Source organism: Eubalaena glacialis, chromosome 13, assembly GCF_028564815.1.
Source record: "Eubalaena glacialis isolate mEubGla1 chromosome 13, mEubGla1.1.hap2.+ XY, whole genome shotgun sequence".
NCBI classification, from domain to species: Eukaryota; Metazoa; Chordata; class Mammalia; order Artiodactyla; family Balaenidae; genus Eubalaena; species Eubalaena glacialis.
Genome location: NC_083728.1, coordinates 91926309 through 92503024, shown reverse-complemented (window position 1 = coordinate 92503024; position 576716 = coordinate 91926309). Strand labels below are relative to the sequence as shown.

The 576716-nt window shown below is 40.9% G+C and overlaps 2 protein-coding genes across 2 annotated transcripts; both read left to right on the top strand.

The window, feature by feature from the left end:
- The first annotated feature begins 239365 nt into the window (after positions 1–239365).
- Positions 239366–550083, top strand: LOC133104264 (protein sidekick-1-like). Its single transcript, XM_061209894.1, has 9 exons — positions 239366–239432; positions 240199–240358; positions 254407–254513; positions 256666–256813; positions 431407–431540; positions 535790–535901; positions 536574–536764; positions 545521–545604; positions 549031–550083. Exons 1-9 carry the CDS (start codon positions 239366–239368, stop codon positions 549522–549524), a joined length of 1497 nt encoding a protein of 498 aa, XP_061065877.1. The 3' UTR covers positions 549525–550083.
- On the top strand, positions 526619–528171 carry LOC133103446 (cytosol aminopeptidase-like). Its single transcript, XM_061208840.1, is given in 2 exon segments — positions 526619–528029; positions 528032–528171. Coding segments are annotated over 2 exon segments (1551 nt in total).
- Positions 550084–576716: the final 26633 nt, after the last annotated feature.

Below are 576716 nucleotides of genomic sequence, written 5' to 3'. Positions count from 1 at the left end.
CTAGGTCGATTGGCATCCCGTTTGGTACTTTTCTGCAGGACTAGCAAGGCAAGACTGCCTTTTCTTTCTGGATTGCTGCTTGTGTGTGGGCTGCCAAGAGGCTGCCTTCTTGGCTCTGTGGGAGAGCTCCTCTGAGGAATGCAGCACTTGGAGGGAGCAGAGCCCAGGGACTCAAGCCCTGATGACACTCTAGGAACCTGGGTCCCTTACCGGTAAAAGCCTTCCACTCCAGGGCTACTTACTTGCATTGTGGGTACATTCTCTTTTTTGTTTAAGCTGTGTGATTTTTTTCCACTTAGAATTGAGAACTATGAACAGTACTACCTTAAGGAAGATGGCAAATTAGGAATGATACTGTCAGGCCGTTGTTGTTGTTGTTGTTGTTTTCTTGAAGTGTTGATTTACAGGGTTGTGTTAGTTTTAGGTGCACAGCAAAGTGATTCAGTTATACATATATCTATTTTTTCATATTCTTTTCCCTTATAGATTATTACAAAATATTGAGTATAGTTCCCTGTGCTATGTAGTAGGTCCTTGTTGGTTATCTACTTTATATTTAGTAGTGTGTATATGTTAATCCCAAACTCCTAATTTATCCCACTCCCCCCTTCCCCTTTGGTAACCAGAAGTTTGTTTTCTATATCTGTGGGTCTATTTCTGTTTTGTATATAAGTTCATTTGTATCTTTTTTTTGGATTCCACATATAAGCGCTATCATATGACATTTGTCTTTCTCTGTAGGGCTTACTTCACTTAGTATGATAATCTCTAGATCCATCCGTGTTGCTGCAGATGGCATTATTTCATTGTTTTTTTTTTTACAGGCCATTGTTATTAAAAGAATCATAGTCTAGGCTTTTAGGTTTTAATTTTTAAGTTTATCATTATATTTTTCTTGCTCGTAATGAGTGACTTTACATCTGACTAGGAATGCATTTAAATAAAACATTTTGGATACCTTCTCAACACAAGATTACTATGTGGTCCCTTAGTGCTGACATTCTACTCCAGAGGATTTGGGGGCTCCCTGTTTGGAATACTGTGAGAACCATAGAGAAGAGGCACCAGTTCCACAGCAGTTCCTGCTGTCACTCTTCAGTTTAGGAACCTCACTTTCAGGAGTTTAGCAATTTCAAGACAGTATCTTTAGGCTTCATGGAACTCTTTGGGGGATGCTACTGTTCAGGGCATTCTGGAGGTTACTGTAAAAAGGAATAATACTCAGTAATTAAGCCCTGGAGATAGGAATTTTTACTGCAGCCCTGATTCTTTGGGTCTTAGGGCAAATCGAGGAAGCCTCTTTGGCTGAATGAATCTTGAGGCTCCCGCTTTGCCTCTGGAGTTATTGCCCTCATTTAGAGCAATAGATACTTTCATAAAGAAATTTTATAAGCAAGATATTACCACACTTTCTCCGTTTTACTTCTGGCTCTGCCATTCTGCTGTCATCTTTGCAGGCCACATAACATCAGGGGCTGGAGGAGAGGTGTTCCTTCCTCTTTCATGGCCTTCTTAGAATGAAGCACCCTTTAACATTCCCACCACTTCTGTTAGTTTGTTTCTTCAGTGTTAGAATGTAAACTTCAAGAGGACAGGGGACCAGTTAGTTTTGTTCACGACAACATTCTTCACTAGACCCAGTGGAGTGCCCGGCACAGCAGGTGCTCATTATACAATCTGTTGACTGAATGAATGAAGCTCCTCAGTTACCTAAATTTCAGTGGCTGGTGGGGCTGATTCTCATCAGACCAGTGCAGAAAACAACAGGTATTTTAAAGCAGTTAGACCTTAGAGGAACACTGTCATGCAAATGTGTAGCTCCGGGTAACCTACTCAGATGCCAGGTCCATAATGTTAGTGAATGAAGTGGGGGTGTATTCTGGGGGCGAAACAGATTTTACTCTCCATTCTTTATCAATATTAGGTCTCCTTAGGGTTACTGACATTCTTCAGTGGGAATAACTGCTGAAGATTCCTGTTGAAACGTAAGCTTTTCTTTGCTGTGTGTTTTAGAACCTGTTAAGAGTATGTGACAAGTTAGTGTTGGGTTGATTGTCCCACGTTTTGTAACCCTGGCCAGTGCTCCCTCCGCAGCCCCAGGCACCTAGGCTGCTCGTTCCTGGAGCAATGGGAGGAGAAGCTGTCAGGTTAGCAACACGAGAAGCCCCGGAGGAAGGGAAGTCTGTCCTCTGCTGTCGAGTTGTGAGCCCACTGGGAGGAGGGGCGAGTTTTACGGGGAGTTTCCACACTGGAAATGGTTCTGCCTATGTGTTACTCCATGTACTTACACGGAGTAGCAATTCAGCACATTCGAATAGTAAGGCCTGCAGTTGCCATTTATAGCGTATGTACTGAAGAAACAAAATGATGGGTTGGCAATCATATCTGCCATCTTCTTGCTTTGGTTGAATTTTAAAGTGACAAACATTAAGAAATTTAATAGGATCAAAAGATAATCTTAAACATATACCAAAGTCTTAGAAAAAATATGTGGTCAGGTATCTCTGATACCGTCGTTATTTCCATAATTACTTAATTAAAAAAACCTTTATTGAAACTAGTGCTAATTTTCTGGATGTTTGTGGTAAGAGTATTTGTATTTCTCTTGTTGTACCTCTGTGTTACTTATTCTTTGAGTCCATTTTATGTCCCACCTACTAGTAGGTTCTCTTCTCATTTTTTCTACTTCAATGTCCAGGTCTGGTCTTTTCTCCATTTCCATGTATCTCTTCCTTCCTCAGGTTACTTCTCTCACATCTTCATTCTCATCTTTTCTGTTTATCTTTTGCTTTTGATTCACTCCATTTAAATATACAGTTTGACTATCTCTCATTTATTTATTTTTTAAATTATTCATGAGTGTCAGTAGGAGGTTTCAAATAGGCCAAGAGCTAGCTATGCTTCCTGACCACCTACCCTGTGGTTGCTTCCTTCTTAGAATTATCTGTTGGCTAGAATTCTCCTTTGGTCATGCAAAGTATTTAGGCCTTTACTTAATATTTATTAGAGGAAAGATATGTAGCTGGGCAGGTTTCTAATCTCAATCAATTAAAAATAACTAGTGAATTTTTCAGGGTGATTATTTAAAGTGCTATACTGATAATAGATACTGAAACTAAGCCATATGCACAACCTGGCATTTTAAAAAATCTGTTTTAAGTATTCTAGATCTATACCTTGGAGCAGATTAATTTTTCAATGACAGGCCTCATTTTCTCTACATTGAGTTATGACTTGGTACCACGCTTTATTGCAAAACTCTCAGACCTAAAGGATTTAAAGTTTATTATTGTAATTTTAGAGCAGGATAGAAAGGAAAGAAAAATAATTTTCCTGAGTGAAAGGACCTAGTTCTCACAGTAGCATTTTGATCTGAGGACTGTACTGTGATAAATAACTCTCACTGTAGAACCTGGATGAAATTAACCTTGAGAGAACTTATATACCCCTGAGGCATTAAGTGGCTGATTATGACTTTGTATAATCTGTTTTCACACAACGTAGTACATAAGTATGTGTGTGAGCTGAGTGTAAATGCAACCTTCCTTTACTTTTTTTTTTTTTTGACTCTATGGTGACTCCTTTTAGAGAGGATTTATCTAACACTGCTTGAATCTTCTCTTTTTGTCATTGTGGTAATCTTATTTGAGTAGGATTTTGATGACTGTGTTTGAACATAAATATACAGCAGTAGAAAATTTATACACCACCAAATTCAAAATCGTTCTTGGATTTATTATATCTAAAGAAATGCCATTTTTAATGTTTTCTGGTATCTTTACAAACTCCATTAGAATACTAAGATTTAAAAAATTAAGTATAATTACTTTTTTCTTTTCAGACTATTGAAGGAATACACAAGATTTAAAATTCATTAATTTTTAGAAAATAAAAAATTTGCATTTATTTTTTAAACTAACACTCTGCAGTGTAAATTATAGTGTTGAAATATGTAATTAAGAAAAACAGTACTTATTAACAATTATATGCATACACAACTGGTTTTTCTCCCTGGGAGACTTTTTTTTTTTTTTAACTTTTCATTTTGTATTGGAGTACAGTTGATTAACAATGTGTTAGTTTCAGGTGTACAGCACAGTGATTCAGTTATACATATAAATGTATCTATTCTTTTTCAAATTCTTTTCCCATTTAGGTTGTTACAGAATATTGAGCAGAGTTCCCTATGCTATGCTGTAGGTCCTTGTTGGTTATCCATTTTAAATATAGCAATTTTAAATGTAGCAATATGTACATGTCAATCCCAAACTACCTAACTATCCCTACCCCAACCTCCCACCCTTTCCCACTGGTAAGCATAAGTTTGTTCTCTAAGTCTGTGAGTATTTTTCTGTTTTGTAAGTAAGTTCATTTGTATCATTTTTTTTTTGGATTCCGCATAAAAGCAATATCATATGATATTTGTCTTTGTCTGACTTACTTCACTCAGTATGGCAGTCTCTAGGTCCATCCATGTTGCTGCAAATGACATTATTTCATTCTTTTTTATGACTGAATAATATTCCATTGTATATATATATACCACATCTTCTTTATCCATTCCTCTGTCAACAGACATTTAGTTTGCTTCCATGTCTTGGCTATTGTAAACAGTGCTGCAATGAACATTAGGGTACATGTATCCTTTCAGACCATGTTTTTCTCCAGACATATGCCCAGGAGTGGGATTGCTGGGTTATATGGTAGCTCTATTTTTAGTTTTTTAAGGAACCTCCATACTGTTCTCCATAGTGGCTGTACCAATTTACATTCCCACCAACAGTGTAGGAGGGTTCCCTTCCCTCCATACCTCTCCAGCATGGAAGACATTTTCATGTACTGTCTAAAAGGTACTTTAGGGGATTGTTTATAGTTTATACTTTTCTTTTACAGTTTTCTATGCTTGTTTTACTAGACTTCTAAGAAAAACTTGAGTAATTTTAGGAAATTTTAGGAAATAAACATTTGTGTCTCATTTATTTATTTAACTTTTTATTTTGAGATAATTATAGATTCATATGTTGTTCTAAGATACTGTATAAGGGAGATCCTCTGCCCCTTTTACCAGGTTTCCCTCAATTGTAGCGTCTTGACAACTATAGAACAATATCATATCCAGGATATTGACATTGATACAGTCAAGATACAGAACATTTTCATCACAAGGATCCCTCTTGTTACCCTTTTATAGCCACACCCATTTTCCTCCTGCTGACCTCAATACTACCCCTGGCAACCACTAATTTGTTCATTTCCATAATTTTATTTCAAGAACTATAGAAATGGAATAATACACTATGTAACTTTCGGGATTGCCTTTTTTCACTCAGCATAATTCTCTGGATATTCATCCAGATATCACCAATTCATTTCTTTTTAGAAATGAGTAGATTGTTTGCTAGAGAATGGTGGTAGTAGAAATGCCTCTTGATTTTAAGGACCTTTGAAGACTTTAAATATTTCATTTATTTTCAGTTTGGATATATTCTGTTTTCATCTTGTTCTTTTCCAAGACCTAGAGCCAGCCTTCTCTCCAAGAAGCCCTGGTTTCTTTTAGGGGGAGAATGATATTTAGAAACCAAGATCTGGGCTCTATTGTGACAGGTGGCCATTGCTTCAAAATAGCTAGAAAAAACAGTGGTCAGAGCTAGGAAATGAAAATAATTATGAGTTCACATTGATATTTCAAAGTCAAATTTAACAGCAGATGGTTTTTAACTTTTTAGCTCCTTTCACTTTATATTTCTGTCCTTTTTCTCTTACATTGAAAATAATTGTTCCTTAATAATAAGTTATTTGCTTTATCCTACAATATACATAAAACATTTTAAAATTACAGTACCAATATTATTAAGAATAAAACTACTGAATAAAGTTCAAGATTTTTTGCAGGTGTTTTTTTAAGGTTGGAGTCCTTTCAATGTATACTACCAAGGATGTGCAGAGAGAGTACTGAGTTGAAAATTTTCTTCAGACAATTCTGTGCGTAGATATTTTACCAATTTGATATAAATATTGGTTTATTTAATTCCATTTCTTTACATATTATGTGTTTTGATTTAATTCTGTATACGTATATCTATGTGTATACATATATATGCAAGTACATAGATGTATATGTATTTGTATATATGTGTGTATAGCTATATACACACGTATATATCAGTACATTAAGTTCAGAAGTCAAAATTAAATAAAAAGCTATCTTTAGAGATGGCTCACTTCCATCTCTAACCCCTTCACCCATTCCCAGTGTCTCCTCCATTTTTATTAATTTTTGTCATAAAAATAAGTACATATTTTCTTATAAAAAAGGTAGTATTGTATACTCTCTGTTCTCCATCTTTTTTTAATTTCACAATATATCCTGCAGATTACTCCATAATAGTACATAAAGATATTCCTTACTCCTTTTTATGGCAGCATAAGTACTGGATAATTTTGCATGTGTAATTTTATTAGATATTGTAGGATTCCCCTTTATGGGATTTTATTTTGTACTTTTATCAGCAGTGTTTGCCATTTTCAGTTACTTCTCAACCTTGCCAGGAGAGAAGGTTTTTGCCAGGTAGGTGAGAAGTAGTGTTTCAGTGTAGTTTTACTTTATATTTCTCTTATGAGTATAATTGAGCATTTAAAAAATATTTAAGAGCTTTCTTTTCTGTAAACTGTTGGTTCATCTGTTTTGCCTATTTGTCTATCAGATTTTTGATACTTATTGCTTCTATTTTTGAAGAAAAAGAAAGATTCTCTCTTTGGGAGATGAGTTGTGACTATTGTATTCTGGTTTTCCATTTGTTTTAGGATGATTTTTTTTGGATGTATAAGTTTTTTTTAAGGCTTATTATTTATTTATTTAATTTATTTCGGCTGCGTTGGGTCTTAGTTGCAGCACGTGGGATCTTTGAGGCATGTGGGATCTTTTGTTGCAGTGCGTGGCGTTGCGGTGCATGGGCTTTTCTCTAGTTGTGGCATGCGGGATTTCTCTTCTCTAGTTGTGGCACGTAGGCTCCAGGGCATGTGGGCTCTGTAGTTGTGGCGCGTGGGTTCCAGAGCACGTGGGCTGTGTAGTTTGTGGCATGCAGCCTCTCTAGTTGAGGCCCGCAAGCTCAGTAGTTGTGGCATGTGGGCTTAGTTGCCCCACGGCACGTGGGATCTTAGTTCCCTGACCAGGGATCGAACTCATGTCCCCTGCATTGCAAGGCGGATTCTTTACCACTGGACCACCAGGGAAGTCCCATGTGTAAGTTTTGAAAAATATCTTTTTTAAAGTTGTAGTTTCATGTGCTCTAGATCTTTATGCGTATGTTCTACATAGATGGGATAGAGAAGTTAGAAATTTCATGTCTGCATTCTCTAGCTGCTCACCTTTTGGGGGTATATTTCAAACCACCTTGTCAATAACAATGCATTATTCCAGCTCCTTTGTTGATTAATCTTCTCACCACATACCAGAAAACCACAGAAAGCCTCTACTGGCTTTTTTCTATCATAAACTTGTCATTTGTGAAACATTTGCCTAGTGATGTTAATTCTTTTTGTGGAACGACATTCATGCCCTTTTCCCCCTTTATATTTGTTATACATTTCCATAGTCTTGTTCCTTGCATCTCTTGCCTAAAACAGGGGTTTATAATACCTTTCTGCAAAGGGCCAGAAGTAAGTGTTTTAGGCTTTGCAGACTATATAGTCTTGGTCACAATTACTCAAATTTGTTTTTGTTATGTAAAGGAAACCTTAGACAATATGTAAATGAATGTCATGGCTGTGTTCTAGCAAATTTTTATTTGCAAAAACAGGTGATGGTGGAGGGAGAGGGAGAAGAGTGGGCAGATTTGGCCCATGGATTACATTCTGCTGACCCCTGCTTTAGGCCATTATAATTAAACTCCCCTTCAACGTGTTTAACTGCTCACTTCCTTGCCATCATTTTGAGTATGTGAAAAGCTATTAAAAAAACTTAACTATAAAATCAGATAGTAGAGTCATCAACCTCCAGGGAATTTGGTATAGTGTTTGGATGATGATGGTGATAAGATTTTATTTATTTTTGATACACTATTATTACAGGGCGAATATGCAGAAAAATTTTTAAAGAAAATCAGAATAACTAGAACATGCTTTAATTCCTATTTATTGGACGCTAATGTTGCTGACAATACTCCCTTTGAGGATGAAGTTTGTAGAAAGACAAACAGTGATACCATCACACTGTCAGATCTCTCCGTAGAAGTGATAATTCTAAGAGGAAATGATCTGCATCGGGAAGGAGTCCTGTCACATTATTGCCAGTGTTATTGTCCTCAACTAAAAGTAAACTTAATAATAATGGCGTCTATGAGTAAAAAAAAAATCTGAAACAGATAAAGTACATAAAAGTTAGTTAACTATTGAGTCAGTTGTGTAAGTCCTGATCATTTCTAGGTATTACAAAGAAGAAAGTGTTCCCAAGCCTCTCCTTTCCTGAAAGAGTGTCTTGTGTACCTGCTCTTGACAAAGATATTTGTCCTCTTGTTAGGCTAGTGTTTAAATGAACATTTAAAATCACCTATTTCCCAACTCACTTTTGTGGGAAACATTTATTCAGTTCCAAGTCTTATCAGAGGGATTGCAAATCCGGTGTCTCTTACTACCATGTTTCCATCCAGTTTTCATGGTGTTGCAGAAGGGCGGTCAGTAATAGGGTATTAGGGGATTGAGTGAAATTGATAATTTGAGAATTAAAAGCAGTATGTAAGGGTTTGGATCATGGGATGGTAGAGTTGAAGGGATAAAGCGGTAAGGACAGTAGGAGAGAAGACCCACTGGAAACTCTCTAGGACTTTGACAGTCTGTTATTTGAACCCAAAGCATGTGGCATTTGGACCTTGCCATCCCAATCTTCCCTTCCATTCATTTCCACTCCTAGAAGTGAAAAGGAGCCTGGTATGACCTGGCATCTCCTCTATATCATAACACCCCGATTCAAACTTCATGTTTTTATGAGAACCAAATGAGACAGTTAATGCAAAGCACTTAGAACAGTACTTGACACGTAGTAAGAGCTGAATAAAACTTAGCTATTACACGTAAAATTTGAATAAATAATAAATAATATAAATATTGCCCCTTGTTTTCTCTATTTTATATATAAAAGTCAGGAAGTCTGTAATTCTATGAAACCGTGTTGTCCCACATTTTTATACGTCATTGCACTACCTCCTGCCTCCTTTAATAATGTAAATAGTTTGATTGAAGCACACTGATGCTCATTTATTTATGTATTGTCTACATCTGCTTTCACTCTACAGTGGCAGAGTTGAATAGATGAGACAGAGGTTATGTGGTTTGCAAAACAAAAATTATTTACTCTCTGTGCGTTACAGGAAAAGCTTGCCAACACCTGATACATAGGGTATTCTGATCCAAAGTAAAAGTAAATAGAAAGAACTCAATTATAGAACAGCTTTCTGAAACCAGCATTTAGTCTTCATTTCTCTTAATCTCATATTGAAACAAATGATGTTGTATAAAAGAGGATAGCACAAAGTAAGATGTTTATTCAGGTTTTCATTTATGTTGCTATCAAAGAGCTGGTCGTGAATTACTGTAAATTATTGAAACATTACCAATTGCAGTAAACTATGTGAATTAATTTAAATGCTTGAAGTTCCTTTTTTTTCATAATAGATGAAAACCTGAACCTATAAAATTTGTGGTACATTTCTTTCCACTTACTAAGAATAAATACTTACATTTATGCTGTGCAATAGTTTGCTTTCATAAGAATTAGTATTTCAAGGCAGCACTGAGCCTCATCAGCTCACAGTACCAACTCAAAACATTACTCTAAACGTGGGGAGTCAGTGGTATCACCTTCATCCACGGGAGACAGCATGTTGCTACCCATTGAGAAGGACTTTTAAAACCAACCTTTGTTTTAAAATGTGTCATTGCTATTACCTGAATCACTTAGATTCAAGCCATAATAAAGAGTACGAGTATAGGCCTAAGACAAAATTTGAATTTAGATCTGACTTTAAATTGAAATGTGTATATGACTTTAGAGAGTATGGTTTTGATAGTGTGATCATTAATTTCTCAAAAGTGAATCTGCTTCTTGAATATGTGGGTTTTCAGAGCAGTCTCCTTACTGGCAGGGGAATATCAGACAAGTGGTGTTTTTCAGACAGCAAGGCAGATGGCTCTTTTTCTTCAGTACAGGGTGTGCCAACCAAAGGAGACAGCTACACGAATGTTAACCCCTGAGGGAGTGAGAAAACAGTTGCTGTCAGTTGTTCTTTATAAGTCTGTAGCTTGACTTCAGAATGATGTGGGAAAAGAAATCTTTTAAGCAAAGTATGCATTAGATGCACAAGTGCAGCCTGTAATCTCAGTTCTCACTAAAACAGTGGAAGATGATGTAATTTAAAAAGGAAACAAACTCTTAGGTCTGATGTTTCTGAGATAATGTGGTGGCACACTACTTGGGCCTGATGGATCGCTTCCCAATTCCTGTTAAAACATCCATGCAGATGACAAACATGGGCAATGGCACTATAAAGCAAATGCCATATACTAAGATCTGGGTAGAAGCTTCCTAAATGTGGTTGGTGGGATGGATTGAGACTAGTTAGGGATTATATAGCACATGTTCTGCTTCTGTACTAGAATAGGGCATATGGCCCCACCCAACGTAGGACACAGTGTAAAGGATGATTTGCACAGCATGCCTAACTTCAGGAAGCATGTGGGTTACGCTGAGTGGCAAAAGTTTGCCATTGGTAGACTTTTTTTTTTTTTTTTTTTGGCTTAAAAAAGAGAAATTTATTTTCTCACAATTCTGGAGCCTAGAAGTTTAAGATCAAGGTGTTGGCAGGGCAGGTGGCTGTTTTCTCCCTATGCCTTCACACGATCTTCCCTCTGTATGTCTGTGTCCTCATTTCCTTTTCTTACAGGGACACCAATCTTACTGGATTAAGGCCCATCTGAATGACCTTATTTAACCTTATTCACCTCTTTTTTTTTTTTGTTTAACATCTTTATTGGAGTATAATTGCTTTACAATGGTGTGTTAGTTTCTGCTTTATAACAAAGTGAATCAGCTATACATATACATATGTCCCCATATCTCTTCCCTCTTGCGTCTCCCTCCCTACCACCCTCCTTATCCCACCCATCTAGGTGGTCACAAAGCACGGAGCTGATCTCCCTGTGCTATGCAGCTGCTTCCCACTAGCTATCTGTTTTATGTTTGGTAGTGTATATATGTCCATGCCACTCTCTCACTTTGTCCCAGCTTACCCTTCCCCCTCCCCGTGTCCTCAAGTCCATTCTCTAGTAGGTCTGTGTCTTTATTCCCGTCTTACCCCTAGGTTCTTCATGACCATTTTTTTTTTTTTTTTTTTAGATTCCATATATGTGTGTTAGCATATGGTATTTGTTTTTCTCTTTCTGACTTACTTCACTCTGTATGACAGACTCTAGGTCCATCCACCTCACTACAAATAACTCAATTTTCTTTTTTATGGCTGAGTAATATTCCACTGTATATATGTGCCACATCTTCTTTATCCATTCATCTGTTGATGGACACTTAGGTTGCTTCCATGTCCTGGCTATTGTAAATAGAGCTGCAATGAACATTTTGGTACATGACTCTTTTTGAATTATGGTTTTCTCAGGGTATATGCCCAGTAGTGGGATTGCTGGGTCGTATGGTAGTTCTATTTTTAGTTTTTTAAGGAACGTCCATACTGTTCTCCATAGTGGCTCTATCAATTTACATTCCCACCAACAGTGCAAGAGTGTTCCCTTTTCTCCACACCCTCTCCAGCATTTATTGTTTCTAGATTTTTTGAGGATGGCCATTCTGACCGGTGTGAGATGATATCTCATTGTAGTTTTGATTTGCATTTCTCTAATGATTAACGATGTTGAGCATTCTTTCATGTGTCTGTTGGCAGTCTGTATGTCTTCTTTGGAGAAATGTCTGTTTAGGTCTTCTGCCCATTTTTGGATTGGGTTGTTTGTTCTTTAATATTGAGCTGCATGAGCTGCTTGTAAATCTTGGAGATTAATCCTTTGTCAGTTGCTTCATTTGCAAATATTTTCTCCCATTCTGAGGGTTGTTTATATATATATAAAATCTTGTTTGTAAATGACTGTTTTCAGATGTAAAACAACAGCATTCATGTTCCATCCGTTAAAGAGCTGCTTAGATACATACTTCATCCATGGAGGAGACCACTCTTGGGTTTTAGCTTATTTCTCTGACTTTGAAAGGAGAGCATGGAGTTGTATAGCTTCCTGACCTTTTGGGAAGTTGGAATATATTTATGTGTCATGTCCTTTCATTGGAGGTTAGCAGTACAGGCTGTCAGACTAGTCTAGCTCAACTGGAAACCCACCAACCAAACACAAAACCAAAAACAATTCAGCTGTATTTCCTTTATAAAAGCTATGTGTCAAAGGCTTTGAGTCATAGCCTATGTGTCAAAGGCTATGACTAAAAGGCTTTAAGGACAGAACTTGGTAAATGCGAACAAAGAGAATAGAAGTTCTGTTACCCTAAGACAAAGCATTAAAATGGGACAAAAGTAATCATGAAGATGAAAAGTACAAGCCACAATAAAGTAATGACATTAATTTTTATGGGATAAATTACATCACAATAAACATTAATCACTGGGAATGCAAAGGAAAGCAAAGAGTAATGAGACACTAATGTTTCTGTTTGACAGATCGTTAGACAAGAAGTCAGGATGATAGAGGGCATGAATATTCTAAGGGTGATCTAAGATATGTGTTGAGAGCTTTACCCTGAAAATAGAGATGATTCCTTCTTTTCCCAGGGCCATAAAACCTAAACTTCCAACAAACTGAATATAATAGAAAATGCATTCCCTAACCACAATGAAATTTCAAAAATGTTGTACATGAAAATTTAAAACAAAAAGCGCTGATTTCCCCTCACCCCACTTCAAGCCATCTCGTAAATAACTCTTGATTGGGTCAAAGAGAAAAGCAAAACTAAGATTAAAAAATATCTAGAAAAAAGTATAATGGAAAGTGCATATTAACACTGAGATATGGTCAAAGCAGTACATAGAGGAAAATTAATGTCCTTAAATAGTGACATTTCTTAGCAAGAGGGAATAAAAAGCATTTCAGCACAGACATAAAAGAAAAAGAAGTTATTAAAAAATATGCGCTAGAAAACAGACAATTGATAAATTTATGTTAGTTCTTTGGGAAAAATGCTCCAGTATATAGGTAAGTCTTTAGGTAACCTAATTGAGACAGAACAAAATATGAAAAAGGGGAAAAATATATATATTATGACTGTATTCATAAATTTGAAGCCCAAATGAAATGGATGCTTTTCTAGTAAAGTATAAATTACCCAAATTGACTAAAGTAGAGGAGAAGAACCATAAGGATAACAATATTAATAGCAGTAAGTGAGGGTTGTTGGAGAGCTAGCCCCATGTGCTCCCAACACAGAAATCTATACCCAAATAGTTCCAGTGGTGAATTCTTCCAAACAAATCATACCTATGGTACATAAATTGTTCCTAAACATAAAAAGATGGGAAACTTTTTTTAAACCTCTTTACCGCCCTATTGGTTGCCTTTTCAGCATCTATTTGTCCTTGCTGCCTTTCTAAAAAGTTTTCTAATTTTTGTCAGGGATCCATTCCATCTTCAGCTCCATGGGGTGGTCTGTGATTAGTGTTAGAGCCAATTGATGGGAAAGTAATTGTCCCAGTGCCATTTGTTATAAAGATTGTTCAGTGGGAAAGAAATAGGCTTTTCAACAAGAGGGACGATTGGATATCCACATGCAAAAAGATGAGTCCAGAGCTGTGCCTTACACCATACACAAAAGTTAACTCAAAATGTATCACAGACCTAAATGTAAGAGCTCAAATGACAAAACTCTTAGAAGAATACATAGCTAAGAAAGCATTTGCCTAATCCTATGTCATGAAAAGCACGAGAGATAAAAAAAAATTGATAAATTGAACTCCATTGAAATTGAAAACTTTCGTGCTTTGAAACACACCCAGTTGCGTCTTACTACCATTTTGCAACTGAGTTTTTTTTTTCTGCTGGAAATTTTTTAAAATTTAAAAATTTTATATAATTTTTAAAGATTACTTTCCATTTACAGTTATTACAAAATATTGGCTGTATTTCCTGTGTTATACAATACATTCTTGAGCCTCTTACACCCTATGGTTTGTACCTCCCACTCCCCCACCCCTGTATTGCCCCTCCCCCTTCTAATTGGTAACCACTAGTTTGTTTTCTGTATCTGTGAGTGAATCTGTTTTGTTATATTCACTAGTTTTATTTTTTTTAGATTCCACATATAAGTGATATCATACAGTATTTGTCTTTCTCTGTCTGCCTTACTTTACTTAGCATAATGCCCTCCAAGTCCATCCATGTTTCTGCAAATGGCAAAATTTCATTCTTTTTTATGGCTGAGTAGTATTCCATTTGTGTGTGTGTGTGTGTGTGTGTGTGTGTGTGTGTATGTGTATAATCACATCTTTATCCATTCATATATTGATGCAAACTTAGGTTGCGTCCATATCTTGGCAATTGTAAATAATGCTGCTGTGAACATTGGGGTGCGTGTATCTTTTTGAATTATACACCCATATACCCAGGAGTGGAATTGCTGGGTCATATGGTAGTTCTATTTTTAGTTTTTTGAGAAATCTCCATACTGTTTTCCAAGAATCTGAGTTCTTGAGAACATCATTTGGCTCCTGAACAAAAGAACCCTAAAACTATCTCTGCCTCTGTAGTGATCATTATAGGAGATGGTCAGTTTACTTTTTGTGAAAGTTTGAGTTGGAGTTTTTGTTACTTGCAGCTGAATACATCCTAAGTGATAAACACTGAAATGAAATAAACTAACCTCCAAAGATAGCACATGATGTAGGATAGTATACGTTGTAGGCTGTATTGGCAGAATTGCAAATGTATTAAGGTGATGGATTTTATTTCAAAATACAGAATTACCTAAATTCTAACATTCTGGAAATGTCCTTTTACGTTTTGGTTACATTCCCAATTTAAAAATACTATAATAAGAAAACACACGAAAAATAAAATTGCAGGATTTTGATGATGAAAATTAAATTTTAGAAACTAGAATTCAGCAGTTAATTTAAAAAATATCAAGTGGAATTTATTGGTATTAAGAATATAATTGAAGTTATGAATAAATCAATGGAGGAAAACCATATGGTCTAAATAGATGTTGTGAAGTTATTTGATAGTTTCACATTTATTCCTTATTTTAAAAAGGAAAATCTTTAGTAATAGGAAAAGAAGGATTGAAGGGTGCTTCCCGATCTTAACTTAGTTAAAGATGTCTCAAAGTAATAGTTTAACATCATTTATTATAGTGGAGATTCTAGAAACACTTATTTAAAAAACCCAAATAAGGGTGTTATCAATTCCATTAAAAAATGTTTCCTTTTGGAAGTGTGACATAATGTTATTTGACACTGAAAAATAAGTGGTAAATGACAGGAGGAAGCAAAATTATTGTAATTTTGAAGATATGATTAGGAAAAAAAAGGTAAACTGAAACTGTTAGAAGCACTTTACTAAGGTGCTTATTTACAAATTAAGTGTGTAAATTTCAGTAACTTTCTTTTACACCAACAATAACCATTTAGAATAAATAACAGAGAAAACCCCATTCACAATCACAAACCCCAAAACTTGAAATACACTTGATAAGAATTGTATATGATTTATGTGAAGGAAACCATAAAACTTTTTAAAGGGACAAAAAGACTTGGAGAAAAAAGTCACACCTTGTTTTCACATGAGAATAGCCAACTTCGTAAAATGTCAGTTTTCCCTTGGTCTGTAAATTCAGTGTAATCCCAATTCAAATTGTAGTAGAATTTTTTTTTTTAAAACTTGATGTTATGATACCCATGGATATTGGAATGATGGAAGTCTTTAGATTCACGTCCACTTATTATCGATAGCTAGAGGCTGGATGATTGGGGGAAATTATCTGAGTCTGGTATCAAGAATCCACTATTGCCTTAAGTGATTCACTCTTTAGGAGCAAGGCCACCTATTAACTGGTCTTAAATTCTCTACTTGGGACTTATTAACTCTCTGGAAGGTGTATGACCTTTTCCCCCCTAGTTGTGCACAGGACAGATTGTCATCAGCTACTGTGGCTACCCAAAAGATTTTTTTCCACAATTGACTTTCTACCTTCATCCTACTCTCTTTGGGGAGTTTAGCTGCCTTATTCTAATGTCTTAGCCAATCATAGCCCTGGCACCAATACAGTCTAACTCTTTCTCTGAAAGTTGAGGCAGTATGCCTCAACATATTACCTGAGGCAATATATGATCTTCCTCTCACCTACTTCCTTGGCCACTATACTTCTCAGGTCACCCCACTCTCCCTACACTATAGCTTTACTGGCCTTTATTTTCAGTGCTTGGAACAAGTCAAGTTCTCTCCTCATCCCAGGCCCTTTACTTACGGTGTTCCCTCTGTCTGGACCAATTCCTGACCATTCTCCTCTCCCTGTCTCCCCACTCCCCCCACACACATCTGGTCAACTCTAATTCACCCTTCAGGTCTCTGATTAACTCTGCAGAGAGACTTCTCCTGACCTTTTAAAATTGATTAGATCCTGTTGTTATGTTCACTGTTTCAGCCCCTGAGCTTTTCTTTCATAGCACTTAACACTTAATCATGTGTTTATTTTGTTTATAGTCTGTCACGCTCATCAGAGGACAGAGACTATGTCTGCTTAGTTCACCATTGTAGGTCCAGCACCTAGATGGTACCTGCCATGTAGTAGACATTCAGTACATATTTGGTGAATGAATAAGTGTACAATAACTTAAAACATGTTTTCTGAGTAGCATAACATGTTTAATGATGCTGTATAGGCATTTTTCTTACACAGCTTCTACAACAACTCTTAACACTATCACAGAGGCCAATCTGTCTCTCATGTCTAATAAAGTAAATTGGAAGTTCATTTTCAAGAATAGATATTTGTGAGTTGTTGAAAAAAATTTTAGAAAATGAACAGTAATGAGGGCAGACTTGCCTTTACATGTAATAAAATTATGATAAGGCTGTGATTATTAAATCACTGCAATATTGGCCCAGGAATAGACAGAAAAATGAAATAAAGTCTAGAAGTAAACCCAAGTATATATGGGGTTTTAGTATAGGTCCAACATATTTCATTTTAAATTAGTGGAAAACTGAAAGGTGGTAACCAGCTTATAAGATGGCCCCCAGTGATCCTTGTCTCCTAGTATTGTCATCCTTCTTAGACCCTCTGACATTGGATAGGGCTGACCTACATAACCTAAAGAACATTATGAAAGTGACAGTGTGTGACTTCCAAGGTTAGGTCATAAAAGACATTGCAACTTCTGTCTTGTGTTCCCTTGGATCATTTGCTCTGGGGGAGGCCAACTACCATGTCATGAGAACACTCAAGCAGTGCTATGGAGAGGATCATGTGGAGAGGAGCTGAGACCTTGGTCAACAGCCACCATCAACTTGCCAGCCATATGAGTGGGCTCTCTTGGAAGTGGATCCCACCGCCCCAGTCAAGCCTTTAGATGACTGCAGATCTGGGTGACATCTTGCCCGCAACCTCATGAGGATCACCAAACCAGAACCACAGAGCTAAGCTGCTCCTGAATGCCTGATCTAAAGAAGCTGTGTGAGATAATGTTTATTGTTGTTTTAAGCCACTAAGTATTGGGGTAATTTGTTATACAGCAATAAGTAACTGGTCAGATGGATTCTTAAATAAATGGTGTTGGGATAACCAGTCAGCCAGCCAGTATTTGGGGAAAAAGATAAGCTGGATTCTTACTGTATTTTTTTTATCAAGAAAATTCCAAGTGGATCAAAGATTTCATTGTAAAAAATGGAACTATTAATGTATTTAGGAGAAAATAAAGCTGAATATTTTTATACTTCTGGGGCAGAAAAGCATTTCCTAATTATGAATATGAAGTTTCCAAACCATAAGGTAAAATTCAGAACTTTTTTTTTATGACAAAGAAACCTTATAAGCAAGGGTAAAAGGTAAACCATGAATTAGGGAAACATGTTAGCAACCTGTATTATGAAAATTTTTATCTCTTAAATATTGACAGCTCTTGCAAATCAGCAGTAAGAAGATTCTCTCTGTAGATGGGTTGGCCAATAACATGAATGAGCAATTCACAAAGTAGAAATACTAATTAATGCATGAGCAGTAGTTATCTGAGAAATATAATTAAGAACAATGAACAATCACATTTTACCTATCACATTGGTAGAGATTAAAAAGATTGAGATTGAAAAGATTCCTTTATCTGCAGGAAGGTTAGAAAATGTGGGTGGGAATATAGATTTGTCTGACTTTTTTGGAGGGCAGGCTGACGTGTCTCAAAATGGAAATACAAAACTTTTCTACTTGCATGAGTTTATCCTCAGGTACAGAAGGATGTATATATTATGAAATCCCCAAGCCTGATTCTTGGCCTAGTCAAATTTCCTTCTGCCTTTGTCTCTATCTTCCACCTCTATGAATTCTGTTTCCTGTTCAGAAATTCCTGTTGAGCCCTCCTGTATCTACTCTCTGCTTCTCAACATTATGCTCTTATTTCTCAAATGTTTCTTCTCTATATTAGTAATTTCCTTAACTTTTAACTTCCATGTTGCCAACTCCTTCTTCTTCCATGTCTATTGTAACATTCAACCCTGCTTTGAAAATTTTATTTTGGCAATTAGTTTTAACTTCCAAAAATACTTTATTGTCCTTGATAAATTCTTTTTTCTATGAGTCTATTCTATGATGGGTACAATAGTTCTTGAATGTCTCTGAGGATGCCAATTAGAAACTTTTAAAAGTTCTCTTCAGATTTCTTGATTATGGCTGTTTGTTCCAGAGTTAATTGTGTGTATTCATCTTGCTCCTTTCTCCCCATGCTATTAGACTATCTCCAAGTCCTGGTGCTTCTTGGCTAACGACTTGTACTTATGAGTGAAGGACTAGGTGAATTGGTGCTGGAGCTGCTCCAGGTCTCCTCTTCAGGTGAATAGGTCTGTTTCTCTTTGAGTGGGAGGGTTTACTGCAGCCTCCACGTGGAGTGGGGACTGTGCTGCTTGGCATCCTTCCCTGTTGGGTGCTGTGTGGGTGGGGAAGCAGGCAGCAAGCTGGGTTCCCTCCAGGTTGTCACTGTAAGAAGGGCTTCACTGTGTCATGGGGTGTGTCGGTGTTTATGTTATGAGGCGGAGCTGCTGCTCTCCCTCCCCACTTTTCCTCACCGCCAGTCCCTGTCTTTTCCAGAGGTTCAGAGTTTTCTTTCTCTGTTCTTCTCTCTTACATTGTAACATCCACACTTGGAGCTCTCCCCAGGTAAACCATCTACTTTGAGTTTCTTTTTCACTGCCACACGGAGGGCAGGGGGTTATGGGTGGGGTGCTTACGAGTCCAGCTATCCTCAAGTCTCCTTTTTAATCAACTTATTTGTCGAGCTACTCTTGCTTTTCTGTACTTGTTGACTCTGAGCTGGAAACTTCTCTTGGATACTTTGGGAATCCTCTAGTCTTCTGTTTGGGGCCACAATGAACATTGCTCTGTCTTCCGGGAGTCCCTCATATTTTTGGTCCTGCAATTTTTCTGATTTCCAGGCATCCTATAAAATATTTAATCTGATGGCACCACTTTTTGTGTCCAGGATTCTTTAATTTTAAAAACAAAAGTCTTTTCTGTCAGTGCATGAGGCCTTGGGTGGGAGGGGAAGTAGACACTTTTGCTCAGATGCCCTGGTTTTTGGTTTTTTTTATGGGTGTGTTATCTCCTTGAAGTTGTCTAAGTGTGATTATTTAAAACCTTTTTCTGCTTACTGTATTACAGTTTAGTGAGGGGTTAGGCGTGTGCACATATCCCTCTTACACATGAGGAGACACTGAAGTCACGGTTAGGATTCAGACCAGGGTGGCTGACTTCAAGGCCCATCCTTGTAACTGCTTCACTGTCTTTTCTGGGTGTTAGTTAGGTGCCTCTTTTTCATGCTATTTGATTACCTCAAACATCCGGTGTTTCTTGTATTTCTGTTCACATCTGTAGGTAAGGATCTATGATGGAGTTTATTTCTTCAGCTCAAGTGAGAATTCCCCCCTCACCACTGGCCAATGTAGGTTTAGTATAGGAGCTTGACTTCAGATGACTTTTCAGGGGCAGGTAGGGGCATGTTTTGGGGCAGGGTATTCACTTAGCTGTCCTGCTGGGTGAGGCGGCTCTGCTGCATTTTGTTTGTCCCTTTGTGCGCCTGGCTGTCTTCCCTGTTAGAAAGCTGTGCTCACGCCCGCCCACCCACCCCTTCCCTGGAGCAGACGTCAGAGTTCAGCAGTTGAAGTAGGGGGACTAACTCAGCACTCCCACCCTCTAGTTAATTATTTGGCCAATTGTCTGTGGCCAGCTCCCTCTCCTAGCCTGTGCTGTACTGATAATGGGATTATTCTGAGCTTCTGCTGGGGAAACTTGTCAACTGTCACAGGTTCCTTGTATTTCCTTGGATTTGCCACTGTGCTACCATCAATCTTAGTTTTTCCAGAAGTTCACTCATCTATTCCGCAAATGTTTATTGTGGAGGGCAGTGTGCTGAGCGTTAGAAAATAAAGGTGAACAAAGAGAGAAACAGAGCGCATCATGATGGAGTTTATCCATAGTCATGTGGGGAACATAGGCATTAAACAACTGCCTCACAGAAAAGGTCATATTCTGTGAGGAAAAGTTGCATTGTGCTTTGGGGACATATGGAAGGGCTACTTAGTGGAAGAGGGATTGTCATGGAATTCTACCTGGAGTAAGTGACAGTTGACCTGAGCAATGGGAAGAGAAAGAAGGATAGGAGATGAAGGGTGAGGACATGTGGAGGGAACAGGAGGGGAGGGGACCTTACAGATGAAGGGGAACATGGTCTGCTGGGTATTTACTATTGCTACGGGTTTGTTTTCATTATATATTTATTCTCCCATTTCATGGAGTTTGGGAGGGAGAAAAAGTTAGATCAGCTCTCTTGATTGCACCAAGAAGCCTCAAAGAATAATAACCTGGGAAAAATGTATGATATAAGCAATAAATGAAAAAGCATAAAAAACTTACATATTATATATGTTATGCCATATATATATATAAGTATGAAGGCACTATACCAGTACCAAAAATGTTATCCTTGGGAGGTGGGATGGCATGATTTGATGGCCTTTTTTATACTTCTATTTGATTTTCAAATTTTCTATGAGTGTGGATTGCTTTTATAATCAGAAAAAAATTTTCTTAAAAGAAACTAATGTTTAACTTATGGTTTGGCTTATAATGATATGTAAAAAAAAAATGCAGTTTGTGAATAGGTCAAGGGAACATCAACTGCAGTGTCATGAAGATGTTAAGAAGGGATGACTGAGAGTGATCACCTGGTGGGTGTGGTGTTTTCTAAGCCTGAGGAGAGGCAGGAAGACAGTTTATATTGCCGTGTGTGCTGGTGAGTCCAGTATGCCAGGAACTGAGGCAGGGACTTGAGAGGTTTGGCAAAAGGAAGCCATCGGTGGCCTTGGAGAAAGCAGTTTCAGTGGTGGCTGTGGGCTGTGGAGTGAAGAGGGGTTAAGTAGTGACAGTGAAAGTAAATGACACTCAAAGCGTTCTAAGTGAAATGGAGGGGCAGGGAAGGGAGAGGAGTGATTGGAGGGAGATGTGCGTTCGAGAAGTGATGTGATCCTAGAGCATGGTTAAAGGTTGAAGATATTTAGAAATATTTTCCATGGAAGAATTATATTTCTCAAGGGACATGGAAGGTGTTGAGATCCAGAGCCCAGGGGAAAGGGTAGCTTTGAAGGAAGGAAAGGTATATGGACACAGAGGGACTTTCATAGTTTGGGGACAGGGATATGCGAGAGAACCTTCTGATGGCTTCTGTCTTCTCTGGGAAATGAGAAAAGACATTATCCTCCGTGTTAGGAGAGAGATGGCAGACGTGGAGACTGAGGAGGAGGGACAAGACCATTGATAAATGTTGTAGAGAATTTGGGCGAGTGAAATGTGGGTAGGTGGGTTGCATTAAGAGCCCAGTCATAGTTAGGGAACTTGAATTCAATTGAGTTCAGCACTACCAACCTGGGTAGTGCCGTTATCTTACAGGGAAAGTATTTTTAAAAATCTAGCTGATGTTTCTGACTGATACCTACAAGCACTTGAGAGGTACAGAACCATAGATTTGTACAAAAAGCTGTTAGAACATGTTTAATAGTTTTCTTTGTCTCTAAGACAAGTAATTTTTAATAATAATAACTAACATTTATTGAGGGCTCCACTCTGTCCCACATGAAAAGGTAAGCACGTTACCTGCATGATTTATGCAAACTTCACAAGAAAAACCTAGGAAGCCGGTATATTATTGTCGCCATTTAAAAGATGACAAAACCTAGGCTCAGATAATTAAATAACATGTCCTAGATCACAAGGCTAGTTAGTAGTAACAACAGGGTTTGACCTGCGTCTCATTGACTCCAGAGTGGTGTTATTAACTACTATTGTGTGGATTGAACCACATAAAATTGCCTGTTTTGTAGGTTAAAAAATGACAGAAGATTGGCAATTTTATGGTTCAACCCAGTACTCAGTACTTACCCAAATAATTGCCAAGGTCACTGGACTGCTTTGTTCCAGGCATTGCCCTAAGTATTTTAATTGTCATAGTCTGTAACATTCTGAACTATTTATAATCTTAATTATCCTGATTTTTAAAATCATCACATTAGTGCTAATTTTTGAATAACATCCTTAGTTTTACTTTTTTTTTTTTTTTGGCCACGGCACACGGCTTGTGGGATCTCAGTTACCACACCAGGGATTGAACCTGGGCCACCGCAGTGAAAACACCAAATCCTGACCACTGGACCACCAGGGAACTCCCCAGTTTGTTTTACTTTAAATGAGTACATTTTGATAGTGATGTTACATAAATGGTATTTGGTGGTGTTGGGGATCTGCTGGGAATATTGGCAAAAATATAGAAGAAAACAAACATTACAAGTTTACTTTCTCACAACATAAAAATTGACTAAATTGGAATAGGTGTAAGCCTGCTTATTTAGTATTCATTTCTATTATTTATTATTTATATCCATAATTTATCTATTGTATATGAATGCATATAAAATCATTATAAGCCAAACCACAGGATAAATATCAGTTTAAGAGTTTTTTAATTATAAAAGCAATCCATACTCATATAAAAGTTAAAAATCAAATATAAAAATTATATATAATAAAATACATATAAATTATATATAATCAGATATCATATATATATAAAAGTCCAATAATTATATATTTGTATTCTCCACAACATCTGATTCAGTGAGTGGCAGTCACTCAAGAAATGTGGATTAGTTTTTAATTCAGTAGGTTTCCGACTTACTACGTATTTGTTGACTGATCAACCTGATTCTTTATGAAGCTTGTTTTGGATAAAGGGAAGGAATTCCTTCCTAACTTCTCACTTCATCTCCAATTTGCAAACACCCACAGGTACCAATGATACTAATTAAAAGTAAATCACCCACTCTCTCATACTAATAAAATATTAGTTCTTAAATTGTATTGTTATACTTCAGTTAAAAATTCCAATTTAAAATTGTGAGCTTAGAAATTGGATGATTACTTTTTTCAAATTAAAGTCTTAGTTAAAAGGATAAAAAGTTGACAAAATTCAACACCCATTTATGATAAAAGCCCTGCAGAAAGTAGGCATAGAGGGAACGTTCCTCAACATAATAAAGACCATATATGACAAACCCACAGCCAATATTGTCCTCAATGGTGAAAAACTGAAACCATTTCCACTAAGATCAGGAACAAGACAAGGTTGCCCACTCTCACCACTATTATTCAACGTAGTTTTGGAAGTGTTAGCCACAGCAATCAGAGAAGAAAAAGAAATAAAAGGAATCCAAATCGGAAAAGAAGAAGTAAAGCTGTCACTGTTTGCAGATGACATGATACTATACATAGAGAATCCAAAAGATGCTACCAGAAAACTACTAGAGCTAATCAATGAATTTGGTAAAGTAGCAGGATACAAAATTAATGCACAGAAATCTCTTTCATTTCTATACACTAATGACGAAAAATCTGAAAGTGAAATTAAGAAAACACTCCCGTTTACCATTGCAACAAAAAGAATAAAATATCTAGGAATAAACCTACCTAAGGAGACAAAAGACCTGTATGCAGAAAATTATAAGACACTGATGAAAGAAATTAAAGATGATACAAATAGATGGAGAGATATACCATGTTCTTGGATTGGAAGAATCAACATTATGAAAATGACTCTACTACCCAAAGCAATCTACAGATTCAATGCAATCCCTATCAAACTACCACTGGCATTTTTCACAGAACTAGAACAAAAAATTTCACAATTTGTATGGAAACACAAAAGACCCCGAATAGCCAAAGCAATCTTGAGAACGAAAAATGGAGCTGGAGGAATCAGGCTCCCTGACTGCAGACTATATTACAAAGCTACAGTAATCAAGACAGTTTGGTACTGGCACAAAAACAGAAATATAGATCAATGGAACAGGATAGAAAGCCCAGAGATAAACCCACGCACATATGGTCACCTTATCTTTGATAAAGGAGGCAAGCATATACAGTGGAGAAAAGACAGCCTCTTCAATAAGTGGTGCTGGGAAAATTGGACAGATACATGTAAAAGTATGAAATTAGAACACTCCCTGACACCATACACAAAAATAAACTCAAAATGGATTAAAGACCTAAGTGTAAGGCCAGACACTATCAAACTCTTAGAGGAAAACATAGGCAGAACACTTTATGACATAAATCACAGCAAGATTCTTTTTGACCCAGCTCCTAGAGAAATGGAAATAAAAACACAAACAAATGGGACCTAATGAAACTTAAAAGCTTTTGCACAGCAAAGGAAACCATAAACGAGACGAAAAGACAACCCTCAGAATGGGAGAACATATTTGCAAATGAAGCAACTGACAAAGGATTAATCTCCAAGATTTACAAGCAGCTCATGCAGCTCAATAACAAAAAAACGAACAACCCAATCCAAAAATGGGCAGAAGACCTAAATAGACATTTCTCCAAAGAAGATATACAGATTGCCAACAGACACATGAAAGAATGCTCAACATCATTAATCATTAGAGAAATGCAAATCAAAACTACAATGAGATATCATCTCACACCGGTCAGATTGGCCATCATCAAAAAATCTAGAAACAATAAATGCTGGAGAGGGTGTGGAGAAAAGGGAACACTTGCACTGTTGGTGGGAATGTAAATTGATACAGCCACTATGGAGAACAGTATGGAGGTTCCTTAAAAAACTACAGATAGAACTACCATACGACCCAGCAATCCCACTACTGGGCATATACCCTGAGAAAACCATAGTTCAAAAAGAGTCATGTACCAAAATGTTCATTGCAGCTCTATTTACAATAGCCAGGACCTGGAAGCAACCTAAGTGTCCATCATCGGATGAATGGATAAAGAAGATGTGGCACATATATACAATGGAATATTACTCAGCCATAAAAAGAAATGAAATGGAGGTATTTGTAATGAGGTGGATGGAGTTAGAGTCTGTCATACAGAGTGAAGTAAGTCAGAAAAAGAAAAACAAATACAGTATGCTAACACATATATATGGAATCTAAGGGGGAAAAAAAAAAAAAAAAAAAAAGGCCATGAAGAACCTAGTGGCAAGACGGGAATAAAGACACAGACCTACTAGAGAATGGACTTGAGGATATGGGGAGGGGGAAGGGTGAGATGTGACAGGGTGAGAGAGTGTCATGGACATATATACACTACCAGATGTACAATAGATAGCTAGTGGGAAGCAGCCGCATAGCACAGGGAGATCAGCTCGGTGCTTTGTGACCACCTAGAGGGGTGGGATGGGGAGGGTGGGAGGGAGGGAGATGCAAGAGGGAAGAGATATGGGAACATATGTATATGTATAACTGATTCACTTTGTTATAAAGCAGAAACTAACACACCATTGTAAAGCAATTATACTTCAATAAAGATGTTTTCAAAAAAAAAAAAAAAAGTTATGCTTGTGGCAGTGTTTGGTTTACCAAGCTAGTGGAGGATATTCGACCTCTTTTATCCGCCTCCGTACATGATCAGTTAGATTGCATGCATATCGAAGCACTTTAAGGTACTAATTGTACTCCATGTTGGGGACCTGATCTTAAACTGTATAGTGTTAGTATTTTCATATAACTTTTAGTTCAGGTACCAGAATTTTTAAAAGATGGCATGGGAATTAATTATGTGACTGAGAAAAATAATTTCCCCCAAGTTAATTGCACAAATTACTGTAGCCATAAAAGGTTAATGATTGTCAAATATCTTTGATGCATGGAACCTATTAAATGCCAGTATCATTTGAATAAGTAGCCAGACTAGTCCTTCTTGGGCAAATGGTCTTAGTCAAAAGGACAACAGTACATAGTGTTTTTTTTTGTGTTTTAGAGAAACATTTTTTAAACTCTTCAGGTAGAGAACTTAAGTCAATCTTATGAGCCACAATAGATTCTTATATTTCAAATTAAGACAGTTTACATTTCAAAAGGTAATTATGATCATTTATTATCCACACTGTACTTCATAGAACTACTGAGTTATTACTTGATGTTTATAAATAAATTTATTTTATGCAGACTCAGCATAGGCCTTAAAGAATTAGATAGAATTAATGCACAGTTATTATGGTGGATATCTGAAATGAAACTTCTTTTACAGCTATTTATAGAAGAAAACTTTAATATTATATGGTTAATATTTTAATTTTATTTTAAAATGCCAAACTTCATTATGTGTTTCTTAATGTTTCCTTTTAATGTATACTTTTTAGTGTTTTGCAGTCATTAGCCAGTTCCAAAGGAGTTGACTGGAATGTATTTTTATTTTCAATAGCAATATATCCTAAAGGACAGTCTGAAGAATACTAATTCCTTTAAGAGATGCTTTTCTGGAAATGATTCCATGCTTTAATAACTTTGGGAAAGACTGCCTACTATATCTTCTCCTTAGAAAGGTCACAAGGTACATTAACATACTGAAAGATCTGAGAAAATCTATAGAGTAAATAAATAAATTTAGCACTGTTGAATTCAGTGTTTCCTAAACTTGATGACAGAAACTTCTCTTTTGTAAAAAAAAAAAAAAAAAAAAAAAAAAATTATTGAAGTATAGTTGATTTACAATGTTGTTAGCTTCAGGTGTACAGTAAAGTGATTCAGTTATACATATATATATCTATTCTTTTTCAGATTCTTTTCCCTTATAAGTTTGTTTTCTATGTCTGCGGGTCTATTTCTGTTTTGTATATAAGTTCATTTGTATCATTTTTTTTAGATTCCACATATAAGTGATATCATGTGATATTTGTCTTACTACACTTACTATAATAATCTCCAAGTCCACCCATGTTGCTGCAAATGGCATTATTTCATTTTTTATGGCTGAGTAATATTCCATTGTATATATGTACCACATCTTTATCCATCATCTCTCGATGGATACTTAGGTTTATAAATAAAGATAGAATTTTTAATAGTATGCATGCTACACATATATTTGTATATCATATAAATATAATGTAATATTTATGGAATATAAATATATAATTAAAGGGAATTCTATCATATATTCATTCAACAAATATTATTGAATACATACTATGTGTCAGGCACCATGCTGGATGCTGGAGTAGAGAATGATAAAGAGAAGGTAACTTGCCCAAATGGAGTTTACATTCCAGTGGAGAAAGCAGACAATCAACAAGTAAACCAATGAGTAAATAAAATCAGTAGAAGGTGTGATACCTCCTGGGAGACCAATAGCAGCATGCTGTGATAGAGAATCACTGCTGTGGTAGAGATGGGTCAGCTTTTAGATCGAGCAGTGTGGGAAGGCCTCTCAGAGGAAGTGGCATTTCAGCGAAAAGCTAACAGAGGGGCAGGAAGGAGCCAGCTCTAGGAGAAATGAGGGCAGAGGGAGCAGATCGGGGGAGAAGAGCTAGGTGAGTGTGGAAGGCTGAATAATGGCTCCCAGAGGTATCCCGGTCCTAACCCCTGGAACGTGTGAATATGTGATTAAGTTGAGGATCTACAAATGGGGAGATCATCCTGGATTATCTGGGTGGGCCCCAAGTATAGTGTCCTTATAAGAGGCAGATTTGACTTCAAAAGAGAAAAAGGCCACGTGACAGAAGCAGAGGGAAGTAGAATCAGAGAGAGAAGATGGTACACCCCTAGCTCTGAAGATGAGTAAAGGGGTGGGGAGCCAAAGAATGCAGATCTAGAAGCTGGAAAAGGCAGGGAAATGGATCCTCCCCAAGAGGCTCCAGAGAGAGTGAGGCTCTGGCTGACTTTTGCCCTTTTTAAAAAAATTTATTTATTTTATTATTTTATTTTATTTTTTATTTTTTGGCTGCGTTGGGTCTTCGTTGCAGTGCACAGGCTTCTCGTTGCGGTGGCTTGTTGCGGAGCACAGGCTCTAGGCGCGAGGGCTTCAGTAGTTGTGGCACGCAGGCTCAGTAGTTGTGGCTTGCAGGCTTTAGAGCGCAGGCTCAGTAGTTGTGGCGCATGGGCTTAGTTGCTCCGTGGCATGTGGGATCTTCCTGGACCAGGGCTCGAACCCGTGTCCCCTGCGTTGGCAGGCGGATTCTTAACCACTGTGCCACCACGGAAGCCCGACTTTTGCCCTTTTATACTCATATTTTGGACTTCTGGCCTCCAGGACTGTTAAGAGACTAAATTGCTGTTGTTTTAAGCCATCAGTTTGTGATAGTTTTCCACTACTGCTATAACAAATTAATACAGATTTGGGTACCTGGAGGAGGGGTGCTGCTGTAACATATACTTAAAAATGTAAAAGTGACTTTGGAGATGGTCAGTGGCTAGAGGATTGAATTTTGATGTGCATGATTGAAGAAACCTAGGTTGCCTTGAACAGGCTGTTGGTAGAAATACGGATGTTCAAGGCTCTGCTGCTGAGTGCACAGAAGGAAGTGAGAAGCTTGTTCTTGGAAACTGGGGGAGGCAGATTCTGGTTATACAGTGGCAGAAAGCTTAGCTGAATTATGTCCTGCAGTTTTATGGAAAGCAGAACTTGTGATGAACTTGAATATCTAGCTGAGGACATTTCCAAGCAAAGTGTTGGAAGTGCTGTTTGGTTTTTTCTTGCTGCTTATGGTGAAAATACGAGAAGAAATTCTGCCTGTGGACTGCAGCTTCAGTGCATGCCCTAGAGTTCCAGCCTGCCCTTTCTGACAGCCTGCCCTAATGACCACACTTTGAATAACAAGGTTGTGGAGAACCATGTTTGTTTATTTAGAGTGTCAAACGTGTCATATGTACAAGAGTTTGAATTTGCTCATCAGTTTTCAAAATGTTTACCACTGACAGTAACTTAATTGATCTAATTGCAGTGATCTAAGCCAGTATATAAAAACTATGCCTTCTCTTATTTTGAAAAGCTTTTTGGCGTCTCTCCTGTACTAGGTTGAATAGCGCTCCTCCCCCCACCCCCCAGTTCATGTTTACCCTGGAACCTGTGAATGTGACCTTATTTGGAAATAGGGTCTTTGCAAATATAATGAGGTTGAGATGAGGTCATACAGGATTAGGTGGGCCCCAATCTAGTGACATTCCCTTATACAATGAGGGGAATTTGGACCCCAGGGACACACAGGGAGACCACATGAAGACAGAAGCAGAGATAGAAGTTATGCTGTCACAAGCCAAGGAACACCAAGGATTGTTGGCAACCAGCAGGAGCTAGGAGAGAGGCATGGAGCAGATTCTTCTTCTGAGCCCCCAAGAAGGAACTGACCCTGCCAACAGTCTTGATCTTGGACTTCTGGTGTCCAGAACTGTGAGAGAATAAATTTCTGTTGTTTTAAGGCATCCAGTTTGTGGTATTTTGTTATGGCAGCTCTAGGGAACAAATTCATCATCTAACAAGTAAAAATTAGATAAGGGACTCTAGCAAATTAATTTAAAAACCCAATAGAAAATGTTACTCTTCCACAGAGCCAGTGCCTACGATGGCTGTTTTCCAAATTTGGAATTCTGGAGGTTTAAGTTAGCTATGATAGCTCCTTGGGTACTTCTTAAACCTTTTGTACCAGGTGAGATTTAGAATGGAGTGAAAAGACCTTGAACACAAAATCAAACTTAATATCAAACTGAGAAAGGGACAAGAAAGAACTAGAAGGAAGGTTGCATAAAGTGGCACCATGTCTTTTGCAATTTGTTTCTTGTAATTTTTGCCCTGGGCTGGCCAGGGAAATAACAGGCTCTACGGAAGTCAGCTCTTAAAATGTCTTCCCTGTCATTCTTTTCCTCTGTCCTGTCAACTCCCACGTGACCTTTATTCCTTGTGCAGGACTTAGAAATGCACTTTGAATATAAGCAGTTTGCTTATAGCAATGTTGGAACTAAAAGGATGCCTCATTTTGTGGAATAGAGTTGTCCCTTGAAATTCTGCTTTAAAGTACATTCTATGAAGTGAAGCTATGTTTTCTTCTTTTTAGTTTTTCTATTGTAGAGTAAAAGATTTCTTCCCACAAGGAAATAATTGTACCCAATATGTATTAAAAAAATATTTAAAAGCAGATATGTATCCAAAAAACAAACAATAGAAATATTTTGTAAAGAATATTCTATATTCAAGATAGCATAATATATATATTACCTAAGGCTAAATTAAAAAGAAAAACATGCAAAGCCTTCACAAAGACATAAAAGGAGACATCAGTAAGTGCACTGATGTACCATATTCACCATGGAAAGTATCAATATTACAAAGATGGCAGTTGTCCCCACATTAACCCATAAGTTCAGTTCTAATCGATAACTGAGCAGTTACAACATTTTTCATAGCAGACATTTTCAAACTTCGCAGAAGAGAACAGTATAGTGAACCCCCGTGTACCTATCATCCAGCTTTGATAGTTACCAGCATTTTGGCAATATTGTTATAATTGCAGGAATTTGAGGGTAAGAGTGTGTTTTATTTTCCTGGAGAATTTTAAAGCAGGACTAGAAATCATCATGCTATTTTGCCTGTAATTACTTCAGTTTTCATCACTAAGTACTTATTTTTTAAAAAACATAACTACTATTCCATGATACCAAAAGAAATGAACAGTAACTCCTTAATATCATCTAATTTTCCATCCACATTCAGGTGTCTCAGGTTGTATCCAAAGATGGCTTTTTCCACTTGGCTTATTTGAATTAGCATGTAAACAAAAGTCCTTACAGTGTATTCGATTATGTCCTTTAAGCCCCTTTGGTTGTATAATGGCTTCCCACTTTTCATTTCCTGCAGTTTATCTGTTGTGTGTGCTTTTGTGTGTGGGGTTGTGGGGATGTGTTTGGCGGGTGTGCGTGTTCCGGTGGTATGTGCCTAATCCTTCTCTTAAAAACCTTCCACCTGAGGTTTTATAGTCCGATTATTGCCTACAACCATGATTTCCTCAGGGGTTGAAAAACAGTGCATTTCTGATGATATCATTCTTTATGCTTTTATTAGCTAGAATTCTTCCCTCATCAGCTATATAGTTACCCTGAAATAGTTATACTAGAAGGGCAGGTAAATGCTTGATTTTTTTCCTTTATCAATTTTCAGAGTAATAAGCTGATGCCTGCTTGGTTATCTGCTGCTGCGTAACAAATTACCCCAAAACTCAAGGGGCATAAAACAACACCTGTTTTATTAAACATCGTTATTTGATAGGTCAGGTATTTTGGAGGGCTTGGCTGGCAGTACTGTTATATGTGGAAGGTGGATGGGCTGATTTGGAGGGTCCAAGACTGATTCACTCACATGTCTGGCACCTTGGAGGGGATAGTTAGAGGGGTAGGCTCACCTGGGACTACTTATCAGAGAGCCTAAACATGTCCCCTTAGGCATGATGGTCCCAGGGTAGTGTTGGGCTTTTTCCATGGTAGCTCAGAGTTCCCAGAGGGAATGTTCCAAGAGTCCCATGTGTAAGCTGCAAAGCTTCTTATGTTTTAACCTTGAAGTCTCAGAGTTTTACTTCTATTGCATTCTATCAGTCAAGTAAGTCACTAAGGCCAGTCTGGATTTAAGGGGAGGAGCAGGAAAGAATTTGCAGCCATCTTAATCTACCATAATACCCTAGCAAATTCTACTGGTGACCAATGATTTTAAAAAATCTAATAAGATTATTGATTCATGAATTTTTATGTACTTGGTTTTTATTCCATGTCACTCATTAGTTTTTACCGACACTCAAATTGTCACATTTTTGGCTAGTTGGGCCCCTTTAAGTTGGATCTTGTGATCCAACTTTTGGCAAGACTCAATTAGTTTTTTAAAAAATTATCTTATGGTTTAAAAAACATATATAAAATATAAAATTTGACATCTTAACCATTTTTAAGTGTGTAATTCAGTGGCATTAATTTATATTCACAATGTTGGGCAACCATCACCACTATCTATTTCCAAAACTTTTTCATCACTCCAAACAGAAACTCTATAGCCAGTAAGCACTAACTCACCATTCCCTCCTTCTTCAACTTCTGGCAATCTCTTATCTATTTCCTGTCTCTGTAAATTTGCCTATTCTAGATATTTCATATAAGTGGAATCATACAGTATTTGTCCTTTTGTGATTGGACATAGCATAATGTTTTCAAGGTTCATCCATATTGTAGCATATGTCAAAATTTTGTTCCTTCTTTGGCTGAATAATATTCCATTGAATGGATATACCACATTTTGTGTATTCATTCATCTGTTGATGGATAATTGGGTTGTTATCGCCTTTTGACTATTGTGAATAATTCTTTGAATGAATATTGGTGTACAAATATGAGTCTGTTTTCAGTTCTTTTGAGTATACACCTAGAAGTGAAATTGCTAGTCATATTGTAATTTTTTGTTTAGTTTTATGAAGAACTGCCAAAACTGTTCTCCACAGTGGCTGCACCATGGTAGTACACTCCTACTAGCAATTTTTCCACATCCTCTCCGCTTGTTAATTTTCTTTCTTTTGTTTTAAACTATAGCTATTCTAGTAGGTGAAGTGATATCTCATTGTGGTTTTTGACTTGCAGTTCCCTAATGACTAATGATATTGAGTATCATTTCATGTGCTTATCAGCCATTTGCATATCTTCTTTGGAGAAAAATCTATTCAAGTCCTTTGCCCATTTTTAGATAAGGTTGTTTGTCATCTTGTTTAGGAGTTGTTTAGATATTGTGGATATTAAACCCTAATCAGATAGTGTATTTGCAAATATTTTCTCCCATTCTGTAGGCGGTTTTTTTGCTTTCTTGATAATATCTTTTGAAGCACAAATTTAAAAATTTTTGATCAAGTCCAGTTTTTTCTTTTGTTGTTTGTGCTTTTGGTGTCGTGTTTAAGAATCCATTGTCAAATCTAAGGTCATGAGGATTTACCCTTATGTTTTCTTCTAAGAGTTTTATGGTTTTAGCTCCTATACAGTATTTAGGTTGTTGATCCATTTGAGTTAATTTTTGTACGTTATGTGAGAGAGAGGTCTAACTTCATTCTTTTGCATGTAGACATCCATTTGTGCCAGCACCATTCGTTGGAGAGACAGTTCTTTTCCCATTGAATAGGATGTGGAAACCTTGTCAAAACTAACTTGGCTGTGGAGGTATGGATTTATTTCTGGACTCTCAATTCTATCCCATTGGTCTATATGTCTATTCTCATGCCATTACCATACTGTTTTAATTGTTGTTGTGTTGTAGTAAGTTTTAAAATTAGGAATGTGAGTCCTCCAACTTAGTTCTTCTTTTTCAAGATTGTTTTGCTATTTTGGGCCCCTTGCAATTCCTTATGAATTTGAGGATTGACTTTTCCATTTCTGTAAAAGACTCCTGGCATTTAATAGAGATTGCATTGACTCTCCAGATCACTTCAGGTAGTCTTGATATCTTAACAATATTAAGCTTTTTGATCCATGAATATGAGATGTCTTTCCTGTTATTTAAGTCTACTTTAATTTATTTCAGCAATATTTTATAGTTTTTAGTGTACAATTCTTGCACTTTCTTGATGAAACTTATTCCTAGGTATTTTATTCTTTTAGATGCTATTGTAAATGGAATTGGTTTCTTAATTTCCTTTTCAGATAGGTTATCGCAGATGTATAGGAATGTAACTGATTTTTCCATGTTGATTTTGTACTCTACAACTTTCCCAAATTAATTTATTAAGTTCCAGTAACTTTCTTATGTATTCTTTGGGATTTTCTGTATACAGGATCATGTCATCTTTGAATAGAGAGAGTTTACTTCTTCCTTTCCAATTTGGATCCCTTTTTTCTTGTCTAAGTGCCCTGGCTAGAACTTCCAGTAGAATGTTGAATAACTGTGGTGAGAGTGGGTATCCTTTTCTTATTCCTGATCTTATGTGGAAAGCTTTCAGTCTTTCACCATCGGGAGTGATGTTAGCTGTGGGTTTTTTGTAAATGCCCTTCATTATTTTGAGGAAGTTTCCTTCTATTCCTACCTTTTAAAGTGTTTTTATCATGAAAGGATATTGAATTTTGTCAAATGCCTTTTCTTGTCAATTGTGATGATCATGTGGTTTTATTCCATTGTTCTATTAATGTGGTGTTACATTGATTTTCTTGCGTTGAAGCACCCTTGCATTCCTGGATAAATCCAATTTGATCATGGTGTGTAATCTTAATATACTTTTGGGTTCGGTTTGCTAGTGTTCATTTTGAGACTGCCATTAGTTTTTGGTAGTTTTGTGGGTCGCTGGAATAACAAGTGTCTTAGTCTCACGTACATTTCGTCACCTCACTGTGGAATCAAGCATTTTGGAAAGTAGCCCTTGTTCTCTTTAGTGGAAACAATATTTAGAAACCACAGTTTGGGTTATTGCTTTTTGGTGTTTACAGTGGTTAGAGCTAGGAAATACACACAAATATACACATACCTATCTCTGAGGTCATATATACACACATACATATTTGTAGTAATATGATAAGCATATATTTATTTTAAAGTGAAAAACTTGTGCTTCTAAATCAAACGCAAGAGTACTAGCTCTTCTTTGATTTTATATTGGAAAGTCTGATACTACTCATTTGATTTATCCTATGATATAACTATGATAGTTAAAAAACGATGATACCACAGTATTTCTATTTACAAAAAGACTATAGAATGCTATTTGATATTTCTTTGCAGTTCCTTCCTCCCCACACCCGCTCCTTCTCCTCCATCCCCCCCCACCCCGCCACCCCCCACCCCACCACTGCCTTAGGCTGTATCCCTCTGGAGAAATGTGTAGTCAACATTCAGCATTTTTTTTGGCCGCATCACACTGCTTGCAATCGCGCGGCTTGCAGGATCTCAGTTCCCTGACCAGGGATTGAAACTGGGCCATGGCACTAAAAGTGCCACATCCTAGGCACTAGACCACCAGGGAACTCCCCAAATTCAGCATTTTAAAGTAACTTGAAGGAATTATTTTCTCTGTGTGGTTATGCCACCAACCTGTTGTGCAGTTTAGTTCATTTTCTATTCGGTGCCTGCCTTTTGCTTGTTTTTGTTTAATTTTGTTTTTAAATTACATAATAGGATTACATGGTTTCAGTGTCAACGTTGTAAAACAAGACATATCCAAAGAGATCAGCCCATGTTCTCTTCCTGTTTGTATTATTTTTACTCTCTCATCTAAGTTGTTGCATTTGTTGGCATAAAGTTGTTCATAGTATTTCTTCATAATTCTTTTAATTTCTGAAGGGTCAGAGGTAATCTTTCATTCCTGATTTTTGTGGTCTGTATTTTCTCTCCTTTTTCTTGCTAAGGGTTTGTATACTTAAGGGTTTGTCAATTTTGTTGATATTTTTAAAGAACTTACTTTTGGTTCTTTAAATTTCTTAGAAAATTTTTTTTTCTGTTTTATAGTTCTTTAATTTCCACTCTCATCTTTATTATTTCCTTCTTTATGATTGCCTTCAATGTGTTTTCCCTTTTTTCCCTACATTTTTTTTTTAAACATCTTTATTGGAGTATAATTGCTTTATCCCCTACATTTTTAAGGGAAGTGCTTAGATTATTGATTTGAGTCGTCTTCTTTACTAATATAGGCATTTAACACTATAAAGTTTCCCTTAAATCTTGCATTAGCTGTGTCCCATGCATTTTGACCTGATGTGTTTTTATTTCTGCTGATATCAAAATCCTTGCTAATTAGCATTGTAATTTTTTTCTTTGACCTATTGTTATTTAGAAATGTGTTGTTTAATTTCCAAATATTTGTGGAGTTTTCTAAATTTTCTTTTATTGTTTATATCTAATTTAACTCCATTATGGTTAGTGAATATACTTTGTATAATTTCAATCCTTTTAAATTTATTAATGCTTTTTTTTTAAATTGGCCTAGCATGTGGCTTATCTTGGAGAATGTTCTATGTGTACTTGAGAAGAATGTCTCTTTTTTTGTTGTTGAGTGGAGTGTGCTATAGATGTTTGTTAAAGTTAAGTTGGTTGGTAGTGTTTTTCAAGTCTTCCATTTCCTTGTTGATCTTTCTGCTTGTTTCTATCCATTGTTGAAAGTGGAGTATTGACATGTTCCACTATTATTGTTCAATTGTCTATTTCTCTCTTTAGTTTTGTCAGTTTTAGTTTCGTGTATTTTGGGGCTCTGTTATTAGGTTCATAAACACTTATAATTGTTATCTTTCCTTCTGAATTGACCCTTTTATCACAAAATTTCCCTCTTTTTTTCTAGTAACATTTTTGTCTTGAAGTCTATTTTGTCTGATATTAGTATAGCTCTACTTTGCTTACTGTTAACGTGATTCAGTGTTATCCTTTTGTTTTTGACTTAATTGTGTCTTTCAATCTAATTTGAGTCTCTTTTGATAGCATATAGTTGAGTCATTTTTAAAAAAAAATCCATACTGTTAATCTGTTTTTTGATTTTAGTGTTTAATCCATTTACATTTATTATAATTACTGATAAGGTAAGATAAATGTGTGCCATTTTATTTGTTTTCTACATGTCATCTTTTTGGTTCATCCATTGCTCTCTCATGCCTTTTGTGTTAGGTAGATTTTTTTTTTCTCCCATATATATGTTATTTTCTTAGTTGTTATCTTGGGGATTACAATTAACATCTTAATTTAAAACAATCCAGTTCATATTAATCCTCACATAATTTCAGTAGTACAGAATCTTGCTCTAATGTAGCTCTAACCCTTTCCCCCAACTTTATGCTATTTTTATTTTACAAATTACATCTTTATACATTGTAAGCCCATTAAAGTCTTTATAATTGTTGTTTTATACAGTTGCCTTTCAAATCAAATAGAAGAAAGTCACTACACCTTCTATCCCCGCAAAATATAATTATCATCTTTTATATTTACCTTTGTAGTTTCCTTTACTGGTGTTCTTTACTTGGATTTGAGTTTTCATTTAGTTTCATCAATGAAACTGCCATTCCTCCCCCCCTGCCATATGGGTGAATTTTAATAGCAAGTGAAACAATAAGTCCATGAGTATTACATATATCATGTACCCATTTTATACTTAGAAACAACTAAAAGAACATAAATGCACATAATATACATAATACACACACACACATATATCTATATCTATCTATCTATCTATCTATCTATCTATCTATCTATATATAAAAAATATTTGCATCACCCAGAAATACATGAGTAGTTCCAGATAGTGGTCTCCTAAGGTGGAGGCAGGCCTAGGAATGGGATGGGGGTACATAAGAATATGTATGTTATAAATAAGGGCCAGTTTTTTTTTTTTTTTTAAACATCTTTATTGAAGTATAATTGCTTTACCATGGTGTGTTAGTTTCTGCTTTATAACAAAGTGAATCAGTTATACATATACATATGTTCCCATATCTCTTCCCTCTTGCATCTCCCTCCCTCCCACCCTCCCCATCCCACCCCTCTAGGTGGTCACAAAGCACCGAGCTGATCTCCCTGTGCTATGCGGCTGCTTCCCACTAGCTATCTATTTTACATTTGGTAGTGTATATATGTCCATGACACTCTCTCACCCTGTCACATCTCTCCCCTCCCCCTCCCCGTATCCTCAAGTCCATTCTCTAGTAGGTCTGTGTCTTTATTCCTGTCTTGCCACTAGGTTCTTCATGCCCTTTTTTCTTTTTTTCCTTAGATTCCATATATATGTGTTAGCATACTGTGTTTGTTTTTCTCTTTCTGACTTACTTCACTCTGTATGACAGACTCTAACTCCATCCACCTCATTACAAATACCTCCATTTCATTTCTTTTTATGGCTGAGAAGGGCCAGTTTTATTTTGGAGTAATGGGTTCATGGGGTTTTATTACATTATTAGAAACATGTACACAAACAAAAAATTTTATGGTTGTGGTTACTTTCACACTAACACATGAGATGGGGAATCTATCAATATTATGTAATAGAGTTTTATGAAAGAGTTTGACCTCAGCTTTCAAAGCCATTTTTTATGACCAGAGGAATTACTTAGGGAGGATATCTCTGCCCAGTCCCACATGGGGCTGCCTCAGCTTGCCCAGACTCCATTATCAGGACAAGATGGGGTAATGATGAAAGAAGTGATGGCCATACTGCTGCTTTGAGACAAATGGTTGTCTCACACTGCCCCTCCCTAGGTCCCTGCCACCATCTGCAATCTCACAGCCCTCATCTCCATAATGTGCTCTGAGGGGTTTAATAAATATACAGGAGCTGTCAGCAAGAGTCCGATAAATATACAGGAAATTCTGCCCTCATTAAATCCATATTTAAAGCATGATGTTCTCCAGTTGCTCAAGCATTCAAGAGATTTTTTAGAATAATCAAGTGGAGACTTTGGGAGAATACCCAAAACTGCCATCAAGATGACTTGAGCATAATATCATGCAGACAGGATCAGAAGGGAAAGGAAACTAAGAAAATGAAAATTTAAACAGTTGTAGTTTTTCTATTTTAAAGAATGACTTTTTAAAATAGAAGTGTCAGCACAGAGTGTTGATAATGGGAGTACCGCCGCTGGGTAATTTATATTACTGGAAAACTTTTTTGAGAGGCAGTATAGGTAGAGTCAGATGGTACTCCCAAACCTTTTCATGTGGGATGCATAGAAAATGGCAATTTTATGGTTTGTTGGGAAAAATAGCAAGGCTGCTCATGGCCACAATAGCTTGAACCAGCCACAGTTCACTGGTTGTGAAGACCCAACTTTGATTTCTGGATTTACTTCTTATACTTTGGACAGTTACATTACTCCTCTGAGCCTTAGTTTACCTATCTGAACTATGGGAATAGTTCTGCTAATTTGTAATGATTTTGTATCTACTAGTTTTAGAATATAAAAATTACCCCTTAATTTCTCAAATACTTAAAATGTAAAATAACATTTGAATATTGACCAAAGTCAGAGCAAATGGCATTTGTACAAATGCATAGCCATTCAATTTTTATTTAACTATCTGGATTTGAAAACCAGTACATGGTATTTGCTAGGAATTGTTATTGATGCTCTCATATATTTGTGTGGCTGTCTTTACCGCTTTTGTCAGTTAGGAGGTATGAACACCTGCTGTACGTGTACCTTGTACCAGCTATTGTGGGAGATATAAAGAAACAGAAAACTGGGTCCTACCCTCACGGACCTCAGTTTGGCTCATGATCTATTGCTTTTATGTGAATCATAAATGACAAAGTTGTGTCATTTACAGAAAATAATATTCAGAAAATAAATGTAAAAAGACCTTAAAGAAGGGAAAGCTCCATGTGGCTTAGTGTCTTGCACTCAGTAGGATATGCAGGGGATATGTGTAAGGTCTAACTGAGATTCTTAGGAAAGGATTTAATGAGGACTGAAGAACTGAATGATCAGACATAAAGGATGGTGAAGTCTGCCTATTCAGAGAGTTTTTATTGTGTCTTCCCAAGAAATTTACTTGGAAGCACAATATTCATTTCTGAAGAGACAAAGACTAAGTTTTAGAGAAGAAATTTCTCCTAGATACTATTATAAAGTTTGAGTATTTCTATTATGATTTTATTACTTCCCATCTGTGGTAGATGTTTTATTGAAATTATTTGGATGTTATCAAGCTGTGACAATGATGCTTTAAAGGTCATACGTGAAACACAATTAAATTTTCCAAGTGAAATAAGAATATGCATTGTGAAAGGCAAATAATTTGAAGTAGTTTTTTTTTTTTTTATATGGGCCGTTTTATGATGACATTTTGAGGTGTTTAAATAGATCACTATGTTGTTTTCTTCTTGATTGCAATTTTCCCTTCACTATTTGTGTAGCTTAAAAATAGAAACCAATGTGTTTAAGTTTCAACATTATTGAGTCTTATAGTTAATATAAACTTTATTCTAAATTCAATACTAGATTTTATTATAACTCTGTGTGGAAACTTACTAAAATTATTTTGTTCTTATGTAAATGTGATGGCTTCTGATTGATAGAGATTTAATTATGTACACTTCGGTTTATTATAAATTAGGTAAACCAACATTTCTGTATCTCTGTCATTAGCTTACTCATTAGGAGATCCCTAAGATTCCCTCTGTCTAAAATTTTGTGATTTTATTTTATTTTACTTTTTTCCCTATAATAGTAATGAATGATTGTTTCTTTCAAATGTTTGGAAATTAATACTGGAAAATTTTTAGTTATTATTGCCTACTGTAGGTTGTTTTAATATTATGACTATTTGACAGTGTTTTCTGTTTGATTTGTGGTGCTGACTCATAAATGCCACTGGAAAAAAGGTATTTTGGTTCTAATATAAGGAGGAATTATTTAGGTAACAGCAAAATGACTTAGGTAAACAAAAATTTCTTTGTACTTATGAGCAAAATGACAGATGACACCTAACTCTCTGAGTAAAGTGTGAAAAGAGCACAGGTATATTAAAAAAGGGAGACTCAATATTATATCAGTTTTTTGATGTAAAATAGCCCAGTGGTTACTATCTGTTAAAATAGTCTGATACTGTTGTGTGTTTCCATATGGGATGCTCCCTGGTGTGCTCTTTCTGAGAGAGCAGGAGTACTGCACATCTGTGTGGGTACTGGAGGAGTATATTTCAAGTTGAATTAAGGCGATGTGTGTGTGTGTGTGTGTGTGTTTGTGTGTGTGTATCTATCTATATCTACCTGTTTATCTCAGGTAATAGAGAATTGATAGCATTACTGTTAACAGAGTCTGTTGACTTTTCTTTGTTTATCTAAACAACTGATTAGGCTGCTCTTAGGCTTGGCATTATTTTAGGGATACAGTAATATTCAGTGGAAAAGGAGTTTGAAATGATTAAAATTATTAAATACTTCTGAACTGGTTTTGAAAGCTTCTCTGGGCTGAAAGCCAGTTGATTCTTGTCAGCGTTTTTACATGACTGAGTTCAGTTACTTCAGAGCTAGAACAATTGCAGCCTTGGTAAATGGTTTAATTCAGCTTGGTGGTACAATATAAGATCCTTTTAAATGCTGCTGTAATTGGTGTTTAAATAATGTGTTTTGACTGGACAAGAATGCAAGAGCTATTTTGGAGTATTTTCAAAGGTAGAAATTTAAAATAAAGTAACTTGTTAATTTAGTGTTCCGTAATGTATATAATAAGATTGAGGTTTCAATGTTTGTCTTAAGTAAATGAAAATATTCAAATGAGCCTTTTATATAAGAGGAATTGCCTATATGTGAAAGATTCTGAGCAAAAACAGTTGGATTTAAAAAATTGAACTAGTTGATAAAAGGCTTGGGTTCTGATCATGGCCTACCTATAAGCAACCTTTATGACTTTGGGAAGTTTTAATATCCTCACTATTAAAGAGGATCTGTTCCAACTCTCTCATTTGTAAAACTTTCCTTAGTCCTGGAATTTCTTTTTGAAAGAAATAAGTGTGGTATTAGTGGCTGTATGAGTATTCTGCTATCACGGGAGCTTGAAGTTTGAGGGAGAGGGTAGAGTAATTGGGAATAAAACTTGGGCATGCCACATCCAGAGGACCCAGAGCCTTATTGCTAGACAAGGCTGTACAGATTTTACACCATAAGTGCACAATTAGAAACAAGTAGCCAGTGGGCTGACCACTGGTTTTAATGCTTATCCTGAACATTGTGTATCAAAACACCCTTACAGGTGTATACCCTCTCCATTCCCCGCGATTTCTACCTTTTCTTACTCTCATACTAGACTGTTGTACCTGCCTTTTGCCTTAGAAATTTTTTGAGTTTATCCCATGTTGGGGTAATATGTAGACATAGAAGGGTTTTGAGAGGAGAATGACATCATCAGATATGCTTATAAGAAAGCTTACTTCAGCGAAACAGTGCAGGGTTGATAGAGCAGACTCAAGGGTAGTGGCTGGGTGGCTAACCCTGTAAGAAAGTTAATGGCAGTGTTTTTGATTTTGTTTCATTACTGTTTTCCTCAGAATAGTTTTGAATGTTAAAATCTTTAAACAAAATAGAGAACAACTTAATCCAAAATTTTTTTGCTCTCATTTAAAAGCTGATGCATTGAAATACCAACTCAGTCAATTACCATCTCACTGTGCTTATCTTGGCATAGAACTTGGATGTGTGTATTACACTGGACTCTTGGCTTAAGTCTCTATTAGATATAGATATATGCATAGATATATCTATATAGATATATCTGTGGGAAAGCTTTTCAGATAGCCCAGACAATATAAATAACACTAGATTTGTACTTAAGTAGCAAACGTGTTTCTCTCTCTCTGTACTGCTTGCATCTGAGGAGAACTTGCTAGGTTATTTTTTCCTCTCCTACTGCACTGCCTTGGTGTATTATTGTCAAGTCAAGATCAGATACTCCGGAGTCAGACAGACCTTGTTCAGATCTTACCTCTCTTTCTTCTTCGGGCTAGTTCATTAACGTACCTAAGTTTTGGTTTCTTACTTGATATGGTTTCTTACTTGATAGATCGTTTTGTGGACGTCGTACTAAAAACATTCAGCTTTACCCTCCGGCCTAGGGTACTAAACAAGGATATAAGCCAATCTCCTAGTGTATGGATGTGTTTCATAAGGAGGGATATTTAAGGGAAAGTCATCAAAGACTTTTTGAATGATTGAGAAACCACACACAACATCCACATATAAACACACACACAGAAACATAAGGAGATTTATGTGTGCATGAATACAAACATTGATATAAACACAAAAAGAATTTAGAAAGTTAATGAATGGAGGAGTTTCCATTTTGTAGAATAAGAGCAAACAGTACATTTGTAATGTAATACTAACACAGAAAAGCAGAAAATACCCTCTTCTAATTTTACCTCTTTGTGGGCAAGATTGAGTAAACTGAAGAGTTGGTGAGGCACAGAGAATTGGTTGCCAACAGGATCAAGAATCCTAGAGGAAAGGGCAGAGATTATCCTTTCACCTGAAATTGCTCTCTCTCTCTCCATATGGGTAGGAAAAAACAAAAACAAAACACAATGAACAGAGACAGGGCATACTGTCTGCACTAATGACACTCAGGGTGAAAGAAGTCCTTACAAGTTGGCTTTTGTTTCTCCCTTAGTTTTTGACCTACTCAGAATTCACTGGGCTTCCTGGAACTTCATATTAAAATTTTCGTAGATCACAGAAGGAATTTTCAAACAGCATAATCTTTGCTGATAGCCATTACCAAACACTTGTTCTTTCAATGACTGATTGAAAACAAAGCTTCTTTGAGCCTTCTTGCATGGTGCCAGTCTTCACAGATTTTTGCATCCTGCTAAGTGGTATTTTTTTGTGACCAGTGCCATGGTTGATTGGCTTCAGCAACCTGCTTAAATATCTGTGATTAAAAGATGCGAATGAAAGAACAGATAAATGGAAGAAAATATAAACATAGCAACAGTATGATTACATACAGAAATAAGTTTATCCCAGTGTGTGACATTGGTCAGTCAGTCTCCTTTAATAAAGGAGATTTATTTTCAGGAAACCAGCTTTATGTGAGTGACGTATATCATAATAATTTATTTACCTATATTATAAAATTTCAAGCTGGATATAAATTGAAAATGAAGATTCTTCATTTAGCAAACATTTCTTGGGTGTTTATATGTCAGGCACTGTTCTAGCATTGGGTATACAGGGATCTGTAAGAATTGGTTCTTCCCTTCAAGGAGCTCCTACTTTTGTGGCATAATTGTAACAAATCCTACAACTAGTCCTTATTGAGTGACTACCATGGGCCAAGCATGGTACTAGGCTCTGGAGAAAGAGGCAGACATAGTCGTGCTCTCAGCCAACACTATCAATGTTCTGAGAAAGGTAGAGGCAAGGGGATGGGAAGCACAGACAGAACCTACAAAGAATCAGCTAAAGGCCAGTGTACTGTGATGACTTGGAGAATGCTGTAGTTCATGTTTTGGCTCAAATAAGTTCACTTTATGACTAAAATGTTACTTTTCCTCTACTTAATATTATTACTTATCAATCCTCAGTCTTTAATTATGAGCATTGGCTTTATTGATTTTTAAAAAATATTTACGCTCTGGTTATTATTTCTAAAGGAATTTATGAACAAATTCCATACAGCATGCCATTTGACAAATTACTGAAAAAATAATATTTAAATAATATATTTGAGTATCTCATTAATCTTGGTATTCAAGGAGGTTTTAGCCAATTACTCTGTTTCCTATATGTTGAATTGATCATTCTTTTTAATCACCTGTTTGTATAAGCTTATTAATTTGACCTGTACTTGAATTAACTGCTTACATTTAATATGTTGGACAGACAGTACTATGGATTGCTCTATTTATGAATTGTAAGTTGTTTTATTTTAATATGCATTTCTAAATTCTGCTTTTAGAACTTTATTTGCTTTTGCATACTCAACTATATTCACTAACATTTGATAATAGTAATGCATTATAGAACGGCAGTGCCATTTATTTACCAAGGCTTTACAATATTTATTTTGTAGTTTCGAGTTTTGAAATAATTAAGCAGTGCTGATGTACAGTTCCCATTGCGTTTCCAAGACCTAGCCAGTTAATTAGCTTAAGTGATTCTGTCAGCCCTAGTGGCAGTTGGAGGCACATAGTGCTGGCTTGTCAGGCTGCTAAAATGGAACCTGTAAGAATGGAATTAACCGTGGTTAGCTCCGTTCCCTCCCTACCCTTGAGAGATGAGTTGGCTTTCCTTTTCACGACATAAAAACAGAACCAGGTAATGTAAACTGACACTTTTGCTCCTGATTAACTTGGGCCTTTTCATTCAACGTGGGTTGGTAGTTTTCCAGTTCTTTGCCTGGCTGAGGTTTCACCAATCATCCCACCTTTCCCATATGATGGTCTCTTTTAAGATTTTATTATGTGTTTGTTTTGGATGCGTTCGAGGCCATTTGAATAATACTCCTGGTTGCTCCGAGAGCATGAGTGTTATAATAATGTTCAAGGCTGTAGTCTGGTCACGTATTTGCCCGGCGCGCGCCGTCTGGTCGCCTGTACAGTCGGGTGGGTGGTCTCGTTCTGCTCCTCCTCCTGCCGTTGCCTTTCGGACATCCTTTGTGGGTGGGGTTTGAGGTGTTGCTGTGTCCTGTTTTCATCAAACTTTGTATAAATTATGGAATTCCACAGCATACATTTAGTGCAGTTTGATTGGCTTCAGAATCTAGCACTTTGGCAGGACAAAGGTGAAGGAAGTAGAAATGGAGGGGAGAGGAGGAGTACAAGTAGGGAGAAGCCCAGACTGGCGCTGGACTGAGACAGGGCAGGACAGCAGAGCGTCAGGGCGACTGTGAGTTGAGCCCCGGCAGCTGCCGACGTGAGAGGCATGGACAGGAGAAGCGGGCTTTATGTGGGGCTGGGCCGGGAGGAGGGGAGTGGAATGTGGAGTTTGATTCTTGATATTCTTAGGTTTATGTTGGTGAGACACCGTGTGGAAGTCCCCTAGCAGAGTTTAAGTGAATGAAGGTATATATTTGGTGGGACGTGTGTTTGAGAGTCACAGCCTAAAGGTAATCAGAATAGCAGCCCCTGTTTATTGAATGCTTGTTAGCTACTGTGATAAGGGCTATATGAACGTGCTCCCTGAGCCTAAATTTTCTCATCTGTAAAAGGGGTACAATAGCATTCTTGTGAGGTTTAAATGAGTTAATATGTGTAAAGTGCTTAACAGTATCTAGCACATAATAACTAATATTTAAATGCTAGTTATCAAAAAAAAAAAAAGAAAAAAAAGAAATGCTAGTTATCATCATCATCACAATTTAATCCATCATTTGTTTGGAAAGGTATTTTTATATAGTTGACCCTTGAACAATGCAGAGGTTAGGGAAACTGAACCCCTGCTCAGTCAAAAATCTGCGTATAACTTTTGACACCTCCCCCAAATTAACTACTGATAGCCCACTACTGACGGGAAGGCTTACCAATAACATAAACAGTCGATTAACATATATTTTGTGTATGTATTAAATATTGTATTCTTACAATAAAGTAAGCTAGAGAAAAGAAAATGTTTTAAGAAAATCATAAGAGGAAATACATTTACAGTACATATGTATACTTACCGAAAAAGAAATCTGTGTATAAGTGTACCCATGCAGCTCAATCCCATGTTTAAGGGTCAGCTGTACATATTGTATAGAAGAGGGATCTGTGGCTCAAGCAACTTAACTACTTAACTGCTCTGCTAGAGGTCACGTAATTGGTAAGTGGTAGAAGAATTTGAACCCGGGTCAAACCGTATTCCTAACTTCGCTTGTCTCTCTCCTTCCTTTGTGAAAATAAACTCTTCAACAGAGGCTGTATGGTGTAGAGAAAAGACAGAGGACAAAATACCTAATGCACAGAAAGTTGTTTTGAGTATTAAATGGGCAATGCCCTTCCAAAACACTATAAGGAGAGCTTTTTAATAACAGTTATTGTAAGGGGGAAAATGTTACAGAAAGATGCAAATGAAGCTTGGCATTTGAGAACTGCTGGGGAAGAATGAAAGGGGAAAAGGGAGAAGATCGTGTAGGACAAAGCAAAGTCAGAGAGAACGAGAGAGTAGAGAAAGTTCATGTAGTTTCTGCATTTAGGGACAAGAGAGCTTAAAAAGTACCTGTTGATTGACATTGTCAAGTGCTGCATGGAGGTCAAGGAGAATGAGACCTGAGAAAAGGCAGTCTGAATCACTCTTTGGTGTTAACAGATTAAATTTATTTCCCTTTGAGCTATAAACAATTGACTAAAAATACAGTGATAAGAAACAGAAATATAGGATCCAATGATGTAGATGAATCAGCTAAAATTGGGAGTTAGATTTATTCTTTTGACCCCCGCCTTTCCAGTTCATAAGTTTTATCAATAAAATATTCTAGTAGCATGCATTGTCTGACATGTATCAGCTTAATTAGAGATCTAGTTGGAAAACTCAGCTATCTCATGCATCTGTGATGCTTCTCCACAAATCTGAAATGCAATAGATACACTGCCATGAAATGATGAACATTGTGCTAATGGTAACCTGGAGAAGCTCCCTTTTAATGCAGTGATTACTCTTATTCATACTAATTCTTCCCATTTTTTCTTAATTCTTTGTGTCTGCTTTCTCCACAATCAAAAAATTGTGAGATGACTTGACCATGTTTTGAGAGCAACAGGCTATGAACTCTGCAGTTTGACTTGTCTAACATCTATGAGGGATTGATGGGGCTGGAGCTTTGCTCACCATGTATAAACCCATTGCTTAGACTAGTGCCCGGAACATAGTAGGTCCTTAATCAATGTAATTTGAATAAGGAATGAATGAACTCTCCTTGGAGCTTCATAGTCACAAAATTTACAAAAAATTTATGACACAATATAATGATGTACATAATTGGTGTGCTTCAAAATTAACCAAAAATAGAAAACAGACTATGTAATTTGCCAGTAAGTGTAATTTCTTTTAATATAATAAAATCAGGCTTTCCTACAGTTGAGATTGTGCATGTGCGTGGGTGGTATGTGGGAGGGTTATGGAGCCAAGCTCAGGGCCCTGGGCAGGGCAGGGATTGTAGACCCCCAGCCTGACTGAGCTCCCTGAGATCCGTTCTTTGCAGATTTTCAGACACTGTTCCTCAAGTATTATAATTTGGCACACTGTGACCATTCACTTGACTTATGATAGCATGGCCTCCACCCTCTTTAATAAGAACTACATGTCATCTTACTGAAAGGCAAAGATTAGATAAGAATTGGTATAGTCTAGGGATGAAGTTTCCAATGAACTTCGAGTGATGAGTGCCTGTAATATTCCTGTTGCCCATAATATTGATGTAGCAAATATAACTTGAGAACCTACTATATACAAAATATTTTGGGGAATGCAGAGATGTGTAATGCACATTTTGTATCCTGGGAAAGTTTATAGCTTTGAACTTTTTTTGAGATATAATTAAAATACCATAAAATTCACCATTTTAAAGTACAAAGTTCAGTGATTTTTAACATATTCACAAGGTTATGCCAACATCACCGCTATCTAATTCCATAAGATTTGCATTACCTCAGAAAGAAATCCCATACTGATTAGCAATTACTCTCCATTTTCCCTCCACCTCCCTCACCCAGTCCCTGGGAACTACAAGTGTTCGTCCTGTCTTTATGAATTTGCCTATTCTGGATATTTCATATAAATGGAATCATACAATGTGTGGCATTTTGTGACTGGCTTTTTTCACTTAACATAATATTTTCAAGTTTCATCAATGTTGCAACATCCTTTGCTACTTTCTCTCATTTTCATTGAATAATATTCCATTGTATGGATATACCATTACACATTTTATTTATTCATTAGTTGATGGACATTTGGGTTGTTCCTACTTTTTGGACATTATAAATAATACTGCTGTGAATATTCGTGTACCTGTTTTTGTGTGAACGTATGTTTTCACTTCTCTTGGTTATGTATCTAGGAGCGGAATTGCTGGGTCATATGGTAACCTGTGTTTAACTTTTTGAGGTTATATAGAACTTTACAAAGTGCTTTGTATCCTTTATTTATCACAGTGACTGAGAAAGGAAACTGAAGATCTGAAAGATTAGGTGGGCTAGAGAAAAGCTTGCTTGTGTCACAAAAATATATTTAAAATGAGGTTCATCGATGTATTGGTTACTTTAGGGCAGAACTGAAACCTAAATATTGGTCAGAAAGGGTAAATAAAATGTGTGCTATTCACATAGTAGCAGACGGTTGCAGCTAGGTTTGTGTGTACAGCATTTATGTACATAGCAGAAAAAGAACATATACACACATACGGCTCAACAGGAATGGATTTAAAACCATAGAACATAATGCTCAGTGAAAAAATGAGTTGCAGAATGATAGATACAGTATAACATCATTTACTAAGGTAAGGAAACCATAGAGAAATACTATACGTTGTTACCCACATGCAAAAGTATAAAAATGGGTATGGAGGACATTCATCAGTCTATGTAGTGGTTGCTTTGTGTCCCTACTTCTGAGCTTTAAAATTCCTGCCATTACTCCTTCCTATATATTTAACAAATTATTTCCATTACAAGACTGTCAATTTCTTTAGAATAGGGGCCATATTTTCTTCACTTTTTTATTTCCATTGCCTAGCACAATGTGCCTAGCACATGGGCGTAAAAACAATTTTGAATGGCTAAGCAAATGAATATGAAGCCACTTAAATTATTTTGGGAAGCAGGTAGGGCAAGACAAATTACATTCGCCCTTCTCCCTTTCTGCTTATTGTCTCTTCTTTACCTTCATATTCCCCTAGCGTTATAAAATGAGGCCTGCAATTACAAGAGTAGTTCTTTGTGACATGACATGCTAATAAAGCAGATGGTGTGTGCAAATAAGCAGGATAAAAGATATCTTTGCTGCAAAAGTCATTGCTGTCTCCTTTAAAGTATGGAGTATTTTATGATATCTCAGTAGATTTTATCTTCCTTGTCAAGGTAATGATTATGTATCCTATAAATCTTGATGGCTTTGTTGTATCAAGTATCAGGTTACACAGCTTAGTCAGGTAGTTGTAGAAAGAAAGATGTCTATGATCAGACTTGGATGTAGTATTACTAATATTTTTGCCTTTCAGGAATATGTTGGTTTCACTTCTTTGTGTTTATATGGAGGAAGAGAGCTCCGCTTCCACTTAGGGTCTGTACCTCCTTCTCTTTATTGTCTTCTCCCCACGGGAAAAAGAAGGACACATTGTAAAGTTGGGAGCTTGACAACAGTATGGGTGAAGTTTGTGGTCTCCATGTCTCTGTTCTGACTCTCTTTCACCGAGTGCTTCATGGTGGTAAAGATGTTCTCTTCTCCCTGCCTGCTTCACAGTACTGAAAGCAGGACAAGGGGTCGGCCCTGTGAGGCCTAGCCTGATCTGCACATGTCCGGTCCTGTCTCAGCCTTCCCTGGGTGAGTAAACCCATTAAGGCTCTCTCTGTGAATCAGGTCAGGAGCAAGGACAATAGGGAGACTCATTTTGACCTTAGGCTCAAGCTACGTTCTCCAGCACAGTTCACCAGAAGCGGTGAGGGTACTGTAGGTAGCTGACGCTAACGCTCATGCTTTGATCCCCATCTGTCTATCTGTGGTTATGCTCAGTTGTTTAGAACCAGGAAAGGTGGTGGAAGTGAGCCACATGTTTCCTATGTATACCCCCTCCCCCTGCCCCCGTAATGATGATAGTCTTGATTTTCTCCATCCTTTACAATTGTTGAAACTTTTTTCTTTATGTCTCACAGAACCTTCAGCCAGCATCTTGGCATTATAGGAATTTACTCAGCTTTTTAGAAGCAATTTGACCTATCTGAACCCATAAAAGCAGTTAAAATCCTAAGGGATCCTGACAGAGCACATTGTTGATAGTTGCTTTTATAGGTGGTGAAACCTTTTATTTTTACTTGTGAAAGTACCAAAACAGTCTATCTTCCTTCAGACAGACACCTACTTAGCACAGGAATATTTTACTTAAAAAATGTAGCTTTTATATTTAATTAAATCTAAGATGCCACTGATTAAAAAAATGCACTGTTTTATGTCTCACTAAAAAAGATGCTGCCGATTAACGGTATGACGCCGCTGGGTATAAGATGCTCCCCCCACTCCACAGTTACTACAGTACGAAAGAAAAAAGGGGTATGGGATAAATGATTTAAAAATGAGCGACTCTTCATTTGCAGAATAGTTCCGTAGGGGCAGGTTGGTGTGAAGAAACATTGAATGGTGAACTGAATGTCTGGAGACTGAGATTCCAGTTTTGGCTACAGGAGAAAATGTGTATAATTTTACTTTTAAAAGGATAGAGCTCATAGAGTTTGGAACAAGGCTGGCCTCTCCCTACCTCCCCAGCATCTTCCCGTGACACTTAGTTAGACCTTCTTTTAGTTTTTCAGGCTCACCAACCTTCTTTCAGCCTGTGTCCTTCGCATATGCTGTTTTCTCTGCCTAAACCCTTTCTTGCTCCTTCCTCTGGTCAAGTCCTACTAACGCTTCAAGCTTGCCCTTAAATATTACCTTTTCTGACCCTCCAGGCTAGGTTTTCCCGCTTTAATATACTAAGGCAAATATACTGAGTATAGGTACTAACTGCCCCTTGTATTTCTCGTTAGTCACATTTGTCACGATTGTAATAAAATATCTATGCAGTTATTTTCTTGTTGCCTTTCTGCCTTTCATGATAGTCTTGCTCATGCTGTATCCCCCATGTGTTTTCAGTGCCTGGCACATATTCCCGTGCCTAACAGAGATACCTGGACTGAATAAAATGGCAGCGTCCAACAGTGACATATACTGCTGAGGATGGCAAGTCAAAGTCTGAAAGGTGTCCATTGGGTTTGGCAAGTAGAGGTCACTAGATATTTTAGAAGGCATAGTTTTAGTAGAATGCGGTGGGGCGGGTGGTGTGGACAGAAGCAAGATTGCAGAATATGTAAAAAAGAAAAGTGAGACTATTCACTATAAAACATTGGAACACTTGCAAATAATTTCTTTACTGATAGCACCTTTTCTTGAGTTTTTCTAATTCAGTAAACACTGTCAGAATCCTCCAAATTATAATAAGATAAAAAATAAATCCCAAGACATCTACTATGATTTCCTTTCTCAGTGGATAATGGATAGGATGGAATATTCACTTCAGTGCAGATCATCACAGGCGGGCAGTTCAGAGCATTCTGCTCCAGAGAGCAAGGAGTAGCCCAGATGTTTCTCATCCCCTCTGCTTATCACTGAGCCAAAAGCACAGTCTTTTTTTTTTTTTCAGTACCACTGGCATTAAAAAATATGTACTCTTTCATTGCTGTGCTCAATAGAACTTGAAACAGAACCTTAGAAGACCAACTCTTCACATAAGCATGAAGTAATTTGAAAATCCTTATATGATGGAAGTGGCCTTGTGAAGACATTTATTGTGAAGGTCTTGCAGACTGTACTGTGCAGGGTGCTGTGGACAGACCCATGGGCAGTGCTGTGCACAGTCCTGGTGTGTTCTACTTTGAAAAGTAATAAGAGTAACAAGTACATGCAACACTTTGGGCAAGTCACCTGTTCTAAGCACTTTACATATATTTACTCATTTAATCTTCACAACAAATCCTATGAGGAAGCTGCCCTTATTCCTTTTTTTTTCTTTTATCCGTCAGGAAACTGAAGCTCAGAGAGCTTCAGTAGCTTGCCCAGGAGGTCAGAATTGGCATTTGAACCCAGGCATTCTGGCTTCCGAATCCACGTTCTCCCCTATTGTAATGTGCCTCTGAGGGCACTAATTATGAAGTCAGGACCTAGAGTTGACTGCCCTTCCCTTTTCTGCCTCCGTCCTGCCCTCTTGCTGAGCACATGTTCCTTCTTCACTTCTAGTGTGAGTGTCTAGAGAAACAGCAATGCCATGCTCTCCCACCAGGGCAGTCGCTGTTTTGGAACGTATCAGGCTCCCTGGACACCGTCACTGACTCTGTGTGGTTCTTTTGCAGTAGGAGCTTCATTGTGGATCCAGTCGATTTTTGAATGCTGGTCACGAATCCTAGTCAACCTTCACAATGTTGATCATATGGGAAAGTATGTTCCTAGTTCTGTTCCTAGTTTTACATGTACACTTTTGGAACATAATCTGTTTTGAAGTTGATAACTACCAGTGTATGCATTAAGTACTGAAGTTCCCAGTGTTCAAGAAATGTACTACGCTATTAAAAAAGAATTAACAGCTTTCTCTAAAGAACAGAACTAAGCTCAGTGTGGTCTGGTATTAATCCCTGCCTAGAAGTTCCACAGTCAAAAGGGCAAAATGTGCAAAAGCAAAGATAAATAAATAAAATTGGAAAATATGCAAAGCTGTTAGAGATATGCCGGTGACTCAGAAGTAGATAATACAGAGAAATGCATCCAACCCCTGGGCTGTGAACGTGCCACCAAAGCATTGGATGTTTGAAGTATTTCTGTGACATTCAGACCTCTTTGTCAGTGGCAAACTGTAGAGCCTTCCAGAGGCTCTATTATTGCAAAGAAAAACAATGCCCTAGAGTGAAAACAAAACAGAATGCTATTTAATATTCAATTTGGTATTCTTTACATTTAAAAGTGTTAGTAGTAATATTATAGCTGGATTAACAGTATTGTCATATTAGTGTTAAAATTTTCCCATTATTTTTTTGGCTTGGTGAATTTGAAAGTATTGTTTAACCTAAGAGATTTTTAAAGGTTAGATGAAATAGCATTTATTTTGCACAGTTTGATGGATTGCCAGCAGCAGGGAAGGCTTTACAGCTCAGATGTTTTCAACACCCTTCTGATCCTCTTTTTGCGTTTTTCCTTTCTCATTAATTTTTCTTTCAGAGCAGTGACCATATTTTACTTTATGTAGAAGAGATGCTTAAGTAGTTAGGTGTTAATGAACTTCTGTGCATTTTATGTCTGTGTGTCTGCTTTATCATAGCTCTTAATAGCCTTGCTAATGTTTTGGGGAGGGATGGGGGAGGTTTTGCTTAATTTTGTGATACACTTTGTCTTTTACACAGAGTTTGGTATATGGCTCAACAATAAGTAGGATTATAATAAATTACTGTTTTAGAGAATCTGAATGTTATCTCATTGTATTTGTTTTAATATAAAGAGAATCTTTATGGAAGAATTTACCACATCTCAGGAACAATTATTTTTTAAGCATAATACTTGGATTGCTTTACTGCATTGTTGCTTAAGTGGTAGTCCAAAGGAGAAAGAGTAAAACCTTTTACCAATGATTTTTTTTTTTTTTTTACAACAAATTTCCTTCTCTGTACTCCCACCTTTAGTTGTTACAATGTTAAATTTACTATTTGTCACTAAATAATTGTGATGTTCACAATTACTAAAGCTCTTAAAATTGCATTTTCATATTTGCTACTTTATGATAGAAAACGTTTTGACCTAAATATTTTACGAATACTTAAAAATTTCATATTATTGATTTTAGTTTAGATGTGTAAAGTTTTAATTTTTAGTATTGAGCTACCGTATGTAAATTGATTATATTGTGAAATGAAATCAATGGAGAATTGACATCTTCTACTTTATGTGAATGTCCAAAGCTAAAGAACACCTCTAGGCAATGAGGTGTAGCTTTCCATGTCTACACCTCATTTAAATGTCACCTTGAAATTAGGGGAAGGGAGTTGTCTTTTGGTATAACATCCATTGTCAAGTTGTGAGAACCTGCTCTCAACCTTAAATAATAGAACTGCTCCAGGAGCTGCATCTTTCCTTTCTGATTTCTGGGTACTTGAGACTATTTTGGAAAGTGAGCAAAGTTTTTCTTAAGGTAAGTTGACTGAATTGATAAGTTAAGATCCCTAGGGTAGTGGAGCTTCTCCTGTAGAATCTAAGTACTACTTCCTTGCCTCCATAGAGTGTCCCTAGTTTTTTTATGACTAGCCTGAAATAAAAACTAGATAGCTTAGGTCTTAGTATACAATGTAGATCTAAACTACAGGAATAACATTTAAGCTGAAACCTGATAACTAAGTTTTTAATGAAATTTTCAATGTGCTAAATCTACAAGAGACTGATATGAAAAATAATCTGAGCATGGAAGAGAATTCTTGGAGATGTAAAGCGTGGTTGCTGATTAGAGGAATTAAATAGACTGCATGGTGCTCAAAATCAAATAGTAAATCAGAAGACATAATGCCTGATTAACAATGGTAACAGGGATATAATGAGATATATGTATATATCTATATTGAGATTTCTGAATTTCAAAACAGAAAATTCTACAAGTATCCAATCAGTATAAAACATGTTAACTTCAAGTGGAAGACAGTCAGACAGACCCAAGGATTCTATACCCAGGCAAACTACTATTATTTAAGTGGTTAAGGGATCAATATTGGCAGACATGCTGTTGTTTTAACTATGAATCCTTTCAGAAAAAATTAAGAAAATATTGAAGGCAGTGGCAAAATCAAGGGTGAAAAACGCACACACCATTGTAGAAAAGAAACAGTGGCTTGTATGCAAAGAATTGAACTTGATTTGACTCTAAATAATTGTTAATAGGTTGTGAAGCTAAGTGGATTCATTGCATGGAAAATACTGTAGAACATAGCCAGTTTTATTTTCTTAATAACACTGGAGTTCTTTTACAAAAGTCAAATTATTCCTTTCTATAGCTCTGAGTTCACATGCATTTCTAATTAATTGACTGAAAAATCTACTCTGGCAAAACCTGGGACCAAGGGGTTGAAAGATGGGGGTAAAATGGGGATATTTAGAATGTGGGAGAGGAAATGATACAAATATGATAGACTGTCAATTCCAGGGAAAAATACCAGAAACGATCTGATTTTCAAAAGTAATCATAAAAATAGATACCATTTATTAAGTGTTGCAGGGTCTTGTTTTAAGTACTTCATTTTGTTATCTCATTTTACCCTGCATATCATCAGGGTTATTAATGGACAGGCCAATCTTATATACCTGCTAAAGTGTAAAAAGCATTCATTAATATTATAGACACCTTAATTTTAAAGTCTTTTTTTTTTTTTTTTTTTTTTTTTACTATTTCCCCTTTACTTTTTTTCAATTAATTAATTCTTTTTATTGGAAAAAATACATAAAATATACCATCTTAATCATTTTTAAGTACACAGTTCAGCAGTGTTAGCTATATTTACATTGTTGTGAAACAGATCTCCAGAATTTTTTCACCTTGGCGGAACTAAAATTCTGTACCCATTAAACAACAGTTCTTTTGCTCCCTCCCCCCAGCCCCTGGTAAGCACATTTTACTTTTATTTCTATGAATTTGACTACTTTAGATACCACATATAAGTGCAATTATGGAATCATACAGTATTTGTCCTTTTGTGACTCAATTCTTTCTCTTTTTTTAAACTGTCAAGAGCTAATCATAATCAATAAGGAATTGAAGAAAACTATTGTAGATGCAGCATGTAAAGAGAAAATAAATTGGTTGGTGAGAGCTGCCATCCTTTCCATGAGAAAATTTAAGCACAGACGATGCCAATAATTTACATTTTTTATTATGGCACTATGGTTGGCTTGATTTACATCAGATGGCAGAGAAGAGTAAACTTTTTATTGAGGAACCAGGACCCGAGTTTTCTGCCTTAGGAAAAAAAGAATATGTAGTTAATCTTCGTGATCCCTATCAAAAGAACGATGAACTTTTGAACAGATTGGCTGAGCAAAGGGAGTACAGAGCAAGGCTAATTGAATCTTCAACAGGGAGAATTTCTGGAGATAAGTAGGTTTCTGTGATTTCATATGATGGGTTTTTTTTGGGCAATGAGAACATAAAAACAGTAAATTCCGGAATGAAAAGTCAATCGATAAAGACCCTGAATTGTGTTTTAATCATGGAGTCAATTGCTTTCTATACTTTTTTGCTTTTATTTTCCATACAGAGAATCCCAAATACAAAGGAAATATATTTCTAGGTGGTATTGTATTATAGAACTCAGTAACTTGAATTGAATTTACTTTTGCTTTTGATATCTGAATGGATTAGGAAAATTCATTTCGAGCAACCAGGGACCAGATGATCAGACACCATATCATCTTCTTTGCTATGAAAATTATAATTCAACCTTGTGAAATTTTTCTTATGTTATATTTTCTGTAAGTAATAGAGTAAAAATAAGTAAAACCATTACTCTGTTCTTCTCCCTACACATTCTGAACAAGAAGCAACTGGTTCTTGGCAAATACATATTAATTTAATTTTAAGGATGTTATTTTATAGTTCATTTTGATCAAAGGTGTAAAAAGATTCATTATTTTACGCTCGAACGTGTGCTAACCGAGGTAACTTGCTGTCGATATTTGGTATCTTTTCATAAATACCTGTGTTTAGATAAGTCTTCTCTCTGGAATCATGTCCCTAAACATTTAAACCTAGTTAGACCACCCTCAAGTATAAGGGATTTATGAACCATGTGGGATATTTCAGGAAATCTTTTCATACTGATGAAAACAGGAGACTAGTATTATTGTGGAAAGGAAAAAAATGGGAGATTTATGAGTATATGTTTCATTTATGCATCAAAATTTAATTTTTCTTTTTGCTGATAGTCTGACTGATAAGCAGTTTAGTTAACCTTTCTAAGAATTTCCCTTCAAAATTAATCAAACCTAAAATATTTAAGATGAACAGCAAAATATTTTTCATTGTTTGAAATGGCCATGGCTGATTAAAACTATTTCTAGCTAAATCAACTGTATATTAATTAATATAGTTATTACATCCTCTATATGGAAAAAGTATCAAAACCTTGAGGTCTTTGATTTTCCATTCTTGTCAGTTGTAAAATTGTCAGCTTTTTGCAAGTGGTAGAAGAGTTGTAGGAACTACGGAACTAAGAATTACCTTTTCTTTTTACACATAAGCTGCTGCTCAACAGCTGATCTCGGGGAGGCTGGCCTGTGTTATCTTCATGTGGCAATGATGTACACTTTTATAGAGAGCAAATTTGTGGCCTTTATCTGTGGAAGACTTTTATGAATGACTGGTGTAAATCAAGAATTGAATGACTATTTTTCTCTTTGAGCATAAATCTATGATTTGGAGATTGATTTCTGAGTAACTTTTTTGTAACCCATTTGAATTACCATTTTTGACCAATTTTCTATATTTTGGCATAAACTGAAAAACTAAAATATAACACCAGTGACAGGTCTTTTTTTTTTTTTTTTTTTTTTTTCTGTTAGGTATATGTTTTCTCATATAACTCAAGTAATCTCAGCTAATAGAGTAGAAAACAAATTTATAATATGTAGTGGGGATCCCATGCATGGGATTGACCAAACCAACCATATCCACCGTTTAGGTGGGAGAGGGAAAATGAAATATATGTTTAATTTTAAAGGTACTTATGATAAAATGTGCCATTAATTAGGGAAAATAAGTAGAAAGAAAAAGTCATGTCTGGGACATTTGCAGAGTAAATAACTTCTATTGAAAGTCCTAGAAAAATGTAAAAAAATGTTAACCCACCATCTTTTGAACACACTTTCCCAAGCGGCTTTCCTTCAGGAAGATGAGTCTTTCTAAAAACAAGCTGGGAGACGTAGGAGCTCACATGGAAGGGAAAGCTAGAAATCAGGTGGGTTAAAAAACGGTTTCATGAACACTATTGTCCTCACAAAATTTTTGATCTGTAGATGGTAACCTGTAGATGGAGGGATTACAAACTTTGTGAAATTATATTATTTTCTTCTCAGATAAATGGCCCTTTCTTTATCTTCCTCTTGTTCCATGCAGTTGTATGACTTAAACAGTTAACAACATGGAAGAAATGGTTGGTTAGGAGATAAGCAGTTGATCTTGGCTGTTTTAAAGGGAACTTTCACTACAGTAAGAAGAGAAGGGCAGTGCTAGTCACACAGTGGGTGCTTAATAAGTATTTGATGAAGGACAGAAGGAAGAGAAGCAGCCTGGTGGGAGGGATGACACCAAGAGAGGGCTCTAAGTGCAGTGACGGCACCCTGGATGAAAAGAGGGTGACCCATGGGATGAGTGGGTTGAGGATATGTTCAGATTGGCTCTGGAGTTGGACAGCCTGGCCCCAGTTCCAGCCACATCACTTATTACTTGTGTGACCCTGGGCAAGTTACCTTCTCCATACCTCATCTTCCTTTCTCTAAATAATGGTAATAAGAGAACTTACCTCCTGAATTTGTTAGGAGGATTGACTGAGTTAACATGTAGTTGTAAAGCCCCTAGGATAGTACCTGGAACATGGCATTCAACAAATGGCAGCAGGTATTACCTTGGTTAGACCTGTGCAGCCATCCTCAACTCCTGTCTCTAGTTAGTCATCACCTTTGGTCAATTCTACATTTAAATATTTCTTAAAGATGGGTTCTCCATCTAAGGGCCATAGTCTTAGAGACTCCTAATCTCTCATATTAATTCAGTTACTTTTTTTAGTGAAAATTTCCTAAAATCCATCCTGCTCAATATGACCAGTTAAATGCAGATCTTGCCCTAACAATTCCCTCAACCCTTTCAGTGGTCCCTTGTCATACTTAAGGAATTTATAATTAATCTTTAGCATGCAAGATTCTTCAGAATTTGCTTTGTTTGCCTTTCCAACCTCATCTCCCAGCAGATACTTTATGAACGTCATATGATTTAATTTTACTACAACCTCCCAAAGGTTGTGCAGGCATCGTCACTTTGCAGGGCAGTGCAGGGCTGTAACAACAGCAGTGCAAGCTGGACCCGTGCAAAGCAATCTTAATAACCAATGGGAGTGTATATATGTCCATTATACACTGCCAAATGTAAAATAGATGGCTAGTGGGAAGCAGCCGCATAGCACAGGGAGATCAGCTCGGTGCTTTGTGACCATCTAGAGGGGTGGGATACGGAGGGTGGGAGGGAGACGCAAGAGGGAGGGGATATGGGGATATATGTATACATACAGCTGATTCACTTTGTTATGCAGCAGAAACTAACACAACATTGTAAAGCAATTATACTCCAATAAAGATGTTAAAAAAAAAAATGGGAAAACTTAAGTGGTTTCAGGACCTTTAAAACGTTTTGTTAAAGCAATGAAAACTCCTACTCTCTGTTATAAATGTGTAGGGAAGTGAAAAAATAGTAAAACGAACATTGATTTAGTACACTGTAATGTAAAACATTAGAAACATTGAGAAATAAAAACTTATCAAGAGCAGTGTGAACAGTTTCTCCCTCCTTCATGTTGTTGTGTGACATATGGAGTACCTTTTCTGTGCCTTGGTGAATTGTCATACTCCTTTCTAAGTTTGGATCAGCTTCCAATATTTTATCCTTTGTGCTTGCGTGGTTGTGAAGTATCTCCTGGAGTTCCTTCAACCTGAAGTTTTTCACTGGTATTACTTCCTCTTGGGCATCTTCATCCTTTTGCTTGTTTACCTTGATAAGTTGCCTCCCCAACTCCCTGTGGCTGCACATCCAGAATCTTTCAAACAGCAGTGGTGCCAATACTTCCATGGTCAGCAGCCTCTCTGTAACCCCCATTTACATTAGATTTAAATTTCACTTCCAGCTTTACCACTGTTTGTTTCTTTGCTGCACTTTCAGCTTTGTTTTGACCAATACCCTCGTTGGGTTACCAGTTTTTGTAAGATGTCCAGCGCATTTATCGTTGGGAGACAAGGAGGCAAAACAGCAACACACTTTGCTGTCTGTGCGTGAACGAACAGATGCACAGTGACCAATCACTGACAGGCTTTGAAGGAAGCGACCTAATTGGCCATGGATCATGATACACATCTGTTACTTACTTGACGATTCGTGGACCGAAGAGCTAGTGCAGAAGTTTGTGCTTTATGTAATTATTCATGGTTAACATGGTATGGTAACTGACATTTGAACCCTGTTATTAAGGAAATGGTGTTATTTAACTAAAATGTGGTAACTGAAATGTATGCATCTTAGAACCGTGCAAAGCAAGGGCTGTCTGTATGTTATAATCATTCTGCAAGCAAAGAAACTGAGTTTTGGAAAGATTAGGTAACTGCCTAAGGTCACATAGCTAAGAAGTGTCAGAAACCCATTAACAAAACTTTTTAATGTCTCTGGATTTTAATGCTATAAGGATGCACAGCCTGTCTATTGATGTTTCTGTCGACATACTGATGGAGCTTGTATTACTAATGGATTGTCTTCAAAAACTCATCTGCACATCTAATCAGGCCTGCAGCCCTCTAGGGACTCTGTCCCTGCTTAGCTGGGCTGACCATGTAATACTGCCAGGGCTTGCCTGAAAAATGAAGTATTGTACAGTGATTGTGCAAAGCTTCTGCAAGCTAGTGACACACTTGACCTTACATGAGATTGTTTCTTGGAATGAATCAAGAGTCCTTAGTCTTAGAATGAAGGAGAGACCAGCCTAGAACAAATGAAAAATCCCTGAGAAGGAAAGGAACATCCCAGTAATTGAGTGGAGAAAAGTGGGCTAAATAGTTAGCAGTTGAGATCCCTGGTTAGGTTGGGAGATAAGCAGGGTGGGTAGGGTTGTTAAGTGACCGACCTCACCTTCAGCTTCTGGGATTCAGGGATGGCTTCAGCGTAGTCTCTGCTTCATTCATTGGCCCAGCTGGTAGTAGGAGTTCACACTGAGTAGTTAAATCTGAGTATGTCTGATTCTGAGATACAGTCCAGCTTCTAAAACTGAGGAGGTCCCGTTTGGAGCATTTAAAATTATTCAGGGTAGAGGAGGACTATGATACAGAGATGGACTAAAAGGATTAATACTAGGCCTGGAAAGATGAAGGCTGAGAAAAAATTTGATTAAAGAAAAAAAGTGACATTATTTAGTGCCTCTAAAATGCCAGGTCTTGTGCATGGCGTTTACTTATTAATTACATAATTATAAAAATCTTGTTAGCAGGCATTACAGAGGTAAGGAAGCTGAGACTCAAAAAAGTTAAGTAACTTAAGTACTAGAGCTAGTAAGTGGTAAAGCTGAGGTTTTCTTTTTAAACCCAGACCCATTTTAATATATCACATAGTTCTTAAGTAAAAGATACCAGACTAAAACATTATTAAAAGTAAGTAAGACATTTAGGGAGTATGTGTCTCATCTTTGATCTTTTTTTTTTTTAACATCTTTATTAGAGTATAATTGCTTTACAATGTTGTGTTTCTGCTGTATAACAAAGTGAGTCAGCTATATATATACATACATCCCCATGTCCCCTCCCTCTTGCGTCTCCCTCCCACCCTCCCTATCCCACCCTTCTAGGTGGTCATAAAGCACCGAGCTGATCTCCCCATGAGATGCAGCTGCTTCCCACTAGCTAGCTATTTTGCATTTGGTAGTGTATATATGTCAATGCTACTCTCTCACTTCTTCCCAGCTTACCCTTTCCCCTTGCCATGTCGTCAAGTCCCTTCTCTATGTCTGCATCTTTATTCCTGTCCTGCCCCTAGGTTCATCAGAACCAATTTTTTTTTTTAAGATTCCATATATATGTGTTTCATCTTTGATCTTGAACGAAGCCTGTTGTAGGGACCTCAGAATTCATGTTTCTGTAGAAATAATGTTTTAAATTGTGATTTGTTACGTGGGCCATACTGCAAAAAAATATTTTATATGCATATCTCTATGTTTCTGTGTCTCAGTATGTATATTTCTTTAAATATAGCTTTCTGTACTATTTAAAATACATGTAATTATTATATAAAACAGTACATTTTTGAGGCACAGCTTAGGAACCCTGGGAACTCGGATCCTCACCCGGAGGGCAGCCCTTCCTGTCAGCAGCACTGTTGAGGAACAGGAGCACTGGTGAGTTGTCAGGTGTTTACATCTGTGCAGGAACGGCAGCTGTCTTCAGCTCTGTGTTCATAAGAGAAGCAGCATTTCCACTGAATCACTTCTCAGGTATTCTGAACTTGAGAATAAACGGCACTTACTTGATACATTCTATGTTCCCTTTTTCTTATCATGGGTGTATTCTTAATAAATAGTTTTTGTGTATTGGGACTTGTCTTAATTAGTAATTAAAGTTCTTTTGATAGCAAGTAACAAAAACAGACTCTAGCCTACTAAAAAAGACACTAATTCTAAGGCTGCAGTGGGTATTTTCACATTTGGAATTGCAAGGTCCCCAAGGACCAGCGACTGGAACTCAGCCACGGAGGAGCCTCTCTCTTCGTCTGGCTCTGCTCTGTCTCTACCTTCGCCTCTCTGGCTTTAAGGTCACTTGAAGCAGCCTTTCCTTTGCGTGTTGACTTCCTTCTCTCTCCGTTCACTGGCTTGCTAAAGGCCTCTGAGCACACGGTCCTACGTGATTGCCTCCCTGCTCATGGTTTTATATCTCTTCAGTTTCAGTGATGAGTAGATTCTAACCAGTCTCTGAGACCTGATTCCAGAATCCCAAAGACAGAGTGACTTTGATTGGCCCACCCTAAGTTAGGTATCCATCACTAGATAGGTGATGTCCATGGTCTGGGGGGCCGAGTCCTGCCCTCCCCAAGTGCTGCTGTGGCTCGGGCCTCTACTGGAACACGAGCAGAGGGCGATTGGGAGGTGCCTCATATGGTGTGTTACTCATTAATTGTATTTGGCTTTTTTGCTTCTGGCTTTCTGTAGTTTACTACTTTTAAACTAAGGAAACAGTTATCACCACACATTCTGTATTTTCAAATTAAAATTCACATCCAAAGTATGCCCAGTAATAAAGGGCTCCCAAAGAACTGTGATAGAAGAAGGACCAGGAGCAGACGTATTCCGAAAACTAGAGAAGATACTTTAAAGCAAACTTGTCTATTTTACTTCATCAGAAACCTACTAGCCTGCTGATTGTTTAGATGAGTAATCTGAAGACACATACAGTGGTTTGGTCTGTGAGTAAGACTATGCCTTTTAGTCACATTCTTTACTGCCTCACTGGAATGAAAAATAACAAAGGTGAATGCCAAATCACCTTTTCAGTATTGTACTTGCAAAGGCAGTCCATGAAGTGGTCAACGGAAGAATCAAACTTTTATGGTAATCTTTTATTGTAATCTATTTTCAGTTCAGTCAGAGAAGCAGCATGGCCCAGTGGACTAAGGGGAGGCCGGGGAATTTGGAGCTCTGAGATATAATCTGTTTTGCAACTGACTAGCTTTGTGACCTTGAAAAAAAAGCACATTAACCTCTGTTTCCTCATATGTAAAATGGGATCTACCTGATAGAATAGATCAGAATATAGGTACATTCTGATTTGAGCAAACTGAATAATAAAAGATTTTATAAAAATCAGGAGTGACTTTTTTCATATCAGAAGACTGTGGTTTTTAAAAAGATTCTCCCTAGGATTCATTTAAGATCCAGCCTTTTCTCAGTCTTTTAAATTGTGATTAACTGACAAAAGTTAAGTTTATATATGTGAGTTTTAAAAAAAACACCTATTGGATAGAGTGAGAAAAAAAAATTCTGGTAGGGTTATGATAAAAACTCAGTAAATCTATGTGAAATACTTCAAAAAAAATGTTTTGCAGGCAGCAGTAAACAAAGAATATTCTCATAGCTTAGATTTCAGGGTGGATTTTTTTCAGTATGAGAATGACATTAGTGCCAGTTCTGCCATGTTTTTGCTAACTGGTTGACATGGGCATCATCGTGTTGGTCTTGGCGTTGTGATGCTGGTGCTGAGTCGACATTCACACTGGCACCATGTCATCTTGCTCTAGTCAGGAATGGCTGTAGGCAGTTTCAGTTTATCTGCTGCTACGAGAATTTTGATGTAGCAGGGCTGGAGGTTTGATTTGTACTGTGGCAGTCTTATGCCTGCTTGTGAATTTATTCTCCAGAGGGCAAAGTATCCTAAAAGGTAACATGTAAAACAAGCTCAAAGGATTAAAGTAGTAGGAAGAAATAAATAACAGATTGTTGTATATTTACGTTGAATTTACATAACAGTCTTAGTTATTTAGAAGTATATTTTGTAAAAACTTAGTTTGTAGTATCACAAAAGCTTGTATATACTTATTTAAAAGTATATTTTGCTGGGTTTCACATAGAGAAGCTCCTGAAGTTGAGAGATTCAGTGGCTAGAGACGCAGTATCCGAATCTTACTAAGAACCCAGGTTTGTTACCTTTCCAGCCCAGACTGCACCCTGAACTGTCTGTCATAGAAGGGTGCTGGTGGATTGGTGTGTGAAACAGAATGATGTTTGCATTTGAGTTGCTTTGGAAGGGGTCGCCTCCCCATAGGGTAACAAAATTTGCTTATAACTCCCGAATAAAATTGTTTCCTCCAGCTAAAAGAGACTCTCCCAAACCAGTCTGAAGATGAATACTGTGCTGCCACCTTTTCCAGAAAGAATTTCATGGCTGAGCCTCACTGTTGTATGGATTCATAGCATGTTATTGCTAATGTGTAAATATTCATTTACAGGAAATAGTGACTAGAATCTTGGAGTTCTTTTATACTGTTGTTGAGATTTCTGAGTTAAAACTAGTTTTCCATTCATTTTAGAGGAAGGTTTTCCGCCAAGTTTCATCTTGGTTGCAAAACATATCCCCAGAGATTCCAGTCGACATAACTCATGCTGACTGGTCGATTCCAAGTGTGACAGCATAGTGTTCAGCAGGTCCACGTGAAACCAGGCGGAGGCCAGAGAATATGTCTGCTTTTGCCTAAACTATCTGGTTAACTGCTTTGCTTCTCAATTTAAGCTGGCCTCAGATGAATGGTAAACCAGAGATAAATTTTGTAGCCTTTTGTGATACTACAAATGTTTTGCCATTGCACTTATTGGTTCATAGTCACACTTCAAAAGGTGCGTGCCAGTTGATGTTTGGTTTAGTCATTTTAATACTTGGGAGAAAGGGTTAGTTGGATTAGATTTCTGTTATTTCTTTTCTCTTGAGAAGGGTGAGGTAGGTTGTCAGATTATTGTATTCGATTAATAAACTCCCCTCTCCCAAGAATCCCATCACCATCTCTGTCTCTGTTTCTATCTCTGCCTTCATTTTTATTTTTTTAATTTATTTTTATTTTATTTAATTTTTTAATTTTTGGCTGCATTGGGTCTTCAGTGTTGCATGTGGCCTTTCTCTAGTTGTGGCGAGCGGGGGCTACTCTTTGTTGTGGTGCGTGGACTTCTCATTGCAGTGGCTTCTCTTGTTGCAGAGCACGGGCTCTAGGTGCGTGGGCTTCAGTAGTTGTGGCATGCGGGCTCAGTAGTTGTGGCTCACGGGCTCTAGAGTGCAGGCTCAGTAGTTGTGGTGCACGGGCTTAGTTGCTCCGCGGCATGTGGGATCTTCTTGGACCAGGGCTCGAACCCGTGTCCCCTGCATTAACAGGCATATTCTTAACCACTGCGCCAGCAGAGAAGTCCCAAATATGGAAAGACTTTGAATTGCATCCAAAAAATAAGACAGATAGATGAAAGGATAGAAGAACGTGTAGATGAATAGAGATGTGTTATGTCAGTTGTAGAATTTAGGTAGGGAAGCCCTCTGTCTTCATTTTTATCTTTGTTGCTTCTTTTTATCTCTTCTTCCCTATTTCTTCTCCCTTTTCTTTAGGTGTATATTAAACAGAAAAAAAAAACTTCCGGCACAATGACTGAGCGAATTGCAACATTAAAGATTGCTTGGCCAAGAAACTATTACTCTTTGTATGAAAGCCTTTAGGGACCAACATCAAATACAAACATGTTAGAAATCTTTTGCCATTCCAGCTCAACTGACCCAGAAAAATTTTAAGAGCAATAGTCAGTGCTTAGCAGAAAAAAAGAGATACTATTGTAAATTTGAAAAACTCTCATCTTTAACACGGCTTTTAGGTATCACAAGCTTGATAACCTTATAGATTACATGCATGCTCCAGTTGACTTCAAAAATTTATGTTTTAAACACAATTTTACATCAAAGTTTTCTGTGTACTTAGTGATTTATTAATAAGTTTAACTTTTGTTAAATAGGTTACTTTATATATAAATACTACAGCGCATTAAGGAAGAGTTAAGAATTGTTACTCCACATATCTGACAATTTAAAGCAGTGTTCCTTTTAAGCAGTCAATTGAAGGAAGTTTAATAAAGGAATAATAACAGAAAAGAAGCAAAAACCATAGATGTGGGTCAATCTTATAATTTGTTTTTGCTGGTAATTTTGGCCTATTTTGTGATGGACTGTTTTTTTCACTTTGAAGACCTAGAGTTAGAAACTATGCATGCTGTGCTACTTACCTTACCAGGAGAGAACCAGCATGATGGAGAGAAGATTAGGAAATCACGTTTTCAAAGACTCATTTAACGAAGATTAGTATGTTAATTTGATTTTTCTTTTATCAAGGATCTGTAAGAGAATTTGCACTTTGTTCCCCTTGATTTTGGTGTATGAGGTGGAATTTTTACTCAAGTCCTCTTTTTGTTAATTTTCTTGAGGGATGAGTGGCCTGGCTGTGCCACCTTGCACTTACCTTGAGGAAGTTTGCTTAGCCATGAGTGCCACCCAGTTCTCTTGGAGAGGATGGTGTGCCGTAACTAGAGCTACCGTTTATTGAAGATCACGTTTCCCCATTTTAATTCTTAAAACAACAAAAGTATTTCCATTTCATAGATGTTGAGTAGCTTATCCAAGGTCATTTTTCCAGTCAAGTGACCAAGCTGGGATTCCATCCCGAGTCAGCTGACCCAGCACAGATGGTCCTCCCCATGAGGTGTGACTTGCTACCATCACCAACGCAAACTGGCTGCTTTGGGGGGTCTGAATTGCAACTGCTTCTGGGCAGTAGTGCTGGCAGCAGAGTAGATGGGAATCAAGCACATCCTGGTGGAGCCTCCCGTTGCTTCCATGTTGACCCTCAGCAAACTCAGTTACAGGTTAGAATTGACCCATTTCATAGCACTGATTATTTTATGTTCTCTTGTTTCATAGCTGATTTTTCTGTAAAGATGATGGGCTAAAATTCTAGATCAATTTTTGAAGACTTTTCCTAATTGTTAAGTCTCCACCTAGATCCCACTAATAAGATATGAAGTTATATCCCAAAGAATAAAATACCAAATTATATACTTCTTACTCTGATCAGTTAATTGCAATCTATTTGGCTTCACGTGAATTAAAGATTTCTAACTTATAATCAGTTTATTTTTGTGATTCTTAATATTTTTACAAAAGCCTCTGTATTATTATTGACATAAATATTTTGTTTTTCTCACTATTTTATGGAAGATAATGACTGGGAGAAAACCAAAGCATTACATTAAGAATCTTTTCCAGTTTGAGTTCCAATTCCACGTACTTTGACACTTACTAAGGGGGATACTGTTCAAAGAGGGACTAAAGGGTAACTGATCTCTGTGCTATTCTACATGCTCCCCACCCTCACACTTGTCTCTTCTGTAGGTGTTTTCTGACTAGTTCTCTGTTTCTCTGTTTGTTCCCTCCCCTCCTTTAACCTCCCCTTTCTCTGTATTCATTCTCTGGGGACTTCATCCTTTCTCATGGATTTATGGTGATTACTCCCAAACTTAGATTTCTAGGCTGTCTCCCCTCTATTTACTTGTTAGCCACAAGATTGTATAGTGAAACTGACAGAGTTTTCTCTCCACTAGAAATATGAAAACTGGACTGTTGCTCTTGACTAAATGTTAGCTTTGGAAATTAGGTCTGAATTTTGTTTCAGGTCGTAAATGAGGTTAGCATCATGTGGCTTGCACACTAAGTTATTTTAAAGAGTTAGTCCCGAAGGAATTATAGATGGCGGAGTAGAAGGACGTGCTCTCACTCCCTCTTGCGAGAGCACCGGAATCACAACTAACTGCTGAACAGTCATCGACAGGAAGACACTGGACTCACCAGAAAAGGTACCCCACATCCAAAGACAAAGGAGAAGCCACAATGAGATGGTAGGAGGGGTGCAATCACAATAAAATCAAATCCCATAACTGCTGGGTGGGTGACCCACAAACTGGAGAAGACTTATACCACAGAAGTCCACCCACTGGAGTGAAGGTTCTGAGCCCCACATCAGGCTTCCCAACCTGGGGGTCCGGCAACGGGAGGAGGAATTCCTAGAGAATCAGACTTTGAAGGCTAGCGGGGTTTGATTACAGGACTTCGACAGGACTAGGGGAAACAGAGACTCCACTCTTGGAGGGCACACACAAAGTAGTGTGCGCATCGGGACCTAGGGGAAGGAGCAGTGACCCCAGGGGAGACTGAACCAGACCTACCTGCTAGTGTTGGAGGGTCTCCTGCAGAGGTGGGAGGTGGTTGTGTCTCACTGTGAGGACAAGGACACTGGCAGCAGAAATTCTGGGAAGTACTCCTTGGCTTGAGCCCTCCCAAAGTCCGCCATTAGCCCCACCAAAGAGCCTGGGTAGGCTCCAGTGTTGGGTCGCCTCAGGCCAAACAACCAACAGGGAGGGAACCCAGCCCCACCCATCAGCAGTCAAGCGGATTAAAGTTTTACTGAGCTCTGCCCACCAGAGCAACAGCCAGCTCGGCCCACCACCAGTCCCTCCCATCAGGAAGCTTCCACAAGACTCTTAGATAGCCTCATCCACCATAGGGCAGACAGCAGAAGCAAGAAGAACAACAGTCCTGCAGCCTGTGGAACAAAAAGCACATTCACAGAAAGAGAGACAAGATGAAAAGGCAGAGGGCTATGTACCAGATGAAGGAACAAGATAAAACCCAAGAAAAACAACTAAATGAAGTGAAGATAGGAAACCTTCCAGAAAAAGAATTCAGAATAATGATAGTGAAGATGATCCAGGACCTCAGAAAAAGAATGGAGGCAAAGATCTAGAAGATGCAAGAAATGTTTAACAAAGACCTAGAAGAATTAAAGAACAAACAAACAGAGATGAACAATACAATAACTGAAATGAAAACTACACTAGAAGGAATCAATAGCAGAATAACTGAGGCAGAAGAACGGATAAGTGACCTGGAAGACAGAATGGTGGAATTCACTGCTGTGGAACAGAATAAAGAAAAAAGAATGAAAAGAAATGAAGACAGCCTAAGAGACCTCTGGGACAACATTAAACGCAACAACGTTCACATTATAGGGGTCCCAGAAGGAGAAGAGAGAGAGAAAGGACGTGAGAAAATATTTGAAGAGATTATAGTCAAAAACTTCCCTAACATGGGAAAGGAAATAGCCACCCAAGTCCAGGAAGCACAGAGAGTCCCAGGCAAGAGAAACCCAAGGAGAAACACGCCGAGGCACATAGTAATCAAATTGGCAAAAATTAAAGACAAAGAAATATTATTGAAAGCAGCAAGGGAAAAACAACGAATAACATATAAGGGAACTCCCGTAAGGTTAACAGCTGATTTCTCAGGAGAAACTCTACAAGCCAGAAGGGAGGGCATGACATATTTAAAGTGATGAAAGGGTAAAATAGATAGCTAGTGGGAAGCAGCCGCATAGCACAGGGAGATCAGCTCGGTGCTTTGTGACCACCTAGAGGGGTGGGATAGGGAGGATGGGAGGGAGGGAGACACGAGAGGGAAGAGATATGGGAACATATGTATAACTGATTTACTTTGTTATAAAGCAGAAACTAACACACCATTGTAAAGCGATTATACTCCAATAAAGATGTTTTAAAAAATAAAAAATAAAGTGATGAAAGGGAAGAACCTACAACCAAGATTACTCTACCCAGCAAGGATCTCATTCAGATTCGATGGAGAAGTCAGAAGCTTTACAGACAAGCAAAAGCTAAGAGAATTCAGCACCACCAAACCAGCTCTACAGCAAATGCTAAAGGAACTTCTCTAAGTGGGAAGCACAAGAGAAGAAAAGGACCTACAAAAACAAACCCATAACAATTAAGAAAATGGTCATAGGAACATACATATCAATAATTACCTTAAATGTGAATGGATTAAATGCTCCAACCAAAATACACAGGCTTGCTGAGTGGATACAAAAACAAGACCCATATATATGCTGTCTACGAGAGACCCACTTCAGACCTAGGGACACGTACTGACTGAAAGTGAGGGGATGGAAAAATACTCCATGCAAATGGAAATCAAAAGAAAGCTGGAGTAGCAATATTCATATCAGATAAAATAGACTGTAAAATAAAGAATGTTACAAGAGACAAGGAAGGACACTACATAATGATCAAGTGGTCAATCCAAGAAGAAGATATAACAATTATAAATATATATGCACCCAACATAGGAGCACCACAATACATAAGGCAACTGCTAACAGCTGTAAAAGAGGAAATCGACAGTAACACAGTAATAGTGGGGGACTTTAACACCTCACTTACACCAATGGACAGATCATCCAGACAGAAAGTTAATAAGGAAACACAAGCTTTAAATGACACAATAGACCCGATAGATTTAATTGATATTTATAGGACATTGCATCCCCAAACAGCAGATTACATTTTCATCTCAAGTGCACATGGCACATTCTCCAGGATAGATCACATCCTGGGTCACAAATCATGCCTCAGTAAGTTTAATAAAATTGAAATCATATCAAGCATCTTTTCTGACCACAATGCCATGAGATTAGAAATCAATTACAGGGAAAAAAACATAAAAAACACAAATACATGGAGGCTAAACAATACATTACTAAATAACCAAGAGATCACTGAAGAAATCAAGGAGGAAGTCAAAAAATACCTAGAGACAAATTACAATGAAAACACGATGATCCAAAACCTATGGGATGCAGCAAAAACAGTTCTAAGAGGGAAGTTTATAGCAATACAAGCCTACCTCAAGAAACAAGAAAAATCTCAAACAATCTAACCTTACACCTAAAGGAACTAGAGAAAGAAGAACAAACAAAACCCAAAGTTAGCAGAAGGAAAGAAATCATAAAGATCAGAGCATAAATAGATGAAATAGAAACAAAGAAAACAATACCAAAGATCAATAAAACTAATAGCTGGTTCTTTGAGAAGATAAACAAAATAGATAAAGCATTAGCTAAACTCATCAAGAAAAAGAGGGAGAGGACTCAAATCAACAAAATTAGAAATGAAAAAGGAGAAGTTATAACAGACACTGCAGAAATACAAAGCATCCTAAGAGACTACTACAAGCAACTCTATGCCAATAAAATGGACAACCTGGAAGAAATGGACAAATTCTTAGAAAGGTATAACCTTCCAAGACTGAACCAGGAAGAAATAGAAAATATGAACAGACCAATCACAGTAATGAAATTGAAACTGTGATTAAAAATCTTCCAACAAACAAAAGTCCAGGACCCGATGGCTCCACAGGTGAATTCTATCAAACATTTAGAGAAGAGCTAACACCCATCCTTCTCAAAGTCTTCCAAAAAATTGCAGAGGAAGGGACACTCCCAAACTCATTCTATGAAGCCACCATCACCCTGATACCAAAACCAGACAAAGATACTACAAAAAAAGAAAATTACCAATACCACTGATGAATATAGTTGTAAAAATCCTCAACAAAATACTAGCAAACAGAATCCAACAACACATTAAAAGGATCATACACCATGATAAAGTGGGATTTATCCCAGGGATGCAAGGATTCTTCAATATATGCAAATCAATAAATGTGATACACCATATTAACAAATTGAAGAATAAAAACCATAGGATCATCTCAGTAGATGCAGAAAAAGCTTTTGACAAAATTCAACACCCATTTATGATAAAAACTCTCTAGAAAGTGGGCATAGAGGGAACCTACCTCAACATAATAAAGGCCATAGAGGACAAACCCACAGCAAACATCATTCTCAATGGTGAAAAACTGAAAGCATTTCCTCTAAGATCAGGAATAAGACAAGGATGTCCACTCTCACTACTGTTATTCAGCATAGTTTTGGAAGTCCTAGCCGCAGCAATCGGAGAAGAAAAAGAAAAGGAATACAAATTGGAAAAGAAGAAATAAAACTGTCACTGTTTGCAGATGACATGATAGTATACATAGAGAATCCTAAAGATGCCACTTGAAAACCACTAGAGCTAATCAATGAATTTGGTAAAGTTTCAGGATACAAAATTAATGCACAGAAATCTCTTGCATTCCTATACACTAATGATGAAAAATCTGAAAAAGAAATTCAGGAAACACTCCCATTTAGCATTGCAACACAAAGAATAGAATACCTAGGAATAAACCTAGCTAGGGAGACAAAAGACCTGTGTGCAGAAAACTGTAAGACACTGATGAAAGAAATTAAAGATGGTACAAACAGATGGAGAGATATACCATGTTCTTAGATTGGAAGAATCAATATTGTGAAAATGACTATACTACCCAAAGCAATCTACAGATTCAATGCAATCCCTATCAAATTACCAATGGCAGTTTTTACAGAACTAGAACAAAAAGTCTTAAAATTTGTATGGAGACACAAAAGACCCCAAATAGCCAAAGCAGTCTTGAGGGAAAACAGTGGAGCTGGAGGAATCAGACTCCCTGCCTTCAGACTTTACTACAGAGCTACAGTAATCAAGACAATATGGTACTGGCACAAAAACAGAAATATAGTTCAGTGGAACAGGAGAGAAAGCCCAGAGATAAACCCATGCACCTATGGTCAACTAACCTATGACAGAGGAGGCAAGGATATACAATGGAGAAAAGACAGTCTCTTCAATAAGTGGTGCTGGGAAAACTGGACAGCTATATGTAAAAGAATGAGATTAGAACACTCCCTAACTCCATACACAAAAATAAACTCAAAATGGATTAGAGACCTAAATGTAAGACTGGACACTATAAAGCTCTTAGAGGAAAACATAGGAAGAACACTCTTTGACATAAATCACAGCAAGATCTTTTTTGATCCACCTCCTAGAGTAATGGAAATAAAAACAAAAATAAACGAATGGGACCTAATGAAACTTAAAAGCTTTTGCAAAGCAAAGGAAACTACAAAGAAGACGAAAAGACAACTCTCAGATTGGGAGTAAATATTTGCAAATGAATCAACAGACAAAGGATTAATCTCCAAAATATATAAACAGCTCATGCAGCTCAATGTTAGAAGAACAAACAACCCAATCAAAAAATGGGCAGAAGACCTGAAGAGACATTTCTCCAAAGAAGACATACAGATAGATGGCAAAGAAGCACATGAAAAGCTGCTCAACATCACTAATTATTAGAGAAATGCAAATCAAAACTACAGAGATGTATCACCTCACACCAGTTAGAATGGGCATCATCAGAAAATCTACGAACAACAAATGCTGGAGTGGGTGTGGAGAAAAGGGAACCCTCCTGTACTGTTGGTGGGAATGTAAATTGATACAGCCACTATGGAGAACAGTATGGAGGTTCCTTAAAAAACTAAAAATAGAATTACCATATGACCCAGCAATCTCACTACTGGGCATATACCCAGAGAAAACCATAATTCAAAAAGACACATGCACCCCAATGTTCACTGCAGCACTATTTACAACAGCCAGGTCATGGAAGCAACCTAAATGCCCATTGACAGATGAATGGGTAAAGAAGATGTGGTACATATATACAATGGAATATTACTCAGCCATAAAAAGGAACAAAATTGGGTCATTTGTAGAGGCGTGGATGAATCTAGAGACTGTCATATAGAGTGAAGTAAGTCAGAAAGAGAAGAATATTGTACATTAACGCATATATGTGGAACCTAGAAAAATGGTACAGATGAACCAGTTTGCAGGGCAGAAACTGAGACACAGATGTAGAGTACAAATGTATGGACACCAAGGGGGGAAAGCGGCAGGGGGCGTGGTGGTGTGATGAATTGGGAGATTGGGATTGACATATATACACTAATATGTATAAAATGGATAACTAATAAGAACCTGCTGTATAAAAATAAAAATTCAGAAAATAAAAATAAAAATAGAATTAGTCCCATAATGGTTCCAAGTGATTACATCATTTTATTTTCTGTATTATATGGATTTTAATTGTAACACTATTGAGCACTGAGGACACTTTGCATTCACTCACATAAAGTGATTTGATGAGTTGAAGTGAGGTGACATTTGATGGATTCATTGGAAGTTTAGATCAATTTGCATGTCAGTTGTATTTTATGGCTGACTTTAGAAAACTTTTTTAGATAGGATTTCTTGGTGAGTTAAAGGATTTAGGGGGATGATTATGAAATAATTGATTAAAAAGTATGCAATATTAGTTTTCACTGAACTTAAGCTTGTATGAGTTCAATTTAAAACCTAATTCAGTACTTTTAAGGTTTTATATTTCCCTGAAGTTCTTTTGAAGTATTAATTTTGTCATGCTTGTCATTCTAATCTAATGATGATTTAATGTTTGCAAACCTGAATTAATTTGTATGCAAGGAGTTCTGTGGTTTTAATCAATGAAGATTAAAATTTGGCAACTGAGATGATAAAAAATGAAAAATTTTAAATAGAAAATGAAAATAATGATTATACCTTAGAAATTATTTTATTAATATTCTTGTCTATGACCCACATAATACCTTTCTCTTCTTTTAATTGAGTAACATTTAGAAGGTGATTGAACCGTAAAAGAAGTAATTACTTCTAAATTGCGAAGAATATTTAAATTAGAACAGAATCTTTGTGTTCACATTCTTCCCCCTTTCCCTGAAACCTATAATCTAGAGTTGCAAATAAAAACCAGGAGAATGCTAGACTACTTTAAAAAAGTCATCTACCCCCCCCCCCGCCCAAGGAACCTGCACAGACAATAGAATGTTCTCTAAGGAAAGTATATCTTTACTTCATTATTACTTATTGATAAAAAATGTAGAGCTTTAGAATGTCTATTAGATCAGTTACATGAAAAAGTCCTGGGTTAGATATCCAAGGGGCAGCAGCCCCTCTTCCACGAGAATCCAGGAAGAGAATCCCCTCTTCCCCAGCAATCCAGGAGAGCCCAGTCTGGTTTAACATTACTTTTCTTTCTCAAAGATCTCATGACACTAAAAGACAATTAATACAATCCTTAAAAATGCATACAAGACATTTTATTGTAGTCCTTCACCTTTATTGCTCAGTGCCCTTCAGGGGTGAAAGGAGATATTCCAATGCAAAAAACAGATCTAAAAACCTAACTGAATAATAAGTAATAAATGATTCTTAAAAAAAAAAAAAAACTTCTAACATTGTTATTTCTCAGAATTGAGAGGTGGCTTTTGAGGTGGAATAAAAGATGAATGTGATATTTTCAAGGCTAAAATTTGACTTTTTAAAAAGGATGATTTAGCATAAAAACACAAATGTTTAACAGTATATGAAAAGTAAAACTTAAAAAAAAAATGGAAACTTATGAAACCTGAAGTTCCCTATCAGATGTCAGCAGTTAAAATTACATATGATTAATTCAAAAAAAGACATATACCACAGTGTTCATTGCAGCACTATTTACAATAGCCAGGACATGGAAGCAACCTAAGTGTCCATCGACAGATGAATGGATAAAGAAGATGTGGCACATATATACAATGGAATATCACTCAGCCATAAAAAGAAATGAAATTGAGTTATTTGTAGTGAGGTGGATGGACCTAGAATCTGTTATACAGAGTGAAGTAAGTCAGAAAGAGAAAAACAAATATCGTATGCTAACACATATATATGGAATCTAAAAAAAAAAAAAAAAATGATACTGATGAACCTAGTGGCAGGGCAGGAATAAAGACGTAGACATAGAGAATGGACTTGAGGACCCAGGTGGGGAGGGGGAAGCTGGGGTAAAGTAAGAGTAGCATCAACATATATACACTACCGAATGTAAAATAGATAGCTAGTGGGAAGCAGCCGCATAGCACAGGGAGATCAGCTCCATGCTTTGCGATGACCTAGAGACGTGTGATAGGGAGGGTGGGAGGGAGGCTCAAGAGGGAGGGGATATGGGGATATATGTATGCATATGACTGATCCACTTTGTTGTACAACAGAAACTAACAGTATCTTGAAGCAATTATACTCCAATAAAGATCTATTTTTTAAAAAAAGTAAAAATTGGATATGATTAAGCAGAACCAAAAGTTATTCACATAGGTTTGAGAAGCTTTGGCTGAATAGAAGCTTCATCTTTTGTAGTACTGGAAGTTACTAGTGAAGAAACCACATAGTTGACACCTCTGAAAGAGGTAATGTGTTGACAGTTGAGAATACCCCCTTACAAATGTGTGAGAGACTTGACAGTTTTCTTTATCATCTCATTTGATCTTCTCAATCCTGAAATATTGTTAGGGCAGGTGGAATTATTCTACATTTTACAGATGAAGAAATAGACTTAGAATAATTATTATCCAAGGCTACATGGTCAACATTTGCAACTAACCTTCCCTCCAGATCTTTTGAAACCCTCCTTTTCCCCACAGTGCTTTTAAGGTGCTGCATTGTATAGTCTTTTGATTCCTTTGATTTATGCATCATTAACACTAAGCCAAAAATTTGCTACTGAGATCTATATGGCATTGTTATTTCATTTTCTCAATGAATAATGACTTCTGCCTAAAACATGTAACGAGGGTTATCATTTTATAGTTATCTGTCTTCCAGCTAAATTGGACGCCTTCATTAAAAGACAGAAGATAGAATGTGCCACGTATTCTGAATAATTTCTTTCTTTAGTCATAGCATATTCTAGACCCTCAGGTTTCTATATGAAAGAAGCCTCGTAAATGTGTGTGTTTCCTATTGTTGCTGAGTGTGTCCTTGCTGCCTGTGCCATCTGTACAATGTGGTCAGCTACAGAGACAGCGCCAGCCTCATGAAATGTCTGTTGGGAAGGCTGCTAGCCCATATGTTGGTTTAGTGTCGTGATCAAGCGTCTGGCTCTGGAGCAGGCTGTGTCTGGGTTCCACTCCTAGCCTGTCATTTGGTTGGTGTGGGGCCTCTCATCTTCACTGCCAACACTCATCTTTGATTCTTTATTTCCCCCCTCAAATTCTTAATCTACCTCTCCAAAGAATCTTCTCCTCTCCCCTCAGACAACCATCATATCCCCGTTCTGAAAAGTTTATTCTTCACTAATTCCCTCATTGGCAGCAGTCCTGTTTCCCCTTTGCAGTAATTGTTGAGCCTTTTGAATGTGTAGTTTTCAGTTGAGCCTCAACTGGTTACATACAATATAGTGAACCCATTTTTTCAAAAGATGAATAACGTTAAATTTCCCCTGAGTAAACATTCCATCCAAAACATATGCCACTTTCTTGTTAAAAAACGGTAAAACCAATGTTTCTGCAGCCATGATTATACGTGAGGAACATGCAAGCTCCGGATCCAGCTTTACACTAGAGACCACTATTACACTCCTTACAAACCTGTGGAGAAAGTCATGAATAATATCAGATTGTTTGGGGGTGTAGTCAATCTTTCCCAGGACTGACTCAGTGGACAGAAATCAGTTATGTGCCAAGATACGTAAGCGAAATCCAAAATTCCGCATGTCAATACTCATACTGAATCTGTACAGGAATGCTACTGTGAGTCAGTGTGGCCAGGAATGTCCTGTATTGGCTTAGTTAATACTTTCCAGTGGGGTCAAAAAAAAAAGTTTATCCTACTTTTTAATTTGTTTCTTAATGATCTGATACACTTTTGGATGAGTTATCAGAGTTTGCTTTATAGAACAGAAAAAAAAAATTTCATTCATACATTATTTTTATTATCATGACTTAAACGTGTCAGTTTTGTGAGAAGAAGACTGTCAGAATGGCCAGCACAGCTCTAACTACACACGTGAAGACCTCCTTCCCTACCAGAAGGCCCTTTTCTTGTGCCAGAAGCATCTGAGGTGGATCAGAATGGGACATGAATTAAAATAACTCCCAAACCTATAGTGTACATTTTTTTAAGTTACAGCTCTATTGAGGTGTAATTGGCATACAGCAAGCTGAAAATATTTAAAGTATACAATTTGGTAAGTTTTGATGTGTATACATCATGAAATCATCACCACAATCAAGGTGGTGAACATATATACCCCTCCCTTCAAGTTTCATTGACTGAGTTGTAATCCCTCGAGCAGGTTCTTTGCACATTCCCCCATCATCAGACAATCACTGATCTGCTTTTAGTCACTATAGTTTGCATTTTGTAGAGTTTTATTTAAAATGAAAGCATGTGGTATGTCTTCTTTTTGTCTAGCCTGATTATTTTGAGATTCATCTCTCTTGTGTGTATCAACTGTTCATTGTTCATTTTTATTGCTGTGTAAATATTACACTGTGTGGATATACCACAGTTTGTTTATTGGTTCATCTGTTGATGGATATTTGGAGTATTTCCAGGTCTGGGCTATTATAAATAAAGCTGGTATGAACATTTTTGTATAAGTGTTTATTTGGACTTAGGTTTACATTTTTCTTGGGCAAAACATAGGAATGGGTGGTGGGATCATATGATAAGTATACTTTTTAAGGACACTGTTTCCAAAGTCTAGTTTCTTCACATCCATGCCAACACTTCATATGGGCAGTCTTTTTAATTTTAACAATTATAATAAATGTGTAGAGGTATCTCGTTATGGTCTTAATTTGAATTTCCCTAATGACTAGTGATTTTGAGCATCTTTTCATGTGCTTGTTTGCCATACATATATCTTCTTTGGTGAAGTATCTGTTCAAATCCTTTGTCCAGTTGAAATTGGGTTGTTTTCTTTGTTGAATTTTGGAAGTTCTTTATTTATTTTGAAAGCAAGTATATCAGGTATGTACTTTGCAGAAATTTTTTTCCAGCCTGCACCTTTTCATGTTCTTATTGTCTTTTGAGGAGTAGAAGTTTTTAATTTTGATGTGGTCCAGTTTTCCAGTTTGTCCTTTATAGATTGTGCATTTGGTATCATATCTAAGAAACCTTTGTCTAACCCAAGATCACAGATATTTTCCCCTAAGTTTTATTTTAGGATTTTTTTAGTTTTCGGCTTATGATCCATTTTGAATTAATTTTTGTATACGGTATGAGGGATAGATCTCCTTCCTTCCTCCCTCCCTTCCTCCCTTCCTCCCTTCCTCCCTTCCTCCCTTCCTCCCTTCCTCCCTTCCTCCCTTCCTCCCTTCCTCCCTTCTTTCCATCCTTCCATGGCTATCTTCTCGTTCCAGCACCATTTGTTGAAAAGGCTCTCTTTTTCTCCACTGAATTGCCTTTGTACTTTCTGAAAACCATTTGTCCATGTGTGTATGGGTTTATTTTGGGACTCTCTGTTTTGTTCCATTGATCTATTTGTCTCTCTGAATACCAGTACTACAGTGTTTTGATTACAGTAGTTTTACAATAATTCTTGAAGTTAGGTAGCGTTAGCCTTCTGGCTTTGTTCTTCTTTTGTACTCCTTTTCCAGAGTTGTTTTGGCTATTCCATATGAATTTTAGAACCAGCTTGTCATTTTCTACCTAAAGTTCTGCTAGGATTTTGATTGAGATTACACTGAATTTATAAATCAGTTTGGGGAGGATTGACATCTTAACAAATATTGAGTCTTTCAAACGATGAACAGGGTCTCTGGATCTCTGAAATTTAAAACAGGTATCTGAGTTTAAAATGTAAAACACTCAGGATCACTGATCAGGAGACAAAGCAAAGGGATACCTCGGGTGCCTCATAGTTAGATTAAACAGGACATTGGGAACTGGTCTTTTTTCACCTTAGTTTTGTTCAGATATAATTGACATATAGCACTGTATAAGTTTAAGGTGCATAGTATAATGACTTGACTTACATCATGAAATGATTACCACAATAAATTTAGTGAACATCTATCATTGCATATAGATACAAAATTTAAATAATAGAAAAATGTATTTTTTTCCTTTTGATGAGAACTCTTAGGATTTACTTTTAACAACTTTCATATGTAACATATAGTAGTGTTACTTATATTTATCATGTTGTACATTATATCCCTGGTACTTATTTATCTTATAACTGGAAGTTCATACCTTTTGACCACCTTCATCCAATTCCTCCTCCCCACCAGCTTCTGGTAACCACAGATCTAATCTCTTTTTCTATGAATTTGTTTGTTTGTTTTTTGAAGTATAATTGACCTACCTCACTATGTTAGTTCCTGGTACATAACACAGTGATTTGACATTTCTGTACATTTCAAAATGATCACCATGATTAGTCTAGTTACCACCTGTCACTATTCAGAGATATTACATAATTGACTGTGTTCCCCACACTGTGCATTTCATACCCATGACTCATTTATTTTATAACTGGAAGTTTGTACTTTTTAATCTCCCTCTCCTCTGGCAACCACCTGTTTGTTCTCTGTATCTGTGACTCTTTCTGTTTTGTTATGTTTGTTCATTTGTTTTATTTTTTTAGATTTCACATGTAAAGTGAAATCATATAGTATTAGTCTTTCTCCGATTTATTTCACTTAGCATAATGACCTCTAGGTCCATCCGTGTTGTCACAAATGACAAAATTTTGTTCTTTTTTTATGGCTGAGTAATATTTCATTCTTTATCCTTTCATCTATTGATGGGCACTTAGGTTGCTTCCATATCTTGGCTATTGTAAATAATGCTGCAGTGAACATGAGGGTGCAGATATCTTTTCAAATTAGTGTTTTCCTTTTCTTTGGATAAATGCCAGGAATGGAATTGCTGGATCACATGGTAGTTCTGTTTTTAATTTTTTGAGGAATCGACATACTGTTTTCCTTAGTGGCTGCACCAATTTACGTTCATTTATATTTACATTCCCATCAACAGTGCATGAGGGTTCCATTTTTCCACATCCTCACCAACACTTGTTATTTGTTGTCTTTTTGATAATAGCTGCTCTGACAGGTGTGAGGTGATATCTCATTGTGGTTTTGAATTATATGGGAATTGGTCTTTTTGCTTGATTTGCTTAACCAATTCTCCACAAAATTTTCATTTAATATGAAATGTCTAAATATTCGATGTCTTACTCAATAGAAACCTCAAGCCCTCCCCAAGCATCCTTGTCCCACAGATGCCAGTCAACCATAAATAGGTATACTCAACTAGCCTGCTGAGACCACACCAGATGGTGAGCATTTTGGGTGAGATTAAGAGGGATTTAAGCCAGAGATCCAAGAATATTCAAAGCCTCCCTTGATCAACTACCTCTCTTGGGAATTTCCTGCAGGAAAGGCAGAGGAATACATGCAACAAAGATTAAGCCATTATTAATAACAGCAACATAATTCTGGTTATGAAAGAAAGAGGTCAGATACCACAAGTATTTAGATAACTGTGCCTTTTATAGAATATAGCTTTTCATATTGGGGCTTCACATTTTTCTGAGGGAGTGTTGATTATAGTATGAGGCTAAGCTGTGACTCAGGTAGTGGGATTGTTTATCACCACCATAACTGGTACCCACAATCCTGCTTAGTCAGTTATATAAAGATAACAAATGGAATGGTGACTGGTCATTGCAAATTAACCACAAGTTCTTCAAGGACAAGTCAGAACCTATTTGTCGTTGAATATGTGCCTATGCTGTCCTCTTACATGTAGAAAACATCTTTTCGAACTAAGGTAGTGTTGTGGTTGAGGGCATGAAGTTAGCTTGCCTGGGTTCAAATTACCATTCTGCCTTTGCGCATTTGGGGAGTCAGTTTCTCTATGCCTCTTTTCTTTAAAGGATACAGAAAATTGTAATCATAGAATGGAGAGTTTAAAAGTGAATATTTGGGTTTAGTGTGCTTGGTACATTTTGTGTTTTTAGCATAATGTATTTTTTCAACTTTTTATCTTTCATTTTGTATGTTCTTGTTGCCACTGACTACCTGTGAAAATGTGAACTGCGTGTTCCGTGAACGGCTTTTGCTTTACTTTCTGTAAATTATTTGTTCTACTCACCCTGTCTCACCTCTTATATTCCCTCTTACTTTTTTGATCTTTTCTTTTCACCTCAGTCAGCCTTCTCTTTCACTTCCAAACTAATTTCTTCCAGGAGGCCTGCCCTCCCGCACCACAAATGACTTATAGATTAGAGTCTATGCTATTACTTACATAGCCACACGAACAACCTATCCATATCTAACCTGTAAAAATAAAAAGCCAAATGCTTTTTTCTACTCCAAAGCAAAGAGAAAAGTTTTAGGGTTCTATCCTTAACATGTAACTTAGAGTTCAAAATATTTTTTGTCCTATATAGTAATGCTGAGAGTATTTAATAAACATTGACAAAAAATTAACCATGTGGTAGATAGCTTTCTGCCAATTAATAATTTATTTAGCTGCAGAATGAACTGTCAGTTTAAGAGCTAACAGTACTTATTTCTGACAATTTTAAAATAGGAATAAGACAAAATACTAAACAGAGATAAGAGTAGCTTGAAAACCCTTGATGTCAAATATGTTAAATTTGAAATAGTTGAAGGCTAGAATCCAAATTCAGAAGTAATTAACTAAAATAGTTGACAGATAATCAGCCATGCTAATAAAATTTGTATACCCTGAGTATTTTCCAGCTTGTAATTAACTGTACAGATGATGTGATCTGATTTTGTCACTAACAGCTTATGAATGAAGGAGATAGTGACTAGTTACAAAATCCATAGTGCTAGATGAATACCAAGTTTAAATATTTCCCATACAGCTGGCATAAATAAGAGCCTTGATACTAGTTTGATTTGTGCTTACTTTCTTCCTCTGTGATTGTCAAGGGGAAAACTGAATTTGTTAAATTCAGCTTTGAGTGACCTTGAAGATAGTAAATCTACTTCTGTTTTTTGCTCAGCAAGCATAATGACTTTTATTTTTTAGATTCTTTGTTATAAATTTAATGTCATCAGGCTAGGGATATCACCATTGGGAGTTTAAAAGAAAGTGCAAACAGATAACGTCAAGTTCAATTAAAGCTAAGCAGAACATGATCTGCCAATATGACTTGAAGACCTGAATGTAGGATGCTATTAACATAAATAGTTTAATAACAAAAGAGCATTATTCATTATCTTCATATAATGTGGCATTTACTTTTAACACAGAAGAGAAATACTATTCGGATGGTGAGTGAAATTCTAAGCATAAACAAAAGGCTGTATTAGGTGTTTCACTTCAGGGCACGTACTCGCTAGCCATCATGAGCCCTTGCTTTGGGTGTCATTCATCTCTTCTATCAACCAGTGCTTATTGAGAGCTCACTGTATGCCAGGCACTAAACTAAGTGCTGGGGATACAGTAGTGAGCCAGAGGGTTCCGTATCTCTAAGCAGCTAATACTCTAGAGGGAGGTAGGGAAATAGTCACTCCAAAGATGCTAACTGTGGTGGGTGTTGTGAAGGGCTGGAACATTTTATTGTCATTGCTGCTGGAGGTCAAGAAAGGGTTTCTTGAGGATGGACTGCTTAACTTGCAATCTGAAGTGGACCAGGTGAAAAGGGAGGGAAGAGTGTGCAGGAGAGGGAACAGCTCACGTGGAGTCCTGTGGTGGGAGAGAACAGCCAATGCACTTAGTATCTGAGGCACTTATTTGAGGCACTTAGAGAAGACCGGTGAAGCTCGGAGCAGAGAGCAGGTCAGGTACAGATGGTTCTGGGGAGTTAGGTAAGACCGTCAGCCTGCAGGGCCCAGAAAGCCAATTTCAGGAGATGTGTCTTTATGCTATAAGAAGAGCAAAGGGAATCCATTGGAAGGGTTAAGGAAAGGAGGGAACATGATCAAACTTCAGTTTTGATAAAGATCGCTATGGCTGCAATTGGAAAGTGGATTGTAATGAGCTAAAGTAGATGTGGACCAGAGCAGTCAGGAAGCAATTACAGTTGTTTTGGCAACAAGCATGGAAGCCTGGCAAGAAGCAAAAAGGTTCAGGAGATACCGTGGTGCAGCCTTCCCATCCGTGCCCTCTGTCGCTCTCATAGGCTGCTGTAGCGCTCTCACTTCTGCAGAAATCTGTACCCTGCACTGCTATTCTCCTACGTACTTTTTCCCCTGGAAAGGACAACTTAGTCTAGTTCTGTCCTGATTTATAAGATGGAGATGGTTGATATCTCCTGGGCCCAGGCCCCAGCTCTTTGCTTTTTTCCTTGGGTGGGCTCTCTCTGTCTCTACAGTAGAGTAGTCCTCCAGTATTTATGCTTGTCTGCCAGCGAGTTTTGCCTGTTTGACATCTCCACGTGGAGGTCTCCCTGACCTCTCCAACTTCACATGTGCTTAGTGCCCCTTTGATTTTGCTTTTTCCAAACTGGTTTCTCTACCTCCTCCTCACCTTTTCTCTCTTACTCATTTTTGTATCCCTGTGTTTAGGATAATACATATTCGTTGAATGAGTGGCTGAATTCAACATATAATTTCAGTAGTAGGTAGTTCTAAGAAGAGGGAAGGCTCTTTCCTTACTCCATCCAAGAATTAGAAAACCCCATTCATTTTACAAGAAAACTGGAGTTTTTCAAAGTTCTTTAAAAAGTGCGCCACTCAGAACTGGGCACACTCTTATTGTCCCCTGCTAGTTCTCCTTAGATGATCCCACTGCCATGCTCCTCTCCCTAGCTGGGTATATTTCTATTCTACAGTCAGTTGTTAGATTGCTATCCTTGACTGATATTCCATTTTTTGATAGGCCAATATCCAGCTTGATTGGGGGGAGGTGCCTTATGTAAAGCAATGATCCCCATTTGCACAGATGACTCATTGAGGGGAGGCTGGAACTTGTTACCGCTGAATGGTGATGAAAGTCTTTTGTCTTCTCTGAGACCACCCCAGAGGGATGGGAGGAATGGTACCATAGTACAGGGCAAGGGTGACAATCTAGGCAGCCCACATGGCTTCTGCTTACAGGAATGTGGTTTGTGGGGGGTTTTTTCCCTGAGGTATTTTGCTGGAGTAGAGTGGTTATTGTCTAAAGGTTTTCTGTATTGTTAGGTTGTGTCCTTCCTTGTGCTTTGGTTATTAGAGATAAGATTTTCTTGGAGACTTTTTTGTCTACTCCCATCGGTTTTTCTAGGTTACCATCTTCAGCGTCTGATCTGGGATGAGGAGAAAAGAAAACCAAAAGAATATACTGCTGTGTCATTCTTTGGGTCCTGGGGTCCCTAGCCAATCTTACTTGTTCTTTCCACCTTTCTGAGGCTTTTATGATTGTTTCCTATATTAGGTTCAGAGTTTTTAGCTGCACTTAGCAGGAGGAATAGGGAAGAGTATGTGTACTCCATCTTGGTTTGGAGCTGGAAGTCAGGAAGCTTTCCTTAATGATTATATTTCTTTTAAATAAAGTTTGCACATTAAATCAGAATATACTCTTAGGGTAAAGGAATGTTCAGCCAGTTTAACTTATACATGTTTTATGCATATTTGTGTGTATTTTGTTTTGTTTTTGGAATTTTTAATAGCCTTGGTATAAATCTGAAATTTTGCTAATAATCACAGTATCATTTACTATAATTCATGGTGCAGCTGCTATGTGCTTGACATGCTGTGTGCTATCTCTAATCTTCTCTAGACCTCCATGCATTAGGTTGTATTATCTTTGTTTTGTGCATGAAGAGCTGAGGCTCATGGAAGTAGATTAACTTAGCCGAGGTCACAAAATGAAGAAATGGTTGCATTAGGTACAGACCAAAGTTTGTCCAATTCTAAAATATTTGCCCATTGCCTTTATCATACAGTTGCAGAAAATTGGATTAAAATCTTAGAGTTGGCAAAATTTCCACTAGCCTTCCTCCCCCTCGAAATTAACATTACTTTCTCAGTGCTTTGTTTGACTTACAATTAAAGTAGGATTTAAAAAGGAGTGTAAAAGAGAGTATGAGTGAGAACAACCAACTTTCAGAAACTTTATCAAGTTAAATATTTTGGATCCGTTCAACTCTATCAAGTCTCTGCTTTTAATTTTCTCTAGTAGATTCCTGACATTGTATTGTAAAATAGCATTTGTAGAACAAGTTAACAATGACTTTAAGCAATACCTGTTTTCAAACAAGATTAAACTGTATTTGAATTCAATCCTTGAGGAATAAATAATATTAAATCAGTGGCACTGTGTAGGATTAGGTTAATATCCCAGGGTATTGTTTTAGCCACAAGTACAATATTTTTGGATGTTAAACTCTACCGTCAAGTGCATTTGCTTATGAGATTGTTGCTTTACCATGAATTTATTCTCTTCAAATTCTTTTTCAGACTTTCAGAAAGTCTTTATGTGGCTCATCTTTTTAGAGACCATGTAATCAATAGAACAGCTTTCAAGAAAAAAGTTGAGAAAAAGATGAATTTCTTGAAGGGACAGTTAATGAAGTGATGTGAAATATGAATAAATCTGGTGTGCTGGGTTTTAGGTCCCTTTTTTGTGCAAGTGACAGGTTACAGAGCTCTGAACTTGAAATCTTATTTAAATCTTAGAGGATGGAGATAGACTCAATCTCATTTTAAAAGTGTTCTCAGCAGGTTTGTAATTCACTATTAGTTATATCTGTTTTAATATATTAAATATTATACATTAAACTACATTAGAGGAAACAATTTTTATATTTAATATTTTCTTTAATTACAAGAGTAAAATAATTGTAACATTTGAAGCGATTAACATATAATGAAGGAAAAGTTACTTTTCCCCAGCAGCCTCCTCTTCATCCTCTCTCCCTCTCCCCAACTAATGTTAACATTGGAGGGTTTATCTTTCCATATCTTTCTCCATGTTCAAGTACACACACACACATACTTACTTTCATATACCCATATACATTTCAAATGTACTAGACTTCATTAATAGTAATATGTGATCCATAAATGGGATCATTCTCTATACTTGAGTCTTTAAATTGCCTTTTTCCTCTCCTTCTTCCAGGACAATAGCTATACATCAAAGTTATTTAAAATTAACTCAGTATATAGTGTCTGTAGTATGGATGGTCAGTTTATGCAGTCATTCCCTATTGTTGGACATTTCAGTAGTTTCCTGTGAGATTTTCATTTTTGCTTTAAGTGACATTTTCTGACTGTTGGTCATGTTGAACACATCTTCATTTCTTATTGGCCACTTTAGTTTGGTCTTCTGTGAATTTCCTCTTTATGTTATTTGCCTATTTTTACACTGAGTTGTCTTTTTCTTTTCAGTTTGTGGGAGTGCTTTCTGTATCAGGTATTAACTCTTTGATCATTTATTTTGGAAGTATTTTTTACCAGTCTATAAATTTTTGAAGTGGTTTGTTATTATTTTGCTATAGAATAAATACAAAAAATATGTTATCACAGTTATCTATCTATATTGTGGAGAGTTTCCTATCTTCCCTAGTTCTACAGATATGCTCCTAAATTCTCCTAGTCTGAACGTTACTGTCTTATTTTTTTGGTATGGAAATCTTTAAGTCATCTGGAATTTACTTTTTTTAAAAAAATTAATTTATTTTTGGCTGTGTTGGGGTCTTTGTTGCTGCGTGCAGGCTTTCTCTAGTTGTGGCGAGCTGGGGCTACTCTTGTTGCGGTGCATGGGCTTCTCATTGCAGTGGCTTCTCTTGTTGTAGAGCACAGGCTCTAGGCACACAAGCTTCAGTAGTTGTGGCACGCAGGCTTCAGTAGTTGTGGCTCACGGGCTCTAGAGCGCAGGCTCGGTAGCTGTGGCGCACGGGCTTAGTTGCTCCGCGGCATATGGGGTCTTCCCGGGCCAGGGCTCGAACCCATGTGCCCTGCATTGGCAGACGGATTCTTAACCACTGTGCCACCAGGGAAGTCCTGGAATTTACTTTTATGTATGGTGAGATACAAGGGCCAAGCTTTGCCTTTTTCTTGATAGCTAGCCATTTATTATGCTAATGGCTTTTAGTAAATAAACCATCCTTTCCCCCTCTAAATTTAAATGCCATCAGTATTCTTTTAAAATACTTAAATGATTACATTTCTTCTCCAGCTTAACCCATTTTCAGAAAGGTAATGACTTTTTAAAAGCAGGATTTAGTAAATTGGAAAGGTTATTTCTCTGTGCTCAAATGTCAAATGCTACCTGATAACTCTTTATTGCTGACTAAAATTGCAAGCACAAGAAGGATTACTGCTGTGAACAAATCCACCAATCAGGATGTAACTTAACAATTTTAAGACCCTGGGTAACAAAGGGAAAATTTGAGATATTCATTCAGTGCTTCTACAAAAGCAGTAACATATAAGCACTGTAAAGAAAATAATTTATTAATTATAAGAATGAAATCTCTTTTTTTCTTTTCACACATACACAGAGAAGTTAGGTTCACAGAAGCCTTTCTCTTCCTTCATGGCGTAAGCTACGTAGGGCTTTCCAAGAAGGACGGTTGCGGTTTGGGCTCGGGGCACCTCAAAGCTGCTCCCCCAGAGGGTTCTGAAGGCAAACCCTCTACCCCCAGTTCTATTTGGGCTCATCTTTTAAGTGTGCGCTGCACAGAGAGGTCAAATCCGGGCATCTGTTACTTTTATTCATTGTGGAAATAAGTCCTTGGGCTTGGTGCCACAACATCATGCTTTCTAAAATCTTCCTGCTGAGGAATGCTGATTGGATTTATCCACCATCATACAAGGAATGAAAGAGAGGCGAAGGTGACTTCAGTATCTCTAATCAGGAGGCAGCAGCAAGAATCATATCAATTACAGATTTGAGAAGATTTGGTCATATATTACATTATTGTGATGATAGATCATCTTTAATTAGAAATAGGCTATTGAAGTCTGTTCAGAACACTTTACTGAACAGCTTAACTATCTGACAGTAAGGACCTAAGTAAATAGAATACACTATATTCCTAGGATGGAACAGTATGTAAGTATTAAATATTATATTTTTGATGAATATTTATAGTCGATAAATATTCTCACAATATTATGTTTCATGATAGATTAGTATCTACAGTAGATATCCAGCATTTAAACTCAGAAGATACCAAGTAGCAAAGAGACTTGTGTGACTAATTTGTTCGTTTTCATTTACTAAATAAAACTGACTGAAATGGAATAGTCAGAAAGGTAAGAAAACAGGAAGAGAGCAGTTTTGTGGAAGCCAAAGGAGGAGAAAGTTTTCTAAGGGAAGCAGTAGTTAGTGTGGTCAGTTGGCACAGGAGTTCACGTCAACTCAGTCCTTAAAGGTGTCTGTTGGATTTGGCAACAAAGAGGTTATCAGTGGTGTAGGCCAGACCACGTTCCTGAAGTGGCACTGAAAGATGGTAGCTTAAAGGGACTGAATAGAGGATGGGAGATGAAGTGGAGACAAATATACTAGTATTTTATTTCAGTAGCTTGGCTATAAGAAAAGTAGACAATACAATAGCTAGAAGGAGGTGATGTAGGGCTGAGGGAGAGGTGTGTGTGTGTGTGTGAGAAAGATGAACAAGACTTGAGCAATGTCCTAAGTTTTGGGAATAGAGAGTGAAAATAAAGGAGATGACGGAGGTAACTGACACAAGGTCCCTAAAGACCTGAGGGAGCATGGAGCTCTATTAAAAACTAGGGGCCCCTTTCCCACTGTGTCTGGAGAGACGGATGAAAAGATGAGCACGTAAGGTGCAGGTAAGTTTGAGTCAGAGGCGAAGTAGGCAGGAGGAAGAATGAGGACAGCTGCATTTTCTGTTGTGAATTAAGAGATGCCATCTGAGGACAGAGAGCGGAGAGATGGAGGGCTTGGGGACTCTGGGGCAGCGAGGGGAGCTGCCTGGCAAACGCGCCTCAGCACAAGATCAGTCTCCTTGCTCCTGTTGATGTATTGACGTGGAATCGGAATTAAGTAGATTTAATTTAATTTCCGTTATCTTTCACTGCATAAGATGTTTGATACTGAGAATTTATGTTTAATGTAGGACTGAGTAATTTACTGAAATTTAAGCTAAAGTAAATCTTTGATGAACAAAACACATAAAATTAAATAGTTCCATCAGAGTTCAGGAACTCTGCTCTACCTGATTACTTTCCGTTTTCCAATATTAAAAGTTTTTCTCTCTAACTATGAACCAATTGTATATGGCCAGTCAGACCAGTGCAGTAGGGAAGAGACTTGGGGCAGTATATGAAGGCATTGCTTTGGGCAGTTGCCAAGAAAATGGGCCCCTAGTAGGGATGTTAACACAGTGTATAGGTGTCTCTGCTTATGAGCTGTGAATAATATTGATTTTTTCGTATATAGTAAAAATAATTTGTTCAAAACTCGTTAACCTTAGTAAACTGGTGTCTTAGAACCAGGAACAGAGGACTAAACTTTTTATTGAGTTAAATTGTGTAAATTTGTCAAGGGTCATTGAAACAGACTCACATGATTAAAATTAATTAAGTTACAGACATTTTTATATCTTATCTGTTTAACATATTTGGGGCCTTTGTCATGTCAGCTTTCTTTAGAACAGGTAGAATGTCATCTAAGCTCTTCAGAATAAGTAGTTACTTTCCTAAGGATTCTAGAATGATGTTGCCATCTCAAATTCTTAGATGCTGGCTGTACATTGCCTTTGCTAGGCATCTGGTTTCTTTCTGCCACTCTCTAGAAGCAGGTGATTGATACTAGAAACTGGCAGGTTGGGACTTATGTACCTACGTATCAATAACATGGATTTATTAATTCATTTTGAATCATAGGGAAATTCTTACAGTAAACATCCCTGGAATAAAGTTAACCTTGTGATTGTTGTATCAAAAGTAAAAAGCAAGAAAGTTATTTGGAAAAGGCATAAATAACAAAATAAAACATTTACTACTAAAATGTCACATTAAGAAAACTCTTAATTTTGTGTATATTTGCTTCAATACTTAGAGCTCATAATGCTGTCTTGCAAATATTAAAATAATGAAAATATTTGCCAACCTGCTGTGTTATATTAGAGAAACACTTCCTACAGTATTGTCCTATTTATGGTGACATTTAGAATTCAAAGGAATACATGTAGTTAGGTGAATTATCCTTCTTGTGGGAATTTCCCTTTCTTCATCCATCACCCTGTTAGAACTTCCCATTGTTTACTTTTTCCAAAAGTCTTGTAAGCTTTTTGATGAATCAGATTTCTGTTGCTATTCCTGCTGAGATATCCCTTTCTTCTCTCCCTGTTTTTGTTTTCTGGCTCTTTCTGTTTTTGTTTTTTCCCAGCACAGAACACGTTCCATTGTGAAGCCCTTATTGATGTCAGTTGCCCCATTCCACCTCATTCAACCATGAGAAAACTACACGCGACTGTTATTTCTAATGCTACCACTCCCTTTGTTGCAGCATTGCTTCCTCAGCTCCATTCTGATCCCATGATAGAACTGACCCTGCATCACTGCCCCTCTGTCCACATCCTACTACTGGTGTCTGGAACTGTGGCAGAGCTTAGACCCAGTGTACTCTGCCCACTTCTTCCAAACTTGCTGAAGCCCCGGTACCAGTGCCTGAGTAGGGTGAGTGCCTTGGCGCTGTGGGAGTCCCCTTTCCTAGTACTTAGGACAGTGGCTCTGAAACTTGACTATGCATGAGATTTGCTGGCATGTAAAGAATGCAGACCCCTGTTCCCCACAGCCAGAGATCCTGATTCAGTAGCTGTGATAGGCTGAAAAATGTCCCCCCCCCCAAGATATCCCACATCAAATCCCCAGAATCTGTGAATTTTACCTTATTTGGAAAAAGGGTTTTTGCAAATGTGAATAAATTCAGGATCTAGAGATGAGGAGATCACTCTGGATTATGTAGGTGGGCCCTAAATGCCATCACAAGGTACTAATAAGAGAGACATACAGAGAAGACAGAAGAGGAGGGTAGTGTGACCAGGCAAAGGTTAGAATGATGCTACCATGTGTAAAGGGCTGAGAGCCACCAGAAGCTGGAAAGGGCAAGGAGCAAAATTTCCCTTAGAGCCTCCAGAAGGAGGGCAGCCCAGCCAACACTGTGATTTCAGACTTCTGGCCTCCAGAAATCTAAAAGGGTGCATTTCTGTTGTCTTAAGTACCCAGTTTGCGGTATTTGTTATGGTAGCCACAGGAACTGATATGATAGCTTTGGGTAGAGCCCAGGAATATGCATTTTTAAGCAAACACCTGGGTAATTTCAGTGCAGATGTTCATCTCACTACACTTGACACATGTTGGCTTGGGAAGGGCTATCAGCTTGTGTTCTTTGACCTTCAGCCAGTGTAAGATGATGCCTTGCATCTCAGGTGGACATTGGGACTGTGGTGTTTCTTAATAGAGCTGAGAGACAGTGGTATACTCTACAGTTCTAGAACTGTAGTTCAGGTACATTTGGATTAACTTATTTTGGATTAGTCTAGATCTATAAAGTAATTTCATTCATTATTCAGTTTTGCTACAAAGCATGGCTGTGAGGAGAGGAAGAAAGGGTAAATTTAAGAATTTTAGGTTATGTGGCTTTTTTATGTTGAGAACTTTGTCATTTTCATTAAAATGCTAACTTTTTCATTATACTTTACTTCCTATTTGTAGTAATTAATAACTGCCTTCTTATTTCTTATATAAACCTGGAGCCAAGGTTGGTTGGTTGTCAATTTATTTATACATGTTTTTCTGCAAAACTTTGTGGCAGTGTGCAATAAGAATGTGTAAATACAATATGCATAAGAGAAAACCAAGTCCCAAGATAAAATTGATATAGCCAGATCATAAAAATCAACTCACTTTCTGGAGTTTCATCTTTATCATGCTTTTTAATGTTACATTTTATTGTTTTTTCTTTTAATTTTCCCTTTAAAAATGAACTTTTATTGGTATTAATAAATGTGTTTGGATTTTTTTCAAGTTACCCCAGATTTACTTGTCATTTGTGTTGTGTGTGTGTGCGTGCACGCACATTCTGTGCAGTTTTATCACAGATGTAGGTTTGTGTTTCTGTAGTCAAGATACAGAGTAGTTCTATTACTACAAGGGTCCCTTGTTGTGCTTTCATAACCATCCCCTCCCCAATCCCTAATCCACGGCAATGATGAATTTGTTTTCTATTTCTATAAGTTGTCATTTCAAAAATGTTAGAGTATGTAACCTTCTAGGATTTTCTTTTTCAGTCAGCATAATTTTCTTGGAAGTCATCTAAGTTGTTGTGTTTATCAATAGTTCATTCCTATTTATTGCTGAGGAGTATCCCATGATATTGATCTGCTATGGTATGTTTAACCATTTGCCTGTTGGAGGACATCGGGGTTATTTCTAGTTTTTGGCTATTGCCAATAAAGCTACTGTGAACATTTATGTGCAGGTTTTTGTGTGAACGTAATTTTTCATTTCTCTGGGGCAATGCCCAAATGTGCAGTTGCTGTGTTGTGTAGTAATTGCATATTTAGTTTTATAAGACACTATCAAAATATTTTCCAGAGTGGCTGTGCCATTTTAGTATTCCACCAGCAATGTATGAATGGCACAGTTTCTCTGCATTCTTACCAGTACTTGGTATAATCATTTTTTAAATTTAGACATTCTGATAAGTGTGTAGTAATATCTTATTGTGATTTCACAGTGCTCTAATGGTTATTGATGTTGAACATCTTTTGATGTCTGTTCATGTTGTTTGCCCATTTTATGATTGGGTTGGCTTTTTTTTCTTTTTATTGTTGAGGGTTTTTTTTGTTTTTTTGGCCCCACCGTTCAGCTTGCAGGATCTTAGTTCCCTGACCAGGGATTGAACCTGCGCCCTCGGCAGTGAAAGGGCAGAGCCCTAACCACTGTGCTGCCAGGGAATTCCCTACTGTTGAGTTGTGATAGTTCTTTATATATTCAGACACTTGTTCTTTATTGGATATGTGGGTTTGCAAATATTTTCTCCCAGTCTGTAGTTTTTTTCATCCTCTTAACAGGGTCTTTACAGAGCAAAAGTTTTAAATTTTGATGAAGTCCAATTTACCGGTTTTTCCTGTATGGATTTATGTGTTTTTAGAGTCAAGTCTAAGAATTATTTTCTTACCATTAGTTCTGGAAGATTTTTCCCCTATTTTTTCTAAAACTTACAGAGTTTTAAGCTTTATACTTACATCTGTGATCCATTTTGAGTTAATTTTAGCATAAGATGTGACACTTTAGGTTGAGGTTCTTCTTTTTTTTTTTTTTTTAAACCCATGGTTGCCCAGTTGTTCCAGCTCTATGTATTGAAAAGACTGTTCGTTCTTTCATTGAGTTGTTTTTGCATCTTTGTCAAAAGTAAGTTGGGCATAGTTATGTGTATATATTTCTGGGTTCTCTATTTTGTTCCATTGATCTGTGTATCCTGCTGCCAATATCACACAGTTTTGATTAATGTAGTATTATAGTAGGGCTTAATATTGGGTAATGTGATTCCTTTCATTTTGTTCTTCTCTGTCAAGATTGTTTTAGTTATTCGCCTTTTCATGTAACTTTTTGGATAATCTTGTCTATGTCTGCAATGTCTGTTTGTACTGGGATTGTGATAGAAGTCATGTTAGACCAATAGATCAGTTTGGGGGAGTGATTGACATTCTTCAAGAAAACGTTTATTAGTCATGAATTCTTTCAGTTTTCCTTTGTCTCAGAATGTTTTTATTTTTTCTTCATTTCTCAAGGATAATTTTGTTGATATAGAAGTTATGGTTGACAGTTCTTTTCTTTCAGCACTTGAAAAATGTGTCACTTCTTTTTGGCCTTCATGGTTTCTGCTGAGAAATCTGTCATTTGAGTTGTTATCCCTCTGTAAGTAAGGTGTTGTTTCTCTCTCACTGATTTCAGTAATTTTTAAGTTTTCATTAATTTGTCTTGATACGGATTTTTTGGCATTTATCCTTTTTGAGATTCATTCAGCTTCTTGAATCTGTAGGTTTTACGTTTTTTTGGCTAAATTTGGAAAATAGTCATTATTTCTTCATATACTCTTTCTGCCCCACTAGCTTTCACCTCTCCTTCTGGGATTCCAATGATACAAATTTTGTATCTTTTGTTATTTCACTACAGGTCCTGAGTCTCTGTCATATTTTTCCCCTGGTGTATTTTTTTCTCTCTTGTTCTGATTGGTAAATTGTACTGTTTTATTTTCAAGTTCACCAGTTCTATCCGTTGATCTACACTGTCTTATTAAGCACTTGCAGCAAGTTTCTTTTTTCATTTCTATTATTGTATTTTTTAATTCTGTAAATTTTGTTCGGTTTCTTTTTTATAACTTCTATTTTATTTTTTGCTGAGATTATCTTTTCTTTTTTTTAAAAAATTTGTTCCAAGAGAATTTGTAATTGCTTATTGACGCATCTTTATGATGGCTACTTAAAAGCTCTTGTTAGGTAATTCTAACAAGTGCATCTTAGTGCTGGCATCAGTCAATAGTCTTTTCTCATTCAAGTTGTGATGTTCCTGGCGTTTGGTGTGATGTATGATTTTTAATTGTGTCTTAGACATTTTGCCTATCATGGTGGGAGACTCTTGGTCTTGCTTAAACCTTTTATTTTAGCCAACAGTCACCTTGTTTAGGTTCAGCGTTCAGATTCTAGTCTACTTTTTTTTAGAGGTTCCAGTGACACCTCACTTTTTAGAGCCTTGGTCTTGCTGTTTCGATCTGTTTTGTTCTTCTGGTGGCTGCAGGACTTGCACTGATTCCTGCTGGTGCCTACTGAGGGTACAGAAGGTGTTTCCCCAGTCTGGGCTGCATGGTTGCTTTGGGGAAGTTGAGTCTCAGACCTGGTAGGGAAGAGGAGCATTGCTTCTGGCTGCTTATTCTCAGTGAGGTTCTTAGTTGAACCCCCTTTCTGGTGTTGCTGTGCTTGCCTGGTGTCATTGCTGAGATTCTTACTGACCAAGGGAAGGAATGAGCCCACCTTAGCCGCCTCCTTTGCTAGTTTAGAGATTGGGAAACACCAGGCCTGGTTTGTTTTTATCTGTTAGGTGGGTGTTCATAACATGTGCTGCCATTTTGCTGTTCCTCCAATCCTGGCATCCCTAACCAATTCATTTCTTCTTTTCATCTTTCACAGTTCTTGTGGGGTGAGGATTTAACTCTTTTAGCTGATTCTTGTGCCTTTCCGCAGCCTATTGCCACACATATTATACGCATTGTCCTCTCCCCTCCTTTCATCCTCCCAATTTCACAACTTTTGGTTGAATCTGAACATGGTGCTTACATTGTTATGGCTATAATTATTGTCCATAGCTGGCCCACACAGTATACTATGGAGGATATTTCTTTTCTTCACAGGTTTTCTATATACCTGTTACTGGTTTATCCTTGAACTCTATGAAATTCAGCTTAATACAGTCAAACACATCAGGTGGCTTATCAGTTCCTTTTTCATCTTAGAGATGTTCCCTGAAGAGCCAGACTTCAACCTGAGCTGGTTGTTTTCTGGGCCTTCTGTGCAGCTCCCATCTTAGAACTTCACATCACCACCACTCCACCCGCTTCCTTCACTGGTCTCCTTTGTTGTCTCTAGTTCACGGGATTCCACGTCTCCTTTGTTATTTTGCTTCTTGCTTGTTGAAACATACCCTCTAGGAGTTCCCTGAGAATGCACGTGTGAGATGTTCATTTTTAGACCCTTTTGATCTTTGAAAATACCTGTTTTACTCTTACACTTGTCTAGGTATGAACTTCTTAATTGAGAATTATTTTCCTTCAGAATTTTCAAAGTGTTGCCATAGCCTTCCAGCCTCCAGTGATTCTCTTGGGAGATCAAATGGTGTTCTGATTCTTGTATTTGACATATAAGAAGATTAATACTTTAAGATGTCTCTTTATCTTTGATGTTTTGAAAATTTTCATTGATATACCTCAATGTGGTGTTGTGGCATTGGGCTGGGTCTTGGTGGGCTACTTTAATCTGGAAACTGTTTTTCTTCCCTGGGAAAATGTCTAATATTATTTCTTTGGTAATATCTTTCCTCTTGTGTCTCTCTTCTTACTTTATAGAACTCTGCCCGAATATAAGCTCTAAAACTAGAGAGAGTTTTATCTCTTTTTTTCATTGTTTTATCCCAAGTGCCTAGAACACTGTCTTTACAGTATAAGTACTCTGTACAATAAATATTTGTTGAATGAAGGAATAAATGAACTTCTTCTATATTTCAGTTAAATCTGGATTTATCTTCTAGCTGTTTTTTCCCTTCTTTTGTACAAGTCTTTTCCTTTTTGTTCTGTATACAGGGAGGTTTTCTTAATCGATCTTCCCACTTACCTGTTCTTTTGTCTGCTAACATAGTATTATTTTCAAGAGCCCTCCCTCCTATTTTCTTCATTTTTTTTTTGTTGTAAATCACCTTTATGGTCAGAATACTGATGGGAAATAGAATAATCTACAAGTATACAGTCTATCTGAAATTTGTTTTTATATATGGTATGAGATAGAGTACAAGATTTATTTTTTTCCACATGTATGTCTGTTTGGCGCATCATCATGATCATCTTGTCTCCAGTGCACTGCAGTGTCACGTTTGTCCTAAATCAAACGACTGTATATGTGTAGGACTCTTTCTTTTTGCTCACGCGAATAGGGATTCTGTTTCATTGTTCTCTTTTGTCTGTCGTTGCACTGTTACCACACTATTTTAATTACTGTAGTTTAATAAATAGGATTTACACTTGAAAATGAAAGTCTCTAAATTTGTTCTTTAATTCTTTTTTGATCATTATTGACCTTTCTGTATTTTCATGTAAGTTTGTAGAATCAGTGTGTCAAATCACACACACAGAGACATACACACACACAAATACTCTGCAAAGATTTTGAATGGGATTATATTGTCTACAGATCAACTTGGGGACAACTGACATCTCTACAGTACTGTATCTTTTAATACATGACTTTTGTATATTATTCTTGCTATTGTAATTTTCGCATTTAACGGTGACTTAGAAACCTGAACTTTGACATATTCCAGGTATGTGGGCCCCATAGTTCCTCTTTTATCCCACTCCAGGCATGTGAAAACTCAGGGCCATTTTCCCCATCTTTGGAGCTTTTGGACTCAGAGGGCCATGCAGATGTAAAATGTTCCTCTCTTTTTCTGGTAGCTTTAATCTAAAAACAAACAAATGCCTTTTAGTATGTTTTAACTATGACTTTTTTTTTTTTTTTTTTTACCAATTGTAAAAATCATTTAAAAATATTTTATGTACTTATTTCTGTGTACTGTTACATTTTTCTCTGAGTGAAATTCATAAGTGCACATTTCATGTATATAAAGCAATTTTTGGGATAGAGAAACTGTTTTCCTATGTTAAAGCAAGATAGAAAAGTTAAAACTTGAAATGTCTTTTCCTTCTGTCAATTACTTTTTTTAAGAAAAGTTATGTTTTTTAAGACAACATTTAAAATATGATAATAAGTATTTGCTTAATACCTGCTTCATAGTACATTTTTAACATTCATTGTATGTGTACATATGCGTATATTTATACACACATATAAAGTATTCTGGCTGAAATATATTTCAATTTTATGACATATTTCTCAGTTCAAGTTTTTAATAGCAGATTTTTACAAGATAAGTCTTGACTTTATATTGTACATTAAATTAGTCCTTATCTGGAGAAAATATACATTTATATGATTTTCCTTTAGTATTTGACACTGAACTATAGTATCGGTTGAGTATTTTAAAAATAATATACTTTGTGTCGCCAAGGCTAACATTATTACTAACTGAAGGTACACTTAAAGGAAGACTTTGGAAAGGAAGGGCACAAACTCCTACAGAAATTGAGTCAGAAAATTTGAGTGTGGTGGAGACAACTCTGTAAGTGAGGCTACAAGTAGGGAGCTCCCCAAAGCAAATTGGAATTGGGCCTCCAGTTCAAAGTGATTAGTGGAATTCTAAGCATGAACTCTGTAGTGGACTTTTTGATTTGTGATATGGTTCGGCTTCTGAGATGAAGCAGAGGCCCTCATGTCCAGTTTGTCACTAGTGACAGTGGATGGCATTCTCTAGAGATTATCATAATTTTTCCCAACATTTTTATAACACATGCAAATTCAACTATGAATAAAACTATTTAAACCAAAAAAGAAAATTAGGAGAAATAGGTACATAAAACATAATGAGTAACCTCAGCATAATTTGAGATCTCAGCAATTGAAGCCTAAGTTTGAGAGGAGATATTTCTAGTAGAGATACTCTGGTGTCCCTGACCATTGTTTTTCCTGTCATAGGTATTACTATGAACAGTTTCCTGTCTTCTCTGAATGGCTTTTCATCGCTCTAATTGCTGAAGTTTGTATACTGTTAGGTTGTTGGTGGAATCAAGCCCCCCCATACACTGAGAACATACTCTTCCTGTTTAACCATTTAATGGAGGATGGGAAAGACCCACAAAGGGAGGTGGACCCATTTTTTCTTATCATTCACTTATCTGACCATTCAGGCACAGGACTTGGAAGGTCTGGAAGGAGTGCCTGGTGAGCCAGCTTAGAGCACTGTGTTGGTGGTTACTGAAGCGTTTTACATCCTACGACGGAGCATTTCAGGGAGTCAACACTGAGTTAGCCATAGGTCTAAATACCCAACCAACCATAGGGACATGCTGAGGAGAATTTTGTATTAACCACACCTGAGACATGTTCACATGGACCAAGTCCTTCCTGAATAAAAGTTGTTGCAGTAATTTTCCATCACTCTTTTTTTCTTGGACTGATAGTAAAGCATAGACATGGAACCCTTTGAATGAATTCCACTTTCAGGAGGTGTGGTGACTTTTCTCTCCTCAAATGGACAACTGTGCTAGAAGGTGAGGTTTTGCTACCGGCTACGCCTTGACTTCTGCCTCATAGAACGGGACTGTTGGACACATTGGCAGTCATGATTTGACACATGACAACTCATGGGAAACTAACTTTTGTTTAGTTCTTGGGATACGGAGAGAGCCTGAGGGTCCTCAGGCGGATTCTTCGCCTTATATGCCAGTTCTGAGAGCTGTGTTCTGCAGGGTATGAAACAGACAATGAGATGTTCCATCATAGATGCTCTTCCCAAAAGAGGGAATAATGGGAAGCACGACAGTATCACATTACACTTTCTCTCTGATAGTGGATAAATTCTGGGTGCTCACCCGCAAGAACAAAGTGAATGTTTTTCTTTCACAGACAGGATTCTTATCTAGCTGGTGTCCTAACCTCAAGAATTCAGTTGGGTTGTGTCTTGTCAGTTGGATTCTTTAGCCTGGGCCATGAGCTCAGCCTTGCCCTGTTTCTGGCAGGTTTACCCATCTTCATCCACTCTTATCTCAGAATGAGTATATCTGTTTTTTGAGCCATGTTCCATATCCACAGTTCATATGAAATTGCTTGTCATTCTTGCTTATTACATAAAATAATAACTGGCTCCTTTTCTATTGTAGCATCTGTAGTAATGGCAGAACTATCCGAATGATTATGATAATCTGTCAAGAGGATTACACAAAGTATTCCCCCACCCCCGTTCTCCGTAGCAGAGTTGAATTGAACAACATAAAGGGAATTTTCATAGCTTAGGATTTTGACTAATGATTTACTGTGTCTTTAAATTGATGTGAAATGACTGGAGGCATTGAGTTTTTTAAGTTGGAAATACGAATCATCCATGGTAAACATTACGTACCATTAGTGTCTTTAGTTCCTTTGATAAATATGCTGGTAAAAATCTGTCTCTTTCTCTCTCTCTCTCTCCATATATGTGTGTGTGTGTGTGTGTGTGTGTGTGTGTGTGTGTGTATAGTCAACTATGTGAAAACAACAATAGATGTAGTTAGTAAGGAAAGGCACAAAATATCTCTTTCTGTCTCTTTCTCTCTCTTTCTCTCTCTCTCTGTAAAATCTCTCTTTCTCTCTCTCTCCATATATATGTCTGTGTGTGTGTGTGTGTGTGTGTGTGTGTGTGTGTGTGTGTATATAGTCAACTATGTGAAAACAACAATACATGTAGTTAGTAAGGAAAGGCACAAAATGTTGATAAATGTGTTTATACCTGGGTGGTAGAATTTAGGCTACTTTTTACTTCTTTATACTTTGATCTATGCTTCATGGAGACCATGTGTTATTTTTAGTGAAATCAGTAAAAAAATTTTTTCTATAAGCACATGTTACTGTCACGGTAGAAAAAAATACTTATAAAAATTGCCAATAATTGAAAACGGTAAAATTTGTATATTGAGCAACATTTGAATTGAAGCTAAATACCACTTACATTCCGTTAAAATGGAGAATATTTTTACTCATGAATTTAAGAGCCATATTCACAGGCATTTAAGAATTGTTGCCCACTGTACTTTTGGCATAGATAAAAACTATACCTGGTAAAACAACAGTCTTATTGGTGTTTGGAGAGATGGGCTAGATGTTCCTTTCCTTGAGTGAGTTTATTTGCTTTTAGGTAATTCTTTATTATAGTAAGTTTTTAAAAAATTGTTATCTTTACTAAAATACAATGGAAATCATAGTGCATGTTTTGTAGCTATCAAAGAACAAAGAACAAAGTTTGCTGAAACCTTTAAGAATTTGTCTTATAACCAGTTTCCTTATTAGTGATTTTTTTCTACTTTTTTTAGATTTGTAAATAGAGGTAGGATTAAAGATACATCTAATTTTACAGTAAAATTAATCGGACAGTGTTTAATTAAAACTTATTCTCCAAATGAAAATTTAGTTACTTTTCCTTAGTATTAGATTTTGTTTATTAGCTTATGCACTGAAACAGTGCTTGGAAAAATCTGAAAATGCATCACAGGTTTATTAGAGATCTTGCTTTTGCATAATTTTTAGGCTTCCTGGCTTTCTAATTGTTATACATAGATGACATTATCATTACTGTTACTGTATTTGTTGAGGATTTTAAGCAGTTCTTTGCCTCAGACATTTATAATGATGTATATCCAAGAAATGAATAATTATCTTAATATTTCAGAATGGAAAAAATAAAGCATAGAGAATCGTTGTTCAAGTTGTGAAAAAGTTCAGATAAATGTTCAACATTTCTTTATTCTTAACCTCATGTGATATTCATGTTGTCCAAGAGAAGAATGTTTTCCTTTAGTACTAGTGAAATATGATTTTCTCATGCCCAATGATGTGTTTTCTGGAAGGATATAAACAGAAAGTAGTTTATGGAATTTTGGGGGCTGTTTACACAATTTGGGCTTTTCTCTAATTACATGAAGTTATGAAATACTAACAATATGTTGTCAGGTTTAAAGACTGATTTTTCTGATTATGTGATTATGTATAGGCTGATTTTAAATTTGGAATTTTGTGTCAATTAAGTGATTCCATCAGAAATTCTTTAGAAATTAAGACTTTCAGTAAATAGCATCAGGTTATGTATACTTCTTTAGTATTTTTAAATATTTATGAAGAGCTCGTCTACTTAATTGTGACTAGTTTCCCAGGTAGGGCTTATTTCTAGGTTGGTTTTCCAAGGAAAGTTTTGTGTGTGTGTGTGAATGCCATGCTTTTCCTTATCCATTGATATTTCTGAAGAGCTTGTATTCTCTATTTAATGCCTAATTGTTTAAGGATTCTCTGAGCAGTTTGCTTAAAGTCTGTTTTTCCCCCATAGCCATTGAGAGCAAAACACATCTGCCTGAGTGAGGCCCCTTTGATCTTCAGAGAGCTTTATCTAAAGGGAGATTAAAAAGAAGTCTGTCAGGCATATTCCCAAGGAAATTGAAAGTGCTTTCTAAGATTTCAGATCAGGTGAAGCTTCATCTCTGAATTAAGACATAGGAAAATAACTGTGCTGATCAATGGTTTAATCATTGGTTAGAGATTTCAGAGATTTGCTTGACTTGGTATGAGAGAATATTTTAAATTTCACCTCAGGCACAAAATTCATGCAATAATATTGACGGCCAGAAGCAACTTCTTTTCATTAATTTTACCATATTTAACACTACTCATGTCCATGGGGAAGAGACTAGCAAGGTTGCGTTTGTTTTCAGCCTTGTCGGGGCCTGGTGTCTTTGGAAGAATTTGCAACTGGGCTTTTCTGAATCTCGTTGATAATTTTCAAAAATGTGTATGCCAGCCCCCCTCCCTCCTTTTAAACAAATATATGTAGAGTGCTTATTTTGTGCCAGACTCTGGGTTTGTACTATTTACCAGGATCTATAGGATCTAATAGGCAATGGGCTTCAGAGAGAGTCAAAGTACTGTCCTCAAAACACTGTGTACGACTATTTAAAGATCTCTTGACGGGCCTCAGTTTTAGTAAAGAAATATAAAGTCTGTAATCAAACTAAATTTAATTTCTGACTTACTATTAATTTAGCCTTTTAAAAAGTTAGAGCTAGGGACAGCTAATGAGCTGTTAATTTATAATATAAAACATGTCCGTAAAAAGAAGTCTGCTTTGAGGCTCTCATTCAGTCAGTAAGAAAACCTTGGGGAGGAATCTATAACTGTGTATAATGGAAACTTTTTATTGAGTTTAGGATTGTGGAAGGAGAGGAAACAATATGAAAGTCTAACGAGTGGTTACAGTCTGATTTCTGAAATGAATGGTTGAAAGGACATGGAAAATAAGGGACTGACAGGAGAAACAAGCTTTCCAAATTTCTTTTCAGAAATTCCAGGCTTTTTATGAACTTTTGAGAAAATGGCTTAGCCTTATGTTCTTCCATTTTGAGCTGCTTGGAAGAAAGTGTCATATAAATGCAAATTTCTACTATAATAATTTGTTCACCTTGTATTATGTGCCTAAAGAGTTGGGAGAGTCCAGAAGCTGTTTAATATACAAAACATTGCCTATAAATATTCCTTTATCACATAAATAGTTTGCTGTATTTGATAAGCAACTACCTCTGCTTCCTTCTCCTCATTTACACCCCAGGTTAGTCTCTGAGTTGACCAAAAAGAACCTGTCAGCCTCTGGCAGCTATTATATCTGTTTGAGGACTATTGGTATATAGGACTTTAGTTGCTATTAGTTGATAACATTTTGATGTCCTTCATTTCATTAATTAGTTTAGGAAAACAATATGGATTTCATATTCAAGTGCATGCTAATTACTTGAGTCATGAGAAGACTGAGAGAGGTCCAAGTGTCCTATTAATTCCTTTGAGTCCAAAAATTTCTCATAATTGGTTTGGCAAGAAGAGTAAGTGAGATTAGTTGCTAATGAGGAGACAAGTATGTAATTTTAGCATGATATAAAGCTGTGATTGTCAGTAAGTGGTATTAGGAATCTAGATTATTTTTATTAGACCTTGTTTCTCTACAAAATCATTATCGTCTCCTGATATTGTAAATTGGGTTATTTCACACTGTTATTTTTAATATGTGTTAATCCTCAAACTATAGGTACTTAAAACCTTGCTAATTAAGGAGTCATTAATAAAGTTAACAATATGAGCAGTCAATTTAGATTCTCCAACTAATTCAGATGAAATTCAATTTTACATATTTACACTTTGTTTTCAGTTTGCCTGAAATGTTTGAAGTAAGTCAAGAATAAGAAATGTTGTCAACTTACTTACATAGACCAATTTAATTTGTGTTCAAGTGAAGGACTGGTAACATTGCTAAGAATCAGATAAAATACTACTTTTACTAAGTAGTGCTAAGAACAAAATGAGTGTTGTGTGGTTTTACTTTTTATAGTCCCTTTGGCTTTCTGTTTTTAATATAGAACTTCCTGATTATATTATACTAGTTTAAAACACTCTGGGACTTTAAACTTCAATTATAACATGAAATGTCTCTGAAACAAACATTGAAGTGTTTTGCATTTGATTTGTGAAAAAGGCTTTTTTTCCTCTTAAAAAATATCAAGCTCTTCAAATTATTCATAACCACAATCACTTTTACTTGAAGCATGTGTTGTAGTCTTGAGCATTTTTTCAGTTTTTCACTTTTGTAATCTTTATATCCTTCTTTTGTATTTCGGCTTATGTAAAAGCAGTGTTACAGCAAACATGAGTGCTTTCTTATCCTTTATCCGTGTCTCCTTCTCTACTGTGTTTTGAGTTAGTAAATTCATACTTCCTTCCACTACTTTTTGTTGGCAAAAAGGATTGTAAAAATATTTGCATCTCTTGTTTTTTAGATATACACAGAATTCCATTTTTAGCTATTATGTTTTCACAATTTTGAGACACCTTTTGCTGAGGGAGGAAGGATTGTAAAGAACAGTTGAGTTTCTACATGTTACACATTTTGCATAAATTTTACTGAGTGTCTGGCATATGCCCAGTATGTTACTAGGTACTGTGAAGGACATGAGAAGAATTAATAATCTTTCTTGCCTGAAGAGCTTTTTTTTATGTAGTTAGAGGGACAAGGCTAATAAGTTAGAAAACAATACAAGCTAAAGATAAATAAATCTTAAATATATAAGTATGTTTTGAAAGAACAAATAAATAAGATTATTTTTATGTCTTAGCTGGATAATTGTAATTGATAATGACTAGTTCTTTATTTAGTTAAAAATGGTTACTTCCCCATCACAGGGCCTTGAAATGAACAGGATACTACCATTTGAATTTTAAAGAAAATGAATCACTACCTTATTGAAGTGAAGTTTGTGGAGAGCCAGAAAGCTTTGAAAACTTAGAACTTTAGCTTAAATTACTCAATTTACATTTGAAGAAATTAAGACCAGTGACTTGCCTAAGTTACACAGCTACCTAATAGTAGTGTCAGCATTAGAACATGGGGTAACATATGAGTTTGAGTTGTTGGCCATACTTAAGGAAGAAACTCTCATAAGCATTACTGATGTAATAAATGAAAGGTCGTTATATTTGACCCTTTCCCTCCCTCCTCCTTTTCTTCTCCTTCTTCCTCTTGCTACTGTTCTTTCTCCATCATTGTCAACATCAGTGTCATTATGCCTTCTATTTGAATGGCTCCTTATGGTTTAAAAAATATTTTTATATATACCAGTTTACCTGAGCATAACAGAAACCTGTGAGGTATGTCAAGATTGACTGATCTAAGGTGAGAAAACACACCTGCAAATCAGTGAAATAATTTGCTGAAGCAAGTGAAACAAGACCTCAAACTCAAATGTCCTTCTGCAAGCCTTTCCCACTGCTTCTCAGAAAGCTGGTTCCATCCCAAATCCTTTCCCAAACCAGGGAATCATTTAGAACATGTGGAAAATGAGGAGTGAAATTGTGATTAAATGCTTATTGTAATTACTTGGCTTGTGCCTTTAAAAAATGCTTTATAAATTTACTTCTTTAATAATCCTTGTAGATTTGTGTTATATGTACTATTAGTAGTTAGATAGTATAAACAAAAATCTAGGCTGGTTTGAAGAATAGCTTTGTGGAGTTTTTAAACCCGAGGGACCATGTATCTCTAGATGGGATTCTTGCATGAAGTGGGATGTTTGCAGTCCTAAATGACTAGAAAAGCCTTTTGAATTCAACCGTGTGCTTCCATGTGCTTATTGATTACTACATTTTCCCTCTAGGTTCAGCTGCTAATATATCTTCAATTATTGCTTTTTTTTTTCATTTTATCTTTCTAGTTACCTTCATTCTACTTCTAGCTTCTTCTTCCTAAACCCTAGCTTCCAAAATAAGGTGCTAACTTATAATGTTTAAGAGTGTGATAGAAACTAGGTGATCATTTTAGACCATTGTATTGTCTTCATTTATTTTTCTTAGGCTATTTTTCCAAATTCGTATATGTTCTTAGCTAGCACAGCAGTGAAGGGTATTGGAAGGATCTGGTCTTTCAAGTCAGACTGGTTTGGGTTGAAAGATTCTCTCCGCCACTTGCTAGCCATGTCATGTAGTCACAGGGTCCCTTGAATGTTGGGGTAGGGAGGCAGGAGGAGAGGTCAGAGTGGTGTGGCGTGGGAAACACTCCATCAGCTTTGCTGGCTTTGAAGATGGAAGCAGACATGAGTCAAAGGAGGCAGGCAACCTCTAGAAGCTTAAAAAGGCAAGGAAATATCTTCTTCCTACAGCCTTCAGGAAGGATGCAGCTCTGCTGATTGCAGCCCAGTGAGACTTGCATCAGGCTTCTGGTTAGTATTTCCCCGGTGTATCTTTTTTCTTTATCTTTCTACATTTCACTGTGTTTGTGTTTTGTGTCTCTTGTAAGCATTATGTATGTGGATTTTGAATTTTTTACCTAGTTAGACAATATTTGTTTTTAGTTGGAGAACTCAACAATTATACTTACTATGATTACTATACATTTGGAACCATTTTTACCACTGTATTCCTATCATTTTATTTTGTCCCCATTTTGATATAAAAACCTTCTCCTTTTCATATTTTCCTCCACTACTTAAGATTTAATAAATTATATTTATGAAACATGTATTAAACATGTATTAAACATATTATTACATGTATAAACATATAAAGGTTTAACATGCATATTTAAACTCTAAAAACTTTGCCCTAACAATCCAAGGACCTCTAAATGACCTCTTAATTCTGGTCATTTCTCTTCCACATTCTTATTTTCCAGTATATTTAGTTCTGTCTCTTCTTTCTTAATCCCAAATGCAGTATCCTTATTGTTATTTTATATGGTAATATGTGTTTGGGATTAACCACATGTTTACTCTTTCCTGTGGCCAGCTTTTCATCTTGCATTCTCAGACCATCCTTCTGGGTTTGCTTTCTTTTTCAAGTATATATCATTCAGAAGTTCCTTTTCACATTGTTTGGTTTTGTTTGCCTGAAAAAATATTTTTATTTTTGCATTGCATTTGAAAGACAGTTTTATTTGCTATAGAATTCTAGGTTAACAGTTATTTTCTTTCTGCATCATAGAATATTCTGTTGTCTTCTGTCTTCCCAATATTGCTGTTGAGAATTCTGTGTAAATTGACGTGCTGTTGCTGAGATGGTCTGTCTTTGATGGTTTGTAGTTTCATGGTAATGTGCCAAAGTATGAATTCTTTGTAATTATCCCAATTGAATTGGGATTCATTGTGCTTCCTGAATCTGAGGATTTATGTCTATCATCAACTCTGGAAGATTTTTAGTCATTATTTCTTCCCTCTTATCATTTTCTTTGGGAATTCCTATTACATGTGTTTTAATACTTCTCTATCTGTGTCTCTTCACCTTTTTTTTCTTTTCCTATTTGCCTTATGCCGCATTCTAGTTAACTTTTCTATCTCCTACTTCAAAAGTTCTCTTTTCAGCTATATCTAATTGTCTGTTTAGTTAATTCTATTTATTTTTAGAAGGTGTATTTTTTACTTTGTAAAATACACTTGTTCATACTTTCATTGTCTCTTGGTGCTTTCCTGTGACTTTAATTGCCTATTATTGTTCAAAACGTATTGAGTACCTTTGTTTTCTATATCTCAATGTTATGTGTATCTTAAGTTTTTTAATGAGTCTCATCACATTTGCTCTTTCTATTGACCCTCACTATGATGCTTTCTTTTCTTATATGTTATCATTTTTATTATGAGCTCATGTGTATGGAGATTTTAATTGTAAAAATTCTGTGAGGGTTGTGTCACGGGGAGACTTTCTCTAGAGGCAATTATGTTTTCTCTTTCTTTGGAACAGCTACCAAGATGGGACTACTTCAGATTAATTTCTCTATTTGGAGTGCTTTGGACTGTACAGATAGGGTAAAATTAAATTTCAATCATTCATTAAGGTCAATTTGTGATTAGAATTCAGACTTTTTTTCCCTCCTTTATCCAGAATTAAGACCAAAAAACGACAAGCTTTTTTTATCTTTTCACAGTAAATGTAGGGACCTTTAATGACTCTGTCTTTATTTTAGTTTCCCACCCTGTATAGACCTGAGGTCTTGTCCTTGTTTTTTGTGCAGTCATTGAAAACAGAAGCTCTAGTTTCTGGGACCACCAATTTAAGCTGCTTGGGGTCTGTGCTCCATCTTTATGTTTCATATTTATTTGTTCTATCCTTTGAAAAGGAGTTCCCTCTCTTCTTTGCAAGCTAAGCTATGCACATAAAAGGAGTTCAAATATTCATCTTTCTTTGTGTATTTCATTGCAACAAAAAGCTTTTGAGGGGTCTAGATTAGTTTATTTTCTATTTTTTATAATATACACAGTTTTAGAATGTGAGCATTTATGAACAGTGTTCGCTACTTTTTGAATGTGTTATTTAAAAAAATATATAAACAATATAGTATGTTCTTAAATGCTGTTTTACTAATCATATTTTTTAGATTTATCCATGTAAATACATACAGATATAGTATATACCTTTTAACTGCTACATGAAATTCTGTCTTATGAATAAGCAGTGATGTGTTAGTTATCCATTCCATATCAATAAGCATTTGGGTTGTTTTCACTTTTTTGCTGTTATAAACAAAAATATTCTCATGCATTTATTTCTTTGTGCATATTTGGGAGAGTTTCTCTAAGGTATGTAATTAAAAGTGGAAATGAAATCAGTTAAGTTGGTAAGGTGAGCCATTCCATATTTCAACTGGTTTGGTCTCTTCATCAAGTCTGTCATGAAAAAAAATGTTGGTGACTACTTGAGATTAAAATGAGATTAGCTCACATGTAAGAGTGAGCTAATGACTGAATGCATTCTGTTGCCTTTAACTGGATCCTGATTTGAACTAACCAGCTGTAAAAGTAATTTTTTTTAGGCCTCTGTAGAAATTTGAATATGGACAGAGGGTAAGATGAAATTAAGGGATTATTGTTAATTTTGTTAGCTGTGACAATAGTGTGATTATGTAGGAAAATATTTTTTAAAATGCATGCTGGAGTATGCATGAGGCTATGTCATGATTTCTAGTATTTACTCAAAAATAATTCAACAAGATATTGATAAGACAAATATACCAAAATGTTCATATTAAACCTGGATGGTGGGTAGATAGATATTCATTAGACTGTTTTTTAAAATACTTTATATTTGAAACTTTCACAATAGGTAAACAAATGAACAAACAAAAACAAATTATTCTTCGTTCTGTATTAGGGGTTGACAAACATAGCCATACTCATTTATGTGTGGTCTGTGGCGGCTTTTGTGCCACATGGGTTGAGTTGAGTTCAGCACACCTCAGAGATATTGCAGGTTCAGTTCCAGACCACTGCAATAAAGCGAATATTGCATTAAAGCGAGTCACATGAAATTTTTTGGGTTCCCAGTGCTTGAAATAGTTGTTTACACTATCGTCTATTAAGTGTGCAGTGATATTATGTCTAAAAAGTGTACATACCTTGATTAAAAATACTTTATTTTTAAAAAATGCTAATCATCTGAGCCTTCAGAGAGTCGTTATCTTTTTGCTGGTTGAAGGTCTTGCCTCAGTGTTGTTGGCTACTGATTAAATAAGGGTGGTGGTTGCTAAAGTTTGGGGCGGCCGTGGCAATTTCTTAAAATAAGACCATAATGAAATTAGCTGCATCGATTGACTCTTCCTTTCACAAACGATTTCTCTGTAGTGTACAATGCTGTTTGATAGCATTTTATCCACAGTAGAACTTTTTTCAAAATTTGAGTCAATCCTCAAATCCTGCCACTCCTTTGTCAGCTAAATTTATGTACTATTCTAAATCCTTTGCTGTCATTTCAACAATCTTCACAGCGTCTTCACTAGGAGTAGATTCCATCTCAGCAAACCACTTTCTTTGCTCATCCATAAGAAGCAACTTCTAATCCTTCAAGTTTTATCATGAGATCGCAGCAATTCAGTCACATCTTCAGATTCCACTTCTAAATCTAATTCTCTTGCTGTTTCTGCCAGATCTGCAGTTACTTCCTCCAATGAAGTCTTGAACCTCTCAAAGTTATTCATGAGGATCGGAATCGACTTCTTCTGAACTCCTGTTAATATTGATTATTTTGACCTCTTCCCATGAATCACAGATGTTCTTAGTGATATCTAGAATGGTGAATCCTTACCGGAAGGTTTTTGATTGACTTTGCCCAGATCCATGAAAGAATCACTATCTATGGCAGCTATAGCCTTATGAAATATATTTCTTAAATAGTAAAATTAGTTGAAATTACTCCTTGATCTGTGGGCTGCAGAATACATGTTGTGTTAGCAGGCATGAAACTACATTAATCTCATTGTCCATCTTCATCAGAGCTCTTGGGTGATCAGGAGCATTGTCAGTGAGCTGTAATGTTTTGAAAGGAATCCTTTTTTTCCAAGCAGTAGATCTCAACGATGGACTTAAAATATTTAGTAAACCATGTTGTAAACAGATACGCTGTCATCTAGGCTTTGTTGTTGCATTAACAGAGCACAGACAGAATAGATTTAGCATAATTCTGAAAAACCCTAGGATTTTTGGAATGGTAAATGAGCACTGGCTTCCACTTAAAGTCACCAGCTGCTAACAAGAGGGTCTGCCTGTCCTTTGAAGCTTTGAAGCCAGATATTGACTTCTCCTTTCTTGCCAAGAAAGTCCTGGATGGCATCTTCTTCAAATGTAAGGCTGTTTCATCTACATTGAAAATCTGTTGTTTAGTGCGGCCACCTTCATGAATTATCTTTTCTGGACCTTCTGGATTACCTGCTGCAGCTTCTACATCAGCACTTGCTGCTTCACCTTGCACTTTAATGTTATGGAGATGACTTCTTTCCTTAAACCTCATGAACGAACTTCTGTTAGCTTCAGTCTTTTCTTCTGCATCTTCCTCATCTCTCTCAGCCTTTATAGAATTGAACAGAGTTGAGGACTCATTCACTGGAGTAGCACTTTTAATTTTCTTCAAGAACTTTTAGTTTGAGCTCACAACTTGGCTAACTGAGGCCTAGCTTTTGGCTTATCTCAGTGTTTGACATGCCTTCCTCACTAAGCTTAATCACTTCTAGCTTTTAATTTAAAATGAGAGAGGTGCCACTCTTCCTTTCACTTGAACTCTTAGAGGCCATTGTAGTGTTATTAATTGGCCTAATTTCAATATTGTTGTGTCTCAGAATAGGGAGGCTCGAAGAGAGGGAGCGGGACGGGGACATGGCTGGTCACTGGAGCAGCCGGAACACAACGGGCATTTATAGATGCAGTTTACTGTCTTATATGGGCATGGTTTGGGGCACCCCAAAAGAATTACAGTGGTAACATCAAAGATCACTAATCACAGATCACCTTAACAAATATAATAATGATGAAAATGTTTGAAATATTGTGAGAATTACCAAAATGTGACACAGAGACACAAAGTGAGCAAATGCTGTTGGAAAATGGTGTAGATAGACTTGCTTGACTCAGGGTTGCCACGGAGATTCAATGGTAAAAAATACAGTATCTGTGAAGCGCAATAAAGTGAAGAGCAATAAAATGAGGAATGCCAGTAGTTTCGACTGAGGCTGTTTGTCCTGTACATCCTAAAATATTTACTATCTGACCTTTTACAGAAAAAATTTGCAGACCTCTGCTCTATATATTTACCCTAATTTATTTTTCTTTATAACCCTTAACTCTCTGCCCTTCCCTCTCCCCTTAACATATAATTGTTTATTACTTGGCTCTGGTCACTATAATATAAGCTTCAAAACAGACTTTATGTTTTCACCAAAATAATACCAGGTATATTTAGGAGCTCAATAAATATTTTGTTGAATAATGAATGAGTTAGCAACATCTGAGAGTTCAGTTTTCCCACATCCTTGTTAGCACCTAATATTATGAGATTTATAAATTTTGCCAATCAAGTGGGTGCGGTGGTATCGTGTTGTTGTTTTTATTTTCATATCTCTTGCACCTGGTGAGATGATGCATCTTTTTCTGTGTTCTCTGTTTATTGACGATGTACACTTTATCTTGTGTGAATTGCTTGCTAATCCTTTACCTGTTTTTCTGTTTGCTGCCTTCAGTAATGCTTTGAATCCTGGGTTGAAGCTGCTTGCCTCCAGAGAGGATTTGTATTTGCTTTTGCCAGTTGCCTGGGGGCACAGCTACCTGAAGGATACATTTAAAAATTGTTAGCTTAAGGTTGTTTTGCCCTTCCTGGTAGTGTAGTGGGAATTTGGACCTCAGACCTGCATGAGGCCCCCTGGTGGTTAGAAATTCTCGGGGAAGAGCTTTCCCTTCTAAACCAGTAAGTCAGACCTGTCTTTGCCTTTTTCTTCTATACAGGGGTTTATTCCTCATTCACCTTTACACTGTGGGTGAAGGACTTTGTGATTCCAACTTTATTCAGAAGTCTCTTTTGAGCTCCCACCTTGTAGAGACCATAGGCTTTATTGCTTACCTCTGATGCCCCATGAGCCTCAAATCAGAGGCTCCCGGCCACCAGAGTTCAGAGAGATGGTGAAATCTCACTGCCGTCCTAGAGTACAGCTTTCACTTTTTTCCCCTGACAATTTCTTACCCTCTTGCCTGATCAGAGATACATTTTGCAATACCTTTTAAAAAATATTTCATCTAACATTTTAAATTGCTGTCAGTAGGTACATAGTTTAGAGCATCTGATCTGTCATAATACTGTAAAATAAAACCTGTCTCTTTTTTACATTTTATTGCTGTAGTTTTACAATATGTCTGGTAGAATATGTTCTTTCACTTTACTGTTGTGTGGCTCATCATTTTTATGGGTGTTTTGACATCCTTTTTATGCCTTAATTATTAATCTTTTCTTATTAGTTCTGACTGCCAAATCTGTTGCTTTTTTTGTCACACAAAAATTTTAATTTTGATGTCATTAAATTCATTAAGTTTTTCTCTTATGTGTTTTGAGTTTTTTGTCTTTTTAAAGAAGGAATTCTTACCCAGGGTTATAAAATATTTATTTTCCTGTACCTTCTATTAATATTTATATAGTTTATTTTGAATATATTGATCTTCAGTTTGTCTATAATTTTTTTGTGTGACTGATATGAGGTAGGCTTTAACCATTATTCCCCCCAAAGATTAGCTGATTTGATTAACTGATCCTTTCTCAGTGTATCAGTCAGGGTCCTGGCAGAAAACAGATTGGTCAAGTAAACAGGGATAGTTTCTGAAGAGTTTAATAAAAAGACTTTCACAAACGTGTGGCAGTTGAGGGAAACCGAAAGGAATTCTGCCATACTCTGGAGCAAGTAACAACTGCTTTTTCCACCTTAGGCCTTTAGGGATAATGTCAATGGAAGTGGAAAATAGATGTTGAGAGGGCTGAGTGGAGAGGCCACCTGATAGGAGCTGTGACATTTTGCCGAGGGATGTAGTGAGCTTTGTGGCAACCCTATGGAAAGGGAGCTGATGTGTATGTGTGTGTGGCGGGGGCGGGCAGTTGGGGCTCAGGGGCCAGAATAAATATCTTGACCTAATTATTTACCCTTATTCCCCATTGGGTGAAACCAACTGGAAGTCATAGGAGCCCACTAATGTAGTCCAAACAGGCCAGCGTCTTGTGCACAGAGCAGGGTGCAGAAGGGCGCATCTAGAGAGGTATGTGGAAGATGTTAAGCGTGTCCGATGATTGGAAATTTTACCTTTTAAAATTCTCAACCTCCATAAACTATATGGCACTGTACCAGGATAATATGGTGGTTACTGTAGTCGGATATGCTGGATTTGAATCCCAGTCTGCCAAGCATTAGTTGTGGGACCTTAGACAACTTACTTAACCTCTCTGAGTCTTAGTTTCCTCAGCTATAAAGTGGGAATAATAAAAGTATACCTACCTACAAGGATTGTTGTAAGAATTAAATGAACTAATCTATGCAATAAATTTAGAACCATGTCTGGCACTTAATAAGTGCCAAGTAAATGTTAGCTATGATGATGATGATGACGATGGCAACAATGATGACATTCATGATTTCAAAGGCTTTTTAATTCTCTTAATTGCTTTCTCTCTTCCTGTATTACTGTCACACTCTTTAATTAAATCAGTGCTATTTTGTTTTGTTTATTATTTCATATAGCTCAAACTCTTTCATTGTTCTTTCTAAAAATTTTCTTCCATATTTTTAAATTTAATGTAAGTTTTAGGATTAACTTGTCAAGTTCCTGGAAAATCATGTTTGAATTTTGATAGAGATAGGGATTACATTTATCAATGAATTTGTTAAAAAGTGACATTTTTATAATATTGAGTCTCACCATTTCTTGAACAGAGTGTGTCTTTTCATTTATTCAGCCTTCGTTTATGTCCTTTAGTAAAGTTTTACCGTTGTCTTCATAAAGATCTTGCACATTTCTTTTAGTTTTATACCTACTTTAGTGTTTATGTTGCTTTTTTCTATTAGATTCTTAAACTGGCTGTTTTGGAGGTGGAAGAAAGCTATTGATTTCTGTGTTGACCTTGTATGTGGTACACTTGCCAAAATTTCTTATTTTTCTATTGCGTCTGATCTTCTAGGTGAATAATCATACTGTTTATGCATTATGATAATCTTATCTTTCCCTTTCCAATATTTATAGTTCTAAATTTTTGTTTCTTATTGCAATACCCCAATCAGGTATTGAGATGTGGAATATTAGCAGGTAGAACCCAGCTCCTTGTTTTACTTTTCCTTTAATGGATGCTTCTAATATTTTACCATTACATATAAAATTTTCTCTAAATTTCTGGTATATACCCTTTATCCGAATTTGCTAAGCATTTTTGTTAGGAATTAGAGTTGGATATCATCAAATGATATTGCAGCGTCTATTTGATAATTATATGATTTTTTTCCCCTTTAATACATTACTACAGTAAATTCATTGGGGCTCTTTATTTCTTTTCCTTTTTTTTTTATATTATTGAAACATATACCTTGGAGAAACGCCACATGGTCACAACACTTGCCTAACTTTTATACTTTAAGATAATAATACTTTATTTTAAAAATGTTACATCTATGTTCATAAATGTTATTTCCATCTAAGTTTCTGTTCTCATATTTATTGTGTTTATGAATTCAATTATGTTGGCCTCTTAAAATATGTTAGGTAGTTCTTTAAAAAATCTTTTTCTTTGTCCTAAGACATTTTATATAACATGGGAACTATCTGTTCCTTGAAGATTTGGAAAACTCTTCCAAAAACCATCTGAGCTTAGTGCTTTCAAGGAACTCTTGGTTTAGTTTTCCAATTCAGCTCTTTCCCATATTCATCTGTTTATATCTTTCATCTTTATTTTGCTTGTTTCTCTTTGCTTTCTAATATCCCTAATTGAATGATTACCTTGTTTTCTACTTCCCCTCCCCCTAGTTTTATGCTGTATCTTTTTTTCTGATATAAATCTGGTTATATTTCTTTTTTCCCCCATCTTTTCTTTCTCTTTTTGGTATGCAGTATTCTTGAATTATTTTCCAAAGTTTTTATAATTGCATCTTTAGCTTCTCATTTGTTTGAGAAATGATTTAGTATTTGAGGAGAATTTAAAAATTTTCTTTTCCTTATTTAGCTATTTTTGTTTTATATTTTTGTCATGAATTTCAGTTTTTATTACATCATCTTCAGAGAATGTGATCTCTGTAATTTATGTGCTTTTGAACTGAGGCTTAGTTTGTGGCATAATATGTAATCAAGTTTTATAAGGGTTCTATGATCACAAAATGATTTTTGAAGTCTATCACAATGATCATCAGTTAGGGTGCTTTCAGCTACAGGTAATGGAAAACCAGCTGAAAATGGAAAACCAGCTGAAAATGGCTTAAGCAGAAAGGAAATTTATTATCTACATCGGGGTCCCTAACCCCTGGGCCACGGAACTAGTCCGTGTCCTGATAGGAACTGGCTGCACAGCAGGAGGTGAATGGTGGGCGAGTGAGAGAAGCTCCATCTGTATTTACAGCCGCTCCCCATCACTCACATTACCGCCTGAGCTCTGCCTCCTGTCAGAGCAGTGGCGGCATTAGATTCTTATAGTAGCACGAACCCTACTGTGAACTGCACATGCGAGGGATCTAGGTTCGCGCTCCTTATGAGAATCTAATGCCTGATGATCTGAGGTGGAGCTGAGGTGGTGATGGTGATGCTAGCGCTGGGGAGCGGCCGCAAATACAGATTATCATTAGCAGAGAGGTTTGACTGCCCAGAGACTATATAAATCAATTGCTTGCAAACTCATATCAAAACCCTATCAGTGAGTGGCAAGTGACAATTAAGCTGCATCTGCAGGCTTTATAGTGGCAAATGAGTTGATGTACTTCAATTGTATAGCTGCATCTGGTGCAGGCTTTAAGTCAGAATCCGAAACTTATTTTAGTCCACGAGTGGCCCACCCATTATTTTATTTACCACTTCCATCCATGCCTCTTTCCCACACTGCACACTTGTCTCAATCACAGTTTTGGTAAGCCCACAAGCTAACCCTAGACAAAATGAGTAAAAAACAAATGTTGCTGGAGAGCTTCTTTGAAAAAGGGAGAAAGACCCAATGATGAGACAGCAGAAGACTCTAAGACTGCCAACAAAAAGAAAGCTGCATTTAAAAGAAGACACCAAGAGTCCTACTTAATTACGGGTTCATTGCAACAGGTGATTCACATTCTCCAAGTCCGCTTTGTGTAACATGTGGCGACCGGCTATCCAACGAAGCCAGGAAACCTTCAAAACAGCTTCGCCACATGGAGACCAAGCACTCTGCATCAAAAGACAAGCCCTTGGAGTTCTTCAAAAGAAGGAAACGTGAACATGAAGAACAGAAGCAATTACTGAGGGCCACCACTTCATCACATGTGTCTGCACTGAGAGCATCGTTCTTAGTGGCTAACTGCATTGCTAAAGCTAAGAAGCCCTTTACTATTGGTGAAGAGTTGATCCTGCCTGCTGCTAAACACATTTGTCATGAACTTTTAGGAGAGGCTGCAGTTCAAAAGGTGGCATGTGTTCCTCTTTCGGCTGGCACCATAACTAGATGATTTGATGAAATAGCAGAGGATATTGAGGCACAATTGTTAGGATTAATGAGTCACCATGGTACGCAATCCAGGTTGGTGAGTCTGCAGATGTTGACAACAAAGCAACAATGCTTGTTTTTGTGTGATATATTTTTCAGGAGGGTGTGCATGAGGATATGTTATGTGCACTTTTGTTGCCAACCAACACCACAGTGGCAGAACTATTCAAGCCTTTGAATGATACATATCAGAAAAAATGAATTGGTCGTTTGCGTTGGTGTATGTATGATGCAGCGGCTGCCATGTCTGGATGGCTTTCTGGTTTCACTGCTCGGGTCAAAGAGGTGGCTTCTGAAAGTGAATCTACGCACTGTGTCATCCATAGAGAAATGCTGGCTAGCTGAAAAATGTCACCTGAAGTTAACATTTTGCAGAATGTGATTAAAATTATCAACTGCATTAAAGTACATGCCCTTAACTCACGTCTGTTCGCGCAGCTCCGTGAGGAGATGGACGCGGAGCACACATGTCTTCTCTTATACACAGAAGTGAGATGGCTTTCTAAAGGTAGATCACTGGCCAGAGTTTTTGAGTTACGACAGCCGCTCCAGAGATTTCTTTTAGAAAAACAGTCACAGCACATTTCAGTGACACAGAATGGGTCGCAAAACTTGCTTACTTGTGTGACATATTCAACCTGCTCAATGAACTCAATCTGTCACTTCAGGGGAGAACGACAACTGTGTTCAAGTTGGCAGATAAAGTGGCTGCATTCAAAGCCAAACTGGAATTATGGGGGCGACGAGTGACCATTGGGATTTTTGACGTGTTTCAAACATTAGCAGAGATTTTGAAAGAGACTGGGCTAGGGCCTTCTTTCTCCCAGCTGGCGCATGATCACCTGTCTCAGCTTTCAGAAAAGTTTGAGCGTTACTTCCCAACCACAAAAGACCCCCGAACTGGGAAGGAACAGATCCGTGACCCATTTGTGAATAAGCCAGGTGAATCGACTTTGTCCGTGCTAGAAGAGGATCAACTGCTTGAGATCGCAAATGAATGTGGCCTTAAAAGTATGTTTGAGACAACTTCAGATCTCCATACGTTCTGGATTAAAGTCAAGGCAGAATATCCTGAGATTGCCACAAAAGCACTGAAAAGCCTGCTTCCGTTTTCAACATCCTATCTTTGTGAAGCAGGGTCTTCTGCAGTGACAGCAACCAAAGCGAGATCACGGAGTAGATGGACATAAGCAACACACTTCGGGTGTCACTGTCCCCATCCCCCCGAGATGGGACCATCCAGTGCAGGAAAACAAGCTCAGGGCTCCCACTCATTCTGCATTGTGGTGAGTGTGTAAGTATTTCATTATATATCACCATGTAATAATAATAGAAATAAAGTGCACAATAAATGTAATGCACTTGAATCATCCCCAAACCATCCCCCCCTGCGCCCAGTCTGTGGAAAAACTGTCTTCCACGAAACCGGTCCCTGGTGCTGAGAAGATTGGGGACCGCTGATCTATATAATAAGAAGCCCTGAAGTAGGGTAATTCTAGGGCTTGTTAACTGCGGGCTTCAGTAGCATCATCAAGAACCTGAGTTCTTTCCATTCTCCCATTCTCCCCGTCTCAGCTTAGGTTTATCCTCTTAGGCTGGTTCTCCCCATGGTTTCAGGATGGCTCTCACAGATAACGACCAGATAAAGAATAAATGCCCTCATTTCAGTGCCTGCGGTGTGTGGGTGGGTGGGGGGAAGGCCTTCCCAGAAACTTCCTGTAGCTCCAGCAAGCTCTTTGAACGACCGGAATTGTGTTACAGGCCCATTCCTAAAGCAGTCATCGGGAACAAGACCACCATGGGTAGTAAGTGCAGTAATAATTTGCTGCTTGAGGGTAAGTCCGGATTGGAGGCACGAAAGGACAGCTGCCTTTCCCAAAGAACCTGAGCCAGAGTGAACAAAATCAGGGTTCCACAAGTAAGTTTAAAGGCAGGTGTGGCAGGGAGTGCAGGGATGGTGGTTGGGTGGGAAACCAGTATTATGGTCTACACAGTGCAATACTTTATCAGCCATAAGATTGCACAAACAATCCATACACTTCATTTGGAATATTTTTTTCGGGTGTAACTTAAGCATCTTTTTGGCTATAAATAATTGAGTTTATCCTGGAAAGTTTGGTGTGATTTTTTTCTTTAATAAGTAATTGCTGCCCCCGAAGAATGATTACTATAAAATTCTCTTTCTATTACTATGAGTATGTCAGATATATATATATTTTGCTATTTTGTTTATAATTCAGAATCTTAAGATTTTGAGCAGACATTGTGTCTTCTTTATTGTTCATTCAGCAGTGAGCACTGGATTTCCAGAAACTCATTATTAGTAATAATAAAAGGTACATATCTGGAGATGGATTGAAATGTAACTCAAGATGTGATTAGCTACCTAGTTTGTTATTATTAAAATGTTATTTTTTTCCTGCATATTTGTAATCCAGGGAAAGCTTCTAATATGAAAAATAAAGTAGATTTATTTTAAGGCAACATAAAAAATAATTGGTTTAACAACATTGTGTGAATACAGATGAGATAGTCCTATTAAAATTTGGTCACAAAGTGTATATGGTAATGCAGCAAGATTCATGCCAAATAATTACTAGTTCAAGTTTGTTGTAAAATGCTGAATTGATGTGAAGTTGTAGTGTCACTAAATGAGTCCTGTCATAAAGAAGTGTTGCCAATTACACATAAAGTAGTCAAAGGCTAATATATTTGACTAACTAAATGTCAGGATGAGCTTTTTTACCCCCCTTGTGCTTACTGTTCATTTGTTTATTTTCAGTTTTGTTGAGAGGATACAAAAAATGATATATTGTCACTTGCCTTCAAGCTGGAATTATTTCTCTTGATGTTTAGATGTAGGTACCAATTAAGTAAAAAGAAATCCGTCTTTAGGAAAAATTATTACAACTAGTATAGGTATCTTGTAACTGTTTAATCTTGTAACTGCTAGGTTCTTTACTTTGCATCCAGGTAATTTAATATGAATGATGGATTATTAAATTCTTTTTATAGGAAATAAGCATACTTTAAGTTAATAGTCCTTATCACTGATACTGATTAGGAAAAGAGAAATGAATTCCGAGGATTTATATTTCGTAATAGCTCTTTCAGGATTGTTTTGTTACTCTTGGGGAAGGTGTATGAAATTTGGCCTAGGAATCATATCTGGCATAGAATAAATTTATGTATTAATTCAACAGTATTTATTGAGTATCTGTGATTGCCAGTCATTCATGTGTTCTGTACATCATTTTATAGGTTGCTATTCCTTGTCTTCTTGTATTTCTTTAGAGATCTTATTTTGTGTTAAGAATTTACCATGTAGAAAGCTAGGACTTCCCGTCACCTCCATTTAACTCTCTGTCAGGAATACAGTTCAGTGTGAACACATGCATGAAGCCCTACCTGCTCAGACACTCAACTATGTGGAACGGCTGGTGAGGGGAGAACACTGCCTGAGCCCACATCCCTGACTCGGGGGTTCTGTGAGCACTCCTTCTTCAAACAGCTTCAGGATATTGCAGGAACCCTTGTTCCCTGCAATTTGGGGGTAGTCTCCCAGATTTTTGCAAGGCACAGAGCTTCCTTTAGGCTTTGATGAAGTGCATTCTCCCTAACTTCTTGGGGCATTCTTGGAACTTCAGGAGAAGACTAGGTGAGTAGTGGACTCCCCCTGTCCCTCGCTCCCACAGGCAAATTTTCTTCTCTTTGGCATTTACTCCTGTGTAGCATTCATCCTGGGGCCACAAATTGCAAATGTGAGAATAGCCACCATCACCAGGTTGATCAGCTTCTCCACACCTTGTGCTCGATGCACTCTCGCTCTCAGCCTCACATTACCCCCCTTTATAGATTGCAGGACAGAAAGGACGAGGATCTTGTTTGGATTGCCTCATAGAATTCAAGCATATGCTCATGGAACTTCATTTTACAGGCATATGTAGCCTTAAGTGAGCGGGACGTCTCCCTGGTTGCTAAGGGGCCCACGTTGGCTTCTGTTCATGTTGACACCGTACAATGAGACTGCGTCATGGTGGGTCAGTGTATCTTCACATCATAATACCACAGTATGGAGTGCTGTATGTAGATCCCTGTCAGAGCCTCTGGGGTGGAACCCAGGCCATCAGGATTTTGAAAGTGTCCAGATGATTTCAGTATGCAGCCAAATATGAGAACCACTGGTTTAGAGCTTTGAATAATGCAGTTGTTGCAGTTTTAGGGTAGATGTTACTGAAAAATGTTGAATTGTCTATAAAATGAATTAAAGATTAAAGCATTTCTTTTTTCCCCGATTCATAAACCATTGCGATAGCAGTCTTCTGCAGAATTACCTAATTTTGCCTGATGAGATTTACTTAGAAAAAGAAATAAACATATAGCTGTATCTCTCCTGAAGTCTTTTTGCAGCAACTAATTAAGGCAATAATTAGTAATAATTAGGCATTCTTAGCTGAGGTAGAACTTTAGATATTGTCTCATTGTTCTACTGAAAGTTACCTGAGTGTTATGGCTTTTAAAATGGATCAGAGCAATAAATCCAACATTGTTTGCAAGCCAACTACTATGTGCCAACAATTATGTAATCAAGGTATAAAGTAGCCATTTAAAGAGTTCTTACTCTTGAACAGAATTTAAATTTAAGAATGAGAAATAGTAATTAGCATAGGTAAAAGTATTTTATTGACCACCACTTAGTTGATGCAGTGAATACAGGTCCTCTTATGAAACATATAGGCATTTAAAATCCTCTATCCATATGGAACACATTACCTTTTGTTCCATTTTACATTGACTCCCTGTTGGTTTCTGGATACAACTCAAGGTGTTGATTTCATTTTCAAAGCCAAATGTGATTTGGACATTTGGCGAGATAAAACTTAAATTTTCTCTAATAGACGCTTTTTAGGAACTTAAGACATGAGGAAACTATAATAACTGCTTATTTAAATCCTGAGCATTTCCAAGAGTCTTTTCTGTTCATCTCAGACTTTCTTCCCTGCTAAAATTTATTATGTGTGACGGCAGATTTGTGAGTTAAAGGGTAATGTCTCTAATTAGAAAGCTTGTGTCTGACAGATGTCTGTGAAATCGGGTGATCTTACCAAAGGGATGGGTGGACAACAGGCGTGCATTGAGTAGTTCTTCATCAGTGCTCCTCCTCCTCCTCCTCCTCAACACGGCAAACTTCATCCTGTATCTCAACAGTTCACATTTAACAAGCGCCCTGTTGCTTTCTGGTTGACTGATGTTCTGTTTGTTACGTAACATCCTGACATCCTATTAAGACTGTAATTATAAAACAAAGTTCCAACTCATTGACAGAAAGATGCAGCTGTTTAGCCTGCTCTTGTTGATTGAACATAGAACTTAATTCGGCCTTTAGTTGCCTAATGACTAAAATTTTTATATTTTAGATGAACCAGGAAAACACTGGGAATTTAATGGGATTCAAATAATAAGTAGTTTGTGCATGTACTGTGTTCCAAGAGAAGATTTAAATATGTGTCTGTCTACCTGCCTACTTAATATCTATTTATCCATCCTTGACATTACTTGAGAGCTAAAACTGAGTTTTTAGTCTTCAAGTCTAGAGCTCTGTTCATTCAGTTATTGTAATAATCGTATTTTAGTGATGCTTATGGATTTTGTTCTCAAAAAAGAAAAATATTTCTTGGGTAGTGTGCTGTTCTCACTACAGAATATTGTTTCCTTTATTTCTAATTTATACATATTTACAAGGAAGTGCCACACAGATAAAATAGTCATAATTAATCAAGAAATTTGATTTTCTTGGGATAATTCTTTTATTTAACTAAAGACAAGGAGGGATTATAGGAAGAATTTTATGAATTTCATCTTCATGAATCAGGGCTTTTGTATTGTTAGGGCTTTTCAGTTTGTTTCTCTCTTGCAAGGTTAAGAGAATTATTCTTGTGTTAGCTCACAAATCCTGCATTTGATCATCCTTTCTCACTTATGACATAGCCTCTGACTTATGGAACATTATTTCCTATAGTAGATCAGTCTGAATCTGTCTGTACACGGAATGACCAGATTGAATTGGCACCCAAGTTCCATTACAAATCCTTCATCCAGCCTTCTAGTTTGAATTGGAAGTATCCATTCAAGCTTCGGTATTATCCTTAGGTGAGTTTTGAAAAGTTAGATTTTTTACTAAACTTTAATCCCATTTACTTAGAATTCAGATATATTTCAAGGACCTAGGAGAAAGCAAATAAGCACCTCCTTCTCACTTCAACATTCAAAATAGCTATTATAAAATCTTTTTTCCTTATTGCATAAGGAAGACTTTTATGCTTTTTTATCTTGAATCAGTCTACTTACCTTATATACGATTTTAACGAGCTTTGCTATATGCTATTCTATTATAGTCCAGATTAAAGATAGGAATTTGGAGGGAGGTGATAAGTAGTGCAAAATGGAGCAATGAGAAATGATGGGGGAATCGTATCTGGAAGAGAGGGAAGGAGTTATAATAGTCCAGGGATACTTAGGGTGGTGCTAAATAACTCCGAGCCAATAATAACTTATAAGGATATCATAACATTATGTTATAGTAAGAATATTAGTGTTAGAAATTATAAATTTATGAAAAAGGGTTAAGTTTTATGTACTTTATTAAAGAAGACAATATATTGGGAAGGCCACCAAAGTCATTAAAATTGTAACCTAATGTTTAAAACGATAAGAGCAAATGTTTGTACAGTTCACCTATTTGGATTACCTCATTCACTGATTATGCTGCGTAATTCAGAGATTACTCCATATACTTTATTTGGGAAACATTTATCATATGCAGGAAGTCATGTGGGGATTTCTCCTCTCACCAGGTGCCCACTCCTTGGTCCTGTGGTTTCATGTGTGTCTCTCTCTCTCTCCATCTGCAACCCAACCTCTTGCTTGAGTTCCAGACTATTGTTTCTTATAGGTTAAGGTTTAGCGATGTTTCTCTCTTGTGAGAACCTGAAACCTTAATGTCACTCGAACACATTTGTGTAAAAAGAGATAGAGAATAATAGTAGTATGTATGGGGAGAATACCAAGGGCCAGTGGGACAGAAAAACTCAGTATCACCTTGGGTGGAAAACTTGGGGACTGATCCAGGAGTGTCTTATGGAAATAGTTTTTTCCTGTTGAACCATATAAATTTTATCCTTCCTTGTTAAGTGTAGGAATTAGCCCATAAATTCTGGATGGTGAGGCAGGCTTACTAGCTTTGGTACTGTGCACTGCCTAGTAGAAGTTGGACTGATGGCTGTGAGTGTCAGCTTTTACCTATTCATAAACGATGTTTTAAAATACAGAACTTGCTCTGCTGTCTCTATTTATGAACTCTTTGGGTGGGAAAAAGGACTTCCCCAGATTTAAAATGTGTAATAAAGGCACTTAAAACAAAGAACACAAACTTCTCTCTGACTCCCTGAAGTGCTACTACTCAGGGGTGTTTCGTGATTTGGTTAATGGGGACACCACCATCGGTCTCTCAAGTTTGAAGCTTTAGGGTCTCTCAATGCTTTTCTTACTATCCACAGCCTGTTGATCACAACATTATGTTTTCCTCAGAACTATCATCTCAGTGAGACCCCTTTCTCCCTTTCTGTTGCCTTAGTTCAGGCCAACAGCTGGAACATGTAACAGTTGTAAATGTTTTCCGTTTGTTTCGGCTTTCCACAGTGTTGACATAACTATTCCCTTTAAAATGACAGTGATGATGTCATGCTTCCCACAGAGACCCACACTCACTACTCTGTCGTCTGGTTCCTGCATCCCTCTTTTCGCTCTGGCTCTCTCCACTGCCTTCTCCCGCCGTGCACCACCTTGGTCTCCGCAGTGGGCTGTGTCCTACCACAGACCTGTGCCTTGGCACCTTCTGTTCTCAGTGCCTGGAGGCTCTTTTACGTACTGAAGCCCAGGAAGTAACAGACCACTGTCTCTTGAGTTAACATCTTCTTCTAGTGTAGATGTAGTAAGCTATACTTCTCAAAATTTCAATTCATACACTCCAGGAAATTTTTCTACACAATTAGAGCATATTTATCATACTTTCTCAGTGGACTGTTGCTGTGAAGATCAAATAGGATCTCAACTGTAAAATAAAGTTATTGATAAACTTTTTCCAAGGAATAGAGACAGTGTAACATAGTGGTTAAGAGCTTGGACTCTGGAGTCACACGGCTTGGTTTTCAATTCCTGCTGTAGCACAGAGTAAGTAGCTGCATGACTTCAACCTCTGTTAGACCTGCTTCCTCGTCACTAAAGTGGGGGTGATATGGTACGTATCTCACAGGGCTGCTGCAGGAACAAACAAGTTAGCATTTCTGGAGCTTCAAGGATAATGTCTGGTATGCTGTCATGTGCTGCATATTTTAGCTGCTGTTGTTACTGTTTTCATGGTTGTAGCTGTGTTTGTAATCCCCACAGATTATTTATGGGAATTCCGAATAAAGCTGTTCTATCTTTTTTCAAACCGACACTTATACATACATACTTTTTAAAAGTTTCTATAACTTGTCAGAGTATCAAGTCCTATTTTTATCATTACATTTTCAGCATTATAGAAGGAAGCTGTCTTACCTACTTTATCTTGTTTTGCTTCCTAATTATAATATATAGGGAAAATAATACTGTTTTACATTAATGAATGAGTTAATTGGGTATAGGTTGCATGGTGAAGGTGAAAATTTAAAATAGTGAGGATTCAGGTCAAGTATAATACATTGGTTTATGCTCAATAAATTTCAAAACAGTGAATTTTCACATGTTGAATTTCTCTGTTTTACGAAGAATATCTGTGCTTCAAATATTTTGCTTTTCGATTCCGTTTCATTTGTTACATTCTGAGAGCATAAAGAGTGGCCCGTTGGTTAATTCATTTCGTGTAGTGAAGGTATACAGATCCAAGCTAAATGTGGCTGATTTCTTCTACAGGCTGGAAGATAAAAATCCTTTTACCTCTCACAGTTAGCTTAGTAGTGCCTGACCAGACGCCTCTTCAGAGGTCACCTGATCTAACTGTGGGTGTGAAGCAGCCAAGCAATCTGAGTCCCCGTATTCGTATTTCTGTCCCTTTATGTTCTCAGCATGGAATAATTAAATTATTGGTGTTGGTCATGCCATTTTTCCAGTGAAAAATGTCCACAACAAATATGTGAGAGTTGAAATCATTCTAGATAAGAACGTTTATTAACAGACAAGACAGCGCTTATTCTTAAGGCTTTATTTTAATCTATGACTTAAAAGAGAGATCCTGAATAATGCTCCTGTAAGCACGTTACCTCTACATGAGCGCAGTGGTTACTCTTTTATTTTTTAGATTGTTTTGCCCCGAAGATAGGCATCCCCAGGGCGGAAATTGTGAAATAGAAGCGAACACAAGGGGACTGGGGCTATAGATCTGTGTGAAAAAATATAGTATTTGTGGGAAATGTCAAGCTACCTACTCTTCTTTACATTTTATGTTTTGATAGATGATGTTTAACACTCTATTTGTAACTCTGCTACAGACATCATTGCACCTTTATTATGAAAGTGCTGTAGCTTTCCAGTCATTGCCATTCCAGAGTGAGTTTCTGAAGCAGCAGGAGTGAGATGATTTTGCAAATTGCAATATAATAATACTATATATGATCTTGTCTCAACCTGTAACACACATATCCTTACAGAAATAACGTTTAATTATGGTAATACCCTTCCTGATATCAGACACAGTGTGGCGCCTGTTAAGATTATATTGTTTGTAGTAAGATGGAGTAAAAAGTGGCTTAAAGATGAAGGAATAAAATCACATACCTTGATAAACCCCTTAGATGCTATTTAGGCTGTGGAGAGCTTTTGATTTTGTTTCCTTTCTTTACTCCCAAAATAAAAATGCAAACAATAATTTGACAGACAAACACTGTCAAACGCTGTAACCTCATCTAATCCCCTCACTGCACATCTTAATCCCTGATGGACTTTTCTCAGATATATGGGCTGTGAGGTTTTTGAGTTTCTGAATGTGACACTTTTTCCAAAGTCTCCCAGTGACAGATGCAGTGACCTTATCATGCAGACAGCTCTATCCAGTTTGACAGTCCAGCCATCTGGTTTATATCGATCATAATTGATTTAAAGGAACCAGCTCTCTGAAAGTTGGTCATTTGAAACCCTGAGGCTAAACTGGCCTACATTTAATTTGAAGTTTTAAGTCATTATTCTTGAAACTTGTTTTGAACTGATTTGTAAAATTAAGCCTTGTTTCTTGTCTGTGTGAGGTTTGGGGGTGAAAATACTTGCGGCTGGCCTTGAAAAACGTCAGCTTTTGTGAATAATAGTTTATACTCTGCAGACTGTATATGAATGTGCACTTATAGTTTGAATTTATGTCTCTTTTTAGATTTTGCAAGAGCTGAAAACGTACGTGGAGTTTGGTGTTAGGATCGGCTTCCTTATTTACCAGCTTTGTAGATTTGAGCTCATTACTTAACCTCCCTGAGTCTCTTCGGTCTAGAGCGTGGGGTGATGCTAGGACCCATTTCACTGCATCGTTGGGAGAATTAAGTGAAGTAATATGCCGTGTGTTTAAAGTACTGCATAGCACAGTGTGAGGAAAACATTTACTTTCCTGCTGATCACCATTGCTGATTACCCCTTCCTTTCTTGAACTTCTCCTCTGTTGCTTCTGAAACCTTCCTCTTACCTTGTTTTCCTCCAGTATCACTGACACAGTGGCTCAGTCTTGTACCTGCCTCTTCATCTATCTGCCTGCTCAGTACTGGAATTTCTCCTGTACGCGTTATCTTTTGTTTACTTTACACGCTCTTGATAACCTGAGCCACAGCCAAGACCTCAGCTGTCACTTGTTTGCGTGCTGACAGCTTCCACGTGGTTATCTCCAACCCAGACCTCTCTTTTGGGCTCCTCTGAAGGGCACTTCTTATCCTGCTTCCAGGGCATATCAGGGGACCCAGTGGCCATAAGGGCAGGTAGAGATCAATTTGGGAATGAATACCATTGATCTGGAGCCAACTCTTATTGGTTAATTAAGAATATGTGGAAATCCAAAGTTTAATTAAAATGCAGGTGATTTGTACTTTGTTTTTAAAAATCTGATGTTGCGTGTCACACCATAAAATAATAAAATTTAGTCAAGTGTTCCATTTCTACAGTTCCTGGTTACGATGATGCCTCTGCAATTATTTTGGAAAACCTGGTTTTCTGAATTCCTGAAATTGTACCCAATGCAGCACTAAATTGGTTCTTTAAGATGGACATCTTTTCAAATTTATCTTAGGCCTTGATTTAATTCAACAGTCATATATACAACATTAACTTGGATAAATGCCTTGTCAAGCTACCTACTCTTTTTTACATTTTGTTTTTTATTTTTTTTGATAGATATTTATCACTCTTTTTGTAACTCTCTGCTACAGACATCATTGCACCTTTATATGAAAGTGCTATAGCTTTCCAGTCATCGTAGCTTTTCAGTCATTTTAATAAAGCACTAACTTGCTTCGTTAAAATGGGGTTTATTAACCAATTATTCTTTAATGTCTTAGCCTTTTTTTCTATTTTTACTTTCTTTTTTTTTTTAATTGTGAGACGTATACTATATGAGGAAGCATGTGTAAAATGTGTATTATAGTTTAAAGAGTAATAGTAAAATGAACACCTAAGTAATCAACTTCCAGTTTAAGCAAATAACATTATCAATGTCTTAGAAGCCCCCTGTGGACTCATTCCCTGTTGTTTCCCTTCCCCTCACACCCAGAAGTAAACCCAAGCTGTTTCCTTGCTCTTCTTTACAGGTTAACCACTATATTGTTATTTTGCATAAAACAATTTATTGTTGTTTTGAAAAACTGAGTAACTTTTGTACATCCAGCTGTGTAAGGGAAAGGCAATGTTGCCGCTGTGGTCTCCATAATTAGAGAAACTGAACTGAGTCTCTGGGTCATAGCTGCGCTTCATTTTTCCTGGGAGTTTACAGAGCCCCTTCTGGGGAAGTTAATGCTCAAGGTCATGAACAAGTTCTGGGAAACATAAGGTTTACCATAATCAGAAAAATTGGCAGGGCTGATGTGCGAGTCATGTGTCAGATGCCTGGCAGAAATATGGTAAGAGAGGATGCGTGCTTCTCTATTTTCTGGTTCTAAGTTCACTATGGCCACCACGGCTCTCCAGAGTAGATGAAAGTAGCCATCATAGGGTGAAAAGAAAGTCCTCAGTGGATAAAGGCTTCAAGGTGGGATTGGGAGTTGGTGGGAAATTGAGTGGGAACTTCATTAACATGTGGTTAGGATGAGCCAAAGTACAGATAAGAGTCTGGGTCTGGCTCACCTGGGCATTTTGTATTCAGGTTGAAAAGGTAGTTAGAAAAAGGGGTGGGGTGGGGGTGGGGAGGGAGTGGGGTTTGTGGTGATAACCCTCAGCATGTCTATCGCATTAGTCACATTGCTGAAATTGGATTAGTTCTCTGTGTATTTGTCTTACGGTTCTGATCCAGTGATCATTCTTCACTGTGTTTTGATGTTTCCATTTGCTTCTTCTCTGTGCTAGATCTTGTGCTTCCTGAATCCCACATTTCCCTCTTCTTTAGATTACTTTCTTTTGGTGGAACATATCCTCCAGTATTTTTTGAGATAAAGCTGCATGGGAGATGACTTTTTTGAGATCTTATATATCTAAAAACGTCGTGGGCTTCCCTGGTGGCGCAGTGGTTGAGAATCTGCCTGCCAATGCAGGGGACACGGGTTCGAGCCCTGGTCTGGGAAGATCCCACGTGCCATGGAGCAACTGGGCCCGTGAGCCACAACTACTGAGCCTGCGTGTCTGGAGCCTGTGCTCCGCAACAAGAGAAGCCGCGACAGTGAGAGGCCCGCGCACCGCGATGAAGAGTGGCCCCCGCTTGCCGCAACTAGAGAAAGCCCTCGCACAGAAACGAAGACCCAACACAGCCATAAATAAACAAATAAACAAACAAATAAATATAATAAATAAATAAATAAAATTAAAAAAAAAAAGTCGCTATTCTACCCTCATTCTTAGATCGAAGGATAGAGAATTCTCAGTTGGAAATAATTTTTGTCAGTAGCATGAAAGTGTTGCTCCGTTGTCTTCCCGCTTCCAGTGTTACTGTTGAGAAGTTAAAAGCCATTTGGTTTCCTAATTCTTTTGATGTGATCCTGTGGTTTTCCGTAGGCTATTTGTAAGAACTTCTCTTTTCCCCCAATGAATTGAGATTTCACAATGATATACCTAGGTGGAATCAGTTCTGAGTTTTCTTCAAAAATTTCATTAATGATTTTCTCTCCATTTTTTTTCTTTCCTGTTCTTTCTTTCTGGGATTCCTGTTATTTGGATGCTGCACCTCCTGGACTGGCCCTCTATTTCTTTTCTTTAATTTTGCATTTCTTTGACTTTTTGCTCTACTTTCTGGGAGATTTCTTTAACTTCATTCTCCAACTCTTCCTTTTTTCCTGCTATCATGCTGTTAATTTTTAAGAGTTCTTTTTTTATTCTTTTCCTTTTTATAGCATCCTGTTCTTATTGGTTAGATGCAATATTTTTTTCATATCTCTGAGAATTTTAATAATAGATTTTTAAAGACGTTTTCTTCTTTCTCCATAGCCTTTACTTTCCAAAAGTTGCTTTTCTTTTTTTAATGATTGTTTTGATTTCTAACTTCTCTGTTGAAGTCTTTCCTTAGATGACTGTTAATCCTATATATGTGTTTATAATGCCAAATAGCAGGCTGAAAAAGTTGATTGAAAGTGCTAAGCATGTGGGTGGGACATCTTAACTTGAAGTTTCATTGCAGGGTGATCTACTTGAGCTCTTTTTGGGTCACCTTTGACATTAGTATCTTTAGAGAATTCCTGTTGGACTGATTAGATTCCCTAGAGAAGATTACTTCAATCACTTGCTTGGAGTTTAGCTGTTGTCACTTTTTCTTCCTTTCCCTTTCTCTAATTTGCTGTTTGCAATTTTCTATAAGCTAGGGAGTCAGGGGGAAGAACCTGATTGTTTGAAATTATAACAATTAAATCCTGAGTGACAGCTAAGGGACTGGCCTGTGCATAAAATGCTTTAAATGTGTGGATTTTTTGGCATCTATTTTGGTGACCTAGCAACATGTTTTTGTTTATTTTGTGTTCTTGGATGTATTCTGGAAACATGATGTATTCATGTAACAGAATTCTAAGTAGATGAAGTATTAATGCAAATTGTTCTGGAGTAATTTGTTTTTTCTTAACCATTTCAGTTGATCCAGTATGTGTACTTTTCTAGCTGATTCTAAAATGATTTATTTATTAATGTGTTCTCTAATCTTCCTAGTTACTGAAGTAAATACTACTGGTCCATAATTATCATAATCTTCCTTTTATTTTTGTTGAAGTAGAACAGTCATTTGACCTTTTGCAATTATAAACTATCTACAAGTTCTCAAAAGTAATGGGAGACTGTGTTTGAGAAGTACTTCTTACTTTTGATGTTCTCCAAGGTTCATATTATGATTTCGTTTTGATTTACAGACATTTGGAAATTTCAAGTATTCTGTAACCATTTTAACTTATCCTTATTCTTGCTTGTTGTTTTGCTCTCCCAGGCCAGAGATGTTTTTTCTTTATAACTTTATATGTTTTTATATAGTTGGATTTCTAGTGATAGAAAAACCTTTAGTAAAAATTCCATTTATGCATAAGCTCATTGTCATTTGGTTACTATGAATTAACCAATTAATGTTAAAATTATGGTTTAGTCACTGCCATTAAAACAAAACTATGAAATGAAAATTCAGGTGTACACAAGGATCATTAATTGGAAATTGCTGCTTCAGAATTTTAACATTCATTGTTTTAATAAATTTTTTTAACAAAATGTTTCATAAGATGATTTATTTTAATAGTATCTTTAATACATTTAAATCCTGATTATATACACAAAACTTGGACTCACATGCGTTTTCAGGACAGCATATGTTGCATGAGCATACACCTATATTTTTTGACAAATGAAGGGGCTTTTTAATAGAAATCAGCTCCAGCTTCTGATTTTCTGAGAGGCCTTGAACACATTGTTTATTTGTTCTGTAACACACTTTTCTAGGCTATAAAGCTGAGATGAAGATGTTAATCCTGATTCTACCAAACCATTGCAGTATTGTAGGGATTCATGAACTAATGTTTGTGAAATATTTTGTTCTTCTTAGAATTGGAATTACCTAAATAGATGATGCTATCATTAATATTATGTATTATGTATTATGTTCAGTACAGTGGACTAGATAATTGTATCATCCAATGTTTTGGATTTCTTTTCATTAAAATTACATGGAGATAGTGGCATGCTTGCCGCAATCTTGTCCTCTGCAAATGGCAAGTGAATATTAACATAAAATATTTAAATTATACATAATTACAAGGTTCTGAAGAATTTATCAGCTCTAGGGAAAAACAGGGAGTAAGAAAATGTTAATTAAGATTCAGGAATTGCAGCAATTGTATTTGGAAAAATTGGATTATTTGGCCTATGGTATTCATAATATTTCAGTACATTCATTTTCAGCCAGTGATGATTGAATCTTGTCAAACACAGTATACAGCAGTGAATAATCCACAAATGAAGTTAAGAAAACAATTACATTTATGATAGCAATAAAGAGTGAAGTACTTAAGAATAAATATAAAGAAGTGCAAGACTAGTACACTGAAAATTATAAAGCATTGTTAAAAAGCAATTAAAGAACATCTAAATAAATGGAAAGGCCTGACATGTTTATAGATCAGAAGACTTAATATTATTAAAGTGACATTATTTCCCAAATTGATCTACAGATTAAACACATTCATATCAAAATTCCATCTGAATCTTTCTGTCAGTGTTGCAGAATTCACAGGCTGATCCTAAAATCACATAGAAATACAAGGGATCCAGAATAACCAAATAATATTGAAAAAAAAAGTTGGAGGATTTGCACTTCCCAGTTTCAAACACTGCAAAGCTACAGTGATCAAGGCAGTGTGGGATTGGCATAAAGAAAGACATGTAGATCAATGGAATAGAATTGAAAGTCCAGAAATAAGCCTTTACATTTATAGTCAATTGATTTTTTAAAAAATAAATTTATTTATTTGTTTATTTATTTATTTTTGGCTGTGTTGGGTCTTCGTTGCTGTGTGCGGGCTTTCTCTAGTTGCGGCGAGCAGGGGCTACTCTTCATTGCGGTGTGCAGGCTTCTCATTGCAGTGGCGTCTCTTGTTGCAGAGCATGGGCTCTAGGTGCACAGGCTTCAGTAGCTGTGGCTCAAAGGCTCTAGAGCACAGGCTCGGTAGTTGCGGCGCATGGGCTTAGTTGCTCTGCGGCATGTGGGATCTTCCCGGACCAGGGCTCGAACCCCTGTCTCCTGAATTGGCAGGCGGTTTCTTAACCACTGCGCCACCAGGGAAGCCCTAGTCAATTGATTTTTAACCAAAGTTCTAAGACAATTAAATGGAGGAAAAAATAGTCTTTTCAGGAAATTGTGCTGAGACAGCTGTATACACATGTGTAAAGAATGTTCAGATCCCTACCTCACACCCGTACAAAAAATAATTCAATATTTTTCTTATAGCTATAAAACTCTTAGAAGAAAACATAGGAGTAAATCTTGAGACCTTGGGTTAGGCAGTAGTTTCTGAAAGCACAGGAAACAAAAGAAAAACAATCTCTTATGCATTGCTTGTGGGAATGTCACTTTGGAAAACAGTTTGACAGTTCTTCAAAATGTCAAAGATACAATTACCGTATAACCCAGCAATTGTACTCCTAGATGTGTACCCAAGAAAAATGAAAGTATGCATCCATTCAAAAATCTGTGCACAGATGTTCCTAGCAGCGTTATTCATAATGGCTTGAAAGTGGAATCAATCCTAATGTCCATCCACTGATGAACTGGTAAATAAAATGTGGTCTATCCATACCGTTGAATATTACTCAGCAATAAAAAGGAATGAAATACTGGTACCTTCTATAACATGGAAGAACCTTGAAAACTTTATACTAAGTGTAGAAAATAGACACAAAGACCACATATTGTTTGATTCTGTCTATATAAAAGGTCCAGAACAGGCAAATCTTTATAGAGAGAAAGATGCTAGTTGCCTAGGGGTGGGAGTGAGGTGGGGAATGGGAGTTAATTGTTAATAGAATTGAAGTTTCTTTTGAGGTGACGAAATATCCTAAAATTGCATTGTGATAGTGATACAACTCAGAGAATTTACTAAAATCCATTAAATTGTACTCTTTAAACAGCTAAAATTTATGGTATATGACATATCTCAATAGTACTTTCTTAAAACCCAGCTATTTCGTAGTTGTCAGTAAAATGATGTAAAACAGACGTTTTTGGACTGTGCTTCATGGGCCAGTTTTGTTTCACAGAGATGTATTTGGGGTTGCCATGGGTGATAGGGAAGATAAGTGACAGGGACCTCAGGTGCCCCTAGGCCTTCTTCCAACTTCTAACAAAGTCCCTCTTCTTTTATTCATTATATAGGTTGTAGTTCCACGTATGATTTTGTTTGGAAAATGTATTGTACTGCTTTAAAAAATAAATTAATGGGGAGTAGATATTTAGGGCATGAACCACCATTTATAAGAATTTGATTTATTTCAACTAGTATTAATTGAGCACCTCTTATATGCCTCACGTAATAATATAAGTAAATAAACAAGTAAAATATATAACATTTCAAGGGGTGATACACCTCTAGATGTTTAATTTGGCTCTTTTTCTATATGGTAAGACCTTTGACCGTTAGAATAATTTTCTTTAAAAAGCACAGGTTATACGTAGTTGAAAAAAATAAAGTAGAAATTTTCCTTTTTGCTTACCTTCCTTTGGTTTCAGAATTTTAAAGTATTACCTGTTCTCTTTTGCCTTATTAACTAATGCTCTTTAATTTTACTGGTTAATCTAGGGTTTACAGTACACATATTTAATTTATTGTCTATCTTTAAATATTATATCCCTTCATGTAAAAGATAATAAACCAAAGCAGTATACTTTTATTTCCCCCTTCCTGCCCTTTATGCTATTACCATCACGTATTTTTTTACATATGTATAAGCTCTGCAATTATTTTTTATTTTTGCTTTTAACTCTGTCTGTTTAAAGAAATTAAAAGCATAAGAAAAATTCAATTTAAATTTATCCATATTTACCATTTACAGTGCTTTTTATTCCTTTTTGTAGTTCCAGGCTTTTATTTTATAACATTTTTCTTTTACCTGAAGAACTTCTTTTAGCTTTTCTTGCAGTTCAGGTCTTTTGAAATCAAATTATCTCAACATTTTTTTGGTTCTATTTTTGAATGACATTTTCATTGGATTTAGAATCCCAAGGTCATGGTTTTATTTATTTATTTTTCTGAAAGAGAAGGATTTTCTTCCATTGTCTCTGACTTGTGTTGTCTCTTATGAAAAGTCAGTGATATCTCTTATCTATTTTCTCTTTTTTTCTTCTGGCTGCTTTGTAAGAGTTTGTCACTAGTTTTCAGAAATATAATTATTAATGCCTTGGTGTGTTTTCTTGGTTTTTATTCTGTTCGGGGTTTATAGGCATTTTGGATATGTGGATTTATGCTTTTAATTTCCCAAATTTAAATACTTCCCCTTCTTCCAGGACTCCAATGACAGAGCATATTGCTTGATTACTGTGACTATGTCTTTCATTCAGGCTCTTTTTCTCCACGTGCTTCAGTCTGTACAGTTTTTAATGCCCTGTCTTCAAATCTACTGTTCTTTTCTTCTCCTAGGTTTATGTGCTTTTAAGCACATTCAGTCACTTTTTCATTTCAGGTGTTGTATTTTTCAACTCTTTTTCCCTATATTTTCATATAAATTAATTATGTTTGTTTTCCTTTAAATCCTCATTTGAAATCCTTGTCTATTAATTTCATCATCTTTGTCATTGCTGCATCTGTTTATACTGTTTGATTTTTCTTCTGATTAATTACATTTTCCTTTAAAAGCATTTATTTATTTCTGGTGGCAAGCTAAATTACACGTGTGTCAACTTGACCTCTTCAAGTCTGGCTTTTGAGTTTTGATTGGTGGGTGAACAGTGGTCTGTACTGTAGCAGTGTTTTAGCCCTAATTCTAATTCATGGTCTTCAGAGGTCTCTACTTAATGCCTCTGGTGTTTAAGGAGGTTCCAGTGGGACCCCGATGTCGTCCGACCCTGCGTGCACTCCAGTGGTGTCCAGCTTACGCCTCCCCAGTTTTTGTTTTTTGCCTTGTCTCTTCTAACCTCGCCCTACACATGCACAGTTTAGTATTCAGACACGGAGTCAAGGGGATCGTAGGCAGATTTCTGGACTTCTTTCTCTGTAAATCTCCTCCTTTTTAGTGTTCTGCTCCACAGACTCCTCTCATTTCTGCCTCCTCAGCTGACAAGACTGGCTTCTTGGGCTCCCATCCGCCATAACATAGTCCAATAAATGTCTCCAGGCAGAAACCTAAGGTGACTATAGGGCTCACTTCATTTGTTTCCTTTTTCTGGGGCATCATAGTCTGTGACAGAAAACAGTCATTTCTCGTCTTTTGTTTTCTAGTTTTTTTTTTACTCCAGGAAGACTGGTCCAATGCTAGTTGTTTTGAAATGTTTAGCAGTCCCTTTATTATTATTATTTAACTTGCTAATATCTTGTCACCTTGATTAATGCAGAGACTTTCTCCTGTCTTTCTTGTATCATTGAGTCTGGAACAAAGCCTAATACACAGTAAGTGCTTAATAAATATTTGCTGAATGTTTTATTGAATAGATGATCTCTCCCTTTCTCCCGTATGTTCTATTTCTCCTACAGGGCTGATGTCCTCCAATTAGCATTTAGATATGCTTTAATCTCCCCTTGTCTTAAACAGCCATATCTGGACCTGCTGTCACTTAATTCTCAACCTATTTCATTCTTGCAGTCACCTAGTAGTTCTCCTGCAGTAGCATTTCGCAGGGTTACTCATGGCTCCCCTATTGCTTAAACGAGCAGACTGTCTCAGTACTAATCTCACTTAATTTCTGGTGGCATTTGACACTTCTTGAAATTCTTTCTTCCCTTTTTTTTGATATCATAAGTTCCTACTTTTCTTCTTCCCTTTAAGGCTATCCCTATCTTGTCTGATTTACTTTTATCAGGCATAAAATGCTGGTGATTATTGGCGTATTGTCCATGGTCTTTGTCTTTCCTAATTCTGCACACTCCTCCTTAGCAATGTCACATAATTCCGTAACTTGAATTATCATCCATAAGCTGGTGTTCTCCAAATATTTTTTTTCTGGCCATACTTTTTTCTGAGCTTAACTGGCTGTTGCCTTCCCTGTCCATCAGACTTTCAAACTTAGTGTACCCCAAATTGCACTAATCATTGCTCTTGCAATGACATTATCATTCTTGAGATTGCAACTTAGATATCTAATTCCAAGAATCCTTTCTTAATTCTCCGAAGTATTCTGTACTTTTTCTATCTTAACACATAGAGCTTTTGTATGGGAATTGCCTTGTATTGCATTGGCCTTTCCCCAAACTTGTTTGTTTCCCAAATTATGTTGTAAGTAAGAACTGATTCTATAAGTAGGTACTTAGTGAGTATATATTCGGTGAACAAAGGAAGAAATAAGATTTATAGGAAGTGATTATTTCTTTTATTGAATGTGGCATGTAGTTTATTCTTTTGCTCTTAAAGAGTAAACACATCTAAAATGTTTTAGTAAATCGAATGTTCTAGTAATAGCTGTAACAGTGATGGCAGTCATAGCAGGCCAGGAGCAGTGATGAACTCAAAATTTTATGGTAGCCTCAGGAATGAGGTCTGTTTGCATGTGTGTACATTGTGTTTGTGTGCATGCTTGTGAGATAATGTGCACACGTACATACACAATCCATCCTAAAGGAGCAGTCAGTATATTACGTAAGATTAAGTCGTATTGAGTAATGGAATTGTGCCCAATGACTTGACCCCCAAGGTATCAGCACTGGCACATATGCTTGGGGATGGATTCTCAGGCTTTCCTAATTGTGCTATATTTCTAATATTAGTGATGGGAGCTTCTCAGGCTGACCCTGGAGCCAGAGCTACTTGGGTTTGAATCCCAGCTCTGCCAAGATGTGACCTAAGGCATTTCTTCACCTTTTCGTGTTCAGTTTCCTCACATGTAAAAATGGGAATGATGATTTGTAAAGCACTTAAGGGTGCCTGGCACATAATCATTGCTGTTTAAGGGTTTATTAAATAAATGCTTAAACCCACAATATTAGGGGTTATTCTGTCATCTCTGTTTTACAGATCCAAAACTATGGGCCAGTCAGCCGAGTGTTCCAAGGGTTCCTCAAGGAGCAGAGCTGATCTGTCTCCAAGTCCTTTTCCCCACATCATGCCTGCTTCTTCACTCACCACGTGACCCTCCATTTAACAGTGTGGGCAGGCTCCCACAGCAGCCGTCACACAGGGCATGTGTCCTCTACCGTTGGCCCTGGGTAGGATTTCCGTGAGAAAAGGAACAGGACGGGTAGAGAGTGCCCCCAGGACAACTGGGGAGTGAGCACGTGGGGTCTAAAGCTTAGAGGGTAGGAGGGTTAGATCAGCGCAGGCTGCGCGTGAGGATCAGGACCTCCAGCACTTGTCAGCTTAGAGGGTAGGAGGGTTAGGTCAGCGCAGGCTGCGCGTGAGGATCAGGACCTCCAGCACTTGTCACAGCTCCCCACGTGGCCCCGAGGTGCAGGCATGGTTGAGAAGAGCCACTGATGTAGGCTGGGGGGAGGGGGGGGCTCAGTTACAGCTTGTGCCTCCCGGGTTTTCAGGAGACAGCCTTATCAGAAGTAGATCTCACAGTGTTTTTGCAGTGTTTGGACCTGGGGATTTTTTTTTTTTTTTTTTTTAACTGCAGCTTGAATTCAACTTTGCAGACCACTGTGTGCTGCTAGTCACGAGGTGAGAGAAGAGCAGTGTGTGAGGTGGAGAGGAAGCCAGTGTGTCAAGGAGTGTAAAATTTCACAAGGAAGCAGGGCCTGAATGCTCAAAGTGTAATCGATTTGCACAGAAGACTGTTGCACCATAGGTGTCACTGGTCATGTCTTGGCTGCTTGAAGTTTTCACTTCACCTGTGTTTGCTGACCATGCAGTGCTTGGTTTTTTATGTCCTGTGACAGTATTGAAACTGGGTACTGATATTCTGATGTTTTGCATAAAATAAAAGAATTAACATGGTAGATGGAGGATTAAGTGAAAAACTGAATGATTTCCATGCTTATTTGTATGAGTAGTTGAGATTTGGGGTAAATATAATTTTGTGACTATTTTTTTCCCCACTTAGCATCACAATAAAAGCTTCTTTTCCTGTGTTGTTGAAAATGCATCATGTCATTGTAAGAACTGTGTGACGGTAATGAGATTTAATATTCACCTCTTCTTAGAAATCTTGGTTATCTTCACCTTTTAAAAATTATAAATAGCATTGCCATTAAAATAATTGTGCGTAAAAACCTTTCCTATATTTTGGATTATTTTCTTAGAGTACATTCCCAGAAATTAAGTAACTGGTTTGGAGAATAGGAACATTTCTGAGGGTCTACATACATGTGATGAGGTTGCTTTTCAATAGTTATGCTAATAAAAATGATAGCAGTTAACATTGAGCCCTTTTATTCCTAGTTTTTCTGATGTTTTATCTCATTAGATCCTCTTAAACACCCTGTGGGGGGGGGTACCTGTGATAACCCTGTTTTATCCCTGGGGAAACTGGAGCCCAGAAAGATGGCAGAAGCAGAGCCAGGATTCACACCCAGGCGGTCTTTCTCCTCCAGAGCCCTTGCTTTTGCATCCTCTTAGCTGTACTGCTTTGCACGGCAAGAAAACACTGCACTGGTTTTCAACCCTAGATTGCTAATATTATACAGTTTCTGTTTTTAAAATCTCACTAATTTTATAGCTGAGACATGGCTTCTTGTTTTGGTGTACTTTGAAAAATTAATGGAAAATTATTCAAATATGTATTATCCATTTGTATTTCTTGTTTTCTTCCTTGTCTTTTCATGTCCTTAAATTGTGATTAACTTGCTATGAAATTAACCTATCTATATTGTGTCATATTTGTTACAGATATTTTGTGTAGGTTTGTGATTTGCTTTTGGATTTTAAGTTGACTTTGCAAATTTTCAGTTTTAAAAAATATGGTCTGAGTAGATAAACTTGTTTCTTTTATGGTTTCTTCTATTTCTTTGAAACGTAGAAACATCATCCAGAAAGCTGGTAAATATTTACATCTACATTTTCCCTTAATTCTGGGATTTTGTTTGGAATTGTGTTAATCTTATAAATTAATTTGGGACTGACATTTAAAAAATAGTCTTCCTATACATAGCAAATCTCTTTATTTAAATCTTTGTCATGTTTAATGTCTCTTATTGAAGACTTAAGACTCATGTGACTGAAACATGAAATTACGGTGTACATATAAAGAAAACAGTATTTTAGAAATAAGGAAAAAGCAGAAGGACAAGATAGGTTTCAGAGCAAATGTTTACAGACTTACTGTCTGGAGTTTTTTACCAAGTGATTTTTTTTTTTCTGCAAGAGATTTACAATTGACATTTCTGCATTTTATAAGTTGAATATGTTGTATAATCTTCTGTTGTTTCTTGGGCATGTTTTTACGTGTTAATGTGTATTTTCTGCTAATGCAACAAGGAAACAAATACGTGGTTAAAACTCACAAATATATTTGTAGAAAATTTACATATCAGGTAGATTACCTTTGGTTGCTTTCAATAGACAATCCATGTGACTTAAACAAGAGAGAGGTTAATTTTCTCTTACACTGTGAGAGGTAGGTAGTCCAGGGCTGGTGTGGTGGGTCCACAGTCATTAGGACTCAGGCTCCATGTGACTCACCACTCTGCCACGAATAGCATATCGTTGTCATAGATGGATGCTCTCATCCAGCTCTCATGCATTTCTGCTTGCAGGAAGGAAGACAGCCAAGGAAAACAGAGCAAATGGTATAGGCTCAGCTTTCTGTTAAGGAGGTGTCTGGAAGTTGCTGTACAGTACTTGCACTCTTTCTCACTGGCTAAATGTTAGGCCTGTGGAACAAGATACGGTGTTTTGTGCCCAGCTGAAAATCAGGAGCTTGTTATTACTAAAGAGGAATGGAAGAATGGATATTGGGCTAGATAAGTAGCCGTCACTGTTCCACCTTATTTACATTTCTCTTCTTACATACATACCAAGAAGCATTTATTTCATGTGTAATAAGAGCAAAGGAAACATTTCTAATCCTAATAAGAAAAATAATCCCTTAGGCCATTTTCACCAGTGAATGTAAAGATTCAGGATGAGACATTGTCAGTCTTGGAAGGTACCTTTAACACTGTTGTTCCCTTGACATCTCTGTATATCTGGGGGTTCAGGGGGCAGGTGAGAGAAGGGGCACACTGGACTGGCCAGGAGGAGACTGGAACTAGAGGTGTAGCAACTCTCGTTCTGCTGTGTTATTGAATGATCTTGGGAAGTTGAGCACATCTTGGACTAAGAGCTGACTCTTAACTCTTGGGACCATCCTGAGAAATAGTCCCATAGGAGGAAAGACTTCTGTATTTTAGGAAAAGAAGAAAATATACTATTTTTTTGTTGTGTCTAAATTTAATTCAGAAGGCGAGGTACCCCTAATCAGCAAAATTCTGCAAGGCAAAAATTGCATCCTTATGAATTGCTTAGCACAGGTCCATGTGCATAAGGCCCAAATTACCAGTTACTTTAAATTACGAATGCATTATTAAGAAATCCCAAAGGTACAGTCTCAAAGCTATAAATCACAGTATTTTGATCAATTTTTAAAGATTGAAACAAAACTAATGAAAAATAGTCTTCACTAAGTATAAGAGACTTAGCTGAAATTTTTCATTTTTGACCTTTGGAAATATTCATGTAGTGTAATTAGAAGGGCTTTCTGCACGTGTAATTATTTCATTACTCATTGTTATTTTATACCTGTAATTCATTAGATGAGAACTAAAGTATTAAGTCTTCAGTGATAAAAGTTGGAAAAATGTAAGAAAATTTTAGAACTCTCCTTTGTTCTTACCCTTTTCTTAAAAAAATATTTATTTATTTATTATTTATTCTTGGCTGCGTCAGGTCTTAGTTGCGGCACACAGGATCTTTCGTTGCAGCACACAGGCTTCTCTCTAGTTGTGGTGTGTGGGCCCCAGAGCGTGCGGGCTCAGTAGTTGTGGCGCGAGGGTCTAGTTGCCCTGCGTCACGTGGGATCTTAGTTCCCTGACCAGGGATCGAACCCGTGTCCCCTGCCCTGGAAGATGGATTCCCAACCACTGGACCACCAGGGAAGTCCCTGTTCTTACCCTTTAACTCAAAAGGTATATTCTTGGTTTTTGGTCCACTTTCAAAATAGATATGTGTGTGTATAATGCTTAAGATATATATACAAACTCTCTATGTATATATACACCTATATGATATATTTATGCACCTATATACTAAAGTTATATAGCTTATACATATTATATATGTACATATTATGTATACTGTAAATTATTTATATATATAATGTTTATACATACATGAACCTATAAATAATCTCTCTCTCACACACACACACACACACACACACACACACACAATCTTCCTGTGTCAAACCATCCTACTGGATGATTCTATATTCTTTTAACCAAAAACTGACTTTTATATGTTGGAGTTATTTGCCACAGGCTAATAACTGAAAGCACAATAAGAAATTTTAAAGTATTTTACTTAAAAAAGCTATTTTATATTTTAAGAAATAATTGAAGACATATTTGTCAAACCTTTAATGAAAACATTCTCCTGATTTCCGAATGAAGTATTTTTAGAGCTTCCCTGACCTCTTAAGGAATTCATTTTTTAGTGTACCAGTAACAATACTTTTTCAAAGTGTTCTAAGAATATATTAATTAGGGTGTAATGGCCTTTCAAGTGAATTATTGTGGGTTTGTATAAACGATAATTTGGGAAAGTCCATGGAAGACTTTTGTGAAAAACTCTGGTTATCTTCTGACAGCTAACAATTTGAAATATATCCAGTATTATATATTTTTACTTTAAAAGAAATGGATACAAAAATCATTCAAAGAAAAGTGCTTACTTTCTGAAGAATTCATTAATTTTAACAGACTTCATTACCCATAATTTGGGGACATGAAGGAAGTACTCAAATTAAAGAGCTGTGAAATGCTGTGTTGGGTCAGATCAGCCTGCTAGTAGCTCTCTGATGTTGAGAACTAGACACTGTTTTTTGGTATGTTTGCCAAAAACAAACATATGGATTATGTCATCTCAGAGGATTAGGGTTATAAGCAAACAGCCCTGATATTTCTCTGTGACCTATATTGTATACATCATTCATAAATGTATGAAAACTCTTATTGAGCCTACTTACATTTTTAGTCTGAACCATTTCTGGAAGAAACTTATTCCTAAGCAATTGCTTCTGAAAGAATATCAGCAGTTGCTCTGGTGGTCAGGAAATTACAACTTTTAGGTTTATGAGAGTGCCCCGTAATTCAAGCATCTTTACATAAAAACTTCCATTATGCCCAATTTACTCTTCCATTTTGTAGAGCGCTAACGTTTTTAGTCTATCTTTATGTGGGTCTCTTCTGCCCTCTTTATTATTTTAGCTTACTTTTGTTTTCTTTCCTACGTCTCCTCTTGAATTGTACCAATGCAAATTCAGTACAGTGTCAGAGACAGAAATGCATCATGGTTCCACAGAAGAGGAAGTCAAGTGATGTTCTGTGCCTCAGATACTCTTCCTGATGATACTTGTCAGTTGTACATGCTTTCTGCAGGAACTTACTGAGCCCTTTTCATTATAGGAAATGCCCAGGACAACTTAGGGAGCCACGAATATGTCACCCTCCATGATTCCTAGCTCAGAGCCTATCATCTCTGGAGTAGGTTGTTATTATCTGGACTGTGTTACCTGCAAGTTGTCCATGTTGATACCCACCACTCTTCTGATAAAGCTGTCAGCTTTTTTATGTTGCATGATCTATTAGCCTGGAACTTTACTACCACCCAGTTCTTTCTCTTCCTAGCTCATCTAGAGAATTTCTTGTGCATTTCTTCTCCTAGGTCATCATTAAATAAGACCACTTTTCTAGCACCTGACACTACAGTTGAGATTGCTCTTTCCAGAAAACAAATTTCTTGTTATTGTGCTACCTTTACCCAGTGACTAAATATTTTTTCTTAATCTAATGGGTAATTCATTTTGTATTTTGTTAGTCTGTTTTAGTGCCCTCACTCTTTTTGGTCCAGAAGCCTACCAGGGTATTTAAAGAGCCAAATTAAAGTTACAGTTTTAGGCCTTTGCTTTGTCAAAGCATAATTAATCTTTCAAAGTGTTTTAGTGAGGTATTTATGCTTATACTTAGAGTATTGTTTTTGCCTAGAAGATGAGCTGAGTTTACCCAGTGTTGATATGAGGCAAGAGAATATATTTCTTTAGGTGAATAATTTATTTCATACTATCCTTTCTGGGAAAAAATTAATAATACATATTAAGAATTCTTAAAGTGTGAGCCTGTCTACCCAATAATTATACTTCTTGGAATTTATTGTAGGAAATAATAACAATAAGAGCTAACATCTCTCTACCACTTGCTGTGTTTTAGATGCTGTTTTAAAGCATTTTACATATATTAACTTATCTAACTCACCATAACCCTAGGAGGTAGGAACTGTTGTCATATCCATTTTTTAGATTAAAAAATTGAGGTACAGAAAGTTAAGTAACTTGTCCAGTGTCACTTAGCTAGTGAATGGTGAAGCCACTGTTTATTTTGCCTCTGTTACTCTCAGAGGTGTGCATTAAAGTATGTGTAGAAGATGAAAAATTTTGAATCCACTTGTATTTCCACAAATAGAGGTTATTATTGAATAAAAGAATCATACAATAGAATTCTATGAGGAGATTAAAAATTCAAGTTGTGGAAAATGCCTTCCATAATGCTAAGCCTTAAAGTATGATACTATTTTTTTTTTTTTTTTTTTTTTTTGCTGACAAAGCAAGAGACTTTATTGGGAAGGGGCACCCGGTCGGAGAGCAGGACGGTAAGAGAACCCAGGAGGACGGCTCTGTCACATGGCTCGCAGTCTCAGGTTTTATGGTGATGGTATCAGTTTCCGGTTATCTCTGGCCAATCTTTCTGACTCAGGGTCCTTCCTGGTGGCACGCGCATCACTCAGTCAAGATAGATTCCAGCGAGAAGGATTCTGGGAGGCTGGTAGGACATATGGACTGGCATCTCCTCTCACCTTTCCCGAATTCTTCTGGTTGGTGGTAGCTTGTTAGTTCCGCATTCCTTACCGGGACCTCATGCCAGTGGTTACCATGGTGCCTGGCCAGGGCTTGGCGGTTTCAGTCAGTGGTTCCCCTAACAATCTGAGATTTAATTTTGAAATTCTCTAATTGTTCCTTAGGATTTTTTTTTTTTTTTTTTTAAACATCTTTATTGAAGTATAATTGCTTTACAATGGTGTGCTAGCTTCTGCTTTACAACAAAGTGAATCAGTTACACATATACATATGTTGCCATATCTCTTCCCTCTTGCATCTCCCTCCCTCCCACCCTCCCTATCCCACCCCTCTAGGTGGTCACAAAGCACCGAGCTGATCTCCCTGTGCTATGCGGCTGCTTCCCACTAGTTATCTATTTTACATTTGGTAGTGTATATATGTCCATGACACTCTCTCACCCTGTCACATCTCACCCCTCCCCCTCCCCATATCCTCAAGTCCATTCTCTAGTAGGTCTGTGTCTTTGTTCCCATCTTGCCACTAGGTTCTTCATGACCTCTTTTTTTTTTTTTTTCCCTTAGATTCCATATATATGTGTTAGCATACTGTATTTGTTTTTCTCTTTCTGACTTACTTCACTCTGTATGACAGACTCTAACTCCATCCACCTCATTACAAACACCTCCATTTCATTTCTTTTTATGGCTGAGTAATATTCCATTGTATATATGTGCCACATCTTCTTTATCCATTCATCCGATGATGGACACCTAGGTTGCTTCCATGTCCTGGCTATTGTAAACAGAGCTGCAATGAATATTTTGGTACATGACTCTTTCTGAATTATGGTTTTCTCAGGGTATATGCCCAGTAGTGGGATTGCTGGGTCATATGGTAGTTCTATTTTTAGTTTTTTAAGGAACCTCCATACTGTTCTCCATAGTGGCTGTATCAATTTACATTCCCACCAACAGTGCAAGAGTGTTCCCTTTTCTCCACACCCTCTCCAGCATTTATTGTTTCTAGATTTTTTGATGATGGCCATTCTGACCGGTGTGAGATGATACCTCATTGTAGTTTTGATTTGCATTTCTCTAATGATTAATGATGTTGAGCATTCTTTCATGTGTCTGTTGGCAATCTGTATCTCTTCTTTGGAGAAATGTCTATTTAGGTCTTCTGCCCATTTTTGGATTGGGTTGTTTGTTTTTTTGTTATTGAGCTGCATGAGCTGCTTGTAAATCTTGGAGATTAATCCTTTGTCAGTTGCTTCATTTGCAAATATTTTCTCCCATTCTGAGGGTTGTCTTTTGGTCTTGTTTATGGTTTCCTTTGCTGTGCAAAAGCTTTTAAGTTTCATTAGGTCCCATTTGTTTATTTGTGTTTTTATTTCCATTTCTCTAGGACCTGGGTCAAAAAGGATCTTGCTGTGACTTATGTCATACAGTGTTCTGCCTATGTTTTCCTCTAAGAGTTTGATAGTGTCTGGCCTTACACTTAGGTCTTTAATCCATTTTGAGTTTATTTTTGTGTATGGTGTTAGGGAGTGTTCTAATTTCATACTTTTACATGTACCTGTCCAATTTTCCCAGCACCACTTATTGAAGAGGCTGTCTTTTCTCCACTGTATATGCTTGCCTCCTTTATCAAAGATAAGGTGACCATATGTGCGTGGGCTTATCTCTGGGCTTTCTATCCTGTTCCATTGATCTATATTTCTGTTTTTGTGCCAGTACCAAACTGTCTTGATTACTGTAGCTTTGTAATATAGTCTGAAGTCAGGGAGCCTGATTCCTCCAGCTCCATTTTTCGTTCTCAAGATTGCTTTGGCTATTCGGGGTCTTTTGTGTTTCCATACAAATTGTGAAATTTTTTGTTCTAGTTCTGTGAAAAATGCCAGTGGTAGTTTGATAGGGATTGCATTGAATCTGTAGATTGCTTTGGGTAGCAGAGTCATTTTCACAATGTTGATTCTTCCAATCCAAGAACATGGTATATCTCTCCATCTATTTGTATCATCTTTAATTTCTTTCATCAGTGTCCTATAATTTTCTGCATACAGGTCTTTTGTCTCCTTAGGTAGGTTTATTCCTAGGTATTTTATTCTTTTTGTTGCAATGGTAAACGGGAGTGTTTTCTTAATTTCACTTTCAGATTTTTCATCATTAGTATACAGGAATGCAAGAGATTTCTGTGCATTAATTTTGTATCCTGCTACTTTACCAAATTCATTGATTAGCTCTAGTAGTTTTCTGGTAGCATCTTTTGGATTCTCTATGTATAGTATCATGTCATCTGCAAACAGTGACAGCTTTACTTCTTCTTTTCCGATTTGGATTCCTTTTATTTCTTTTTCGTCTCTGATTGCTGTGGCTAACACTTCCAAAACTATGTTGAATAATAGTGGTGAGAGTGGGCAACCTTGTCTTGTTCCTGATCTTAGTGGAAATGGTTTCAGTTTTTCACCATTGAGGACAATGTTGGCTGTGGGTTTGTCATATACGGCCTTTATTATCTTGAGGAAAGTTCCCTCTATGCCTACTTTCTGCAGGACTTTTATCATAAATGGGTGTTGGATTTTGTCGAAAGCTTTCTCTGCATCTATTGAGATGATCATATGGTTTTTCTCCTTCAATTTGTTAATATGATGTATCACGTTGATTGATTTGCGTATATTGAAGAATCCTTGCATTCCTGGAATAAACCCCGCTTGATCATGGTGTATGATCCTTTTAATGTGCTGTTGGATTCTGTTTGCTAGTATTTTGTTGAGGATTTTTGCATCTATGTTCATCAGTGATATTGGCCTGTAGTTTTCTTTCTTTGTGACATCTTTGCCTGGTTTTGGTATCAGGGTGATGGTGGCCTCGTAGAATGAGTTGGGGAGTGTTCCTCCCTCTGCAATATTTTGGAAGAGTTTGAGAAGGATAGGTGTTAGCTCTTCTCTAAATGTTTGATAGAATTCGCCTGTGAAGCCATCTGGTCCTGGGCTTTTGTGTGTTGGAAGATTTTTAATCACAGTTTCAATTTCAGTGCTTGTGATTGGTCTGTTCATATTTTCAATTTCTTCCTGGTTCAGTCTCGGCAGGTTGTGCATTTCTAAGAATCTGTCCATTTCTTCCAGGTTGTCCATTTTATTAGCATAGAGTTGCTTGTAGTAATCTCTTATGATCGTTTGTATTTCTGCAGTGTCAGTGGTTACTTCTCCTTTTTCATTTCTAATTCTATTAATTTGAGTCTTCTCCTTTTTTCTCTTGATGAGTCTGGCTAATGGTTTATCAATTTTGTTTATCTTCTCAAAGAACCAGCTTTTAGTTTCATTGAGTTTTGCTATTGTTTCCTTCATTTCTTTTTCATTTATTTCTGATCTGATCTTTATGATTTCTTTCCTTCTGCTAGCTTTGGGGTTTTTTTGTTCTTCTTTCTCTAATTGCTTTAGGTGCAAGGTTAGGTTGTTTATTCGAGATGTTTCCTGTTTCTTGATGTAGGCTTGTATTGCTATAAACTTCCCTCTTAGAACTGCTTTTGCTGCATCCCATAGGTTTTGGATCGTCGTGTCTCCATTGTCATTTGTTTCTAGGTATTTTTTGATTTCCCCTTTGATTTCTTCAGTGATCACTTCGTTATTAAGTAGTGTATTGTGTAGCCTCCATGTGTTTGTATTTTTTACAGATCTTTTCCTGTAATTGATATCTAGTCTCATAGCGTTGTGGTCGGAAAAGATACTTGATACGATTTCAATTTTTTTAAATTTACCAAGGCTTGATTTGTGACCCAAGATATGATCTATCCTGGAGAATGTTCCATGAGCACTTGAGAAAAATGTGTATTCTGTTGTTTTTGGGTGGAATGTCCTATAAATATCAATTAAGTCCATCTTGTTTAATGTATCATTTAAAGCTTGTGTCTCCTTATTTATTTTCATTTTGGATGATCTGTCCATTGGTGAAAGTGGGGTGTTGAAGTCCCCTACTGTGATTGTGTTACTGTCGATTTCCCCTTTTATGGCTGTTAGTATTTGCCTTATGTATTGAGGTGCTCCTATGTTGGGTGCATAAATATTTACAATTGTTATACCTTCCTCTTGGATCGATCCCTTGATCATTATATAGTGTCCGTCTTTGTCTCTTGTAATTGTCTTTATTTTAAAGTCTATTTTGTCTGATATGAGAATTGCTACTCCAGCTTTCTTTTGATTTCCATTTGCATGGAATATCTTTTTCCATCCCCTCACTTTCAGTCTGTATGTGTCTCTAGGTCTGAAGTGGGTCTCTTGTAGACAGCATATATATGGGTCTTGTTTTTGTATCCATTCAGCCAGTCTGTGTCTTTTGGTGAGAGCATTTAATCCATTTACATTTAAGGTAATTATCGATATGTATGTTCCTATTCCCATTTTCTTAAATGTTTTGGGTTTGTTATTGTAGGTGTTTTCCTTCTCTTGTGTTTCTTGCCTAGAGAAGTTCCTTTAGCATTTGTTGTAAAGCTGGTTTGGTGGTGCTGAACTCTCTCAGCTTTTGCTTGTCTGTAAAGGTTTTAATTTCTCCATCAAATCTGAATGAGATCCTTGCTGGGTAGAGTAATCTTGGTTGTAGGTTTTTCTCCTTCATCACTTTAAGTATATCCTGCCACTCCCTTCTGGCTTGCAGCGTTTCTGCTGAAAGATCAGCTGTTAACCTTATGGGGATGCCCTTGTGTGTTATCTGTTGTTTTTCCCTTGCTGCTTTAAATATGTTTTCTTTATATTTAATTTTTGATCGTTTGATTAATATGTGTCTTGGTGTGTTTCTCCTTGGATTTATCCTGTATGGGACTCTCTGTGCTTCCAGGACTTGATTAACTATTTCCTTTCCCATATTAGGGAAGTTTTCAACTATAATCTCTTCAAATATTTTCTCAGTCCCTTTCTTTTTCTCTTCTTCTTCTGGGACCCCTATAATTCGAATGTTGGTGCGTTTAATGTTGTCCCAGAGGTCTCTGAGACTGTCCTCAGTTCTTTTCATTCTTTTTTCTTTATTCTGGTCTGCAGTAGTTATTTCCACCATTTTATCTTCCAGGTCACTTATCCGTTCTTCTGCCTCAGTTATTCTGCTATTGATCCCATCTAGAGTATTTTTAATTTCATTTATTGTGCTTGTCATCGTTTCTTGGTTCCTCTTTAGTTCTTCTACGTCCTTGTTAAATGTTTCTTGCATTTTGTCTATTCTATTTCCAAGACTTTGGATCATCCTTACTATCATTATTCTGAATTCTTTTTCAGGTAGACTACCTATTTCCTCTTCATTTGTTAGGTCTGGTGTGTTTTGACCCTGCTCCTTCATCTGCTGTGTGTTTTTCTGTCTTCTCATTTTGCTTATCTTACTGTGTTTGGGGTCTCCTTTTCACAGGCTGCAGGTTCGTAGTTCCCGTTGTTTTTGGTATCTGTCCCCAGTGGCTAAGGTTGGTTCAGTGGGTTGTGTAGGTTTCCTGGTGGAGGGAACTAGTGCCTGTGTTCTGGTGGATGAGGCTGGATGTTGTCTTTCTGGTGGGTTCGTCCACGTCTGGTGGTGTGTTTTGGGGTGTCTGTGGCCTTATTATGATTTTAGGCAGCCTCTCTGTTAATGGATGGGGCTGTGTTCCTCTCTTGCTAGTTGTTTGGCATAGGGTGTCCAGCACTGTAGCTTGCTGGTCGTTGAGTGAAGCTGGGTCTTGATGTTGAGATGGAGATCTGTGAGAGATTTTCGCCGTTTGGAATTACGTGGAGCTGGGAGGTCTCTTGTGGACCAGTGTCCTGAAGTTGGCTCTCCCACCTCAGAGGCACAGCCCTGATGCCTGGCTGGAGCACCAAGAGCCTTTCATCCACACGGCTCAGAATAAAAGGGAGAAAAAATGGAAAGAAAGAAAAAAAGAGGATAAAATAAAATAAAATAAAGCAATTATAATAAAAAATAAGAAAAAAAATTATTAAGAGTAAATTTATTAAGAAAAAAAATTTTTTTTAATTTTTAAAAATAGATTTATTAATTTTTTATACTAAAAATAAGAAAAAAATTATTTAGAAAAAATTTATTAAGAAAAAAAAATTTTTAATTTTTTAAAATAAAAAATATGAAAAAACTTATTAAAAATTTTTTTAAAAATAGAAAATAAGGAAAAAATTATTAAGAAAACATTTATTAGGGAAAAAAAAAATTTTTAAGCCAAAAAAAAAAAAAAAAAAAAAACGGACGGACCTAACCCTAGGACTAACGGTGAGAGCAAAGCTATACAGACAAAATCTCACCCAGAAGCATACACATCTACACTCACAAAAAAAAGGAAAAGGGGAAAAGTTAATATATCCTGCTCCCAAAGTCCATCTCCTAAATTTGGGATGATTCGTTGTCTATTCAGGTATTCAACAGATGCAGGCACATCAAGTTGTTTGTGGAGCTTTAATCCGCTGCTTCTGAGGCTGCTGGGAGAGATTTCCCTTTCTCTTCTTTGTTCGTACAGCTCCCGGGGTTCAGCTTTGGATTTGGACCCGCCTCTGCATGTAGGTCCCCTGAGGGCGTCTGTTCCCCGCCCAGACAGAACGGGGTTAAAGGAGCAGCTGATTCGGGGGCTCTGGCTCAGTCAGGCCGGGGGGAGGGAGCGGTACGGAGGAGGCGGGGCGAGCCTGCGGCGGCAGAAGCCGGCGTTACGTTGCAGCAGCCTGAGGCGCGCAGTGCGCTCTCCCGGGGAAGTTGTCCCCGGATTACGGGAGCCTGGCCGTGGCGGGCTGCACAGGCTCCCGGGAGGGGCGGTGTGGAGAATGACCTGTGCTCGCCCACAGGCTGTTTGGTGGCGGCAGCAGCAGCCTTAGCGTCTCATGCCCGTCTCTGGGGTCCGCGCTGATAGCCGCGGCTCGCGCCCGTCTCTGGAGTTCGTTTAAGTGGCGCTCTGAATCCCCTCTCCTTGCACGCCGCGAAACAAAGAGGCAAGAAAAAGTCTCCTGCCTCTTCGGCAGCTGCAGACTTTTTCTCGTGCACCCTCCCGGCTAGTTGTGGTGCGCTAGACCCTTCAGGCTGTGTTCACGCAGCCAACCCCAGTCCTCTCCCTGGGATCCGACCGAAGCCCGCGCCTCAGCTCCCAGCCCCCGCCCGCCCCGGCGGGTGAGCAGACAAGCCTCTCGGGCTGGTGAGTGCTGCTCGGCGCCGAGCCTCTGTGCGGGAATCTCTCCGTTTTTCCCTCTGCGTCCCTGTTGCTGTGGGATCCGCGCTGATAGCCGCGGCTCGCGCCCGACTCTGGAGCTCGTTTAGGCGGCGCTCTGAATCCCCTCTCCTTGCGCGCCGCGAAACAAAGAGGCAAGAAAAATTCTCTTGCCTCTTTGGCAGCTGCAGTCTTTTTCCCGGACTCCCTCCCGGCTAGCACCGAAGCCCGAGCCCCAGCTCCCAGGCCCCGCCCGCCCCGGCGGCTGAGCAGACAAGCCTCTCGGGCTGGTGAGTGCTGGTCGGCACCGCTCCTCTGTGCGGGAATCTCCGCTTTGCCCTCCGCACCAATGTGGTTGCGCTCTCCTCCGTGGCTCCGAAGCCTCCCCCCTCTGCTACCCGCAGTCTCTGCCCACGAAGGGGCTTCCTAGTGTGTGGAAACCTTTCCTCCTTCACAGCTCCCTCCCACTGGTGCAGGTCCCGTCCCTATTCTTTTGTCTCTGTTATTTCTTTTTTCTTTTGCCCTACCCAAGTACGTGGGGATTTTCTTGCCTTTTGGGAGGTCTGACGTCTTCTGCCAGCGTTCAGTGGGTGTTCTGTAGGAGCAGTTCCACGTGTAGATGTATTTCTCATGTATCTGTGGGGAGGAAGGTGATCTCCGCGTCTTACTCTTCCGCCATCTTGCCCCTCCCTATTTTTATAAAAAGGGTATTAATACACATAAATTTGAATAAAGGTATTGTATAAATAAACTGGGAAATCATCTAACAGAATATTAATAATATTGACTACCTCTAGATATCGGGATTATTGATGATTTTATTTTTGCATGTAGTTTTTCTGTTTCCCAAGTTTTTTCCATTGAGCACGTTATTCTGCATTTGGAGAAAAAAAAAGGTTACTTAAAATTAAAAAGGTTTTTATTAGATTAAAAGTTACTACCTTTGATTATATTTTTGCCATTGTGCCAGTTAACTTGATACTTAGCATTTTTATTTAGTTATCAGACTCTTCTCTAGAACCCTCCTGTGGGGGTTACATTCACACTCTACCTGCATTTGACACAGTGACCTTGTAAGTTACACGCTGTCAGGATTTGACCACCAGGTTCTTAGTTTCACTGTCTGTTCCTCTAGGGCTTCTAGATAAATGTTTTGTGGTTCCATTGATTTATCCATATCTATATCCAGTTTGTGTGTTAAGAACATCAGGTGCAGTTATCTGTTTGCTCCATTGAGCCTTTGGATGGTTATCTCGTTAGTATAGCATTTATAATAACAAAGCTTTGTGAACCATCTCTCTGCAGGCTATTTAACTTTGCTGTGTTTCGTGTTCCAGACTGTACTCCTAATCCTGTCAGAGAAAAGGGTTTTGCCTTTTCTTTGAAACATTTTGCCTGAATGTTTAGAAGTTTTGTATAAACTTCTGACTTTATTTCAAAAGCAATTGGAGCAAATGGCCTTATCATATACTATAGTTCTAATATATTTGACCCAATTATTTTAAAACCCAGTTTGACTATGGGGATCTCTCCAAGTTTTCCTTAATAAAAACTGAAATACTGTCTGCTCTTTACTATTAGCTCTGTTCAAGTGGGCATGTTTATCTTTAACCAACTTACCAGCATTTAGCTTCTGTTTGGATAGCTTGTCTGAATTTGCATTTTGGCCTGTGTTTGACCTTGCGCTGCCATATTTGTGAGCAGAATAGTTTCTTATTGCTACCATAATAAATTACCACACGTTTAACAACTTGAAACAATGCTCATTTATCATTTCACGGGGCTGTGTAGGTCAGAAGTCTGAGTACATCGGTTCGACTTACTCTTCTGCTGAGAGTCTCACAAGGTCAAAATCAAGGTGTCAGCAGCGCTATGTTTCTTTCTGGATGCTCTGAGGATGAATCTGCTTCCAAGCTCATTCAGGTGTTCCCTGAAATCAATTCCTTGCAGTTGTGGGACCGAAGACCCCGTTTCCTTGCTGGCTCTCAGCCAGGGGCTGATCTCTGCTCCGAGAGAGGCCACCCACATTTCTTCTCTTGTTTTCCATGTGTCTCTCTCCAGGGACAGCAGCTTGAATCTCCTTCCAGGGAATGTTCTACTGCCCTTCTGCTACACCTCTCTGCTTTAGGAGCTCATGTGATTAGATTGGGCCCATCCAGATTATAATCCAGGATAATCTTCCCATTAGATCTGCAGACTCCCTTTTGCCTTGTATAGTAACATAAAGGTTCTAGGGATTTAGGGCGTGAACGTGTTTTGCGGGCTGATCTGTTTTCCACAGTGAGCCTGTTTGTTTTCATGGCTGTAAACACATTCCTTCTTTTTTTTTTTTTAATTAATTAATTAATTAATTTATTTATTTTATTTATGGCTGTGTTGGGTCTTAGTTCCTGTGCGAGGCTTTCTCCAGTTGCGGCAAGTGGGGGCCACTCTTCATCGCGGTGCGCGGGCCTCTCACTATCGCGGCCTCTCTTGTTGCGGAGCACAGGCTCCAGACGCGCAGGCTCAGTAGTTGTGGCTCACGGGCCTAGTTGCTCCACGGCATGTGGGATCTTCCCAGACCAGGGCTCGAACCCGTGTCCCCTGCATTGGCAGGCAGATTCTCAACCACTGCGCCACCAGGGAAGCCCCACATTCCTTCTATGTGTTAACCATTGTTATCCACAGTAGTGAGCACCCAGAAGATAAGAGAGTCCTAACACATGAGTTGGTAAAAACTAGTTGAGGATTTGTGATAAACACTTATACTGGTATTTTAGGATTTTAAAGGGAAGTAAATTCAGTGAAGATGGAAATAAAGAGGGCTTTATAGAGGAGGAAGCCACTGAGTGAGCCTTTAAGACTGTTTGAATGTTCACGCTCTAAGGATTGTGGAGTTGTAGAAGACGGGAAGAACTTTATCAACTTGAACAAATGTGATGTCGGATTGGACATGGTATATTTATGCGACAGCAAAGAGGCTCCATTGACTATGTTAGAAATAGTAGTAAATAATATGTACAAATTGTATAAAGTTTGGAGAGTCATGCAATGGAATTTAGGTATGATTTCTTAAAATGGGAAGCCACTTTGTTTTGAGTGAGAGAGTAGTATAAGGAAATGAGTTTCCGAAAGATTATTCTGGCAGCAATATGCAGGATGGACTTGACGGTGGAGGAGGTGGAGTTCGGACAAGTGGGGCACAGGATCTGGACCATCGTCATCAAGCACCTTGCTTACTGAGCACAGTCTTGAATACTGACATCGTAAGACTTGTTATGATTTTAAAGCTTTAAGAGGCAACTTCATTAACTCCTTCACTGATGATGCTATCTTTTGGTTTTATTGTATACAGTAAATCTCCCTATCTCTTTGGCGGCTTTGATGTCAGTAAGAGTGATAAACTTTTCTCCTGTGTCAGACTTTTAGTGCTTCACATACTTTTCTGATAATAGTCTTCAGAACGTATTTGGGATAGGAAGAATTGCTTTTTCTATTTGAATATGAAGAGGTGAAATACAGAAATCTGAGGTTACTTTATCAAGATCATTCAGCATGTCAGTGTCATAAGTAGAAGTAAAATTCTGGGCTTTAATTCTGATCCAGTGCCCTATCCTGGCAGCTGTTCTTGGAGATGAGAGAATCTTCAGATACGCAGTTTGAACTAAACTGAATAATTTTCCTGCTAAATAAATATATGTATTTAGTTACTGGTTTTTAAGCAGATATCTTAGATGAGGCATATGATAAATACTTAAGAGCTGGTTGGATGCAGAGACTTGATCATCTTGCTGCTTCAGGGCTTATTATGGGGCCTGGCTCATAGAAGGAGCCCTGAGATGCTTATTAAATTAATGATTGATAATTGGGATCACCTCGGCTCACCTTTGAAAAGCTTCTTATTTCTTTTCTTCCACATTTCCAGAGGCCTGAAGGCTAGTTGACACCCTGGCCAGATCCAAACCCTGAGCGCTCGATGCATGGGGTCCAGCTTTGAGGCTTACAGCACCCTTTGAAAAACACAATCTTGTTTAAAATAATTTCCATGTTGATCCTTTTGGTGGAAAGGGAATTCACAAGTATTCACATCAGAGAGTATGACTAGCCTTTTCTAAGGAGATCTCATTAGTTTGTTAAATTCAAACTAACATTTTAGACATGACTTCAGTAAAGGTTACAGGCACTCTTTGGCTCCAAAATTTCATTTCAGAGTAAGAGGTCCCTAAGGGCTAGTTTGACTTATTTAATTATACTGTATAGGACTTGGGTAATAGTTTTATAAAAACCCTCTTCAAGGCAAATTTGTAATTTAATACAAAGTGGTAAATTGGTATACCTTTAACATTTGTGTCATGAGACAGGTGATGTAGGTCAGGATTAAATAAAGGGGAAAAATTTAGGTATCACATTTGAATTAGAAATGACAATATTTGTATATTTTTGAGAAAACTTGGAGTGAAATCTCCTGAAAAACACTAAATGCAATTGACCTGAATGCTGTAATTGTTAAAGAGCCACCAAAATTTGCAAAAGCATTTGTAAATCATAAATGAAACACCTTATTTTCTTCTCTGTTAACAAACGGTTACTACTGTGCTTGGCACTGGGTCCTAGAGATGTAGCCTGTGCTGTCCCAGGGCTTCTAGTCTGGTGGGGAATGAGACACAGACGCAGGCATACGTTTCCAGGGGGGTTCACTGTGGGTGCAAAGCGAGCATGCAGTAAGTACTCAGTACATAGTAGGGTGTCACTAAGTATTGGATTAGTGAATGAAAGTGACCCTTCTTCTAAACGTGTCTGCCTGGTGAATGGCTACTAAGCTTTTGAGGTTTAGCTAAGACCCATAAGTGTCCTGTAGAGGGTCTTTTTTGACCCTTTACCACCTTTGTGCAGTGTGTGCTTCTGTCACAGAATTTATGATACCCCAACAGGTATAGCCACCAGAATGAGTGCAGCATGGGGAGCCCTGAGGGGCCCAGTCTCCCAGTGCAGGAGGAAAACTTGTTAACTGTCAGAAAATCAGAATCATCAAATATTAAATAAGCTGTGACAGTTGTTAACAACCAGTCAGACTTCTGATTTGCAGCAATGTGAAAACTTTTTCTTTCCATCAAGCTAGAAAAAACAAACGAAAATTAGAATCCTTTAGCTCACACAGAAGTCAGCTGTGCTCCAGGGATAACACATCTGCCTCCCCACCCTTCTCCCTCACCCCGCCACGTGCTGTGCTTTAGCAAGTGCTCAGTAAATGTTCAGGAATATTGTGGGGGGAAAGCATTCCAGTTCGAAGGAAACTTTTTATTGTGCTTATTGTTTTTATCATAAATGATTGGATTTCTTAGTTTTCATTTCCTTTTTTTGTATTCTGTTGCAGAAGTCTACTTTCATTTCACTAGCTTTGTCTGATGGTAGGCATGTGAATTTCTGGAACAAAGCTATTTACATGCACCACTCAGAGTCATACCATTGTGTTGTGTCCTCTTGTTTAGGAAACATGTACTTCTTTCTCCTTTTTTCCAGTTGATGGCCTCCAGATTTTGTCACCTATAGTTCACTTACCTGTATAAAATGAATTCATTCATTTATTCAATAGATGTTTATCGGACAACTATTGTGAGCCAGGAACTACTGTAGGTACTGGGGATAAAGCTATTCTAGAATTCAGAAGTAGTGCCTGCCTTTACAGATGTTACAGTCCAATAGAGAAAACAGATAATTAAACCAGTCATTATAGTGTAATGAGATGGGAACTGTCTTAGGGGACATATGGAGTACTGAGGGGTCTGGGAAAAGAGATTATAATGTTATAATAGAAACTCTTTGATACCGGAAATCTCTCTGAAAAATGGTTAGTAGAATCTATATGCCAAAGACAGGATTGTTGATCTCTAAGAAAAATCTTTAGAAAGTAGTCACCAGGAAGTAGTAAACCTATCAATATCAGTTAAAAGAAAAACTTAAAATTTCCAAATCGCGATATGTTATGGGTATATGCTGTCAGGAGAAAATTGAATAATTTGACGTAAGGAAAAAAAAAGATGGAATGCAAGTATTAATATTTTTGTATATATTTAAAGGAAGAAATATTATCTGGTAGGTAGTCAGGCATGTGTTATAAAGGCCCTCCTTACAGTGGTGCTTGTCAAACTATCTGTGGTGAAGGAGCAGTGTTTTCTTTTTTAAAAAGTTCTAATCCATTGCAGACTAATGAATGGCCTTTCTGCACATGAGTAGGATGTAGCTCACACCACATGGAACCCAAACGATGTGTACCTTGATCACATTCATCGACAACTCACAGCCAAGTCAAGTTGCCTCAGAGTTGAAGCGCTTGCTCTTTCTGTCCTGACAGTGTGCAGACTGGCAGTGCTGGGTCACGTTTAAGTCTCTTTGTTGTAGTGTTATCATCACCAAGCAGTCTTGTCGTTGTGTGTTTGGTTTTCTACTTACCTTAGTGGCAAAATATTGCTGTGATTGTGGGTACAGACCCCGCTGTTGGCTAACGACTTGGTGTCTATACAAACCTGTCTCCTTTGGGTCTGGATTCTCACCCCTGGCCTGTGAGTCCATCACTGGGATTAGAATCCTGTAGTTCGTGGCCTGAGTCAGCACATCAGCTTTGTGAACAACATTGATTCATTCATTCATTCAGTAAATATTGCCTGAGAAGATGACATTTGAGCAAAGGCCTGCAGGAAGGAAGGGAGTGAACTAACTGAATATGTGAGGGAGAGGCTTTCCAGAAGGAAGGAACAGCAAAAGTATTTGCTACGAGATACGAGAGATGAGGTCGGGGGCACCGGATCGTGCATGATCCTACAGGGCTTTCTGGAGTATTTTAAAGACTTTGGCTTTTATTTGCAGTGAGTTGGCAAACCTTTGGAGAACTTTGAGTAAAGGTAGAAATGACAAGATTCTACTTACATTTTAACGAAGTTACTCTGGTTGCTGTGTTGAGAACAGTTGAAGGGGGCAAGAATGGCAGCAGGGGGACCAATTGGGAGGTGATTTAAATGATCAAACAAAGATAATGAGATAACTGGACTAAGTGGTAGCAGGCGAGACGGTGGGGAGTGTAGGATTTTTGTATATATTTTAAAGGTTGTGCCAGCAAGGTTTGCTGACAGATTGGATATGGAGAGTGTGTGAGTGTGTGTGTGTGTCTACGCCCACATGTGCATGCATATATGTGCCCATAAAAGAAAGGAAAAACAGAAAACAGCCAAGGATGACCTCAAAGTCTTTGACCTGAGAAATTATGTTTCTGTCCACTGAGATGGGGTCACTGAGAGCAGCAGGTTGGAGGATGAATTTCAGGAGCTTAGTTTTAGGCATGTTCACTTTGAGACGTCAATTAGATGTCCACGTGGAGTTGTCGGATAGGCAGTTGGATGTACAAATCTGGAATTGTGCTCTGGAGAGGTCCAGGTTAGAAATAAAAATGGGGGATTATCAGTGTAACTAAAGGCCTGAAAGTCACGGGATTGGATGAGATCACTAAGGGAGAAAGTGTAAATAGAAAAGAGAAGAGGTTGTTTGAACTGAACACTGGGTTCTCCAACATTTAGAGCTCTAGGCAATAAGAGGAAACAAGCAGAGCAGCAGGAGGAGACCAGGGACCGTGGCGTCCTGGAAGCTGAGGGAAGAAAGGAGGCCAGCCGTGCCAGCTGCTGCTGCTGAGTCCAGCAGGAGGACACTGACACTTGAACACTGGGTTCAGCCCCTTGGATGTTATTGGAGACCTTAGAAAAACAGTTTTGATGAAGTGATACTGATGAAAACCTAACTCTCTCTCCAGAGAGTCATTGGGAAAAAAGCAATTGGAGAAAGTGAAGATGGAGTTTGTTGTAAAGGAGAGGAGAGAAAAGAGGAGGAGAGGGAAAAGAGGAGGGAAAAGTTAGTGACAGGGAGAGACAGGGCAGGATTGCTGGAATGAGGTCCTTGATCTAGTGTGCAAATGCAGGTTTGGTCTTAGATGGGAGTATGGCCAATAGTAATAGGTGACAGGGCAGACTATACAGGTACAGAGACAGGTGGGAGGGTAGATGAGGTGCTGGTGTTTTTGCAGAGCTCTTCTGATCACATATTTTCCTAGACAAGCAGGAGCAAGCTGAAAATGAGGAAGAAGGAGGTGATGGGGGAGGTTTGGGGAAAGGTGTATGAAATTGTCATGTAGGGGATTGGGAGAGGGAACGGACCAGACAGTGGGACTGCCAGACTGCAAGAAGGGCCCCGCTTGAGGTTTGCAATCTTGAGTTTAAAGGGAGCCCAGTCAATATGATTGTGTGTCTTTGTCCAAACACAGTCAGTTGCCTGGGAGTAGAAGTGGAGTTCACACATGCAAGAGAGTGGACTGCTTCTGTAGCCATGGTGGGCCTCTCTCCATGGATTCAAGCCATGAGGAGGGGGTTCTGGGTACAGCGGGTCACTTTCTGCCTCCTGCCCTTTCTTTATCTAGTGAGTTTCTATCAGGCAGTTTGTTCACTTGTACTTGGGGAAATGCCTTTTCGCTCCTAATTTTGTTTAGACCCCACGTCTCCCTTTTCTTATCTTCTGGAAGGTTGATGGCACCGTACGTTCACTGTGAGTGTGGCTGGTTAGTAAGAGAGCAGAACCAACTCAGTAGTGGCCCCCGCACCCCAACCTGGAAAATGCTTTTGTAGCTGTTGTGTGTACAATATACTTCTGATTGCAAAAGCCTCTATCCTTGTATTGAGTCAGGCGTAATTCCTGTCACCTCTGTTTCTCTTAGAGGAACGTTTCTGATGAAGGGATGGCTTGTGGACAGGTGATATCAACATGGAAGCCATATTTACAGTTGGTCTTCCAAATGGCTTTCCCCACATGCCCTGTTATTTTCTGTCTCAGTTGCTTTGTAGGTTTCTTCTGCCTGAAATTCCCTAACTCCCTATTCCCTGACCAATAAAAAACTATCACATTTAAAGTAATAACTTGTCGTATGTAATTTTGTTCACTTAAATAAAATTCAGATTTTACCAAGGACTTAAGATGGGGTTGGGATAGAGATTAATGAGATAATAATATCCCTGCTATCAAATAATTCACATTTTGGCCTTTATAGGATTTGTTATTTTTACCATCCAATTTTCCATTGTAGGATTTACCATGGATTTTTATTATGGTACCTATTTCACTGAAATTGGCAGTATTTTTCATACATTGGAGAAAATTTTTAAAGTCAGTGTTTTCCCCTATGATTTTGATATAACTTCTATTTAATAATCATTGTTTTTAGATTAAAATTTCTCAGCCACCTTTTATATTATATATTTTCCTTATATGTTGTCATGTGAGTGTATGTATTCCATATATGTGTATATATATATGGAATTTTTTTCATTGTCTGTAGATAGTTTTTAGGTTGAATTTTTCTTTTTAGTTGTTATACTTTCCTCTATCACTTTGCTTGGGAATGCTGGATGAAATGGTTACTTTCATTTCTCTTTTTCACTATCATGATTGTTTCCTGCAGTCCCATTTATTTTCGTCAAGTTCTCCTTCATGCCATCAATCTGCCTCATTTGTGTACCGGTTCAGTTTCTTTTCCTTTTTTCACTGCCATGCAGAGCTATGGATGGTCTTTATTTGCTTGATTTTCATTCTTGATGCATATACAAACCACTGGAGTATGCAGTTTTGAATCCTATATATGTCTTCCAGATTTAACTTTATATTATTATGAAGATATTTGTCATTTGGGCAGCTCTGAAAGTCTTCTTCCTTGAGCCTCTCTCTACTTACCTTTTCTAGTGTTCACATGGCAGGTTGTCAGTTGAATTGCTATAAATCTATCTTCAGTTTCAGTATTCTATAATTATGTAGATTCTCTTATGAACGGCACATCTCTGGTTTGGTGGTCTGTCCCTGATGTTGCTAGTGGTTAGTGTCACTAACCCTGTTATTTTCCCATTTATAGTGAATCCACATCTTCAGATGATTGTGTTTCTCTTTCATAAACTTTTGTTATACGTACATTTCTGTTAATGTGTCAGTTTAGCAAATATTTATTAAACGCCCACCACGTGTGAGGCACGTAAGTAATGGGGATACCATGATGCGTAGGATGCCCTTGTAAGAATTACACCCTCACATAGGAAGCGGACAATAAGTAAGTAAATACAAACCTTATGGAGCAACAGGTAGTGTTAAGTGCTTCAAAGAAAACAGAGCAGGGTGCAGGGGTGGAGCTGAAGACATTTGGTGTGGTCAGGGAAGGCCTCTTGGGAAGGGTGACATTCAAGCCGAGTCCTGACAGATATGATGGAATGAGGGCAGTTTAGAGAAGGGAGCAGCACATGGAAAGGCCCTGAGCAGAACTAGCTTGAGTGTCCTAGGGAAGTGGATGGTAGTAGCTGGGGTGAACGGTTGGAGCTGAGGTTGGAGAGGCAGCAGGGGTGATCCAGAGGCTTTAAGGGGCATAGTAGAGAGTTTGGATTTTAAGTGGAGGCTCTGTCCTCCTTAAGTAATGGAGGATTTTTTTGTAGGGAAGGGCGGTGAGCTTGCATTTGTTAAAAACAACAACAGCAAAAAAAACCTGAAACAAAAAACAGGAACACTCACCTACATCAGCACAATATAACCATGTGAATCAGGAAGTCAGTGTTAATATAACACTGTCAGTCCTGTCCACAGAACCTATGCACATTTGACCAACCATCCTACCGTCTCTTTCTGCTTCCTGCTCCAGTATCCATGTTACCTTTAGTTGCTATGTCTCCTGTCTTTTAGTCTTTATTGGTTTTTTAGTCTTTTCCCGTCTTCATAATGTTGACATTTCTAAAGAGTTCAGGTTTATCATTCTCCAGGATGTCCCTCAACCTGAGTCTGTCCGGTGTTTCCTCATATCCAGCCCCGGGCTGGAATTTTGGCAGCAATATCACCTAATTGATACTATTCTCTTTTCAGTACTGCTCATCAGGAGGCACATGATGTCACTATATCCCACCACTGCCCATGTTTGCCTTGATCACTTGGTCACCAGTTTTCCCTTTGTAATTTAAGTATTTTGTCGGGAGATAAGCCAAGACTACACCAATATTCTGTTTCTCATCAAACCTCCCCCACCAACGTTAGCATCCATTGATGACTCCCACCTCAATCAATCACCACTACAGTGGTGGCCAAATGGTGATTTTTTTTTTTTTTTTTTACTTCATTATTCCTTCCTCATTTATTAACAGGCATTCTGCTGTAAGGAAGAACTTTCCTTCTTTCCCATTTATTTGTATGTTTATTTGTATCTATTACCATCATTATTTATTTTGATGATCAAATTGCCCAAGATTTGGACAGTGAGAGCCCCTTCAGGCTGGGTCCTGTAGCTTTTGGACATGCCCCAATCATTCTGAGTACTTTCTTGCTTTCTGACACAAATACATTTTCCAGGATCATCTTATGTTTATGCTGGAATCAACTATTCCTTCAAGGAGCCGTGGTTTTCTTTTAGTGGAAGATGGAATTTAGAAAATAAAACCTAAGCACTTGGTGTACTCATTGCATTTAGGAATCTAGATTTCTAGAAATTATGGCTGGAAATAATTTTAGGATTTATCATTGCAAAGATGGCATTTAAAGTGAGATTGAGCCAGCCTGGTTTTGTGTTTTTCACAAACCATGTTCAGCTGTTTGTGTGCAGGTGAGGAGGAGGTAGAGCATTTGGTTTAATTGATATTGGGGGTTTCCAGCTGTCTGGGATACAGGGCGAGAGGACAGGGAAGTTAGGAGTGCTTATTAGGGCATGATTATAGTGACGGACAGTGGGATCTAAACTGTGTAGGGCTGAGGTAGGACATGAACAGAGGAATGACCAGTAAAGATGTTCTAGAGGTCAATGGCTTGAAGGTCTTGATGGAGGTCAGTTGTTTGGCAGTGTATGAGCAGGACTGCCTTATTGCACAGCTCCAGTTGTACTACAAGAAAGAACTCTCAGGGGCCCTGATAATGAGAAAGTGAGCCTGGGACATAGCAGGATACTTGAGGTTGAGATTTTGTCAAGGTCTCTAGAGTATAATCATGGAAGGAGGCGATCAAGTTGGGATGGAGGAAAAGTTCTTCAGATATGATGACAGCAAAGAAATGGGAGATGAGTGTGAAGGATGGATCATCTGTGTGCACGTTGAATGATGACAGAAACTGTGACAGTATGAAAAAGACAGTTCCTCAGTGCTAACATTTTCATCATTGAGAGGAAGGGGTGACCAGGAGGTAGAGTCAGAGAAGGAGATGTGATGATGGGAGCAGAGTCTGGGAGGTTGAAGATGCTGTGCTGCTGGCTTTGAAGATGAAGGAAGGGGCCCCCAGCCAGGAGCACAAGAGGCCTCTAGGAGCTGGAAAGGCAAGGAAATAGATGGACTGCAGCCCTGCCGACAATCTGATCTTAGCCCAGTGAAACCCTTTTTGAACTTCTAACATCCATAATGGTGAGATAATAAATTTGTGTTGTTTTAAGCCACTGATTTTGTGGTAATTTGTTATAACAGGAATAGGAAAATAATACAAATGATTTAAGGCTAATTCTTTAAATTGGCTGAAAGTTTGAGTGAGGAAAAAAATCTGGAACCAGCCATGGCATATTGTCTTCAGGGCAATGGCATATGGGGTGTGGAGAAAAAAACGGCTGCCACCTACAAGGGGCTTCTGGGGACAGCCTGGTTTCAGTTAAAGGAAGAGGTGATGGGGCTATTCAGAGAAGAAGTTGAGGGTGTAAAGGCATGGCAGATGGTGAATTCCAGAGGGCATAGTGGTAGGGTATGGAGGGCAGGGCAGGTAGAATTCGAATACATTTACTGCATGGAGAGGGTTACATGGGGTTAGGAACTTGCATAATGTCAGATAACTAGAGTGCTCGAAGTTCTTTTGTGGGCGGAAGTTTACAATGAAATAAGCAAACCAACCAAACTAGTAATTTAGGGCATAATGGGATCGCTCCAGAGAAATGTAGGTAATCAGTGCTTAATCTGACCCCTGTGTTGGGATTGGTCTGTCGGGCAGTGCATGGTGGTGAGCACCTCATCAAGGCCCAGGGCAGCAGCAAGCCCTCCTCCAGCAGTGCTTCATTTGCTCTGACGTGGGGTCTTCACCTTACAGACCTGGAAGGCACTTCAGCGGTTACAGACGCATGAAGGTACTTTTCCTACTCACAGCCATTCAGGTACTCTGTTACACCACCAAAATAGAAAATAAAAGTCACTAATTTTTTAGCAATTATCTTTATTTTTTCCCCTAAGTTTAAAAGAAACCTTATAGAGATTATAGTAACGTATGAAGAAGAAAAGAGTGATTCACTCACATAATCAGCATTCCATTTTGGTATACTTCTTTACTTTTTATTTGTAGTTTTACATAGTTGAAATCATGCTATATATACAACTGTATGTCCTGCTTTTTAAACATAATTTACCTCATAGCTATTTTACCTTCTTTTAAACATTATTTATAAGCAGCTGTTTAATGTCAAGACATAGTATTCCATCATATAAATGAGTCATAATTCAACATTGTATAGTTTGAGTTTTAACTTTTCACTATGTGATGAACACTTTTATGGGTAGAATTCTATACCTAAGAGTATTCCTTGGGATAGAGTTCTGAGAATGTAATAACTAGAAGAAAGAGTAAGAACTTTTAAAGACTCTTAAAAAGTATTATTAAATTATATTCCCAAACCTAGCATCAGTTTATGCTCTCACTAGTGATTTGTATGTAAGTACCAATTATATCAGCTCAAAATGGCAATGAGTTTATTTGTATGCATTTGAAAATAATAGTACAATAAACCATAGTCTTTTTTTTTTTAGATTTATTTTTTTAAATTAATTTATTTATTTTGGCTGCACCCAGTCTTAGTTGCGGCACGTGGACTCTTAGTTGCAGCATGCATGTGAGATCTAGTTCCCTGACCAGGGATCGAACCCGGGCCCCCTGCATTGGGAACGTGGAGTCCTACCCACTGGACCACCAGGGAAGTCCCTAAAAATAATAATACAATAAACCATAGTCTTAGAATGACCATTTTGACTTGCCTAAGAGCAAGGATTAGATCTTTCTGTTTAAAAACATTTTCTATAGTATCCCTTACAGATGTTCATCACCCTCCTGCTTAAACACTTCCAATGAAATTTCATGGATTTTGTTTCTTTTAAGGCTAAATGCTTATTAAAATTTTAGGCCTTTTCAAGTTACTAAGAGGAAATTTGTCTTTTACCATATTATTAACCTATATTGTAGCTTATAGAAGACATCTACTAATGACTAGTTCTTAGAATGACTGTGAACCATGAGAGAAATAAGAAAACCAAGTCAGAAAGAATAAAGAAGGGATAGATAAAACATGAGTGAATCTTTAAGTTCTACAAAGGAAAATAAATGGATAGAATGAACAATAGAGGGAAATAATATTTCTGTTGTTTATTTGTGATATTATTGACAGTGTATTACCTGTTTTCAAATAGACAGGTATATAAGGTCAATCATCTATTGCAAAATTACCTTGAATATGAAGTTAGCATATGTGCATGAATGCGAAATAAAAATGTAAACTATGGTAGCTAAATTCATACATGGAATATTAGGATTCATTTACTTCATGAGGAGTACTAGTGAGTCTGTGAAATTACATCTATGAACAAATTTGTGTGATAACATAATTTCTGAAAGAATTATTTGCTTGCCTTATTATTTCTCTATGTATAAAAACATAGACAACTATCCAGAAGGTCAAATCTAAATATTATTAAAATTTGTTTCTCAATGAAAAACCTTATTGTACAGTTGATCATCTCTGTTGGAAATATATGGCTGGTATTTGGAATTATGCCGTTAGAATGTTTTACCAAGATAGCTCTGCTTCATGTACCAGTGAATGAGTGATTCATTTAAGAGTCTAACAAGATTTGACTAATGTGAACTCGACTCTGAATAGTGGATCTGCTCCTGATTGTCAGACCGAAGTGCTTACCCTCAAACTACATGGTTTTCAGTTGATATTAAATGTGGATCTTTTGATAAGCCCACGTTTTTACATGAATAATTCAAGGGCACATTTTAGAGTGATCTTAATCCATTCCCTATTTTAGTGCTTTGTGTAAGACCTTTATTTACCCTTAATTTTGTATTGAAATGTTCATGATTATTTTGACTTCAGTTACTTAACGGTAGTGAGAAATGGGATGGAGATTTAGTCTTTATTTGAATAATGGTTATTTGGGAAGGCTAAATTGAGGATAAATTTAACGTTTGCTTTCTTAAAATTAAAAAAAAATGAATTTACCAGCTATTTGAGCATTAATCTGTCTTTTGAATTTTTTTCATAGAGACTCAAATTTTCCTGGCCATGTTCTGAGTCTAGCCAAAAGGGAATGTAGGTTAGTTAAAACATACTTAGTGTGCAAGTAATTAAATTTGTCATTATCTGAGTTTGTCTCAGTCAAATATAAGTGATTTTAATATATTTAAAATTATTTGGATCATCCATACTATTTTATCCCTGTTAGTGTAGATAATTAAATTAATTTCATTATTCTGATTCTTCCATTTGTACTGGGTATTGACATTTGTTAGAAGGGATACATGGCAGAGTTTACTCTTGAAAAAGAAATGATTTTGGCTTACTACTTACGATGCTTATCTGAACAATGCAAAGTGTTACACATTAATATTTTAAACATATAAGGAATTCACAGGAAATACTTTGCAGTTCAGGTAAAATAAGCTGTCTAGAAATTAAGTAGGCTTTTGTTTTAAACTTGATTCATTTATTTGTACTAAAGTAGCACATTCAGTAACACCCCATTTATCTGGTCATTTTCCAGAATAAGATGGAATTTTCCAGGTAACTGATCATAAATTAGTTTTCCAGGTAACTGAATCTTATACCTTCAAGGATTAAAATCTTTTAAATTTAACCATTTTTGATGGAAATCTTTATAAAATTTATTATACACTTTCTACCTTCTTCCTTTCCTATGTTTTCTTAGTCAGAGGATACTCAGTGTAATTCAGTCTTTTTTTCTAATGACTCAGGACCACTATTTAATTTAATTTATTTATTTATTATTATTTTTAAAATCTTTATTGTAGTATACTTGCTTTACAATGGTGTGTAAGTTTCTGCTTTATAACAAAGTAATTCAGCTATACATATACATATATCCCCATATCTCTTCCCTCTTGCATCTCCCTCCCTCCCACCCTTCCTATCCCACCCCTCTAGGTGGTCACAAAGCACCGAGCTGATCTCCCTGTGCTATGCGGCTGCTTCCCACTAGCTATCGGTTTTACATTTGGTAGTGTATATATGTCCATGCCACTCTCTCACTTTGTCCCAGCTTACCCTTCCCCCTCCCCCTCCCTGTGTCCTCAAGTCCATTCTCTAGTAGGTCTGCGTCTTTATTCCCATCCTGCCCCTAGGTTCTTCATGGCCTTTTTTTTTTTTTTTTTAGATTCCATATATATATGTTAGCATATGGTATTTGTTTTTCTCTTTCTGACTTACTTCACTCTGTATGACAGACTCTAGGCCCATCCACCTCACTACAAATAGTTCAATTTCGTTTCTTTTTTATGGCTGAGTAATATTCCATTGTATATATGTGCCACATCTTCTTTATCCATTCATCTGTTGATGGACACTTAGGTTGCTTCCATGTCCTGACTATTGTAAATAGTGCTGCAATGAACATTGTGGTACATGACTCTTTTTAAATTATGGTTTCCTCAGGGTATATGCCCAGTAGTGGGATTGCTGGGTCATATGGTAGTTCTATTTTTAGTTTTTTAAGGAACCTCCATACTGTTCTCCATAGTGGCTGTATCAATTTACATTCCCACCAACAGTGCAAGAGTGTTCCCTTTTCTCCACACCCTCTCCAGCATTTATTGTTTGTAGATTTTTTGAGGATGGCCATTCTCACTGGTGTGAGATGATATCTCATTGTAGTTTTGATTTGCATTTCTCTAATGATTAATGATGTTGAGCATTCTTACATGTGTTTGTTGGCAATCTGTATCTCTTCTTTGGAGAAATGTCTATTTAGGTCTTCTGCCCGTTTTTGGATTGGGTTTTTTGATATTGAGCTGCATGAGCTGCTTGTAAATTTTGGAGATTAATCCTTTGTCAGTTGCTTCATTTGCAAATATTTTCTCCCATTTTGAGGGTTGTCTTTTCATCTTGTTTATGGTTTCCTTTGCTGTGCAAAAGCTTTTAAGTTTCATTAGGTCCCATTTGTTTATTTGTGTTTTTATTTCCATTTCTCTAGGAGCTGGGTCAAAAAGGATCTTGCTGTGATTTATGTCATAGAGTGTTCTTCCTATGTTTTCCTCTAAGAGTTTGATGGCGTCTGGCCTTACATTTAGGTCTTTAATCCATTTTGAGTTTATTTTTGTGTATGGTGTTAGGGAGTGTTCTCATTTCATTCTTTTACATGTAGCTGTCCAGTTTTCGCAGGACCACTTATTGAAGAGGCTGTCTTTTCTCCATTGTATATTCTTGCCTCCTTTGTCAAAAACAAGGTGACCATATTGCGTGGGTTTATCTCTGGGCTTTCTATCCTGTTCCATTGATCTATGTTTCTGTTTTTGTGCCAGTACCAAACTGTCTTGATTACTGTAGCTTTGTAGTATAGTGTGAAGTCAGGGAGCTTGATTCCTCCAGCTCCGTTCTTCTTTCTCAAGATTGCTTTGGCTATTCGGGGTCTTTTGTGTTTCCATACAAATTGTGAAATTTTTTGTTCTAGTTCTGTGAAAAATGCCAGTGGTAGTTTGATAGGGATTGCATTGAATCTGTAGATTGCTTTGGGTAGTAGAGTCATTTTCACAATGTTGATTCTTCCAATCCAAGAACATGGTATATCTCTCCATCTATTTGTATCATCTTTAATTTCTTTCATCAGTGTCTTACAGTTTTCTGCATACAGGTCTTTTGTCTCCTTAGGTAGGTTTATTCCTAGGTATTTTATTCTTTTTGTTGCAATGGTAAATGGGAGTGTTTTCTTAATTTCACTTTCAGATTTTTCATCATTAGTGTACAGGAATGCAAGAGATTTCTGTGCATTAATTTTGTATCCTGTTACTTTACCAAATTCATTGATTAGCTCTAGTAGTTTTCTGGTAGCATCTTTAGGATTCTGTATGTATAGTATCATGTCATCTGCAAACAGTGACAGTTTTACTTCTTCTTTCCCAATTTGGATTCCTTTTATTTCTTTTTCTTCTCTGATTGCTGTGGCTAAAACTTCCAAAACTGTTGAATAATAGTGGTGAGAGTGGGCAACCTTGTCTTGTTCCTGATCTTACTGGAAATGGTTTCAGTTTTTCACCATTGGGGATGATGTTGGCTGTGGGTTTGTCATATATGGCCTTTATTATGTTGAGGTAAGTTCCCTCTATGCCTACTTTCTGGAGGGTTTTTATCATAAATCGGTGTTGAATTTTGTCGAAAGCTGTTTCTGCATCTATTGAGATGATCATATGGTTTTTATCCTTCAATTTGTTAATATGGTGTATCACATTGATTGATTTGTGTATATTGAAGGATTCTTGCATTCCTGGGATAACCCCCACTTGATCATGGTGGATGATCCTTTTAATATGCTGTTGGATTCTGTTTGCTAGTATTTTGTTGAGGATTTTTGCATCTATGTTAATCCGTGATATTGGCCTGTAGCTTTCTTTCTTTGAGGACCACTATTTTAAAGAAATGAGGTTGTTGAGTGTTACGCCTACTTTTAAGTGTTTTCTTCTTGGTTAGATTATTAATAAGCTGCCATTTCCTCTGCTCTTGTATCACATCTAATAACTTTTCTTTTTCTCTTAGTGGTTTTGTGTTTTGTTCTCCACGGCTTGTGAAACCAAAGTTGTTAGGAATTACTGTTGATGGTAAATCAGAATCCAGGAGGATCAGGGTGAGGACCTCAGCTGGTTGGGCATTCACACTTCCGCAGCGCTTCTGGACTTGGAGCTCTGTCCTGAAAGGTTGATTACTGAGAGGTCACTGACTCATGGTATGTTAGGTCCTACCTGGTACCTTCACCTTCCCTTAGAGGTGAGTAAACTGAGCCCTAAGTGAGTATCCTGGGAATCACCCCGGCTTACACACACTAAATAGTAACAGAACCCTGGGTTTAAGTCTCAGACTCTTGTCTCCAAGCTCAGTGCTTATCTACTGTAACTACGACCTTAACTCCAGGTAATTAAGAGCATTGTCATCAGTTTTGATAAATAAAAAAGTCTGTGTTCTTTCTTGAAGGGACTCATATTACTCACCCTCTTACATATGCTAGAAAGCAGAGAATCATCCTAGACTTTTCTGCACTCTCCATTCCAAGAGTTACTGAAACCTTGTTTGGTTTAAATCTCACTGGAATCTTCCCTCCTCTCCATCTCTGTTACATAGGCCCAGTCCATGCCTTGTCATCTTTTGTCTTTTTTCTCTCTTTGTTCTGCACCCTGCTTCTGGAGCCATTGTCCTCAAAAGCACCATCCATTCAGCCAGTATAAACAGTCAATAAATGGAGAAAATGTGGGAGAAGGAGGGAGATGGAGAGACTCTGAACAGACATAGGCTGAGGACGCCTGGAGGGCAGAGAATGAGTTCCAATGGGTAGAAAAATAGAAATACCCAAATACAGGTAGAAAGTAATTGAACTGTGTATATAGAGGTATCAGAGGAAATGATTCGTGTGTCCCAGCCAACCGGAACTTTGTGGTAAATGTGGGGTAAGACACCATGAAAACCCCGGATGCATAGTGGCACGTAACATTGACCTCTTGCTTATCAAATACAGTACTTAGAGATTAAAGTTACTGCTGTTCAGGCTCTGATTAGAATCCTATTTCCAGTACAGGGTAATGCTAAATAAAAAGTGTAGACAGGCCTGAAGAATGTGAGCTCTAGTAACTAAATTGAAAAGTAGAATAAGAACACCCATTGGTAAAGACTTAAGGAAACGGAATTACTGACTTGAAAAGGAAATGTTAAGGGGTGACTTATATGTGACTTAAATATATAAACTTTGTTATTCTGAGGGTGATGCCAAAATAAATTCTATATATTCCCCAGACAGTAAAGGATTATGGTATAAGCAGTGTTTTGAATTTAAATATTTTTATTTTTATCGGCCTAACACATGTACTATATAAAACCAATTAGTACTGTAAGTCTGTAATGAAAACTAATGGTATCAGGTACTCTGTTTATCCTTAAAATGTGGAAATTCATGTTCTGGGAATTTTTTTTACTTTCGGTATTATTTCTTGGATAGTTTCTCTCTTTTTGTCTTTTATTTCTTTTTAGAACTCTTGCTAGTTTCCTGTTGGACTTGCTGGGGTAATTATCCTATTTTCATCTGTTTTTTTTTCCTATTGTCCATCTCTTTGGCTCCACACCCCCCTCCACCCCGTTTCATAGTAGTTTTTTCTTAGCTATCTGAGGATATTCATTTTTTCCTTTTGCTTTCTTCATTGCTTCTGCTGCTACTTGCGTCCTTTTTTACGTTTGTTTGTCTTGGTCTCTGTCCTTCGTGTTGGAGGCTTTCCTCAGATGCCTATTGGTCATAAATTCCTTGTACATGGATGGGACCCAAATGCTTTTTTATAAGGTGATCTATCTTACCTCAGTGGAGTTCTCCAGGTGTCAGTGTACATAATTCTCTTATATAAAGTTCTCCACATTTAACTAGCAAACCCAGAAAGCTATTTGAATTAAGAATAAGAAAAACTTAAATTCTAGGGATATTAGATATTGCATTGAATTATTATGGAAGGCTTTATAACTTCTGAAAGCTTATTGTTTTGGTTTTTAAATATTAATGTTATCTGTTTGCAGTGTGTTTAGTGTGGGAGATTTTGTTGGGGGAATCAGGAGCAGGGTCCTCGTCTTTTTGTGGGTGAGGAGGGTGTTGTTTGCAGGAACATTACAATTCTACTTTCCCAAAGTCCACTGTAATTCAGTAGTAAAATTGGGTTTACACTAACAAATTACAACACACACTTCTTCTTCTGGTAGAATTGCTAGCCACTTATGTGGTTCAGAACTCCTCCTAAGTGATACTTTATTACTATGATCCTTAATTAGGATAAAATAATGTTTTTTTTTCATTCTTAAATACTTAGTTGTTGAGAAATTATTTCATGTAAAAATAATTTAAATATTTTAAACCACTGTAAAAAAAAAATAGGCAGACATCACAAAGAAAGTTCAGTGTTTTAATAGAAAGAGCAGTGATAGATATTTTCTCAAAATCATTTTACTAATAGTTGCTAAGGGTCTTGTAAAGTGAGAAAAAATGCATTTAGCCTTACAGTTTAAATTAATAAAATGCACCAGTTTATTTCAGAACTATCAAAGCTAATAAAATATAAAAGCGTGGACATTAATTTTCATTAGTATGAGTGGGTTTAAGTGTGGGTAGTTCTTTTATTATGTTAAAACAAACTATGGTAGGCTATAAAGAGTCCCTTTGCTTATCTCTTGGTTTAATTTAAAAGTAAAACATATATTATTCTAATTATTTGCATTAGTGTTGAATGTTACGTTCATAAATTCATGACTCTCATTCTTAATTTTAAGAACATTTGATTACTTTATACCCTATGGCTACAGTATGGAAAGAAATCTGGCCTGGGAACCAAGAGAACTGTTCTCCAAGTTGAGTTTGACTACTTATTTAGCTGTGTGACCTTATGCAAGTTACTTAACTTCTCTGCTTTAAAGTTTTCTCAGCTGTGAAATGAGAGCCCTTGGGTTTCCTCTATTTGTAATACTCCCTTATTATATGACAAATTATGTTATTATAGGTCTTTCTTATTAAATTAATGTATAATCGACTAATGCAAACAACATTTTTTATATACATACACACACACGTACATATATATGTATGTATGTGTATCATGGTGAAAAATTCGGACATTATCAAAGTCTGTAAAACAGTAAATGAAAGTCTGCTCCCACCCCCACTCAAAACAAAACAGATTAAAAGTCTACAGTGACAGAGCTAATAATTGCTAACAGTCTCTGTACGTTATTGAAGAAATTTTTCATGTGTTTGTCAGTGTATATACATATAAATCATAATACAGGTACTATTTAGTACCTTACTTTTTTCCCCATTATATCTTGGAAATGATCTAATGTAAACATATTCCTGTACATATTTATTTTTAGTGACTATCTGGTAGCTATAATTTATAATTTAATAAGAAATTTAATTTTTAATTCTTTACCTCTTTTCTTAAATCTTAATTTCCCCACTGCATGTTTGAATTGTAATAGCAGAATCATTTTTAAAAACCTGTATATAGAAAAATGTCTGGAGATAGGAACCAAGATGGCGGAGTAGAAGGACGTGCTCTCACTCCCTCTTGCGAGAACACCAGAATCACAAGTAGCTGCTGGACAGTCATTGACAGGAAGACACTGGAACTCACCAAAAAAGGTACCCCACATCCAAAGACAAAGGAGAAGCCACAATGAGATGGTAGGAGGGGCGCAATCACAGTAACATCAAATCCCGTAACTGCTGGGTGAGTGACTCACAGACTGGAGAACACTTATACCACAGAAGTCCACCCACTGGAGTGAAGGTTCTGAGCCCCACGCAGGCTTCCCAACCTGGGGATACGACAACGGGAGGAGGAATTCCTAGAGAATCAGACTTTGAAGGCTACTGGGATTTGATTGCAGGACTTCAACAGAACTGGGGGAAACAGAGACTCCACTCTTAGAGGGCACACACAAAAGTAGTGTGTGCATCGGGACCCAGGGGAAGGAGCAGTGACCCCATAGGAGACTAAACCAGACCTACCTGCTAGTGTTGGAGGGTCTCCTGCAGAGGCAGGGGGCAGCTGTGGCTCACCGTGGGGACAAGGACACTGGCAGCAGAAGTTCTGGGAAGTACTCCTTGGAATGAGCCCTCCCAGAGTCCGCCATTAGCCCAACCGAAGAGCCCAGGTAGGCACCAGTGTTGGGTTGCCTCAGGCCAAACAACCAACAGGGCAGGAACCCAACCCCACCTATCAGCAGTCAAGTGGATTAAAGTTTTACTGAGCTCTGCCCACCACAGCAACAGCCAGCTCTACCCACCACCAGTCCCTCCCATCAGGAAACTTGCATAAGCCTCTTAGATAGCCTCATCCACCAGAGGGCAGACAGCAGAAGCAAGAAGAACTACAATCCTGCAGCCTGTGTGCGGGGGTGAACCCCACACATTCACAGAAAGATAGACAAGATGAAAAGGCAGAGGGCTATGTAACAGATGAAGGAACAAGATAAAACCCCAGAAAAACAACTAAATGAAGTGAAGATAGGAAACCTTCCAGAAAAAGAATTCAGAATAGTGATAGTGAAGATGATCCAGGACCTCAGAAAAAGAATGGAGGCAGAGATCGAGAAGATGCCAGAAATATTTAACAAAGACCTAGAAGAATTAAAGAACAAACAAACAGAGATGAACAATACAATAATTGAAATGAAAACTACACTAGAAGGAATCAATAGCAGAATAACTGAGGCAGAAGAACGGATAAGTGACCTGGAAGACAGAATGGTGGAATTCACTGCTGTGGAACAGAATAAAGAAAAAAGAATGAAAAGAAATGAAGACAGCCTAAGAGACCTCTGGGACAACATTAAATGCAACAACATTCACATTATAGGGGCCCCAGAAAGAGAAGAGAGAGAGAAAGGACCAGAGAAAATAATTGAAGAGATCATAGTCGAAAACTTCCCTAACATGGGAAAGGAAATAGCCACCCAAGTCCAGGAAGCGCAGAGAGTCCCATACAGGATAAACCCAAAGAGAAACATGCCGAGACACACAGTAATCAAATTGGCAAAAATTAAAGACAAAGAAAAATTATTGAAAGCAGCAAGGGAAAAACGACAAATAACATACAAGGGAACTCCCATAAGGTTAACAGCTGATTTCTCAGCAGAAACGCTACAAGCCGGAAGGGAGTGGCATGATATACTTAAAGTGATGAAAGGGAAGAACCTACAACCAAGATTACTCTACCCAGCAAGGATCTCCTTCAGATTCGATGGAGAAATCAAAAGCTTTACAGACAAGCAAAAGCTAAGAGAATTCAGCACCACCAAACCAGCTCTACAACAAATGCTAAAGGAACTTCTCTAAGTGGGAAACACAAGAGAAGAAAAGAACCTACAAAAACAAACCCAAAACAATTAAGAAAATGGTAATAACATACATATCGATCATTACCTTAAACTTGAATGGATTAAATGCTCCAACCAAAAGACACAAGTTCGCTGAATGGATACAAAAACAAGACCCATATATATGCTGTCTACAAGAGACCCACTTCAGACCTAGGGACACATTCAGACTGAAAGTGAGGGGATGGAAAAAGATATTCCATGCAAATGGAAATCAAAAGAAAGCTGGAGTAGCAATACTCATATCAGATAAAATAGACTTTAAAATAAAGAATGTTACAAGAGACAAGGAAGGACACTACATAATGATCAAGGGATCAATCCAAGAAGAAGATATAACAATTATAAATAGATATGCTCCCAATATAGGAGCACCCCAATACATAAGGCAACTCCTAACAGCTATAAGAGGGGAAATCGACAGTAACCCAGTAATAGTGGGGGACTTTAACACCTCACTTACACCAATGGACAGATCATCCAAAATGAAAATAAATAAGGAAACACAAGCTTTAAATGACACAACAGAGCAGATAGATTTAATTGATATTTATAGGACATTCCATCCCAAAACAGCAGATTACACTTTCTTCTCAAGTGCGCACAGAACATTCTCCAGGATAGATCACATCCTGGGTCACAAATCAAGCCTCAGTAAATTTAAGAAAAATGAAATCATATCAAGCATCTTTTCTGACCACAACACTATGAGATTAAAAATGAATTACAGGGAAAAAATACATAAAAAACACAAACACATGGAGGCTAAACAATACGTTACTAAATAACCAAGAGATCACTGAAGAAATCAAAGAGGAAATCAAAAAATACCTAGAGACAAATGACAATGAAAACACAATGATCCAAAACCTATGGGATGCAGCAAAAGCAGTTCTAAGAGGGAAGTTTATAGCTATACAAGCCTACCTCAAGAAACAAGAAAAATCTCAAACAATCTAACCTTACACCTAAAGGAACTAGAGAAAGAAGAACAAACAAAACCCAAAGTTAGCAGAAGGAAAGAAATCATAGAGATCAGAGCAAAAATAAATGAAATAGAAACAAAAGAAAACAATAGCAAAGATGATTAAAACTAAAAGCTGGTTCTTTGAGAAGATAAACAAAATTGATAAACCATTAGCCAGACTCATCAAGTAAAAGAGGGAGAGGACTCAAATCAATAAAATTAGAAATGAAAAAGGAGAAGTTACAACAGACACCACAGAAATACAAAGCATCCTTAGAGACTACTAGAAGCAACTCTATGCCAATAAAATGGACAACCTGGAAGAAATGGACGAATTCTTAGAAAGGTGTAACCTTCCAAGACTGAACCAGGAAGAAACAGAAAATATGAACAGACCAATCACAAGTAATGAAATTGAAACTGTGATTAGAAATCTTCCAACAAACACAAGTCCAGGACCAGATGGCTTCACAGGTGAATTCTGTCAAACATTTAGAGAAGAGCTAACACCCATCCTTCTCAAACTCTTCCAAAAAATTGCAGAGGAAGGAACACTCCCAAACTCATTCTATGAGGCCACTATCACCCTGATACCAAAACCAGACAAATATACTACAAAAAAAGAAAATTACAGACCAATATCACTGATGAGCATAGATGCAAAAATCCTCAACAAAATACTAGCAAACAGAATCCAACAACACATTAAATGTATCATACACCACGATCAAGTGGGATTTATCCCAGCGATGCAAGGATTCTTCAATATACGCAAATCAATCAATGTAATCTACCATATTAACAAATTGAAGAATAAAAACGATATGATCATCTCAATAGATGCAGAAAAAGCTTTTGACAAAATTCAACACCGATTTATGATAAAAACTCTCCAGAAAGTGGGCATAGAGGGAACCTACCTCAACATAATAAAGGCCATATACGACAAACCCACAGTAAACATCGTTCTCAACGGTGAAAAACTGGAAGCATTTCCTCTAAGATCAGGAATGAGACAAGGATGTCCACTCTCGCTACTATTATTCAACATAGTTTTGGAAGTCCTAGCCATGACAATCAGAGAAGAAAAAGAAATAAAAGGAATACAAATTGGAAAAGAAGAAGTAAAACTGTCACTGTTTGCAGATGACATGATACTATACATAGAGAATCCTAAAGATGCCACCAGAAAACTACTAGAGCTAATCAATGAATTTGGTAAAGTTGCAGGATACAAAATTAATGCACAGAAATCTCTTGCATTCCTATACACTAATGATGAAATATCTGAAAGAGAAATTCAGGAAACACTCCCATTTACCATTGCAACAAAAAGAATAAAATACCTAGGAATAAACCTACCTAGGGAGACAAGAGACCTGTATGCAGAAAACTATAAGACACTGATAAAAGAAATTAAAGATGATACCAACAGATGGAGAGATATACCATGTTCTTGGATTGGAAGAATCAACATTATGAAAATGACTCTACTACCCAAAGCAATCTACAGATTCAATGCAATCCCTATCAAATTACCAGTGGCATTTTTTACGGAAGTAGAACAAAAAAATCTTAGAATTTGTATGGAGTCACAAAAGACCCCGAATAGCCAAAGCAGTCTTGAGGGAAAAAAATGGAGCTGGAGGAATCAGACTCCCTGACTTCAAACTATACTACAAAGCTACAGTAATCAAGACAATATGGTACTGGCACAAAAACAGAAACATAGATCAGTGGAACAGGAGAGAAAGCCCAGAGATAAACCCACGCACCTATGGTCAACTAATCTATGACAAAGGAGGCAAGGATATACAATGGCGAAAAGACAGTCTCTTCAATAAGTGGTGCTGGGAAAACTGGACAGCTACATGTAAAAGAATTAAATTAGAACACTCCCTCACACCATACACAAAAATAAACTCAAAATGGATTAGAGACCTAAATGTAAGACCGAACACTATAAAACTCTTAGAGGAAAACATAGGAAGAACACTCTTTGACATAAATCACAGCAAGATCTTTTTTGATCCACCTCCTAGAGTAATGGAAATAAAAACAAAAATAAACAAATGGGACCTAATGAAACTTCAAAGCTTTTGCACAGCAAAGGAAACCATAAACAAGACGAAAAGACAACCCTCAGAATGGGAGAAAATATTTGCAAACGAGTAAACGGACAAAGGATTATTCTCCAAAATATATAAACAGCTCATGCAGCTCAATATTAAAAAATCAACCCAATCCAAAAATGGGCAGAAGACCTGAATAGACATTTCTCCGAAGAAGACATACAGATGGCCAAAAAGCACATGAAAAGCTGCTCAACATCACTGATTATTAGAGAAATGCAAATCAAAGCTACAATGAGGTATCACCTCACACCAGTTAGAATGGGCATCAACAGAAAATCTACAAACAATAAATGCTGGAGAGGGTGTGGAGAAAAGCGAACCCTCTTGCCCTGTTGGTGGGAATGTAAATTGATATAGCCACTATGGAGAACAGTATGGATGTTCCTTAAAAACCTAAAAATAGAGCTACCATATGACCCAGCAATCCCACTACTGGGCATATGTGCAGAGAAAACCATATTTCAAAAAGACACATGCACCCCAATGTTCATTGCAGCACTGTTTACAATAGGCAGGTCAGGGAAGCAACCTAAATGCCCATTGACAGACGAATGGATAGAGAAGATGTGGTACATATATACAATGGAATATTACTCAGCCATAAAAAGCAACGAAAGTGGGTCATTTGTTGAGACGTGGATGGATCTAGAGACTGTCATACAGAGTGAAGTAAGTCAGAAAGAGAAAAACAAATATTGTATATTAACGCATATACTTGGAACCTAGAAAAATGGTACAGATGAACCGGTTTGCAGGGCAGAAATTGAGGCACAGATGTAGAGAACAAATGTATGGACACCAAGCGCGGAGAGTGGTGGGGGGTGGAGGTGGTGGTGTGATGAATTGGGTGATTGGGATTGACATGTATACACTGATGTACATAAAATTGATTACTAATAAAAAGAATGAAAGTAAATAAAGCATATGTTAACAGTGCCTATGTTGGGTGCTAAATTTGAAGCATTTTTTTCCTTTATGCTTTTCTGTATATTTCATATTTTTAACAATTGACATTTTATTGGGGGGAAAATGTATTTTAATAAAAAGTACCATGCTATTATGAAGTAATTATCAATCAGTAGTTGTTTAATTGAATTATAAAACCATATTCTTTATTGACTATTAAATAGCACCTCATTAGAATATTTTATAGTCATTCTTCCTATTTTTATTTTTTAATTGAAGTATAACTTACATATAATAAAATGCATAGATTTTAACTGTACATTTTGATGAGTTTTTTACCCACTGCACTTAAAATATAAAACATTCCAACAATCCTATAAAAGTCCCTTGAATCCCTTTAAAATCAACCCCTCTCCTCCATCCAGGCAATCACTGGTCTGGCATCTATCACTATGGATTAGTTTTTTTCTGTTTTGAGCATCATTTGAATGAAATCCCACTCTCTGTACTCTTTTGTGTCTGACTATTCTGTTATACATCATATCTTTATGTATCTTCATCACTATTTTAAAACACCTTTTTCTCAAATGTTCAAGTAACTGGGCTGAAGTTGCAGAGCTAGGAAGTGTTGGAACCAGGGCTTGCTCTCAGGTTTGTGTGACCCCAGAGCTCTTTTCTCTGACCCTATGCTTGTGACTTTCCTAGGCTTGTGATAGGAAATAAAGTTGGAAAGGAGGATGGTGTCAGTTGTGAAGTACCTTGAATGTTATGCTAAGGAATGTGCATTTTATTCCTTATAATGAGTTCTCCACTACAGTACCATGATGCTTTGGGATTGTGAAGTACAACAAACTACATTCATTTAATATATTTTATATATATATAAAATTCCAGTTTTCCTTCAGTAAGGATTCATCGAGTCACTACTGTTCTAAGTAGCTTGCTGACCCCAAGCCCTGGCTGTGGGGTGACCTGGTGACCTGTTGAGTCAGGGAACTTGATTTTAGATGTTGGCATTTTTGTTTCCCCCTTGAGCAGATTAGTTTCTCCAGGGAAGATTCTATTTGTCGCCTGCCTGTAGGGTGATAGCCTGGCTGCAGCATTCAGGAAGGTGAGTTGGGGCAGATATGCATAAAATCAAATCATCTCCCTGATTTCAGGAAGGTACTCGGCTGTGTCTGTCCCAGAGTCTGAGTCCACGTACCCTTGTGTTACCCTCTCCAGAGAATAAACCTCCAGTGCTTGCCCAGAATGGCAGAGGGTGGCACCTGGTTATGCATAGTGGGAAAGAGCATCGAGATACTGGTTGTTTTTAACTACCTTTCATGTAATCTTCCTTGCCTAGCTCCTTTTCACTCCTTTATGGGGTAGCTCAGGCTACCCAAAATCCTTTGGGGATTTTACATTATAAATCATCATCTCTGCTGTTAGTTTCCCTTTTGCCAATTTTGGATTCAGGCTTCTTGCATCATCTATAGCATTTCCCACTGCTATAACATTTTCCAGCTGTCCAAATTTTGTATTCTCTCCTGTGTTCCCTTTACTTCTAGAAGAAAATCCTTTTACTGTCATTTCATGAAGTTTCAGAGGAGAGTTAACTATGTACTTTCAATCGGCCATCTTTACCTTGGAAATCCCTTTTAAAAAACATCAGTCTAGGAACAGATCTTTTTTCATTAATTTTTTAATTAATGTTTCCTTCTGTTAATTCTGAGGCAGGTTCAGAAATACTGAATTTTTGTTTTTTCCAAAAATCAATGTAATTTTGACTCCAAGCACCTTCCTGTTGCCCTGTCAGCAAGTTATCTTTATTCATTCTTAAGGTACATGCCCCCTTACCTGGAAAGGAAGATGGTGTTGGACTGTGAAGTACTTTGGATGGCATGCTAAAGAATTTCTGCTTTATTCCTTTTATGTGGCAATCAACTAAGTCCCCATGGTCCCCTCATATCTGCCAGCCCAGCTACTTCTGTGCTAGGCTGAGGACACAGGATTTTAAGACACTTCTCACCCCAGAATGTGATGAACTTGGAGGAGGGCAAAAAGGCTAATTCGAGCCCTGATCGAGAGGAAATTACTTTGGTGGCTGGATAATGTTTTAAGGAACACAAGACGGGGGAAAAAAGAGAGACCCAGAGTGCATTATCCTGCTGGCATGATTTTATGGTTGTGGGAACCAAGAGACAGAAGGGATTCCTCTAGAGGTGTTTTTGCTGGATTCTTTTTCCTGTTTCTGTCCTGTCTCCCAAATTGGTATCATCTCCCTCTGCCTTTTCAACCTGGTCGCTAACTGGTGTGTCTCAGCTTGTAAGAAATGGCTCTGGGTTTGTTGTTTGTGAGTTGAATACTCCCCACCACCATTAGGGGGACAAGAAGACCCAAGGGAGATGTTTTTCAGTAGGTCCTTTCTCTTTGTTCAAGTCACCTACTTCCCAGGTTGGTAAGCATCTTTCCACAAGTTAGGGCCTGTGTGGGAGGGGGCCGCTAGGGCATCCTGTTACTTATACTTACCAAGAAGTTGGAGCTTGGCTATGAAGACCTTCTCCAGTTGGTGTTTCATCTTTAGAAATTGTTTCCAAGACTTGATATATACATGATTTAAAACATTATTTGAGTGTTTGTATGGAATGTTAATGGGAAAGTGAAAGAGGAATTTTGGGCCTTTGCCCTTGCCGCCTGCAATGCTCAGAAGAGGGCTTCTTGTGGGAGTTTTAGGCTGGACAAGCTGAGTTTTTGCTGGCTTTGGAGCATCCACGTGAGAGGTCCCCGGGGTCTAGAGACTGTGGGCTGGAGCTCAGCAGAGACTGATTTACTTGCCTGGCTCCCTACCTTGGACGGCAGGCTCATTTAGAGCAGGGCCGCATCTCATTTGTTGTTGAACTCCTGAGAACTGGCATAGTTCATGGCATGTAATAGGTGCTCAATAAATTATTGTAGGCTGATTGATTAAATGAGGCCGTTACCATCACGGTGATCATCCACACCAAGATGAGTCCTGGGAATGCGCTAGGTTCCAAAGAATTATTGCATACGTCTCCATCACAGGACTCATCAGCTCTGTGCGCACAGTGTCCAGACGAATGAATGCAGAGCGGCCACTCTAGGATGATCCGCTGCAGCTACAGCTCAGCTCAGTGTCAGTAGGTAGTAGCTGGCTGGAGAGCACACACCTTATCTGATGGGGGCAGTTGCTGCTCAGCTGTAGCCAGTAGATATGATGACAAACCTCCCAATTTTTCAGAAGGCAACATGAACTATTCTGATTTTTAAATTTAAATTTGTAGTGTTTTGAGGAACAAATAAAACACACATATAGGTCAGATTTGGTCTGTAGGCTTTCACATTGCGCTCTCCAGAAAACCAAACAAGAAGAGGGCAGGGCGCCAGGAACCCTTAAGGGGCAGGCGGAAGGAAAGGAATTCCCAGCAAGCTTGAGAAAGGGCAATTAAAGAGCTAGAGGAGAGCAGTGAACTTGAATCTTAAGAAGGGAAGACTCTCAAGAAATCTGGGCAAGGTTGATGGATATCTGCAATGATATATGCTATGGAGAAGTCAAGTAATTAGAGAACACAGTGAATCATTCATGAATGCAGGGAGAATGCATATTAATATTATGCAGCTATTTTTGGTCTGCATAAATATGGTCCAGACTGTGACTTAGGTATCAATTTGACCAAAGTAGTTTTTAAAGTGATTTCCTTAAAGCTTTAACAAAAAATGAGTCCAAGTTCATATAAATTGACATTTTGAAAACCATTATTCATGTATCCATAATACAATACTTTAATGGAGTATTTAAAATATTTCAAGCAATTTACATGAAACTGTCAAAGGAATCATTCTTTTTATATCTTCACCATGGTAGGATGGGCCTTCATCTTGTCTGTCTGGGTAAAGTTATGACAGTAGATCCTATTCCGGGAGGTTTTATTTTATTGGAGGGAAGCCCAGTTAAAATCTCAGTATTAATTTTCTGTCATGTTATCTACCAAAGAACAGATTTCCAAAGTCTCTCAAATATTTGACACAATCATTTCCATTTGTTGAACTTCATCAGTGTTCTTCAAGTGATATATGCATTTTAAATCAAAATTGAACAAGGTACATCCTTGAATATAACAAAGTGTATCCTGTCTAAGGTATTGGACTAATAGAAGATGTTTTCATTTTTATTTGTTGAAATAGAAAGTTTATAATTAATTATAAATTACTCTAATGAGTGCTTTGTGCAAGTTGGAAATGGTCTCACGGAACAAACAAAACCCGTTTACTGAGTTGCCTCCATGTACTGTCATATGCTCAAAGCCATGCAGGTTGATTTGTTATCATAATGCTAAAGAGGGTGTAGTCTAAGCCACACACTGATGATTCTCTGTACTTCCTTACCTCCATGTCTTTTTCTGATGTGTTGCCCTCTGCCTGGAATGTGCCATCCATTTCCAGTCTCCTGTCCTAATCTTTTTTGTGAATTCCTACTTATGCAGCAGGGACAGTTTAAAATGTCAGTTACTCTAGAGCTATCCTTAACACCTCCTTATCATTATTCCCATAACACTTTGTGTAAACTATTTCTGCATCTAGGCATGTATCTGACATGGGGGTACTTTTCAACAAATGATTGTTGACTTGGATTGAATCCATTTATTACGACAGGTATCACTCCAGTGCATGACTCAGGCAAATAAACCATTAACCTAATGTGTTATTAAATATTTAGCTTAACAGTGTGATGAACTAAATGATCTCACATATTATTATTATGTAATTCAAACAAAGGAACAAAAATAAGAATTTTCAAGGGAAGAAGGGCTAGGTATATGTTTAAGCCTTCATAAACTAATTAACCCAAAAATCCAGCCCTATTTTATTTTAAGATGGTTCACATTGATTTAAACATTTAATTGTTGGTTAAGAAGTCAGTGACAAAGCAAACTCTAGAATTTTCATTCAGAATGATAGAGATTTCTCTGATAATCTGCAATATATTTCTATTATGTCATAGCTTGATATTACATAGTTTAGATATGCCACAAGTAAACTCATCATTCAGAAATCTAATGATTGTGAAGGTCTCACATAAGACAACTTAGAACATTATTTTTCTCCCAATACCGGTGTTGGAAAGGTGATCCAATATATCAAAATGATCCTTTTTAACCTCTGCTTTATGTAGAGGTCATGAACATGACTCATTTTATAGAGACCTGTATAGCCAGCATGGCCCTAGCTCCCATGCTCCAGGGCAGAGCGCTGGGTCTATAAGAGAGAAGGATCAGTGTATAGGGGCTGTGCTGGGAAACATCTTGGAATACCCAGCTCATATTGTTACCCAGCCTGGCATATATATAGTAGGTTAGCATTTAATAAGTGTTTATGCAGTATTGCTTGATTAAAATGGCATTGATATGGTAGTCAATAAAAATATTTGAAATATTTAAGGTTTTAAAGTAAAAGATATTTTTTTATTTTTTATTTTATTTTATTTTTAAAAAATTTTTATTTATTTATTTATTTATGGCTGTGTTGGGGCTTCATTTCTGTGCGAGGGCTTTCTCTAGTTGTGGCAAGTGGGGGGCCACTCTTCATCGCGGTGCGCGGGCCTCTCACTATCGTGCTCTCTAGTTGCGGAGCACAGGCTCCAGACACGCAGGCTCAGTAATTGTGGCTCACGGGCCTAGTTGCTCCGCGGCATGTGGGATCTTCCCAGACCAGGGCTCGAACCCATGTCCCCTGCATTGGCAGGCAGATTCTCAACCACTGCGCCACCAGGGAAGCCCAGTAAAAGATATTTTAATTTATAAAAACACCTTGCAGTAGCTATTGGCAATGTGAAATTGTTTCTCTTTAAACCTCTCTTAGAAATGACGTGGTAGGCTTAGTTTTATTCTTTGTTTATGAGGAGTACCTTCAGAGAAGGCATAGAGCTCTGAAAGGGGCCTCTTTTAAGAGTAAATGGAGAAATGAAGAAAAAACATCAAGGACAAAGGAAAATTTCTAAGGAGAGTAAAAATGGATTTACCCTTGCTTCAGAAGCTTCCCAAAAGGGGGGAGCAAGAAGAAAGGGGGGCAGACCTTGCTGAGGGCATCCTTCATTCCCTCTGTTGCTTGTCTTGTTCCCTGACGCCAAGAGCCTCTCTGGGGGAGATCAACCTTCATGGTAAGTTTGCTGCAGTTGCTGTCATCCCCCCATGCTGGGCAAACCTAGACGTCGTTCCTATTTGTGTTAAAGTTCTCTGCCAAAGCGTGTATGTCTCCAAGCTAACTGAGCTTATGCTTCATTTTTATTTTATTTTTTTAAATTGACAGACTAATGTTTCTACCACTAGCAAGAAAAAAATTGAGATATCACCATAGAGGAATTGTCATTGAGATGGCAGTTGTGATAAGATTTGACCTTTTGAAGAAATAGATCCCATTTCCCTTGGCCTCCTGTTCTACCCTGAGTGTTTAATTTGATCATTATCTGTTGTGATTGTGAGGGTAAAGCCACAAGGCCAGACTCCTACCCTGTAGGCGCAGCCATTTTACTGATGAGATGAGCTCTCCAGTCTGAAAGGAGTCTGGGCAGAAGGGGCCCCAGGCAGGTCAGGTGGGAGGCTACTGCACTTGACTGATACGCTTTCCAGGGGCCACTTCTAATAGTGAGTAATAAAGATGACACATAGTCACATAAAGGCAGGTCTGGAAACATATAAGATGGTCATTTGCTTACTTCTCAGAAAAAGGTTTGGAATGGCATTCAGTGTGTTTCTGTGTTATGCATGTTTATAGACACGGGCAGGAATTATAAGGACTTCATTGTTATAATGTGTTTTAAATTCTATTGATGTTTATTTATATGGTTTGAATTTCATTTTTGGCTTATTCTGTATAAGAGGATGATTTTTTTCAGAACATTTAATAAATATTAGCATCTGTATTACCTCAAAATATTCAATTATTGGTTACCTGATAATAAAAACACCAATAGCAATCTGAGTTTTATAAACTTTTAGTTTTTATCATTAAGATGGGCTTGATTTTATTTTTGAAAAATGATCATTTTTTGAATGAAATAATGCCATTTGCAGCAACATGGATGGACCTAGAGGTAGTCATACTGAGTGAAGTTAAGTCAGACAGAGAAAGAGAAATATCGTATGATATCATTTATATTCGGAATCTAAAAAAAATGGATACAGATGAACTTATTTACAAAACAGAAACAGACTCACAGGCTTAGAGAATGAACTTATGGTTACGGGGGCGGGGAAGCGTGTGTGTGGGGGGAGGGATAGTTAGGGAGTTGGGGATTGACATGTACATATTGCTATATTTAAAATGGATAACCAACAAGGACCTACTGTATAGCACAGGGAACTCTGCTCAATATTCTGTAACAACCTAAATGGAAAAGAATTGGAAAAAGAATAGATACACGTATATGTATAACTGAATCACTTTGCTGTACACCTGAAACTAACACAACATTGTTAATCAACTATACTCCAGTATAAAATAAAAAGTTAAAATCGTTTTTTGCTCATAGATTGTTACTACTAGCCATCTGTGCTGCTGTTCAACTTGTTTAATTCCTTTCTCAACCATAACAATTGTATGGTTTTTATATTTGAATTATTTTCCTCATAAAATTATGTTATCCTTGGCTAAAGGCTTTTCTCTTTAGTAAATGCTTTTGACTATCTGGCCTTTATAGCATCAGTTTCATTTTTAAATGCCTACGGAGACATGCTTGACTGCTTATAAATTTTCTAGTATAGTTCTGTAAGAATTCTTCACTTTCCAAGGACCATATGTATCCATCTTGGTTCGCAACAGTTTGACTGCCAGAATAATTTAAAAGACATTTTTCCTTTGCAACTTAATTTAGAGTAGAGTGCATTTTGTCAGCAAAGGCAGTGCAGAAGATGGCGTGGATCAAACAGCACTGGACCTCGAGCAGCCTCAAAGGCAGGGTGGGGTGTCCAGGGAATGTTGCACTGGGAGTCTGGCTTTTTGAATTTCAGTTTATTTCATGCTTAGGCTACCCATCCAGTGTGGGCAGGCTGGGGAACTACTGTTCAGCACAGTCCTAGGCTGGTGGAGGAGCCACCCTCTCAAATGCCGATACCTGCCGGAGTGGGAAGGCAGTGTGGCCCGTGTATGTGTATACAGCTCACTGGGTCCTAAGCATCTGCCTGGAAGTGAGCCTCCTGACTTCTGCTTGCATTTCATTGGCTGAAGCAAAGTGCCATACCCAATTCAGGGGGCAGGGAAATGCAGACCCACCAGGGCCTGGGGGAACTGGGAATGTTTGCTGGGCAGCAGGATTAAAACCCCACTTTACAGAGGCGAACTTCCAACCAAAGCCAACTTTAGGAGAAAATTTTGATAGGCAACAGATCTTTGCTCAAGATATTTCCACATTGTACAGAATGAGGATGATGGCTGGTGAAAAAGGCATTAGACAGGAAGCAGAGACATGTCATGGGATTGATGAAGGGTTAGAAAAATAGTTGTGGTGCACCAAATAAACAGAATGCCAAAAGGGGCTAGTGTTAACAATCAATTTTAGGCCAACATGACATTGCACATTTGGGGGAAAAAAGATGAATATGGAGTTGTTTCCAGAAAGGTAGGACTGTAGGCTTCTTCATAGCTGTTTGCTTCAAGAACGCTCAGCATCCTTTACTCCTCATCCTACATGGCTTAATTCAAATATTAGTTACTTATTTGCATATGTTTTTTCCCCACTCAAATATGAATTCCTCAGGGACAAGGGGCCATTTTTGTATACTGTGTTCCTAGCAAATGGTTTACAGGCACCGCGAGATTATTGAATGAATGAATTAGAACCATCTGGCAACCCTCTCCCACGGTGCCAGGTACCTGCAGTCCCTTTTGGCTGGCTCAGCATTTCACACACCTACACCAGGGTTGCTGCTGGTGGGAGCGGCTAGGGCAGGATGGCATTTCAGAGCATTCTGGCCTCTGCTCTGTTCATCTTGGTGGGGCCAGTGCAAGTAGGAGGGGTAATAAAGTAGTATTTGGAGAGCTGAAAAGTGAAAGGGAAAAAGTAAATTTGTACCGAATACGTAATTTTTGTTTCGTTTTTGTTTCCTACTTTTGAGTGTATCAAAATGTATTAAAAGGAGGAAAACCTAAATTAATATGATCTAGTCATTTAAAGACTTTATAATTTGTGGTATTCTTGGCTTCACATTCTTTTATTATTACAAAATTACTAAACATAATTAGACATATAATTTAACTTTTAATCCTTGTGATATGGAACAGCAATTCTCCAACTTGAGTGCATCAGGGTCACCTGAAGGGCTTGCTAATACCCAGATTGCAGAGCGCCAGCTCCCAGAGTTTCTGGTCCAGTTAGTCTGGGCTGGAGCCTGAGAATCTGTAGTTCCCAGGAGGTGCTGAGACTGCTGCTCTGGGGACCACAAGCTGATAAGCAGTGATGTTGAGGAAAATGGGAGTTAAAAAAATGCATGCACTTGAGTCTCTGTGATGCTACTTAACAAATGTTTGGCTTTGTGTAAGTTACTCAGCCCCTCTATTTCGGTTTCGTTCTTGTGGAAAATGAAGGTCATAATTGACCTCACAGAGGATCAGATAAGATTGTATAACAGAACCTTTTTTTTTTTTTTAAAGTAAGGCTCTGTGAAAATACCACCTTAGAATATCCTATATATTATGAACCATAGACATTTAATTTGCAGTCAAATGTATACAGGGCACACTCTGCAAGGCAGTAGAGGGTAGGACATAGAAAGAAAAAGAGAACAGCAAAAGTGTGAGCTATCCCAAATGCTAAATATGTGAAGTGGCTGTTAAGAATTCAGAGAAGGAGAGGTTGCAGTGGGCTGTTGCGGATGACCTTTGCCCATAGTTTGCTGTGCAAAGACCATCATTTCACAGGAACACACTGGGTGTTCTTTGCTGTAGAACTGTCTTATCACAGAGGTAATGTCCCGAAACCTAGAAATCTGTAATGTTGGCACATTTTGAGTAAAGTTTATCTTTTCAAGGACTCGATCTCAGGTTACCTACTTCTTAAGAGTTTGGTGAAATTAAGAGTATAAAGTTATTTGTTTTGCCTGCATTTAAAACTCTTCTTAGTAAGATAGTTGTAAATATAAATATCAGAAAGATATATAATGTCATTTTCTTAGCCCGTTCAGGCCGCTGTAACAAAATACTGTGCCCTGTGTGGCTTACAGACAACAGACATTTATTTCTCACGGTTCTGAGGCTGACAAGTCCAAGATCAAGGCACTGGCAGATTCGGTGTCTGGTGAGGGACCCAGTTCTGGTTCATGGGTAGCCACCCTTTCGCCGCTGTGACCTCACATGATGGAGGGTACAAGGGAGTTCTCTGATGTCTCTTTTATAAGGGCACTAAACCTCCACCCTTGTGACCTGTAACGTCCTAAAGCCCCCACCTTCTGATACTGTCACACTGAGGCTTAGATTGCAATGTGTAAATTTTAGGGGGATGCACACATTTAGTCTGTAGCAGTCTACCGAAACTTTTGATTTAGCCAAATGGGGTGGGTGAGGAAAATCCCTGAAAATCTCAGTTTAAAAAATGTAGCTCATAATAGTTGATCAGCACTAGCATTTTTCTTTTATCATGTGTGACCTTGTCCATTCTTAGAGTTTTAGATATTTTTATTATGGTTTAACTCTAACTTTTAAACTTATACTTAATAGTAGGTTTAGAAATTAATATTGAATGCAGAATATTAATGTATTTACTTTAAGTGGTTTAATAGCCTGATATTTAAGTTTAAAGTGATAATTTATCATTAATAATATTGATTTGAGTAGAAAATATGGACTAATTTTATAGGTCAGAGCAATTTATCTGGTAAATGAAAATTATTTTTGACAATAAAATTGAGATTTTAAAACTTATCTTGGGCAAAGACAGTATCTGAGCAGTGGATTGAGCTCTAGACAGTGAAGCGTAACTATATATGCTGGCTACCATTATGATTAATATGTTTATGTAAAAGCTTGACTGCAATTGTAATAGATTTTACTATGTATTTTTCAACCAGTGGATACCAAAAGGCCAGTTACTACCACATGGGTTCTGTTTAGATTCTTGGCATTAAAAGGGGGATCCTCATACCAGAAAAAGATTGGGAATCCCTGACCCAGTCCATGATACTATTCTGGCCCTTCATCTTGACTTGCTGTTTGGATCACCTTGTAACATATGTTTCTTACATATTTCTTAGCCTTTTGGCTAGAACTGTATCTTCTCTAAAGGAAGCAAGGATGGAAAACCAAGAATATTAACTTAGGATGTGAGGATACTTCAATACTCTCTTAAGACTCAGATACACCTCAGCCTTAGACGATGGCTTTTTGCTTCCCTCCTTTCCCTCTGCCTGGCTGTCTCCTCTCAGAACCTTTTCTGAGCATGTCAACCCACATATTCTTGTTGAAGAACGTATTAGAAAGTGTAACCAATTTTTCCCGCTGTCCTCTTTCCTTTTATTCTTTTAAAGATAACTTTTATTTCTAAAGTACCAATGGAAGAATAGATCCAAGAATTTGCCCCCCAAATTCTTAAAACATTTCAGTGTGGGGCAACTATAAACCATGTACTATGTACTATGAATTTCTCACAATTAAATTAGTATAAATTAACATTGAAATAGATCTGTAGAATAGATTAGAGGTCCAAGTATATATAAAGATCTGATATATGATAGAGCTGTAAAAATCAGTTCAGAAAATATGGTTTATTTAATAAATGTCATTGACACAACTGACCATACTTCCAGAAGAAAATAATTTTAGACATCCTTCTCTACTATGTGTAAAAATAAATTTCAGTTACATTATTATTCTAAACATTCCAGATATAGAAGTTGTAGAGGCAGGATATGAACCCAGGTCTGTCTCATGCTTGTGTGCTACATCTTTAATATTGACAGATGTTGTCCTGTTACATTCCCTGAAGGAGAGAGACGGGAGAGAAATGTTTTCTGTTGCTCATCATTTGTTTTTATAAATAATGCTTATAAATTGTCTAAATTGATAAGTGGATCCATGATTATTTTCTTAGAACCATTTCCTAGATGTGAAGTAGTTGAGTCAAAGGATACTCAGATTTTTGAAGGCTTTTGAAATGAATTTCCAAATTGCTCTTCAGAAAGGCCATGCCAATTTAATGATTTGGCTCTTGTGTTATATTCAATATCTTACTATTTTTCTATTCCTAGACCATCATTTGTTATAGAGACGTACTTTTCCCCCATCTTCTTTTTATATTGGGAAGTTTTTAATTAACTTAGGACTTCCTGTGAAATCTGGAGTTAATATTCTTTTATCCTTTTTATCATCTATTGCAGAGTAACATATCAATAAGGTCAGGAAGAAAATATCACTTCTTTGACCCCAAATATCTTCTCTAGCATTAATCAGAGACCTCTGTTATGATTCAGTCACATAGAACAGCAGTAGTAGGGTTTACTTTGCATAGTATCAATATATAAACGGTGTGGTGGCCAGAAGCCCCTCCTCCTCACACGGTCAGTGAATTACATCCCTGGTAGAGCTTGCTGCTACACGATTTCTGTCACTCTCCATTATCTATTCAGTGGAAGTGCAGTATATTTCCGAACTGTATAAAAACATGTGCTGTATTAAGACTTACTCCTATGTTTAGTTATCTTTCATGCATACACTTCTTTTTCATGGAATCTAGAATTTACAGAGTTAATTCTGAAGGCCATGAAGTGTGATTGCTATGAGTTCTGGTCTTCCTGTGTGGATGCATTCTCTTTGTGGAAGCTGCTACAGGGTTGATACAGTATTATTTATTTTTCTTCCATACACTTTTTGTACTTTTTGTATGAAGTAATGACATCTCACCAATTATTTGATGACATAAGAATTCCTTGTGTGTTGCCATTTTACTTAAAAATTTTAAGTAATATATTGTGCTAAATATTATCCCTTGTGCCGAAGGAAAATAAAGTTCTTTTCAGAGCAGGGAGTTTTATGTCTTACAGTATTCAATGTGAAATAGGATGGAGATGTGTCATCAATCACAGTGCATACCAGGCTGAATTTAGAGCGTTTGTGTCCTGTGATGAGAGTTACCGGGTCTCCATGCAGGTAAGAGGGGGTTTTGGTTTTGGTTTTACTTTTTAGCACAGACTTAGACTGTTATAGTATAAATAAGGTGAAAATTATAGGAATTGTTTACATTGACCCTGCAGAGTACCACTGACATCTTCCTGTAAATGGCTTTACTAATGCACATAGAGGCACTGCTCTTTGCTCTTGCCCTTCTTCTTACTGCAAATCATTTAATGTGTAAGCGGAGATCTGAGTCATGACTCATTTTTCTTTGCATAGTCCAGTTCTTTCCTCAAGCCAGATTTAGCCAGAAAGGAAAAAAATCCTATTTTGGTGCATGCAACACTGAAATAAAACAATGCAGCTTCATTTACAGTCTCCTTAAATCTGCATCTAAAAACATATATTTAGATATATGAGGTATATATGTTTATTAAACATTAGCACAATTATCATAATGATATTGATATTTGTAAAGTCAAGGTGAATTTTTAGCTTTACATATATATACATATACATTCATATGTATATATCTCAATATATTTATGTATTTTGTATATCTCAACATATATATGTATATCTTAGTATATCTGCATATATATTGAGGTAACACAAATAACAAATGATCTATCAAGGGGGTTACAAATTTTAGGTATCTTGTGATGTTTAAATAAACTCACAGTATTTCAGTGCCTGGAATTTTTTTAACCTTTACATTTTAGTAATTTGCACTTTCTTCCCTTTTCTCAAGTACTCTTCAGATGAATTAATATACTCAAAATCAAAGTATTACGGCAAAGTGAAAATGATGGGTATTGCACACATTACCAGGGATTGGATCAGAGTAGTCCTGACGACCACTTAAAGCATCTCATCTCCCCTCTACCTTTAAAACCTCCCCTTAGTTATTATTGGATACTTGTCGTTATTCCTTCTCTGATTTTATTGGAATAGTATAAATTGGAATACTTCTTTGCCTGTCTATCATATATTAGTTTGGTTTTTCTCCATCCTTAACACTTGATGGATGACTCCTAAAAGTGGACTTTCAGGACATGTAGAACACAAGTCAGGAATTTTCGTGTGCTGACTATATCCACTTGACAGATGTATTCTGAAACTTTCTTGTAGTCATTAAAATATGAAGTAAAATTTGAAACGCTTTGTGTGATATATTAGTGCTGTGACAAATAATAGTTTAAGAAGGAAAATATTTCTCATGAGAACTCTCATCATATTTCCTTCTATCTTCATGTTTTGGTATTTCTAGGAAATGTTTTCCTCTATTAAAGATAAGTACTTATAATTTTTTTGCAGTACTGCACTGGAGCCTAGTTGAAATGCACATATTAGCTTATTTTAAACCTTCCTTTATCATTTGTGATTGTTAAAAGAAATAAAGGTTAAAATAAATTGTGTAAGTGTTGGGTAAACTCAACCAGCTTTTGATACTTTTTTTTAGCAGGATAGCAAGGAAGAACAACCTATTTAAGGGTCTCACCTACTTTTAAATCACGCACACTAAATTTTCTTTTTTTTATTGGTTTAAAAATCTTTTTCCCTTTTATTCTTTTGCATTTTATTAATATTTATTGTAACGGTAGTTTGCCAGGAGTAGATGTTTTTAGGGGGTACAACCCAGTCAAAAAAAACCACATCTGTGTTTATAATGCAATATTTATTAATATAGGTCATATTACTTTAATATATCAGTACCTGATGCGTATGTGAATTATTTAAAATGAGCATCTGTGTACTATTTTATGGTATTTGAAATAAAATGAATTTTTAATGCTCCTGTGTAATAAGATCTGCCAAGATTATTCCAGTAAAAGTTTTCAAATCCATATGGGGAATCAGCCTCAGTGTTGCTCCCTCACTTTGTAGCAAGCCTAAAGTTGGACTCAACCTTCAGGGACGTTTTCCTACTTTAAAATGGGCTTATTATGTATATATGTGTACACTATTATGTTAATAATTTTTGAGTCAGTTAAACTTCAAGCTCGCTTGCCTGCCTTTTCAGTCTTTTTTTTTTTTTTTTCTGGAATTAAAGCTAACCAAAAATAAAAACAGAAATATCAGTTTAGCTGATCTCACTTTGCCCCTGAATTTAGTAGTTTTATATAACAAACAACCTTAAAGGTTTTCTTAAAGAAAATTTTTCTCAAGGGAATTATTTAGACCTAGAAATGCTGCTTCATGTTATCAATCTTTAAAAAACTCTTACTGTAATCAAGAGCATTAAGTGCTGGTTTCACTGAGGTTTCAGTTTGGCAGAGCTCCTAAACATGAGATCTTGTGCTTTCGGACCCCCTGGTTACTGAAGTCAGGGTCCCAAGCACTCAGCTGATGTCTTTTGAAGGAACACTCACTGAGCAACTCCATCCTCCAGAGGCTGCTAGCTTTTTACCTACCTACGCTCCCCCTACATCGAGGCTGATGTAGTCCGAAAGGAAGGCAGAATTTGCTGCTGTGTTAGTTTGTGGTACCTATTTTTACTTTGGAAGAAATTATTTTCATTTGGGTGGATCACACTGTAGAGAGCTCCTTGCAGTGAAGTGGATTCCGAGCAAGGTTTCTGAGCTGGACTAGCCACAGAGAAGGATCTTACATTGCTCATGGCTGCGAATCATGTTAAGCCATTTATCTTAGCTGTCATGCAGTTTGCTAATTAAGTCATTCTAGGGGTTAAGGGAAGTGGAAGACTTTGAAGTAATCATTACGTTCTCAGAACAAAGCAGCAGCGGTTAGTGCTCTTGCCCAGTCATTTTATTCTGATGTCTCATAAACTCAGAAATGAAAGATAAGTTTGGATCTTGTTGTTGTATTCATCATCTTCCTCACTTTTTCTGAAGATTGTGCAGAAGATATTTAAACAAGAAATGATAAAGTATAGATTTAGGTTATAGTTATTTTAAAATTTTTATCATCAAACTAAAACCTGTTAATTGTAGAACACTTAGAAAATACAGAGAAATATAAAAGAAGGAAATTTAAAAATACCCATGATCCTACCATCTAGAGGTATAATTATTTAATGGATTTCATTCTGGCCCTTTCTATTCATATCTTTTCACAAAATTTAATTATTGCTTTATATTTTATAACAATAGCTGACATTTTCTGAACGCTTATTTCATAGAAGGCGGTGAGCTGAGAGCTTTATGTGTGTTATCTATTTAATGTTCACCACAGACTATGAGACGGTTAGTTTTTAGGAATGAATCTGAGACTTAGAGAGATTTTACTCAATGTCAAAAAATTAGAAATTTGAGATTCCCAGTCTGTACAAGATGGCATAGATCTGTTTCTCCCTCCTCCTCCCCACTAAGTACAACTATAAACCTTAGAACTAGTGCAAGAGGCCAAAAAGGAGAACTCTGAAAGGTGGTAAGAAGCAGGCCAGCTGGTTTGGGACCTCTGGAACAGAGGAACCGTATACTGGTAGGACCTGTTATTCACACATTCCCCAGCCAACACAAGAGCTGGCGAGGCCTGGCGTCTTCTGACTCCCCACACTAGCAACATAAGCAGCTCCAGTAGGCCCTTTCCTTCCCTGGATCAAACAGGAGCAAGCCTGGCATCAGCAGCAAGCGGGATCAGTAGAAGCCCCTCCAACAATTATTGGCCAGGGTATGCACTCTCCTTCCCTGACGGGGCTGAGAGGTACCTGGGCATTTAGTAGTTCCTGCTACAGGGGTCCTGCCACAACAAATGGCCCAGCCAAGTAGCTCCTTTGTCACTGTGGGTCTGAGACTACCCTCCCCTATCCAGAGACACAAGGTAGCCAGGACACAGGTAAGGGGGATTCTGCCACAGTAAGTGCTAGGCCTGGGAATCCTCTTCCAGCCTGTAGGCATTCTCCCTCTTCCTCTGAGAGACAGCAGGCAGCCATACTTGGGGAAACCCCTTCCATCCTCTCAGCACCACTGGGAACCTCACTGGCACCAGATAAATGAAGCAGACCAAAAGAACACTGCAAAGCCTCTGAAAATTAGACTGTCATTGAAGCCACAGGCCATAAAGGTAGACCATGACCTGTATGCTGAGCCTAGACAGGGTGACTGCCTAGAGAGAAGATCAGTAAGGGTATAGAAAGGCTGGACAACACAATCAGCTAATGACCCGATTGGCATTTCTAGAACATGCCACCTAACAGTGACAGAATGCAGACTTCTCAAGAGTTCACAGAACATTTGCCAGGATGGGAGACATCCCAGGTCTTAGAGCAGACCTCAGCACGTTTAAAACAATTGAACTCATGCAGAGTGTGTTCTCTGACCACAGTGGAGCAAAACAAGGACTCAGTAGCAGAAAGACAACAGGAAAACCTCCAGGCAGGTGAAAATGAGACAGCACACTTCTAAGCAATATGTGGATCGAAGACCTCTTAGAGGAAATAATAATACGTAGAATTGAATGGAAATGAAAACAAACATATCAAAATATGTAGGATGCAGCTAATGCAGTCCTGAGAGGGAAATGTATAGCACTAAATTTTACATCAAAAATGAGGAAGGGTCTCAAATCAATAACCTAAGTTCCTACCTCAAGATATTAGAAAAAGAAGAGGAAAAAAACCCCGAAAGCCGCAGAAAGAAGGAACATTAAAGAGCAGAAGTCAATGAAATTGAAAATAGGAAAATAATAGAGAAAATCAGTGAAGCAAGAAGCCAGTTCTTTGTTAAAAAAAAAAAAAAGAAAAGAAAAAAAAATTGATAAACCATTAGCAAGACTGAGAAAGAAAAAAAGAAGACACAAATCACTAATATCAGGAATGAAATGGGATAACACTACAGATCCTGAAGCCATTAAAAGATGTAAAGGACAACTTTATGCTCATACATTTGCCAACTAAGAAGAAATGGACCAATTTGTCAAAAACTACAAACTACCAAAACTCAATCAAGATGAAGTAGATAATTTGAAGAGTTTTATAACCGTTAAGGAAATTGATGCAGGGTAGTGGTTGTGGTTACAAAAGGGCAACACCAGGGATCCGTGTGGTGATGGAAATATTCAGTATATTGGCTGTACTGATGGACACACAAACCTACACATGTGCTGAAATTGTAGAATTACACACACACACACACACACACACACACACAAGAACAGGTTAAACTGGGGAAATCTGAGAAAGAGCAGTGGATTATATCCATGTCAAATCCTGGTCCCAGTATTCTATAGTTTTGGAAAATATTACTGTTGCAGAAAACTGAGTGAAAGGTACTAAAAATCTCTATAATTTCTTACAAATGTGTGTGAATGTATAATTATCTCAATATAATTTTCAATTAAAAAAAAGCTAAGAACTTGTTACTTTGAGTTGACCCCTGGCAGTGTAATTCCAGAACATGTGTCCCCAGTGACACATTTACACTGCCACGTGATTTGAGACATTGCATTACTAGTAGTTTTATGCAATCACATGGATTCATACTATGTGTAAATTTAAAAACGTGTGTGTATATGTATAGATGTATATATGTATTTGCATATATATCTTTATCTTTACTAGCAATGGTTAATACTAGGTAATGTAGTTTTGTTTTTTTTTTTTCTATCACGTAGTTTGAAAATTCCATTCAATATTGGCAGCTGTGGTCACCAAAGACTCTTTAAGTTCCAAGTGGCATAAATTTGACATGACCTGTTAGGCAGATCCAATTGAAATTGCAAATATGGTTGTCAAATTAGACAATTTTGATTTACAGAAATGGCAGTTTCATATGGTTCAAAGAAATTGCTGGAGCACAGAGGATTTCTTGGAAGGATCTTGTAGTAGGTAATAGGATCACAGGAATTGTGGAGGGGACAAGAGAGCTCTGGGGGTCTCAGACTGGAACCTGGGGCACAGTCTCTTTACCCATTTCTTATCTTTTCTTCTTAAATATTGGGTTCTACTGCAGATGAGCATTCTCCATACCGCCTGCAGTGGGATCATTGGTAGCCTCTAGGGTCTTATCCTAACAGTCCTTCAGTCAGAAGGAAAGGGAACCTCCCTCTTTGAGGATTTCTTTGAAAAGATCCCAGGGAAGATTGAGATTAGCCTGGTTTGGGTCATTCCCAACCTTCTCCAATCACTGGGGAAGGGGCAGTGATTGGCGAAGCAGCATGGGCAGCGTGGACCAGGAGATAGAGATTGTTGCTGTATGAAGGGGGTGGGAGAGGGGAGGGCACTTGAGGGGCAGCCCAGACATGACCACTGGGAACCAGGAGCTGCTGCAGTCCATGGCGGTAGTTATCAGGGCAAGATATCTAAATGATAGTTAAATCGTGACTGTAAAAATAATTTTTAAAATATGCTTAATTGTAATAGCTTTTGGGTTCAGTAGACATTTCCCCTTCTGTTAATGACAAACCAATCTATATTAGGGGTTATCAAAAATATTTTTAAAGTAGCATTTAAACAAGGAATATTGGTATGTTTTTAATATGCATTTTTATTAGGCAAATGTATATTCCACTCTAAATTCATATAATCACTTTTTCCTACTATACTTGAAGTCACATATCTAAGATTGTTTGAAAGCAGGCTTTTGACTAATGGGTATGAGAAGCAACAGCTGAATGTTTTAAATTGTCCTGTTACATACAGGATGTATGTTTTTGAAAACTTAAGAATGAAAATAGAAAGCATGCTCTCTCCAACTGAAGGTGTTTTCTTTGAAGCTTTCAGTCTGTAATTGAGATGCTGAACCTAACTATGACATATAAATAGTTATTTTTAGTAATATTACAAAAGTCAAATGTGTACTTGGAAACAAAACCCCAAACAGTACAGAATAATGACTCTTGCAAGGATGATTTACTATTACGAAGTCTGACTTTATAACTCATCAGCACAGCAAGCATCAATTTGAACAATGCTGTTGTCTCCTTTGTAAAATGGAAGTGGACAGTCTCCTCGTCCACTCTGTTATCCAGTATGGCTTACATGAAGACCCACGTGAACCCCGCTGCAGTCCATTTCCAGGAAAAATACTTTCTCTGCCAGTGAATTTTTGTGTTTCTTTTGCCAGAAAACGAAAAGATACATGCTTTAAGTTTTTCTTTAGTGCCAGGACGCTTAGGGGACCGATTTAGTGCTCAGATGTAGTAATTGGCATCCTCAGATGTAAGTCATTCATTTGTACTCCATTCTGATTCATTCCTAAGTGTCTTGGCAATAGCTTTTACTTTATCTGTCTGAAGCCCTGTTGTAAAAGAAGTGTCGATTCAATTTACCTGCATGTCTGTTTACAATTTCTAAACTATTTTCACAGTCATAAATATTTGAACCTCCAAAATAACCCTGCATAGTTTAAATAGAGATGACACTGTGTTTTCCTTTAAAAACTCACCAAAACAAAAACAAGCACAGATGAACTTAGTATCAACATAGACTATAGACTTCACAAGGGCAGGGACTCTTGCCTTCGCTGCTGTATCCCTAGTTCCCAGTATAGTGGTTGACACTCAATAAATGTTTCAAGATGATTGATGTTGAATAAACTTAAAAACTACTGAGCTCCTCAGAACTTGAAAGAACACAGAAAAACCTGTATTGGCAGAAGAGAGAAATGCACAGCCCCAGGAGACCAGAACATAGCTCAAAACAACCTGTCACAAGTACATTTCTTTGAAGTCTGGTGTTTTATCTTAAAAAGTCATACACATTTAAAATTCTACTTCATATTAGGAATGTTTGCTCTATTGCAAAAATTATTTTAAATGTTATCTATCATAAAATAGTATCATGCTTCTGGAAAATGCACTGTGTGTGTCCGAATACCCCTAACTAACACATCTCTGTTGCTTTTGAGAAATACAAATGTCCAATTGATTACATTCTGTTTGAGCACTATCTGCATGCAGATAACATTCAAATGTATGTCTTTTGTCTTTACCCCTCAGTTCATCTTAGTTAATGGCAACTGACTTTCCAGTTCATTGGACAAAAAAATTGTTGAGTCATCCATGACTTGCTTCTTTCTCTCACCATCTACATCCAGTCTATTTGGAATTACTTTTGTCTCTGCCTTGAGACTGTGTTCTGAATTAGATCACTTGTAACCACCCCTACTACTACTGTCATCTGGCACCATTATCTCTTAAATTAATTGAACAAGGAATCCATTAGACTGAAGTGACTCTAATGCTGGTGGCCTTTGTAAGCAAACCAAAACCTAAGCTTGTAAATGCCTCAAGGTTACAAAATCAAAACACTAAGGACAGCTGATCACAAACAACCAGCTTGGCTTTACTATAGCCAATCAAATGATTTCCTTTGCTTCCGCACTTTCTCTATATAAGTTTTTACCCTGGCTCCTTTGGGGTGGCATGCTTCTAACCACTTCCTGTTTGGGCTGCCTGATTCAAATTGATTTTTGCTCAAATAAACTCTTAACATTTTAAATATTGTCTCAGTTTGTCTTAGCATCTCTCACCTGGGTTTGTGCAGGAGCCTTGTAACTGGTCTTGCCATGTCTACTCCCCAGCTCCCCACCCGCCTTTCTGCCCAGTGTCCATATGGGAACCGTGTGACCCTATAAACACACAGGTCAGGTCATGGCCATACTTGACACAGCACTCTCCGGTGGCCGCCCCCTGTCTGGAGTGACCCTGCACACCCCTCTGTAACCTACCTCCTACAGCCTCCCCATCCTCCTGGCTCTCTGCCTAAGCAAGTCTGGCCTCCTTGGTGTTTCTCCAGCATGCCTGAGTTGGTGCTTCTTCAGGGCTTTGCAGTTGCTTTCCCTCTGCCGGACCAGCTCTCCCCCAGATATCCAGATGGCTGGCTCCTACTCTTCAGTTAGGTCTATACTCAAAAGTCACATTTGCAATGAGGTCATCCCATCCATCCTATCTAAAATTTCACAGCTATCACCAAGCATATCCCCCTTTCCCACTTTATTTTTTTATACTTATCATATCAGCATACTATATATATTTTACACGTTGAAGGTACTTATTATCTCTTCTTCCCTCTGCTTCCCTCCCCTGCAAAATACAGTCCTGGACTGTAAACTTGGTGAGGGTAGGATAAGATGGTACCTGCTACATATAACAGGCATGCCAGGAAATCTTCATTTAATCCTGATCTGTCTCCAGAGTTAGCAGAATGCTCCCTTTTAACTCTCTCTCACTCATTTCTTGAGTCAGATCCCTAACACTCACCGTCAAAGTCTAAAGCCTACATCATGTCTTTAGGATATTAGGCCAGCTTTGTGTCAGAAATACTTCTGAGCCAGCTGTCTAATTGTCTGTGCTTGCTGCTTTCTTCAGGCATCAGGGACAGAGCTTCTAGTGGAGAAAAGAAAGACGCCGTCTCCTTTCTGGTCACTTCTTTATTCCCACATGCATAACCCAGTGCGGTTCTATATGTTAGAAACAGTAAGCGTGGTTGTGGAAGTTGGAAGTCCCTGAGAGGATAAACGTTCTCCTGATGACTTGTTTCCTAAAGAGACTTGCTCATCAAGATGTGTATGTGTTTTCCTAAATGGTAGTTATTGGTCAGACATAATGTCCAGCACATAGTAAGTGCTCAGTAAATCATTTATAAATCAAGACAGGGCCCCTAAATGTGAATTTGATGATTTTAGTTTGTCCCTATATAGCTTACACGTGGTCTTCACATATTTACATTCTGAAGCTCCAGGAGATATTATCAGAGGCCAGGCTACAAAGAGCATGTTTCCTTCCAGAATGCACTGTTTCTAACAAGCAAACTAAATTGGTTTTTCTGAATATGGATATAAACAAGATTCATTGTAGGGCTGGCCTTGCACTGGGAACTTATTTTTATAAGGAACCTGTAAGTTATGAATATTTCACTCTCTTTTCAAAGTTTTCTTCTTAAATTCACATTTGCTTTCATTTTCTTGTTAAAATGGATTGAGAAAGATTAATTTTAACAAAAAATGCCAGTGGGGGGAAACACAGAGAAAATATGCAGTCATAATAAATATTTTAGGTCTCTGTCTTTTACCAAACCACGGCTACGTTTACATAGTTGATCTAGGACAGAATGCAATGCCATATCTCTACAATATGCTGCCTCAGAGCCAGCGTTCACCTGGGGAATATAATTTTATGTTTGGGAAACTGCATAGTGCCCTAGTGAAAAATGATTCCAAGTGTGAGGCAGATCCTATCGCTCAGGATTTCAGACCATCGTGTAAAGTTTCCAAAAATAACTTGCCATTATCAGCTTTGACCCTTTAAAATAACATTTTCTGTTTGTTCAAGTAAAATATGCTCATTGTAGAAAATACTTTGGCATAATCTTCTTTAGGTTTGACATCCAAGAAGCGGTGTATGGGTTTTTAGTGCCAGCCAAAGGGTAAACTAGCATAGACTACCGACTTCCTCTTCTCACCGTAACTTCTGAGAAAGCACAGAAGCTCAGGGAAATCCCGGCGCTGAGAACTAACTAACAACAGAACATGAGGACCCCCTCGCGGAGACCGAAGGCTGCTTGAACTTTTGCGTAGCTGGGGAGCTTGTGACTGCAGCCTGTGCGGGAGGCAGCCGGAGGTGTCACGGAGGAAAGCTTTCTTAGCTATTCTTTCTAACTGTGGTAAAATATACATAACATAACATTTACCATTTTAACTGTTTTTCAGTGTACGGTTCAGTGGCATTAAGTACGTTCACGGTTAAGTTTTGCTTTCACCTTTCCCACTGCCTTGAATTATATTTTCAGCCAAATTGTCATGCAAATATGAGGGTATAATAAGTACCTTCAGCTGTACAAGGCCTTATAAAACTTTCCATATGAAGACCCACATTGAAATATTTTGGGAGAAGCATCTAAATATGTGGGGTAACAAACACATGAGCAGCTCCAAGAGATAAGGGAAGTGAGGAGGAATCAGATGCCCTGGGAGAGTCTATTGAAACTGTAAATGACAAAAAATGATATAATTTAATAGTGAGTTGGATATGCTTTATTCAAGGAAAGACAGTCCTTGGAGTCAGGGAGTACAGTGCCTCACAAGCAGGGGAGCATCGTTCCTGAGGGATACAGGGTAAGAACGAGGTTTTATGGAGTGTTGGAAGCAGCAAAACAGAAACAGGACAGAGTTGGCTAGGAGGCTGGAGAGTTCCTGGTAAGGCTAGCAGGCCCTGTTTTCTAGGGTCAGGTGAGCTAGCCAAACTGAGTCGGAGGATTGTGCCTGGTGTACGTTAGGTTCCTTGACAGGTGTTTCCTGTAAGTGCAGGCTGATTTACGTTTTGATTTGTGACGTGGGCTGGACCAAAGTGAAGGACCAAAATAAAAAGAGAAACAGGCAAAATAACCCAGGACTAAAATTCTAGACATTATCTGCCTTATTTGGTCGAGGGGAAACCAAAGGGACTTGACAGTAGGGGTAAATAAACATAAGAATGGATCTTAAAAGCAGCCACTGTGCATACAGAACACAGAAGGTGAAGCTTTTAAACCAGCAGAAGAAAACTTGATTTTTCTAATCAGAAATAGGAAAGGGAGGTGGGGTGGGGGAAGAAGACAAAAAGAAAGTACATTAAGTGGAAAATGTGAAAAAAGTAATCAGAGTCTAATATGACATTAATCACAATATATGTTACTGGCTTATTCATTATAAAGAGAAATCCTTAGACTGAATAGAAAAACAAGATGCAAAAATGAGTTATCTACAAGAAACATACTTCAAAAAAACAGGCAGAGAAAGGTTGAAAATGAAAGGATAGAAAAGAGATATACTACACAAATATGATCCAAGAGAAAGCAGCAGTAACTTAAAGTAAATATAAGGGAGAAAGGAATGTTATACACTGATAAAAAGAGCGTTGGAACATCAAGACTACGAGAAGGTGTAATCGTCAAAAGCACAGGTATCCAACAATACAGTCTGCAAGTATACCAAGCAGAAACGGACAACTGCTGAGAGAGAGAGAAAATCAACAACTGTATTTGAAGATTTTTAACACACTGCTGTCAGAAACTTAAATCCTGAAGTTAAAAAATAAGCAGACATGGAGAAGTCCTGAACAACACAATTAATAGGCTTGAGCTATTAGAAATATGCCTAAAACTGTATGCCTAACAGAGAAATGTAATTTTTTTTGGGGGGGGGGGTCTCATGTGGAATGAGTATATATTATGCTATAAAGGAAGCTCAGTAATTTCCAAGAATGTGATACAAATTAAAAGAAGTGATACAAATTAGGTTCCCTCAATATGTGCAATGTAATAAGAAATTACTCACAAAATGATAGCCCTCCCCCCCAATTAAAAAATCCCTTATGATTACAAATTAAATAGCATATTTCTAAATAACCCTTGGGTTAAAAAGGAAATAAAAATGAAATTATGGTATATTTAGAATTGAAAGGTAGTGAAAACATTAAATGTCAGAATTGTGGGCTATAGTTCAAGCCGTGCTTAAAGGGATTTTATAGTCTTTAATACCTTTATCAGTAAACAAGAATGGTTAAAAAATAAGTGAGTCAAGCATTCAACTCAAAAGTTGGTATGTAAAAAAAAAAAAGAACAAAGTTCAGGGAAACTAGAAGGAAGGAAATAAAGTACCGAAGGCAATAAAATACAGAACAATGATAATAATAAATGATAGAGAAGGTTAAGAAAATACAAAAATGGATCTTTGAAAGATAGACCTCTAAGAGACTAAACATGAAGAAAATAAAATGCAAACAGAAGATTAGGCTATAGACCAAAGACATTTTCAGATGAAAAAAGTATTGAAACAAATATATGCTAATAAATTTGGAGGGGGGAAATTAAGTTAAATTAATAAATTTTCAGAAAAAATATAAAAGGTCAAAGTTGTCATGAGAAGAATTAGAGAACATGGTTTGACCAATGTATGATTAAACCAGGCAAGGAAATAGTAGTCAAAGGCCTTTTCTCCCAAAATCTCTAGGGGAAATTTTACAGGTGATTTCTGTTAAACTTTTAAGAAACAGTCCCTTTTTCTCAGTTGTCCCAGAAATTAGAAGGTAAAGAAAAAAATGCTCAGCTCATTTTATGAAGCTACTGTAATCATTATCAGAAAATCTAGGAATGTAATACTGCACATTTAAAAGAATGGAGGAAAAAAATATTATCTCAGTGCAGCAAAAACATGTGATAAATTTCAACACCTATTTATGATTTTAAAAACACACATGCACGTAACAAATTAGTAGTGAAAGGGAACTTCTTTAAGGTTACATACCAAAAACTATATCAAAGATTGCACTTAGTGGAGAAATATTAGATACGTTCCCTCTGATATTGGGAACAGGACAAGTATACTGCTGTAAGTCACAGTTTAGTGTAGGAAATAATGTGTCGTTCCAGGTTGTCAAGTGGAAGGAGAGGTAGTATTCTGGGTCAGATACTTAAAAAGTTGCTGGAAGGGCTCGGAGGAGCAGGTCTGGGGGAAAGAGTTCAAGACCACATCACGGCATTTACACTCAAAGGACAGAGGACAGGAAGGTGCTCTGCTACCACTGCTGCCACTGTCACTACGTTTGCTCCTGCGCGAGTGTGGGGAACGGGTGGAGGAGGGAATCTGTACATAAATCAACCCATACATATAAACGGTGGTTACATGATACTCCCCTCATGAATGTGGTACAGTTTGTGAAAGCTGCCCCTTATTGTTAGGTATTTAGATTGTCTTAGGGTTTTAAAAAAGCAGTGTAATGAACATCGTTGCAAATATTTATTTGGTCACATTTGAGGTTATCCGCTTAGAACAGTGTTCTGGCGTTTACTAACTGTAACCTCAGCCAAGATATTTCTCCCCGTTGCCTTACTTTCTTCATGGGTTATTGTGAGACCTGTAACAGGATTAGAAGAGTGTCTGACACATAATAAATGCTTGGTAAATGGTAGCTTATTACCATGATGTTGTTCCTAGACGCAGAAGCACTGGGTTAATCGGTGTTAACTTTTTTTTTTTTAAGACTCATCATTCATTTGTTCATTCAATAAATGTTTATTAAGTGCCCACAGTATGTCTTGGTACTTAGACAAAAGTGGAACTAAATTACCACAGTAACAACAAAAATGAATAAATAAAATATAGCATATATTACATGGTAATAAGTGTCACAGATGACGATAAAGCTGTGGTTAGTTTTCATGGTACTCTGATTCAAGTGGGCTCAGCACTTGGGTCATCTACTCATCACTTCATTCTTCATTTTGTCATTCCACAAGTATCGGCAAGAGATGGTAACCCCCTGAGGCGTTCCTCTTATTCATCATTGGTTCCTAGTCAAGGTGGGGGTTAAAATGCTTGGCCACCTGCCACCTGTATCACATCCTCCATGGTTCTCAAGAGGGTAAGAGATTTGCTGTTTGAACCAGTGTCGTAAATGGCAGCATATGGGCCATTTATTTACTATGTTAATCTTTGTTAGTCAGCGACTTTAGACAGCTCTGATAGACCATTCCTAATTTCTGGTTTCTTTCCATAAGGAAGTGCATTCCTTCATGGTGCTTCCATAACTCTTTGTACCTCTGTTAAAGCGATAATCACCATTCTTCTTTGTATGTAGTGTATATATTTTTTTTCCCTCACTAGATTTCAGATTCTTCTGGTCAGGGACTATGGGTGGTTCATCACTGATTCCCTAAAGTGGTTAACATTCAAGGAGTTTTTGTTGAATTGAATTTTGACCTTCCCCCTTGGTATCCTTTGGACTTCTTTCTGGTAAATATTCAGCATGTCCCCCAAGGTTATTCATTACCACATTCCAAAGGACCTCAGAAATGATTTGCACCGACAGTTTATGATAAAGAGCAGACCCTTGGCAGACAGAGCCTTTATGATTTATGACTCCACCTCTGGTGACATATAGATGTGGCCTTTGGCAGGCTTCCTGATATGAAGTGACTTTTTCCTAAATTTACCTCATCTTGGAGTATCTTTGATGCGTACTGTTGGTCACCATGTCCCTTCAAACACCATATTCCAACGGGTTTTGCTCCTACATAGGAGTATATATCCATTTTATGTTGTTAATAAAATAGAAAATATTTTCCCAAAGAAATTATAGACAGGGCTTCCCTGGTGGCACAGTGGTTAAGAATCTGCCTGCCAATGCAGGGGACACGGGTTCGAGCCCTGGTGCGGGAAGATCCCACATGCCGCGGAGCAGCTAAGCCCGTGTGCCACAACTACTGAGCCTGCACTCTAGAGCCTGCGAGCCACAACTACTGAGCCCACGTGCCACAACTACTGAAGCCAGTGTGCCTAGAGCCTGTGCTCTGCATCAAGAGAAGCCACCGCAACGAGAACCCTGCGCACCGCAACGAAGAGTAGCCCCTTCTCACCACAACTGGAGAAAGCCCGCACGCAGCAACAAAGACCCAACTCAGCCATAAATAAATAAATAAGTCAATAAATAAATATATAAAAAATTATAGACAAATTGATTTATTATCTTTTTTCACTATGCAAACAGTTTACGTTCTCTAATTTATTACTGGATATTTTAGCATGGCATATGTTTTTTCTAGTACACATTACTGTTGGCAGTTCTTTAGACCTTAATTTTCTTACTGGAAAAATTAATGTTTGTATTTTTTATACTTATTTACTCATTTAAAATTTATATCTTGTTTAGTTCTAAAATGCATTTAAAGTTGGTGAAAAGGATACAGAGAGTACAAAAACAAATGTATCAGTTAGAAGTGAAGAAAAACAAGGAAAAAGAAAAGTAGGCCCTCAAACTAGACCCAGATGTGAGGCTGATAGAAGTGCGCAGAGCCTGGGTCGTTCGCCATGACTGTGCCTGATTTTAGTGATATGCTGTGTTGCAGCCAACAGGAAAAGGGAATCCTAGCCAGTTGCCTGGTTCCCAAGGCTCATCAGATAAAGCAAGTTCTTTGTTTCAAAGAAGCACAGATACTCAGGATGCTAGGACCAGAGGCTATGTTTCTTGAGAAGTTGGAAGTGGAGGACACTGAGGCTTAATGAGCAGTGTCTCAGTGGCGTCCTTGTACAGCCTCGTGAGGGGTCCCAAGGGCATCCAGTGCAGCCTCTCTCCACGTGGGCAGTGAGGTCCCCCTGACACGGGAGCCAGGATGAGGAGCGAAGGCTCTTCACTGGATGGTCTCTCAGGCCCGGCAGTTCTCGGAGATCCTCTGCTAGAGAGGCCAGGGTGCCTGTGCACCCAGGAATCATTGGCCTCTGCTTTGCACTTATGGAAGGAAATTTTCACTCTGTCAGCATGCATTACAAAGTTGTTATTTTCGGAGGAACAATTTTACCTTAGACTTGTTAGGGTCTGTTCTGTTCTTTGTGCCGTACAGTTGACTCTTGGTTTACTGTTTTAGTGGGAACTGTGTCCCCTTGTGCGTCTTATGTGCGATATACCACCATCTTCCTTTGATGCTGCCTCCTTGGGGCTCAGTCCTTCTCTGCCTTTGGCCTTAGGACTATTATTTCCTTATCACTGTTTTCTTCACAATTCTAAATCATGGACAACAGCTCCATCATTTGAGAGAGGTGGGGACGGAAACCATTGGCTCTTCATTTTCTGTGTAGCACTAACATCCAGTTGGTTTGGGAGAAGCCTTAGGCTGCTGCTTCCCTGTTTTGTTTTGTTTTTCCCCCAGTATCACTTAATTAATGGTTCCGTTTCCCCAGACTACTCTCTGCCTCTCACTGGATGGTGAGGATTCCCATTTAATCCATCGCTCTCGTGAGGATCCCTCAAATTCTCTCTTATCTGGGGATAGTTCTTGTTTTCTAATGATGGTTTTATTTATAACAACACAGTCATTAACTTATGTCACAGTCACAGATGGCAGTGGCCTGGCCGTATCCTGCAGCATGGCGTGCCGTGGCATGTGAGAGCAGTGTGATTTACTGCGTCAGTGGGTCCCTAAAGGCATTTAAAGCTTTGCTCCACAAAGTGCTGATTTTAACACAAATTAATGTTCTTTATTTTGTTCAGTGATTTTTGTTAATACATAAATGCTTAGAATTCATTATAATCGCAGTTTGCTTGCTTTTCTTTCATGCTTCTTTATGGTGATTTATGTGTTTACCATCTGTAGTATGAATTTCTCTGTCAGAATATGTACTGAGATATTTGTACTTACAGCACACTCATTTGTTTTACATTTCCCCAGGGAGCTAATATATTTTTCTCAAATATATTTATTTAATGAAATTAGGATCTTCCCATTGAAATGTTTATTTTTAAAATTCCAGTTAAGTATTCTATGTTATGCAATTTAATTTAGAGTTGGATTATTGAAGTTGATTATTTACTTAAAAGTAATTTCTGGAGTATCTATATCTCTCTGTCTCTATATATAGATATATAAACTTATTTTAGATATTTTGTATTACTGATCTACAAAATATTGGTTTTGATGGTATTGTTCTTATTATAGGCTATCTTTGTTGTTAATGAAGTAGCTTTTTGTTTTAGAGTTTGTTATAAGGGAATTCCCAAATTCACATCTTTTAAAAAGTATTAGCTCATTAAGACCCCTTTTTAAAATCAGCTTTGAGGAGTGTATGGTGCTTACTGAATACAGCATTCTTGGTAGTAAGAGAAAAGGGCCAAATTTTTAGCTTGGACAAGCAATTCCAGCATGAGTTATGAGGAAGTGTAAATTGACCTGTTTTCTTAATGTTGAGTTAAATCTGCTGTCTGTGTTTTTTAAAGCTAATCGGTAAATCTCTACCTAGCCCTTAAAAAGTCATCATTCTCTCTTCTCATCCTGTTATTCCCTCCTCTTACCCAAGTTACTCCCTTGCTATTCTATTAGGAAAATCTTCAAAATCTACTTGTTGAACATCTAAGTACATAGGATTTACTGGCTAACTACCAATGCCTAACCATCAAAGAAAGGGCACTCGACCCATTAAACTAAACCTTTAGATCAGCAAGAAGTGACTAATTTTTTTTTATTCAATTCAACAACCATTTACTAGGTACTTACTATGTTCAAAAATACTGTGGATAATAAGAGGACTAATAAGTCAATAGTTTCTAGTTTCAAGTAACTTTCATTCTTGCTTTTTTCTATTCCTTTGCTAGAACTTGTTGACCTAAAACAATAAAACAGCCGCTTATTTTTACCAGCAAAATGGGTTCATTCAGGAACAGCAAAGAATTGCAATCGAGGACATGTGATCTCTGGGGAAGCACAGGCAATTCCAGAGACAAAGGAGAGGAACAGTCTTTTATAGAGGAGAAGGGGGAGTTGGGAGGGGCTGTTACAAACAAAAAGGCCATTGGAGGAAACTGGGAATTTTCATTGGCTGAGTTGTGACAGTCTCTCATTGGCTGGGCTGTTGCTGGGCAGGGAGAAATGCTTCCTTCCTCTTGCTGAGTGGTAAAGTAATAACCTTCTTCCTGATGGAGATGCAAATGTATGTCTCTTCCTGTTGTTTTTACAATTGATGTCGAGTAGTAGGGTGTGGCAGCTCTCCTTATGGTCTCCTGACTCCAATTTAAATGAAGTTTCTGTTTATTAAGTTGTTTAATGGTATTTCATGTATTTTTGTAAAGTTTTTTTAATGACAATCCTGGGCAAAAATGCCTCTTTGGAGAGGATGTGGAGCTTATTTGGGATTAGGATCCTCTAGACCCTCAGAGGGCAAGATTATGGGCATAGTGGGCATCAAGACCTGGGCTTGGTGTAGATGTCAGGTCTGACCGGACTGGAGTAATGTCTCCATATGCTCTGTAAGGTGCATGGACCACTGAATGAGCATAGGAGAGACAGCTGGAATGTGCCAGAAAGAGCACAGATTAAATGAGACACACATATAAGAGGGTCTAGCACATTGCCTCACAACTCAATAAATGGTGGCTCCTATTATTATTCTGTTATTATTTTTTTTATTCTGATGAATATTATTCAGTGAAGATAGACAGCCATTCATTAACGGCTGCTTCTCGAGCGCCTGTTATGTGATAGGCACGGTACCAGGTAAAGAGGATTTCATTGCGAGCTAGACAGACCAACTCATTGCCCCCATAGAACTTGTAGTTCTGTGGGGGATTCAGACGAGTGCACGGGCTAAACAGCATGTGTGATGGTGGCAAAATACACGGTGCCATTTGGAATGTGTTCTCCTGAAGAGGGGGTACAGGAAGAATTCCCATTGGAAGGGGTGTTTCAGCTGGAAGGTGGGTAGCAGTTGGTGAGAGGAGGAGGTGAGGGGAGCACTGTTCCGGCAGAGGCAGCATCCAGCGTGACCACCCAGAAGTGAGGGAGAGCACAGAGCACCCCGGAACGCGTGTGCAGCCCAGGTCGGGGGCCAGGCGGGCCCTGCGCGGGCAGTGCCTCTAGCTTGCTCCGAAGGAGCCTGCACTGTATCCCAGAGCAGTGCGGGAGCTATAGATTAAATATGGCTGGGATCTGACAAAATACTTAGAAAAACTTCTCTGGTCTCAAGGTGGAGAATGGTTTGGGCTGGTGGAAGAGCTGCTGCAGAACCAGAGGCAGTGGCAGAACTAGGGCTGGAACTGGGCCCGGGGCCGACAGTGAGCAGCTGTGACCAGGAGGGGCAGAAGCATGCACATTATCCCACAGAGGTGTGGACAGTGGGAGAGTCAGACTCAGGAGAGGCTGAGCAGAGGGCCCTTCTCGGGTGGGCCGGTCCTGGGCTTCTGTATAGTCTTCGGCAGTGGGAAATGGGGTGGATCTGTTTGCTCGAGGGCCCAGGGAAGAACTGGCATTAGGGAGCCAGTGTCACTGGACAACAGAAGATCAGCTGTCCACGGCAGAACAGAAGAGGTGCAGTCACAGGGCGTCTTTCAGTCCCACCCAGCACCTGGTGCATGAGCGCTTCCTCCAAAGCCAGCCTTTGAATAGGAAGAACAGTAATCAAATGCTCCTCTCCCCGGGGGATGGTGCGTTATCACGATCAGCTTAGGGCCAAAGCTAAACCAAAAACCAAAGGCTCTCTGGGAACGCAGCTGCCTGTGGTTGCTGCGGCCACGGGCATGGTGATCTCTGCTCTTCCGTTTCTCTAAGGCGGCCGGGCACCCGTCACGCCCCTGCAGTTCTTCCCATTTGCCACTCCTTGTAACAGTGCTCATTAAGGAGAAAAAGAGAGACAGAAGAAGAAAGAAAGGAAAGGAGAAGAAACCTGAATGTGTGACCAGGTCAAACCTAGACGCTGCGTTTTTTATCTATTTTTTTTCCTGATGGCTTCATCAATTCTACATGCATTTATTGAATATTTACTAAAGACAGGCTGTATTTTAGGTGCCATTCTTTGCGGAGTTGGTGTTCTGAAGATAGGGTGTGTTGCAGGATGCCGAATAGTTTACTTTGAAGAGTGGACAGACTTGGCTTCCCAGTGAGGGCTCAGCGGTCCTTCCAAAGCAGACTCTGTGGTCCCTGAATTGACCTGGTTTGTGAATTTCTGCCGTGAACTGTTGCCAGAACCTGGGTTTAAGGAACCGGTGGGGCCAGTGTGCTGTTGCTGAGAGTAGATGAACCTGGGAAGGTTCCCGGCCTCCTCCCCACAGCCTTGACCCTCACCAGCGCTGGCTTCAGGGTCCTACCATTTGCAAAGCGTGACCTCCATTCCCCTCCGTACCATCTCCCTGCACGCACACATTCCACGCAGCTAAAGCAGCTTATAAAGTAGTTAGTGCAACACAGTACTGCCTGGTTTCATGAAAACCAGGAGGAAGACATTTCACTGAAAGTTACGAAGCAAACCAATTACTAAACCAAATAAAGGAATAAAGAAGGAACATGTGACAAAAGGTGAAAGAAAGCTGGAAAGAAAGTCTACTGAGATGAATAAGTTAGACTTCTAGGATTGAGAAAAGAAGCAGTTATCAGGCTCACAAATTAATAACGTGAAAGGCACTTTCTCTGGATTATAGAAAACGTCTGAGTGGGAGCTGTCGTGTTGGAGCCACTTGGCATCTCAAAGTGCAGGAGGGTAATTTTCTGAGTTGCTCCTCTAGCCCCCTCCAGGTTGTTTGAATTATCACTGCTTTACATTCATGAGGAGCCCAAAGAACGCCCCCTTTGCCTCTCAGAAGACAAATCCTTAAGTTTGAATTGACATTTGTCTTAGCTCTAGCTCCATGACACAATACCATAGATTGGGAGGCTTCAACAACAAATTTCTCACAGTTTTGGAGGCTCGAAATCCAAGATCAATTTTCTGGCCAGTATGGTTCCCAGTGAGAGTTCTCTTCCTGGCTTGCAGACGGTCACCTTCTTGCTGTGTCCTCACATGGTGGGGAAGGAGAGAGAGTAGAGAAAGCACAGGCTCTCAGCTGTCTCTCACGAGGACTCCACTCTCACGACTTAATCTAATCGTAATTACCTCCCAAAGGCCTCATCTCCAAACGCCATTGCATTGGGGGTTAGGGCTTCAACATACGAATTTTGGGGGGACAGAAACATTTAGTCCATAGCAACATCTCATTTAATATGTTTATTTAAGCTAAAAGAATATATTTATACATTTTCTGGAGGAAAAAAAACACCACATAGGGTATAAATAGTGGTTTCAGCTGGCTTTTGATATTTCAAGATCAAGAAAAATCTAGAGAGAAACAATAACATTCCATTAAGCAGGAGCTTCAAAGGGACCATCTTAGTAAAGGCAATCACTCTGTTTAGAGAAAATTTGGGGGATCAGCTTATTCATAGCATTCAAACCCATCAAGCTTTCTTTGTTCGTTACGGGAATGAATTAAAAACAAACTTCCCAGTCTATCATGTATCATTGAAACCCAAAACACAATAGCATTTGTCTTGTTACAAACCAGGAGGCTGTAAATCTATTATTTATTTTTTATTAAAGGTGCAAGCTGCAGAGCTAGGCCTGTGAATAGCCAAGAGAAATAGGAGATGAAGCCTTTCATCTCTGCTCAGTTGCACCCCATGTGACCCAGGTCAGCAGTGATTCAGTGTTCCTGCTCCTCTTATGAATGTGTTTGTTTACCTGGACTATGTTCAAAGGTAAAGAAAAAAGAAAGGGAAAAATGAGGAAAATCACAAATCTGACTTTACATTTCAGAAGAGAGTTAGAATTGTAATTAGAGACAGGTACCCTACCATTTCCAACTCTCAGCAAAATTTTCTATCAAACCAGTTGTGCTTTGGATCGCTCACGGATCATTGTGAATAATGTAGAATGGTAATGCTGTGCTATTCAGACTTCTCTTTTATGTCCATCACCCCCAAGTAGGTAGGTCTCTTGGGGTCCCCACTGTTTACAGAGTAGGTGGTGTCCTGCCCCAGGTGAAGGCTTCTGAAATTACACCAGACACCTGGGTCTGACTCTGAGCTAGCTGGGGGCATCTGGAGCAGGTAGGCAGCATGTTGCCTGGTTAGAAAAAGCCTGCATCCTCCTTGTGGGACCAGTGAGCAAGCACAGAAAGCATCGAGCAGAGGATCTCCACTGGGCAGCCGGGTGGCAGTGGTGACAACGGGAGGTCCCTGGGGTCTTAATATGGTGGCCTTGGAGGGAACTGATCCAGTTAATGGATACCATGCCCTCAGCTATCCAGCAAATAACTTCTTTACTTGGATACTAGGGTTGCACTATAGTAAAGCAGTCAGTATCTTAACTTGCTAGAAAAGAGCAAGTCATAATCAATTCTACCAGTTTTCTACAGTGTAGGAGACGTTACTTACACCTGTGTGAATTATGCACGGTCATGTATGTGGCTGTGTTTTGTCTGCTTTAAGCCCATGTGAACAAACTAAAAACTGTTTCTTTATTGCCCCGGAAACTAGAGCTTCTACATTTTGTTCCTGATGCTTCCTTGATTCAGGTGGAAGGTGTGTACTTAAATTATATACATAGTATCTGCAAAGCTGAAGTCAGCTGCTATTTGTTGGGACTGTCTAAACCTGCCTCTGGGGAAGGGCACATTAATTTCCCAGGTAGCTGGTGGGCATCTGAGCAGAGGGTAGACTTGGTGTGCATCTGTCTGCACGTACCCGCTGTGGACAGACTTCCTCGTCTTCCCTTGGTGCCTTTGTAGCCACCTCCTGACTTGAGTCCTCGTGTCCAGTGCACCTCAGAGATGGGGCTGCATGTCAGTGTCCCTGGAGACTGGCCGTGCGGGAGGGTTTCACCCGCCCCTGAGCCTGTTCCACACCAAGTCCAGAGGCTCCTGGGGGTTGGTGTGCGGGGTAGGGTCCTTCATGCTCTCCTGGCTCCCACACTGCAGCCACTCCCGCCTCAAGTGTAACCTTCTGTGCACCAGGTCCTCTTGGAGGTTTCCGTCCCTCTGCGTAACCCCCATGGAAGTCTTTCATTTTCCTGCTATTTACTGATCTCTCTCTGTGTCAGACCCCGTGCTAAGAGCTTTCCATGTCTGTTAAGTTAAATTGAAGTAAACTGAGCATTTCATTCTTGCAGCAGCAAGGAAAGCATTCCCTATTTTACTACTGAGGGACCTGGCTCACGTTAAATTTCCATTTGGTTGTATCGTCCCACAATCATGTTACAAGCTTCTTGAGGGCAGAGTCGATAATTTCCTCATTTTCCGTGTTCCCAGGCGACCCCTAATATGTCCATACAACAAAGAGGCTTGCAGTGAGTGCCTTGATTAATTCAGTTTAAAGGAAATCTTAGGCCATAGAGAAATGGTCAGAGGAAGAAAGAGCGAGAGAAGTGGTCAGATGGGTCCTTTTGACTCACCTTACACCGACCCGGGAGGTGGTGCGGTGCCTTTCTTCTCCTTCCCCTCCCGTTTTCTTGATTTCATCTTGTTTTTCCCCCGTAGTTTGCATTCTTTTCCCCTAGAAGGGAGGCTGTATGAAAGTAGTCTCAAGGCTGGTCCTTCCGTTCTGGTCCTTGTTCTGATTGCGCAGTGAAGGAAGCAGAGTCCCTTCCGTCTCTCGTAGGCCTTGAGCCGTGCCCAGCCCAGCCCTCCCTCCCGTTTTCCCAGCGTCCTCTTTCTCATTTAGCTCTGTGGCCTGAGCGTGGCAAGGACTTTATTATCCAGGACCTCCGCCGTGCTGGGGAGGAAGACACACATGGCAGGTCGTGGCAGGTAATAAGGGACTTGCGCGGGTGGTGGGTGTGCATTCAGGAATCCAGGAGCCTGAGGGAGACTGTACTCCCGAGGTCCCGCTTCTGTTACACAGGCCTAAGGAGGGCGAGGGGGTGGGAGCGGGGGATCAAAAGCATTTTGATAAAGAAACTCAAATTGGAGACTGTGGACAAATGGGTGTCAACGTTCTCCAAGCCTCTGGTTGTTTCTTCCATTTAGGCCCTGGCCATAGCCATGTGGGCTGTACATCAGCATGACCTTGTTTATAGCTCTCAGTCTAATGAGGATTATCACTTATGCCCGAGGGTGTGTAAATCTGGCAGCTCTTGCTCTAAAATAACATTCTCTGTCTTTCGGGGAGTAAACTGCTTTCTTAGTAAACAAATTTTCAGTTTATTATGTTACCATTTAGAAACTTTCCTCTCCTTGCTTCAAATTTCTCTTAAAGGTGACTGATTCATAAAGGATATTTTATTTACCTTGAAATAAGATTCTGTTTAGAACAGTTTTAAAACACAAGGAGAGTCGGCAATCCCTTGCTAGAAGTATGCGAGGAGCTTAAAACACTGGAATCCACATCTGTATTTGTCTTTGAGAGGTTGTTTCTATCCAGTTCATGACACTTATTTCTGATTCATTCACTGAGTCGCTATTATGTGCAAGACCCTCCACTTGGGGGTCTCCTTAAGATACAGAAATGAATAACGTACAACCGTTCTCTGGCCCTTGAACCTCTACACTTTGAAAGGGGAAATAAAGCAAGTACTAAAATGAGAGGCGGAGAGTCCTCAGTGCCCTCTGAGAGGTATGGTGTGCAGAGGAAGGCACAGGTGGGAAGGCCACATCTACCTGCAAGATCAGAGGAAATGGCACAGAGAAGGTGGCGTCTGGGACAGCACATTTATTCAGCAGTAGATAGAAGGTGGGGCAGGCATTTCCGGTGGAGGGGCTGTTAGGGACAGAGGAAAGCATGGGGCCTGTGGAGCCCTGGGAAGTCTAGTCTGGTTAGAGTGAAGGTTAAATGCCAGCAGTCTATTAAGTAACAGGCTGGAACCCTGGTTTGGGGTCAGATACCAGCCACCCTTCACCATCCTGGGAGGAACCAAATGGTGGTCTGAAGTGGTTGATGGTGGAGAAGTTTCTAAATTTTATAGAGCACGTAAAGTAAATTGATTTGAATAATTTTTCCAAAGGATGTTTTTTGAACGTAGTTTGGAGTGTTGTGAGGAAAAAAAGGTTCTGTGCTTTAATTAAGTGTGGGAAATAAGCAGGTCTCTATTATAAGATTGCTTAGTGCCTTCAATATGCTTTGTGACTTTCTGGATGGAGGATGTATTTTGTGCCATTTCAAATGTCTTGGACCATAAACCTGAGTGGGACACAAGCCAGGAGCACCTTGTTGGTTTCCCTTGGCCCCCTCCTTCTGTCTTCTGCCAGGCACTCCCTGCCCCAGCCCCACCTGGCCCTCTGTCTGGGCTGCATTCTGATTCAGTTGCCCCTCCACTCCTGGGTAAAATGCTTCATGACAGTGTTCCTGATGGGGCGACCAAGGGGTGGGGGTGATGCAACCTGGACTTTCTGGGGGAGTTAGCTTCCCAAGAGGTGACTCTTGATCAGTAGGCGTTGGGAGGGAGCTGGGCTGGTAGAGTTCCTGTCCTTTGTCTCTTCACAGTCTGTTCCGTGGTATGCTTCTCCTGAGAACTTTTCAGAGAAGTCGTACGTACCTGGACATGTCTGCCAGGTGAGCTGACGTGTCTTTGAGTCTGTGCCATCACAGCCTCTGGGGCGACCCAATACTTTACATCTCTCCTTGCCTCAGGTCTCTGTTTCTCTACGTCCTCTGACCTAGCTTGCACTTTGCAAATAAAATGTCCGCACTTAATCCTTGCCTCAGGCTCTGCTTTCTGGAGGACCTGGGCAAAGACAGAATGCTGTTTCTGTTGCGCATTCGAGACCAGTGTTTCACAGGGCTCACTTTGGGAAACAGTGTGATGGCTGCATGGGCTGGGCTGGGGGGCACCACGCACCAAGGATGACCAGCCTCACAGTAGTCCAGACCAACAGAGCACAAGAAAGAGAGAGGAGGAGAGGATATGCCCAGCAGGTAGTTGATGAGGTAACTCAGAACTGGGACTAGAGGAGCCAGAGGAAAGGACTGGGGGGAGGTCTCTCAGAGACAACTAATGAAAAGATGGTGGTGTAGACTGCATACGGGGGTGGGGCGAGCAGAAAAAGGTGAGAGATGGGACTGTCTTGGCATGGAAAGGGAGAAGATGAGACGCTCTTGAGAGAGAGAGGATGACCGCAGAAGCAGGAGTGGGGTGTGGAGCCCCTGAGAACACTGAAGAGCACGTGTCCTGACGACGGAGGGGACCAGGGCCCTGGACTGCGGGGGTCACACAGCGGTGGAATCACGGTTCCCGGCGGGTGCAGTGGGTGCTGCCCGGGGTGGCATTACAGCTGGAAGTTGGGTAGTGGAGGGGAGGAGGGTGGTAGCTAGAAGGTACATCTGGGTTGAGGAAAGGGAAGATAGATGAAACAGGGGAAAAAGCAAACTAAAAGCAAAACAGATTATAGCCACTTTTGCCTCTAAAGATGTGGTATAATTTTCGTCATTGGAGAAGTCTATTTTTCTCTACCTTTAGAGATTGGTGGCTCAGGGATTAGAGGGAAGGCTGCCATTGCAGGGCCTCTGCCATTTCCTGAAGGAAATTGCTGAATTGTTGCTAAAGGAAACAGAGTTTGTGGCTCTTTGTTTTAGAAGAAACAAGAATGAGCTTTTGGATATGCAAATATGGGCTCCACAACTGATTGGGTGGAAGAGAGCTATATTGCTGTGCTAAAGAAAGTGGGGGGAATTGACTTTGGAGGTGGGACTGGCCTGGAAGAGAGGCCTGAGTAAAATGGAAGCAGAGTCATTAGGGAGGGAGAGGGCAGAGCCACTGCTCTGTTGCCCTAACTTTCAGTGATGTGTGCCATGCACAGAACACCTTGGGCCAGTGTCTTGGGCAGGATGGAGCAGGGAGAGGAAGAATTTAAGTCATACCGGAAAAAAAGGGCTACTTTCTACTGGGTCAGCATGGGTCAGCAGAAGAACCCAGCCGTGGGCCAGCAGCTGTGAGCAGGCACAAGTATGCCCAGCTCACGTGACCTTGAGAGCCTGTCTCTTAGAGATTAGCAGCAAAATCGAGGAGGGATTTGGACTTCCCACAGTACGTGGGGGAGGCCAGCAGAAGCGCTTTTATTACAGTGTCCAAGGACAGAGTAACCTTAGCTGTCATCTGGATGTCACGGGGGGTTTCTTGCTGTTTGTGTAGGCAGCGGGGAGGCACTCAGTGGAGGCAGCCACGCTGCCACTTCTGCAGAGAGGGGACATGTGCTGGAGAAGCTGCTGGACAGTCAGTGTGATAAGGGTTCCATAGGAGATTTGTTTTTTTAAAGCAGTGAGGGTCCAAGTAGGGTTAGCTGGCCTTGTGGCGAAGCAGTCGGCATAACTGCTAGGTGTAGTAGAGGAAGGAAGAGGAGGAGGAGAGGATGGGGGGCCCAGTGCAGAGGTTTGGGGATTGGCACGGTGGGCATGGACTGAGGTTCCATCAAGGGGGGATTCTTGGGCGTGTGTGAAATCGTGTTGAAAGGGCTGGTTATGGGTCCAGACACAATAGCTAAGTCCTAACACACGCTCTGCTCATGGACCTAGGTAAGAGGAAGTGATTGAGAATTTAGCAGTCAGACTGATGCCAAACTTAGAGAAGAAGGGAGGGAGCAGAGGAAGGAGATGACAAGGAATGGGTGTCAGAGGGGGTTTAGAGGGCTTGAGACTTTCAGCATTTGCTGCTTGTATTAGAGCTCTTCATAGAAACAGAACCAATGGGATATAACAATAGGAGAGAGAGAGAGAGACGTGAATACGGAGGCTGAGAAGTCCCACAGTGTGCCATCTGCAGGCTGGAGACCCAGGAAAGCTGGTGGTAGTTTGAAAGCCTGAGGGCCGATAGTGTAGATTCCAGTCTGAGTCTTAAGGCCTGAGAACTAGGAGTGCAGAGGACAGATGATCAATGTCCTGGCTCAGCAGTCAGGCAGAGGGAGGGTGAATCCAACCTTCCTCTTCCTTTTTGTTCTATTCAGGCCCTCCATGGATTGGATGATCTCCGCCCACAGCAAGAAAGGCCATCTTTACTCAGTCTACCGATTCAAATGCTCATCTCTTCCCAAAAGACCCTTACAGACGCACCCAGAAATAATGTTTAACCACCTATCTGGGCATCCTTTGGCCCAGTCAAGTTGACACATGAAATTAACCGTCACATTGCTCCATGACCTTCCTTGGATGGTGACCTAGCTTTCCATGTGTGCACATCAGGTCTCCACATTCCAGTTATGAGTGAGCTCCTCCAGAGCAGGGTCCCTGTCTTCTCCTCTGTGTTCTCTGTAGCTGACACAATGCTTTCCATGTACTAAATGCTCAATAAAAATGTGTTGGGTGGTTCATTGATCCAGTAAACTTATGTCTATGCCAATGTAGAATTGCTTTTAAAAAGCTGTGGGTAAATCAATTCTTTGTAAATTGAATCTTATTTCAAATGTACAAGAGATCTTCAGCATTTAAAGGAAGCTTAAGTCAATTTTTAGGAATCCAAGGGTCCTTTACTCTGTTATTCTCATTTTACAGATAAGGAAGCTGATTTGCAGAGAAATTAAGTGACTTGTCCCTATCTGATTTGCTGGCCAAATATAAAGTTCCTTCAAGCAAAGTATACCTGTTATTTCGGTAAAGAGAGACTCGGTGAAAAGTCCAACTATGGGATTTATAACATTAGATTAATAACATCATATTTCCAGCAGTATTTATCTTTAGTCTGCAGATACTTAGTAGATTTGTTTAAGGTAAAACATTATTTCAGTAATACACTAATGAATGAAATCTATATTGAACAGTTTTGTAGTTTATGGCAGGTTAATTAGAAAAAAAAAACACACAGGAAAAGCTTCTAGCCAAGAAAATTCACTTATAAAAGGACCCTGACTCAAAGCACTGGGTTTTTCTTTGGTGACTTGTGTGAGGAGGTGGACGTGCTGGGCAGGTGCATGGCCTGGGTCATGAGCGTGTGTTCCTGGGTTCCCTGTTGAGGTGATGAAAGTCCTTGCAGCCATGACTTCATGCTAAGTGTGAGAAGGATGTTGAAAAAGGTTTAGTGAAACGTTTTGGACACCTCACTGATTGAATTATTCATTTAAAATTGATCAGGTTTTATCAACATCTGTGTTGCGTTGATTTAGTTTCTTCTTGCTGTGTTCTAGAATAAAGTAATTTATTAGATGAGAGAAACTTGAGAAAAAAGCAAAGGTACTGTGGATCGCTCTTTTGGATGATCCAAGCCAAAGAAATAAAGGAATCAAAGTATGCATTTGATTTGCTCTCCTTTCTCTTCATGGTCGTTTTCCCATGGCTTCTGCTTGTCAAAAATGATTTTGAAGTTGTCACTTAACTACAAAAGAAGCTTCGTCTTCATTTGGGGTTTTAGTTTCCTGACATGGAACAGTGAATCAGATGTGAAGGACAGGAGTTACTTTGTACTGATATCCGATAACAGTTGTTGTGCAGATATCACCTCACTTAATTCTCACAACTCTGCCGGGTGGAAGTTGTTAGCCCCGTTTTGCAGATCCCGAGACTCAGGGATGAACAGACTTGCTCACCCAGTTAGCGTGGCCCTTGGACATCAGTGCCTGGACTCTTCTTGGTCATTAACACTGTCTCCACAGCCAGAATGTCTTCTTCCAGTTTTTACATATACTATTAGTGTCAGGTGCTGTGACCACTGTTTCTGGAAGACAATGTGATATTATTTGCATCAAAATCTCTTGAATAACTGCACTGTTTGGGCAATACAGAAAGTGTGGATAAATGGAATCCTTTGATTCTCCACACTCTCAGTCTTTGTGCTCATCACAGTCTCCACTTAACCAGAATTGGATGCTTCTGGAACTAGTTATACGGTGCTAGGCCAGGATGTACACAAAAGTGATAGGGAGTGGAAATTTTGTTTTCATGTTGGCGTAAATACGTTATGGGATAGAGGGTAAATAAACTATGCATGGGTTTATAAAATTGAAGACTAAGGCTGACACGTAGAGAGCTTGTAGCAGGTAGCTTCAGGCTCTGCTTGCAGAACTTTGAGGGTACTTGTTCAGTTTCTTCACCTGTTATGGGTACTCCTGAGTAAAACTTGAACTTCAGTGGATTTGAAGTAGAAACAAATCCTGTTTCTTGAATTCTGAATTCTGGTTGGTTTGAAGTAAAAAAAAGAAATTAAAGGATCGATTTAGACTTTTTTACCTCCTTCCCTGTTTCTGTTTCCTTTGCCTTTCTTTTGAATAAAGATTTATATTTTTAAATTATATAACAAATTGAATGAAATTTAATGAAAAAGTGAATTGATAATTTAAAATATTCTGTTTAGCTTCTAAAAAATGAATATTAATAAGTTTGAAATCACTAAATCACAGTGATTTCTTGCTTTGAGCAACAGAGTTCTATTAATTAAAATTGAAAGTCTAAACATATTTTGGGGAAGACCGCTAGTGTCAAATAATGGTGTGTGATATCCTTCACTTCCTTTAAACTGTTCTCAGCCTCAGCTGCACAATAAAATCACAAGGGAAGCTTGGAAAATGCTGATGCCTGGGCCCGACTCCCAGACATTCAGATTTAATTGGTCTGGGGTGTGGCCTGGGTATCGGCATTTTTTAAAACTCCCCAGGCGATTCTAATGTACCTCCAAGGTTGAGAACCATGGTTGTATTATAATCATTCTTTAATCACATTTGGTTATTTTTTTAAAGTTAGAGCTCTGTATTTTAATATTTTGACTTTAGAGTTGTACAGTTCTGAGGAAGGCAACTCAGACCAACTTACAGGCAATTCAAAGTCGTGACCTTTATCCTTAAGATTTTTATATTTTAGTTGGCAATTACCGTAAAGATTACCCTTTTCCTTTTGCGGCGTCATAATGCTGAGTGCCAGGACCTAAGTTTTTGAAACCTCCCAGTAGACCCTTTTTAAACTGTTCTGAGCCTGCCGGGTATGGCAGGACCTGGCTGTTAATTCAGTGCTTTCATCTGATTGACATGGGGAGGATCCCTGACCACCTAGGGGAAGCCTTACCATTATTAATTCCTTTCTGGACCTCCTTTATGTGTTTGCCCAGAGGCCTTGGCATTGGGCACGTTGTGAAAGTCATAAAATTAAAGAAGTATTTTGCACTGGCTGTTCGTACTGACATTCAGAAAAACAAGTCACCGTGATGGCTGGGGCTTCCTCTGTTGAAAGAACATGCACTGAATGCCTTTTTGGTGTATATTTCTTGGTAGAATTTGCAGTGGGCCTACTGTGCACCGATGGGTAAAAAAGGATGCATGTTCATGGTGAGGCCACAGCGCTGGAAGCTATTTGTAATCTCTGCACCCATCTAGGGTGTGTGTGTGTGTGTGTGTGTGTGTGTGTGTGTGTGTGTGTGTGTGTGTGTGTGTGTGCGCGCGCACACGCACATGGGCATGCTGGGATGTACGCATGTTGCTGGGTTTTTTAAAAATTTGAAACATGACGCTCAATTTTTAAATGTTTGCAAAATTTGTGCAAAGGGAGAGAAACCTTTAAATGGTTGACTCTCAAACTTTTGTAGGCATATCAGGATCAGATTTAGTATCAGATTTGGGGTCCAAAGTTTGAGAGGCAACGATTTAAATGAATTTCCCCCCAAAGCTATTTTTCTTAGATGCCCTGACACAGATTACAAACAAGTCTATTGATGGTTTCATATAGAAACAAGTGAGTGTATTTTTACCATTTGTGGAAATTATAGTTTTGAAACTGGGAAGGCCTGTGTATCACTATCTGCTCTATTTTTGGAAGTAATGGAGGAAGTATTTCAACCTGATTACTGCCTGTGGAGTGAGGAACTTAGTATTTGACTGACCACCTGCTGATACTTTATTTCCTTAGAGCTCCTCAGGTCATTATAAGAATCACCCAACAGTTTGAAATCAAAATGATGTCTCACTATAAAATGTCAGCTATCTGTTGTAAAAAGATTACATGCCATTTTAAATATAATTGCCATCCCCCCTCCCCTCCCCGTTACATGCAAACATTTGAGAATAACAGAATCCTTGCAAAATGAGGAGGAGCATTCAAGGTTCAAGCTTTGCAAATCTGAGAAACTGCCTTCTATTTTAAGGCTGTTAATAGTCCAGATAATTATAACTCCACTTACTCTCCTTTTCTTTCTCTCTACCCCCTGGTCATTCTTGCGCCATTTTCATGATGCTGTTTGTATATTGCTGCTGATGAATTCTGCCCAGTGAAGGTTATTTATTTTTTCCTAAGCTGGATTTTATCCTCTGTTTACTTATCTTGGTATTCTGTTTCCTTTCTGAACTGCTACCAGACATTCCTTTCCATGCCATTGTGTAATGCGCAGCAGGCTGGTGGAGCTTGGGGACTCCTGTGGAAGCCCTGTTTAGGTAAATGTCACTGCTTTAGACAAAGAAGAACTTGGCTAAATCGCACCTCTAGAAACAGCTTAGATTGCCACCATTTAGACGTTTTATCTGGCAGTTTGAAAGCATCTGCTTACTGTGTACTTTGCAACACTAGCTGGTTTGGCACGGGGTTTTTAACTCATTGCTTATCAATATCCTTGGGGTGAAGGTGAAAAGTAGCCAGTGGGGGTGAGCAATCTAGAGTCTGTTCCCTCCTGCCCGCCTTCCGTCCACAGGCAGTTGGGGAGTTGAGACAGGCACCTAGGGAGAGAGAACTCGTCTGTAAAACATTGCTGGAAAGCAGTGTTGCAGCTGGAACTTTGTGAGGCTGCAGTAGAGAGTCCTACCTCGGTCTTACTGTTGGGGAGGGTAGTTTAGTTGATTCAGCATCTGTGACAGCAGGTTAGGGTCTAGGTACTATTTTGAGAAGTCTTACTCATCTTAAGGCTTATTTCTTGACATTAAGAACATGCTTGTGTAGTAATGCTTTTTTCTTAGCACCTCAGGGCTTTTGAAAGGGGCATTTGCCTTCAGTTATTTCTACCTGACAGCCGTTGCCCCTGGGCCTCCCTGTTGAGTGTAGAGGACCCGGGGGCAGTGTAGACCGTCTCCACCAGGCCATGCCTCCCTTCTTTTGCCTTTCAGGTCTGGGAATGGCACGTGCTCCCAGTGGGCAATGGCCATGGGTCTGCTGCCCCTTGCCTTGAATCTTGCTTTGTTTACTCAGGGACCTTGGAGGCTCTGAAAGTACTCAGCTCATTTTTTCATAATTCTGCTTGTTTAGAACATGATTATTTTGAAGAAAACTTTGAAGACACCTTCTCATGATGGTTTTCCTTCTTATTCTCGAATTGAATCCATCAGCCTTGCCCAAGATCTTCTTGCAAAGAGGTCCCCCTGTCTACAGGGGAGATCCTTCTGGTTTTCAAGAATGTATGTCCAAACTTAAGCCAACTGTCCTTCCATCCTTCTCTTGTCATCCTCTCCTGTGTCTCCTCCAGTTTCCCTCTCCTTCCTTCTGCACACTGACCACTGCTGACACCCACAGACAGAAACTGGCTCTTTTTAGGAGACTGTACAGCAGAGTGGGTGAGAGCACAAACTTTGCATGAAGTTCCCTGGGCACAAGCCCTGCCTCTGCCACTTCCCAGCTGTATACCTTGGGCACATCCTTGACCCTTCTGTGCCTCAGTTTCCTCATCTGTAAAGCAGTGAAAATAATAGTACTTAACATGCTTAGCACAAATAGCTATTATTGTTATTTCCTAAACATGCTACTTTAACAGCTTCGTTGAGATAATTTAAGGCCATAAAATCCACCTGTTTGAAGTGTAAATTCAAAGTTTTTAATGTTTACGGAGTTGTCCAACCATCCCCATACACTAATTTTTGAACGTCCCAAATAAACCTTGTACCTGTGAGCGGACTCTTGTCATCCTCTTCCCTCTCCCTGCTCTGCTTATCTGTCCCCAGGTAACCACTAATCTACTTTGTCTGTATAGATTTGCCTTATTCTGGACATTCATATTAATGCAGTCATAGACCATATGATTCTTTGTGACTAGCCACTCTCACTTAGCTCATGTTTCTAAGGTTCATCCATTGTTGCAGCATGTATCATATACTTTTCTTTTTACTGCTGAATAATATTACATTGTTTATCCATCCACATATTGTTTGTCCATCCATCGCTCGATAGACATTTGTGTTGTTTCCACCTTTTGGCTGTTATGACTAACGCTGCTATGAATGTTCGTGCACAAGTTTTTGTGTGGACATGTGTTTTTGTTTCTCTTGGGCATGTACCTAGGAGTGGAATTACTGGGTCACATGATAATTCTATGTTTAACACTTAGAGGAGCTGATAGACTGTTTCCACTTTATATTCCCACCAGCAATGTATGAGAGTTCTAGTTTCTCTATATCCTTGCCAACACTTGTTATTATTTGTCTTTTTGATAATAGCCATTATAGTGGGTGGTTTGGGATAGGTTATCTCATTATGATTTTGATTTTCATTTTCCTAATGACTGATGATGTTGAGATTTTTATGTGCCTATTAGCTTAAATACATTGACTGTAAGAAAATTGTGCTTACTGCTTTAGAGATAATACAGATATAAGAAATACCAGTTCCTGCTTTAATAAAGTTTGCAACCATGGCGAGAGAGGATAGTTTTTAAGTCACGCGTACTTAAAGAATCATACCTGGATCTCATTAACATTAAGAAAATGTTAGCTCTAGATAAAGCAAAGTCATCATGAATGTTAAGAGTTTAATCATTTCCTAATACGTTTATGTATAGAGAGATCGTTTTGTTTGGTTTCATCTCTGCTTGCATTTGTGTCTTAATTTTAAAAATTGGTGTTTAGTAACATGGAAAATGCCTTTTTTGCTACCACAGTGAGTTCCAATTTGTTCTCAGCAACTCTTAGAAGATTGGAGTCAGATGCAGCCAGTTTTCTCCCAATTTTTTTTTTTTTCATCTTGCCTGAATGATGTAAGTTTTCAACCAGCTACGTAATAGTGGTTTTTCTGTAGTATAGGTGTGTTAATGTAATTTGGCTTGTAGGAAATTATGTATATATTCTTTTCTATATCTCACTTTACCCTATCCATTGAATGCTCCCTGCAGGGAATATTTAGCTATGGCACGGATTATCTTTTACTGCTTTTGTGTAAATCTTACCTTTACATAGCTTCATCTTGGGTAAGGGGGATATTTGTCTGTATATTTTATGGATTTTGAAACAGAAACATGTTTCTGAGCATGTTTCAGAAACACTCCCCTTGATATAAAACTTGCCAACCCTAATGTTGATATTTAATTATGCAATTGTATTTCTGTTCACCTTCAGTTTACGTTCTGAAACAGAGGGGCAGTAGGCCAACAGTGTGGTGGTGGAATTAATTAGGGACAGAGGTGTTTGACCTTGACTCTACCACTTAACTATCAATGTGATCTTGAATGAGTTACCTAATCACTTTCTGTCTCAGTTTCTCACCTGTCTAATGGGCATTAAAAAATATGACCTATCTGTTGGGGTTGTCGTGGGAATACCTGAGATATTATTTATTAAAACATGTCTTCCTCGGTATGCAGTAAATACTCAATAATTGGTAGGTAGTAGTCCTAGTAGTAGAAATAGAACTATAATCTTGTTGACTCATCCATCTGACTGGGAGATAAGATACACCTGAAGAGTTAAATGGCAATAGAATCAAAAGTTCAGTAACACATGGGCAATCTTATTAGCATAATAGTAGAGGAGAGTGTGTCTTAAAGTGTCAGTGACCATGCGGGTAGACGCCAGTCATTGATCTAAAGCAGCTGGAGGCCGTGACTGACAAAGGAGTGTCTCTGTTTCTGAGACAATGGGCACATGTATGCCTTAAGGACTTTTGGTTGAGGTAAAATTTGTAAACTGTGAAATTCACACAGATGTTAAGTGTACAATTCAATGAGTTTTGACAACTGTATAAACTCATGCAACTACCACCTCGGTCTGGAAATGGAACATTTCTGTCACTCCATCAAATTTCTTCATGTCCATTCCAGTCAATCTCTATCCCTGCAGGCAACCATTTTTCTGATTTCTTTTCACATAGATTAGGTTTGCCTGTGTTAAATTTCATATAAAGGGAATCACATAATATGGGCAAAGTTACTTTCACCCAGCATAATGTCTGCGAAATTCCTCCACGGTGTTGAGTTCATCAGTTCATTTTTATTGATGTCATCTCTGTTGTTTTCAGTTTAGGGTATTATAATTAATGCCACTGTGACTATTCATGTAAAATTATTTGTGTAGACATTTGCTTTCTTTTCTCTCAAAGAAATATCTAGGCCTGGAATTTCTGGGTCATTGAGTAGGTGTTTAATTTTATAAGAAATTGCCAAACCTTATTCTCAGGTGGCTGTACTATTTTTACACCCTTACCAGTGATGGAGGAGGATGGTTGCAGTTGCAACACATATTTGCCCACATTCAGTGTTGTCTGTCTTTTTCAATTTAGCCATTATAGTCCCTAATGTCAGATGATATTAGCACTTTCCTGTGTGCTTGTTAGCTGTTGGTATTTCTGCCTTTGTGAAGTGCATGTTCAAGTCTTTTGCTCATTTTGTTTGTTTTCTTTGTCTTATCAGTGAGTAGTAGGCATTCTTTCTATAATCTGACTTCAAATCTTTTCAAGATACATGTAACCAGAATATTTTCTCCCACTTTGTGGCTTTCATATTCATTATCAGTGCATTTGTTTTAATGAAACTTTTTGAGATAATTTCATTATTTTGTTGATTAGGAAACTCAAGCGTAGGAGGTTGAGTTACCCAAGCTCACAGAGCTGGTGAGGGTAGAGCTGGGGTTTGAGGCTAGGCAGTCTGGCTCCTGAGCCCTTGCTCTAAGCTGCTATGACGTACGAGTACTTCTCTTTGAGAAACCTTTATGGTTTGTAACTTTGCTGAAATCAATAGGCCTTATCTATTTGAATTTAGATATTCTTAAGAAGTTATTTTCCCATGTAATTTTCCTGGTCTAAAATTAAACCTTCACCATTTAGGTATCTTTTGAGTCCCAGTTTTTACGTCAGTACACACGTGACAAACTCAGCCGTCTGCATTAATCAGGGAAAGATAAATCTCATCTGAGTTTCTTTTCTTGGATCTTTTGGCCTTTTATTTAACCTGAGTTGGAGTTTCAGGGTTATTTGAAAGAATATTTGAGAGAAATATTGTACCATATTCAAGAAAAATGTTGGTTACTTCTGATAACTCTTCTCCTTATTTTGGTTGGTCATACTTTTTAACGGCAAACCATAGAAATGACGATTCAGTGCGATTGTACTTTGAAATAAAATATTGGAGAGCTGGAAGCTTATTGCAGTCTGGAGAAATAGGGGAATTGCTTTTATTCCACTGCCTCTTATTATTAATTTATATGCTGAAATAGATTAGCACAGTGCAGGATCAAACCAGTACATAAATACAACCATTTATGTTTCTACCATCAGCTTTACTGTAGATTAATCTCACTGAAAGCTTGAATGGTTTCTTAGGGGAAAATATTGGAAGGGTAGTTTTACCCCATGAGTTCCCTTAAATATGCTGTTAATTCACATTGATTTTAGAGAAAACAGAGATAATCAGTTTGACTTCCCCCTGACTAAATGCATTGGCAAGCTGTTCACAGTACCGTTACTGGAAATCTTAGGGACCCCTCTTGCTTTCCTCTTTTCACACACACAGATCCAAATACCAAGAGAACACTGCAGACCAGCTACTTTCCCACACTTTCTAGATGAACTTTTGAATAGAAAATGATGACTTTACCATGAGATCTAGGAATATGCGGTACATGGTTTGATCTTCTTTCTCCCTCTGATTACGGTGCCCCCAGAGGACAGTGGGACAGACACTTGGAAGAGGGATGAACAGTTAGTCTTTTCCTTCCTCCTACAGGGTACTCAGGTGTCCTGTCCCCTGGCTTCCCAAACTCTGTCCCTAAGCAAGCTTAGTCGTCGCTGCCCACTCCACCAGGCCATTCCTCATCCTCAGAGGCCTCTCCAGGCGTGTGAGGACGGCCTGCAGCCCTGCTCACCTTTCACAGCTGGGCCCAGGCACAAACAAACAAATGACTCATGAAAGTTTCCTCTTAGTTGGGATGGAGGAGTGCATTTATCTAAAACAATTCTCATTTGTCATAAGGGATGAGACAGTTCCTTAACAAGCCTTCAGAAACCTTCGGAAGCCACTGTGTAGCTGCAGCAGCGCGCAGAGGTACCTGAGCCCTCATGGTTCCCTACGGCCTTGGGGCCTCAGCCCCTGTGAAGCCCGAGGCTGTCAGGTTGCTCTGGGCACTGGCGCCCCTTCCGCTTCTGTCCTGGCTGATATGCGGACCCTCAGCCGGGGAGGTCTTTGGTCCTGAACCTCATCAAGGGCCCTCTCAGGCAATGGCTTCCTGCCTCTGTGCTCTCACCTCCTGTATTGCCCTCGGCTCGTTGACTAGCCTCTTGCTCCCTGGGCTGTGACTCCTCAGGGCAGGGACGAGCTGTATCCCCAGAGCAGCCAGGAGACGCTCAGCAGGTACTTGAGGGAGGATGATGAACCTTGGTGATGTGGGGCAGGAGCCACTGTGGGCCTCAGTCTTGTGTCTCCTCTTCTGTGTGAAGCTCCGCCAGCTGGGAAGGGGTGAGGGTCTGGCTGCTTGTTGGTCAGAGATGCTGCAGCGCAGAGTGGAAACCTGACGTACACCCCGGCCTCCTGTCCTGCCCCGTCGGAAGTGCTTAAGAGAGAGTGGGAACTGCAGAGCACCCGGTCCCTGGGCCTCGTGGTCATCGTAGTAGGTTATGATGCTTGAAATCAGATCTGTATGTATTTGTTCAGTTGTAGCTACCTTTAGCCCTGAAATGTCTGATTCTCATTCATTTTACAAGGCAGTAGTAGAAATATATAAAGTGGCATACAGAGAAGTTGGCTAACTTTTTTAGCCCCAGAATGTGATGGTACATCCTACTATATTTGAAAGTCTATCACTGGAAAATATTTACAAATATTTCTGATAAGCTAGAAGAATGAAGCTTGAGAATTAGGTGGGATGATAGAGCCACCGTCTCTTCCTCTTCCTCCTCTGTCTCCTCCTTTCCTTCTTCATTTTAGCTTAACCACCGAAGGGTTTACATTAGGTGGTCACAGGAAGTGCAGGTTGAAACGGCTTGTCCTAAAGCACGTGGAGGACTTTGTCCTGAGACTGTTATCTTCTAGGATCATCTTTCTGCATTGTAGTGAGACCTTTCCATATTTGCATATTTAACTATAAGAGAACATATCTAATCATATATTTAAATTTTACCTCAGAAATAGATTTACAATGCACAACAGTTGTTTAAAAAAGATTAATACTACTATTATGAAAAAAGCACAACATACTGTGAGATTAAATTCCTGGCTTCGATGGGTGTACATTATGACCTGCCGGCAGCTGAAATTTGAATGACTGTATTTACCAGAAAAGAATCTTCTACCCATATTTTTCAGAATAGCTGTTCACAAATGATGCATTATGCCCTGTGCTTTTGTTTTTCACTGGGGTTTGAAAAATTAAACTTTCCGCTAGTGGTAAATTCATAAGCTTGGGGCATGAAAATGTTTGAATTTGATATAAAAGAAGTTTTGAAGGGAAGATTAGTGGTTCAAACCAAAAGATTAGTTGCCCTGGGAGATTCAGCTGTCAAGAAAGCAGAGTTCAGTAACACAGGGCCCTGCTCCAGCCGACTGCTCCCCACGTGCTGTGACTCCTAATCCTGCCCGCTGGACCCTCACCTGACTGACGGCGCTGATGATGATTGCTTAATGAATCTTATTGTCACCAGAACATGTGGGGCTCCTCTGCTTTGGACCCCCCTTGTTTGTGGTAGGTTGATTCCTCTACTAAGTGGAAGTGATTATTATTATTTCTTTACTCGTTATCACTTTAAAATGGAGGGGAAGTTACGGAACAGATTACAATTATTGACTGTCGTGGCTGAAGTTCTCTCATTGGCAGCCTCGCCAGAATCGCTTGAAGTTTGACTTTCCTGGCACCGACTAGTTGATTCCTATCCATTCTGCCATGAAGGAGTATGTGGTAATAAATCCTCCGTATTCCACTAGGAGCAGATAATTAAAACCCATGGCAAGGCCACTCTTCCTCATGGTAGGAAAGCCTGGAACCCCAGGACGTGGTTCTGCTTCAGAGCATCTTGTCCTCTGGCTTCCCCATGGAAATGACTTTTATTGTGGCAAATGGGTCATGGTTCCTTTCTGGATGAGCAGAAGACTATCTTCATATTGGACAGGTAAAGTTAAATCCATTTACACTATATCTGAAAACCTTAAAAATCCATTTAGGGAAGTGACTTACACATCATAAAATTATGATGTTGTCTTGGGAGAACATGAAGTCCATTCCTCTCCTTTGGATGGACCTTAAATCTGTATTATCCAGACAGACGAGACTCTTTTCTTTCATAAATGATTTATGTTCTATTTAATTGTATGTGAAAATGGAAATTTCACAGTTTTTCTTAGTAGTTCATTCAGGGTTCTATGAATGTTCATTGTAAGAATACAGAAGCATACTTAATCTCTGCTCATTTTTCCTATTAGTTATTATTTGGGAAAACCACACACACATATACCTCAAAGAGCATCAGGTCGACCACTGACTTGTCCCCAGGTCAGAGTCTCATAATCCTATCTCAGAGGTAGCTCAATCGTTTCTGTCTTTATGGATCTTTTCAAACCCTTTTCTGTTCCATTTAAGATATATAAAGATCACATGCTTTTGTAGGGGTCTGTGCAGACCTGAATACTATTGCTTCTGTTTCTCTTTCTCTCCCCAGAGCTTTGGCGTTTTGCTACCTTTAAGCCCTCTTAATTTCATGATCTACTCCGTATATTTCAGTGGTAAATAGTTCTGGGCTCAGAGAGCTAACTCTGTTATTCTGCACACTGGCTAATCTATGTTAAAATACTTGTGGCAGTAATTCTAACTTAGACCCTTAGCATTCCAGAACATTGACATAGTTACCTCCCTCCTTCCTATAATGAACATCAGAGTCAGTGCCAACCGTGACTCTACACTATCGCAAGGTATTGGCTTGCCAGCCCTATGAAACTACTTTTTTTGAAAATATTTTTTCCTACTAGATCACAATACCCAGCATTATTTGTACACGGTATAGGCATGTTTAGTAAACTATGAATTCTAGGAAAAATTGAATTATTATGGTATTATTTACATTCAGAACCATCATGTATTAAATCGGTGATGCTCTGTCAACTGTAAAACCGAATTCAAATTCTTAAGCATCTATCTTGAAGCCTTTTTCTTTCAAAAAGATCTATTTTTTTAGTGACTCACTCTTGTAGGACACTGGAGCCATATGAAGGCATTTCTTTTTCTGTTGTTGAATACAGTGCAAATGGCAGGGCATTAATAAAGCCAGGAGCGCAGTCAGTCCCAAGGTGTCAAAGCCGTATCCATCACAGTTCAGCTTTATTAGACTGCTTGGGTCATGAGAGTGTGTGATTTTAGCACATAGCAAAAAGGGAACTTGGACACACAGTTGACAATCAAAACCGAAGAATTCACTTGAATTGTAACTTAGAGTAGGTGATGTGTGGCAGAAGCGTTTGGAACTTTTGGGGTAGGACAGGGGGTGACTACTTCCTGCCTTTGCGTTAGGGTTGGGGTCACAGCACCTGACACTTTACCGTTTCTATTCCTGTGCCAGACTTAGACTCTAACCTCTAAAGGGACAGAAACTATGTCTTACTCTTGCTGTATTCCCCATGCTGATTACAGAATCAAGGTGTGTTTCTTGAACAGAAAGTTGTGCATGTCAGAGATCTAAGAATCCTTCTTGAACCTCTCAGTGCTTTACCCCCGTATTCGGTCCATCATTAAGTCTTTTTTGCTCCCTAGATCTTGTTTTAGAGCCATCCTTTTCTCTCTGTCTCCACCACCACAGTCACTACTCTTACCTTGACCCAACCTACTGTCACCTTTCAGAGCATTTTCTTGGGTTACTGCAGTGACCTCCTAACTGGTCTATTCCCACTACTCTGACCCCTCTTAATTCCTTCTCCCTGTTGCAGCCAAAATGAGCGTTTAACTACATAGCCCCTTCAAAGCCTTTCTGCCGTCCTTTTATAATAATAGCTAATCATCATCATAATTATACTGACAGTACTTTTGACCAAGGCCTAGAAATAGGGTGGTCATATAATTTATCATTCACATGAGAAGAACGCTTTTGAATGGGAAGTGGGCACCATTGAAAATCACACAGGGATGATGTGGAAAGAAGACTTGTGTTTGCCTTGGCTGCGAGGCCCTGCTTCCAGTCATTCTCTCTGAACCTACAGAACTGCTTGTGTTTCAGTCTTTTGTGATTTCCAAGGTTATTCGCCATGTTTGCTACCACCACAGGGCCTTTGCACATGGTATTGTTGGAGTATTGACAACTACTGATCTTTTAGCTCTCAGCTTCTGCCCGGCATCTCACTGAGGTGGTTAAATCTCCTTATTATAGGCTCTTACTACACTCATAGATACAATTTAACATTTATTTATTTGGATAAATACTAGTAAGAGACTGGTAACATTGTATTACCAATATACCAATTATGGAATACAGTGATCAGCACAATGGCAAAATAAACTCTATATTTAAATTCTATATATTCAGTACAGAAGAAACCAGCTATATGTACAATTTAATGTAAAAACATAGTCTCAATTTTGGCACTGTTAATACGCTATTTGATGATTAATTTGAAAAATACATAATTTAAAAGTCCAGTTTAGTAATTCTACAAATTTATCAAAAATTTGAAGTTAAGATAAGGATTCTTTCATTCATTCATTCATTCATTCAGTGCTGGGTCTTAGTTGTGACACACGGGGTCTCAGTTGCGACACACGGCGTCTTAGTTGTGACACACGGGATCTTTGTTGCCGCATGTGAGATCTTCGTTGCCGCATGCAGGATCTAGTTCCCTGACTAGGGATCGAACCCGGGCCCCTGCGTTGGGAGCGTGAAGTCTTAACCACTGGACCACCAGGGAAGTCCCATTAAGATAGGGATTCTTGAGAAGAAAATTTCTCTATTGAGAAACCTGTGACATTTAGAGTCATAATATATAGGATATCTGGATTCTGGAACAGATTATCTGGGGTTTAAATCATGATTGTACTACATACTGTCTGGGTGGCCTTGAACAAGTTAGTTTCCCTATGCCTCTCTTTACCCATTTGTAAAATGGGTATAATAATGGCATCTGTTTTGTAGGGCTTTCGTGAAAATTAAATCAAGTAATACATATAAAGCACTTGGAACAGTTTCCGGCATAGTAGATACTCAGTGAACACTAGCTATTACTGTTAATTTTGTTATTATTATATTTATTCATTGAACGAATATTTATTCAGTATCTACTTTGTTCCTGGCATTGGTTTAGAAATTCAGAAGTGATTGAGATCGTGCATGGGAATCCACTGGGTATAAGTCACGGTTTGTTAGGGCGTGTTGGTGGGAGGAGCTTGGTGAACCTGAAGGATAGGAATGCATCAGCTTGCAGGGAGCTGGGGAGGGAGGAGCGCCCAGGGTGGGGGAGGAGCACAGGCAAGGCCCCCCACCCCACCAGGGAGAAAGGGCTTAGCCTGGCTTAAGAGTGAAAAGCAGAGTGTGCTGGAGTGTTTATTCCTGAGTCCAGAGGGTAAGAGGCCTGAAGGATAGACAGACCGGTTTATGCGGGTGTGCCCTGGGGATTTTATTAGAAAAATGATAGAGCTAGAACTGGAAGTGTCTCCTATGTTCATATACTTTTTAAAAATTAAGGAAGCATCATACAAAAATTGCACGAGTCAGATACAGAATGATTTTCTATGAATTTTCACAAAGTGAATGGCCCCGTGTAACCCTATTGAGAAATGGATCTTGATGTGCTCTCCACGAGCTGCCCTGTTACACACCCGCCACCATCCCCATCCCCCAGAGGTAACAACGCTCACCCTGACTGACCTCTAACACCACAGACTAGTTTCGCCTGGTTTTGAACTTTTCTGAACTTTTGCATGGAAGCATATGCTGTAACTTTTTCCTGTTTGGCTTCTCTCACTACACATACGTCTGTCTGTGAGACCCATCCGTGGTGTTGTGTGTTGTGTGTAGCAATAGTTGGTTCGTTCGCATTTCTGCAAGCTGTTCCACTGTATGAATACACATGGGTTTCCAGTGTGATAGCCCCCTGGATGTCACCGAAAGAGACAGTGTGTGTGTGAGATGAAAGCTGGGTTGTGATTCATGTCATTTACGTATATATGTTAATCTTGCTTATCCTAGTTACCTTTTTTTTTTTATAACTAAGTGAAGGTTATATTTTTCTTTTAGAGCCAAGGTATATACCCTTGATTGTTACTTTGAGAATATAATGCCTAGTTAAAACCAAGGCTTGCATCAGCAGAGATTGCCCAGTATGCGATAAGTATTAATCACAAATGGAAGTAACTTGGATGAACTTGTCAGGTGCTTTCACATGGTGCTGTCATAGAGCATTCAGCCTTTTGAAATATTGTCTAGGGTATTGCAGGTTTCTAGGGGGTCAAGGATAATTTGCTACTTAATTGGGCCAAATAGCCATCATTTCTGCTTTTTAAGATTAGGTCTGTTTAAGTAAGTGATTGATTAATTGGATGAATGACATTTTCATGTGTACTTCATTCAGTTTTTTTCCTTTCTCTCTCTTTTTTCTTTCATATTTCAGATGACATTGTGCCATATTTTAAAACAGAGCCGGGCCTTCCACAGCTTCACCTGGAAGGGAACCGCCTCGTTCTCACTTGCCTCGCTGAAGGGAGCTGGCCCTTGGAATTCAAGTGGATGCACGATGACAGTGAGCTCACCACCTACACCAGCGAATATAAGTAATTGATTGCTTGAAAATAAGATTCTGTTTCAGCTTGATGTGTTTAGAATATTTGCCTCTTGGCCATAATAGCGCAAGCGGGGGGAAATATTGGATTTAATTTGTAATGCATTAAGGATTAAAGGCATAGATTTGAACATATAATCAGAATGTGATTTTACTATTCTGATACAGGTTGTATTCACACTTAGGAAGTCTGTCGTTATATTTGTAAAAGGAAGCCCGTTAGTGAAATCACCAGACCAAAGAAGCTATAGTTACAGAGGAATGCAAGTAACAGCTTTAGCCTGATAGATTTGATTTCTTGTGGCAGCCGCCCCACCCACCAGTATTGTTCCTGTCTGAGGAGCGTAAATGCTTAAACAGGTACCTTTAGGACATAGCTTCTGGAGCTCTGATTAGTCAACAAACGCCTTCCTGGCTAACTTTCAGAGTTGGGATGGGAAAAAGTGGAACTATGGGAGAATGGGCATGAGTACAGCATCCATACTGAGCAGCAAAAATGAATATTTATTGAACACCTGCCATGTGCTAGGTATTGGGGGCTGAGTACAGAGGACTGAGATGGGGGAAACGGGAGGTCAGGTCACGTCTGAGGTGCAGCTTCACCCAGGAGGCGTCAGGATCAGCTTCCCAGCCTCATCACCTCCTTGCAGTGCTTGATGTTTTTCTGGTTTTGTATCTTTTTACCTCCTGTTCTATGGGAGGATTATGCTGGATGCTCCAGTTCTGAGTGGGATGGAGAATTAGCAACTGCCTAAACCAGTCCCAGAGGCCCCCAAATCAGCAGAAATCAGCAATACCATGCTCTTATTTAAATGAAATAAGAAAGAGAATTGGCTGTCTAGAGAGATTTTATTTTTATTTATTTATTTATTTATTTATTTAAACATAATCTTCGCTCTTGATTTATTTTTGGCTGCGTGGCATGTGGGATCTTAGTTCCCCAACCAGGGATCGAACCCGTGCCCCCTGCAGTGGAAGGGCAGAGTCTTAACCACTGGACCACCAGGGAAGTCTCTAGAGGTATTTTATATAGAGTAATGATCTTCTCAACATGGGGCATAGCTCACCATGCGCACTTTACCTCAGAAGTTATAATATGGTGGTCCATGAACCACATTCAGCCTGCCTGGAACATGGTGTGGGTATTTTAAAAATCAGTTTAAAAATATGTGTGGATATATGCACAGTAGATATTTCTTAATTGATTGCCAGCATTTAACGCTTTTAAGATTTCACATAAAAATCTGCTCTTCGGTCCCTCTTGAAGAGTCAGCAGGCATGGCTTCCTGGGTTTGCAGCCCCACACAGAAGCTGGCCCTGGCAGTGCTGCCCTGGGGTACAGGCCTGGACACCCAGTTCTCAGCACTGTCTGGTCCCTACCTTGTGCCCCACTTGCTTTGCCCAGTCCCATTATCCACCTGCCCTGTTTAGTCAGAGGAGTTTGTGTCCTCCTCTTTCATCATTAGGCCTGTACTGTCAGAGGATCTGCTGCTGTGAGAACAATTTATCCTAATAGTTAAGAGCATGTTGAAATCAAACAGACCTAGGTTTGAATCTCAGCTCACCACCAGTTAGTGTTAGCGGTATGACCTCAGGCAAGCAGCCTGTTAGCCCCACTTTCAGAATCTGCAAAATGGGGGTGATCAGACCTCATCTGTGGTGGTGTGAGCATTGAAACGCTCTAATGTATGTAGAACAGCATATTTTCTGGCCCACCAGCAATCAGTTAATAAATTCTATTAAATTCTATTTTTTCATAATATGACATGGGGATTGGTTTGTTAGAAGGGGTATTAGAAAGCAAAAAAAAAAAAGTGAGCTTAGAAATGAGAACCATCATGAGCAGTGGGCTGTGATGGCAGACGACTTGAGTTCAGATACTTCCATTCAACTTAGTATCTGCTTGACTTTGGACAAGTCATCTAACCAGTTTGATCTTACTTTTCCCATCTGTAAAATGGGTATAATAAAACCCACCTTAGAAGGTTCTCATAAAAATTAAATGATACCATGTTTCGTATGCCCCAGGAGAAAGGAAGTGAGGTTTCAAAAGAATCCATATTGTTTTTCCTCATAAAAAGAAGTAGTGATGTGGGTGATCTATAACAGTGGTCTTAAAACTGGGATATATGCCATGGAAAGTGGCAAAGGAATAGTTTTCTAGATCTTCAGTTTCCACCTGCATGTTTTCTGAAATTGAGCTACCTGAGAACGTGCCTCTGTGTTGGCACCTGCCAGTTCCCTTTTCATACCTGCTTTGCGTTATTTCTTCCACTTCAAAAAGAAGGACACACCTTTCCCAGTGAGTCTTCTGTGAAACCACACCCTCAGGGTGCAAGACAAGCACAGTTTAAAATATTGGGCTTGAAGAAGCCTCTTTTAAACATCCCATAGTAGAGCTCCTTGCCTTCACTCTATACGTACTACTTTTAAGGGCACAGTATGACACTAGAAATGGGATCTTTTGACCAATCTTGGGGTTTTCTTAATTCAGATGTATAGGTGGTCAGCAAGAGCTGTACCATTTTTTTGTGAACAACCTTCCCTTTTCCATTCTCCAGCCATCATCAAAGTATATATTGTGCCTCAAGGAACGTTTATGAGAACAAAGCAGAGAAACATCTGCAGGAATTACCGCAGGCAAGGCACCTTGTTTTATCCAGGCTGCAAACTTAGTGTAACGCTCTGTGGTGTACACACTTACACATAATAGAATTAGAATTTTCAAGATTTGTTAGAAATAAAAAGCCCTTTGAGAAATACTCTTCTCTGAAACACACTTGTCTTCGTTTCACCTACCCAGAAGTGAAAAGAGCTCAGGGAGGCTTCAGTGATAGATCTCAAAGAGGAGGGGGTGAAAAGTTCTGTATACTTTCATCAGATCAATGTGTCCTCCTGATGTAGAAGGACCATGCACTATAGGAAAGTTTGTGCTTTATATTTTCTCATTCATTTGGAAGACACTTACGTTAACTTTTGCAAAAAGATATCATTTGATATTCTAAATCCGTATTCATTTGTATTACTTCAGTGTGTTTTGCTTGCTGGTACGCATCAGCCTCTTCTCTACTTGTTTATGTCTTCGTGTACTCATTAGATTTAAATTAACTGTATGCAAATATGTGGTCAATACCTTCTTTTCTTTTTGTAGTAAATTTCTATCCAATTCTGTTCATTCTGATAGTAAATAACTTTCCATTCAGTAAAATGTGAAGTAATTGAATAAACAGCCACTTTCAAGAGACATATCTCCTTTCTAAGTTTTTAATGTTTAATAATTATTTTCCAAAATTCGTAATACATTGATGTTGTTTTCATTAGCTGTGCAGTAATAATAATTACAATCCCCAAGTAATCCAGATGAAAATTTTTTTAAGTGCTTAGACTATCTTGACAAAAGGAAATTCTTTTTAAATTACCATTTATTTGTATATTTTAATTTCAGAGAAGTATGTTGGGTAATAAATAATAAGTATCTTTCAGGCATAGAAAAATGTTACATTAGAATAAAATTCTGTGGGGTAAATGGATTTAATTCTCAAGTTCAAAGAGTAAAAAGAAACTATGAAAGCTCTGTCACTTCATTTTTAAGAAATAGAAAGTGTGGATATCAAAACCGTTATATTAACTTCCATTGGATACATGTAAAACAGTGTGTGACAGTTTTATTTTAAAATGCCAAAACATATACTATGCCATTATTATATGTGCAACTATTTAAACTTCTATATGACAACAATTTTGGTGTCAACTTAAAAATATGCGAGGAGATTGAGCTCTTTTTTGCATTGCTTTTCGCACCAGCTAATTTACCTGTTAGCCTGACACATCCTGGATAGTCCTCAAGAAGACAAAGCTTTGTTGCTTGATTAAAGCAGGATTGAGAAGGTGGTTCATTATATATGCACCATTAAAACAGGGTAGATGCTGCACTACCATTTCACCAGAAACTCGTTAGGAAGATATGGGTTATTCTGAAGCAAAACGGTTTAGGTTAGACATGATAAATTATATTCTGTTCACTGAGGGCTTCAGACACTGAGATGGGTTATCAAGGATCCATTGTATTTTGTCATCATTTTTTTCAAGATATAAAACCTGTCTAAAAATCTTACGCTATTTTTTCAAATTACTCTTTCATCTGCTTCCTTCCAATAAGCACCTTCAGCTGTCATATGTTAACCTTCACGAGGCTGCTGTAAGTCTCAAATTGGAAAACATACTCTGTAAAAACGGTAGCTGTTTCCTAACTCCACCCTTTGGTGTCAGTTATGAAAGTGCTAACCCTAAAAAAAGCAAATATTTAATATAAATTCAGCTTTTCCATCTTTGACTAAAAATAGCATTTTCTTTGCTGCTTGTGTTATAAACTGCACAATGAATTTTAGTAAGTTTCAAATGTTATATTGTTCATATTGATGCTTATATCCATGTTTAGGCACAGGTGGCTACACTGGGAAAATAAGGGTAGTTCAGTAATTAAACAAAGTTGCTTAAGTGTCATAGGCAGATTTGTATCCATTTTTTTTCCCCCAGAAAATATTTACTGTAAATTATTTTTTCTACTATGGGATAAAAAATATTTTGTAATTATATTCAAAATATATGTATGCCCAAAATTTCTAGTGCTAGGCACAATACTCGTTCCAGCAGGAGGAATAATTAGATACTCTAAATAGTCTCCTTACATGATCTGCCTCTGGTTCAATTTCTGTTACAGTATAAGCAGTAGAAATTTGATGGATATTTATCTTTTTATTTCAGTAAAAAAATAGGAATGGTTAAGGGAAAATTTACTTTTTCTTATGTCCTATAAAAGAACGAAAATTCTACAATATCAGTAAAATTTATTAAATACCTGGGGAATAACCTTTATAAGAAATGAGTAGAACATGCAGAAAAATAGAAAACCTCACTGAGAGAGTTGAAGGAGAATTCTAGATAGGTAATCTAAACAACCATAACACTGGACAAAGTATATGGAATAATTGTTTTCAAGATACTGGACATCAGGCAACCGAAGGTGTGATGGCTGAGAGATGGAAAACCAACAAGGTGAGCCCTGTGATTGCTCGGCTCACTGCCCTGAGAGAATTTCCAGGCTGTGGCACAGAGAGGGAGAACACAGGTGAAACCTGGAGGGATCCCTGCGGTGAAGGGAGCTGAGAGTTCAGAGAGATCAAGGCAGAGTACTGGAGAGGAGAGAGCTGTGTAGAGGGTGAACTCTGGAGATCCTCAGAGGTTCTTTGTCTAGTATTTAGCAGATTATTCACCAGCACATTCATGTAAGGAGACTGCCCAGGGACCCAAAAAGTGGAGGCAGTAGTTCCCCAGGTTCACACAGCGTGGGGTTCAGTGCCTCTTCTCAGCAGCCAGACTGAAAAACCTTGTAATCCATGGGGTTATTGGATAGGGTACACAGAAGTGTCCTGGGTCTGTAGTGGGGGTTACTAACCCCGGACCGAACACAGCTCTGGTCCTGCCTAAGAAATCTTAAAAGCAAGACCAGAAAGGATCAAACCATTTCCGGGTATCTTTGCAGCACTGGAGAAGAAAGCTCAGGAATATTTATAGGAGTACAAAAATATCCAGCACCAAAATTTACAATGTCTAGAATCCAATCAGAGATTATCAGGCATGTAAAGAAGAAGGAAAGCGTGACCCAAAATGAGAAAAATCAATCAGTTGAAACCAAACCAAAGCTGACACAGATGTTAGAATTAGCAGAGACGTGCGTTGAAACATCTTAACTGTATTCCATGTGATCAGATGAAACCTATAATATCTGAGATGAAAAACACATTGGATGGGACTAGCAGATTAGACACTGCAGAAGAAAATATCAGTAAACTTTAAGATATAGCAATATAACTCTTCAAAATGAAGGGCGGATAGGAAAAAAAAGAAATCAAACACAATGAAAAGACCATTAGTGAATTACAGGACAACGTCAAATGGCCTAATATATGTATAACTGGAATCCCAAAGGAGGCAGGGGTGGAAAATTATTTGAATAAATAATACTGAAAAAGTTTTACATTTGATGAAAACTACAAACTTATCAATGTAAGAAGCTCAACAGATCCCAATAATGGAGTTACCAGCCAGTGCAATAAGAAAAAGAAATAAAAAGCATCTAGATTGTAAGAGAAGATGTAAAAATGTATTTTATTGAGGGTTACATGATTGCAGAAAATGTGATATTATCTTTAAAAAGCTGCTAAAATTGGGGCTTCCCTGGTGGCACAGTGGTTGAGAATCTGCCTGCCAATGCAGGGGGCACGGGTTCGGGCCCCGGTCTGGGAAGATCCCACATGCCGCGGAGCAACTAGGCCCGTGAGCCACAATTGCTGAGCCTGCGCGTCTGGAGCCTGTGCTCCACAACAAGAGAGGCCGCGACAGTGAGAGGCCCGCGCACCACGATGAAGAGTGGCCCCCGCTTGCCGCAACTAGAGAAAGCCCTCGCACAGAAACGAAGACCCAACACAGCCATAAATAAATAAACAACTAAATAAATAAAATTTAAAAAAAAAAAAAAAGCTGCTAAAATTTATGTGTTTAGCAGTGTTACAGGATGCAAGATGAGCATACAAAAATCCGTTATATTTCTGTATACGAGGAAAGAATAATCTGCAATTTATTAAAATTTATAATTTTTATTAAAACTATCTTATAAATATATTTTTAAAATATCTTCAAAAATCTTAGAGATAAATCTGACATGGAATTTGCAACATTTTTACACTAAAAACTATAAAGCGTTGCCTAAGGAAATAAAAGAAGACCTAAATAAATGGACAGATATTCCATGTTCGTATGTCTGAAAACTCAGTATTACTGCCATGTCAAACTTTCCCAGATTGATCCCTTGGTCGTATCCTTTAGGCTTGAGACCCTGAGACAGAACTTCATCAGTAAGCCATGAGTTAGACTCCTATACCTGTTTTTTTATTTTGTTTTGTTTTGAATCTGCTGAGGCCCCTACTCATCAGGCAAGGTCCGTTTAATTGAGAACCCTTTTCTTAAGTGAAACGTAACCAGTTGGTTTCTTCATCAACCAGCCAAACTGAGTGCGACTCCCACCTACAGCTTCCCACAAAGGGCTGAGTTCCCCAGGTTGTTGAGCTTCAGTTTTCCTAACCTTGTTTACAGTCATTCTTTTCTCCTGGTTCACTCTTCATTGGTCCTGTCCTCTGGGAGCTGCCCAGCTCACAACAACAACAGATTGTATTTTGGTTCAATTGAACTCATCTTGCCCATTTTGACTAAAATAAGTATTGGGTTGGCCAAAAAGTGCCTTCAGTTTTTAAGTAAAAATAAAAGACACATTTTTCATTTTCACCAAGAACTTTATTGAACAACGTATTCACGCATTTGTTCCACTACCTTCTGCCGTTTTTCAGGCAACTTCATAATTCCGTCTTCCCAAAACTTTCTATCTTTTTGAGCAAAGAACTGTTCCAGGTGCCTTTTATAGTCTTCCAGGGAATTGAAATTTTTTCCATTAAGAGAATTTTGTAAAGACCTAAATAAATGGAAATCCAAAGGTGCAATGTCTGCTGAATATGGCAGATGAATGAGAACTTCCCAGCCAAGCTTTGACAGTTTTTGCCTGGTCATCAAAGAAACAAGCAGTCTTGCATTACCCTGACGGAAGATTATGCGTTTTCTGTTGACTGATTCTGGACGCTTTTCGTCAAGCGCCGCTTTCAGTTGGTCTAATTGGGATCAGTACTTGTTGGCATTAATCGTTTGGTTTTCCGGAAGGAGCTTGTAATAGAGGACTCCTTTCCAGTGCCACCATACATACAACATCACCTTCTTCGGATGAAGACCGGCCTTTGGTGTGGTTGGTGGTGGTTCATTTCGCTTGCCCCACGATCTCTTCTGTTCCACAGTATTGTACGGTACCCACTTTTCATCGCTCGTCACAATTTGTTTTAAAAATGGAATGTTTTCATTACATTTAAGTAGAGAATCGCATGTGGAAATACAGTCAAGAAGGTTTTTTTTCGCTTAACTTATGTGGAACCCAAACGTCAAAGCGATTAACATAACCAAACTGGTGCAAATGATTTTCAACGCTTCATTTGGATATTTTGAGTATGTCGGCTGTCTCCCACATGGTATAGCGTTGATTGTTCTCAATTAATGTCTCAATTTGATCGCTATCAACTTCAACTGGTCTACCGGACCGTGGAGCATCTTCCAGCGAGAAATCTCCAGCACGAAACTTCGCAAACCACTTTTGACACGTTCAATCAGTCACAGCACCTTCTCCATACGCTGCACAAATCTTTTTTTTGCATTTCAGTTGCATTTTTACCTTTCTTGAAGTAATAAAGCATAATATGCCAAACATGTTGCTTTTTTCTTCTATCTTCAATATTAAAATGGCTACACAAAAATTCACCAATTTTGATGTCTTTTTTTTTAGTGCACGCTGATATGACAGCTGTCACATACAGTCTAACAAAATTGTTTCAAATGAAGTTAAAGACAACTAAGTGCTACTAGAGCCATCTTGCGGAAAAGACCAAATGAAACTTTTGGCCAACCCAACCCAGTAGAACCCCTTATAGTCCCAAGCTGCTTAAGGCTTGGGGTAACTTTCTTATTTCCTAGTGTCCAAGATGTGAATGGTTGGGCACTTGGTGTAAAGCTTTCAGCCTAATTTTGGCCTTTCTTCTATATCACATGGTTATATTTAGGAGCCCTGGAATTAACAAATGAATTTTTCATTCCTAAGGCATCAAGTCCTTTTGTCTATTTGTTTGTAAGGAAGGGGAAGATAAACTTTGGCAGGTAAAAGTGGGTGGACTATTCTCATCTCATTCCTAGTCGAAGTATCTGACATTGATTTCCAAGGCTTAAAGTTGTATGAGTCTGTGCTGTCTTGTTCGATTTTGATCTCTAATATTAATATGGTGTGTCCCAATGCTTATATCTCTCCCACAAAGTTGTGTATCGTTTGTTTCTGATCTTAATTGACCATCTTTTCAACTCCATGTGGTCATAGCAGATATGATTGTTTCCGGAGAATTTCTGAAGCGGAGTAGCATTGAACTTTTAAAAGTTCTCACTGGAGATGACTTGGATTTGAAGAAGTGATTCCATTTGGCTCATTCATCTCAGCATCATCGTGGGTTCTAAGTGGAGAACTTTAGCCAGAGTGACCAAACAAGTCTGTAACGTGATTGTTGACAAGTGCTTCCATGAGACAAGTGAAAGCTTTTTCATTTACGTTTCTAATTCACTTGTGCTAATATTGCAACACTTAATAGCTTAGGTCTTCTTTCCATTGTGTTTTGGTGTGGATCATTTTGACTGTGTAGAAACTAACATTTCCCCTCATATTTTAGCCCTTCATATAACGGTTCTAGATTTTTTTTTAAAATATCTCTAGAGAACCTGGCAATATAAAGAATTAAGTAAACAGAGATGAATAAAGGACTTTTAGCTCTAAAAAAATCTCTGTCTTTCACAAAGATTTTCTGAAACTCCATTCTTACTGACTTGAGAGAGCATTGTCTCCTAATGACAGATCTGACAGACTAGTTCCGGTCATGTGTCCATGTTTACCAAAATGTGAATTTCTCCTTTACTGTCCCTGGTTTGATAATAGAAGGTAGGAATGGATGAAGAATGAATGATCCCAAAACATTGTTACTGTTAGAGAAAATCACATAAACCACAATCCCAGAAGAAGATTCTTAGGAACTTTTCAATGTTAACTCTAGAAATTTTGAATTGGCGTTTATAAGTGAATATAAAATTTAAATGTAGTTATTCCTGGTATGTGGATACTCAGCATCCACTTGATCCCTGGAGGGCTTACAATCCCCAGATTTATATTCCCAGACAGATTCCGTAGATGCTTCCTTAGCCCATCCCCAGCAGGGACCTGTTCATTGCCTCTTTCAACTTAATGCAGAATTTTCAGTAAATGAAACAGAGATTAAAGAACTTCTGCGAGTATAATGTTCCTGCCGGCTAACTTCCATCTTTATTATGCTGTTTACTTTAACTTCATACTGATTACTGTAACTCTTTTGAGAGGATTCAAAACATAACCCTCAATTTGCTTAACGTCTAAGACCTATTAGTGAGCTGGACACACCTTCAAAATTTTGTGTCCGTCTCTTTGTTAACAAGTTTCAGTCTGGATTTTTCATTTCACTCTTTGCTTGTGGCGAAAGTCAGCTATGGACTCATTCCACTTTTGACTGTTGCTGTATTTTAAATGTTCATATAGGAAATTTATAAAAATAAAATTGAAAATACAATTATTTGTAATCTTGTTTCCAAAAATAGAATGGAATTAGTTCCAAGAAGGATATAAATGGCTTAGTTTTGAATTTTTTTTTTTTTTTTCTTAAACCTTTTTTCACTTTAAAGATAATAATGGGCTTTGGGCCAAGATATGAAAGTTTATTATAGAACTTGGTTGTTTATTTTCATGCAGAATAGATACTTTCATACCAGATACTTTCATACCAGAATAGATATTTTCATACTTTAATTTTAAAAAAATTAAAGCTGTGGGGAATAGTCTTGTCTGGAGTGGCATAAAATGAATGTAGACCCCCCCCAAAAAGAAAAAAAAAACCTTATATCTAATTTTAATGGGTATGAAAATTCTTTCTCATGGATCGAGTTGTGTCCACTGACCTTAGAGGGAGAAGTATGGGTTTTCTCTTCTATATCAAAGATGTGGTTTCGTTATTCTGAACTGTGATAGGTCTCTGTAGATCTGTGTGTTTAGAGCATTTAACTCTTGTTGGGAAGAACTGCTCAACAGTAACTGTTCCAAAGCAGATAGTATTTTGTCAGACATTTTCTAAAATTTTAGTGGCTCATGGCAGGAATACTCCTTATAAAAGATTAATTAGTCTCAGTTTTTGGGGGACTGTTTACCACTTAATGATTCTTAGTGGTTAGCTGGGAAGCCATGATTTTTTAAAAAGAGATGATTCAGTGAGGCATTATTTAGGTTTTTCTGTGACCATGGTGAGTACCTAGTAACTTCAGAAGCCTTTTCAACCAAAATTATTTTGGCTACATTCTGGGGAGTTCTAGGACAAGCCAAACAAACCCTCTCTCGTTGAAACAAAAAAGGAAGTTGTCACCTGGACATTGGGTTGCCCTTACAGTCACTGGGCTGACTGGACATTGGGCAGGAACAGAGGGAGGCGAGCCCATCAGAGCCAAATTGCCCCAAGAGCCAGTCCCATAGGGTCCTGCTGCTGGTACTGCTGGACCCTGGTTGCCACTGCTTGAGCCACTGCCCCTATTGGCACTGGACACTTGCACCGTTCCCCTGATCCAGGGCGCCACTGCGCTCCACCGCTGCTGCTGTTGGACAGATTCTCCTTTAGCCCTGCTCCTGTGCATCGCCAGCCCCAGATCTGAAAGCCCAGAGCATGTATGTGCAGTGGTCCTGTGGTATCTCATTCCTGTGCCCTGCTGATGTAGGGGTCTGCCTCCACCAGGAATCATGGTGGAGAATTCTCCAAATATAAGAACATGGTGCAGACTCTAGGCACACAAAAAATGTCAGATATCCTCTCCAGGCAGGGCTAGTCAAGCAATTGTTCACGGACGGAAATGGACCTAAAACTGCTTCTTAGAGAAATTCTAGGGTTGCTCTTGTTGCCCATTCCGAGTGGCAGTTTGGAGCTGAGGTATTCTCCTACGTAGCAGAAATGAGCGTTTAAACCCTGGGGTTTGTTGTGATTTTGTGTTTGATTTTCTTTCATTTGCTTTTCCTGATAATGAACTAGCCCTGGAAAAGGTTCTGTTAGTCTAGTAGATTCTGCCCTGAAACAGTGAATACAAACATTCCCAGCTGTGCTTATTTGAAACAGGAGCAGTCATTTTCTATATGTTAGTGGCATATGGTGCTAGGATTTTATCATACTTTCTTATAAGGAGCCAGGAAACTTTCTCTGCTTAAAAATGTGTGTTTATAAACAATAGGCTTGCAATGAATATTCCCATCTGTTGGGTAAACATAATTTGTGTAGGAATTCCTGTAATAGGTGGAGTACTTTGCCACTTTTTTGTATATCTTTTCCCTGGTGAGACATTAGACTAAAGAGACAGTACAAAACAGCATATGCCTAATATTCAGTTTTGTATCTGGTTCTCCCAGTTGTTTGAAAGCAGTGCTGTTCTTGTGCATTAGTACACAGGATTACTATAGAAATTTATAAGAATGTAAAATCTATCCAGGATACTGCAAAAAAGGAAAAATGAAATGAATAACAATCATATAAATGTGGTTAGGTTGCAATGATGAAACTGCTCTTGTAGTTTTTCGAATATGTACTCCAATAACTTGTGTTATTTCTTTTCCAAAAACTTTTATTGACTTTGTTTTAACCTAATCTCAAAACCCCTCCTAATTATAAGCATAGTGTATAATAACCAAAGCTGCTCATCCGTCTAGTCTTGATTTGTCATTTAAATAAATGGCGTTGACTCTTTGTGTTCAGTTTGGTATTGTTCTGATTGTCTTCACTAATTAATTTTTTGTTTGAGATAAACCATTCCTCAGAATAGAATAAAATTTTTGAAGACTGAGATTCAGCAGTATTTTTTCATAAAATATTCTATTAATCTTGCTGTAAGATCTCAAGATGGTTATCAGAGGGTAAACACACTCTGATTAATATTTGCTTAATACTGAATTACCTGTATTGTCCAAATGTTTCATTCACTTAAAAATTATGCCTATCAGTTCCTTTTTCCAGTTGACTAATTGGACATACTTGAATAAAAAGATGAGCAATTAGTTGAATATAAGTGATTTTAAGGTATGTGTAAGAGCTGAGCAAATAAAGCATACCATACTTGGTGCCTTTTACTTGATTTTTTTTTTTTTTTTTTTTTTTTAGGTTTCTCTGATTATACTTTGTAAGAGGAAGTATTTTTAAATTGAAGATAACTATTACCAGAACATGTTTTTAGAAAGGATAGCATCACTGTGTTTTCTCTTTTTTTGGAAAGTAGGCTCCTATTTGATTGGGTTTTAGCTCTCTTATTCTTTCTTAGGATAGGCACCCTCCCATATGTGAAAATCAAGCCTTATTCTTGATTTTTAGTGAACATGGCTTAGAGACCAATTAAATGCACTCTTCTAGGTAGCATGAAAGGTTTGAGCTCCGGAGCTGCAGAACTCACATGAAGTGGTCCTCGGTTGTACCTCCTGCTTGTTCGTGGATTTAAAAATATCCTGAATTATAAAACTAACCATAAACCTAAACCAGGGCTTTTATGGAAACCGTATCTTCTAGCTACTTTTTCCCCCCTATAAAATTTACTGACGTTTTTAGAAAGGCATTGATTTGAGGGATGGTTACTTATAGTTGCAGGAATGGAAAATACAAATGAAATAACCTCTCAGCCAATCAAAAAAGTTTTAAAAGTTAGTGTCAAGCCATATGTGAAGTAAGGAAAGTGTGTAAATGGTGTTGGGAGATGTCTGCTCGCTGAGGGGACTGGAGAGGGGAGTTGTGCCCTGATGTCACTGCTTGCTTTGCCTGAATGACACCTGTGTCTCATCCTGCATTGTTTGAACTTTGATGCAGAATGACACAACACATTATGTTAAGACCATTGCCAGTTCTAGAAATAATTTTTAGAAATTCTGAGAGACAGAATTATAAAAAAACATTGAAAGTTCTGGTTTACGTGTAATGATTTCTAGCTATTTAGTAGTTCTTATTCATTCAGGCAGTTTTGAGTGATATCTATTGATACTACGTGATGGCACAGGGGTACAATGGTGAACAAGACAGTTCCAGAACTAGCTTCATGTGATATTTACAGCCTAGTTGGAGAGACAAATAGCAATTAAATAATCTCACAAATAAATTGCAGTTACAGTAAGTGTGTAGGTCAGGGAAGGCTTGCATAGATATTAGTTTATCAAAAACTAAATATTTTTGGTACTAGATACCAAAATATACTAGATGAGATGCCAAGGCTGGCTGCCTAGGTACGGAACCATTAACACTGCTTTTTGGTGTTTGGCAGGTATGTTATTCCATCTTTACAGAGGCTGGATGCTGGGTTTTACCGCTGTGTGGTTCGAAACAGAATGGGCGCCCTCTTGCAAAGAAGATCAGAAGTTCAAGTCGCATGTATGTGAACACTGAAAAGATCTACAAATGTTAAATAACAAAACACTAATCAAAATCACCTTTAACCATGGTGGGAGTCGAGTTTCTATCTTGGGTTCTATTTGGAATAGTATAATTTCTAAGATCGGTTGAGAGAGAAGTAAATAGCTAATGCAGCTGGTTTGACGAAGATCTGGGGCTAATGAGGTAAATGCCACTGTTTTCAATTCAATAGATAAGGCTCTGTTGAGGATTTAAAAAATGAGCAAGATGCCTTCTGTTCCATGAGTTAGCTGCTCTTAGCTTTTATCATATCCAGGTTCAGATATTTTTAAAATAAAAGATTAAACCCAATTAGTTAAAATTTTATCAATTCATATTCAGTTCTTTCCAGTGATTTGTTTAGAAATCCTTCAGCTGCACAACAAAAAGTACGTGGATAGCATGTATTAATGCTGTAGTGAATTAATTAATTCTCTACTGGGCAGGCCATTTTGGAGAATGAAACCTTTAAAAGTAACTGGAGGGGATATCAGAATGCAGGGGCCTTGAATTTTGGTGTAGTCTTTAGGAGGATGTGGAGAGGGAAGTTGGCTGATGCAAAACATTTAATAGTTTCCTAGTCCAAAATCTGTGATGGGTAGGGTCCATCTAAAATGGCATGTAGGCTTTATTATATTTTGAATTTACTACCAAAATGTCTCTTCATTTAAAAGAAAGCAAAAAGTGTTAAGAAATTTTAAATTACATATAAATATGTTATAATAGATTTAGAGAACTCTAAAAAGCTCCTAAATTGGGCTGTGTCAACCAGTGATGACAATATTTTCTCATATGTCATTTTGACCCCAGTTAAGGCTTGTGGTTTTCAGTGTTACTGTATAAAATAAAATAATTTCTAGTTATTCTACTTTTCTACGGTAATTACTAGTGACTGGGTAAGGTGCTGTTGCTATACATGTTTAGTTATAGTTTTAATTACTAGGGAGGCTTACATTTTTCTGAACTGTGGTGGTGAAGTCACTCAACTAAACCTGTCTGCAGAATAATTCAGAACTTTTATTCAATTGAATAATTGAAAACATAATTCATAAATAAAAAATTAAGGTCAGTACCCAAAACATATTTGAATAAGCTTAGAATTTATTATATTTAATAAATTGTTTAATGTAATATCCTTGTTTCTATTCTTCACCTCTAGCGCTAGATTTTATCTCTTTCCTCCTTCTCTTTGATAACAAATTTCACTTTACTTTAAAATAACCGTGCATATTTTCCTAATCTGTTTCATTTGTTTCATCTTTTCCTAGACATTAAACACTGCTTGTAACATAGACAATAATTTCTTCTGAATCACAAATCCGTTGATAATAGAGATCTTTTATGGACTGTTCCAAATTTATATGCATTCAGACAATATTGTAGTATATATGCCATATCAGTGTGTGTATACGTATATCTGTAGCCAATCATCATATGGAAATTTTTAAAAACTTTTAAATGGTACTGATTTAAAAATTGGCCACATATACCCACATTCTAAAGGCTGGGTTTTTCCCTGTGATCTCATTTTTTAAATGTTGTAAACCAGTAGCACAAAGACTGGAACAAAACCTACCTGCCCCAAATTAAGTCAGTAGTATGGGGTTTGGAGAACCCTCTAAAAATGAATCAGTGGTTAAATATTTCTCCCAAAAGATCTTTTAGGGAGCATTCACCCCAGAAACAAAGAGAAGGAGAAACTGAGCAGGACAGCAGCGGGTGCCTGGGTAGAACCAGCTGGAGAGATCTGGGAGCCGGGGGATGTCTGAAATCATTTTATTATCATTTCTGGGAAAATGCTTCGTGTGGCATGAGGATGCTTTTCCACAGTTTATTTCAATATTAAAATTGGTTGCAAACATTTCATTGTATTGTTGCAGCGACACAAAGACCATGAAGTTCTGCTGACTCATGCACTTCGTGGGCGCTTTGGAGGCACATGGCTTTGCCTCATGCCCCACTTCACCACCCAGTCTGCACTCATCAGCAATACTGCTCGTCTCTGGTCTTACTGCTTAATTATAGCAACATTGGTGACTTTGCAATAAAATATAGTTATTTCCATCTTTGACCTCCCGCCCCCTCAAAAAAGAATTTTCTGAAACTTAAAAGGTCTGATTTTTCTTTGCAGATATGGGAAATTTCATGGATACAGATCAGAGAAAAATGGTCTCTCAAGGACATGCAGCTGTACTCAACTTACTGCCCATCACCAGCTGCCCCAGACCTCAAGTGACTTGGTTCAGAGAAGGGCACAAGATTATTCCAAGCCACAGAATGTAAGTTGTTCCAAACTTTAAAGTTTAAAATACATCTCATTACACTTGTTGGTACCATTTACATATTAAGTGTACCAATTAAACTTTGAAAAGACTAACCTGGTCTAGTAGACCTACCTCAATCCTTAGTAAACAGCTATTTTAAGACTGGCTTGGAAATTTTTAAGCAGTTTAAGAAAATTGTCATGTAATATTATTCTTTAATATGCCGCATACCCTAACTAAAGCACCTTTACATACTCTTTATGGTATTTTGTTTTTTCCTTTTTTGAATGCACTTTTTGAGATGTCATTTTCATCCTGAGTTGTGTTGGGCTCCAAGTACTAATTTAATGAGTGCTCGTATTTACTTATAGAGCTGTGGGGTTTTTTCCCTCTTTTACTGAGCCGTGTTCGATGCTACTTTCTCTGACGATAAAACAGTAATTACTGCTTATTTCTCTTTATCCTTTTATCCTACCATGACAGTTTTATTTCCTTTTGTCTATTTAGTGGTTCACCCACCTATTGCAGAGTAGTTGCTTTGTGATTAGTTAAGCATTATTTCAAGGTGTTCTTGCCTATTTCACATTTAAGATGTTTATCTAATGCCAAGCAGTTTCTGTATTTGGAGCTTTAAGTGATTAAAAAGAACATTTGGTATATATTTTATAAGTGGGCATTTTGCAATGTAATTTAAAGATAATATACCAAATATAAAGGCTTTGAGGATGGACATTTCTGAAAGAATTGTGAAATGCTATAAGCTTGGGCTAAACGTCAAATATTTATGCCATCAGATGGTTGCACTCAGAGAAAAAAAAATTGTGAGAAGAAAATGCGCTTTTTTTCCCCCAAAAAGGATATGTGAAGGCAATTTGCTGAACAGTTTTCAGATGTGCCTTCTCCCCGCCTGGGCGTCCATGCAGCCCCTTCCCTAAGCCCAGTATCCCCGCTCTTCCACTTGGGCATCAGAGCTCTGCGTGAGCCTACACAATTCTTAAGCTTATTTAGCAAATGTTTCTATTTTGGTTATTGGAAACAGGAAAAATATTGAAATATGTAAAATCCATATTTTAAGATTCTAGTAAAATATAAATTATCTTGGAAAATGGGATAACTTCTATCCTTTTTCTTTATTAAAAGTTGCTTGGGTATCCACCTTTATATTCATTCCAACTATAACAAATGCCTCTAGAGTTGGGGTGAAACAAAGACGAGGATCAATTTCTCATTCTCTTAGAAGACTGTTAGGCTGAAAAAAAAGGCAGCTGAGAGAGAGTCTTGTGAAATATTCTGGAAGGTCCTAGTGTTGAGCACAGTGTGGCTGGGCAAAGGTGGGGTGAGTGCTGGGGAAGCGTTGGTACAAGGAGGGGTGGGTAGATTGAATTAGGCTTCCTCTCAAACACTGGAGCTTCTATCTAATGTCAGTGGTGGAAGGATTATTTTAACTCAATAGCAGACAACTACAGAGTAATTCATTTGTTAACCTATGGTCTAGCTATGTTTGTGAGACAACATTTACTCAAGAAGTATAAAAGGATACAGAATGAAATAACTCTTAATTTTATAAGCTTGTTTTTTTTTAACTTGCAAGTTCTTGCTAAAGACTGTTTAATTCCTGGTGAGCTAATAAGGCAAAGACGCTAGTAGGGCTTTAACTTAGTGTCATAGCAAACAAATGGTCTGCTTACAACCATGAAGCTATTGATGAATCTCGAGTCTCAGTGGAATAATATGCCTGTATAGCTTTTTTTTTAAGAGATGAGATGAGGCTGATTATGGATATTTACACTTTCTCAAGGCCCTTTAGTTTCATATTTTCCACCTCATCATCACCCCCATATTTATTAAGTACCTGCTGTGCAAGATACCATAAATCAGCACTTGCATGGTTTTCTCCACAAGTTTATGCATCATTCAAAGATGTATTACTTTACACATCTAATAAAGTTCAGCTTGGACATCAGATGGAAGGGCATGTATGCATTGCCTCTGCCCAGACGGTTGGCAGACAGAACTCAGATGGCATTAGATCTGTGCCACCAGGTATCATTTCAAAATGGAACGTCTGGCTCAAAGTGTTTCGCACCTGTCGGAACAGGTCAAGCCTCTCCTCCTGCTTTTAGCCTGGTTGTCTGAGGTCAGCTCCCTAACACAGCGGAGAGACGTACCTTTGTTATGGGGAGGGAGAGCCTCATCTTGCCACCCCACCCCTGTATTTTTTAATATTATCTCGTGACCTTAAAACTGTGAGCTTTAGGCTTTTTTTTCATTTTCAAGGGAAACAGTAAGTTTAATGTTCCTCAACTTGAAAAATTAGTTGAATAGTCTATTAATAATTTTAACAGCAGCTATTATTTATTGAGTACTACTTTAAACATATCTTCTGTAATCCTCACATTTGCCTTCTGAGGCAGGTATAATTAGCTATCAGAATTGAAGATTGGAGATGTTAAATGACCCACCCAAGGGCACACAGCTGACAAATGGCAGAGCTGCGACTCAAACCCAGGCCTTTCTGGCTCTAAATCTCATGCTGTCTTCTGCATCAGGCTAATTCTTCTTTTCACTTTATTTTGCTGAACGTTCTTCGTGCTTTTGATTTATTTTCTCCTTACACTGCTTTCAACTTTTTTTCTCCTTTTTTAGAACACCAGATTTCAATTTGAAATGCTGTAGGTTAACCTGTGTTTGCCATGAGCCACAGACCCGCACACACACACACACACACACCCTCGTCAACAGTGAGCATCCCTGCGTGTGCATTGTTTATCCTTTCTGTATTAGGTCTGTTGGTCCCTATCTTCAGAAATTTTTGACAAAGAGAGGGCAAATGTGGCCTTCCAATTAAGGCATGGACTTTATTAAATTCAGAGGTCTAGTGGGAGATGGAGACAGAAATTATCTCGATACAGGGATCATCAGGTACCTTAGCGCAGGGTGGATGGCAACAGGAGACATAGGGGTGATGACCATGTGCAGAATCTGGCACCCTGTCAGGGGCAGCCTCCTTGTTCTTCAGCTACATATTGTTGAACGAAGAATAGACTGTGTAGGAAAAATAGCAGAAATTCATCATCATTTCCAGAAGAGTAGTGGTACCTACTGGTGGTACCTGAGCTGCTTCACATTCACATGAGAAAGGCTGAATGAAAAACTAACACAGTTCTGACTGCAGTTGGGGCACTTTTTTTCATTCATTCACCAAGTCCTTGTGCAGGGCGAAAGATCCTGTCCTCAAGGAACCTACATCCAACTGGAAGGAAACAGATGCCAACCTGATGAGTGTATGATATGCCAGCTCATGATACGTAGTAAGGAGAAAACAGAGCAGGGTGACAGAGTAGGGGTGCAGGATGGGGTGGTGGCCATTTTAGACATGAAATCAGAGAAGGCCTCTCGGGTACTAAACTATGAGCAGAGCCCTGAATGAATCCAGGGAGTGAGGCATGGGGGTGTATTGGTGAGAAGAGCACATGTGAAAGCTCTGAGGGAGGACCGTGCCGGGGTGTTTGAGCAGCAGGGAGGCCAGTGGGGCTGGTGTGGAGCCAGGGAGAGGGCTGGAGATGAGGTGATCAGGGCCGTGGGGCCAGATTCCAGAACCAGATTACTTAGCCATAGTGAGGATTTGGGCGTTTGCTCTGAGGATCTGAGCAGAGGAGTGATACAATCTCACTTAGGGTTCTTCTATTAAGAATTATGTTGAGAACAGGGACTTCCCTGGTGGCACAGTGGTTAGGAATCCGCCTGCCAAGGCAAGGGACACAGGTCCGATCCCTGGTCCGGGAAGATCCCACATGCCGCGGAGCAGCTAAGCCCGTGCGCCACAACTACTGAGCCCACGAGCCACAACTACTGGAACCCACGTGCCTAGATCCCATGCTCCGCAACAAGAGAAGCCACGGCAATGAGAAGCCCGTGCACCACAACGAAGAGTAGCCCCCGCTCTCCGCAACTAGAGAAAGCCCGCATGCAGCAACAAAGACCCAACACAGCCAGAAATAAATAAATAAATTTATTTAAAAAAAAAAAAAAAGAATTATGTTAAGAACAGGCTGTAGGGTGACAGAATCAGAAGCCAGGAGGCCTGTGAGGGGTTTCTGCAGTAATTCAGGTGGCTTGGATCAGGGTGGTGAGAAGTGTCAGATGCTGATATATTTTGAAAGTAGAAACAATGGATTTCCCATTGGATTGGATGAGAGGAGAGAAGCCATGGGTAACTCTTAAGAATTTTGACCTCAGCAACTGATAGGATGGAGTTACCATTTTCTGAAATGGGGAGATGATTTGGGGTGAAACAGTGTTGTGTCTGTGTGGGGGGGGTTGGTGGTGGTGTCTGAAATTCGTGTCGGACATGTTAAGTGTGATGTGCTAGTAGGCGGCCAAGGGGGTCCAGTCGTTAGATAGTTGTATATATCAGACTCAAGGTTAGCAAAGAGATCTTGGTTAAACTTGGGGGTTGTTGCTGTATTGATATTTATAGGTCTTTAAAGCTGTGTATGGACTACATAAGCCAGTTAGCGAAGCCCAAAGAGTTCCATCGTTTCACGTAAGATGCCTTTGGCTGCAAGTTACAGAGGATGGCTCTGGCTAAGCAAAAAGAAAATATGTTGGAGTATTTAGAGAACTACAGAACCAGACCACCAGAAGGAGAGGACAGGGTGGAAACCAGGGCTGCTCCCGAGGCCCAAGGAGCAGGGAGCAGGGCGGCACTTCGATGGCCTCCCAAGGATATCCAGGTCCTAATGCCTGGAACAGTTGAATTTGTTAGGTAACATGGCAAAGGGTGAAGGTAGCAGACTCCATAGGGAACTAATACGGTGGGGAGGTGGGACAAAGGCACAGTCTCAGGCCAGGAGCTTAACAGTTAAGCTGAGGGTCTATACCCACAACCTGCACATGCCGGGCTCGGCAGCTCTTTCTCTCAACATCTCACCTTGAGACTAGCTAGTGAGAGTCATGAACCCCGTACTGTATATGTAGGTCCTGTCTCCGCCAAGTGATTTTCACCTCCCCTGAGTATTGACCATCTAAAACGTCTTTGTTTTTATAACTCTTGTCTGGCCTGGTGTTATGCAGAGCAGAAATGCAATATTGGAAAGTCTGAATGAATGAATGAAGAAATGTGAAGAAAAATCATGCAATATCTGTAAACATCCTCACCAAAAAAGGGGAAAAAACGACACAACAAGCCTCAGGAGAAAACGGTGCTGATGAAGGAGAAATATATCTTGGGAAAGCAAACAGTATTTTGAAAGAATTGAGAATAAGTTATACTCAGAATTATGAATTGGTAATTATAGGTTTTATGTATCTGAGAAGATGAAAAATGTGCATGTTTATTTTTCTGGTTTACTGAATCCGAACAGTTAGTTTGCTGTCTTTGGGTATCAAAGATGATTGTAGCCTTGTCTTACAAATATAGTCTAATTTGATAATAAAATTGTTCTGTGTTATTTCAGTTTAGATGTATGTTCTTTGTTTCCTTATATTTCTCAAAATATGAAATGTGAATGTGGATGTCCTGCGGTATTTCTCTGACCTCCGGGAGGTAATTTATGCCGGCAGTTATCAGATCAGGACGCAGAAACTTGTCCCGTGCGATTCCATTCTTCTGCTTAATTGCAGGTTCTTGCGCTCAGATTGCATCCTGTAGCCTCCCTGACAGGAGTGTGTAAGCACAAGCGTCCCGGCATGTGTTTTCCTAGGAATGCGTGGTCTATAGATTAAATATTTCAAACCTCCAGTCAGCTTTGTGAGATGACTTGCCAGGAGTGATCTGAATTGTGAAGTATGGGCAGCAAACAGCATCCCAGGTGACTTAGAAACGGTCTGACTCATGATTGTCCATGCTTAAATACTTGAACATCCATTAACCTACTACCATTTCATTTCAATTGCTGCAAGAAAGATTTGATTAAATTAGCACTTGTATTGGAAGTCACAACTTAATGCTTGAATGAAGTAGATCTGGTTGTAATAATATTTTTATAGCTAACTGGGTTTTCAAAATAATATGCTTTTAAAATTTTTATATTATGTTTTGTAGGCATTTTGTGAATGTTTATAGAGTATGTCTATACGTGTGAATTGAGCCATATTTGGTATAAGTAAAAAAGACTAGGAGATAACGGGCTCCAGACCTGCTTCCACCATTAATTCTGACCTTGGGAAACTTACTTACTCTCCTTTGCCTCCATTTTCTCATGTCAAAAATGAGGAAGGTGACATGAAAGACCTCTGAGGTCCTTTCTGATGTTCACACCAGCGATGCTCATGGGAGGGTGCTCAGGGCCAGGCCTGCCTCCCCCTCCCCCTCTCCCTCTTTCCTCCTTCCTGCACTCAGTAGATACTTACTGAGCACTTGTTTTGTGCCAGGCACCGTGGTAGCTGCTCGGGACAGGACGGGGCCTGAGGACATCGAAGCTTCTGCCTTCACTGAGTTACGGCCCAGTGTGGAAACAGCTTAATAACCGGGGCTCTTTTGGGGGTGATGAAATCTAGGAGGGAAATGGAGGGCGGGACAGGAGAGAACTGAGCGGGAGGGGAGGGAGGTGGACACCCTGCCTCGAGTGGTCAAGGACGCCTCTCTATGCAGGTGACATTTTAAGGTGACACTTTATTGAGTTGTAATTTACATACAACACAATGTACAGATTTTAAACACACAGGTTGACGAATTTTACCAAATGTGTACGCGGATGTAATCACCATCCTGAGCAAGTTTCCTAGGGCCGTTCTTACCCCTGGTCCCTGCCCCGCCCCACCTGCTAATCTCATTCTGTTACCGTAGGTTAGTTCGCTTATGCTAGAATTGCTTGTAAATAGAATCATGGCATGTGAAGTCTTTTGTTTCTGCCTTCTTTCATTCGACATAATTTCTGTGATATTCTCGAGGTGGTATTAATAATGATTGTTATTAAATATTTTTTGAGTACCAGGCACTGTTTTAAGTGTTTTCTCTATAATGATTCATTGAATCCTCACAGCAGCCCCATGGGTTGTACTGTTATTATCGTCACTTTGCTGAAAGGAACAACGACAGAGAGAGGCCAGCAGCTGGTTAGTGTTAGAGCCTTTGATTCTTGAGCCCACACTTTGCCTCTGTGCTGCACTGCTCTCTCGGGCTCATGTCTGAAAGATCCAGCCGTGCACACATCTAGAGGACGAATATTCTGAGCACTGGGGCCACATACATGCAAAGGCAAATACAAAGCCTGTTGTACTTGCCAAACTGTTGTCTGGTGCTTAGGGCCTCATGAACAGCGGGCAAAGAGAGTGGAAAGAGAAGGGGCCCAGAAAGGAAATGGGATCCTGGAGGTGCCAGAATCTGGAAAGAAATCTGAGTTTTATTCCATATACAGTGGGACATCTTTGGAAGAGTTGTGGTTTTATTCTTTGGAAAATTTTTTGAAGTTGTGCTAAAATATATGTAACATGAAATTTACCATCTTAACTATTTTTCACTGTAAATTCAGTGGCATTAAATATATTCACATTGTTGCGCGGCCATCACCACCACCAATCTTTGGAACTCTTTCATCTTGTGAAACTGCAGCTCTGTCCCCATTAAAGGATAACTCTCCACTCCCCCCTCCCCCCCGCTCTTGGCACCCACCCTTCTACTTTCTGTCTCTCTGAATTCGACTCCAGGCGGTCCCTCATATAAGTGAAATCATACATTATTTGTTTTTTCCTCATTTTTAATTAAACTTAGTATTTTGAGCTAATTATAGATTCACATACAGTTGTTAAGAAGTAATACAGGGAGATCCCATATGCCCTTTAAACAGTTCCCCTACATGGTGAGGTCTTGTAGAGCTGTAGTACAGCATCACAGCCAGCTCGCAGAGCTGTGGTGCAGCATCACAGCCAGGTGAGACCCCGCAGAGCTGTGGTGCAGCATCACAGCCAGGTGAGACCCCGTAGAGCTGTGGTGCAGCATCACAGCCAGGATATTGATGTTGATACACTCAAAACACAGAACAGTCCCATCACCACAGGACCCCTCACATTGCCTGTTTATACCAACAGCTACTTTCTGCCAGCCTTTGTCCCCACCCTAAATCCTGGCAGTCATGAATCTGTTCTCTATTTCTATAATTTTATCATTTAGAGAATGTTCTATAAATGGAATTGTGCAGTCTGTAACCTTTTAGGATTGGCGTTTTTCACTCAGCATAATTCTCTGTTTAGTTCAGGTTACTGCATGTGTGAGTGCTGGGTTCCTTATTATTGTGTAGTTTTCCATGGTGTGGACATACCACAGCTTGTGTAACCCTTCACCAGGTGAAGGACATTTGGGCTGTGTACAGTTTTTCACCCTTATGAATAAAGCTGCTGTAAATATTCTTGTACATGTTTTGTGTGAACATGTCTTCATTTCTCTGGGATAAATGCCCAGGAGTGCAGTGGCTGGTTATATGGTATTTGCATGTTTAGTTTTTTTAAGAAAATGCCAAATTGTTTCCAGAGTTACTGTACCATTTTATAATCCCACCACGATGTACAAATGATCCAGTTTCTTTGCTTCCTCACTAGCATTCAATGTTGTCACTATTTTTTTATTTTAGCCATCTTGATGGATATTTAATTACAACTCATTGTGTTTTTAATTTGCAATTCCCTAATGGCTAATGATGTCGAACATCATTTAATGTGCTGATTTTAAAAAGAACCAAATAGGGAAAAACTAAACTTGTTGAAGTGAAAACTACAATATTTATTTATAAAACCAATTGAATGGGTGAAAGAGCAGACAGTATTGCAGCTGAAGTGAGAAATATTGTTCTGGTAAGTCTGAGGAAAATACTCAGAGTCAGGCAGAGATAAAAAGATGGAAAGTACAGAAGGCAGGCAAAGAGATATAGAGGATAATCAGTAGAAACCTAAGACGGGTCCCAGAAAGAAAGAATGGAGAGAATAGGGGCTAGATAATGTTCAAAGGGATAATTGTTACAATATTTCCTAACATGAGGAATCCTCAGAGTCAAGAAGCAGAAAAAGCTGCAAATAGGATAAATAAAACTAAATCCAAATCTAGGCTTATTATAGTGTAACTGTAGAACCTCAAAGACAAAGCAGGAATCTTAAAAGCAACAATACATGTAATTCAGATTTCCTCAATGGAACAGCAATTAGATGACAGTTGACAGCAATAATAGGGAAGATGATAGTACCTGAGGATATAACTGTCATCACAGAATTTCATATCCAGCCAAACTAATATCCAAAAGTAAGGGAGAAAGTAAGACATTTTCAGACTGAGAATTTACATTTCTGAGAACTTGCTGGAAGATCTACTAAGAATGGGCTTGAGGAAAAGGAATATTGAACCTAGGAGGAAATAGAATGTTAGAAATGTTGGTCTTCATTTTATTATTTTTCTCTAGTTAGGAATTGTTGGTTTTCATTTTATTATTTTTCTCTAGTTAGGAAATGTTTGGTAATTTCAATTTTAATACATTTAAATAACAGAGAAGAAAGTAAAGACAGCAAGATGAGAACTCTTTGGGAATTTTTATTGAGAATGGCTGCAGAGAAATGGTGAGGATCCGTGAGGTCAGGGGGTTGGGTTTTTTCCTTAACGTGGGAAATAACAGAGAATATGCCTGTGCTAATGGAAATTCTCTCCTAGAGAAGGAGAGTGTGAGGATGCAGTAGAGTGTGAGTGGAAGGTAGAGGCTGGGTGGCATGGGCACCCACATCACCAGCACGTGCACGAGGGCCCCAGTGTGGTGTGGTCCACGGGCTTCATCACTCTGTATGACAGCCCATCAAGGGACAGCCTTTGATAGAGTCAAGGGCAGCTTCCACTACAGAACAGGGCCTGATATGGGTTTGGACGCATGTTGTCTGGCAGACATGCTTGTGGAAAACTGAGGGTTTTCTTGTGGATTTTTATTTCCTCTGTGAATATTGGGACGAGGTTATAAGTTTAGAGTGAAGTGTGACACAAGAAGAGAGGTGAAGGTATTCAGTAATTATCTGGAGAGTCGAAAGCAAATTGAGCAACACGCTAGACTTAGGGGACCATTTGAGTACAGTGGCACCTTTGCGGTTTGTGGTCATGGATTGTCGCAGTAAAGTTGTAGAGAAGGCAGCTCTACAAAGAAGGATGAAGTGTAGCCTGTCACGTGGGACCAAGAAACAAGCACGTGGAGGGTTTGCAAATGGGAGGTGGCTCTTGGTTGTCTGGGAGTCGTGTAAGGGAGGAGGTGATGGGTGGTCCAGTTCGGCAGAGGCAGGAGACTGCAGCCTGTGAAGTGGAAGAATACCTGAGTGGGGACTGAGAGGAAGTGGGTGCTCTGGGCCCCTCAGATCCTCCGATCCCCACCGTGACTGCTCTAGCCAGGCCCTTCCATTGGAAGGGATCAGGTGATGCCGTCCAGGAGGGTGGCCAAGTTAAATTCCTGCGGGGAGACTTTGGCCCTTAGTGAGTCAGCATGGGTGTATGCAGGTGAGGGGTGCGGACCAGCAGATGGACCTCTCCCAGCTGGACTCTTGAGGGACACAGCTTCATGCAGCTTCTTGGAAGTCCTCCTGAGGGTCAAGCACAGCTACACAGCTGGAGTCAGTGGGACCAAGCCCTCCTTGGTCTGTGCTCTCTCCTCCTGCCCCTCCTTCCTGCTTACCTGGGATGACACACACATCAGGAAGGGCTCTGTTTCCCAGAAAAACTGGGCTGAGACATGGGGCATTTGAGGGCTAGACTTCAGAATGGAATTTCTGTAGGGGCTGGCAAGGTTTAGGGGGTGACTGTGAGCACGGGGGTGAGACGGTGTGGAGGAAATGTCAGTGGAGGACTGAGGCCACAGTGTGAGAGTGGATGGAGACGTGGATGCTGAGCCATGCAGGATGACGGCAGGAGAAGGAGCTGGGGGAGATGGAAAGCCAGGAGCCTCCTTCCTCAGTCAGTGGGCAGAGGAAGGGGACACATCGGGAATAAACAGTGCAGTAGCTGGGCCACCTGGGCTGCAGAGGAGCTGGGGTTTGGAAGGAGGAAGAGAAGACATGGTTAAACAGTGCCTGCTGGTGGCACGGAAGGGGTTTGCTCTGGGTAGACCAGCACAGCGAAGACCTCCTTGGACTGCTTCTCTGGGCGTTTGGCTCCAACATCTGCAGCTTGGAATCCCACCGCTGTAGACAGAGCATCTGTGTCCCCTCAGATTCCTATGTTGAAACCCGATCCTCACTGTGATGGTGTTAGGATGTGGGTCCTTTGGGAGGCGCTTAGGTCATGACAGTGGAGCCCCATACCATCCTCGCCCCTTCCACCACATGAGAACACAGCGAGAAGGCGGCCGTCTGTGAACTGGGAAGTGGGTTCTCACCAGCCCCTTGATCTTGGACTTCCCAGCCTCTAGAACTGTGGGAAATAATGTTTTTGCTTATGAATGACTTAATCTATGGTATTTTGTTATAGTGGCCTGAATGGACTAAGACGCCCACCCAGGGGCATCTCTCTATCCTGGGGGCAGGTCACGTGACCTCACAGCACCTCTGCTTCCTTTAGGAGTGGGAGAATGGTCTCTTCCTCCTGGAGTTGTCAGGAGATTTAACAAGAGATAATGGAGTGTGAAGTAATTTACCACCTAATGTTCAAGGATGTGAAGACAGTACATGCTACATGTCACCCGCATGACATTGCATGTAGCGATCATGTCCTGATGCTTGCTTCAAAAAAGCGCTGTATAGATGTGGCTGAGTTCATGGCTGTGCCTGTAGGTGTCTTCCGGGAGTTAGAGCCAGCTGGGAAGGAGGGACCCAGGGGAAGAGAACGTGCTGGAGCCCTGGGGCATAGCACCTCTGCCTTAGCTCCTATACATGCTCTATGGGCTTTTCCAAGTGCTGATTTCTAAAGCCTAGAAAGTTCCTTTTGTTGTGGTCGTTCTAACCACACCAGGAGGAGTCCCATCCTCTGAGCTGATATTATCCTGGAGACTAGTATTAATGTCCACAGAAGCAGGTAAAAGGTTGGAAGCACTGCATCTCTTTGTTGAATGGTGTACAGAATGCTGACCAAGGCTCCAGCTCATTGTGTTTTATCCTGGAACCTCACTGTGCATAGTGAGAGGAGGGCTAAGGTCGTTCTGAGCATTTCACATTTTCTTTCAGGTTGTTAGTCGTTGTGACACTGTTGTATGAAGGGTTACCTTATAAACACTAGGAGACCAGGTTATGGGCTACACCTAGCAGCAGCCGGGTATTTAAGTGTGAGGCCTGCATCATGGTGCAATGCAGATGGACGTAATGAAGGTCACTGGGCATGTGCCGGCAGCTGACACTGCACCTGCTGCTTTGGCATTCAGGGTACATCCCAGCCAGAGGACCATTCCCGTGCAAAGGGAACAGCCTGAGGGATGGGCAAGGGCATCTTACAATTACTTGGTTCCATTTGAGTTGGCAATGTAGTGTTTAACTTTAATGACAAGAGTTTAATATTCTATGTACCAGTTTTTCATTTGAAAATAAAATACCACTTCATTTTACATGAGCAGATCTAGTGACAATAATGAATTTCTTTACAAATATTAGCCTATTATACATCTTAAGTCAGTTGCACATAATTGCATCTCACCAACTCTACATAATACTTTAATTAAAACTAGGATAATGAAAATACAGTTTCTTTTTAACAAATTTATTTATTTTATTTATTTATTTTTGGCTGCATTGGGTCCCTGCTGCTGTGCGCGGGCCCCCTCTAATTGCAGTGAGTGGGGGCCACTCTTTGCCACAGTGCGCAGGCTTCCCACTGCGGTGGGCTCTCGTTGCGGAGCACGGGCTCCACATGTGCGGGCTTCAGTAGTTGTGGCTTGCAGACCCCAGAGCGCACGCTCCGTAGCTGCGGCGCATGGGCCCAGCTGCTCCGCGGCACGTGGGAACCTCCCCGACCAGGGCTCGAACCCGCAGTGGCAGGCGGACTCTCAACCACTGTGCCACCAGGGAAGCCCGAAAATGCAGTTTTAATGAACAGTAAATGCTGAAGTTGCCAAGCCTGGAATGTGTTAGTTCGAATCATACCTCACTCTTTTTTAGCTCGTAAATCTGTATCCACATTATGTTTTGAAATGGCAACAATCATGAGCAAGAGGCATTTTTTTTTGAATTTTATTTTTTTTATACAGCAGGTTCTTATTAATTATCTATTTTATACATATTAGTGTATATATGTCAATCCCAATCTCCCAATTCATCCCACTACCTCCACCCCCCCGCCACTTTACCCCCTTGGTGTCCATACGTTTGTTCTCTACATCTGTGTCTCAACTCTGCCCTGCAAACTGGTTCGTCTGTACCATTTTTCTAGATTCCACATATATGCGTTAATATACAATATTTGTTTTTCTCTTTCTGACTTACTTCACTCTGTATGACAGTCTCTAGGTCCATCCACATCTCTACAAATGACCCAATTTCGTTCACTTTTATGGCTGAGTAATATTCCATTGTATATTTGTACCACATCGTCTTTATCCATTCGTCTGTCGATGGGCATTGAGGGTGCTGCCATGACCTGGCTATTGTAAATAGTGCTGCAATGAACATTGGGGTGCATGTGTCTTTTGAATTATGGTTTTCTCTGGGTATATGCCCAGTAGTGGGATTGCTGGGTCATTTGGTAATTCTATTTTTAGTTTTTTAAGGAGCCTCCATACTATTCTCCATAGTGGCTGTATCAATGTACATTCCCACCAACAGTGCAAGAAGGTTCCCTTTTCTCTGCACCCTCTCCAACATTTGTTGTTTGTAGATTTTCTGATGATGCCCATTCTAATCTGTGTGAGGTGATACCTCATTGTAGTTTTGATTTACATTTCTCTAGTGATTAGTGATGTTGAGCAGCTTTTCATGTGCTTCTTGGCCATCTGCATGTCTTCTTTGGAGAAATGTCTATTTAGGTCTTCTGCCCATTTTTTGATTGGGTTTGTTTTTTTAATATTGAGCTGCATGAGCTGTTTATATATTTTGGAGATTAATCCTTTGTCCGTTGATTCATTTGCAAATATTTTCTCCCATTCTGAGGGTTATCGTTTCGTCTTGTTTATAGTTTCCTTTGCTGTGCAAAAGGTTTTAAGTTTCATTAGGTCCCATTTGTTTATTTTTGTTTTTATTTCTGTTACTCTAGGAGGTAGGTCAAAAAAGATCTTGCTGTGATTTATGTCAAAGAGTGTTCTTCCTATGTTTTCCTCTAAGAGTTTTATAGTGTCCAGGAGGCATTTTAAAATACGTTTATTAGTATGTACTACTAAATAATATGCTTCTTTATGGCTGTCATGTATCTGTCTCTCCCCCTTGCATATATAGTTGGTTGTTTGCTACTAATTATAATCTGTAGAAGCAGATTAAGGTTTTCTTTGTCTTTTTTCTCCCAGTTTTATTGAGATATAATTGAGATATAACACTGTATTATTTTAAGATGCGCAACATCATGATTTGATATGTATACATATATATACTACAAGAAGTTTAGCGAATACTCCTCACAACACAGTTAAAGTGTTTTTCTTGTGATGAGAACTTTTAGGATCTACTCTCTTAACAACTTTCCAATACACAATATAGTACTGTTAACTGTAGTCCCCATGCTGTACATCACATGCTTGGGACTTATTTGTCTTATAACTGGAAGTTCATACCTTTGGACCACCTTCACCCCTTGCCTCCCACTGCCCCACTCTGGTAACCAACAAAATACTAGCAAACAGAATCTAACAATACCTTTGCCCATTTTGTATTGGATTATTTCTTTGTCTTTGAAGGCCCAGCAACTTAGCACAGTGCTTGGCCATACTTACTTAATGTTTACTGGATGAATGGATAAGTATTTCTTGGATGTATAAATAAATAGTAGTACTTGGCTCGTTCTGGGGAGATGGTGTGGGACCACGTACACTAGGCTGAGACTCAGAAAATGAAGGTCTCAGTCTCAGCTTTGTCCCTTAGTAGCTGTGTGACCTTGGGCAAGTCTTTTGACTATTGCCAACAAAGATGATGTAATGGGATATCTCAAATGGAAATAAGGGTACCTACCCCGCCACGCTCTTGGAGTTATTACGGGGAGCATTTATTTGATGGATAGAATTACAGATGTGAGCACACTTGCTAACCTGTAAGTAAATGTAATGTAGTGGTGTTATTACCATCCTCTCTTCTGCTCATCATCCTCTCTAATTATATAAATGAACGTGCATTAGTATTCACAGGCAACTAACTAATCATCACCTCATTGGAACTATGGATTTTTTAGGGTTTTTTTTTTTTAATATAAATTTATTTATTTATTTATTTATTTATGGCTGCGTTGGGTCTTCGTTGCTGCATGCAGGCTTTCTCTAGTTGCGGCGAGCGGGGCTACTCTTCATTGTGGTGTGCGGGCTTCTCATTGCGGTGGCTTGTTGCGGAGCATGGGCTCTAGGCGCACAGGCTTCAGTAGTTGTGGCATGCGGGCTTCAGTAGTTGTGGCTCACAGGCTCTAGAGCGCAGGCTCAGTAGCTGTGGCACACGGGCTTAGTTGCTCCACGGCATGTGGGATCTTCCCGGACCAGGGCTCAAACCCGTGCCCCCTGCATTGGCAGGCGGATTCTTAACCACTGTGCCGCCAGGGAAGCCCCCTTTAGGTTGTTTTGCAGTGAATTTTCAGTCCTTGGTTAGCGGCACGTGTAGTACAGAATACAAGGAGATATGCCCCTCCCATCTTCCCTTCCTTCCTTCCTCAGTTAAAATGTCCTTGGGAAATTTAAGCCAGTCTTAATATTGGCTGGGTAATTAGGGAGGCATTTCTACCTGTGCATCTAATGTATAGTTTATTACACAGTCAAATATAAGTGACTTTTATTAGCTTCTCTTTTAGATTAGCAATATCAGTGTTACTCTTCCTAAATACAGGTCATTTATTCATTCACTTATCTGTTCACTGAACAAGTACCGAATTGCACTGGTGTCATCCATGGAAGCTACTCCTGAAGCACCAAATTCCCTGTGAAGGAAATACGCTCTGGGCTCTGGCCAAGGCGTACTGCCAGAGTAAGTCAAGAAGACTTTGTAACACTGTCCCGTTCGTAACCTAGAGGCAGGGCCTGGCCTGTGAGGGCAGCGTCTGGTGATGCTCTAGGATGTATGTCGCCTGCACACCCATGGAGAGCCAACCGTCACAGTGTGATTCACCTTTCACGTGCACCTGGGGACTCTGTATCCCGGCAAGCCTGCTCCCATCTGGTCTTATCCCTGGGTCTTTAGGCAGAAATATTGGATACCAACGTGAGGTTCTCCCACACAAAGAAGGAGGGGAAAGGAACCCCAGGAAGGAAGGGATGTTCTTAGAGCTCAGAGAAAGTCGCAGGACGTGTGTCCCACTCCAGGGCCTTCGTGCACCTCAGGCCTGGGGCCGTAAGGAGCTGAGAACTGGAGAGATCAAGGCAATGGGGGCATGGAGAGGGTCAGAGGTCACACAGATGGGCAGTGGCCAGCTGAACTTGGCAGAAGGTGCTGGTACGGTTGGCAGCCTGCGTCCACTGGGTGCCCTCTTTGTGGGAGGAGAGGCAGCATTTGCGGAGATCACGTGTATGGAAGTGGTCGAGGAACATAAATAGAAGCAGGAGCGGTCCTGTGTGGGTATAAGGTGTTTGAGGAGCAGGATGGGCTTTGGAAAGCACTCTGGGTTTAAGCGAGAAGAGCTGACTTTGAGAACCAGCTATACTCTTTGATCATTTTCTGATTCTGGGCAGGCCTAACTTAACGTTTGGGGGACTCAGCTTTTTCACACATAAAGTGGGGTAAAGCCAATCCTGTGAATGTCTGATGTGAAAACGTTTTGCCTCCCCATTTGTTGGCTGGGGTTCTGACGGGGAGAGGAGGGAGCTGGCTGTCCTTGGGGATGAAGGTCTGCGGGGCAGGGTAGCTGAAGTACAGCCAGTGCAGATGCTGCAAAGGGTCCTGCATATCTCTTTTCTTTCTGCAAGACTGCTCTAAATCTTCATGGCATCCAGTAAAGAAAGCAGAGGAAGTCTTATCACACCAATTTTGTGGATGACTGCATGGGGGAAGAAAGTGGCTACGTGATTTAAGGTCAAATCTACTTTAGTGATGGAGCCAAGGATGGAGTTGAGCACCTGAATGATGCCTTTCTGGTTATTTTTGTGAATGTTGATGGCAGAGTTGATCTCAGCTTGCCCAGAAGGGCAGTGGTTTGCAAAAGGGGCCCGCACTGGGCATTTGCCACCCATTCTTTGACTCCACGATGCCACGTGTAGCCAGGTGTCCTAGGGCAAGTCTCTAACTTCTTTGAGGCTCCCTTTGTTCTTCTGGAAAATACAAGTGATGATATAGCAGCCTGCCCACCTCACAGGACTTTTATTTTTGTGTGTGATATTCAAATATGGTAACAGATATAATAGCCTTTTGTGAATTACGAAGTGTCATGTCTGTGTAATGTGGAATCATTTTCTCATGAGGGCTCATTCTTCGCTGTCATCAGATCTGACCAAAGCCTAGTTAGATCCAATTGCTGGAGTATTTGCATCCAGATGACAGTCCCTAATGTCAAGGTCATCATTCATCCATTCAGTCTGTCCCCCAGTCAGCACTGTGCTAGGATCTGGGGATAAAAAGATCAATACAATGATTCTGGCTCAAAAGGGCTCACACTCTAGTGAATGGATTATAGCATTTGATTGTAGTTCATCCTGTATAGTCTTTAAAAAAAAAAGAAAAAAGCTGTATTGAGATGTAACTCACTTATCATTTCTTTTTAAAATATATCTTTTGGGACTTCCCTGGCGGTCCAGTGGTTAAAACGCCACGCTTCCACTTCAAGGGGTGCGGGTTCGATCCCTGGTCAGGGAACTAAGATTCTGTGTGCTGCGCAGCATGGCCAAAAGGTAAAAATTAGAAAAAAGTTGTTTTAAAAGAAAGAATATATCTTTTGAACTGTATAATCAGTGGTCTTTAGGGTACAGTCGACCCTCCGTACACCTGCTTCCTCTGTATCCATAGTCAACTGACCACGGACCCCGCATAATACTGTAGTGTTTACTATTGAATAATATCCACGTATAGGTGGACCTGCACAATTCAAACCTGTGTTGTTCACGGGTCAACTGTATTCACAGAGTTGGACAATCATCACCACTGACAGAATATTTCCATCACCCCGAAAGAAAGCCCCATACCCAGTAGCTCACCATCCCCCTGCTGCCCCCAGACCCTGGCAGCCACTAATCTACTTTCTGTCTCTGTGCATTTGTCTGTTCTGGACATTTCATATAAAAGGAATCATATACTCTGTGGCTTCTTGACACCTGACACCATGTATAGTCTTTACTCAGTTGTTTCTTTTCTTTTTTTTCCCCTTTATTCTTTCTTGACGTTTCACTGATAATCATTAAATATTTCATTGAATCTTCTTTTTTACTTTCACTGATCATCATTAAATATTTCATTGGATCTTTTTTTTTTCCGTAACTTTCTTGAGCTAAGTTCTATGTGGGTAAAGAAAAGACATTCCTTCATTTCTTTAAGAAATATTTACCAGATGCTTCCTTTGTGTCAGACACTCTGGCAGGTTATGATGCCACATGGGTTCCTATTCTCACAGAATTTACAGTCCGGTAAGGGTAAACCGATGCAAAATGGGCAAACAAACAAACACATCAAGAGAATCAACCCTATCCAAGGGTATAACATTGAGACCAAAATTTGAAGAGAGAGAAGGAGCCAGTGACATGAAGAAATGGGGCTGGATGTTCTGGGTGCAGCATTGGCAAAGAAGCTGAAGTGGGAAAGAGCCTGGTGGCCTAAGACCTGAAAGGAATCCATCCGCGTGGCGACAGTGAGTGGAATACCCCAGATGATATCAGGGCCCCAGTCATGTGGCTATGGAAAAGGGTTTGGGATTTATTCTAAGTGCAGTGGAGGGACATGGAGGGTGTCATGATCTGATTTGCTTTAAGAAAAATCTGGCTGCTTTGTGAAGACTTGATGGTAACAGTGGAAGTGGAATCCTTAGGAAGTTTTTGCAAACATCTTATTTTGCCAATGAGGTACTGGTAGCTTGGATTAAGACAGGGCAGAGGAAATGGAGAAAGTGGACAAAATAGAGCTATCGGTCAAAAGTATAATCAACAGTTATATTCAACAGTGTGAATAAGTCATAACAAAATAAGGATTAAAAAAGTAGAATCAATAGGGCTTACAGATGAATTGGGTATGCAGTGGAGTCAGGCTTTTTGTTTCTGATTTGAGCCTTGGTTATATATTTACTGAAATAATGACAACTGGATAAGAATGCTTTTGGGTCACGATAAGTTTGAGAGAGATGCTTATGAAGAATCAGCGTAGAAAGATCAACTTTTGGATCAACAATTGGATGTACACAAGTGTGGAGCTCAAAGGAAAGATCTAAGCTTGAGATACAAAATTGGGAATCATCAGTATACAGGTGGTATTTAAAACCATGAGAAGGGTGAGCTCTTCTGGGGAGAGAGCTACTAAACTGAAAAGAAGAGAAGCCAGCTCTGAGAACATTATATCTCAACATTTAGAGAAATAAAATGCCCAGAGAAAGATAGAGACAGCAGGAAGGGAAGAGGCAACCAGGAGTGTCTGATGTCATGGAATCACCAAGAAAAGAATATTTTACCTGAATCCAGCCCACACGTAGTCTGAGTCAAGAGAACTTGAATTCCAGGACAAACAAAATAAGGAGGGGCAGTGGGGGAGGAGGAGGAGAGGAGATCACGGGAAAAGCTCTAGCAAAACAGAGAAGGAGAAAAGGCAGTGTGAGGCAGAAAAGGGAAAAGCGGAGAAAGAGGGAAAAGCCTGTCATTTTATAGCTTTCATCACCTTTCGGGTAAAACCCGCACATAATGGACTCAGTTCTGCAGTCTGGTTGGGAAGAGGTCCAGTTTTCCTCTCTGCCATAGCCATAAATTAGAAGGCCCTCCGGAAAAAATGTGTTGTGGACAGATTAGAAAGTTTGGGATCAAAACAACCATAACAGCCTAGTTCATGCTTCACCCAGGATGATTTTTCTTAGTGTTTTAGTGCTAGGTCTTTATCATCGCTGACGGAATTGTACTGTTTTACCTTGGAAGATTATAAATGGGGAGGAATCCTTAGAACTTATTTATCTTTGAAAGCATGACTCTTTCCTTCTTCAGTCTAGACATGCCCATTCATTATCAGGCAAGGTAAAGTATTATATCCAAGAGATAAATTATGTCCTTTGGTTATATGTACAATGTGTATACTTTATTTTTGTAGTCAGAGTCTGTAGTTTAATGCATGAAACAATTTTGTGTATTACCTATGCTGAGTAATCTTGGGTATTTAGAAATTGCCTATGTGATGTCTACCCATTTTAACACATGCCTTTCATTCAGTAAAATCATTGGGAAATCATTATTGCCTACTCCAAAGGTCTAGATCACTATTTACCTGTGCTCTGTGGAGCTTAGTATTCTGTCTGAAACCTGTGTCACGCCAAGTACTTTACACAACTAATTTACTATCAATCGTCTTATTAACTTTTTCTTATTTTAAAACTAGATATATATGGAGAAATCATAGTCTGTTTTGAAGCTGCTGTGTATGGGTTAATATTATTGAATTAAATTTTAGTTAAATTTAAGAATTTTGTCTATGGAAATGGATGTAAAACAGTACTTGTGTTAATTAAAGTTGGAGAGGAAGGAGGAATTGGCAACCTGCCGATGGCTTATCTCTGGTCTTTAGTTGTGAGTGGAACGTCTAGCTGTTTAGTGCCTGGCTTTCATCTAACACACTCTATATGAATTTAAATAAATTGTAAATGCCCCAGATAAATTTTAGTCATTTCTTTGATCTAATGATGAAATAAGGAATTGTGGCAATGATGGAAAATTTGAAAAGCATCTAATGATTAAAATTGTTTAAAAATACTGCTTCTAAATATTTAGTGGAAAATGTCCTTAGCATTTTCTGTTATCTTCCTGTTCTTCTTAACATGGTTAGGAAGGATAATAGCTGCAACTTGAAAAGAAAAAATATAAAATGGTGGCTAAGAATATGAACTCTGAAATCACATGGCCTGAGTTCAAACCCTGGTTCTGCCATTTAATGGTATGTGACCTTGGGCGCATACTCAGCTTCTCTGTGACTCAGTTTCCTCTTCTGTGTGGCTGGAATAACAACAATCCCTGCCTCACAGGACTGTGCAAGCATCTGTCCATTTAGAGGGCTTGGACCAGCTCCTGGATCATGTAAGAGCATCGTAACTGTTAGTGGTTCTTATTTCTCTCATTATTATTACTTAATTGAGGGTTTCAAATAGAGGAGGAGGCAATGGTTGTATTATTCTCTTGGTGTTAATTCCCTTCAAGTAAATCTTGCAAAGCAAAATTGCATTTTGTATTTCTGATTACTTTCATCCCATCTAGAGGTGTGAAAATCATTTCCTTAATCCTTCATGTGGACAAACGTCCGAGTTCTCAGTAGCAATAGGTAAGATGGAACTGATGAAGCAGTAGTGAGGTAGATCCTGTGGGGTTCGCTGTAACGAAGTAGTACAGGCTTTAGGGGTGTGATCCGATGTGTCACAGTATCTCCAAGAAGATATCCTCTTCGGTTACAGGAAATAGCCCCAGAACGTTTCGCAGGGTGAGACTTGGAGTAAGGGACACATCTCTTCCTAGCCCCCTTGCCATGCCTTGCAGCTTAGTCCTGAAAGGAGCAAAGCCATCACTGTGGACAGCGCTCTAAGATTCCATTTGTCCGTGGAAAGACCCTATTTTAGCATGGCAGTGGTGCTGCCAGGAGGTACACGTCTCCCGGGCCCTGAGAACAGGGGTGCTGATGTGGACGCTTGAGGTCAGGAGCCCGCAGGCTCAGGGTCGGGGCGGGCGCATTCTTGGAGAGACAGCAGAGCGGCAGCCAATGTTTAGGGTCTTGTGTCCTCCAGGTGTGTCTCACAGATGTAAAGGAATACATGCCTGCATCCACACACACATGAATGCTCACACACGCATATCTAGAGAGACATGCATGTATAAAATAAATATATAACACGTATAAACATATCTGTGCATGGTGGTCGAGATATGCTTGTGTGTATAACATATACCTTATATGTATCAGACAGCTAGTACTATGCATATTTGATTTCATTTTGGACTTTGAAGGAATGCCTAATTAGATTATTTTAAGTTAGTATCAATTAATATACTCACACTAAATATAGTTGAGTCAAATGTTTCCATATTTTTAAATCTATTACAGTGGTAAAAAGATTTGACTTGTCCGTATTTGAACTGAGTAAGACTGTGATACTGACATTTAGAGTAAGATTTGTAATGATAATAAAACATCCTAGAGCAGAGAAATGAACATCCATGTTTCTGTCCTCGAATGGGGTGATTTTAGGGGGATTATACGTGCATTATAACTTTCATTGTACAAAATGAAAGTTTATTTCCTGCATGGTATTTTTTTCTCTTTTGAGTGTTTAAATAAATAAAACATTTAGGGAAGTTGAATTTACGCTTGTAACATCTCTACTTGATTTGGGGCTTGTTCTCGTGGTTTCGTTTGTTTATTTTCTGTGATGTTCTCTTCTTAGAGGTTTATGCTGGAATTGAGGGACTTATACAACAAAACACTGGGTAAGTTGAGAAAATAAACATGCTTTTTAGACCACATGTCTGGCGGAAGGGTGTGTGTGTGACATGTAGGGTAACCAGCTCATGCTGGTTTGCCCAGGTCTGTTCTGGTTTTAGCACCGAGAGTCCGCAGGTCCCCGGGCAAACTCAGATGGTTGGCCACCCGACCTGTTGTTTGTGGCTACTGTGGTTATAAAATTTGCCATATTATAATTATGTGTTTTCCCTACTAGTGCCAAAGGCTCCACATCTATAAAGAAGCATGGGCAGTAGAAAAAGAAATCTAACGTTAGCTAACTATCCTGTAAATGCTAAGCAAGGCTTATTTTCATGAACGGAACTTGCTTTGAAATATGCTTTGAAAATAAATTAATAGATCATTGTCACCATGGGAAGAAGTTGATATGCTTCCACAGTATGCTAGGCATTGTCAACTTGAGAAAAATGAACCATAAGATACTCCCTGACCCCAGCATTAGTCTCACAGAATGACTAAATGACTAGTCATACCTTTTTACAAGCATTTTGGTTTACTTCCCCCTTTGTTCTCTGTCTGAACAACATCAGTGCTTACAGAAACGTACCTGTCAAAATTAGCTTGGTGAGCATTTCCCAGTTTGCCACAGGGAGACATTTTTCCTTCTTCTTGGTGGAACGCTTGTCAAAAACACACGTGCCTTGAAGGGGATGTAAACTACAAGGCGAGTAGGAGGGGTGCCAACCAGCTGCGTCACTGGGACACCCTGAGTCATGGCAATTGTTATAATGAGAAATGCCAGGCTGTTAATTGCTCCCACAACTCAGGGCAACTCCAGCTAAAATGCAGTCGTGTTGTGAGAAAGTATAATGAGAAAATCTAATATGTGTACTCTTTTCTCCTAGGCACATTTCATTCTGGTCATCTTAACGCCTTTGCTGTTGTGCTCATAAATTTGAAAAATAGAAATGGTATAATCTAGCTTCTGGTGTGCTTAAATCTCTTTCTAGGGAAACTTCCTTTTTTTTTTTTTTTTGCTCTCTTGAGGAAGTAGATGACGTCTGCAAGAGTTCTAACAACTTGGCATCTTGCTCATGGCTCTCAGACAAAGGAACACTGCCTCCAAGAAATACAAAATGTTACCTTCATATCTTCATGTTTGAAAAATAGCAGTGATTTTCAAGGGCAGTTTATCATTTTCAGGAAGAATAGATATGAGCCATATCAACAGTGGAATGATTAAGACCTTTGTAACTTTGAGTAGATTCTTTTGACTAACTTGGAGATCTTTGAATTTACATGAAAGTAGAGAAGTAAATTAATGATATAAGTCTCTGAGAAAGAATGGACTTTCTCTCTGACGGCTGTTGTTCTTCTCAAGCCTGTGAGAGCCTGTGGTTGGGCCCTTCCTCTGTGAAGTAGATTCCAGGTATGAGTTCTCTATAGTTTCCCAGCACGAGCCTGTGTGCGTGGACACCCTTTCCGTGCATCCACAACAGGCTCCAGCGTCTCTTCCTCCTTATAATGATACCTCGACCCCCTTTTCACCACATTTTATGACTGATGGCCTGACCTTTGGGAACCCTTGAGCAATTTCTGCAAAGCTCTCTTTACCATGAGGGATAACTCACCTGAATTTGCACATCAACTAAAACAGTGAATAATTCTGCTTTTATTTCTGTTCTATTCCCTGCTACCTTAAATCAAGCTAGGCTGAAATTCTTTGAGGACAGGGACGGATTTTTCTTCACCTTTGCACCTCGTGCATACAGCACAGCTCACCACACATACTCGAGAAATATTTGTTGGTTGAATGAATGAATGGAGCTTGTCTTGTGCTTGGTATCCCAGAGTTAACAGATTGTCCTCCTTCCTCCCTTGACATAATGCAGCAGCAAAAGGCAGCAGGAAGTAAGTAGTGTTTGAGGTTGTCCCAGGATGTGCAGTGTGGCCCATGGAGAAGTGGCCCTTCCCTGACGCTCACACCTCAGCAGCCTCCAGTCTGTTTAGTGCCCCCCAGAGTCAGAGAGAAAAGTGGTAAACGGTTTATTCACATTTGAAATATTGAGTATTATTAGTGTTGTTTTTTTTCCTCCTCTATTAACAGACTTGGATTGATTTTTAGTGATAAAGGCAGTTTCTCAGTTGGTTTCATTAATGAAGGGGCAGAGGAAGTTAGAACACTCTGTGCCGTCTCCCGGGATTCCTCCTTCACCTCTCCCTTCGAATCCCAGGTGTCAAAAAGTTCTCCTCCTCCACGGCCCCTGCCTTCCTTCAGGCCATCAGACTGTGCTGCTTAGGTCCCTGCACCAACTCTGACCCATGTCCAGGTCTCCAGCTTTGTCCTCCCAGCTCAGTCTCTACCCTGGAGGGTGGACACCCTCTGCAGGTCACACGCCGCCCCTGCCCCCCACTCCCCGCTTGAGTCGTTTCCCACGGTCTTCAGGGTGACGTCTGAGCCGGGGTCCTCCCGGCGGGCGCTGCCTGCCTCGGCCTCCTCCTGCCTCTCCCTTTCCCTCAACAAGACGCCACGTGGAAAGCTTGCCCCACCTGCGCTGGACCCTCTTCGTCGTGGGACCCTTGCACGTGCTATTCCACTGCTTAGAATGCCCTTTCCCTGACTGGCTTTTGCTTTGGGCTTTAGATTTCATCTTTCTCTGAGAACACCTCCCCGGCCACTTTCCTCAGCCCGGCTGCCCACTGAGACCAGGTGCAGTGAGGTCTGTGTGGTCCCGTGTCTCCTGTGTTTAGTTCGCGGTCGGTCCTGGCAGCTCTGAGCTGTGATGGCCTGATGGTTGGTTTCTCTCTGCACTGTGAGTGCCTTGACGATGGGCACCATGTATCAGTCGCTTGTGTGTCCCTGGCCCGAAAGCAGCACCTGGTGCGTAGCAAGCAGTTGGATTTGTTTGAGTGAATTGGTTGACTTATGACTAATATTAATTTTCTTTTCATACTTATCTGTCTATTAAAGTACATTTGTGGAGATAAAAAGATCAAAGTGTGACAGTGTAGTTTAACGATATCAGTGGGTAGGTAAGTTGGTTTATTCTTTCCTGTCTCAGGTCTTGTAGGATGAAATGAGGGACAGATGCTCACATTTACTCTTATCTGGTGGTGCTGGCCGACGTAATCACATCACTCTCTTTTTGAACTTGGAACTGAACTTTTCTCTTTAAGGACTTGTGCTTTGGGTGCTCTTATAGTTTGGGAAATTGTGTGGTAAGGATTTGTTTATTCCATTAAGTGCTCTTAGAAGAAAAATAAATGATAGGAGAGACCTTCAAGATGGTGGAGGAGTGAGACGTGGAGATCACCTTCCTCCCCACAAGTACATCAGAAATACATCTACATGTGGAACAACTCCTACAGAACAGCTACTGAATGCGCAGAAGACCTTAGACTTCCCAAAAGGCAAGAAACTCCCCACGTACCTGGGTAGGGCAAAAGAAAAAAGGAAAAACAGAGACAAAAGAATAGGGACGGGACCTGCACCTCTGGGAGGGAGCTGTGAAGGAGGAAAAGTTTCCACACACTAGGAAGGCCCTTCGTGGGCGGAGACGGAGGTGAGCCGGGGTGGGGGAAGCTTCGGAGCCACGGAGGAGAGTGCAGCAACAGGGGTGCAGAGGGCAAAGTGGAGAGATTCCCTCACAGAGGATGGGTGCCGACCAGCACTCACCAGCCCGAAGGGCTTGTCTGCTCACCCACTGGGGCGGGTGGGGGCTGGGAGCTGAGGCTCGGGCTGCAGAGGTCAGACCCCAGGGAGAGGACTGGGGTTGGATGTGTGAACACAGCCTGAAGGGGCTAGTGCGCCACAGCTAGCCAGGAGGGAGTCTGGGAAAAAGTCTGGACCTGCCTAAGAGGCAAGAGACCATTGTTTCAGGCTGCGCGAGGAGAGGGGGTTCAGAGCACCGCCTAAACGAGCTCCAGAGATGGGCGTGAGCCACGGCTATCAGCGCGGACCCCAGAGATGGGCATGAGATGCTAAGGCTGCTGCTGCAGCCATCAAGAAGCCTGTGTGCAAGCACAGGTCACTATCCACACCCCCGCTCCCGGGAGCCTGCCAGGGTCCCGTGATCCAGGGACGACAACTTCCCCGGGAGAACCCACAGCGCACCTCAGGCTGGTGCAACGTCATGCCGGCCTCTGCCGCCGCAGGCTCGCCCCCGCATTCCGTACCCATCCCTCCCCCTGGCCTGAGTAAGCCAGAGCCCCGGAATCAGCTGCTGATTTAACCCCCTCCTGTCTGGGTGGGGGAACAGATGCCCTCAGGCGACCTACATGCAGAGGCGGGGCCAATCCAAAGCTGAACCCCAGGAGCTGTGTGAACAAAGAGGAGAAAGGGAAATCTCTCCCAGCAGCCGCAGGAGCAGTGGGTTAAATCTCCACAATCAACTTGATGTACCCTGCATCTGTGGAATACCTGAATAGACAACAAATCATCCCAAAATTGAGGTGGTGGACTTTGGGAGCAACTGTAGACTTGGGGTGTGCTTTCTGCATCTAATTAGTTTCTGGTTTTATGTTTATCTTAGTTTAGTATTTAGAGCTTACTATCATTGGTAGATTTCTTTATTGATTTGGTTGCTCTCTTCCTTTTTTTTTATGTATATATATTTTCCTTTTTCTCTTTTTGTGAGTGTGTATGTGTATGCTTCTTTGTGTGATTTTGTCTGTATAGCTTTGCTTTTGCCATTTGTCCTAGGGTTCTGTCTGCCCGTTTTTTGTTTTTTGTTTTTAGTATAGTTTTTAGTGCTTTTTATCATTGGTGGATTTGTTTTCTGGTTTTGTTGCTCGCTTCTTTCTTCCTTTCTTTTTTTTTTTTCTCCTTTTTTAAAATTACTTTTAGATTTTTTTAATTTTTAATAATTTTTTTTATTTTAATGACTTTATTTTATTTTATTTTTTCTTTCTTTCTTTCTTTTTTTCTCCCTTTTCTTCTGAGCCACATAGCTGACAGGGTCTTCATGCTCTGGCCAGATATCAGGCCTGTGCCTCTGAGGTGGGAAAACCAAGTTCAGGACATTGGTCCACCAGAAACCTCCTGGCTCCACGTAATATCAAATGGCAAAAGCTCTCCCAGAGATCTCCATCTCAACACTAAGACCCAGCTCCACTCAACAACCAGCAAGCTGCAGTGCTGGACACCCCATGCCAAACAACTAGCAAGACAGGAACACAACCCCACCCATTAGCAGAGAGGCTGCCTAAAATCATAATAAGGTCACAGACACCCCAAAACACACCACCAGACATGGTCCTGCCCAGCAGAAAGACAAGATCCAGCCTCATCCCCCAGAACACAGGCACCAGTCCCCTCCACCAGGAAGCCTACACAACCCACTGAACCAACCTTAGCCCCTGGGGGCAGATACCAAAAACAACGGGAAGTACGAACCTGCAGCCTGTGAAAAGGAGACCCCAAACACAGTAAGTTAAGCAAAACGAGAAGACAGAGAAACACAGAGCAGATGAAGGAGCAAGGGAAAAACCCACCAGACCAAACAAATGAAGAGGAAATAGGCAATCTACCTGAAAAAGAATTCATAGTAATGACAGTAAAGATGATCCCAAATCTTGGAAATAGAATGGAGAAAATAAAAGAAACATTTAACAAGGCCCTAGAAGAACTAAAGAGCAAACAAACAATGAAGAGCAACACAATAAATGAAACTAAATATTCTCTAGAAGGAATCAATAGCAGAATAACTGAGGCAGAAGAACGGATAAGTGACCTGGAAGATACAATACTGGAAATAACTGCTGCAGAGCAGAATAAAGAAAAAAGAATGAAAAGAATTGAGGACAGTCTCAGAGACCTCTGGGACAACATTAAACGCACCAACATTCGAATTATAGGGGTCCCAGAAGAAGAAGAGAAAAAGAAAGGGACTGAGAAAATATTTGAAGAGATTATAGTTGAAAACTTCCCTAATATGGGAAAGGAAATAGTCAAGTCCAGGAAGCACAGAGAGTCCCATACAGGATAAATCCAAGGAGAAACATGCCAAGACACATATTAATCAAACTATCAAAAATTAAGTATAAAGAAAAAATATTAAAAGCAGCAAGGGAAAAACAACAAATAACATACAAGGGAATCCCCATAAGGTTAACACCTGATCTTTCAACAGAAACTCTGCAAGCCAGAAGGGAGTCTCAGGACATACTTAAAGTAATGAAAGGGAAAAACCTACAACCAAGATTGCTCTACCCAGCAAGGATCTCATTCAGATTCGACGATGCAGAAAAAGCTTCTAACAAAATTCAACACCCATTTATGATAAAAACTCTCCAGAAAGTGGGCACAGAGGGAACTTACCTCAACATAATAAAGGCCATATATGACAAAACCACAGCCAACATCATTCTCAGTGGTGAAAAACTGAAACCATTTCCTCTAAGATCAAGAACAAGACAAGGTTGCCCACTCTCACCACTATTATTCAACATAGTTTTGGAAGTTTTAGCCACAACAATCAGAGAAGAAAAAGAAATAAAAGGAATACAAATTGGAAAAGAAGTAAAACTGTCACTGTTTGCAGATGAAATGATACTATACATAGAGAATCCTAAAGATGCTACCAGAAAACTACTGGAGCTAATCAATGAATTAGGTAAAGTAGCAGGATACAAAATTAATGCACAGAAATCTCTTCCATTCCTATACACTAATGATGAAAAATCTGAAAGAGAAATTAAGGAAACACTCCCATTTACCACTGCAACAAAAAGAATAAAATACCTAGAAATAAACTTACCTAAGGAGACAAAAGACCTGTATGCAGAAAACTGTAAGACACTGATGAAAGAAATTAAAGATGATTCAAACAGATGGAGAGATATACCATGTTCTTGGATTGAAAGAATCAACATTGTGAAAATGACTATGCTACCCAAAGCAATCTACAGATTCAATGCAATCCCTATCAAACTACCAATGACATTTTTCACAGAACTAGAACAAAAATTTCACAATTTGTATGGAAACACAAAAGACCCCGAATAGCCAAAGCAATCTTGAGAAAGAAAAACGGAGCTGGAGGAATCAAGCTCCCTGACTTCAGACTATACTACAAAGCTACAGTAATCAAGACCATATGGTACTGGCACAAAGACAGAAATATAGATCAATGGAACAGGATAGAAAGCCCAGATATAAACCCATGCACATATGCTCACCTTATCTTTGGTAAAGGAGGCAATAGTATACAATGGAGAAAAGACAGCTTCTTCAATAAGTGGTGTTGGGAAAACTGGACAGCTACATGTAAAAGAATGAAATTAGAACACCCCCCAACACCATACACAAAAATAAACTCACAGTGGATTAAAGACCTAAATGTAAGGCCAGACACTATCAAACTCTTAGAGGAAAACATAGGAAGAACACTCTATGATGTAAATCACAGCAAGATCCTTTTTGACCCACCTCCTAGAGAAATGGAAATAAAAACAAAAATAAACAAATGGGACCTAGTGAAAATTAAAAGCTTTTGTGCACCACAAAGGAAAAACATAAACTAGATGAAAAGACAACCCTCAGAATGGGAGAAAATATTTGCAAATGAAGCAACTGACGAAGGATTAATCTCCAATATTTACAAGCAGTTCGTGCAGCTCAATATCAAAAAAAACAAACACCCCAATCCAAAAATGGGCAGAAGACCTAAATAGACATTCCTCCAAAGAAGATATACAGATAGCCAACAAACACATGAAAGGATGGTCAACATCACTAATCATTAGAGAAATGCAAATCAAAACTACAATGACGTATCACCTCACACCAGTCAGAATGGCCATCATTAAAAAATCTCCAAATAATAAATGCTGGAGAGGGTGTGGAGAAAAGGGAACCCTCCAGCACTGTTGATGGGAATGTAAATTGATACAGCCACTATGGAGAGCAGTATGGAGGTTCCTTAAAAAACTAAAAATAGAACTACCATACCACCCAGCCATCCCACTACTTGGCATATACCCTGAGAAAACCATAATTCAAAAAGAGTCATATACCACAGTGTTCATTGCAGCTCTGTTTACAATAGCCAGCACATGGAAGCAACCTAAGTGTCCATTGACAGATGAATGGATAAAGAAGATGTAGTACATATATACAGTGGAATATAAGGCAGCCATTAAAAGAAACGAAATTGAACTATTTGTAATGAGGTGGATGGACCTAGAGTCTGTCATACAGAGTGAGGTAAGTCAGAAAGAGAAAAACAAATACCGTATGCTAACACATATATATGGAATCTATAAAAAAAATGGTTCTGATGAACCTAGGGGCTGGACAGGCATAAAGATGCAGATGTAGAGAATGGACTTGAGGACACGGGGAGGGGGAAGGGTGAGCTGTGACAAAGTGAGAGAGTGGCATACACTACCAAGTGTAAAATAGATAGCTAGTGGGAAGCAGCAGCATAGCACAGGGAGATCAGCTCGGTGCTTTGTGACCACCTAGAGGGGTGGGATAGGGAAGGTGAGAGGGAGACACAAGAGGGAGGAGATATGGGGGTATATGTATACATACACCTGATCGACTTTGTTATACAGCAGAAACTAACACACCACTGTAAAGCAATTACACTCCAATAAAGATGTTTAAAAAAATGATAAAAAAAAAAAAATCTCAATGAATTATGACACATGTGATTTCTTGTGCATATCTGTACACCCTGCCAGGTTATTCTGACTTCACCATGGGTAAATTCTCATTTGAGAAATGTATATCCATGAAGTTCATATAGTTGTTCAAATGTAATTTTATTATAACTATATTATTATCAAAAATGCATCCTTGGGACTCTGCAGCTTCTATTTATTCCATTATTAAAATGATAACATCATTTATTTCTTTTTCATGTAAGTAATATGTAGAACAACATTTTGGCCTATAATGATCTTTTAAAGCTAGTTTTTGAAAAATTGGGGCTAAATGAAAATCTGTCAATAGCTGACTCACAGGAATTGGTAATTCTGGTTACATAGATAGAGGCAAATGGAAGTGTCACTGACAGTGTAGCAGTCACATACCCTGCATTAACTTTGGGGGGGTTCCATGTAAGTAAAAGAAGTTTAAGGTTTAATGTTCCAACAAGATTTAATCCATTACTCTCATTATTGCTTTTTCAGTTCAGATATAAAGGCACATTGCACTGAGATGTTAACAATCAACATATGTAAAGTGTCACTTATCTGCTTAATTTTATATAAACATTTATTTTGGAAAACCACCCCTGTGGAATTAAGATAAACACAATACAGCAATATTAAGAGAAAAAATTAAACATGCATACTTTCTAGTGGAACTCCCATATCTACATCTTTGTTTTTCCTTCAACATTTCTAAATATCAACAAGTATTTTACAAAATAAATCACTGTCATCTTGAACTTCTTACTTTGAAACCTACCTTCTTCCGCAGGCCAGCTATAGTATTAATGTCCCTCTTCAACTGATGCCACCATATTTAATTATGAAATATACAGAAATGTGGAAAAGTGCATAAATCGTAAATGTACAGAATAAAACATTATAAAGCAAACACCCTTGTGCCCACCTCTCATTCCAACATTGAACACAGCCTGTAACCCTCCTGTGGGCCCCCTTCCAATTCATTTCCCCTCCATTCCTCCCCCAGAAGACTTGACCTTTATGGTAATACTTTCTTGTTGTTCTTAGTTGTACTGCTTATATCTTTTGCTTCTTTGGGGTTTTTTTATGCAAATGGAATCAAACAGAATGTATTATTTTGTGTCTTGCTTCTTGAATTCAACACTATGTTTTTTTTTTAATTGAGAATTGATTTAATGGTTATTGCAAGGTCTTTCTAAAAACATCATCATTCTCGCCATTGCTTTCTTTTTTTTTCTTTTTTTTCTTATTAGTCAACTATTTTATCCACATCAGTGTATACATGTCAATCCTAATCTCCCAATTCATCACACCACCCCCCCACCCCCCCACCACTTCCCCCCTTGGTGTCCATACGTTTGTTCTCTACATCTGTGTCTCAATTTCTGCCCTGCAAACCTGTTCATCTGTACCATTTTCTAGGTTCCACATATATGCGTTAATATACGATATTTGTTTTTCTCTTTCTGACTTACTTCACTCTGTATGACAGTCTCTAGATGCATCCACATATCTACAAATGACTCAATTTCATTCCTTTTTATGGATGAGTAATATTCCATTGTATATATGTACCACGTCTTCTTTATATATTCGTCTGTCGATAGGCATTTAGGTTGCTTCCATGTCCTGGCTGTTGTAAATAGTGCTGCAATGAACATTGGGGTGCATGTGTCTTTTTGAATTAAGGTTTTCTCTAGGTATATGCCCAGTAGTGGGATTGCTGGGTCATATCGTAATTCTATTTTTGGTTTTTTAATGAACTTCCATACTGTTCTCCATAGTGGCTGTATCAATTTACATTCCCACCAACAGTGCAAGAGGGTTCTCTTTTCTCCATACCCTCTCCAGCATTTATCGTTTGTAGATTTTCTGATGATGCCCATTCTAACTGGTGTGAGGTGATACCTCATTGTAGTTTTGATTTGCATTTCTCTAATAATTAGTAATGTTGAGCAGCTTTTCATGTGCTTCTTGGCCATCTATATGTCTTCTTTGGAGAAATGTCTATTTAGGTCTTCTGCCCATTTTTGGATTGGGTTGTTTGTTTTTTTGATATTGAGCTACATGAGCTGTTTATATATTTTGGAGATTAATCCTTTGTCCATTGATTCGTTGGCAAATATTTTCTCCCATTCTGAGGGTTGTCTTTTCGTCTTCTTTGTAGTTTCCTTTGCTTTGCAAAAGCTTTTAAGTTTCATTAGGTCCCATTCGTTTATTTTTGTTTTTATTTCCATTACTCTAGGAGGTGGATCAAAAAAGATCTTGCTGTGATTTATGTCAAAGTGTTCTTCCTATGTTTTCCTCTAAGAGTTTTATAGTGTCCAGTCTTACATTTAGGTCTCTAATCCATTTTGAGTTTATTTTTGTGTATGGTGTTGGGGAGTGTTCTAATTTCATTCTTTTATATGTAGCTGTCCAGTTTTCCCAGCACCACTTATTGAAGAGACTGTCTTTTCTCCATTGTATATCCTTGCCTCCTTTGTCATAAATTAGTTGACCATAGGTACTTGGGTTTATCTCTGGGCTTTCTATCCTATTCCATTGATCTGTATCTCTGTTTTTGTGCCAGTACCATATTGTCTTGATTACTGTAGCTTTTTAGTATAGTCTGAAGTCAGGGAGTCTGATTCCTCCAGCTCCGTTTTTTTCCCTCAAGACTGCTTTGGCTATTCGGGGTCTTTTGTGTCTCCATACAAATTTTAAGATTTTTTGTTCTAGTTCTGTAAAAAATGCCATTGGTAATTTGATAGTCATTGCATTGAATCTGTAGATTGCTTTGGGTAGTATAGTCATTTTCATAATGTTGATTCTTCCAATCCAAGAACATGGTATATCTCTCCATCTGTTTGTATCATCTTTAATTTCTTTCATCAGTGTCTTACAGTTTTTTGCATACAGATCTTTTGTCTCCCTAGGTAGGTTTATTCCTAGGTATTTTATTCTTTTAGTTGCAGTGGTAAATGGGAGTGTTTCCTGAATTTCTCTTTCAGATTTTTCATCATTAGTGTATAGGAATGCAAGAGATTTCTGTGCATTAATTTTGTATCCTGCAACTTTACCAAATTCATTGATTAGCTCTAGTAGTTTTATGGTGGCATCTTTAGGATTCTCTATGTATAGTATCATGTCATCCGCAAACAGTGACAGTTTTACTTCTTCTTTTCCAATTTGTGTTCCTTGTATTTATTTTTCTTCTCTGATTGCCGTGGCTCAGACTTCCAAAACTATGCTGAATAATAGTGGTGAGAGTGGACTTCCTTGTCTTGTTCCTGATCTTAGAGGAAATGCTTTCAGTTTTTCACCATTGAGAATGATGTTTGCTGTGGTTTTGTCATATATGGCCTTTATTATGTTGAGGTAGGTTCCCTCTATACCCACTTTCTGGAGAGTTTTTATCATAAATGAGTGTTGAATTTTGTCAAAAGCTTTTTCTGCAGCTATTGAGATGATCATGTGGTTTTTATTCTTCAATTTGTTAATATGGTGTATCACATTTATTGATTTGTGTATATTGAAGAATCCTTGCATTCCTAGGATAAATCCCACTTGATCATGGTGTATGATCCTTTTAATGTGTTGTTGGATTCTGTTTGTTAGTATTTTGTTGAGGATTTTTGCATCTATATTCATCAGTGATATTGGTCTGAAATTTTCTTTTTTTGTAGTATCTTTGTCTGGTTTTAGTATCAGGGTGATGGTGGCCTCATAGAATGAGTTTGGGAGTATTCCTTCCTCTGCAGTTTTTTGGAAGAGTTTGAGAAGGATGGATGTTAGCTCTTCTCTAAATGTTTGATAGAATTCACCTGTGAAGCCATCTGGTCCTGAACTTTTGTTTGTTGGAAGATTTTTAATCACAGTTTCAGTTTCATTACTTGTGATTGGTCTGTTCATATTTTCCATTTCTTTGTGGTTCAGTCTTGGAAGGTTATACCTTTCTAAGAATTTGTCCATTTCTTCCAGGTTGTCCATTTTATTGGCATAGAGTTGCTTCTAGTAGTCTCTAAGGATGCTTTGTATTTCTGTGGTGTCTGTTGTAACTTCTCCTTTTTCATTTGTAATTTTATTGATTTAATCCTCTCCCTCTTTTTCTTGATGATTCTGGCTAATGGTTTATTAATTTTGTTTATCTTCTCAAAGAACCAGCTTTTAGTTTTATTGATCTTTGCTATTGTTTTCTTTGTTTCTATTTCATTTATTTCTGTTCTGATCTTTATGATTTCTTTCCTTCTACTAACTTTGGGTTTTGTTTGTGCTTCTTTCTCTAGTTCCTTTAGGTGTAAGGTTAGATTGTTTATTTGATATTTTTCTTGTTTCTTGAGGTAGGCTTGTATAGCTATAAGCCTCCCTCTTAGAACTGCTTTTGCTGCATCCCATAGGTTTTGGATCATTGTGTTTTCATTGTCATTTGTCTCTAGGTATTCTTTGATTTCCTCTTTGATTTCTTCAGTGATCTCTTGGTTATTTAGTAACGTATTGTTTAGCCTCCATGTGTTTGTGTTTTTTATGTTTTTTTTTCCCTGCAATTGATTTCTAATCTCACAGCATTGTGGTCAGAAAAGATGCTTGATATGATTTCAATTTTCTTAAATTTACTGAGGCTTGATTTGTGACCCAAGATGTGATCTATCCTGGAGAATGTTCCATGCGCACTTGAGAAGAAAGTGTAATCTGCTGTTTTTGGATGGAATGTCCTATAAATATCAATTAAATCTGTCTGGTCCATTGTGTCATTTAAAGCTTGTGTTTCCTTAGTAATTTTCATTTTGGATGATCTGTCCATTGGTTTAAGTGAGGTGTTAAACTCCCCCACTATTATTGTGTTTCTGTCAATTTCCTCTTTTATAGCTGTTAGCAGTTGCCTTATATATTGGGGTGCTCCTATATTGGGAGCATATCTATTTATAATTGTTACATCTTCTTCTTGGATTGATCCCTTGATCATTATGTAGTGTCCTTCCTTGCCTCTTGTAACATTCTTTATTTTAAAGTCTATTTTATCTGATATGAGTATTGCTACTCCAGCGTTCTTTTGATTTCCATTTGCATGGAATATCTTTTTCCATCCCCTCACTTTCAGTCTGAATGTGTCCCTAGGTCTGAAGTGGGTCTCTTATAGACAGCATATATATGGGTCTTGTTTTTGTATCCATTCAGCGAACCTGTGTCTTTTGTTTGGAGCATTTAATCTATTGACGTTTAAGGTAATTATCGATATGTATGTTCCTATGACCATTTTCTTAATTGTTTTGGGTTTGTTTTTGTAGGTCCTTGTCTTCTCTTGTGTTTCCCACTTAGAGAAGTTCCTTTAGCATTTGTTGTAGAGCTGGTTTGGTGGTGCTGAATTCTCTTAGCTTTTGCTTGTCTGTAAAGCTTTTGATTTCTCCATCGAATCTGAATGAGATCCTTGCTGGGTAGAGTAATCTTGGTTGTAGGTTCTTCCCTTTCATCACTTTAAATATGTCATGCCCTCTCTTCTGGCTTGTAGAGTTTCTGCTGAGAAATCAGCTGTTAACCTTATGGGAGTTCCCTTGTATGTTATTTGTCGTTTTTCCCTTGCTGCTTTCAATAATTTTTCTTTGTCTTTAATTTTTGCCAATTTGATTACTGTGTGTCTCGGCATGTTTCTCCTTGGGTTTATCCTGTATGGGACTCTCTGCGCTTCCTGGACTTGGGTGGCTATTTTCTTTCCCATGTTAGGGAAGTTTTCGACTATGATCTCTTCAAATATTTTCTCTGGTCCTTTCTCTCTCTCTTCTCCTTCTGCGGCCTGCATAATGTGAATGTTGTTGCATTTAATGTTGTCCTAGAGGTCTCTTAGGCTGTCTTCATTTCTTTTCATTCTTTTTTCTTTAGTCTGTTCCACAGCAGTGAATTCCACCATTCTGTCTTCCAGGTCACTTATCCGTTCTTCTGCCTCAGTTATTCTGCTATTGATTCCTTCTAGTGTAGTTTTCATTTCAATGATTGTATTGTTCATCTCTGTTTGTTTTTTAATTCTTCTAGGTCTTTGTTAAACATTCTTGCATCTTCTTGATCTTTGCCTCCATTCTTTTTGAAAGGTCCTGGATCATCTTCACTATCATTATTCTGAATTCTTTTTCTGGAAGGTTGCCTATCTCCACTTCTTTTGGTTTTTTTTCTGGGGTTTTGTCTTGTTCCTTCATCTGGTACATAGCCCTCTGGCTTTTTATCTTGTCTATCTTTCTGTGAATGTGGTTTTTGTTCCACAGGCTGCAGGATTGTAGTTCTTCTTGCTTCTGCTGTCTGCCCTCTGGTGGATGAGGCTATCTAAAGCCCCAATTGTTATCCTTTTCCTTATTGTGGATTCCTAATGTGTAAAATGTGATGTTCTCCCTTTTTTCTCAATATATATGAGAAAAATATATAGTCTATATGAATGTGCTTATAGCTAATAGAAGAAAAAAGTTATTTTTATTTAAAGTAAACTTGTCTTTCTCCACGTGGTGAGCCAATCAAAAACCCTTTTTTGTTGCCGTTGTCCTTCAGAAAAAAATAATCCTTGAGGAAACAGTGTTGTGGAAAATCTAAAGCATTTTCACTGAATTTTATAATGAAATTAAGTAGAAATTAAGAGCAGAAAATAAAATCCATAGTGGGAAATCTTGAAACTATTTTATAAGGTTTTTTCTTTTAATTAGGTCTCACAGTATGTCTGTGAGGTTGTTAAACTTTTTGTTTGCTTGACTTCTTGCTTGTTATTTGTATTTAATAATATGAGGAAATCAGCTGATTGCTCTCTTTCCAACTCATAAAGTCATACATAGCAATTGCTTAGAGCTAAAACCTGGAAGACCCTGAAAACTGAGAAATAGCTAACCTGAAGTCACTTTGGCTTCTGGGAGGATTTAACAATGCTTTAGGACCTATGGCCTTCTGAGCTCTTCAAGAGTTTTCTTGGTAACTGAGGAATGGTGGGTCATGGTTCAGTGACTTTTTCTCTGACCTGTAAGATTGAGGGGCAGGGAGAATTATAAAGAGGGGGTCTGTCTATGAGTGTTGGCGAGAATGGAAGCATCCTGCAAGTGGTTTCCACACCAGTCCTGTTTCCATAGTGCTGTGCTGTCGTGAACAGCTACCCTGCATTATTCTATCATAACAAAGTAGTTCATCTACTCCACCCAACCCTCAAAACCTCGACATACCCTTCTATTTCTTGGTCTTATTGGAGATAGGCCAACATGAAAAACTAAATCTAAACTTATCCTTCTATAGAGAACTCTTGAGGAGAAAAACTGAGGTATCATCTAAAGAGATAGGATATACAGATGAAGAAGAGAGATGAACTGGAAGCCAGTGCCTAGATAAGTCCAGAAGTAATCCCATTTATAGGCTCTTGAACTGCCTCAAAGGAGATGATGTGGAGAAGAGAGAATGATTGAGAAAGCTCTAAGTGTGTAGAGAGTGTACTTGTGTCCAAACAGGCCCCATCCTGAGGCCCTGCCTTTGAGTGTGTGCAGTGGTGGGGTTAAGAGCTCTATTCCAGCTCTTGAAACAATTGAACGTATTTTCTAGGGGCATCTTTCAACATCCCTTTGAAGGATTCCAAATGATTTCCTCTTAATCCTCTTATTTGCTTTTTTCCCTATCATTTTTAAAGGATAAATATCGTTTTTTTTCCTTCTTTTGGCTCTGGGGCAGCTTTTACTGATAGTAAACAAATGCTTAATGTACTAAGATAGTTTTTTCTAGCATGTGACCAATTTGAAAGGTAGTGGTTTCTACATTTCAGTGATACACCAAGCTTTTCAGAAAATGAGTTCCAAAGGGAATCGTTTTTATCTGCAAAACTCTCATCCTATGGACAGAATATTGACTATACTTGATAGAATGGACGTGTGAAACTAGAATGAAGCATTGCAGTAACAAATCTTGCGGGAGCAGTTCATGATCAACAGGATCACTCATTAGATGGAAATAGCCGAGGGCTAGACAGTATCGGTAGAGAAAGAAAGATGAAATGAAAGCATTCGTTTTCCGAAGGAAGCCTTAGTCTTCTCCCTGGTGTCATATGCTGTCATGTGGCTCTTCTTTTCAGGATGCTCTCCTTTCCTAGTTGCTCATCAGCTCATAGGAGAATGTTAAACTCCTAATAATTTATAACCAAATATTTCAACTTGTCAAAATAAAACTACTGGCATACCACTGTCCTGCCGGCATGTTACCACATCTGAGTTGATTCACATCATTTGTGAGATGCCTTGGGATAGTCTTACTCTTTTATCTCTGTCTCCTGTGATTTTGAATATTATGTTTTCCTAATGCATCAAGGTAGTTTTGTCTTACTGTGGGAAGACAAAAAGTCTATCGTCAACACCAAGCTTCTCGTCACGCCCACATTCTCTACTGTCGGCGTAGTCACTGCTTTACATCATGGACGATAGTTTTCACTCCAAGGGAGGAAAACATAAATGTTGGTTTCATTTGAGAATTATATCATAAAACTGGGTTCTAAGTACCTCTTCTCAAATACTGATATAATTAACAATAAAATGATTATAAATTATTCTTAGAAACAAGAACAAAGCAAGTTTTATCTCATTAAAACTCACAGTAGAAATGTTATAAAGAATAAGGGATTATTTCAAGGAGGTTTTTTAATAGGTAACAATTGGGAGATTTGTTTGATCATGGAATTTTTAAGTACTGTTGAAGGTTTGAAATCCATTAAGGCACAGAAGAGAGAATGAGGAAATATCTCTGGATAGCACAGACTGATCATATGTTGATTGGAACACTGTCAGTGTACATATGGGAATTTGTGAATCAAGAGATATATCATCAAAAGTAAGGGACGGACAGCATCAGAAGTTCACTACAATGATGAAGGGATAGCGGGAAATAAAGTCGGATGACATGAGATTCAAAATTAGGGATGGAGGCAGTTGGAGAAGAAAGAGGTGGAGTGGACTGGCTGTGGCAGTGAGAAGCTAGGAGGACACCTGCTCCAGCTCCAAGCCCAGTGGTGGGAGAGGTCTGGGGGGTCTAGAGAGAGCTGCAAGGGTCAGAGTGCCAACAGGGGAGAACCAGGTTTCCAGTGGAGCAAGATGAAGAAAGAAATATTCAGGGAAGAGGTTGACAATACAGGGGCTTTCGCTGAGGCTGGGCTGTGAGTCTCAAAGGCACAGTAAGAGTGGTTAAGGAGTTTGGGATTCCTGAGGGATGCAGTGAAGCAGGAGATGTTCAGAGATGTCTGGGGATTTGAGTACGAGAGATGAGAGATGAATTGAGATTCTGGGACTTTACCCATAAACAGGAATAAAGACAGTGATGTGCTGTTAAATGTTTAGTTAAGTGGCTCTTTCAGGAAAAGTCTTCATTTGTAGCATTTGAATTTCCATGTTGTAAATATGCCCATCAAAGCAGATTTCAACTACCAACATGGCATCATTTTATAAGAATTTGGACAGAAAAGCACAAAATTGGTTCCTGTGAGTCAACAGGCACCAACTTTGGCCCATGCTGGGTAAAGGGCATGCTAGAATTAATGCTGGTGGACAAGGCAGGTAATCGGGCAAGACTGTGAAAGTATAGGGAGCGTTTGGTATTCCCTCTTGACTACTGTGGATAGACGCACGGTGACCTCAGTGTTCTTAGCTCATGGGCCATATAAAAACAGGCTTGGGCTGGATTTGGCCCACAGGCCATAATTTGCCAGTCACTGCTATAGACTTTATCATGCCTATGAAACAGCTCCAGTTGGAAATCTAATATATAACTCACATTCAATTGAATTGGATAAGTGATTAATATCCAGAATATATATTTTAAAAAATTCCTACAACTCAGAAGTGGGTAAAAGATTTGAATAGATATTTCCCCCAAGAAGATATACAGATGGCCAATAAGCACACGAAAAGATGCTCAACATCATTAGTCATTAGGGAAGTACAAATCAAAACTACAGTGACATACCACTTCATACCCATTGGGATGGCTATCATTTAAAAAAAAAATTGATGGGGATGTGGAGAAATTGGAGCCCTTGTGTATTGCTGGTGAGAATGTAAAATGGTGCAGCTGCTGTGGAAAACAGTTTGGTGGTTCCTCAAAATGTTAAACATAGAATTACCATGTTATCCAGCAGTTCTACTCCTGGGTATATACCCAAAAGAATTGAAAATAGATACTTTATTTACACACCCACGTTCATGGCAGCATTATTCACAGTAGCCAAAAGGTGGAAACAACCCAAGTGTTTATCAGCAGATAAATAATCAACAAAATGTGATGTATACATACATTGGAGTACTATTCAACCATAAAAGGAATAAAATTTTGAAAAATGCTACTACATCAATGAACTTTGGAAACGTGCTAAGTAAAAAAAGCTGAACACGAATATTGTATGATTCCACTTATATCAGGTATTCAGAATAGGCAAATTCATGGAGACAGAAAGTAAAGTAGAATTTATCAGGGGTTAGAGGGAGGAGGGAATTGAGAGTTATTGTTCAATGAGTTCAGAGTTGCTGTTTGGGATGATAAAAAATAGTGGTGATGGTTGTATGACTTTGTGAATGTATTTAATGCTGTTAACCTGTAAACTTAAAAATGGTTCAAATTATAAATTTTAAGTTATATATATAATATAAATATAAATATGTATATATAATCACAATTTTAAAGAAAATTCAGTGGGAATAATCTTTTCAACAAATGGTGCTTGACCAATTGGACATCTATAGGCAAAACAAAAAAAGAACTTTAACCTGAACCTCACACCAAAACAACAACAAAAACCAAAAACCAGAAACACAACGCTAAAAGCATACCATAGACTTAACTGTAAAGTAGGAGAAAATCTTCAGGGCCTAGGGAGTAGTGAAGAATTCTTAGACATGGCACCAAAAGCATGAGTCATAGATGAAAAAAAAAATCAATAAATTGGGTTTCATGAAAACTGAAAACTTTGCAATGTGAATGATGCTGTGAAGAGGATGAAAAGATAATCTACAGATGGGGAGAAAATATTTGTAAATCACATATCTTTTGAAGGATTTGTATCTGGAATATATAAAGAATTTTCAAAACAACAGTTAAAAAATCCAATTACAAAATGAACAAAGGAAATGAATAGACATTTCACCAGAGGATATACAGATGTCAAATAAGCATATAAAAATATTTTCAACATCATTAGCCATTAGGAAAATACTAATTCAAACCACAGTGAGATTTCATTATACACCTATCAGAACAGCTAAAATTAAAAGTAGTGACAATGCAAAATGCTGTCAAGATGTGAAGTTGAATCGCTCATACATTTCTGGGAGGTGTGCAGACTGGCACAGGCACTCGTCAAACATAAACTTATCAGAGGACCCAGTGATCATTGGTACTTCTTGGCACTTATTCCAGAGAAATGAAGTCCTATGTTCAAGCAAAACTGTGTACACAAACATTAATTGCAGCTTTATTTGTAATAGCCAAATTTTAGACATTTCTTTGAAATCAGCCAAAAATTAGAAACAAAACCAGTTGTTCTTCAGGGGGTGAATGATTAAACCAAGTGTGGTACATCCATAACCGTGGAATATAACTAAGGAATGAGCTATTTATACAGGCAGCAACTTGAGTGGTTCTCAAGGACATTATGCTGATAGAAAAATATCCAGTCTCAAAAGGTTCTATACTGTATGACTTCATTTATATAACATTCTCAATGTGGCACAATTATGGAGATGGGGGAAAGGCTAGTGGTTGTCTGGAGTTAGACATCCAGGAGAGTTTGGGAGGGCAGAGGGCAGGAGAGGGTGGGATGTGCATGCAGAGGGTTAGCACAGGGACCTCTGTGGTGACAGAACAGCTCTGGGTCTTGATTGTGGTGGTTACACAAATGATGTACACATGCTAAACTTGCGTAAGACTCGGGAAGTCTAAATAAGTTCTGGAAATTGTACCAATGGCTATTTTGGTTTTGAAATTGTACTATAGTTATATAAGACTTTTTTGCATCTTCCTATGAATCTATTATTATTTAAAATCTATGATTGGCTTTAAAACATAGTTGTGAAGCTTAATAAATTATTACAAAGAAAATATTTGCAGAAACAATGTTAATAAATAAAATATTGCAGCCCCTGCGAAGCCTAGGCTTGCCCTTTCCCAGTCCTACCCCTTCTCTTCCCTTAAAGGTAACAGCTATCCTGACTCATAAGTATGTTAACCAGTTCGTAATGCTTTATAATTTATAATAATTGATATAGTTAATAATAAGTGTGCCCCTTAAGTGCTATAATTTAGGTTTTAGACTTTATATAAATGAAATCTTATTGTATATATCCTTTTTGTGTCTGACCTCTTTCACTCAACATTTTAGGAAATTCATGCTTGTTCTAAAAAGTAAACATTCATTTTCACTACCTTTTAATTTTCCATTGTCTGCACACGGCAGTGTGTTTATCCATCCTAGTGTCAATAGACTTTTGAGTTTTCTCCTGATTAGACTGTTATAAACCATCCTTATACATGTTCCCTGCTATACTTGCACACGTTTCTGCTGGTCTTTGCTTAGGAATGGAATTGCCGAGTCACGTTCATGTAGGCATGTTCTCAAATTCACGAAGAAATGCCTATTTTTCAAAACGTTTCTGTCTAGTCCAGTTTTTCCTTTAATGACTTTTAACATAGTTTACTTATTTATAACGTCTAGGTATGACTTTCATCATTAGAATATAAGCTCTCAAGATACTGTTTTGTGGGACTTCCCTGGCAGTCCAGTGCTTAAGACTGCGTGCTTTCAACGCAGGGGATGCAGGTTCAATCCCTGGTCAGGGAACTAAGATCCCACATGCCACACGGCCAAAAAAAAAAAAAGATACTGTTTTGTTTTGCTTTTTTTATTTTGTATCCCCAGTATCTGTATCAGAGCCGGAGACATGGCAGGCACAGCAAACATAGCAGATTGTTTGTTGAATGAATAAATTGAATTCATGGGCGTTACATCCCAAAGACAGCTTTTCTTCCCTGATTAGCCCTCCCTTCACTTGAAAAAGATTAAAATAGAGGTCCACAGTGTTTTTCTGAACCCCTTGAGACCAGATGTATTTTGGAATTCAGAGTTTTAAATTTTTCCTTTTGTAGAAACGTAATACAGTTCACACGCTGTATATTACCTAATACCGCAAGTAGGCGCTGGGAGCATGGCATAATCAAACACGCTAATGTCTCTGCCGTGAAACTGTGACAGACTAAATGCAATAAGAACAGACTCTAAATAGACTTATAGCAGTTAAAGTAATTGTTTGATTAGTAGTAGAATTTTAAAGGACCTGTCTGTCAGATCACTTGAGATTACGATGTTAAAAATTATACAACGAAATTTATGAAACTGTTTTACCTTTCGCTACAACTCTGTGAGATGATAGGCCACATAAGATTATACTCACCTCCCAGATGAGATAATTGAGTCACTAGAAAAAAAGGATCTCACCCCAGGGTCTGCTAAACAGCACAGCTGAAACACAAACCTTGTCTTCTGATTCCAATACTTTTTCAACAATGCCACAGCTGCTTCTCATGAAAGTGGCAGTTTTTGTGATTCGTAAATTAACATTTCCAGAGGGGAAAAAGCTTCTTCATAATGAAGCTGTCATAAATCGTGCACAGTTGTACTGAGATTTGGAGCAGAACTAAGGGCAGTGCCCCCACCGAGGCACAAGTGTGCGCTGGACCGGCAGGGTCAGCATTCGTTTGTCTGCTGCAGTGAACGCACTGACCCTCCGCACCGACCCGGGATGCTTGCCTTCCTGTGCTCCCTCCTCCCTCTGTGGAGAATTCTTTTCCCACATCAGCTCCACAGTGCCGCCCATTACACTCCAGCCTGCTCTCCCCTCTCAGAACAGAGGAGGATCTGAAATCAGCCATCCAGAATTTATAAATTTAATAGCAAATTTTACTGGGAGTGATTTTCAGGCAAGGCGTTGCCTGGTAAGGCATTGACACTGAGTGAGCTGAGTGACTGAGTGAGTGGAGATTTTAATCTTCTTGTGGATTACGTTTATTGTGTTTGTCTACTCCAGTAGCAGGGAAGCTGCGTCAGTGCAAGGCTCCTCGTTATTTTGTTTTCTGATGCTTTTCTAATACCTCTAACAGGACCCAGAACATGCTCTGCACTTGCTAAATATCTACTTATAAGGAAATGATTATTGACCCCTTTCATTTTTAATAGCTGTATGCTTTGAGCTCTGTTAAAAACAATTTCAGGCCGGAAGAAGCAGATAGGAGGATTTTTGTGGCGAGTCGGTAGATTTTGACATGCCCTGTGGGAGCACTCATAAATTATCATGATTTTTGTGTAATCTGTCCATTAAGATTTAGGTAGCTTCATGAGGACAGGGAACTCGTCTGTGCCTGGCACATAGTAGCAATTCAGAAAGTATTCACTGACTTCAGGTTCTGCCAAGATGGAGTAGCTCCACTGCTCCCAGGGCCTTCCCTTACAACTAAAATGCCCTGGACATGACACAACAAAAAAGCATAGGATGTCTCTGAAAGGTAGAAAGAAGAGGTAGCCTTCTTGGGGACTTGGCACTCAAGGATCAAGGTGTTGGTAAGTTCCCTGAGTGTCCTCACTGCCACCCATGTATCCTGGACAAGGAGCTGCAGAAAAAAGATGGTTCCTTCTAGCCAGAGCACTGGGAAAAGTCTCCACAAGGGTTATCCTTGTAACTCTCTCCTACTCTAGCCAAACAGGAATATGAAAAATGTCCCCCTCCCCCCCCAGCCCCTACTCGTGAGAAAATTGATGTTTCACCCCAACCCCTGCTCCACCCACATAGGCCAGTGCTCTTATCCACCCACTGGGTGGTGTTGGCAGGACTGAGCAGGGAGTTGACCCTCCATCCTCTGCCCAGAAGAAACAGGTGGTGCTCTGATTTCCCCCACCAAGGTGCTGTTAGTGGGCTCTAGAACAGAGCTGAGCATCCCCTTAACTCAGCAGCCAAGAGACCCTAGGGAGCTGCTGAGGGGGGGGACCAGTCACGCTCAACACTTGTTTCATCTGGGCCCAGTGGGAGGGGAGCTTCAGCCCACCCTGCAGAAACAAAGCAGTCAGCCTCGCCTCCCCCTTCCTGGTGGCTATGGGGCCCACCATGGAGCTGATCTTCACTCTCACTCAGGAAATGAGGTAGTGGGAGTTGGTGCCCCACCTGTGCCAGAGTAGTGTTGGAGGGGCCAGTACAAAGCTAAACATACACAAGTGGTCCTTATGCTACATACCAGCCATGGAACTGCCTGCTCAAAAGATTACATATGCTGCAAAGTCTTATGTACTATCCAAAGTGTCTACGACGTAATTTAAGAGGACTTATACTAAGAACCAGGAAAATCACAACTTGAGTGAGAACAGCCAGTCAGGAGACACTAATCCAGAGATAAATCAGATGCTAGTATTATCTGAAAAATATTTTAAAGGAGCCAATCATAAAAGTAATTTAACAAGTAGCTATTAACTCTCCTCAGATAAATGGAAAAAAATAGAAAAATAGAAAAGCTCAGCAAATAAGTTGAAGTAACAGAAAAGAAAATGGAAATTAAAGAACTGAGAAACATGATAACCAAAATAAATAACTCACTGGATGGACTCAGTGGCAGAGATGACAGAAGTGAATCAGTGAACTTGAGGACATCAAGAATTTGCCCAATCTGAGCAACAGAGAAAAAATAGAATGGAAAAAAAAAGAACAGACCCATAGGGACCTGTAAACAATGACAAGAGCTAATATTTGTATCATCAAGGCTCAGAAGGAGAGGAGAATGAAAGTGGGGCTGAAAAGTATTTGAAGGTGTAATGTCTGAAAACATCCCAAATTGGGCAAAAAACATAAACCTATGAATTCAAGAAGCTGAGGAAACCCCAAATCACATAAATGTAAAAAAAAATCACACCCAGCCACATCATAATTAAACTTCTGAACACTAAAGAAAAAGGAAAAGTCTTGAAAGAATCAGAAATGACACATTACTTATAGGGGAACATAAATTCTAATGACAGCAGTCGTCTGAAACCATGGGGCATAGAAAGAATTGGCATAACATTTTTAAGTACTGAAAGAAAAGCACTGTCAAAAGCAAATTTTATATCTGGTGAAAACATCCGTCAGGAAGAAAGGGAAATCAAGACATACTCAGGTGATGGAAAACTAAGATAATTTGTTGCTAGCAAAAGAACAGCTAAAGGAAATTCTCTAAACAGAATATGATAACAGGAAGAAAGCTTAGAACTCCAGAAGGGAAAGAAGAACATTGGAATGCATAAGAAGAGAGGTGAATGTTACAGACTATTCTACCTCTCTTAAATTTCTTAAGTCATATTTGATGGTTGAAGCAAACACTATAACACCATCTGAAATAGTGTTCAGTATATATAGGGGAAATAATTAAAACAATTCCTTTTTAAAAGTGGAGAAGGTAAAGGGATCTAAATGGAAGTAAGGTTTCTAAACTTCATTCAGAGTGGTAAGTTTTCTATATACATATAGTACCTACATCAGCCTCTAAGAAAACTACACAAGATACTGAAAGACACTAGAAATAAATCATTTAAGAAATGTTTAAATAACCCATAGGGAGATAAGAAAAGTGAAACAGAGTAACAATCAGAGGAACCAAACAGAAAAATAAAATGGCAAATTTAAGCCGTAACATATCAATAATTAAATGTAAATGATCTAAGACATAGATCTGTAGAGTGAATAATAAAAACATGATCCAACTATTTGCTGTCTACAAGAAACTCACTTCAAATGCAATGACGTGGGTGGGCTGAAAGTAAAAGAATAGAAAACCATATATGATGGAACGATTAATTAAAAAAAAATTAGGAGTGTCTGTATTAATATCAAACAAAGCAGTTACGTTAGGTTACAAGGACTACTGCAAGAAAGTACCACAAACTGGGTGGCTTGAAACAAGAGAAGGTTATTTTCTTATAGTATGGAGACTAAAAGCCTGAAATGAAAGTGTTGGTATGTCCATGCTTTCTCTGAAAATTGTAGGGGAATCTTTCCTTGTTTCTTCCTAACTTCTAGAGGTTTTTCTGGTATTCCTTGGCATTCCTTGCCTTGCAGCTACATAACTCGAATTTGCCTTTGTCCTCACATAACATTCTTCCATTTGTCACTGTACTCATATGGTTATCTTCTTATAAGGACACCAGTCATATTGGAATATCATACCCTACTCCAGTGTGACCTCATCTCAACTAATTACATCTTCAGTGACCCTATTTCCAAATAAGGTTGCATTCTGAGGCACTGGGAGTTAGGACTTCATTATATGTGTGGGGAGGGGTTGGTGGGGGGGGTTCAGTTAACCCATAAGAGTAGTCTTCAGAGCAAAGAAAATTACTAGAGACAAAAAGGTACATTACATAATGACGAAAGATAAATCCACAAGGAATGAATAATTTAAATGTGTATGCACCAAACAACAGGGCCTCAACATACATGAGGCAAAAACTGATAGAGTTGAGAGGAGAAATAGACAATCCACCATTATAGTTGTGAATTTAATCCAATCTCAACAATTGATAGAACAAACTAGACAGAAAATAAGCAATGATACAGAATAAACAACACAACCAACAGAACTTAGTTAAGATGTATAGAACACTTCAACAGAAACAGAATAAACATTCTTCTCAAGCACACATGGAACATTCACAAAGATAGACATTATCTTGGACCATAAAACAAACCTCACCAAATTAAAAAAATTGAAATCATACAGAAATCTTCTTTGACCATAATGGAATCAAAGTAAAAATCAGTAACAGAAAGATAACAGGAAAATCCCCAAACACTTGGAAATTAAACAACACACTTCTAAAAAATCTTTGGGTCAAAAAGGAAAACTCAGAGGAAGTTAAAATATACAGAAGTGAATGAAAATAAAATACAACATATCAGAATTTGGGGGATGCAGCTAAATCAGGGCTGAGAGGAAAATTTGTAGCATAAAATGCTTACATTAGGAAAAAAAGTCTCAATCAAGCCAAACTCCCACCTCAAGAAACTAAAAACAGGAAACTAGAAAAAAAAGCAAAATAAGTCCAAAGGAAACAGAAGGAAGGGAATAATAAAGAGCAAAAAACAGTGAAATTGAAAACAGAAAAATGAGGAAAAAGTTGATATTAAAGATGTTTTTCAATAGATTATACTCCGTTTAAAGTTAGTATAAAATATTGGCTGTATTCTCTGTTCTGTACATTCCATCCTGTATCTTACTTATTTCATATATAGTAAGAAAAAAGCCAACTTTTAGAATCTTGATACCATTCAAGAGTCTTTGATTAAAGAAAAATAGCTTAGCCACTATGCAGCACGAAACATGCCAAAACGTAAGCCTACTAATATAGGGTCTAAATGCCGATTTCAAGTTACTATAAATTCTAACAGAAAATAAATTCACAGCTTTTACTCCTGATTAAAAAGAAAACACTTCTTTTAAAAAAGATTAATAAAATTGACAAACCTGTAGGAAGACTGACAACGAAGAAAGAAAAGGTACAAATCACCAATGTCAGAAATGAAAAATCTGCAAAAATCAAAATGATAATAAGGAATAATAAGTTTGCACATATACATTTGATTACTGAAACGAAATGCACCTATTCCTCAAAAGGAAAAAAACCATCAAAACTGAATCAAGATGAAATAGATAACCTGAATAGCCCGATAACCATTAAGGAAATTAAATTTGCAATTAAAAAGTTTCTGAATGCGAACTATTATTTATAGAATGGAGAAACAACAAGGTCCTACTGTATAGCACAGAGAACTATATTTAACATCCTGTGATAAACCATAATGGAAACGAATTTAAAAAGAATGTATCTATATATCAGTATGTATAACTGAATCACTTTGCTGTACAGCAGAAATTAAACAACATTATAAATCAACTATACTTCAATTAAAAAAGTTTCTAAAAAAGAAATTACCATGCAATCTCTAATGTCGTTGCATTTGAAGTGAGTTTTGTTAGAGAATTTAACCAAACTTTTAAAGAATTAACTCCAATTTTACACAATCTCTTCCAAAGAAATGAAGAGAACACTTCCCAATTCATTTTATGAGGATAGTATTACTTTGATGAGAACACTTCCCAATTCATTTTATGAGGATAGTATTTGATACCAAAACCAAATAAAGACAACATTAAAAAAAAAAAAAACACTGTACACCAATATCTCTCATAAACTTAGTCATAAAAATTCTTCACTAAAATATTAGCAAATCAATTCCAGCAGTGTATAAAAAATTATCATGACTAGGATTTATTCCAAGTATCAACATTTGAAAATCAATCTATGTAATCCATCTTATCAATAGGCTAAAGAAGAAAAATGTATCAATTTATGCAGAAAGAACGTTTGACAGAATTCAACACCTATCTATTCCTGGTAAAAACTCTCAGCAAACTAGGAATAGAGGGTGTTGGCCTGCATTTGCCCACCTTTAAAACCGACGAAAGAGCCCAGAGTCAGTAACAGAGGCATCAATGGTTTAACAGATGGGGAAGCTTACATGTCTGAAGCAAGGTCCTGGAACAACATCCCACCATGTGAGGCGGACTGTGGGCAGGACAGTTATAGGGGAATTGAAATCAGGTGGGCTCACTAGTTACCAGGGAAACCAGCAGAGGGGCACGCCCCCTCACCGCCCCTTTAAGAACAGTCACCAGCTGAGCCTGGGGCAAGTACTAGGAGGGTCAGTCAGGTGAGCAGGCGCAGGTGAAGCAGGCCCTGGTCGGTCAGGGGATGTACAGAGAGCGAGAGAACAGCCATCTTGAGTGGCCTGACCATACGCTCCACCCCTACACACCCTGCAGGACCCTTACAATCTTGGTCCACCCCTCTTCGCGATATCCCTGGGGTCAGGTATGTAGGGGGCACTGCAACCAGATACTACAAATACAACACAGACAGGCCAAAAACCCAGAGCAAACCAAGAGCCACTCCCACGGGGAGGGCTGGGCCCTGGCTCTAAAGGAAACATTCTGTTGGCCTAGTCAGGAGTCAGCAGTCAAGGTACAGGTCTGCCACCCCATGTTATGTTGAGTGCCCTTAGGGGTGAACCCATTAGGTCTTTCCAAACAAAACACAGTTCATCCCACTAGCTGGACTCGTGTGTCCAGAAGCCAGCCTATTCTACTCCACACAGCATAGCCCAGGGGGGCTCAGGGGCAGTCAGTGGTATAGTTAACGTTTCCCGACGGGGTCCTTCTGACCTGTTGGCTTACGGGGCAGGAAGATGGTGAGTCTTTTCCCCCATGGTCAGTAGTCCCCACATAGTCACCGTAGCCCAGCCAATTCTTCACGGAAGTCCAGAGGAAGACAACAGTGGCATCTCGCTGGGGACCCAGCAGCTAGACTCATTTCGCAGAGAGGCCAGCGTCGCTGCTCAGTCCTCACACAGGTTTCCCCCCTCAGGCTAGGGCTGAAGTGTAAGACACCTAACAGGCACGACACCGCGGAGATCATGACAACTAAGCAAAATACAAGCAGAGACTGCAATCAGAGACAACACCACACCGACCTGTGGCTTTTATCCTGGTCTGCAATACAGTTCAGAAAACTCAAGTTTTCAGTAATACAAGAGCATGTCCAAAATCACGTCTACAGTGGCCACCTAGTTGTATCTTAGGTGTCTGAACTACAGCTACTCCATTTTGACTTTCAAATGCATTCCGTTCCTCAGTGGACAAAGCAGATGTGCAATGCACGTCTGAAAGACCATAAAACAGGCTGCTCTGGTCAGTAAAATTTAAGTTAAACCATAGATAAGCCAGAATGACTTCCCCATACTTCAGTCCATGCAGATTTTTCCATCATTTCCCCTTCTGATTGCAAATATTTCAGTAGAAGGCATTGATGATCAAAATGTCCATCCCTCAGTGCTGGGGTGCTGGCTACTACTGAAACCACACAGCCTTACAACCCAGATTGGGACTTGAACCCAAGGTCTTTTAATTGAGATCACACACCTGGTCTCAGGACTTAATGAAGCTCAGGTTCTTTATGTCTCGTAGCAGAAAGAATTCAGTGAGAGAAAAAGTGATATGTAAGAAGTGGATTTATTTAGAGAGAAACACACTGCACAAAAAGAGTGTGGGTCATCTCAGAAGGCAAGAGGCCCTGAAACATGGGGTGGTTAGTTTTTATGGACTGGGTAATTTCATAGGCTAATGAGTGGGAGGATTATTCCAACTATTTTGGGGAAGGCATGGGGATTTCCAGGAATTGGGCCACTGCCCACTTTTTGACCGTTGATGGTTGGCCTGGGAACTGCCATGGTGCTGGTGGTTGTACTATTTATTTATTTATTTATTTATTTATTTAAACATCTTTGTTGGAGTATAATTGCTTTACACTGGTGTGTTAGTTTCTGCTGTATAACAGAGTTAATCACTTATATGCATACATATATCCCCATATCCCCTCCCTCTTCCGTCTCCCTCCCACCCTCCCTATCCCACCACTCTAGGTGGTCACAAAGCACCGAGCTGATCTCCCTGTGCTATGCGACTGCTTCCCACTAGCTATCTGTTTTGGTAGTATATATAAGTCCATGCTACATCTGTGTCTTTATTCCTGTCCTGCCCCAGGTTCTTCATAACCATTTTTTTTCTTTCGATTCCATATATATGTGTTACCATACGGTATTTGTTTTTCCCATTCTGATTTACTTCAGTCTGTATGACAGACTCTAGGTCCATCCACCTCACTACAAATAACTCAATTTCATTTCTTCTTATGGCAGAGTAATATTCTGTTGTATATATGTGCTACATCTTCTTTATCCATTCATCTCTTGATGGACACTTAGGGTGCTTCCATGTCCTGGCTATTGTAAATAGAGCTGCAATGAACATTGTGGTACATGACTCTTTTTGAATTATGGTTTTCTCAGGGTATATGCCCAGTAGTGGGATTGCTGGGTCGTATGGTAGTTCTATTTTTAGTTTTTTAACGAACCTCCATACTGTTCTCCATAGTGGCTGTATCAATTCACATTCCCACCAACAGTGCAAGAGGGTTCCCTTTTCTTCACACCCTCTCCAGCATTTATTGTTTGTATATTTTTTGATGGTGGCCATTCTGACTGGTGTGAGGTGATACCTCATTGTAGTTTTGATTTACATTTCTCTGATGATTAGTGATGCTGAGCATTCTTTCATGTGTTTGTTAGCAGTCTGTATATCTTCTCTGGAGAAATGTCTGTTTAGGTCTTCTGCCCATTTTTGGATTGGGTTGTTTGTTTTTTTGATATTGGGCTGCATGAGCTGCTTGTAAATTTTGAAGATTAGTCCTTTGTCAGTTGCTTCATTTGCAAATATTTTCTCCCATTCTGAGGGTTGTTTTTTCATCTTGTTTATGGTTTCCTTTGCTGTGCAAAAGCTTTTAAGTTTCATTAGGTCCCATTTGTTTATTTTTTTTTAATTTCCATTTCTCTAGGAGGTGGGTCAAAAAGGATCTTGCTGTGATTTATGTCATAGAGTGTTCTGCCTATGTTTTCCTCTAAGAGTTTTATAGTCTCTGGCCTTACATTTAGGTCTTTAATCCATTTTGAGTTTACTTTTGTGTATGGTGTTAGGGAGTGTTCTAATTTCATTCTTTTACATGTAGCTGTCCAGTTTTCCCAGCACCACTTATTGAAGAGGCTGTCTTTTCTCCATTGTATATTCTTGCCTCCTTTATCAAAGATAAGGTGACCATATATGCATGGGTTTATCTCTGGGCTTTCTATCCTGTTCCATTGATCTGTATTTCTCCTTTTGTGCCAGTACCATACTGTCTTGATTACTGTAGCTTCGTAGTATAGTCTGAAGTCCAGGAGCCTGATTCCTCCAGTTCCGTTTTTCTTTCACAAGATTGCTTTGACTATTCGGGGTCTTTTGTGTTTCCATACAAATTGTGAAATTTTTTGTTCTAGTTCTGTAAAAAATGCCATTGGTAATTTGATAGGGATTGCATTGAATCTGTAGATTGCTTTGGGTAGTATATAGTCATTTTCACAATGTTGATTCTTCCAAGCCAAGAACATGGTATATCTCTCCATATGTTTGTATCATCTTTAATTTCTTTCATCAGTGTCTTATAGTTTTCTGCATACAGGTCTTTTGTCTCCTTAGGTAGGTTTATATCTAGGTGTTTTATTCTTTTTGTTGCAATGGTAAATGGGAGTGTTTCCTTAATTTCTCATTCAGATTTTTCATCATCGGTGTATAGGAATGCAAGAGATTTCTGTGCATTAATTTTGTATCCTGTTACTTTACCAAATTCATTGATTAGCTCTAGTAGTTTTCTGGTAGCATCTTTAGGATTCTCTATGTATAGTATCATGTCATCTGCAGACAGTGACAGTTTTACTTTTTCTTTTCCAATTTGTATTCCTTTTATTTCTTTTTCTTCTCTGATTGCTGTGGCTAACACTTCCAAAACTATGTTCAATAATAGTGGTGAGAGTGGGCAACCTTGTCTTTTTCCTGATCTTAGTGGAAATGGTTTCAGTTATTCACCATTGAGGACGATGTTGGCTGTGGGTTTGTCATATATGGCCTTTATTATGTTGAGGTAAGTTCCCTCTATCCCTACTTTCTGGAGGGTTTTCATCATAAATGGGTGTTGAATTTTGTCGAAAGCATTTTCTGCATCTATTGAGATGATCATACGGTTTTTCTCCTCCAATATGTTAATATGTTGTATCACATTGATTGATTTGCGTATATTGAAGAATCCTTGCATTCCTGGGATAAATCCCACCTAATCATAGTGTATTATCCTTTTAATGTGCTGTTGGATTCTGTTTGCTAGTATTTTGTTGAGGATTTTGGCATTTATGTTCATCAGTGATATTGGCCTGTAGTTTTGTTTTTTTGTGACATCTTTGTCTGGTTTTGGTATCAGGGTGATGGTGGCCTCCTAGAATGAGTTTGGGAGTGTTCCTCCCTCTGCTATATTTTGGAAGAGTTTGAGAAGGATAGGTGTTAGCTCTTCTCTAAATGTTTGATAGAATTCACCTCTGAAGCCATCTGGTCCTGGGCTTTTGTTTGTTGGAAGATTCTTAATCACAGTTTCAGTTTCAGTGCTTGTGATTGGTCTGTTTATATTTTCTGTTCCTTCCTGGTTCAGTCTCGGAAGGTTGTGCTTTTCTAAGAATTTGTCCAGTTTTTCCAGGTTGTCCATTTTATTGGCATATAGTTGCTTGTAGTAATCTCTCATGATCCTTTGTATTTCTGCAGTGTCAGTTGTTACTTCTCTTTTTTCATTTCTAATTCTATTGATTTGAGTCTTCTCCCTTTTTTTCTTGATGAGTCTAGCTAATGGTTTATCAATTTTGTTTATCTTCTCAAAGAACCAGCTTTTAGTTTTATTGATCTTTGCTATTCTTTCCTTCATTTCTTTTTCCTTTATTTCTGATCTGATCTTTATGATTTCTTTCCTTCTGCTAACTTTGGGGGTTTTTTGTTCTTCTTTCTCTAATTGCTTTATGTGTAAGGTTAAGTTGTTTATTTGAGATGTTTCTTGTTTCTTGAGGCAGTTGTATTGCCATAAACTTCCCTCTTAGAACTGCTTTTGCTGCATCCCATAGGTTTTGTGTCATCATGTTTTCATCATCATTTGTTTCTAGGTATTTTTTGATTTCCTCTTTGATTTCTTCAGTGATCTCTTGGTTATTAAGTAGTGTATTGTTTAGCCTCCATGTGTTTGTATTTTTTACAGATTTTTTCCTGTAATTGATATCTAGTCTCATAGTGTTGTGGTCAGAAAAGATACTTGATATGATTTCAGTTTTCTTAAATTTACCAAGGCTTGATTTGTGACCTAAGATATGATCTATCCTGGAGAATGTCCCATGAGCACTTGAGAAGAAAGTGTATTCTGTTGTTTTTGAATGGAATGTCCTATAAATTTCAATTAAGTCTGTCTTGCTTAATGTATCATTTAAAGCTTGTGTTTCCTTATTTATTTTCATTTTGGATGATCTTTCCATTGGTGAAAGTGGGGTGTTAAAGTCCCCTACTATGATTGTGTTACTTTTGATTTCCCCTTTTATGGCTGTTAACATTGCCTTGTGTATTGAGGTGCTCCTGTGTTGGGTGCATAAATATTTACAGTTGTTATATCTTCTTCTTGGATTGATCCCTTGATCATTATGTAGTGTCCTTCTTTGTCTCTTGTAATAGTCTTTAGTTTCAAGTCTGTTTTGTCTGATATGAGAATTGCTACTTCAGCTTTCTTTTGATTTCCATTTGCATGGAATATCTTTTTCCATCCCCTCACTTTTAGTCTGTATGTGTCCCTAGGTCTGAAGTGTGTCTCCTGTAGACAGCATATATACGGGTCTTGTTTTTGTATCCATTCAGCCAGTCTTGTGTCTTTTGGTGGGAGCATTTAATCCATTTACATTTAAGGTAATTATCGATATGTATGTTCCTATTACCATTTTTTTATTTGTTTTGGGTTTGTTATTGTAGGTCTTTTCCTTCTCTTGTGTTTCCCGCCTAGAGAAGTTCCTTTAGCATCTGTTGTAAAGGTGGTTTGATGGTGCTGAATTCTCTTAGTTTTTGCTTGTCTGTAAAGTTTTAATTTCTCTGTTGAATCTGAATGAGATCGTTGCTGGGTAGAGTAATCTTGGTTGTAGGCTTTTCCCTTTCATCACTTTAAATATGTCCTGCCACTTCCTTCTGGCTTGCAGAGTTTCTGCTGAAAGATCAGCTGTTAACCTTATGGGGATTCCCTTGTATATTATTTGTTGTTTTTCCCTTGCTGCTTTTAATATTTTTTCTTTGTATTTAATTTTTGATAGTTTGATTAATATGCGTCTTGGCATGTTTCTCCTTGGATTTATCCTGTATGGGACTCTCTGTGCTTCCTGGACTTGATTGACTATTTCCTTTCCCGTATTAGGGAAGTTTTCAACTATAATCTCTTCAAATATTTTCTCAGTCCCTTTCTTTTTCTCTTCTTCTTCTGGGACCCCTATAATTCGAATGTTCATGCGTTTAATGTTGTCCCAGAGGTCTCTGAGACTGTCCTCAATTCTTTTCATTCTTTTTTCTTTATTCTGCTCTGCAGCAGTTATTTCCAGTATTGTATCTTCCAGGTCACTTATCCGTTCTTCTGCCTCAGTTATTCTGCTATTGATTCCTTCTAGAGAATATTTAGTTTCATTTATTGTGTTGTTCTTCATTGTTTGTTTGCTCTTTAGTTCTTCTAGGGCCTTGTTAAACGTTTCTTTTATTTTCTCCATTCTGTTTCCAAGATTTGGGATCATCTTTACTGTCATTACGATGAATTCTTTTTCAGGTAGACTGCCTATTTCCTCTTCATTTGTTTGGTCTGGTGGGTTTTTCCCTTGCTCCTTCATCTGCTCTGTGTTTCTCTGTCTTCTCGTTTTGCTTAACTTACTGTGTTTGGGGTCTCCTTTTCACAGGCTGCAGGTTCGTACTTCCCGTTGTTTTTGGTATCTGCCCCCAGGGGCTAAGGTTTGTTCAGTGGGTTGTGTAGGCTTCCTGGTGGAGGGGACTGGTGCCTGTGTTCTGGGGGATGAGGCTGGATCTTGTCTTTCTGCTGGGCAGGACCATGTCTGGTGGTGTGTTTTGGGGTGTCTGTGACCTTATTATGATTTTAGGCAGCCTCTCTGCTAATGGGTGGGGTTGTGTTCCTGTCTTGCTAGTTGTTTGGCATGGGGTGTCCAGCACTGCAGCTTGCTGGTTATTGAGTGGAGCTGGGTCTTAGAGTTGAGATGGAGATCTCTGGGAGAGCTTTTGCCGTTTGATATTACGTGGAGTCGGGAGGTCTCTGGTGGACCAATGTCCTGAACTCGGCTCTCCCACCTCAGAGGCACAGGCCTGACACCCGGCTGGAGCACCAAGACCCTATGAGCCACACAGCCAGTGAACAGTTTCTTCTGGCCTCACTGTTTCATCACACTCTCCTCTGTGCTCTTGAAGTCGGGTGTGTCATTTAGATGCTAATGCATTACAATGAGCATATAATGAGGCTCAAGGTCTACCGGAAGTCGAATCTTCCGCCATCCTGGACCTAGTTGATTCTAGCCAGTTTGTGTCTGTCCTCAAGGGCTATGTCATTCTTTTAGAGGTTGTGCCCTGCCCCCTTCCCTCCTGTTTTACTACCACAGCTTCAGACCTTATCCCTCGGTTGCTAGGCCTTCTTTACATTCACCTCGTCATTCACGTTGGGAGAAAACCAATCAGATCTCATGAACTGGCTCAGGGTATGTTAATGGGGAAACACTTTATAGGCTATATATTTTATCACTTATACCCAATTGTCACACAAGCATTGTACATGTCCTTTTAGCAGCAGACTTAAAGCAAGCATTGTTACACTTCATGAGTAGTTATACTCTGTGACAATTTCACTAGATGATTTTCTTTCCATTCTGAACATCAGGGCAAAAGTATGGCTAACATAGTAACTTTCATAAATACCTCAAGAACTAGAATTTAACATCCACTGAAACATAATATTGTTCTCTCTAAAATTACCCGCATCTTCACCAAATACAGCCAAATCAAGACTAATTTGTTTGCAAAACAAGTCTGGTAATTGACCATATAGGCTCCCAAACTGGCTGTGGTGGAACGCCTCAGAAGGAGTATCACCCTGAATTCCCAATAGGCCTCTCAAGGCCGGGAAAGCCATGCCAGAGGCCTTCTATCAGGCTCCACCTCAGTGGACTTCCCTCTTCTAGAGCTCCCCAAAGTATCAAGATTCCTGCACAAGGCAGGAGACAGTTTTTCCCATTCACCTGCTAAGGCTGCTCAGAACCCAAGTCTCTAATTTCTGGAGGGACCAGTCAGAGAGAAAAGAAAAATGCTTCAGTTCTACCCACAGGTGTAGTTTACCGAATTGCTGTTAAGTCATAACTAACTTGAAGGGAAGGGCTTCCCTGTGTCTGGAAAACACAGATCAAAACCAGTTACATTCCAGACAAAACCCATAAACATTATAACCATATTCATTAGTTCACTCAGTAGTCAATCCTTTTGTTAACTTTTTGTGAAGCCATCAGGTTTTCCATTAGGATTCTTTCATTTTTTTACCCATTTTGGCAGTATGATCTGAAATTTATCAGAGGCCTGTACTTGTCAAAAAGTGCTTCCTATGAATCAGCTTGAAGATGAAGCACTTTTGCAAAAGCATCAGAGTAAAACAAAAACTGTCTATAAATGACAAAAAACTTAAAAAGTCACAGTTAAACATCTGATCACAATGTAATCGATAAAGAAACTTGGCTACAAGAATAATGACTGATTATAATCTTAACCCTTGAAAACAATCTCTGGCAAAAACCAAGAAGCAAGTAATTGTGCATTTCCTGATTGAAAACTTAATGCTTTAGTCTTCCTCTCTTAAGCAGGAAAAGGTAGATTAACTTAGACCCACCCAGCAATTAATGTTCCGATTTTTTATCCTGTTTGAAATGGCCCATGAATTCTCTTCTTTTGTTCCCAAGTCCAAGCTCATACTGCTTGCCACACGACAGGCCAATACTTGAGAGATGAGTTGTTGGGACAAGGAATAATGACTTTATTCAGAAGCCAGCAAACCAAGAAGACAGTGGACTTCCGCCCCAAAGACCCATCTTGCCTGAGTTAGAATTCAGGCTCCTTTTATACTAAAAGGGGAGAGAGTAAAGTCAAACACTTCCTGGTTCCCATCAGCCTCGGAGGGGATGTGTTCATTTCTTCCTCCCTGCAGTTTTTCACAGGTGGGCCTGGTCAGGATGTTTCCTGTGAGCTAAACAAAGGTATTTTAGCTTAATGCTCATTATGTGGGAAGCAGGGTTCCTAGAGATGGGCCATTATGTATCATTTAAGCTTACAGGCAACATCCCTTTAGTGATTAACTTGTAGTAGAACACAAAAGGTTCTTCCCTATTACACTTTCAACTTTAGTTTCAAGTTACCAAAATCTGGGGAGACTATTTTAGATAGAGATTCCCAAAACATAATTATTTCTATAGAGTTTACCTAAAAGCTCTTTTTTTCTCCTTTACTCTTAGAGATCACATAAGATTAAAGTTCCAGAGAGGCCAGGTAGATCGTTTATATCTCAAAGGCACAAGAGAAATACCATTCCTTCTAGAAAGCTAGCTTAACCAATTACAAAGTCTCCTTTGATACAGTAGCAGAGCCATTAGGGACCACTGTTCTCCAGACCTCTTGGCAGCCCCCATTCATCAAGGACAGTCACCACAGGGCCCCACATACTAGTGGACGGCCACCCTGGGATTACACCTGCAACTAGCGGACGGGCCCCTGAAACTTTCCATTCCCCATCCTGTGTTTCCTGACATCTCTGTGCTCACGGGATTTTCCTCGGTCTCCTGGCTGCTCCACCAATTGTCGGGCTGCACCCCACAGGCCTACAAGGCTTGCACTTGCCCAGCTTTAAAACCGAAGAAAGAGCCTGGAGTCAGTATCAGATACACCAGTGGCTTAATGGATGGGAGAGCTTACCTGTCTGAAGCAAGGTCCTCGAGCGACACCTCACTGTGTGCGGCGGACAGCACAGGGTGGCAGTCTTCGCTCCACAGGGGAGGGGAAGCGGCGATTACCAGTTATAGGGGAACTGATGTCAGGTGGGCTCATTAGTTACCAGGGAAACCAGCAGAGGGGCACGCCCCCTCACCGCCCCTTTAAGAACAGTCACCAGCTGGGCCTGGGGCAAGTACTAGGAAGGTCAGTCAGGTGAGCAGGTGCAGGTGAAGCCGGCCCTGGTCAGGCGGGGGATGGACCAAGAGCGAGAGAACAGCCATCTTGAGTGGCCTGACCATACAGAGGGGAACTTGTAACTTCCTCAAATTGATCAAAGCATCTGAAAAAAAAAACCCCAAACCTTCTCCTATCACTAATCCATACATTGCTGGTGGGAATGTAAAATGGTATGGCCACTATGGGAATAGTCTGGTAGTTTTTTTTAAATCTAAATATGCAATTACATACAACTCATCAAACGTACTCTTGGGCTGTTTTATAAGATTCAAAGATTCGATTCATGGCAGGACACAACACACTGACGCTGGGATAGGTGAAAGGCAGAACTCTTTGTTACTTACAGCTCCAAAGCAGAAGGCCACACAGGGAGTTGTAGCCTAGGACGGGGTAGCAGCAAGGGGGAGCTTGAATACGGCAGCTAGGTTTCTTGCCCTCCTTGTGGATTGGTTAATTTGAACAATTTCAGTGAGCTCTAGGGTCTAGGGACCATCCCTGGTGGCTGGTCTTGGAGCAGTTAGGGCTAGTGCAGGGTGGTCTGGCTTGTGAGAGCCCCACAAGAGAGGTGATGGGGTGTGGACTTACCACTGCTCAAGGAATGGGAACTGACTGGCCTTTAGCCAGGGCCTCAAAACTAGGTCAAGACAGCATATTTTTAAGAAGAAAATTCTTTCATATGGACGTTTTTTCCATAGAAATGAAAAATTATTTTCACATAAAAATCAGTACATGAATATTCATAATCAACAAAAATTGAAAAACAAAAGTCCCAGGACTGGTTAATGAATAATGAAGCTGTGGTACATCCACAACGTGGAATACTATGCAGCAGTAAAAAGAAACAAACTATTGATATGTGCAGCAACTTGAGTGAATCTTCAGGGAATTAAGGTGAGAAAAAGATTCACTCCTAGGAGGTCACATTTATACGAACATTATTGAAATGACAAAATTACAGGAATGGAGAACAGATTAGAGGTTGCTAGGGGGTCAGGGAAGTAGGGAAGGGAAAGAGGTGGCTGTGATTATAAAAGGGCAACACAAGGGATGGTGGGGCGATGGAAATGCTCTGTATCTGGATGGTGAGGTTGGACTGTAGCTTTGCAGGCTGTAGCCACTGGGGGAAGTTGGGTAAGAGATGCCCGGGTTTTCTCTGTATTATTTCTTACAATTGCATGGGTATCTACTATTATCTCAATATGAAAAGGTTGATTTAGGACACTATTTATTGGATGAATAAAGGAAGGAATGCTCATGGAACATACCTCACGGTATGTGTTGAATCTAATTTGTATGGAGTGTCTTGCGTCGAGGCATCAGAAAGCCACAGGAAGGAATTCTGCCTTCTAAATGACTCTCCCCTTGGCGACAAAAAGGGGCTTTCTACGGCTTCTCGAGGTGTATGGAAAAAAGGAAAAAACAGTAATTAAGGCTTCTAGTTGCAAATGCTCTACGGAGACCACCTCTTGTATCCGTGAACTGGGTCGCACGTTCGTACGCAGAATAGAAGCTCCTGAGAGCTTAGAGTACGGGAGTGAGAGCGGAGCTGCGGCACCTTCAGAGCTTGTTAGAAAAGGTCTTACTTGCAAAGGTTAGAAGATTCCCGAAAGGAAACTGCTCTGGAAACTGTTTGTTAACTGCCTTCAGGGCAGCCCGTGTATTAAGAGCTTTAAGACAATCAATGCTTAGTGCAGTCATGATGCGGCCACTTTCTAACTCCTTCCTGAGTGCTGTATACACAAAACTAGTTGTATTATTACTACTTCAAAACAGCTGAGGCTTTCTAGATGTTTCTTAGGAGTGTTACAAACCATTCTAAAATCCTGGAGAGCGATGCAGTTCACAGGAGGCTGCAGTCAGTTCAGCCTGGTGGTTTGAGAATCAGACCTGGATTCTCATTCTGGCCCCAGTTCCCGGTTGCGTGACCTTTGGCAAATTGGTTGATCTTTGGGCTTCAGTTCTTACATGTAGAATGAGAACTGAGCAGTGAGAGTTGTATCCCTATTGAAGGGGTCTTTGAAGGATAAATGAGGTACTTAAAGTAAAGCAGTTCTAACTGCTCTGCAGATGTGAGCTTTGCTGTTGCTATTGTTAGTGTTATTAGAAGCAGGAGCAGTAGTGATGGTGCAAAGGAATCAAGAGACAGATTTCTTCTGTGCTTCTAACTAGTGGTGTGACTTCTAGAAAGTCACTTAACTTTGCAGACCTTAGCTTCCTCTTCTATTTATAGAATCTTTGCAGAGCAGAGTAGATAATATGCAAAGTATCTTCCGGTTTTCACCTTCTTGGATTCTAAGGTGAACTTGTTGGAGATAAAATGATAAAAACAACATAGTGGTTAAAAAAAACACAACATAGTGGTTGAAAGCACCGACTGTGGAATCTTCTAGGCCTTAGATTTGCGACGTCGCTCTGTTCTGTATGTGCACTGCTCATGGCCAGACGTCGGCTTTCCTAACGTGACTGTGATCTTGTTCGAGACGGTGCTGTGTGCTTCCCACCCCGACCTGAATCATGATTGTTCTATGACAGGTCAGCAGACTGCAGCCAACCAGGGGCAAATCTCTGTCCCTCCCCCCACCCCAGCCTGTTTTGTGTTTCTGTAAATATGGTTTTATTGGAATATAGTCACCTATTCATTTGTGTATTGTCTGTGGTCGTTTTCCAGCTGTATGGGCAGGGTTGGTTAGTCGTGACAGAGACCACATGGCCTGCAAACCCTCAGCTGTTTACTCTCTGGTGCTTTGCAGAAAATGTTTGCCAGCCTCTCCTCTAAGAAAGCGATGGTACTTGCAGCCCTCGGTTTCCTAGCTTCGCTTGCAACTATAGAAAGATGGAAGGGCAGAATTCCTTACAGACTTCGCTGAGCTGCTAGGCTAGTCCTAGACCCTCTTCCCTTTGAAACATTTTTACAGTTGTTGTTGTTCCTGCTTATGACTCAGTGCAATCCAATATTATAGACTTTTACTATTTGTGAAACTTTGGACAAATTACATAACTTCTCCAGGCCTCAAATTTCTTATATGTTTCTCACAGTTAATAACAACAAAGATTAAATTAGATAATAAGTATAAAGCTCTTGCTCAGTTCCTTCCATAAAATAAGCAAATAATTGGAAGTTATTATTTTTATTTCTGATGAATTTATACATAATTTTAAAGTACTTTGAGTCTGTGTCTACACAGGCACATATTTGCCAAATTAAATACCTTTAGTAAAAACCATGTTTTATCTAGAAATGTTTTGACAGCCAGAACATGTGTTTCTATTGCAAACAAAAATATTTCCAGTTTAAAAATACTTGTTTTGATCATCTGTGTGGAAATGAATGTTTTGTAATATTTGAGTTAAGCTACAAAATATTTTTGCCAAATGCTTTTGCAAATATATTTGTCCATTTCTTAGAATATTGCCTTGGAGAAGCAGCCAGTGGCAATTACGCTCTTAGATGAGATTTGCAGTTTATAACCCATAGCAGATCTAACCTTTTGAAAAAAGTAGGGAACGGCAGCCGGGACAGCTTGGTTACTGTCAATGCAGTGGTTGGCGTTCGTGCCACGGCTCCAGCATTATCCCCAGTGCTAGCTGGACGGACTTCCAGCGATGAGTGCCACGAATCCAGAATTAAGTGATGTGTTATACTTATGTCTCAAGCATCATACAATATAGATCTGTTTATTGTAACTATAATTTTTTGAGAGCTGTGAGTAAATAACATTTTTTTTTTGGGCCACAATTATAGTAATTCACTTGAGGCTTACTGTTACTGTTCAATGATAGTGGCAAACGTTTATTCTTTTATAATTCTCACATTGTGTCTCTTCCAGATTTTGCACGTAGTAAATGAAAAAGTAAGCCCACTGGATAGCCTATGCCTTTTGCTGGCATTTAGGATAAAGAGAAATCCAATAAATCATGCATCGAGCAGTTCTGCCAGTATTGGATTATGAGATCATGGTGTGACTTTTACAGATAAATCACCAAGCAAACGTCACACAGTCAACCTTGTTTAGAAAGTAGGAAAGCACTTCTTCGTTTTAAGATTCCACGTTAGTTTTAACCCCATATAACATTGTACCAATATTTTTTCAAGTTGATTATACTCTCCACTGCAAGGTCAAGATAAACTTTACATTAGTACAAGCCACATGACTTGTCTTTGAGTTCCAAGAAAATTTAATTTAAAAGTAATACTTTGCATTTATATAACACCTTTCCTAATGTGTAGTCTCGAAACACTTCAGGAAAAAAACCACACTAATATTTTAGCCTGGATTTACAGGCAATTCACTGGGCTAATGTTTCCTTACAAGACTCTGTGTGACCCACCAGAAATACTCAAATACAGTGGTTTGTCTTTGTCAGATGATTTTGTTCTTCAAGGAAGATTATTTGGAAGAAAATTTCTTCAACTTCTGTTAGAAAAATACTTCCCTTATTTTCTTATCATTTAGCAGGAAGCTCACCAGTTTCTCTCAGACAATCATACCAATGTTTCATACCTTAGAATTACCTTTCAGCACGAATAACTTCAAATGTATTTGAAAACCAATTAGAAATTTCTGAATTTCAGGCTTGCGAGGGACAAAAGATGGCTTGAATTTTCTTAAGGTTTATGATTATCACAAAGTAGAGTAGAAATGCCGTGGAAGCAGAATGTCTTCGGATGTGAAGAGATCAGGCTACTCCTTGGAATGGAAATGAATCGCAGGCTTAGTTTTGCACTGGAATGGACAGCTTACCCCACCTGGCTGTAGGAACCCACAAACAGCAGCTTCGTAGAACTGCCGCATGTTGGAGATGGCTCAGAAAATAGCCTACCCTCTTCTCTTTTCAGGAACCTATGTAAGGAGGCAGTAGTATTCACAATAAAAGGTAGAAGATAGATGTTCTCTGGAGGTATGCTATTTTAAAAAGAAATAAAAAGATTATTATCTGACATGATCCATGGGAACTGATCTTATTGATTTTCCTATTTTGACCTTGGTCATCCAACACTGACCTAGATGCATATCTATTACTGTCAGGTCTGCTTTCAGTGGTGTTCAGAACGTGTCAGAGAAGAAAAAAAAATAGGGGCTTGTAGTATTTGTTCTTGCCTTAACTAAGCAGTAAATCTTGGTTTGTCTGCTTACTCATTTCCTCAACATGTGTTCGGCATGTGTTATAAGGCAGGTAACGTGCTGTGCGGCGGAGACGTCCTTGAGAAGTTGATGGTTAGAGGGGCTCCTTGTCTGCCAGATTCACCATGACCTGGCTTTCCCTTCCTCCCTTTCCTTCCTTTCATTTATTCGTTCATTCATCAGTATTTTTTTCAGTTCCTACAATGTGCCAGGCCTTCAGACGACAGCTGTTGAGCACCATGGCTGTAGGTCCTACTCTAACTTAACTGCTAATTCAGTGGGGAGACAGACATTAAATGAGTAATTGTATAAAGAACTTTTGTTGCAATTATAATTCCTGTTCAGCGACCCCAAATAATTTCTGATTTCCTTTTTTTTCTTAAAAAATTATTTCTGACTCTAAAACTTTATAGACAACTTAGGAAATACAAGACTATATCAAGAAAAAATAACCTAAAATAACCCACCAACCCTAACAAAAGAACAAATAACTGTCCTTAACATTTTGATGTATTTCCTTCCCCTTATTTATTCTCTTTGTGTGTGTGTGTTCGCATGCATATGTGCCCACTTGTGTGTGCATTTGGGATCACACTATATACTCAGTTTTGCTATTTGCTTTAAATGATCATTAAGTAGTGAGAATTTCTCATATTATTAAATACTCTTTTAAAAATATATTTTAGTGTTGCTGAATAATTTTTTATTTTATTTGTGTACCCTAATTATTTAACTATTTTTCTTTGGATACATTTTGATGATGTCCACTCGGTTTTTGTGTTATTTTAACTGATGTGATGATGAAAGTGTAAATCCTTGCCTCATTTCTTGTTGCTAGCCTAGAATAGAATCTAGAATTGGAATTACTGGGTCAAAGGGTATATTTTTGTAATGCAACATATACATATCACATCATCTGTGAAGCATTATAAGAATATTATGCCTTTGGACCCAATTTATATAATATATAATGTGAAGCACACTCCTATTTTCTAGAACTGTATCAATTTACACACCCCATCAAGGAGTAAGTATCTAGTTTACATGTCCTTGGCATTGAGTATTTTGCAGATTTTAATTATATGTCAATTTGATGGACAAAAGTAGTATCCTAATAGTTTACTTTAGTATTTCCAGTTATTTGTCATCCTGTTGTATTTCATGTGTTTGTGTGTGATTTCCCAATTTTCTATTATTTTAGTCTTTTTTATTAAATACATGAACATAGTCTAGATGAATAAAATTATTATAGATGGCATTATATATTACGTTAATATGACAGTATATTTCCTATATGGTATATTAATATAGATATATTGTTTCTTAAGGATATTGGCAATTTATTATTTTCTACTAATAACAAAATCCCACACTAATTTGTAATGCTACTTATAGATCATGCATTTATGCATGCATCAGAATCTGTTTCTTCATCTGTGTTCTTTTATGACCCTGTCTCCCTTTTACTAATTTCCTTTTTCTGCATAAGAAAATGTCTTAATATTTATTATTGCAAGTTGCTTCAGTTACTCAATTGTTTTGTATCATAGTGTTGCCTCTTAATTCTTCCCATCAGTTTCAGAATCACAATGGAATGTTCGAAAAATTTTCTGAAAGATTTTGGTTAGAACTACATCAAAAATATAAGTTAAATTTGGGGAGGACTGACATCTTTACAATATTACATCTTCTCCTCCAGAAATATTGTCTGTCTCTCAACTAATTTCTATTTTCCTTTATATCTTCCAGTGATGTTTGATAAAATTTTTTTTTCCTGGGTGCCACACTTTTTAATTTTGCTGGCAATTTTATATATATTTTTATTGTTAACAGTTTGTTTTTATTTCTTTCCTGACTGTAATAGTTATGTTTCTCTCTTGGAGACCATCTTGAAGTAAGTTGTTCAAGAACGGAACATCCTCTAGATTCCGGCACTGGCCTGTACTTTTCACCAGCCTGGTCTTCACTCCCCCCTCCCCGTAGACCCCAGCCGGGCAGCTGAACTGGACAAACACCTGGTTTCTGTGAACACTGCTCTTCCCTTCCCTTCCCTGTCTGTACCTCCTCCTGGTTCCTTCAGTGACCTGCCCCGCCCCCACGTGTGCCTGTCAACACTCTGTTCATCCCCCACCGCTCGGCTCCGGCTCCCAGGCCGCCCCTTTTGCTTGTCCCGCCTGCACACGATTACTGCTTCCTCTAGACCTTCATCGCATTTTGTTCATACCTCTTTGGAGAGTATTTTTCGTATCTGTGTTTGATGATTTATGTGTATACCTATCCTTTCCCAAAAGTGTGACAGCGTGGAAAGCAGGTTGTGAAAGACTAAGCTCTGTGACAGTGCACACATCATTTAAATACCCCTTTGCTTCAGTTTTCCGACTTATATGGGAATAGTAAATTATGTCCTGCCTACCTCACAGGATTGTGGGGAAGCACTTTGCTGTCTGGAAAATGCAAACTTAGGAGTTGATAACCATGCCAGTCATTTCCCCTCCTAGATTGGGAGGTCCCTAAGGCAAAGCCTGTTTTTCACACCAGTATTTCTGGGCAGGTTTAGTTTAGCATGATGCTGTCCTCCTATACACACTCTCAGTTAGACTGACTCATTGGGTGGCCAACCTTGGCAAATGGGGGATAGCACCTGGGTTCTAGCAGACTTTGGAGTGTGCATAGAAGCTGCCTGGTAAGCAAATTTGAAATTGCAACTAAAGACCTGGGGATTTCTGGTTATCACTGGCTGTTACATTGATCCGGAAAGGGTGTGTGTATATTGATGAGAATAGTTGCAAAGGGAAAATCTGAATTTGGAAAAGTACACGATTCTTTAGATGCTCTAAAACACTCTCAGGAAAATAATACTTAGTTCTCAGTGTGTTGGTGTCCTGGGAAAGTTTTTTAAAATACAGATTTCTAATCCACATCTCTTGAGATTCTGCTTCTGTAGGTTGGGCCCAGGAGCCTACATTTTTACAAACATCCTTGTAAGTCACATCATCAGGCAAGTTTGTGAAACCGTGCGCTAGGAAGAACAACAGGATTCTTGGTAGTGATACTCAGACCTTGCGGAAAGTCATTTCTTCTGTGAAACAAAAAGTTAAACACATGTACAAACGCAAGCACATACCCTAGAATAATAGGCATGTAAGTGCTCTGGTGTATCTCCATGGGTTTTCTTATTGATCCACCAAATTCTGAAATACTTTTAGTATATAAATGCCTTGTTCAAGAAAGCAGATACAGAGGTGGCTCACCAGGAGCTGTACATATTAGAGACAAAGGGTTGTTATGTTAACGCAACTTTTCTGTATAACTCACACTTTATTGATTGCTAAAATATTTATCAGCACATGGTCTTAGAGTTCTTATAAGGCAGCTCTCTTAGAAGGCAGTATGGTCTATATTAGCTTCTTCACACAGCAAATTAAACAGCTATTTCCCTCCAAGAACTTGAATACTAAACATAATTGCGGGAGGATAGGAAGTTGATTGTCTTTATAACAGGATTTAATTATTGTTTTTCATGATTTTTAAAATTATACAAAACACACACTCGTTGTAACAGATAAGTACAGAAGAGATTGAGCAAGCAGAAAAAATCACCCATAACTTTATTAACTTTATTTTATAGAAAATTACAAGCATTTGTCATGTTTCTACTTTCTTTTATGTATGTTTTTCATTATCGAGATCCTACTTGATAAGTTGTTTTATAAACATTTTTAAACTTAGATTATATCATAGATGTTTTCCTTTATCAAAAACCTTGTAAAAATCATTTTAATGGTGGTATAATAGTTTGTCATACTTGAATGTGAGGTACCATACTTTTCTAGGATGTGAATATTCCTAGAAAATCAGAAATGCAAAACATGGAGAAATGCATTGCCAATGCATTAAGTGTTTCAAATAAGTAATTTAGTTAACTGAGATTTATATCATGTATACATTTTCCTTGTAAAATGTATTTATTAATCTGTGTAGTATAAAGCCCTGAAAGAGAAGCAGATATGAGGCAGTAGCCAGTCTGTGCTGTGGAGAGCCCTGCAGAAGACGGGATTAGCCCCCAGGAGACACCAGTGGAATTGCTTTCTCTTGGTTCCGCAGTGACAGCCCAGTTATCAAAGCTGATGGACAATTTCCTCCGTTTACATTATTTTACTTTTTGCAGGCTTTGGAGCTGTTATGACTTTCAGCTTCCTGACATGCCTCTTTTGCCTTCCTCAACGCTATTCTTTCCTATTTCTTCCTTTGACTGTTCCTCTTAACTACTTTTTCACCTTGTCGCTAAACCCCTGGTGTTTCTGTGCATTCTCTATTTGACGCTCTTTTTTTCCATTCTAAACAATCTCCCTGGGTGGTTTCTTCTTGCTCCTGTGTTTGTAACTGCCTCCCAGGAATGATGGCCCTCCATCCTGCATCCCATCCTCCTCTCTCTGCCTTGGGACTCACTTAACACCTGCCATTCATTGTGGTCCTGGCTCAAGTCCACACTCCTCTATATGACCTTGACTATCCCTTCTCTTCTCACATCTATGTGACCATCTAATGGTGATGAAAATCTCCTCTTTTCTATTTCTACATGCTTCTCCTTTTCTTTACCCAAGATTTGATGATGGCGTTCTCTCTTCCTTTGAATCATCTTCCATATTTAGGGTTATTCAAAAAGCAAAGATGATTACATTTAATGTAATCATTGTCTAAATTTCTAATCCTTTGTAGGTGCTAACTTCTAAAATAACATTAAGAAAATTAATTAAAGAATGAAAGAAATAATATATTTGATTATTTTCTAATTTATTGATTCTCTATTTTATTAAATAGTATATTGAATTTAGAGACTAAAATCTAATTATAGGAAAGTGATTAACTGTAAAGGGAGAGCATTTCATTGCTTCTTATTCCCTAGGGTTTCCAACACTAGTAGCTAGGAGACCTCTAATATTTACCATTGTAATTTCTTAAAGAAAACAGAAGTAACATGGTATGTGTGATAAATTCATTTCATATATAGAATAGCAGTGCTGAGTGAACCTTTAGTCTGAAAATCCTTCGAAGACCTTGAAAGGGATATACACTCTCAGGTTCTTGTGAGAGAATCTTTCGTTTTCTAGATTTTCCTTCTCTAGCTGTTTTGACCAGTTCTTATAATAAAACTAGATGGAGTGAATGAAGGGAATTTAAACCTTTTCTTGCTAGGTTTTTTCTTTTACCTTTGGAAAATAACAATAATGATTCTGTGCAGGGCTCTGGTTTTTAAATTGCTTGTCTGCTAATTATAAGGAAAGCCAAGATATTGAAATTTGTGTAGTGCTAATTACTCATTCCTTTCTCTCCCGCTGTAATTTACAGTGTGTCTTTAGGATGTCAGTTGCTGATTTGGAGCTTCTGCCTCTGCTTTTTTTCTCAGCAATTAGGTTTCATCTTCAACTAATGGAATTGAGTGACGTTTGGCTAACATGGAGAATCTCTCTTCAGCTCTGCTTCATTAAAAGTTGACATGAGACATTAAAAAAGGTTTTCTGTTTTTTGTTCCTAAGGCCATGTGTATTAACATAACTTTAATGCTCCCTTTTTTTCTTAAATTATTATTTTCTTCCTACTCTTTGCCCCGTACAGTTTTTGACTGTCCGCATCTCCAAGTCATTATCTTTTGCCATAAAGCAAAACAGACGAGGGCCTTGTTTCTACTTCTAAGGTTGGTGTACAGTTCACAATTTATCCATTTCTTCCTCCCACTTCACTCCTGTGGTAGGTTTTTCTGTTGTTCCTTCGGCATTTCTACGTGCTCATGATCCTTGAATCTTATTTTGCTGATCATCGGTCTGTCTGGAAGGGAAAGAAAGACTGTTAAAAGAATCTTCTCAACTCATGCTTCTGGAAAGAGGGAATAGATGTACTTTTCCCTATTTTTCCTGCTAAGTACAGCTAAAATCTGTAACTTTTTATATGAAAGACATAGGAAGAACCTGAAAGGTGGAAAGCAGAAGGCAGATTGCCTAGGGACCTTGGGACCCAATGAATGGCAGTGGTGGGTCCCTGAGCTTTCTACTTGCTTCATATACGTTGGACTGGGTGCCAGCGAAGGTGGAAACCCAGATTCCAGTGGGCACAGAGAAAAGAGTCCTCAAGAAACCCTGCCCTTTCTAGGTAAAGGACCACAAGAGGGATAGCCTCGCAGGACAGAACGCCTTTAACCAGTCTCCATCCAAATGCCACGGAAAACACTGTGGCCACCCTCACAAACTCCACCAGCAAAGCCAGTGGAGAGCCTGGACTTCCAACCTTGCCAGGCTGTCACAGGTGGCTCCACTCCCCTACCCCTGACCAGAGTGGTGAGAAAGAAGGCTGCGTGTGTAACCAAGACTTACATCCCCTCTAAGTAGTCATGAGCTCCCTGCTTGGCTTCAGGGGAGACCTCCTGGGGATCCTGGACTTGTATTTGCACCTAGGGCTGTTGAGGTGCCCTTCTGTCTCCTCACTAGGGCCTAGTGGAGAGTCAGGACTTTTCACTTCCACCAGTGGTAACAGGGCCCCCTCCCCGACAGAGTCAGTGGAGGCTCTGTAAGGAGCAGCAAGAGACACCCTCCACCTCTCAGCCAGGGAGGTGTCAGCAGAGGCCTATGGGGAGCCTGAACTCCCACCCCAACCTAGCAGCAACGAGGAGCCCTCCACTCCAACTCGGTATCCCTAGAGGCCGAGTGGGAATCGTGGACTTCTCTCCACAGCTGGCGCCAATGAAGGGCACTGCTGCCCTTCCTCTGCGGGAGCAGTGTCGGGAGAGGCCTGCTTAAATAGATCTGCTTAACATCCAGAGTCTCATAGCATGACCCTCAAAATGTCCAGGTTTCAAGTGAAAGTCATTTGTCATAACAAGTGCCAAGAATACCTCAACTTGAATGAGAAGAGACAACGCACGCTAACAACAACATAACACAGACGTTAGAAATTGACTAACGTTTTAAAGCAACAGTCATAAAAATGCTTCAGTGAACAATTATGAACACACTGGAAACAAATAGGGGAAAAAAGAGAACATAAATCTCAGCAAAGAAATTTAAGAGATAAAGCAATATCAAATTGAGATTTTTAGAACTGAAAAATGTAATAGCTGAAATAAAAAATCTCAATGGATGGGCTTAACAGCAGAATGAAGACAGAGAAAAGAATCCATGAACCTGAAGACAGAACAACAGACATTACTTCATCTGAACAATAGAGAAAATAGACGGAAACAAAACCAAAACCAGAGCCTCAGAGAATTCTGGGACTACAACAAAAGATCTCACAACTGTGTCATCAGAATCCCAGACGCAGAAAAGGAAGAAGGCTGGGGTTGGGAAAAGTCTCAGATTTGGCAAAACCCACAAACCCACAGTTCCAGAGGCTGAGTGCATCCCAAGCAGCGTGAGTCTGAAGACATGCCTACTAAGAAACGCAACTGCCCAGCTGTTGGAACTAAAGACAAAGGAAAAATCTTAAAAGCAGCCAGGCAGAATACACCTTACTTACAAGGGGAAAACAATTCAGATGTCATCCGATTTCTCGTCAGACACCGTGAAGACCACAGGAAGGTTTCAGAACGTTTTTCATGTGCTGAAAGAAAAGAACCGTCAACCACTAATTCTATATCTGGTGAAAATGTCTTTCAGGAATGAAGGGGAAGTTAAGACATTCTTAGATGAAGGAAAACCATGAGTCTGTGTTGTTATAATACCTACCCTTAAAGAATGGCTATAGGGAGCAGTTCAAAACCCAGAAATGATAAAGAAAAAAGAAGGAAAGAAAAAAAAGGCGAGGGGACTCTTGGAACATCAGGAAGAAAGAACAACAGAAAGAACAAAAATATGGATAAATAAGATAGATTTTTCTTTTCCTTATGAGTTTTCTAAATTATGTTTGATGGTTGAAGTAAAAAGTATAACACTGTAAAATGTTATTCACAGTGAATGTAGAGGAAATATTTAAGATGATTGTATTGTACATGGGGAAGGGGAAGGGATTTAAAGGAGGTGAGATTTCTATACTTCACTCAGACCGTAAAATGTTGGCACTAGCACACCATGATAAATTTATATAGATAAAATGTAATGCCTAAAAAGCTATGCAAAGGGATACACTCAAAAACACTAGATACAGCAGAATAGAATTGCAAAAAAAAAAAAGAAATTCAAATGACAATCAGGAAGGAAAGCAGAAAAAGAAATCACAGAAATTAAAGAAACAAACAGAGAAAACAAACAGCAAATAAAAAATAAATAGTAGACTTAAGCCCTCAAATCGTATTTACAGGTAAATGGCTTAAATACAGCAGGAATGGCTTAAATACACCAGAAAAAAGACAGAGATTGGTAGAGTAGATAAAAAATCATGACCCAACTATATGCTGTTTATAAAAAACTAACTTCAAAATAATGATATAGGTACACTGAAAGTAAATGTAAAGTAAAAGAGTAAAAGATATGCCATGCAAACATAAAACAAAAGAATTCAGAACTTGCTATATTAATATCAGATAAAATAGACTTCAGAGCAAAGAAAATTACTAGAGACACAGAGGAACATAATGAAAAAGGGTCTGTCTACCAGGAAGACATGGCAATCCTAAAGGACTGAGGTTTTTTCTCTGGGATGAATGCTCAGGAGTGCAATTGCTAAGTCTTCTCATCAGTGTATGTTTAATTTTTTTAAGAATCTGCCAAACTATTTTCCAGGGTGGCTGGACCCTTTAACCTTGCCACCTGCAATATATGAGCAACCCAGCTTCTCCAGATCCTTGCCAGCATTCGGTTAGGGCCACTACTTTTTGTTTTAAGCAGTTCTCTTAGCTCCTTAGTGATATTTCAACATGGTTTTAATTTGCATCGCTCTCAAGGCTAGTAGTGCCGAATATCTTTTCATGTGCTTATTTTCCATCTGCACACCCTCTTTCATAAAACGTCTCCTCTTGTTTTTGCCCATTTTATAATTCAATTTTTTATTGTGGAGACTTAGGAGAATTCTCTATGTATTCTAGATAATACTGGTTTTCAAGTATTTTATTACAGTCCATAGCTTGTCTTTTCATTCCCTGAACAGGCTCTTTGGCAGAGCAAAAGTTTTAAAAATTTAAGAATTCCAATTTATTGATTTTTATGGATTGTGCCTTTGGTGTCATGCCTAGGAACTCTTCACCAAATCCTAAACCCCGGAGATTTCCTTGTATGTTCTCTTCCGAAAGTTTAATAGTTTTAACATTTAATCCAGCACATTTTGAGTGAATTTTTATATAAGGAGTAGGGTTTAGGTCAAGGCTTATTTTTTTTTCCTCTGGATGTTTAATCCCTTCAGCACCATTTGTTGAAAAGACTATTCTTCCTCCACTGAATTGCTTTTGTGCCTTTGTCAAAAATCCGTTGGCTGTACCTGTGTCGGTCTATTTCGGGGCTCCCTGTTCTGTTCCACTGATCTGTGTGTCTTTCCCTGTGCCAGTACCACAGAGTTTTTATTACTTTAGCTATGTAATAAGAATTCAAATTGGCTGGAGTGATTCCTCCGATTTTATCCTTCTTTTTTCAAACTTGTTTCAACTTCTTTGCTTTTCCACATAACTTTTAGAATAATCTTTTCTAAACCTAAAAAAATTTTTTCTTAGGATTTTGATAGGAATTGCATTAAACTTATACATCAATTTGAAGAAAATTGACTTCTTTCAATCCATGGAACATATATTTAAATCTTTGATTTCCCTATTATATTGTGTAGTTTTCTGCATCAGGCCCTGAACGTGTTTTGAATATTTCTTTTTTTAAAGTAATTATAAAAAGTATTGTATTTTTTAATTTTAATTTCCGTATGTTCATCACAAATGCAGTTGATATCCGCATGTTGATCTTCTATCCTGTGACCTTGCTAAGTTTACTTATTCTATGAGCTCTTTCAAAAATAGATTCCTTGAGACTTTCCAGGTAGATCACCCTGGAAAACAGGAATGGTTACTTTCTTCCTTTCCTATCTGTATTCCTGTTATTCCTCTTCTGCATTATTGAGCTTGCTAGAAATTCCACTACCACGTTGAAACAGAGTGGTGAGAGTTGACATCCCCGCCTTGTTGCCAAGTCTACAGGAGAGCATTCGGTACGTCACCAGGAAGTATGATGTCAGCTGTAGCGTTTCTGTATGTGCTACTTACCAAGTTGAGGAAGTTCTGTTCATAGATTAGTAATAGTTTTGGTCAGGAATGGCTACAGAATTTTGCCAGATAATTTTCCCACATTTGTCATTGGCTTCCCAAGTGGTTTGCTTTAGTTGTTGTCTCATGTTATAGTTTTGTTGGTTTTGTTTATTCATTTGCATCAACAAATGGTTTCCTGTTCTTTAGAGTAAATTCTTTGTCATGAAGTTGGTCTTTTGCAAAACTTTTCTTAGCTGCTTTGCAGGGTGAACTAAACTTCTAATATCAAAGGAGAATTTACAAAGGTTAGAAACTCCAGGCTCTCTCCTCTTGATGTTTGCCATCAAGGACCTTAGTGATGAGCTCCATCCCAAGCTCAAGGGAGCAGAGCATGTGCCAGATGCCCCAAGACTTAAACATTCTCCTTAGTTTTGTATTTTCTTTATCTTTTGATACATAGTTTTAAAATCATTTGATATATTGAGTATAGAGAAAGAGATTTTATTAAAACTCTTTAAACATTTCTTATTAAACTTTTGATATTGCCTATAATGCCTCTTACATTTTAAATCCTTTCAGGACAGGTAGAGAATTGATATTTCTCTAATTTTTCAGTGGCAGATTCTGTGATGCTTATGGCCGGTAATATGCTGCAATTAGCTGTTCTACTGTTCCACATGTATGCATTTTGCTTTCCCACCTGGCTTTCTTATAGAGGGGTCATATGAAATACCGCTGCATCCTTCAGAATGACTAGCTTGATGCGAGGTTGTCACATCCTGGACACACAGTTAATAACTTGTTTGTTCACTGGTTACTCAATTATGCCATGCTCTTTTAATGAGACAGGAAAAAATCCATTGCCCAAATCTGATTGTTTTTTATTAAAGTTCTCACGTTAGAATTATTAAGGGCAGAGATCTGATTGGAGTTGTTTCTAATTTTAATATACGAACAAGCTGTTAGGGAAAATCTTTCTCTTCTGTCTGAGTGCGTCACAGTGTACTTTTTCTTAAACAGAGTCTTTATATACTTACTGTTTTTTCTCATCTCCTAAAACAGAGCAGTAGCATCTAAGGCAAATATTGGGAGAGTGCTTACACATCCCAGTTTAACTACAGCTGTGTCACTGCTTGAACTAAAGGGGCTCCCAGGTGATTAGGAAAGCAACAGAGAGGCTAATGTTTCCACAGTCTTAGCAGCCAACCCCCATCTACCTTTTAGAAAATATCCCAGTAATGTTTGCACACTTGATTATTTCTATTTTCAAATTACCGTATACTATTACATAACATAGTGAATACTGCATCATTAATAAGTACCTGGTTGATATCTTTATTACTGTGGCTTCATGTAGTAATACAGGCGTTTTCCTCTAAAATATAAAGTGCATTTGAAAGCTATTCTTTTACATTTATGTCAGTTTCAAACTTTAAATTTTATTTCCAGGGAACTCTCAGGAAGTGCTTTCGTGAATTCATGACCTATAATTTGATAGCAATTAATATTATTGTTCAGAAGGTAGAATAGCTTTATGTTGAGAAGTCTGAATTATGTAATTTAAGAAAGTTGATATACTTTCTCTTTTATCACAAGAAACAGTATGATTTGAATTTTTAAAACAACACAGAGATATTTCTATATATCTTTGCAGATTTCCTTTTTTTCTTTAAAGTGAGAATAATCTCCATTAATTTATGAGACTGTGCTATCCATCATCTTTGCTATTAAGGACTCACTTATTCTGCCATTAAATATTTATTGAATACTGGACTTAACACTCCAGGGATACATCAGAGAGTAGACAAATAAGGTCCCTGACCTTGTAAAGTTTACATGGGAGAGACAGGGAGTTAACAAGTGAACAAATGAATAAACAAGATAATTCTAGATAGCTATAAATTATATGAAGGGAATTGAGTGATTTATGTACTAGGGGTGGTGGGTAACTTTGGTTGGTGGTCAAGGAAGTCTGCTGTAAGAAGTTGACATTTGCACTGATTCCTAAAGTATAAGAATGAGCCAGCAAATACCTGTGGTTAGAGCGTTTCTGGCTGTGGAGATGGCGGGCTCAGAGAGCCCGAAGCGGAAAAGCTGGGTGCATTGAAGAAGCAGGAAGAAAATGCGCGTGGTGGGAAGAGTCTCAGGATGCGGATGGAGGGTTCAGCAGGGACCAGATCCTGCAGGGCTCTTTAGACCATTTCCGTCCTTGGGAATTTTATTGTGAGCACAGAGGGACACCTTTGAACTCCTCTGAGCAGGGTGCGACCTGGTCTTCTGTGCATTTGTATGGAAGCCAAGACCGGGGAGAGGAGACCTGCCATGGCTGACCCTCTAGGAAAGTTCTCCTGGGCTGTTGTCTTGTGTGAGTCTGTCTAAAGTTCAGTTCCCTCGTTTGTAAATGAGAGTAGTGGTAGTAGCTGTGTAATAACGCTATCGTAAGGGTTCTATAAGAAAATGTATGTGAAAGTCTTACGGTTAAACAATGCCAGTGCTCAGTAATATGGTAGCAGTTGTTATAACGCATTGTTATAAAGATGAGTAAGACATTTCACTGCCTTTGTGAAGCACACGGCAGTGGGCACACAGACAGGTAGAGTACAGTAGTTCCATTGTTCGAAATACATATCCAGGGCATACCTGGACACAAAGGAAAGAAGTTTATTCTGGGGGAAAATTCAGAAAAGACTACATAAAATTGTTGTCTAAACATGACTAGTACATGGTGACTGGCTCTGTGATTTGGCCCAGGTGCCTTACAACTTCTCCCCCATGGACCTTCCCTGGTACCATTGGATTCCCTCCTTTGGGTTAGAGCACTATTTCCCAAAAGCCCCTGTGAAGGTGCAGACCCACACACTTGACTATCTGTTAATCTTGAGCCTGTCTTAAGGGGATTGAACCAACCAAGGGGATACCATGTAGCTGGGGTGAAAGGATGCCATGGCACAGGCTGTGTTCCCTGGGACGGTGGCAGGGGTCCAAGTCTGGAGGAGGAGGAGATCTTGGACTGCCAGAGGGTGCAGGGAACCCTCCAGCAGTCTTGGGAGAGGTGAGTGCCTCCCCGAGATAAACACCTACTTTCAAAGCCGAGTCTGGCTGGTCGACAGACTGATGGTGAAGACGTTGTCTTCCTCTGTTAGGTTAAGAAAGATCATGCTCTTCTTACTTCAGAATCCTCTGGGAACTGAGGTTCTGTGTAAAGTACAATTGGGGGTGTTTATCTCTCCACGCCTAGAGAAATCCAATTCCTCAATAAAAAGGGTTTCCAAAGAGTTTGAAGTAAGAAAGGACCTGGGTGGGGGATAGATGGACTGTCACACATCTTCTCTTTGCTTCCCCTCAGGAGTTGCTTCATTCATTGCTCTCGTCATCTTAGATATCTCCTATTGGTTTCTTCCCAATGCAGTTTTCTACCATTGAATTGGGCCTCGTCTAGACTTTATTATTTGTAACAAAAAGGGCAAAAAAAGAATCTTTTCAAACATATGTCAACTCCATTAGAATAAGATCCCATCAGTCATCAGAATCTTTCAGCAGCTTTCTGTCCCACTATTTGGTCATTGATCGTGGAATCTGAACTAGAGCTTTCATCTGGAGAATGTACTAGCTTTGAAAGCAAAGCCAGTCAGCAATTTAATTATTGTGTAATTTGTTTATGCTAAGGTATTATAGTCACAACCTGTCACTTGTCGACAAGTCATATATCTAGTAACCTTTGTGATTAAGAACTAAACTGAGACCTAGGAATCAGCAAAGCAGGCTTTACACAGCCAAAATAGACATAACGTTAATTCATGGCTGGATTTAAAGGAGAGAGCTCCTCGGACCCTAATTCAAAGGCTGCTTCATTCATCTCAGTCCACAAACATATTTGAAATATCAGATTAGAAACCGTGAGAGGCAGGCATACAGGCAGCAGCAAAGAGAGAGCCAGCAGCCTAGCAGCCATGGAGGAGGCAGAGGAATGCAAAATGTAGAACCAGAATCACAACACCAGCCATTTGAAGCCAAGTCATGAAGGTGTAAAGAGCCCTGCCAACCCGGTGCGTCTGGGATAGCTCTGGACTCAGATTCAGGAGGGCTTTAAAAACCCACGAGCTACAGATAGCACAGGACCCAGAGGCAGAGGCCTTGACTGTGCCATCTGTGAACAGACAGTTGCTTAAAGTCTCTGAGCTGCAGTTTCCTCACTGTAAAATATGAAGGATAATAATTATCATTATTAGGATTAAATGAAATAATATGTGTGAAAAGGGCTTTGGCACTATAAAAGTACAATGTGAAGTTTAGCTTTTTCAAGTCCTTTTTCTTTTGATTAGCCATTTAATTATTGACTAGTCATTCAACCTCCCTGAGACTCAGTTTCCTCCTAAATTGAGAAAATAATTATACTTTACTTGCCCATTTCATACTAGTAAAACAATGTCCGTTAAGTGCTTTGCATTCTGTAAGCCGTTACAGAATTTTGCGATGCTGTAAGCTTTGCATTCTTATGTAAGTGGCTGATATTGTCATTACTACATTACAGAACAATATACAAATTGTGAAAATGGTCCTGAGGCCTCAAGAAAAGGTTAAATGTCATTCAGTATGCTTTATTTAAGAAGGAAAAGAACTACTGTATAATTAATTTCAGAAAATTTTCTCTAAAATGTGACTGTAAAACAAGTTACCATGCTTGAAGCATTGAGCATCAAATGTCTGGGAAATTTGCTTTTGTAGGATATCTCGTTTCCCAGTTATGCTAGAATGAGTTGTTTTGTGTATGTCTCAAATACGGAGAGGTTCAATTAAGTGCAAATTACAATGAAATTAATAAATGACACCAAATTTTTAGACTTTAAAATGGGCTTTGAGAGAATGCAGTGCAGGCTTAGATTGATTGTAATTCTAATCTTTTAAGTTGTGAATCAATATTATGTAGCATTAAAAGTCAATTAAATAAAAAATAAAGGAAGAATCAAGTAGAGAGCACTCATCTCTCAGTCGGTTCAACCTCTCAAATGATGACTTAAAAATCTGTTAAATGCTAAGATTGTAATTGCCCTTATTGTTCACTATGTACCAAAATAATTGCACGCATAATTAGCATCCATTAATATTAAACTACCCTAATCACAAATATACAAGATTGTCATAAATTGTTCAAATATAATTGCAAACTTAAGGTTTTATTTCACTTTTTGCAGATGAACTGCAGACTATAAGTGAATTAATGACATAACTACTTATCAGAAATTTTGTTAAAAACTATTTGATCCAGCATTTTCTTTCTTTTTTTATTTTTTATTTTATTTTTTTTGTTTTTATTTATTTATTTTTATTTATTTATTTTTGGCTGCGTTGGGTCTCTGCTGCTGTGCACGGGCTTTTCTCTAGTTGCGGCGAGTGGGGGCTACTCTTCGTTGTGGTGCTTGGGCTTCTCATTGCGGTGGCTTCTCTTGTTGCCGAGCATGGGCTCTAGGCACGTGGGCTTCATTAGTTGTGGCACACGGGCTCAGTAGTTGTGGCTCGCGGGCTCTAGAGTGCAGGCTCAGTAGTTGTGGCGCACGGGCTTAGTTGCTCCGTGGCATATGGGATCTTCCCGGACCAGGGCTTGAACCCGTGTCCCCTGCGTTGGCAGGCGGATTCTTAACCACTGTGCCACCAGGGAAGTCCCTCTTTTTTTTTTATTAAAAAATACTTTATTGCTGAAAAATGCTACCCATCCTCTGAGCCTTCAGTGAGTCGTAGTAGTAACATCAAAGGTCACTGATCACAGATCACCATGAAAAATATAATAATGAAAATGTTTAAAATATTGCAGAAATTACCAAAACGTGACATAGAGACGCAAAGTGGGCAAATGCTGTTGGAAAAATGGCGCCGATAGACTTGCTCAACACAGGGTTTCCACAGACCTGCAGTTTGTAAAAGAAACACAGGATCTGCAAAGTACAATAAAAAGAGGTCTGCCTCTTATTCATTGTACCACTATTGACACCCCAAAATCAGCTGAATAGTCATTCATCCTGATTCCTCCGAAAGTCTGCTGCGGAATATAAGTACGTTGAGGGCAGAGACTAATTCCTGAGGTTTGAAACTCACAGAGAAATTGCTCCATAATCGTTTGCTAATTTATTTAAAGATATTATGTCCCACCCATGGCTTTGCTACTGAGTTCTCACAGGCGTCCTGATTAAAGTCAGCCTTGAGACACTGAAGTCACACGCTTGAGGGCCTCCAATTTCATTTGTTTGTTTATGGTGTCATGGTCAAGTGCTTGGTCTCAAGCTGTCTGGAGCGTGTTGCTACAAGAAGGAGGAGGGGACTCAGGCTGACTCCACTGTCCAGCCTACTTGTACTAAGGGAAATATTTAAAGAGCTACCCCTCTACTATTTGTGTTATTTTGGTTTGGTTTGGTTTTGATCATTCAAACTGTAGCAAGCAAGCCCAGAATGTAACACTTGGAAGCTTGTAAATGGAAAAAGTGGTGACCCAGCATTTTCTGATCCATTCCCAGCATTTTCTGATTTTCTGGTCCTGGAAGATAGACCAGGTGGGTGCTTCCCTCCCTGCATGGCACCAGCCAAGATTGAGCAAGAATCTCACCAGTACCTGATGGCCCAGAGAAACTCTCTCAGTCCAGAGGGCCAGGCATCCCTCACCTCATACCCAGTGACACAGGGAGGCCTACCTAGGGAAGTGCCTTCTGTCCCCACAGGGTTACAGAGCAAGAGCCCCAGCAGACCCTACAGAACAAAGGAGACCAGAATAGCTCTGAAGAACAAATTGTCATTGGAACCACAGCCCGCAAAAGTAGGCTACATCCTATACATGAAATTTATCAGACAACTGCCTGCTAAAATGAAAGATTTAAATAGGGTTAGGAGCCTCAACATAATATCCAAAATGGCCAGGATACAAATGAAAATCACTTGCCGTACCTAGAACCAGGAAAATCACAACTTGAATGAGGAAATCAACTGGGACGACATTGCAATGAATCAGGTGTTGGAATTATCTGACAAGGACTTTACAGCAGCCAGTATAAAAGTGCTTCAACAGCACATTCTTATTTCTGTTTAAATGAATGAAGAAATAGAAAATCTCAGCAAAGAAGAAGAAATTTTAAAAAATATATCAAGTGGAAATTAGCCAATTGAAACACACAGTAACTGAAACAAGAAGCTAGGTGGGCAAGCTCAGTAGTAGAGTGGAGGTGACGAGGTTGGAACCACTGAATATGAGAACAAATCAACAGAATGTACGCACTTTGAACAATAAGGAACAAATGTACTTAAAGGAAAAAAAGAGAACAGAGCCTCAGGGACCTGTGAGACTATAACCGAAGATCTAACATTCATGTCATGGGAATGCCCAGGAGGAGAGGAGAAAGAGAAGAGGGCTGAAAAAGCATTCAAAGAAATAATGGCTGAAAAATTCCCAGATTAGGAAACAAACAAACAACAACAACAACAACAAAAAACCAAACCTGGAGATTCAAGAAGCTGAGTGAATCCCAAATAAGATAAAGAAACCTATTCAAAGATACATCATACTTAAACTTATAAAAGGTAAAGAAAAGTGAAAACTCTTCAAACTAAAAAAAAGAAAAGAAAAAAGAACTGTCAGCTGCTAATTCTATATCTATATCTGGCAAAAATATCATTCGGGAATGAAGGGGAAAACTTAGAGTAAGGGGAACTGAGAGAATGTGTTGCTACAACACCTACACTTGGAGAATAACCAAAGGAGCCCCTCCGAACAGAAAGAAAGTGATCAGGGAAGAAGGTTCAGAACTACAGAAAGGAAAGAAGAACAAAGAACTGGAAAATGAAAGTAACTAAAATAGACTATCCTTCTCAACGAATTTCTTAAACAATATTAGAAATTTGAAGGAAAAAAAACTGTAAAACCATCTGAAGTGGTGCTAGATATGTGTAGAGGGAATACTTAAGACAATTATATTTAAAACATGAGGAAGGGAAAGGGGAATCTCAGGACATCACTTGCAGGAGTAGAATATTGATATTGTGGTAAGTTATAAATGTATATTGTAACGTTAGAGCAACCACTAAGAAAACTATACAAAGCGAGTCACTAAACAACACCATAACTAAATCAACATGGAATCCTGAAAACCTTCAAGTAACCCACAAAAAGCCAATAAAAGAGAACAGAAGAACAAGAAACAATAAATTAAAAGAGTCTAAATACACCCATTAAAAGAGAGAGAGATTGGCAGAGTGAATTTAAAAAACCTACAAAACTCACTTCAAACATAATGACATATATAGGTTGAAAGTAGAAGGACAAAAAGTTACATCATACAAGCATTAATTTTTTAAAAAGCAGCACTGGCTACATTAATATCAGATAAAGTAGACTTCAGAGTAAGATAACTATAAGGGGGGAAGATGGCCATTACTTAATGATAAAAGGATTATTCCACTGAGAAGACATAGAAATCCTAAATGTATATGGTCTGAAAAACAGAACTTCAAAATACATGACACAAAAACCGATTGACCTGAGACAAATTCACAGTTATATCTGGGGGCTCTCACCAACTGACAGTACCAATTGATAGCAAAGATTTAGAAGAACTGAACAATACCATCAACCAGTAAGAGCTAATTGACGTTTATAGAACAACTTTACCCAACACACATTGTTTTAAAGCATCCATGAGACAGTATCCAAAATAGAATATATCCTGGGTCATAAACCAAACCTTATTACAAATTTGAAAGAATTGAAATCATATGAAGTATATTGTGTGAACATAATGGAATCAAATTAGAAATTAATAAGAAAGAAAACAGGAAAATCTCTAAATATGTGAATTTACAACATCTACATAATCCATGAATCAAAGAAAAGATCTTAAAGGAAATAAAAGAAATGCATAGGACTGAATGAAAATGAAAATAAATAAACACCAAAATTTGTAGTATGCTAAGGCTGTGCTGAGAGGAAAATTTATAGCATTATGTTTCTATTAGAAAAGAGGAAAGATCTCAAATCAATAATTAAGAACCTTAGGGACCTAGAGAAAGAAGAAAAAAAAGACACAAAACTCTAATATTAGGAGTGAAACAGGAGATATCACTACAGAACCTGCAGCTAGTAAAAGAATGTTAAGGAAATACTACAGGCAACTTTGTGCTCACAAATTTGAGAACTTAGATTAACTGGACCGAATTCTCAAAAACTGCAAAGTACCAAAACTCAACCTTTGTGAAATAAATAAATGTAGCCGTTCTATAGCTATTAGAGAAATGTAATTTAAAATTAAACCCTCCCCCCTCAATCTCCTAGCCTAGATGATTTTATTAAAGGAATTTACCAAATATTTAAAGAAGAATTAAAACCAATTTTACACAATCTCATCCAGAAAACAGATGAGTAGGAAACACTTCTCAGTTTGTTTTATGAGGCCAGTAATAGAGCACAAAACAGACACTATTGACCAATATATCTAATGAATATAGATGTAAAAATCCTGAATACAACACTGGCAAATTGAATCTTGCAAAGTATGAAAAGAATTATACACCATCACCAAGTGGATTTTATTCCAGGTATGCAAGGCTTGTTCAGTATTTGAAAATCCATCCATGTAACCCACCATATCAACAAGCTGAAGGAGGAATCTTTAGAGCATATCCATTGACACAGAGAAAGCATTTGAAAAAAATCCAACACTCATTCATGATAAAAATCCTCAGCAACCTTGTTATAGGGAGTCACTTCTTCAGTTTCATTAACAGCATGTACAAAAACCTACAGTTAACACTGAACTTAGTAGTGAAAGACTCACTGCTCTCCCCTTCCAGTAGGGAGCACAGCTGGCATGTCTGCTCTCCCACTTGTATTTAACATCGTATCTAGTAGTATGCTAAGGCAAGAAAAAGGACATCACAGTTGGAAAGGAAAAGTAAAACTGTTCTTATTTTCAGGCATTATTGTCTTCATAGGAAATCTAAAGAAATTCACCAAAAAGTCCTAGATTAGTGATTCCAGTAAGATTGCAGGATACAAAATCAACACACAAGAGTCGATCACTTTTCTACATAGTAACAAGCATGTGGAAACCAGAATTAAAAACACAATATTACTTACAGTTGCTCCAAAGAAAATGAAGTACTTAGGTATAAATCAAACATGAGGTATATGCTGGAAATTAGAAAATGCTGAGAAGTGAAATAAATCAAAAAATACCTCTCCTCCAATTGAGAGACTGACTTGTTCATGGATTAGAAAATTCAGTGTAGTAAAGATGTTAGTTCTCTTCAAATTAATCTGTTGGGTTAACACAATTCCCATTAAAAAACTAACAATTTTTTGTAGACATAGACAATCTCATTATAAAATTTGTATGGCATGGCAAAGGACCTAGAATAACTAAAACAATTGTGGAGGAAAAAAAAAAAAGGATAAAGTGGAAGGAATCACTCCATGCAGTGTGGTCTTACTGTATAGAGACAGTGATCGTGATGAGGTGGCATTGGTGGAGGGACAGACACATAGATCAATGGGAAGAAACGGAGAACCCAGAAATAGACCCACACCAATATGTCCGCCTGATTTTTGACAAAGGACCAAAGTGATTCAATGAAGGAAATATGGACTTTACAGTAACTGTAGTGAGAATAATTGGACATCCAAAGGCAAAAAACCCCACCACCAACAACAACCTTGACCTAAATCTTTTACTTTATTTTAGAAAGTCAATTTGGAATGTATCACAGATTTAAATGTAAAATGTAAAACTTTAAAACTGTTAGAAAAAAGTCATCAGAGAATACCTTTGGAACCTAATACTAGGAGAAGAGTTGTTTTTTTTTTTTTTTTTTGGCCGCGCCACATGCTACGTGGGATTTTAGTTCCCTGACCAGGGATCAAACCTGTGCCCCCTGCATTGGAGGTGTGAAGTCTTAATCACTGGACCACTAGGGAAGTCCCAGGAGAAGAGTTCTTAAACTTGATGATACCAAAAGTGTGATCCACAAAAGAAAAAAAAAAATAAGATGAATTAGACCTCATCACAATTAAAAACTTTTACAAATAACCATGTTAAGAGTATGAAAAGACAAATTACAGAGATGGAGAAAATATTTGCAAACCACATATCTGACAAATGACTAGAATATATCTAGAATATACTAGGATATATAGAATAAATAAACTACTCTCGGAACTTGACATTTAAAAAAAACTGCTATTAGAAAATGTGCAAGAGACATGCATAGACATTTTACCAAAGAGGACGTCAGATGGCAAACAAGCACATGCAAAGATATTCAGTATCACTAGCCATTAGGGAAATGCAAGTTAAAACCACAATGAGATATTCCTACAAACCTGTCAGAATGGCTAGAATAAAAAATGGTGATAACATCCAATGCTGGTGAGGATGCAGAGAAACTGGATCACTCATACATTTTGCTGGTGGGAATGTGAACTCGTCTAGTCACTCTGGAAAATAGGTTGGGAGTTTCTTCTAAAACTGAAAATACACTTACTATGTGACGTACCAATTGCACTCTTCGGGCATGTCCCAGAGAAATGACAGCTTTGTTCACACAAAAGCCTATATATGGATGTTCATAGTTGCTTTATTTGTAATAGCCCCAAACTAGAAACAACCCAAATGTCCTGCAATATGTGAATGGTTAAAAAAAAAACCGTGCTACCATAGAATACTGCTCAGTAATAAAAAGCGATCGACCATCGATACATACCACTTGGATGGACTTCTAGAGTATTATGCCTAGTGAAAAGAGCCAGTTTCTAATGGACACGTACTGTAGAATTCCCATTTAGAGAACATTCTTTTTTTTTGCCACACCATGCAGCATGCAGGATCCTGGTTCCCAGACCAGGGACTGAACTTGCGCCCCCTGCAGTGGAAGTGCAAAATCTTAACCACTGGACTGCCAGGGAGGTCCCTAGATAACAGTCTTGAAAGGACACAGTGGTAGAATTGGAGATGAGATTATTGCGTACCAGGAGTTAGGGACTGAGGTGGGGAGTAAAGGGATGGGTTTGGGTGTACAGAAGTGGCTGGAGGGAGTCAGGTGATGGTGGAACAGTTTCGCATCTTGGCTGTGATGGTAGTTACACAAAGCTGCTCATGGGATAAAATTGCAAAGTGTATTTACACACACAAACAGATGAGTGCATACCATACTGGTAAAATCTGAATAAGCTCTGTGGATTGTACCGTGTCAGTTTCCTGATTTTGATGTTGTGCTGTGGTTATGCTGAAGATGCCGGCATTGGGAGAGGCTGGGTGAAGGATGCACAACTTCTGTGAATCTATAATTATTTCAGAATCAAAGTTTTCAAAAAATTAATTAAAAATACAATTAGAATGTGCAAAAATCAAATAATGATCAAGCTTTCAAAGCATAAGCTTCTGAATTTTGGAAAGAGGGTCTTACAGTGATTTGGTAGCACTTCTATTGGTATTCCTTTAAGATGCAAACGACTCTCAGTTGTCTCTTCTGCTCTAACATCTGCCACAAAGGGTGTCTGGTATTTCCAGAGGAAGATAGGACATGGTTTGGGGTGCATTGTATTCTACCTGAGGGGAAGAATGGGAGGAGAAATAGCCCATAAGGAGAGAGAATCCAGAGCTGGAAGCTACTAGAAACGTATTCTGCTTTGTTTTACTAGGACAGGTGGCACAGTAACATCATGAACTGTCTGCCATTCTTAAACTCTCCTTTCTGTGTCCATTATCTGCTGATTTTCTCATCATTCTTAGCAATAAATCTTGCTAAGAGGATTTACACAAAAAGAACCTCTGGCTGGTAGACTTCCTGGAAGAAGAGGAGGCCCGGGGGCCACATCCTATGCCATCGCCACCCTTAGGGAGACAGGGACCCCAAGAACAGAGAAGGTAGCTGAGCTGAAGAAACAAAGCAATCTCTGTCCCCTGGCAAGTCAGCCACAGGAAAGGGGCTCCCTGGGGAGTCCGCCCAGGGCAGAGAAGCACATACAAAGCTTTTAATACAAGGGCCACCTGGCTGTCCAGCTCACTGCAGGGGACAGCACCTGGGGTGGGCACACAGCAGCAGTCAGCCTGTGCATTCCTCCGGGCCTTTACCTCCGTCCACGTGCTCTTTCAGAACCGGGAACTCCTTATGGGCACACAGGGTACACTCCACAGCACACCACACACTTCTGGACACACAGGAGGTGCTTATAAAGGGCCGAAGTGTGTTCAAGAGCACCCCACCCCAAGATGCCCAGACACATACGTTGTGATATCAAGTGCCCCTCACCCCTGGTTCAGGGTACTCGGAGGCAGGGACTGAGCTGTGGTAGGTCAGCACACACCCCTGCCTGTTCTTTGGGCCGTGCCCGACCCTGGAGCAGAGTGGGCTTCTGACCTACAGGGCCACACACACGTTCCCCTCCTGGCCTTTTCCCTTCCACTCTCAGGAGATACTTCCCAAGGTAGAGTGGAAAATCAGCCTAAGTACTTAGTATGGATAAAATCCTTTCACCTTGAAATTGCATTACAAATTTTAAACTTCACATGACTCTATGGGAATAGAAAGAAGTAACATGTAATATTCAATTTCACACTTGGGAAACAAACAGTGAGGTTAAGTAACTTTTGCAAGGCCAGATAGCATATCTGTGTTAGGAAGGAATTTGTGACTATATAATTCCGTTCTCAGACCTTTCTCAAGTAAAAAGCTTCCATACTCAAGATTTAGCTTTGTCCCTACGGAGTAATAAATTAAGAATTCAAAATGAGACAGTACATAAGACCAAATAAATAAGTTACCTCTGTGTACCAAGATGTAGATGTAAATTCAGATGATTACTATAGAACTCAGAGAGCGCTTTCCTAAAATATTAGAATAACAGTTTTTATGTCTTAAATACAGGCTTTTGAAAAATATGATATTTGTTGAAAAAAGGAAACTTCTAGGTGCTGCTACATGTCTTGATGATTTAACAAATAGGGAAGTTGAAAGAGGGTACGTCTTCAGTTTTCTTTATTCACACATTAGTAACAAAATTAAGAAAATCAGTGAGAGAATTTTATCTGTTTTTTGACCTAATGATAATACGTTTCATTGTAAAACCTGAATTTCAAACATAAGACGCTTTCCATGAATGAAATTTGAAGAATTGGAAGAAGACAATTCATGCATTTGGAAAGAGACACGTGGCAAACTAAGTAGTTGTCATTCTACTGTGCCATCTGCTTATCATGCTTGAGCGATATTTAATTGTTGTGTGTTGAGGGGTGAGATTAAGAGAAAACATTTTTATTGAAGTAGAGTTGATTAACAATATTGCATTAGTTTCAAGCGTAAAGCAAAGTGAATAAGTTATATATATCTATATATAAAATGTTTTCAGATGATTATCCATTATAGGTTATTACAAGATACTGAATATTGTTCCCTCTGTTATATAGTAAATCCTTACTGCTTATCTATTTTATATATAGTAGTGTATAGCTGTTAATCCCATACTCCTAACAAACCGTAAGTTTGTTTTCTATGTCTGTGAGTCTGTTTCTGTTTTGTAAATCAATTCATTGGTATTATTTTTTAGGTTCCACATATAAGAGATGTCCTACAATATTTGTCTTTTCTGTCTGACTTACTTCACTTGGTATGATAATCTCTAGGTCCATCCATGTTGCTGCAAATGGCATTATTTCATTCTTTTTTATGGCTGAATAATATTCCACTGTATATGACATCTTCTTTATTCATCTGTTGATGGACACTTAGGTTGCTTCCATGTCTTGGCTATTATAAATCGTGCTGCTATGAATGTTGGGGTACATGTATCTTTTTGAATTAGAGTTTTCATCCTTTCTGGATATATGCCCAGGAGTGGGAATCCTAGATCATACGGTAGCTCTATTTTTAGCTTTTTAAGGAACCTCCATACTGTTTTCCATAGTGGCTGCACCAATTTACATTCCTACCAACAGTGCAGGAGGGTTCCCTTTTCTCCACACCCTCTCCAGCATTTTTATTTGTAGACTTTTCTATGATGGCCTTTTCTATTTTGATTTGCATTAAGGGAAAACTTTTTCTGTGGTTGTGTTTATACCTTCTGAGGGTCCTAATAGTGCACTGTGTAAGACGAAGCTAGGGTAACAAAGAGACTCAAACACAACAGAAGTGGTTTTCATTCCCAGAAGAGCCCAGGATGGGCTCCTGATCCTGGAATTGCTATCTTCCTTTGGGGATTCAGAGACACAGGCTTTCGCTTTCCTGTCATCCTGCCTTCCACCACTGCTCTGCGTCTGGTCGGAAGGAAGAAAGAGCAAGGAGGAGACACACCTCCCCGGCCAGAGCCTGGCCTGGAAGTAGTACACGTCATTCCTAACAGCGTTCCACTGAGGGAGCTTGGGGCCAGGCCACACCTGCAGAGGGGTGGGGAATACAGTTCTGGCCGGGGGGCTGCTTCCCAGGCATAGCTGTGCATTTTAGAGACAGAAGATGGATTTTGGTGGACAGTCCACCCAACTGCTGGAAGCTTTCTTTCTTCAGCTGTATTGGCTTAGACGTCCCTCCTTAGCCACATTCCGTTTCCAGATATTTGGGCCTCAACAGGTACTTTTAAGAGAAGGATAGTTCTAGAGAGTTGAATCTGTCTTCACTTGATACAGGAATTAATTTTTCTGATTAGGATTTAGTTAAGCAAGAAAAATTTCTGAGCATTCTGAAAACTGCAAGAAAATCTACCCCTAGTCTGACTGGAGAGGTGAACGAATGCAGGGTTTAAGGAAGAGAGTCTTTCAGGCATTACTTCTAGGAATTTCGCAAACTGAGATTCAAAGTGTATATGCCTGGGCCTTGAACAAGAAGGAACTGGCTATCTCAAGTCTCAAGGCCTTATTATATGAGGGAGGGCTGGGGAAGGTCCATAAATGTACTTTCTGTTAAGTAACTCTCTGTTCTTTTCTCCTTGAAATCCAAAGATGACTTAGGTTTTGACAAATTCTGTGTTTAAAAAAAAAAAAAAAGTTTCCTAATCACAATTACAGGAGAAGGTGTAATAAAAGATCCCCTTAAGAGAATATTCATACTGTCATTAAAATTACTGTTTTTTCAGAAACTTTAGCTCATCCTTGCTATTCTTTTGCTGTCTACTTTATAATATAAACCATACGTAGAGAGACAGCAGCCCCAAGAAAGGAGAGGATAGCCACACCAATGAAATAATCAAAGCAGTCTCTGTCCCCGGGGACTCAGCCATCTGCAGTCAAGCTTCACAGTTACCCAAAGCCAAGACCATTAGAGAGAAGAAAATTGCCCGTGCCACTGTGAGAGCATACTGTCTTCTCCTCCTCCGCAAGCATGGTCATGAATGACATCTGATTTGAAACCACAATTTACTACTGTAATAAAGTTTCTAAGATTACTGCAGTCGGAATTCAATTGTATTGAACAGTCAATTGATTCTGGGCTAAAACATGCTTACATTACAAAATAATGGCTGGTTTGAGAAAAATAAGGTTGTATTCAGGCACCGGTATCTCAGAGCAAGAGGGACACTATTCAAATTCTTTAGGGGAAAATAAATTGCAGATTTGCTAAGTATGCTTGAAGTCACATCACCTTACGTTTGCCTGATGCTCGGTCCTCCCAGAATCCCAGTGAGATGAGGGGAGCAGGAATTCCCACTTCGTAGAGAAAGAGTCTCCAGATCGGAGAAGTCCTTGCCGAAGAGCGTTTTAGCCTAGTGCTAGAACCCAGTTTGTAAGACTCTTCACACTACTCCAGGCAGAATATGATAGCCGCTGAGTTGACAGATACTTTCTTTTTAAAGAGTGGATTTAGAGGCATGCTTACTAAAATCCATTAACTCTAATCAGCATGAAGAACAAAGTTAATGCTTTTGGATATTAGGATAGATGATACATGCAAACAATGAAATCGGGAGCAGTAACTCAACTGTAGGTCTTTCTCACTTATAGGAAATTAATTTTTTGTAGCCTTAATGGCGAGTTTTGAGGCCCAACTGTCATCCCTTTACATGTTTTCCTTTAAGGGAGTAAATGAATTCTTTGTCTTAGTAAGAGCTTTCTAAAATATTTGATTTGCGATTTGGTTTTATCCATTGCAATGCAGTTGTTTCTGAATTTATTCTTTGTCATTGAATCTGCTCCAAGATTACAAATCAATTTTTTAAAAAATCTAAACCATTAATGCTTCAAAAACTTTAAAATGTGGATAGTGGGGCACATCAAACTCTGGGTTCTCTCACATGGTCAGGAGCTGGGGGAAATCACAGCTCACGACAGCAGATTTCAGCAATGACCGCAGAGCCAGCTGACTTCTGGTTTCCACTTTTCTAGTAAATTTTCTACTACCAGCTCAATTCTTCCCTTTACTCAGTCCACTGTGTAGTCTGTAGGGGTGTAAATCCCACCAAAAGGTTTTTGCTCACCCACTTTGCTAGATATATTGTAAAGAAACAGCATTTATACATGCTAACCAAACTGTAATTGCCTGTCTCCATGATAAATAGATCAGGAATAAGGTAGGTCTCTGGGTGATGCTCTGGAGAATGTATCTTTCAGTCTTTACAGGCATGACATGCTTGTGACAAGAAAGCAAGCTTGTGGTTAGAGAGACAACAGTGTTTCCCTCTATTAAAGGGAATTAATTTTTAAAATTTCACTTGCATCATAAGTAGGCATTGGAAAGAGTGTCCCTCACTGATTGTTTATATGGCAGATAGAGGAGCAAGTTACTTTTAGTTTTAAAAGCAACCTTGTTGCCATATTGATTTAATCAGAGTTCTGTTTGTTTGTGTCTGCTGATCTAATGTGTAATCAGAATCCCTAAGTAGGAAATGGTTTCATTCCATTGCTCTCTATTCTGGAAAGAAAGTGTGATGTTGGATTTACCACTAATATTTGCCATCAGCTTGTCATCACCAGGCACCATTATTTCTGTGCTCTCATAAGGCCGGTTCTGCCCTACCCATCCTTCTCTTTTTGCCAAGGACAACAGTTAAAAAATGACTCATCAAGAATAAAATGCATTAACTGAAGTTCATACTTTATTCACATTTCCTTAGTTTTTACTTAGTCTCTTTTCTATCCCAGGGCCTCATCTGGGGTCCCACATTACCTTAGTCACCATGCATGTCTCCTTTAGGCTTCTGCAATCTGTGACAGTTTCTTAGATTTTCCTTGTTTGTGATGACCTTGACAGTTTTGAGGGGGAGTGCTGGTAAATATTTTGTAGATTTTCCTTCAATTTGGGTTTTCCTGATAGTTTTCTCATCGTTAAACAAGGGTTAGGATTGTTGGGGAGGAGGAGTGCAGAGGTAAAATGCCATTCTCATCACAGCATATCTAGGGTACATGCTATCAACATGATCTGTCACTGTTGATATTGACCTGTTCACCTGACTGAGGTGTGTTTTCAGGTTTTTCCACTGGGAAGTTAGTCTTTTCTCTCCTTTCCATACTACTTCTATTTTAATTCTGCCTATACCGCAAAGACTGCCTCAGGATTCACCTCCTTCTAGATATCTTCCCTTGAATCTGACCAGTCCTGTGGATTATTAGACCATAGGCTTACTATTTGAGACAAGACTTATTTGTTGAGAACTGCACTAGGAAGGCAGGTGAGAAGTGCTCACCACCTCTTAGCTGAGCGACCCAACTACAATTCCATAATATATCAAAATTATAGTTTGTCTTTTATACATGGGTAAAACCTCAGAACTCCTCTAAGAATTGCTTTGCGGTCAACAGTGGAGCAGGGTCTGGTGACACTGAGGTGAGGGGCGAGGAAACCACATAGTCATGAGTTAACAAACTCCAATGGCTGTTTCTAAGAGTGAAAATACATACTTGAAAGGAAGACAGTGTTTCCAGAAAAATATCCTGCATCTGTCACTTTGCTGGGATTTTTGCCTGCTTTTGCCAGCTGGCAGGATACATGAAAGTAGCTCTGTCTGCCATAAAGTTTGACTTCCCTGGAATCCCTCTGCTCACAACTCTGAGCTTTTAATTATTCGTAACCTCTGGTGTTCACTCTTATTTTATCTGAAAAATTTCCCCTGTATTAACTTTCAGTCAGAGACCATGTATTTTACGTCTTCTGTAACTTCCAAGCTTTAGCACAGAGCTGAACTCTCACGTATGTGTTCCTAAAGCTCTCTCTTCTTTTTCCACCATGTGTCATATTATCTTATCCTTAGTTCTGCCTGTGCATGAAGGACTGAGTATTCTTGATCCCTTGAACCAGCAAAACAGGCATTCTAAACAGAAACAAAAGTCCTTGTAGCTCATAGAAGAAATTCAGTATAAAACAACCACAAGTTACCATTGAAATGAATACATTCAGTAATTAGTGTCAGCAAGATACAAAGAAAATTTTGATTTAAAAATTATGAAGGAAAATGACTTGAGGGAGAATATAGGGTGCCACTGGACCTCTTGACCTCAGCCTTTGGGATTAGCTGCTGACAGCATGGATCCCACTTGACAACTCAGTTTAGCCTCTGTTGGCGTCACTGTCCTTGCCTGGGTGGTGTTTGTACTTATTTTAACATGACATCACACTACTTTGGGTATTAATGAAAGTTTGGTTGTAAGGTCCAATGAAATTAAGTGTTTTTTATCTTAGTAAATCATTTACTATTTTGTTTTCAATTTTGAAGCAAAATTAACATTTATATATTCAGGTGTAAAATTGTTCATTGACCCAAATGAAAATAGACTTTCACAAAGGAACAGTTTAATGGCTTGACATTGGAAGTGTTCACTCTAGCACTGCCTTCAGATGCTCACAATAGCCTTGATTAGTGGTTCCAGGGTCGGGGGAGGAGTGTATCCCTTGGGAGACACTTGACAATGTCTGGGGACATTTATTTATGGTTGTCACAGCTGGGTGGAGGGGTGCTACTGACATCTTGTGGGTGAAGCCAGGGATGCTGCTAAACACCCGGCAATGCACAGACGCCCCCACTGCCCCAGCAAAGAGCTGTCTTACCCACAGCGTCAGCAGTGCCAGGGTGAGAAACTCCCATGACTGACTGTGCCATCTCCAGTTCTTGTCTGGGGCACGCCTCCCTAGACCCTGAGACGTATTGTGTGTTTGGTTTGGTCCGAAAGGTGTTAAATAACCCCAGAGAACGTCTGTGACCCTAGGTCCACCTAAGAATGAGCCTTCTAGAATGTTCTAGAATGACTTCTAGAACAGTGGTTTCCACTCAGCCTGTTTAAATATGAAGACCTTTTTTAATGACCAGAGCTTTCAAGGAGTCTCACATAATTGTCGACCCCTTATTATTCAATAATGGAGAAAACATATCATAACGCTAGCACAGACATTCACACTCACAAAGTGGCTGTGGGTTAGTGAGATATTTACAGTAACTTCGGTCTTGGCAACACGACATTTGAAAAACAATTATACCTGTGTGTCTGTGTGAGACCCATTATTTGTTCAGTCCCCAGCTAGTGCTTGGGTGCATATGGATTTGATGGCCCCTGGAAGGAAACCTTTGTCCTCATAGGGGGAAAATGGCCCACAACCTGGGGAACCATCGTTAATGAGGATTCCTTTGAGACAGAGACGACTTGGAGAATCCTTACATTTGGAACTGAACAAACGGTCAGTCTAGGACAGAGGAGGAGTGTCTTAGCCCCACATACAGTGACCACTCATTAACTGTCTGCTAATGATGGGGGGCGCTCTGCCGTACTTTTCATGCCTTATCACCTATCATTAAAGGACTCTGACAGCTGAGGCACTAGGCTGCTTTCTCTAGCCCCAGTGAGGGCAGGAGCCCTGGAATGAAGCCAGTGGATAGAAGAGACTGTTGCCAAGACGCTGAATCTTCTGGGACTGTCTGTGTCCACTTTTTCAAAGAGCAGATTGTGAAATGACGGGAGGGTAGAACCTGGAGTTAACAGAGATGTGAAGGAGACAATTCTAGAAAGGCAGCGAGAGGACTGGTGCCAGTGGGAAGAGCCCCTCCAAAGAGTAGGGTGTGCTGGCAGCAGGTCTGAGAGGATGAGGTGACAAATGTCCTTTTTCTCTGGGAAGGAAGCCAAAGACATGCAAGAGTTGTGGCTTGGGTTCCAGATCTTAGATCACCTTTTCTTACTCACAAAATTAAGGTCCACGTTCCTTCCAGGAGACTAGCTGAAGCAAACAGATCAAGAGGCGGCCAGTTGGAAGAGCCTCAGATGTAGTAAGAGGGTGGAGGGGAGGGAGAGGACGCATAATCGGCTACTTTGGCAACTGTACCGTACCAAACTCTGGCCTTGAAGATTTTGCTTTGTCTCCCAAACTAGAGGCCTTTTCACGGCTGCCATCAGTCTTTGAAATACAGCATCAGGCTTAAGGTCATAGGTGAACCTCAGGACAGGTTTTATTTTGATGATTTTGGTTCTCAGTTCATATTCTCTACATTTCCATCATGTAGTGTGTCAGTTAGCTATTGCTGTGTAACAAACCACCTCCAGACTTAGCGGTTTCAAAGAGTAACTTTTTATTATTTCTCACAAGTCTATGGATTGGCTAGGTGGTTCTGCTGATCTGGGCTCGCTTATGCATCCATGGTCGCGGATGGGGGATGACTGAGAGCGGCTGGTCAGGGGCAGCCTCAGACGGGGGCCTCATTTCTCTCCCACATGTCACCAGCATCCTTCTGTAAGGCTCAAGGGGCACATTTTCCTAGCAGTGTGTCCAGGAGAGAAAGAAATTCACAAGTGCTTTTTCAAGCTGCTGCTTGTATTATGTTTCCTATGGAACCACTGTCAAACAGATCACACAGCCAAGCTCAGAGTCAACGTGGGAGGGCGTTACTCCAGAAAGTGGATACAGGCAGGTGGACATGGGACTAGTGATGCCATCACTCTACCCGAACTGGTGACATACAAGTAAGTCAGTTGGTAGGTACCAGGTGTCAGAATGACTTTTCTCCTGCATATTCTTTTATGTTTGGCATTGCTGCTTTGGAGCTAAACATGTCATGTATTTTAACCTACTTTGTGGTTGAGATCCACCTCGGCAGGCATCTTGACTAGGCGGTTTAAGTAGATAATTTTTCTATCTCTGAGTCATTCTGTCAGCTACACGATGATGATAGAAACGCCGGGAATACAAATACCACTCTAACAGGGCGTGTTCAGAGGAACTAAATAAAAGAAGCGTGTAGATTTAAGAAGAAACAGAATGGAATCCCCATGGAGAAAAACTTCCTGGTAATTTTATTTTTAAGATAAAATGATGAAGGAAGAAGTGTTTGTTAGCTGTGACTACATAAAGCTCCAGTTAGCCTTCTCTTTTTTTTGGAGTAGATGGTGCAGAATAGTGAAGTAGGGCACTCCAGCCATGTGTGAGTTTTGTCAGTAGGGCATGTAACTGCTAGATTTCAAATTGTTATGATCAAATGAATATAGGAATATTTATAAACATATATGAAAAATAAGAATACATTTTTGCACTTTGTCAGTAGAGAGCTGCCATATTATTTGGAGCTTATTTAGATAGAATAAAGTGGAACTTTCTAAAATTCCAAGAAAAGATAGGGAAGATTTTTCTAAAACTTTGTACACTAAGTTTTTACTTTATACAGTTTGTATTTACAGCATTGCCATCGGTCTTCTCTCAGTCTTAACTATTTCTATTCATATATTTCCTTTTGTTCAGTGCTCATAATTATACTTGTGTTTTCTTTTTGGCAACACATTTCTCCGCTTTCTCCATGTGATGCATTCAGAGAGACTAAGTGGCGGACACTAATTAATCTTTGCAATGTGTCTTTTTATTTGATTAATTGAGGCACAGAGTGTCTAGGAACACACTCAGTGACATGGAATCTAGTGGCAGATGGGATGGGGAACCTTCAATTCAGGCTCCATAGCTGCTGCAATAAGCATAAGGCAGTGCTCATGAGGCAGTTCAAAGTTTACATTTTACTGGAACGTAGATGTGGGAATTAGTGTATCTCCACGTGATATTCACCTTTCCTTAAAACGTCCATCCTTACTTGCGTGGGGAATGAGTTTATCTCCATTGGAAGTTTTCCTAGACTCTAGGGAGGCAACCCAGTTTCTAGCAAGTAATCTCAGAGGTTCCAGGCTTGCATTTTGGTCATTCGTCTGCACATTGGCAAGTGAATCCATCCCTTGAGCTCTGTGTTTTTTTCCCAATTAATGAAACAGACATTAGGCAGTTCAATGATAAGCATAAAAGAGTTTGACAGATTTCTTGAAAAGGGGGTTTATATGACTAGGAACGGCTCCCTATGTGATGTGTTGGGTCTTTAAGGGATATGCTAATTTATCAGCTTGTGTCTTTCAGTAGGCCACTTGAATCAAATTCAGTTTCCAAGAAGATACTTCCCTTGAAGAACTTTAACAGGTTGACATGAAAATAGTTACTACCTTGGGAAGACATCTAAATGTGTGCAGTTAGACAGCCATTGTAAATTATAGTATTTCATTCAGGAGAGGCTATCTTATGAGTTATTTTTCATGATTGATACATAGAAACTACAAGTAATAGAAGTGCCCTCTTTGCTTTGATTCGATTCACTGGGTCTTCCCTCCAGAGCTGGAGGGTCTCAGTTTCTCTGCTCTGGTGGTCAGAGCGCTGAGCGGTGAGTGAGTGCGGCTGGCAGGCCTTCCTGGGTGCCTTCTCTAGCTCCTCCCCCTTTAATTTGCTTAAGACCTGTGCTCACCTCTACCGGTGAGTTCCGAAAGCTGCGTCTGTCTCCTGTGCCTCTCAGCCCTTTAGTACAGCGACTGGCAGTGAGGTGACCGGTCCATACAGTACTTGGACGGGAAGGAACGAAGGAAGGCATAGTGGGGGCTGGAGGTGACTTCTCTCTGAGGCATTTCAGAGGCCTGTCATGTCTCTAGCCTTCCCTGTGAGAGGTGTGTTCCATCCCGATTCTCATAACCGGTGGTGACTGTTCTCAGGACAGACGTCTCAAATCTGAATGCACATCGGAATCACCCAGGGCACTTGTTCTGGAGTCCCAGCCCTGAGCTACTGACTCAGGATCTCCAAGGAGTAGCCCCAAGAATTTTCTTTTCTAAAGGTTCCAAGATGGTTCCAATAAAACTGCCCTGAGAATCCATGCCGGGAACTGTCGGTCCAGACCTGCTACCAGCCTTGGGTGTGCCCTTACTGAAAGCTCCTTCCTCTTGCCCAGGTTCCCAGTAAGATGAAGGTTCCTACAACCCATTTCATCTTCTTCATGGAAAGTAACTGGAATTAAGGGGCAATAGCTCTCTTCATCACCTATAGTATCATGCTGATATTTAGCTATAGTTGTTTTTAAATTTAGTTGTATCATTGGACACTCTACTGCTCCTGGAGCAGAGGCCTTAATGCTTAACTGGTGCCCTGTAATCAACAGAGGGAGGATACCCACATTCTGTGACCTGTGCAAGAATGACATAAACCTTGGCATAACTAGATCAAAGGAATGTGAAGGTTCTCTCTACACAAAGCAGCATGAGGAAATGCATCTATCCACATTAATCACAGGTCATGAAATCTGTATTCAGACTTTGACTCACCAATAGATGATGTTAAAGATGATAACTCGAATAGACATACATTTTAGAATTTGTCTATAAGCAAGCTTCTCCTTAAGTATTAAGTCAGTAATTTGGTAAGAGGGCTAAACATTTCAGCTAAAGATATTATCTGAGATTAGTTACCATTTGCGGCTTAAGTAATGTTTCCCTTCCAAAACTTGATCAAATGAAATAGCCATTAATTAAACACCACTTCCTTTCCAATTGGAGGAAGTGAATGTAAATAGCAAAGGCTGGAGGCCAAAGTGTTTTTGAGATGTATGGGGTATTTGTTATGAGTGCAGCTGATGTATATCTAAGCCACTCCATCTCCTACTGCATAGTTTTTTAGTTGAATAGCCTCTCTCTTAAAAACAAATGATAATATCTTTAGGATCAGCCTTATTTGGGGGGACAATATTTCCCATGCCCCGTATTCTTTGTTTTCTGAGTTCAGCATGTAGCAAGCTCTTGCCAGAATTATGAAGTAAGCCATGTGGCTTTAGTGACTGTGTCCCTCATTCTCCTTTTTGTGTGCATGCTGGCTAGGACTCTGGTACTTGCATGACACACTCTCAATCTGGTTTAAGCCCAATTGAGACTTTGTAATTAGACTATTGAAGTATCTTTGGAGTCATAGGGCAGGAGTCCAGCTGGGACTCAGGAGGGCTTGGAATCAGAAACCTCTAGATTTTTCTCTCTTTTCTCTTTGCAGCTCTCTATAAATTTGCTTCATTCATTTCTTTCAGTCAATTTTGGCTTTTGTTTCTTTTTCATTTATTTTTTAAATTGTGGTAAAAACCACATAACATAAAATTTACCATCTTAACCATTTTTAAGTGTATAGTTCACATTGTTGTGTATCCAGTCTCCAGAACTGTTTTGTCTTGCAAAACTGGAACTTAGTACCAGTTAAACAACTACCTGTTTCCGCATCCCGTCAGCCCCTGGCACCCACCATTGTACTTTCTGTCTCTATGAATGTGATGCTCTAGGTGCCTCATATAAGTGGAATCCTACAGTATTTGTCTTTTTGTGACTGGCTTATTTCACTTGGCATGATATTCTAAAGTTTCATCCATGTAATAACATGTGTCATAGTTTCCTTCCTTTTTAAGGATGAATAATATCCCATTGTATGCATATACTACATTTTGTTTATCTATTCGTCAGTCAGTGGATACTTGGGTTGCTTCCACCTTTGGGCTACTGTGAATAATGCTGCTATGGACATGAATGTACAAATATTTCTTCAAGACCTTGCTTTCAGTTTTTTGGGGATATATACCCATATTTTTGGGCCATATGATAATTCAATTTTTAATTTTTGAGGAATTGCCATACTGTTTTCCATAATGGCCACACTATTTTACATTCCCATCAACAGTGTACAGGGTTCCAATTTCTTCACATCACTACAACACTTGTTATTTTCTCTTTTTTTGATAGCAGCCATTCTCCTGGGTGTGAAGTGGTCTCATTGTGGTTTTGATTTGCATTTCCCCAATGATTAGTGATGCTGAGCATCTTTTCATATGTTGTTGGCCATTTGTATATCTTCTTTGGAGAAATGTCTGTTCAAATCCTTTGCCCATTTTTAAATTGGGTTATTTGATTTTTGTTGTTGTTGAGTTCTTTATATATTCTGAATATTAACCCCTTATCAAATATAGATTTGCAAATATTTATCCCATTCTGTGGGTTGCCTTTTAACCCTATTCATTGTGTCCTTTGGTGCACAGAAATTTTTAATTTTGATATAGGCCAGTTTATCTATTTTCACTATTTTTGCCTGTGCTTCTTGTGTCATATACAAGAAATAATTACTAAATCCAATTTCATGAGGCATTTCTTCTATTTCTTCTAAGATTTTTACAGTTTTAGGTCTTACATTTAGGTCTTAGATCCATTTTGAGTTAATTTTTTTATGCGGTATAAGGTAAGGGTCCAACTTCATTCTTTTGCATGTGGATATCTGGTTTTCCCAACACGATTTGTTGAAAAGACTGTCCTTTCCCTATTGAATGGTCTTGGCACCCTTATCAAAAATCATTTGATTACAAATGCAAGGATTTATTTCTGGGCCCTCTGTCATATTCCATTGGTATATATATGTCTGTCTTTACGCCAGTACCAAACTGTTTTGATTATTGCAGTTTTGTAATAAATTTTGAAATCAGGAAGTGTGAGACCTCCAACTTTGTTCTTTCTTTTCAAGATTGTTTTACTATTTGGGGTGTAGTGAGATTCCATCTGCATTTTAGGATGGATTTTTCTATTTCTGCAGAAACAGCATGGGGAATTTTATAGTGATTGCATTAAATCTGTAGATCACTTTGGGTAGTATTGACATTGTAATAATAAGTCCTCCAATCCATGAACATGGAATATCCTTCCATTTATTTGTGTATTCTTTTAATTTCTTTTAGCAGTATTTTGTAGTTTTCAGTGAAGAAGTCTTTCACCTCCTTGGTTAAGTTTACTCCTAAGTATTTTATTCTTTTTTGATTCTATTTTAAATGGAATTGTTTTCTTAATTTCCTTTTCAGATCGTTCATTGTTAGTGTATAGAAATGCAACAGATTTTTGTGTGTTGATTTTCTTTGCAGTCTTGCTGGATTTGTTTATTAGTTCTAACAGTTTTATTTTTGGACTCCAATTCAGGTTTTCTACTTATAAGATTATGTTTGCAAATAGAGATCATTTTACTTCTTCTTTTTCTATTTGGATGCCTTCTATTTCTTTTTCTTACCTGATTGCTCTGGCTAGGACTTCCAATACTGTGTTGAATAGAAGTGGGTAATGTGGGCATCCTTGTTCTGTTTCTGATCATAGAGGAGAAGCTTTCAGCCTATCACCGTTAAGCATGATGTTAGCTGTAGGCTTTTCATATATGGTCTTTATGATGTTGGGACAGCTTCCTTCCATTCCTACTTTGTTGAGTGTTTTCATCATGACTTTCAACACAGAGTGAGCTCTGAGTCAGGTCAAATAAAGGCAAATACTAAGAATGAAGCTTTTCAAGGGAGCTCCTTGACAGACCAAATAATAACAATCCTGTTTTATCCCACTTAGTGGCTTCAAGGCGACTTGGTTTTCATGGCTACTGTAGTTGCAAGGCTGTTCAAGAATCCTGTGGAATCGAGGAGAGGGATATGGGAATAGGCCAAGTTAAAACACCCAAAGTTTTCTGTTCTTAACAAGAGTCATCTGTTTTTCTTTAATAAACACTCCTTGGATTGTTGCAAGCCTCTGACTAATTCCCAGAGTTCTGAAAAAGTTGACATTACAGTTTTTGCCAATGTTCTCAATTGATTTTATGGAGGAGTTGAATTTCTGAGGTTTTTACTCCGCCATTCCAGAGGTGCTTCTCTCCTCAGGCAATGTCCTGTGGTTCAGTAAGATGTGGACACGGGGAGAGACCCCTTTGTGTAGAAAAGCCGTCAGGGACCCACCTTGTGGTTCGTGTGCCTGCTGCTCCACAGACCTCCCAGAGTGGAACGAGGCTTATGGAAGAACACTGGCTGCTTCGGCCGCATCTCCCTGAACACCCACCCCACCCTGCCACCTCCTACACGCCACGTGGATGTCCTAGGTACTTGCTGAGCCGCTGAGGAAGGTGTGACAGAGTTTCTGGGACAGTCCTCCCCCCACCAGCCATGGGACTGTCTGCAGGGTTTTAAGTTTATCCAGTCAGAGTCTTAGAGCAACCAGAACTCTAGGAAGACCCTGTCAACCCACCTGCATCACTGGAGCTCTGAAAGGTGCGGCAGAAATGTGCAGCTCCTGGGAGGCTCTCCCTCTTCCCCTGCTTTCCTGCAGTGGTCTGTGTGGGCGTTGTACACCCCACTGGCAGTGCCATATGTGTGTGGAGCTTATTTTAGCTGTCCTAATCAGGAAATGATTCAAACAACTGTTTTTTATTTTTTAAACTACTCTCTATTTCATCTGGGTTATTCTTGAATATTGGATTTATATTAAATAGTAGTTTGCCCTTATTAACTTTAATATTACAGATTTGTGCCTTTTGAACTCAGCATGCAGATTTATGCAAATTATATGAAGCTTTTAAGCTAGGAGTCCTAACATTTACATTTATAATCCCATTTATCCAGGACTTCCCTGGTGGTCCAGTGGCGAAGACTCCGCGCTCCCGATGCAGGGGCCCTGGGTTCCATCTCTGGTCAGGGAACTAGATCCCACATACCTCAACTAAGAGTTCGCATGCCACAACTAAAAGATCCTGCATGCCACAATGAAGATCCCGTGTGCTGCAACTAAGACCCGGCACAGCCAAAAAAAAATCCCATTTACGCCATGTCACTATATTACTAACTCACCAAAGAAAGAGATGAACTATTGGGATTGACATGCTTGATTATTTTAATTTTACTACTGTGTAAACCAGAAAACATACAGTAAATGACTTTCCAAAGGTATATGTATATATAGCTATTGACTTAGAGAACCAACCAATATCCAGGCCCAATACCCCATCCATTTTCTTGAGCTGCAGTTTGTATACCTGTACTCTAGTGTGTATACATGTATGCTGTATTTATAGTGATTTAAGAATTAGTGCTTTAAATAGCAGGGACAGAACACTAATTTGGGGGCAGTTTTAATTATGTTTTCATATATCTGGTTTCATTAAATCTTCTGACCCTGCCTTCTTTCCCTTTCCTTTTCTTCCTCTTCTTTCCTTCTCAATCTCTTCTGTATTTGTCAAAGTTCATGACATAAAAGATCAATGCCCTTTTGATCAGAGTTCACAGGGTTTGGTTAATGGGAAGAGATCCCTGGAGAAATAGTCTAGAAAAAAATTTGTTGCAAACAAACAAAAAAATACCAGCAAACTGTATGTATTAAACTGAGATTGGTTTTCTACAGGATGATTCGTCTTCATCAACATTAGTAATTTGTATTGAGCTTTGGTATGACATGACTTTTACTTATTGAAAGGCATAGATTTGATTGTACAGGATCAGATTGATCCCACATCAGTGCACATGACTTGTGTCAGGAAAGGCTCTATTCAAGAATAAGAAAAGTCCTGGGTGCCTTGAATAGGAGAGGAGTACTTAGACACACAGGTGGGGAAAGTCTCAATATAAGGGTGACAGGGGAACTCCTGTGAGGGATAGTTTAAAAGCGGTCCTTTGTTAAGTCTATGCCTGGAGGTGACAGCGGGTACATTTGGAGTTGCAGGCTGTCTGGCCTTCTGGGTGAGCTTTGACTCAGCTTCCGTAACCGGGCACACCTGACTGATGGGGACCCCGCTCAGGGCTCTCTGAACTCTGAACATTCAGCCTGTTCTCCCTGCCACATTCCCTCCACCTTTTTCCTTTTGTGGCCTTCTGTTTACAAAGCTGGAATTATCAGAGCAATTAGAGTTGACCTTTTTATTTATTTAATTAATGGAGAGGGGCCAAGCAGCCCCAGAGAAGGCAGAAGCCTTCTTAAAACACTCACACCCCCCAGTCTTGCTTTATTTTACTAGAACGGATGTGCTGGGATACAAAATACCCTAATACCTCAAAATAACCTCAACTATAAACAGTTAAAATAGTTAACATTTAAGGAACAATTACCATGCACCAGGAATGTTTTTAGTGCTTGATATGTACTAGCCATTGCAATTAGATGGAGGAGGAGGAGAAGGAAGAGCGGATATATCACCATTGTGTGTCATATAAAGAGATGAAGACAGTGGCATGATAAGGAAACCTTCCTGCTTGGATATTATTGTATGTGGTGCAATGTCTGGAACTATAGTAGCCATAACTTAGGAGCCATCTGTAGCCATGAGTGGATCATAAGATGCGTCTCCCAAACGGTGACGTTGTTCAGCAACAGCACCAACCCTGGAATCAGTTCGTCCATATTTATTGTTCTGCGTGATTAGTAAAACAGTGACAGTAAAACTATTCATTAAGCACCTTTCTTCAAATATTCTGTAACTTGCATCCAAAAATCATCCTACTGTATGTCTTGAATCATTGCCATCTCTTACCTTGTTTATTGCAATGGCCTCCTAATTTGTTGCTGCCTCAGGGTCCTTCTTGCTGTTTGTCTGCTTTGAGTGCTGTTCCAAGATTTTTCCATAGCTCGGTCCCTCACTTAATTCAGTTGTTTTCTCAAATGTCATCTCCTCAGAAAGTTTCTCCTTATCCAAAATAGGTCCCTTTCATTTGTCTAATTGCTGCTAAACCCCTTACCTTAACCTGCTTTGATTTTCTTTGTAGCACTTGTCACTACGTGTCCTTATGTTTGTCTCCAGTGTCTGCTCTATTAGAATGTAAGTCTCATTTGGGCATGGGCGTCACCTGCCAAACATTTAATAGGCATTCAGTACATCTGCTAAATGAACTAATAGTGTAAATACAATGAAGAATCAGTTTCTTTTTGGTGGTTGTATTCTTTTCTCTTCATGAAGGCTAAATCCTCTTGTATGCTTCCATAGCAATCAGTGACAAGGAAGTAGTATCAAGTGTCAAGTTAAGTAATAAGCCTTCTTATTATGATTGTTAGGTTTACTGTTGTCTTAAAAGCAAAAATTTTTATAAATCATTGATTCTACTCTTTGCTCTGAAGTTCCCTGCCATTGCTAAATATAATCTTGGGAATTTTTTTTATCCAGTGTATAAATTATATCAGATTAACTTAGATGAAGATCCTGTGGTATCTTGACGTCTCTCAGTTCTGTTTCTCTGTTTTGTTGGAATATTACTCTTTAGGTACATAAATAATATGTATCTTAAACCAAAGTTGTGCTATCAGTAAAATCCTAAAGCATTACCGTTAATGTCCAGAATAAGATGAAGAGATCTGCTTTTGCCACTACTCTTTATTTTAAGATAGTCGTAGACTCACAAGAAGTTGCAAAAATAATAAATAGAGTCCAGCTTCTCCCATGGTGACATCTTGTAAAACTGTAGTAAAATATCAAGACCAAGAAACTGACGTTCATGCAATACTGTTAACTAGGCTACAAACTTTATTCAGTTTTCACCAGTTTTAACATGCCCTCCTTGTTTTAAAATTTCTAGCCAATGTAATTAGACCTGAGAAGTAGTAATAACACTATTGGAAAAGAAAAGAGAAAAGAAAAAAACATATTGTTGTTTGGAAATGATATATTTTTCTTTTCAGAAAAATCCAAAGTAAATGGCCGAAAACTGTTAATTTGGAATCTGTTAGGTTGTGGTGATTAAGAACATATACTCTGCAGCCTGGCTGTGTGGGTTTGGATCTCAGCTCCACTGCAAACTAGCTGTCATTCTATTAGCAAATTACTTAACCTCTCTGTAAAGGTTCTCTTCATCTGTAGAATAGGAATATAATAGTAGCTACCTCACTGAATTGTTGTGAGGATTAAAGAAAATAATATACGTAAAGCATTTAGAACTATACTCAACATATAATAGGTTAAATTATATGAAATAGCTGTTTCTGTAGATCAGAATGGCTAGATATTGGCAACGTCATATAGTTTGACCTAAAAGTAACGTATAAATGTTTTCTCTTCAGTAAGGGCAACTAGTCAAAAATTAGATATTAAAAAAATCAGAGGATATCAACTTCTAACATCACAGTATGAAGAGCTCCACTGACCCTCTCCCCAGTGAAACTGATAAAATTTTTATTTTTTTTTTAAATGTAGTTTCTAGAAATGGTCATAAGGGCAAGGGACAAATGTAGAAACATCTATTCAAGAAAATATACAAAAACTCTGTAAGAAAGGTGAGAGTCTGTGGAATTTGAATCAAGATTGCTCCTTCCTCCTCCCTCCCAGCTTAACAAGGTAGAGACTCCATTCGAGACCCCTCAGCCTAGAACAGGGCTCCTTATGCCTCTACCTCCCTGGTGAAGGGCTTTCTTCCTGTGAGAGAGCATCGGCATTTCTCATCCTGCCTCAACTACCTGTTGCTGAGTCTCAGCTCCAGCAACTGCAGTAGAGAGGTGGAGGCTCCCTTCTTCCACCAGCCTCCACTTGTGGATGGGATGCTCTACCTTGGATTCAGCACGTGAAGAATACTGGGGTCCTAACCACCTTTGCTTCAACTCATGAGGCAGTGGTTCCAGGCCAAGAGAGGCAAGCGGAGAGGACCTCAGGCTTCTCCCCTGCCCCCCAGCACAGAGCTCAGCTCCTAGAGGAGCAGGTGGGGTGTGACACTGAGAGAAACTTGCCTTTGTCCCCACCCACAGCTCCAGAGCCCTGGCTCAAAGATTTTTGCCTGGGCGGGGGAGGGGGGAGTCTTCCTGAGGTTAGAACAAGTATCAAACACTGGCCTCAAAAACCATTCCTTCAAAGGAGGCAGGATTTGATTGCATTCACTTGTAGAACAACTTATGCCTCAGAGCATTATTGAAAACAATAGAGCAGTTAGTTGGCAGGTAGTAGAGTTTAACAGCTGGTCGTGTTCAGGGAAAGAAAGGAAGAGAGCCCTACCAAAACCACTGTCACCCCAGGTGACTGTGAACATATCCAGAGAGCAACACTGGAGGCTTAGCATTCTGGAGGAGAAATACACTTTACTAAAATAATCCAGCCAGTCAATAAACAAATAAACAAGCAAATAACAGTAAGAAGCTCCATAGTTGGGGGAACCAATACCCAGAGTTGTTACAATATATGTCCAGTTTCCAGAAGAAAATTATGAGGCATGAAAAGAAACAGGAAAGTATGAGCCAAACACTGGAGGTGGGGGTGTGTGTGGGGGAAGCAGGCAACAGAAACTACTTCTGAGAGTGACCAGATGTCAGATTTATCAGGAAAAGTCTCAAAGTAGCTATTAGGAATATAGTCACAGAACTAATGGAAACCATGATTAAAGGAGTAAAGGAAAGTATGATGAAAATGTTGCATAGAGAATGTCAATAAACAGAAGTTATAAACAAGAACCAAATGGAAACTCTGAAGTTAAGGAGTATAATAATTTAAATTTGAAAACTTACTAGAGAAGTTCAACAGTAGATCTGAACTGGCAGGAGAAGGAATAAGCACACTTGAAACTCTGTTGGTCGGTTATGGGGTTATGCAAGCTGAAGAACAGAGAGAGTAAAGGAGGAAGAAAATGAAGAGAGCTGAGACATGTCGGACGCCATTAAACACACCAACATAGGCATAACGGGAATACCAGAGAGAAAGAGAGAGGGAGATAGGGGCAGAAAAAGTATTTGAGGAAACAGTGGCTGAAAACACCCCAAATTTATTGAGGAACAATAACCTATCCAGCCAGCATGCTCAGTGAACTCAAAGTAGGATAATTGCAAAGAAACCCATTATATCTTTATAAACAGATACATCATAGTAAAAATGCTGAAAGTCAAAGACAGGGAGAAAATCTTGAAAGCAGCCAGAAAGAAAAATGGCTCATTACTTGCCAGGGAACCCAAATAAGATGAGCAATTGACTTCTCAACAGAAACAGTAGAGGCCAGAAAGCAGTGGGATAACATGTTCACACTGCTCAGAGGAAAAAACGAAAAACAACCCTGCCAACCAAGAATCCTATATCCCACAAAACCATCTTTCAAAAATGAAGGTGAAGTAAAGACTTTCCCAGATAAAAATTGAGAGAATTTGTTACTAGCAGATCCTTATAAGAAACACTGAAGGAAATTCTTCCAGCCAAAAGTAAATGACTAGGTGAGTTGAATCCACATGAAAAAGCAAAGAACCCTGGTAAAGATCCATCAGAGAATTAAGGTCACAGGGCAAACCTCAATCCCAAAAGTTGGAGAGACAGGTGAATACAGAGAATCATAGCTGAGATCAGCTACCTAAAACAGAAGCCACTGACCCACTAATTCACAGGAACATTTAAATCGTAATTCTGATGAATTGCTGGAGGCTAAGTGTAGACTACCTGAGACTTAAAACTCCTGGATGCCCAGTCTTGGGAGGACTCCCACAGTTTTGTGAGTTTTATCTCCTGGAATCCCACAAGATTCGTACTGTAAAAATGGGGGGGAAATCCTTCTTGTCCTAGGCAGGGAAAAGGAAAGTAACCATTTTGAAAAATATACCCAGAGCATTCTTCATACAAAGACCAGCCCTCCATGGGAAACTAACTCACCAGAGCCTTATCTGACCTGAGAGCAGGGCAGCTGGCCAGCTTTAGCCCCATCTAGTCTTCCTGTCTCATCTAAGGGAAGGAAAATTGGCCAAAATGTGCTTCTGAAGGTCTCTTCATAATCAGATTTAACTGATTAAAGCTGTTTTTTAGGCCCTTTAAAAAACTGAGATTTAATCATAAGATTATAGAATGTTTTCCCTCCCAAACACCTTACCACCAGGTCAATAGGGCTCCAGTCTAATAATAGTGGGTGGCAACTGAGAGGGCTGCAGGACACAGACTCTATTTAAGGAGGAGTTCTTAGGGAAACCCAAAGAAAACGGGGGAGGAAGATAAACCAACAACAAGGGAACCGAGGTTTCTGGCACCTGCAGCTATGGCAAACATTAAACACAGCCCAGCTTCTAGCCAAACTAACATAAAACCTCACACTAAATGCCTACTTACCTCAGTTTCTATTACCCCATGCATCATGCCTGGTTCTCAAAAAAAAAAAAAAAAAAAAAATTTACAAGGCACGCCAACAGGCAAGAAAAATCAGAGTCAGAACCAGAATCAGGAATGACACAGATTTTGGAATTATCAGATAGGGAATTTAAAGTAACTATGACTGATATATTAAGGGCTCTACTGAAAAAAAGACAACCTGCAACAGCAGATGGACAATATAAGCAGAGAGATAGAAACTCCAAGAGAGAATCAAAGGGCATAGCAGGAAAAAAAAATTCTTAAAAAAAAAAAGTGTCTTTGATGGGCTCGTTAGTAGTCTGGACATGGACAAAGAATAAATCAGTGAGCTTGAAAATATGTCAATAGAAACTTTCCAGACTGAAACATCAGGAGAAAAAACAATGAAAAAGGTGGAGCAGAATATTCAAGAACTATGGGACAATTACAAAAGATGTAAATATGCATAATAAGTATATGAGAAGGAGAAGAAAGAAAAGAAGAAATATTTGAAGTAATAATGGCTGAGAATTCTCCAAAATTAACTACAAACACCACACTAATCTTCCAGGAAACTGTTAGAACACCAGTGAGGATAAATTATAGAAATCTGCTAGTAGGCAAATCATATTCGAACTGCAGAAAACCCAAAGACAGGGAGAAAATCTTGGAAAAAAGAAAGAGTAGGGAAAACACCATGCTTAGCAGGAAACTAGAATAAGAAATACATCAGATTTCTTGCTGAAAATCATGAAAGCAAGGAGAGAGTGGAGTGAAATATTTAAAGCATTAAATAAAAAACCCACCAACCTAGAATTTTGTATCCAGTAAAAATTACCCTTGACAACTGAAGGAGAAAAAGTGAAGGAGAAAGACTTTCTCAGCCAAAAACTGAAGAATTTGTTGCCAGTAGACCTGCCTGGCAAGAAGTGTTAAAGGAAACTCTTCAAAGAGAAGGAAAACGATACAGGTCAGAAACTCTGATCCACATAGGGAAAGGAAGAGCATTATAGAGGGGACAAAGTAACATGAGATATTTTACTTTTTGTACTCGTAATGTAAAAAATCAGTATCTTAGGATAGTTACTGTGTAATTCCAGTTTTACAAAGTTCAAAATATAGGCAATCTAAATTATGGTGTGTAGAGATGAACACATAGGTGGTAAATGTTCATTGTGGTGTGAAGACAGGTGATGACACCAAGGGGCACCAGGCAGGAAAGTTTCCAAGGCTCTGTATTTTGATCTGGGTGATACTTTATATGAGTATTTGTTTTTGTTCCATATATATGTGTGTTATTTCACAATTTAAAAATTCTTTTAGATAGCTTTCCTATATAGTTAGCAGTAACCATATAGAAAACATCATGAAAAGAAATTCTCAAAACAACCTAATATTTGGAACAAATATAACAAGAAGTGTAGAAGACCTTTATGAGACAAACTAAAACTTTACAAACAAATATAAATAATACCTTGACCATGTGATCAGTCATACCTTCTTCCTGAATGGGAAAACTTGACATTGTGAGAACATCATTTCTCTCTAAGTTGATTCACAGGTTGACTTAATGCAATTTCAGTCACATTCCTGGAAGCTACATGTGGAACATTGACAAAATAATACTCAAGTCCTAAAGATGATAAATAAACTAGAAATAGTAAGAAAAAAGTTGAAAGTAAAGTAATCACTAGTGTTCAGAGAGGATGATCTAGAGGGATGAGTGCCTTCACTGGAGGATTTCACCTGGACTGGGTGTGGGTGCTTGTGTGTGTGTGTCGGGGGGGGGACGGTGAATGGGACGCTTTCCCTGGGGAAGTGGTAGAGGCTAAACGAGTCCACAGTACGCGTCAGGGAGAAGAGGATGGGGGAGTGGCCTGTGCGAAGGCCAGCAGAACTGGTACCAGGGAGCAAGAGGCTGAAACAGAGACACAGGAGAGGAGCTTGTGGTGACGCTGGTAAGGTAGGAAGGGAAACAGCGTGCCAGACCTGTCAGGCAGTTTAAGGTTTGAACCAGGAAAGTGATACGAAAATAATGTTTCCAAAGAAGACAGTGATACAATATTAAATTATATAATTTATGATACAATATTAGTATGTCATAATTATATTGTATATCATGACTATATGATTATACTGTGTATCATTATTGCTTATGCAATCATTAATATTAATATAATTTTAATGACATAATGATACAATATTTAATGATATGAAATTATAAAAACGGGGGCACAAAACAGCATGTACAGTTTAATCTTAATTTTGAAAAAGAAAAACTGTATGTATATACATGCAGAAACTGAGAAATTACTCCAAATTGTTACTCCAGTGGTTTTCTGGGTGGTAGGATGAAGGGTGCTTTTCATATTCTCCTTTGTTTTCTAAATTCTCTAAAATGAATAGGTGTTACCATTTACTTAGGAAAAATATGTATTATTTCAGAAAAATAGATTCAGTTTTATCTTGGAACACTTAAATGAATAGTCTATATATATTAAAATGGGCTTATGACATGACATGGGAAATACCCATTAAATGGGATGGAGTCAGGGCTAGTGCTGGCTTTGTCCCTTTGAGATCTTCAGTGTACACTTTTCCTCTAAGGACCCTTAAGGTTCAGTGTTTTTTATTGAAATATATTATTCAAACATATGGATCTGGGGGAGAAACTGAAACCACTAGCCTTGGGCAATTGCTTCTGAAATTCTAATACATGTTCAGTTTCTTCATGCTTCATGTATTGAGCTGTAAAAATTCTGGTTTTGTTACCATAGAGTATCATAGGGTGAATTAAATCTCATCCCTGTTTTATTTGACTGGGAACAAAAACAAATCTTAAAAATTCAAAAGTACTTGGTGTAACCATATGATGACTTTATATAAACTTAGAATCTCAGCTACTATATGCCTTTATTTTCAATATTATCCACAGTATCGCAATTGTTTGGGTATATATGATTTGTCATATCTAGACTATTTTTTCTGTTCTATAGAAATTCATTAATAATAATAATATTCTGGTTTAAAATAAGTTTCAGTATAGCAGGGAACAAAAAAATCAAGCCACAGATAGATGGAAACATACCAGTAATGAGAATATTTTAGCAGATCATATTTTCACTATTTCTGAGAATCTAATCAGATGGTCTGATAGATGAATGCATTAAAGAAGGTTAAGGGGAACACCACCTCTTAAACTGAAATAGGAAAAGAAATAAAAGTCCTTTCCCCTTTCCATGCTTGCTCATAGCTAAACCCTGGTTCTGGCAGAGAAAAAGTACCTTGTATCCTTCTTTCCTCCTTGCTGGACCAGGAGCTGAGGATAAGGTTCCTCTTTGGCTTATGCATTGGGCGGAGTTCCAGTCTCCCATTTCCCTCCCATTTCCCTCCCATTTCCCTCCCGGTGGTGGTAACGTACCCTACAGCTCCCAAGGCTGGAGCTATCCTGGTGTGAAATAACAGCAATGCAGATTACTTTGGACCAAGTCAGTACTACAAAGGAGAAACAAAACTGAAAACAAAACCCCACCTCTCCCAATTGTACACCAGTGTACAATGGTTTGACTTTCATTCTTGTTGGCATCCAGGCATTTTTCACACTTTTTAGTACAAAGCTCACGCAGGCTTACAGACCATGGTAATGTGTGTTTAGGGACCAAGACGTGATTTATTTGCCTACCACAAAATTGACTAAGTTATTGAACAAAATTGGCAAAAATGTTTTACTCTCAAAATACATGGTGATTTTGACTGCTTCAATTAAAAATCGCTTAAGAGTATCAGTTTATCATTGCCAAGGGGGACCAGAGATTTAATAAGATCTTACAGCCATCTCTAAAAGAAGGTGCTTGATTCAAGTGATTAGATAGACAACAGTGAATGAGAAAGAGGTGTTAATTGCGTCGCAGAAGAGTGAAAAGTAAGGCGAACCACTTAACTTTGACATCTACTATCATGTCAAATCAACAAGTATAAAAATATTTAAATATATAATTTATATGTAATGCTGTCTATAAATAAATACTAGTGAAACAAAAGATACTCCATAGAGTAATGTCATGTGGGATAAAAGATTTCAGTTTTTACTGTCTATTCACACCTTTCTCTTCTGTACTTTTTTCTGCTTAAATTGTGGGAAGATGCCTGAATATGGTGATGACAGCAGAGCAGAGGAGATACATGTCAAGGCTGCCCTTCTTTGCATAATAATCTCACGTACCTGCATGTGCAGAGCCTTTCGCTTCTGAGAATTTGCTTTTTCCTTCCAGAGCAGGCCTGCCACCCACAGCAATACCTGAGGATCCACCTTGCAGCTGTGGTTCCAGAGGAAGGCTGGGGGCCCCTTGCTGTCTTGGTCCATAGCCCTGCCTCTGGCCCCTGTGCGGCTACCAGCCTGAGGGCTTGGCTTCTGATATTACGGGACATTTAGGCTCTCACTAACGTGGAACTTAAATTTCAGCAAGTGGTTTTCATGCACACTTCAGTCTTCTGAAGGTCTGATAGTTCTCAAGGTATCGAATAAGAGGGCTATAAAACTAGGATGATGCCCCTTTTTACTTCCTGTCCCATAAACCTTGAAGTCAGCGCCTGCATTCATAATTCATCACTGCTGCACATTCACTCAGCCCAAGACGCTGCATGTAGCAAACAAAGCGTGAGAGGGCCAGAGATGCCGCTGCAAGAAGGGGGCCATGGGGGCGGGGGTTGTGGTCAAGTGCCTGAAAGCCCGGGTGCTGTTCAGTCATTAATTGTCCAGGTGGACTATTTCCAGAGGTCCTTTTTCTCCCAAGAAGTGTTCAACATTTCCTTGCTGGCAGCGCTGAGCTCTGATCAGACGCAGCTGACAGGCGCTGGGAAGGGGCCGAGGCAGGACACTGACTGTGGCCCCTAAAGCGGCCTTACCCAGCGCTGGGCTTGGGCTCCGGACAGCTCTCCTCCTAAGTTTCCTCTGAGGACCGCTGTCTTCTGAAAGCCCTGGGAAAATTGTTTTCTGCTTCCATTTCCTTTCCTGGTTCAGCTGCTGAATCTGTGTGGTTATGTCTAATTTTTAAAAACATCACTAATGATGGTCTAGAGACTAAAGGTAGTATTTCATGTGAGGCATATTTCCAATGAGCAGAGAATGAAATGAGCTCTCTACCAGTAGAAAAAGTATTTCTTTTGCCTTCTATGATTTACATTTCAAAACAACCTTTTGGGAGAAAGTTAACTAATAAACACTTTCTAAGTCTCTGCCTACATGATTGAACATATATCACAATTTTTGTTTTCATCTTGCCCAATCTGATGGTTGAGGCTGAAATGGACTCAATATTAACTCGTCTTCCATATGCTCTTATTCACTGTTATTAAGGACTGCAATCTATGTGATGAATTTATTAGATCAATTATTTTCATCTTAATGCATGTTTAGGACTTCAAAGACCCTTTTCTTTTGATTTCATTCATTTAAATAGTTTCCTGAACATCACAGTTTCCGTGCCTTCACTTTGATATATAATTACTATTCTGCAAGAGCTCCCAATACTTTTAATGTCATTTGACCTTAGGATTTTAATAGAATTAAATGCAAACAAGATGAGAAAACAAGGGTCATGGAGAAACTTTGTTACTGAGCATTCAAAGAAGTTTTAAATTCTTGGTCAAAGTGTGATTCTGTGTTTAAGAAATCAAAAACATGCTGGGAGATGCCTTCAGAAACATCTACAGAAATTGTTTTGATTTTAGAATTCTAGCATGCATTTATATCATCTGGGACTATAGTCATCCCTCAGTATCCACAGTGGATGGGTTCCAGAACCCCCTCCCTAACCTACCCCTGACTGCACAGATACCAAAATCCAAGGATGCTCAAGCCCCTTGTATAACATGGCGTAGTATATGCACATAACTTACACGAATCCTCGCTTATGCTTTAAATCATCTCTAGATCACTTATAATACCTCATACAATGTAAATGCTATGTAAATAGTTGCCAGTGTGTGGCAAATTCAAGTTTTGCTTTTTAGAGCTTTATGAAATGTTTTTCTTCTGAGTATTTTTGGTCCAAAGTGGGTTGAATCTGTGGGTGCAGAATCAGCCGATGTGGAGGGCTGACTGTATGGTATACTCTTTTCCTCTCATCCCCAATTCTTAAAATTCTGTGAATCCATTTCTTTCTTTGCATCTTTATTATTATGAATCATGAGACCCATCTTCCAAGGTCAGAACCTTATTGGGAAACAATGTACGAAAAATTCAGATTTGTAACTTGTAAATACGTAGTGAGTCAGTTATCTTTGTTGGAAGTCCCAACAATTTTTTTCTATCTAGTTTTTGTTATTATCTCAGCTTTAAATTCTGGCTTTCCCTAATTGCTCTCTCCCCCAGTCTAGAAGGGTAGACAACATTGATGCTACTAGTTCTGTAACCAAATAAAAGGAGAGGCACTGAACTCCCAAGGAGTCTTTGAATTCTGTTGCTTTCAGATCAATAAGATGTCAGGGGTGATGATCAAAAATGGAAAGAATTAGAGGGTGTGGGGCAGTATTTCCAGATATGGTCATTTATAAACTAGTTATGATATCAAGCTTATGAATTACTGTATCTAGAAATATTAGAATTTCAATATTAATTTCATAGTAATTTCTTTACTATTTTTATAATCTGAATTTATGAAAATGAAAAAATCCAAACTCTCTGTCATCTTGTGAACTTGGTTTCTGAATTCTCCTTAGAAACTTCGACTGTTCAAATCATATTTCATTATAGTAAATCATCATCATCAATAAAAAGGAAAAAAAATCACCATCAGTATTAGAGAAACAAGGAATGCAGAGTCAGAGTTGGTGCCACTTAAAGTATCTTTATTGCAAGAGAGAAAGCAGGAATGAACCTGGCCAGGTTGCAGTGACCCAAGGCAGGAATGTTCTTGCAGGTTATTGCAGTTGGCTCTGGAAAACTGGGGCATTAAGCGTGAGAGGCCATGCTGTAGACCTGTTTATCACAGGGAAGGTCTGAGAAGCCTGACTGCACGCAGTTTTCTCGTTAATGAAATGCATGAGGTGACACTCATAAGTTGGTGAAGTGGCATTTGGGGACTGAACAAGGCTGTGATCTGCAAATAAAACATTTAAAAAGGCATGTTTTGAAGTAGCTAGAACTGGGCCCTTTGGTATTATTGTCCTTTTTTTTTTCTTTTTACTATACTTAATAAAATATGTTGATGAGAATTCAGTATCACCTATAAAATAAAATGTTGAAGGAAAGTAAAATGCAAAAAAAATTAATGATTTGATGAGGAAAATCTTTCTAAAAGAGACTTGATATTTCTAGGCATTGCTCTTGGCTTTCCATTCAAGACTTCTGTCCAAACCATAAACATAAATGACTAGGCCATATGGAAATGGTTGTAAAAGTTGTTTTAAATTAGCCGGTCACTCCAAGAGTCTTGGACGTTATGCTGGCTAATAAAGTTGGCCCTTGGAGAGTTTTTATTCAACCAACCTGGAGTTCTTTCTCTGAGAAATTCATATTACTTTTTAATACAATTGTCTTGGTTCATACCCCAAGGATTTATTTAAGTTTTAATTGAATATTGCATCTTTAAGAAGGTTTCTTAATTTATTAATTCCTTCATCAAATTTTGCTTGGTGTTGTTCTGTTAGAATAATTTAATTTTACACCATCTAATTTAGCCTATATAACATTTCTCCTGAAATTCAAATAGCTTGGCAAGCTGTTACAGGTAGTAAGAAAGAAAACACTTTTATAGGAAGCATTAAAATGTTAAATTGTGGAGTGCAATCATTTTATCAGTCCTTGGAAGCATTCCATTACTAATTCTACTGTATCCTTAAAAGAAAAGTTATCTTTTACTAAAAAAGCCAGTCTTTTCTTAGTTTCCCCTCTTCCCCTGCATTCCCTAACGCCCCTCCTTCCTTCCTGTCTCCCCTTATCCCAGGAAGTTCTTCCAGGATTGCTGACTGGAGTAACAGCAGGACCTGGTTTCTGAATAACCAAGAAAAAAGAAAAGAAAAAAAAAAAATCCCTTGTCAGTGGTAACAATACGCAGTGAATAATTCAGACACGATGAAAGAAAGTCTCATTTGACAAGATTGTACCTGTTTCACTGAACAGCTAGTGTGCAGTAATGATGGCATTAGCTAGGGGAATGCAAGGAGTTCAGAAGTGGTTTGGTGATTCTGAAAGAGCCTTGCAGCACAGGGAGCCTTCAGCAGCTTCCCTTCTCCTGTCCATTTGTTCTGCACAGAACTTCTTACCTTACTGATTACATAGCACTTGGGCAATGTTTTATCTAATGTCTGATAAGGCTTTGTTTTATAAAGTAGGTTTGCTTCTGTGGAAGTAAACGAAAAGCAAAGGAGAGCAAACAGAAGCTATGGATTCCGAGCTCGCTCTAGCGAGGGAGCCTTGCTTTTGGCAGAGACTCAAAGGCAGGCCAAGGAGTGGGAGAACTTCACAGGGAAAGAAGAGAGGGCTTCGGGTGGGCCCTGATTGGAGGCCATTGCCCGGGCAAGCCGAGGCGGTTCACGAGTCTGGTCCTGCGCTGGGAAGGGTGTGGGAGCCGTCAGTGACCAAGTCTCGGCCTCTCCAGGCCGATGGTGCAGGGGATGTGCGTGGCTTGTCTCCCCAGGCTTCTCACGTGGGTGGGAGCTGTGTTGTCGTCCATGGTCTCTCTGTGTAGTCAGTCTCTCATTTTGTACTGAGGGATTTATCTAGCCATGTGTGAACTGAATATAGTTAAGTGGGAAATTTTAAATTAAGAAGGCTAGGGCTTCCCTGGTGGCGCAGTGGTTGAGAATCTGCCTGCCAATGCAGGGGACACGGGTTCGAGCCCTGGTCTGGGAAGATCCCACATGCCGCGGAGCAACTAGGCCCGTGAGCCACAATTGCTGAGCCTGCGCGTCTGGAGCCTGTGCTCCGCAGCCAGAGAGGCCGTGATGGTGAGAGGCCCGCGGACCGCGATGAAGAGTGGCCCCCACTTGCCGCAACTAGAGAAAGCCCTCGCACAGAAACGAAGACCCAACACAGCCATAAATAAATAAATAAATAAATAAAATTAAAAAAAAAAAAAAAGGCTATTGGGATATTTTTAAAATTTACTTTTTAATTTGTATATAGTAAAATTCACTCTTTTGGAAGGACATAGAATCTGATCACCAACACCACAATCAAGATGCAGAACGTCACCTCCCAACGTCCTTGTGCTTTTGCTTTGCGGCCAGCCCCTTCCCTCACCCCTGACCCCAAGCAACCACTCATCTATCTTCTGACCCTATGGTTTTGCCTTTTCCAAAATGTCATATGAATGGATATACACAGTATGGAGCTTTTTGATCTGGCTTTTTTCACATATTGTAAAGTGTATGACACATTCATATTGTTTTACGTGTATCAGTTGTTTATTCTCTTTAAAAAAAAAAATCTAAACTTTAGGCTTTATCTGCATTCCACCAGCTTTTCCTGATATCCTTTTCCTGCTCCAGGATCCCATCCAGGGTCCCACATTGCATTTAGACGTCATGTCTTCTCAGTCTCCTCCAATCTGTGATAACTTCTTGGTCTTTCCTTATTTTCTTGACCTTGGCACTTTTGAAGAGTACTGGTCCAATGTTTCGTGGAATGTCCCTCCACGTATGTTTGTCTGTTTCCTTGTGATTAGCCTGGGGCTGTGGATTTGGAGGAAAACCACAAGAGATGAAGTGCCCCTTCCGTGACATCATACCTGGGGCTACATGATATCAACATGCCTTATTCCTGATGATGGGGACCTTGATCACTTGGTGCAGGTGGTGCTTGACAAGTTTCTCCAAGGTACAGTTCCTAGTTTTTTTTTCCTTCACTCTACTCCTGAAAGATTTTTTCACATACTAACCAAATATGTGATGTTTATCCACACCAGTTCTCCAATTCTCTGACACCAAAAGGGTGTCCAGCAATTCAGTTCAGGGAGCCGAGCTTCCATGTCCTCTCTGGGTGCACCACCTCCCAGCACTTGCACGTGTTCACCAACCTGGAAGATCTACAAAACCCTCAGTTTAGGGTTTTATGGATGTTTCATAACACAAGCACGATTGAGTAAATCCTTGGTCATCAGTGATTAACTCAATCCCCAAACCCCTTCCCTCCCCAGAGACTGGGGAAATGGAACTGAACGTTGCAAGTTTCTGATCAAGGCTTGGTCTTTTTGCAACCAGCCCCATCTCTAAAGCTATGTAGGAGCCCACCAACAATCCCATCTTTAGAACAAAAGGCACTCCTACCATCCTTATCACTTAGGAAATCCCAGGTGTTCAGAACTCTTTTGCCAGGAACCCAGACAGAGACCAAATGTGTATTTGCTATTGGATTCCGGTTCCTTAGAAGTAAGTCAGTCACTCTGTCCAGCCCACACTCTGGAGGGGAATTAAACTCCACTTCCTGAGGGAAGAGTATCAAATAATGTGTGGGCATGTGTTAAAACCACCACAGTAATCCGTTGATATTCTGGGGGAGATACTTTGAAGCTACACAAATACCTGTTTCTCCTTAAATTTTATCATCAGGGGATCTTGCTGTAGCAGTTATTGTGCTGAAGTTCTGTTTCCCTCATTCCTTCTACATTTATTATTTGGAATTCTTCTGTAACGAAGATTTGTCCCTTCGCCCCATGTTTTTTTTTTTTTTTTTTTCTGGTTATACACCATCTTTTTCTTTTTTTAACATCTTTATTGGAGTATAATTGCTTTACAATGGTGTGTTAGTTTCTGCTGTACAACAAAGTGAATCAGCTGTACGTATACATACATCCCCATATCCCTCTTGAGCCTCCCTCCCACCCTCCCTATCCCACCTCTCTAGATCGTCACAAAGCATCGAGCTGATCTCCCTGTGCTATGCAGCTGCTTCCCAATAGCCATCCATTTTACATTTGGTAGTGTATATATGTCAGTGCTATTATCCAGTCATTTATTATATCATTATGGACATGGGTATTTATGTCATTTCTTGGGTTATAATCTATTTTTAATTTGTAGCTTAGATTGTTCCAACTTTGGCCTTGGGAGCTTTTTCAGGTTGGCTTCTGTGTATCGCTTTAATTTTTTTGCTTAGCACTTCCTTCCTCCCTGGCACCATGAGATGCTCCAGGCTCATTTTGTATATTACCTGCACTGGCCCCAGAATCGGCCATTTCTTAAAAGATCACTGGTTTCTTTTATTGGAAATGGGATTAGAAAGATCTGAGTACTGGGTATGCTTGTTGCTGCTAGATTGTCACACTTCTAGGCCTCTCAGTGGACAGAGCTAGGAAATCAACACAAATATTCTAACCCATATATACACCCAAGTCTATATTCCTATATCTGTCTGTCTGTATACATTCTAAAATAAGCATGGGGCTTCCCTGGTGGCACAGTGGTTAAGAATCCGCCTGCTAATGCAGGGGACACGGGTTCGAGCCCTGGTCCGGGAAGATCCCACATGCTGTGGAGCAACTAGAGTGCCTGCGCTCTAGAGCCCGTGTGCCACAACTACTGAGCCCACGCACCTAGAGCCCGTGCTCCGCAACAAGAGAAGCCACTGCAATGAGAAGCCCGTGCACCGCAACGAAGAGTAGCCCCCACTCGCCGCAACTAGAGAAAGCCCGCCTGCAGCAAAGAAAACCTAATGCAGCCAAAAATTAATTAATTAATTAATTATTTTAAAAAAACAGTAATTCTAAAAAATAATAATAATAAAATAAGCATGAGTTCACACAGGCATCTCTGACTGTAATCCGGGACCGTGGGTTCATTCCATTTTCTTCCGTTCCTTATTTGTAATCTCTCTCTTTCTCTAACAGTGAGAAACCTAACTTCCGTTACCTACAGTTTACTTACTTACTTAACCCCAGTGTACACGTACGCTAGTTTCAGAATTAACTCATGTCCCTGTGAGAAACAAATTCACCAACTGAGCACTGTTTATGTACGGCTCCCTTACCTTTAGCCTTGAAATAACAGTCAAAACACTGTTTTCCAAGGCTAGTCAGGGTGCCTTCTTTTTCCTCACTCCCTTCAGTGAGGTTACGTCACACATTTGTACTTCATTCCTCAGTCATTCATTTATCACAATCTGAACCCCATTCTGGGATCTTCCAGTATCCTGGCTGATTTTTTTTTTTTTTTTTTTGGCTGCGTTGGGTCTTTGTTGCTGCGTGCGGGCTTTCTCTAGTCGCAGCGAGCGAGGGCTACTCTTTGTTGCAGTGCGCGGGCTTCTCATTGCAGTGGCTTCTCTTTGTTGCAGGCTCTAGGCGCGTGGGCTTCAGTAGTTGTGGCACGTGGGCTCAGTAGTTGTGGCTCGCGGGCTCTAGAGCGCAGGCTCAGTAGTTGTGGTGCACGGGCTTAGTTGCTCCGCGGCATGTGGGATCTTCCCAGACCAGGGCTCGAACCCGTGTCCCCTGCATTGGCAGGCAGATTCTCAACCACTTCCCCACCAGGGAAGCCCCCTGATTTTTGCTTGTTTCTTTTTAGTTTGCAAACGGTGAACCTTTCTGTGGGAGCCACAGAAGCACAGAGCGGTGTATCCACCACCGTAGTACCTGCAGCACAGGTCCCTGTGTGATCCCTTTGTTCTCAGACCTTCCCTCCAACCCCTGGCAACCACTGAGCTGTTTCTGACCCCACAGTTTTGCCATTTTCAGTCTGTCATGTAAATGGGATCTTTAGATCTTACCTAGCAAAATGCATTTAAAATTTATTCATGCTGTTATGTGAATCAACAGTTCATTCCTTTTAATGCTGAGGCGTCTTCCATTGTCTGAATGTATCACAATTTGTTTATCCATTCATCTGTTGAAGGACATTTTGGTTGTTGGGGTGATTATGAATAAAGCTGATACATACATTGCCTACCTAATCTTTTGTAAATGTACATTTTCAATTCCCTTGGGTAGATACCTAGGAGTGGGTCAGATAGTACATGTTTAATTTTTATGTAAGTGTTTGCAAAATGTTTGTTTACCTAGAACATAGAGTGAACAGCACCTTTCCTTTGTGAGCATTTTGATTGCCCAATTACATATGGCTTTTTAAAGCTGACTGATTTTTTTCCCCCTTAATTTCTTTGAAAAAATTCAGTATCTATTCTATTGATCAAGAACATTTTTCTTTCAGTCCATACTTAGTGATCTATTTAATTATGTGGTGACACCTCTTCTAAACAAACAAATTCACGTGTCATTTCATCTTTTCTTGCTTAAAAAAAATAGGCCTAATATTTGTACAGGGATGATGGGGAAGAACAAAAAAAAGAAATAGAGAGAAAGGAGGCGGCAAAGGCAGAAGGACATCTAGGATGCTGGGGAGAATGGAGAGGACACAGGAAAGCCTCGGGAGTGTTGGTGACACCAGCCTGATTAGGGTAAAACCACACAAGTACTGCAGTGGCCAAGTGACACTTGGAAGTGGAAACAATAAAGTCATGAAGTTACACACCACTGGAACACCAAGGTTGGATAACCTGAAAAATGATTTAAAAATCACAAGAATAATATTTAAGAACAAGTGTGAAGTTTTTGTATTTGCTTCGATTTTTAAATAGCAGAGGGTGGAGCTTTTCACTTCTGGCTCAGTGGTTTCAATCCAGCCCCAGGCAGGAATAAGCAAATATTGTTTCCATATGACAAGTCTTTAGCTACTATTTGAAATGCTTTCTTTGTAGTGAAACTATAGTCACAAAACATCAGCAGAGGACTGTGTATCTGAATATATCTCTGGGGGGTTGTGTTATTTTTAACCACAACTTGGCCATGAATTGTTTAAAGAAATTGAAAATATTTTTGCATTGACTAGTTTAGGAATGAACACATAATAGTCTGCTAATTCTGTTTTGGGGAATATGTTTCTGCTGTTAAAATATAAAATGTTCCTCAAACAATCCTTTAATCACCTTAGATCTGTGGCTTCTAGTGGATGTGGGACTGCCTCCTACGGGATGTTTGCGGGGCATTTCTGGTCCCAAGGACGGCAGCCAGTCTAGACTGCCTGCGGTGCTCGGGGTGACCCAGCATGAGGAAGAACGGCTCTGTGCCCGCACGTGTCTTTCCCACGCCTCCCTGGATGTTTACATGGGTTAAAAAAAAAAAAAAATGAACATTATGATCTGAACCTAGTACTCCATTTTTAAAATAAACACATAGTATTTTTGCAGGGTTTTAACGTACACTGAAATTTTCCACAAATGCGATTACTGAATAAATTGAGGGAAAATAGTACTTTGTTTTGTTGGGAACTTTACCAAGAGCTGTTCACCATTTCGGCAATGCCCTTGTGGCATCTGAGCTGCTGGTAGGCACGCCTGTATCAGTCTTCATTTGTAGCCATAGCATGCAAATATATAACAGAGGGAATTGGGGATTCATTGCAAGAGACTTAGAACCAAATGTTTTTTAATTAGTAGAGGAACATTAAATGTGAAGCTATCACACTTTAATAATACAAGTTTTTTTAAATGTCATTTATTGTCATCCTCTCTATATTCTTTATTTTTGTAATATGAACCTATGAAATATAATATAAAATTACATATTTAATTATTGATTTGGAGGGTTGCCTGCTGCTTTTTAGTCTTATTCTGATACTACCCCCAGTGTTCTACAACCTGTGTTACAGCCTCTTGGTTCTTTCCCTCTTAAGTTTCAGAGCCCGGGCCTATCACTTGGCATGTGATGGCGATTTGAGATACAAGGTGTATTTCTGGGATCCTTTGTCAGTACCCTATCCCATGTCAAGGTAGCACATTATTTTGATACAACATTTAAAAATAAGCCTCATTATTCCTAAGAATGTCATATATTTCTTTTTCTTCACTTTAATCATGTATAATTTGTCTTGAAACTTTATTTCAATAAATATTATTTCCTCTTTCTCTTATCATTTACCAATAAGCCATCTGTTACTATTTAGCCTAAATTGTGTAATAGTTTAAATTTTTTATTGAGGTATAACTTATATATAGTAAAGTACACAGATCTTAAGTATACAACTCCATGAATTTTTCCGACATTTTATTATGAACATTTTCAAACGTAGATAAAATAAAAAGTGAACACCCTTATACCCACCGCTAGTTTCTGCAGTTAATGTCTTGCTGTATTTGCTTCATCATGTGTCTCTCCATTGACCCACCCCTCTCTTTTCCCATTAGTCCATCTTATTGCTTGATGCTTTACAGAGTAAGTTGCAGATGTCAGAACACTTACCCCTAAACACTCACCATGTATATCATTAACTAGACTTCAATATTCCTTTACTTTCTTTATGTAAAACTTGCATACAATCAACTACATAAATTGTAAGTGTACCATGTGATTCCTTTTTACAAATGCATACATCTGTGTGCAAGCCCGGACACGACGGAAAATCACCATCACCCTGAACAGTTCCCTGGTGACCCTCCCCAGTCAAACCTGACCTCCACCCCTAGAGGAAACCACTCTTCTGGATTTTTTTTGACATAGATTAGTTTAGCCCTGGTCTAGGATTCATGGGTGACCTTGGAAACCTTCAAGGGGGACCATGAGGCCAAAACTGTTTTTGTAAAACTACATAGATCTTATTTGCCCTTTTCCATTTCATTCTCGTAAGAGTCTGCTGGGATTTTTCCAGTTCTCCATGAACTTTTTGCACTGTAGTGTTACTGCTGCCCGGTTTCATATTTCAGTGAGGATGATGAGCTAGGAAGGAAAGAATAAATACTTTAAAACATGTTTTAAGGCAGTGTTATTCTCAATCCTACTGGACAAAATCACCCTCCCCTTTTTTTTTTTTTAAACATCTTTATTGGAGTATAATTGCTTTACAATGGTGTGTTAGTTTCTGCTTTATAACAAAGTGAATCAGCTATACCTATACATATATCCCCATATTCCTTCTCTCTTGCGTCTCCCTCCGACCCTCCCTATCCCACCCCTCTAGGTGGTCACAAAGCACCAAGCTGATCTCCCTGTGCTGTGTGGCTGCTTCCCACTAGCTAGCTATTTTACATTTGGTAGTGTATATAAGTCCATGCCACTCTCTCGCTTCGTCCCAGCTTACCCTTCCCCCTCCCCGTATCCTCAAGTCCATTCTCTAGTAGGTCTGTGTCTTTATTCCCATCTTGCCTCTAGGTTCTTCATGACCTTTTTTTTTTTTTTTAGATTCCATATATATGTGTTAGCATACTGTATTTGTTTTTCTCTTTCTGACTTACTTCACTCTGTATGACAGACTCTAGGTCCATCCACCTCACTACAAATAACTCAATTTCATTTCTTTTTATGGCTGAGTAATATTCCATTGTATATATGTGCCACATCTTCTTTATCCATTCATCTGTTGATGGCCACTTAGGTTGCTTCCATGTCCTGGCTATTGTAAATAGAGCTGTAGGGAACATTGTGGTACATGACTCTTTTTGAATTATGGTTTTTCTCAGGGTATATGTCCAGTAGTGGGATTGCTGGGTCGTATGGTAGTTCTATTTTTACTTTTTTAAGGAACCTCCATACTGTTCTCCATAGTGGCTGTATCAGTTTACATTCCACCCTCCCCTTTTATTACAACAAATATTTAATCATGCCCCCTTACTCTTCTGCAATGAAATTCATAGATTAAAAAACCAGCCTACACATATAATTTCAGAAAATCGTAATGCCCTAGTGCTGCTCTAAAGGAGAAATAAAAGAAAGTAATTCATAATGAATATGTATTTTAATATGAAAATTGAATGCAGAAGTGGCTGTTAGAATCCAGCTGTCTTCTATTAAGTCAGACATTAAAGAGATTTTCAAAGATATGAAAACAGTGCCATTCTTTTAACTTTTTTTTTTCATTTTTGGAAAATATAATTATTTTTCATAAAATATTATGTTATATATGTTAATATGTAAGGCTTGCTATTACCATTTTTAATGAATTAATGAAGTGTCTCGGTTTAAAATTTAATATGAGAAATAGAAATTGATATAATCAACATAAATCAAAGCTTTTGGGGGTTTTCAATAATAATAATTTTAAGATTGTATGAGGTTACTGAGACTAAAATCCTTGAGAACCACAGGTTTAGCCTGTACTAGAACTTCATATAAGTGGAATCATACAGAAGGTGTATTTTTTTGTCTAAGGTTTATTTTACTCAAAATAATGGTTTTGAGATTCATCCATGTTGTTTGGTTTACTGGTAGTTTGTTCCTTTTTATTGATAAATAGTAGTCCATCATATGAATATACCACAGTCAGTGAGTTTTTTAATATATATGCGCCCATCCGGATGGGGATATAAAATATTTCCATCATTACTGCCCCCCTAAAGGTAACTGTGATTCTGACATCTACAAATCTTATGTAAACAGTCCGTTGAGAGTACCCACTTTTATGCCCGGCTGCTTTCACACGTTATGCCTGTGAGAGTCTACTGTGTCATGTGTGATATCAATTTGTTCTTTTTCTTCACTTCTAACACCAGTTCTTGTTCTGGTGTCCACTTACACCTCTACTCTTCCATTTTCCTGTATCGTCTGTAGAATGGCTTTTAATCCTGTATTTCCACATCCAGACGTGTTGATTAATGAGAAGGTACAAGCATCTAACAACTTCATTACGCCTCCAGCGTAGTCAGGCTTAAGCATCTACGTATTGAAATGCATGTCTTTATAAACTGTTTTCTTTATTTCTCCTCTATATCGTTGATTTTTTGAAATTGTATGTAAAGTGTGGTTATTTTATCTATGAATTTCACTTCAGAAGAGTGAAGTGGGCATTATTAAATATTTGTTGTTTAAAACGGGCTTAGATCCCAAGGGGTTGAGAATACTTCTTGGCTCATGTTTTAAAGTCTTTATTTTCTTCTTAGCTCATCATTCTTGCTGAAATATAGAACCTAGTAGCAATAATGTTACAATGCAAAGAATTAATCATTTGTTTCGTAAGAACATGTTTTTATTAAGTGTATCATTTACTAAAAAATGGCATTTTTCCAAGAGATGACATTTCTGGCCAGTTGGCCAAGATTTGCAGTGATGGATAGAAACATTGTGTTTAAGGATTGGCATCCTGAATTCTATGCAAGATTCTAATATTGATTTATAGAGGGCATTATTCCTGTTGCATATAATTATATTTATCTCCTTGGTATCTGATTTGCATTGGTTAATGTAAAATAAGCAAACTAGCTATTCATTTTTTTCTCAGTCTGAACATTTTCTAAATTCATGCCTCAGGAAGATCTTTTATTCCAAGAAAATAACCTAGCCACCATGAATTGCAACGTGTATTATCTTATTTTTCACCTTGGGAAGTAAGTAGAATGGTAGCTACAGGTGAAGTCTCTGCTGAAGTCAGACTACCTTGATTTTAATCCTGGCTCTACCAGACAAGTCATTTCTCTGTCTGCCTCAGTTTTCTTATCCATTAAATGGGATAAATTATACCTACTTCGTAGCAATTGTACCTACTTAATAGGGTTATTGTAATTATTAAATGGAATAATAGAATGTGAAACATTTAGAATACTGCCTGACTTTTAGTAGTGATCAATAAAAAATAACTTCTGGTTATTATTGGTTTTTATTATGAATACTAGTAAATGGTGAAATTAGGAATTGTGTTCCTCTGATGAATATTTTGGAATTAGTTTTCTCAGTAGACAACAAATATAGATTAACCTGTTATGTGTAGACACTTGGGAATTAAAGATATGAATGAGGGATGATTACTCCTCAGAGCAAGCTCATGTCACTGCCTTCACAATAACATACCCAAAGGTGGTTGTATCTAACGCCGCAGAAGACCAGTAGCCATATGAGGGGGCGCCTTGGGTTCCAGTTGCTGTTTGGATTTGGATTCCAGGATCCTATTACTAATCTAAGTAGGAAAACCCAGAGCAGTGCAGGGATAGAAAGGAAGTAGAAACAGTGTGTATCCTTTTTAGGAAAGTCTGGATAGGATGGAATAGCAGGGGCATCAGAGAGGTCCTTTCTTAAGGATGGAGAGGAGGGGCCTGGGCTGCGCAGGCTGGCGGGGTGGCTTGGGGAGACGATGTGGAGAGGAGGGGCCTGGGCTGCGCAGGCTGGCGGGGTGGCTTGGGGAGACGATGTGGAGAGGAGGTTGGGGGGCTTGCTGGTGGCCTCAGGGGACCAGTCGTAGCTGCAGATGGACACCTGGGGTTTCCGAGCCTGGCTTCGAGGAGCTGACCTGGGGTCTGGGTGGAGAAGGTTTAAGATTATTGCTGAGAATGAGAAGAGCCCAGAAAGATGTTTGAAAGAAAGTGCCGGGTGGTGCTGAGGCCCCTGGGATGGGAGACTGACGAGGGTGAGAATTAAGGCTTCTTCTCTTTTTTATTTTTCATTATTTTATTGCAATTACTTGTTTTAACACAAAATGAAATCCATACTTGCTAGCAGGTACTTAGTGCTTACTGTATGCAGGCTCAGTTCTGGTCTAAATATTTTACATGTACCAACTCATTTCAACGCCTGGCCACCCAGAGAGGCAGGTAACATGCTTCTTGTCACGTTACTGAGATGTGAGGTGACAGACCCAAGGAAACATGGTCAGGAGGAGGGGCTGGGATCTGACGCGGGCAGATTGAGTCTTGACTCTCTGTTCTTAATTATGATGTGTTGCCTCATAAAACGAAACAAAACAAGAAAACAAACTTTAGAATTATCTAGAAGACAACAAAAAATAGAGCAAGACAAAGTTATAGTTTTCCTCCTTTCAGGTCATTGATTGTCATGAATGACTTCTTATCAAAAAAAGGAGAGGTGATTTTATTGAACACTTATTTTGAGCCAGTTACTATTTTAAGTCGTTTGTGTTGCTTGCCCCCTTTTAATCCTCACAACCCTAAAAGGTGGGTATTCTGTGCCTAACTTGCCTGAGGTCACACAGCAAGGAAGAGCGGAAGGCCTGGCGCCATCTCAAGCTCTGGATGGCCATTCTGACCGTCACTGATGCCCCATTTATTCTTCGGGTTGTCAGTTTAACAACCAGCTTTTTAACTGCATTTACTGTTCTCTTTAAAACAGCTGTGAATGTAGTAGAAGCAAAAATTCCTCTCCTCTATCAGCTGTGTTTCAACTGGAAAACTGTAGCTTTGAAGGATATGTAGCAGCGCAGATTTACTCTACAGAAAGCAGAGGGTAGAGGCCCCTGAATTCAGGAGGACATTGTGCTGGGCAAAGGCAGTCGATTTAGCGTGCTGATGACGTATTTCACTATCGCTCCTGAACCTTACATTTCAAGGAAACTAAATAAAAATCAGTAACTTCAAAGACAGCATTTCATCAACTAGCAAGTCTTTATTATTAGACTCAGTACTTCTTGGCCCAGCAGCAATTTTTGCGGCTGAGTCTAATCATTTGATTAGATCATGCAGGCATGTGCCATACATTTGGAATGTCTAGAGTTGCTTCTTGAAAAATCCAGTGCCACTGGAAGTCTGGAGTGAATTATACACCGATTCTCGCATGCCGACAGAAGTTTTCACACTTTGCATCGCCTAGAGCCTAGAGCTCAGAGCTCTAGCACACAGCTGCAGGAGTAGTGAGAAATCGACCAGAAACAGTGACCAGTGCCTGCAAATGCCTCGCAGTCTGTTCTTCCCTCTGCTGTTCTACCTGCTCCGTGACCCAAATGGTCCTTGTCTGCTTTTTCCACTCAGTTTTCCCTTCCCCCTTCCTTGGATCCTGTTTGGCTGGCAGAACTGCTGTGGGAATACAGGACAGAATGAAGCACTTTGTCAGGGGCCATACGTTCCTCATGGGTTTGTTATGTCACGACCACAACTGTGTGTATGCTGACTAACAGCTGCAGAATGGTTGCAGTAATATTGCTTTCTCTTGGTGCCCTAATGTGGCTTCCGTTGAATTTTGAACCGTACAGCTTTTTAAATGAAACTTTTTATTTTGAAATAATGGTAGTTTCACATGCACTTGTAAGAAATAATACAGAGAAATGCCATGTACCATTGACTCGGCTCCCACAGTGGTGAGATCTTGCAGAAGTGCACTGCAGTATCACATCTAGGTTACTGACATTGATTAAAACAACACAGCAACTCGCCCGTCTTGTTCAGATTTCCCGGTTTACTTGTACTCATCCTGTGTGTGTGTCTGTGTGCCTGTGTATTTAGATCCATGTAATTTTATCACGTGTAGGTTCATGTATCTCTACCACAGTCAGGATACAGAGTAGTCCCATCACCACAAGGGACCGTCCTGTTGCCCTTCTGTAGCTACGCTCACCTGCATTGACTCTACCTCATCACCCCGACCTCCACCCCCTTGACAACCACTAACCTGTTCTCCGTTTCTATGATTATGCCATTTCAAAAAGGTTGTATGAATAGAATCATATAGTATATAGCCTTTAGATATTAGTTTTGAGATTGGACCTCAGCATAATTCCCTTGAAGTCCATCCTAGTTGTTGTGTGTATCTGTAGTTCACTCATTTTTATGGCTAAGTAACGTTCCATGGTGTGGATGTACCACAGTAAGTTTAATCATTCACCCACTGAAGGACATCTGGGTTATCTACAGCTATTGGCTATTATGCATAAAGCTGCTGTGAACATTTGTGTACAGGTTTCTGTGTGAACGCAAGCTTTCATTTCTCAGAGATAAATATCTGAGTGCAATTGCTGCATTGTATGATAGCTTATGTTTAGTTTTACAAGAAATTGCCAAACTGCTTTACAGAATGGTTGTACTATTTCACTTTCCAACCAGCAATGTATGAGTGATCCATTTCTCTGCATCCTCATCAGCATTTGGTGTTGTCACTATTTTTTATTTTAGCCATCCTAGGTCTGTAGTGATATCTCATTGTGGTTTTAACTTGCATTTCCCTGATGGCTAATGATGTTGAACATATTTTCATCTGCTTATTTGCCATCTATATATTCCCTTCAAATATCTCTTCACAGCATTCGCCCATCTCCTAACTGAATTTTTGTTGTTGAGTTTTGAGACCTTTTATATATTCTAGATACTAGTCCTTTGTTGGATATGTGGGTTGCAGATATTTTCTCCCAGTCTGTATCTTGTCTTTTCAACCTCCTAACAAGCTTTTTTGCAGACAAAGGTTTTAAATTCTGATGAGTTCTCATTTATCAGTTTTTCCTTTTATGGATCTTGCTATCAGAATCAAGTCTAAAAATGCTTTTTCTTTTTAATTCTAGTTTTGAGGTGGTTTTTTTTTTTTTTTTTTTTTTTTTGGCTGCATCTCGGCTTGCAGGATCTTGGTTCCCCAACTAGGGATTAAACCCAGGGCTCCAGCAGTGAAAGTGCTGAGTCCTAACCACTGGACTGTCAGGGAATTCCCAAGTCTAAAAACTCTTCAACAAGCCCTAGGTCCCAAAGAATTTTTCCTGTATCTTTTTCTAATAGTTTTGTAGTTTTATATTTATTTTATATTTAAGTCCATGATCATTTGAGTTAATTTTGTATAGATGTGAGGATTAGGTCAAGGTTAATTTTCTTTTTCCCTATGAATGTCCAATTGTTAAAAACACTGTCCTTCCTCTATTCAGCTTTTGTGCCTTTGTCAAAGATCAGTTGTTCATATTTCTATATTTCTGGGTTCTCTTTTCTGTTTCATTGATCTGTGTGTCTGTCCATCTGCCAGTACCATATTGTCTTGATTACTATAGCTTTATGGTAAGTCTTAACATAGGGTAAAGTGATTTCTTTTATTTCAGTGTTCTTTTTCAAAATTGTTTTAGCTATCCTAGTGCCATTGCCTTTCCATATAGATTTTATAATAATCTTGTCTCTGTATAGAAAGAATTTTGCTGGGATTTTGATAGGAGTTGCACTAACCCTATAGACCTGTTTGAGAGAACTGACATCTTTACTGTGTTGAGTCTTGCAGTCCTTGAACAGTATGTCTCTCCATCTATTTAGGTCGTGTTTGATTTCTTTCATCAACATTTTGTAATTTCAGCATACAGAGTCTATATATGCTAAGTTTTTACTTAATTATTTCATTTTGTTTGGAGTAAGTGTAAATGGTATTATGCTTTTAATTGTCATTCCCACATGTTTGTTAGTACATGGAAATAAATTTTATTTATTTACTTTTTTGCATGTGTTTATCTTGTTTTTTCTTTTCAATTTTATTTTTGGATGCTTCGGGTCTTCATTGCGTGCGGGCTTTCTCTAGTTGTGGTGAGCAGGGGCTACTCTTCGTTGTGGTGCGTGGGCTTCTCATTGTGGTGGCTTCTCTTGTTGTGGAGCACGGGCTCTAGGCCTGCAGGCTTCAGTAGTTGCAGCACGTGGGCTCAGTAGTTGTGGCACACGGGCTTAGTTGCTCTGAGGCATGTGGGATCTTCCCGGACCAGGGATCAAACCTGTGTCCCCTGCATTGGCAGGCAGATTCTTTTTTTTATATATATATTTTTCTTAACCATATTTGCTTATTTATTTATTTATTTATTTTTATTTTTGGCTGTGTTGAGTCTTTGTTTCTGTGTGAGGGCTTTCTCCAGTTGCGGCAAGTGGGGGCCACTCTTCATCGCGGTGCGCGGGCCTCTCACTATCGCGGCCTCTCTTGTTGCGGAGCACAGGCTCCAGACGCGCAGGCTCAGTAATTGTGGCTCACGGGCCTAGTTGCTCTGCGGCATGTGGGATCCTCCCAGACCAGGGCTCGAACCCGTGTCCCCTGCATTGGCAGGCAGATTCTCAACCACTGCACCACCAGGGAAGCCCGGTAGGCAGATTCTTAACCACTGCCCCACCAGGGAAGTCCCTGCATGTGTTTATCTTGTATTCTGTGACTTTACTCAACTCATTTATTGGTTCCAGGAGGTTTTTCTTTGTAGATTCCTTAGGATTGTCTACATAGTCAATCATATCACCTGAAAATAGGAACAATTTTACTTCTTCCTTTCCAATTTTTCCTTATTCTTTCCTTATGTGGTGGTTGGAATGTCCAGTACTATATTGAATAAGAGTGGTGAGAGCAGATATCCTTGCCTTATTCTGAACCTTAGGGATAAAACATTGGCTTCCATGCTTAACTATGATGTTAGATGAAGGTTTGTTGTAAATATTCCTTATCAAGTTGAGGCAATTGCACTCTATGCTAACTCAGAGTTTTTATCATGAATATTAGATTTTGTCAAATGCTTTTTCTGTATCAATTGATATGATTGTATGATTTTTCTTCTTCAGCCTGTTTATATGATGGATTATATGGAATGATTTTCAAATGTTGAACCAGCTTTGCATACCTGGTATAAATCCTACTTGGTCATAGTGTATATAATTCTTTTTATCCATTGTTGGGCTCAATTTGCTAATATTTTATTGAGGATTTGTACATCTAAGTTTATGAGAGATATTTATCTGTAGTTTACATTTTTGTGCCATCTTTGGTTTTGGTATCAGGATAATACTGACCTCATAAAGTTAGTTTGGAGGTGTTCCCTTCTCTTCTCTCTTGATGAGATTACATAAAATTGGTGTTAATTACTCTTTAAACGTTTGGTAAAATTCTCCAGCGAAATCACCTCATCTGGGAGCTTTCTATTGGGGAGCATTTTTTTTTATTTTTCAAATTTGATTTCTTTAATGATAGGACTATTCAGGTTATCTGTTTCATCTTGGTTGAGTTTTGGCAGTTTGTAATTCAAAGAATTGGGCCATTTCATTTGCATTGTCAAATTTACGACATTGACAATTTTCAGAGGCTCTTTGATGCTATTTAGGCCTGCTCTGTTTATGTGGTGCCGTTGGGTTTCCTTCCAGTCCTCTGTTGCTCTAGAAGGGGGCAGAAGTTTCCCCAGGCAGAGGTGCCTGGTGCCTCCAGGGAGGGAGGGCATCAGGCTTGAGGGGAAGGACAGAGCTTCTGGTACTGGGCTCTTATTTTGGCTGGATTCCCCTGCCTGTGGGGAGTAGAAAGCACGTCCCAGGTTAGTGACACCTGGCTGCCTAGTGAAGTCTCAGGCCTGCAGAAACAGGCTTCCTGGCCTGGGCACTTGTAGAGAGATCCCCTTTGCCATGGCTGCGTGGCATGTCTTGGTGAGGAGAGGAGTCTCAGGCCAGTGGGGGAAGAAAACCCTTCTTCTGGCTGCTTATGTGTAGCGGACCCTGGATTGATGAGCCCCCTCGTCTGTGCTGCCGGGCTCACGTCTTGTTGTTTAGTTCAGGTGAGGAGGGAGCCTGCCTTGACTCTCCTGCTGCCGTGCTGGGCCCGAGTCCTTCCTTCTGTCGGTTGGGGGTGGTCATGAATACCCCGTGGCCATCTTCCTCCAGTTCTGGGGTCCCTGACCCGTTTGCCTGTTCACAGGAATCCGTTACGATTGCTCACGAGTCTCCGGGTCAGCTGGGTGCTTTTCCTGGTCTTGGGTGGCCTCAGCCATGTGCTTGTGATCAGCTAAGGGTCTCTGTTGAGCCACACGGGGCTCTCTCACATTTGGGGATCAGCTTTCTCTGGGCTGACCAAGGATGGCCTCAGCTTGGACCACCGTGCTCTCCTCCATGTGGTCTCTGACCCATCAGCAGGCCAGCCGGGGCTTGTCTGTGTGTCAGTTGCAGTGTTCCAGGAGAGTGGGGAAGGGCACAGGGCCCCTGGGACCTCGGCTTGGAGCTGGTATGCCATCCCTTCCGTCAAAGCGAGACATCTGTGGCATTTCTCTTTGCTTCATAGGATGGATTTGGTTTTTGAACAAACCCAGCTTAAGCCAACCCCCTTGGAAAGCAATATGCTTTAACTTCTCAGAAATTTGTATCTTTGCCAGAGTATTTCTTGACATTTTTCCTGCATTTTCCAAGTTTCCTAAGAAAAGTGTGTATTGTTTTTATAATCTAAAAACAACTATAAAATTTGGAGGTTTTTTTCAGGATTTATGATCTTCTTCTGAATTCTACCCTTTGTCTACCCTTTCTAAATTAATTTGTGGTATTAGTCTTCAGGTAACTCTGATTCTCAGAGTCTGGCAAACCATGATGGGACTCCTTCTAGATGAGATTGTTAATTACCAAACTCATGCTTTCTTCTCTGAGGGACACCTTTACCTCCGTGGTCCATCCTGTCTGGAGGGTCCACTGGTTGAGGGCTCGTGGAGGCTGGGTGCCCAGGTGCTGGTGGGCAGCGGGGCAGCTCCTCCAGGAGCCCTGTCCATTCTCGTCCACTGCCGTTCCTGGAGAAAATCACCTTCACCAATCTTCAGTCGCAGTTGTTTTGGCATCACCTGGGTGTTTGCTCTGCGTGTGCTGGTTTTCAGTAAATACAGGTCAAATAAGAGGTTTAGAAACAGTTCAAGGCGTTTGTTTTCATGATCTCCCCGCAGTCTCTCTTCGCTGTTTTTGCCTTTTTCAGGCCGTCCCGATCTCTGTTAGGTTGAACCGCGTGCCGTTGCCATTTGGTAGGTCAGAGCGGTTCAGCGCTGGCAGCGGCACTCGGCTCGACACCCTGCGTCGCTGTGGTCAGCTCAGCGGCCGTCCCTGCTCCCGGGCGGCCTTCCTTCCCATCCGCAGAGCACACGGCCTGAGGGTCCTGCATCCGTGACACGCACACGTGTGTCCTGCTCATTCAGGCCGATGTTTTTAATTTTCAGCCTTCCATAACATTTTTACTCTTTTCATGTTTTTCCTGTTTAATTCTTGTGCTCAGTCGTTATTACCTCTTTAAATGTTACAGTCTTTTGGTTAATGCCTCTGACTCTCCCTCTCCTACAACTTAATTGCTCGTGACCAGTATTTGCACCAGTTCGCTAAGGGAGTTCCCGTTTGATGTCCTACTCAAGTGTGATCTATTTCCCACCCTGTGTCCTCCACAGCACCCTTCATTCAGCACCTGCTGTGCCCCGGGCTGAGTGCCAGGCCCTCGGGTCATGGGTATGATGGTGGATCCCATAGAATGTGTGTTCAATAAATGTTTGTTGGGTGAATGCATAGGAGAGAGAGACTGAGAGAGTGAGTGGTATTAGCTTTGGTGGAGCGTCCCGTCTTCGGGAGACGAGTTTCAGTGTGCGGAGGACAGTCATGGATGTATGTATGAGGGGCTTTGGGAAAACCAAGGAGACTTTTGCTTTTCATACGTGCTGTGTCCACATTCAGCTTCCCAATTACATCCTGAAAGATATTCTGTCAGATTTATGTGCGGGCAATTTAGAGCCTGTATCACTATCACCTGAGCAAAATGTGCCAGTTTTTCCACTTCATCCGACATGTCTTGCTCTGTGTAATGAACCCGGCCAGGCCCGTGGCTATGTAACGTTTCTCTGCTGGGTGCTCCCCTCACCCATCTCGCAGAGGTGTTGCGAGGCTTAAATGGGAATGATATGTGACTGTATATAAACCACTATTCAAGCAGCATGGATTTTAAACATGCAGTCACCATGTACCATAGTTAATAATCATTGCAAAGTATACGAACGGCCCACAGTAAATTACCTGAGAAACAATCACTGGAAAAGGAGATACTTTGCTAAGATTTTTTCTAGAAGAATTAAAGCAGAGACCTAAATAATGTACCAATAAGATGGTTTCCTGGACAAGAATGAATCTGGAAAGGACATATGACAGAAATTGACCTTGATTTTGTTACAGAGACTTAAAGGTGTCACGCAGTAGCCTTTCCTAATCTGCCATATAGTGAAACTTCTCAAAGTCTCCATGGTAACCTGCAGAGAACTACAGCACATAGAGCAGTGTATACGTGCATGAACCCTGATCCAGCAGGAGATCTGCATCCTTCCCCACATCCCACTGGCTGCTTCACCTCTGTGCTTTCCCAGTGCCTCAGCCACCTGCTTTTTCATTGCTAATCATGATGATCTTTTCCTCCAAAATCTACTTCATAACTCACCCTTTCTGCTTTTACTCTCTACCCCCCTTGGCACTTACACGGGAGGAGATGAAGGTGTCTCTGTAAGGGGGCAAACTTTGCGTTATGATAAAGACACTCGAGACATAAAATGAATGTTTTAACTGCAGACCTGAACGTAACACGAGTTTGATCTTCAAGTGACTTTTGTCCCACCCTTTATATTCAGATGGCCGTGCACTAATTTGCCCTCATTCGTATGCTGCTTAATAGATATCCCTAAGCCTTTTTACAAATAGTCTAATATTTGAATAAGACGTTACGGCTGTCAAAGTGTTTACTCATATAATCCAACTTGTTCCTCACCTTGTGAGGTAGTCAAGGCAGGTAGCAAGATTGTCATTTTACAGACGAGGAAACATCCTCTGATGTGATATTTAGCCTGAGCTCAGAGTGGACTTCCTGAGATTTTTGATTGACCACCAGCTTGCAGCTTTTCATGCCATATTACAATGTGCATTTACATGTTATTTTGCACTAATTATCTTAATCTTAGGGACTTTGCAGGAAGTTGCTCTAAAAGCATTGTGGCGATTATGAAAGGAGATGTGGTCTCCTCCCCAATTCCCACCCCAATTCTAAGCATTAATTCTGTAGCACCAGCTTCCTGGAGAGGAAGGGTCAGCAGGGGATGACGGACATTGTTATTTGGTAGCTGACATTTCCTAACATGATTTTACTTTACATCAGTAGCGTGAAGTCTTTTTTTGATTATTCTCTCATCTACCTTTAGGCAAAAGAGGTGTTTTTGATCTGTGCATACAGAAATCAAATGGTGCCATGCATTTTCTGTGCCATTGTTGTTACCATCTTGGTAACAACCAGTGGTGTATAATATGACAGTCTTTCTACTTTTAAGCAAATTTTGTTTTTCCCTATTAAGAACAAAGGTTAATAAGAAGCTGGAATTTTCTGTACTAACATTAGTCCATATTTTTATAACATTTGCCTAAAGAAAATCATGAAAAAAACAAGGTGAAATATATTTTAGAACAGCCCTCATGACTTAGATTTTTTAAATAATGCCTTGTTAAGTGTTTTGGACTTTGGACAAAAAGTCTCCTTGAGAAACTCCATTTCCCATTGCATCATGGTTCTTTACATGGCTGGGCTACAGTTCACATTTTTATATCTGAAAAATATAGTCAGAGAATGTTTTTGTTTCATCTAACAGTTATTTCTACACATGAGCATATGGCTAGCCTGCGTCTGTATTTATGCTCTGACGCTGTGAGTGTGTGTTTTGCATTTCATCATAGTCAAGTACATCACGTGTTTTTAGTCGGTTGAAGTGTGTTTAGAGCAACCATGAATCTAGCATGATCCATAAACTAAAATACATTTCATCTTAACAGAATAGACTTGGCAGAATGGCTGACGTTAAGCAAAATGATGAGTTCATAATCATTTAATGTGAACTGAATAAGGTTGAAGGGCCCTGTGGGGTCCATTACTTCAAAGTGCTTCTATGATTACACATTACAGACTGCCTTCCTGGTAAAACACTGTTCAGGTGGGAGGCAAGCTGGTTTCAGACTAAAGAATCTGTTAGTTTTCTAGGTTTAACATCCTTGACACTTGATAGGATTTGGGATTCCAGTGTAGCTGCAGCTTTAATTGCAGACACTTAATTGAGTGCCTCAGAGCAAAATGAAATTAACAAAGACAATATTAAATTATGGATGTTCCTTTTTTATCTTTTGGCCAACAGTTGTGCCCAGTTTCTTTTCTAATTATATTATTTCAAATTGGTTGGTATAAAAAATAAACACACTGTCTCTAAGACTAGGTATATACCATCTGGTCCAAGAAACTGAATAGAATGAGTATGGAGTTGAAGTTGCCCAGGCTGCCTCTCCCAAGCTTCAGAAAGGAGTCCCCTTAGGGCTGGTGTCGTTTAATAACGGCCTGCAGTAAATCCGCATTCCTGAGTGGGCAAGGACAGGCAGATCCGTCTTCTGTGTCGCAGCTACCAGAGCTACAAATGATTCTAGAGACAGATGGGAGGCACGGAGCAGTAGTTGGTGTTTGTTGGTGAAGTCATGCTCTTTTTTGTGTGGCAAAAACAAGCATCCTGTACATTTTAGAATCACGGGCAGAGTTAGCCGAATCAGACCTGATTTTTTTTTAAACATCTGTGAGTGAAAAATAGTTTTTGAATTTGGTCTTGATACTGCATCTCTTTGTTTGAAATGCCATTTAAGATGAAAGGAATCTTCTAACTGAAACAGAATCTAGGGGGAACAGTATATAGTTAAGAAGCTGAGGCCAGTTTGCTTAGAAAATGTGAAAACAGAAAACAAAATGCAGGAAAACATTACAAATGAAATTATGTTTTTAACAGACTGTTGATGTAAATTCTTCATAAAGTAGTGGTCTCCTAGAGGGAAAAGGGAGAAGAAAACAGAACACATATGGGAAATTACCCAGGAAGTACAGGCATTTAATTTGAAAAATACAATTGCCCATGGTTGTAAATGCCCTTCCAAGCTCTAAGTCTGAAGAGTGTAAGGAAAGAGGAGACGGTCTCTTAAAAATTTCCCAAAGCATTGCAAATTCAGACGCTGCTGTCCACAGTTGTTGTGTCTTCACCCTGTTAGTCACATCACAACCGTGTTCAGAGTGCCCTTATCTTATTTCCGCACGCAAAATTGCGAGATATATACGTATTGAGTAAAGTAAAGGTGTATGTTTTGGATACACACAGTTTTAGAGAATTGCTTACTTGTGTTAGGTCATGGGTCTTGTCATCTGTGTCAGGTGGTACAGTCGTGGTCATGTATGTTATATGCGAATGTGATCTCTTTCAAAACGGGACAAGCTGGCGCCACCGTGGAGCAGAGAAGGCAGATTGCGCTCCTTAAGCACCTCTCGTTTTTGTCTTGTTTCTCTTCCTTTGAGTTCTGTCTGTCTGTTGGCTTCTGTCTCTCTCCTTCCTTCCTTCCCTCCTCCTAGTAAACAGCATTCATGTGCTGGACAGAGCATCTCCAGCTGACCTTAGCACGGTCCTCTTTTACAACTGCCGTCATTATGCATGATCAGTAATTGGTGCTGTCGGCTTGCTGCAGGTTAGACAGGCTTTTCCAGTGAGTGCCGTCGTGCTCGGACAGAGGACGAGACCCCTGAAACAGGCCGCCTCTTCCACAGCCACCACTTTGGAGTCTTTCTCCTGTTTCCCACCTAAAAACATACCAGATAGTTTTGGATTCAGGGTCTTACATTCTGGCCTAGTGACAGTCATGTATGTGAAACACAAAAGAAGGAGCGAGGGTTCTATAAGCCTCTCCATATGAAAGAATGCAAATAGAAATGCAAAGGATACCATCAGATGTCTTCCAAGCGGCAAAGCTATTTCCGTGTCACGTTCCGGGGTCCGTGACCATCTATTTGCCCTGATAACAATGAATTTTATACAATAAATACTTTTACCGGTCTTTATCTCTCTTACGTAGTGAATGTTTGCTTGCATTAGGGGTAGAAGGACAGAAGAGGGAAGCTTAATGGTGCCTGAGTGCTTTACAGTTTGCTTTTCCTTAGAAAAAATTTTGTTTTGAACACGCGCGAGTCCTGCTGCCCTACGACTAGTGCCTGCAACTCCTGTGGCTCGCTTTGCTCTCCTCCACCCCGACAGGCATGCTAGTTCAGCAAAGGTAGCGTCGCTGGAACTTCACGCCAGCTTATTTACAAATAGCAAAGAAGGTAGAAGAAACGGGACAAACCTTGTTCTCGTCCGTTGCTCAAACCGAATTGGTTGATGCTATTTCCCTTACACTTCCGTGGTGCTTGACATAAACATCGCCTTTGTGTGCAGGTTGCAAGTAAGAAATGCGACTTCTCTTGACAATATATTCATTATCACTAAAACTCTTTCATCCCAGGAAAGACTTATCATCGAAATGCTTTTTTTAAAATCCCATAAGGAGGGCTTCCCTGGTGGCGCAGTGGTTGGGAATCCGCCTGCCATTGCAGGGGACACGGGTTCGAGCCCTGGTCCGGGAAGATCCCACGTGCCGCAGAGCAGCTAAGCCCGTGCGCCACAGCTACTGAGACTAAGCGCTAGAGCCCGCGAGCCACAGCTACTGAGCCCGAGTGCCGCAACTACTGAAGCCCACGTGCCTAGAGCCCGTGCTCCGCAACAAGAGAAGCCACCGCAGTGAGAAGCCCGTGCACCGCAACGAAGAGTAGCCCCCGCTCGCCGCAACTGGAGAAAAGCCCGCGTGCAGCAACAAAGACCCAAGGCAGCCAAAAATAAAAATAAATAAAATAAATAAATTTTTTAAAAAAATCCCATAAGGAAAATTTTTCTGCCATAGAGTATATAGTCCTTAATCTTCGTTCTTCTTTTGCCCACTTAATTTTAATTTTCTGGCATTGTTTGCATGCTAATTATGATTGGCAAAATTCCTTTTTCTAAATATATTCATCTAAATTCTGATTAACTAGGGAAAACACAAAGAAAATAGTTATTTCAGTCGCAGAAGTGAAGTATTTATTTCATTTGTAGAGAGGCAAAGTTGACAAAGCGCAGCAACAAAGTAAAAATTATCACATTGAAGACAGACCTTGTGCTCCTCCTGCTATTTCACTGGTTTGAAGAGCCTCTTCTAACGCTAGAGATGAACCTGTGTAAGAAGAAGAAACAAATACCTGTAGAAACTAGTTTTAAAACATTCATTTTTCTAAGGCATTGTTGCAAAATCTCTTCTAGTTCCCTCAATTTCTGTATCTCAGGGATTCCCGAAGTACCTTTGTATAAATAGTAAGAGTCATTCCTCTAGATGATGACTCCTTTTTTTTTTTTTTTTAAAGCCGGCCCAATCCACAGGTGTCCTTTTTTTAAGTGTAACACTGGCCAGTTCACCATAATACAGTTCACTCAGGGACGCACTCTTAAAACCCCTGTGTATCTGACCCACTGGCAGAAATGTAACATATCTGCTCTCTCTGCTGTCCCTTGTACATTTAGCAGCTTTGTGAACCACTGCATCAAAGCATTCCTAAACAGAAGAGGTCATTTCATTGGGGCCTGCCTACACCTCAGGAGCACTGGAGTTCTTTCTGCCATCAGTGTCAGAGGCAGATGGCACAGGGCCTGCTCTCAGCAAGTCTGCAGACGCAGGAGCGGAATGTTAGCTGTTGCTCACAGAGCCATCGGGCGGAACGCAGGGCGGCTCCGGACCGAGCTGGGGAATGGCTCCCCGAATAACGCTGAGGAATTGGCCCGCTCTCAGGAGCAGGGTCCCTGGTACAAGCAGGAGGGCAGGAGGTGGGCAGTCTCAAAGCTTCACCACCAGTGCTGGCCCCAAGACCACACTCCCTCTGCGGGGATCGGAAGCAGGAGGCCACCTGTGTGACCGTTGGCTTCCGGGTAGAGCATCACTCGCGCTATCACAGGCAGCGACATACCCTGCCACTTGGCACTTGGGAAGTAGAGGACGTGGTCACCGGAACCCCTGTGATCACTGCTGCCCACACACCAGACACCCCCGTGTCTGTGCTTGGCAGGAGAAATGGCAGACACGTGGACCCTCAGCTCTCCCTCCCCTGCCTCAACAGTGCGTGCAGTCAATGTGTGAAACCCCATGCGGGGTCTGCAAACATGGCTTTGAGTTTTCTAGCTTCTGCCGTCCAGGATGGTCTACCACAAGGGGGATGGATGGAGGTGAGCAAGCCATGCTGTGGTGTCAGCCACCCTATCTGCATTTGCATGCAGTTTGCTCCTGCAGGCAAATGTGTCATATTTTGTAATGTTTTCTTTTTTTTATTATTAATTAATTAATTAATTAATTATTTTGGGGGGCTGCATTGGGTCTTCGTTGCTGTGCGCTGGCTTTCTCTAGTTGTGGCGAGTGGGGGCTACTCTTCATTGCGGCGCGTGGGCTTCTCATTGAGGTGGCTTCTCTTGTTGCTGAGCACGGGCTCTAGGTGTGCGGGCTTCAGTAGTTGTGGCTCACAGGCTGTAGAATGCAGGCTCAGTAGTTGTGGAGCACAGGCTCTAGGTGCGCGGTCCTCAGTAGTTGTGGCACAAGGGCTCAGTAGTTGTGGTGCACGGGCTTAGTTGCTCCATGGCATGTGGGATCTTCCTGGACCAGGGCTCAAACCCATGTCCCCTGCATTGGCAGGCGGATTCTTAACCACTGCACCACCAGGGAAGTCCCTGTAATGTTTTCTATTAGAATTCTGCATGCTGCACTGTTCTAATGTCATTATTTCTATACCTTTAGATCAATGATATGGTGTATCAAACAGTCCTCCCCAAGGGCCCCTCAGTAAGCATCGCTTTATTAGGACATGGCATCTCCCAGTGTGAGGTGAGGAGTTGGAACTCAGGCCTGAATCCTTAGGCTGCTTGGGTCTCCTGGTCTGTCCTTGGAACAAGGCCTGGGCTCAGGCGGGGTTTGGAGGTAGAGCGGAGCTATTGCCAGGGCTTCCTCTCTGCTCTCTGAACATGGCTTGTCACCGGTTGGCTATGTACCACGAGGTCTTCTCTGAGGGAGACAGAGCTTGGCCATAGACTAGATGTGATAATACTGTTTTGTAGGGACAGATCCTGAAAGAATGAAATTGATTGACCCTTGAGAAGTCTATTGACTGCGGAAGCTAATTCTGCTTCTGGCTGCTTTTACTAGTTTACATATGTGTGAATACGTGTTCTTAGGAAATCCCTTTCAAAACTAATCATTTTAATAGTACTTTTTGTGTTGGGTATTTTAGAAGTGTTGATGAAGCCATTTGTATGTACTTTCTGAATTAAAAAGGAAAGTGATAATGGATTGAAAAAATCTACCATCTAGTTTCTGGTTAAACATGGAACATTAACTTTACACCTTTATCTCTCCTCTTCCTCTTGAAACCCCAAGAAAATGTCAGTGAGAGAATAAGAAAGTATAAACTACAAGGGAAGGAGTGGGAGAGACAGCAGTGTTCCATAGATGTGGGAGCTGCAAAGACCTTTGCAGGATAGAAAGCGTTTGGAGGAGCCGGAGCTGGATTAGCAGAACTGAGGCTGTTACGACAGACTGAGATCAGCTTGTCCACACACCCTGTAAAGACTGCAGGACAGGTCTTGTGGATGCCAGGAGGTGCAGGACGGGAGTGGCAGAATTGGTAGGAAGTTCATAAGCAGGCTTTTTACTAACTTTCCCACCACTGCCCAGCCCACTCCCCAGGACCAGTTGTCTTTTCAGGGGGAGGCTGACCTAGAGAGACCCGCACACGGGGATACTAGATGTAGCAGAGGCTGGGGTGAGAGGAGATGGAGTGACAATGTGCATGCTGAATGCTGGACCCACTGCCCGTTTTCTGCCCTGTTCCCCCAAATACCAGCAACCAGACATTTACATCACAGTCTAGAAGCCGGGGGTGGGAGGGTGGTTGTCTCTGAAGAAGCTAAATGAACTCAGGGGAAAGACTTTCAGAAGTTGATATTTGTCAGTCAGGAAAATAGAAGTCATGCCAGGTATTTCAGCAGAGGGGATTTAACACGTAGTATTGATTATTACATAGGTGTTGGAAGGCTGAAAGCAGAAAGGTGGTAACCCAGAGCTGGCAACTGTAGGAGCCGCTGCCACTGCTAGGGCTGGGGGGACACAAGGGACAAGGCTGAGACCATGGAGCCCAGGAGCTGCGAAGACCACCCCTCAGAGCTGGCTCGGAGGGCTGAGGGGGAGGCGCCACCCGGAGGCTTCTGGGGGCTTGGACCTGCCCTGAGTGTGCGAAGAAGAAGCTGGAGGCTGGAGCAAAGTCTGCTGCTCGGCTCACGGCCACAGCCAACAGCCCGGTGTCCTGGCACAGGGTAGGACAGTGGCTTTGGAGCTCGGTGCATGGCCCAGGCGAGGCAAAGGTCAGGTGACAAGCCTCAAAGACTCGAAAGCGATTGCGTCTGGGAGTGGGGCTGGGGCGATACGCAGGGGTGGCACAGGGACTGCTGTGCCTTTGGAGGGAAATTTAAGCACAGTAGACGCCCCTCAGCAGTGGCTTCACTTTGCTCAGTTTCAGTTAACCTGTGGTCAGTTGTGGTCTGAAAATACTAAATGGAAAATTCTGGAAACAAATAATTCATAAGTTTTAAATTGAGCGTTCTTCTGAGTAGTGTGCTGACGTCTTGTGCTGTCCTACTGTGTCCCACCTGAGACATGAATCATGCTTTTGTCCAGCAGTATCCCAACCAACAGTCACTGAGTAGCCATCTTGATTATCAGGTCAACTGTCATGGTGTCGCAGTGCTTGTGTTCAAGTCATCCTTATTTTATTTAATAATCGCCCCAAAGTGCAAGAGTAGTGATGCTGGCAATTTGGATATTCTCTTGCTGTGCCTAATTTATAAATTAAACTTTATCACAGGTATGTACGTATAGGAAAAAACATAGTATATGTAGGGTTTTGTACTATCCACAGTTTCAGGCATCACTGGGGGTCTTGGAACATATCCCCCGCAGATAAGGGAGGACCACTGTGTGGGTACGTTAGCTTGAGCTTTCACAGTGGTCAAAAGAGCTTTGATTCTGGAGTCCCCCTGCTTAGGTTTCAATCACAGCTCCACTCTCACTAGCTGTGTGACCTTGGACAAGTTACTTAACCTTTCTGTGCGTCAGTCTCTAATAACAGTGCCTAGCTCCCAGGGTGTTATAAGGATTATTTAGTAGTTGTAAATTGTAAAGTTGAACAGTGTCTGGCCTACAGTAAACATTCGATAAGTGCTTGTTAAACAAAAACACCTGGACTGTGGCTTGTACCATTCATGGCTGAGCTGCTGAGCAAAACCAGAATTCAGTTGAATAGGAACATAATGTTGTGAGATCAGGCCAGCTAGTGGAACTACAGCTGGTGAAATAGGAGTCCAGAAGCAGATTGAACCCCTGGGAACTGGTTGGGATGGTTTAGATGCCAGAGCTTCAGATATTATAAGGGAGCTATTGCAGAAACCACGTCATGTGGACCAAGTCATGGTATAGACATGAGGAAAGTCTGACTTGGTGGCAACTGGTTGTTCTAAAGCTTCCCCAAGCCCATTGGTCATGAGCCCAAAGCAGCGCAATGTTCCAGATCCTACTAGCCAGTGGGAAAAGACTGCTGGTATGATTCCTGCCTGGTCTTCATTCCTTCAGGACCCAGTCCGAGGCCGAGTGGGATGATGCCAGGAGCTCTCCTGGGTGGGAAGGGAACCTGGGGAAGGGGTGGCTCACACCAAGGGCCCTCTCCGATGCAGGAAGCCTCCAATTCTCTATCTCTGAAAGGGGAATCGATTTTGAAATAGACCTTAATCAAGGGTGATCAGCCCGGGATGTGCTCTAGGGACGCAATTCAATCTGGGATCCTTTGGCCAAATATGGAACAAAGCTTCCAGATACCTGGCATTGCTTGGAAACTTGCATGGACCCTAAAGCAGGGTCCAGACCATCCTGGACACCCACTTCCACATCCCTAGTGGCCAGATCCTGACCGGCAGCAGCCTGTGAGTGTGGGAGTCCTCCTCCTCTTAGCCACAGAGCCCCTGAGTACTGGCCTGCGTATGTGTTTATTCCTCCCCCTTTTGCTTTCTTTTTTCCTTTCTTCTTCATTCATTTCTAGTGAACACTGAAAAATTAATTTTTAAATTTTCCTAAGATGTATGTTCTTGAATGTATGCAGTGTATCTTATATGTCTTTATATTCACTGTTCCCCTGCCAAGCAGGCCCTGCAAAGAGCTGACCCTTGTTAGCTGACAAATAAATGAATCACACAAACCAGGCCTTTGATGCTCTCACTTTCTTTCCCACTGCCTCACTGAACGTCTTTCATCAGGGACCTGAATATCTCTTCTCTCTCTCCCATCCATCCACCATTCATTCATCCACCCACTTAGCCATTCATACATCAGTTTATTCGTCCACCTATCCATCCATCCATCCATCCATCCATCCATCCATCCATCCATCCATCCATGCATCCATCCATCCATCCATCCATGCATCCATCCATCCACCCATCCACCCATCCACCCATCCATCCACCCATCCACCCATCCACCCATCCATCCATCCATCCATCCATGCATCCATCCATCCATCCATCCATGCATCCATCCATCCATCCATCCATGCATCCATCCATCCATCCATCCATGCATCCATCCATCCATCCATGCATCCATCCATCCATCCATCCATCCATGCATCCATCCATCCATCCATCCATCCATCCATCCATCCACCCATCCACCCATCCACCCATCCACCCATCCACCCATCCACCCACCCATCCACCCATCCACCCATCCACCCATCCACCCATCCAACCATCCATCCATCCATCCATCCATCCATCCATCCACCCATCCACCCATCCATCCATCCTTCCATCCTTCCATCCTTCCATCCATCCATCCATCCATCCATCCATCCTCTGTGCGTCTCTATACATCTCACTCTAAGCTCATTTACTTAACATCAGGGCCACTGCTGGCTCCTGCTTAGGATCTGATTCTCTGTAACTTCTAGCACACATACCAGCCTAGCTTTTAACATAGAAAGCTTAATAAATGCATTTATTGTAGCTTCTACACAATGAAATGTTAACATTATAATAACTCAAGGCTTTTACACATGGGAGGGAAAAAGATTCATTTCACAGGGATACATAGAATTGTGTGGGTGATAATGGGAAGAAAAAAAAAAAAGGTCAGAGGATTCCAGAATCCTCCAAATGGGACGATGATAAAATTAGCACCATTAAGAAGAGTGATGTGCTGTTATGAAAAGTATCTACCCAAATGTCCCTTTTAAAAAAATTATAGTAACATGTAAGGGTTATAGGTTCAATATTTTGGTCTGTTTCTATAAAAGACAAATAATACATTTCTAAATTTGAAGGCAACCCCTCCACTATTATAAGATCCTGTAAATGATTCATTTACTTAGCTTTAAACCATGTCTTCTTGTATTCCTCTGAAAAGACATGATCATTATTAATAATGAGCTACACATCAGATGCATTTTCTAATGGACAGAAAAGCTGTGTATTTGAAGATCTTCATGCCCCACAAAGAAAAGCCTGCCCAGTGATCGACATGACTCACCCTGAATATTCCGCACAGTGGTGGTCACGTTGGATCAGGGAAGGCTCCTGGGCCGCGGGTAGTCTTCCGGTCTCTTTCGCCGTGCAGACTCTCAGCAGACCCTCCAGCCTCTGTCTTCCCTTTCCAGCTTTTGCATCCTCTTGTCAGTCAGTTCTATGGCTACTGTCAGCAACTAAGCAATCTTGTTTTTTCTTTAGGTTTGGGAAGCCGTAAATTGCACCTTTTCTAACCTTCCACTCCTCTGCCACTTAGCTATTGGAAGTGAGATTTAAAGACTAAATGGGGTGTCAGCATTCAGAATACCGATTCTTTAATGGCTGTGCAGTGGGGTTATTCTGGAGTCACAGGAAGGGAATGTGCTGAGCCTGGGCGGGGGTTGGGGAGTAGGGAGCAGCATTTTTGCACAATTGCAGTCACCTTGGAAAAGGTAGCTGGATCTGCCTGAGCCTGATTAGGGTCCATCCCCATCTCTTGAAAGGGGTATCTGGGACCAGGGTCCTCCTTGCCTTCTCTCTGGAGAGTCCTAAAATCCTCTATTTCCGAAGCCCTCTTGCTCTGAGGGTGTTCCCCCAATCCCTTTGTTTGGGAGTGGCGTCCCCCAACTTAGCACAAGCCAAATTTGTCTTATTTTTAATAAACACGCTATCTTTATAAAATTACTCTAATATGTTCTTTGAGTTCATTTGACATCTTATAATTTTTACCTCCTTTTTAAAAAAAAGTATAGGGACTTCCCTGGTGGCCCAGTGGTTAAGAATCCACCTGCCAATGCAGGGGACATGGGTTCAAGCCCTGGTCCGGGAAGATCCCACATGCCGCGGAGCAACTAAGCCCATGCACCACAACTGCTGAGCCTACACTCTAGAGCCCGGGAGCCACAACTACTGAGCCTGCGTGCCATAACTACTGAAGCCCGCGCGCCTAGAGCCTGTGCTCCACAAGAGAAGCCACCTCAATGAGAAGCCCGCGCCCTGCAATGAAGAGTGGTCCCCGCTCGCCGCAACTAGAGAAAACCCACGTGCAGCAACGAAGACCCAACACAGCCAAGAATAAATGAATGAATAAATTTATTTTAAAAAAGTATAAATTATTTCATATATACAAAAAAGTTTAAAGGAGAGTGTCCTGAATGCCTTAACTACCCAGCTTGCAGCTGAAGGCTTAGTGCATTACCCATGTGCTTGAAGGGCCCTTCCTGCCTATCCCATCCCTCAAGTTGTAGACAGTGTCCTGAATTTTATATTTCACATTCCTGTTTTAGCTGCTGCTGCTTTTTTTTAAATTTTAGTATGATTTTTCAAAATAAAAAGAAAGATTTTAATATACCAATCAGATGTCAGTAAGGCTGGAAATTTTTAAAAATAAAAACAAAGTAAGTTATCAAAGCAAGAAAATAATACCCAGCAGGGGGACTAGCTTTGGGTGCACCCATGCTGTTTCAGAAGTCAACATCATCCTCTCCCCCACTTGACTGGCCAGACATCTGCTTTAGGTCCTCTGTCTATTGCCTACATGAATTCTTGGACACTAAATATGTCCTTTAAGGAAAGATTAATGGGCTTATTATAAAAAATTATGATAGATATTGCTATTGTCGTTACTATTACACCATTAAGAGTGAACTCTGCCAGGGAGTCTGCTAGAAACTTTTCGCGTGTTCCCTCTTTGACTCGCTGCGCCCGTCCTGTAAGGCATCCTTTTTCCTCTTCTCCCATGGGGGATGGAGCTGCCGTTAGGTCAGAGAGCTTGTCCAAGGTTAGCGGCATAGCTGACTGACCCCAGAATCCGTCAGCCACGCTGTACCGTCCTAGCACACGAGATGGGATTTATTAGCCGGGACTTGGCTAGCTCAGTCCTGCATCGTCCTTCAATGGGACAATGTCCTCTGGCTGTGATTTTTTTTTTTTCTGTACGGGAGTGCTGGATATGGTCATCTTGTAAATTGATGCCACCTTGCATGCCAAGCCAAACAAGACTTGGCTTTCAGTGTACTGCTGGCACCTCCTGTGGTGCTGCCGGAAGGGGTCAAGTCTTATAGATTATTTTGTGAGTTTATGACAGAGAGGGGAATAGAAACAAATATAAAGTGCACAGAACTCCGTCAGAAAAGGGACCAGAGAGGAGTGCTGGGGTCTGTAAAGCGCAAACGGAGGAGGGTTGGCTGCACTTGGGACATTTTTCTTTTGTGCCTCACCATATCTGGTTGTTAAATGTCTGTCTCTCAGCTGGCATTCTCTCCCTTCATGAAAAGTTAAATTACATTAAATTGAAAAGTGACACTGATGTGTTACAACCCATCATGTTAGATTGAGAGCTGAGATCTAACCTCACATGTGCCCTTTCTGAAGCATCCACTCTAGAAAGTAGTTGGTGTTCTCCCTATATTATATAGTTATAGGATAAAGTCACAGGAATGGGTATGTACCCATTTGTATTCTTCCTTGAGTCAGGTAGTAAAATCTGTGAAATTGACTGATTATACTCAGAATAATATCAGTGAGGATAATAAATCTAACTTTAGCTCTCATAAAATGTGTTTCTGGGAAGGTGATGATTCATGATGAGATGCACACACCGACATCACGAGAGAGCTAAGAAATAGAAGTCATAACCTTTGGCTTTAAAAATCATGGACTGTCCTGTGAGCTCAACCAGCCTGCTCTGGAAACCAGTAAGCTGGAGCCCTACCGTGGTGTGCAGTCTTTTTCTTTGCCTCTCTCGATTTTCTTAGAGTTGTAAGTTCTGCTTCTAGTGTTTTGGAGAGGAAATTTAAAACAGAAAAAAAAAAAAAGATAAAAGGGATAGAACATAGTTCTGTAAAATGAAAGGGAGACTTGAGTTTGTACAGGCTAATAGAGGGAAGACTAATGAGGTCTTTAAGGGTGAGTGAATGGGATGCCTGAAGAGTTTCTACCAGCGCCCACAGATGGCCAGATAAAAACGGAAGAGGCTTAAATAGAGAGGGAGAGGCTTCCTTGACTGTGAAAAAGAATTTCTTAAACAAGAAGGTAACAGAACGTAGAAGTGGGTCTCAGAGGGAGGCTTGGAGGCTATTTTCCTGTTTGCATGTTGCTGTCCTTCCCTGGAAGCAGAGCCCCCTTTTAAAGACCGCTGCACCTTTATGCCTCCTGTCCTGTGTGATGCAGGTTCCCTTCATCCTTGACACCCAGCACAGAGGTCTCCTGTCGACCCTGCCTGCTGTAAATATCCAGGGTGCAACCACTTCTCGCTGTCTCCCCATGGCTACCATGGTCCAAGCGCTTGGGTTACTCTCTGCACCTCTGGCTTTGATAAAAACAGCATTCATTGCTTTTGTTTGTTTTCCTTTGGCTATTGATAATGCTGAGCTTTTTTCAAATGTGCATTATTCAGTTTTAATTCTTAAATGAATTTTATGGTTTGTTTTTTTTTTACATTTTTGCCAGTTTGCCTTTCAGTTTTCTTGTTTTTTAGGTAAACTAAAATTATAAACGTTATGTAGTCGTTTATTAATCTTTGTTTATTAACCTTTGTTATTTATTACATAGTTTTCACATTTAGGAAAGCACATTTACATTTAGCAATTAGATATATACTGACCTAAATTTTATTTTTGTTTTATAATGTTTAATTCTTAAGATTTAATTTCTTTAAACATATATTCACATTTACTGTCATTTTAAGTATGTGTAAATGTGATCATATACATCTTTTTTTAAAGTTCCTCTTTTCAACTTTTTCCTTTTTGCTTCCTTCTCTTCTGCTTTTTAACTTTTCATCCAACACATGTTAATAGCCTAATATGTATCTTTTCTTATTCTTTTTTGTATAGTCATGTGGCTCCATGTAGACAGGTACAAACACACACACACAGTTTTTATTGCCACCATTTGTAAAAACTGGATCACACTTTATATGCTTTTCTGTATCACTTTTCATATTCAACGATACCTACACAAAACCATTGAACTCAACTTCTTGGCTCTAATTCATTCTTTTAAGCAGTTGTGTGATATCCCATGTGTGTTTGTCATAATTTATAGTCTTTTCCATTGGAGAATCTCATTGGAATTTTATATTGCTGTGTGGCATGCAGTAAGGATCTAAATTTTTTTTTTTTTTTCTGACAGGCTAGCCAATATTTCCCTGATGTTCTGTTGAATTATCCCTTCCTGTCCTATGATTTATAGCTCTCCTTTTATTTCATATTAATCATGTATATTCCATGGTCTGTCTTGAGGCTCTCTGTTCAGTATGGATGTCAACTTCTTGTTGTTGTTTTTGTTCAATTTCTTTTTAAAACACTTTGTATTTAGGAATAACTTTAGAGTTACAAAAGAGTTGTAAGAGTGTGCCAGCGTTCCCGTCACTCAGCTTCCCCAAATGTTAACATCTCGTATGACCACAGTACATTTATCAAAACTAAGAAATTATTATTGCTTCAGCGCTATTTACTAAGCTAGAGACTTTATTCACATTTTCCCAGCTTTTCTCCTAATGCCCTTTTTCTGCTCCAGGATCCCACATTTCATTTACCCGTCACATCTCCTTAGTCTCCTGCAACCTCTGACAATTTCTCAGTCTTGCCTTGTGTTTCATGACCTCTACACTCTTGAAGAGCACTGGTTACTTGTTTTGTAAAGTGCCCCAAAATTTGGGCTTATCTGATGTTTTCTCATGATTAGGTTGGGGTTATAGATTGGGGGAAAAAAAATCCCAGGGAGGTGAACTTCTCCTCATCCTATCAGGGCCTCGTAATGTCAACATCAGTCACGAGGTGACATTAGTCTTGGTCAGTTGGTTAAGGTGGTGTCAGCGGGTTTGTCCACTGGGAAGTTAGGATTTTTCCTTTTCCTGGTTCTGTTCTTAGAGGCCAGTTACAGCCTAGCCCACACCCAAGGGAAGAGTAACCTTCACCTACTGGAGAGAAGAGAATCAAAGAATTTGTGGACATAAGTTAAAACCACCACAAAAAATTGATAAGTATTTTGGGTAGACACTTTGAGGTTTTACAAATACCCTGTTTCTTCTTAAGGTTTTGCTCACTAATTTTAGCTATTTTCCATTTTCAGAAGGTTCAATTGGGGTGTTCTTTAGAATTTTGTTAAACTTTACAACTAAACCTGGAAAGAAATGTTATCTTTAGGACCCAGTAATTCTCTTACGTGGAAGTGTGGCATTCCTCTCCGTTTTCCTAATCACTGTATTCTCTTGAGACTTCTTCTGGCTTCTCCATGCTAAAGGCATATGAATATGTTAGATACCATTTATTCTGAAATTGACAGATATGGACCCTAAACTTCTCTCTACCCTTGCCTGAGTTTACATGTTCTTCAAAATGGAAAATGTGGAATTCTTTGCTTTTGGTATTTGTTTTAAAATTTACTTTACTAAGTTACTATAACCTGGAGGCTTGGTTCTTTTTTTTTTTTTTTTTTTCCTAGTTAATTCTACACTTTCTTCCTTTTCTAGGTTAGGTTTGGTTTCTTGTCTGGATGTGCTGGAACAATGTACCTTTCCAGAACTATGTGACTATTTAGGTCCCTGCACAGGATTCATTGTAACCTTCAAATATATACAATAAAAAACAGATGTTTCTTGTTTAGCACCCCGTCCCCAACCTTTCAGCTGAGCAGGCCTTCTACTTTACAGCCTAGTGGACTCTATTAGAAAGCTTCTAGCCTCTGTGTCTAATCTTAGACGGGAATGAAGCAATTCTGTTTTCTTATTGCTTTAAATCTCTTGGTATTTGGATAATGACATATGTGTATGTTTATTTATATATATATATATATATATATAAAATTCATCGAGGACAATTTCTAGCTGTATTGATGTGCTCGTCACTAGACTTATAGTTTTCTTCACATCCCAAATGACTCAAAAAGTACAACAGCATTCAATTTTTCATGTGTATCTTTCCTACATACACGATCACCCTATTCCTGCATCAAAAGAGAAAAGTCCTTTCTACCATTTGAGTTATCTTACAGACCCGCACAGGCGTGTCAGAAGCCTGGCTATACCAGCAGGCCAGCCTGGTTCGTTCTTGGTTCGGCAGAGTTGTTACCGTCAGAATTCTTGGTTCTCGTTGAGCTAACTCCCTTTAACTTTCTTTTCGTATCAACTGACCGCTTTGTTCTTAACTAACTGAAATGTCCCAAACTCAGATATTTGCACAATGAAATCTAGTTTTTAGCAAATTCCTTTTATTTTACTATTACATCCCAAAGCACAGTTAAACTAGCCATACCAAGCTGACCGTTTTTGAGCAAAGGAAGACAGAGATGCAGAAGATAATGTAAGGCACATTACTATTTCATTTATGAGGCATTATTATGTAATTAGCTATTTCATGTAACCGGTTATTTTTTATAGCTTGAAGTAATATTTTATCACCATTACCTTTTTTGTTTGTTTGTTTTTTGTTTTTTTGCTTTTTACTTTGCGGTAGCTTTAATGAAAACTTTTCTAAAACGTCTCTGCTTGTATTTTAGAGAATAGGGTATATAATTTATTCTCTTCTCAGCATCACTGCAAGGTTATAATTAAAAGCACAACTTCCTGTTCCCTGATCCTTAGAGTCCACTGAGCTGTTTCATCCTTCTTTGTAAAATTCCCTGACTGGCCTCAGCTCTGCATTTGAGTTCTTGGAGCTACATTTATAGAGCTTATCTATTCCCGCTGCGCGTTGTCAATGTGTCGTCAGTATCCCCGTCTCCTTCCTCCTTCCTCCTCAACCCTGAGGCTCTGGTCACCAAGCTTGACCAAGGGAGGAAGAAGGACCTCAGAGCAATAAACTGCAGGCCCTTCCCATTGATAAGCTTTCCTGAGTAAGGAAGGTCTGCAAAGTTCCAGACCACATGGCTGCTCCCAGCGCATCTCCTTCCCCGTCTCCCTGCTGTGTCTGCTCCCGCCTTCGTGGCTTCCTTTGCCGTGTGGTAACACACAACGCCTGTCCCCTCCCAGGGCCTTTGCACGTGGTGCCCCTGTCTGTAGCCTCTTGATCTATGTGTCTTTTCATCTGTCAGTACCACACTGTTCCGATAACTGTGTTATATAGTAAATCTTAACATCAGGTAGAGTGATTCTTCATACTTTTTCGAAATTGTTTTAACCGTTCTAATTTCTTTACCTTCCATATTAATTTTAAAAATATCTTTCCTACATCCACAAAAAATATTTCTGGGATTTTGATAGGAATCATGTTAAATCTATAGACCTGTTTGGAGAACACTAAAATCTTTACTTTGTTGAGTTTTCCAGTCTATGAACTCGGTATGTCTTTTCATTTATTTAGAGTTTTGTTTTCTTTCTTCAGTGTTTTTGTAGTTTTTCACATAGGAATCCTGTTTCTATTTTCACCTGAGTATTTCTGTTGAGCCATTATAAATGGTATTGTATTTTTAATTTTGATTTTTGCATGCTTGTTGCTGCTATATAGAAATACAGTTGGTTTTTGTATACCTATCTTGTATCCTGAAACCTTTGCAGAACTCACTTATTAGTTCCATGAGTTGTTTGGGGGTTTGTTTTTGGTAGATTTCTGGGTATTTTCTATGGAGACTAGGCTATCTGGAGGTTGAGACAGTTTATTTCTTTTTTTCTGATTTGTGTGCCGTCTTATTGATGCCAAATTGTGCCCTTTTAGGGCAGTGAGAGCTTCTTCAGGTTGATTCCTGAGTCCTTTTGATATGACCATGTCTTTGATTGTTTCCTCCCTATGTGATACCAGATGTTCAAGGCTCATCTTGTACATTTCCTGCCCCAGACCCATAATTAATCATTTCTCCAAAAGGCCCTGGTTCCTTTTTGTGGAAACAGCATTTAGAGACCACAGTCTGGTGTCAGGGTTGGAGCCAGCACTTTAAGCCATTGTGGTAGATGCCTGACCTCACAGCCCCTACTGGAGTGTGGAGACCGATGAACCCCCCTTATACTCTCTGATCTGTCAGAACACTTTCCAATAAGGACTCAATAGTTGTTTGTCACACGATTAAATGAATGAATGAGTGAATGAATGAACATGTGAATGAAACAGATCTTGTGCAATCCCTGCTTGATGGCAAAGCAAAAAAAATATAATACAGCCCATCCAAAAAAGAAATATTGTCAAAGCAATTGAAATCACTACCAGTCTCTCCAAGAATTACAAAATTCAGATGAACCGCAATCGTCACTTCACATCCTCTCTCCTCGTAGCCAGCCTGGCCTCTTCGCCCCTCCCCTTCCTCTCTGGGTCAGTTCTGGATTTCACTTTCTCTTCTCAGTGTGAATCCCCAAGGCCCTCCTCCTTCCTAGATCTCTGCTGTTACCCCAGACTGCTCACTAGGGCCCTAAAGTAAAGGAACAGGAAGATTATAAATGCTTTTGATTAAAAATCTTCTCGTTTAGTCTTATCACAAATAAATGAATAAATGCTGCCAACAGTCTGTCAGAGGAAGCTCTGAATCAGTTTTGCCGTAAATTTGAATTTGTGTCATATTGGGAAGTACATTGTTGAATATTTATAGTGTCAGACCCTATGCTTAGCACATATACATACCTTCCACTGATTTTTTCAGTACACACAACTCTGTGAGCTAGGTAAGGAATCTCTCATTTCAGAGGTGAAGAAACTGGAGCCCAGAAAACTGAAGTTTTTCGGGAGGATTAGTTTTCCATTATTGCTATAATATATTGCCACAAACATAGTGACTTAACACAGATTTGCTATCTTACAGTTCTGGCTGGGTGTCAGAAGTCCGAAATTGGTCTCACTAGGCTAAAATCAAGGTGTCAGTAGGGCTGTGTTTTCTGGAAGGTGCGGGAGGACCTGTTTCCTGGCCTCTTTCAGCCTCCTGGGGCACCTGCACCCCTGGGCTCCGGCCCCTCCTCCACGCCCGGGCAGCACCTTCAGCCGTCTCCCTGGTCCTGACTCTCCTGACTCTCCTGACTCCTCTCCCTTCTAAGAGCCCTTGTGATTGCGCGGACCCAGCCAGCTGGTCCACGAGCATCTCTCCATATCAAGACCCTTAACTTAGCTGCATCTGCAGAGCCCCTCTGCCGGGTGAGGTAATGTGTTCACAGGTTCTGGGGGTTAGGACGTGGCCGTCTTCGGGGGCCACTGCTCTGCCGACCCAAAGAACGTTCATCCACCAAATACGTGGTAAGGGTTAGGCTGCGTGTTCGCCCCTTCTTAACTCTCCTCCCGGCAAAGGTGGCCTCTCCTTCAGGAAATCTCAAAGGTCTTTACCTTTGTGTCACTCGGGTAAGGGTTGGCCCGGGTCTTTTATTCTGTTCAAAACCTGGTGCCTGGTTCACTAGTATCGCTCTGAGCTGGGGCGCTTGTGACACACCTGGGAGGCCGTTGAGCAGCGCGGCCGGGCCCGAGAGCGAATGCACTGCCACCTGCGGAACACAGTGCGGCGCTCTGCAGGGACGGAGGACGCAGTTACGCTCATGCTGCTGTGTTACGTTGGTCATGGAAATGAGCTGCGTGGTCAGTAACAGCGGCAAGAAGTGGGGGCCGCCGGGGAAAGCGGCTGTTGCCTTTTTTCTATTTTTATCCACTTTCCTTGTTTTATTTCCGTTAGGGTGTCTAGGCGCTGTGAGTGATAACTACCTAAAGAGGCACACTGCCTGTGTCTCACAGGTGCATGTCACGTCATGGTTAATAATGCTTCCAGTACCCTTAGACTTTCCCAAAATGGCCCCCTTAAATTATTTATGGCTTTATTTTGGGCATATCGCCATTTACCCAGGCAAGTCTGAAGTCACCTGCTCATTTTCTCATTGTAGACACATCCTAATGCCCCCAAACACAGGGTAACATAAGCTTTTCCAGGGAAAGTCCGAAGTTGGTAGTTCTTGAGAAAAAAATATTCCCTCTCTCCAGGGGAGAAACCATTATCACTCATTGTCATGACCCACCCCCGGTCTCCTGTTCCTGACCCCCGTTTCCAGGACCAACAGCCGGGACCTGGTGGAGACAGGAACCTCTGCAGCGGTAACCAAGAGGGCCTGGCTTTGGGGTTCTGCCGGGGGGGAGAGGGGACCCGGACCTCCGGCTCGCACACCTCGGAGGTGCGGGGCTCCCCACGGGGGTCTGGCGCGTCGTGGAGCCGCCGTCCTCCCGACAGATGTGGACACACGGGTGTCCTGACACCCAGGCCCACGGCGCCGCTCCTTCACCACGTCTCGGCTCCCACCACCACCGCCACGTGCCAGGCGCCCTCTTAGCCACCCTGGGGCCAGACGTGAGTCCTAGAGGAGTGGAGGGGAGACAGAGCGAGAAAGGGGCCCGACGCAATGCTGAGCAGCCCATGGCGCCGTTAGCCCTGAGGACGGTTCCTGCCTCCCGGGGTGGGCGGGGGAGGGCGTAGACTAGGTGGTCTAGACCGGCCCGCAGAGAATACACTAGGGGTGGGCACGGGGGAGGGGACTGGGCGGGAGTCTTGAGTCTTCCCTTTCTTGGGGAAAGTTCTCTCACCTCTGAGAGCCTCAGTTTCCGCCCGTATAATGGGAACAGTAACCGTCTTGGAGTTTGAGGTGTGTGCACGTGTGGTTCTCATCGCTTTTTGTGCGTTGTCTCGCTTGTTTCTCACACCAACACTAGGAAGTGGGTCCCTTTGTTCTCCCCGTCAGCAGAGGGGGCGTGAGGACTGTGCCACCTGCAGGCGGGCAGCTTGCTTGGTGCCCCCAGGGGGTGTCGGAGGAAGCCCCGCTCTGCACCCACACCCTGGCTCTTCACCCCTGGCTGCTGGGAGGACCCGGGGAGACAGTCCTGCAGGGGCTCAGCACCGCGCCAGGCGCCCAGAAGCTGGCTCTTACCATCCCAGAGCAGGAGATTCAAAGGGGACTTCCGGCTCCTTCCAAGAGCTGCAAGCACCCAGGGAGAGGGATGAATGGGGGAGCGGCTCGAGGCTCAGTCCTCGGGGAGATCGCCCCGGACAAACAGGCTAACCCCTGGACGCGGAGAAACCTGGCAGAACTCTGAAAATACCAACGTCCGTCTCCCGGCTGCGGCTCGTGGTGCAGCCGGCTCTCTGTCCAGCGCCTTTGGACTCACCCTGGCCCCAGGGCCCCAGCTGGCCTGCGAAGGGGGTGGCGCTTCTCCCTGGAAGGGGGGTCTGTCTCACATCGACAAAGGGTGTGGTGACCCTTCTGGAGAGTTCGGTTTAGGGGCCCAGGGTTTTAAATAATTTCCAACCTTGCTTATAAATTAGTTTCCCATTTCTCTGTGTGTGTCAGAGCCTGTGCATAACCACAGATGGCACGTGGGCCCCCGAGAAGGCAGAGAACCAACAGACATTCTGCTTACACACGAGGGCCATGCCCATAGTAGTTTCCAGAAGGAAAAGAAGTTACAAGAAAATTGTGTTGCTTCTAGATTAATTTTCCCCTTCACTGTCAAGGGAGTCCTGTCCTTGAGCGTGAAGATCTCTCCCTGGAGTCTGGGGAGCAGCGTCTGGGGACCCCGTCGCTGAAGATCCGCTTCAGCACTTGAGGCTCTGCCCTGGTCAGCTCCATGCTCCCAGCTCTGCGGGCACAGCTCTGTCCCTTAATAATCAAAAAGAGATGAACAAAGAGGAGAGCCCCTTTGTAATAAGTTCGTTTCTTTCAAAAGGAACTAGTATGGGGACCGACTTGAAAGGTGGGTGGAGGCCTTTAGAAAAGCCTGGGCCCCACTAGTGACTGTCCTGGATCCCTCGGCCATTGCGGGCTCTTGAAGGAGAGCTCCTCTTTCATGGCAGCTACTCCGTGCGCTTGATGCTGCCGTGCAGACATAGTCCTGCACAGAGGACACCACGCCGAGACAGGGTCAGGTGCTCTGCCCACTCTGCGTGCCTTACTCTGAAGAAAGTGGGATGCAGAGAGGAACTGACTTGTCTAGAAGCTTGAATCGCCAGCCTCAGGCTTTGCTGGACCCCACCCTACACAGGAACGGCTGGGTCCACCCCCTCTCCCCACCCTGCCTTGGGAATGACCCAACTCACCAAGGCGCAGGAGGGTCACTACACACCCTGCAGAACCCTTCACCAGACGCATGTACCACTGGGTTGGCCGCCGCCCTGGTCTTGGTGCTCTTTTACTTTGGGGGAAAGTCTTGCTTGGCCGTGGAAATACTCATTAATTTTTGGATGAATTCAGTATTGTTTTTATTAGATCACTATATAATGTGGACTTACTTCAGCTTTGCCCTCTGTTTTCAGAGGATCTCAGGGGTGGAGGGACTCATGGAGAGCCCGCCTGCAGAGAGGCTCTCACTGGTGCCCATGTAGTTTTAGACGCCTTTCTGCCATCTCTTCAAATGGCTTTTAGTTTGAGTGGATGTTACATTCTGTTCAGAGTGTAAAAATGGGGTTTAGGTCACTCTTTGTACCTAAAGACCTGAAAACACATATTCCACACATTTTATTTATTTAGTCTTGTTCTTTTTAAAAATTTTTGTTTATTTGTTTTAGCAGAGAAAAAAAGCTTGGCTGGAAATTTTTATGCCTCAACCTCAGCGCTGTTGAAACCTTCCTGTTTCACTTCATTCTTTGGTATATGACACCAGAAATATGGCACGGCCGTTTCCTTGTGCCCTATGCTGACAATTAGTTAAATAGCAAAAGGCCCCTGAGTATAAATTGACTAAAGAATAAATTGACTAAAATGCTTTCAAAAACTAGCTAGAAATTTTAAGAAACTGCTATAAATAAATATATTTCTGCTGGGCACAAGTCCCTGATGAAATAAATCCTTCGCCAGTTATATCAAGCTACCCTGTAATTTCTGCATTTCTTTTCCATCCCTCACATTGTTCGGTATCTCTTCTAGAGGAAAGGGGTCGATTCTATTTGTGACACATCAATACATGTTGAGAAGATGCCAGGGATTTTCCAGCATTAAAGTCTTGTAAAGTGGGTTTTGCCGTTTGTGTGTTAGATGGGGGGACGTATCTGAAAATGAGTTTTTCCTGGGCTTCTTTGCTAAATCATTACACTTTGGCTCCCTGAGCAGATGACTTTTAGGTAGTAGCAGCATCAGATCATTTATGACTTTAATCTGATAATTCAGTCACCTGGCTGTGTGTGTGTGTGTACGGAGGTCTGTCAACTAAAACTCTAGAACATACTTGCTGTTTAGCCCCCAAAGAGGACAGTTGTCTACATTCCTTGTTTTATTGCTTTTCATATGCACCACCTGTCATACGAATCTACCTGGGAGCCAGATTCAGATCCAGCACACACTGAATGAATGGCTGTGTGTTGACCTCAAGTATTTCATTGCCTGATTTGCGCTTTCTTCCTGGTGTAAGTACTGTTATCCGTCTTTCACAGATGAAAAACCCAAGTAAGGAGCCTCAGAGAACAGACTCAGGGCCAGATCTGGTTCCAGGCCCTGCTCCATCCAGGTCGCACTTGTCTGAACATTTTAAGGGCCTCTCTGTATAAACACCAAGCACCAGGATAACTTCATCCTCGGTTTATCTGTGGTGTTACTTCCTATCAGCTGTAATCACCTTGTTCTGGTAGAAAAAGGAGGTGTATTCTCTGTGGACCACGCTAGATCCTAACTTGAAGGCAGGCCCTGCTCTGCCCCAGGCTCCAGGAGCTGGGCCTGGAGAAGATGAGTGAACTCTGAGCGCTGGCTCCTGTCTGCTGTTATTCAGAGACAGACACTGTCACTCAGGCGGGGAGTCCCTCTTTGCTTCTTTGTGGTCCACTGTAGTCTCCTCCCTGCCGCTGTCGGCCGTGCTGACTGGGACACACTTCCAGGCCCGGGCCCTTAGAGAGCAGTTGGGGAAGCCCCAGACCAGGCCCACAGGTTGGGAGAGAGTTGGATGTGCTGCCTTCAGGGGAAGTGCTGCCTCAAAGGAGCCCTTGGCCAGAGCCTCAGGTGGAAGTGGGGACGTGCGGGTAGAAGGGGCCGCAGAAGGGTACGTGTATCTCCTCCCGGGTCGCCTCCCGAGCAGCCCTCCGTTCCTGAACAATCACACCTGCTCTGGGCTAGAGATCTGGCTCTGGGCTAGAGATCCGGCTCTGTCTTTCTGATTTCACGTTTTACTTTCAGGAAGCTGCCACTGGCACGTCAGTGTGGTCAGGCCTGCGCATTTCGTGACCTGTTTGGCTTCTCCCCTCCTCCCCTAAAATTCTGTAGAACACGTGGACTATTTGCACGCGTTCGGGGCCTCACGCAGCTGCCGCTTGTCTTCTCACGCCTTCGGGGGTCTTCTTCCCGTGGAGCGAGCTCCTTGGTCCAATGGCCGTATCTCCCAGCTGCCTTCCCTGGATGGCGTTGTACACGTAGTGGGCGCTCCGTGCTCGTTTATTAAAAGGTTCAGTTATTCCTCTCCTTGCCTGGGTTCTGGCGCCAAAATGTAGTTGCAAGCTCAGAAAGGAAGAGAGCAAATATGTGAATATGAATACCTGGATGTTTTCACCTTTTCATTCCTTCAACACCTATTTATCGATTACATACTATTTGTCAGGCTGTGTGCTGAAATACTGGGGTCAGTTGTGTATAAGGCAGAACACGTGTGCATCTGAATACTTTTGAAATCCAGATGATTTTAAGGGAGTTACAACAGAGACCCAACGCAGCCATAAATAAATAAATAGATAGATAGATAGATAGATAGATACATAAATAAAATGTTCTTCTTGCACCCAGAACGAATGGTCAGCAACAAGTGTTTACTTCTTGACTAAGTAAACATGTCATTCCAGTGCCTTAACATTTACTGAGTATCCAGAGACTCATTATGGCCAAAACTACTGGGAAGCAATTTTAGTTCTTGTAATTACACAAGTAGGGGAAGTTCATCAATTTTGAAGTTGTCTGCTTTGATCTTGCTATTAAACTGTGAGACCTGAGATCCAGATTATCCTCAGAACACTAAACCTTAGAACCAACCCATTAAAAAGTTGTTTAATTAAAATGGGGAATATTTTAAATGTTTTGTTTTTATTTTTAAGGACTTAAAAACTAATGTTCTGCATTTTTCTGCACTCTGATTTTTTTAAAGATGTAATCGAATGACAATTGAAACTAATCAAATGCTGCATTAACATTTGTAATAGTAAAACCACAGACCCAAATTATACTTTTATATTTTATGGGCAAAGTTCTTATTTTACTGAACCCTTTACTGAATTTTCATCATAGTGTGTGTATCAATGTTTGTATTACCATCCTGCTGTATGTTAAAAGTGTCAAATATCGGGACTTCCCTGGTGGCGCAGTGGTTAAGAATCCACCTGCCAGTGCAGGGGACACGGGTTCAATCCCTGGTCTGGGAAGATCCCACATGCCACGGAGCAACTAAGCCCGTGCGCCACAACTACTGAGCCTGCGCTCTAAAGCCCGCGAGCCACAACTACTGAGCCTGCAAGCCACAGCTACTGGAGCCCGTGCTCTGCAACAAGAGAAACCACCGCAATGAGAAGCCCACACACCACAACGAAGAGTAGCCCCCGCTTGCGGCAACTAGAGAAAGCCCGCGCAGCAGCTAAGACCCAACACAGCCAAAAATAAATAAATAAATAAAAACTTTTTTAAAAAAGTGTCAAAGGTTAAATACCAAAGACACTTTATTTTTTTATGAAAGCAAAAGGGTGGGTTACATTGAAAGTTTTGATGTACGTCATGGAAATTTTGGGTGGTACCCCCTGGAACTCCTCCCTTTGGGCCCAAAACTGCTCTTAAGGGAAAGTTATTGAGTGTTTCCTGTTACTTCTCATGGTTTGTAAATATATCACATCTAAGCGCCATGGAACGTGGGCGGTGTGTACCTGGTTTCAGATTGTATTCCGTCCACTCAAGTCAGGCCTGGGGATGCAGATAGTTGCTAAATAGTGAATACAGTTATTTGGTTCTGTCCCCATGGCAATCCAAGGGAACATATACCCTGACTTTCCCTTCATCATCTTGAGCAGGCACACCCTGGGCTGTTTTCATCAACCATAAATCTGGTGCTTCAAGAATTAATATGTTAGTGTCACAGCTCTGAACGTAGATGCTCTGTGTGGCATGGGGAATGCCTCGTCTCCTCAATGTTGGCTAGTGTTGGGGGAAGCACGCTTGACCATATCCCAGCTGGGTGCCGACTCCCCTCCCCCCAGCCCCGTACACAAAATGCATAAGCTTTGGGGGTAGGAGCCCACCTCCCAGGGGTCTTTTCCCCCACAGGTGTTTTTGTTTTTTTTTTTAAATTATTTATTTTTGGCTGTGTTGGGTCTTCGTTTCTGTGCGAGGTCTTTCTCCAGTTGCAGCGAGCGGGGGCCACTCTTCATCGCGGTGCGCGGGCCTCTCACTGTCGCAGCCTCTCCCATTGTGGAGCACAGGCTCCAGACGCGCAGGCTCAGTAGTTGTGGCTCACGGGCTTAGTTGCTCCGCGGCATGTGGGATCCTCCCAGACCAGGACTCGAACCCGTGTCCCCTGCATTGGCAGGCAGATTGTCAACCACTGCGCCACCAGGGAAGCCCCCCACAGGTGTTTTTGATCAATGCTGATGGTCAAAGACCCCCAGTAGCTCCTAGGAGGTTTCATCTTTTCTGAAGCAGAGAGTTCTTATTTTGCCCACTGCCTCAAGAAAGCGCTGGGAGAATCAAGTGTAAACCCAAAGCACTTAGAGAATGTCCATTCGAACGAGTATTCTTCTGTGGAACTGCAGTGTTTCCTTGGTCAGGAATCTCCACTATTAAGGGCAACTGGCCGCATGAAAAGCCCCCTGCGCTCACAGCCCGTAGCTGGTAACCCTCTAACTCCCTCTTTATGGATCCAGCATTCCGGTTTCCTGAGCTGCAGCACATTTCACCCATACGGGACTAAGTGCTTTCATTTTTCTTTCTTATTTTCTTTATTATTATTCCATGGAATTAGAAGTTAGAATTATAAGATTTCATTTTGAAATGTAGAATTAAGATGGGAAATACTAAGGAAATAATTTTACATAAAACCATACGTATAGTTATTTTAATAAAGTTAAAAGAAAATCTCTGGCTTAATACTGTAATTTTCCTATATAATCAGTGTAAGTTTTAAATTAGTACTTTGGAATTACATTATAGTAAAAGCCACGTAGTTCATAAATACGGACAAATTATTAAATTTTGCTACCATAATTACTTAGCATACCCTTGCACTCAGTTTGAAAATTTTTCGTTGGATAACTAAAGTGATATTTCTTATGGAAAAATTGGAAAAATATTTTAAAAAATAGAAATTGAAAGAAAATAACTTGGAATCTTTCTACTCAGAGCTGGCCACTGTTAACATTTCGTGTATACATATAGATAGACTGATATATATGGGATTATTTTTCTATGCACAGAGTATACACATGTTTTAGGTTTTCTTTGGGTTTTTTTTTACCCTAAATTGATGCTATTGTGTATGCTGTTTTGAATCTGTATCAGGATGTATTTCACTTCTAGTAACAGAAGCCCTAACTTAACAAGTTTAAGCACTAGTAAAGTACATTACCTCGTGAAATGAGAAGTCCAGAGACAAGAAGGCTGCAGGACAGTTCACTGATCCCACCAGGTTCTCAAGGTCAAGGACCTGGGTGCTTTCCATTCTCTTTGTCCTGCCGCTAACATTGTCAGCTTCATGTTAAGGTTGTTCCCCTCACAGCCACAAAATTGTCACCATGAACATCTGGAGCAACATGCTTCCTTGTTCACATCTAGTGGAGGGAGAAAAAGCCTGAGCCCCAGCCGTGAGATGGAGATCCTGCCCATTGATCTGATGAACTAACTTAGGTGTGGCCACCCCAGACCAATGACAGTCCCCAGGTATATGCCGTAGGCTGACTGGCTTAAGCCTTGTTTCCTCTGTTAGTCACTAGCAGGAGGGATTGGATAACCTTGACCCACAGGTGGGGTCAGTTCTCACACCACAGTGCTGCTGTCAAAGGGTGGGATGTGGGGTAGACGTTGGAAGTCAGCCCCAACGTAGTAACCTAAAGTTATCACTGAATATTTTATGAACAAATATAAGGGTCGTCTTAAAGGATCTCTTAGCTTACTTCTCATCATTACATTCAGGCTGTGGTCTAATTTGTTCTGATTCTCAAAATTCTGTCCTTCCTCCTCCTTTTGTTTACACACTGCCTTCCCTCAGGGTTGTAAAGGTGGCCACCAGCAGCCCACAGGGCAGCATGTGTCCTGACTGGCCCCAAGCACGGTCCTTCCTGTTGGTCTGACTGGGCAACTTGGGTCCCATGGCAGTTCCTCACTGTCTTGAACACTGCTGGGGTGGCAAACCTGGTGCTGGGAACGGGGCCGGCTGACTTCCTCACATCACGTGGCTGCCTGGGGAAGGCATGGGCACCACAGCAAAGTCAGGGTCTCTTGGGAAAGAAGACTAAGAGCACGGATGCTTGGTACCTACTTCATTATCTTTAAAAATTGTTCTTCTTCTTAAGCATTATAACAATCACCAGAATTTTGAATTTGATGAATGTTTTTAGATATTTTAGTTTTCATTAAGAAAATCTGTTTCTTTTGTAGAAATGCCCTGTTCAGAAAGAGATGGATAGGAAAAAAGAATAAAGTCTTCTGGGGAATTGATCCTCATTAATCTAATGTTCTCTAAAGTTTGGGCATTTTTGTGGTGTTCTTTTTGGCAATAGATAGGTTTTTCTTCATGACTTTTGACTTTACTACTGAAATTTAAAAGAAAAAATGAGCTTAAATCTATAAATTATAACAGATGTAAACTTTAATATTTCTATTCTTTATGTACTTTTAAATTTTCAATACCCTTGAAACAACATCATAAATAATAGAGAATTAATGGACTTTTTGGAGAATAATTCTGAGGAATAATAGGCATATTTGAAATTACCATGGCAAAAATCAGATGTTAAAGAAAAAAGTTATGATATATTCAGTTTTTAAATTGTACTATTAAATGTGTAACTTCATGTGTAATAAATATTGATATTTAATTTTAGGTGCCAGTGTAACATATACTAAAATAAAATGGAACAATTTCTATGGTTCTATAAAGGAATCTATAAAGGAGTCATAAATAATTATAGTAAAGCTTTTTTGAAATATTTTTATGGGACTAAAAATTGAAAACTTCTTAATAGGGAAATTTTCTTAAATGAGAAATGAGGTAAGTTAGTCGTAGAGACCTCAAACTGTAATATATCCTGAGGGAACCCTGAATAAGCAGTAACTTCTTAAGATAATCTTATAAAATGTCTGAAAATCAAGAGGTTTTGAAAAAGGTTTTAGAAGGTAGCAGGAAGAAAAAGTTTTATTATGCTAAAATTTCTCATGAGAAGTTATTTATTTTGCATGTTTTTTTTAACATCTTTATTGGAGTATAATTGCTTTACATTGTTGTGTTAGTTTCTGCTGTATAACAAAGTGAATCAGCTATATGCATACATATATCCCCATATCCCCTCCCTCTTCCGTCTCCCTCCCACCCTCCTTATCCCACACCTCCAGGTGGTCACAAGCACTGAGCTAATCTCCCTGTGCTATGCAGCTCCTTCCCACTAGCTATCTGTTTTACATTTGGTAGTGTATATATGTCAATGCCACTCTCTCACTTCGTCCCAGTTAACCCTTCCCCCTCTCCATGTCCTCAAGTCCATGCTCTACGTCTGTGTCTTTATTCCTGTTCTGCCCTTAGGTTCATCGGAACCATTATTTTCTTTTTTTTAGATTCCATATATATGTGTTAGCATACAGTATTTGTTTTTCTCTTTGTGACTTACTTCACTCTGTATGACAGATTCTAGGTCCGTCCACCTCACTACAAATAACTCAATTTCATTTCTTTTTAGGGGCTGAGTAATATTCTATTGTATATATGTGCCACATCTTCTTTATCCATTCATCTGTCGATGGACACTTAGGTTGCTTCCATGTCCTGGCTATTGTAAATAGTGTTGCAATGAACATTGTGGTACATGACTCTTTTTGAATTATGGTTTTCTCAGGGTATATGCCCAGTAGTGGGATTGCTAGGTCATATGGTAGCTCTATTTTTAGTTTCTTAAGGAACTACTGTTCTCCATAGTGGCTGTATCAATTTACATTCCCACCAACAGCGCAAGAGGGTTCCCTTTTCTCCACACCCTCTCCAGCATTTATTGTTTGTAGATTTTTTGATGATGGCCATTCTGACTGGTGTGCGTTGATACCTCACTATAGTTTTGATTTGCATTTCTCTAATGATTTGTGATGTTGAGCATCTTTTCATGTGTTTGTTGGCCATCTGTATATCTTCTTTGCAGAAATGTCAATTTAGGTCTTCTGCCCATTTTTGGATTGGGTTGTCTGTTTTTTTGATATTGAGCTGCATGAGCTGCTTGTATATTTTGGAGATTAATCCTTTGTCACTTGCTTCGTTTGCAAATATTTTCTCCCATTCTGAGGGTTGTCCTTTGGTCTTTTTTATGGTTTCCTTTGTTGTGCAAAAGCTTTTAAGTTTCATTAGGTCCTATTTGTTTATTTTTGTTTTTATTTCCATTTCTCTAGGAGGTGGGTCAAAAAGGATCTTGCTGTGATTTATGTCATAGAGTGTTCTGCCTATGTTTTCCTCTAAGAGTTTTATAGTCTCTGGCCTTACATTTCGGTCTTTAATCCATTTTGAGTTTATTTTTGTGTATGGTGGTAGGAAGTGATCTAATTTCATTCTTTTACATGTAGCTGTCCAGTTTTCCCAACACCACTTATTGAAGAGGCTATCTTTTCTCCATTGTATACTCTTGCCTCCTTTATCAAAGATAAGGTGACCATATGTGCATGGGTTTATCTCTGGGCTTTCTCTCCTGTTCCATTGATCTATATTTCTGTTTTTGTGCCAGTACCATACTGTCTTGACTACTGTAGCTTTGTAGTATAGTCTGAAGTCAGGGAGCCTGATTCCTCCAGCTCTGTTTTTCTTTTTTTTTTTTTTTTTTAATTAATTTTCTTTTTTTTTTTTTTATGGCTGTGTTGGGTCTTCGTTTCCGTGCGAGGGCTTTCTCTAGTTGCGGCAAGTGGGGGCCACTCTTCATCGCGGTGCGCGGGCCTCTCACCACCGCGGCCTCTCTTGTTGCGGAGCACAAGCTCCAGATGCGCAGGCTCAGCAATTGTGGCTCACAGGCCCAGCCGCTGCGCGGTATGTGGGATCCTCCCAGACCAGGGCCCGAACCCGTGTCCCCTGCATTGGCAGGCAGACTCTCAACCACTGCACCACCAGGGAAGCCCCAGCTCTGTTTTTCTTTCTCAAGATTGCTTTGGCTATTCGGGGTCTTTTGTGTTTCCATACAAATTGTGAATTTTTTTGTTTTAGTTCTGTGAAAAATGCCATTGGTAATTTGATAGGGATTGCATTGAATCTGTAGATTGCTTTGGGTAGCATAGTCATTTTCACAGTTTTGATTCTTCCAATCCAAGAACATGGTATATCTCTCCATCTGTCTGTATCATCTTTAATTTCTTTCATCAGTGTCTTATAGTTTTCTGCATACAGGTCTTTTGTCTCCTTAGGTAGGTTCATCCCTAGATATTTTATTCTTTTTGTTGCAATGGTAAATGGGAGTGTTTCCTTAATTTCTCTTTCAAATTTTTCATCATTAGTGTATAGGAATGCAAGAGATTTCTGTGCATTAATTTTGTATCCTGCTACTCTACCAAGTTCATTGATTAGCTCTAGTAGTTTTCTGGTAGCATCTTTAGGATTCTCTGTGTATAGTATCATGTCATCTGCAAACAGTGACAGTTTTACTTCTTCTTTTCCGATTTGGATTCCTTTTATTTCTTTTTCATCTCTGATTGCTGTGGCTAAAACTTCCAAAACTATGTTGAATAATAATGGTGAGAGTGGGCAACCTTGTCTTGTTCCTGATCTTAGAGGAAATGGTTTCAGTTTTTCACCATTGAGAATGATGTTGGCTGTGGGTTTGTCATATATGGCCTTTATTATGTTGAGGTAGGTTCCCTCCATGCCTACTTTCTGGAGAGTTTTTATCATAAATGGGTGTTGAATTTTTTCAAAAGCTTTTTCACCATCTATTGAGATGATCATATGGTTTTTATCCTTCGATTTGTTAATATGGTGTATCACATTGATTGATTTGCATATATTGAAGAATTCTTGCATTTCTGGGATAAACCCCACTTGATCATCGTGTATGATTCTTTTAATGTGCTGTTGGATTCTGTTTGCTAGTACTTTGTTGAGGATTTTTGCATCTATGTTCATCAGAGATATTGGCCTATAATTTCTTTTTTTGTGACATCTTTGTCTGGTTTTGGTATCAGGGTGATGGTGGCCTCATAGAATGAGTTTGGCCGTGTTCCTCCCTCTGCTATATTTTGGAAGAGCTTGAGAAGGATAGGTGTTAGCTCTTCTCTGAATGTTTGGTAGAATTCGCCTGTGAAGCCGTCTGGTCCTGGGCTTTTGTTTGTTGGAAGATTTTTATTCACAGTTTCAATTTCAGCACTTGTGATTGGTCTGTTTATATTTTCTGTTTCTTCCTGGTTCAGTCTCAGAAGGTTGTGCTTTTCTAAGAATTTGTCCATTTCTTCCAGGTTGTCCATTTTATTGGCATATAGTTGCTTGTAGTATTCTCTCCTTTGTATTTCTTCAGTGTCAGTTGTTACTTCTCCTTTTTCATTTCTAATTCTGTTGATTTGAGTCTTCTCCCTTTTTTTCTTGATGAGTCTGGCTGAAGGTTTATCAGTTTTGTTTGTCTTCTCAAAGAACAATCTTTTAGTTTTATTGATCTTTGCTATCATTTCCTTCATTTCTTTTTCATTTATTTCTGATCTGATCTTTATGATTTCTTTCCTTCTGCTAACTGGGGTTTTTTTGTTGTTCTTTCTCTAATTGCTTTAGGTGTAAGGTTAGGTTGTTTATTTGAGATTTTTCTTGTTTCTTGAGGTAGGATTGTATTGCTATAAACTTCCCTCTTAGAACTGCTTTTGTTGCATCCCATAGGTTTTGGATCATGGTGTTTTCATTGTCATTTGTTTCTAGGTAGTTTTTGATTTCCTCTTTGATAACCAAAGAGGCCCTGACACTACAGGAGGCCCCGGTTTTACATCCTGCATGTTTTTTTATGTTACTAGAATAGAGATCTTAGTTTAGCTGACTCTAGAAGGGCTATGACTATCTAGCATTAAAAATGAACAAATAAAACTATTCATCCGTAGAGTGACACAATTGTGGGACTCCAGGGTCCCAGGAGTTTCCTAGTGTTTTGAACATGAGAGTGTAGGCTAAATGACATTTTGGTGCTCAGAATGTGTCTGACCCTCAAAGTGCACTTCACCAGCCAAGGAAAAGATCACTTACCTTTGTTTTTTTTTTTTGTTTTTTAACAGGTTCTACCCCCCAACCTCCTTAACTAGTAAAAAGAATATAGAACTATAACATGAGCAAAGGATACTGGGGCACCCATTTACTGAAAGATTATTTGGATTTATGGAATTTGTGTCTTTGTTGTTTTTCTTCTTCTTCTTCTTTTAAATAAGTAAGGGCGAGAGTCTGTGTATGGTATGGTTGGCAGAGCACCAGTCTACATGTGAGGAGACCTAGTCCTCCCTCTGGTATTGTTACCTTGCTGTTTTACCTTGGAAAAACAACTTAACCTCTCTGATCCTCCGTTTTCTCATTTCTTAAGAGAAGGAGGGTGGGCCAAATGTGTCTCAGAGATTCCTTTTCACAGTAGAATTGGAATATATGAGAAGGATTCAGGGATGATCACCTAGACTGTTGGTCTGCACCTGAGGGTGTGGGGAGATAGCAGAGGTGGAGAATATGCAGCCCTGGGGTTAGTAATTATGGGGAAATTGAGTTGAAGGGGTGAGCACTATGCCCACTAACAACTTTTCTTTTACCCGTTAGTCTATAAATAGATGTACAAAGTCTCTAATGAGGCTCCCTGGGAGTGGAGAAATCACAGTAAATTTCGTCGCCCCGGGTCCAGGGTTTGGTGGTCCAGTGTGATCACATAGCCCTGCCTGAAAGAAAAAGGCCAGCTCTTCCAGAGTTTCTTCTAACCTGTCTTGTTACGAATTCCCAGAGGAACCTTTGAGTCGTAACAAACTCTGGATGTGTATCTTCCAAAAGGCCGTCTTCTGCACAACCAGGGTAGGTACGGACGTGGCGCCTGGAGCTCCCAGACCCCTGGCAGGAGCCAGCACATCATTGGACCTGCACAGGCTCAGCCACCACCTCATCCCTCAAGTCGGCCTGGGGATTTGTTTTTGTCCTTCCAGATCTTTTTTTAACCTTTAAAACAACAACAACAACAACAATAACAATAACAACTCTGGACATTCCCTTATGGTCGGCCTAGTAAATTAATCTGTCTTACAAATACGAAGTTCCATGGACCGGCCTTGACACTGTCTCTTCTCTTCCCTGACGCAGAGCCATCACGCTGGAGAACCAGCTAGTGATCCTGGCAGCGACGGCCAGCGACGCAGGGGCTTACTACGTGCAGGCCGTCAACGAGAGGAATGGGGAGAACAAGACCAGCCCGCTCATTCACCTGAGCATAGCAAGTGAGTGCCAAAATCCCACATGGTCATTGTGAAAGCAGTAAATTCTGGATTTAATTAATAACCACCATCTCAAGGGACATTTTGCAATAAATCTTACCTCTCTGGGTTAGTGGTTATGGTTCAGTATTGATCCAGTGTCTATAGTTGCTTTCTTTGAACTGATAGGCAGAAAATGTGAATCTGACCGGTAATTCTAAATACAGGATCTTATTTGTTTGGGGGAATTTAAAATAACATTTTTGCTGTTGTACTCTGTTCATGTGTATGGTTTTTAACAACAACAAAACATCTTTTGGCTTATAAGGAGTTGTATCCATGAAACTTGAGACTAGATTAAGCCACAGGTTATGTTATTTTACTTTAATTTAAAAAAAAATCTTTGAGAAAATATATATACTAAGTTGTGTTAAAATTAGGAGTATATCTTAAGAGGAACTAAAAGCCCGGATCATGAAGAAAATACACACACATCACAGTTAAATATTCAGTTAATTTAAGGATGTTTTAGTTTGAGGCAACTTAGTTTAAATATTTGGCCTTTGAAAGAAGGCTCCAGAAATTCTACTAGGAAGAGTTGATTGCCGGAGAAGGGGGAAATGACCAGAAGCAAGAACTCGGAGCTAAAAGAGAGCGAACGGTGCATCTCAGAGATGCCACCAAATGTCTGCAGCGTGAAGCTTCATGGTATGAAATGCAGTGATTATGCTGTTGAGAAAATACAGTTGGGAAATGGTCATGGTAGATTTCAAAATATCATGATCATGTCATACGAGAGTAAGTTAAGTGGATTTGTCTGTATAGTGGTAGATTTCATCTTTTTAAAAACCACCTTGAAGGAATGGCTTTCCCCTTCGGGTAGTTTGAAAAGTTTTGTTTCATATGCGGGATAGACCGTAGTGTTTGCTACTCCTGGTCCTTGAGGGATACAGTTGCTTTAGGCCTAACAGAGTTTACTGGGTGAACAGCACCATGGTCAGGAGACAGTGGGCATTAACTGCGTGTGCTCCCACATGCCCGGCAAGTGCTCCTAGGTGGCCACCACCCTGCCACCAGCTCCTAATTTCTAGGAATTGAGTCCTCAGCTCCAGACCACAGGCGGCGCAGGTCTGGCCATCAGCGGGGCCTTTGCGGTGCTTTGGAGAGTTGTATCCATTGATTAGGTGTAGGGCTCACAAAGTCCAGTGCATGTTGTACTGCTATTTAAAGGACCCTATGAATCAAGAATCATAGTAGAAAAAGAATGATTTATGGAGATTTTTCAGTATTAATAATAAAAGATGGAAATTTTGTTATTAAATATATTGTGATAATTTTAATGACTTCCAACTTTTATAATTAGAGCCGTTTATTCTGTTTAGCAAATCTGATTCAGCACTCAATTGTAATATACATACCAGGATAATAATAGGTCAAATTGGTGGAATTCTGAATCAGAAACAAAAAAATTGACCTTAGTCTATCAGAAGAGGGGGGAAAAAATTCCACAAATATTCTGGTTAACTTGATGCTAACATCACGAAGGTATGAAATAGTCCACACCTAGTTGTTTCCTACATGCCTACTCTACAAAGCCAGTAGAAAATAAAACGAATACAGTGAATTTGTAAGTTGCCGTACTAACGCCATACCATGCGTTAGATAATTGGAATATGTAAATTTTTTAGTAATTTCAGTGTCTACTCTAACCAAGAAGCATATTGGAAGCAGCTCATAAATATTATAATTAATTGCCTTGCATTTCATTCCCTTGTGTAGTTTTATCTTTTCGTTAGCACTGGGTAAAATGTGTAGAAGGTGAGATATAAGGAAGTTGATGGTATGGACGGACTTATTTTAAATCTTAGGAGAAAACCTGCATTCTGCTCCCGTCTGTGTTCTTTGCTTTTTATGGGGACCAGGTAAAATGTGACAAGTAAGGAGGTTGAGGAAACGGCCTTATTTTAATTCTTGGGTGAACCTCACTGTTGATGTGTTAGATTTACCTAAAATTTAAAGGGCACCCAATCATGCATTTTCTCACTAAAATTCTATTTTGAAAAGCTCTAAATATCAGAAGTCTTGATAAATCTGCAGAAAACCCCAGAATTGATTGTTTATTTATTTATTTTTAAAATAGTCTCTTTTTTTAAATTTTATTTACTTATTTTTGGCTGCATTGGGTCTTCGTTGCTGTGCGCGGGCTTTCTCTAGTTGCGGCGAGCAGGGGCTGCTCTTCGTTGCGGTGTGCGGGCTTCTCATTGCGGTGGCTTCTCTTGTTGCGGAGCACAGGCTCTAGGCACGCAGGCTCAGTACTTGTGGCACACGGGCTTAGTTGCTTCGCGGCATGTGGGATCTTCCCGGACCAGGGATCGAACCCTGGCAGGTGGATTCTTAACCACTGCGCCACCAGGGAAGTCCCTGTTTATTTATTTTCATTTTTATTTACTTATGTCTTAATCTTTTTGGCCATGCTACTTGGTTTTTGGGATGTTAGTTCCTCCACCAGGGATTGAACCCTTGCACCTGTAGTGGAAGCTCGGAGTTCCTAACCACTGGACTGCTAGGGAATTCCCCAGAACTGATTGTTTAAATTTGCTCCTTTCTGGACTGCAATGAACGCTGTAAGGGGGGAAACTGCAGTTCAGGACTCCCCTGCCGGCACCGTGTGAGGCTGTGAAATACGGAGCGTGTACAACCCCGCCGGATTTATTATGGAGTTAGATGCTCTCAAGACCTATTCATGCAGGTAGTAAGATGCCGTGTGTTCTGCAGCCTTAGACATCTTTTTTTTTTTTTTCTAATGTAGGCTTCATAAAAACACCAAACGAGATTGATGAAAAATTTTAAAAACTTGCCAGCCAGCAATTCTGAAGAATCTAAAGATATTACAGCCAATTATCATTTAACGATGATAAATTTTCCCTTGGCATCCGGAGAATAAAGTAGGGAACCTTTCTGTAGTGAATACGATCAAGGTGGTAGGGTACTGGAAATTAAATTCCTGGTGGATTGTACGGTAATTAATTTAAAAGTGGAAAGTGCTGTGCGGCCCACCTCTTGTTTGCAGTCGTCATAATAAACTGTTCCTCCTGCAGGGACAGCCTAGTGTCAAGGTGGAGTAGCACCCAGGGCCAGCCTTGCCTCGAAACATCAAAATGCGTGATGCGCTATCCCCCAGCTAACAGGAGGAGGTGACATATTTTCCCAAGCAACTGTGTACTTGAGAGTTCAAAACCTCACCACCTTTTCAGTTGCTAAATATTTTGGCTGCACTTGAAGCTTATGGGAAGCAAAAGATAAAGACGGTTGAGATAAAAATAAATAAAATTTTTAAAAAGCGTGACAATTAGAAGTGAAATGCAGTCCCGTCATGGTTCCGCCTGCTGTTTTGTGCATTATTATCCCTTAACTTCCCCCCCGCCCTTTTATATGGTTAAGAGGGTAAGTTACAGCATGCTCTGCACAGGTATTTCCTGTCGGGAAGGAGAGGACTTCTCTGAACTATCCATTCTCCTGCTCCCAGTGAAAGCTTGCCACCATCTCAGGGGTGGATTCACTTTGAAGTTTTAATGTGACGTGAAGCCAGCAGATGTTAAGGCCATAGGTGGGACTGCTGAAGCACCCTGCATGAATTTTTCATCGCTGGCTCCCATGGCTCAGCTGCACACCAGAAAAAGAATGGGCTGAACTCGCCTGAGAGTACACATTTCCATTCTGAGGTCAAACTCAGGCAAGCTTTATACACCTGTCAACCTGTTTTTGGTTTTCACTTTGAAGATTTTACATTGAGTTAACTTGTGTGGATCAGGTCTTCCGAACTGAATTAATATGTAAATGGGAGTTTCTTTTTGAAGAGGAGAAGAATTCTGTACAGTGATTAACTAATTGTTTAAATGCCATTGTACATACCTTAGACACATGATCAGCTCTGACCCAATCTTCAGAATGTCCAGCGTAATGAGATTCTCTGCTGGAGATGAAGCTTAGATTAGAAAAGAAATGACTGCCTCTCTCCTTCCTGCGTTTTTCGCCTCTCTCATTTTAATGTCTGCTCCTCAAACAACAGTTGCAGGTGGGGTATCATTTCAACTGATCCTCCTTCAGGCTGGCAAACCTTTGCTTTTAATTCTGACGACCGCTTAACATTCTTTCGTCCTCTCTAATTCTAATTTAACTGCAGACCTCATGTATGGTTAGTAGTTGAAAGTGAATTCCTGAGAATAATGTCTAGGAACAGTAGTCCAAGAGGACTGCCCTGTAAAACATGGCTTTTGTGTGCCCGGATAAAATTCTGTCTTATTTTCTTCATGCTTCTAACGTTATAGGGAGAGAAGGGCCAGGCATAAGCCTTTCAGTTGTTCTTTGACATGAATTGGATGGCCAAAGGCGTAGGAACGGTTTGAAATGTTATTAAAGAGCGATCCTGAGGCAGTGTCTATATTATAAATGACCGATTTCAGATCCAGCTATGGCTTTGTAGGGTAAATGGTACTTGACTGCCAGAATTTTCAGAAACATAAACAGGAAGTGTACTCTACAGTAAAATGATGTGTTTAATCGTTTAGCGTGTATTGACCTGCTAAGTAGGGTATGTAATGAAGCATACGACACGCTCTGCCCAGACCTCCCGGAGCTGGTTATGGAAGGAGCTAAGTCTAGGCTGTGGTCTCTGAAGCCTTTTTATAGGCACACCATCAGTAAGGAAGCCTTGACATTCACCCCTGGTATATGGATACTGAGCTGTTTATAAAGTACGAGTGTTTAGCTGTCATACAAAAAGGTGAAATACTGGAAGGTGAAATAAACGGTATCTTGCTAATCATGAAAGTTTCATTCCATCTTTAGTTCATGTCTCACAGCACAATATACCGTTTGTGAATGAAAATCCATACTTTACTTGGTCTTCCTGATAGTTTGTTCTCTGGACAAGTTCTTCCAACATCTGATTACAGAGGACCGTTTGTCCTGGAACGTGGCTGATGGAGAGCACAGGTGTCAGTGTTGCCATTTGTGTCTGTGTCGCTCGTTTGTGCTAGACTTGTGAGTAACTCACATCTGTGAGTTCTTCCCAGGTGTACTTTTGTATCCAGTTATCTACCCTGTGAGAGTTAGTTCAGTTAAAACTAAGTACACAAATACGTAAATCCACCTACCGGGCAAAGGTGAAACCACAGCCCATTGGAAAGTTCTGAAAGCAAACAGATATAGGAAGGCATGCTGTGCACCTTGAAAATGAGAATTTTTAGATCTCCCTTGGGGCAGCTTGGCATGCGAAGTGTGACGGAGCCATCCCACTGATTGACCCCATCTGCACGATAGCATTAGGGGTTTGTTTTCTTCTTATGGTTTCAGTTCAAAGACACAAATGAAAATGCCAGTCCTAACAGTTTGTTTCCGAACCCAATGTATGTATAAATGGTGGTGAATGAGGTTTAGAAGAAGCGTACAGCTGGGTATTCTCAACCAGACTTGAGAAAAAAAGGACAAAGTGATTAAAAAATAATGAGGCCCTAATTCTCTTCTCACCTCCACAAGACAAAACTGGGTTATTTTTGTTATCTACTCATGTTCTTTCCATGGAATTCCCATCTCTCCTCATCCCAGTCTGTCTTTCTTTTCCCCTTTGTGACTTATTTCAGCCTAATTTCACCCTTTGTAAATCTTAGGGCATTGGGTTAAACCATGAATTATAATTTGCCCTCAACTTTTGAACACATTTGCGATGCCCAACGTCCTCACTCTCCCGAAGCAACACTCTTCACATCGGGCTATGAGTACCTCTCAGGGTGCACACAGGTCTCCAAGAGGGTGAGCAGGCATGTATAATTCTCAGGACATCTGTTTCCAGGTGCTTTCTTACACACTTTCCAAAAATCAGATAATCCTGGGAATTCTCTGGCGGTCCAGCGGTTAGGACTTGGCGCTCTCACTGCCGAGGTCCAGGTTCGATCCCTGGTTGGGGAACTAAGATCCCGCAAGCTGCAGCAAGGCCAAAAATAATAATAATAACAATAATAATAAATTAAAAATTAAAAAATTTAAAAAATTAAAATCAGATCATCCTGAGGATGCCTGTGTGTCAGGGGGCTCTTCTCTTATGGGCACGTGTCACATCCATCCCGAATCTTTAGTACAGGCATTATCTGAGGCTAGAAACTTCCAGGTGCCAAACAAAGGGATAATTCTAAATATCAGTGTCAGAACTGGGAAAGTGAAGTGCTCTAGTAACTGGGAAATAAATCATTTTATAAATCAGGAGTTCTCAATTCCCTGCTGTCTACAAAATGAGGCAACACCCAAATGCATTGTCAGCTGACATTTTATTACAAATAATTTCTGGTGATTGATTGCTAAGTGATAGAAAGTCCCCTTGCTCTTAGGACAAGAAGACATTTCCAGCCCACCCGCAGTTTGGAGCCACTGACTAACTCCACTCAATGTGGAGTAGAAGGGAGTGTGTCACTTCCAGGCCATGTGTTTAAGAACCAGCAAGTCACCCTCATGCTCTGCCTTCCCCCTGGGGCCCACAGTGGCCGGGCCACACATGGAGATGGTAGAGCCGCCAGGTAGAAGCTGCCCAGAGGCCGAATTAATGCATGGAAAGAACAGCCCTGGAGAATCACCTCGGCTGAATGGGACTCGATATAAGTGGGAAATAAAACTTGGTGTGCTAAGCACTGAGATTTCAGGGTTTATTTGTTATTGGAACAAAAAGTAGTCTATCCTAACTAATAAATTACCCTGTGACTTTTGGTATACTCAGAGGTGTTTAAACAATTGAGAGATGTTTCTATAACAAAATTCCCTCCATTCTCATCTACTTTTTTCTATGAGCAAAATTTCCCAGCAGTTATTTTTACAAAAAAGAAAAGTAGGATTAGAATTAGGGTAAACCTTGCATCCATCTCTTGGAGAGATGCATTTCCAGTGATTTTTTTTCTTTTATATATAATATTCATCAAAATTTGTTATACATGTATTTATCTTTTACAGACTGCAAATAATAACTGTAGCAATAACTCAATCCAAGAGGGTTTTTTTAACCCCAGAGGCATATGGTTGCTGGGAATTTTTAATTTATATACATACTTTTTTCAGAGGCTATGATAGGGTGATCAGTAAAATACTTTGAATCATTAAATATAGTAAATTAAGATAAAATTCTGTGGGAGGAGTAGAATGGAAATACCAGTTCAGGAAGAAAAATAGAAATGATGTAAACTTTCTGATATTAAAAATTAGTGCTTGTTCATGTATTGCTTAAATGGGTGATGCTGTGTATCAAATCCTTAGACCTACTCTATCAAATATTTAGGTTCCTTTGGATACATATAAAAGTGCTGCAATAGTTTATATTACTAAAATACACTAGAATATTAAAATATTAAAATACACTGGAAATTATATTCTTTGCAGTTCTTCAAATCTGTATTGAAAACCTTTAGATGTCAACTTGAAGTGTGGAAGTGATAGTTTTAGGAGATATAAGAGCAAAGCTGTTCTAAGCTATATCAGATTTGATGAGAATTTACAAATAAGCTGTTAAGTGATTCCCCAAGGGCATAGGTAGAGGAAGGGCACTGGTGCTCCTTGAGCTGGTGACAGGCGTTCATGTGCACCTTCCTTCCATATTAGCCCTGCTCCTTAATGACCAACCTGTTTCAAAGCTGAGGGCACCAAGGCCCTAAGTGTTAGGTTATTGATGGAAATCACAAGAATAGTAAATGGGGAGTTGAGAATTCAAGTCAAGGTTTATTTGACTCCCAACGCCCCCCGTTTCTCCTGGAAGGAGGCTGGGCATGCCCTTGGTGCCAACATGTGTACAGATGAGGGAAGCCCAAGGAAAAGGCCAAACTCGGGGAAAGTAGCCGTCTTCCGAGTCAGCCCTCCTTTTGCACTGGAGATTCTCCATCAAGAGCTCTTACACACCCGACCTCAGAGGAGCTTGGCTGTGTTTTAAAAAGCGAGAGCTTCTGTTTTGATGCCAGAACTCGACTTTAATAATTTCTCCAAACCACCTCTCCTCCTGCCCCTTTGTTAACCATACCAATTTAAATGATTATATTCAGATATTTAAACACAGGACTCTTTTAATTGTGGCAGTTTTAGAACTGTAAATAGAAGTAACCCTAATGACTTTTACCCTTGGCTCTGGATCCAGTGTCTTCAGACACATCCTGAATTTAAGTGACTTGAGAATTTAAGATCATTGCACTATAGGCTCATAATATGGAAGCATAACATTTCAAAACTTATATGGAGAGTGACTCAACATTTTAACTTACTCATGCAGTAAGTATCTTCCTAGCTCTGATCACTTCAGATATTACATTCACTGAAGTGCTTTGTCTGATTTCTCTGACGCTATAATTGGAATGGAAAGATAAGAAATTTTTAGAGGGCACAGACAAAGGGGATAGAAAACTGAATTTTCCTTACAGTCATTTTATGAACTGTAACATCTATTCATTATACATCTTGTTTGGGGAAACCTCAAGCAAAGTAATGGTTATCGGCTGAGATGAGACCACAGAACTAGTTGTTAGTTGTAAATACAATTTTCTCAGTCATTGAATACAAATGATGCACACTTCCCAGTACTCTTTCCTTTTATGAATGAGTTCAATATTCTGAATCTGTTAATTCAGAAACATCTGGTTAGCTTCTCTTCCTTAAGAGTTTTTGAGGTTTTCAAACTCCAGCTTGTAGATTATTTATGTTGCAGAATTGTTTTCAATTTTTAAAACCATGTTGAAAGTCCTTAACCTGGTTGCTGCTTTGTGTGTGCAGCCTAACATTTGGTCACCTTCTGATAACAGCTCAGATCTACCGTTACCACTTAGTCATAATGTTTTATTACTGATCACAATAAATGATGTTCTTTTGGCTCTTATAGAAGGCAATTACAGCAGGTAAGTAAAATTGTAGATCTTTGCACGGTAGCTGAGAATATTAAATCAAGCCTCAAGAAAACTGGTTAAAGTATTGTTAAAGTGAAAGGCCACTTAGCTCCTGTGAAGACCATTACCAGATTCAAAGTGCTGGATTCCCCACTTTTCCAAGAGCACTTTGATTCTGAGATGTAGAGGGGTGGGATAGGGAGGGTGGGAAGGAGATGCAAGAGGGAAGAGATATGGGGATATATGTATACATATAGCTGATTCACTTTGTTATAAAGCAGAAACTAACACACCATTGTAAAGCAATTATACTCCAATAAAGATGTTTAAAAAAAGATGGAATTTATATCAGAAATAATAGAAGCCAGGAATTTATCTTAAGATGTAGACTCTTTCTGTGTTCCGATTAGTGAGTTCTTAGCAATGGTCTCTGCCTGTGAGTCTCTGTTATTTCAGGTAATTATTCTGCCTATACCCTCTTACCTTTTATGATCTTCAGAAATATCCTCCTTGGCACAAAATCAGTTCCCACTCTCAGAGCCTAGTGTAGCTCTCTATGTGGCAAAGCAGGTCATCAGAGAGTGTAAGAAATGTGACTTCTGATTGTCAGTGTAACTTGCTGTTGGCCCAGGAATATCTGGCAAGTGTAGCTTCTTAAGGTGGATTCTGAGGACTATTATTCTGCATAGTTTTATAAAATCATAAAAGAGTGAGCTGGGGATTTTCTGGTTCACCTTAGTTATAGACATGAATGACCCTCTGGCGAGTCTGAAGGCTGTACTGTGTGATTTTCCGAGGGAACAAGATACAAACAAAAACCCAGAAGTACAAAAACTCTAGTGAAAGACTTGAAAGAATGACTGTTTTTTCATTTTGGTCCCCAACTTGGACTTAGGAGTAGGAGTTAGAACTTGAAAAGAAATGTCGGTGGTGGCAACCCATTCAGGTGACCCCGTGGAGTGGGTTGTTTGTTTGCTTGCCTGTTTTACTGATAATGGAGTTTGTTGAGCTGCATCCCATCTGGTATTAAGTGTCCCACACTATGCTTCTCCCTTCACTTTCCTTGAAAGATTGTTGCACACGCTAGTATATCTCCCTGTCAGTGTGTCACTCCATGGCTATATTAATTCAGACAGGGCTAAATCACACAAAGATTTGCTCTCATTTGGGAAGGTTTCCAGCACAAATGTGCTCCAGAATTCAGCCTTCTGCCTTTCCTTTCCTTAAGACTTTGGGAAGCACACTGATTAGTCAGAATGATTTATGTATAAAAACCATACAAAGAGGTTGACCTTTGGTTATTAGCTCATTTAAGAGAGTTTCAGGGGTTTCACATGTCTTTGGTCTACTCAGGAAGACCAAACCGAATAGAGACAATGGCCTCAGAAAAAAATTATGCAAAAATATTACTATCATAAAGAAATATAAAATGAATAGGAAATATTTAGAGCCTTTCATTTCTTTGTTCATTTGAGTTACAACATTTAAAAAAACTATGACAGAAAGCATGTTCTTGATGAAAATCAAGTCAGCAGTTCTGCTTCCTTGAACTCTATACTGGCATTGAGATTAGCTGGATTGTATCCACCTCTGAAGTCTGCACCTGAAGGACTGGATATGAAACCATTGTGCCTCCACTGGCTTCTGTGCTAATTGGTTGGTACCACTACCATGTGGGCATGGTGGTCATTAAGTATTTTGAGTATCACGCTAGCCTGGAAGAACACTCAAGGATGCATAGGAAAGTAGCCTTATCATCATTATGGGCACAGCTTGCATACTTTGCTGTTCTGGAGTCACCCCTACACCATTTCTGTGTTCATCCCTGTACGTCTGAGGAAAAGCAGTCAGAAGTGCTGCAGGGTCGTTTCCTTTGACTTTTAGGGTCTTCGTGTCTCATTTTTGTTCCAAAATGTATAACCCCCCCATTTTAAAAAAATCAGATTTCCTTTCTGGTATTTTGTTCAGAAACACTGAGCATCTCATATCTACCAGGCATTATGCTTGACACTGAGGAAACTGAATAAGACACATGGTCCTTGCCTTTCCTGAGCTTGCTGTTTCTTGAGGAGAGGCAGATCCATGAACAAATGACAAGAATACAGTGTGTTAAATGCCAAATGAAACGGACTTCGGTAGAAAATGTGGAAGCACAGGCAAAGGAGCAATTAATTTTGCTTCCGAGGTCAGAAGAGCATTGTTAGCAGAACTTTCACCTTCCCTTTCGTGTATGGAGAGGTGCGGCACCAGTGAGATAATTAAGAAGAGGAGATTTGGGGTAGGACGGTGCTCGGTGTGACTGAGGACCACTGTAACTGCTGTCCTGTTGTCTGGCCCCCTGGTCTCCACTTTGAGTGTCGCCCAGCATGTCGGCATCTCCTACAGCCTCATCTCTTTATGTGTACTGTCTTATCTCCACCAGAACGGAAGTTCCACGAGGCCAGGGATTTTTGTCTGTTTTCCCACGCAGCTAGAAGAATACATGAAAAGTAATAGGGACTCTGCAAAGACTCATTCAGTGAATGAATGAAGCAATTAGGAACCAAATGCATTGCTTTTTTTCCTGTCTTCGTTCTTCGCCCTGTGCAATGGACCACTGTTTGTACTCTCCTTTTCTTGATCTCTGCCCATCTTTGGCTTCTCAGGGACCTTCTCACTGCCTATGTTCTTGTTCTCCCTCCAGGTCCTTTTCTTTGGGTGTTTCTAGCTCTTTTTGGTTCTCCTTACCCCCACGTGTGCGGACTCTCCATTGTCTAGTCCTTGGGTACAATGTTTTATTTGTTTTTCTGCTGTTTATTTCTCCTTGGAGGACTCATTGATTCTGTGACTTTAAGTATCACCTTTGGTCAAATGTCCTCTCCAGACATTTCTCAGTGTTCAGTCCTTGCTAAGTGGAAGGTTGGATGAATCATTTTAAGTCCACTATGACTCTAAAATCCTGATTATCTTCCAATTTTTTAACTTCTTTGCCCGATTTAGTAAAGATGCCCTAAAATGGAAGACTTGCCCCTGTGCATCTCTTCAATTATTGACTTTTTTCTGTTTAGTGACTTTGTTTGGTTCACTGGTCTCTGGCTTCCCTCTGTGTCTGTCTCTCCCTCATCCAAGAGATTATGCAGCTCCTGGTGACAGGGGACAAAGCTTGCCCGTCTGATCCAGTGATCGGGACGTCGGGCCCTGAGAACAGAATCCGTGGTGTTGCTGGACATTTTCACTTGGAAATTAAATTAGCCTGTGCCCTTGTACTCCCTACCCCAAGGCAGGTTCTTCTCCTCAATTCCATACAAAGTTGTCTCACTCCCAGCTCTCACCTATCCCAAAACATGTACTAAGTCCTGGATTCTTCCAGAATGTTCATCCATCCATCATCCATTATTTCCTTCACTCAGCATATACTTATTGAGTACTTGGTAAGCGCCAGCACTAGGCTGGGCATTGAGAATATACTGAGGGTCAAGGCAGACTGGTTTCTGCCATCAGAGCCTACTTTGGTGGGAGGAGAAGACAAGCAAGCACTTTTAATATGGGGAAGTTGGGGAATGGATGTTTTCCCACACATCCTGAGTTTCTGCCACTTCCATTTCTAATCCTTTGCCTGCTATAAAAATAGGGTTGGTAAAGATAAAGTTAATATATGCAAAATGTGTGTTGAAACAACGCTTTTTTAAAAAAAATAATTTTATTTATTTATTTATTTTTGGCTGCACTGGGTTTTCGTTGCTGTGCACAGGCTTTCTCTAGTTACGGCGAGCGGGGGCTACTCTTCGTTGGGGTGCGCGGGCTTCTCATTGCGGTGGCTTCTCGTTGCAGAGCACGGGCTTCAGTAGTTGCAGGACACGGGCTTAGTAGTTGTGGCTCGCGGGCTCTAGAGCGCAGGCTCAGTAGTTGTGGCTCACGGGCTTAGTTGCTCCGCGGCATGTGGGATCTTCCCAGACCAGGGCTCGAACCCGTGTCCCCTGCATTGGCAGGCGGATTCTTAACCACTGCGCCACCAGAGAAGTCCCTGAAGCAACACTTTTTTGAGAAGAGTTCACAATGATAGTTCTTATTTATATAACTATTAGTGTGGGCTTTTACAGAGAAAATATGGAAAATTTTCAAGAGATGGATTATGTCAGAAATACATAGAACAAGTCAGTGGAATTATAGCCTTCAAGCCATAGGCATCATTATTCTCATGAGTGGGGCCCTTCTGCGGGCAAAACTGACTGAGCCGTGTGAAATAATGCAGCGCCCGTGTTCTGCAAGCCCCGTATGTCAGACGGTAATTTAAAAAACGAGTTGCTTTACAAATGGACTATTAAAATAAGTTCTTCATCTCTAAGCCATTCAATATGTGATTTGTAGAAACTGATTTCCTCACAACTTATGTATAAGTTATATACATAACTTATATACGTATACATAAAGTAACTTAGATATATAAGTTAAGACTCTTGTATTAGCTCCGGCTGCCATAACAAGATACCACAGACAAGGCAGCTTAAATAACTTTTATTTCCTCATGGTTCTGGAGGCTGGAACTCCAAGAGCCAGGTGCCAGAGGGTTGCTTTCTGGTGAGACTCTCTCCCTGCTTGCAGAAGGCCGTGTTCTCTGTGTCCTCTGGGCACCCATGGGGAGAGGGGGAAAGGGAGGAGGGTAGAGAGAGCGAGGATGGAGAGATGGCTGGCGTCTTTTCCTTCTCTAATAAAAACACCAGTCCTATCAAATTGGGGCCCAACCTTATTACCTCATTGTACCTTAGTTACCTCCTTAGAGGCTCTGTCTACAAATCCAGCCACAAGGGGGTTAGGGCTTCCACATATGGAATTTAGGGGGACACAATTCAGTCCATAACAACTCCCCATTCCTTCTTCCTCTTGTGGCTTTTTTCCTAGGGTATTACTCTAGATCAGAAGTCCAAACTAGCCATTTGTGGGATATGTTTACTCCTTGACTGTGTTGCCTTTAGCCTGCACAATACCTTAAAAATACATGAGCCGGTATTTAAAAGTGGAGAGAAACTTTTCTGGCTTCAAAAACTATTTGACGAATTGGCCACCTCCCCCGTTTGAACAGTTCGTTCAGCTGAGCTCATCCTCCTGAGGCAGAGGCTCTCGTCTTCCCGTGGAGCACACTGACCTTTGTTTTGGGAAAACATTCATTGTGGAATGTTAAATTATTGCAGATTTAGAGCTATGTGAGGGGCAGGTGTTTTAGAGGAGAGATTGAGGTTCTTCGTTCTTGAGGTAGCTTGGGTGTTTGTGTTGACAGCCCTCTTCTTTGGAGAGAAATGTTTCTGAATCTTATGTTGGTTCTTTCACATTAGCTACTGAGCTGGGAGCATTTGCGCTGTGACCTATGAGCCAGTAGGAGTTTCTGTGATGATGGGGATCTTCTCTATTTGAACTGTACAATGTGGTGGCCAGTACCTGCATTGGGCTATTGAGTACTTGAAATGTGACTAGTGCGATTGAGAACGTGGATTTTTAATTTTATTAATTTCAATTTATTTTAATTTTAGTACCCCATGTGTCCAGAGACTACCATATTAAACAGGACAGTTCTGTACGAATGCCTAACACTCTGTGTACAAAAAGAACTCCCGCTGAAACTACCCACATGACCCATCTTTTATCTCTGCGTGCTCCTGGACTTGTCTAGAAGTGGTGAGGGCTGGTCATGACCAGTAAGACTTTGACTCCAGGCCCCCTTGTTCGTATGAGCGGGATACATACCTAAGGTTCAGTTACTGAAGGTCTGTGGCTGTGCAGCAGTTCGTAGGAGGAGAATTTCCTTTAGCAAATGTAATTGGTCAGTCATTCCTTTGGGGCAGCTGCACTGCACATCTCCAGGGTCTATAATAATCTATAGTAATGGTGCCCGAAAGACGTGGTCAGTGCAAGGCCTGCGTGGTGTACACGGCAAATGCTGATGACCATTCCACAGTGATTTATAGAATATCTCTTATGCACCAAGCCTTGTGCTAGGCAATGGACAGTTAGGGAAGCCAAGGATGAGAGGGTCATCTCATTAAATAAATGATTAAAACAAGCATGTGAGCCATGATAGAGAGAAGCACAGGTCACTATGGAAACCCCAGGGTGGGGCACCGAGCCACATCTGGGGGAACTGGGAAGGTTCTTCCTGAGAGTCTGATGCTGAACTGAGACCTACATGTTGAGTAAGACTCAGATGGCTGAAGAGTTGGGGAGGAGGCCGCCCTGAGGGGGGAACAGCAGTGCCTGGAGTCAGCAGACGCTGCTCTATTCACAGACGGAATATACCAACTTCCAAGACAAGAGCAAGGCCCTGCCCTAGCGGAGGCCCAGATAGGACTGTTCAGGAAATGTGAACAACCTTTCAGAAGCCAGGAGATTCCATGTAAATACTGAAGCGCTGGTGGCGCGGGACGCACATCCCGCTCAGGACAGCGGTGAGCTGAAGCTAAGTAGCTGTTGCTCACGCCCTGTGTGCCTTTACTCATCTGCCAGTGTCCCCGCTGTCCCGGACTGTGGCCCCAGCAAGGACACCCGCCAGGCGCCATTTATTATAGTGTTTGCCCAGTTCTCTTTCTTACAGCAGAGAAATCTTTTGCTATGCCCAGTCTCTACCAAAAAGAAGTGAACGAACGGTAGACAAAGAAGTTGGAGAGCATCTCACACCGCTCAGTGAAGTCGTTTTTGCTGCCTGGCTGCCTGGTCCCTTCAGGCATTAGTTTGGGCAAAGGCACGTCCCCTCTGCTCACCACTAACTGATGGGGTTAATCTAGATCCGGGATCTTCAGATCAGGGTTCAGTTACTCCAGGGACCCTCAGAGATGGATGCTTTTCTGGGAATCAGTTTCTACCCCCAAACTCACACACGTACTGTCTCCCAGACTGATCTGCCTGAGGAGCGTCAGCAACAGAGGGGCAGACCCTTCACCTTCCTTTCTCAATTGCTTTTCTCCCACAAAAGGAAAAAGGAAAGCATCCCTCCTACCAAATGCTAATAACCTTTCTTTGGTGCATTACTCTGGACTATCAAGCCCTCCGCTTGCCAGACAAAGGATCATTTCAAACATTGGGGTCATTGCTGAGAAAGTGGATGACTTTAATAACTGGGTAAGAAATCCTCTTGCAAGTCAGGCGGCTTACAGTTCGTAACTTTCAACAAAATGGAAGGAGGACCTAATCAAGTTGTCAGCCAGTAGATCATTAAAAAAAAAAGTTTGATGATAAATTACTATGTGACTTTGGGCATAGCCATAGGAATAATGTCAAAGAAGTGACAGGCACTGTTACAAAAAAACTTCCATTCCCATCTACTTATTTATGAAAATAAGTTTCCTCAGTGCATACATTTATAAAAACAAAAAATAGAAATAAAATTGATGCTGAACACTTTCTCATTTTAGCTAGAAGTAATATTCATCCATGAATACATGAACTAATTAAAAAGAGAACAGTCTCATTCATCTCATTGAGATGCATTTCCACTAGGATTTTACTTTTTATATTCAGTATTTTTCAAAATTTGTAATGATGTGTATTGGCTTGATTATTAAGTATTAATAATAATTAGAATGGATAACCAACTCAGGAATATTTTTAACATTTAGAGCTTTAGGATCACAGGAATTTGAAAAAAATGAAATAGCTATCCTTTCTTCTGTAGAGAAGTGTGGTACAGTGATAAAAGACTTCCAAACATAGTACATATTACAGTGAAAAACAATTCTGCCGTGGATTGAAGGATGTAAAATTTCTAGGTATTAGAAGGAGATTTTTAAATGAATGACGGTAGGTATCATTTCACAGTAGAATCTAGGTCTCTTTGGAGTCATTGAAAATAGTGATCTGAAGTTTTGTTTAGAATACACTAGAGGGCTTCCCTGCTGGCGCAGTGGTTAAGAATCCGCCTGCCAATGCAGGGGACACGGGTTCGAGCCCTGGTCTGGGAAGATCCCACATGCTGCGGAGCAACTAAGCCTGTGCACCACAACTACTGAGCCTGCGCTCTAGAGCCCGCGAGCCACAACTACTGAGCCCGCATGCCACAACTACTGAAGCCCGCATGCCTAGAGCCCGTGCTCCGCAACAAGAGAAGTCACCGCAATAAGAAGCCCGCGCACCGCAACGAAGAGTAGCCCCTGCTCGCTGCAATTAAAGAAAAGCCAGTGCACAGCAATGCAACCAAAAATAAATAAATAAATTTATAAAATACACTAGAAATTAAATTTACCTATTTAAATATAAACTTAAAATATGTGAAGGGGATATAGTTTTTCAAAATTCTTTTATGGTTGATATGGGTAAAAATATATAAAGCCCATGTTCAGTGAACGTGGTAATGAGAGGTCTATGCTTAGTTTGGAAATGAAAGTTGAAACGGGAGGAGGTGGTGGAGGGGGTGGAGATGAGGACCCCTGGCTGCCCTACTAAGGGTGCCTGGACAGTGAGAAAATGGGAGATACACTGACAGAGGGCAAGTAGCATGAAACTCGGAAAAGTGCTGGGCCCGTATACTTAACAATCATAGGAAAAGTAACAACATAGAATAAAAATATTTTAAGTATATTTTAAGTATATGACACTGTTTCTTAACCCTAGATGCCCATGAAAATCACCCAGGCTGGTTCAGGACTTTTTTTTAAAGCACCAGATGATGTTACTGTACAGCCACGGCTGCAAATGATTGGGCCAGACTTGAAGTGCGGTCCTTGGTCTAGTAATCGTCACATCATCTTGGGAGCTTGTTAGAAATGCAAAATTTTGAGCTCCATCTCATTGCTACTTTATCAACTTCCGCATCTTCACAGGATACTTAGGTGATTCAGATGCACGGTACAGTTTGAGAAAACCAACATTTCTAACAAGTTCGCAGTTGCTGCTGCTGGTTGAACAGCAGGGTTAGAGAGCAGTGCTCTGCAGAGGCTCTAGAGCACAGCCGCTCAGAGTACGGTCCGGGGACCAGCAGCACCGGCGTCACCGGGGCGCCCGTGAGACGTTCAGAGCCTCAGCGTCTTAACGCTGCCCTACTGACCGGAGTCTCTGGGAATGGGGTCCGTGAGCCTGCGGTTCGGCCGGCTCTCCAGGTGATCCTGATACTAAATTGGCGAAGGACTGCCCTAGAGAGAAGCCACGTGGACCTCAGTAGCTGTGAGCCTCCAGTTAATTCAGGGAGCCGGCTGGGAGTTTGTGAAGACTCGGAGGCGCAGCTTAATGAGAGACCCGCTGCTGAAACTGGGATCACGAGCTTCCCCTGTGATCACAAGCCCGGGGGCACCTGTGCTGCCATGGGCCCTGAGTGTATGTATTATACATAACAAGCAGGGAAAGTCGCCTGAACACTTTGAGGAAGGTCTCGGTTACCCCACAAGCCCAGCAACCCAGTCCAGCTGACGTGCTGGCTAAGGGTGCGGAACGCACCCCATCTTCCTCACTCTGCGTCGTTGGAATTGACCCCTGACAGCCCTTAACCCTGGCTCAGACAGGGTGTCTGAGTCTACATGGCAAAGAGAACGTGGTGTCACCACAGGTACAGCCAAGAAATTACCACGGTATTTGTGGAGGCCCAACTCAGAAGAGCGCATGTCAGCAAGGGAGGAAGGTGGCCCAGCTCACGTACCTATGGGGTGAAGATGCACTGAGCACCTGCGTGAACCCCTCATCGTCATGGGGACTTCGGAAAGCAGGGCTCCAACCAGGAGCAGCCTGTGGGGCTTGACAGTGGAGGAACTGGTGCAGCTGGGCCGTCCTGGCTCTTGACTTCTGGGACGCTGGGCTTAGCGTGGGGCGCGGTGCCAACCCAAGAGGGAGAACTGAACCACTTCCCTGCACTTTCTGTTGACTTATATTTACTTCAGAATTCTGCATAGCGTGGGCTCATCTTGCTTTGTGTTCTGGACCAAGTTGAATACTCTGGCTTCCAATTGTCTTCTTTATGACTACAGATGGGATGTGATTTATTAACGTGGTCTCTAGCTATTTTTTAAAAAAGGAGCTTTTATTGTGGAGAAGAAATTGTTAAAATTCTGCAAAATAGAACTTGGCTCTTTCTTCTCCGAATTAACTAAAATCGACCTGTTTTCAATTGGTGATATTCCTTCATTAGTTTTAATTCATTTTTCAGCACATCTGATTTTTTTATTCATAATGCTTTTGATGAAAATTAATTAGTTTCTTTTAGAACTGAAACAATATTATCACAGGCACTCAGACACTGTTATACCAAAAAGGCCTTATTATAAAGCTGGCCTCCGGCCTGAGGACATGAGTCTGTTTCATAGAGAACGCACCTCACCACGAAGCTGTGCGGGCTTTTTGGCTTTTTGGCTGCTGAGCATCTGGGCCTCAGTTTTTCCATCTGTAAAATGAGGAGGAGTTTAAACCAGGTGAACTCTAAACTTTTGTTTTATGAGCCCAACAAAACAAAGTGAACTTTATTGTAGAATAGATATGGGAGGAATATATACAAAGGTTTATGTAACTATTATGCTGATTAAACATTTTCTTAGTTCAATGTAGAATACCAATCAAAATTCTAACTAGTACCGCCCTAGGGAAAGGGGGAACTCCTCAAACAGAGGGGGAGGAGATGGGGGGGAGGGGACCCCGTCAGGTGTCAGGTCCTAGACCTCGGGAGCCTCGCACGTGCTGACCTGGCTCTCGGGACACTGAAGCTTGGCGTCTACACCTTTGCTGATCTTCCGCAGATATTCAGCTTCCTACGCTGACTGTCTTTTGCAACAGAATACCGTGAAACCAAATTTCACCAAACCAAAGAAAAATCCACTTCTTCAACTATAATTTCAACAGTGAAGAATTTGGAGGGAATCGCTTTTGAAAGGCCACTTAATGCCAACAGCAGCTCCGCAGCATGAGTCCCACACATAGGACATCTCTGTCCGTCTAAAGCCTTAGAGACAAAAGCCAAACCTACTTACCTACCATGTTTCTGATTTGGTCTGATTAAACAAGAGCCTTAATTCGTGTAAAATATGCAGTTGTGTGTTCAAAATCCATTAAGAGTAAAACCTCCTGAATGAATCCAGTTATTACTCAACAAATAAGTGTGCTTTTTTTCCCTCAAGAAAAAGGCTTTTAACATAATACTTTATTAGCCAGAATATGTGTTTCAGCAGAACATCTGCTGTCACACAAGATACGGAGAATGAATACCTGGGCTTAGTGGCCTGGCCCGGGGATGCAGGGCAGCTTCAGAGGAGGGAAGTCCGAGAGCCGGGGGGTGGCAAGAGAGATGGCCCATCAAGTTCTCGTGGATGTGCCCAGCTGGGGACAGTGGTGGGGGAGAGCTGGGGGACAAAGCTACTTCAGGCTGGAGGGTGCGCGAGAGTGAAAATGTCATCTGAGACTGTAAGTTGGCCAGACCCTTCAAAAGGATGGAGGGAAGCTCGAGCTCTGGAGCTGGTCAGATGGCCTGCAATTTGCTTGTGCGGAAAACAGGTCACAAACTTGCCCGACAGGAAACTAGTTCTTGACTCAGTGTCCCCTAGGCAACGGGCCTCCCTTCAGCACTCAGATGCCATTCTCTCTATGCACAATTTTTTCTTTTTAAATTTTGTTACAAGTGCAGACTAGTCAATTAAAAAGAAATTCCATTTGCAGTGAATATTTATTTAACACTGAACAGGCTGCTTGCTGTACGAATCCCAAAATAATAAAAGTAAAATAACATATTTGAGTGAATAGGTAAAATTACTGGCTATGTTTAGAAAGTGACCAGATCATCAGTATGAACAAATTGAAATTGTGGTTTCTGGAATAAGTTCAGTGGAAATGATATTTTATTTGACGTGCTCCCCTATATACAACTTTACAGAAATCCAATTTAATAATTTTAGACCATATTCCCAATTACTTGAAGAAAGTTGCATTTGCATTTCTTGATAACACGTATATATTTCTGTTTGAAGTAAATGAGAGTAACTTGCACATAGCAGGAGGAAAGCAAGCCCCAGAAATTTTATTAACGGTGGGTTTAGGTTGCTGATAAATGACACTTTCTTATTTCCATGAACTGAATAATAAAAGGGCTCATGGGGGACACACACCCAGCCACGTGTGTGTGCGTGCGTGCGTGCACACACACAGAGGAAACGAAATATGCACTGGCACAGCCCTTAGGGTATGCAGTTAATATACTGTTTAAAGGGATCTCAATAAAGATTTCCTATAAATTATGTTTATTGCATAAAGTAAGTAGAGTATAAGGTGTGAATTCTAAATGTGCTCAGGGAATTCTGCCCTCTGATTTTAAAAAAAGAAGGACATTGGTTTAAGGAATTTGATTACCTACTGATAGGTCATTTCGGGAAATTACATGACGTATTCATCTTGGATCGCGGCTGACGTTTTCACGCGAGCCGCTCTCGCCAAGCCCCAGCTCCCTGCGTGCCTCACTCTCAACGCACTCCTGGCTCTTTGAGGGAAAGGAAGCCAGCTGCCACTCTATAAGTTCCCTCCAAGTCGGTGTATGTCGACTTGCTCTTAGCTTGCCTCCCTCCTGTTCAGAAGGGTCTGCCTGCTTCTGTTCAAGCCTGAAATTCCCCCGCTTCCCGGGGCCCATCTTCTGCAGAGGCTTGGCCCTATTTTCTCCTTTCCCCCTCGGGGGCCTCTCATGTCCACCGCCGCTACCACGCCCTGATCAGCTCACCTGGATGGGACTCTGCAGAGGCTTTTGCTACTCTTCCTCTGGAAAGAAGTTTAGAAAGCTGGCTACCTCCTTGCATACTTTTTTAAAAGATATTAAAACTTTCATAAGGGTAAACAGTTTCAAGAAATATCTATTATAAACACTGACATTTAAAAATAGAATTGTTCTGATTCACTTTGTTATAAAGCAGAAAGTAACACACCATTGTAAAGCAATTATACTTCAATAAAGATGTTTAAAAAAATAAATAAATAAATAAATAAATAAAAATAAAAATAGAATTGTTACATCATTCTTCTGAATGGATCCACTTGATTATATAAATGCCATAGTGATTTAATATTGTCATCTGTTTCAAAAGTCTGTGAAAAATATTTTCTTTGCTATTTGGAGGTAGTGCTGGTACATTTTTGAATTCTGCTTCCCTGCCCCTCCCTGCCACCACACACACACAGAATTTTATCCTAATGTAATATTCTTTTATGCTTCAAAAGTTTTCATGATTATCCTGTCATACTTTCCTGCAACACAGATACATATAGTCATCCATACATGTGCACATGTGTGTACACACATGCACACAAACATACATGCACACATTTATAAATCGCATTTGAAACTTTTATTTCCGGTGACCGCAAACTTTGTTAAAAAACTAATTCTGTATTGCGTTATTATTATGGTTGGATTATTGGATTACGACTATTATGATTATTTAATTGGAAACACATCTCTTAATGAGATGGATTCAGAGGCATTTATGTTTTGGTGCCCTGATGAAATGAACTCAAACTGTGTTTTCATTTTGATACCAAAAGGGTTTTATCCAGTGTGGAAAGTCCTTAAGATTCAGCGTGGTGAGAGGTATTCCGTTCTTGTTTAAAGCAGGGGAAGGACGATTGTGAAAGGGAAGGCGGGGCAGGGAGGCCTGGAGCTCAGGAGACGTCTCAGGAAGACAGGGTTAGGGAAGAGTATGCGTGGAAATTGAGGGTCTGGAAATTGATTCCTTGCACTGTGCGTGCTCAGAGCAGCCCTCCTTAGGTACCCCTTCCCCAGCGCACAGGTAGCCCCCTCAGGTCTGCTGCAGGGGTCTCCCCTGCAGTCCCTGGCAGGTACCTGAGCCACCACATCCCCCCCAAGGGGACTTTCAGTAATGACAGTAGAGCCCTCCTGCTAAAACGTGCCACTCCCCTTCAGAACTTAAAATCCTCACTGCTTGGCCTCCTATTTAAGACGTTTCACACCTGTCCCAGCCTATGTTTAGAGTTGCAGTTTTCCATCCCAACTTTTCCCCCCACCGCTCCCCCGCTGTCCTAATCTGAACAAATCCCCTGGCCGGGGGTGCCCTCACTGCCCTTACTTCTGCCTCTGCGTCTGCAGGCTGGTTTTCTGAAGCCGTACCGGGTCCCCGGGGCTTTGGGTGCCTCTGCCCTGGTGCCTGGCTCACGCTGTCGCTGTCGGTGCTTCCGCCTCACCGGCAGAGGTTAGAGCCCCTTCCAGATAGCCCCTCCCTCTGACCCTGTATCCTCAGGTAGAGCACAATGCCCTGTACAGAGCTGGGAGTGGAACCCAGAGTTTCAGATGCTGAGAAATTAAACTTCTTGGATATTTGTAGGAAATTGGCTTATTAGTCTTTAGAAAGATCATTTTTGAGGAAAATTTGTTTTGTTTAGTTTGATATTATATTCATTTATTGAGAGTAAATTTTGGCTTCAGAAAATATCACAAGAAAATATGAATTTGGAAGATCTTTTGAATCTTAGGCTGACCGGTGAATTTCAGTTTAAAGCAGGATGCAGAATTCATTTTGGTGGACGATTCTGACAGGGCGGCACGTTTTGATAATAGATAGGAATGTTCTGATAGCGGCCGTGACCTGTGTTACAACTCACAGCCCTTTGGGTAGCAGGATCATTTGTTTCTTTCCTTTTCTTGCTATTGTACCGATCTATGTAACTTTCAAATATCATAAATAAATCTTTTTTAAAAGATTTATTTTAAAAATAGGGAGCACGTAATAGAAAAGCCGACAGACTTTAGCTATGAATGCAGCGCTTGGCACCATGGTGACATATTAGCTTTAGTAGAGAGAGAATTCAGACGTTTGGAACGATAATGTGTATTTAATTCACAAGTTGACAAGGGCCTGGAGGCAGAGTAGAATTTCTGGGATGTTGTCTAGCAGGTTAAAATATGGAGGCACGTCCTTCCACATATGTGTGCTGCTGTCCTGTGACAAAAGCCAGTTAGGAGAGATGGCACTTGCGGAGTGAGGAGTGCCAGCCTGGGCACGGGCCGCCTGCCTTCGAGTCTGGCTGCGCCGAGGGCTGCGGTGGCCCCGAGCCAGCTCCTGAGCCTCCCCTGCTCTAAAGGACACAGCAACGACACCTACCTCGCAGGAACCTTTTAAGTATTAAATAAATACATGTGAAGTATGTATAAGAGTGCCTGGCATGTTGTAAGGTGATACTCATTTTAATTATTATGGTTATTTAATTATTATTGCCTTATTTTATTTTTTATTTTTTATAAATTTATTTATTTATTTATTTTTGGCTGCGTTGGGTCTTTGTTACTGCGCGCGGTCTTTCTCTAGTTGCGGCGAGCGGGGGCTACTCTTCCTTGCGGTGCGCAGGCTTCTCATTGCGGTGGCTTCTCGTGTTGCAGAGCAGGGGCTCTAGGCACGCGGGCTTCAGTAGTTGCGGCACACAGGCTCAGTAGTTGTGGCTCGAGGGCTCTAGAGCGCAGGCTCAGTAGTTGTGGCGCACGGCCTTTGTTGCTCCGCAGCATGTGGAATCTTCCTGGAACAGGGCTCGAACCCGTGTCCCCTGCATTGGCAGGCAGATTCTTAACCACTGTGCCACCGGGGAAGTCCCTATTGCCTCATTGAATAATTAATTAAGTAAAGTGACACATTATATTATTGTCTTAATTGATTATCACATATTTTTATTATTAATAAGAACAAGACATCTTTTTTAATTTCTAAAAAGTGTGTGAGTTCTTGACCAAATCTGATGGACTAACTGAAAAAAAATAACTGAATATAATTCATAATTATACATCTTGGAATTTTCACTTGTTAGAGTGAAAATTGTCATTTTATTAAAATGCATTTAAAGCTTGTTAAAAGCAAAGATACTATCTACCACAAATAATAAGCTTTTAGGAGACAATGTCTCTCTTGAAGACATGATATCGTCTTTTTTTTTAATTGAATTATTTGGTGCTATTAACATTTTAATGAAGGAATTATCCTATTTTCATATTTCTTAAGAAATTGATATTTAATTTCTGCTTCATCTTAATAATAAGTATTTAACATATTTTAAATCTCAGTTAAAACTAACTTATACTTCATATTTCCATAAAGATAGAAGCATAATATGCTTCATTGTATTATGTGTTTATATTCTTGCTTTGTCACCAGCATTCCCTTTAATGGAGCTGTATTTTGATACTACTAATCCCTAGAGCATAATAATTTAGATAAGTAATATCTTTGATGTAAGAACTTGCTAATCATACAGGTGTCGTGAGGATGTGTGTTTTAAAAAAAGAGCCTCATTCACTAGGTAAGCTTTGCTGGCGTTAGGCACTTGGTACAGGCGATTTATGGGAAAGTCTCAGAGTGATTGCCTGCAGCCCACCAGTAAACCCTCCTCACAGGGAGCCACTGTGAACCCAGAGGATGTGCCCTTTGGAAAAAAGACTGGACATTGAAGCACAATGGCTAGATGGCTTTGGACACCCCCTGGAGGAAGAAAAATAGATTTAAAGTATGATTGTTAAAGAATGAGACCTATAAATGAGGTAGCGCATTCTCCTATCCCTGACAGATTTTGACAAGTAAGAGAAATACGTGTTTCTCATAGGAAGTATGTGTTTGAAGTGTATTTTAAACCATTTATTGCTGCCAGTGCGTTGAGAGGTTGCTTGTGGGGTTGAAGGTGAGTTAATCTGAGTGAACAAAATGAGAAGGAAGGGTTGGATCAGAGTCTGCCTTTTTATAGACCAAGTAGAGGACAGGCCCCACTGCTGGTCCCCAGGCCTCATGTTCATGATGAACTGTGTGCAAGGGTGTGGGTCTACTCTTGTTTGTTCTTGGGATCGTTAAGTCATTTTGAAATTTTGATTACAAAAATGGTTCTAGCTAGTGTCCTGTGGAAGCATAGAAAGCTGACCAGCCCCGAGGGCTGGATGGTATAAAGTCTTTGAAGGCCAGCGCACGTGTTTGGAAGATGTGGTTATGGTGCTGTCATCAGCCATCCCAGTTGGAAACACATCCATTTTATGAGTCTGGCAAAATGTGAGAGAGGTGCTATTTGTTTAAAAAATACGTTTCTTGAAATTTACTTTAAAACACGCTATTTAAGGAAAGAAAAACATACATTTTCTTAGTCTTTAAATACCATGTGCCTTTGTCATAGAAGTCACCCACCCCCAGAGGGTCAGCCCTTGTGAAGGCAGAATGTTCACTTGTGGTTACACTGATTGGTTCTATCTTCCTACATAGCAGCCTGGATGAGGGCGTGTTTCCATTTGGATGATGCCCAATGTGTATGTTGATTTTGCTGATTGGAAAGATGGAAGGAAATCTCTTCTTCAGACTAATCTTGGCAACAGTTTGCAGTTCTGAGTGTAGATTCTGGAGTTTGCTCATTTATTTAACAATTCTGGATGGCATTTATGAAGTGTCAGCTGTTGAGGATATAGCAATAAATAGGACTGTCCTTTAGGACCTCACAATCTAGTCTGTCTTATGTTTTACATTCCTTAGATTTTTTTTTAATCGACTGAATTTAAATATTGAAGGCTATGCTATAAAAATTTTGTAATTAGATTTTGAATATGTGCATGTGCATGTATGCATTCCATTTTTTTTTAATAAAGCTTAACAAATTTCTTTATTTGAGAATATGGAATAGGGATTAAAACTCTGAGGAATAAAGTACTGGAGGATGATATAGTAAATCTCACTTTCTAGAAAACTTGTTGGAGCCAAATATGATGCATGATACATGATGTGCTGGGAGCAGGGGTTCAGATCTCAACTCTGTTCCTTCCTCATCTTGTGACTGTGGGAAGATTGCCTCCAGACTCCTGCTAAGCTAGGAGAAGAGGCAAGAACTCTCTCCAAAGGTTATCTAGATAAGCATCCCGGTCAGCAGCAGACTCATTCCCTTCTCTCACTGCAGTGAACAGATACAGCCTATATTCTAGCATGAATTCTCAAATACTAAGATGAGCACACCACCAAGAGATGCCTCATCTGTAAAATGTGAATAAACACAACAGTCTATACCTTACAGAGGGTTTGTGCAACTTAAATCAGATAATATAAAAAGAGCTCCTAGAACATGGCAGGCACTCAATAAATGTTAATTATTTCCCCTTCTTCTTTCCTTACCCACATTCTCAGTATGTACTTATTACCAGTATCTGTTATTAGCTGCTAGAGATGATCTGATTATTATAGGGAACATAGTGACCATATTCCATAATGCTGACAAGAAGATTTTTCCACGAGAATGGAATGCAAATTCAAGAAATATTTTGCTCATGAAATTTTATAAAGAGTCACACAACTGTACGTGAGGGCCTGTATTTATTAGAATACATAAAAGTGACAATTTGGATTTATTCTACAATATTTTCTTCTGAAAATATAAGAAGAATATTTGAGGGGTTTCAGGTCCAATGGCAGACTAAGATTCTGCCACAGCCTTTTCCTCTCACTGTAAGTAATAGAAACAAGAACAGAGATGGATAGATGATAGATAGATGGATGATAGATAGACAAATGCATGATAAGTAGATAGGTAATAGATAAATAAATAGGTAGACAACACAGAAAAGAGGAAAAGGGATATATTATGAGGTATTCCTAGCAACCAAGAGTGGGTTGACAGGAAACTTACAAAAGGTGGGAGCAGTACCAGAGGTGGGTGGCGCTGAGAGCAAGACAGCACCCAGGTGCAAACGGAGGGTGACTAATGGATCTCTAACAGCTCCATCTATGGTATTCTCCACATACACGGTACTTCCTCACTCCTCCTCTGCTGTGGCTGCAGACGTATTTGCCTACAGGTGAGAGCTATGAGTACTGGGATTCGAGTGAAAGAGAGAGGTCAGTCCTCTAGAAAGCTAGGAGGAAAGGCGAGAACTCACTCCCAGAAGATTATCTAGATAACCGTCCTGGTCAGCAGCACTTGACTCCCTCCTCTCACTGCAGTGAGTAGATGCTACTGTGGAATCTCAAGTACAAAGATGAGCACAACACCAAGAGTCACTAGACAGCCAGGAAACACCATGAAAGAGAGACGCCAGACTCAGCAAAGGATATTTATGCAAGGAAACATTGAAGAGAACAAGTGAAAAAGAAGATAAATGTATTACTTTAGGAAAGATACAAGAAAACTTTCATCAGTAAAAAACTAGAGATCCTGGAAAGTAAAGATTGACTGCTGAAATAAAAATTCAATAGACTGAAGAAAAAAGTGAACACAACTGGAAAACAAGCTTAAGGACCCTCCTAGAATATATCAAAAACAAACTATGAGATATTGGGCGGGGGGTGGGAGTTAATGGTTATAGAAGATAGAGCCAGCCTTTATTCAATAACAGGAGTTTTATAATAAGATAATTTGGTGTAGTTATGTGTAAAGAAATCTTAGGGAACTTTCATAACTGTAGAAAGACAAAGGAGTCATTGGGTGCCAATAAAAACAGAAACAAACAGACAAACCTCCCAACACAATATCCTAAAATATCCCATAAAGAAAAATAAAATACTTCTAGTCAAGGTCCTGAGGGAAAATAACTTTGACTGTAGAACTCTATACTGTCTTTTAACTGTCAAAATAAAAAGACATTGCAAACATTCAAGGTCTCAGAAATTCCCCACCTACACAGACTATGAAAGAATTAATAAAGGATATACTCCAGCAGGAAGAAAACTATATACAAATGAAGTAATAATGAATAAAGAATTTCCCAAATCTTAAGTCTAAATAATGTTTATTGTTGACACTATCAACATAGAACTAAGATTCTAAGAGTTATCAACACTGAGAGGTATTGGGAGTTTGGGCCCCAGAAGCGAGATGGAGTAGGGGAGAAATAAAGAAGAAGTATAATAATTCTTTAATCTTGTTCATGAGAAGGAGATTCTTACTGATTTAGTCTAGATATAAGGAAAAAGTAAGTTTAAGTAAATGTTAAAATTTTAAGGACAGTCACTAGAAGAATAGAAATTGAATGCATAGCGTTACCAGGAGAAAAAAATACTGGAATCAGTTGGATCAATCCAAGGAAGGACAGAAAAGAGAATTTTTTTAAAAAAACAAGCAACTAAGAATCATGGCAAAATAAATATGTAAAATATCAGGATTAGTCCAAAGATTAGTAATCTCAGTAAATGTGACTAATTTAAACCCACCTGTTATAAAAGACAGAGAGCCTTTCAGATTGGGTTTTGAAAAAACAGTTAAATTGTGTGCTACTTACAGGAACTATTTTCTCAAATAATGTTAAGAAGCTTAAGATAAAAAATATAAAAACATATCAGACAAATGTTAACCATAGTCAATTAAGTTTAGCAATATTAATTAGAATATATGAGATATTAGATAAATTAGAATTCAAGGCAAATTGTATTACAAAGGACAAAGGGGGATATTTCATGTTGAAAAGGGAAGCATCTACCCAGACATTAGGACAATCACAGTTAATATACCATCACCAAGTAGTGATGTAAGAATATAAAAATGTAAAGAAGGTTTAGAATTACACTATGAAAAAAATTCAGCTCCCATTCACTGTAAAAAGTATTCTTAGCCAACTGGGAATAGAAAAAGAAAATATTTTTAAATGATTGATATGCAGATTTAAACTTTCTTAATGATCAAAATTACTAAAACCAGAGTTCTTTCTTTAATCAAAAAAATAAAATAAAATGTATCTAACAAAAATCTACTAGAAACAACCTACTGATATATTATGAGAAACTTTGGGTTTAAAGTCTAGATCTGGACAAGGATGCCCACTGTTACATTATATCAATACTAAGGGCACAGTAAATGAAATAAGACCAGAGAGAGAGAGAGAGAGAGAGAGAGGGAGGGAGGGAGAGAGATGAATGGAGGGAGAAAAGAGCTATAGATATTGGAAAGAGGTCAAAGTATCATTGCAGACAATGTAATTGCTTACACAGAAAATCTGAGGTAATCAATTGACTATTAGGATTGATAGGAGAGTTCTGAAAGATGGCTGGATACAAGATCAACATGGAAAAAATTAACAGTTTTTCTGTTCATTGGGAGTAACTACGTAGAAAAATATCATAGAAATGTAATAAAAATTAACATATACCATTCACTATAGCAGGCTAAACTTTTAAATATTTTGAATAAACCCAATAAAAAATACACAAGAATCTGTAGAACTTTACTGAAGATTCTAAAAATAGGAACAAATGGAGTTATGTACCATGTTCATGGATGGAAAGACTCAATTATGTGAAGATATCAACTGTCCTCAAATTTATAAATTCAATACAATCATGAAACATATCAAGTTGATTTTAGAATTAATATGTAAGCCTTCAATGAGGGAATGACTTAATAAATCTTAGTATATTCATACTGTGGAATGCAATGGATCAGTTAAGGATAATGAGGTAGATTTGTACATGTGAGTATAGCTAGACCCCCAAAACATATTTCTGTGTGGGAAAAAAGAAAGTTTCAGGACAATACATATAGTATGATACCACTTCATTAGAAAACACAAAACAATACTTTATACATTTTATTAGTACACGAATATACAGCTAATTCAATTGAAAAACATACAAAAAAGAATCACATTGAACTGTTTATTAACCATGGCTTTCTCAGGAGAGGGAGGATTGGGACAGAATGTAGAAAAATGTCCTAAGGTTCGTTTCACCCACCTTTCAGAGTCTTATGTTTGCTTTATATATAAAACCCAGAGGGGTTAGTTGTGCTTAAGTGGAGGAACAATGAAAATTATGTCTATGACATCTTCTGGAAATGGAAGTTCAAAACACAAGTTTCATAAGGACTAAAAAAAGAGGAAAATTTTCCCCTGGAGTCTCAAAGCATATCATAAAGATAAAGTAATAAATTTTCAATATTGGAGCAGGAATGAACACGTGTACTATTTTTGGTTATCTAGTTTAACAACTCCCCCCAAATTTACTTGCTAAATACAACCATTTTCTCCCTCTCCCTCCCTCCCTCCCTCCCTCTCTCTGTCTCTCTCTCTGTCTCTCTCTCTCTCTCTGTCTCTCTCTCTCTCTCTCTCTCTCTTTTGCTCATGATTTTGTGGGTCATGAACTGGGGAAGGACTCAGCTAGAGGATTTATCTCTGGCCCACCCGTGGTCAGCTAGGTCCTGGGCTAGAAGTCTCCTTCCAAGGTGGCTTTTCCTCGTGGTGACTCATTCTCCAGGACCTTTACTTATGGTGTCTTCAGGGTAGTGGCACTCTTATGTGGTGAAATCCACTAATCAGTCAGGTTACTTTGGACTTCAGGGAGCAGAAAAATCTCAACTCAAACTGGTTTTTAACAGTTAGGTGATTTATTATCACATGTGAAGTCCAAAGGCAGAGCGGTGCCCAGTGTGGCCCATGATGTCATCAGGGCCCCAGATTCCTCCTGCCTTTCTCAGCATCCTCAGCATCACCTTCATCCCACATCTGGTTTTCCTTGAAGTTGAAAGGTGACTGCTGGTGGCAGTTTGGGCTTCATGCTTCCTTGTTACATTATCAGGAGAGAAAGAGAGTCACACCATGAAAATTCCTTCCCTTTTGTCTCATTCAGTCAACTGCAATTACAGCCGCCAGGGGAGATCTCATTGGCTTGGACCGATTTCCAGGGGTCGAATCAGCATTGATGAGTCAACCACAGTGGCCATGACACGTCTTACACTGTACTTAGCAAAATTCCAAATTGACCAAACACATAGAGGTAAAATATAAAATTGTTAAAGCCTTAGGAAATGTTGGTGTAGGAAAGCCTTTATAAGAGCCAAAAACTTAAAGCAATAAGAGAACAGATAAAATATTTTATTGCATCAAAATTTAAAATCTCTGTGTAACAAAGGGCCCTATAAACAAAGTTAAGAGACAAGAGACAGACTGGAAGAAAATGTTTGCAACATAGCTAATCTACAAAGGCCTAATATTCTAGAGGTAATCAATATTTTAAAAAAAAGACAACTCTGTGGAAAGAATGGACAAAGCATATGACAAGGCAGTTGGGAGAAAATGAATACATATTGCCAGTAAGCTTAGGAAAACATGGGCAAGCTCACTTTTAATTTAGGAAATCCAAATGAAAACAAAATATAAGTTTTCACTCATCAAATTGCCGAACGTTTGAAAAATTTGATAGTATCCAGTGTTGAGCCGGGTGTAGTATAATGGAATTTTACAAATGCTGTTAACTAATGTATAAGTTAAGATAGCCATTTTGGAGAGGAGGGCGCTGATATCTGTTAAAATGACTAAGCCCCTGCTCTGTAACCCTTCTTTTCACTGCTCTGAGAGATACTTGCTCGTGATCACGAGGAAGTACACAGGAGGATGGTTGTACTGGTGTAAACTGGAAACAGTCCTGGCGGGGCTGGTTAAGCACCCTCTGTGTGTCCAGTGTGCCGTGTTATGCATAAAGGTCAAGGCGGCACCCTGCATAAGGATCAGGAAAGAATACTGATTAAATGTCTTTCCACTAGCTACTTAAGTCATTTTTTGTTTGTTTGTTTAAATGGAATCCACCATTGTTTTCTTTGATGTCTTTGTAAAATCGGAGCGTCTCCTGTACGTCGTCGTTGCTCCCGTGCTTACAAGGGGGTAGTAATACCACACAGGCGTTTTTGGGTTTGGGGCGTGCTTGTGTGCTTCAAGCTGAAGAGTTTTAGTTGGCCCCCTGCTGCTTGGGTGCCACCAAAAGAAATGGAATGAGTAATTTGAACACAAATGGGAGAAAGATTTCTATCCCATGGAGAACTTGAATGTCTTCACCAGAAGGGCTGTCTGTTGACTTGGTGCTCGTTCAAAACCTTATTTGGGGCTAACGCTTTTTTATAAGGTGCCTTCATGTGCCTGAAGTAATTCACAGAGATTGATTTGTAAAACATTCTGAATCAATTAAGGCTTTAATCAGCAAAGAAGCAAACTTCACATGGCTTGTGGACTAATTTTACCATCTCCCATCAAAGTGAACCTAAGCTGAAAAAAGAAAACAATTACGAGGGTGCAATTATCTGTCCTGATTACTGCATTAGAAGGGTTTGTGTTTATCCGTCCCAGTGTAAAGGTGGGTATCTTCTGTGGACGACAATCCCAGCAGCTGCTGGGGTACAGGAGCCTCACTGTGGTTACAGACGCTCCTTTATGCAGACCTCCTGGGAGTGAGGATTGACTTGGCATCCAGGAGACTCAAACTCTCAGCTTTATTTAGTGACTCAGCACAAAACAAAGGCTCCTGGGTATTGCTTTGTATAAACATTTTTGAGAGCAAGTTCCCAAAAACTCCTTGCCAATGGCGGTGGGAGTTTCCTGCACAGACATCTCATTTGAATGACTACATCTGCAGATCTATCTGCTTACGCAATGATTAGGAAATTGGTTTCCTTTATTTAGACAAGCGCTCAGCTGTCGTCTGAGTATTAGAATAACATGGGGAGCTTTGGAAAGTCCCAGAACCCACCCAGACCTATGCCGTCAGAATGTGAGGGCAGGACGCCAGGCATAGGCACTTTTTAAATCTCCCCAGGTAATTCCAGTCTGCAGCCAAGATCGAGAACCCCTGATGGAGACGGCGTTCGCGGGGTGGTGCAGTGTCAGTCTGTGTTGCTATGATATAGCGGCCGTGTCTTTTGAGAATAGAATAATTTTTGACAATTTATTCTTTTCAGTAAAGGCTATGTGTTAAATATATAGCTAAAGGTAACTTTTGTGACCTTATCAGACTTCTTTCCCCCATATTTACGAATCAGAGATTCCTTTCTCAGATACTTCCTAAATCTTGATTTGGAAAATGTGGTCACCTGAATTATTTGTTAGGTAAAGCTTGGATAATCAGCGACTTTCATTTAGTCTCTTCCTTGTATTTACCAGAAATGTCATCCTTTTTCTGACAAAACTAGGATTTGAGATACTGGTGGCTCCTTTGGGGCATCTTCTCTTAGCTCCGTATTCCAGAGCTCCTTGGGGGTGGGGCAGGGAAGTGCTGGTGAGAACGTCTGGCCAATTCATTGTCATTCTCAACCATTCACCTCCGTCTCAAACTGGAATGTTCCCCTTGGCAGTGTGACCCAGACAGCTTAGGGGGAACGCAGGGAGTAGATAGTATCACTCCTGCTCGTCTCCAGGGCGCCTTGCCTCTCACATCAGTGCACTTATCAGACAACTTCCTCTGAGAGAAGTTCTGGTAGAAATTTTCTCAACATTTCCATCGATGTCTTAGTGCCCCTTTCGGCACTCCATGGCCAGCAGGTCCTTTTGTTAAAAATTGTGATAAAGTATGCATAACATAAAATTTACCATTTTAACCAGTTTTCAGTGTGCAATTAGTGGCATTGGGTATATTCACATTGTTGTGCAACCATCACCACTATCCATTTCCAGAGCTTTCCCATCTTCCCAAACTGAAACTTTGTACCCATTACACAATAACTCCTGTTATTCCCTCCACCCATAACTTCTCTTCCACTTTCTGTCTCTGTGAACTGGGTTACTTCAGGTACCTCATCTACGTGGAATTATACAATATTTGTCCTTTTGTGTTAGACTTCTTTTGCTTAGCATAATGTTTTCAAGCTTCATCCATGTTGTAGCAGGTGTCAGAATTTCCTTCCTTTCCAAGGCTGATTAACATTTGAGCGTATGGATGGACCACATTTTGTTTATCCATTCATCCGTCAATGGACACGGATTGTTTTCACCTTTTGGCTACTGTGAATAATGCTGCTATCAACATGGATGTGCAAATATCTGCTCAAGTCTCTGCTTTCAGTTCTTTTGGTCATATACCAAGGAATGGAATTTCTGAATCATATGATAATTCTATGTTTAACTTTTTGAGGAATGCCGTCTTGTCCTCCACAGTGGCTGCACCATATCACATTACCAACAGCAACGCCCAAAGGATCCAGTTTCTCCACATCCTTGCCAACACTTATTTTCTGTTTTGTTTTTTATCCCAGTAGACATTCTAATGGGTGTGAAGCAGTGGGCTGGCCCATTTTTAGTACAACTGTGTCTGGAATGGGCTTACTTCTAATATTTTCACACACAAAAAATGATATTCTTTTTAGGTAAAATTTGGGGAGGGGCTCCAATAGCTCTGTATAGAGATAGGCAACAATTCTCCATTTGCACCCTTAAACTCAACCAAACTTTCTGTGATACCTGCAGCCTCCAGGTCCTACCTCTTTTTCTGGGTTCTACAGTATTCACTTTTTAAAGGTGTCTTTTTAAACAGGCACTTGAGTTGTAACTTGCCCTCAATTCTTTTCTTCCAAGAATGTGTTGTATCGCCTCTTCTGTTTGCCTTGTACTTAGAGAGCAATAATTTTTAAAAAATCTTTTACTGTCATTTTAGAAGCATTTGGGGAGGGGGAGAGAGTAAATATATGCTAACATCTGTGATGGTTTGAGGAGCCCAATAAACAATAACCCCTCTTTCCTGCCTGAGTTCTCAACTATGGAATATGACAAAAGGGGAAGGCAGATAGGAGGTTAAAATATTATCTTTATGACTAGTAAAGCAGATTTTGGAGGCGTGGCTGGGACATGCAGGAAAGTGGGTTTGCTAACACCAAAACCAGAGTTGAATTTAGCCACTCAGTCCTGGGCGGCCCTGGGCAGCACGCGTGCAGCTCCAGGAGGAGCAGGAAGGAGCAGGGCAGGTGCACCTTCTGTGGGCTGGGTAGCCTGCCTAGGAAAGAGGAGGAGGGGCAGCTAAGCTGAGCACACCCTGTCCATGTATTTTTCCCAAATCCACTAATTAGCTAAGTCACACGTCTCCCCAGTGAGGGAAAGAAGGACAGGGCAGAAAGCGACAGAGGAAGAGATCAGGAGTAGACGTCTCTCTACAAACACGGAAGCGGAAGTGAGCAAGACGCATTTTCCCCAGAAGGAACCCTCCAAATCTAGCAGTCTCCTTCGCTCCTACTCGAACTTCATCTCCTGCTGCTGGGGTTGCTAGCGTTTTCCAGACATTTATTCAGCGTTCCATCATTCAAACGCCTTCCCCTAGACATCAGACAGGAATAGAAAGAATATACCCTGGCCGCTGGTCCTGGGGAGTGAAGTATGTCCAAGGAGATGAGATTTACAGGAAGCCATGTTGGAGCCACTGTGAAGCGGGCTGAGAGAGAGGGGAGGAAAAGGAGGGGTGAAAGTGGGTGTTTGGGTAGACAGAGCCTCCTGACAAAGGGAGGCTGGAATTAGCCTTAAGAGAGTGAGTCTGACAAAGAGAGAGAATGGGGAAGGGCAGTTCATCCTTCTCCCTTTGAAGGGATGTTGGAAGGTGGTAGTAGTATGACCACAGGCTCAGAAATTTTTTTTACATGTGATGTGCCATTTACCAAAATTCTGTCTGCATGAAGAAATGATGGAACAGCCCCCAGCTAGAAGCGAGGTGACTAGTCACCTCAGTTCTCAACACATCAGTTTTATGGGTTTTCCTCTGTGTAACCCACATACAGCCCAAGATCCCTACCACTAATGTCTTTCCAGAAAGTATTTTGAGGTTCACAGAGAAAGGAAGCCTTTGCAGTCATAAGTGAACAAGCTTTAAATATGCATTTGGAAAAACAAAGAGAAGAGCAGTGAACACGGCACTACGTACACCTGAAAGGAGATTTGATACCTGCCTGAAAGGAAAGGGGACCACAGGAACAGCAGAAGGCAAAGGGAATAGAACATCATGATTGTACTTTATTCGTTGAGTCAGATTGTTTACAGTGAATGACGTGAGCCCTTTTGATTATTGGGAAGCTGATTGCCCTCATCTAGCACAGCCACGTCAGAACCTCTGTTAGGTCTCAAACCACTTCGAAAGGCTGATTCACTCACATATTCATTAATTCAGCAAATATCGATTGGGCCTGTCTCTCTCTCTCTCTCTCTGCCTAGACCTGTTCCAGGCTCTGGGAGTTCAGTGGTGACCCTGCTCTGATGAGCCCCATTCCGAGGGGAAGACAGACAGCAAATAGGTGCCTCTCTGCAGCCCTTCCAGAGGCTGATGTGTGCTTTGAATGATGAAAGGGGCATAGAACAAGCACAGAAGGTTTAGGAAGGAAGGGATTTGTTAGGTTTAGGAGAAGGAGGCCAGAGTAGCTAGAGCGTCACTGCCAAGGGGGAGTGTAGTGTGAGATGGTGAACGCTGCGGACCAGCTCTACGAAACAATGCGCACACTCATGCAACGGTTCACACGATCCCAGGGAGCTTATGGACGCCCCGCACCTCCCACCCAGAATCCATGGACCACAGATTAGTGCAGGAGAGAGACTGGGGGCACGCAGAAACCAAGCTGGTTAGAGTGAGGAAGCTTACCGTCCCCTGCGTGGGAACCACATGATGCGTTTTAAGGGCAGTGACGATGGAGAAACAGTGTGAGAGAAAGGATTGGGACCCACTGTGAAGGACTCAGTTTCCCAGCTGAAGAGCTGGAATTTGACCCCATTGGTCATGGGAGCTGGGTTGCCAAGAGAGTGAACGGCCTTGAGTCCACAGCACTCAGCTCAGTGGCCAGTGTGGTGGCGAGGCTGTGGGTTCCCTGAAGGGTTCAGGCTGGAGGACGCAGCCATCCCCTTTCCTCTGCCCTCCTGGCGAATTAACAAGGAACAGTGGGAGATTGTAGAGCTGGCTGTTGTAAGTGGGTTTTCATCCCTGGCACTGATGGAAACGTCCTACTTCTCCAAGTGATGACATGAGAACTAAGGGAAATTAAGGTTCAACCAAACACAGAAAAACCATGTTTGGTGATTTTATTGTGTTGGATTAAGATGAAATAAGAATTGGTCTTGGTCGATCAGTCTGAGGAGATGAGCTCAAACTGGCTGAAGGAAAAAAAAGGGCCTTGAACACAGGAGAGAAAAAAAATTGAACTCTTAATTGAAAGCATATTTTCCCCAGTCACGTTAAGAAATTAGACTTTGATTATTTTGGTGTGAAGATATATGAAAACGTAGGTCCTTTTGATTAAAACATGTTAAAGAAAACCCTTAAGATACACTTTTGGATCTCTAGGTTATTTTCCAGCTTTGAGATAGTGGGGTCTTTATAATCAGAATTTTCTTCGGAAATAATGGTGTGTTTTTTTTTTTTTTTTTTTTTTAAACTTTGGGTTTATTTATTTATTTATTTATTTATGGCTGTGTTGGGTCTTCGTTTCTGTGCGAGGGCTTTCTCTAGTTGCGGCAAGTGGGGGCCACTCTTCATTGCGGTGCGCGGGCCTCTCATTATCGCGGACTCTCTTGTTGCGGAGCACAGGCTCCAGACGCACAGGCTCAGCAATTGTGGCTCACGGGCCCAGTTGCTCCGCGGCATGTGGGATCTTCCCAGACCAGGGCTCGAACCCGTGTCCCCTGCATTGGCAGGCAGACTCTCAACCACTGCGCCACCAGGGAAGCCCAATAATGGTGTGTTTTATTCCTTAGCTATCATCTATTGGCTGTTCATGGTTTTCCACTGCACTGTGTGTTCTCTTTTGTGTTTGTTTTTCTTTCATGGAAGAGATAAATGCATTCTGGCGACCATTACTTATCCTTTATATCTTCCCAGAGATGATCCGAGTTCAAAGATTACATAAAATGTCTCATAAAAACCCTATTTCATAACTCGAGAGTCATTTTGGTTTGAATGTTTAGCAGAATGTTAATTCTGGCATTAGCTTCCATGATGAAGGACTGCAACTCTGTGGTGTGTGAAGTTTAGAAGAAATGCCCAAACTGATAAGTCATAGGTCAGCCTTATAAATTGGAAGGAAATGTAATCAAGTAACCTGACAATTACCCACTAGGAATGTTATCGTTTATTGTTTATTAATGAACAATAAACAAACCTGTCACCAATCATTGGTTCTGAAAAAAATACACTGCTTGGTTTATTTCAGTGACTGGTCTCATCTGAGCAAGGAGATTTGTCTCAGGGAAGCGCTGTGGTTATTAAATACCATCAAGAAGGCCCTTGATATAATGAGATTAAAACTGTCTGTACAGGGGAACTAGACTTTATTAAAAAAGAAATAGGAAAAGAAAGCCACCTTATCAAAGTTGGCTTTACAGACTGGGTGACATCTGGTTAATAAATTTGCTCTTTTTGTGGAAAACACAATTTGCATTACTATTAGATGAAATAAAATATGTGGAAGTCTTCACAACCAGGTAATGTAATATGCTCTGCTACTCTGGTCAAACCCTGTTCTTTCCTCTATACTTTTCTTCCACAAGAATTTACCAGTATTTTAATACTGCATTCTACCATGATAAACAGCCTAGACTTTCATTCTAATTTTAGAATTAGCATGAATATAAATCTATACTCTTGTTTATTCTGTTTCTTCAGAAACTAAGGGCACCTCTAAGGGCACATAAGTTACATGTAGTATAGCATATACCTTTTTCTCCATAACAGAAGTTAAATTGCAAACATTTCTGTTAATGTATGTTCAAGAGCTACTGTTTATAAAAAAGGTATCCTTTTAGCTTTCAGAGTGAGAAACATCTACATTGCTTGCTTTTGTTGCCTAATATCCTGAGATGAATAAATGATGTGTACAGTATCATTGCTCTGTTCAAGAAAATGTAAATTACTGTATTACATTGTCGAAAGGCAGTAATACAGAAGGGAAATATGAGGTTGATTGACATTTCTCGTTGGGGAAAAACAAAGCTAACTCTGGTGGTTCTTATAGGGGATTCTGATTGGCTGCAGAGCATTGTCAGTTGAAGATTTCTTTAAAAAACATAAGTGGGAACTAACACGGTGTGCATTTTGGCACAGCTGCGTTTTTCATTTCTCTAAGATTTCCACCGGGGGAGCAAAGCCCAGAGGGAAGTGGGGCGGTAGGAAGTCAGCGTCGGCTCTGAGCTTTTCAAGGCCCCATCTCCTCTCCTGGATAACTCCTCCTCCTTCTCCTGCATGCTCCACACTCCACAGGCCAGGTGCGTTTTCCTTGCCTATGAGAAGATGTAGGCACGCTGCTTTTGACTCTTTGAAATTGAAGATTTTGAGACCTCACCAAGAGGAGGACGTGGGCTGTCTCGGGCAGTCACCTGGGCGTGGGAGTGCCATGCTGCCCAGCAGAAGGGAGAAGGGCTCACATAGACAGTTCAGACCAGAAGCTACCATAGCGCATCGCATGCAACCTTTAACAAATCATACATGGATTCCTTTGGTCCCACAGGGTAGAAGAAGAAAATGCTGTTTAAATAATTTTATTTGAAAGAAATGCCATCTGATATTTAACATTCCCTGAGTATTACAACTTAAGTGTCTCATGGATTTATTCTGGATCATCCATCTGAGTGTAACGTGAAAGCTTCAGTGTAAATGGAGTACATACTGTCGTTGTGTCATTAGAAGTAAAAAAGATCAAAATAATAGAGGGCATTTAAAAATGCATTATTCTTTAATACAGAGCCTTTGTCAGCACTCAGAAAAGTTCATGTAAAGCCGTATAATGCTTTGCTTTGAAGATTCCATAAAGATATTACAATCTAGAGGCCAGAGTTTCTATGAGTTTTTGATATGTTAAACTTAACTCTCTTATTCTATAAATTTATTCTAATATATCAATTAATGGCCACTTCTCACTTTTACAGCTCTTTGCCCCGCTTAAGCTAAGGCAGCTGACCTTATGTGCCAGTCTCTGGGGGAAGAAGTTGACAGCTATCAGGAACAAAATAAGTGCTCAGTGAGGGCGTAACTGTTACACTGAACAGGTTGGACATAGAAGGATGCAACAGCTTTTAAATAAATATCTTTACTTCTTGTCTCTCACTGTCATTTCAAGACATTCTCCTTAGACCAGTCTTTCCCTGACCCCTTGGGGGAAATCTCCAGCAGGTGCTATTACCTTTTTTTAAAAGAAAGTAAACTTTTAATTGTAAATAATATTAGATTTATAGAAGAATTACATAGTTAGTACAGAAAGTTTTGTATACATTTCATCTAGTTTCCCATAACATTAACATTTTTTGTAACCATAATACATTTATCAAGACTAAGAAATTAACATTAGTACAGTACCATTAACTAACATACAGAGTTTATTCAGATTTCACCTGTTTTCCCACTTAGGTCCTTTTTCTGTTGCAGTATCCACTCCAGGCTGTCATGTTACATTTAGTTGTTATGTCTCCTTATTCTCCAATCTGTAAAAGTTTCTCATTCTTTCCTTGTTTTTCATGACCTTGACATTTTGGAAGGGTCAGGTATTTTGAAGAGATTATTTGGTATTGAATTGAATCTATAGGTCAAACTTGAGAGAATTCGACGTCTTCACCACATTGATCTTCCATGAATATGGTGTACCTCTCCATTTATCTAGGTCTTCTTTGATTTCCTGCATCAGTGTTTTATAGCTTTTAGCATACAGATCCTGCACAAATTTTGTTAGATTTATACCTATGTATTTCTTTTCTTTTTTGTTTGTTTTTGGTACTAGGGTAAATGGTGGGTTCTTTTTTTCCCACAAATTCTCATTGTTTATTGCTGATATACAGGCATACAATTGACTTTCATAAATTGATCTGGTACCTTGTCATCTTGTGAAACTCACTTATTCTAGGAGCTTTTTCGTAAATTCTTTAAGAGTTTCCACATAGACAAGTCATCTCATTTGTAAATAGAGACAGTTTTCTCTCCTTCTCTTCAATCTGTATTATGTCCTTTTCTTGCCTTCTTGTATAGGTTAGGATTGAATAGGCTGTTGAATAGGAGTGGTGGAGAAGACATCCCTTCCTTATTCCTGACCTTAAAAGTCCTCAGTCTTTCTCTGTTAAGTATGATGTTAGCTGTAGGTTTTTTGTGGATATCCTATGTTTGGTTAAGAAACTTTCCTTTTTTTTTTTTTTTTACCATTTGTTGAGAGTTTTATCATGAATGAATGTTGAATTTTATTAAATTCTTTTTTTCTGCATCTGTTGAGATGTTCATATGGTTTTTCTTATCTAATCTGTTAATAAGATGAATTACATTGATTGGTTTTTTCCAACATTGAACCCACCTTCCAGTCCTGGGATAAACTCCAGTTGGTAATGATGTATGTTTCTTTTGTACACTTTTTATATTCCTGTATTCAAGTTTTTAATATTTTGTTGAGAATATATACATCTATATTCATGAAGGGTATTCATCTGTAGTTTTCTTTGCTTGTAATGTGTTTATCTAGCTTTGGTATTAGGGTAATGCTGGCCTCATAAAATGAGTTGAGAAGTATTCCCTTCTCTTCTGTTTTCTGTAGAGTTGGTGTGTTTGGAAGATTTCACCACTGGTAATATCTGGGACTGGCATTTTGTTTCATTTTATTTTTAAATGTTTCAACTACAAATATAATTTTGTTAATACATATATGACTTTTTTGATGAATTAATACTTCTGTCATCATAAAATGTCCACCTTTATTTGTGATAATATGCCATGCCGTGTTTTGAAGTACGCTTTGTTTTAAGTTTTAAATGCAATTAATATAAGCATACAAAAAATAGATATATGACTATTTAGGTTATGTTTTTCTTCTTGAGTGAGTTTTGGTAACTTGTTTCTTTCAAGGAGTTAGTCCTTGTCATCTGAGTTATCAAATTTATTGGTGTAGAATTGTTTGTGGTATTTCTTTATTATCTTTTTAGTATATATGGTATCAATAGTAATGTTCCCTCTCTCTTTTCAGTATTTGTAATTTGTGTCTTCTCTCTTTTCTCAATCATCCTGCCTAGACGTTTATTACTTTTTTTATATATATTTTTTAAAAAACAACTTTTGGTTTCATTGACTCTGTACCTCTTTTCTGAAAACTCTTATCATGACTGCTATAGAGTTTATAATATACATTTTAAAATAATTTGAATCTACCTTCAAATAGTCTTATACTGTTTCATGTATAGTATAAAGATCTTTTGACAGTATATTGCCAATTCTTCCCTCTCATCTCTTTTACTATTATCATCATAATATTACTTTTAAGTATGCTATCAACACACAATACATTCTTACCATTACAGCTTTAAACAGTCAGTAGTCTTTTACATAATTTAAAAATAAGAAAAGTATTTTAGGACTTCCCTGGTGGCGCAGTGGTTAAGAATCCGCCTGCCAATTCAGGGGACACAGGTTCAAGCCCTGGTCCAGGAAGATCCCACATGCTGTGGAGCAACTTAGCCCGTGAGCCACAACTACTGAGCCTGCACTCTAGAGCCCGCAAGTCACAACTACTGAGCCTGCGAGCCACAACTACTGAAGCCCGCGCACCTAGAGCCAGTGTTCCACAACAAGAGAAGCCACCGCAATGAGAAGCCCACGCACCGCAACGAAGAGTAGCCCCCGCTCGCCGCAACTAGAGAAAGCCCATGTGTAGCAATGAAGACCCAACGCAGCCAAAAATATTCAATTAATTAATTTTAAAGAAAGAAAAGTATTTTAATTTACCTTCATTTATTTCTTTGTGTGTATTCAAGTTCCAGAGAACTGAAGCTGCAGGGCAAACAACTAACTCCAAACCTAGAAAGAGACAGGCACCTCCAGGGAGAAACAGGACCTGAGCATTGCATTGCTTACCTGGGACAGACGCCACTGGACAGGACTGAAGCCCACAGGAAGATTCAGCTGCAAGTTGTAATAAATTGTCTAAGGTCAAGTGTGGGCTGGTGTGACTGTGCAGCCCTAAGGGCCACGGGCGTGCAGGCGCTCATAGCCTAGTGCAGAGTTTCCTCCAGAGCCCTACAGGGCGCTCACAGGGAAGGTCGACGGGAGTCTTAAGAAAGCTCCCCTCCTGGGGCTGGCTGGGGGAGAAGAACAGCAGCCGCTGCTGAAACTCTGCCCAGACCCATCTCTTCTGTTCCCTCAGGAACAAAACCCCTCACCTGCAGGGGGAAGGACAGCACAACCGCAGCCTTTAGGCACTGGTGGAAACCTACAGCAGCCGGAAGGGGCAAATGGCAGTCACCATCAACGCTGCCCGTACCCATCTCCTCTAATCCCCCTAAAAAACAAAAGCCTTACGTTTCACGTGAAAGAGCAACAAAACTGTAGCAAGAGAACACTGTGGAACCTAGTCGGGTGCGGGGCTCTGCCTCTGGGGGAGAGACAGAAACGCAGGCCAGGCCAGCATGGCACATAGGGGAGGAACAGGAACGCCTGTTAGGGCCACAGCCCTGAGCCCCAGGTTCACAGGGCCCTGCAGCTTCAGTTCTCTGGCAGTTCCAAGAAGAGTCATTGGTTTGCACTTTGTCTGGCATTTTTCTTGTTCTAATCGTGGGGGTGATGCTCTCTACATGTAGGAGCTGACACCAGAGTTGTACTATATCCCGTTTCTACCGTTTACCTTTCAAGTCACTCTCAGAAAAATAAACACTCCTTCACTCCCTTTAATATCCCAGATAATCCCCAGTTCAGAAATTACACTGACAGAACACACAGGAAAGGCTCTGGAAGCTGTTCGTTCCCCATGCTCTTTTCAGGCTTGTGTGGAACAGGCAGCCTGCAGCGGGAAAGGGGTTCGTGGCTGGCTTCTCCCGTTTCCCCACTTCTGTTTCTCCTCTCTCTGTCTCCCAGCTAGCTCAACCCTCCCCGTCTGCACACTTGCAGACAGAGGAAGGAAAGATTGACTAGAGGTTGGGTTGGGGAAGGGATATAAAGAGGATGCAGGAAAGTTCTTATTTGACTAGTACTTTCTTGAACGTGCATAGGTGTTTAAAAGCGAAGTTCTCCCGTGAGAGCCCTTGTGAATCCTGAGACCAATTCATGTTGGGAATCTTTAGCTACAGATCCCTTAATATGGAAGAATGCACCTCCTCCAGCCTGCAGGTCCTTGTGTTCCCTTCCTTAGCCCCTAGGTACCAGGTGCTACCTTCTTTCACTTTCCAGGCAGTTCTCTTGGGCAAGGTCCAAGACGATGCCAAACTGGCTCATACACGATCCATGGGAAACTTCCACACTGCCATGGGTGGGAGGGTAGTTACATTCCCAGGGGCAGCTCTTGTACTGTAGGCACTTTCTCCAGTCCTTTTGCCTGGCCTGGTGTGAGTTGGACACCAGCTTGTTGTTTACCCTCAAATTGCCAGGGACACATAACCAAACTCTGCCAGGGGTCTGCTGCAGCCCCAGTCGCTTGACTTGAGGTGAACTGGGATAAAGGTTAGAGTCCCAGCATTCTGATAACTTTCTCCAAAATTTTTTCCTAATCTCCAGCTTTTTTGGTGCTACTTTCCCCAGTCTCCTTTAGGTTGCAAATTTGCAAAACAGGTTTCTGCAGCTGTAAGTTGCAGAACAGATTTTTTACATCCAATGTTGCAGGTCTGGTTTTGAGATCTTACACTGTGGGATATGGAAGGAATCATTACTTAAATTTCTTGGGGCCTCAGTAGAACTAAGACAGGAGGAATCCAATATTATCATCCTCTTATCATCACTTATTCTATTTAAGAGAATGGATGCTTTCAGTAACTGGTTGCAGGACATTACTTTTTCTCTGGATGTTATTTTTACAATTTTAAAATGTGAAGTAGATGACTCATAACATCCTAAGATACTTCAAGTTTAAGATACTAAAGATTACATTTCGGATTTCAAAACTCAAAATACAATGCTATAGTAGATCTTCAGTGGCCAAAGGAAAGATTTTTTTTAAAGGGACATGGATACTTACTTTCTTTTGACATGGTGGCACTTTTAATCAAGATAAGTGACCATGCTTCCACGTGAAGTAGCTAAGGTGGGATATAGATACTGACCTGCATTCACCAAACCTTAGCATTTTAATACTTTACTCTGTGTCCCCAAAACAATTTTGGGGGGTTGAAATATATCTCAATATTAACAGGGATTGGTAAAAATAAAGTATACATTGTTCTTTCTGTAAAACAAAGACTTATTGGATAAGGTAAATAACCTCTCTCTCTGTCCTCCCATTGGTCTTATGTATAAATTTTAATTCTTAGATTGAGAGGTAGCGTGTTCATAGATGAAACGGCACAGTTAAAAGATCCAGCTTCAGAATTAGAGAGAACTAGATTCAAATTCCAGCCAGGAACAGATCCTAACCAATCAGAATGAACTCTGACTAATCAGAATGGTCACCTGACCTATCGGAGAGCCCCTAACCCTTAGTCTATTGTGGCCTCAAGCCGCTGGGCATCATCCCTTCTCTACTGTCCCTGCACTCAGCCTCTCTGAGCCTTGGTTTCTTCCAGATGTGGGGACAGTCATCTCTGTCTGGCAGAGCGGTTGTGAGGATTAACTGAGGGAACAGTGGCTCCCTGCACACAGTAGGCCCTCAGCAGAATGCAGCTGTTATGACGTTGTGAGATGTCAGATACCTCAAAGAGGTAAAGAGCATATGCTCCTCAGCTGCCTCCTACTTCTGTGTGCCTGCCCTGAGTCCATGTCATCTGGGGGATGGTTAATCCATCCGAGATGTGAACTATATGTGATGGAGACTTCTCTCTGTTTTCCAGTTAGGAATCTTTAGGTGATTTTCCCATTTTAATTATGGCTATAAAAGTATGAAGAAAGGAGAGAATACAGAAAAAGTAAGAAAAAGAAATGTAAAATCACCTGTATGCTATCATAGAGAATTAACCACTGTCAATTAACCACTATATCCTTCCAAATTTTTTTCGAAAATATACAAATATGTACAGGAATGGTATTATATGAAATATAATGTTTTATAATCTCCTTTTCACTTAATGCTATGTCATAGACACGTTTCCATGTCAGTATATAACATCATCATAGAATGTCATTATATGGATTTTCCAAATTAAATAAATTTGGAATAATGTCCATCAGTGGACATTTAGCTTACTTCCAGTGAACGGCAGTGATCTCCCTTATACGTATGTCTTTTCATACACATATGGTTATTTTCTTAGAAAACAGTTTTAGAAGTGGATTTGCTGGACAGAAGGAAGCATATTTTAAATGCGACATATTATCAAATTCACTTGGAAAGGCTGTTGTAAGTTACACTCCCATTAAAGCATGTGTAGCATTCAGGTCTCCACATTTGAGAGTTTTAGAATAAAATAAAATATTTCTATATTCTTTGATAAGTGAGAGCATTTTCTTCACATTTTCTCCCTAAAATCAAATAGTATATTTAAAAAATTTTTTTTCACATTAAAGTTTTTAAAAATTCACTTATCTAAAAAATAAAAGCTTTTAACTGCAAACCAAATCCTTCGGTCATAGTGACTATTAAAACTGTACTCATCGGAATCATAGTGGGGTCTTCAATTCCATCTTGGAGAAGCATCTCTCTTTAGAGATGAGCAAAGTGAGACCTGAAGTCTGAGGGCGGGAGAGTGTCCTAAATCCTCTTTGTCACTTCCCGTCACCTGCCTCCTCATTGGAATAGTCATCATTTCTACTCCTAGATGAAATATCATTTTTCTCTTAACCTCAGGGCTGCCCTGTGACATTTAAGTTGTTTTAATAGAAGAGTATAACATGCATACAGAAAAGTATAAAAATCTCAGCTGAATGAATTATTACAGAGTAAACACACCTGTGTAACCACCACCCAGGTCAAGAACAAAAAAATTTATTATTAACATTTTCTAATACAGGTGACCATAATGAAAAATGTATAATTGTCCTGCATATTCCTTAAACTGTGACCTTTACATCAGACCATCAATAATTTCTCTTTGAGAGAATGTACCCAATTGGTCTCCCCTCCTCTATGCTTCTCTGGGGGCGATTAATTCTCAGTATTCTGTGTGTAGTAACTTGCCTGGTTTTTAGATTATCCACAGCACTGAAAAAGCTCTCAATATTCTTACTCTTTGACAGTGAAACCAGACCACAAAATTGTAAGGGCAAAACACGGCGGTATGCAAAAGCATGTAATTGAAGGTACATTGCTGTACATGCTGGCCAGAAACCAGATATGAACCGTTTAGCACAAGTTATTATTTGGACAAAGGTGGAGGTACAATAAGGAATCGTGCACTTTGCATCAGGGAACGTGGCAGGGAATTAGAAGTGCCTGTGAGATTATATGGTGCGGCAGCCAGCAACACAGGCCTGGGAGCTCAGCCGTTTGCCTGCAGCCGCAGTGCTCGATGGATGCAGAGGCCATAGCCTGCCTCCTGGACCAGGTGCCAGGCTGTGCCTCACAACTGGAGCGGAGGAGATTCGAAGTCGGCCTCACCTCCCAGCTCCTCCAGCCTCCCTTCACACCTCCCTGCCTGTTCAGGACGGACACCCGCTTTAATCTTGTTGTTCAGTCAGTAGCTTTTGCATTATCTTTCTTTTTTGTGGTGAATGTACCCTTTTTCTTCTCTTTTTTCCTGCACGAACACCACCTTGCCTGCACTGCTTCCCCTGCCTGTGGAAAAGTTACAGCCTGGTCTGTAGCGGAACAGCGCTCTGATTAAAGTGATTAAAACTATATACAGCATGCATAATTAACCTTTGCGCGGCTGTCACCGCGAGCTGATGCACGGAGCTGATACTGTGTCTGTCTGTGGCAGCCGGCGTATGCCACATGACCATTTTTTTTTTTTTCCTGCAGAATTTTAATCACTTGAGATAAAGAGCCAGGAGAGAGATCAAGGCTGTATTAATCCTCTCAATGGCTTTATAATTTCCCTTCTATTCTGCTGCTGGTAATCAAGAAAAATAATGCAGCCTTAATCCTAGATGCCAAGGTCAATCATCTCCGTGCCCTTTGATAGCAAGGATGTCATTATGAAAAGATCTTAACGAACGTAGTTCTCACCGTGCTTCGCAGAGAGGAGGGTGTGTTCTGCGACCCCAGGATGGTGAGGTGGGCCTTCATTTCTGGCAAAAATAATTGTTAAATGTTAGCCCTATTAGAAATGAATGCCTAATAGCCGGTCAGGGCTGCAGCCCGGCCACACGCAGCAGCGGGCGGGCGAGTGAAGAACTGGGGAGGGAGTGGCGCCGGCCGCTGGGTGCGGAGGGCCTGACCGGGTGACGAGCAGTCGGGCCGCACTGCCGGCTGGCCGCAGGCGCAGGGCAGCAGGGACACGGCCCTGCGTGCGCTCGGCCACCTCCCCGGGGGGCTGCCAAGATCCAAATACAAGTGCAGCAGCGCACAGATGTGTGGTGACATCTTAAGACAATGCCCTGCTGTTCTTTTTAAGAACATGCAGACAGGTGAAAAACAAAGATCCTTTCAGCCCAGAAGCACCCGAGCTAAATTCCCAGACGGCCGCTTGCTGCGCCTTCCACCCACGCCCCCTCTTATTCGGTTTTCCCCAAAACCCGTCCCCCCGGTGGAGGCGACACGAAGGGAGCTGACACAGCCTTGACAGGAGGTCACACGGCAGGCGGCTGAGCGCAAGGCCAGCGCGAGGGCTTCAGCGCCGCCGCAGGGGCAGGACGCCTTAGGAAGCCTCCTCGGGGCGGTCATTTATCCTGCTGGGAAGAGGCGGAGGGAGGCCCGAGCGCAGACTTCAGACTCGCACGAGGCTCCCGGGAGGGGATCGGAAAGACACGGGTAACTGGCTGCCACTCACCCTCGAGAACGAAAGACAGCAGCATGTATACACTACCAAACGTAAAATAGACAGCTAGTGGGGAGCGGCACCTCGGCTCCAGGCGCCAGGATCCCAGCGTGGCTCGGGGAGATTGTGGAGCGCGGTGACTGTACACGGCGTTGCAACGCGGCTCTGCAAACGTTCGCTTCCCCTTCTCCTGGGAGGTCGCTGTGCGGTCTCCCTCCACGTTAGGGGTGGGCCGTGGACCCGCCGGCGGCGGAGGGGGCAGTAGAAGACCCTTCCTGGGGTGGTGCAGGCAGGTTGACCGGCCAGCGTTAACCAAGAAACGCCATCCCGTCAGGGCTTCCGTCTTTCTTCTCTCCTTCGTAATCTGACCGCAAACTCTGATTCTGTCCTCCTGGAATTTGTGCTGGGACTCCGTAAGCCTCACGTTTAAGGTTTACGATCACCTGGCCTGGCCTGGGGTGACACTTCCCCTTGCCCCATCTGTGAGACAGAGAGCCAGTTTGGACTGTAGATAGCATTGCAGGGGCACCTATTGCCTACTTACCCGAACGAACTCTTTAAGGGCTTAGGCACCACTGAGGTCACTATTACCGCTGAACTTTCTTTTTTTATTGAAGTGGCCTTGGCGGGGCCTCTTTTTGGAACCACTTCGTTAGCAATTCATTTGAGCCGTTAAAATGAATGAAACTAATTTAGAAGAAAATATTCTATAATTTAGACTTTCTCTGCATCCTCTGAGTTACTGTACTGTATTGATGCAGAAAACAATTTAGTCATGCATACCTAAGAGATCGTTCTGGCTTTTGTTCTCTTCAAGTGCAATTTCGGTAATGGAGCTTTTGCCCCATTTCCACAGGTCAGTACAAGTGTTGGCTGGAGGGGCCGCACAGATGTGATCCTCATCTGAGCTAGTGGCGTGACTGATGGAGCCCAGGGGCTTTTCCTACGGGCTTCTACAGAGCCCAGGGGTCCTGGGAAGGTGCCAAGAGGCCCCCAGGCATAAAGCAGATTTCCTGGGTGGCATCGGGCAGGGCTTCAGGCCTGTCTAGCACACACACTTTGTCCGGCGTGGCCCCCGTGTTTCTCTGTTTTCTACGTTGAAGTTCCTCCTAAGATTTTTTTAGGAAGAAAAAAAATGTTTCTTAAACGTTTTGCTCTGTTTTAAAGGAATTTATAAAGGACGGGGTGGTCTCCTTCCTGAGAGCCTTGAGGAAGGGGTGTACCCGAAGGACAGAGTTCTTTGGGCAGACTCCCATAGGTTGATCCAGGGGTGTGTGTGTGGGGGTGTGTGGGTGTGTGTGTGTGTGTATGTGTGTGTGTGTGTGTGTGGTGTGTGAAGCTCTGCTGTCCGAGGCTGTCTCATTGCAAAAGTGAGTTTCAGAAATTCCCCCTGAAGGCTAACCAGGGCTCCTGGGGGCCAGTGGAAGACTTTGAGGACCCCAGATTATGAAGACCTTTCATCTCCCTTCTGAGGAATGTAGACTTTACCATGAAGACAGAGCCAGACGCCTGAGAGTTATTCTCCAGACCCCATTCGCATTGTCAGCCCCGTTAGTAATCACTCTGCCTCGTGATTCAGGACGCTGGGTCTAGAATCTGGTCCCTCCTCTCTGCTCCAGACGCCCTGAATCTAATCTTCCTCAGGATGTGAGCTTCTCATCCTTCTACTGTCCCAGCCTCTTCCCTCTCCTCAAGCTCCACGTGGCCTCAAGAATCCTACTTGTAAAATAGATGCAATCAAGTCACCACCCTTAAAAATAATATTGCCAGATACTGTCCAAGCCCCTTAACCAGGTGTGCAAAGCTCTTCCCAAGGTACACAGTCTTCTTCTGAGGGCTTCCTTTGTTGACAGCTTTTGTTGGCTGTGCGTCTTTTATATCCCACTAGGCTGAGGCTCCCTGAGGGCCTCCTGCATTTGAATCCCTTGTGCCGTACGCAGAAAAGGTGTTCAGTATGTTTGAAGGGGATTCACCGCTACTTTGTTGTTGCTGCTGTTTCCTGGCATTTCTGTATACTGGCCTCTGACGTAGGGACCTGGGCCTCTTTTTAAACCCTCACGAGAACCCTGAGTGGTGGAGTGGCTAACCCCATCTCTTAGATGAGGAAACGTCCGTGCCTCCCTGACTTTATCATTATTTAACATCCTTTCATTGAGCCATTTGGGAGCACCGATTGTGTGCCAGGCCCGTGCTGGGGACACAGGAGGCTCACAGGCTGGCGGGGGGACAGAGGGAGACGCTCTGAGGCAGAGGAAGTACAGGGCACGTGGGGCAGCCGGGATGCTCCCCACTTTATGTGAAGCAAGATGCTTAGTCTCCGAAAGTAAGTGCACCTGTGCTGTGGCTCCTTCAGACTTCCAGAGGAAAAGGCGACCCCACCCCAAGTAGGTCATTACAGATGAGGCTTCCGTACTGATGAGCAGGCCTGGGCTCGAGGACTGGGTTTGGGCAGGTGAGAGCTGGTCCCCTCTCCTTGCCATTGGCCCCTGTCACTCCAGGTGGGAAAATCAGAAAGGGCGTGAAGGAAGGTGATCTCCTTGACCTCCTGCTCCCCCAGGCTTCTCTGACAGCAACCCTGGGGGCGGCTCTGGGGGTGGTGGGAGGGGCGGGTCAGGTATACCTGAACCTGACGTACCTGAGCCTGAACCTGCCCGCAGGTGAGACGGCTGCAACTGGCCGGAGTGCAGTGCGTGTGCGGCACAGAGAGTGTGGGTAGGGTGGCCTGACGTGCTGGGGGAGAGCTGGAGATGCAAATGACCGGCAGGTCCTCAGGGCTGGCCGCTTCCTGAGTTACCACATGCAAACCGGCCGGTGCCCTTCGGGCTGGTCCCCCAGTGCAGTTAACTGGGGCCGACGGCACCGCTGTGGGGTTGGAACTTATGACACGTCCTCGCATTTTGTAGAGAATGCAGTGCAGACCTCTGATGGTTGTCCCCTTCACGCTGGGTGTTTCTTATTCATAAGCTTTCTGTGCACGTGTCACTTACTGAGAACCTGCGACGGCTTTTATATCAAGTCAGCGTGTGCCTCACACCCTGGCCATTCATCCTGGCAGCCACTCCCAGCCCTCCATGGAGCTGGGGCATTTTTGTGTGCCAGTTTTCTCTCCTAAGTTGTTGAATCCTATAGCATGTATTATCATATCTTCCAATAAGCAGGATGGATGCTGCTAATTATTTAGTTGCTCCTGGCCTACTTCATTCCCCATCATTCCACAGTGCCGACCTTCATTGGTTGTACAGTTTCATTGGAGCCTTTCCTCTCTCTTATTCCCTCCCAGAGTTCATAGTAAATAACGACGACAGTGATAAATGCTAGCACCCAGTAAGCATTTTCTGGAGACAGGACACAGGACTGTGCGTTTTGTGTGTTGTTTTATTTTGAATTCTCCCTCTTACACCCTAAGCTGAGTTCTGAGTTTTGAATGCCCCAGAGGCATCCCCTGAGACAAGGATTTCAATGCAAGTGGTTTATCCAAGAGGCAGTCCTAGCACAGGGGTGACATGTGACACAGCTAAGGGAAGGCAGCCCGACAGAGGCTTATTATCAGGCACAGTAGCGGGTAGTGCTGTAGATGAGCAGAGCTTAATCCCCCTGGGGGACTCTGGAGTCAGTGCAGAACGTGTACAGGGGAGAGGGAGGGGGCCGAGGTGTGTATACGACTCATGATCGTCGGTTTGACAGCGGTGCATGGGGGGAGCGAATTCTCTGGCATGTCTGGCCACTGTGGGTGAAGGCAGAGTAGGCTCCGGCCCCCGGAGAAAGCTGTCAGGGATGGATACGGACACTGGCCTTGGGAGGTTGCCAGTGGGCACTGCCGCGGGGGGCGCAGGGGATGGGCGCAGACAGGGATCCACAGCATCTACTGCACGAGGCCATCATGTTACTGTCATTTGACAGATACAGTGAGTCCCCTACACACAATCCTTCAAGTTGCGAACTTTCAAACGTGCGCACGTGCGTTCCATCAACATCAGGCATGAGTGACGTTGCAGTTCGCCCTCCGTCTCCCGTTGCTGACGACCCATCAGCTCTGCCATCTCCCACCTCCTCTCCCCACTCCAGTCAGTAACTCTTCTTTCCTGTTCCCTCGATGCCAGCCCCGGTGTGCCAGCTGTTGTACTGCACTGCTGTACTTGTCAGGGTACTGTACTGTAAGATTAAAAATGTTTACTTTTTGTGTATGTTTTTTATGTATTATTTGTGTGAGAAGTATTATAAGCCTATTGCAGTTCAGTACTATGTAGCCGATTTTCTTAGTTGGGTACCTAGGCTAACTTTGTTGGACTTACGAACAAACTGGACTTAACGAACGCGCTCTTGGAACGGAACTCGTTCGTATGTACGGGACTTACTGTAATAAAACTGAGTCTTAATGGCCTAAGTGACTTGCTTTAGGTGACCCTTTAGGTCGTTCACGTCCTTTTCTCTGTGGAAGCTCCCCTTCCTTCCTGCCAACCCAAGGATTTAACTAGCAGTTCAGCTCAACAGTGGCTTCATGGGCTTGGTACCTCCTCCATCTGGGTTGGGGGGTCTTTTCCACCTGACTCTGACCCAAAAGTTGGCTCTTGAGATGCCGAGCCTACTTGCTTCAGTGAAGGAGTATATCTCACCTACTCTGAAGAGAAACGGATGAGGCTGGGGAAATACTTCTGTTGGAGTGATGTGTTTTTAATTTCAACTTCGAGTAGTAAGTAGGCTAGGTTCCACTGCTGTCACAGACAACCCCGTGGTCTCAGTGGTTTGACAACAACACTGGTTTTTTGCTCACCCACACAGAGTCCACTGCGGGTCCATGTGGTGACTCAGGGAGCTGGGCAGTGTTGATCCTGTGGCTCCCCTGCCCCAAGCTCACCGGGCCTTCGCAGGTCACAGGAATGACTGGAGACTCCCACTTGGGCCTCTCACTGATTCAGCCCTGAAATGAAGATGCCGCTTCTAGTTCCATTGTATTCACCACATCTTGTCACGTGGCCCAACTAGTTACAGGAAGGCTGGGAAGTGCAGTCTTCCGAGTGCCCAGGAAGGGCAGGGGAGGGACTGCTGGGTCTTAGTGAACCCCAGAAACCCAGAAACATCTTCCCCAGTAAGAGAAGTACCATTAATTAAGCAGTCATGGTCCAGGCCCACGGAGGGCCTTTCCTGGGGATTTCTGAAAGGCTGGAAGAGTTTTGCCCTGGGCTGTGTCAGTTGCTCATTAATTCCTCAGAAATGCCCAGACACAAGGTTGCTGTTGCTCATAAGCTATATTTGTTTGGTTATTTAACAAATCAAAAAAAGCCTGTTGTTATTTAAAAATTCAAAAGAGCATGTTGTCATTTCCCTGGTCCTGATGGTTCTTTATGCAGATGCGTTCTCTTCATTTTATACATCGTAGTAGTTGTAACATCTTTTTCTCTCCTATCCCTCCAAGTTATGCTTGGAAATAAATCTTCTTGGCATGAAATATCATCGTGGGGTAGTAATCAACAGTTGTTCTCACAGCTCTTTTGAAACCTAAACAACTAAAAAATGCATTTTAAAAAAAAACTTTTATTGGAGTATAGTTGATTTACAATGTTGTGTTAGTTTCAGGTGTACAGCAAAGTGAATCAGTTATACATATACACATATCCACTCTTTTTTAGATTCTTTTCCCATATAGGCCATTACAGAGTATTGAGTAGAGTTCCCTGTGCTGTACAGTAGGTCCTTGCTGATTATCTATTTTACATATAGTAGTGTGTATATGTCCATTCCAATCTCCCAGTTTATCCCCCTGCCCAACCCCCCGCCCCCCGTAACCATAAGTTTATTTTCTCCATCAGTGACTCTCCTTCTGTTTTCTGCAGACATGCACAGATTCTGTCTGCTGAGGGAGGAAACCATATTTTTACAGCTGTTCCCAGGCTGTCCTCACTCAGCGATTTGTCGTGAAAACTGTGGAAATAATTCCTTGCTCTGAGTGAGAAGGACTCCTCACACAGTCTGATGCTGTTTCCATAACTGCGCCCCGTCCTACAGCCTGGTCTCTGGCCCCTGAGAGCAGGACAGGACAGGAACCACACCCCACTCTGGAGGGCTTGTGCTATGACTTGCCCTGCTGTAGAGTGGATTTACAAAGGCTTCTGAGGACCCAAAGAGACAATGCATCCAATAAATCAGTGGTGATGCATTAACAGACTGCTACTGAATTCATTGTTCACAGAATGTAATTCCTTGATAATGGCATTTTGTACAGTATATCATCACAAAACAGTGGTAATATCACCACAGTGGAAATGACTCTGATAAATTACACACAAATAGGATCTTAGAATTCTAGTGTAGATCTAATTTGGGGTTATCAGGATTTGTGGAGCAGTAGACTTCATTTTTGCATTGTACGGAGGCAAAAAAATCTTGCGCCTATTGTGAGAAGCCAGTGCTTTCCATAATAAGGTACTGGTGCAGAATTGGCAAGGTTTTCCTATCTTTTGAATCATTCTCTTCGTATTCTATATGATAAGCTACGTTCACTTTAGTTCTTTCATTTTATCTAAAAATGAATCTGTGAGTACTTCTGACAATTGCAGGAATTTTAAAAGGAAGGATGAAATTTGATTTTTTTTAAGTGGAGATATGGGAATAGCATAATCTTGTTGCTCTTAATTTTTCAATGAGATGCATTGATACGACTTCAAGGATCCTGACAAAACTGTCCATAGCCCTGTTGTCCTCCAGGACCTGGAAATTCAAAAACCCACTAAAGTGATGTCTAATCAATGCCTCCAGGATCCTTGAGGATAGAAAATATGTAATTGAATTTTTGCATACTTCCTAATACTAAGACAAGTGCCTTATGTCCAAAAGCACTTGCATTGGTGAAGATGGCAGTGAGACCCTGTAGGGCCGTGATGGTCCCATCCTGCCACCTGGCACCCAGGAAACCCGGCTCTCCCAGGACACGGGATAGCCTAGGTGACACAAAGACAAAGAGAGAGCTGGGTTCCTCTACATAAGGCGCTGTAGCTGCTTTAGAACTCACCGTGGCCGTGTCCAAAGGTGGCAAGTCCTACAGCAGTGCCAGTGACATCCTCACCAGACCGTTCCCACTAGAAGGTGTTGACTGTATGATGTCTTAGAGATACCTTAGCTCCTGTTGGTCTGTCTTCTAAGACTGCCTGGCCAGCCTCTTACTGGTTTTGTGAACTCCTGAGAACCTTCCTGGAGACCTCCCACCCCTTGCTTTACATAAGTTAGCCTGGGTTGCTTTCTATCGTTTATAACCAAGAACTCCCGAGGGATTGAGCACTCAGTATCGGTCTGGCGCTTCCTAAGTGCTCAAAGCAGAGGGAAACTTGGGAAATGGTCTAGTCTCTCATTCGAAGATGACTCCCAGACATATTCCTTGCTCAGAGTTCCGTAGGGAGTTGGCAGCTGAGCTGGTGCCGGAATTCTCTTCTTTTCACTCGTGGAAGTTTAGGAAGAAGAGTCATTCTGGACACCTGTACTGTTCAGTATGGCAGCCACTAGCCACAGTGGCTACTGAGCACTTAAAATGCGGCTCATCCGAGTTGCGACATGCTGTACCAAAAGGCTGTCAGGTTTTGAAGGCTTAGTATCAAAAACAGGAGACTATCTCAAGTTTACATTTTTCTATTGATCACATTTTGAATGATTATATTTTAGACACACTGGATGAGATAAAATATATTTTTAAACTTCTTACCATTTAATTTTTCAGTGTGGCTGCCAGTAAAATTAAAGATACATGTGTGAGTTGGAGTATATTTCTCTTGAACAAAGCTGCTGAATACAGCCATGAGAGAAGATGACATGTGATTCTCTGGGGGTAGCCTTGGGTCTGTGGTTATTATGCCTGAATATTAGTCAGTTTTTGCCGTGGTAACTAATATTGCACAAATTTCAGGGGCTTATAGCAGCACACACTCATTTCTCGCTGTGGGTCTCCCAGTCAGCTGTGGCTTGGTCGGGCTGGGCTGGGCTTGGCTCCTCCAACCCGGGCTGCACGTGCTCCTACTTGGGACCCAGGCTCTGGTGGAGCAGCCGCTCTCTGGGGCACGTTCTCCTCACTGTAGAAGCTCCAGCGCGGGGGCAGAAACACCCAGTGCCTCCTGAAGCCTCTGCTGGGAGCTGGTACGCTGTTACTTCTCTCATGTTCCCGTGGTCAAAGCGGCTCGCGTGCCCAAGTCTGCAGTAAACGTGGCAGGGGTGTGTACCTGCTCCTGGAAAAACACAGCCAGAGCAGGGAGATCACGAGCGGTTGTGAGCATGTGATGTGCCGTGCCACATTCCACCCTGTCGGTCACACGTGTTCACTCTCCCCCCACGTGAAAGACTATCACACGTTTATGGCGTCAGGCTGTCAAGGTCCACCCTGTGTCCAATCAGCCCCTCCTGACGTGGGGTCTCGTGAACGGAAAGGCAGGTTCATTGCTTCCCCAGTGGTGGAGCAGAGACCACCACCTTGCAAAGAGGAAGGGCAGGAGACCCACAACAGCCCATGCCGGTCCTGATGTCCTGCTGGGCAGATACTTCAGAGCCGAGGCAAGGGTTCGGGTGTTCCTTGATTGGAAGAACGCCCCAGTCTGCCGTTTGCACGACTCTGGATCACCGTCTGGAAGTTACACTCTTCTCTCATCCTCCCCGGCTCCCTCTGAGCAAGGCACCGGAAGAAATGCCCTCCCTGATGGCAAGCAGACGTCTTAACTTGTCTCCCACCCATAGGAAAGATGGGAGCTGAGGATCATTTTAGATGGCAGATGGTCACAGTCTGTTTGCATTCAGGTTCAAAGTGTGTTTGGCGCTTCGTGAAACCATTGTTTGTTTTTAATCTTTGATCCCAGGTCCTCTCTCTACGCTCAGTCACAAGTACTTTGAGCTTTTGGTGCTTCCAAGAGACCAAATTCCGGGTCTCTCTCCCGGGGCCATTTTGTGCAACTGAGAAGATTCCACTGGGGGATTTCGACAAAGGGAGTTAACAGTCATACATTTGATTTAGTCTTTACCAGGAGGCTGTGCCTTTAATGGCCAACCTTGATTTGGTGAGAAGTATAATAGTTCCATTTGCAAATCCTTCAAGTCCTGGAATTTTTGGATTTTCTATATTCCCTTTCAGTTGCAAAGCAGTGGGTTGGTTTTTTTTGTTTTTGTTTTGGGGTGGGGGGCTTCCTTCCCTGCATAGGATGTAAAGGTATCCTGTAACAATCAATTCACGCTGGTAACAGTCTGAAAACAAGTTTAGTAGGTGCATTTTTTACCTTCTGAGTTATCACAGGTGATATTTGTTGCCAGATGTTTCAGTGCTGCATACCTTGGGTTGCTGTTTTTCCAACTTCCTGCAAGAGTTTTCTGGCGCCCTATCACCTAGACCCGAAAGCAATGCCACCGATTTCAGCTTTCTGTCATGGCAGCCCCTCCTTCTGTGCACCGGTTTCTGCATTAGTCAGCTTTTGCCGCAGTAACGAACAGCCCCCAAATCTCTGTGGCATCCAACAGCCAACATTTGTTTTTCACTTAAGAATCCTGCAAGCCAGCTGCAGCTCTGCTGAGCCTGGCCGTGCTTCCCGTGTCTTCTCATGCCGAGACCGGAGTGGAATGAACAGCTGCCCTCTGGGCTGTGCTCTTCTCCTGGTGGAGGGCAGGACCTCCAGGGGGAAGTGGAAACCCACACTCCCTCGTAAAGCCTCTGCTGGGACCTGGCTCACTGTCACCTTCTCCCGCAGGTGACATGGGAAGTTCAAAGTTAATGGGGCGGGATGTACCCTTCCCCTTCTGGGAAGTCATGCGAAGGGCAGGGGGGAGGCAAAAGATTTTGAACAAGTACCACTATGTCTCACAGGTACAGACTCCATACAGAAACCCAAGAGTGAATCAGCAAGGACAGCGGTGCTGCATTTTTATAGCGGGAGAAGCGTAGGCCTGATATAAACCGCGGGGCCTCCGACTCAGATGGTCCTCCGGCCGTGCACCCGGCTCCAGGCCGCAGAGAGAACCCTGTGGGGAGTTGCGACAGCACCACTTACAAGCGTACCTTAGGCCAGAGGCTTTTCCTCTGTGAATCTCAGGTTCCTCTTCACTAGTAACAAAGGTAATAGCTACCTTTGGATTAGATGACGCCTCGAGTTGCTCTCAAGGATGATGCTTTGATTCTCTGCCGAACCACTCCATCTGGCAAGAGTTGTTACATTATGAGGAGTCCGGGCTGTGGTGGGAAGAGCATAGGCTTAGGAATCACGCTGATTTGAGTTTTAACCCCATTCTGCCACCTACCAGATGTGGAACACGGGCCATCTTAAACTCACTGGGTTGATTTCCTTGTCTGTGTAGTGAAGATAATAGCACCCAACTCATAGGGCGTTGTTAGGTTTATTTCAGGTAATTCCTATTGTGAGAAAATTCTTCGTTATATTGAGTCAAAACCCGACGCCCTCACCTGTGAACTTTGGCCCCAGTTCTCCCTCTGTCAGGGGGCAGCGAGGCAGTTAGGAGCACAGGTGCCGGGCTCCCTGGGTCTGAGCCCAGCTCTGCCAGCTCCTCGTCAGTGTGGCTTTGGGAAGGATGCTTAGCACCTCTGTGCGTTAGCGTGCTCATATCTACGTGAGCCACTCGTCGTATCTGCTCACAGCCTGACCGTGAGAACAGATGAGCTAACGGGTGCAATGCTAGCTGCTATTGTTGCTATTGCTGTTATTGTTTCAAAAGGCAGCTCTTCAGGTACCTGAACCCAGTTTTCATGCCTTCTGTACCCTCCCGCATTTCTCCAGGCTAAACCACCGGGTCCCCTCGAGCATCCTGTAGGTGTCAGATTTTCTGCACTCCTCACCAGTCTAGCTGTCCTCTCGGGAATCAGCTTCAGCAGCCGTTGTCACTGGACGAAGGAACGGCAAGTGCATTCAGAGGTGGAGGCAATGTCCACAGGGCCGATGGCACCCCAGGTGCCTCTAGACACGGCACGGACGCGCAGAGTCCGTCCCAGCCCCCTCCTGGGGCGTCCTGGCCTCCTCACTCAGCTTGGGCCTTGCCCTGCCCTCTCCCGAAGGTGGTGACTTAATGCTTATCTGACCCTGTCTCCAGGACCACCCACTTGCCGCTTGAAATTTTTTGCCTGACTTAGATTTTCCTAGGCCAGTACTAAGGATTTTACAGGTTTGCCTTTGACAGGCCTTCTAATTCTAGCATCATAACCATTTATTTATTCTTTGCTTTTGGGTTCATTTCTTATTCTCCAGCATTCTACTTTAATGGTCTGGAATAGTTATCTTGCTGAGTGCATCTCTGAAAGTGTTAATTTAATCAAACAGCGGGAAAAAAGGTAACAATTTCCTGAATTTCCTGGTCTTTTCAAGTAGAGAATAAGAGGGGAAATATATTATTTTTGCGAAATGTATAAAATGGTCACTTATTCTTCACTTATATTTAAAGTGGAGATTGATCCTCTAGCATTTATACCGATAACATCAAGTCAACTAAGACTTCTTAAAAAATTCCTATCTTTAGATACCAAGCACACCATATTAGCATTTGGAATGAAGATAAAACACCCACAGTATTTGAATAAAACTCAGTTGTCCTATAGGAAGCACAGTCTACCCTAGGAATATAGGGTTTACCTGAGAGAGGGTCGTAAGGGCAAATATTCTCTGAGCACCATCTGGGTCACGCCACCGAAGAGGTGAAATCGTGGCGCACACCCTGCGTTTCCTTTCCGCACCTCTCTTAGCTTGACTGCAGTGACAGCCCTGCTGGTTTCTCAGTAGCCAGGCATTGTGGTGATGTTTAAGAGTCGGGAATAAGGGACTTCGCTGGTGGCACAGTGGGTAAGAGTCCGCCTGACACTCTCTCACCCTGTCAGGCGGACTCTTAACCACTGTGCCACCAGCGAAGTCCCTTATTCCCGACTCTTAAACATCACCACAATGCCTGGCTACTGAGAAACCAGCAGGGCTGTCACTGCAGTCAAGCTAAGAGAGGTGCGGAAAGGAAACGCAGGGTGTGCGCCACGATTTCACCTCTTCGGTGGCGTGACCCAGATGGTGTCATGGACATATATACACTACCAAATGTAAAATAGATAACTAGTGGGAAGCAGCCGCATAGCACAGGGAGATCAGCTCGGTGCTTTGTGACCACCTAGAGGGGTGGGATAGGGAGGGTGGGAGGGAGGGAGATGCAAGAGGGAAGAGATATGGCAACATATGTATATGTGTAACTGATTCACTTTGTTGTAAAGCAGAAGCTAGCACACCATTGTAAAGCAATTATACTTCAATAAAGATGTTTAAAAAAAAAAAAAAAAAAAGAGTCCGCCTGCCGATGCAGGGGACATGGGTTCGAGCCCTGGTCCGGGAAGATCCCACATGCCGCGGAGCAACTGAGTCCGTGCGCCACAACTACTGAGCCCGTGAGCCACAACTACTGAAGCCCGCACGCCTAGTGCCTGTGCTCCGCAACAAGAGAGGCCACTGAGGTGAGAGGCCCACGCACCGCAACGAAGAGTAGCCCCCGCTCGACGCAACTAGAGAAGGTCCGCGCGCAGCAACAAAGACCCAGTGCAACCAAAAATAAATAAATAAATAAATAAATAATTTTTTTAAAAAGATTCAGGAATAAATTCACTAAAAGACAGGGGAACTTTCTTAAGCAATGTCTCCTGAGATTCCTCTCTAGATAGGGCCAGGCGTGTTTTAAGTACTTTAAGCTGAGAACTTTCCATGCTTTCCACCATTGGAGTTGGACCAGTTTGGGAAAATATGTGCCATAAATAATCTTCAGAACATTTTAATATACTGCCGATAGTATTAAAAGTCAAAGCTTTCATAAAACTTAGTTTACTTCTCCCTGTAACTTAAATCTGGAGCGGTTTAAAAACGTTCATGGCTCCTGCTAAATTACGCATTCCGCTTTAGCCTTCTGGGGCTGGGGGCTGCCCAGCCTGGGCCTGGGAGCTTGCTGGCTCCCGCCCCGTGAAGCTCCGTGCTCCACGCTGTACTCACACCTCCTCACAGCCCTGGCAGAGCCTGTGGCTCCCGGCCCCCGCTCACCACTTCCCGCTGCTGACCTCAGTGTTCTCTGTTTCTGAACTTGCATAAAGTGGATTCTTAGGTCACTGATTTGAGACCTTTCTTCTTTTCTAACGTAAACGCTTGATGCTGTGAATAGCTCTCTAAGCACTGATTTAGGTGCATCCCAGATTTTTGATATGTTGGGTTTTCATTTTCATTCATGACAAAATATTTTCTAATAGCCTTTGTAATTTCTCCTTTGACCTGTGGGTTATTTATGTGTGTTGTTAAATTCCAACTGTTTGGAGATTGTCCAGATTATCTTTCTGTTATTGATTTCTGATTTAATTCTGTTGTGGTCAGAGAACATACTTTGCATGATTTCAGTCCTTTTAAATTTATTGACATTTGTTCTATGGCCCACAGTATTTTGGCAAATGTTCTGTGTGCACTTGAAAAGACTTTATATTTTGCTGTTGTTGTGTGGAATGTTCTATAAATATCAATTAGGTCAAGTAGGTTATAATGTTGTTGAAGTCTTCTATATCTTTACTGCTTCTCTAACTTTTCTTTCAAAGAAATTTTTTTAAATGAGAAACAAAAGTCTTTTATATCTACTCACATTCTTACCGTCTGGGGGGTTCTTTATTCTCTTGTGTACGTCCAACTTTCTGTCTGGCATCCTTTTCCTTCTCTCTGAGGCATTGCTTTGACCTTTCTGGTGGAGCTGGTCTGCTGGTGATAAAGTCTGTCCAATGCCGGGAGTCGTGGAGCACAAACTCTTTCTGGCCTTGTTGGGCTCCTGGGGGTGTACTGCCTACTCCTCCCTCCCGCCCCACCCTGGCCTGGATGGTCTCCTTACCCGGACCACAGATGCACAGGCCAGCACTCAGCAGAAGACGGGAGGGGACTCCCCTTCAGATCTCTGGACCTTGTGTCTGTGCTCTTACCTCCTCTCTGGGGTTCGGGCCCACAAGCTGTAGCCTCCTTGCCTCCCCAAAGTCTGAAGTCTGTCTTGTCAACTCAGGAGACCCAAAGGGATGTGTTTGGGTCCTTCGCCCTGGGACGGACACTCTGGAGGCGGTGAGCTGGGGCAGCCACACACCGTCTCTCCCTCAGGGATCAGTGCTCTTCACTGCCTGGGGGCCAACATCTGAAAATCATTGTTTCATACATTTCATTTGGTTTTCTAGCTGTCTAAGGTGAGGAAATAAATTTGATTCCTCTTACTCCTTCACAGCTGAAAGCAAAAGTCCTTTCCATCTACTGTTTCAATAAAAGAATTTTAATTGTGGTAAAATACACATAACATAAAATTTAACATCTTAACCATTTTAAGTATCCAGTTCAGTAGTGTTAACTACATTCACATTGCTGTGCAGCTATCACCAGCATCATCTCCAGAACTTTTTCATCTTCGAAAATTGAAACTCTGTCCCCATTAAACACTGACTCCCCTTTCCGCCTTCCCCAGGCCCTGGCACCCACCCTTCTACTTTCTGTCTCTATGAATTTGATAACCTCTAGATCCCTCATATAAGTAGAATCATATAATATCTGTCTGACTCATTTTGCTCAGCATAATGTCCTGAAGGTTCATCCATGTTGTAGCATGTGTTAGATTTACCTTCCTTTAAAAGGCTAAATTTCCATTGTATGGATGGACCGCATTTTGTTTATTCACTAATCCGTCAATAAACAATTGGGTTGCTTCCACCTTTTAGCTATTGTAGATAATGCTGCTATTCTCTAGGGACCTGTAATATGCCACAAGCTTGTTAAAACTCTTCGAATATTGATAGCCATCTCACCAGATTGTCCAGTTTGTTTTTACAGGTGCATGTGAGTGTGTATATTTTTTTATATAAAATTCTCATGGGAAAAAGAAGAGATAAATGGATATAGTTCCTTAGCCAACTTTGATCAAATTCCCTTTCCTTGCCATTTTCAGTTTCTTTTTTCTTTCCTTTCCATTTTCTCTTTATCACCTTCTCCCCTTTCTCCCTCCTTTTTCTCTTTCCCTCATTCTTGGCTTTTCCTTTCCTCTTCTGCTCTTCTTAGCCCACCTCTTTCCCCTCTCTTCCTTCGGTGGAGGTGGAGGTGTGGCAGCGGCTACATGAAGCCGCTTTGTGTGCAGAGACCAGTCAACACAGCTGACAGGCCGACGTGCTAACAGGAAGCAGCTCACACTCCAGGAGGGAACAGGGTCATGAGCATCCGTGACTGCAGCCTGAAATGAAAAGAAGTACAGATGTAGCAGTTCAGTCATTCAGTGAGGGAGGTTATTTTTGGCTTTCGGTGATCCAGGAAGGCTTCACTGAAGTACTGATGGTTGACTTGAGTCCTAAGAATTGGGCGCAGTCGGGCTTACCGATGATGGCAAAGCTGTTCTAGGTTGAAGAAATGATGTGAGCAAAAGCTAAAAACCTTCTGCCTTCTCGTCACTATGTCATTCGGCTCTCTTATCCCAAGAATTCTTTTCAGCTAACTTTTTAAATTTCAAAGCAATATATGGAAAACTATGTATGTATGCGATAATTTAAATTGGACAATGAAAATTAAGTTGTTTCTTCTTCATGCACTTTGCCCATTTTTTGAATGGTTTTAGATGTTGTGCATTGCAAATATTTGTTCAATTTTATCATTTGTCTTTTGCTTTTTACATCCTATTGTTCTTAAGAAAATAATTGCTCCTGAAACAAAAGAGCATCCTCGCAGTAATTCTGACTAATGATAAGTCATCTGAATGAGTAAAAAGTTAGAATGACTAATTTAGAGTTTTAGTTTTATTATTTTGAAGGCATTTTATCACCCTTGGTTGTCAAACTAAGTCTTAGCAATTAGAGCTCTTTGGGAACATGTTTTAATAAATAGATGGTAATTTTATCACAGCAAACATCTTTCATTTGTAAGTGCAAAGAGGTTATTCCCGACATCTTGTTTATATTGTTGATTTGCTGAGAAAAAGTTTTATCTTTAAACAAATGTCGATTTTTTAACCCAGTCCCTACTAAATGAGTTCTCATCAATTCTGAATTAACGGTTTTCCAATAATATAGTGAGATAAAACAGCCCATATGTACCTCATTTTATTATTATATCAGTAGAGTTCTAGGTTTCTTTTTGATTTCAACTTTGATCATGAGAAATTTATTAAAATATATTTCCTGCAATCCTCCCAGATTTACTGTCAATGTCAAGTGGGACAGTGTGTGAAAATTGTCTTGGAAAACAAAGACACTTACCTCCTTGGTCTGGTGTTGAGAGACCTCCAAACTAGCCTGGATTTTTTAACATCTCACCCTCAGTTCCCCTACAGTGATATTCTGCTTTAAAACTTTCACAGGGCTGTTCCCATGGCACATCTGTCCATGCGCTCCTCTGTTTAAGGTTCTCTCATATCTCCCCATCACCTACAGGTTAACATCTTTTTAAGAACAGAGCTCTGAAGTCAAAAAGACCTGTGTGCAAATCCTATGCCTACCCCGTACTATGTGACTTACAGGAATGCTCATCTTCTCGAAGCATCAGTTTCCTTGTCTGTAAAATAGGAGTAACTGAGGTTCCCATAGAGGATCGTTGGGGAGACTGAATGAGAATGCAGGTGAAGCCCTCAGCTCATCTGGTCCAGACGTGGTGTCACTGCCTCCACACTCCCCGCCACCTCCCTCACAGGCCGGTCGGCAGCATCCTCCCCTCTGCACCAGCACTTCCGTCACACTCAGCCGCGCCACGGTCCAAACGCCCGGCTCTGTTGCATCTTTGTGTTTCTGCCACCCTGTTTCTCTGTCCTGGACACCCTCGTCTTCAATGTCAGTGTCTTCAAGTGGCAGTGCAGGCTGACACTCCTCCAGGGGAAGTTCCCTGACCCCGAGTGCCCCTGCTCCCAGGCCTGTGCACATCTCAGCTGCAGGAGTTGTCACAGCAAATCGCAGTTCTTCCCTTGACTTTTGGTTCCCTTACTCACATGGTGCCTCACCATATAAATTGTTATGTATTCGAATGGATTCTTTTATAAAAAAATTAACTGTAAATATCACTCTCCCCTGCCCCCTCTTCCTCTCTTTGCTGAGGGAACCATTAACTTGAACTTGGTGTTACTCCTTCTAATCTGCGTTTTCCTATTTTCTTACACATTTACTTCCCCCAGAGTCTATAGAATATAGAATTTGTGTATTTTTAAATTTACATAAAGATTTCCATTTTATAGTGGTTACCCTCAAATATCTAACAGGCATAACTGACTTCACGGAGATCAGGCAGCATGTTCTGAACAGAAAGGGACCGACTTCAGTACCGGCCAACTTCTCCTCCACATCTCACGTCTGTGTGGCCTCCTGTACGGATTCTGTCTTGTTTTTAATCCCCAAGTTAGTTATAATAATGACACAAAATTCCTTTTCCTGGTTAGTGCTTATTTAGATTACTCATCATCTCTTCTGCCACCCCCCTCCTCCTGGGTTTGGTATCCTTCTTACACAAGTACTGTCTTCAGAAGTCATTTTCTACTGAAAGTCTGAAAATATCTTTATTTCATTTCACTCTTTGGTTCTCCCACTTTCATTTTGGAAAACTGTAACCTGCAGAAATGTAAGATGATAAAATGTGTATCTTACACCCTTCACCTAGATTTACAGATTCTTAGTGTTTTCCACTGATGCTTTCTCTCTCTTTCATACACACACACACTTATGTTAGACTAAAGCATCTGAAAATCTGTCACGCTATTCCCCCTCGATACTCCGACACCTATCAACTGTAAGTAGGAACGTTCTCCTCCACAATCACAGTAGAAATATCGCTCTTTAAATTTTAACATTGATTTAGCACTATTATCTAGTATACAGTTCATATCCAAATGTCCCTTATTATAACCATAAAGAACTTCATAGCTCTTTTCTGTTCTGGCATCCAATTAACGATTATTCATTGCGTTAGTTCTCATGTCCTCTTCATCTCCTTATCCTTAATCTAAGAGTTCCTGGCCTTTTGTTCAACTCAACATTTACATTTTTGAAAACTCCAGACTAGTTGTTTTGTAGAATGTTCTTCAGTCTTGAGTTTATCTGATTGTTTTATCTTTATTAGATTCAGGTTAAACATTTTGGTGATATTATGCCCTTCTCAGTGCACCACATCAGAGGCCACTGGATGTCTGTTTGTCTCATTATTGATGATTTTTGATTAAGGGATTATTTGGTTAAATGGAGGCCAACAGATTTTTCCACATGTGAAGATGCATTTTTTTCCCTTTGTAATTAGTTAAAAATCTGTGTGGCAATACTTTGAAACTATGTGACTATTCTGTTTCCCAATGGTTTTAACATTTATTGATGACTCTTGCTTCAGTTAAATGCTAGTGATCTTTTAAGCTTCTACCATTCTATGTTTTTAAAGTTAGCATTCTTCTGTAAAGAACTGCTTTTCCTTCTCCATACCTCCGCCCTTTAAAAAAATTTTTAGAACGGACTCATGTGCTCTCTGTATTAATTCAACATGTTATAATATAATCCTTCAGTTATTCATTCTGATGCTCAAATTGTTCCACATTTGGCTGGCGAGGGTCCATTCAAAGTGTGTCCTATATCCTTTCAACATGTTCTCATCTGATTTTGAGAATTTCTCACCTTCTGGCACAACAGGTGCTCGCCTTGTATTTTCCCTGCCCACGGCCCTGGAATCAGCCAAGGTTCCAAGAGGCCATGGTTCCTTTAGTAGAGTATGGTACTTAGAAACCAAGATCTGGGAACTAGGTGTGCTCATTACTACTGAGGTATTATTGCTTTTAAGCGCTTTCAGTGGACAGAGCAAGGAGATATATAAGATATATATAATAAGATAATATAAGATATATAATAATATAAGACATATTATATAAGATATATATATATCTCCTTCCTCTATCCACTGAAAAAAATATTTATATTTTTATATATTATATATATGTTATATATAAAATCATGCACTTATACTGGCACTTCTGAATTTCAATTTAGTACTGATATCACAGGGTTCTTTCTCCCCTCCCCACATTACATATTTGTATCTCCCTTATCCCACAGTGAGAACACTGATTTCCAACAAAATTAATATATTTTTTTATTTTCTCATGTCTGTAATTCACACTAAATTGTTTGCAATTGCTATACTAATACCACTACCTACTTTACAGTCATTAAGTACAATTCAGCATTTCTTTCTAGGTTTTTTTGTGTGTGTGTGCATAAAAGATATCCCACTGAGGAGGGAGGGATAAATTGGGAGATTGGGATCGACATATACACACTACTGTATATAAAACAGATGACTAATAAGAACCTGCTGCACAGCACAGGGAACTCTACTCAGTACTCTGTAATGGCCTCATGGGAAAAGAATCTAAAAAAAAAAAAGTGAATATATGTATAACTGATTCATTTTGCTCTACACCTGAAACTAGCACAACATTGTAAATCAACCACACTCCAATAAAAATTAAAAAAAAAAAAAAGATATCCCATTGAGAGCTACAATCAGTTACTGGGTTCCAAACTTTCTTGGATTAATTCTTTTTTTTTCTTATGCATATTATAATTATCTATTTGATATAGAGTTAGGTTGATTAGTTTCTATCTGAATCAACTGTAGGAAAATTTTCTATCTCTGTTGATTTAGTAATATATTTTTGGATATGTAAATCATTAGCGTAGTTCAAAAGTTAAAACTCCATGAAAAGATACACTCAGAGAAGCCCAATCCTGTTTCCTATCTCTACATCGTACTCCATTCTCAGCCATGCCCCATAAACACAAGGTCCATTTTTCTAAGTTTCTGTTGTATCCTTTCTGTGTTTCTTTTTGCAATAATAAGCATGTACCACAGAATGGGAGAAAATATTTGCAAGTCATATATCTGATAAAGTCTGTTGTCCAGAATAGGTAAAGAAGTCTTACAATTCAACAATAAAAGTACAAATAACCTAATTTTAAAAGGGACAAAGTGTTTGTTTGTTTGTTTATATCAAAATATAATTGACCTGCAATGGTGTTAGCTCCAGGGGCACAACATAGTGATTCGATATTTCTATGTGTTACCAAATGATCACCACGATAAGTCTCGTTACTATCCATCACCGTAAAAAGTTCTTACAATATTATGGACTAGATTCCCCATGCTGGACATTTCATCCCCATGACACATTTATTTCGTAACTGGAAGTTTGTTCCTCTTAATCTCCCTCACCTATTTCACTCATGCCCCAAGCCCCTCCCTTCTGGCAACCACCTGTTTGTTCTCTGTATCACCTATTTCACTCATGCCCCAAGCCCCTCCCTTCTGGCAACCACCTGTTTGTTCTCTGTATCTGTGAGTTTGTTTCTGTTTTGTTTATTTGTTTTATTTTTTTAATTTCACGTCTGAGTGAAATCATATGGTATTTGTCGTTCTCTGACTTATTTCACTCAGCATAATACCCTCTGAGTGCATCCACATTGTGGCAAATGGCAGGATTTCACTCCTTTTATGACTAATATTCCATTTTACATAAATAACACATCTTCTTTATCCATTTGTCTATTAGTGGACGCTTAGGTTGTTTTCACATCTTGGCTATTGTAAATAATGTTGCAATGAACATAGGTGTACATATATCTTTTCAAATGAGTGGCTTTTTTTCTTCAGAAAAATACCCAGAAGTGGAATTGCTGGATCGTGTGGTAGTTGTATTTTTAATTTTTTGAGGAACCTCCGTACCAGTTTCCACAGAGGCTGTACCACTTTATGTTCCCACCAATAGTGCATGACAGATCCGTTTTCTCCACACCCTCTACAACAATTATTATTTGTTGTCTTTTTGGTAATAGCTGTTCTGACAAGTGTGAGGTGATACCTCATTGTGGGTTTTATTTGCATTTCCCTGATGACTAGGGATGTTGAGCATCTTTTCATGTGTCTGTTGGCCACCTGTATGTCTTCTTTGGAAAAATGTCTATTCAGGTCCTCTGCCCATTTTTAAATTGGGTTATTTGTTATTTTGAAGTTGCATCCTCTGAGTTCTTGGCATATTTTGAATATTAACCCCTCATCAGATATATAGTTTGCATATACCTTCTCCCATTCAGTAGGTGGCCTTTTCATTTTATTGATAGTTTTCTTCGCCGTACAAAAGCTTTTTAGTAGTTTGATGTAGTCCCATTTGTTTATTTTTGCTTTTGTTTCCCTTGCCTGAGGAGATATATGCAAAATAATATTGCTAAGACCAATGCTGAAGAGCTTACTGCCTATGTTTTCTTCTAGGAGTTTTGTGGTTTCTGGGATTAGGTAGTATGGATTGTTGCAGAACCTTATGATAATAAAAACCACTCAACTGTGCACTTTAAAATGGTGACTTTTATGGTATACGAATTATATCAATAAAAATCTAAGCATTTTTTTATATATTAATGAGCACCTTGCTTTGTTTTCAGTTAATATCCTGGAAATCAATTCGTAAAAACCTTCACCATTCCTTTTTTACAGCAGCTACAAATTCATTGTACCATAGTTTATTCTACAGTCTCCTGTATATTGACATTTAAATTATTTTCATTATTTTCCTATTATAAGTAATGCCACAATGAATATTTGTGCATATGTTTGGGTATCGTTGGGGGTGATTTTCCCTTCAGTCTTGAATGAAGTCTGGATGTGTATAAAGTTCTAGGTTGATAGTTTATTTTCTTTCAACCCTTTGATGCTATTATTCCATTTTCTTTAGCCACCTTATTTTTCCGATAAGGAATCTCCTGCCAGTTCAATTATTCTTTTGTGGGTAATCTTTCTGTATGGTTGTTTTTAAGATTTTTCCCGTCGCCTTTGCTGTCTGCAGTTTCACTAGGTAGTTTATTTCCTCCTGCTTAAGATACACTACGTTTCTTAAGTCTGAAGAATCACGTCTTTTATCAATTCCAAAATTCTTAGGGTTTTTTTTCATGGACATTGTTTTTCTTTTTCTTATTGTAGTCTCTCTTTCTAGAACTCCTATTTAAACATATATTGAACCTTCTTCTTTTACCTTACTTTCTCTTAAGCCTCATTTTCATAGTTTCTATCTCTTCTGTCTTTGCTATATTCTGGGAAATTTTCTTGATCTCTCTTCCATTTGATTATTTTCACTTTAGCTCTGTCTTACTGATATTTATCCTCACCTCTGAATTTTTAATTTCAATGACAGTATTTTTCATTTGGAGAAGTTCTATTTGCTACATTTTAAATCTGCCTTTTCTTTTCATAATATTTTATTATTTTGTTAGAATTTCCATTTTTTCTTTTATGTTTAATAATTTGAAACTTTCTTATTTTATAGGCTCTCTCAAATTACTCGCTTGCCTCATGTTCAGGGGGTGTAAAGCTTATTTTTGAATATACTGACTGTTCCTAATGGTGGCTGTATTTTGTGTGTGTGAGAGCTCATCTTCATTAGTACTTAATTCTCTATTCAATTCTATTCATGAATTGTGGAAGTATTATTATGGAATGTTTTTGCATTGTGTGTATCATTATCCCACTGGTTTCATTGTTCTGGAAATGGTTTAAATTAATTTTTCAGATTAAGGAGTCCTACAAAACACAAGTAACATTTCTTTGTCTTTTTGATATTTCTTATTTTCTGGCATATACTAATTGTCTTCTTTTTTTCTATCAGGCTTAGCTCTGCATTTTAAATTTCTTTTTTTTTTTTTCTGTTCATTACACTTTATTGTAAATATTTACACAAAAATGTGAGAAAATTATACATTTAAAATTGTTCAATGCATATAATGAATGCTTAGTTAAAGTTAATAACCATCAAAAATTTGATTCACAAATTGATAATGATTAATACCAAATAACTCACAGTGCAAACATATATAAGAAATCAGTATAAATTTAGTCAGCTGATGTTAATCATAACTCAAATGTGTTAGTGAATTGCCAATGCAAATATAAAATTTAAAATTTAGTTTTATGAAGGTTGACAAGCTAAACTGTAGATATTATTCATTCTCAGCAGGTAACTTGTACTTCTTAAATCTTCAAAACTAGTCCATTAGTAGGGACGGGATTGGTTGAATAAACCAGAATACACTGATACAGCCACATGATCAAGTACTATACAACCACAAGAAAGAACAAGCAAGATCTCTTGATACTCATTAAGGCATGATCTCCAGATAAATTCTAAAGTAAACAACAAACAAAGAAGGTACAAAACCATGTGCATACTGATACCTTTTGAGTAAGAAAGAAAGGTAATGAGAACATATATACACATATTTACTTATTTTCACAAAAAGAAACCTAGAAGGATAGACCAAAAACCATTTAAAATAGTTACCAATATAGTGAGCAAGAAGTGAGGAAGGTGGTGAACAGTGTAGAGGAGATGGTGCATTTCTGAAATGGAATTTGCATTCCATTGTATATATCCATTGCATTCCATTGTATATATGTACCACATCTTCTTTATCCATTCATCTGTTGATGGACATTTAGGTTGCTTTCATGACTTGGCTATTGTAAACAGTGCTGCAGTGAACATTGTATGCATGTATCCTTTGAAACCATGTTTTTCTCTGGATGTATGCCTAGGAGTGGGATTACTGGATCTTTAAAATAGATCTTAAAAAAAATAGATCTTTAAAAAAAAACTTTAAATAGATTTTTTATTGTACTAAAATGTGTATAACATAAAACTTGCTATTTTAACCATTTTTAAGTGTACAATTCAGTGGCATTAATTACGTTCACAGTGTTGTCCAGCCATCACCAATATCTATTTCCAAAATATTTGCATCACCCCAGACAGACACTCTATACCTATTAAGCATTACCTCCCCACTCCCTCCTCCCCCACCACTCCTGGTAACCTCTAATCTACCTTCTATCTCAATGAATGTGCATATTTTAGATATTTCATCAAAGTGGAATCATACAATATTTGTCATTTTGCATCTGGCTTCTTTCACTTAGCATAATGTTTTCAAGGTTCATCCACATTGTAGCATATATCAGAACTTCATTCCTTTTCTTGGCTGAATACTATTCTATTGAATGAACGTCCCACAACTTGTTTATTCATTCACCTGTCAATATGCTTTTGGGTTGTTTCCACCTTTCTGCTGTTGTGAATAGTGCGACAGTGAACACTCACTGTATGTTTTAGTCCCTGTTTTCGATCCTTTGGGGTATACACCTAGGAGTGGAAATGCTGCATCATATGGTAATTTTATGTTTTTTAAATATATTCTTAGCAAAATAAAATAAATCACAAAAGATGTAGCACTCAAACAGCAGAGATAGTGAGGGTCTTCTATCAAGTTTCCTCTGTCTAGGTTAACATTTATGATATTCAGAGTTAAGACCAATACTTTTTAGCTCTGGAATTGCCCAGTTATTGTGACATATTACCATGTGCATCCAATGTGATTTTCTGTGGAACTACAAAAATTTGATTGAGCAAGTGCTTGTGTACACACTGCTCGTTTTTTATTCTTATTTCAGGAGGGGTGGTTTGTTTGTTTAGGGCTTGGGGTGATGCTGAATTAGCGCTATATTCATTCCTGCTTCACAGTTATCCCCTGGCCTTTCTCATCACTTCTCTGCTGCTTAGCTTTCCTTTACTTAAACATGTACTGAGTGTCTACAATACACTCGATTCTGTGATATCAGTGAGATAAGACGTGCGTCCTAGTGAGTGTAACAGAGACAGAGAGAGGAGATTACAGTGCAGTGTGGTGAAGGCTCTGATAGAAGAAGCATGGAATGTCCGTGGAACTGGATTTCTAACCCAGATGGTGCCTGCTGTGTGTCTGACACACTCCACACATGGGGCTGCAGAAAACAAACACTCATTTGGGTTCCAGAGTGTGACAGAGAATTCACTGCTCAGGTCCATGTGGAAATAAGGAAGGCAGGGTTTGAGGGAAGTCACCCAATCCAGGTGAAGATCTTCTTGGTCTAGTTCCCCACCGTGACCTCGTGCCCAGGTGACACTGGCAGATCCCTTCATAGACTGCTGGCCGGATGCCCACCCACGGCCCAGTCAGCTGTGAGCAGAAAGGGTGGGTCACATGGAAACAACATCGTGACTTTAGGGGAACGACCCCTAAAGCGTGTGGTGGACATGTCAGGATGTTCTGACCCTTAGTCCGTCTGCTACAACTGGCCACTAGCAATCCCTTCCTTCCTTTAAGTACCCTGGCATCTGGTCGTCTCAGCTGCTTATCACCCCTAAGCTTATAGTGATAGTTGTCTTCTTCCTCCAAATCACTTTTAATATATTTTTGATGTCAAAGAGGAAATCATGCTCTTTTGTGAGAGAATACATAGTTATGTTTTACCTGTGTCTTCCCTGGTCTCTGGAGCAGGGGTAAGGAAAAGGCAGCATTCTTTGGGGGATTCAGGAGGAAAAGAAATCATTTTTTGGATGCCTTCGAATAAAGAAGGAATAAGCCATATTTGAAAGGCACGGGTTGAAGTCCCCTGCATCTGTAGGTGTTCTTTCCACCAACATAGGTAATCTTGGGGTTCTAGGATGGTCCGTCAGGAGATGAAAGTGAGGCCACATCTGGATGGTCTTTCTCTACTCAGGTGGACGGGGGGCGGGAAGGAGGTTAGGAAGGTGGCCCCTCTGACTGCACCTCTTGGCCCATTTTCCTCCTGGCTCCCCTGAAGGTTATTTATTCCTGGAACTGGCTTTACAAATGAATAGGGAATTTCTTGGCACAGGTAATGGAGGGGTCCAGGGGCAGACTGTCTTCAGACACAGCTGTACCCGCATGCTTGACTTCCTCGGACTGGATTTCCTTCCATGTCTGCCTCTGCTGTCCTCCAGTTTGGCTGCATTCTCAAGCTCTCAGGTGGTGACCCGACGGCCACCAGAAGCTCTAGTCTTAACTCCTGCCTTGGCCCTGGGCCGGTGCTCCAGCTACTCTGTGGGTGGCGCTGTGGACTGTGTTAGGGGCAGCTGTGGAGCGGGCATGGGCCTTGATCCTCGTGTTGTGGCCTCTCCTGAGGGTGGCACGGCCACCGACAGCACTGATTGACCCTTAATACTTCAGTGTGTCCCCAGCCCTCCCGGAGGTGATAAGCCTGGGAAACGCCTGGAGGGCAGGGACCATCTGTGTGGTCCCCACAGAGGCTGGTGCAGTGTCTTCCAGGCATCAAGTGTGTGCAGAGGGATTTGTTCTGTATGCGCTGTGCAATATGAGGTTTCAAACAAATACACGCTTTCTAAGTACAAATATTTTAAAATTTACTACAGAGAAGCTCAACGATTAAAGAATCCTCTCTTAATTCCCATGATCTTTGGCTTTATCTTTTTGTATACCTCACTTGCTTAAAGTAAAGTCCCTCTTAATACATAAATCAGCCTCTTTTGGATAAACGTTAAATGCAACAGGCTTGAAACACAGCCTTGAAAACATAAATGAGCAGTAAGGATCATTATGCATCGACACCCCCGGGGAAGTAAATCTTTTATAGGAGAAGAAGTAGAGGCCAAGGGTAAGGTTCATTTAAAATGTATAAAAATAATAAAAGCGCCCGTGGATTGAAAGGGCATCTGAAGGGACTGCTAACTTTTTGGTGATGCCGATGTGGAAGCATTGTGTTTCTTTGCAGGGAAAACAATGACACAGTGTACGATGCTTCCCCTCTTGCTGCATCAGCAGACAGTCGCATTATTTTCCGGTGGAATGTGCAGAGCTCGGTACCTCTGTTCTCTCTGCAGCTCACAGAGCCTCAGCAGAGAGACAACCGGAACATTTCAAAGAGAGACGAGACAAAAACAGATTATTCTGCTGTGCTGCCACATTGCCACAGCACAATACTCTGTTCAAAATTGTCTCTTGTGAGGCACATTTTAAAAGCCGTATTCTGTCTGTAAAGGCTCTCTGTGTTGGAGAATTCGCATGTGTAGGAAAAATAGCTGCATGTTGCAGAGTATTGCCTCAAGAGGCCAGATTCTTCTGGCCAGGGAATCTGTTAGCTTTCTGGAAGGTTCCTGAGCTTTCCAAGGTCACGAAAAAGTATTAACTGACTGCACTGTTCTGTCACACTGGTGCTACCATCCTGGTCTGAAGCCTCCCTGGGCCACTGTGAAGGTCTGCCCCAACGGTGTTTTCTGCACACACACACACACACACACACACACACACACACACACACACACACACCCCTACCTCTTCCTGCACTCAGGGTATATGGTCACCATTGGAAGATGAGAAGATTTAGGGCTCAGGGATTCTGAGCAAAGTCTCAATAAAGCAGAAACAGCTTCTTTTTTAATTCTAGTTTTCTGTTTCAGGGCCCAAGAAACTCAGTTTCATGGGCCTCCTAAGGAATCCATAGTTTTGTAGGCGTTCCCTTCTAGGCAGAGATCACGGCAATATTTTCCTTGACTGGGTCTCAGATCAGCTGCCCCAGGCACTGCCTTCCCAGCCCAAACTCAGGGGACGACTGGGAACCCCAGAAGTAGCGGGGGCCCCTGTGTCCCCCATGTCCACACCATGCTGTCTGGGAACACTCGGGAAGCATCTGTGGGTTACTCAAGTTTGTCTGTAGGAAAGGACGTTGGATATCAGTTCTACCGAAAGCCTTCCTTTTTTAGCTGGCCCAATCTATCCTCTAATAATTTTCCACATACGTGGTTTCTCACACCCTTTTTCTCGTGAATACATCTGTACCACTTACAGTGTTATATTCTACTTCTTTTCAGATTGATCTGTTGGCATAGAATTATTCTTCTATCCATTATTATTACAACATTCAGTGCAATCATCATTAGCCCATTAGTTCATAACTATTACTATCAATGCTAATATAATGACTATTAACTAAATATGAGTAATTCAAGCTATCACTAATATAATTACTATTATTAACGATATTCCATCTCACACGATCTGTCTTTGGCGCCTCACCTCCCTCTACTCCCTTTTACCTTCTCCCTGCCTTGCCTAACAAACCAAACAACCCAGGGTTCCTAGCAGATCCTGAGAGTCAGCCTTCCCTCCCCGGGACATAATGATGTGTGTCAGTGACCAGTGGACGGTTAGTTCGTCTGCAGAGAGGCAAGGCCAGGGGGCCCCCCTGAAGTTGCAGGTCAAGAAGCAGAGACGGGTCACGTGCCCGACCCTCCCCACCCATCCAGTGAGGACAGAACGGAGGGCAGCTGGAGGGGGAGGAGTGGGGGGCAGAGGAGCTCGAGTGGCTTTCTCACTCTTGCTGGTGAACTGAGAGAGTTAGCAGAGAGCACTGATCACGTCAAGGCGTTGACCATCCGCATGTGTTTCTCCCCCATGGAGTCAGCCTCAGCGCAGCATCGGCTTTCAGCGCACTTCAAGATTCTGAGTGGTCACCTGACGGCGAGCGTGCCGTCGCGTTGGGCCCTGTGGGGTGGTTAGGGGCTGCTGATTTGATGGAACCTACAGTCTAGTCGAGGACCTCACGGTGTCATTCACTGGGACCCACTGCACGTCAGAGACCCGGGCTGCACACACGCCCCACATCCCAGACGCAGACTGGACCTCAGAGAGGCCTCAGTCCTCCCGGGAAGAGACCAAGCAGAACCACAGTTAGACAGGTGATCAGCGCTACTGACCACTAGAGAAAGCCCCAGGGGCTCTGAGGTCACAGGGGGGCCCCTAGTTAGCCTGAGGGGGTGCCAGTTCTGAGGAAGCTTTACCGAGGAGAGGACAGTTCGCTGAGCCTTTCAGGATGGAAAGGAAGCAGTGGGGAGGACCAGGCGAAAGGACGGTGCTGGCAGGGAGCCGCCTGCAGAGGCAGGGAAGACACCCCGGGAATGGCAGTCACTCCGCCGTGGCTGGCGGCCAGTTTGTGTTCAGGGAGGTGATGGAATATGGGCCTGGGGCTCAATATGGGAAGATCATGCTGTGCATACTGAGACTTTTGGACTTTACTCCGTGGGTCATGGTAACTCATTCAGGGCTTCAGACCTGTGAGTGTCTTAAGACCATGCTGGCTGCAGCACGTGGGCAAACTGGAAGAAGGCTTTTGCAGTATGTCGGATGAGATAACACAAGGGCTTGAACTACGAGTGGCAAAGAGGGTAGAGGGAAGGGATCATACTTATGAGTTTGGGGGAGAATGTAGAGTCAGCAGGATTTATGATACACTAATTTATGGGGCTAAAGAGAGGGAAGTGTCTTGTATGACTTTCTAGCTGGAAACTTTCTCATTATTATTAATGTGTTATGGTGATCTGCGATCAGTGATTTTTGATGTTACTATTGTAATTGCTTGGGGGCACCACGAACCACACCCATATAAGACAACAAACTTAACTGATAAACGCTGTGTGTGTTCTGACTGTTCCACTGATTGGCTGTTCCCCCATCTCTCTCCCTCTCCTCGGGTTTCCCTGTTCCCCGAGACACGACAGTATTGAAATTAGGCCACTTAATAATCCTACAGTCACTTCTAAGAGTTCAAGTGAAAGGAAGAGTGGCACCTCTGTCACTTTAAATCAAAAGCTAGAAGTGATTAAGCTCAGTGAGGAAGGCATGTCAAACACTGAGACAGGCCAAAAGCTAGGCCTCTTGCACCTCTTGCTTTAATTTTAAAGTCAATTCAAAGTGCTACTCCAGTGAACACACAAATGGTAAGGAAGCAAAACAGCCGTACTGCTGATATGGAGAAAGTTTTAGTGGTCTGGACAGAAGATCAAACCAGCCACGACATTCCCTTAATGCCAAAGCCAAATCCAGAGGAAGGCCCTAACTCTCTTCAATTCTATAAAGGCTGAGAGAGGTAAGGAAGCTGCAGAAGAGAAGTTTGAAAGTTTGGAAGCTGCAGAAGAAAAGTTTGAAGACAGCAGAGGCTGGTTTAATGAGGTTTAAGGAAATAAGCCATCTCCATAACATAAAAGTGCAAGGTGAAGCAGCAGGTGCTGACGTACAAGGTGCAGCAAGTTATCCAGAAGATCCAGGTAAGATAATTCATGAAGGTGGCCACAGTAAACAACAGATTTTCAATGTAGATGAAACAGCCTTATATTAGAAGTAGATGCCATCTAGGACTTTCATAGCAAGAGAGGAAAAGTCATTGCCTGGCTTCAAAGCTTAAAAGGACAGGCTGACTCTCTTGTTAGGGGCTGAAGCAGCTGGTGACTTTAAGTTGAAGACAATTACCATCCGAAAGTCCTAGGGCCCTTAAGAATTATTGGGCTTCCTTGGTGGCGCAGCGGTTGAGAATCTGCCTGCCAATGCAGGGGACATGGGTTCGAGCCCTGGTCTGGGAGGATCCCACATGCCGCAGAGCAACTAGGCCCGTGAGCCACAACTACTGAGCCTGCGCGTCTGGAGCCTGTGCTCCGCAACAAGAGAGGCCGCGACAGTGAGAGGCCCGCGCACCGCGATGAAGAGTGGCCCCCGCTCGCCACAACTAGAGAAAGCCCTCGCACAGAAACGAAGACCCAACACAGCCAAAGATAAATAAATAAATAAATAAGCTCATTTGTATCATTTAAAAAAAAAAAAGAATTATAATTAATCTACTCTGCACGTGCTTTATAAGTGGAAGAACAAAGCTTGGGTGATAGCACATCTGTTTACAGTGTGATGTGCTGAATATCTCAAGCCCACTGTTGAGACCTACTGCTCAGAAAAAAAGAATCCTTTCAAAATATTACTGCTCAGACAATGCACCTGGTCACCCAAGAGCTCTGCTGGAGATGTGCAGTGAGATTAATGTTTTCATGCCAGTTTCAGGCACAACATCCATTCTGCAGTCCATGGATCAAGGAGTGATTTCAAATTTCAAGTCTTATTATTTAAGAAATACATTTCATAAGGCTGTAGCCGCCATAGATAGTGATTCCTCTGATGGATCTGGGCAAAGTCAATTGAACACCTTCTGGAAAGGAGTCACCATTCTAGATTCCATTAAGAACATTCCTGATTCATGGGACGATGTCAAGATATCAACAGTAACAGGAGTTTAAAAGAAGTTGATACCAACCCTCACGGATGACGTTGAGAGGTTCGAGATTACAGTGGAGGAAATAACTGCAGATGTAGTGGAGCCAGCAAGAGAACCAGAATTAGAAGTGGAGCCTGAAGATGGGACTGAATTGCTGTAATCTCATGACAAAACTTTCACGGGTAAGGAGGTGTTCCTTATGGATGAGCAAAGAAAGTGGTTTCTTGAGCTGGAATCTACTCCTAGTGAAGATGCTGTGAAGATTGTTGCAGTGAAACAAAGGATTTAGAATAGTACACAAGCTTAGGTGATAAAGGAGCAACAGGGTTTGAGAGGATTGACTCCAATTTTGAAAGAAGTTAATGCTATCAAACAGCACTGCAGGCTACAGAGAAATCCTTCGTGAAAGGAAATCAATCAGTGCGGCAGACTTCTTAGCTGTCTCATTTTAAGAGCTCGCCACCCACCTGCAGCAGTCACCACCCTGATCAGTCAGCAGCCATCCACGTCAAGGCAGGACCTTCCACCGGCAAAAAGATTGCAATTTGCTGATGGCTCACATGATAATTAGCATTTTTGAGCAATAAAGCATTTTCTTATTAAGGAATTGCGTTGTTTTTAAGACATGATGCTATTGCACACTTAATCGACTGCAACGCAGCGTAAACATAACTCTGTCTCATACGCTCTGGGAAACCAGAAGATTCATGTGACTTGCTTTATTGTGCTATTCCCTTTATAGTGGTGGTCTGGAACCCAACCAGCAATATCTCCAAGGTCTGCCTGTATATGTTTCATACAAATAAAAAATAGACATTTTTAGTGAAATCAGATCATTATGTACTATTTTATAAACTTGTTCACTTAATATCTTATTACTTATACAATATTAGCTATCTACCTTATCATTTTAAATAGCTGCCTAGTGTTCTTTTTTTAAGTAAGCGTCATGATTCATCAACCTAATTCTCAATCGTTGGACATTTAGATTGTTTCCAGATTTTCACCATTATAGACAGGATGATGAATATCCTTTTAGCTACACCTATGTGAATATCAAAATTATTTCTTCACCCTAAATTCCTAGAAGTGGAGCTGTTATTTTAAGGGTGTTCTAGTAGAGCTTTTTAATTGCAAGAAATAGATACCCATAAAAACCTTCTGGCTCCAGTGTGAAAATGGGGTTCATATGAACGAAAGGAATGAGGGAATCTCATGGAGCTCAAGAACAAGATACCTCCAGGCCTCCTGAGAAACTGAAAGTACAAACTCCCTGGATCCAAAGCACGTTCCAGCGCCTCAGGAACCGGCTGGCCTCGTCTCTGCTCCTCTGTGCCTCTTGGCTCCCTCCTCTGCTTCACCGGCCTGTTTTGCTTACTTCTTCTGCCAGCAGACTCAATTTTACATCATGACCGCTCAGATTCAGTGGCTGACAGTCGTCTCTGTTTCTTTGCTACAATTCCTGAGACGGTAAGTCTGATGGCCAGATTCCTACCCATTGTAGTCCTGGCCTGTTAACTTGGGGCAGCCTTGGGTCGGGGGCTTGAGGGTGGGGTTTCAGTCAGTCTTGTGCTGGTGAGCGCTGACTGTAGGCGTACATGTAGCCTGAGATATGCCAGGGTGGGAGTCATTGGCGAACACTGCAGATCGGGGCGGCTGCTAAATGTTTATCAGAAAACCACTGGGTGTGACATGGAATAGAACTGTCAGATTCCTTGAGAAAGGTATGGCCCGTGATTGACATCTTTAGGATATTTGCGATACAATTTAACTCCATTAAAACTCTGTAGATGTCACTTCATCCTCTTCTAGCATTTCATGTTGTAGAGAAGAAGTCTGGAGGTTTTTGGTTTTCATTTTTGTTTCCTCTGGGTTGATACCTTGCTTTATCTATCTTGACTCTTGTAAGTTTTGTTTCTCCATGAAGCTCCAACATTCTACTGGGACATGACTGTAGTGGCTCTCTCTTTCCTGGTACTCTGGAAGCCCTTTTTTTTTTTTTTTGAAGATGCAGATCTTCTGTGTTCATGTCAGGGAATTTTTCCACACTGTTAATGTGATTAACATTTTTCTTTCACTGACTCTACTTCTCCCATCTGGAATTTCTATTGTGCTTATAGTGGAGCCCTTGGATCAGTCTTCGTTTTGCTTCTCTTCTCCTCCTAGCTCGTTTAATCTATCTTCTCTGAATTCTAGGAAGAACTCTCAATTCCAGCCAAATTCACTGATTTGATTTTATGCGCTATTTTGATCTGTTCTTCTGGGCTTCTATTGCATTTTTAATTTTGGCAATTGTATTCTCATCTAAAAACCATCTTTCCTGACCTCAGATTATTCCATTTTCAGATTTATAGTATATTATTGACTCTTCTCAATGAGTTTTTTATTCGATTCAGATTTTCTGACTCATCTGAATCCGTGTGGTTCAGAAACTTCCTGAAGTGTTCCGTTTCATAAAGGAGATGCTCCTCCACATGCTTTAAAATGAAGATTGCCCATTCTGACCTTGGCCACCCTTGCGTGGCTCCCCAGGGGGTGAGGTGGGAGTCCCTTTGACTTTTCTTCTGCAGATGGGAATTCAGATCAGTTAAGCCTTTGCCCCCTCAGGGCTCATTCATACCACCTTGCAAAAACTCTCCTGTGGATGGAAGCAATCCTGACTTTCAGTATTAATACAGTTATTTCCCTATTTTGTTCCTTTGGAAATTTCTATAGGGATTCAAGAAGCACAAAATGGGTGAGTTCAAATCACCTAGGGGCAGGAGTTTGATTTTTTTTAATGGCAGCATTCAGGGTGACCCAAGGGCGTGTAACCACAGAGACTCACAGGACCCGGGAAGCTGCCGCATCCGCCAGGGGGTCAGTGAGGCCGGCCTGTGCGGCCGTGAGAGATGCCGGTGGCGGGGAGAAGTTGGGCTCCCACGTGTCTCTGAGCCACAGTGGCTCAACTTGATGGCAGTGGCCTGTGAGGAGTGTGAGACAGGACGGAGCTGAGGATGGCTACATGTGCTAGAAAGTGCAGTTTGGCTCCTGGATGATTTCTTGGAAGACATTCAGTTGTACTTGGCTTGGACAGAATGATGCTCTGCATGTGGGAACAGAAAAAGGAGGCCCTTCCTGACCAGGGGTGCCGTAGCCGGGACAGCAGGATAGGCATCCGCCGGGCGTGGAGACGGGGGTGCAGCCTCCCCGGCCAGCGGTGCATCCCGGGCCACCCCGGCCATGTGCACAGTCGCTGTCGGGCAGCAAGCGGGGTGCACGCGGGACGCAGGCCGATGCCGGCACATCCCTTTCAGTTCTGTTGCTGCAGCCTGTTGCTGACGAGGAGAGTGCTCAGGGCGCTTCTCCAGGGGCGCCGAGAGGTGACCGAGGCGGGGCGGCCCTTCCCCTTAGGCGCGCGGTCCCTCCGCTCTGTTGATGAGCTTGCAGCGTCCCAGCAGCCATCCCGCAGGGAGCTGCGGCGTGTTAATTTTCAAGTTTACCAAGTGGCACTAAAGATAATAATGAATTTCTTCACCCATCGCCCTCCTCCTGTCTGTCACAACTCTTGCCACTCAAATGTTTGTTTCCTTGTCGCCGTGTTTGTGACCGTTTATGGGGAAGGGGCCAGCCTTCACCGGAAACAGCCCCCTTGTCCGGGACCTCAGGTCCTGGATTCTCACTCCTCATTCCGGCCGTTGTCGTTTCCCCGCTGGTCTTGTGGGGACAGCAGCTGGGGTCTGTCTCTCGCTCCACGACCTGCCAGAGCCTGCCTTCCAGGCTGACCCTCGAGGTCTGGTCCGTCAGCCGCCTTTCCCTGTCTCGCCGTCCCGCTGTAGCTCAGAGGCCGCCCGCCCTTCCTGAGCGTGTGACGGAGCAAAGCGAGCAGCCCCGTGTCGCGGCGCAGGGCCGGGAGCCTTCGGACCCAGATGAGCACGGGAGGCACCACCCGCTTGCCGTGGGGGCGGTGACATCACTGCAGCAGAGGACCGACCCCTCGAGATCGGCTCACGCTCTCTCAACACGGCTGGCACCAGACGTGGGGAAGGGCACCGCGGGGACGCTGAGCGGGGAAGCCCGCCCGCTCTGCTGGGCCGGATGGCGGCCAGTGATGCTGCCGCGCTCCAAGCATCCGCGTGTCCCCTGAGCAGAAGCCACCGCAGCCCAGCTCCGGTCGCCGAGGCGGCGGTGCTGATCGGGGCGGAGCGGAGGGGGCCTCCCTGCGCCCCGCGGTCCCACCCCGCAGACCCCGGAAGGGCCGGCCCGCGTTCCTTGCAGGGACTCTTCGGGCACGAGGACCCCGCTTCTGTCTTCAGCCGAGGGAAGGTGGCCTGAGGGCTGTCGCTGTCTCGGAATGGCAGGTGATGGGGCGGAGCGCCTGCTGGGAGAGGCCGCGCGGTGCCGTCCCGGCTGCTGAGGGGACCCCCGCGCGGCCGCCCTGTGCGCGGACACGTCACCTCCGCTTCCTCCCTGCCGGGCCGTCATCGCGCCACCTCTTCCCATGCATGATGTGGAAATTCTCTTTTAGGAATTGTGTTTTCAACAGTCCTTTGTGTTTCCGCGGTTTTAGAGGTTTTTACGGTAGTAAGCGGTACAAACATCTTACCCCTTTCGGCGTCCTCAAGTACAGGGGCCCGAGACGAGCCTGTGACGAGTATTTGGAGCTTCTGCAGGTCCTGTGCCATCGCCCTGGCTGTTTTGTGTGTCCTTCTCAAACCTTTCTACCCTTCTTTTCTGGAGACCAGCAACCAGAAGAGCATTCCAGATTTGTGCCTTAACCTATAAGGAACATACAGGCAGTGCCATGTTTCCCCCACTCCCAGGGATGTTTTGAAGGTTAATCTCAGGATTCTGTTGGCATTTTTAGACAAGGCAGCAGAACTGGTCTTCTAAATTCCTTTGAACAAAATGTTTATTGAAGTGTTACCTTGTGTACTGTGTTCTGTGAGGGTCTTATGGATTTGGAAGAAGGGGTCAGAGTGATTAGGGAAAATTTCAGAGGTGGGGGAATTTGATCTGGCCCTTGAAGGATGTCTGTGGAACTAGACGGCCCATGAGGTCATTTGTAGATCGGTTGGGAGGGGTGGAGGGTTGGATACGGGCCAGGCGCAGAGCAGCAGACATAGGCCAGGTGCGAGGAAACCAGCATGACCAGAGTTGAGGAGGGATGTTGGGGAGAAGTGGAGAATACAGTCGGATTATTTGGGGGGAATGGATTAGAGGGGTTCTTGGAAGCCAAGTGAATCCGTCAGGGTAGACAGAGGAACACTGCAATAAAGACAACCTGAAGGTCTCAGGGGCCTAAACAACACAGTTTATTTCTCACTCACGTTGCATGTGCAGCAGAGGTTCTGTGTGGGAGAGGAGGCTGCTCACTGCTCAGACCCGAGCTGTCAGGTGTGTCGCTGCTCTAAGATGTGGCGTGTCCGCAGCTTCACTGCAGGGGCACAGGGGGTCGCACAGAGGCACTTGAATGCATCTGCTTGGAAATGACGTAGATCCCTTCCACTCACATTTCATGGGCCAAAACCAGTTATCGATACATGGCTAACTGGTACCTACACCTAACTCATTGGGAAAAGAGAAGGATCCTCTCCTTATATCTAGAAGTAGCAGAGAGCTCAACATACTGTGAACCATGATAATGTCTCCCACCCAAGGTAGGGGTGTGTAGACTCAAAGTGGCAGGTCCTGGAGCAGTTATCAGCGTCTGAGTGTGACGAGCCTGGGTTCTAGGAAGATTGGCCTGAGTTCAGCATTTGAAATGACCACTCTGGCTACAGGATTTCTCAGCCCTCTCTCTATGGACTTTTATCTCTGCTACTTGTGTGTGGCCACACCTGGGACCTCCTCACTGGGGTTAGGATGGGGTAGGAGTTAAGAGCACAGATTCTAGTCATAAAGCCCTGGGTGTATATCCAGCTCTGTGCTGTGACATTGGGCAGGAAAGCTACCTTGTGAGTCTGTTTCCTTATCTGTCAAGATGTGAACAATAGAAATACACATGATAATGGACGCACAGTGAGTCTGGCCCACACTAAGCAGTTAATAAATGTGCTGTAATCCTTATAACCTCTGAAAATGTTCTGCCTTTGGGATCTTTAATTCTGTTCATAGTCATCCTTCCCTTCCACTTTTCCTGCCCTTTGTCCCTGTTACTTCATCAATATCTAGCTCATCTCTCCTGCCCAGTTTGTTAGCCCTCTCCTAGCATCCTTTCCTTCCTCCACACCACGGTGTCCGCATTTTAATCATTCCCTTGTGGTATCAGTCCTGTCTTGACCTACCAGCATACCCAGCTTGCTGAGGCTCAGCCCACTTTCCACCTGCTTCCTCCTCTGCAGGACTGAAGTTCCACTAGACTGGTAGCTTCTAGAATCTCTGGAGATGCCAGTGCTGCGCAGAAATCCTCGGACTCAACCCGTTTCCTCCTGCCTCTTTTCCCCTGGTAGTTGTCCCAGACCTTGCGTCCTTCCACCCCCAGCAGGACTACTTCCTGCTGAGTCACATTCATGAAGACAGAGTATTTTTATGTGTTTTATTTTATGTAATTGATAAACATGTGAAAATAATCCTAATTGCAGAGTAAGATCACCTAGCACAGAGCTTCTCAAATTGAATGAGCTTACACATCACTCAGAGAGTTTAACATTTAGGTCCTGATTCAGTAGGCCCAGGGTATGGCCCAAGACTCTGCCCCTCTAACCAGCTCCCAGAAGAGGTCTGTACTGCAGGTCCCAGCTCCACTCTGAGGAGCAATGAGTTGGTTGATATGTATTGAAAACTCACCATGTGCTGAAAAGCATGATCTTTTCCTTCTGACTAGTGAGAGCTCTGCTGCCAGAGCATGGGCAGCAGGACAGGCTTCACCTGGGAGCTGAGTGATGTGCAATCTAGCTCTACCCAGACGTGCTGCTTTAGAATCTGCTTTTGAACAGGCTCCCCAGATGACTTGTGTGCACATGAAGGTTTGAGAAGCACCAATTTAGAAGATATAAATAAAAAGGTCTTAAGAATGTTTGTAAAACTGTATGTGGTTTTTCAGTGTTTTGGAAACTGAAAATATTGATGTCAAATTAAGCTAATTAGTGAGTGGGTTGAAATTAATTAATCAGAAAAGACACTCTGAGGAAAATAAATTCTGTACCAGGTTTAGAAGAAGAAAAGTATGTTTATAAATATATTCGATTTGTATTTTTATCATCATTTAGAAGGTCTTATCTTTAGCCATTTCTTAGAAAAGCCTAGTTGTAAAAGAAAAATGCTTCCTGCATCTGTCTTACTGAATTATTTTTATTCCATTATTTTTCTTTATGTAAATAACATCAAATATGCATGCATAGTCTTATTTCTTCCTTCTCTCCTACCCCAAAAGGAACATGTCCTATTTGCTGTTCAGTACTTTGCTTTTTCATTTATCTGTACATCTTAGAGGTCTTTCTATATCAGTCTATAAAGAGCTTCCTCAGCGTTTTTTTAACTGCTGGGTAGCATCCAACAGTGTGGATGTACCACATTAACATTTTGCTTTTCCAAATGATATTTAAAAGGCCTTTCCGAACAATAACCAACACTTATAAGTGGGAGCATAATTACTAACCCTGTGTTAAATTTCCACATCTTTCTGAAAACTGACCCCTTCCAGGTAACCACCACATGTTTCAATTGGGGTTATTTTAGGCTAATGTGTCTTTCCCAAGCAGTACTTAATTTTCAAAACAAAGAAATAAAGGGAGCGTTTGTCATCTGAGAGACTTTCAAAGGACTCAACCAAAGGCAGCTCCCACTTCGGGGGGAAGTAATTTGGGGGAAGACTCTTGCCTATATTCAGGCATGTGGGGTGGATTCTAAGCTCCTTAAGCTCCCCTCTGCCTTCCTCCGTGAGTTCCACCCCACATCTGTGTGCTGATTGATCCCATGCTGGTTAAAGAGAGCACTGTCCTAGCTCCAGTTCCGTTCTGTCTCCCCCTCTGTGCAAGCTTGTGGGGGCATTTCACTGCCAATAAATGAGTAGTTCCATGGATTGAACAGACACTAAGGTAAGTTTTTAAATAAATAGATGGATCCTCTTATTGGAAGCTTTGGGAGAGGTTTGGTGGAAGTGCCTATTGTTTAAAGATTTGCCATCATTACTTTTGGATTTCCTATAAATTCTCTATACATCTGTTATTCATGCTGTCACGCAGAAAGCTGAGTGCCCACGCTGCTTTAAAACTACAACAGATTGCTGAGTGTGTGAAACACGCTTAGTGCTCATTTGTTTGAATTGATAGTTTGCACTGTCCAGATTTGCTGAGTAATCATCAACCTTCCACATTTTAAATAGGCCCACAATGACCAGCTTCTTTCTTAATATATCTGAACAATCACATAAATGGGATTAGGAGTTTATTTTTTATTCACCTGCCTTCCAGGTTATGTGAACAGACGTCTTATGTTTCTACCAGCAGCGCACTCCCCTCTCATAACACCTGCCATAATTAATTTTAAGTATATATCTTAGGTGGGATCTTAGCTGTGTTTTGTAGGCTTAATTCTTTATATACACAGCTTCTGCTCTTTATACACTCTCCCTCTTTCTGTCATCAACCTTAGATTTATCGTCGGTGTTGATTTTAGACCAAAATATAAATGAGATTCTGTTGACATTTAAAAAAAAAAAACAAACTCCTTGCTTCCTAGCAGATTGAGTAGAGAACCAGTTGGTTTAAATAGATAACCTTGGTCATATCAGAAAATGTCTTGTTCTTGCTGAGTACTCTATTCTTGCACTCTGGGACTGACTTTATTCATTTAAAGGAAGCTAGGGCAGACAGGAAAAGAAATATTTTCTTCTCTTAAGATTTCCTGATTTGTTTGTACCTCTGTTGTGACACCCAAGGGTAATTCTGATATAGCAACGCTAACAAAAAGAAAAGAGATAGGAAAACAGAAGGGGAAATTCCTTCACAGTTATGAGCTCTCACCCGTCACTATCAAAGCCTCCCTGTGCCCCGGCTCATTCTGGGGTCTAGTTTGCTGTGCTCCCCATCAAGGACAATGACCCATCTAATTTCCAGAGACAGGGGAGAGAGAGCGCGCACACGAGCAGGAGTGAGAGGGAGAGAGAGTTAGACCAAGAAACACGCCAGGACCCCCGCTCCTGTCTCACCCGTGCGCTCAGATTGTGCGTGGCACTGCTCTCTAGCGGAACGTCCCCAGCCTGATTATTTATTCTTCTTGGGGCCAGTGCTCTCCACTCAGGATGATGAATCTCCAAATAGGCCGAGCCCAGAACCTGCGCTGGTGCATTGGGAGCAGTCAGCCCCACCATGTTGGTAGAGATACAGCCCTGCCTGGCCCACCTAGAGATGAGCTGGGGTAAAGTGCTCACTCCATCCTCCAGAGAGAAATGCTCCTTGATCCTAATGTCAGGAAACAGAATACGGTTCTATTCCTAGAATTAGCTTGGAATGAATATGGTTGATGGCCATGGTTATCTATCAGGTTGTTTACTTACTGTTCATTGTTCTGGAACATGTCCTACTCTCAGTTGCTCTGTGCTGGTTAGGATACCTGCAAGATTTCCTGCCTCTTCTAAGTTTGCTCTCTTCTAAGATGAAATAAATAAGAAATTGATTACCTAAAAACACAGCAGAGGAAGTGTTCATCAATATATTTGTATGAACATTTGCATTTAAGGTGGGAATACAGAAGAAAACACCACACGATCGATAAAATATTTCTTCAGTTCTGGGTATAACCACCTTCCGGCATTTCAGTTTTATGAAACACTAAATATGTAAGTGAGAGGTTTTATTGGTCTTGGATTTCTCATTTGAGAAGCTCTGGTTTTATTTAGGATATCAGTCTTATATGAAAACAAAAAAAGAAGGTCATCTGTTGGTCTGTGGGGTGCCACTTCTGGGAAGGAGCTGAAACGTTGAGAAACCTGTTTCTCAAAATATTGGCCCCTCAGCTCTTTGTGTTTTCACATGGCTGGGGGAGCTGTAAAATACAAAGCTTTCAATTTTATGTTGTTCCAGTCAAACAAAGTCTTCCAAAAGTAACAGCCCTGGGAGTGTTCACCTGCGGTATGGCTTCCCAAGCAGGCATCTTTATAACTAGACCATGAATTTACCTTGAGCTTCAATTGCCATAATTTCTAGTCTGTGAGTTGAACAATGGTGTCTGTAGCAAGGAAAATAACTTCAATTTAGTCTGGTTTTCTGAAGATCTTTATTGTATTTTAAGGAGGGGGGCACAACTGTGGTTTTCCTGAATATATTCTGCCGAACGTACTGTGTGACCCCTTTCTCTCTTATTTATCTCCTTTTTTTCTTTTTTCTTTCTCTCATGTGCTCACAGCGTTTGTTAAGATAATATTCTGTTTTCTCCAGGGACTCAGGATTGCATTTCTTTGTTCTTGGTTTTATCTATGAGACACTTTTCTAGTTACAGATTCTGTTTGTGATTCATGCTATGTAAAGACAATCTGATTTTCAGCAGGATTTGAGCCTGACAGAGGGTCATAAACATGTCTCAGGGGCGGAGCTGTGCTGCTCTCCAGGAACTTACGTGCAAAACTCTCGTCTTGGGAAGAGATTTGATTATTTTAGGAACAGATATTGATGTCTATTTGGAAACTGTAAAGTTAGATTTATTCGATTTGGCAAGCATCTGTTAGGCACTGACTGTTTGCCAGAGGCTCTGAAGACTAAGAATCACACACCTTAAGGAGTTTACAGTGGATGGGGCAGATAGGCGCTTGTACAGGTGCCCTCGTCTGAAGGAGACCAAGGTTTGTCTCACTTTCCCCCAGAAGCAGAGCATGTGAGTTCAGCGAAAATGTGGGTGCAGGCGTTTATTTAGAAGTGATCCCAGGAAGTATGGGCAAAGGAGTGGGCAAAGGAGACAGAGAAGGGAAAGACACCAGTGCAGGTGCATCAGTGAGTGAGCCCATCCCCTCAGTGAACATCTGGCCTGGGTCCCCCAGGAGCCTCAGGGAGACTGGATAGAAGCCACTGTAGTGTCGCTAACTGAGGGAGAAAGTGCAAGGATTTATTCATCAGCTCCCATGCTTTATTCCTTGAGAACGACTTCCAGGGACATTAACGTCCAGGCATGCAGGCTTATCTCTCCACCTCACCCTTGTAGGCCAGTCATACCCCTGGCCAGAGAATGACCTCAGATAGGAACTGGCAGGTGTTTGCAGATAGTCATGGGTTTGTAAGTAAGCGGCAAGTGACAGAGACTGTGGGCAGGGCATGGGCAACACCAGCTCCAGAGCGATACTAACCAAGCGTGAAAAGTGCACTGCGTGCCTTACACCGCATAGCCCCGGTCCAGGGTCAGAGTGGGCCAAAGGGCCTACAGCTAAGACCTACAACTGTCAAACTCCTTGAAGAAGACATAGGGGGGAAGCTTGATGACATTGGATTTGTCAGTGATTTCGTAGATATGACACCAAAATCACAGGCAACAGAAGAAAAAATAGATGAACTGGACTTCATCAAAATTAAACACTTTTGCGCATCAAAGGACACTATCAACAGAGTGAAAAGGCAACCCATGGAATAGGGGGAAGTACTTGTAAATCCTTCACCTGATAAGGGATTAATGTTCAGAAAATATAAAGAACTCCTGCAACTCAACAACCAAACAAACAACCTGATTTAAAAACTGAGCAAAGGACTGGAATAGATGTTTCTCCAAAGATGATATACAAATGGCTAATTAAGCACATGGGAAAATGCTCTACTTCACTAATCAGTAGGGAAATCAAATCAAATGATACACTACTTCCACCCATTAGGATGGCTACTTTGAAAAAAATCTAAACAAAGAGAAAACAACAAGTGTTGGTGAGGATGTGGAGAAATTGGAACTCTTTTTTGCCTTGCTGGTGGGAACGTATAATTGCACAGCCATTGTGGAAAATGGTATGATGTGTCCTCAAAAACTTAAACGCAGAATTACCATATGATGCAGCAGTTCTACTTCTGGATATATACCCAAAAGAACTGAAAACAGAGACTTGAACAGATACTCATACACCCATGTTCATAACAGCATTATTCACAACAGCCAAAAGGCGGAAGCAGCAACCTAAGTGTCTATCAGCGGATGAATGGATAAACGAAATGTGGTCCGTCCATACAATGGACCGTTATTCAGCCTTAAAAAAGAATGAAATTCTGATACGTGTTACCACATATATGAACCTTGAAGACATTATGCTCCGTGAAGTAAGCCAGTCACGAAAGAACAAATACTGTATGATTCCATTTACGTGAGGTACCTGGAGTCAAACAGAGACAGAAAGCAGGAGAGGGGGAGGGGGCTGGGGAGAAGGAATGAGGAGCAGGTGTCTAATGGGGACAGAGTCTCAGTTTGGGGAGATGAAGTTCTGGAAAGGGATACTGGTGATGGTTGCACAACTGTGTAAATTGATGCCACAGTACTGTGCACTTAAAAATAGTTAAAATGGTAAATTTCATGTTATGTATATTTAGCCACAATTTTTAAAAAGCATGCAGCAGGTACCAAGAGGGAAGGGCACTTTAACTGAGGGCCTGGGAAGCCTTGCTGGAGGAGGTGCCATGCTCCCCGGCCCCGATGGGTGGGTGGACTTCAGCAGGCAGCAGTGCAGGCGGGGGGTAGGAATGGGGAAAGTTGTTGCAGGCGGAGGCGCTCAGGTCAGAGGAGGGCGGCTGGGATGTTTCAGGGAGCGCCTGCCACGTGGCGGGTGAAGCACAGGAACCCAAGCCCTTCTCTCCGTGTTCAATCAACAGATACCTACTGGATACCTGCTGTGCACGAGGCACTGTTGTAGGCCTCGAGAGAATGGCTAAAACAGAACAGACGAAAGCGCCTGTGCTCCGGGTCTTCTTCCTGCGGGGCGAGACAGACGCAAGCCAAACAAGCATAGTGAGCGGAGGGTCCCGTGGAGCTCGGAGCGAGGGGAAGAGCACGGCTGGGAGGGATGGGCTCGCCATTGTCAGAGGGGCCCCCAGCCTGCGGAGGCAGAGGCCCCCGTCAGTGTAGCTCCGGTCCTCCAGATGATGGCTTTATGGTCACTAAAGAAACCAGATGTGGTTTGGATTTCTCTGCTCGAGGTTGCTCAGTGCAGTGGTGGTCTCCCTGCAGATCTACCGACCTCTAAATACTTTGTGTCTCATGGGAACTTTGAGAAAAACTTTTTCCTTGGAACTCCTCCAGCTGCGGATGGAAGGGACCAAGGCTTCAGAGGCCCCTGCCAAGGGGTCCTGCAGTTCCCCATTGTCCTTGCTAATAGCCTCAGATGGGCATCAATTGCCCCGGTGGGCTTGGGCTCCACGCCCAGGTTGGCATGTTTGGCAAAATTATTCAAGGGCATTTCTCACTGAAGCTAAAAGTGATCTGCTATTGTGCCTAGGTACCTTCTCAATAATTTCAGAATGCCATTTGGAAAATTGACCTAATTTCCTGAAGAATACCCTCTTACTTCTCTATCCCACCCAAACTACATATGGTCCCAGTTTCTCTGTTGGTTGTGGCTCTTTTGCATTAAACGGTAGGTTATGCATTTATCTGCTTAAATGGAAAGCTGTTGTCTGTATATTTGGATCACTCGAGGGTCCAACCATGCCGTTCCTAAATCCACACTCCTGTTCTGTGGTTTACCAATTTGGGCCCATCCCGAAATAAATAAACAAACGAATAAGCCTGCTGCAGAGTTGCCTTTTATCACCTTCATTTTTCTCTGCCGATGAAAATATTCTTTGTAACATTCCATTGATTTCCAAATGTGCAAGTTTTCAAACATGTTATAAATGAGAAGAAAAGAAACTTCTGGATTGTTTGTCAAGCTGTCAAATTATTTTATTTATCCTCTCTTGTCAATAGAAAAATCCAGAAGTGTATTGAGATAAAAATGGAAGTACACGTAAAGATAAAATTGTAAATGGGATATACGGCTGTATTCCCTCCCATTTTTCTTTCCCTCCCACTGTTGTACAGTAGACAAGAAGTGAGTCGGCCGGTGCGGACCCTCCTCCGGAGGGAGCAGGAGGGCTTCTGTAACTGGGCTTGTCCAGCGGCACTGCCCGCAGCCCCGCATGCCTCCTGCCGCACTGCCCAGCGCCTTCGCGGCTGTGAGCGGGTTCTCGCTAACGAGCGATTAAGGACACAGCATTTAGAAGGATAGGAGAGTCTTCTTCGGCAGCTCCACACACAACGGATTATTAATGCAGAAATGTACACGCCTGCTTCACCTGTTCAGGAGCTGGGTGGGCAGAAACTAAAAAGTGAGTTTGGGGAAAGTGAAAGGTGGGAGGAACTTTCTATTTAGTGAACAAGATTTTTCCAATCAGGAGAAAATTCATGCTGTTTATTTCAGTTTTCACAATAAAGTGCGTCTTAAAATGGCCCAGGTTCTGCCTTGAGAAACTCACCTCTTGGAATCTGAGGGAATGACCTGGTTTGCCTGTTGCCTATACACCTTTTACTGTAGCACATGTTAACAAAAAAATAATAATAATAATTTCTGTGGGTTCTTGGAGATTATATATATAATATATATACGCGCACACACATATATCTCCTAGTCTCTTAAAACGTATGTGCCCTGGAGGGTTCAGCTCTACAGGATTTGAGCTATCAAGACGCCAGCTCCCATGGTGGCAAGCGATCAGACACACCTGTTTCGATGCTTCTGCAGGCAGGAGAGCACTTCATCCCTTTGCCAGGCCGTTTTAATAATGCCGAGAAAGATGACAGACTCCGAAGGGTTGCAAAAGCAACTGATGAGTGGAAAAGCCACTTGAGCCCGACCACCGCCCGCCCCCCCACCCCCCCACCCCCCCACCCCCGCGAAAGCCGGGCTCCCAGGCGCGCACTCGCCCTCCTCGCGCCACGTGCTCGGAGGAGGGCGGTGCCGGGGGCCGAGCCGAAAAGATGTTCCTGCTGCCTCTTGCGGCTGCCGCGGGGTCGCCCGTCCGACATCTGAGCGGGAAGCGCTCCTGGGGACCCGGTCCAGCCGCCGCAGACAAGACGAAGAGCCTTATTTTAGGAACGTGTGGCAAAGAAAAAGAAGATGATGTGCCCCAGTTTACAAGAGCAGGAGAGAATTTTAATAAATTGGTGTCTGGAAAGCTGAGAGAAATCTTGAACGTATCTGGACCACCCCTGAAGGCAGGCAAAACCCAAACCTTTTATGGTCTGCATGAGGACTTCCCCCGCATGGTGGTGGTGGGCCTCGGCAAAACGACGGCCAGAGTTGATGAACAGGAAAACTGGCACGAAGGCAAAGAAAACATCAGAGCCGCTGTTGCAGCGGGGTGCAGACAGGTTCAGGACCCGGAGATCCCGTCCGTGGAGGTGGACCCCTGTGGAGACGCCCATTCGCAAGGAGCGGTGCTTGGGCTCTATGAGTATGACGATCTGAAGCAGAAAAAGAAGGTGGCCGTGTTAGTGAAGCTCCATGGAAGTGGGGATCAGGAGGCCTGGCAAAGGGGAGTCCTCTTTGCTTCTGGGCAGAACCTGGCATGCCACTTGATGGAGACGCCCGCCAATGAGATGACGCCAACCAGATTTTCCGGAATTACTGAGAAGAATCTCAAAAGTGCTAGTAGTAAAACAGACGTCCACATCAGACTCAAGCCTTGGATTGAGGAACAGGAAATGGGATCATTCCTCAGTGTGGCCAAAGGGTCCGAAGAGCCTCCAGTCTTCCTGGAAATTCACTACAAAGGCAGCCGCAATGCAAGTGAACCTCCCTTGGTGTTTGTTGGGAAGGGGATTACCTTTGACAGTGGTGGCATCTCCATCAAGGCTGCTGCAAACATGGACCTCATGAGGGCTGACATGGGAGGAGCTGCCACTCTCTGTTCAGCCATCGTGTCTGCTGCCAAGCTCAACCTGCCCATCAGCGTCGTGGGTTTGGCCCCTCTTTGTGAAAATATGCCCAGCGGGAAGGCCAACAAGCCTGGGGATGTTGTTAGAGCCAAGGACGGGAAGACCATACAGGTGGATAACACTGATGCTGAGGGGAGACTCATCCTGGCCGATGCACTCTGCTACGCGCACACTTTTAACCCAAAGGTCATCATCGATGCCGCCACCCTGACAGGTGCCACGGACGTAGCTTTGGGGTCCGGTGCCACTGGGGTCTTTACCAATTCTTCCTGGCTGTGGAACAAACTGTTTGAGACCAGCATTGAAACAGGAGACCGTGTCTGGAGGATGCCTCTCTTTGAACATTACACAAGACAGGTTGTAGGTTGCCAACTTGCTGATGTTAATAACATTGGAAAATACAGATCTGCAGGAGCACGTACGGCTGCAGCGTTTCTGAAAGAATTTGTGACTATCCTAAGTGGGCGCGTTTAGACATAGCAGGTGTGATGACCAACAAAGATGAGGTTCCTTATCTGCACAAAGGCGTGGCTGGGAGGCCCACGAGGACCCTGATCGAGTTCCTGCTTAGGTTCAGTCAAGACAGCGCTTAGTTCAGATGCTCTAAAATGCCTTCATTCTGTCCTAAATGGGCAGTAGAGCTTCGGAATACTTTTGAATGAATAGATAAAAATCTTTTAAGGGAAACAAAGGATGGTATTTAAAAACATAGAACAAAATGAAATTTGTATGCCTTGATCTGTTTTTCATTTTATGCAGAGATTTATAAAGGTAAAGCTAATATCTTGCTTGGCAAAGATTTTTAAGATATTCTATCTTAAATGAATAATGATGATTTTTTAAAAGCTACCTAATCACTTTTCAGAGTACATGTTTGTAATTGAGGAGCAAACTTGTATTTCGGATTTGTGATGCTGGGAATAATGAACAAACTAAAAGTCGCTCTGCAGTTGTCAGAAACAATAAATCCAACTTTTTGTGCTCCCTGGTGTGGCTCTGACATTTACTTATATATTATTATAAACCCAGTGATGCTATAATATAACTTGTCTCTTCTGGCTGTGTTACATGAACTAAGTAATTAAGTTGGGTGTCAATGTTAGTAATCACTTTGGGGCACTCAGTGATGAGCTTGAGTTTGTGAGGCGGTACCATTATCCCCACATTACAGATGAGGAAAATGAGGCACAGGAGAGGGTTAGTAACATGCCAATGATGTCACCAAGCTAATAAGTGGGAGAGCAGAAAGCAGTAGAGCTTTCTTCTTTTTTTTTTTTTTTAATAAATTTATTTATTTAAAAAAGAAAAGAAAAGAAAAGAAAAGCCACTTGATTTTCTTTAAGTAAAATGTCTTGGAGCTGTTTTCACCCATCCCCCAAAAGGGCACCAATGTACCTGGCTATGCATGGAAGAAGGTCAAGAATCATAAGAGACTGACCAATTAAATTGTGTTTTTTATTGCCAGAAAGTGGTTGAGAATGGCCCTAGGCAACCTGTTTGCAGAAGCTGAGCTATAGAACTGAACAGAAGAGTGGCTCGAGCTCTGCAGTGTCTGCTAGTGTGCTCCGTGGCACAATGAAACGCTTCTTGGGGAAGGTCAGGATTTTCACTTACATATAGCTCCGCCTTCCTTAGCAATTGTCCTACGAGGCGAACTCAAAGATTCATCTTCAGAAACTGAGCAGAGCAGCCTTGACCGCCCGTGTGAGAATTCCTGTTCATCTGGAAGGAACAACAGCCTCTCTTTCTCTAGTGTCAGCTCGTCTTTCTCCTCCTTCCTCCGCTGCCCCGACCGCCAGCCGTCCCGGTCTGCGTGCACGTCCTGTGCCTGCGCCCTAAGCCTCCACGCCGCCCGGGGGCTCGTCCAAGTGCTGCCTTCCGCGCTCATCCCCGAGCTCTCGTGCCGCTGACCAGCTGGTGCCCCTGCCCACGTAGACACCCCCAGGCCTCCTTGTCCTCCAGCTTCACACGCCCACACCATCACCCCAGCCTGTTCTTGCTCCTGAGCTTTCACTCTTACGAGCTGCTCCGCCATCCATCAAACCACTCAAGCCAGAAGCCGGGAGAGCTTCCGTGCACACACCCAGCTGCCGCCGGCGCCTCTTCTTCCCCCGACGCCCGCAACAGCCCCGCACGGTCTCCGTCACCACTTTCCTCCTCAGGGTCCTTCAGAGGCTCTCCATTCCCTACTGGATAAAGTCCAAACTCGGCAGCATGGCCCCCCTCCCCTGGCAGCCTCCTCTGGGGTCACCCCCAGGCCCCAGTTTCCCCTCAACCTTCAAGAACCACTTGACAGTTTTCCCAACAAGCCAACCCGGTTTCCACTTTCTTTTTTCCTGTTCCTGGAATGCCTTTCCTTCCCTCCTCTGCCTGGCGAATACTGCCCATCTTCCAGGGGCCGGGCTCAAGCCCTTCCTAATTCCCCTGGAAGAATCAATCTCGCGGCACTCCCGACCCCGCATCCTGCCGCGTCCCTCCGCTCGGCTTCCTGACCCCACCACCAGCTGCTTGTTCTTCCCACGTGACTCTCTTCCTCTGCTAAACCCAGACCTCCTTGACGTCGCTGACCTCTGACCCCGTGCAGTTAACTCTCATATTCCCCACGCTTGCGCAGTGCCTGGAAATAAGAGGTACTTGCTACTGTTGTTATCATCCTATAGTGATAAAGAGCTGATAATAATAACCAGTCGTGCTCTATTTGGACAAGACTTAATTCTTCCTTCAACAAGTGCTCACAGAAGGGCTCCTATAGCCCAGGCACTTTGCTTCGTGCAAAGATGAATAACACATCCGCCCCTCCTTATTCCAGAAGGTGGACAGATCTCCCCACAAATTGGGACACTGCAGTGAGGTGAGAGCTGGCACCAAAGGTGCCAAAGGAGCCCGGCACCTGTGACCCTGGCTCGAGATGGGTCACTTCTTGCTCTGCCCAGATAGCCAGTTGCCTGAATTGTAAAGCATGTCTATAATTGTTATGTCATCTGGTCAACACAACCAATAAATATTATCATTATTGGATGTTGAAAAAAACTTTCAAAAAACACTGAGGAACCTGTAGCTCAGCACTGAGAGCTTTCCTAAGGCCTTTTACTCCCGTGTGTGTTCCCAACCTTATTTTTCTCTTTTGTTCCTACCAATTTTAGACCACTTGTTTTGGAGCAGGAAGATTTGGAGGTTTCGAAAGGTCCTGTAGGCCCCATTAGCTGCTGCTTCTGGAGGGGATCTTCTTTTGACCTGCGTGAGAACCCTGTAGATCTGGACGCACTAGGAACTGGAGAGCCGAGGTCCTTTGGAGTCTTGGGGGCCGTGGCCTTTGTCGTCGCCCCGTCTTTCCCGGAACGGGGTCGCCTCTGGTTGAACACGTGTGCCCGTGTGGTCGGCTCATCTTGCATGTTTGTGTGTCTCCGGGCAGATGTGCCTCAGCATCTCCCGGTGGAGGTGGCCTTTGAGCTCGTTATCTTCCGGGCGGCCAGGGGGACACCCGGCTCCGCGGAGGGAACAGAGGGGAGAGCCACAGCCTCGCCAGTTTGGCCGCGAAGATCCCCTGAGGCGCGTGGCCGGTAGCGCTCGCCTAGGAAGCAGGACGCGTAAGATGACGGTTCCGACAGAGGAAGCCCAAACGAGGGATTTGCTTTCTCAGATGTTCTGGACAATTCCACTTTTAGGGCATAGGCTCTGTTTTTGAAAGAAAGAGGCTGTGTTCTGAGTGAGCTGTGGAGACCTGCATGAGGAGGCGCGTGGGGACGTGTGGCCCCCAGCCTGCAGGCGGGCTCGCACCTCCTGGGCCGCGAGCAGGGCTGCGGGCCTTCCCTCGAGGTCCAGCCCCCGGCAGCCTCACAGCCAGGGCGCACAGACCTTCACAGCGTCTGCGGGGAGGCCGTCCTGGCAGAGAGATGGGAAACCCTGGGGCAGAGCAGGGACTGAGGGCCTCGGTCTCCCCTTCACCGTGGTGCTACGGCCTCGAGTTCTGTGGCACGTCCTGTGCGCCACACGCCGTCTGACGTGCATCGTGTACACATGCAAAAACATACGTCGAAAGGGAGAGTGTCAAATGTGTACTCCTGTTTCTAACGGCCCCGTGAAACGGGCATCATTTTACAAATCAGGAAGATAAGGCTCGGAGAAGTTGAGTAACTTGCTTCCCGTTGGGAGCCAGGGTATTTCCAGCGGATTCTAAACTCAGTTCTCTTCCTCACAACCCCCAGGCGCCTGCCGTCACCTGGCTGAGCTCCTGTGTCCTCCTTTGCCCACCTCTGTCTCCAGAGTTTGACTCTCTGACTCTGCACCCAGGTGTCCGCGGGGCTGGTTCCTCCCGTCCAGGTCTCGGTCACCGCCTCCCGCCCCTCCTAGTGCTCCTGACCCCGGGTCCATGTGACTTGCCCTTTATCCCTCGCTGCTCTCCCACCACAGGCGCTGTCCTGATTGCAGGGAAGCAGGCTGTGTGCCATTCATCCTGCTTTATCTGCAGTAACTCCACAGCTTAGCGGTTCTGGTAGACTTTGAACTTTTTTTTTTTTTTTCTGTCTGAGAGATTTGATGTTCTTTAAATGTACTTTTTAATTAAATGCGACCTGGGCCGCTCTTCTCTACTCAGCCTCTCCAGTGATTAAGGGGTTCACGCGGGAGAAGCTGACTAGGAGTGGGCCCCATTTCCCTCTGCCAGGAGCCTGTCTTCCCATAACTACAGGGCATTCGCCCTTCTGCCTTTGAAGCTACCTAGCACCCACTGTTGCTGACCTCGGCAGAAATCCTCTTTTGCTTCGATGTCTTCACCTCCCACCCACCTAAACCAACCTGGGAGACGCTCGGTTGAAAACGCTACAGTAAAGTCTCGATTAAGGAAACGCTTGGGGGAAGGAGTGTTCTAGTTCATTTACTTTTTGGTTAACTGAGCACAACCGAAGTTTTTATTAGGAGGAAACATCGTTATATAAAAGAAAGATTACGAACTTTGGATGAAGACATTCCTCTATTTAAAACCCATTCTCTACCATGTTTAGTCATGTGACTTTGGGGCGCAATTTTCTCATCCATAAAAGGGGGATGCTAATAGCTATCTTAATAGCTTGTTGTTAGATTAAATTGGGCAACATTTGTAAACGTAAACGCGTAACAGGATGTTAAGCGGCTGTGTGGGAACTTGGTGAAATACAGTTTCCCTCCCACTTCCCGTTTTCTTTTCGTTCTTCTTGGCAATAATTCTTAATACATTGGCATATGGTATTTTAAAAAATGTTTTTTAATGCGGAACCCTGAAGGAGAGGGTAATTTTCCTGGTGGTGGTAGTAGTGGCTCATTATTGTAGAATATTTATGAAAGATTAACCAATCATTGAGTATTTGTTGAGTGCTTATTATATCTTAGACACCGTGGGAGTACCAGAAATGAAGAGGTCGTTTTAGTCTTCTAAAAATGCCCAGATAGTCTTCTTTGCATTTTTCTTCTAAAAATTGAACGTGGGAAAAAAATTGGTAGAAAAGTCAGCTTGGCAGGTTAAAAATGCACATCCATGACCTCCTCTCACTTAAAAAAGAAGTAAAAACCCACTAAAATGCAGTACAGGAAGACGAGACGGAGGTCCACAGGACAAGAAGGCGCAGTTAGTGACTGAGAGATGAAACAAGGGTCTGGATGGAGGAATGATGACCGTGGGGGTGGGCGGAGGAGGTCTCGGCTTGGGGAGCGGACTTGGCCACCGTGGGGCTAGTTATGACCCAGAGCTAGAGCCGGGGTAGTTAATGGTTTGTGTCTGGGACAGTCTGCTTCCTGCCTCCCACTGTAGAGTACTCGGCAGCTAAGGCGAGTAGACAGACAGACAGACAGACAGGTAAGGACCCCCCCCCCCGTCTGAGAATGAATGGCCCCAGAGGAAAGAGCTCTGCACTCTGGGGTTCAGGGTCCCTTCGGGACAGCACTGAGCCTCCTGCCGGATTGAAGCAAAGTTGCCCACTGACAAGTTGAAAGTCCCATTTGGGGGACGGCGTGGGTTGTCACGTCTCGTTTTAAGCCTCCCTTTGCTGTTCTTTTTAATCCACGCGCTCGTACGAATTTGACTGAAATTTTAAAACTTTTTTTTTTTTTAATGAAGAAAGTGTGCCAGCATCGTGTGCTACAACGAGCACTATCCTTGCTACCGAGAGATGTGGAATCTGGGACCTTACGTGAAAGTTGACTGAAATGTTAAGTTTCGGTAGAAAACACACAGCCTCCTCAATCACAAGACCTTGCGTTGATCTTTCTGTTGTAGTTTCCAGAAGTCAAGGTCACTTTGCCGGCATGTGTGTACCTTGTGTGTGTGTTAGAAATGCACTTTTTAGGAACCGTCACGTTTTATCTGCATCTCTGGCATCTACCTCTCCGAGCGTCGTGTGTGATTCCCGCATCACCAGGAAGAACAAAGAGGCCGGGTTTGAGGGCAGGCTGACATTTACCAGCCCTGAGCCGAGCTGCTCGCTCGCCTCGTCCTGTCGACCCCGTGGGTGAGGGTCCTTGAAATCGTGTAATGGTTTGGGCCACGAGAGCAATACAGATAGACGTTGCTGTTGCGTGTGAATCACAATTACGAACGACTTCCGCTTTCCCCGGGGCGGCTGGAATCTCCGCGGAGCAGCACGTGCGTCCTGCCATTGGCTCGTCCCCGGGGCTGTGAACTCGGGCCTGGCGCTGACCTGTCTGTCGCGTGCGGGTCTCTCGGGGTCAGCGCGCAGGCGAGGCTGAGCCGCCCGCCGGTGGGGGGGGGGGGGGGGCGGGCACTGCCCTCCGGGCGGCGACAAGTGCTGAGCGCGGGCTTCCTCTCCGGCGCCAGGCGGAGCGCTGATTCATGCCAAATTAGCACCTTGCTCGGCGACCTCTGCGCGCCCCGCTGCTTTCCTTCACTTCACATGACTGTTTGCAAATATTAGCTGCTCAGGTCATTTCCCCTCATCAGCGGCTTTCACAGATGACAGGCGGGCATTCAGCCTTTGTCACGAACGTGTCTGTACTCCGGCATCCTCGGCGGTCTGATAAGCAGCCCCACCATCCCCAGTCTCACAAGCCGAGGGTGTCGGCGGCGGGAAGGTCCCCGGGAGGCCCTGCCGGGCGTGGGGAGGGGAAGGCTGCCCGGCGCTTGCCAGGAGCCCCGAGGGCCTGAAACGGCCTCGCAGTAACTAGTCGATACCTAGGGTTAAAAAATTGATTAGTTGGCTCTGCCCGCCTCGAGCTTTTTTTTTTTTTTAAATTCACATGAACCTTTAATTCCAGAATGTCATGCTGCTTAGGCAGTGAAGGCAGGACTCAGAGCTGTGGGAAACTGACTAGAGGCCAGCCCTCTCTTCTCCCCCCGCTCTCTCTCGACGCCCTGACCGCATTGCCGGCAGCTGGAACCTTCCACGGCTCTCCTCAGCTGCTTGCAGTGGCGGCGGGTCTCTGCAGCCTGAGGTCCTCCAGGAAGCACTGGGCATTTGCTGTGATGTCAATTTATTTTTATTTCCAGCCTCTTCCATCTCCACCCTTTACTGAAAGTCCTGTTCTCGAAATGTTTGAGCGGTCTTCATTTTCCCTAAATAAACAGTAGTAACGCGCACGTAGTTTAATTTTGGTATTACTTGTATTTGAGAGAAAAGCAGCAAAAACATCTTGTGTTTTTTTTCTCCCTTGTCACCAGAGGTATGAGCTAAATTATTTATAGTTTGATACTCACACAACAGAGATGGAGTCGGAATATTTACTTTTCAGAGAGAAGGGATTAAACATGCACGCCCGGAACCGAGCCCTTGGTTCATGGGATGTCTTTGCTCCGGGGACCACGTTCGGGCCCAAGTCAGAGAGCAGCCGCTTTCCAAACACACACGTGCCCAGCGGAGGGCCTGGTGCGTGAGATATTTGTGGAAGTGAACGGATTTGAAAGTAGTGGGTAGACCAGGTAACTCAATCAGCAAAGTCTAAAACTGATAAAGTCAGCAAGCATTTTGGAAAATGCACAGCAGTCTAAAGCCCTGTATGGGCACGATGTGTGGAGAAGCAGCGGGAACGCTCGGTGCCCAGGGTCCCTGGGCGGGATGTGTGTTTACGGACCAGGACCACACCGAGCGCCCCTCGAGGGCTGGGGTTGGGTCCCGCGGTGCTGGGTGCCCTGTCGGAGCAGCTCGACAAGACTCTCGTGTCACGTTCCAATCCTCACACCTTCTGTACTTCAGAGAGTTCCACGGGCCTCTGCTCTCTCTGCCACAGGAGATGTTGGCACGCCTGAAGCTGTGGCCCCCGTCATCGTGATCCCCCCGAGCAACAGAAGCGTGGTGGCCGGGTCCAGTGAGACCACCTTGGAATGCATAGCCAATGCCAGGTGCGTGCCAATCCCCCGCGCGGGGAGTAACAACCCATGACAACACCTCCTGCGTGCGGCTGGCTCTCCCAGCAATGGTGGCCTTGTTCGTCCAGCTGGGCTGTGGGCACAGTGCGTATGGGAAGATAGGACGTGGGTGTGCTGACCTTCCCCAGGCCTTGTTCTGCAGTATTTATATTGAAGGTAATATTTATATTGGAAAGCAGCGCTTTTCACTTTAGCTCTGGGTCATGGTAGAGGGTCTCTTCTTAGATTCTGGCTGAGGAGCAGAGAGGAGCTTTGCTCTCCTTTGGGTGCAAAGGAAAGAGTTAATTCTCTTCTCCTCTGTCGTCGTAGGTGTTCTCAGCCCCATTCGTGGTCGCTCCAGAATGGAGTCCCCGTGGTCACGCCTCCCATGTCGCGTGTCCCCTAGCAGTATTTGTTTTAAACATTCTTTTCCTGAGCAAATGGAATCATTAGCACTTATGGTCCATTGCTGCTGCAATTAGCTATCCTTGCTCAATAGCCCTTGAGCAGCCTGTGTCGCTGACGCGTGCCTGAAGGGAGTAGAGTCATATCTGGATTGATTTTTAAATGTCCACTGTTCAACCCACCATGGTTCCTGGTAGAATGATTATTATTGCCATCTACATGATCCACAATTATTGTCACTAAAGCCCTGCGTTCTCACAGGCCCGTCGAGGAGCTGAGTGTGACCTGGAAGAGAAACGGGGTGAGAGTCACCAGTGGGCTCCACAGCTTCGGGAGACGCCTCACCATCAGCACCCCGACCTCCTCGGACATCGGGGAGTACGTCTGCGAGGCGGCGCTGCCAGGGAGCGCTTTCGAGCCCGCCAGAGCCAAAGCCTTCCTTTCTATCATAGGTAAGGCTCAAACTGGGAAGTGGTGGCATCGGCATCCTCGGAGGGCATCCTCGGAGAGCGGCGGCACACCCCAGGCCATGGAAACAACGTAGCTAACACCTGTGTTCCACTGACTGTTTTTAACTCAGCACATGGAAGTGAAGTTGAGTTTATCTCCCAGATTCAGCCTATTCTTCTTTCCCAAGAATATCAATGCATTAAGTCCAAAGAGTTGATGTTCTGAATACTCCCAAGAACCGTTCTTCTGAAAACTTCCAATCGTAAAGCTTGGGAAATAGGGTGTCGAAATCCTTGGCATGTTTATCACCTCCCTGTGCTGACCTTTCTGCCATGAGACTTTTCTATAACTCTTATTTGGCCGTTATGATCAATGTTCAGAGATTAATCTATGACCGTTATTTTTTATTTTTTGACCCAGAAGAAAGTCAGAAAGTCTTGGGTGTTACCTTTTGTTAAATTAAAAAGTGAGAACAGAGAGGCTTCCTAGAATCATGTGTTATTCTTAAACCAGGGAGAAGGGAGACAAAATTAGGCACATTTGAGCTGCTCTAAACGCTGGGAACTCTCGATGTTTAGGAAGGTGCATTGTACCCAGAGTAAGGGAATCCTCAGTCTATTTTCAGATTATGATAAGATTACATTAAATTGTGAGGCAAAGGCCTTTATTTCTCTCGTCTCTTCAGCTCCTATAATACGTTTAGGCCTCTGCAGTGGCTGTGGTCACTGTCGCAGTGACCTGTCTAGTGGCCACTGCTGATAAGAGGTGCCTTCAGGGTCCACTCCAGGTGGGAGAATCTCTGCTTCTCTCCTCTCAATCCAAACAAGGCAGGTTGAGAACAGGAAGGACCACATAAGCAGAAAGCCCTTTGAGAGCAATTGCCCCTCACGTAACATATTTTGCAGTTTGCCACTTTGCAAACTAAGGAAAAATAAAAGCTTGTGTTTTCATAAAAAATTAGCAAGAGTGTGAAGAAATGCTGCATAAAAGGCAGTTTGCCTTGAGTGTGTCACATTCCTTTAAATCATTAGGAAACGGCTCTGTGGCCTGAAAATGACTGCCAAACTCAAGTGATGCAAACCTGTCAGCCCCTCTGAAAGATGTGCACGAATTTTAAAAGCATCAGAGAAGGCAGGTTTTGAGTCACAAATCATTGCTGATTCTCCACTAGGGATCTGAGCTGGTTCTCTGCTCCCTTTCTCATCCACGCTTTAGAGATGTCAATACCCCATCCCCATTCCCGGCGAGGACCTTTCTGTCGGGGGTGATCTACAGCTACATGAGCACAACGCATTATAGATTGAACCCAAATTAAAATTGTAAACGTGTAAATCTCCAGCAGACAGGACTATATCGTGTTAAAACATTTCAAGGTAATTTAAGCAAGAGATGAAATTTATCTCCCTGTAAACTAGAACGTTTGTTTCCATTATAATTCCCTTTTTAAAATATTTAAGGGCTTCCCTGGTGGCGCAGTGGTTAAGAATCCAGCTGCCAATACAGGGGACACGGGTTCGAGCCCTGGTCCGGGAAGATCCCACATGCCGCGGAGCAACTAAGCCCGTGTGCCACAGCTACTGAGCCTGCGCTCTAGAGCCCGCGCGCCACAACTACTGAGCCTGTGTGCCACAACTACTGAAGCCTGTGCGCCTAGAGCCCATGCTCTGCAACAAGAGAAGCCACTGTAATGGGAAGTCCGGTACACCACAACAAAGAGTAGCCCCCACTGGCCGCAACTAGAGAAAGCCCGCACGCAACAACGAAGACCCAATGCAGCCAAAAATAAATAAATAAATTTATTGAAAAAAATAATTTTTAAATCTGTCACGTGAACTTGGGTTTTGCACTTCCATCTGGATTCCAGAGCAGATTGTTTCTGTATTCTCCCGAATTGCCATCTCTCCGTGTTCTGGCTTTTAAAGGTACATGGACACTCTCGTGTACCTTTATGATGTTCATTTAAATCCCGTTTATTCATGAGAATTTGCTGTGACAGGTGGGATTTTGTGGTTGAATCATCCTGGGAAAGCCCTCAAGAGCCTCTGTCAATTCAGAGTGATTTGGGAGATTATAGCCCCGAGCCCAGCGATCGTGGAGGGGAGGGATTCCCAGGAAACCCTGGTCCCGGTTGCACGGCCCTGTCACTGGTGGAACCGTGTGGCGAGCTATCGATGTGAACATGCAGATGAAAGAAAGCAGACACAGATTGGCTTCCATTTACTCCTATTTCTTACTGATGAGACAAGACAGGCTGTTCAGCCCACCTGTCAACTCCGCTGCTGCACTGCTTAATTTCTGAGGTTTAAACAGGGGCTTAGTTCTGACTGCAGACGGCGTCGCACACGCGACTCTGCACACGGCAGGGAAAGCGACCTCCTGGGTTTGGCCGTCCACGGTCTCCTCCACCTGCCCTGCGGTGGGTCTGCGGCTGTCGCATCACCGCTCGTTTCCTTACCTGCCCACACACCGCACACCCGACGCGATGAAGCAGGCGCCTCAGGGCCCGTTTCCTGACTGCGTGTTCTGGCCACTGGAGCCAGGGCTGCCCCAGGGTGAGGCCAGGGCACCCGCCGTGTGACAGGTTGGAAGTGCTGGCATCCACACCCCCCGGCGTGCGTGAGTCCAGCGCCACGTGGACCGGAGTATCATCGGCCAAGCTTCCTCACCCCTGAGGTGGGGACGTAACTTGGAGGTTGTGGTCTCCAGTGGCCTCCAGAGTTTCCCAGCGGCGTAAGCTCAGTCACCTACAGCGTGAGCTGCCTTGGTAACGTGCTCTTTTTCAGCCGGCCTCCCGCCCTCCTGATGGTGTTCCCATCACCTCCCAAATAAACCACGGGCAGGGAACCCTGTCTCAGGTCTGCTTCTCAGGGAGGCCAACCCAAGACTTGGACCATCGCCCTTCAGACCCCTGAGCACCCGTGCTTAGGACGAATGGCCTTTCCCGCCCGGGTCCCACCTTCCCTGCCTTGTGGATCTGCATGTCCCTCAGGACTCCCTCAGTGGTCACCACTTGCCTCTGTGACCTCTCAGACTTTGCACCAGGCAGAGGAGTGACGCTGTGCCAGCTGTTGTCCTGCAGAGAGTGGACACTCTAGGGGTCACTGATGCTCCATGCATGATGGGACAGGCTCTGGAGGCGGGACTGGGCCCAGGTTCTCACTGCACCACTCGCTGGCCTCTGTGGGCCTCAGCGTCCACGTCTGTGAGATGTGGATGCTGCAGAAGATGATTCCGGCTCGTATTGTGAGGATCGTATGAAGTAACGGGCACAGAAGGACTGAAATGGCAGCTTTGGGAGCTGTTGGTAGGACTCCGCGGTGACACACGTCACCCTTAGTGCTTTACCTACAGCGGTGACATGACACATCTTCCACGCTTGCAGCCTCCGAAATCAGGATGTGCCTCACAACCCACGGAAGCATGTCTTCTTTCTTGGGTGTAAACAAAACGATGATGCCTCTTACCAATGCTGCAACGTCTCAACCTCCGTCCAGACTGACGGATCTGGTCCCACGCACAGCGTGGCCACGCGTACGCGTGTCCTGCCCGAGGCGTGATGCCTCCTTCACCCCCCGCTCAGAAACTCAGGTGGGTGGGCATGACAGTTGTACAGAGCTTTCTCTGTATACCTCAAGTCTATTCTGATTTTTTATACATCATCATGCAGAAACTCCAATATCTGAACTACTATTAAAATAACAAGTTACCTGTAACACCTCTCTGCTGATAGCAGCACCGCAACTGAGAAGCTGCTCTCCTAGAGCTGAGACTGAGCATCCCTTAGATGCTTGTTTGTTTGAGGCAAACAGATGTTTGTTTGCAACACAGATTCCTTCCTTCCCTCCGCTCGATACAGAGGTCTTTACTGAGTCGGCCCCCCCGATGCTGTGCTGGTCCCGGCGTCCAGGGTCTTATGCGGAAGGCGGTCCCTTCACGCGGCAGTTATGGTTCCACACAGTGAGTGCTAAGACCCTCGGCAAGGCGGGGGGTGAGGGGGCGCCCCTGGGATTGGCAGGGAGGGGCTTTCGCGGCAATTCGGGCCGGAAGAGAACCTTGCAGGGGGCCTAGTCCTCTCCTCCCACAGATCTACAGAGCACCTGCCTGGTAACTCATCACATCAGTGTAAGAAAAGCCTAAGATGTCTTTTTTATAGTTTTCACATACGACCCATAGTAGAAGCACCCAAATTATCGGCATCCTATCACCAACTGTAGAACTTATCCGTATGGCATCTTATCACTGATTAAAGCTCAGAAAAGAGCTATTACAGAACTGTTCCTTAAACAAAAGGAAAAGTCGTGTGAGACAAACCTCAGACGATGCTGGGGTGACTTGCTCCTGGATGCAGCATCGGCAGCTCCTGGTGCCCCGAGATGAGCAGGAATTCTGTCTGGGGAGCAGGGTGTGAACTCTTCCACACGCCGTCCAATTCCAGGCTCCCCCGCCATCCTCTGCTTCTCCGCTCACCCACCTGTCATTCACCAGCGCAGAGTGTGTGCCAGGCACCCAGCGGGAGCACCAGCCTGGGTGGGATGAAGACGAGTTAGATGCATCTCCGCCCCTGAAGGAGTTTCGGTGTCCTAAAGTCTGTGGGCGTCTCCTCTCTCTCTTCTCCAGTGGGCGGTTTCTAAGTGTCTTCTCAGAGATGATGGCAGGTGCTAAAACACAGAGATGACTAAGACACGCCCTTCCCTGAAGCAGCCTCCAGCGTGGTGGGCGCATCACACAGATGTGGGTCATCGGTCCCAGGGGGTACGTGGGTGGGGCAGACCCAGCCCGAGGAGGGCAGGGAGCCTCTGCTGGAGAAGGAACACGAAGACTGGCCTTGAAGATCGGTTTGAATTTGCCAACGAGGCAACTTGAGAAAGGCTGGTCCACGGGGAGGAGCCAGGACCAGTGACGGCCTTTGTGTCGCTCTTGTGAGAAAGGACCACAAACTCAACAGCTTAAAATAATACAGATGTGTCGCCTCACGGTTCCCGGCCTCCCAAGGCTGCAACCAAGGCTGTGACTGGGCTGGGTTCTTCTCCGGAGGCCCCAGGAGGATCCACTTCCCGGCTCACCCAGGGGCTGCAGAATCCAGTTCGTGCGGTTGTGGGACTGGGTCTGTTTCCTTTCTGGCTGTTGGTGGGTCATTCTCAGGTTCTGGAGACAACCGGCATCCCTGGCTACGGCCACCTTCGTCTTCAGAGCCAGCAGCAGGCCGAGTCCTCCTCACACCGCGGATCTCTGACGTCCCCTCCCACCGTCGCTCCCGCTGCCAGCTGGAGAAAGTTCTCTGCTTTTAGGGGTCCCTGTGATGAGATTGGGCCCACCCAGCTGCTCTGAAATCATCTCCCCGTTTTTAGATCGATGACCTCGGTCACATCAGCAGAGTCCCCCTGCCACGTAGCGTAGCATGTTCACAGATACCAGTGATTGGGGGTGGACGTCTCCTGGGGGCATTTTGCCCACCCCAGTGGACAAAGGCACCCAAGCATGGATGACAGTGGCGAGTCAAGGGCACACCACGGGCTCTGCCGCTTCCCGAGACGGTCGCTCTGGGAGAAGGGCAGACGGCAGAGGCGGCATCTCCGGGCTGTGCCGTGAGCCGGGATTGGGGGGTGGATGGTGCAGGAGGCAAAGCCCAGCATCAAGGGCAGGAGAGCCTGAGGGATCCTAATTTGGGGGCTGCCTGGGAGGTACCCCTGCCTCAAGCCCTGAGGTCGGGGGGCTGGAGGCTTGCTGTGCTGACTGGAGGAGCTGCCCACGGCCCCCGGGGGATGTGGACGACAACCTGCATGGCTGGCCTATTCTTAACACGCCAGTGTCGCACGGGATGAGAACGTTCTCCTGACGGCTTCGTATTGTTTCAAAAGAGGTCAAAGTGTTAGTTTCAATCCCCGGTTTTATTGGCTGCAATTGCCATAAATCTTTAAAAGTCTAGTGTGCACCTGCGTTGGCAGGGTACCCTTTCTAGACAGAGTTGTTGCTGATTAGCTAAGATGCGCACTTGCCCTTTGAAGATTAAGTGGTTGAAAAGTCCATGGCGGGGATGACTCGTTCATAGCAGGTTTTCCCCACCAGTCACCTCAGTCTTTCTTGGCTGATACGCCGGGTACTTTCCCCCACTGTTCTCCTTATAGACAGCTCTACGCGGAAGTAGCTGAGGGCGCTGTTGAGCTGGGTTGGAATACGGGGTCAGCAGGGAGAGAAGTGGTAACGTGTGGATGTGGGAGAGATGACATTACCGTCAGAAGCCGTGTGGGCCTGTGAGGGCTTCGGCAGCCCCGCGGCTGCTCTGAGTGCTCAGCACCTGGAAGACTTTCTGAAAAAGGCAGGAGAATCAATAAATGAATGAGCAGACCTGGCCTCCTGGCTTCAGCCACTAAAACTTGCCTGGGTGTCGGCTGCGGAGGAGACAGACAGCGCTTGGCCAGCTCTGGCAGGCCGCCCGACGGGACGCGCCAGGGAGCCTGGCGGCCCTGAGCTCAGGGCCACAGAGGATACAGAGCCGTGAGCCCGTGCCAGGCGCCCCGGGGAACTGGCCGGGCAGGGATGACTGGCGCTCGTGGAGGAGCCACCCTGAGCAGGCCCGGGGGTCCCTGAGGCACCTGCAGTCCCAGAGCCGGGCCTTCAGTCAGCTCGGTCCAGCCTCAGGTCACCATGTGAGGGGGGCCCGTTGTCTCTGGCCCTGGGGGCTTCCCCCCCAGCACTTGGGGAAGACCTGGGCACTGCAGGGCAAGGGAGAGCAGCCCCAGGACATCGGCCAGGGTGCCAGACAGCATCCGTAATCAGTGCCTCGGGAATTGTCTGGTCCTGTAGATGCTGAGCATCTCTAGGTATGGATTCTTCCCACCAAAGTGTGACTCCTCTTGGAAGAATCTCGAGGGAAGTATGCTGAGTGGAAAAAGCCAGTTCCAAAGGTTACATACTGTATCATTCCATTTATATAATGTTCTTGAAAGGACAGAATTATAGAGATGGAGAGCAGATGCGTGGTTGCCAGAGGTTCAGGATGGGACCTTGGGGTGGGCATGGTTACAGAAGGGCAGCGTGGAGGAGCCTGGTGGTGGTGGACCCGTTCTGCATCTTGACCGTGGTGTGGGTGCACAGACCTGCACGAGTCGTACACACGAGTACAACCAAGACTGGGGGGGGGGGGACGTTGAATACAACAGGCTACGCGTTTCACTCTCAGTATCTTGGTTGGACTATAGTTTCTGCAAGATGTCCCCGCTGAGGGAAACTGAGTAAAGGACAGGAGGGATCTCTATTATTTATTACAAATGCGTGGGACTCTCCACTGATCTCAAAATAAAATGTTTAAGTTAAGAAAGGAAAACTGTAATCCGTCATAGCAGATGTTGATGCTTTAGCTTAGTTCTTTTCCTTTCCCCTCACATCCCTTTAACCAGACCACAGGGGTAGATATCAACTTCAGCATCTGCTGATGAAAATGGGGCGTGACCTGCACACCAGGGCCTTGGCAGGGTGCAGCTGCTGTGTAGTTAGAGCATAAGCAACGCTGTTGTCGTTGTTACGGACGCAGGAGACGCGGCTGAATGTGCACGCGTGAGTGTGCACGCAGGAGTGTGCGACGAAGACCAGCTTGAAAAAGAGACGTGGGCTCTCTGCAGTATTTCCTGAGGCCTGGTCTCTACACACGCAAGTAAGTGGAGAATCTGCCTCCGTCTAGTGAATTTGCAGCCGTGGCCTCAGCCAGACTGGTTCCTTCAGCAGGTTGTTTCTGCTTGAGCGATGCCGGTAATTGCAGGATCGATACCTGACTGCTTCCAGTGAGGAACCTTCAGCCTTGTCTCCTTAATCATCTCCTTGAAATGCTAAGTTTTCATTTCTCTTTTTCGTCTTTTAGGTCCCACCCTGTTTTAAAGATATAGTCAATACAAGAGGCAGGCCAAGCTATAGTATCCACATTCAACACAATTACAGTGACAATAAACCACGCTGGAAGACAGCGCCTGGAAATTATCACACGGAAAGTGAATGCAACGGCCCTTTGTTATCATGATAATGAAATCACTACTACCTTAATACTCCTCGAACTTGGCCGTGCCACCATTGAATTCCTGCTGAATAAACTGAGAAAAATATTGCAGTTTAGTCTCCAAGGAAATTCATTGTTTAATACAACCACTGCTTTTTTTGCTGTTGAACGGGCGGGCGAGCAGGGTGTCTGGAGATATGCAAGTGGTTGGGTTTCCTTTGCTACTGAAGATGGATGAGAGGCCCATTTTCTTTCTTCTCTTAGCTGTTATTTTGCATTCCACTGAAGTATTAAATCTATATTTTGGAGAAGAAGAACTGCTAAGACTTTAAAAAATATGTTAGTAGGCTGCCCTGTTCCCTGAAACAGGCCGGGTGCCTGTCTGTGGTGCTTTATTTGACATGCTTCCTGAGTTGTTGTTTAGCTTAGATACTGAAGCAAACTAGACTATAAAATACTGTGCTGTAAATATAAACCTTTATGAACCTCATGGGATAGTCCTTCTAAAATGTGAATTAAGATATTCCATTATTCAAGCCCATAAACTGAAAAGTAGCCATTGCCCTGAGTAGTAATTTGCTTTCCAAAACCTTAGACTATAAATTGCCTTTGGCCTCTGCACGCCGAATTCTGAATCTGTGTGCACGATGGTAACTAATGAAGTTTTCAAAAATAGTTTTTAAAAGGAGCTCAAACTCTTGTAGGCTGTAAGGGTCTTCTGAAATATATCTCTTTGGCTTACGGGCTGTTTTGGTTTTTTCTTGTTTAAAGAGCCACCGTATTTTACTGCGGAACCTGAGAGTCGGATTTTAGTGGAAGTAGAAGAAACCGTGGACATCGTGTGTGGAGCCATGGGTGAGTGCGGGGAGCCACAGGGCAAGCAGCGACGTGGTGGAGGAACAGAAATGGCATCTCCAGGGCAGAGCCGTCCTCTGGAGAGCGACAGGTGGACCGTGACGATTAGAAACGGGGCCGCTGGCGTGCAGTAGATCTCAGTTGCTGGGCGTGTAACCTGCAAAGCAGGGGTAATAATATTTCCCCAAGGGAACAGCAAGGAAGCCTTACCCTGTCCATCCCAACAGAGAGAGATGAAGTCCTGTCCCCTTGACTCCCTTCAAAGGCTCTGATTCTGCAAGAGCGCGACCCCTAAGACTTGGGGCAGGAAGTTCATTCTCATCCACGGGGTGAGCGGGACTGGTGACCACGCCCACTTGAGAGAAGAGAGATTGTTTTAACTTCTTGGCTAGGAAATCTTCTGTTTTTCCCCCCTTTCAGCGTTGAGTCGACTTTCCCTTTGTCACTCAGGGAATTCTACCTCTCGTCCCGAGAGCCTTGACCCCTCGTTGTGCACTGTTCCCATTTCGTGGCCAACGTGCAAGTAGTTACGCCAAACGCCCCGACAGAGACAGGCTCTCCACGGCAATTTCATAGACAAAACTTCACGAGTCCTCTGGAGATTGTCAAGTGAGGAAAAGGACCCTTTATGTTAACACCTGTTCATCTTAAGGGTGGGGTTTTTCTTCTAAGAGCTTGGCGGGTGAGGATTCCTAACAGTTCTGTGAATCTTCCGGACAGCTGCGTAAGAGAGAGATCGTTACGTCCCTCTATACATGGGAAAACGGCCCTTAAGAAGCAAAGCTAAGTAACGCGCTCAAGGCGCAGTCAGGACAGTGAAGGAGACGCCTTCCGCTCCGCCCGCGGTCTGGCGCCGGGGCGTTGCTCACTGAGCCCTGGACAGGCGGCCTGCCTCGGCCACGTGTTGGCGGAGACGGGATCCAAAGCCACAGGCACCAGCTCCAAAGCCAGCGCTTAGGCCTGGACCCTGAGAGCCAAGGCCCTGGGACTCGGAACAGATACCACCGATGTGCAGGTCACTTTCCATTTCTGGGAAGGAGTGGGAGTGCCGCTCACCAACGTGCTGAGGGTCAGCGTAGAGAGGGGCGTCCGGCCAGGAGTCCCCTCCCCTCCCCTCCATCCACGGAGCCTCTGCAACAGCTGCTGCCGCCCGGAGGCGTCATTTCCTTAGTGGTTCTGGTTCCCAGTCCCGCCAGCTCCCAGGGTGCAGTCTCCACCGCTGCTCTGCTTCTCTTCTCCACTGCTCGGGCTCAGGGCGGGAGAAGACGGGAATGGATGAAGAGTCCTGTGAATTTCAAGTGGAACTCTTTGCCTTACTGTGGCTGCACTGTTCTCCCTTCTCTATAAACACCCGCTTTTTAAGGCCAACAACTCTGTGAAAGTGAAGCTACAAAATATTGAGTGCTTATATTTTAGAAACGAGAATCTACAATGCTGTGGGGATAAGATCTCTGTGTATGACATTAAATTGCCCCAAAATAGAAATACTCCTAGTTCCCTATATGCTAACAATTATTTTTCAGTAAATGACAATGTTAGGCTCTCCCCTTGACAAGAGGTTGCTTTTCTGGCATGATTTCTGCAGAGTAAATTGCTTGTTAAGTACACGCTTATAAATATACACTGAACGGGTCTTTCAGCCTTGCATTGCCATCATATAATTTACTTCTTTCTTTTGACAATGCAACTATAGCCGCATGCGAAGTGGTTATTCTTTATGAAAGCAACATCATGTAATTGCTATTATGAGATTTTACGTGGATTGCTTACGCTTTTACCTTGCAATGGATTTTTTTTAATTTCCTGATTTAATGAAAAGTGACAGGAAACATAATTTAGGCAAAGAACAGAATCTGAGAATACATTCTCTTGAAATATTCCACGACATTAACTTTATTTATTAAAGAAGACATCGCATACCTACATAGCATCTTAAGTCAAGGGATTTGGGTGTGCCTTTCAACATGAATCACGTCAAGATATTTTGTTTAAATTCATTTTCTATTTAGGGAAACTGAGGCACAGTGCCATCTGAGATCTAGAAATAAGCCCAGACGTTCTGCACTTCCCGCAGGGCCACAACAAACACGCCGTGCCCCCCAGAGCCCAGAACTCTTGTCTTGCGTGCCGTGGTCTCGTTCCCTGGACGGGCTCTCTTGTCCACCCCCCTGGGTCACCTGACCCTGCTCAGGTTTAGGGAGAAGGAGAACAGAAGCAGTCGTCCCTCGGCTGGTTCCCCAAGGCTCCCGGAAAAGCCACCAAGAGGAGGAGCCCGGTGTGTCCCACGCAGCGAGGCCACCAGGAAACAGTGCGTCACCGCCTGGTTACCTGCGCTGACCACACCCATTTGGGGGAAGAGCAGCAGAGGCCCTCGTGCTCCCGGGCTAAGGACAGTCCCTTCATCGCCAACCTGGGTTCTGCCCCAGTGACCTTGTCCGCCGCATACGCCCCATCCGACCCCAACCTCAACCTCCTTCCAGGTGGCGAGACCGCGAGCAGCTCCAGTCTCACGGCCTGGAGGCCTAGGTCTTCCCTGTAACGTCATCAGGATGAGGAAGGGGCACCCAGGAGGGGCAGCTGGGCACTGAGCCTCAGCGTGACCCTCGCCCTCTTGGTCGAAGTCTTGGCTGTGATCTCGGCTCACTCCGCTCTTGGGTACAGGATCAGGGGCGCCCTGCACCCTCCTCCTCATCTGCTGCACCCGCGCTGGTCTCAGGGGCCAAGGTGACTTTTCCTGCAGCCACAGCTTGGACCTCTCGTGTCTCCTCAGCCTGAACCAGATGCATCTCCTGTGCTTATGCCTTTACCTAAGCAGTCGCTCCCCCAGCACAGCGCACGAGCGGGTGATAGCGATCGCCCGCTCCTTAGACGGAGGCGTTGCCAAGGCGGCGCGCGTTAGTACTGTCGTTAGTTGTGATGCGGAGCAGCGAGCGGTGCCGTCCACTGAGCACGCGCCGTGGGCCGGGCCCCAGGAGGTACTCCTATCCTGACCCAGTTAACCTTCACAGCCACCTTTGAGGTCGCTGTGACCCTTGTTCCCTACAGGGACAAGGAGGGGTTGAGTGCTCTGCCCAATGGCACAGTCGGCGGGGGAGGGGACCCACCTGTCTCCGCCCTGGTGCCCCTTCCCCGAGCCCGAGCGGCAGAGGCAGAGACCTTCCTCCCAGCCCTGTCTGAGGTCAGTCGCAGCCAGAACCGTCTGGGCAAGAGCACAGGCCGTGGGAAGAGCCGGAAGGGTCTGCAGCCGCCCCACGCCGCTCCCTTCGGGCCTCTCCCTCCCCATCTTCACATACGATGAGAAAAATGACGCCTCACCGGGTGCTTGGAGGGACGACTAGATGAGAAAATGCCCGTTGAAATACTGCCATTTAGTCCTCACGTAAGGAATTCTCGAAACTTAATGATTTTTGTTTCACTTCTACCCAGGGGCCCCTCTTCCCACCCTGCGGTGGTTCAAGGACGCGGTCTCCATCAACAAGCTCCAGCACCCTCGATACCAAGTGCTGTCAAGTGGAGGCCTGCGCGTCCAGAAGCTGCGTCCGGAGGACTCAGGAATTTTCCAGTGCTTCGCCAGTAACGAGGGCGGGGAGGTCCAGACCTACACCTACCTGGCCGTCACCAGTGAGTACTATGCCCTGCAGAGCCGGGCTTCCCAGTCCTGGCGCCATGGACACGTCAGGAAATGCCAGTGTCTGCTCACCCGAGCACCCGCATCCCGGGCGCGCTCCCTGCCCCTCTGGAGCCTTGATTTCCCAGCACTTGAACACGCGGCTTTATTGAGACATAGGGACAGACCCCCATTTTTCTGGACGGAACTGGAAAGACTGTTAAGTGAGCACCTCGTCCCTAGTCCTTTTCTTTTGACCTTCTTTCCATTTTTTATATTCATTCTCTATTTTAGTTTTATCGAACAATTATAGTTCTTTTGTGGCTTTCTTTTATTGTCCCAGTAACAGAAATACTTTGGCACTCTGAAAAATAAAGGTAAAGGTAAAGGTGTTCATTATATTTGTGGGTTTTCTCTTTAATCTCCCATAGTCGTATTGTTGTTCTTCTAAAACGAAGTAGAGTTTAGCGATTAGGGAACGCTACCTTTCACGTCTGCCCTTTTGGAAGGAAAATGCTGAGAGCCATCGGAGAAAGCAAACTGGTCAGCGTGTGCGTGGCCAGTGGCTCTTGTCAGCCAGGACTAGGAAGGGACCGACCCAATCCTGAAATATTCATGCATATGTTTGGGTAAACTAGGGGTCATTTCCTCCAATCTTGGCTGGGGGTCGAATTTCCCCTGCATTGTGGAGCATGGGAAACCAGTATCATCACTTCAAGCAGCAGAAAGAATACTGGGGACTTAAGCCAGAAACTGAGTTTTGATCCATTAGCATTATTTAAGCCTGTTTGGAATCGTGGGCCAGGATGCTGTAGGGCAGGGATGGGCAGGCTTTTTCTGTGAAAAGCCGATGGTGCCTGTTTTCGCCTTTGAAGGCCGTGGTTTCTCTTGCTCCTCCTCACCGTGCTGTCGTAGCCTGCAGGCAGCACACACGATTCTGAGCAGACGTGGCTGTTCCACAGAACTCCACTGACGAAAGCAGGGACGGGCTGGATTTGGTCCGGGCTGGTGGTTTGCAGACCCTGCTCTCGGGAGAGACCCAGGGCAGATCACCTGATTTCTCTCAGCCTCCGTTTTCTTTTCAAAATGGAACCAACCCAGCCCAGTTCACAGGGTTCTTAGGAGGATCGGTTTGGAAATTTAAATGAAAGTGCTACTTAACCTGGTTACCATGACAACTGGAGAGTGAATAAATAAATACGTGACGGTGATAATGCTGCGTATCTGTTTTGTAAGTACAGGGTTTGGCAAAATGGATTTTTTTTTTAATTAAAGTACTTTTAATGAAAGAAAACTAGTGTGTAAAACAATCAATATTTATTCATTCACTTAACAAACGTTTATTGAGCATCTGTGTCAGTCACTCCGGGCCCGTGAGGCTCGGGGACAGAGCTAAGAGGACGCCGTGAAGAAGAGGTTCTCGTGCTTCCAGGACGGAGGGTCCTGGGGGAGGGGAGAGATGGCAGAGGGCGGTGAGGGCCCCACAGAGGAAGCCTAGGCGAGGCCCAGAGCGGCCAAGGAAGCCCCTTTAGAGGGCGGGCGGGGCGGGGTGGGTTCTCTGAGTTGAGAGGTTCTTACTGGAGCGGAGGCCTGCAGGTGGGGAGGAGCCTGCCCTGCAGAGCCTTGGAGAGGTGCGAGCCGCGGTGGAGGTGGGAGCTGCAGGTGCCCGACAGACGCGTGGGGGGACAAGCCAGCCCAGGTGTGTGCGGGCACAAGGGCGCTGACGACGAGCACGGGCGAGCGGGGCTTTCGCGGCTCTGAGGTGGGCCCTGGCCGGGCGTCGTCCGAAGCTTTCACAGGGCCTCCGCACCTGGTGTAGGGGCGACAATGAGGGGACGAGCAGAAGAGACCAGTTGGGGGGCCCCCAGGTCGTCCAGGGGTTCGCACCAGAGGTGGACGCCCAGCGGGGAGGGAGGGCAGAGGCGGGCGGCTGCCCCGGGGTCCACTGGGCCTGCCCGCTTCTGCCCCGGGGGCATGGGCCCAGGGACCCCTACACAGCATTTGGGCGATGCGGGTCACGGCTGGGACTCAGGGGTTCCGGCTTAATCTTTCGCGAAGTAGTGCAGAGCCAGCGGAGTCCTCCCCGAAGCCGGCCGAGCTGCCTCTGTCTTCCTGGCTCTGACTCAGGGCTGCTGGAAGCCGGAGGCCCGGGCGGTCCCCCGTGAACAGGAAGACCCAACGCTCCCCCCAGGAATTCTTCCCTGAAGCCCTTGGAATCTGGTTGTTTTAACTTTCAGAACGGATCCTAGGAAGTGTCAAAGTGTCATCTTCAGGGCGATGTAGGATATTCAGAAATGAGCTTTTTCTGTTTTTTTTACATAATGAAAGCAACTTGTTTGATTTATCTAAATAAACATCTCTCTCCTCTTTAACATTGGTCAGAAACAGTTCTTCATGTTCTTCCCCACTTGTGTGTCCATTACGTCACGGACCGTATTTCTCTTTAGGCTGTAAACAAAGATAGGTGCTTCCTGGGAGACGGGTAGTGGAGGGTTGTAGTCTTCCTGAAAGCTTTTCATTTTCTATCGCTCAGTCATCTCTGTGATTAGTTCTGTAAAAGCCCACGTGGCCGACTCCACCAGGCTGGCTTGAGCGTCTCCGAGGGACGACGCACTGAGTATTTCACCGTTCACCTCCTCTGCCTAGATGTCGCCCCAGCCTTCACCCAGCTTCCGGCGGACACCACGGTTACCGACGGGACGACAGCCGTCCTGAGCTGTGAGGTGTCCGGGGCGCCCAGGCCGGCCGTCGCGTGGAGGAGAGGTAGGCGCTCGCACCTGCTGCCGGGCGCGGCCAACGCAGGAAGTGAGCCCAGCGGCCCCGCGCTGTGTTTGTCATTCTCACTCATTGGTTCGGTGAAGAGTAAAAAACCAGTGACTGAGCACCCACCAGGGGCCGATGCTAGGGGCACGGGGAGGGGTCAGACGAGCAAGACCCTTTAAGCTCTGTGCAGCTCACAGCCTAGAAGAGGAAGCACATTTCTGTACACCGTGCAAACGGCGCTTTCCTCCGTCAAGCCCTTCACCGGGTGCCCCGGGCCTGACGGGCTCTGGATGTCAGCTGCAGCTTCCCCTTTGTGAATGAAGGAGTGCTTCCTTGGTAATATTCACAGTTAAGACTACATCCGCCTTCATTTCTAAGAAAGCTGCTCTAGCACAGGATCGCTTGCATCCTCCGCAGTTTGACGTGTGTGGCGCTCTTAATCCGACTGTAGTATCAGTTCCTGTGAAGAGTGGTGTCACATCTTGGGCTCTTTGCAGCTCCCCTGCAGCCCTGTCTACACGTTCAGCACACCTGCCGTTAAATGAACAGCACACATAGTCTGTCCTTAAGAAACCCCGGCTGAGTTGGGTTCATCCTCATAGATTAACTGGTCAGGCTTAGTGGACTGTATCTGGGTGAAACTTCAAAACGTACATCTTTTTTCACTCCCAGAAAACCACCCGGTGGCTTCCCAACTCTCAAAGGTATGACTCGTACACTGGGGCCATGGCTTGTAGACATAAAGATCTGGGAAGCTACAGATTAATCAGAAAGAAGGGTTCTTTCATTTTATATATTTTCTTTTTGTCTTTCCTGATTTAGAATGTAATAATGGCTTTACAGAGAAATTTTTCAAATGCATACACATATAAAGAAAACTCAAAATCAGTCACCCAAAGGAAACAATCACATACATGGATCATAATTTGTCTAACCAAATCTCTCAATATTGGACGATTAGGACGTTCTTGGTTTCTGTTATTCTAATTAACGCGAAAGCAAACTGCTTTGGTTACTTTTGTACATGAAGTTTCCACTTTCTTCTGATTATTTCCTCACATTATTTTCTTGGGTGCGGCCAGAGCATTACCTTCTCTCGAACGTTGCAGTTCTCACGTTGCTGTTTTGTCTGTCGTCCTCAGGAAACCACATTCTGGCCAGCGGCTCTGTGCGGATTCCCAGGTTCATGCTCCTTGAGTCTGGGGGTCTGCAGATCACCCCTGTCTTAATCCAGGATGCTGGCAACTACACCTGCTGTGCAGCCAACTCCGAGGGCTCCCTGAACGCGTCTGCCACACTCACCGTGTGGAGTAAGGACCGCAGCCTGTGTGGAGCTTTCTGTTAATAATGGTTTAATCAGCGTGTCATCTGTGCTTGGGGATGTCAATATGCCCTTGGACTCGCTAATCCAATCAAAGGGGAATCATTATTTTTACAACTAATTTGGAGAAATCTGTTGAGTAATTAATTTTTCAGCTTCTAAAAGAATAATTAGAAAATGTATTCAAAGGTTTAATGGGGACGTTTCAGGAGAGATAAAAGATTAACTTTTTAACCTCAGTAGAGTAGGGATATTACCCCAAAAACTAGCTCAAATAAAAAAAAACTGATAGGTTGGCTAATCTTATAAGCATCACATAAGAAAAGTGGACCAAGAATGAAAATCCCAGAGAAAGCATTTTTTCTATACTATCATTTTAGCCAACTAAAACATTCCTCATACATTAAATATGGATGTTTCCTATATGTTAGGAGTGAACTGAAGGATCTTTGTGGTTCCTCCAGCTTTTGTTTCTCTTTATTTTATCTATAACACGGGTTTCTGAAATGTAGAATAAATTGTTTTCCAGAACATAAGGATTGGATTACCAAGTATTTAGCTTCACTGGCTGATGAACTTTTCTCTCTCTGCTTCATCCATATCTATATTACTAAAAATTTATTCAAAAAAGCAAGAGACAGTCAGTGCTCACTAATAGATTTTTGTAAAGCCATCTATATGAGGAGAGAAATTTTTAACTTGCCTGAGTGAATAATTTGTTAAAATACCATCCTTGAGGACAAGCTAAATTGTTGTGCTTTACTTCATATCTGCCTAGCGTTTCCTATGATATAGTTGGTGTCTGCTTTGATAAATGACCCTTTCTCATTTATTAGGTGTTCTAAAAATATCACAAGTTTAAAAGGAATGAATCCAAATCCTCCCAATATTGTGAAGCAGTAAAAAAGAGGTTTTGTTCCATTTGGTGGTCTAGTCTATCAACCACATCTGATTCATCCAGTGTCCCCAAAAATTAACCATAAATTTAAAATCTTGTGGAAAACTGATGTCTGCATCTCTGTAGGTCACTCACCGGAAAATTTTGTGGATCTGCTGAGATTCAAAATTATAATAGCACTAGACTGGTTGGTGCAGTGCTGTGTGGCCTGCAAGGGTCTTCCCAGGCATCACCTACTCTGTTCTGTCCCAGCGTGAGTGATAGCAGCACCCCCTTTCATAGACAAGAAAACTAAGCTCAGAGGCGTTTTTCTGGATGCCCCCTGGTAAGCCGTCGGGCTGGGCCCTGAACCCAGTCTCATGGCTCCAAGTTCCGTCTCCTTTCCTGGTGCCAGAGCAGCGCCCTCCTGAGAGGTGTGCAGCGTGGGGACACACACCACAGGGCCGTCTCCAGGGCCTTGGCTCTGGCAGCTGTGGAGTGTTGGGCGGCCGCAGGTCTGGACGATCTTGCAGGCCTGCACGTAGCACCAGGCCCCGCTGCTTACTGGCCCCGTGGCATCAGGCAAGACCCTGTACTTCTGAGTATCAGTTTTCCTTCCTGATCACTGGGAGAAGGATTATCACAACCCTCACAAGATTGTTGTGAGGATTAAGTAAAACAGAATAAATGAAAGCACTTTGCAAAGTCATGACGTACTGTGTAGACAGTAGAAATTACCAGAATGTTGATAATCTTGGGAAAGAATCCAGACTTCTCCTCAGGATGTAGAACCTGGTAACCATCTGCATGCGATCTTCCTTCTTGTTTCTTTCCGGAGTGTCCGAGGTCCGGGGGTGACCTGAGACGGGCTGGGGGAGGCCTGTCTCCCTTAGCTGAGAGGCGAACAGGCTTGCTTTCAATTCCCTGAACGTTTCTGTGTGCATCCATGTACACTGGTTTTGCCGAGATAAGAGAAAACTAGGAGGTTTTGATGTCAGATGACCGATTCGTCACCCCCTGAGGGAGGAAACGCTCAGGCACGTAATCTTGTCTGAGTCGCGACTTGTGTCTTTCCAGATCGAACGTCCATCGTGAACCCTCCAGAGGACCGCGTGGTGATTAAGGGGACCACGGCCACGCTGCACTGTGGGACCACCCACGACCCCCGCACTTCTCTCCGGTCAGCTCGGTCAATTACAGCGTTTGGGGCTCATTAGTATTCTGGGAGCTGGGGAACTGAAGTAGAGATGAGAAGGGAGAATTTCAGGAACTTTGATTCCAGCCACAGATCCCTGATTGCGGCATCTTACAGTTCTGGGCTCCATCATTAATCACACAAATCCCATTTTCCACTCCAGCCTTATGTATTATTTACAGTGAGCTATGTTCCACTTCATGACTTCAATACAGCTTTTCATGATTTTTCTGCCAAGGTTAATACACTATCTGTAAAACGTACTTGTCAGAGGCTGATACTTAATGAGAGAAAAATCCAGAGGGATCGAATGGGATTTCAGCAGTGTTTGCGCTGGGGCTGTGCTAGACTCGAGGGGTTTTCTCTACTCCAAGGATGGCTCCACTGTGTAATGGAGAGAGGGAGCTCCGCATGGAAGAAAGGCAGCCGCGGTTATCTAACGCATTTAGAGGAAACTGCGGGGAACCAAGGGACCCAGAGGACGTGAAGGTCCACGAAGTGGGTGGTGACACCTGTCTTTGTTTGACTCAGACAGGGACGGTCATGATGAAGAACGTGACAGCCCAGGTAGACACACGGCAGCAGACACAGCTGGCTGTCGGTGGCGAGCTTCTTCCCAAAGGGCTGCCACTTTCAGAATAGTTTTTAATTTTCAGAACCAGCCTTGAAAATGAATCTAGAAAGAAAGATGCAGTCATCCTAGTATTTTCACTCTGGCCTTAGCCCCAAAGGCATGCAGTTAGCCAAATGATAGAATCAAGATGCTCTCCTTCTTTCTGGAACATTTCGCGCTGCGCAGAGGGAGGTAGCTGTTGACGTATACATACGTCACTAACTGGGTTCAGAGGCGAAGCTGTGTTCTCACTCTTCTTGGGCAGGTGTTGGACAAATCGTGAATTTCCACATCTCTACCTGTCTCTCTGGAGTTTCCCCAGAGCCCAGAAACCAAGTTTGCTTTTGTTACAAGAATGTTGAATGCAAAACAAAGAAACGAAAGCCAACAAGTTAGAGATTACCTGGAGAATTCTAGGATTCTAGGAAAGAATTCATTCGTTTCTAAAGGACTTGGGAGTGTCACCGAACAAAAGACAAAGGAGCCAGTTTTCTGCTACCCTAAGGGCACACCAGAAACCCCCCTCAGGTCTTCGTGGTTTTCTTGTAGCTTCTTTGGTGTGATTCAACAGACAAAATCGGAGCTTCCTTCCTGAGAAGGAATTAGGCTGCGCACTCTGGGGCACCCCTTGTCCTGGGTTCCTGTGCCCCAAGGAGCACCTGACCCTAAGGGACACTGGCCACCGAATGCTGCTCCCCAAGTGAGCAGCTGATTCACTTCCTTCTGGTGGAGACAATCCTGCTCTGTCTGGGGGTCATTCAGAGGAGCAGTTTGTACATGTCTGTGCTCTGTGTGCATTAATCCTTTAAAGAACTGGGTGCATTCTGGAAATCCAATCCAGTACTTTGGAAAGGAAAGCCAGCACTTTGATCTCATCCAGCCGTGACTAGTGAGGGGCTGGACAGGCTCTTAGTGGAGTCTACATTTGAAAAGAAAAATGTGCTAAAATGTCATAAAGAATTAAAAGAGAAAGAAATGCAGTTTTAAGGACAGTCTGCCAGAATGGTTGGATTTTTTTTTAAACACTTTTATTTATATTATATTATATTATATTATATTATATTATATTATATTATATTATATTATATTATTTATTTATTTATGGTTGCACCGGCTCTTAGTTGCAGTACGTGTGCTCCTTAGTTGCGGCATGCGAACTCTTAGTTGCGGCATGTGGGATCTAGTTCCCTGATCAGGGATCGAACTCACGTCCCCTGCATTAGAAGGCGGATTCTTAACCACTCTGCGACCAGGGAAGTCCCCAGAATGGCTGGATTTTAAGAAAACATGTGTACGGGGACACCCTGGGGACCTTGCCCCCTGCCTAGGCTACACTCTTGTCCCCCAGGGACCTTCCTGCAGGAGCGGGAGGTACAGTTGCAGTGGTGACACGGGTGGTCAGGACCCCTCAGACTCCCCGTCCTGAACCCAAAGACAGACGAATGTCTGCACTTGTCTTTTTGTCCTGTTTTAACTTCAGCATCTATCTTTGTATTGTGACCAAGACATCTGGTCGCTTTCCTTTTTTCTTTTAAGATGTAATTCACATAGTATTAAATATCACCCTTTTAAGAGCACAGTTCGGCAGTTTTTACTGTACTCACAAGGTCGTCAGTTTGCTTGCTTTTTTTTTTTTTAATAAATTTATTTATTTATGGCTGTGTTGGGTCTTCGTTGCTGTGTGTGGGCTTTCTCTAGTTGTGGCGAGCGGGGGCTACTCTTCCTTGCAGTGTGCGGGCTTCTCATTGCAGTGGCTTCTCTTGTTGCAGAGCATGGGCTCTAGGCGTGCGGGCTTCAGTAGTTGTGGCGCGTGGGCTCAGTAGTTGTGGCTCACGGGCTCTAGAGCGCAGGCTCAGTAGTTGTGGCGCACGGGCTTAGTTGCTCTGCAGCATGTGGGATCTTCCCGGACCAGGGCTCGAACCCGTGTCCCCTGCACTGGCAGGCGGATTCTTAACCACTGCGCCACCAGGGAAGCCCCAGTTGCTTGCTTTTTAACAGACAGGGAAGGATCAGCGACCGGGGTCCTAACTCAGGACTCTCTGCTTGACCCACAGCTACGTGTGGAAGAAGGACAACGTGGTCATCACCCCATCTGGCAGCTCCAGGATTGTGGTGGAGAAGGACGGGTCCCTCCTCATTAGCCAGACGTGGTCTGGTGACATTGGAGACTACACCTGTGGAGTCATCTCTGAGGGCGGGAACGACTCCAGGACAGCCCGCCTGGAGGTGATGTGAGTATCGCGGCTGCTCCGTGTTCACGGTGTCAACCCTCCCCCACGTGACCATCACGTAACACGCGTGATGGGTCGCAAGCCAGCAGTCAGAGGCCACCGCCTTGGGCCTCAGGCACGTACACTTACAGGGTTGGGGTTTTTGTGGTAACCTTAAAATTACAATGTGTTCAGCCTCGGTTTAGATGGTTTAATTATTGGTTTTCCTCCTCATTGATCCCTTTTATCCCATTCTCCCCATTGAGCCCATATCGTGACAGACTGTTTACCACACCATGTGTAAGTAACAGTAGGTCCGCTTTTCCACGTGATGCCCCTCAGAACTTCCGGTCAGTGTCAAGTTGCCCCAGTTCCCAGGAAAGCCAGCTGCCTCTCTGTGGGCAAACGCGCACTTCCCGTTATGTCTGCTGAGCTCCTGGGAGCGGGGAGCCGCCGCCCGTTCCCTCCACCTGGGCCTTCCTGGGGGCGGGGGCCGTGGGACCCCTGCTTGTGTCCACCTCTGTGCTTCGAGTGCATCCTCCCACAGCTTCCCCCCTCACGGGCAGGAAGCTGAAAAACCTGCTGACCCAGTGTGTTTTTCCGACATGTATTTATCTGCTTTTTAAAAATGGTGCCCCCCCCAAGATGCTCCCCCAGCCCATACGCACAGAAGTAAAACCCGAAACTAGAGAAGCAGGGCAGGGCTGGCGGGGCAGCAGCCAGCTTTTGTCGACAGGGGCACGCTGGCCATCAGGAAAGGCCTTTGAGAGGCTTGAGAGGTCTTTCCCACTGGACTCTGCCCACTGCGATCCAGGAAGGCTTCTATAGGCAAAAATCATTCCCTGAAGCAGGCTGTGAACACTCTGAGTACGGGGGCATGTCTCATTTGCCTTTGAATCCCCAGGCCCTGGCCGAGGGAATTCAAAAGGAAAAAGAAAAACGCTTGCTCGGTGCTGCACCCAGGGCCCCCCGTGTTTGTTGCGCACACACCTGCACGAGCGGCTCTCCGCCAGCCCGTGCGTGGGACTTGACGGGTTAGTGACGGGCAGCTGTGAGTCCAGAAAGGCCGGCTGCTGGGCCTGCGGAACCTGGGAAAGCGCCGTTCTGCCTCCAGGCTGGCCTCTCCCCAGGACGACCTTGTTCTCCGCAGAGGTTAGTCACCTGTTGTGATCGAAGGTCACCCAGTTGCCTTTCAGCCCTAGAGGATCAGTGGGGGTCTCCCCACCCTGCCTCTCGCCACTGGACCCGCTGACCCTGGGCTCTTCCTGCCCTCCTGGGCCCCCGAGCCCCCATCCAGGGCACCTCAGCCTCTGCTGCCTCCACGGCTTGGCCTGGCTCTTCTGTCACCTCCCCCTGAAGGGCGCACCCGTCCTCTGGGAATCAGCGCAGGATCCCTTCCTGCCCCCAGGATGCAGGCTGTCTCTCCCGTGCTTCCCAGCACCTGCTCCACCCTCGTCAGCACCGATCTCGCGGGCGACTTCTTCCCTCTTGAAGTAGAAGGATGGCACAGCTCTGCATTTTGAGTGCCTAGCAGTGTTTGGCATACCTTAGGCGTTCAGTAAATACACGTTGGTTGGTTGAATGAATGTGTGTTTGTTGCAGGCCCCCGGCGATCCTCCCGGACATTCCACTCACACCCCTCACCTTCCCTTGGATGCTCACGTGCCCTGGGCTCCCCCCACCATCGAGAGCTGGACGGCCAACCCTTGCTCAGCTCTGGTCGGCTGGCTTTCCTCCTCCATCCATAGCTCACGTGGGGATCTTTTTAAAAATTGTTGATGATGTTGGCATCCATGACCAGTGAATTCACATAATGCACTGTGCTATTCACAATTTTTAAACTACCTTTGAGAACTCTTAGATCATCCATCATTGGTACCACATAAATAAGTGTTAGCATTTCATAAAGACTCTGTCAGCAGAAGCCAAATTGTGTGCTTCCAGTATAGCGAACTCTTTCTCTTCTGCACGATGTTTATGTTCTCCTGATTTGCACATCTCCCCTAGTATTTGCTTATTTGATTTCCTCTAAGTGAAATACATTTTTCAGCAAACGTTGCTGTATCTATAAAATAATAGGCTTTGTGTAATGCTAAGACACCTCCTCTCTAAATATAAAAATACTTGCAGATTCGTGATTCAAACCAATTTAGGTACAACTGGTTACAGAGCTGATTTGGAAGACGGTGGTTCCTTGTGAATTGTTGGTGTAATAAGCACTCCACTCTTCCAAATCGGAATGAATGGGGAAGGTTGTAGGTTAGAGCACGGTGTATCTTTACATCCAATAAGGTCTTAACTCTGAGACATCGGTGATGACGATAGCAATAACGATAATCACAACTCAGGATTGCAGGGTGTTTTGTGCTTCTCGGAGAACTTAACAAACCCAGCCCAGTAACATTTCCCTGACTCACTCAGATGACAACAACAAAAAATCTCCCCATTGCAGGAGTGACCGAGAGGTACTTATGGCTAAATAGTGTCCTTCCGAAGAGCCTGAAAGCCTGCTTCCCCAGCCTCCCCACTTGAGTTAAAAGCTACTTTGTTAAATGTAGAAATTAGGAGCATCCCAAGTGGGCTTTTCAGAAGCAGGCCACCTGCTGGCCGCTCTCCTGTTGATTTGCTCGGTAGTTGGTGCTGTGCCAGGTGGGGGCGGGGGGTGGGGCAGTGTGCAGGCAGAAGCCACAGTCCCCGCAGGGTCACCGGCTGTCCGGAGCGAGGCTGGCCTGGAGACCCCTCCCCAGTTCTCACTGATTGTGTGACTTCGGGCAGGTCACCTCACACCTCAGTCTCAGTTTTCTCACCTGTAAACTGGGCACGTTGCCATTTACCTTAAAGGGTGGCGGTGAGGTTTGAGTGGACCGCTGTTTGTAAATCCTGGCCGGGAGCCTAGCTTGGGGCAGACACTCAATCAGTCACAGCTCTTACCGTTCCTCACCATCTTATAAAAAATGTTCCTCTTTTCATCCGCGGCACCCTTCCCGTCACCCAGGGCCAGGAAGTTTCTCTCTTTCATCCTCTGACACACTAGGTGTGTCTGTCTGCTGCGGAGCCAGCCCTCCGTGCATGGAACGGCGCCAGGTGCATAGCAGGTGCCCCATCAGTGTCTGAGGAAGCCCTGCTCCACTTACCAGGTTGAAATGGGTTTGGGATTTGGTACCGCCGAGGAGGACTAATTTCTGAGGGGTCTGCCTCATCCGCTCCCCGAGAGGAGAGGCGTCTGCAATTCCAGAGGGTCTCCTGATGCGTCTGGTAAATTAACAACACACAGTCATCATTAACACCGGTCACCAGTTGTGTTAGCTGTGTCTCTCCTACTAGTTTGCTAGGGCCTTACAGGAAGGAACTGGTTCTGGGATGACTCCGGACCCCCAAAGCTTCTTGCTGTGAGGGACCAGGCGCGAAGGCTTTTTGGATTGATTGTTAATCATTTAAAGACCCAATTAGCATTGCATCTTTCCTTCTGAGATCAGAGACTAATTCTTCTGAGCCCGGAGTACAGAGATAAACCTGATTTACAGAGCGACTGGAAGACTCGGACCCCGAGGCAGTGGGAGAGGTTTCTTTCAGTAAAACCACTTCCGACAAAGCCATAACAAGGAGCGAACAATTTAATACCATCTCTTGAGAGCTATCAGGCCCCCATCACCTTCATCCTCAGTGTGAAGTCAGAGAAGATGGGTTTGACCAAGGTGTCATTTGTGCGTTAGAGGGACAGCGCTTTTACGGAGGAAATACTTATCCGATCCTCTCCCACCAGAGCAGCACCCCACGGCCACCACTGTGCCAACTGCCTTCTCTCGAGCCTCTCCCCAAGCTGTTCCTCTCAAACACACCTCGCTTCATCGCCGTCCCCTGCAGCCCAGGTTTTGTTGTCGTTCATTTCTGACATTATGGCGGTGTCATTTTCCTGATGGTGATTCCTCTTTAAATCACGAAGTGACTCAGCACTGGCCTCGTCCCCGTTGTCCCTGATGTTCTCAGAGCCTTTCCGCTCTCGCCCTGTCTGCAAATCACTGTCTGTGAGTCACTGGCTGATCATTTATCTCCTTTCAGACTTGGCGAGAAGGTGCCAGGACACAATCTCCCGCTATTAGATGAGCTTCTCTGAGATGGATTCAGAATATATTAAAGCCTCATTTATCGGCTATTGATGGGTTAGTCAAGTATCTCACAAAGCTTAATTTTCCAGATAACCGAAACATCATTTAAAGAAATAATGTACGTTTCCAATGCATATTAAAAAGTTCTTTGCATTGTGAAACAGGTAATATTGGACACGAGGTACGCTAGAGGGAATTTCCATGGAGGGGAGCGGCTGGAACTAGGGGGAAAAAAATCTAAATTTCCTTCCAACTCTGAGTCCTGTGATGTCTGTAAAGAACACACTTTGCGTGGGCCATCCTCCAGGGGCGACCACGGACTCTTTTGGGGCAGCAGTGGACGAGGGCTCGTTATTTCTAGCTGCATCACAGACAGCGATGTCCTTGGGCACCACTGGGCTTTAGATCTCGGTTCCTGTTCTAAATGTCTCAAGGCCACTTTGCCTTTTAAGTTCCTAAGTCTCGTCAATCTTTTTAACAGTCTTTTCTCACCCCTCCACACCAAGCTCAGGGCTGCCGTTGTTGCTGTTCAGTGTGCCTACTTCTGGCACGCCCTGTGGCATTCTCCTTGGTGGCTTTTCAGTGCTGGGAGGGGGGACGTCAGAAACCACTCTTCCCAGACTCACACCCTGGGTGAGCATCAAGCTCTGAGGGCTGGACAGAGGGACTTGCCTAAGCTGGCTCCAAGGACTTCCTGAGCTCAGGCCTGGACGGGGGGCTGCTGTGGAGTGACCTGTAGATATGGAGCAGTGAGCAGCCCACCGTCTGCAAAGCTCTCCAGCCCCAGGGAAAGAGCTGTCCACTCACCTGTCGGATCGGTCATTGCTAAGTGAGTGTGCCCTCATGTAGGCTGAGAAGCATGATTTGAAATCGAGTGTAGACCCTGGGTTTTCCTGGCTGTGGGAATTTGACCACTGGATCCCGTGGAGCCCCAGGACAGAGATGTGTGCAGAGGTGCAGAGATCAATAGATGCAGAAAAAGCTTTCAACAAAATTCAACACCCATTTATGATAAAAACTCTCCAGAAAGTAGGCATAGAGGGAACTTACTTCAACATAATAAAGACCATATATGACAAACGCACAGCCAACATCGTTCTCAATGGTGAACAACTGAAACCGTTTCCACTAAGATCAGGAACAAGACAAGGTTGCCCACTCTCACCACTATTATTCAACATAGTTTTGGAAGTTTTAGCCACAGCAGTCAGAGAAGAAAAAGAAATAAAAGGAATACAAATCGGAAAAGAAGAAGTGAAACTGTCACTGTTTGCAGATGACATGATACTATACATAGAGAATCCTAAAGATTCTACCAGAAAACTACTAGGTCTAATCAATGAATTTGGTAAAGTAGCAGGATACAAAATTAATGCACAGAAATCTCTTGCATTCCTACACACTAATGATGAAAAATCTGAAAGAGAAATTCAGGAAACACTCCCATTTACCACTGCAACAAAAAGAATAAAATACCTAGCAATAAACCTACCTAAGGAGACAAAAGACCTGTTTGCAGAAAACTTCATGACACTGATGAAAGAAATTAAAGATGATACAAACAGATGGAGAGATATATCAATGTCTTGGATTGAAAGAATCAACACTGTGAAAATGACTCTACTACCCAAAGCAATCTACTGATTCAATGCAATCCCTATCAAACTACCAATGGCATTTTACACAGAACTAGAACAAAAAATTTCAAAATTTGTATGGAAACACAAAAGACCCAGAATAGCCAAACAGTCTTGGGGGGAAAAAATGGAGCTGGAGGAATCAGACTCCCTGACTTCAGACTATACTACAAAGCTACAGTAATCAAGACAGTATGGTACTGGCACAAAAACGGACATATAGATCAATGGAACAGGATAGAAAGCCCAGAGATAAACCCATGCACGTATGGTCACCTTATCTTTGATAAAGGAGGCAAGAATATACAATTGAGAAAAGACAGCCTCTTCAATAAGTGGTGCTAGGAAAACTGGACAGCTACATGTAAAAGAATGAAATTAGAACACTCCCTAACACGATACTCAAAAATAAAACTCAAAATGGATTACAGACCTAAATGTAAGGCCAGACACTATAAAACTCTTAGAGGAATACGTAGGCAGAACACTCTATGACATAAATCACAGCAAGATCTTTTTTGACCCACCTCCTAGAGAAATGGAAATAAAAACAAAAATAAACAAATGGGACCTAATGAAACTTAAAAGCTTTTGCACAGCAAAGGAAAACATAAACAAGACGAAAGGACAACCCTCAGAATGGGAGAAAATATTTGCAAATGAAGCAACTGACAAAGGATTAATCTCCAAAATTTACAAGCAGCTCATGCAGCTCTATCATAAAAACAAACAACCCAATCCAAAAATGGGCAGAAGACCTAAATAGACATTTCTCCAAAGAAGATATACAGATGGCCAACAGACGCATGAAAGGATGCTCAACGTCACTAATCATTAGAGAAATGAAAATCAAAACTACAATGAGGTATCACCTCACACCAGTCAGAATGGCCATCATCAAAAAATCTACAGACAATAAATGCTGGAGAGGATGTGGAGAAAAGGGAACCCTCTTGCCCTGTTGGTGGGAATGTAAATTGATACAGCCACTATGGGGAACAGTACAGAGGTTCCTTAAAACACTAAAAATAGAACTACCATATGACCCAGCAATTCCACTACTGGGCATATACCCTGAAAAAACCATAATTCAAAAAGAGTCATGTACCACAATGTTCATTGCAACACTATTTACAGTAGCCAGGACATGGAAGCAACCTAAGTGTCCATCGACAGATGAATGGATAAAGAAGATGTGGCACATATATACAATGGAATATTACTCAGCCATAAAAAGAAACGAAATTGAGTTGTTTGTAGTGAGGTGGATGGACCTAGAGTCTGTCATACAGAGTGAAGTAAGTCAGAAAGAGAAAAACAAATACCGTATGCTAATACATATATATGGAATCTAAAAAAAAAAAAAAAGGTTCTGAAGAACCTAGGGGCAGGACAGGAATAAAGAAGCAGATGTAGAGAATGGACTTGAGGACACGGGGAGGGGGAAGGGTAAGCTGGGACGAAGTGAGAGATTGGCATGGACATATATACACTACCAAACGTAAAATAGATAGCTAATAGGAAGCAGCCGCAGAGCACAGGGAGGTCAGCTCGGTGCTTTGTGACCACCTAGAAGGGTGGGAGGGAGACGCAAGAGGGAGGGGATATGGGGATATATGTATACGTCTAGCTGATTCACTTTGTTATACAGCAGCAACTAACACACCATTGTAAAGCAATTATACGCCAATAAAGATGTTAAATAAATAAAGTCGCAGTCTATGTTAGAAATATTTGTTTATAAACAGTGTGGTGGGTTAGAGAGAGCTGTGTTTCTTAGGTAGCTGCAAGCACATAACAGCTTAATAAATTTCAAAGTGTAATGAGTACATTTTTTAAATTAAAAATATCAAGGATAATTATGGCTTTTTGTGCTGACCTGTGTGGGTTAGCAATCATTGATGTCTAAGAGAGACCAGAAGCTAGTTAGTGGGTGAAGCGGGTGATACCCGGCCTTCCCTTTCCCAGCACTCCTTGTAGGAGGAGAAGCCGTTCTTAATGACCATAGAACAGGGTCTTGCTCCCGGAGCGTGAGATGTAAAGGTTAAATACGGGCTGGGCCTCTCATGATTGCAAGGTTGCTGACCCGTCGGTGGTAGAAACTATGCAGTTGGATTTTGACGCTTCGTCACCAGTAAATCCCAATGAAGACCCTTTCTGTTGGTAACTTCTTTCCAGAATTTATTTGCTTTGTGTTTCCATTTTATAGCCTTGCTGATGCATTGTTTCCTATTTCCGTGGGGTTCCAGTTAGTGTTTGTACCACATTTCCCTTCCAGTGCTTTTCCCAAATTTCCATTATCCAGCAGAAGACAGAACGACAATATAACCTCGCAGGCTCAGTAATGGGGCTGCTCCGTTGTCCAAGAATACATATGGGCATTTTGGCTGGTAACTCCAAATGGCTGGTGTCGGAAACTTCCACAGTAAATTATATTTCCCAGACCTTTTCCTATCCTATGGCTTGCTGCCTTCCCACTAACAGCCTCTAGCTGTAAAAACAAACTGTTGACCAAGTTTTCTCAATTAAATAGTCTACTGTATAAAATCGGCGCTCCCCACTCGATTTAAGTGAGAGTCATTAGTTGTTTAATCCCTACTAGAGGGATTAAATCAAATTATGTTTGGAAAATACAACACATTGTGAATGCTGAAGGGTTTTCTGGGGGCAGGGAGTAGTTAGTATTTGTGTTCGGGGCGTGTTTGATGGTCTCCATTTTCAAAACATCGCACACAAGGACCAGGCAACATAAGAGCCAGGAGGCTAACCCGCAATTCTGACGTGCGTTTTCTTTTCTTTTCTTTTTTTTGTTCTTTTGTATCCAAGTGAACTGCCTCATTCACCCCAGAACCTCCTGGCCAGCCTGAATTCTTCTCACAGCCATACCGTGATGCTCTCCTGGGTCCGACCCTTTGATGGAAACAGCCCTGTTCTTTATTACATTGTGGAGCTGTCTGAAAACAGTAAGTAACGAAGCAACATTGTCGCCATGGACGGTAATCAGATTTCTCCCTGTGCTCTTGATGTCCTTAACCTTTACTTCTGGCTCAGACCCAGAACAGCTAGTAAAACCTTACGATGCTTTACGGAGTTTCCAGTGAAAACCACAGCTCGGGCTGTGGGAAAATTAAAGGGCAGCCTGGGAGCCTAGGCGGGCGGCGAGAGGAGTGGCTAGAGGGCCTCCTGTGGGAGCCTGGGTTTGGGCTGTGGCCCCAGATGGCTGTGCCCATAGGGCCGCCCTGAGCAAGGGTACCCGATTCAGCACGGGACAAACTTGGAGACGCATGAACAGTGCCACCACCTGGGGCTGGTCTGGGGGTCAGCAACAATGATAGTTAACCTGTTTTGGCGGCTTGGGCGCAGACGTCATGCTAAGGGCTCAGTGGGCCCTCTCCCTCCTCACCTTCCTCGGCCTCTCAGCAGCGGTCGGCACCATCCTTCACCAGACAGTCTCCTCCTTCGTTGGACTTCCCTCCAGCCCCACTGGCCACCTCCCCTCCTCTCCTCTGCTGGTCTCTCCTCTCCGCTCTCCCAGAACCTCTTCCTAGGACATCTTGTGCATCCCTGTGATTTCCAGTGGCGTCCTTTCCTGATCTTTGACCCCCAGGACCACAGATGGAACCCTCATAAGCATTGGCATCTCTAATCTGGTTGTCTCACAGATGCCTCCAACTTAGGTTCTTCAAACTGTGTCTTTTGACATTTTAACCCTAACTGTTCCTGCGTCATCACTGCAGCCATTCTAATCTCAGTGTCTGCCCCCTTGGTGACTCAAGCCAGAAGCCCAGGAATAGTCCTGGGTTTCTTTTTCCCTCTCCCGACCCCGCGCCCACCCCAGTGCATCAGCAGCCCTGCCCATCTGTGTTCTAGGACGTAGCAGGAACCTGCTCTCCTCTCTCTGTCTCTCCAGGGCATGGTTCCCTCTCACCAGGACAAGTGCCACAGCCTCTAACTGGTCCCCTCCTTCCACGTTTGTTCTCTTCCAAACCATCTCACACAGGCCGGAACATCGACCTTCCTAAAATATAACTGGACTATATCCTCCCTCCCGCGTTGAATTCAGCAGGGCCTGGAGCAGAACCCACCCCCCCCTCGACCCCCGGGCAGCCTCCCAGGCCACTGCGTTTTGCTCTGTGCCACCCACCGTGTTTCACGATGTCTCCCTAAGGGCCAGGCTTCCCCTGTCCTGGCCCCTTGCCTGGGTGCTCCACACGCCAGCTCCGTTGAACTGCTTACTGCCGAAGCTGGCTTCCTGCCTTTGTCATCCCACCGTTACTCCAGGCTCCTTCCTGGGGCCTCCCCCAGGGAGGAGCTGGCCAGACCACAGGTCACTGGGCTCTTGCGATGGTCACCTTCCCTGGGCTGGCAGCTGGTCTCATCGTGACGTTATTACAAGTGGGTCTCTGTTTCAGGACAGCTGGGAGTGGTGCTCTCCCAGTGTCCCCCCAGCCACACCGGCTGTCCTGCTGAGACCCCACAGGGACTTGGCCCTGCTCACTTCCTCAGGCAGAGCAGCCTACGCTTCTGCCACAGCTCTTCCCAAGCTCGCTCGACCTGGGCACTCTCCCTCTGGTTGTTGACTGAACTCACGTGTTTCTCCTGATCATCTTCTGTTCTCCCACCTCCTCTCACATGATGGATCCCCCTTCTGACCATCACATGCTCAGACCACAGCAGGCCCTGTCACTCAGTGACGTGCGCAGTGTAAACCCCTGGCCCAAGGTCGCAGGCAGTAATAGGTGAGGAGGGGACTCCGCCCAGCTGTCAGCCTCTGGAGCCTGTGCTCTTCCTGACGGCCAGGCCACTGCAGAGAAGTTTTAGGGGGCAGGCCCCTCCCTCTTGTGCTTTAGCAGCGACTTTGTGGTGAAAGTGGACCCAGGATGGCACTTTGGTGTCAGTCTCTGCGGGGATTAAAGGAAGCCGCTCTGTGGACCTGCCTTTATTTGAATTGGGCTCCCCCAACCCCTTCAGTATTCTACTTCCATGTCCTGGCTTTCTAAATGTTCTCCCTTGACTACAATGGCTTCGGTTCCAAGCATATCTTAGACTGAGGTGCCCGGGGCCCAGGCCCTCGCTCCCTATCCATGGTCCTCTGTGTGGCCTGATCTGGTCTCTTTCCTCAAGGAGAGGGTAGGGTGTGAATGGAAATCAGCCAACACCCATCTTAGTTTTAGTTCAACAGCTCTGATCAAAGAGGGGAGGGATTGGCAGTATTTATTGATGTAACTTTTCTGGGTGGTTAAGGTTTTCCCGAGGATGTCAGGGCCACGTGGCCTTTAAGCAAAACGGGACCTGACAGTGATCTGTACGGAGAGAATTGTCAGGAGCAGGCTCTCCATCAGGGCTCTGGCAGAGGTGACCCCCGCTGGGTGTCATCTCCTTGAGATCAGGACCGTGTTTTACTCGTCTGTCTGTGTGCCCTTCAGAGGCGCTCACCACATGAACTGGGTCAGTCCCTGGTGGAGTCCCCAGTGATGGACTCAAGTTACAGTCACAGACCATCTGCCAAAAGGGAAGTGCTCTATGGCCCCCAGGTTACATAACATAAGGTATTGTTTCAAAATGCCACACCAACTATTTTCTTAACAACTTGCATGATTGGCTGGTTCTTTGTCAGACATCCTACCTAAATAAGAAGCAGGTCTTACATGCAATCATTTATTCCATCCATCCATCCATCCGTCCATCCATCCATCCGTCCATCCATCCATCCGTCCATCCGTCCATTCAGCACCAAGTCCTGATTGGGCGTCTGCTCTGCACCAGGCACTCTGCTGGGTGCTGGGGCGCAGAGCTGAAATGGTCAGTCTCAACCCACCGACAGCAGGGACCTGGTCAGACACGTCAACACATCCTGCCACGTACGGCGCTGCCGCTGAGGTACGTCCCGAGTTCAGTAGGGGGACGGCGTGTGGAGGCCCCAGCTGGGAGGTGGACAGCGCCCTCAGAGGGGCAGGCATGCCAGGAGACCGGGGCCAGCAGACGACAAGGGGCAGCATCAGCAAAGGCCCCAGAGCATAAGCCTCGAGGCGTTTAGAAACAGCCGGCTTTCAAGGTGACACCAATGTGGGGGACCAGGCCAGGACGCTGAGAAAGTGACCGAGGGCGTCATTAGTCCCTCATCAGCCTCTGGCTCTCCTACTGGACCCACCTGGAGCTGGCTGATGCCCAGATGCTTTTCCTTCAGAGGAAAAGTAGTGTAGAAGAATCCGGAGTACTCTACACTATTGTTATGATCGCACCAAGTGTGATTATTACACAGAGAATCTAAAGTGGATGAGATGGTTATCTCCGGGCTGATACTGATTTCAATTGTATAAAACATGTCTGCAGCCTTGGCTGAATCACTTCGTGTTGCTATCAGTGGATTAGCCGCACGTCTCCCTGATGTGCGGACAGCAAGACCATCACCGTCTTCTGGGCCAATGATCTGGTTTTTATTTTTATTAGGAACCAGTGCCCTTAAGAAGCAGCTGAACATGCTGGCTAATTATGGTCAGAAAAAACAGCTTAGCTGCAAGTACACACACTAAAATGGAGATGGTATTTGGCCTACACTCAGTGGCGTGCAAGTGGACGGGTCTAGATAGCTCCATCCCACAGCCCACTCATCCCGCTGCCCAGGGTGCTCGCTGCCGCCAGCGCCTCCTGGCACGCTGAGTAGGATGCCATTCTCCTGGAAACTGTGGATCCTGCAGGGACCAAACCGGCGGGGTTTAGCGGCGGAGGCAGGCGCTTTGGGCAACCTGCCCTCACAACGTGCCAGCCATTACGAAAGGGCTTCTTTAGAGCTTTTATGGAGCAGAACTGTGGAGCTTGTGCCGAGCGTTTGTCCGTGCGCTGACTGGAGCTGCAGCCCGTTATGGAGAGCGCGGGCCCCGGCAGGCATCCTGTAGTTCCTCTCCGTGGAGCCGGTAGTTCTCTGGTCCCAGGCGTCTCTGTGGGAGGCCAGGGGCTGGAGAGGGTAGCATTGTCCCAAGGCCTGGCCCGAGGTACAAGCCTGCTGGGCTGAGAGCAGGGGTCGGGCCCAGTGGTGGCCAGAGGAGCCTAGGGGCATCCCTGTGTTAAGAGAGCAGGGATTCTTGATGTCTTCATAGCAGGGACCCTGTAAACAGGCTGAAAACTCTGTTGCATAGCAGAAGGATTTGGCCCATTCTCTAAAATATTTGTTGAGTTTAATGAAGAATAATCTTTCTTTAAGATTATTATGATCAAGGGGGAGATTGCCAGAAAAAACTTGTGATGGGCTCTGAAGTGGACCCAAAAGCAGGTCACTGGGTGTCTCATCGAGCAGCCTTCAGGGTTACCTGATGCTTTGGGGGCCTGCACTTTTCATTGTTTTTGAGCTATTTTTACAACTCTAGATTATAGAAAACTTGTAGTGCTGCAAATAATTCTTGTCCATAGAGATGCAAATGAATTGTGTCCTGGTTATAAGTGGTTATTGCAGTAGTTAGTTATTGCTCTGTAGCTCTTGGTCAGTTTTGCATCTATTTGTAAATTCATTTTAGCATTCCTCATTGTCGTATGTGTGTGTGTTGTTCAAATTCTCTTTTGATACATTGTAACATCTTACTGGTTCCCTCATTAATTAATGACAACTAAAATCTTTGACACATGCTCATTTTATATTTGGATGAGAACCATGATTTTCCCTTTTTAAAAATGTATCCTTTAACACGAGTGCATCGGCATCCTATAGTGTTAGAAACCCACAGACTCATCTAAGGCAGCACGTGCCACAAGCTTCCATGATAACTGAGATTTGGGGAGGGCCATCTCTGTATCTCAGACTAATTCTCAAACCGAGCCCTTCCCTGTTTTCATGAGTTTAACTAAAGCATTTTACTGCTAAAATAGAATAAGCTTGGTCTTTGACCACTTAGAAAAAGTAGGTCTTTTCCCCATTAATTTATTTAAATCTTAGCACGTGACTCCTGTTAAGTCATTGCAGGTAACAAGCATACTTACATGGAAATTTCGGAATATTTCATCTTGTTTAGTGCTACTGTTAGTTTTTAACAGATATGAGTGTTCATAGCTTTATACCTTATAATATTTAAATTTAATTAAAATATTAAAAATACCTTTGTAATTTATTAAAGTTATATATGCTCATTAATAAAAAATTTAGAAATTACTTACAGCACAAAGAATAAATATACTCCCTATGATCCCACATGTGTGGAAAGCAACCCGCCCCCCCTTGTGCTTGGTCCCTCTGTGGCCACATCCTCCAGGACTTGGCTCCATCACTGAATCCCTCGGCCCTCCGTCTTCAAGCTCCCCCTCTCTCCTGGCTCCTTGTGCCTCAGAGGAGAATCATCTCCACCCCCTCATGCCACCTGCTCCTCTCTGCCAAAGCCGTAGCATCATTTCCACAGGACAGGCCCAGCGAGCGCTTTTCGGTCCCCTCCTCCTGGACATCTCTGCATCCCATGCTCTCTTCACCCCTCCACTTACAACTCTGCTCCCTGGGCTTGACTTCCATCTCCCTCCTCATTCTTACGTCTCAGTCTTTTGTCTCTTGGACCATTTTCTCTGACTCATCTGACTTCATTTCCAGTCCTGGCCTTACAGTGTTGGTGTCCCTTGGTTTTCCTTGCTCAGGACACTGGTCTTCTCTCCCCACGTTTCCCCCAGTGATCCCTTCCCCGAGGGTCACCTCCCACCACGGGCTGCAGCTCCCCGTCATGTGCTTCCAACCCAGACCTCAGGTTCATGTAGACGGCTCCACCTAGACATCCCCACCTAGACGTCCCCAGGTTCACCAAACTCAAACTGTCAAAGTAGACCTCATCACCCTCCCCCGAAGTTTTCCAGGTTAGAGACAGAGACGTCATTCCTGTCTCCTCACCACTTCCCGCCCCCCTCAAAGACATCAGTACGTCCCTTTGGGTTGGTTTTACCTCGTAAGTGTCTTGTCTCATCCACTGCCCCTCCGCATTTCAGCAGCCCTGTCCCTGACTGGCTCTGCCCCATCATGCAATCCCACCCATCTGGCCTCCTCAGACCCTCCGCCCAGGAGTCCCCACGTTCTCTGCACGTCTGTGGAGTGCACACCCCGCTTGAAGCCCTGCAGAGGCCCCCAGAGCAGGCGTCGCATCTGGGCTGGGCAGGGAGCCTCGGGTTCCCCCAGATGTGCTTGTGCTTCTAACAGCCCGGAGACTAGTCCCAGGCCACCTTCTAACCAGATTGCCAGCCCTAATTCCTTCTTGTATAGAAACCCTTATTGCTTAGAGAGTAGATTCCAGGCTTATTTGCACATATATAGCGCCATTGATCACCTGACCCCCGCCTGCCTCTCCAGATTTATCTCCAGCCACTCATTGCTGTGTTTTTCATGCTTCAGCATCAGGGCTCTGCTCGAAGCTCCCTGAGCGCACCCAACGGCGCCACTGCACCTTTGCTCGGCTCCCCAGTCCTGCCCTTCCGTCTTCCGCCGGCTCCTTTGTAGCATCTCCTCTGGGAACTGTCCTCGGTCATCTCCAGGAAGTGCTGTCCCCAGACTCCTGCTTCCACATTCAGGGCAGCCGTGCTGATTTGCCCAGCAGGCAAAGTAGGCCCTTAGAGAATCAGCACAGGCAGGATACCAAAACTAAGCAAAATATCTGGAAGGAAACTCTTCAATAATTTTTTCCTACTCCAAGTTTGCAAAGATATTTCCCTGTGTTTTCATTGAGAAGATTTATGGCTCTGAGCCTTGAGTTCAGGTCTTATAGTTATTTTACTTTCATTCTTTGATTTCTGGTCCTGCTGAACACATTTTTCCAAGTTGGTTGCTTTTTGTACTTCCCCTGCTATGATCTGTCAGTTTCCTTTCCCCTATTTTTCTATCAAGGCCTTAGGGTTTTTTCTGTCATTTGTGACAAGAATTTTTTCAATTTGTTTTTTTTACCCTTAATTTTTGTGTATTACTTTTTGACATACAGAAGGGTTTATTGTGTAGTAAATCTACTGATGTTTTCCTTTATGATTTCTTTCATCACTTTTATGTTTGGATATTTCAACACTATCAAGCATAACATATATTTTTATAAGTTTTCATCTTGTTTGTAAACCTTTGAGGTTTAATACATTTAACTCTTTAATTCATCTGGAATTTAGATGTAAGTAATCTGACATGTGACCTTTTATTTTTTCCAAATGACCCCATTTTTTTCAGCATGACTTATCAAATAATCCATTTATTTATGAAGTGCCTTTTTCATATATTATGGGGACCTGTTTATGTAAAAGTCTGTGGAGTTTGTTTGGACCCATTGATTCATCACCTGATTATCTGCCAGTTCTATAATATTTTGATTGCTTTAGTCCCAAAATATGTTTTAATAACTGATAAAGCATTCCCCTCGTCTTTTCAGAATTTTTGTTAGTTCTTGTCACCTGTTTAGTCTTCCAGAAAAAAATTGGAATTATTTTGTCAAATTTTGAAAATCATCACATTGACTTTTCAATCATGTTAAACCTATGATAAGTTTTATGAGAACTGACTTCTTGGTGATTCTGTCTTCCCATCCAGAAAAATAATATGCTTCTCCATTTCTTCAGCTTTTTTTAATATTGCTTAGTGCAGTTTACAGGTTTATACCCATAGGTTCTATACTTTATTTGTTACAGTTACCCTAAGATTTTGTCTTATTGCTACTGTAAATAGGATTTTCTTTCCATTTCATCTTCTAAAGAGTTATTCATTGTTGAAACATAGGAAAGCTATTGATGTTTAGGTATTTATTATTATTATAAATATTTTTCAGTTGATCCTTTTAGTTTTCAAGGTAGACAATCGTATCTTCTCCAAATAGTAAAAATGTTTTGTTTCCTTTTGCTTTTTTTTTTAATAATTTATGTTAATCCTCTTATTTATGTACTTTTTTTTGGCTGCATTGGGTCTTCGTTGCTGTGCGTGGGCTTTCTCTAGTTGCGGCGAGCAGGGGCTACTTTTCGTTGCAGTGTGAGGGCTTCTCATTGCGGTGGCTTCTCTTGTTGCGGAGCACAGGCTCTAGCCATGCGGGCTTCAGTAGTTGTGGCACGCGGACTCAGTAGTTGTGGTTCGCGGGTTCTAGAGCACAGGCTCAGTAGTTGTGGCGCGCAGGCTTTGTTGCTTCACGGCATGTGGGATCTTCCTGGACCAGGGCTCGAACCCGTGTCCCCTGCATTGGCAGGCAGATTCTTAACCACTGCCCCACCAGGGAAGCCCTCCTTTTGCTTTTATATCTTACTGGGTTGGTCAGAATAATTTTAAAAAGTAAAGGTAATTGGCATAGTCGTTGTTTATCTGATCTCAATGGGGTGTCTATGAGGATTTTACTGTCATGTATGATATTGATATTTTTGTTGTTTATTGAGTTTTGACAAATATATATACAGCATGTAGCTCATACCTTAAACAAGATACAAAACATTTTCAACATTTCAGAAAGTTCCCTGTGTCCCTTTCCAGTCTTCCTCCTTCAAAGGCAAGCACTCTTCCGACTTCTATCTGAACTTCATATAAATGAACACGATACTGATTTGAAACAGCCGTTTCTCATCCTGTAATACGTTCCTCCCATGCCTGGTTCTTAGGGTTTTTAAAATATACGTAGGGTTGTTTCTTCTTTCTAAGCAAGTTTGTGGTTTTTTTAAATTCCACTTAGCAATACCCTACAATTTGTGCAGGAGAATTCACTATATGAATACCCTGTAGGCTCGCAGCTCTGCCGTGAACTCCCAAGGTCCTGTCTCTGGACAGGTTTCCGAGCTGACTCTGAGGGACTTGGTCATCATTATGAGGTTCCTGAGCCTCAGACTTGAAATCAATGTCTTTTTCCTTAACCTAGAAAGAAACACTGTCTTCCATAAGTTAATACCTTTCTTCGTCTTTTCCAAAGATGTGCGAGAACTGTCAGGTTGGAGGGACGTTTCTGCATCCTCCGCACCTTCGCTGCCTCTGACACGTGGCGAAGTCCACACAGCAGGCAGCACTGCTGTCAAGAGGCTGCTGGTTCTCCCGGGCGACTTAGCGGCTTCCTTTTGAAACCCCACATCCAGAGCGTTGCTTTGTTCCCTTAGTCAACAGGGAACCCAAAGCTAAACCGAGCGCTTAGCTGAGCTTCCTAAGTCACCCAGGTGTTAGAACGTCTCTCTGGCTTCTTCTTCTTAGTGATTTTGGATTTGTTTATCTTTCATTTTCATTTCATCATCCGGTTTTATGCAAATTTCACTTTAGAAGGTCTTTAACAGGAGGAGGTCTCTCTTTCTGTCTCTCCACACACACACACACACACACACACACACACACACACACTCACGCAGGACAGAATGATGCCAGAGCGAGGGGCGAGCCGCAGAGGGCCGTGCAGCGCCGCCGTGCAGCACCGCGTGGAAGCAGAGCCCGGCAGCGGGACCCGCGGAGCCGGGCCGGCGGCGCTGTGCGGGCAGCTCTCGTCCTGGCGGCAGAGGGCAGGGGCCCGGGCCCGGTGCGGGGAGGGCCCTTATTCTGAACCGGTGAGCGAATTTCCGGGAAGAGGGGGCCGGGGACGGCCGGGAACGGGAAGCACCCTGCGAGGCGGTGGTCCGGGCGCTTGCCGAGTCTGAGATGACGTTTGGGGCTTCGGGTAGCGACGGCCCAGGGCAGTTTGTCTTTCCTGGAGCGTGGAACATTCTGGTGCCGACACCCTTCTCGAGCAGGGCTTCTTGTGTCACCTGCTGGTCCAAGACTGCCTTTGGAGAAGGTCCTCGGAGGCCCCGACGCCTGCGCCCCTCCGGGCGTCCTCGGGGAGGTGAGGCGGCCCCCCGCCC

Coding starts and splice junctions, on each gene's coding strand:
- LOC133104264 (XM_061209894.1), top strand. CDS start 239,366: ATGGATCTTGATGTGCTCTCCACGAGCTGCCCTGTTACACACCCGCCA. Junction 239,433..240,198: donor ACCATCCCCATCCCCCAGAG/GTAACAACGCTC, acceptor TTCATATTTCAG/ATGACATTGTGCCATATTTT. Junction 545,605..549,030: donor CATCGTGTGTGGAGCCATGG/GTGAGTGCGGGG, acceptor ACTTCTACCCAG/GGGCCCCTCTTCCCACCCTG.